Source organism: Tamandua tetradactyla, chromosome 1, assembly GCF_023851605.1.
Source record: "Tamandua tetradactyla isolate mTamTet1 chromosome 1, mTamTet1.pri, whole genome shotgun sequence".
Taxonomy (NCBI): Eukaryota; Metazoa; Chordata; class Mammalia; order Pilosa; family Myrmecophagidae; genus Tamandua; species Tamandua tetradactyla.
The window spans coordinates 112733878-113244563 of NC_135327.1; the positions used below are offsets into that span (position 1 = coordinate 112733878).

Genomic DNA, 510686 nt, shown 5'->3' on the forward strand with positions numbered 1-510686 from the left:
TAATCCTCCTGGAGGACTCTGGAAGACTGTGTGGAGTGGGCACTGCCAAGTTAGCCCCTTTAAGGAACAGTAACTTCAGCAGTGAGTAATTAAGACCTGCTGGGTTGTGGGAGGGAATCGTTGCTTCTTGAGACTTCTAGTTTTTGCACAGGGAGTAGGGTGGACTTCAGTGGCCATAGAGAGCCCCAGACAGAGTTGCAGATGCTGGCAGTTCTGAGTCAAACCAGTGGTAAGTGCCTGGGAGATACCCAGATATCCATTACATTCCTGACTGAGGTTGCTGGTGGGGGGTAGTGGGTGGGTGGAGGGAGGAATGGATCTGGGTCTAGAAAATCAATTTAACTTTCATAATTTTCTTTTTTAATTAATAAAAATGTTTGGTGTAAATATGACAAAACATTAATCATTTCCATTCTGGTTGTGGGTGCATAGACAAGGGTTTTAAAAAATATACTTTCTTAAGATTTTAAAAAGTTTCCAAAATAGTGGAGAATAAAAAAGGCAGCTAGGCTTTCATTTTTCAGTACACACTAAACAGCCAATGTTAGAGATATAGACTACAAACTCCCTGAGATCAGGCATCATCCAACTTTGTTTACCAACATAGTTACCCAGACTCTTGTGGAAAGATTATAAAATAAGTGCCAGAGATAATTAAATATGGATTGCAGTTGACAAAATCACATCTCTACAGGCATTCTAGGTCAGCTATGAGTCAGGCTTTTGGCTTTAGCTACCATCAATAAAATTGTCTCTAATTTCTCTAATGTACTTTGACATTCACTGGGTTAGAAATTTAATGTCCATTCTTAATTGACCTTAGTATCCAATATTGACATTTAAAAAGGTAGATCCTGGATAATTGCAGGAGTTCCTTAGTGGATGTGCTTGTACAAGATGGCAGACAATTTAACAAGCCACTTATTGTAGAGTCTTGATAGGACTGTACAAGCATGACAGTAAGTCTGTGGAGATGAGTTTTCCTTTTGTCTATTATTTAGATGTAATTATGGAGAGACCTGAATCTTTGTCTTTGTACAGACTGCTAAAGAAAGATATGTCTCCTTTCCCTTCATTATTACTATTACATAGCTAACGGTGCTGCCAAGCATCCCTCTGAATATCCAGAAACTCAAGGGAGATGAGTGACCCATGGGTCTAATCCCATTCCAATAGGTAAACAGGAAATATCTCAACAACTCAGGAAACTTCAGAAAAGCAACCCTTGGGCAAAAGTCTACTTCAAGTGGGCCAGTTCATGCTGTATTTTTTAACAAGCATGAACAGAATTTTTTCGGCCTTACAAATTGCCGCTCTCTCATTTACCAAAGATTGTAACAATATAAATAAGTAATAAAGCATGTATTTTGTGGGGTTTTTTGGTTCTTTTGAAGGGAATAAGAACTGATAAAGCCAAAATGAGAACTCAGAATATGTAAATGCTTTAAATTACATAGATTACTCTACTAAACTTGAACTAAAATCAAGGAATATCGGTTGAAAAAGAAGAATTTGCCTTCTTTTATGTAATTATAATGTGAGGAAATGTAGCTTTTCCTCTTTCAGGATAAAAACTTCTTTCTGATTTCACCATCAGGAGTATTTTTAAGAGTGGTGAAAAATTTCAAGACACTGTCCAAAAATAAAGCATAATAAAATAAAATTTCAAAAGTCCACAAGGCATATAAAATGTTATGCTGGATATAATTTTCAGGTCTAAAAATTCACTAGTTGATATGCTTTAGCTCAGACAAGAGAATCCTACAAAAGTAAACTACAGAAGGCCAACCCTTGACTTACTGCTGATTGCGTTTTTGCCTTAGGTAGTATGTGATGCCAGTGCAATTCTGCTTCTGAAACTTGAAATCTTTGTGTCAACTTTCCTCAACTAAATATCCTGTGAGCTTTACCTAATTAGTGAGTGTGAGGAATTTTGAAAACAAACTGCTGTATTTGTTTATCATCTCCTCCTTTGCTTCAGTTTTTAATTGTTGTTACAGAAATCATGATCAAGGGTTAATTTATGTTTGTTAACTAGTAAGTACTTAGTTTCTCCCAATATTTGGTAGGTTTGCAGCACATATTTTAAAGCTGTCAAAGCATTAGAACTGAGAGTGGAAATAGAAAATCTCTACGGAGTAGCTAGCCAGATTTCCTGTTTTTTGTGCGTGTACACTTATACATGGGTTATAACTGGGAATACCTATCATGAAGTGTGCAGTTCATTTTGTTCAGCACTTTATAGCCTAATCTCAGCAAGTCCTTGAAGAAGAATATGATGATTTTGGGTGCCGTAATTGAACAACAGAGGACCTAAGCAAAGAATCACAGATCTTGTCAAATATAAAGCTGAATATTTTTTAAATGTTTATTTAGGAGAAATTTTTATGATCCTGCAGTGAAACAGTCCATCAATAATGGAGTTAAATTTTCAAAGCACTTATTATTTTCTATTATGGAGAAAATTGTCCTACAAAATTTGGTACCTGCCTATATCTTCAACTCAATGATTCTCCATTCTCTCTCTTTATTCAGCAATCTGATTTTCCCAATTCTTTATCATTTTGAATTTTAGGAACACTTTTGTACTTGGTAAAATTGTTTATAATTATCTGAAATTTAAGGAGTATCCTATTTAATAAAGGGCCAATTAGAAACTTAGTTTTTCATTTTCCTGTTACTTCTACTATTTGGGAGATTTTCTTAACTTTAGTAAAACGTGTATGATTTTATTTCTGCAACCATGTTCCTAAGTTCCCTGTTATTTCTTGTGCTCTTAATTCTTTCTGTTTTATAACATCTGGTTTCTGGATCTTGATCTTTTCTTCTCTCTGAGTATACTGATTTTATTTTTTGCTCTCTGCCTTGTAACTATTCCCTTAATTTTTGAAATGTTATATATGATTTTTTTTTGTCCACTTTTATTTTAGAGGCCTTCCCTGAATAGTTTGTTGAACTTTAAGAATAAAGTAGTAAAAATCAAATTGGTAGCTCCATAGCCATGAACAGGGTTTGTTGATAGAGTTTAGATCCTCAAATATTGGTATCTATTATTCTTTCTTTTGGGTTTGGCTGGATTTCCCAAAGATATATCTTTTGATCTCTTTCATGGAAAGTATACAGTCTGGCTTTAGAATTCTGAGAGCTAAATGAAGAGGGGTTGAAAGTTTTCCATTTCAGCACATAGCTATCCATTTAGCCTCCTCGTTATGAGAGAATTCCTCACCCCCACACTCAACTTGCCTGGTCTCCCAGTATTTCTCTTTCCCTGAGAGTAAGTTCTGGTTTCATGTCAGAGTAGAATAGTAGTGGTAAGCACAGTTTTGGTGTCGTCAATTAGGAATGTTTTAATGGAAATGCCAAACATTTTCTACATGGAAAGTGGCAACTTCAATACATGTCTAATGAGTTAAAATTTTGTTATATTATTCAAATAATGTTACAATAACATTTTTATTTAATTGAATGGTTAAAGTCTGAGAGGACATTTTGTTTTTATTATTTTTAATCTCATAGGACATTTATTATTACTATGAGTGGACTTCTTTTTGCTAATTAGGAAGAAATTATCATGAGACTTCAAAATGAAGACTAGTTTCTAAATTTCTGATTTTTTGCTTCTTTTCTATGTGGAATTACTCTTTCTACTCCAGTTATCTGTGTTTCTTCCTAGGAATGCTGTTTTTTTCCTACAATGTCTCCATGCTGTCTAGCTACAATGTTTATCATCGCTTTGGTCATTACTATCTCAGTTTTGCCCTATGGTGTGAATTCTTTTTAATGTTTCTATAGTCAGTCCTCTAGCCCACTAATTTGGTTTTCTGCATTCTTAGTTCTACTTATTGCTGCCTCTAATGTGAATTTTTAATTCCACTTTTATTGACTTAATTTTATGTGTCTATTTTTTCCCAAATAAAAGCATTTTTATCATACAAATAATACATGCTGATTATGGGATAAAATTAAAATATCATTAGAGGCAAAAAATAAAAAGGAAATGCCTCCTAACTTACATCACATATATTTTACATTTTTCAGATAGACGTCTGAAAAATTTGGTAAGTTAAAGATATATTATCCTTTCAATTGTGATAAATATTGCCAAGTAACCGTGCAAAGAGGCTGTACCTAAGCAGGACCCATATATAGCATATGAGAGTACAAGATTCTCCACGGCATCACCCTGAGCAGCTTGCACTATTAGAAATAGTAAACAAAACATAAAACTTTAGTGGCAAAAGCAATATCTTGTTTACTTCTTTAATGAAAATATTCTCAGTATTTTACAAATATAACTGCATAATTTCTGTGTGTTTGAAATAAAGCATATTTTATAATTTATGACATATCCATCTATTCTTATTTAAAATTTTTCATTAAAATGTCAAATACTGGGCAGTGCAATGGTGACTCAGTGACAGAATTCTTGCCTGCTGTGCTGGAGACCTTCAATGCCCAGTGCCTGCCCAAGCAAAAACAAACAAACAAAAAAGTCAAATGCTTTTTTGGTATCTGTATGAAAATCACAAAGTGTGTCTCCTTTTCTCCCAATAAATATGGGAAAATATATAGGAAGATATCTTAATATTCATCACCCCGACATTCTGAGCATGACTTTAAATATTGTTGTGTCATACTACTGTTGTATTAAGCAACTCAATTTGCCAATATATAATTTCAGATTTTGTATCAATAGTATTAGAAAATTATCCTGCAATTTTACTTTTTGTCATATCTTAATAATAATTATTGTATATTAGTACCAAGCTGGCTTCCTAGAAACAAGAAAAAGTAACCCACAGCTCAAGACATGTATCAGGGAATCCATGTCAACTACATTAAATTTGAAATAGATTTAGGGAAGATGACAAAAGAATATTCTTTGTGTATGACAGAGTATGACATTTTCTAAAGTTAAATGACATTCTCAAAAAGTCAAATAAATGTTTCTTTTTTGAAATCATCGCATTTGGGGATTGGGCAGGCCATGGCATAGGCAAAGATTTCCCATTAGAAATCTCCTCGGTGGGTGATATCAGACTTGTTGAGAAGGAAGCTCCTTGCTGCCCTTCCACCCAACCTCACTTCGGGCTGTTTTTCTACATTACTGTAGTTTATCCATATTGCTTTACTTCAAACAAAAATTACTTCTGTGAGTCAAGAGGGAGAGGTGGGAGGGGTATGATTCATATAATTATATATTGGTTTATTTAAAGCAAATTTCAAATGGTAGAAAAAGAAGGATACCCCAACTAATGTATAAAAAAATAAATAAACTTGGAGATATTTATTATTTCAAAGAGGGTAAAATCATAATCATAATCTAGTAGACTTTATTTTTTGACTGGTGCACAACTAGAGCGACCTTTCACATATGGAAAACACAATCCCTTTTTTATTGTCACTGAAGCCCTTCTACATGCCAGTCATCGTCCATTTATATGAAACCTGAAAGATTTGTCACTGGTATTACCGATTCTGAACTACTGATAAAAGTACTTCAACAAAGCGATGTTCTTAGTGAATTGCCATGGTTTTCCAATTATATTCTCTTAAGAGGGTTTGATTTGCTTTGAACTTCTGGAATGAAAGGGTTGCTAAGGCAACTAAACTTGATTTGCAATAAAAATTAAGTCTTATTCTAATGGGACACAATTTCAATGAACACTTCCTATTTTTTTAAACCTCTTTTGAATTCATATCTATTAAATAAAATAAATATACCTTTGAACTTTGTCTAAGCAATACAAGACAGTGGTAGAATTTTGAAAACAAACAATCATTAAAGTTAAATGCTCGCTAAGCAAAAAGATAAAACATTTATACAAAATGCTACTACTAGAAGAAAGTGAGTTATGTTCTGTGTCTCTAAATCTATGTTAAACGTAAATTAAAATTTTAAATGTTCCAATTTGAGCCCATCAATGTGATATATTAAGCAAATTTATTTGGACATCCTTGTGGATGCTTGGAGGTATAAAGCACGCAGGTATTAGATAAACAATTACAGTCTTAGTAAACATAAAGCAGTGTTCTTTACCTTATATTTTATACTCTCTGAATGACATATTCTTTGAATTTAGATTTCTTTTTTTGTTAAATTGCCTTCTTTGTTGTTATTTTAACAATTTCCAGGTAATTGTCATTAGTTTCATCGCATTTGCTAATGGTACAAACATCTAGATTACAAAGTGTAGACAATAAAATATCTATATAACAAGGTCAGTTTACATTTCAGAATTGTTCCAGTAGTTTACAATTCTGAGGCTAAAACTCACTTTCCAAAAAGTATGAAGAATCTGTGATGATAAGACTATGATGGTTTCATATAGAGAGAAATTTTTAGGTTTTAAATGTATTCCTCCTGTTTCAATCATATAAATAAGATAACAGAAACTAATTAACATCCAGGATTGAAATTATAAATATCAAATGAAACAATTAGATAATAGTTATATTTTCTCTCTACCAGCGATGCCATCGACATAAATACAGATTATACCAGTTTAATCTTGTAAAGCTTGTGATTACTGCTTATTACAAAGAAATTTTGGAGAATTAATTTATTTGCAGTATCAGAGTCAGCACCACTGGAGGAGTCTTGTGTGAAACTAAACCATCAGTTTTTAAAGCTGTAAGATGTTAGATGGGTCTGTGTAAAGCAATGATAACCTAAGTTTCCTACAGCCATATAAGGACATGAAAGTACTTTAATTTCAGAGCAGTGCGAAGCCATGAGGTTTGTGCTACACAATGAACCATTATTAATGCTTTTGCTCAAGTTGCTGCAATATTCATTTACTCAAAAAAAAAAAATCAACCAAAAAAATGGAAAATTAAATGTACATTTTAGTGCAGATTTTACTGATTTTAAAGATTAGGTCCTTAAATTATAAATTATAATCAGTCATCTGTTGTTGCTATTACTAAGTAACTTCTCTTTAATGTCAATTGATTTGTGGGGTTTAATTGCCATGTTTATCTTTCTCACTAAAAATAAGTATAGAAAAATCTACTTGTTTGGCTTCTTATAAATGATTCTCAATTGGATTCATGAAAGATCTTCAAAATATGGGAGTGAATTCGGCATGAGGGAAAGCCTACCACCATTGTGGTAGCCATAGTCAGAATTTTAAGGTTAAAATTGATGATTAGAAATCAAATAGTATTTGATAAAATAGTCATGTAAAATAAGAGATTTTAAAGGAAACTGACAATTCAAATGAACCAACTAGAAAAATATTGTCCCCACACCTGGATTTCAAAAGTGACATTCTTTGTGATAATCTCTGGGTCACCATAGTTATTAGAGAAATAAGACTACAAAAACATTAATTAAACATAAAGTAACTACTACACTGGAAAACACATGATAACTTGGGTATTCCGCACTTCTCTTTGTTGAAATACGGACGTGGTGTTTTGTAAAGAAATCATTTGTTCTGCCTTAGTAAAGCTAATTATTCTCAGCATGCAACCACTGTTTCAAATTGCAAAAGGCACATCAGCCTTTGCTGTATTTTGCAGGAATTAAAATCCAATCAAATGAGATAATGAAGTGCATACAAAGAATTTGATTTCACTTTTCCAATGCAATAAAAGTGAAAGCCATTTAAAGCAATGTTGCAAAAATCATAATTTGGAGAGGAAAATTTCTTGTAAAGCAAATGTTTATTTATTTCAATTACATGTTGCTTAGAGATGAGCCTTGGTTTTATTTGTCAAACGTGGCTGAGAGTCTTCTTTTTAATGATTGAAGAATATAGTAGCTGATGGTCCAATATGAAGCAACGTAATGCCTCTTTACTTTCATGGAATACTAAAAAACAGCCCATAAATTTTTCAGGGAAAAAGAAATACACTTGTAAGAATTTTGTGAAACTATGTTGAGAAAATGGCCATTGACTATGGACTAGCATTATTGTTCCTCTGTATTTGTATGATCTAACAGAATGAAATATATCTGTTCTATTATTCGTCTAAAAATGCTATGTGTGCTAGTATCAAGCAGGACACATAACCCATTTAAAAATCTCTACTTATTCTATCTTCCTCTGTGAAAGCTGTTTTTTCTAAGGCAACATAATCCATGAGGAGCCCCATGATTATCAGCATAATGAGCTATTGAAATATGATTTGGTCTAGGTTTGTGTTCCATTTTACCAAAAAGAAATCTCCTCCAATTGAAGCTCATTGTTAACTCTAATTTTTAGTGTTTGTTTTCATTTTCTTCCACAGTAGCTATTGTCTGTGGTGTTTCCTGCCTCCACCAACACCACCTTTCAAGTCACCTGGGATGAAATTGAGATGGATTATAGGTTTTGTCCCTTGCTTGTTATGGGAGAAGCCAGAGCAAGCCTCCATCTCATTTGCCAAGAATGTGCAGTCATCTCAGCAGCCCAGAATGCGAAAACAGCAGGATTCAAACATCAGCAGTGACAACACAGAGAGCGTGAAGTTTCTGTTCATTACACGCTGTGGGGGCTGGCTGTCTAGAACAGTTTACTCTGCAAAGTATTGATTGAGGATAATGCCCACTGTTAGTTATTTACATGCCAACATGATACCTCGGATATTAATAAGTTAATGGTCATTCTTCTTGATTTTGTGTTCTTTCTTTGTATTCCATTTTACCTTTGTTTACATGGTGTTGGGCGTATAGATTTCACTCTCCTGGAATCAAGGAACAGCCTTGATTATGACACCGGTGCTGAACTGGCGTCATTCAAAAGCAAAAGCTCAATAAGTAACATATGATGCATAAATTACTGTATTCCTAGAGTTTGACACAGTGCCTGGCACATAGTATCACTCAATGAATGTTTTCCTATTGGTGAATGAATGAGTGAATTCACACTGAAAGTTTGATATGGGGAACATAGTGGAGGTCATATGAGGGCAGTGATAAAATAAGTGGACTTCTGTCAGATTTCTCCAGGACCACAAATAGGCTATGACTCAACAAGTACTAGGTGGAGCCTAGATCTAGATTTTTGGTGCACATGGTATTGATGGTGTTCTTATTAAGTTAATGTTAGATTCCTAGTTTTAATTGAGAAGGAACCCATGCTATTGCTTACTGCGTAAACCTTCCTGACTGAGGATTTTTTGTTTTAATAAGTTGTCTATTTTCTATTTGGGCCAGAAATATTAAACAATTTCAGAAAGTTTCAAATAGCCTGCCTGCTCGTATAGCTTGGAAGAACTGCTTTTATTCATATTACAGTTTAGCTGGTTATGCTCATTTCTTTTCACTTGGGTCAAGTAACAGTAAATGGTGAGTTCCTGTTCCAGTCAAAACCTGGCTGGTCACAACCCATTATTTAACTTAGAAAGAGAAATAGGAAAAAAAAAAAAAAAAAAAAAAAACCCCAACTTTTTCTCTTTATCACCTTCTAGGATCTACTGCAACATTTTTCTGTGCCACCAATTAACAAATGAAAGAAAATTATTTTCTTTGTAAATTGTAAAAGGATGCAACTGCCTTATGTTGGGATTGGTTAGCATCTGTATCTCAAGGGAAGAACTTTTGGAAGTAGCAGATCTGCCAGTAGCAATTAATTAGAAAGCTTTTCATACTGTTCTCAGTTACAGACATGTACTAGCAGTTTGAGAAAATTGATAATGACGTCTGCTGTCACCACAGGGTGGTGCAATGGATGGAGTTAATTTACTGACATTTGCTTTTTTTCACAAAGTGTCGCACCTTTATCCTAAGCTAAGCTTGATTTTCATTGCCAAAGGATGAATTAAACATAAATATGGATTTTTTATTGGATTATAATGCATGGTATGTGAAATATAAGCATATCTTATTCCATAAGAATTAATGCATTTTATGCTCGTGAACGACAAGATGTATTGAACAGCTGGCGTCTTTTTACCACCTACTAAGCAGTAGCAGTATAAAGGAAAGCCACTTTCTTAGAAGACAGTGCAAGATGTATCAACTTAAAATATCAGAAATAAGAGTGTTAAAAATATTTTTCTAAAATAAAAAGTACATATAATAAATTATATTTTATGTCAAGAATACACTTCGATTTTTTAGCTCATTTAGGGATAATCGTGTATGCCAAGATCCATTATTTTCTTAGGAAAGTATTGTTCCTGAATTCCTTCTGTATATCAGGTACAGAATTTTCCAAGGTTCTAGAAAATGTGGACACAGTTGTTTATCTCCCTCTCCAATTATTAAATTAAATAGTGGTTCCTTTTAAATTTTAGGTGTGTAGAATATTTAGTTAAATTGTTTCTCTTTTTCACAAGTATTTATCTTGCCTCTATTATGAATCTTGTACCACTCTAAACAAATTCAAATTGAACAACAGATATCAGCTGATTTATGTATTTATGTATGTGTGTGTGTGATTGTGGTATAAGTATATGCAAACATTCGTATATGTATGCATGCATGTTACACATATGCACATATATGTTTGTGTATATATATTTTAGCATACATATATAATACAAATATATATGCATATTATTTGCCATGTTTCTTCTGGGTCCTTTAAATTGTTATTATAAGAAAGAATAGCATCTTCACAAATCTATTCTGAGCTAAGAAGTCTTTCAAATGAGTAAGAGAAAAGGGGAAGTTAGGTAAAGAATAAACATTCTATTATTTGTTTTTATTATATTTTGAATGAAAACATTCTCTACAGAATTAATGATTTTCATAAGCCTGTCTTTAATTTACCAACACAATGTATAGAGAAATATGGCATCCTACTACTGAGCCTACTTAGAAATTCATGGCCAATTACATCAGAAAGTTGTTAAATCTCTAAGTCTTATGTTTTTTGTTTGCCACATAGCAGTATTTTCCCCCCATGTTTCATCTAATTGTAATAGGCATAACTGACATTTTACATTTGAAAGTAATTATCATCAAGCACTTAAATGCTAATGTTTTGTTTTTATAGTTGAGAAAAAAAACACGAAATAGATACAAAAATGGAAAACCAGACATTGATTTCCAATTAAACATGGTGAATTAAACATAAGAGTTCTCTCACTTCATCCCTAAAATCCACTAAAACATCATCAGCACAGTTAAAAATGTATAAATAGAAAAGAACAAGTAGAACAGGACAGAAGATAATATTAAAGGAGTGGTGTCAAAAAATTTAGAAAAAAAATTGAAATTGGAACCTGGAGAAATTTTTTTAATAATTTAGGAGACTGGGAGAAGCTAAGACCCTATATATATATATATATATCTATATAAAAGAGTAAAACAAAAAACTACTTATCATGGAGGCCGAGAAATCAGAGGTATCTCATACTTTGAAGGTGGTATAGAGCAGGGCTGTCATGTCGCATAACCCAAGGAAGAACCATTTGCATTGTAATATATGTAACATATTGTAGTTTATGTGATTAATATCTGAGAGAATAAGAAGTGAAGTCTGATAACCTGTAATAAAACTCTGAGTGTGAATATAGAGATTAAAGGGGTAATGCAACATAGGAAATTTATCCATTCACTTCTTTTACTAGACATACATGGATTTTATCTCCTATGATGTAACCACTCCAAGCCATTGTGAATGTGATTTCTTATTTGATCAGTAGACTCAGAGAGGTCCAATGTTGCCGACCCATTGCTACTAACTCTCTAGAGACAAAGTGAAATTTTTACTTTTCAATGATTATCAATCCACCAGGTCACCTATCAACTTGATTGAAAACATGTGGGGATTATGACATCTAGGTAAGCAGGTAAAGAAAAATCACAAGCTTTGTAAGGAACATAATTGCCTGACTGTGGGAATCTGTGGCAGAGAAAATACTATGTATTTTTTATATCTGTTCTTTCTTTTTCTTGGGGCTATAGCGAGACTAATTTCCCAGCTTTGCTTGCAATTAGATGTGGTCTTATGATTTTGATTTGCAATGGTATGTAGAATTAATTCATTAAATTCCAGATGTGGTACTTATAAATATCTAAACATCTTGTATGACTATCCTGCCCTCTTCTTTGTTTCAGTCGCAACCATGAGAGGCCATATGTTGAGATACTGAACCAGAGGATGGAAATAACCTAGATATATAGAACAGTTGAATCAGTAAACCTGAACACAGATCCATAAAAATTATGCAATCTGATGAACAGAGAGAAAAAAATGATAAAATGAGCAGAGCCATGTTCCACTCATTAACACATTCCTGATGGCCTTGGTGATAGGTGAGCCCTTTGTGTATCCCAAGGGAGGATAAAATGAGCAGACCTGTGAACCAACAATGGGTATACCAACAGATCGTTCATGGAAGTCTCAGAAGGAGAAGAAAATGGGACAGAAAAAATATATTTGAAGAAATAATGGTCAAAATTTATCAAATTTGATAAAAATCCTTAAACCCCCAAGAACCTCACTGAATCCAAAGTAGAATTAGGGGCATATAGCAGATACACTGAGAAAATATTACAAAGCAGCAAGAGAAAAATGACTTATTATGTACACTGGAATCAGAATAAGATGAACCACTGACTTCTCATTAGAAACCATGGCTGCCAAAAAGCTGTGGAATATCATATTCAAAGTATTGAAAGAAAACAAATATGTAAAATCACTACATCTTAATCCAACAAAACCCATTCTTCAAAAATGAAGGTGAACTACAGACATTGCCTCATCCCATTTATATAAAATTCTTGAAAATACAAACCAATCTAGAGTGACAGCAAACAGATCAGTGGTTGCTGCATATGGGAGGAAGAGCTGGAGGATGGATTATGAAGGGGTATAAGGGAATTTTGGGGTATATGAACCTGTTCATTATCTCCATTGTAGGGAGGGTTTCACAGGTATAGATATATGATAAAAACTTATCAAACTGTACTGTCGAAACTATACATGCAGCTTATTGATGTCAATTTTACCTTCATAAAGTTCTGAAAAATTTAAACAATTTTATTAAAGCAGTTAAATACTCCTCCATATACAGAGGACAGTAAACCTGTTTCCTCCTGCCATCTGCTGTGGCATGAAAGGAGAGCCTTCTCAGAACTTAGTGTGCTGGTGTCCCTCTCACCAACACGTTACTGATGGTCTCGTAATCTGAGTGTGTTGATGTGTCCCAAGGGAAGGCCATAATCCTCTCTTAGGTCTTATTTTTCCTAATATATGTATCTGCTCCAGCAGGCCCACTTTCTTAGGCTTTTTTAAATTTCTTCCTTCCTTGACTGCCTTGACAACTCAGGCATTTCAACTTCCTTCAGTGTGGACCTTCACTTTTTCCAGGTTTCTAGAAACCACCATAGCAACAAATTTGTACCATCCTTTAAGTCCTTTCCAATGTGTTCAATTCCATATCCCAAGAGAGTGAGGGGACCCAAGTTAATGAACTCTTTCCTACCTGATCTTTTGTTCTGATCCCCTTAATTGAACACCTCAAAATCCAGCCCCACAAATACTTCCCTGGTTCCTATCATGCTTACACCAAATTTGCTTTATATTCCTTTTGATTTCTTATTAGGTCCAATATATCCTAGGCTGCTTCATGCCGCAGTTGACCTTTGTCATCAGCCTGCAAGTCAGGAGAAGAGGTGGAAACAGATCCTGAGGCAGGCTCCTGTGCTTTGCAGGAGAGAAGGTGTGTCACTTCTAAGGATCTGAAACTTCAGAAGAATCTGGGGAGTCAACGTCTGAGAGGTTATCTGCCCAGAGGAATTTATCCCACGTATCAGGGTTCCAGGTTTTCCCTCTTAACATAACAGCCTTACTGTGACTGCAATTTGGAAACTCTTAAGTTTTTGAGTTGGCTCTGAGGCTCTTCCTATACTGAGATTGCAGGAAATAAGTCTCTTAAATTGCTAAAGAGGGCCTCTGGCCTTCATACTAAGTTTTCAATTGTTTATTAAAGGTCTTCACCTTTTTATTATCTCTCTGTAGGACATAGTGCAATGTCGGATCGCCAGCCAACTCAACTGCTCTTGTATACATTTTTCTCCAATACTTTTCAAATACTTGAATCATTGATGGGCCAGGATGTTCTCTTTCATTGGAATGTTTTCCCAAGTCACTACTACTGAATACATTTTTTTAGTAATTGGACTGCTACCTTGTACCAGGGCCTATTCATACCTCATATACACCCTGGGACGGAATGCTTATTATCAGGCCTGCAGTATGTGATCCAGTCCCAAAACCCTGGAAGGATCTGAGCAAAATATTGTTTCTGTTGGCAATTTTATATTGTTGGCAATTTTCAAACACTACTGCAGAACATGCATGTCACCTGAGGTACGATTTTAGATAGCAGCAAATTTTAACTCAGAAGTCATCCACGGCTCTTATATATGATGCTTGGAGTTGCAGTTTTAATGTTTAAACCCTTGGCCTTATTAAATTTAATAAATTTAATGTTTAATAAGTAATCATTAGACAACCTCAGATAAATACAAAAATCACAAATGATACATTTTCACCTGTAGCTTAAAACTAGGGGTCCAAATATTTGCACCCCTAATATAGATATTATAGCACCTATAATATCTATATTAGTATAAAATAAATACTATTGTTTGTTTTCAAACAAATGGTTATATATAGAATGGATAAACCATGGTATTCATTTTCTGTAAAAGTCTTCAAATTGGTATGTGTCTTCCCCTCACCATGAATACCTACAAGCCAGCAAACCAACCACTCAAGCAAGAAGGAAACTGGAAAAAGAACTGGAAGGAAAAGAGGGTATATTTTAGAGTCAAAATGGAAAAAGAAAGTAACATCTATGGGTACTTATTACAAACATAAAATGTTAAATATTTTAACTTTCAATTTGGTGGGTGTGTCAAGGAAGGTGAGGGAGGGGCAGAAAACCAAAACAAAATTTTGTCTAACCTAAATCTTGGTTAAGTATGACACCTAGAGGCCACACAAACAGAATTCCTTTGAGTGATTTGTTTTTTAGGATGCAAGATGCATTATGTAGAGAAGATTATTTGAAATTTTTGTTTCAGAGATGGATATCCTTAGATACTGTTCCTATGTAACATTCTGTCAATGAATAACTTTGTTTATATTTCTTTATTAATTTCATTTATTCATGATGACTGATCATATTAAACGCTTTCCTTTTCTATTAAGTGATTGAGTTTTTAATCACTGGTTTTAAATACTAGTACTAATCACCATCATTCTTCATACACCTTATGGGGTCATGAAGTACATTTATATGCCTGTGTTCTAATAATAGGATAACACATGTATAGATACGTACAGATCCTTACTCTCTAGTGTTCACAACTGTGAACAAATAACAAAGGACATTGGATGATAGGAGACAGGTTCAAAATGATCGCACTTCTAAATATGAAAAAAAGTGCTTTGCATTTTTCATCCATTGGTTTGGAAAACTTTTATAGCCCTGGCTCATTAATAATTGAATAGTTCTTCATGAAAAATGATGAACGATTTACTTCATGGCAGGCTGTACAGATGGTCAATTTAATCTGCATCCTTGAGACTTCTCATGACTAAATGTTGACATCATGTCATTAAACATTTGTGTATTATTTATATCATATTCTAGAAAACAAAGATTGCTATGTCTTGCTATCTCATGCCATCCATCAGTTTTATTGATAGGATTTATCCAACTGGCCACCATACCTTTCATGAAGGAACATGTTATCTGAACATATATATAAGTACTGTCTCCTCAGAGACCAGTACATTTGTGTCCTCAAGTGCGATAATGACATTGTTATACAACAAATATTTGGCAGTGGTGAAGATGACAGATCAGATGACTTCGTTTCTGTAACCTCATCCAGAGATGTATTTACTGCTAGCTGATTGTGTGCATATTCCCTAAACCTCATGTAAGCTGAATTAAAAGAAGGAAACCAATTGTTGGCAATTTTCAAACACTACTGCAGAACATGTCACCTAAAGTGCGATTTTAGACAGCAGCAAATTTTAACTTAGAAGTCATTCATGGCTCTTATATATGATGCTCGGAGTTGTAGTTTTAATGTTTAAACCCTTGGCCTTATTAAATTTAGTAAGCTTAATGTTTAAACTTATTACATTTAATGTTTAATAAGTAATCATTAGACAACCTCAGACAAATACAAAAATCAGAATCTTCAATTTTCTCTTGATATTAAGTTATTAAGAATAACCTTTGGTAGCTTTTGGAAGGCTTGGATGATTACCCTTCACATTAAATTGTATTAACTTGAACCTCAAATTCTCTGTCTTCTGTTATATAATGAATTTCCACTTGGTGAATTGATTTGGGACCACCCAAGAATGCTTAGAAGAGTGCTTTTAGATTTGCAGGGATCATAGGGTTTATGGCACTAACAGCAACTGAGAAATATAAACAAACAAGATAGGAAAACACTTCCATTGTACTGTGGTTTCACAGAGTTTTCCCTAAGAGAACCAAAGAAGCAATAGCAGGCCCCAATTTCTTCTGTGGGGTAATTGTTGAAACAAATGCTCCTTCAGGGAGCCATACATTAGTTAGGATCAGGCTTTCTTTGTATCCCCTATCAATCTATAATCTTTTGATTGTTGCCTGTTTTTCACCAGTGAAGAAACAGTAATCCACACTAGTTTATCTCTCCTAATCACAGACTCACAGAGCTAGGGCTCTCTGAGCTTTTAATTCCCTCTTAGAGGCCTAACAGAGTGGAAAGTAAACAAAGACGGAATTTGCCACCTTCCACGCTGCTAATTTCCTCTGATGTCAGAATACTTAAACAGGCAGGACCTGTGAATTATTTGATCAAACCTGCTTTTAATCTAATTCATGCAGAAGGGCTGTGTCTGGAAGGATCTGCAAAATGACAGGCATCCCAAGAGAACCTTATGAAAGGTTTCCTCTTTCAGAAACAGTAGCTTCCTCATTTTAAACTCTTGGGTTGCTGTGTTAGAGTAAATTTATAGAGTAGCTTTCCTGATTTTCAAATTTTATTTTATTTGGCTGAGAATTGTTAACCTGATGAGAATCGTTTTCTTAGGCTTTCTGTTTGCAGATGTTTTTAATTGGCTAAGTGCCTCGATACTATTTTAACTTTACTAGGAAATGAATTAATAATAAAAGTTATTGGGATAAAGGGGGAAGTCACGAACCGTTATATGACTTCACACACATTTTTCTATTACTATTGATATATAAGGTGAAAATACAAAGCACCAAAGACCAAACCCAATTTGTACTTCCTTTAGATTGTAAATGGCATTTTTTACAGTAAGAATCAAGAGAATCTTGCAACAGGGATGCTTTTAAGTAAAGAAAGTACTAATTCCAAGATACCCAAATAATGTTACTTAGCTTATCTTTTGATTTTACTGACTGCCCGATACTTAAAAGTCACATAGTTTTGACAGAGAAGTAAATAAGTGGATGCCACCTTTATTTACCTGAAATATAATTTGATGACTAGTTCGTGTAAAATTATATGCATGTAGCATTAGTAGCATTGCAAACACTTAAGTGCTAATTCAATTTTAAAGGTTATTAAAAGGCAATGAACTTTGGGCGGGCCGCGGTGGCTCAGCGGGCAAAGTGCTTGCCTGCTATGCCGGAGGACCTCGGTTCGATTCCCGGCCCCAGCCCATGTAACAAAAACGGAGAAACAGAATACAATAAAACAAGAAAATGTTTAAAGATGTTTCCCTTTCTTCCTTCCTTCCTTAAACAAGAAAATGTTTAAAGATGTTTCCCTTTCTTCCTTCCTTCCTTCCTTCTATCCTTCCTTCCTTTAAAAAAAAAAAAAAAAAGGCAATGAACTTTAATTTGCCAAAGTAGATCAGCATTGTTCATATTTGATGGAGAAAGATTAAAAACATTTTAAAAAGCACTGAGGGACATTTTGACAAGAAACTATGCTTTCTTTCTTACTATGTTTTCCTATCTAATCATAAAATACTGCTCTTCCACATAAAGTAATTCAGAAGCTCCAGCTTAAAGATAAATTACAAACACCGACGCTTTGTGTAAATATATACTAAGAATAACATGCCAATAGATCCAGCATTTGACTCCTTGGGTGACGATGAATTTCAATGCTTGGTATTTGTCGTTCTGAAGCTTGCCGGGTGATGATTCTTTTTACTGGTGTAGCCTTCCAAACACATTTCATCTCACCATGTGCACGGAGTTCTTTGGGTGGGTATGTGGGATCCGCGTTCCGCCTGGCTGTCCCTTCTCCTCTTCACTCCTTTTCTTGCCCTCGCGCTCTCGCCTCCTCCTGGCTCCAGCCCCCACTTCGCTCTTTTCGGCTCACCCCTACCCACCCCCACCCCCACCCCTTCTCTCTCTCCAGCTGGCGGCGGGGGCTGCGCTGCCTCCCAGACCTCGCGGACCTGCTCAGTCAGCTGGGCCCCCTGCGGACTGCTGCCTCCCTCGCGCTAGGACCTGCCACTCTGCGCGCAATGGCAGCGGCAGCAGCATCCCCTCCAGCGGCGGAGGCGGCGACGGCGGCGGCGGCAGCAGCCACGGCCACCGCGGACGCTATTGTTCCCGGGTGTTAGACGCGCTTTCCCTCCTTTTCATCCGAAGAGAACAATAGCAGGAAAGAGCTTTGGCTTTCTGTACTCCTTGGGCAGACATTCCGAGGGCGAAGAAAATTCCGTGCCGACCGTGCTACTGATCTGGACCCTGGAGCGGCTGCCAGCAGCATGGGGCTGCAAACAAGGCGCTCGGCGTCCCCGAGTCCCGGCGCTGCTGCCGGGCCGCGCCGGGGCGTCCTACAGCAGCTGCTACTGCCGCTGCTGCTAATGCGCCTGGGCGCCTGCGGGGCTGCGGCGCAGGGCGAGGCTGGGGCGCCCACCCTCTATCTGTGGAAGACTGGTAAGTGGCACCGAGTTGCTCCTTCTTCCGGTCTTCCCGTCTGGGTCCGCATTAAGTAGCTACTGGGTTTCTGAACGGACCGCTTGTGCTTCTGGGATCCTAAAGGGTTCAGTTTGTGCTGGGATCCTAAAGTAAAAAGTAAGATTCCTAGGACGCCGATTAGGTTGTGTCCGATGTTATTGGAAAAGACAAACCTAACTAAGAGCCATCCAGTGAGTCAGTGGAATATTTCTTTCGCAGCTCTGTAGTTAATGAGGGCAACGCTGCACTTTCATAATGAAGTGCAGTAATTTTAAGCTCTGGGTTCTTATTCCTCTTGGAGTTTCTGAAATATATTTTTAGCGAAGAACGAGAAAAACAGTTTAGCCTCGCGCTTTATTTTGTCTTTAGGCAAAGAGTATGTTCGGTGCTTTGATGTATGTGGATATGGAGCGTAATTTGTTGAAGTATAGCTCTGTCATATGTGGGACACGTGGAAGCGAGCCAAGGAAAGGCAGTTCTCACAGTAAAGGCAAATCGGACTCCAAAAAGCCCATTAGGCAGGCGGTGGGAAGCTCGATTCTTGATGAGTGAATTGCGTGATTTTTAAAGGGCACAAGTTGTTAGAATGTTTAGGTTTAAACTTTTCCCTCCTTGAGAATTCTTTTGCTATGTTTTCAAACTACCAACCAATCAACAAAAACATTACAACTGCCCATCAGTAGCTTCTGGCAAAATGCTGGCAGATCTTGGTGGGGCCGGGAAGGGCAGGAAAACAATTCCAAGTGGCTACTCCCTCCCCTGCTGGCCACTAAAGGACACTAAGAATTCTCCAGCAGGTCAGAAACTTCACGTGATTATGGGCTCAAGTGGGAAAAGATTATTCCAGTTGCTGAGAGTTAGGGTTACCTCATGAGTTCCTTAGCCAACACCTAAGCATTAATAGAAGGATGTAGTAAAAAGGGAAAGTAAGCATTCATCATGGGATTGCAAACAAGTTACACAGAGGGTGGGTCTGTTTCCTGGCTTCAGCCTTCTCTGGCTCCCAGCCACAGAGACAGATCAATCTACTTTACAATTATACCCATATTCTGAATTTTTAAAGAAGTTACATTTATCCTGCAACTTGGTGAGGTGATTGAACAGAAATTTATTTAAAGCCAAAGTGGATGACATGTCAGAATAGTGCATGAAATATATACACACATTAAAACAATAACAAATCATTCTAACACTTTAAAGATCAGTTGCTTGATGAATGCAGATGAAATCATATAATGTATTTCAATTTAAAACAGAGTTGAAGATTTTCTCTCATTTAGCTAAAACCACACTTTTATTTTTCAAAAGCTCAACTGTAATGACAAACATTAATCACACTATGAAATTTACTAATTGGCATTTAAATGCTTGGTAAGAGCTTCACGGGAAAGTAAGTGTGAGATAGTAGTTGGCAGGTGAAAACTATCAAAGTAACTAGAGCCAAGCAGTCATTCAGATTGAAGAAGAGTCTAGGCAGCATTCACTGTGCAGCATCGGAGGTGCCAGTATATGTCAACATAAATGTCTTGGTGGGAGCATAAGCCAGTAAACACTTAAAGATGTGGAAAGCTCACAGGAGCAAGGGGATGGAAACCTTGGTTACGGTGGCAGTTCTAGCTCTTACTACCTATAGGAATGTTGGCAGTTTATTTAACTTTTGACCCCTGTGTGTTTTCTCAACTGCATATAAATGGGATGATGCCTTCTTCTGACTATCTGCAGTATTGTTGTAAAGATCAGATGAATGATTTCTGAGAAAGTAATTTGTAAATTTTTCAATTATGTGCAAATATAAGCTAATATCATAAGGATGGTGATGATACGTGCTTTATGGTGATTCTTGGTTAGGTTAAAAAAATGTGGATTAAACTTGAGAACAAAACAATTTCCTCTTTAGTTTCTTTTCCCAGAGGGAAAAGAAAACTTTACTTTATCTTTAAAGAAGTTGAGAATACTTGTTGGAGGAACTAGAGAATATTTATAGAAGAGGAATACACTGTAAATAAAAATATAGATGAGACAAAATCATAAGTGCTTTTTTGATGAAAATAAAGAGGCAGAAAGGGAAGTGGGAGAGAAAAGGATATGAGACAAACAGGATGTCTATTCCAGTGGAGTGAGCTTGCTCCTAGTATAGCAGATTATAGTAAATTACATCAGTGTTTTAAAGTGGTGTACTGATTGGATTAAATTGGTTTACTGTAAGTTCCACTGGACTAGAAGCTAGGATGTGAACTATCACCTGTGTATATCATTAACACGCTATAGAACTTCGGGAAAGTCACGTAATGATTTTGGTTCTTGGTTTCCTATTTTGTAATATTGAATGATTAGGAAAGATTTTATCTAAGGGCCTTCAGCCTAAAATGATTCATATCTATGCATATACATGCGTGCACTATACATACATATATACATTTGTAGGTATATATATATACATAATAAATATGTTTTGTGGTATATGGTATATTATGTGCATTATATAAACATTTTGTTGTCAACTCTCAACCAAGAGTTGTTGAAGGCAGTTGTTGAGGACGTACGTTATGCAGTTGCTATGGTAGAGTTTAAAAAGAATATTGCCATTTCTTCCCTTGAGAAACTCATGGCTGCACAATATGTACACAAAAATTACAACATGGCATACCATCCATGTGAACAAATATCATGAGAGCAGAAAGGAACAAAGGAGGTTGTAGAGGGTTTCAAAGAGGAGTTAATATTTGATCTGGGTCTTGAAGGATGAGATGCAATTTTACTGAGGGAGAAGTGGAAGGCCAAGCCAAGTAAAAGGAAGAGAGAATAGAAAACCAAAAAGGTTTGGCAGCATTCCTACATCTTGGAAACACCAGTGGTACACTGCCACTCTAGTTCAGGATGCATAACAAGATTTAGGAGCTTAGTTGATGATAGATTGTAAGAAAACCTTCAAACTATGGTAAAGATGTTGAAGTTTAGCCTATAAGCAGGTGGAAACCACTGGCAGCTTTGAGCAGGGGATTGACATATTCTTGTTACAGGATGGAAAGAGATGACTCAAAACACCGGAGGGCCAGTAAGGTGAGTAGCAGCTTATGTGAGAGGAAAATGGGAGTAGAAACAGGATCATGGAAGTTCTAGTGAAGAGGAGAGAAGGGCTTGGAGTCACATTGCAGAAGTGTTCGCTTGGGATTAGGGCACCAGGGACATGGTGTTTGCCAAGGACAGGAGGAACTGACTCCAATAAGATCTCATCATGCCTGTACCCAGTTATTGGAGATAGAGGGTGAAGAAGAAGAAAACACAGGACCTACAAGTTGGAGAAGAAGAATATCAGTTTAATTCGGAGCCACTGAACTTAATTTAGCAGTGACCCATTCAGATGATGAAACCTAGTGGGACAATTGATGAACAGGTGAGTAGTTGAGAAAGTGTTTGGCTGAAAGGGCAGATTCAGAAATCAATAAATACATAATATTAAAGGAATGGGAGCAAAAGGGAGTATTAAAGGGAGGAAAATACTGAAAAGAGGGGTCAGGATACTCCAGGGAGGATACTGAGGTTTAAGGGGCCACAATGAGAGAGAAGTGGATGAAAGAGGCTAAAAATGTGTGGTCAGAAGACCAAGGAAAATGGCAATAGGTGCTAAGTGAAAGAGGGCATTTTATGAAGGCAGTGGTGGCAAGAAGCATATTAAAGTTCAGAAAGCCCAAGGAAATTGATTATGAAATAATTCAGAAACTGTCTAGATGAGGAATTGGTAAAACGATTAACAGTGATTTAGGACAAGATGTTCTAAGTAGAAAAGTAAAGATAAAATATTGACCAGATGAAAAATGAGATAGTGGAAAGATATAGTATTGTAAAGTAAAAAAAAGGAAAAAAAAGAATGTATCTACTACATTCTTTTTTTAATACAGTAGAGAAAACCCAGAATTTAAGACACTTAAAATATTTGTTAAAATATAAAATTTAAATTTTCGAAAGTTTTGTGTCACCGTTATTTGAAAGTTAACTTTTTTATTTGTGTAAATAATTGGAAAGCATTTCGTATACACATACATATAGCACTGATAATGTTGAAGATGAACAATTACTGTTACTGATAAGTGTGAGACAATTCTTCATATTTTTACTATTATAGCATATGGAATTGTTTCAATGATAATTATGGCTAATTATATTCACGTGGCAATTCCAAAGTAATACTGTCAAAGCATTGAATAAAATTTGTTGGGCTTTTCATAGATCAGACAGAAAATATTGAAAGCATTCAACTTATATCAATTTCTGTTGGAGATTTTTTTCATGATTGTCCTAATAACGTAACTGAGTATTATTCTTACAATAATGAAATTATATTGAAAAATCCAAGAAACAGGTACATACTAGCCATTATTCAGAAATTATGCTGTGGGGGGATTTATAGGTGTGAGTTTTCTCTCATGTTAAGCACTTTTGAATTCGGTTCATCCAATGCCAAACAATAGCAGTGACAGAGTCACTGTTTTCTTTACCTAATTAATTGCATATACAATAGTTCCTTGGTTCTTCAATTTATAGACACAAGTTTTATCTTTTCCTTTTTTTTATGTACTTGTATTAATAGATTTTATTCATCTGAACATAAGATATTATTCAGTATAGGTGAAAAAATATCAACCTTAATCCTAGCCTTTATTAAATAACAGAGAAAGGATGTCATTCCACGTTTTAATATGAGGGTGGCATTATCCTTATAGCTTTTTTCTGAGGATTAACTATAGTAACATTTGTAATGTACGACTAGAATACATGGAGCCTACTAGAAGTTTAATGATTGGTAGTTCTTTTCATTATTGCGATTATTCTGTTACATAATACAATGGCTAAGTCATTTTATGACCGGGAGCAAGTCCATTTTTGTGCATTAGCATTATCTAAAGCATCTCTTTCTCAGTAAGTGCAATGGAAATTACGAATTGATACAGTTAATCAGAGTGCTAGATACTCTAAAAAATGATAAGGCAGGCAATGCTGTAGAATGGAAAGAACATGGATTTCTGGATCAGAAAAAAAAACAAAACAATGTTTAAATCTTGGCTCTGTATAACTGGGCAAATTACTTAAGCTCTCTAACTTTGTTTCCCTACCTCAGGATAGTGATAAAAGCTCCTGTTTCATGGGACATTTGTGAAATTTAACACGTAGTAGGTACAAAGTACCATCACAATGTCCTAAATATAGCAGACATTCAAACAATGGCAGTTTTCTTTCTGTCCTTTATGTTTTTTCTTAAGGATGGCATAATTTTTAGGACCTCTAGTGATCCAACACATTTATTTGTCTTCTTCAGCTAAGGGGCAGCTGAGGGGCAGCTAAGGGGCAGCATGACAAACAAGTAAAACAAATCTAGAAAGAGGAGTTATTTTTTCTATAGGTGTGCCTTTTTTATTAGTCTAGCAATTATACGTAAACAGCATGGGCTATACCATCAAGCTGGTTTGAACAGGAAATTCAAGGTGGCTAGTTTCAATAGAATTTTTTGTGCTTCATTTTATGTTGTATGTCAAGGATAATTATTCAAGAATCTGAAATTTCACATTCTTGAAATTAATGTTGTCACTCATCCTTTCCAAATTAAGTGCTTCACAATGGAATTACGTTTTGCGCATTGTTTTGTTTTACTACTTAGGTGATTATTTAAATGAAAAATAATACAGTTTTTATCTTGTCTTCCTCCCCTCATTTCTTAGTGTTCATAGCACAGTTCCCAGAATTTATTAAGAGTTTTTTCACTACTTGGACTTTAAAGTCAAATGCTCAGGTGGCTTTGTGAAGCTTTAATATCTTAATGGAGTTGTGGTTACTCAGGCCACCCCTTATGAACGTTACAGTGAGTTCTCTGGTTGGCAAAATGATGGCAGTCTCCATCGGGGCTGAGATGGAGAGTGCTTTGGGGCCTAGGTTTTCTTGTACCCGTCATTGCTATATAGAGCACTGGACTGATGCTGGTGGGATGGGATGCTGACATTATGAGTAGGTTACTGGAGAAATGTGGTTGTGGCCTGAATCCTTTAGGAGGAAATGAAGTTCCTCATCCTCTGATGTATATTAGAAAGGTGGCACTAGACAGTGGGGTCTCTCCGGGAAGGGAAGAGTGGAGGCCTCTCAATCTAGCAAATGTATAGAACCGACTCCTGTGGGATTAATATAAAGTGTTATAGTGACCCTTGGTGAAAGAAGCATTGGAGAAGTGCTAAATTGGGAAAATATATCTTTTCTATCACAAGAACAGTGTAGAGTGTGAATTAGAGGTGCCAGTGAGTCATAAGATAGCGATCCTTTCTAATTTTCCACTTCAGAACTTTGCACTTGACATTGTTGAATGTATTAAATGATGTAAAAATAAAGGAATTTGCATTTAATTCCCCAGCTACCCAGGCAGTAAGAAAATTTACATCTAGAGGAAGTGATATAACAATTAAAAACTTATTGGGAAAGAGTACGGGAAACATGACAATGCTTAGAACAATGATACCAAAAAGTAATCTGTTCCTACTGATGCAGTAGTGGAGCCTAACCAAGAAGTTATTGACATCCTTTGGAAAAGCTTGAGCTAACTGATGTTTTACATAGTTTCATAAGTAAGATCATAATAATTGGGGAATTAATTTTTGTTGGTTTCATATTTCTATATCAAAATTCTACAACATGAAAGAAATTAAATAGAGAGAGATGAGAAGCTAATCACTGACAAGTTCATTTTTATGGGTAATAGTTTTTAAATGACATGTAATAAGATAATGTCGAGTAGGTGTTATGAAGCATAGGGAGCACTACGTCACAGGAGACATCACAGTGAAATGGTCAGTATGGAAGGAGTCACATTAGCAAATTCAGGTGCCTCTATGAGTGATGACTAAGACTTTAGGAGAAAGTGGGATATTGTCACTGTCAGGTTCATGTGTCAACTTGGCCAAGTGGTGGTAAATGTTTATCTGGTTGGGCAGGTGCTGGCCTGTCTGTTGCAATGAGAACATGTCATAGAATTAGATCACGATCACATCAGCTGCATCCACAGCTGATTCCACTTGTAATCAGCCAAAGGGAGGGTCTTCTGCAATGAGTGATTCTCAGTCTAACCACTGGAAGCCTTTTAAGGAGGATTCAGAGGAGACAGGCTCTTCCTGCTTTGGCTGACGAGCCTCTCCTGTGGAGTTCATCCAGACCCTCCATTGGAATTGTCAGCTTCACAGCCTGCCCTGTGGATTTTGGACTCTGCATTCCCACGGTCATGTGAGACACTTCTATAAATTTTATATTTGTGAGTGTTCCCTGTTGATTCTGTTTCTCTAGAGAACCCTAACTAATACATCTTGGTACCAGGAGTGGGGCTGTAGTGCTGCAGCTGTCCACTTTCGGGTAGTACCTGCATATCATCTGAACCATCTGTAAACCAGGCCCGAGTTTTCTCTTCCTCAGGCAGTTCACTGGAAGGAACTCCCCAAGAGACTATAGCTGTGGTCTGGGAAAGAAAAGGTAATGTGGTAGGAGTGGAGACCGTGGGCGTTTGGACCACTTCTTCATGTAACTTGTGACTTCAGGACCTGCTCTGGCCCAGCTGCCTTTCCTCTGAAGAACTAACGAAATAAATCCCCTTTTATTAAAAGCCAATCCATCTCTGGTGTGTTGCATTCCTGCAGCTAGCAAACTAGAACAGATATTGTAAGAGAATGAATTGCATTCTTTTAATCAATTGAGTAACAGTAGCAAGAACAGGTGGTCCGCCTAGGAAGCAGAATTCAAGGTCTCCGTCCAGCTTGTATTACACACACCCTGTTTCCTACTTTCCTGACCCACACTAAAGACAGTTGTTTTATGATGAAGACACACATGAGGATTAGGAGGTGAAAAGTAATTTGAGACGGGCTACACATGTCCATCTTGAGGGGAGAACTGGGATAGAGTTTGGAAGTTGCCAATGATATCTTGAAGTGGAAGAAAATATCTGTTATATTGAAAGTTAAATTGAGCCTGTTCGAGATTCTAAAATTTTCTAGTATGCAGCACTCTCTGTATCTCTAGATGACTCAGGTTTGGTTAATCATGTTGTTACATACCTACTTTTCCTTGTGCTTGCATAGAGAAAATCACGGTCTGGGAAGAAGTGGAGGTTCACTATCTTCCTGAACTTCTGGGAAACAGTGGAGGTGCTCTGTCCTCTACCCATGGTGGGTTGACCTGGCATCCAAGATTTCATGCAACCTGGCACTTAGATAGCACCCACTGACCTTCCAGCAGCACAAAGTTTGGAACTGCCCCTTGAACAGCAGTGGTAAAACAGTGACTCAGATTATGGACAGGTAGCATATTGCCTAAACAGTACAATTTGGGATTATAGAGAGCTTGAAGGAAAATTAAAATTTCAAAGCAAATGTATCAGGTGCAGATATTGATTATGAAATTGGAATAACTTGACTTATGGTATATGGTCAGTGAGAGGCTTTGTATTGTGCCATGGTCTGCATAAAAAGATTCTGCTTGGACTATTATAGCAGTAGCAATAACCAGGGTGTTCGAGTTGCGAAGTGTATCAAAACACATATAATGCCTATTTGGGCTGCACTAATTGAAGGTTATTTTTATTTGCTCTTAAAAAATCAGAGAGGGCAAAGGTAAATATCAGAGCGGCCCACTGTATGGAGGCACTTCCCCTTGAAGGTGAAAGAGAGTATTTGCAAATAATTGAACCTATAGATTGGAATGAAAATTAAAGGAGCTCAGATTGCTAAGTGTGTATGTGTATTTGTCACTGTGTGTTTGTGTATAAAAAATAAAATGAGACGTTCAAGAACAGTTTTGAGTCAGACAAATGTGAATCTTGACCTAGTTTTGTTATTTATTAAGAATATGATCTCTAATCTTTCTTTGTCTCTGATTCCTCAGCCATACTGTAGGTATTAGCTTCCACCTCTGCAGGTTTTTGGAACGATTACCTGAGATAAGTCTATAGAGAATTTAGCACAAGTCCTGGCACAGAAAGTGCTCAGTAAATGTTGTCTCTTACTTGAGTGTACTCCTAGTGGGAATTGCTAAAACCTCCCTACCAGGAGAGACTCTGTCTCCTGCATCAGTCTTCATTTTGATTTCTCTTAATGCTTTTATCTGCATCTGCAGCTCAATCTTCGCTACATCTAATGTTGCTCTATTTTCTATTTGCCCAGTCAGAGCCAGCAGAGTCATTGCAAAGCCTTTAGCTTTGCTTGCAAGGTTGTTCGAAGTATAGTTTTTAAATATCGACAGTGTGCTTTAGTGTTCTATTTTTACCTGTGATGGTGTATAGCTTTGTCGGGTAGGCAGTGCTGGAGACATGACTCTTTAAGTGGAACTGTGCTTTGCAAAATTCCTTAGCCTGGAAGTATCTGAGAATATCTTTGCCAAAACTTTCCTGCTCTGTGGTGCTGTGAGTGGAAGGATGTAGGAAGTGTACAGTGAATACTGAGGTTGCTTCTAAAGTTAGGCAAGCTTGCCTTCCAGACTAAGTGCAATGTACTTATAACATTATAAATATTAATATATTAGACAAACACACATATATAAGTCCCACTTCTAAACATCGTTATATGTGGTTGAAAGTCTTCTGATAGAAACAAAAATGTTTCACCTCTTGGGGGAGAGATAGCTATTCAACCGTATCTTGTCCTTTATGACCTGTTTACTTGGACATTCTCAAAAATTTATGTAGCATTCATAAACTTATGAAAAATCACAATAATTTAATGCACCATTACAAGCAGACTGACACATGTATGCATATATACATAGATGGTTAAAAATACACACACACACACGAGTTACACAGTTATTTATGGCTAACTTACCATAAAACTTCATCATTTTTCTGGTATTTTGGAAATTGTTATACCTCTTAGAATGAGTTTTATGTGTCCTATTTGTAGTGATGACTTTTTAAAATGTGTGCAGTTTATGAATATAGAAGTTATGGTGGTTGACTGAAATTTTTCACTAAGATATTAATAATATGAAAATTTATGTTAAGATGTAACTATTTTAGAAAATTTTGCACCAAGCTTTATGCTCATCATGAACCGGATGTTATGGAAGCTCTTATTATACAAGTCCTGGCATTACCTCCTTCTAACTTACAGCTTTATTTTAAGATCCTTCTATATCTGACCACCTTCCTGTGTCTACCACTCTGGTGCCTGAATAATGTCTTCAGACTGCTGTGCCTATACAGATTTCTAAGAAGTACATTTCTTCAAATAGTATCTGCCTGCCATAGATCTATGAACATCATTTATAGAAATATTACTTGGATGTAGTTTGCATTGACTATGATATCAAGGCAGAACTGATAACAGATGCAGGTGAAGTAATATGAATTTACTTTTGTTTTTATTAATATACATACATGTGTACATATTTAAGTAAGTATATATATGCATGTATTCATGTATCTATCTCCTGAACTATAATTTCTTTAGGAGATAGTTCATCCAGAGCCATTATGTATAAATGCATACATAATTCAGGAGACTCCACTCACACCAGAAATAGGTGAATTTTTTCTTCCTCAGTTTCTGCTGATCAGGTTCAATTAAGGAAAACTGGCAGGCAGTTATGCCTTTCCCATGTCAAGCCCTGTGCAAGGTACCAGGAATCAAATAACATGGACCTATTCCTCCAGGAGTTCCCAATCATACATAGATGAATAATTCTAGTCTAGTGTACTTATTGCAAAATAGAGAATCATATGTATATGTGGAACAGAGTGGTGCTTATCTCACAAAAGGAGACCGGAAAGAGATTTCACATAATTTCAAATTTATAAAAGAAACAGTTTTCCAAATGGACAAGGTTAAAGAGAGACAGAATTCCAGGTAGAGAAGGAGCAATCGTGAAGACAATGAGTGGCATTGTGTCCAGGACCAGCAAGAACTTCTGAGGCATAAAAAGTAGGGGGTGGAGTGGGGTAGGACAAAGCCTGCACCTGCATTTGGAGAAGAGAGGAGTGGGTGGACTATGCAACAGTTAAGAACTTAATTCTGGACTCTGCCACAACTAAGGTGCTTGACCTTTGCTTACTGCTGTCTGCTTTATGGAATCTGGAAGCTAAGACTTTGGATTGATAACATTTTAAAGGAAAGAAAGAATGAATTTATAAATGTTTCATCAAATGTGAATTTAAAAATTTTATATGATTGTTGATTGTCTAAATGAACTATTACAAATCTCCTTGTTCAAATATGGTAGTGTTGGGTTTATTTATATGAAATTCCTAGCAAGTGCAAGACTACATATTATTATTTGTTGCCATTACAAATCACTAAAATGTAAGGTCAGTTTTCCCAAGTTGAAACGATTTCTTCCTTACCTTTCAAAACTGCTTAAGTTGTCAAAAAATTATAGGAGATAGTCTGTCTTCAGGTGATGCTAATTAAACTAAGGTATTTTAAAAGTTTATTATTAATTAAGATTTATTAATGAGGGTGAATGCATGTTTTATTTATCCTCTGCAGTTTTGATTGGACTAATGTTAAAATAAATAAACCTAAAATCCATGTACTAGAGGATGCACGGGCAGTTCAGTGGTTAGAATGCCCACCTTTCATGCGGGAGACCTGGGTTCAATTCCTGGACCATGCACCCCCCCCAAAAAAAATTAAAATCCATGTACTATTTCTCTGGTAGGGTCAGTGGCAGGGTACAGAAGTGAGGAAAGTGGGCCAGGCATGGTAAAAAAACACTGGTGTACTCAGCTCCTCTTGATTGTGTCAATGGGTAATTCAAAAAGCAAACACCCTCTTTTATCCTGCTGCAGGTCCATCATTTGCCATTATTTATATATTTTTAAAAATCTCATAAGTAACAACTACTTTGTAATTTTTTTCCTTTGACATCCATATCAGGTCTTCAAAAGCCTGAAGCTTAAAAATGAGGGCAGAAAACATTTTTAAAACATACTTTCTTTGCATTTTGGACAATGAATGTATGAGCATGTTTGAAACGCACACTCAAAGTGTCTAAACAGCTGTGTTTCCAGCCAATATCAACATTTCCCTCCACTCCTCTACATGTTGTACTTCATTAGTTCTTGTTAGTTAACAGGTCCTATGGAATGAAAGAAGCTGTCAAGATCAGGACATCTGCTATGACTGCAGAAAAGCGGCGAGAGCCTAGAGTACAATCACACTATAAAACAGCTTCTTCTGACAGTTTGCAGCAGTGACTACATATCTCTAATGGGAGAGTCATCAAAATGGATTTGGATTTATGGACTCAAATAATTCATAAGGAGGGCTTTGACTGCTGCTAGGATATACTTTTCTCCCTGTTGTCTCTTACTGTAAGATTTAATGTAACTTCTTCAGTTCCCTTGGCTTGTTTTATAAGAGAACTGGCTTTGAACTGCTTCAGCTCTGAAAATTCCGAAAGAGGAGAATAAATATTGTAGAGCAGACAAGGTAGTTCTGCCTTCGTTAATCGGCCACTGAAGAACCAGGAACGTCATGATGTTCCTAATCATGATGAAAGTTTTTAGAGCTTTCAAGATCATTCTTCTCAAAGTAATTTTCTCTCTTCATAGGATCATCTAAAACATAAATTAATTTTCTTATTTAATGAAAACTGTGAATAGTAAAGGGAAGAGGGATGGTTGTCACCATATCATTATAAATGAGATGGATCTCCTTTTTTTGGCCATATGTTGAATTCTTGCAATTGCTGTATTAGAGCCATATTTTAAAAACAGCTTTACTAGATATAATTCACATACCATACAATGCACCCATTTAAAGTGTACAAGTCAATGGCTTTTGGTTTAGTTATAGAATTTTTCATCCATTACCATAATCAGTTTTAGAATATTTTCCTTACTCTCCCAAAATATTGTTCCTATCAGTGATCTCCCCAGGTTCCCTCATCTCTCTCCATCCCACCCATTCTGAGGTAACTACTAATCTACTTTTTTATCTCTATAGATTTACTATTCTGGGCATATCATATAAATGGAATCATACAATATGTGGTTCTTTGTGACTGCCTCCTTTCACTTAACATCATTTTTTCAGTGATCATCCATGTTGTACTATGTAGCAGAACTTCATTCCTTTGTATGACTGGATGTTATTCTGTTGTATAGCTAAACTGCATTTTATTTATCCATCCATCAATTGATGAATATTTGGGCCATGTCCACTTTTTGGTATTACAAGTAATGCTTGCTATGCACAATCATGTACAGATTTTCATGTGGGCATATAGGAGTGGAATTGCTGGACTGTTTAACCCTATGTTTAAGCCTTTGGGGAACTTCCAGACTAAGCCATATATATATATATTTTTTTTGCTTGGGCAGGTATCGGGAATCAAACCTGGGTCTCCCGCATGGCAGGCGAGAACTCTGCCTGCTGAGCCACCGTGGCCTGCCCTAAGCCATACTTTTTTTTTTTTTTAACTCAGTGGAGCGCAATGCATATTATGTCACCCAGAAACCACAGTTGTGATATAACTGCAATCAAGAAAATACGTACAAGTTCCAAAAAAAAAGATATCTGTGTAATTGGAAGGCAAATACTTAGAAAATATGGTAACTCTTGTAAGAAGGAGAATATGCTGAAGCAATCATGGGCAGACCTAATAGGATACCTAGAAGAAGCTCCTCTTGGGTTTTTATCTGATCATATAGTGGAGACTTCCAGAAAGAAAAAGAAATAAAGTAGGTGAAAAGGAAGAACAGTGGTGACATTAAGTGCAGAGGATGACTTAATCACATGTATTTAAAATGTACAGAGAAACACAAGCAATACTTAAGAAAAGCTTAAAATGTTATTGCATTTTTTGAAGTTCTATGTTTGGATTTTACTTCTTATGGAAGAAATAGCACTTGCATTCTCATGGTACTCTACAATTCTCAGAGCACTCATGCTCACAAAGTTTTTCTATTTGTTGGGTTTTTTTGGGTGCATGGTCCGGGAATCAAACCCAGGTCTCCCACATGGAAGGCGAGCATTCTAACCACTGAACTACCCATGCACCCTATTTGTTGATTTTTGCTAGCTTCTCACTATTTCTTTGTTAAAGAGCAGGAAATAATGCCCTTCTTCTGAGAGAGTAAAATTCAGTACCTGAGAATAATTGATTTGACCCAAACCACACTTTTGCTTTAAGACTAGCAGCCAGGACATAAAACTTGATGTCTTTTCTGCTATGATATAATCAGAAATGAAAATTGTGTTTGAAACGTTTTAAAATATAGTCCAAATATTTGAATTAAAGAAGCAAAGGTCAATGAAAATATTCTTCAGGTGTGTGAAAACTAAGCCTTAAAGATTTAAATTAGCTTTATATGTTATAAATAAAAGGTGATAACATAAATTTGGATTTAGTACTTTCAGATAACAGTAGGAAAACACAGTAATTGATTTAAATTATTACAGATTTTAGAGTTTTGATAAATGTTTTGATAATTGGTGTGTTCACTGGGTACTTGTCAATATTTAAAGATTTTTCCATTTTCACTTATAGTTTTCTTCAATCATGTGATTTACAGAATAGTAAAATATTTTGCTTAAACAATCCTCTGCCCTAAAATAACTTATATCTCATTTCATTCTGTGATGTAATGAATCTTACTATTGAAAAGGATAAAGTGCTACTTGAAGTCATTACTCAATATTCTGTTTCAGTATATTGTCCTTTTCTATTCCTTTTTTAAAAAAGAATTATATTGATTTTTACTGTGGATTTTCTTGGCTTAGTAGCATAGGTGTATCAACTTCACACCACACAACAAAATATCTTAACTCCTTCTTCACCTGTACATTTTGCAAAATATTCCACAGGGCTTCGTTCTTTCTCTCTCTGTCTCTGTCTCTCTGTCTCTGTCTCTCTGTCTCTATGTCTCTCTCTCTCACATGCACATACTTATAATCTCCTTTCCCACTTTCATATATTCTCAGGTTTCTTTTACTCTTTCCCTATAGTTCTCTCATTACTGCTAGGCTATTCCTGTCCCTTCATTTCTACCTTCTTTGCCCCACCATCCGTGCTGTGTTTTAGTACAATGCTGCAGTCCACCTTTAATTTCAGACAATCTTTTTCCGGTATGTAAACTGAAATAGTTACTTGAATAGGAACTGTCAGCAACAGAGATGCTGACTTTTGCAGTGTCCTGTACAGGGAGATGTACATTCCAGCTACGGTTTTCCTTTTATTTTCCTCCCAGGAAGAGACAAAGCGAAAACCTGCCAACATTATTATATTTGTCTGCAGGTAGCTAACCTGTGACATATTCAGTATAGACTATGGCTGTGAAATGAGCTAGAATTTATTATTGCAGATCAAATAAATAGTGTAAATTTATTCAAATGAAATCCTTTGCAAACATTCCAGCAAATAGGATTTGGAAACTTTCTCAATCTGTCTCTTGTACTTTAAAAAAATTACTTCTCGGAAGATACTATATATTTTGGGGCATGTAATGAAAAAGATGAAAATTAGGACTTTCAATATCCAGGGATTTATACGATAGATATTTCTTGCCACTGGTACTATAGGAGTTTTTATTTGAATTCAGATCTGTGCTTGGCTCCTCCTAACTATTGGACCCAACTGTTGACAAGGTGCATAGGTAGGTACTCCAAAATGCAACATGAGCGTGTTGTGGAAGCATTTTGCACCTTAAATATAAAATATACTACAATATAGCAGTTTTACCCCAGAGAAAACTTGGAGTTTCCTTTCCATTTTGAAGGTCGTTTACATGACTTTTTATAGTACATGTCTTTGTTTTAAATTGTTTATGTGTTTGCTAATTCTTGCTTACTGTGCGCTGGAAATTTGCTGCCTTAATCAGAGTCTGGTTAATGGACAGAAGAGACATTATACATGAATCACTGAGTTTTAAAATATTATAAAACAATAAAATGTTCTTACCACTAACATCATATATAATTAAATCTGTACTTTTTGTGAGGCAGAAATGTCTTCAGAAGGTTGAGGTGCACCAGAATCTTCATTATGAGCGAAATTTTATTTCTCTAATAGAGCTTTAGGAAGTTCTGGGAGAAATGTTCGGTTGGTAGGATGTTGAATTAAACCGTATTTGAGAGTCTTTTAGTCTTTATAATTTAGTTTTGAACTTTTACGGCATATTTAGAAGTATCTGTGTTTTCCTGATTGATTTTCTATATTTAAAACTTTAGACTCATATCTGTTTTAGTTTCTTTGCTGCTGAAACAAATAATGTGTTGGCTTGACAACAGCCAATTTATTGGCTAGCAGGCTTGGTAGCTCCTGGGCTCAGTATCTTCTGTCTGGCCTGTGATCTTTGGAGTTCCTTGGTTTTTCTATCACATGGCAGTGCACATGGCAATGTCTTCCTCTTTTTTCTTCTCGGTTCCATTGACTGCCAGCTTCTAGCTTCACTCCCCCATGTGGCTTCTCCTTATGTGACCAGTTTTCTTTGCTTCTTAGCACTTCAGCCACATTCAATTAAAGTCCACCCTCATTCAGTTTGGATGCATCTTGACTAATAACATCTTCAAAAGTCCTGTCTGCAAATGGTTCACACCCTCAGGACCTGGGGTTTGGACCTAAACATGCCCTTTGTGGGGGACGTCCTTCGGTCTCCAACATCCACCTACTGGGGCCTCATCTTTAGGAATTGAAATGAAATTATCCTAGAGATGTGCTGATACTTCAATGATTTGCCTACATGTACACGTGTGTAGTGTTCTTCTAATTATTTGCTACATCATATTAATGCACCTAGAATGGAAAGATAAATTTGTGGTGAAGACAAAATGTTTGCTATTTCATCTTTCAAGCAAAGCTCTTCTCTCCACACACTCAAAGCATTTTAATCTATTATAAGTAGATTGGTGAAAGCAGCATTAGAGCCCTCAGATTCCCTTCATTTACTGAACAAACATTTTATCAAACTCTAGACTAGATACTATTCTAGCTATGGGGAATATATGATTGCATCTCTCAATCACTGATGAGCTCATATCTTTGAAGGAGATGCAGAGACAAAATAATCATAAATCAGTATAATTGGGCTATCAGGAAGGCATGCTTGAAGTGGCCTAACAGTGAAGAGGAAGTGATTAATTTGTCTGGACTGGAGAGGGGCAGGGATCAATAAAGGACTGACAGGTGTTTACAGTTATGCTGGGACCAAAAAAGGAATAGAAATCAGAGAGGAGAGAGATGAAGGGACATCACGCATTAAAGGTACAGAGGTGTAAAACAGCTATCTGGCCTTTACATGAAATAAATCTCTCTGCACACATAAACCCTACAACAGCCACCTATTGATGACACCAACAACCTCAGTGAGTTTTGCAATTTTACCTCTTGCCATCCCAAACCTGCCACCTTCATCCTAGCCACTAGAATTTTTGCCTGGTTTCTACATCTTTGCTCAGTTTCTTAAAATAATACTGCCATGAAATTGGTCTGCTTGAGTTCCCAATTCTAATTTTTTTCTTGATCTTTTCCTTTTACATGTTCCTTGGTTCCACGTTCTTTAACCAAATGGTCAGTTTGGTAAAACTTCCTTGTCAAACCACAATTCTAGAACCCCTACTCCGAACATAAGCCCAGAAATATCAAATACCTAAAATTTAATATTAGGTCAACGTTCAATTACGTGTAACTTGAACCATGTATTACACCATTTATGCTTTGATACCCCTCAAGCCCATTTTTAGGCCTGAATGGAAAAACCAGTTAAAATTTACATATGTAAAATATATTGTTAGTATCTCTAATAGACATAGGAATTAAGCAAGTAAGGAAGTTCCAGAATTACTTGAAATTATTCATTTGAATTTAGAAATGCCTTAGCTCTGGCATGCTTGATGATATAATACTATCTCCTATAACCTTTAACAAATACTCATCATTCTTCTTCACATAAAATATAATTTGATACATTCATAAGGCTATGATCATAAGGCTATGAACATCCTGCTAATAATAAGTGAGCAGTGTGTGTGTGTGTGTGTGTGTGTGTGTGTGTGTGTGTGTTTCTCTCATAAGGAACAAAGCAGAAAAGGAAAGCTATTGTAAGGAATAAAATAGCCGTATCTTCTTTTAAGTTTCTTGGGAATAAGTAAAAGAAAGCCGTAACTATAAGGCTAGAAGGTTAAGGAATCCAAAAATTGCCCTCCTGTACAGACTTAGCTCACACATCACTTCCTCTGTGAAATCATTGTGACCTTTCCCCTTTATTTGTGATAGCACTTTCTTGTTATTTGCATCCTGTGCACGCAGTATATGCTTGCACCAGAGGTCCCGTAACAGTTTCTTGTACTTTACTTTTTTATACATCTCTTGGTCTTACTATTAAAATGTGAACTTGAGGCAGGATCTCTCTCTCAGTCATCTTGGTTCATCAATGTTTATCAATATCAGCATATTGAGCAATTAATACATTAATGAAACTTATTTTTGTTTGCATAATTTTACATCATGTGTTTTTCACTTCAAATGATGATTTTCTTGCTCCACTAAATATCCTTAGACAATATCTTAATGGAGTATAGTTTGTTATCATATGGATGTGTGGTTCAGTTATTTAACTTTCCCTTATTACTGGCCGTTAGGGTCCCCCTTTTTATTATGGAAAACAGGCTGTGAATGTATTCTTGTAGGTCTTTTTTGCCCATCACTGAGTATTTATTTACAGTGCATTCCTAGAAATGCAGGAATTCAGTTAAAAGGCTTGAATATTTTTAAGATTCTTCATACAGATTGTCAAATTATTTCAGTTTATACACCTAGCAGTAGGGAATGAAGATACCTATTTCACATGGCCAAACCTGGGCATAATGGTTTAAATACTTTGGCCAGTATGGCACATCTCAAGATGTCTAGTTTAATACTTTTAATTAAAAAAATTATATATTTTAACTATGATGGAAAAACTGACATATTTTTTCAATGTTGATGCTTTTTATCTCTTTGTAAACTCTCCTGGAGAGGATGAAACTGGGGTGTGGATGTGCTCCGGCCTGGCATATTCAGATAGCTCAGAGGAAGAAGAAGGCAGTGGCTTGTGTGGAACTGGAAATTGATGGATGGGAGTTGGAGATGGGGACAGTGAAAGGCCTTTTGGGGTTGCTTAAAACTGGGAAACAATGGAGCGTTTAGAAGGCAGGTATGGGGATGGTGGTATCAGTATAACAATCGTGTATTCATTGATTTAAAATTCATATCAAGTCATTGTTTATAGAGAGTAAACCTCTCAGACTAAACCTTAGGTGTTATCTTTTAATGAAGATTAAAAAGTATAATGTATTAGGTTCAGTCACAAATTAATACTATTAATAATTGTGTCATATTAAAATGGTTTATTCAAAGTAAGTTTGGGTTTGACAGGATTAAACATTCCATTACGCAATTTTATTCCAGTTTAGTTTGCAGTTGTGTAAATCCCCAGATGAAAAAGGTGATACAATCAATTAGTTGTTTCTTTTATTTTATCGTTTCTTCCATATTATCTATACAGGTGCTAGAGTAGAGTTAAAAATATTGCAAGTAATTGTGGTCTTTCTTGACACCCAAATTTGTAGTATATATGAGAATACTTGCTCTCTCAAACACTATGTCAGGCTGTTATTTTGACCACTAGCTAATTGTCAGCTTCAAGTATTGGTGCAAATAACTTCCTGCCTCCAACATGTCTGAACCTACTCACTCACAGGTTTGTGGCATCTATCTACCTGGCGACACCCATTTATCACATATGATGAAGAAAGGCTGAGGGTGGAGCAGACATCTTCTATACATCTTCCTTAGAGTCTACACATCTTCCTTAGAAAAATGCAAAAAAATACACCTAGAGAACACTGAATTTTGTAAAATGGTTCAGGCTTTTAGGTAGCTAGCAGTGGTTGTGTCTTATGGAGCAAGTTGCTCCTCAGTTCTCATGGAAACAGGCTCTGGTGCAACAGAGATTTTTAGCAAAGACCACTTTATTACTTCCATAGCACAAAGGGTCCAAAAGAGAAGGGAAACAGTTCCTATCAAGGGCAGTGCCCCAGGGAGGCCATGTGCTTGATTCAGTCAGTAGGTAGTGGCTCTGCATGCCCTATATCACGTTGGAGATGAGGGACACTAGTGCTGCCTGAGTGCTGGATTTTCATACACCAGTGAAGGGGCCCAGTCAATAGTAAAATGCATTTATTAAGAAAACTTTGTGCCTCTGCCAGCAGCTGGGGCTGGTTGAGATTTAACATCTTCCCTGAGCTGCTTCTGATCTTTTGTTGTGAAAATGTACTGGTCACCTGCACAGGAAACAAGCAAAGGGGAAAAAGAAGGAGGGTAGGTGAGGGCTGGGAAATGGCCACTGAGTTTGTCCATGACTTATTCAGCAGGTCTATCCAGGAGGCTATGCCATAGTGTTGGCATAAAACCTTAAGGAAAACAAATTAAAGGTCCCTAAAAGAAAATGTGTGTGTGTGTCAGAGAGAGAGACAGAGAGAGACAGAGACAGAGACAGAGAGATTTTACTCTATAAAAACAGTAATGTTGCACTGAATATTCTGTGCATGGAAAAGATTCAGGGAATTAAAGTGAAGAATTATGCCTGAAGTCTGAGGTTAACAGTGGAGTCTGAGGTTAGCAGGAATTATGCCTGAAGTCTGAGGTTAACAGTCATAAAGATTCAAGGATCTTGGTTGGAGAAAGTGAAAGGCCTGAGACACAAGTCTGTACCAGGGAGGAGAGTGCTTGGGGGCTGTACCTGTTTGCTCTCCTCCATCAGCTCTGTGCTCAGCAACCTGAGTCTTTTCTCCATTTCCCTTCACGTGAAAGACAATGCTATGTTATCTGAAAATCACCAGTGATGAGTTGATCATCCAAGAATCAATCTGTTTTAATGAAAGACTGTTTTTCACCCAGGAAGTCCTGCCATCATACTCCTACCTTGTTTTGTTTTGTTTTCCCTTAAAAAAAAAAAAAAACCAAACAAGTACATATCACAATCATTTTTAAACTCTGGGAACTAAGCTTGAAGTCCCATATTGGTAAGTCCTAAATTTTTTACCTTTAACCACATTTAATTGGATTTCTTTGGGAAGCTGAACTGTATATTCCCTGTTACCACAGCTCTCTATTTTGTACACTGAATGTTTAAATACCTAATAACCTTTTTTTTTCCTTCATTGTTCAGACCAAATATTACTTTTAAATAAAATGTTAGATTTGGGTTTAACATGCCTTTTGTATGAATTTAAGAATTGTATTTAGATATTTGAATGCTTTTATTTTTCCTGAAGAGCAAAAAATGTATTTGTGGGATTTACTTGCAATAAAATTGAGATTTGAACACAATTAAAAATAAATGTTTTAAAAACTTGAAGTGAGCTTCAGTTCCTGACTGGTATAGTGTTGATTATACACTAATCTCCTAATATGTACTAGGAGGAGGACATACATGAATTATTTGATCAGCCATATGACATTAAATAGATTGTTTTGCTCACAAAAATTAATTGGGCTTTAAGTATCACAGAGTAAACCTGAAATTATAAGTGTTGTAGGTCAGAAAAGTGTGACAATGCTTTTGATTTTTGAGTGAAGGTCAGAGAATCAGTCACCAGATAGCCTACCACTGTGTCCTTGCAAACATTTGAAATTGTCTATAAGCAAATATAAATTCATATTGATGTTGGCATCACTATTAGCCTTTACCAAAATAAACTATTTATTAGTTATAGTCAAAATAAGTGAAATTCTGTGATCTTTGTATAAGCTGAGGCATATTTTTAAAATAGTGGTACATAAATAATGTTGAATTAAGCAGATTTTAACAAGCCATTTATGAAGAAAAGATAATGTTTAAAATTGCATATGGCTATAAATTCGTCTTAATGTTAAAATCTATTTTTTACATTACAAGTAAATTATTAGATAACATTTCAAAATCATAATCATTTAATTGTTAAAAGCTATCAATAAATCTTTTCATATGTGCATGATTTAAGGAAATTATATAATTATATATTATTTTTAAAATCAGCTGTAGGGAGATGTTAAAGAATTTCACTAATTGAAATATTCACAATAAATACACCATTAAAAGTGTGTGGAGACTTTTGTTTATATGTGTTTTTGTCTGAAAACATCTCATTAACAAGATATAGAGTTGTTCCTGCAAGTGAAATACTGTATATATATATATTTTTCCTGAATAAACAAAAGTAATATTATATCCTCATATTGTGGTGCTTCTTCTGTGTCAATTAGTATTTTGATGGCTGTGGAATCAGTCAATGGGATACAGAGAATAAACAGTCTCCATTTCCTTCTAATCTCTTTTGGAATGAGAAGACATGTAAATAGATTAAGAAATGAATGTTTATTGCGTGGAAACATGAATGGAGAGGCTTTAATAGTCAGGAAGAAGACATCTGGATTTTTGGGCAGAAGTCAAGAGGCTGGAGGGCACGTGAGGCGCAGGCAGGCAGCGGGCGCCCTAACATCCCCAGACGCAGCGACTCCAGGGTAGGCGCCGCCTCTTTAGGGCCCTTGGCGGGGAACCACTGCAAGGCGCCAGCTCTTTACCCGAGTCCCAGAACTGGCCAGGGAATGTCTGTGCTTGAGGATGGTGAAAAAGGGAAAATATCCATTACAGGAATTAATGCTGACGGTTTAGAGACTCTCAAAAGCATGTCTGCCCTCTGATTTACATCTCCACCATCCCATACGTAAGTAGTGGTAGAACAGAGTAGGCTGAGCCTGCGTATGTGGGAGGAGAGGCTCCAGGTGTGGGACTGAACAAGTAATAAGCAGTTCATTAAACAGGCAATGGAAGTGGTTAAAATTCAGTCACAATATTTTGCGGCGTAAGAGGTGGTGTAAGCCTGGTTTACATTTCCTTTGTGAAAGAGGGATATTAGCCTTAATTATTAGCTAGGAGTTGAAAGTCACAAAATATCAAATAGAATTCATCAGCCATAAGCATTGTTTGGGTCAATTTAATCCACTATGTATAGCACTTTATATAATACATTTAACAGAGCTCCAAAAGTATTTCAAGCAATCTGTATTTTACTTGAACTGTGTTTGAAGTTTACCCTCAGGTTTAATTTTGGCATTCATGCACCGTGAGGGAGTTTGTCTTCATGCAATGGCTTATGGAAAACTGTCAATCTTTGCAACATCATCACCAATCTAGCTGAATATGTGTTTTCTGGAAAATAGGAAATAAATCTATCATCTTTATTTTTAATATTTAGTATTTAAGTCTGAGAATCCATGAAAAGAGAACTCAAGTTGTTAATACAATGTTGTGTCTAAAGATCTTGCTTAGAAGAAAAAGGTAGCTGAATATATATTTTTAAATCCTCATTTTACCAATTTGGAATAAAAACAAAAAATAACTTGCACAGAAATCCTCTTATATTTCATAATAGAATAGTCTTTAATGGCAAAGTAAGAGACATTTTGTAAAAAATTCATTTAATCTAAATATTCATTTAGATTTTAGAAATGCAAAATATATATCAAGATCATTTTAATTACATCTAAAAATCTCTAATTGCCTCCTGGACAAAATGATTTAATTATCACACAATTACTCTAAATTCAAAGTCTCTAAAACTGAACATGTCATCTTTCTAGCCCATGACTGGATAAAATTAAATTAACATCTCTTACTCTGTTTTTTTGTGTGTGTGATGTGGTAGAAGCTGGTTTTATTCCTGGCTACACATTAGAGTTACTAAGAGAGTTTTATAAAACACTGATGTTCAGACCCCACCCAGAACAATTAAATCAGAATCTCTTGGAGTGGAGTAAGCATTGACAATATTTTTTAGAAGCCATACAGGTGATCCTAAATGTATTCACAAATGAGATTTCCCTAAGTATTATCATAGGTTATGTTAAGGTAGATTCTTACAGAGCATAATCATGTAGGAAATAAAAAACCTTTATAATTTCTATTTATCTGTCATCATAAATGAGTTTAATCTGTGTCCAAAGCAGAACAGTGATATTTAAGAGGCCAAATTTCACTTCATCATTCCTTTTCCCTTTTCACCTCTCTCCCAGCATTATAGTCCTGGTAGCTTCCAGATTTCTAACTTTTTTTTTTTTTTTTTTTTTTTTTTTAACGTGGGCAGGCACCGGAAATCGAACCCAGGTCCTCTGGCATGGCAGGCGAGCGTTCTTGCCTGCTGAGCCACTGTGGCATGCCCTCTAACTCTTTTTATATTAATTGTGGGCAGAGTTTTGGCATCATTTATACATTGAAACATATTTATGCCCAAATGGAGAAAAAAATCATAGACTTTGAACTGGTGAACTTAGTTTCATGTCACTTTACTTAAAAACTTATCTATGCCTCACTTTTCTCACCTATAAAGTATTGATGGAAATACTTAATGTAAAGAATTGTGACTATTAAAGATAAAATGGCCAGCCAGCATGGTTATCAATACATAAGAGGCATTTATTGGTCACTCCAAGGACTGTATACAAACTGTTCTCTTTCTTCAAAGGTGCCTGTCCTCATTCTCTTAACTCTTGCTGCATCAAATTCTCTCTCCCTATCCCAAATAAGGATTTGATATATTCTTAGCTCCCTCTACCTCTCCTTTTCTAGAATTATCACAGATTTTATTTAATAGATGTGATTATTCAATTAATATCTGTGTGTTCTTCAACATTCTGTAAGCTCTATAATGTAAGAGGTGTCATGTGTAGATGACACATTCTCATCATTGATTTTTTTTTTTTTTTTTTTTTTTTTTTTTTAGTGAAAATAGCTCCAGCTATCATTTATTGTGTGCTTTTTATACTCCATTTGCAAGTTTAGCTAGTTTTCAGCTATTATATCATTCGATATATTTCACCAATCTTGTGAGATTGTAACTTGTTTTTTTTTTTTTTTTTTTTATTAACGGAAAGAGAAAAAAGAAATTAACACAACATTTAGAAATCATACCATTCTACATATGCACTCAGTAATTCTTAACATCATCACATAGATGCATGATCTTTGTTTCTTAGTACATTTGCATCAGTTTAGAGGAACTAGCAACACAACAGAAAAAGATATAAAATGTCAATATAAAGAAAAGAAATAAAAGTAGTAGTAATAGTAAAAAACAACAACAACAAACAAACCAACAAGCAAACAAAAACAAAAAAAAAAAACCCTATAGCTCAGATGCAGCTTCATTCAGTATTTTAACATGATTACTTTACAATTAGGTATTATTGTGCTGTCCATTTTTGAGTTTTTGTATCTAGTCCTGTTGCACAATCTGTATCCCTTCAGCTTCAATTACCCATTGTCTTACCCTGTTTCTAACTCCTGCTGAACTCTGTTACCAATGACATATTTCAAGTTTATTCTCGAATGTCCGTTCACAACAGTGGGACCATACAGTATTTGTCCTTTAGTTTTTGGCTGGATTCACTCAGCATAATATTCTCTAGGTCCATCCATGTTATTACATGGTTCACAAGTTTATCTTGTCTTAAAGCTGCATAATATTCCATCGTATGTATATACCACAGTTTGTTTAGCCACTCTTCTGTTGATGGAGATTTTGGCTGTTTCCATCTCTTTGCAATTGTAAATAACGCTGCTATAAACATTGGTGTGCAAATGTCCGTTTGTGTCTTTGCCCTTAAGTCCTTTGAGTAGATACCTAGCAATGGTATTGCTGGGTCGTATGGCAATTCTATATTCAGCTTTTTGAGGAACCGCCAAACTGCCTTCCACAGTGGTTGCACTCTTTGACATTCCCACCAGCAGTGAATAAGTGTGCCTCTTTCTCCGCATCCTCTCCAGCACTTGTCATTTTCTGTTTTGTTGATAATGGCCATTCTGGTGGGTGTGAGATGATATCTCATTGTGGTTTTGATTTGCATTTCTCTAATGGCCAGGGACATTGAGCATCTCTTCATGTGCCTCTTGGCCATCCGTATTTCTTCTTCTGGTAGGTGTCTGTTTAAGTCTTTTTCCCATTTTGTAATTGGGTTGGCTGTCTTTTTGTTGTTGAGTTGAATAATCTCTTTATAAATTCTGGATACTAGACCCTTATCTGATATGTCATTTCCAAATATTGTCTCCCATTGTGTAGGCTGTCTTTCTACTTTCTTGATGAAGTTCTCTGATGCACAAAAGTGTTTAATTTTGAGAAGCTCCCATTTATTTATTTCCTTCTTCAGTGTTCTTGCTTTAGGTTTAAGGTCCATAAAACCACCTCCAGTTGTAAGATCCATAAGATATCTCCCAACATTTTCCTCTAACTGTTTTATGGTCTTAGACCTAATGTTTAGATCTTTGATCCATTTTGAGTTAACTTTTGTATAGGGTGTGAGAGATGGGTCTTCTTTCATTCTTTTGCATATGGATATCCAGTTCTCTAGGCACCATTTATTGAAGAGACTGTTCTGTCCCAGGTGAGTTGGCTTGACTGCCTTATCAAAGATCAAATGTCCATAGATGAGAGGGTCTATATCTGAGCACTCTATTCGATTCCATTGGTCAATATATCTATCTTTATGCCAATACCATGCTGTTTTGACCACTGTGGCTTCATAATATGTCTTAAAGTCAGGCATCGCGAGACCTCCAGCTTCGTTTTTTTTCCTCAAGATGTTTTTAGCAATTCGGGGTACCCTGCCCTTCCAGATAAATTTGCTTATTGGTTTTTCTATTTCTGAAAAATATGTTGTTGGGATTTTGATTGGTATTGCATTGAATCTGTAAATCAATTTAGGTAGGATTGACATCTTAACTATATTTAGTCTTCCAATCCATGAACACGGTACGCCCTTCCATCTATTTAGGTCTTCTGTGATTTCTTTTAACAGTTTTTTGTAGTTTTCTTTATATAGGTTTTTTGTCTCTTTGGTTAAATTTATTCCTAGGTATTTTATTCTTTTAGTTGCGATTGTAAATGGGATTCGTTTCTTGATTTCTACCTCAGCTTGTTCATTACTAGTGTATAGAAAAGCTACAGATTTTTGAATGTTGATCTTGTAGCCTGCTACTTTGCTGTACTCATTTATTAGCTCTAGTAATTTTGTTGTGGATTTTTCTGGGTTTTCTACATATAGTATCATATCGTCTGCAAACAGTGATAGTTTTACTTCTTCCTTTCCAATTTTGATGCCTTGTATTTCTTTTTCTTGCCTAATTGCTCTGGCTAGAACTTCCAACACAATGTTGAATAATAGTGGTGATAGTGGACATCCTTGTCTTGTTCCTGATCTTAGGGGGAAAGTTTTCAATTTTTCCCCATTGAGGATGATATTAGCTGTGGGTTTTTCATATATTCCCTCTATCATTTTAAGGAAGTTCCCTTGTATTCCTATCTTTTGAAGTGTTTTCAGCAGGAAAGGATGTTGAATCTTGTCAAATGCCTTCTCTGCATCAATTGAGATGATGATGTGATTTTTCTGCTTTGATTTGTTGATATGGTGTATTACATTAATTGATTTTCTTATGTTGAACCATCCTTGCATACCTGGGATGAATCCTACTTGGTCATGATGTATAATTCTTTTAATGTGTTGTTGGATACGATTTGCTAGAATTTTATTGAGGATTTTTGCATCTGTATTCATTAGAGAGATTGGTCTGTAGTTTTCTTTTTTTGTAATATCTTTGCCTGGTTTTGGTATGAGGGTGATGTTGGCTTCATAGAATGAATTAGGTAGTTTTCCCTCCACTTCGATTATGTTGAAGAGTTTGAGGAGAGTAGGTACTAATTCTTTCTGGAATGTTTGATAGAATTCACATGTGAAGCCGTCTGGTCCTGGACTTTTCTTTTTAGGGAGGTTTTGAATAACTAATTCAATCTCTTTACTTGTGATTGGTTTGTTGAGGTCGTCTATTTCTTCTTGAGTCAAAGTTGGTTGTTCATGTCTTTCCAGGAACCTGTCCATTTCTTCTAAATTGTTGTATTTATTAGCGTAAAGTTGTTCATAGTATCCTGTTATTACCTCCTTTATTTCTGTGAGGTCAGTAGTTATGTCTCCTCTTTCATTTCTAATCTTATTTATTTGCATCCTCTCTCTTCTTCTTTTTGTCAATCTTGCTAAGGGCCCATCAATCTTGTTGATTTTCTCATAGAACCAACTTCTGGTCTTATTGATTTTCTCTATTGTTTTCATGTTTTCAATTTCATTTATTTCTGCTCTAATCTTTGTTATTTCTTTCCTTTTGCTTGCTTTGGGATTAGTTTGCTGTTCTTTCTCCAGTTCTTCCAAGTGGACAGTTAATTCCTGCATTTTTGCCTTTTCTTCTTTTCTGATAAAGGCATTTAGGGCAATAAATTTCCCTCTTAGCACTGCCTTTGCTGCATCCCATAAGTTTTGATATGTTGTGTCTTCATTTTCATTTGCCTCTAGGTATTTACTAATTTCTCTTGCAATTTCTTCTTTGACCCACTTGTTGTTTAAGAGTGTGTTGTTGAGCCTCCATGTATTTATGAATTTTCTGGCACTCCGCCTATTATTGATTTCCAACTTCATTCCTTTATGATCCGAGAAAGTGTTGTGTATGATTTCAATCTTTTTAAATTTGTTAAGACTTGCTTTGTGACCCAGCATATGGTCTATCTTTGAGAATGATCCATGAGCACTTGAAAAAAAGGTGTATCCTGCTGTTGTGGGATGTAATGTCCTATAAATGTCTGTTAAGTCAAGTTCATTTATAGTAATATTCAGGTTCTCTATTTCTTTATTGATCCTCTGTGTAGATGTTCTGTCCATTGATGAGAGTGGTGAATTGAAGTCTCCAACTATTATGGTATATGTGTCTATTTCCCTTTTCAGTGTTTGTAGTGTATTCCTCACGTATTTTGGGGCATTCTGGTTCGGTGCGTAAATATTTATGATTGTTATGTCTTCTTGTTTAATTGTTCCTTTTATTAGTATATAGTGTCCTTCTTTGTCTCTTTTAACTGTTTTACATTTGAAGTCTAATTTGTTGGATATTAGTATAGCCACTCCTGCTCTTTTCTGGTTGTTGTTTGCATGAAATATCTTTTCCAAACCTTTCACTTTCAACCTATATTTATCTTTGGGTCTAAGATGTGTTTCCTGTAGACAGCATATAGAAGGATCCTGTTTTTTAATCCATTCTGCCAGTCTATGTCTTTTAATTGGGGAATTCAGTCCATTGACATTTAGAGTTATTACTGTTTGGATAATATTTTCCTCTACCATTTTGCCTTTTGTATTATATATATCATATCTGTCTTTCCTTCTTTCTACACTTTTCTCCATGTCTCTCTCTTCTGTCTTTTTGTATCTGACTCTAGTGCTTCCTTTAGTATTTCTTGCAAAGCTGGTCTCTTGGTCACAAATTCTCTTAGTGACTTTTTGTCTGAGAATGTTTTAAATTCTCCCTCATTTTTGAAGGACAATTTTGCTGGATATAGGAGTCTTGGCTGGCAGTTTTTCTCTTTTAGTAACTTAAATATATCATCCCACTGTCTTCTAGCTTCCATGGTTTCTGCTGAGAAATCTACACATAGTCTTATTGGGTTTCCCTTGTATGTGACGGATTGTTTTTCTCTCGCTGCCTTCAAGATCCTCTCTTTCTCTTTGACCTCTGACATTCTAACTAGTAAGTGTCTTGGGGAACGCCTATTTGTGTCTAATCTCTTTGGGGTGCGCTGCACTTCTTGGATCTGTAATTTTAGGTCTTTCATAAGAGTTGGGAAATTTTCAGTGATAATTTCTTCCATTAGTTTTTCTCCTCCTTTTCCCTTCTCTTCTCCTTCTGGGATACCCACTACACGTATATTTGTACGGTTCACATTGTCCTTGAGTTCCCTGATACCTTGTTCAAATTTTTCCATTCTTTTCCGGATAGTTTCTGTTTCTTTTTGGAGTTCAGATGTTTCATCCTCCAAATCACTAATTCTATCTTCTGTTTCTTTAAATCTGTCATTGTAGGTATCCATTGTTTTTTCCATCTTTTCTACTTTATCTTTCACTTCCATAAGTTCTGTGATTTGTTTTTTCAGTTTTTCTATTTCTTCTTTATGTTCAGCCCATGTCTTCTTCATGTCCTCCCTCAATTTATCGATTTCGTTTTTGAAGAGGTTTTCCATTTCTGTTCGTATATTCAGCATTAGTTGTTTCAGCTCCTGTATCTCATTTGAACTATTGGTTTCTTCGTTTGACTGGGCCATATGTTCAATTTTCTGAGCGTGATCCGTTATCTTCTGCTGGCGTCTGGGCATTTAGTCAGATTTCCCCGGGTGTTCGACCCCACAGGTTGAAAGATTTTTCTGCGCAGTCTCTGGGTTCTGTTCTTCCTATCCTGCCCAGTAGGTGGCACACGTGGCACACGCCTGTCTGTGGGTTCCACCAGCGAAAGTTGCTGTGGGTCCCTCAACTCTGGAAAACTCTCGCCGTAGGGGAGGCCCGGCAACCGAAGCGTCCCGGAAGATTGCCAGCCGGCCCGGGGTTCCAAACGCGGGGAGGGTCGCCGGCTGTCGCAGCACAGGAGAGCGTCCGGCCAAACTAGCTAGTCGGCCCGGGGCACCAAGCGTGGCGGGAGGGCGCCAGCTGTCGCAGCCCGGGAGAGTGCACTGCTCCCAGCCGACGGGGGAGTCACGTGTTTGGAAGGGATCCCCCGGTCACTGTTCTCCGCAGTCTGGGGATTTCCGACCCAACTATCTCAGTTGTTCCGGGGGGCCTCGTGTGGTGGGGGCACCAGCCGCCGCGGCCTAAGGGGACCGCCTGTCCAATTCTACCAGCTGGCCTGGGAAGGTGGAAGGGAGGGACTCCGGTCGCTTGCTGTCCCACCCAGGAAAGCCTGTGCCCCTTGGTGATCTCACCGGAGCTGGTTCTCCCAGATAGTCAGCCGTTCCAGGATGGGGTACGCTGTCCCTTTGATTTCCCTCGTGGCTCCGGGAGCTGCTCTGTATTATCTCCACTCCCCCAGTAGTTGTTCTGGAGGAGGAAAGGTGAGGGCGGCAAGGCTGTCGAGGCTGGTGGCGGAGGAGCACGGTGAAGGCGGGGGAAGAGGGCACCGTGTTGGTTGGAGAGCAGCCGGAGCAGGAGGGGGAGGAGGGGGGTAGGGAGGTCGGGCGGCTCGGCTGCTGCGGGGCGCGTGCGCCGCGCGGCGGTCCGGCGGAGAGAGAGAGGGGGTAGGGAGGTCGGGCGGCTCGGCTGCTGCGGGGCGCGTGCGCCGCGCGGCGGTCCGGCGGAGAGAGAGAGGGGGTAGGGAGGTCGGGCGGCTCGGCTGCTGCGGGGCGCGTGCGCCGCGCGGCGGTCCGGCGGAGAGAGAGAGGGGGTAGGGAGGTCGGGCGGCTCGGCTGCCGCGGGGCGCGTGCGCCGCGCGGCGGTCCGGCGGTGAGAGAGAGGGGGTAGGGAGGTCGGGCCTCATCATTGATTTTTGATAATAATACACTGTAGAGCTTGGTACATTGCAGGATGCAGATATTAGTGAATGCATGAATAAATGAATACATATTAATGGAAATATTTGGTAAACATTTAATATATCAGGTATTTTACACCAAGTCATTTAACACAAACATAAAAAAAAATCTATGAATATCTTCAATTTAGTTGTAGAAGGATTGGCTGACTTTTCCAAGGACGTAGAGCTTGTAACCAGCAGAGCACATGCCTCTATTCTATACTTATTTCCTTCCTTTCACCACTCCAGGTGATGCTGATGCAGGAACCTTGATTACATCAATGTTGTAGCAGCTTGAGCCACAGAAACTGACTTTGGCCAGGAAACAGATTTGGAAAGACTTCTTAGATATGATACAAAAATGTGGGACAGTTGAGAAGATTCCTATGCTCTCAACACAGGGAATTCCAGACTTGGGAGAAATGAACTCTTATTTTTTCGAGATTAAACGTTTTGTAAAGAATTATGTAATGATATTGTGAATTACTGATTATATATGTAGAACGAATGATCAAGTTACGAATGTTTGCATTTGTTTGGTGTTTTTTGGTATTTAAAAAAAATTAAAAAATTAAAAAAAAAGTTTTGTTAAAAGCACAGAGGAGTCTTTGTGGTTAGGGATTGTAATATACACCAAAAGCTCTCAATACTAATAGTTTTTAAAATCATATTGAAATACTATGAAATGAAAACCATTCATTTTATAAAAGAAACACTGGAATCATTATGCGATCTGCTTTACATGTATTCTTAATAACTATGTGGTGTGATAATATGCATGTTTATTTTTAAATATGTCATGGCAGTATTGTAGTAAATTTTGCCCAACTAGAATAGTATACTATGTACATAAGTTCACAGTCTTTAAAAATTCTTGCTCAAACAAATTAGAAAAACGTGATTATAATGTACAGATTTCTTGTGGTTATTTTTCTGTATTTTTATCATAGTTTTTGTTGATGTTTGACTTTATTTTTTCCTCTGGTACTTATGAAAAACCTTATGACTGCTTGCTTTTACACATCTAAATATAAATTATTCTGTTACTTTAGAAAATCTACCAATTTGAAATTGTATGTTTGAAATCACATATAAATAGATATGATTCTACTTAAAATTATGACAATAATGTAGACTACATTAATTTAGAATCTGTGATAATTTGAGAGTAGATGGAAATTCTAAACTCATATACATCTGAATTACAATCCTATTTCTACAGCTTTCTAGTATTCTTACCTTGGGCTGGCTTATTTTTCCATACTTTAATTTACTCATCTATATACTTCACAGATTTTCTGTAGCATTAGATAAATAATGTATGTGAAAGACCTAATATGGTACCTGTCAAAAAAGCAGGTTTGCAATTAAAAGAAAACATTAGTTTAAAAAAAGTGCTGTAAAGTAATGCAGATACATGTATCACCTCCAGTGATGCAGATTTCTGAGCTGCCTTAGAACCATGGGTTCTGCACTCCTTACAGGAAAATCCCAGCCACGCTGCTCTTCCCCCTTCCTCGATTTAGACATTTATCATGGTTTTGATCCAGATTCTTATATGTGTAATCCCATTATAAATAAGGTATCTTAAAGATGCCATTTTAGTTCATTTATGGCCCAACTGAATGCAATAGGTCTTAACTGGGTTACCAGAATCTTATAAGCAGAAGAAATTCAGACACAGAGAAAGCAATGGGGAGATGCCAGAAGTCACCCAAACCTGGAAGAAAAAGGAGAGGACCATCACCACGTGATGTCAGGCAGGGATACAAGCCAAAGAACTCTGGGATTGCCCATCAGGCAGAAGCTACTGACTGCAGGAGGAAGCATGCTTCTAGCTTTCAGAACAGTGAGCCAATAAATTCTAGTTGTTTAAGCAAAACCAATTTGTGGTGTTTGTCATAGCAGCCTAGCAAACTAAGAGAAACATTTTTAAAAAGTTTTCATATTGCAAAGTAGGGGAATAAAAGCTTCATGCTCCGTTATTTTTAAAAATGTACACTACTTTATGAAATTCTACTATTATGCAGCTGATAAACTGTGTACTCTTGAGTGCCAATAACTATTAAGATGCGTGAACTGCTTATTTAGTCACTGTAATAGCCAGCTCATAAAATCTCTAATTCCGTAGTTTCCTCATCTTAAAAACACTCTTCCTATCCTGTATCAATTTGGATCTAGTTTTGTATATGGTGAATAATTAAAAAGAAAATTGTTTTGAAATGTGTAATAACTTTTAAAATGAGACAAAACTCAAAATGATGCTTGTTTCTTTTACTGTCAATAAACAAACAATTGCATATTTGAGGATGACAACCAGGGATATGATCTAAGGCCTGAGAGCATTTGTATTACAGGCATGCTTATTTATTTAAGAAAATTTATTTAAGAAAAGCCTATTAGAATAAAAATATTTATTTTCTAATGAAATATGTTTTTAGTTGTTCATGTTGTGTGAAATGCAGTAGCTCTATAAGCTAAGCATTAATGATTTCCTGATGTAGTTATGAAATAATCAGTGACCACAATGTAGTCTAAACTCAGTGTAAATAAAAGGTGTATCATACCAAGTCATTACAAGTGAAATGGAAATCAGTGCTGTAGGATTTTCCCAAATACAAGCTAAAGAAGTTCTTTGTTCAAATATATATGCCTATTATAACCATTCTTGAAGCTAAAATAGTGATTCTTCTTTTGTGTGACTGTAATCAGAAAAAGTGTTCAACTAGACTTTCAAATTTTAGACCAAAAATATATAATATGGGGGAAATACAATTTTAATTATTTGCTAATATATATAATATTCCTTCTTCATATAGTACTATTTTCCAGAAAATATGAATCTAATTGTTATTATGTATGTGGTGTAGACTTTATTTTCCAGAATGAATGAAATGACTTAAGATTATCTGATTTATCAGTTATATTCTGACTTTGTAGATTAATAACATAAAAATACATTCAGGTTAGTCAGTTCCATCTTTGTGTATATTTAAAAAACAAAACCAAACATGGAGGTGGTATACAGCTAATCTGAATAATGATGACACACGGTGTGCTCAATTTGTGAATATTCATCATGACCACAATTTGTGTATTTTTTCATATGCATGTTTTATTTCTATAAAAAGAAAAAAAATTAAAACCCCCTGAGATAAATCTTTTATAACAGTGAGAAGATAGTACTTATCGTAATTTTCTGTCTGTCTTAATAGGACAAAGACAGTGAAATGAATCCTAAACAAACTAAATCATAGCTGCACAGTCATTCTGACTAATACTCCTGCCCCTGGGTCAACCCCCTGTCACCTGCACATTGCTTGAAATGTCTGTATTTCAGATTTTTAAAGTTTAAGATGGAAATCTAGACATCTGTATTAAGTTCTCTCTGGTAGATAAGTTACTTTAAATATTATTACTTTAAACTTCTTTAAGCAATATCCTAAATTAAATACAAGTGGGTTACATACATAAATTGAGTTATTTAAATCAGATCAAAATATATTTCCTAGGATCATTCAGAGGAATGAAGAAGGTTGATTATTCTGTTGACGCTGAAGTGCTATTTTTATTTACAAACTGACTTAGCATTTACACCAATATGAAATTCCATATGAATCTACTTTTAGAAGAGTTAAGTCAATAAAACAGTGATTCATGTGGAAATGAGATTGTCCCATAAAAGTCATTTGATATAAATATTTTAGCAATAAATAAGATCGGTAATTTGAAACATGGATTAATTAAATATTAAAGCAATATTTTGCTTTTGTACTGGAGAAAGAAAGGTAAGAAAATAGAAATAAAAGACATACATGAGGTATATACATATTTAATTAGCTGGAGAATTGTTATAATTGGCACCAACTTTCTAATTTGTTCATTTTAAAGAGTTTTTTTTAAGACCTTTAATAAAAATAGAAAATCAGAAATAAAAAAGATTATCTGCCATATATTCAAATTGTTATTCACTTTTAAATAATATCTTGAATAGAAATTCAGCAATGTTATTTTAGTATACACTTTAAACTTTATCACAAATGCTATTATTGTATACCTAGAAACCTAAACACAGTACTGCAAAACATTAACATTAATGGTGTAGTTTGCTGAATGGCTGGATGCAACATAAATATACACAAATTGTTAGTTGTCAGTTATCCTTGCAGTATTCGAGTGAACAAAAATAACAATAGTGGCAAACGTATCAAATACTTAAGGATAAACTTAACAAGGGGAAAGTAAGACCTAAATTAAGAAAATGGTTACATTCTAATAAAAGCCATAAAACAAAGCTTGAGTAAATAGCAAAATATTTTGAAGGGGAAAACTTGATACATAAAAATGGAAATTGTTTCCAAATCAATATGCAAGTGTAATGCAATTTCAGTCATAAAACCAATGGGCTTTTGTTGGGATCTGTACAAAATTATTTTGAAGCCTACCTGAGGAGTAAATACATAAGAAAAGTCAATATATTTTTAAAGAAGAGTGGGAAATGAGACATTTCTTACCAGATATTTAAATTTAAACAATGTTAATTTAAGCAAAATAGTACATTTTTGGCACAAGAATAGGAATATATCAGTGGAAATAGTAGAGATATGTGTAGAAACTACATATATGAGTTTCATGTTTAAACTGTATAACATATGAGATGCTAATAAAGGTTAGTCGATTCTTGCTAAGTGTAAGGAATTTTGTACAGCCCAAAAATATATATAAGATTCTACATCATCAAACCTCTCTATATATTATTGTTAAAATAAAAAACCACATTATAAGGGGGTGCAAGGGTAATTCAGTTGTAGAATTCTCACCTGCCGTGCAGGAGACTTGGGTTCTCTTCCCAGTCCATGCATTTCCCCAAACAAACAAACAAACAAACAAACAAACAAACATTCAACAAAGGGTGTAATGACGGGCTACTTACGTGGAAGAATAATGACATGTGACCCTGCCATACAGCATACAAACAACAACAGCAAAAAACTTTGTGATTGATTTAATTTCAAAGAAATACCAAAAAATATGTTCTGGCCAAGTTTAAAGAAACTGTTTAAGGATAATTCAGATTATTATTTAACATCAAAATTTTAATTTAAAATAGTAGATTGGTGGCTATTATGTACAATTTTGGACTATATGAAGTTTTGTTTAGTTGTTCACTCAGTCGTCATTTAGATCTTCCTTGATCTCATCTTTTTACTCTTCTCTCTTCTTACCAAATGTCCTTCATTTTCCCCAGGATCCCTCACTCCAGCAGTTCGAGAGACAGAACACAACAGCATGTGTATATTTATTTGTAAATCATGTGCATATGTTCCTGTAATAAGAAGATATATATTTGAATTAACTGAAACATCTTAATTTCAAACATGTTTTCTAAGATGTAGCTAAACCTATGGAATAATAAAATGTGTTACAGTGAATGGAGCCTACAAATTATGTTATATTTTTAAAATTTTGTTTTCATCAGCCCATTCCCAGAAAAGTAATTGAAGGCCATCTGTTCTTTGTAAAACATCAGTGTAATTGTGTGATTTCCTATATATAGCATAGCATCATTCTTATGAAAAAGCATGAATGGTTTGCTAATGCTAGCGGGGTTGAGATCAAGACTGCTAGAATATTTTTGTGACCCTTGAGGTTTTAATATTTCTTCATCCCTCCTTAAAATGGCAAAATTATGGGCTTGTAAATATGTATGTGTGTTTGCATGTGTTCTAATTTGCCAGCTGCTGGCTTGTGATATACCAGAATTGGAAAGGCTTGTATAAAGGAAATTTAATAAGTTATAAATTTATATTTCTAAGCCTGTGGAAATGACCAAACCAAGGTATCCAGGAAAAGATACCTTAGTTCAGGAAAGGCCAATAGGTCTGGAACAGCTCTGTCAGCTGAGAAGGCATGCTGGTCCCTTGCTGATCCTTGCTCCTGGATTCTGTTGATTTCAGTCTCTGTTCCTGTGGGGGCTCCTCACTTTCCTTCTCCAGGGCTGGCTTTCGTCTCTCGGCTTCCCTTGGCTCTCTCCAGGTTCTGGCTGCCTTAACATCTCATGGTGACGTCTGCTGTTCTCCAACATCTCGAAACATCCGTGTCTCTGTTCTCCAAGTGTTGGCATCTGTGTTAGCTCTCTTTTGGTTGACTCTGCCCTTTCAGGCTCTCTCCAAAATATTTCCTCTTTTAAAGGATTCCAGTCAACTAATGAAGACCCACCTGGAATGGGTGGAGTCCATCTCCATCTACTCAAAGATCACACCCACGGTTGAGCGTGTCACATCTCTGTGGCTATAATATAATCAAAAGTTTCCATCCTACAGTGTTGAATTAGGATTAAAAGAAACAGCTGTCTCCACAAGATTGAACCAGGATTAAAACATGGCTTTTCTGAGGTGCATAATACTTTCAAACCGGCGTGGCGAATATGCACATGTATTTATAAAGAGTAATTGATGTTCTTGTGAATGCTATCATTCCCTTAAAATGAATGGAAATTTCGTTAATGTTTCACAGAACCCAAGATTGGGCGTTGTTACTATTAAAAAATGTATCCCTGCAACATTCTGTTAAAATATAGTCTATTCAGGGTGGGCCGCAGTGGCTCAGCAGGCAGAGTTCTAGCCTGCCATGTTGAGACCCGGGTTCCATTCCTGGTGCCTGCGCATATGAAAAAATGAAAGAAAAAAAGTCTATTTAAAAATAGACTAAATCCTCTATCACCGGTAAATCCTCTAACTTCTAGGTATAACAATGTTCAGTTTATACTAGGCTTGCTTAAAGTTGTTCTGGAAGACAAAAAACTCCAGTAATAGTATTTATGAAGTATATAATTTAGTTCATTGTTCTTGATACTTAGAGAAATGAAATCTTGTATCTGGTTCCATTTGTGTCTTATTGTCCCAAATTTAGCACAGTTGAAAAAATTAAACTTCGAGGGTATGATTCTCAGGCATAAAAGATTTGCATGGCGCATGTGCTTTGTATGATAGGAAAGTGGCTGGGAAGGATGTTGAAAAATGTTTCACTGGCAGAGACTTATGTTTCAAGTGACTTTATGAAAATGAGCTCCTCCTTATTGATTCTTAGGTCTTAGGTGATGATATTAAAGCTTACTGGAAAATTAAACAAGCTTAAACACTGGTACAGACTCCTCAGCAATGCTGCATTTCAGTTCATGCTGTGGATTAGTAAGAGATTGACCTGAATTAAATCCTTATATCTTTACTCCCTGAATACAGAAGAAGCAGGAGGGACAGAAGGGAGTGGATATGTAGAAGAGAAGAGATTTTCACTTTCCTTTTTGTCTCATCTGAAAGACAACATTAATGAGCATAACTTCCTGAGCAGAAGTTTGATATGGAAATAATTCTAGGCCAAAAAACTGCTATCCAATTTGACTTAATAAAAAATTCTCAATTAAATTATGCAGAGAAACACTGTCAAGCTACTAAGCACGCTCTGGAGTCCTGACAATCATGTAGGTTCTGAGTAGAATTAGGGTTTTTATACAGCGCTATAGTATATCCTTTCTTTTTATATTGAAGATTAAAAGAGTGATAGTAGTTCATCTCATGCATCTTGACCTCACAAATTTATCTGCTCTCTGCTTACTACTTTTAATGGAAATGAAATGTTAGAATACAATTAATAAATTAAGATATAATTTTAGTAAATCTTAACTCACTTGAAAATTCATGTTTCTTCTCGTTCTATTCTTTTTTCCTCTTTAATTATTTCACATTACTTTTTGAAAATAGAATTTAAAATTCTTTCTGTTTTTCTTCCTAAAGTGTACAGAATTTTATATCATTTTATATTGGATGACCTGATCACCAGCTTGAAAACACTTTTGCACATTAAATTGGTTTTGATTTATTTCAATTTGCTTTGATTTATTTGATTTACTTATCCTTTGAAAAATGAAAAAGAGTAATATGTAAGGAAGCAGGAAAAAAGCATAATATTACAACTGCGAGGCAAAGTGGTTAACATCAAGCATGATTCTTTTCATTCTGTTTTAGTCATTCCGTTTTTTCAATATTTGGACTTAATCAATATAAGTTTTAATATCTAATTTATTTTATTTGATAAGTATAGTGTAGCATTTCCACTTGACTTTTAGAAGGTGTCATTATCTCACTAAATGACTATATAATATTCTCTTTTTGATTAATCTTGTAATTTTTAACATTTATGTTTCTCCATATTTGAAAGTCTTATTTAACTTTTTTTTCATTTGTGACTATTAAATTGTGTATTCTAGATGGGAAAATCATATTCCACTACTTTTTTAAAATTCTTTTTAAGTCTACATTTATTTCAAAATTAAAAACTAAAAATCCCACAAAATTATCATGAAAATATACAGAATATATATTATAACTTAGAAATACATATTATAAAAACAGTAATGAAATCTTAGCTGCAACCTGGCAATATAAAATAAGATCCACTTATATAATGTTTGATCATCCTTATTTTTTGACACAAATTGCATGAAATATATCTTACAAATTATATTAGTCATACCAGTTCCAGGAATTTTTCTTATATCATTACTTCTAAAATTTTCTCTTGTCTCTGTCTTTGGAATTATGAGATGGTTATTAGAATCTCTGGATATATTTTACATGTTCTTAAAGCTCCTTCCTTAACATCTTTGTTCTTTTGTGTAGCAATATGTAGTAATTCTTCAGCATACTCTTTCACCTTTACTAATGAACTCTTCCTCAGAGTCCATTCACTGTTTTGTCCATCTTTAAAAGTTTTTAAAAATTTTAACTGGTTCCTTTTCAGGAAAGTTAATTCCTATTTCTTAGATGCAAGATTATTTCGTATTCTTCTAGGGATATTCTGAAATGAGAAGCACTCCTTCTTGTAATCACAGTCTCCACCTTGGCAGCTTGAAATGTAGAATCTTCAAAAGAGTAAAATTAAAGGATGCGATAGAATGGGGAGTAACCAAAAAGCCTTCACTGAGGCCTGGACATGGCCAAGAGCCAGTGGTCGCGGATGGAGAGTTGGGGGATAAGGAGGAGGAGAGGAATGGAAACAAAACAGGAAAGAAGGATTCGGGGACAGGGTGATGCTCTCAGTTCAGGGATAGCCCCTAGACCACCTCCATGGAGATCCTTCGCTGCTTCTACGACTTTTACAAAAAAACTCGATATCTATATTCTTCAGTTTTTGCTTATTGGCTTTTTTAAGTCTATTTTGTGTGTGTGTGTGTGAAAATTGGTCTGATTTATCCCTCAGAGACAGAAGTATGTTTTCAGGTTCAACTTCAGTTCAGTTATGATTTTGTGTTTTGCTTTGCTTTAAAAGTGGGTATTACGTCTGCCATTACGTTGAGATGTCTTGAAATACTTTTATCTCCTCTAGCTCCCTTTTTATTCCTTCTTACTGTCTTCCCCACTCATCCCCTGAACTTATCCTCTCCTTAATGGTTCTCCCTTTCCATTGAATAGAGATCATGCCATTCTTATATTCATTTGAAGATACCAAACAGTTTTAAGTAATTTTTTTCTGTTTCCAAGGATAACTTATTAAACACACAAGAAAACCCTAGTTGGTCCCTGAATGTATTAATTTGAAATCATGGTTGTATGGCATTTAGACCCACAATTCATATTTTCCTGCTGCCTGTTTTTGTAAATAGAAATTTATTGATACATAACCCAGCCTATTCATATACATATTGTCTATTGCTGCCTCTGTCCAAAACAGAGTTGAATAGTTGTGACACAGACTATAAGGCCTGAAAAGCCTAAACTATTTACTATGTGGCCCTTTATAGAAATGTTTATGTTCTTTGATGATGGGAAAAACCTATTTGTTTTTTAATTCTCATTTATTTGGATTGGCTTGGGCTTAACTGTATATCTTTTCCCCTCTCCAAGAACTTCCAGTCCCTTTATTGGAATTACAGCTTCCTCATTGGATACAGTTGGGATGTATTATATTCACTCCATAGGCTCAACAGATGACTTTGTCTAGACTGTTCAAATGTGCTACTCCTGGAATTTGAATTTGAGTAGAATCCATTGATTGGATTGTATCTACTATGAGTCTTGCTACAAGATATACTGGGGGAGAGTAAAGTTGGTGGCAATAAACTCAGGAAGATGGAGCTTAAAGTTAGCAGTCAAATTATGAACTCATGTACCATGAAAAGTAGTTTGTACTGGGCGGTCATGAAGAACTTTTCAGCAGGGGAGTGACATTAAGCAGATCCCTGCTGGCTGGAAAAGCTCTGCTGTAAAGTTTTTAAAGCTTCTCTATTACCAGCAAAATGATCAGTTATGACTCAGAATAATTCAAGCTAGAAACAGGAAGAAACTTATGTAAAGCAAAAATGATGGGGAGGTAAAAGTGATGTTTAGGCAGTAAAAGCAAAGACAGAAAAGATGGAGAGAGTGAATTGAAGGGAGAGGAAAAGTTAGTTCCAAAGATTCTAGTTTGGATGACTAGAATATATTTATGGTAGAAAATGCCCAGAGAAGAGTGGTTTTAGTAGGAAATAATAGTGCATTTTTGAGACATTTGGGGTTGAAGATGTCTGTGGGATATCTTTGTGAAGCTATGGAATAAATCGATCACTAGGAAGCAAAAGTAAAATTAGGACAAAGCCTCTGGGGACGGTGCCATGAAATGCTCAAAGAAGGAGGTAAACCAGGAAGAGGAGGTAGCAAAATGGAACGGGATGAAGCATCCAGAGAAAGGAGTGGAAAGAGGGAAGGAAAAGGAAATAAAAAGCAACAACATTATGTTATACTCTTCACTCATATTTTGTGCTCCCTCTATGACTTTCAAATGTAGAAATTATTTTTTTATTTACTTCTGTGAAATGGAAAATAGATACTGGGACCAAAACTTTGAGATTGAAAGAATTAGTAAATCCTTAAAAGGAAGACAAGGGTAAATACCTGGGCTACTACAATTTACTAAAGAATTTTCTCTATGAAACTTTTGCTCCTGTTAGATAAATCCTCAGTATGTAATACACCTACTGAAAACCCTAAACTGTGGCAAGTGACTTAACTTTGGGAAACTACAGCTTTCCCCAATCCTCAACAGAGGATCACATATCTGATCTCAGTGCTTATTCTCAAGGAAAAGCACATGGTGGGGGAGGGTTAATGTGTTTTTCAATATTACAGGGAAGCAGTCCAGCAAAATTTCCATAGCTATCTAGGGTAGGCGATCAAATGCCATTCTCCAGGTCAACTGGACCGAGAACTCTTGGCTGTGATCAGAGCAGGCAGTGCAGAGCCAGCTGTTGAGATATGCAGACATCAGAATTTTAGCCTATACTCTCAGCCTGCTTTAGTGTATTGAGCAATCTGTGTCCTAGCAGTCTAAATAAGTATACATTATTGAGGTTGTCCAATTACTTCTCCACAAATATGGAGACTTAAATGTGGGTTTCCTTTTTTATTGAAGTTGAAAAGTTATAGTAGATAGGAAAACTATGTCTTGATTTCTGACCTTCCTTACTATATTTTCCATTCTTCAGAATTTTATAAACCTGATTGAAGATTGCAATATAATATAGAGTGCTGTCTGCAGCACTTTTCCTTGAAAAAGATAGTGAAGGAAGGAAGATGAGTGAGGAGCCAAGCATTGAAAAATCCTTTATTTTAAAATTTATTTTTTATATAGATATTATGGAAAAATTTAAAAATCTCCTATTATTCACTGTCCTATCATAATGACTATGTCAACCAGCCTTCATATATATATATATATATATATATATATATTATAAAATTGTAATACTATACATATATAGTGCATTTTTATATCTGTTTATTTAATTGAATCTTAAAATTTTTACATGAAATTGTTCTGTAAAACTTTCCTAGACTGATAAACACATCATGTATTTATCATTATTTACTAGCCTAATACTGTTCAGCTTCTATTTTCTTTGCAATTTTAAGAAGAATTTTTAAAGTATTAAAAAACTCATATTTTAACATAGTTTTTAACTTCCTCATTCAGAAATACTCCTTTTGTTTCTCTTAGGAAGGTCTTATTTTGTTAACCTTAATCCTGACTTTTGTGCTAAAAACATTTAATGAAATAGCGTATAAAAATTAATAGTTCTTGAGTATGAAGCTATTCTATTGAAAAGTAAAGAACTGGTAGCTTTTTTTCTGAAGATACACCAAATCTCTCTACAGTTGCTCTATTGTTCCTTCTCTTTAAATGTTTCAAATCAGAGGATATTGGTTTACAATTCATCCCCCTTAAATAGAGTGTGTAATTATTTTATTTTCTCTTTGCTGTTGGTTACCTAACAGCCTTGACAGTGAACACCATGACCTTTTCTATTTTATTATTATTATTTTTATTTTCTGTACAGTGCCGCGGTGTTTGAGCTACTTAATTTGATTTTCAATGCAAAATATAATGGTTCCCTTCATTATAAAACACTCAGCATTTTTAGCTTCAGTCACATATGCTTTTATTTTCAATCTGATGGAGAAGCCAGTAAATACTTAATTTGCCCATTTTTGACTTCAGAGTGTCTTTTCTTCTGTTGTAATCCCTTATTTCCATACACATTTTTTTCTTACCTCCTGTCACTGTATCCCCATGAAATTTAATCCCCAAATACTTAAGGAAAAATATCAATGTAATGCAAAGATTTTCCTATTAATATTTCATAGCATTTTGGTATTCAGTCCCAACAAATATATAAAATTAATTTCTCCAGTAAATAATGATGATACTAAATTGGAGACACAGATGTTCATATCAAATAAATCCTGCTTACAGGAGCTTATAGGATGCTTAGGAAGGAGTGCACACAAATGAATAATTACACACCAAGTGCAACAAAAGAAGCACAGATAAATGGCAATTTAGAGGAGAATCAGGAGAGTCCCTATGGCAAAGGTATTCTTTCAGTTGGTTCTTAGAGACAATAAAGATTTGCCAACTTAGAAAGAGGATGAGGGGTATAATCTTGTCTTGCCTGGTCGACTACAGTGGCCCCCTAACTGGACTTTCCTCTTCCACTCTTTGCCTTCCACACAGCAGTGAATTGATCATGTTATGTCCTTGCTCGCAGTCCTCCAAGGACATCCCTTTTCTCTGACACTAAAAGTGTAACCCTTTACAGCAGCTTCAGTGCCTGTCGGCTGATTGCTTCTTCTCAAATCTAATCTCTTCCCTGTCTCCCCTGTGCTCAACAAAGTTCCAGGCATACTGGACTTTATGTCATTCAAACACACCATGTGGGACCTTTGCAATTTGCTGTTCCCTCAGTGTGGAAGGTCCTGCCTTTGGATCTCTGGAGGTTTGGGTGGATTTGTTCAGGTCAGTGCTTCAGTGATACCTGTTCAGAGAGGCCTTCCCTGACCATCCTCTCAAATTATCTCCTCACCTTGAGTCTATTAAATCACTTGGTTTAATATTCCTCATAGTGCTTGTCGCTATTTGAAAATAACCTTATTTTTGAAACCACATATTTCTTGTCTGATTTCCTGTAAGATTATAGTAATAACAGCTAATAATTATTGACTGTTATTTTCTGATACTCTGTTCTAAATGCTAAGTACAAACATGTATTAAGTCATTTATTCTTTAGAACATCATATAGTTGGTTATATTATTATCGCCATTTTACCTGTGATAAAATCGAGCCACAGAGATTAAAAATTCACCCAAGTAAGTGGTGGACCTGACATTTGAATAAAAGTGTCATGACTCTAGAGGCTGTGCGTTTAGCCACAAGTTCATACTGCCAAACCAAATGTCTTTATAGTGAATGTGTACTCTACCAATATCTAGGAAAGAGCATGTCTCATTGTTTGCATTCAAATAATTAAAAATTTTAAAATATGTTCTAGGCTCTGCATAGCTTGTATAGAGGTTGAAGGGAAAACATTTTCCCAGCAGTAAATAATACACGTCTAGAGACTCTGAGGATGAAAAGAAACGTGGGGCATGTGCAGGGAATATTGAATACCTCAGAAATCTTAATCTGGTTAGCATATTTGGACCAGAGTACAGAGGAACTCATATGCCAGATAAGCTGTGGGAATAAGTCAAGGTATTTCAACAGGAGAGGAAAAATACCAGATTTTTGCTTTAAGATTAATGTGATAGAAACATCAACAAAGAACTATGGAAGGACAATACTAAAGATGACTACATCGTTGCTACAATAATCCAGGCAAGAAATATTGGTGGCATGAATATGGTGGGCTCATAAAAATGGTTGGGAATGACTAGCTGCAAGAGACTATTCACAAGGGGATCATAGGGTTTGACAGATAATTGGATTGAGGAATGAAAGTGGGAAGAGCAATGAATGAATACTTGTTGGATGGTGGTGTCAGTAAGAGGAAGAGGGAAAACAGAAGAATAAATCAACTTGGTGGAGAAGATGATGAGTTTCGTTATGGATGGACTTTGCAGTGACTGCGTGACATTCAGTAGGACATCTCAGCGGGCATTAGAAATCTAGAACTGGTGCTTGAGAGAGGTCAGTTTGGAGAAACTGATGAGCATTGTTAGTGGGATGAAAATGCAAGTGAAGAGCCGGGAAAGGCATGTCCACACTAAGTCGTTTTCTCACACAACAGCTAGAGAATGACTAAAGAAAAAAAAAAGAAGTAGAAAGATCTTATGGCAGCATGTTTGAGGGTAGGGGTGGGAACAAAAAATAAAGAAGGAGGGATAAAGGAGAATAGAGCGTTGTAGAAGAATGAGGAGATGAGAGTACACAGAGCAACGGAGTGGTCAGGAGTTACGAATTCCCTAAAGAAATTGATAATAAGAGCTGAGAGAAGGCCATTGATTTGGGTTAGTGCAGGCTCATTGATAAGTGTCCACAGTCATTTTGGTTGATCATTGAAAGCAGAATTTAGACTGCTGGTGGTAATTGCCTCTAGAGGGCATGTTTGATATAAATGAATGAAACTGTTGAGATAGGGATGGTAATAAGCAGAAAAGTGCTCCTCTCGTTTTAAGAATCAGCTATTACACAGCTCCAACAGAGTATTGCCCTTTGAAAATATGGGTCAAACCAATGTTCCCTAATTTTTGGATTTATTGATGAATCCAGTAATTCAAAAAGCTAAAATTTTCTGACGTTTAAATCATGGTAATTGAACCAGTTTGAAAGAATTTATGTACCCTAGAAAACCCATGTTTTAATCCTAATCAGTCTTGTGGGAGCAACTGCTTCTTCTAATCCCTATTCAGTACTATAGGTCGGAAACTTGATTTAGGTCATCTACACTGAGATGGGACTCTCCCAGCTGTGGGTATTAGCTTATGAATAGACGTAGATGTGACTCCACCCATTCCAGGTGGGTTCTGATTACTTTACTGGAATCCTTTAAAAGAGGAAGCATTTTGGGGAAAGCAGGAGAATGATGAGAGCAGCAGAGACATGAGAACTACGGAGTCCACTAGCCAGTGACCTTTGCAGATGAAGGAGATTATCCCCGGGGGGAGCTTCCTGAAGCAAGAGGCCTGGAGAGGAAGCTGGAAGACATTGCTCAGTTCATCATGTGCCTTTCCAGTTGAGAAACCCTGAGCTTCATTGACCTTTCTTAAGTGAAGATAACTTCTTGTTTGTGCCTTAATTTGGACATTTTTATAGACTTTAATTGGGACATTTTCTCGGCCTTAGAATGGTAAACTAGCAACCTATTAAATTCCCCTTTTTCAAAGCCATTCTGTTTCTGGTATACTGCATTCTGGCAGCTAGCAAACTAGAACAGAAACTAATTTAAAATATGTATAAACTCTCTGGAAACCAAAACAATGCCTCTAGGCACTATTGTGGCCCCAGACCACCAGTTTGTGGCCACTGTTTTAATTGTGAATGTTTGGTGAAAAAATAGCATAATGAGCATAGATTATTTGTTCAATGTTTTAGTGTTTTAAGCTTGGACATTTGGGTATTGTGTGGGTAGATAGAGAATAATTGTCAATTCAAAAGTGCTTGAAAATCAAAGAAAGGTATTAATCGATAGCAGTTTGGCTTGCAAGTAACAAAAATCAAGCTAAAATAGTTTTTTCCAATGGTGGTTTATTATTCTATTAGAAAGAAGTCTGTAGTGAGGCATCCAGGGGATTCTGTGGCTGAAAAGTATATCAGGGACCCAGGTACTTTCTGATTTTCTGTTTTAGTTTTCTTTGAATTAGACCTGTTTTAATGTTCTGGCTTATGGCTGCAAGGCAGCTGCTGCACCTCTAGACTCAAAAACCACATTCTAGGAGATGCAAAGAGACAATAGTTATTTCGCCTGGTAAGCCTTTGCCATTTCGTTTGATGAAGGATTCTCTCCTCAGGGGTTACTGGCTTCATTTCATTGGCTAGAGTCATGAAGCAAGGCTGACTGCTTTGGACTGCAAAGGAGGATGCCTAACTGAGTAACTTGACTTGTCTGTATAGTTGAGGAAGGTAAGGGAAAATGGAGTTATGATGGTGTTTGTGTGGCTGGTCTGTGTCTTCCACAGGGTCCTGTTGGGAGAGAATTGATTATGTAGAGTTAACTGAAATGTTCCAGAACAGGGTAGGATCCATTTAAGAAAGAATGATTGACGATGCAAAAGGGAGAAAATAACTAGTAAAACAAGTATTCTTTGAGCTGAAAAGGAAGAAAGAAATGGATTAATGTATGGAGACATTCCATAATGGATAAACCAGTTTAAAGGAGATCTTTTCTAATTTAAATGCAAAATGTGATTCAGGAGAAATCAGGAAATGTCTCAAAGATTTAGTGAAAGATGTTAAAAACTCTAATTTAATTGTGAGTGCCTAGATGAGTTTTGAGAGGATTATTTTATATAGCAAAAAATTAGCCTAATTATTTTCCTTAGGGCTTGGCAAACTGGTATCAAAAGCACGTGACGTTCGGGTGAGGGGAGGGGAAGGGAAGGGGAGAGTTTCTACGCTGCAACAGCGAAAGTGAGAAATTAATTTATGTTGATTCTGAATTGGTAAATCCCTCAGGGTACTTGAAAAAACAAACACAAACCCTGAATTTACAGAATTCCTACAGTCAATTTGCTCACAGTCTAAAATTGCAATACACATGAAAGAAAAGTCTCCTTGACTTATAAACATTATAAGGAATTATAAACATTATCAGAACTCTAAAAATTTCAATGTGTGAAAATATTTGCTCTGCTCTGTAAAATAAGTAGAGGTTCAGAATGGTGAAAAAAGAATTATAGAATAAAAAAGTATATGAAGAGTAGAAGCTACTGTATTACATCATATGTGAAAAGGAAACAAACCTTCTAGAAACAAACAATGAGAAGAGTAATAATTGAAATTAAGAATTGAATGTATAAATTAACAACTGCTTAGACACAAATTACTAGAGAATTAGTTAAATGGAAGAAGATGATGAAATAAATATTTTTTTAATTCAGGAAAAAGAGACAAAGTTGTAAATTATGAAAGAGGTTAAGAGGTATGGAAGATATAAATTAGAAGATCTGACATACACCTAAGTGGAATTTCAGATGGCAATATTGAAAAAATATTGGTTGAGAATTTTCCAGAATTGATGAAATACATAAATTCTCAGATTTAGGAAGCATAGAAAAATCCTAGGCAGAATAAAAAATATATATATATATACATACTGATTTCTAGAAGTTATGACAAACATTAATAGTAATAGCTTTCTTTTAAAAGCCTGGGAGCAACCCTGGGTTGAGAGATGTTCATATTTATTTTTGTTTTTGGTAGCTTTCTATGCTATTTGAATGTGTTAATGTAATTTTGCAGTCAAATAAGGATTGAGGATATATATATTTTTTCTTTTTTACTCTTTTATAATTAAAAGTTCTAATAAATGATATAAAAATGAGCAGATAATAAGTGTAGTTATGACCCCTGTATTGGTAATTAACTGATAATAAAGAAGGGAATTGTTTTTACATTTTAAATTTAACCTGGATTTTCAAAAAGAAGGCCATTTTAAAAATTGCATTTTTCACCTGGAGATACAAATATATCCTCTTTGAACCTAAACAGTCTGTCTAAGAAAACAATGTTTCATTCAAATTTTTGAACTATTGTATTTTTTTATTGTTTTATATAAAAAGAAATGTAGCAGAGTTGCCAGTGCCCCACCCATATCTTCTCTAGCTCACTAGCTCTGGCTCACTTCAGTCAGCTTACCATTTATTTGCTGAGCGCTTTCTCTCACTACACCCTACTTGCCTGCCTCTGTAGCAGGCCCAAATGTCAAGGAATTAATGTTCCTAGCAGCAACCATCAAACAATGACCTATGAAAGCTAGTGTTTTATGCCCCAGGTCCTTTTCCTCTTAGTGATATAACTCCGAATTGTGTATTCTGTACAGACTCTCAGAGTTTCTTAGCAAGTTTAAGCTTCAGTTGCTCTCAATGAGAGTTGACTTGGCAAAATACCTTTTATTGGCTGCGTATTCTTCCCTGTACCCCTTCTCCATCCCTCTGCCAATGTTTCCTCCAATAGAAAATAAAATACAAACACTCAAATCATTGTCTCTGGGTCTGCTTTGGAGGGAAGTATAACTGTTTTAGTTTCCTAGCTGCTAAAGCAAATACCGTACAATATGAATTTAATGGCTCAAGATTTCTAAGGCTAAAAGGTTTGCTTCTTTCCTGTGCCTTCTGACTGGCCAGCAGTCTTTGGGGTTCCTTGAATTTTCCATCAAATGGCAATTCATATGGCAGCATCTTCTCCTTTCTTTTCTGGGTTCCGTTGACTTTCAATTTCTGGCTGCTCTCCATGCTTCTCTCTCTCTCTGTGGCCTTCTCTATAAGACCTCCAGTAATTGCATTAAAATAATCCTCATTCATTTGGGTCCTGACTTAATAAAAGTAACCTCATCAAAAGGTCCTACAGGAATAGATTAAGATGTTTTTCTGGAGTACATACTCTAAGCCACCACTGTAACTAAAACAAAAAACAGCATAGTTTTGCTCTTTCCTTATCAAGATTTCAGTAAAATAGTTGCCAATCATTCAAAGAAAATGGAAGAATGAATGTAATTTCAGAATTATAACCCACATTTTGATTTTTCCATCCAAGATAATTTATTCTACACAATCCCCCCGTTGTAGTTTGTTAGCTGCTGGAATGCAATATACCAGAAACAGGATGTCTTTTTAAAAGGAGAATTTAATAAGTTGCTGGTTTACGGTTCTAAGGCCAAGAAAATGTCCCAATTAAAACAAGTCTATAAAAATGTCCAAGCTAAGGCATCCATGGAAAGATATCTTGGTTCAAAAAGACTGATGAAGTTCAGGGTTTCTCTATCATGTGGAAAGATACCTGGTGAACATGGTCAGGGTTTCTCTCTCACCTGGAAGGGCACATGGTGAACACAGCATTTGCTAGCTTCCTCTCCAGGCTTCTTGCTGTATGAAGCTCCCTGGGAGGTGTTTCCTTCTTCATCTCCAAAGGTCGCTGGCTGGTAGACTCTCTGCTTTATGGTTCTGCAGTGTTCTGAAGTTTTTCCAAAGTACTTCTTCTTTTATAGGATTTCAGTGACTAATCAAAACTCACGTAGACTGGTTGCAGACACATCTCCACCTAATCAAGTTTAATACCCACAATTGATTGAGTCACGTCTCCATGGAGATAATCTAATTAAAGTTTCCAACACACAGTACTGAATAGGGATTAGAAGAAGCGGTTGTCTTTACAAAATGGAATTAGGATTAAAACATGGCTTTTTTAGGGTACATAAATCCTTTCAAACCAGCACACCACTCCCAATAAAATTTAAACTCTCATTGTATTAATTAACCATTGCTGTAAAAAAATTCTCCAAAACTTAGTGGTTAAAAGAATAAACATTTATTATCTCAGTTTCTGTGGGTCAGGAATCAAGGGAATAGTTTAGCTGGCTGCTTCTGGCTCAGGGTCTCTCCTGAGATTATAGTCAAGATGCTGGATAGGGCTACAGTCATCTGAAGACTTAATCAGGGCTGGAGAATATACTTTCAAGGGTTCTCACTCACGTCCTTCACAAGTTAGAACTGAATGTTGACTGGAGTCCTCATTTCCTTATTTCCGAGGACTTTCCCATAGTGTAGTTTGACTGTTCTCAAATATGGCAACTGGCTTCCACCAGAGCTCTGGATCCAAGAGAAAACAAGGTGAAAGCCAGAATATTTTTTATGACCTAATCACACAAGTCATATACTATCATTTCTATTAATATAGAATAGTGGGAGGGAACCATGCAGGGGCACAAATACCAGGAGGTATCTTGGGGACGTCTTGGATTGTTTTGTCTCTCACACTCATATTATGATAGACCTGAAAAAAAATTAGGCAGTTTCCAAAGTTTTCACAAAGTTTCAGAATATGTTCATAAATTATGTACCTGTTTTTCAATGGAGTCAGTAGTAATGTCCTCCCTCACGTTTCTGATTTTATTTATTTGCATCTTCTCTCTTTTATTTTTCTTTGTCAGTCTACCTAATGGCTTGTCAATTTTGTTGATCTTCTCAGTGAACTAACTTTTGGTTTTGTTGATTTCCTCTTTTTTTTTTTCTGTTCTCAATTTTCATTAATTCCACTGTAATCTTAATTTCTTTCCCTTTGCTTGCATTGGGATTAGTTTGCTGTTCTTTTTCTAGTTCATCTGGGTGTGTAGTTTGCTCTTTGATTTACTCTTTCTTCCTTCTTACTGTAGGCATTTAGGATTATAAATTTCTGTCAGCACTGCCTTCACTGCATCCCATAAGTTTTGGTATATTATGTTCTCATCTTCATTTCTTCTTGAGATATTTACTGATTTCTCCTGCAATTCTTCTTTGATCCACTGTTTAACAGTGTGTGCCAGTTTGAAAGAATTAAGCATCCTGGAAAAACCATGTTTTAATCCTGATCCATCTCATGGAGACAGCCATTTCTTTTAATCTCTATACAGCACTATAGGTTTAAAACTTGACTAGATTATCCCCACAGAGATGTGACTCACCCAATTGGGGGTATTAGCCTTTGATGAGAGGGAGATGTGACTCCACCCATTTCTGGTGGGCCTTGATTAGTTTATTGGAATCCTTTAAAAGAGAAAGCATTTTGGAGAGAGAGAAAAGAGAGACAGCCAAGACAGACCCATGAGAACCATGGGAGCCCTTGCAGCCAGAGACCTTTGGAGATGAAGAAGGAACACGTCCCCGGGGAGCTTCATGAAACAAGAAGCCGGAAGAGAAAGCTAGCAGATGCCGCCATGTTCACCATGTGCTTTTCCAGTTGAGAGAAAAACCCTTAACTTCATCAGCATTTCTTGAATGAAAGTAACCTCTTATTGGTGCCTTAATTTGGACATTTTATAGACTTGCACAGCCATAGAACTGTAAACTTGCAAATTAATAAATTTCCCTTTTAAAAGCCACTCCATTTCTGGTATATCACATTCCAGCAGCTAGCAAACTACAGTGTGTTTAACCTCCATATATTGGTGAATTTTCCAGTTCTGCACCTATTATTGATTTCCAGTTTTATCCATTATAGTCAGAGAAAGTGCTTTGTAAAATTTCAATCTTTTAAATTGATTAAGACCTCTTTTGTGACCCAGTATATTGTCTGTCCTAGACAATGATCCATGAGCACTTGAGAAGAATGTATATCCTGCTGTTTGGGGGGTGCAATGTTCTATATATGTCTATTAAGTATAGTTCATTTATCATATTATTCAGATTCCCGACTTCCTATTGATCCTCTGTCTTGATATTCTATCTATTGATAAGACTAGTATAGTGAAGCCTCTAACAATTATTGTAAAGATGTTTATTTCTCCCTTCAGTGTTGCCATTATTTGCCTCAATGCCTTAATGTACCCTGATTAGGTGCATTAATATTTAAGACTGTTATTTCTTCTTGGTGGATTGCCCCTTTTATTAAAGGTGTCCTTCTTTGTCTCTTATAAAAGTTTTGCATTGAAAGTCTGTTTTTCCTGATATTAGTAGAGCTATCCCAGCTCCTTTTTTGTTAAGTGTGTGGAATATCTTTTTCCAGCCTTTCACATTCGACCTATTTGTGTCCTTGGGTCTAAGGTGAGTTTCTAGTAGATAGCATATAGGTTGATCATAGTTTTTATCCATTCTGCCAATCTATGTCTTTTGATTGGGGAGTTTAATCCATTAACATTCAGTACTATTACTCTAAAGGCAGTACTTACTTCAACCATTTTATCCTTTGGCTTTTATATGTCATATCTTGTTATTGTCTCCCTTTTTACTCTTTTAGTTACCCTTACTGAAAATCTTCACTTCTACACTATCCTCCAGGATTCTCTCTCCTGTCTTTTTTTTTCAGCTTGTGGAAATCCCTTTAATATTTCTTTTAGGGCAGGTCTTTTGTTAACAGACGTTCTCAGCTTCTGTTTACCTGTGAATATTTAAATTCTCCCTTGTTTTCTCCCATGACATATTGTGGCAAGTTTTCCTGGATAAAGATTTCTTGAATGACAAGTATTATCTTTCAGTATCTTAAATATATCACACCACTGCCTCCTCACTTCCATAGTTTCTGATGAGAAATTGGAACTTAGTTGTCTTGAGTGTCTTGTATATGATGGTTCTCTTGCCTCTTGCTGCTTTCAGACTTCTTTCTTTTTCTCTTGACAGTTGACAGTCCAGTTGGTATGTATCTTGAAGTAAGTCTATCTGGGTTTATTCTGTTTAGAGTGCATTATGCTTCTTGGATATGTGTATTTATGTCTTTTGTAACAGTGGGAAGTTTCTGGCCATTACCTCTCAAATATTTTTTCTACCCTTTTTCTCTTCTCTTCTCCTTCTGGGACAGCATAACATGTATGTTTGTGGCTTCATGCTGTTATTCAATTTCCTGAGATCCTGCTCAAATATTTACATTATTTTTTCTATCTATTCTTTGGTCTATTTGATTTTGGATGTCCTGTCTTCTAGGTTGCTGATCTTTTTCTTCTGCAGATTTTCAAATCTTTTGTTGTGTACCTACAGCATATTTTTATTTATTTCTTTGTTTTATTTATTTATTTTTTTTTACATGGGCAGGCACTGGGAATCAAACCCGGGTCTCCCGCATGGCAGGCAAGTACTCTGCCTGCTGAGTCACAGTGGCCCACCCTTATTTTTTATTTTTTTTAATTAAAGAAGTTGTGGGTTTACAGGACAAATCATGCATAAAATATAAGATTCCCCTATACCACCCCACCACCAACACTTGCATTGGTATGGAAAATTTGTTACAACTGATGATAGCACTTCTTTGATAATTCTACTATTTTTTAACAGTATTTACATTTGATACAATTGATGAAAGATTTTAAAAGTAGTATTGTGACCATTGTCCATAGTTTATGAAAGGTATTTTCCCCCATATTCCTAACCATTATTATTTTTTCATACATGTCTTTATTTTATTACTCATCTACCCATATGCTGGATAAAGGGACTGTCAGCCATAAGGCTTCTACAATAACATGTTCACACGATAAAAGCTACATAGTTATGCAGTCGTTATCAAAGATCAAGGCTACTGGATTACAGTTCAACAATTTCAGATATTTCCTTCTAGCTATCCTAATACACTAGAAACTAAAAAGAAATATCTATATAATGAGTCAGTAATCATGATCATTTGTTAAATCCTAGTTTCTCAGCTATTCCTCTTCCCTCTTATATGATCATTCTCTCAATATTCATCGACATCTGGGCAATGATTATTCTAACTTCTTCATCCTGGAAAGGAGAGTCGACCTTATAAGAAAGGGGAATGAAATTGATTGATGTTCTTGGAGAGACTGGTACCTGGAGATTTCAGGGCTTATCTGGCATAGGAACAATCTGGAGGCCTAAATTTCTAAAAAGTAAACTTACTAAGTAAAACTTTTATACAGTCTTAGATAGAGCCAGAGTATTCTTTAGAGTTTACCAGAATACTGTTGGTTGGGGCTTGACATATTGTGGCAATTTGTACTATCAAACTGAAGCTTGCATAAGAATAACCTCCAGAATGACCTTTTGACTCTATTTGAAATCTCTCAACCATTGAAACTTGATTTTATTTCATTTCTTTTTCCCCTTTTGGTCAAGAAGGTATTCTCAATCCAGTGATGCCTCTGGCATACTTTTTATCTTATCTATTGTGACTTTCCCATAAATTCTGTTATTTTCCTTTGCATAGATTCAAATGCTTCTTTATGCCTACCCAGTGTTTTCTAAATAAATATCCTTTAGCTCCTTAGCCATATTTTTCTTCAAATCCTTGAATTGATCTAGTATATTTTTTGAACGTCTTTGATTATTTATTCCATATTCTGTATCCTTCCAACTTTTTAATTTGTTCCTTTGGCTGGGCCATATCTTCTTGTTTCTTAGTATGGTTTGTATTTTTTCATCTATATCTGAGCCTCTGATTGTCTTTTCTAAGAAAATATTTTTATTGACAAATATCCACACAGTACAGTCCAACCATATTATACAATCAATGGCTCACAACATAATTACATAGTTGTGTATTCTTCACCAAGATCATTTTTAGAATATTTGCATCACTCCAAAAAAAAAATAAATAAAAAGAAGAAAAAGAGAAAAAGCATCAGAGACAAGGTTTTCACAATCACACAGTCACACTGTAAAAGCTATACAGTTATATGGTTTTCTTCAAGAATGACTAGTAGAACACTGTTCAAGTTTCAGGTAGTTCCCAATAAACCATAAACTAAAAAGGGATATCTATATAACGCATAAGAATAATCTCCAGAACAACCTCTCAACTCTATTTGAAATCTTTCAGCCACTGAAACTTTATTTTGTTTTATTTCTCTCTTCCCCCTTTTGGTCAAGAAGCCTTTCTCATTCCCATGATACCAGGTCCTGGCTTATCCCTGGGATTCAGGTCCCACTTAAAGGGATGGGAAGTGAGTTTACCTGCCAAGTTGGCTTAGCAAGAGAGGCCACATCTGAGCAACAAAAGAAGTTCTCTGGGGGTGATTCTTAGGCATAATTATCAGTAGGCTTAGCTTCTCCTCTGCAGGGATAAGCTTCATAGGAGTGAACTCCAAGATCGAGGGTTCAGCCTATTGAATTGGTTGTTCCCACTGCTTGCAAGAATATCAGGAATTCCCTAGATGGGGAAGTTGAATATTTCCTCCTTTCTTCCAAGTCCTCCAAGGAGACTTTGCAAATACTTTTATATTCTCTGCTGAAATGAATCTGGGCTATTTTGGGGGCATCACACTAACCTGTACTGACCAACAAGATCTTACGCCCTATTCAAGATTCCATGTAATTATGATATTCATGTAAACTGACCATGCAAATTCGTGCTATCCAAAATATAAATTTTGCACCAAATAAACATCTCTCCCTTTGGTCTCCCACAGAGGTTGAAATTTGAAAATATGGGCCATATCATCCTTTACCCAGTATTCTCACCTACCTTAGTCCTAATTGCTGATTATCTTGTTGAGATTATTCTGAAGGTCAGTTCCTATCTTTTGTCTAGGATTTTGTTGTTGATTGGTGGTGTGCAGGTTTGAAGCTGTTATGTACCCCAGAAAAGCCATGTCTTTTTCTTGATCCAGTTTTCTGTGGGCAGCCATGTTTCCTCTAATCCTGATTCAATATTGATACATGGAGACTTTTGATTGGAATGTTTTCATGGAGATGTGACATACCTAACTGCAGGTGAGATCTTTGATTAGATTGTTTCCATGGAGATTTAATCCACTCAGTTGTGAGTATGAACTTGTGAAGATAGAGATGTGATTCTGCCCATTTTATGTGTGTCTTGATTAGTTTACTGGAGTCCTTTAAAAGGGGAAACATTTTGGATAAAGCTCAGAAGCTTCATAGATGCAGGTATTTGGAGATGTTTGGAGTGCTACAGGGAGAGCAGATGCCTAAGCATGGGCGTTTGGAGATGCAGGACCCAGCAGAATTCCCCATGTGCTTTTCTATGAGATGCAAAACAAGCCAGAACCCAGAATTGTGTTCCCGAGGAGCTAAGTGAAGTCCCACAGACACTTAGAGAGGAAACACCAGCAAGAGAAGCTGGAAGCAACAGAACTGGGACTATGGACCAGCAGATGCCAGCCACATGCCTTCCCATGTGACAGATATCAGTCTTTTTTGAGTCAATGTAACTTTCTCTGGATGCCTTAGTTACATATTTTTATGTCCTTTTAACTGTAAACTTTAATTTTTAATTCCCTTTATAAAAGCCATTCCATTTCTGGTATATTGCATTCCAGCAACATTTGACAAACTAATATAATTGGGTTTGTGTTAAAGTTCTTCTTTGACTCTTGGCTCATCAATATTTCCAAGCCAAAACAGGGTCAGGGACCCACTGGGGGAGCAGACCAGTACCAACAGGCCCTGGGGAAAGGGTTAAGAAAGATACCAAAAAGCTAAAATTTCAGCTCCCCAGGGGTGTGCTTTCCCAGCTTGCCCAGCAGATGGCCCTGTTGCCAAGAAGCCTTTCAGATGGCCCCCTGAAGGCGTGCTTTCCTGCCGTGCCCAGGAAAAGAGGTGGTGCTCTTTGGCAGCTTATTTTCAACAGTCCTCTGGTGGCAAGCTAATTTTAGCCGTCTGGTGCTTCTACCTCCGATACAGGTAAAACGATGGCCTGGGAAGCTCCTATGTGGTCAGGCTAAAACAACAGGACCCAGTGGTCTTATTTGCCAGCTCATAGCAGACTTAGTACTGGGAGATGTTCCCTTTTGTTTTGGGGGTGAGGGGCTTCCCTAGCCCTCCCAGGCCGAAGCATCCCAGCATGCCGTGACCGGGCAGCCATGAAGCTGCTCCTCTCCGGGGTGGGAAATGGGCACCAGGGATCTCAGCCCTGTGATTTACTCGGGTTTTTTTTGTTTGTTTTTTTTCGGTGTGCTGTATGGCAGGGGTCACATTTCATCCCTTTTCGATGTGAATATCCTATTATTGAAGCACTATTTGTTGAATTTTTTACTTGTTTGTTAGTGTTTTTGGGGGGAAGTACATGGGCTGGGAATTGAACCTGGGTCTCCAGCACGGCAGGCAGGAATTCTACCACTGAACTACCCTTGCACCTCCTTTACTCAGTTTTTCACCATAGTTTCTCAGTTTCTTAGTTTGAGTGTTGCCTGGATACTATAAAGTTCCTCCTTGGCATCTAGAGTCCGAGAACTGCTGTTTTGGACAGTTTCTCCCTTTCCATTAGCTGTTTTGAGGAGAGGAGTCCCTATTCCACCATCGTCCCAGAACTACTTTTCAAATTATTTAACTATGGTTGTCAATAATAAATCTGAGACCCAGTGACGATAACTTGAAAAGGAAAGAGATTAAAATTAAAGATCAATAAGCAAGTTAATATGATTCATGGGAAGGAGGACGAGTACCAGGACGACGGAAACTGCAACAGAAGTTGAGTAATGGGAGAACAATGGAGGGATGTGAGCCTGAATGAATAATATGCTTTAGATTAAGTTAAAGGTATTAACTGAAGATGTTTCTGAGGATTTTAACCTCTGCCGGTAGAAAGAAGGCAACTTTACATAAGATCGGAAAAGCCCTTTGAGGTAATGAATTTAGTTTCCATCCTCGTGACCTTGAAAGAAATTCAGATAAATATGTCCAGTAAGAAGCTAGAAATGTGGGTCTGTTGTACAGGAGAGAGCCCCTAATCGGAGATCTTGTTCAGGCATCCATTGCTAGTAGTGATAGTTAAGGGTGGTTGCATGAGATGGGGGGGGGGGGGGGGGGGGGGGGAGAAGACCTCCACCGTTGATCTGCGCTGGAAATTCCGAACAGGAAGACGTGTAATAACAGCTGTAACAATGTCTGGACGTTACAGAATCCGTGGCGCAAAAGCTCTTTGCTAATTAAAGTAACCTGGCATAATGAAAATAGAAGCATATTAGCTGTCAGACCTACCTCTCATACTAACAAACACTGATCTTTGGCAAATCATGTAACTTGTCCTTACTTTTCTCACCCACTAGAAACGTAACCTAGGCAATCTTGACGATATTTCCAGGTCAAAATGTTCACGACCGGAGGCGGGCCGGCGGCCCTGCAGGTGGAGGACGCGGGCGCGGGCGGCTACGGGGACCGGCCTCGGGTAGCGCCGACACCGCCCGCCCCGGAGCTGGGTGGAGACGCCGTGCCCATGGCCACCGGGCCGGGAAGGCCAGTACACCGGTTCTCCCTCCGCGTCCCTTTCCCGTGCCCCAGGGAGGCGGAGATCGCCTGCGGCTCCCTGGCCCCGGATGTCGAGCCCCACTGGGCTGCGGTTCAGAAGGAGCTGAGCGTGGCCGGCAGCGCCCTGGCTGTCGGGTGGACTGCCCGCGACCCCCGGCTCCTCCGAATCTCCGTCCTGAGCTTTCTGGACCAGCTTTCCCTGGTGGTGCGGACCATGCGGCGCTTCGGGCCCCCGTCTCCCGCTAGGCCTCTGGGGCCTGACCTCGTGGCCCCTCCTGGGCAGTGCGCCCTTTCCCCCGGGCCTCGATGCCTGAAGTAGTTGCCCCGATATCATTAGGGCCTAATTTGGGGGCCGTACCGGCCCTGGGATGCGGGGGCCCTTTTGGTTTATTTGGGGCTTAAATGTAAAAACATGTAAAAATGTAAAAAAACACAGAAAAATAAAAGCTGCTCTTCCCTGTTGTGACAGTATTTTTTTTTTCAAGTGCTGAACCCCGCATTTTCTTGCCTTTGGTCTGGGGTTGGGGAGAAGGGTCTGCAATGCAGATATTCAAGTATAATTTTTGGCAAGTCGAGCATTAAATTTTATTTCCTGATTTTTTTTTCATTTGTGAACTTTTCTAAAAATTCTACGAAAACCTGTTCTATCAGAGAAGCATTTTAATGAAATTGTTGCCCACTTAAATCATTTCCAATTTTCCCTATGATATGTAATGATTCAGTAGGATGCTTATATATAAGGTTTTGCATGAATAGTTATTTCCTTAAGGTAGATTAAAAAAAAAAAAAAATCCAGGACGTAGAATTACTGAGTTAAGTATTTTCTATTTATGGTACAAAATTGTTTTCTAGAAATTGTGCCCTCCCAACCCAAATTCTGGTTTCTCCACATCCTTTGTCACCAGCACTCTGCTTAATGCCAAAATAAAATACTTAGTTTGTATGAGAAAAGCAAACAGCCCAGAAACACTAAAATAGGATTTTTGTGGCTTACTGGCCTTGTTTCAGATCAGTGAAGAAAAGTGTTAGGATGATTTAAGGGTTGGGGGGAAGAGCTCAGATCTCTCTAAAATATCTGCATCCAGCAACCTTACTAAATATGCTTAATAATTTTAATGGCTCTTTTGTAGATTTCATAGGATTTTCTACATAAGCAATCACATTTTCCTTCAATAAAGGCATTTTTGCTTCTTCCCTTTCCAAAAAAAAAAAGTTAATGACAGTATTTAAATTCATTGTTTGCAAATATTAATATGCTTGTTCATAGGACTGTAAGAGCATGTTATAGGACTATAAAATGCATAGGACTATAAAATGCGATGATGTATGTGAAAATTCTTTACAGATGTAGCATTATTATTAATGCAGAGTCTGCATGGTGTTTAAAAATTAACAAGTGTCATCCTGTTCGTGAATATAGTTTGTAAAATTGTTGATATATTTCTCAGTATATAATTTCAGTGTGAGAATTTATCTTCTTAGGAGTACATTTTCTAATTTATGGTCTGCAATTATATCCTTATCATTGTCCCTCTAGCATAAAAGGTTGTGTGATATCTGAATATAAATAACATTCCTTATCATTTTAAAAGTATTTGATCACTTTTAACAGGGACCTTTATTTCTAAGCTGGTGAATTTTTGTAAAAAAACAAAATTCAAACTCTTTCCTTTTTCTCTTGCTCCCCACCTTCTGTTCTCAGTTTCTATTGATTGTCCCTTCCTCAAAATAAACTGTCTTGAGATACCGAGCTTTGTGTTGGTAGTATTAACCCAATGCAGTTCTTTAATAATAGACATGAAAATATAGATATACATTAGATAAGTGTTAATCATAATTAACATCGGTTAATCATAATTAAAACATTCTTTGGTGAAGAATAATGAATATTTTTTAATAAAGTGTTAAAATGTGTGAGGAAGTTTTTAACTTTTAGGAACAGGCATATATTTAGTGAATTATCTTCCCCAGAGCACTGTCTAGAAACTTATACCCTGAATCTGTTACTGCATCTAGTAATAGGGAAGAGTTTTTCTTGTTATAGGAGGAGGTACAATTTTAACAGCTTCTGTGGTATAAAATACTCACGATTATAATTTTAAAAAATTTACCAGGTTTAATAGGGAGCTAAGGTATAATTCTCATACCAATTATTTCATCTCTATTATATATTGTGGAGTTAATATAGATTATAGTTAATATAGATTTGCTGAATTTGTCTTCACGAATGCCTTCCTTGTATCCATGGGTTTTAAAACAGTAGGGACATCTGATTTGTTCAGCTTATTCTACATGAACATTGGAAACTCAAGACACACCAACAGGCAAAGTTTAGGCATCATTTTCTTATTGCCTTTTAACTAATCCTCAGTGAATAAGAGGAATGTTTTCCCCATGGAAGTTGAGCTTTGTTTCTGCTTTGGGTCTGGTGGAACATTTTCCTGGAATTGTAAAATAGAGAGGAAATGATTTGGACATTTTCCTAGAGACTTTGAATCTTATTAAAATAATCTACCTCATCAGTGCTGGTCACAGTTGGCTCAGGACTGTAAGTAAAATGCATGCGTGTGTGTGTGTGTGTGTGTGTGTGTGTGTGTGTGTGTGAATTGAATTTACGTTTAAAACATAGTGTTTGTTACATCATTATGGCAAAAGAATGGCCTTTCCTGTCAGTTTGTTGGGTTTTGACTTTAATGCTCTGTAAGCATTATCTTTATTGAACTTCTTTTCTCCTTGTGAAAAGAATGCAGTGAGTATCTAGAAACTTTAACAAATGTCAACAATGTCCCCTTCTGCTTGTAGAGTTTGCATCCTATAAAGGAAATTGGCTTTTCAGAAATTGAGCCTAGAAGCTTGTATTGCCTTTTACATTATCTCCCTTGCACATTATCTCTGGTGATTTTTTGTCATGCAGAGTAAGCATCACTTTCCACTTTGCTCCCCCACAATGATAAATTATATCTTTAAATATTTTTATAACAAACAGAATGAATGCCTCAATGTACAAATGTGGAGAAACTTCTTGATGTTAAATTCAACTGCAAAACTAAAAGCTAACAGTGGTTGCTATCGATGCCTGAAAATCCTTAAATATATACTAGACTGGATAAGAGAGAGAATCCATTAATAATTGGCATTTCCTAATTTTAAATAGCTATGGAATACTATTAAATTGTTCAGTGTTAGAACTTTGATTTGAAAAGAAAGCTACGAATTGTCAGGATGTGTCTCGTGTACTCTTAGAATACATCTAAGAGTATTTCAGCAGTTCTTTCAATAGATATGTCTATTTTCAGAAGCTGATTTTTAAAATTTTACAAATAAGATATGAGAAATGGAATGATAAAATTCCAAGTTTTACAACATATAGCAAACACTAAAATGGAAGAATCCAGGATGCAGTCCCTCATCCACCACAATATGCATTTAAAGTAGGCCCTGTATGAAGCCATAAAACAGAAAATGAGATCTGATTATAATGGACCGCCCTCTCTATTAGCAAATAAAGTTGTGAATAGTGACCAGATAATAAGGGAAGGTTTCTTTTTTTCATTTTCTTTTTCACTCTAGGGAATACTGCAAAATTATAATGCCTTAAACATTTTCCTTCCAGGCATTTTAGTTACAGCAGCTTGATGTGTTCCATTATTGGGAGTGATTTTTCATATGCAGATTCAGTCTCTGGGGCAGAATTTCATATGTAAGGTTAGAATAGCTCCTTCTACAAATTTGTTAGCTGCCCTGGAGGAGAAAATGAAACATATGCCCTAACTTTCATGTTTTCTGTTCTTTGGTGGTCTGGAAAGAGGCATTTTTTTTTTTTCCCTGAACCGAAGCTCTCCAAAGAATCATTTTCAGTTTGCTTCATTGAAATTGCAACTCCCTTGGGACAATCATGTGTTAGAAAACATCTGCTTCACCTACAGAAGAGGTCCACAAAGAAAGCCTATCCTGCTATCAGCTGACCTTTTAAAAGAATATGACATCTAATTTACGGAACTCACCCAGGGTACCTTTTATATGACAGTGGTGAGTATGCTTTTGAGAACCTTTAGAAAATATAGTAACTATTTCATTATTTGGATGCCTATGTTTCCTTTATTTGTATATTTTTAAAGTATTTTTTATTGAGAAATCTTCACACATACAGTCCAACCATATTATCCAATCTGTGGCTTACAGTGTCATCACATAGTTGTCTATTCATCACCATGATCATTTTTAGAACATATGCATCACTCCAAGACAAAGATGTAAAAATCTTCTTTCTACATATTTCCCATACTCCTTACCCTTCCCTCTCATTGACCACTAGTATTTCAATCTACCCATTTTTTTTTTACCTCTTATTACCCACCCCTTCATGTTTCCTTTAAATAATATATGGGATATTTAGTTTGACTCCATTTAAAAATAAGAGATATTACAGTAAACAATATTATACTCACATCTTATTATCTTGCTTTATTTTCTTAGGCTATATTTCTAGCTAGAAATTTACTGGAACAAAGGGAAGGGAAGGCTAATTGTACAGTTCTTGAAAATTGTTTTACAGAAATGTTATTCTAATTTATATTCCCATTAGCAGTGTATGAGCGCCATTTTCACCATATCCTTCCCGATGATGATGATGGTATTAAGTTTGGATCATTGATTTTTGAAAAACCTGCATTCTTTTAATTTGAAGATTATTACCACATAAAGTTGAATTATTTATGAGTTCTGGTCATTTACTTATGGGTCTTTGTGTATGTTTATGTGAGTGGTCTCTTCATGCCATTTATTCATTTTCCTGGGTAGTTTAGTTGAGTTTTTCCCATTTAAAGAGCAGGGTTTTTGTTGCCCACTTTATATCTAGTTTTTCTTTTTTAATATCTTTTGTGATTTTAACTTATAGAAATTCAATGATTTATACATTTAAATTTGTTGACTTTCCCCATTTGCTTATAAGCCATTTTTTTATTTTTTTATTTTTAATTTTTTTGGCATGGGCAGGCTCCGGGATTCGAACCTGGGTCTCCAGCTTGGCAGGCAAGAATTCTTGCCACTGAGCCACTTTTGTATCGCCCTACAATCCATTGTTTTTGTCTAGGAAAATAATTTCTTATCACCCATCACATTTGTTACTTTTCTCCTAATGTTGTTATTTGTGTTTTGATTTAACTGTTGACTGTAAATTTATGTGGAATTTAATTTTTATTATGATGAATTTTAAGGAATCATATTGTAACATCTCAAAAGCATTCATTGTTCATTTCCCATAAGTATGTGATAATATCTTTTTTATGTACCAATTCTTAGTTATAGTGAGTCTTACTTAGGCTCTGGATTTTGTGACGTTCATGTTGTTGATTATTGCATGAATATCAGTTTTAATTATTATAATTTAGCAATTTATTTTAAAACCCAATTTGGAATCATTATGCTTCTTCAAAATTGTCTAAGCTATTGTTAGACTTTTCTTCAGAATGATCTCAGAATCACTTTTCTAAAATCCAGCAAAAAGAAAAACCTCTGGAATGATGATTGGAACTGCATAACCTGAAAAAACATATTTTTTATAATATTAAATTTTCTAAATCTGATTATATGTAGATTGAAATTTGATGGCTACCAAATGTTTTAAATTAGCTACTTTGCATTGGCTACATGTATTTCCTTTTTTATATATTGAATTATAATAAATACTAACCTTTCCACAATGCCCAAATTTTCTTCTGTTATTCATAACATTTTCAATGGCTTCATACTCTCTTATTTTTATGTTTTTATAATAAGCATTAAAGTTCTTTGATTATGACCATTTACTCATTCTTATTATTGGAAGTACGTCATGTGCAATTCACACTCAGTATTTATTAAATTGAAGAATGCTGATGTTGATTTTTATAACTGAGGGAAATATTTCAGAATATCTGTAGAAATATATTCATTATAAATCATAGATGTTTCATAATATTAATTGTGATGAAGAATTTCTTAGTGATCAATTTATATATATTATATATACATATAATACATAAATATATAAATATATGTAAAATATATATTTTCAGCTTTGAAAACTTGACCCTGGAGTCAAATATAAAAAGGAAATGTGTTGTTTTCGGAAACGTATATGGATTTCTCCTTCGTTTTTTAATCCTTCTATGTCTCCAAAAATAGAACACATTTTAAATTTCATAGTTTTGTTAGGTAACTTATTATAGATACTAATGCTTTTTTCCTTTCACATAAAGCTAATATTTGTGATTATTTTTTAAAATAGAAATAAATCACAAAGGACACAGTCTTCTTCTACATTATAAATAATTATCTATCCAAGAGATCTTGATTTGAATATTTCAGTATATTCAATTTTGGTTGGGGTGGTGACCTTGCTTTTAGCATTAATGTTTTTTTTTTTTTGCAAACTGTGTGTAAATATTCACTATTAACAAATGAAAATTTCAGATATATTTTTTCTCAAAGTACTGAGAGTTTAAAACAAATTATTTAAATTACTTAATCTAGAATTATCTATGATAACCCAATCTAAGATTCCATTTTCATGCTGTAGTCTCCAGAATAAAATAGAGATTTCTAGAAAGTTCTGAATAATTATAAAATTAAAGTTTTTATAAATTAAAAAGTTAGAATGCAACAATCATTTACCAATTTCCAACTAATAGCATCTGTGTCCTGGAGAACACTGGTAAAAGATGGCTCTCCCTATGAGTATTAACCTTGCTCTTTAGAGCATACTCAGCTCCAGTATAACAGAAAATGTATTCTGTAGTTTCATGTATAAAGTAGTTTCATGAAGATCAGATTTTGAGAAAAGCTAGGACTAAACTGGGTTATTACAATTGGAGTTAAAATAGAGTTTTTGGAATGTTATCTCCCATTAGCAAACAAATCTTTGACTTGACTTCTGAGTACCACAATAATTATTTAAACTGTAGTCACTTAAAGGTATTATGATCTAACTCTTGATCCTATTACACATTAAATAGCTCCTTGAATATGAGAAAGTAGAATGATTCAACTAAGTGATTGAAAAATAAAATAATATTTAAAATATATTTTAAATATTTAAATATATTCATGATGTTATTTTTTTTCTTCAAATTGTTTTCTGTCCTGCCTACATAAAAATCATAGAATTAGGTGTCAATTCAAAGTATAAAAGAACACATGTAAAACAGTGATGTGAATGTTTATATCACCTCTATTCACAGTCAATTACTAACATGTCTTTTGATATTTCATACATTTTCTTATTCACACGAAATGAAAATAGTGAAAAGAAAATGCAATCTAAGATTAGTTCAGGATAAAATGAGATATCCAGTTTTCTGTAATGCTTCTTGTTTACATTATATCATTTCCAAGATGCTTGAAATTAATTATATATGCATATTACAAGTAGTCATTAAAGTACTTTTAGATTAAAAGTAACAAAATTCATTTAAATATTTCTTATTTAGAATTCTACTACTAGTGAGTAAAACTAAATATGAAAATACTTTTTGGTTGTTACCTGGATATAAATAATAAGAAAGAAAGTTACAGGCAGTGCTTTGAAGGAAGTAGACAACTCAATAACTATTTGCTGAAATTAATGTCAGGTAGATAGTTTTACTTTTAGATTAGCAAATGCCTAGGTATAAATACTAGAAATGTTCTGGGTAAATATACGTGCTAGAATTTTGCTTAGAGAAGTGTCTTTCCTTACAGACCATTTCTCATGGGAAAACACCCTGAACACAAAAGAGATAAATGTCTTAGTTAAACTCATTCATCACAATCTAAAGTTAAATGATGGTCCAGTGATGATCTAATGGACTTATTCACTTAAGAGCCACCAGAAGGACCTACACAATTGGTTATAATAGTTAATTCTTGTTTGGTTACAACATCTTTGAAATGAATTTCCTAGTAGGCTATTCAACATGTGATTATTTTTAAATCCATTAAATGTACCACCAGAAGTCATGTGTTTGAAAGCACAAAGGGTTGGGATTCTTTGGTTGCATTCCAAAAATTTTGTATGTAAACCAAATGATTGTAACTTAAAATTTATTTTTTTCATATAAATATTTTGCCTTCAGTTAAGTCCTCAAAATCAATATATTCTACATTATACATTAACAGAGATATATATTAAAGACATGAAAATTTCCCAACACTTTTTATATGACATTTTGACCTCAGTACTCTTAGTTCAAGAGGTTTGTCTCTGAGCTCACAACCATCTGGTAGAGATGGAGCTCACTTTTGGTCCCACCCATCACTAACCTCCTAAATAGGCCATTAATATACCCCGAAGAAAATAGTGACATTGTGATCCATATGCTGAGGAGGGACTGTGAGTCTCGTGCCTTCCAATCTCAAGATTCCTCACCATTTCTCTCCACCCCCAGACAGTTCAAATGACTCCATGTTGCAAGGAGGGTACATTGCCTTCCAGTGTGTATATATTTCCGATGGTGTCAATCCTGTTTATGACTGCATGCCTGCTGATAATACTTGAAATATGGAGAACTTATTAGGAGGTTTTGCTTCTTGACAAACATGCTTCCATTACTCACTATCCCCTGGTATATTGTAGGATAGCTAGCATTGTTAATTACCCTGGCTCTTTGGGGGACGATCTTTGAAGGCAGGTGACATACAATCTGCAGATTAGTGTGAGTTCCATCATTGGTTTGGGATGCTAAATAGCCCTACAAATATGATCTTCTTTTTAAAATTCTAATTGTGTATTTCTTTCACATTACTTACTAAATATTTCTTACACATTGTACTGGATTATATATATTTTAATCTTTTGGATTGAAAATGATATTTCATACTTTCCAAATATTTAGAGAATAGTTAATATATTTATTTCACTCTCTTTCAGCTCTTCATTCGTATTGCTAATGTGAAAAAATAGTTATAATTACTCTGTCTTGAAGTCAGCTTTTCTTCTAATTCCTTATTCTTGAATTTTCTCCCAGACATCTATCTCCAAATGCTGGAGCAATTTCTTCCTTGGAGCTTTTATCTTCCCTGACCCCTTATGTTCCACCACAGAAGTGCACTCAGATCTTTCATTTTCTAACTATAAGAAAAAAAACAGGAGGCTGTTCTCTTTCATTAAACTTTCAACAAGCATTAATTAAGTACCTATTATGCAGCAGGAACACATCTAGGTTTTTCAATCAACAGCAACAACAACAAATCCCAAAGCCATGCCCTTTTGGAGCTTACTTGGGGTGATCCAGAATATGAAAAAGAAAATACCAAATAAATATATAACAATGAGAAGTGTACAGAAGGAAAATATACAGGAGATTAAACCGAGTTGCAGCTGGGTTCCAATTTTAATAAGTTGTTTAGAGTAGGTCTCACTGAGATGTCTTTAAATAAAGAATTAAGATGTGCAAAGAGAATGTTCTAGGACGAGGAAGCAAACAGTGCAAACACACCTAGCATGTTTCAGGACAGTAAAGAAGCCAAAGTGTCAGGAGTGAAGAAACAAAAGATAAGTGTTGTATGCAAAAAGATCAAGAAGATTAGGAGGCACTAGATCATGTAGGGGCTTTAGGCCACCGTAAAGACTGGCTTTGGTTCAGAAAAATCGAATGGCAGTGCATATTTTTGAGCCGATGAATAGCATAATCTGATGACCTTTTTTGATTATTTTAAATTACCAATTTTTGAACCTACAGTAAAGTTGAACAGTGTGTATCTGTATGCCTCTTACTCAGATTCATGAACTATTGATCTATTCCCACAAGTGCTCGGGCTCGACAGTCACACATGTGCTTGCGCGCTCACACACACACACACACACACACACACACACACACACACACACACACTTTCATTTTACCAAATCATTAAAAGTTGGCTGCAAACGTCTTGGCACTCTCTCCTCAATATTTCAGCCTGCATTTCCCAGAAATAAAGGCATTCTCCTACACAGCCATAGCACCATTAGAACACCTAAGAAAATAAGTGTTAATTCAATAGCATTTTCAAATTCCCTCAATTTTTTGCAAAATCAATCCTCAATAAAATGAAGGCCCATTTGTTGTATTGGCTGGGATGTCTCTTTATCTCCCCCAATCTGAGTTCTTTTCCTCCCTCTGTTCTTTGTGGCAGTTAACCTTTGGAAGAATTTAGGCCTATTGTTCAGTGTATCATTCTATAATCTAAAGCTGTCAATAGGCTCCTCATTATTAGATTCAGATCATAGCATCATAATATGCTTTCTTTTTATTTGTATTCATTATTTGACTAGTTTGACAGAAACAAACTTCTCATATGTAAAAAAGTCTATGACATTCAGTTTGTGATCTCTATGAGGACAAAAGTTTGAACAACAGAGTTATTTCTAAACAGCATCTTTAGCTTAAATGATAAATGAGAATCTTGGTCCAGTATGATTATGGGTTCAATACCTTGTGAGCCTGCCATGGAGAGTTGTATCTTATTTACCTACTTCATTTATCCTATAGCACAGGCAGCTGATTTCTAAATTTTGGAACATTCTAGTTAGATGGATTATTGATGAAATCGCTGTCCAGATCTGATGACAATTTAATATAGAACACAACTGGATAGAGTGACCTTTGCTGCAATTGATGTTGGCCTTTCTTCTTGTTAAGTGACCGGTCAATTTATCTAACTTACAGGAAATATTGTGATTGCTAAATGGACTGTCATAGATAAAAATATACTCCATTCGTCTTGAAAAGGTTCGCTGGGCAGTAGTAATAAGAGAAGGTCAAGGAGCATGGGGCTTCATAAACCTTCTTTTAAAATTCGATGTCTTTTCAAACATAAGTAGATGCATTTTTTTTTCACTTTATTTACTGAGAATCCAGTATTGCTCAATGGACACTGTGTTTATCCAAGGGTAGAGTGTGATTTCCTAGATCTTTACAGAGTCGAACTGTTTAGCTTTCAGTCTAGGATATAAAATAATCTATTTAGTCTTTACGATTAAAACTCAGGCTCAGATAATAATTATAATTGCTGTTAATTTGCTCAGGTTCTGGCCTCTTTCTATTCTGCTGCTGCTATACATGCTCAAGGTATGTTCAACCTGAAAGAGATAGAATTGTAGGGTCATAACCAGTTTGGGGATAAGATGGAAGACCACTGCTATTTACTTGTGTGAAGTTATTCAAGGGAGCCAGCTTTTGTTCAGGGAAATCAAAGCAGGCAAAATGCATATTCTTACTTAGTGACAGAATTTGTGACTAAAGTAAACTAAGAAAATTAAGTTCAACACAATCTAATTTGGAAGTAGCTGAAATCCTTTCTGTAAAAATGATGATACAAACTACAGATATTCTTTATCCTAAACAACTTCAAAGTAATAAAACATTGGTGATTTCTAGCCTAATATATTTAGCTCTTTCTTGTAGGCAGCTGTCCACCAAGGGGGTTGGTGAAAACTGGTGTTCATGCTGCTGTTGATTGGTGTGTCTCTATCACATGCCAAGGCGGAGCAAGTCTTTAAGACTTGGACTTTGTAATTAGTAAGCATATTCAGAATTCTATGAAGAGGTGACCTAAGGTAAAATAACATATTTAGATATGGACAACAGAAGTTCATATCTGTATGGGCTAAAGAATGATGAAATAATGATTACCGTTCACCTTTATTATGAACTCTTAGCTAATGAGACCCTGGACTATTTCTTTTTAAGGAATCTGTATTTTTCTCTACCTCATCAATGCATTTTCAAGTGTATATTTCTCACAAGAAATGAATTTTCATTTTTTGGTGAATTTCCACCTATTATCAACTTCTGATAAAACCATTATGTTATTTTTCCTGACATAGTTCTGTGTAAACAAGTCTCTAAAGTCTCCCCTTATTTCTCAGAGTTGTCAAGGTTTTTTTGCACTGCCATATATTGCAAACCTTTTCTCCCTGCGTTAGTGTGGCATGACATTAATCTCCTGAAATCCTTGTTCTTTTTTGCATAGTTTTTCCTAACTTTTGATTTAACCTGTTATATAGCCAGGGACATTCAGTTAAAGTTTTTAAATGCAATGGCTTCATTAGAAATTCCATATTTGCCAGAAAGCCGGAGCTGAGTAAATTGAGTTCCTGAAGTGTCTTCCAGGCACTATGATTTATTACAATAATATATTGTTTCATTTCATAATTACTCAAAGTTGTAATGAATTAGGATTTAGATTTTCAAAACTATTTCAGAATATTGATCTGATTCTCATTTTGAAGTTTTAATGGAAAAGTATATGATGGTTATATTTTTATTTGCAAAGGAGAAGAAATTTCATCATTTTCTTCCTTTATTTTCTTATTTATCCATTTTAGAATAGGTTATTTATAAATATGATTTACTTAATTTCATTTGTTTTTTAACAACAAAGAGCAACCTTGTTAATATCCTTGTCTGTGTGTTTTCTGTCTTAGTGTGAGTCATTCAGTTTCTAAGATTAAAGGTAGGAAAGAATAATCATGTTGTAGTAAATTAAATCTCTTAGAAGGATAAAAAGCAGTTATATGTTTAAAGGAATGCTTTTCAGAAAAAGAGAATGCTCTTTTTCTGACTTTACTGTGTAAAGAGGTAGAAAAAAGTAGAGAAGTAAGTAATTTAACACTATCATGAATAACTGATCATATGATCCTAAAGTTCAAGTAGTTTTGAGAGTTAAAAAAAAAATCTATCTCACTTATCCCCTCAATACTAGTGTTAGTTTTGTTGCAACTACACTGCAAAGCAAAATTTATGTTTTCACCCAACTAATCTGTTTTTGTAAAGACATATCAGCTTCAAATGCTGATAAAATGAGCCATAGATAGGAGCTGTGAGCAAAGCTAAAGCAATTATAGAAATACCTTTTCCTAGCAAGGCAGGAACTTTATTTAATTGTTGAAGAAAATTACGTTCTAAAGATGAGTCAAGGAGGTAAAAACTAACCTGATTTTTTTCTATTTTTATGCAATTTTATTGAGGTATATTCACAAACCATACAATCCTTCCAATAGATAACAGTCAGTGGCTCACAGTATCATCGTGTAGCTGTACATTCATTACCATGATCAATTTTAGAAAACTTACATTACTCCAGGAAAAAAAGAAGAAAAAAAAGAAAAAGAAAAACCCCAGGACATCCCATACTGCTTCTCCTCTTCCCCCATCATTGATCCCTAGCATTGATATGGTACATTTGGTGAAAGACTATTAAGTTAGTACTGTAAAGTGTAGTCCTTAGTTTGCAATAGGTGTGTTTTTTCCATATACCACTCTATTATTAACTCTTTGTAATATCTTAATACATTTATCTGATATTTTATAGTTAATTTGGAAGACCTACCAAGGCTTTTTATTTATCTATCACCTTCCCTTTTTAAATAGACTGTTTTGGGCACAATGCTATATACTAAATTACATATATATATTAAATTACATATATATATTATATATATGTCATATATATATATACACACACACACACACATAAAAAATACAATATAAAATCATTTTTCACACATCTAAGCAAAAGATTGGAAATAACTCAGCCTAATGAAGACATGAGCAACAAAATATTACTCCAGGAAGTGACATTTTAGCTAAGACCTCAAAGCTGAATAGAATAGTTGAGATAGATGAGGGCAGAGATGGGATGTGTCCTACAAAGGAGAAACAGCATGTACATGTTATCTGGCTGTGTGATGAGCTGGTTTCCAGTAGGATAAGAGTATAATTTTCATTGAGGGAATAGTCAGAAAGAAAGAGGAAAGAATGAAATAATTCAAAATGACCTTATGTGTCATACAAGGTGTTTTGTTTTGTTGTTTTTGATTGGTGATAGGGGCACAAATAATTTTCAGCAAAGGAATGATTTATTAGTTTGCGTATTAGAAAAACAACTCTGATATCAATACAAAGAAGGGTTCAAAGGGTGTATTTTGTGGTACGGGTAAGAGGTTTGAGAAATCATCAGTTTTCAACTCTCTCAGAAGGTGTTTGCAACCATGTTTGGTAGGTGTTGGGAACTACTCACAAACTCTCCTTCACATGTTAAGACAGCTGCCCCATGAAAATACTTTATATATACAATGAGATAATCCCCTTATAAAAAGAGATCCATGCTAAAACTATCTTCCTGAGATAAGAGCTGAAAAGTATGTCTGTCTCAATTTTTTTTTTTGCTGCAAAGATGTATATATTGACCAGAATTATAATGGTCAGAGATCTGATATATATTTCAGTCTTATTTTTAAAGATTTTAGATTTCTTTTTCCCACCAGAAAAAAAAAATTTTACTTTTATATCTTGTTTAGCCACTGATGAGTATGTGTCCTTAATGAAAAGCCAGGGCAACTTTAGAATAAACCATGTCTCACTAGTATGTTAGTAGATGCCTATGAGTAACCAGTTGCTTTTACTTAGGAATGGATTTACTTTAAAAAAAATTAGTTTAAAGGTATTGAAAAGAGTTTGATGGAATAGGAGTTCTCATCAAGTTTTAGAAACAGCAGTTAAGGTTTTAGGCTCTTTCCAAAGGATTTTGCATTTGTTTGACATATTTATAATTTAGTGTTCAACCTATCATAACTTATTGTCATCTTAGCATGGAAGTTATCATTAGAATTAAGAATTAGAATACAATTGGTTGTTTGCTGATATTATTAGCGGAGTATGTGAAAGCCTTTGGTACAACATGAAAGCTATAATAAAATCTACTGTAAACCATCCATGAAGGGGGCTTTTACAGATGTTGTGATTATGTGAGCCTAGAGGCTATATTGCTATAATTGGCCTCCTGTGAGGCTGGTGCTCTGCACTTGTCATGGAAGCTCAGTGAACAAGATTAGATTTCACAATGTTTACATTTGTTGACTGTTGATTTGAGTTACCAACATCCAAAATAATGAACACAACTCATACTTGGATCACTATTATTTGGATATAAAATGCAAAATATACCTGGTTTCTTTTTTATCCACTACAGAGTCAGCTAGTTAATATTTTTTGAAATGAATGAATATTACTGGATTTTTACAAGCATTATATTTATTCCTGTCACTGTGCAAATGCTTTTAACTCTACTTGTACCCAACTAAATCTCCCTAAACATTATTACATTTATTTTTTTTTCATCTTCTAGTCTGAAAGTTTTAGGCATTATTACTATTCCTTTAGAGGTCATTATAGACATTTTATCAGAAATATTTAACTTAACAAATCTAAACTTAGTCATTGTCTTTTTCCTCCTACCAAATAAAACATTTTCGAATGCTTTAACTGTAACCACCCTCCCAACTTAAATGGTACTATTTCTCATATTTAGTTCTTGCATTTTTTTTATCCCACAAATGTTAGAATTTTTAAAATTTCTTTATAATGTGAATGGTAGCTTAGGTCTACCCACATACATACTGTTTTTTCAGATCTTCTCTGGGTTCAATAACTTCTGTATGAATAATATTCTTTAGAAGTTCAATTAGTGGAAGTATTTGATTAGTAAATTATTGCAATTAGTGGGTACCTGAAAATGTCTTTAGTTCACCTTGCTGTTAAATAATGCTTTTCCCAATATAGAATTTTAAGTTGATAGTTATTTTCTCTCAGCACTTTGAGAACATTGATAGATCCATTTTTAGTGTTCTGCTGTTAATATGTGATTTTTTTTCAAATTTATAGTTCTAAGGATCTATTTTGCTTCCTGAATCTGAGGACTGATATTTTCATCAATTCTGAAAACACATTAGTGATTATTTCTACTAATATTGCCTTCCCTAATTCTTTCTATATACTCTGTATGGAACATGGATTAGAAATATTGGATCTTCTGATTCTTTTCTCCTTATCATATATTTGTTTATCTATGCGTCACACTCTGAGTGATTTTTATAGATTGATATTTCAACTCACCTGTTCTCTCTTCAACTATATCTAATCTGTTGTTTATTTTCTCACTGAATTTCTAATTTCAAGCATGATATCATTTGTATTTATTTTATTAGTTCTTTTTCAAGCTACCTCATCATTTTGATAGCCTCTTCTTCTTTCTATATACTTTTAATACATGTTATTATACCTTTGAAAAAATATTCTTTTTTTTTAAAAAGTAAGTAAACATTCTTACTTTATACATATATATAATCCCATTAAATATTGTCTATCAACATCTAAACTCCAATATGTTGTTTCTGTTTACTTTTGTTCATGATGGGTCCTTTTCTTATGAGTACAACATGTTCCTTGGAACTTTGCTTGGATTTTAAGTATCTTTCTCAAGAGTTGACTGGTGATTTCTTTTGCCGGGTCTCTGGATCATTACTGGCATAGGAACACTTTAATCTAGATTTTCATTTAAGGGGGTTTAGTCTATTAGAGGGCAAATGACAGCCTGTAGAAAAATTCAGCCTGATACCTGCCTTTATGAATAAAGTTTTTTGGAACACAGCCACATTTCTGCTTCATTTATGGTTGATTTCCCACTACATTGGTAGAGTTGAATGGGTGTAATTGTTCACAAAGTCTAATATATTTATTATTTGCCCCTTTACAGAAAAACTGGTAGCATAAATTAAACTACAATGCTTTAAAGGCAGCCTTGTGGTCTTGAACTCTCCTGAGAGACTTTTTCTTTTATTTCCTTCCAAACAGAGACAAGGATGAGACAAAAAATTATCCTCATACTTTAGTTCACCCTCTGATGGATTCATCTTGTGGGAGTCCTGTCATCCTGTAGAGGTTCTTAATTTGAAATCCCATTTTGAGATATTTTTAGGATTTTGTTATATGCTCAGTATATAACTTTTAAAGGCAAAATTTAAAAACCATCAATTATGAATGGAGATTTAATATTTTTTTATGCACTGGAATAACCAAATAAAATTATATACATAAACATGCATTAATATATATCATTGTAGAAAATAAAGCTGATGCAAAGTAAGAGTATTCAAATAATTGCATATATACATAAATAGGTTGTGTATGTAATATGTCTCTGTATGTATATATGTACAAATACATATATGTATTCATACATATATACACATATATATTAGTAAAATACCATGAGGATCTCCAGTTAATGTTCAAGACAAAGGTAGACATATGATGCTTTGTCTAGTGCCTAAATATTGAGTTGCATATGTTTTAAAATATATGTTTTAATATATTTTGAATATTTAAATTAAATAGAGCATTCAACAATAATTTGATTAGATGCAGTGGGTCTAAGTTAATATTTGCTCCTTTTAAAAATTAGTTTAAAACCTTATAATTGGGATAGATTTATCTCCTACTTGTCCTACTTGACCCAAATTAAGAATTCTACGTGTAGTTGAATATGTCATGTGGATCTATTACCATGCTTTCCTTCCACACTTAAGTAGACAGTCACTTTGGTGGTAAGCAAGCCAATTTTTTTTCCTTTTAGCAGTTATTTGAATACTATTGCTTTGTATCAGCTTTATTTTCTACAATGATGGGGTACAAATGTGGCAATCTTTTGACTCCATATAAATGGAATCATGCTGTTTGTGCATATATATAGTTGACTTCTGTGAGATTCATCCATGTGACTGTTGTGTATATTTGTTGTTCTTTTTTATTACATTGTGTGAATATATTTCAATTTAGCTATCCATTCCACTTTTGATAGACATTCATGCTACAAGTTTTCACTGTTATGGATAAGCTTCTCTCAACCTTCTTGGACATATCTTTTTTTTTTTAATATTCTCCAATTTTAATGTATACACAGTTTAATATTTTGGTCAAAAAATATTATTTTGAAATAAGTGCACAAAAGACAGAAGAAATGCTTCCCTTACATCACTCCCCATTACATCAGAAATGCACTTTTTCTACCTAATTTGCCTCTATGACTTTGGCCAAGAGCTAGGATAATTACATTCTGAAGTTCATAAAGGAACAAAAATAGGAATACATGTCTCGTCCATTAGAAAATGATATGGTTTTGGCTTCAGAACTATAAAGGCTGTGCAAGGCCAGTTTATGAAGCTTTTCCAAACCTGGATAATCCATCAGCCTCAAGAGATGAAAGAAAAAAGTAAAAGATAAATTTAAATATATTTTCTGCTTTGAATAACCATTAAGCGGTTCTTAGGTTTATCTCTCTAATAAATTACATTATTAATGTGTTTTTTTAGACTTGTTAGTACAATACTTGTTTTTATTAAATAATGAAAGTTTTTTTAATTAAAAATTACATTGATTAAAATTATACAATCTTAGGCACTTAAGTGGAATTTAAGTCATGAGATATAAGAGTAAGGTTTATAAAAGTGACATAACGGGCTAATGCATCATATGTGGATATACTTCCTTCTGAGTGTGAGTTAAGTTTGTCTGATTCTTTTAATTTCAGTCTATTTGGGATGGCATAGAGTGGGGTGGTATTGTACAGCTTGTTCACAGACTCACATCTTCTCCTGAGACATTTCTGAATGCTATGTTAACATGCTGAAATCATGAAAAACCTTTCAAAATTGCAAAGACACATGTACTCTTCACAACACAAAAACATCTGTCATTATCATTGATGGCACATAGCTTTTTCGGACCCTTTTCTCTTTCATAGAAGAACTCAATTGCAAACAGCACTGCATACCTAGTAAGTCAGAGTAAAACAGCTTCTCCCAAATTCCCCTGAGGTGATCAACCTCCTATAAACTCTAGAAAATGTACAACATCAACTTGCATGACTAAAAAGAGTCCTACTGCCTACGAGGCTTAACACGTATGTCTCAGTCATGGCTGGACGGCCAGGAAACTGAACACCACGTTGGACTCCTGCATTCTTCACATCGTGCTCATGGACAAAGTCAGTGGAGTTGCTACGTGCAGCCTGGGGTGAGGGCAAGGCCCTTCCGCTCCACTGGTCTCCACCGGCAGCAGAGAACCATTTCCTGCCATGCTCATCCTTGGAAGATTCTCTGTCTCCACTAGCACAGGACCAGAGGCAATGGAAGGGATCACAGGCGGAATAGATTTTATACCCCAAGCCTGCTGAGAGCCATGACTCTGGGTTGAAACACTATTTTGAACCTTGAGTTCTTCAGATTTTGCTCTGTACTTTCATTTGTAGAGTCCTTTGGTAATATCATTTGCTGGGTTTTCTTTCAAAAGATGTTCATCTTGCTTTATTGTTTTTTGTGGTCTTAGACTCAGTTTTCCCACTAGATCTAATTTGTGATCCTAGTCGAATAAATCCTGATTGATGAGAACTCTTTTGGACAGGGCCTCGGAGGCGGAAGAACGCCAGATACTTCCCAGCACATTTCCATAATAGTTTGCATGCCTTTGGGTGATCCAGTCTAAAGACAAATGTATGCTCCTGCTTTTTGCCCTGATCTTCATCTTCTACAACCACCAGGGTTAATTTATTCTTCTTAAAGTCCAATCTGGTTACCTTGGGCCAAAAAATAAGACAATTTTGGTCTCTCCATCAAAAACAAGGACTCCTGTTGTAGTTAGTCCCAACCTATAGTCATTTCCATCTTCTCTGACCAAATGCATATCAACCCCTTATACTTCTAGCCATTTGGCATTATTCAGATAATTTGTTTCAGCTTGTGCTGGTGTTTGACTTCTGTATTCCTTCCATTTCTCAAAAATAGTCAGCTCTATCTCTTCAGTCTGAGTGGGCACAAATCTGATCTCAGATACAAGGTCAGGAGTATGCTCAGCAAAATCAGTCACCAAATTCAGCTCGCAGATTATAAACTGCCACCTGAATTGCTGTATCAAAAGGACATTCTAACTTTCCACTGAGAATATCCTGTTTTAACTAAAGAACAAATAAATACCGGGTTAGCTCTTCAGGAAGATTATTTGGTTCTGAGGAATAAAACTTAACCTGAATATGCAGACAATAAGGTGAACCAATTTCTATTTGCTTCTTGATGGTCTTTGTACCATCCAATCAATGTCCTATTTATTTGTGCCGAGTCCATGAATCTGAGTCCAAAATAGTCGCTTTTAATAAGGTCCAGGTGGCACATAATCTGATCAAACAGTTCTTGTCCTTTGGTGTTTGGGGCAAGTCCACGCTTACATGTGCACCACGTAGAAGGGAGACCCCCCCACCCCAGCACGTCATGACGGACTTGGAATGGGGGTGGCAGCTCGCTGTGCTTCTCGGGGTCGCCCCTTCTCAGCGTGCGCACACACTGACCGACGTCCAAGACTTCTACGGGAGAAGCTCAGCATTTCTGTCGCTGGGCGGGTGTCGGCGACCAGGGGAGGGTTCTGAAGTGAGGCCGAGGAGGGGGAAGTTCCTCGGAATATGCCAGGAAATGACAGACCGGACATGCACGCACCGGGAACTCATCCCCTTGGGCACAGACGTGTCTTTTTGGAGATCAGTTTTCTATTGCTGTTGACTAAATAAGTAGGAAATAATTTACTTATCTTGACCAAATTTCTCTGTCATATGGTAAATCCATATTTAACTACTTCATTTTGTATTCAGAATATGAAATATTTAGAAAGTGGTTTGTACATGTGATGGTGTTAAATAATATTAATTATTCTTCTATATAATATATGTGAGTATGTGCGTTAAATTATTATTAAATTAAAATAATATTAAACATCTGTAAACCCATCTATAACAAGAGTACTAATGGGTCGTAGCCAGATATCACTACTAGTATGGTTTCCTTTTAGTTTATGTATGTGCAGCATCTGTAGATCAACACCAGTATCTTTTATGGCATCTTACCTGCCATTCATATATTAATCACACTTCAGAGGGAAGAAAAATATTGGATAAATTCATGTCTTTTGATTTCTCAGCACTAGTTCATTGAGTTTCAAGAGATAAAAATGCCCTTATTGACAAAATTTAATTTTATTTGAATTAGATACATGATCAGCATATCAACTAGAAAGAATTTTGTTGTGCAACTGATTAGCTTTTATAAAGAATGATTTGGGGGATATTGTCATACATATTGGCTGATCCACAGCCTGCCTGCTCATTGTTCAGTTCTCTTTCCGAGGTTAAAATGAGTTTAGAGATGAACCTCTACTCTGTAATCTGCCTCATCTGGCATTTGGAGACTTCGTGACACATTTAATATGTTACTTCTTGCTTTATAGCTACCCGTGAGTAAATAATAAACAGAGATGTGGCTTTATTTATTATCCTTGGATAATAATCCTTGGAGATGAGGTCTCCAACTCATGGCGCTAAAGTGAATCATTCTAAAACTGCAAAATTTATTTTGACAATCCAGGTGGCTCCAGAAATCCAATCTGACTGAATAAACAGAGCACCTATCTCAGTTTTTAAAAGATTATGATTTTGTGTTACTTTTATTAAAATTCTCATTATGCTTTGTGTACTAATATTTTCTCCAAATCAAAATGTTGTAGTCACACATCCTTTTTAGAAAAGTAATAAGTACTTTTATTAGCAATAAACTTCTTCAACTATCTTTATTTCTTTTGGAGAAATTCTTATAATTTCAGTTATCAAGAATAATAGGTGCTCTTAATAATATGCTATAGGTCAGTATTACTTTAATAAACCAGTAGTTTATTTGAAGAAACTAATATATTTTCTGTTAACATTTTAGGTCCATCAGGTTAGAGTTTATTTTGCCCTTTCTATATTTTTTATACCCTGCTCATTGTCATTTTAGGATATGATAATTCATTTTAAGATGTACTTCCTGATGAATATTTCCAACTGAATATTAGGGCACAAGTCAAAAATTCTCCTGACACAGAAACAATTTCTTATATTAATCTATTAGAAAAAGATCTTCAAATATACTACTTAAATGGAGCCACATACCTTCATTTAACAAACAGTTTCAATTTTTTTCCTTTCCTTCCCAGAAATTATAACTCTTATAAATTATAAATGATAACTTGTTAAAATTTTAAATTGTACTTTAACTGCTACTTAGAATTAATTAATTAATGCACAGTTAAAGAAACAGATTACATGTATAGGTAATCTAGTGAGGACAGTTAGTTGCATGCAACACAAAAATTTGTTGTTGCTCAGGCTAAAAACATCGGTGAGACTTAGTCTTTGATCTCCAGGAATTTATAGAAGTTTGGGAATTCAGAGCATATATGCAGACCATGGTGCACTGGGGGAGAGGTGTCCCTCCTGGCCTCCAAAGCTAAGTATCTCACTTGTGCTGTCTCATAGCTGGTACATCTTCTCTGGTAGCAGAGATGACTGCCCTTCCTTCCAGTTATCTTCAATCTGCAGTTCTGGAGCCTGCCATACAGCTCAGCATTGCCCTTTCCAATCACATCTTTTTTTTTTTTCTTTTTCTTTATGATCAAGTTTATTGCATGAGCACTTTTTTCTTGTATCTAATCCTTTTTAATCTTGAGCTGCAATTTGCTGTATCCAGTCTTGATCCTAGAAATCCATCTTCCAAAATTCCCAATCCTTTTTTTATACACATTTATCAGTTCACATCTGTGCACAAAATGTTGAAATTAGTTCGTCTGCCTTTATCAAAACCTAAATACTCAGAATGGTATTCAGGGCAGTTCATCACTACCCTTTCCCTAACCATTCAGTCACATCTGCTCTTCCTGCATACACATAGTTGGAACCCAAGCAGACCTCTAGCAGTTTTTCTGAACACACCAGGCTTTCCCACGTATGTCTGGCTTTGCAAATGCTGCTTCTTTTCTTGTCCATCTGTGAATATATTTTTGATCTTTTACGATACAGTTCAAACAGCACCTCTTAAGGAGATTTTCCTCCCGTCTTCTGCAATGCAGATTAAGTGTCCCCGCTATGTTGTTTCCATAACGCTATGCACATATTTCTATTAATGCGCCATCTTCCCTTGTCTGATTCTTGATTGGTCTCTTGACTTCCACTCTTTCCCCTGCCCCAGAGACAGTTATTGTCTAAGAAACGATTGTGGTTCTTTAAAAATATTATATTATCACCAGAAACTTCTAGTGGCTTCCCTTCTGTCTACAAATAAAATCTAAATCTTCTCTGGTAGCAGAGATGATTGCCCTTCCTTCCAGTTATCTTCCAGTTTATATTAATCTAAATATAGATTATATTTGTAATCTAAATCCCTTTGATTTAGATTATCTAAACCCTTTGTGATTTGCTGCTTCTGCCATTTTTCCATCTAATTTCATTCCCCAGTCACATTTGTCTCCTTTCTATTCCCGGACAAGCCAGATATGCTTCCATCTCAAAGTGGTGGCACCTGCTATCTCCTCTCCTTTGATTCTCTTTGCCCAGATACACTCATGGGGTTTGGTCAGTGAAGGATCATCTCATTCCGGGATTATCTCAAACGAAAACCTTTCCGGGCCACTCTATTTAAAATAGCACCTTCTGCCATCACTTTGTACACCTTTAGCCTGCTTTATTTTTCTTCCTAATGCTTTCTATATGTTTTTGAGTTAAGGGTGTGTCTCTCCCTGCCAAAACCCAAGTCCCATGATATTAGGTACTTTGTATTTATCCATTTTGGTGCACTAAGTGCATATAAAAGGGGTCAGTTTGACACCAAGAAAAGCGTCAAAGCCTGACTCACACAAACTGCACGGTTAAAATTTTGCCTTTTCCCTTGTACCATACTCTTTTCTTATTCCTAACTTCTGACTGTGTGATAAATTTAAGGCTATTCCTAGCCTCTCAGATCTGATGATGAGCATTTATCTAGTTTCAGCTATACTCGTTTCCCCTCAAATATGATTTAAAATTTCACATTTGATAACTAACCAAAACCTTATCCTGTCACCTCCCTCCTTATATCATTTTTACCATACTCATGAGTGAGCTCCAGATACCCAGTGTGTATCAAAATAAATCTAAATTCAATCTGAAGTAAATAATCTGCAAGTTCTAATATCACAATGAGGGAATCTGGGGGTGACTGGCCAGGACAGGGATGGGGTTGGCAAGTAGGGAAGAAGTTGTGCCATTGGTTTGAAGGGCAAAAAGTACATAAAAAGTTATGCTTGCACTGCCTTCTCTGGGACTCTTCCTGAGAAAGACATACATTTTTGGCTCTTGTGAACTGATATATCCCACACTTAAAATACTGCCTAATACAGAATATGTGCTGAATACTTATTTTTTGAGGGCATGATTGATATATTCTGAAGGTAAAGTCAAGAGGATGGGTTAGTGGACCAGATGTGGTGAGGTGAGAAAGAAAAATAGAAGGCCACAATTGAAAAGTTAGAGTTGCCATTTATAAGAAAGAGAAAAGACAGAGTGAAGAACGGTTTTCAGGGGAAATAAAAGTTTCAATTTAGGACATGTTAAATTTGAAATGCATGTGAGGTGTCAAGGATGCTGAGTAGGTGATGGATATACGATTCAGAAATTCAGGGTCTGGAGATACCAATTTGTAAATCATCCATATATGCCTGGCTAATGGCTACACTGTACAGTAAAGGCTTCTCTGAAGGGCACATGTGAGGGATGGCGTATGCTTTCAGGAGATTATTTTGGCAACATTGCGAAGATTGGGAGAGCAAATGTAGAAGGAGCTACTTGAAATGGGAGATTATATTTTATGCAAAAGGTAAACAGGTGCTGAACAGGATCAAGGGCAGGAAGAAAAGAAAAGCAGAACTGGATTTATGAGCAATTAAGGAGTTTTGATCTCCGGGCTTTTAATATGGTATAGGATATGGAGGGGTGAGAAAGGAAGGAATCAAATTAGCCAGAATGAATTACTTGGTACATTGTACAAATAAAGAAATTAAAAGTGGAGACATTTAAAAGCAGAAGTAATGATAAAAAGTTGCTTTGGGATAGATTGAATTTAAAGTATTTTTTAATTGCCAGGAAGTAGATATTTAGCTGAAACTTGAAAATATAAGTGCATGTACAAATTTTATTTTAAAACTGGCATTTTTTTCAGAACTGCTTTTATATATATCTACCTTTATATTTGTGTTTCTCCAGACGTTATTATCAATACATAATTATGCAGTGATCCTTTTCCTGCTTTATTTGAAAATACGTAAATGAGAACACCTAGATCCGTTTCCAGGGAGTATTTCTTGACTTACACGTATTAAAGTAGGTCTAACTTGGTATTGTAAAAAGCATACTGCACAACTTGCATGCCTTCAATACATGCATTTTCTTACTTGGTAACATAATTAACTACCAAGCCTCGAAGTGAATGACACAGCTGATTAAATAAAATACTGTATCTTTACTTTGCTATTAGGTAATATTCCTTTAACTGTTTTATTGAAGGTAAAAGATAAACAAGCAAAAGAAAAAGAGAGTTCATATCGAATGATTTTCAAATAACTGTTGTGGTGGTCATGGAGATGTATTTTTCAAGAAAACCTGCTGCAAGAAACCTCCATGACCGAGAGCCGGCAGCTGCCACACCTTTGGCTCCACTGTGGTGTTTATGCCAAGACCGTCCTTCCCCTGGACTAGTCCCAGTCAGGGGCTGTGCACAGAGCGGGGAGTAGAGCCAAGATATTCTACCCAAGATAAGATTCCTCTTATTGGCATTTTTGATCTAGAAAATCCCTGTTGGCTTGGCCAGGACTTCCTTAGAAGAACTGTGCTGCAATCTGAAGCACTTTTACCCAAACCTTCCTTCACTATCTAAATGGCCGTCTGAAGACTGTCCCTGATTTCTCCTGCCCCTCTCCTTTTATCTTCATTGGCAGTTCCTCCAATAAATATTGTGCATGTCCAAACCCACCTTAGCATCTGTATTAGTTGGTAAGCTGCTGGAATGCAATCTAGCAGAACTGGAATGGCTTTTAAAAAGGGGAGTTTAATAAGTTGCAAGTTTACAATTCTAAGCCTATAAAAATGTCCAAACTAAGGCATCCAGGGATAGATACCTTAATTCAAAGAAAGTTGAGGGGTAAAGAACACCTCTGTCAGCTGGGTAGTCATGTGTCTGGCATCTGCTGGTCCCTTGCTCCTGGGCTCCTTTGCTTTCAGCCTGTGTCCCTGTAGGGGTTCCTCACTTTGCTTCTCTGGGGCTTGCTTTCATCTCTTGGCTTCCCTTGGTCCTCTCAGGGTTCTGGCTTGCTTATAATCTCATGCTGATGTAGGCTGGGTTCCAAGCATCTCCAAACATCTGTGTCTCTGTTCTCCCAAGTATTGGCATTTGTGTCAGCTCTGCCTTGAAGTTTCTGTCAGCACTGTCATTTCTGAATCTCTCCAAAATGTTTCCTCTTTTAAAGGATTCCAGGAAACTAATCAAGACCCACCTGGAATGGGAGGAGTCACATTTCCATGTAATCATAGGTCACACCCACAATTGGGCCTGTCACATCTTGTGGAGATAATCTAATCAAAAGTTCCCACCTACAGTGTTGAATCAGGATTAAAAGAAACAGCTGCCCCCACAAAATTGAATCAGAATTAAAACACAGCTTTACTTTTAGGAAAGTATTATTTCCCTAATACTTTCAAATTGACGCAGCATCTGTTTCTTGGAGGATCCTAACTCATATAACCATATTGTACAGTTCTTATATTTAGGAGTTTTGTCTGTAATCACATAGTTTCTATATTCATGCTTTTAATTAACATTATAATAACTCAATTAGGATGTTTGCTATTTTGAAAAATATTTAATTCAGGACTCATGTGAAATATATACTTATCATATACAGTGTTCCTAGACCAGGATTTCTTGGTCTCAGCACTATGGACATTTTAGACTGGATTTTTCCTTATTGTGGAAGACAGTCCTGTGAGCTGTAGGAATTTCAGCAACATCTCTGGCCCCTCTACCCACCTGATGCCATTAGCAGCCATTGACCCCTACCCAATCTCCACACATTGCCAAATGGCCTCTCATAGGCAAAGTCATCCCTGGTTGAAACCCACTGATATATATATCTGTGTCTGTGTATGTCTATCTCTAGTTCTGTGCTGTGCCTATGTTCTTATCCCTGAGAAATTTTCAATCTATTTACTTGAGGCCGACTACACAATATAATTAGGGGACATCAAAAGATGCTTTACCAGTAACAAGAATGTCTGGTAGAATGAACCATACCCTAAGAAACAAGGGAAGATATGACCTTGGCCACTGTACTGAAATAGTAAGAGAAATTTTTAGGAGATGGCATTTGAGAGCAATTTTGAGGCATGACAAAGATTTTCTTAAATAGAAGACGTTTCAGGCAGGATTGGTCGCATGACCTAAATCACAGAAGCAGAAATGAAAGCACATAGAACAAAACTTTTTCTAAGGAGACCAGCTTGATAAAGCAGAAGGAAGATTCATACCAAAGTAGGGGGTAGAAAATATGTAATTTCTTCAGCAGTAATATCCTCTAAGACTATTTTTCATTCCTTTATTCTGTCAATTACTGACTCCTATGTATGCCACTTAAACCCGTGTCTTCCTGTCCATTGTAGTGCAGGCTGCTAAACCCATGATCTTGGTACTACCATAATATCCTCTTACCTGGAGAACCTACCTTGTTATTCTTTCTTCTTATAATTTCATTCTCTTCTCTTTACTCCTGCCCTCATTCTCATACCTTTATTTAGTTCTTTGGACATGATTTCTTTTATTATTTTGAACATATTTATAATAGATGACTTAAAGACTTGGTCTAGTAAATCTAATATCTGGTGGGCTTTTCAGGTGTAGTTTCTTGTGACTGTTTTAGTTCCTGTGTTTAGGCCAAATTTTCCTGTTTCTTTATGTGCTGTGATGGTTAGTGTGTTAGTTAGATTCAGTTGTCAACTTGGCCAGGTGAGCATACCTAGTTCTGTTGCTGCGGATACAAGCCAATGGTACGTGAATCTCATCTGTTGCTAATTACATCTGCAGTCAGCTAGGAGGCGTGTCTGCTGCAATGAGTGACCTCTGACTTAATTGGCTGGTGCTTAAATGAGAGAATGCAATGTAGCACAGCCAAGCAGCTCGGCATTCCTCATCTCAGCACTAGCAGCTCAGCCTAGGCCTTTGGAGATGCAGAAAGAAGTCACCCCGGGGAAAGTTGTTAGAACCCAGGGGCCTGGAGAGAAGACCAGCAGAGACCATCTTGTGCCTTCCACGTAAGAAAGAACCTCAGTGGAAAGTTAGCTGCCCTTCCTCTGAAGAACCAACTAAATAAATCCCCTTTCATTAAAAGCCAATCCGTCTCTGGTGTGTTGCACTCTGGCAGCTAGCAAACTAGAACAGTTAGGTACTGGTGTCTACTTGGCCAAGTGATTATGCCCAGTGGTCTGGTCAGGCAAAGCACTGGCCTGACCGTTCCTGCAAGGATGTTTCATGGCTAGTTGATAAACCAGAAGGCTGGTGTATTAAAATCTCAGTCAGTTAATTTCATCTGTGGTCGATTACATCTGCGATCAACTAAAGCATTTCTCCCAGCAGCAAAATAATCCAATCAGTTGACTTTTTAAGGAAGAAGAGAGATTTTGGCTGCTTATTTAGCCAGCAAACCTCTCCTGTGGAGTTCGTCCAGACTCTTCATCGGAGCCACCAGTTTCACACCCTGCGCCACTGATTTTGGACTCTTCATTCCAGCAGATGTGAGACACTTTTATAAATCTCATATTTACAAATATCTCCTGTTGTTTCTGTTTCTCTAGAGAACCCTGACGAATACGTGTGCCTTGTAATTTTTGTTGTTGAAAATGGACATTTAAAATAATATAATGGGGGATGCATGGGTGGTTCATTGGTAGAATGCTCGCCTTTCATGCAGGAGACCCAGGTTAGATTCCCAGATCATGCACCCCCCTACCAAAAAAAAAAAATGTGGCAACTCTAGAAATTAGGTTGTTCTTATTCCAACCTAATTTCTTGTTGTTGCCGTTTGTGGTTATTGTTCTTTTAATTCTTTTTTTATTAGAAAATATGTATGTTCATTGAAAATGCATACATAAAATATAAAATATCCATATACTACCTTATTGTTAATGCCTCACAATAGTTGATACATTTGCAGCAATTGATAAAAGAACATTTTAGAAAATTTTTTTTTTTTTTTTTTTTTTGGCATGAGCAGGCTTCGGGAATTGAACCCAAGCCTCTGGCATGGCGGGCGAGAATTCTGCCACTGAGCCACCATTGCACCACTGATAAAAGAACATTTTAATAACTGTACTATTAACTATATTCCATGGTCTGTTGTGGGGTTCACTGTGTTATATGGTCCTAGGGACATGTATATTTTTAAAAGTCTTTATTCTAGTAACTTTCAACCTAAAATTTCTTCTTTTACCAATGAAATATATATTTCAGTGCTGTTAATTACATTCACCACCGTACATTACCAAATCTTTTCCATCACCCAAAATAAAAACTCGACAATCTAAGCATTAACTCCCTATCCTATACCCCCGCCCTGGCCCCTGGCAACCTGTATTCTAGTTTATGCCCCTGGTAGCCTATATTCTATTTTCTTATTCTAATTATTTCATATCACTGAGATTATGCAATATTAGTCCTTTGTGACTGGCTTATTTCACTCAACATGATGTCTTAAAGGTTCATCCATGTTGTTTTATGCATCAGAACTTCATTCCATTTTATGCTGAATAATATTCCATTGTATGCATATACCACATTTTGTTTATCCATTCATTAGTTAATGGACACTTCGGTGGCTTCCGTCTTTTGGCAATTGTGAATAATACTGCTAAGAACATGGGTGTGCAGTTATCTGTTTGAGTCTCTGCTTTCAATTCCTATGGATATATACCTGAAAGTGGCATTGCTAAATCATGTGGTAATTCTCTACTTTACTATCTGAAAAACTGCAGAACTGTCTCTTGCAGTGGCTGCACCATTTTACATTCCCAACAATGAATAAGTGTCTCCATTTCTCCACATCCTCTCCAAAACTTATTTTCTTTATTTTTTTAATAATGGCTATTCTAATGGGTGTGAAATGGTATCTCATTGTGGTTTTGATTTACATTTCTCTAAAGAATGTTTAATACCTTTTTGTGTGTTTTTTTTTTTTTGCCATTTATAAATCTTCTCTGGAGAAATGTCATTCAAGTCTTTAGCCATTTTTTTTTTGTATTGTTTGATTTTGTGTTGTTGAATTGTAGGATTGCTTTATATATTTTGGATATTAAACTCTTACCAGATAGGTAGTTTCCAAATATTATCTTCCATTATATAGATTTTCATTTTAATTTCATGATATATTCCTCAAAAGATTTTAACTTTGATGACATCCCGTTTATTTTTCTTTTATTGCTTATGCTTTGGATAAAAAGCTTAAGAAACCCTTACCTAACACAAGGTCTTAAAGATGCTTCCCTACATTTTCTTCTGGGAATTTGATAGTTCTAGCTCTTATATAAAGGCCTTTAATCCATTTTGAGTTGATTTTTGCATATGTTGTGAGGTAAAGGTACTCCTTTTTTTTTTTGGAAATGGAGGTCCAGTTTTCCCAGCACTATTTGTTAAAGACACTATTGCTTCCCAGTTGAGTGGTCTTTGCCATGTTAAAAATCATTTGTCCAGAAATGGTAGGGTTTAGTTCTGTGCTCTCAATTCTTTTCCCCAGGTCTATATATGTTTGTCCTTGTGCCAGAACTATGCTATTTTGATTACCGTGGTTTTGTAATAAATTTTAAGAGACCTCCAACTTCATTCTTCTTTTCAGGATTGCCATGGCTATTCAGGGCCCCTTGCCCTTCCATATAAATTTTGATGATTGGCTTTTCCTTTTCTGCAAAGATGGTTTGAATGCTGATAGGGATTGCATTGAGTCTGTAAATTGTTTTGGGCAGAATTCACATCTTAACAATATTTAGTCTTCCAATCCATGAATATAGAATGTGCTTCCATTTATTTAAGTATTCATTAGTTTATTTTAACAATGTTTTCTAGTTTTCTGTGTACAAGTCCTTTGTATTCTTGTTTAGATTTATTCCTAGATATTTGATTCTTTTAGTTGCTATAATTAATAGAAAATTTTATGGATTTCTTCTTAGAATATTCGTTATAGTTCAGTATAGAAATACTGTTGATTTTTGCATATTTATCTTGTACCCCACCACTTTGCTAAATTCATCTATTAGTACTAGTACCATTTTGTAGATTTTTAAAGATTTTCTCTGTTTAGAATCATGCCATATACAAATTGGGAAAGTCTTACTTCTTTCTTTCTAATTTGGGTGAATTTTACTTCTTTCTCTTGCCTAATTGTTCTGGCTAGAACTTGCAGTACAATGTTGAATAACAGTGGTGACAGAGGGCATCCTTGTCTTGTTCCTCATTTTAGTGGGAAGCTTTGAGTCTTTCACCATTAAGTAAGATGTTAGCTGTGGGTTTTTCATATATTCCCCTTATCATGTTGAGGAAGTTTCTTTCTAGTCCTAGTTTTCTAAGTATTTTATCAGAAGGGGTGCTGTATTTTCTCAAATATTTTCTACATCAACTGAGATGAATCATGTGTTTCTTCATTTAATCATGTGTTAATGTGGTATATTATATTAATTGATTTTTTTTATGTTGAGCAATCCTTGCATACCTGGGATGTATCCCAATTGAGCATGGTGTATAAATCTCTAATGTGCAGTTGGATTCAGTTTGCTAGCATTTTGTTAAGGCTTTTTGCTTCTCTGTTCATATGAGATATTGGTCTGTCATTTGCTTTCCTGTGGTGCCTTATCTGGTTTGATATGAAGGTGAAGCAGACTTCATACAATGAGTTAGGCAGTTTTACCTCCCCTTCTGCTTTTGGGAAGAATTTGAGCAGGATTGATGTTAATTCTTTTTGGAATGTTTGATAAAATTCCTTTTTAAAGCTGTTTGGTCCTCTTTATTGGAAGGTTTTTGATTACATACTCAATTTATTTACTAGTTATTGGTTTGTTGAGATCTTCCATTTCTTCTCAAGACAGTTTAGGCAGGTCATGTGTTTCTAGGAATTTGTCCATTTCATCTAGATTATCTAGTTTTTAGGCTTACAGTTATCCATTGTATCCTATTATAATCGTTTTTATTTCAGCAGGGTCAGTACTCTTGTTGCCCTTTTTATTTCTGATTTAGTTGTTTGTGTATTCTCTGTTTTTTTTTGTCAGTTTGACTAAATGTTTGTCAATTTTATTGATCTTTACAAAGAATGAAACTTTGGTTTTGTTGATTCTATTTTTTTTAATTCTGTTTCTCATTTATCTAAGTTTAATACATTTCCCAATTTTCCCTTGTGATGTCTTCTTTTACCCATTGGTTTGTTTGAGTACATTGTTTAGTTTCTACAGATTTGTGAGTTTTCCATTTCTCCCTCTCTTATTGATTTCTGGTTTCATTCTGTTGTGTTTAAAGGAGATACATTATATGTCAGTATTTTTAAATTTATTGAGACATTTTTTTTTTTTTTAAAGGAAAGACAGAGAGAAGGAAGGAAGGATAGAAGGAAGGAAGAGAGGAAGAAAGGGAAACATCTTTTAAACATTTTCTTGTTTTATTGTATTTTGTTTCTCCGTTTTCGTTACATGGGCTGGGGCCGGGAATCGAACCGAGGTCCTCCGGCATAGCAGGCAAGCACTTTGCCCGCTGAGCCACCGCGGCCCACCCCAGTATTGAGACATTTTTTAACCTAATGTGATCTATGGTGGAGAATGTTCTACTTCCTTATATATCTTCTTTCTAGATGTTCTATCCATTACTGAAATTGATATGCTATATTCTCCTACTAGTAATGTAGAACTTGTCAGTTTCTCCTTTCAAGTCTGTCAGTATTTGCTACATATATTTGGGACTCTGCTGTTAGGTGCATATACACTTGTAATTGTTATGTCCCTTTGTTGAATTGACCACTTAATCAGTATATGGTGACTGTCCCCTTTATATCTTGTAATTATTTTTTGTTTTAAAGTCTATTTTAGCTGACATTATTATAACTATACCAGCTGTCTTTTTTGTTGCTACTTGCATGGTATGTTTTTTTCCATCCTGTTGTGTCTTTGAATTTAATATGAGTCTCTTGTAACCAGTATATTGTTGGGTCATGCTCATTTATCTTTCTTCTAATCTCTGCCTTTTGACTGGAGAGTTTAATTCATTTACATTAAACAGCAACTGATAATGTAGGACTCTCTTCTTCATTTTGCTATTTAATTTTAGCAAGTCTTATACCTTTTTTGAGCCTCAATTCTTCTGTTAATGTATACTTTCATATTTATCTGATTTTTTTTGTATTGTAGCGTATTGAATCCCTTCTCATTTCTTTCTGGGTACATTTTTTCATGTATTTTCTTTGTGGTTGACATGGGGTTAAAATTTAACATCCTATATATAATGCAATCATTTTTTATTTCATACCAGCTTAATTTCAATAGCATGCATATGCACTGTTTCTACATCCCTCTGTTCTCTCACCTTTTCTTTTTTTGTACTTTTTACAAACTATGTATTTGTACATTGTATGTTCCAAGTCCCAAGTGCATTATTACTTTTTATGCCTTTGCATTTTAGAATGTGTCAGAAGTGAAAAATGGAGTTACATACCAAAAAATGCAATATAATAGTACTGACATTTATAATAACCTCAATGGTTACCTTTACTATAAGTCTTTCTTTCTTTATGATGCTTTGATCCTTTGTCTGATATCCTTTTCTTTTAGTCTAGAGAACTCCCTTTAGCAATTCTTGTCTGGCAGATCTAGTGATAATGAACTCCCTCAGCTTTTGTTTATCTGGGAATGTCCTAATCTGTCCCTCACTTTAAAAGAAATTCTCACTGGATGTAAAATTATTGGTTGGCAATTGTTTTCTCTCAGCACCGTAAGTGTTTCAATCTACTGTGTCCTTGCCACCATAGTTTCTGATGAGAAACCTAATTGGGACTCCCTTGTACATAATACATTGCTTTTCTCTGACTGTATCAGTATGCTTGATGGTGTTTCACAGGTCTCTTAGTCTGCTTTCATTTTTTTCTAATTGCTCTTTCTGGTCCTCAGTCTTACTCATTTCAATTGTCTTGTCTTTAAGTTCACTGATTCTTTCTTCTGCTAGCTCCAGTTTGCTGTTGAAACCATTCTGGTAATTTTCCATTTTGGTTATTATGGTCTGTTGACTCTATTAATTCTATTTTGTTCCTTTTAAATTTTTCTGTATTTTTATAGAGAGTCTCTTATTGTTCATTTATTGTTTCCCTGATATCCTTTAGTTCTTTCTCTGTACTTTTGGTCTTCTTTATTGTTGTTTTCTGGATTTTTATCCTTTTCATTTTAGATGGGCACTATTTCCTGTTTCTTTGTTTATTTTGTCATATTTTGTTGTACAGTGTACATTTTAATATTTAAAAATGTTAACTCTAGAATTCCTGTGCTGTCTGGTTTTTGAGCTTATTTCTTGCTGGTGATATGACAAAGATATTCTTGAATGCCAAGAACTAACCAGTCTAAACAAACCAATGCAAAAATGCACCCTTCACAGTTTTTGCAAATTGACTTTGCATTGGTTGGTGCTCTCCTTTGGTATTCAGCCCTCCTATCAAGGAAGCTAGCCGAAGGTAAATGCAAAGTGAGTGTCTTCACTTGTGTTTTGGGGCCTATGTCTTGCTCTGGGCATGTGCTTCCTGTTGGCCTCAGGAGTTCCCAGGTTTATAGGAACTTGAATACCCCCTCTTCTCTGCAGTAAATAAACCTTCCCCCTTTCCTGGTTGCTTCACTGCAGCACTTAATGCAGAAGGCAGCACTTAAAGCAGAAGTAATAAGTGAATTGTCACCTCACTTTCCACTTAGTTATCCATGTGACCATGTTGTAGTTTGCTTTAAAGTGAAATGATGGTGTTTTCTGAGGAACTAGTATGGACAGGGAAAACCATCATTTGTTGAGGAATGTATTAAAATGTAGTAATGAAAAAGAAAATCTGAAACCACTATAGACAGTATTATATACAAAAGGGAGAGAGATTTTCTCTTATTTCATATTTTCAAGGAAACATTTCTCTCCATTGGACTCTTCCCAAAATTGATGGGGTGTATAGATAAAATGCAGAATTTAAATTTGATCTCTTGGGAATAGATGCATATTTGCAGTGAATGATAAATGTATTTCCAACAGCTATATATTTCCAGTCTAAAAGATTAGGAAACACAGTACCAGTGAAACTAGGTTTGGTGTTACATTCTAAAATCTTCAACTCTTTATAAATGACCTGCTTTGTCAAAGATAATGAAAATCAATAAAGCATTGCTAAATATTTCAGTTATTAGGGCCCTGAAATATTTTTATGCTTTCATAAGTGTTAATGAAAGAGAATAGTTAAACAAATGTCACTGACTATAAATTAGAGTTTGGTAAGGCAATCATATATAGCCTTAAATAATAATAAGATTCCTCAGTCTTTATTCATTGAATGAACCTTGATGTAGTAGCAGATTTCTTGAATAGGAGAGAAGAGTCATGGCTCCTAATTGCAGAGTTATACTTCTAACCTTGATGGTAATATCATTAGAAAGTAGCAGAGTATATTGTGAACCTCAACGAACAGAATCATAATGTCAGAAAAGATAGTCATTAATTAAGTATGAATTACTATGTTTTAAAGTGCTGGCTGTGGAAGAAGAAATACCACCTTTGAATGAATGGCTTTTTCTGTCTGATGTGGCCTCCTCCCGTTTAGATGTAAAAGTGATAAATCACAGAGTGCAGTAACAGCAGGGGTCCTTATTAATAGCAATCTCCAAGTCTCCTGGCAATCACTGCAAGTGCAAATGACACACACAAAGGTTTCCTTTTCAGTGAAAGGATGGGCATTTTCCATGAGAATTCCTTAGAAATGGATATAGAATTTTTCTGGGTTATTCATCTGAGTATTTCAATAATTAAACAGTATAAGTGCTCTTAGAATGTGCTCTATTACCATATCAAGCCAGCATTGTGTTATCATAACTATTTGATATGAGGATTTTATATTATAACTCTAGCTGTATTCTTAAAACAGCAAAACAAAATCTTTATTCAATTAATTTCACCCTAAATAGAAGGTAAATTGAGCCACTAGACAGAAAGATAATTTTTTATTAAATTAATCACTTGAAAGAGGAATTACATTTTAAAATGACACAGAAAACAAAAGCTAGGTTTAGCTGTTTCCTTTTTGCCACCCCAATCCTTCTCATTAAGATGGGTTGTTGAGTCTGTTCATGTTTTTCTTCTTTAATCCTGTTTTCTAATACCTCTCTGAGCATGACAGTTTCCTTTGAAAGAACCCAGTCAGCTGATAAGCAAGAAGTAGTGAAGTTCAATTAAGAATTTTGCAACTTATTAGTAATCCTGGCTAAAGACTTACTTGAAGGAAGAGAAGGAATGTGAATTTAGGAAGCTTGGGTTTAAGTCTTCAGCTAAGCCTTGTGTGATGACCTTGTTCAAATTACTTATCCTTGAGCATCAGTATTAGAATGTATAAAAAAAAAACCATGCCAGCATTATGTAATTTGAGGTTTTTACATGGGCCAGATGAAACAATGTATGTATATGAGCTTTGGGAGTAGTTAACTGATTTGCAGATTTAAGGAAGTTTTATAAATATTATTTTTGAGGAAAGAGCAATATTATTGACAAAAATATTTTGGGGTGAGATATAAATTTGCTTAACTATATTCTTTGTTACTTCATCCACAAATTATACAAAAATTGGCCTTTATAGGTAGTATATATCTTACTCTACATTTTTCCTTTCCTTCCCCCTTCCATAAATTTTAGCCTTATAATTTAAAAATAGTTAAATCTCAGATGTTGTATTAACCAATGAATACCCACAGATAATAGATTTAACAAGACCAATCTTTTATTTCTGCCTAATACTCTATGGACCAGGAGCGACCATATTTATGCAATTGAGGTGTAATTATTAATGGCCCCCATTAAACATTCCCACAGTTTGGACTGTGTTATGATCACTGACATTATAGGTACATAACAATGTTAACATTCTCTTTGCCATCTCAGTGTGAATAATAATTTATATGGTCATCATTTAGTGAGTTGATACCTTTTCCTCTGCTGGGGTCTTTTTAAATGCAAATGATATTATGATAAAACCAGCCATTTATTTATTAATTTCTGAAGAAGTCATTTGAGAAAAGACCCGAGAAAGTGTTTCCATCTAAGAATCTCAGGGAGGGATGTTTCAGGAAAGGGACCCTCTAAGTGCCCTCCACTGGGATAGAAAAGAAGCTTGGCATGCTTGAGGCCTACAGGAAGACCAGCACAGTTGGGGCAAAGACAGTAGGGAGAAGTGAGATTGAGGCTGGAGTGATGTCAGGTATTGTGATAAAGAGTCTGAATTATAATCTAAATGTAATGGGGAGCTAATGAAGATTGACACAACCTTATTAGGTGCTAAACAGATTACTCCAGCTTCTGTATGAGAGAAGACTGCAGATTCCTTTCATGCACCTCATTGGATGCTCTCAGCTGCATTTGTCTCTGGGCCCATGATAAGCTCCAACTTAATGTGGGCACCACCGGATGTTGTTTCCTCTTACCTGTGCCTCATTCCTCTTTTTTTTTTTTTTTTTAATATTTTTACTGACAAATCTTCACACAAATACACTCCATTCATGGTGTGTAATCAGCAGCTCACAATATCCACACGTAGTTGTGTATGCATCACCGTGATCATTATTTAGAACATTTACATCACTCCAGAAAAAGGAATTAAAAAGAACAGCAAAACTCATGCATACTGTACCCTTTACCCCTCCCCCTCATTGACCACTAGTATTTCCATCTACCCAATTAATTTTGCCCTTTGTCCCTTCTATTATTTATTTATTTTTTATCCATATCTTTTTACTTATCTGTCCATACCCTGGATAAAAGGAGCATCAGACATAAGGTTTTCACAATCACACAGTCACATTGCAAAAGTTCTATCTTTAAATAGATGTCATCAAGAATCAAGGCTACTGGAAAGCAGCTCACCAGTTTCAGGTACTTCCCTCCTGCCACTCCGCTACACCATAAGCTGGAAAGGGATATTGCCTCATGCCTCTCGCCTCCAGCTCAAGGGCTTCCCTGAAGGGAAGGGACCTTACTAGTGTACAGCAAACATAATCTGGAGTTGTAGAGGAGTTACCATTCCAGAGTGGATATTTGACCATAGGAGAAGGGAGTCGATAGTAAATTCTTCCCTCTCCCTCTCAGGACAGGCTGTCTTGAGGTGGAGCGGTTCCTGTGGCCTGTTGGAAGATTATCCCCAAGAATGAACAATCACTTGCTCTTGGTTCTGTGCCATGGCCAGCAGGGTCCTACAGCCCACCATCTGGTCCGCCTCCCTTACCTGTCCCCTCAGTCCTGCTTCCTTGGGATTGCACTTTCTAATACAAGAAATTAAGTAAGAATTAGAGACTTCATCACTTAGAGAACAACAAAGAACTCATCATGGAAAGGTTGGTTTTGGGGGGGGAAGTAAAAAAAATAATAGGATAACAGAAGGTGAATATTTATTCAGAAATGGGTGAAGAAAAGCTTAATTCTACATAAATGACACATAAATTCCCATTTTTATGGAGTGTAGAGAATATAAAGTTTGTACCAGAAGATAGGTTAGGAAAGTAAACAGTTTAAAGTGAGACTGTGGACAAATATATTTTCATACTAGTAAATCTGGACTTTTTTCTTTGGTAATAAGATTTTACATAGTTTTTGTTCAGGTGATAAAAGGACTGTGCAGCAGGAATATTTATCTTGGCTGAAATATAAAAATAGTTTGGGGCATGGCAAACTTTTAAGTTAGAGGCCATTAACAGAGTTTTGGCAACAAGTAATGAATATTTTAACGAGACAATTAAACATGGAAAGGAAGACATTTTCTAAAAATATTTCACACTTGAAATTGCTAGGAGTTTGTAGCCAATTGGATATGATACTTAATCAATAGGGAAAGGTCAAAGAGGTGACATTAGAGAGACTCCAAGGCAGAGCTCACAGGAAGAGGTGAGAAGGGATGATCAAGAATAGAGCCCTGAGAAATTTGTCTTTAAGAAGTTGAAAAGAAGGAGTGTCTGTGAAAGGAAATATAATAAAAAGAAAATTGATACAGGAGAGAGACAGTGAAAGACATACAGAGATAGAGAGAGAGAGAAATAGAGGGAAGTTTGCAATCCATAGTACATTAACAACATAAAAATTATTTCAAGACTTGAAGTGAAAAATATTGGATATAATTAATTGGTCATACACAGTCTTAATGAGGAAAACCAGAAACAAGACTGTTTGAGGTATTGTGAACATAATTTCTCCCATATCTTGAGCTATCTATTCCTAATTTTCTTATTTAGAACCCACATCTCTCTGAACCATATTGAATCCTCAAAACTGGCTTAATAAAGAATATACTGCTTCAGACCTCTGCTACCCTCATCCATTCAGAAGCTGCCTCTTCTCTTCCACAGGATTCATCTTTCTTCCCAATTGCATTCAGCATTACTTCAGCCAAATCAATCTCATTACTGCTTTCTCCACTGCCAAAAATATACATGAAAATGATACAGAAGTAAAATATATCAGAGGGTCTTGAGACTTCATGACTTTCTAATGCATATTTTGTGTCCTTTTTGCACAAGTCATATGCACAGCTATTTCCTAGATTTTGATCATTAAATATGATTTTAAAAGCCCTAACATCAATGTGAGGATGTATAGGCCAATGTATTATACATCAAGATGAAATTTTTGATTTTTGGATTTATCAAATGAAAACTGATCATTGAAGATAATAGGGCTGATATTGGCATATGAAATGGAGTAATGCACACCTGTAATATGTATAAGAGATTCATTCTTGTCACTTAGTTGCTCATATTAGTATCAGCCCTGTAGGAAGCACCGATTCCCTGAGGTGTTTATATAGAGGACAGAATCCAGCAGAAGAGAGATATTGCCTCATTGAGAACATGAGCTGGGATTGGCTTGTTCACTGGTGATTAAGCATGGAAATGTCATCAGGGAATTTTGATATAGTCTCACACAAGTATGTTTAGTTACAGTTCTGACTAACTGACATTAACCAATATTCTTCAGGTATTTATGTTCAAGGAACTATGATTACTATGTTTATATAACATATGTTTATGTAATCATAGTAGCATGATTACTATGAGTATGATTACTTTATGTTCCTAGGGTAGATTGACGCTGCTAAATGCATCCTAGGTCATTCCGATGTACACATTTCTTTGAAGTTATATTCTTTCAAATCGTTAAAAAAAAAATCTGTTTGGGGAGCATAGATTACAAATTTTGAAAATGATTCATCTGAAGAAATGGGCTTTCAACCATGATTCATATGCTCTCACCCTCATTTAATAATCTTATGGTGAGATCACTGCCACAGGCCTCTGGCATATACTTTCAAATCCATGAAGGTAATTAACTCTGGATATGAGATTAGGCGATGCTCTATAGGTGGAGTGGAAAGCACATTTATTTTTGCTGGTGCTGCTGCTACGGCTGCTGCTGTTGTTTAATAAATGATTGAAAGGTCTTCACTACAAGTGTGAATGCTTTATATTGTAAACATAAACTGTTTACTTTAACCACAGTGTAAATATATTTTACTTTAAATGTGCTGGAAAGTTGAAAAGATACCAATATACCTGCTTCAAAGAGTAATAATCCCTTCAGGGTTAAACTCATGAATAAGAAATAATTTCATGTTTAACCTGGTTTCACTCACTTTGAACTTTGTGTCCTGCAGTATTCCACACAGCTGATTGCACTTGGTTTTCATCATTTTATTTTTCATTTCCGCATTGTGTTTCATCTGTTTACATTTTCAGATTAGACTTTACTGAATTTGAAGTAAAGCATGGTAAATTTCTCACATAAGCATTCTAAAGGATGTTGTATTGATCTTGTATTTAATCTTCTATTAAATTCTATTAAAATCAGTTTCAAAACTCAGAAGTGTGTTCCTGTGTTTGAGGGGCAATAAATAGCATTATTATATTTTGCAGCTAATTATATCTCTGCAGGGAGGATTTTTCAGAGACACTTTTCGAAATCCTTAAGTAATGAATGGCATTGTTCTTAATATACATGTAATTATGTGAATACTCGTTTTTTGATTTTGCAAAAATGCCTGGACTACTTAGTGTAGTAAATCATAAGTAGTCATCATGTACTATGGATTCTAACACTAAAATAAAATGAACTCAGGCTCCTACTACTTATGAAAATGATTAGGATGATCAAGGGTATAATACTTTTTAATAACATTTTGGAGCAGAGGGATGGAATGCCATTTCTCATAATTCTTTTTATCAACAAGATTTCTCTGCTTCCATGAGTACAAATTATATTCCTTTGTAAAGACTATTTAAGATTTAGTCTGCAGCTTGATTTCTTCTGTCATTTCAAGTATACTACATTTCTGATTTACAGGTGCATTGATTGCTGTCTGGCTCGTTGCATGCATTATATATTTATATGAGGCAATTGAATTTACTCTAATTCCACAAGTGAAATAAAATAGACTATAAGATGAAAGAATAAAAGAAAAAAAATGACCTTGAGATATTGGAAATAAGACTAGTTTTGAACTTAAACAATGGCTTTAAGACTCCACCATAAACATGTAACTTCTATCAGTAATTCTGGAGGGGTTAACTAAGTAGTTAAAAACTCTTAATTTGGGGGATTATGTGTACATATATACATTATACACATGTGACCTACCTTTGCCAAACTAAAAGGTCCTTTTAATAAGTGTCTCCTTGGGTACGCGGGTAGTTCATGGTTAGAGTGCCTGCCTTTCATGCAGGAGACCCAGGTTCGATTCCTGGCCCATCCATCAAGAATCATGGTAGGCATTCTTGGGAATGCACAGAAATCAGAGAAGCTATCTACCCTCAAGGCAGGTCAAACCTCACAGACACAAAGCTTATTGTTAGGAAAAGTATTACAATAATTAAATAATAGTATAAATCAGTGTATATAATGGAACAACAATACAATAAGATGTGTAAATAAGGGATTTATTTTCAAATGACTTGCATAGGGAATATATGCTGTAGGATTTTAAGAGAATAACTTCAGTACACTGGACAGGGACAGACTGAACTATGAATTGTGTCTTGACAGAAGGGAATTATTTAGATAAGGACAGCAGCCACAAAAAAGTGTTTTTAAGAGTAGAGTGGTCAGAGCAAAATGTAAAGTAGGAGCATCTATGGTATGCCCTGGGAAAGGTGTTTTAACTGAAGCGGAGAGTCGGTACGGGAGACGGAAAGGGGTGTGAATGACGAGGCCGACTGTGGTCGCCTTGTGGAGGATACGGGTGGACTACAAGTCAGCGACTGAGGAATTGGCAGAGAACTGAGCAATCTCAAGAGAAAGGAAACAATATATAAAGGGCATATTCAGCAAAAGATCTGGTTCAAAAATGGGTGGCCAGAAGGCTGCAGGAGATGAGTACAGTATTGATCCGACAATAAGGGAATTGAGCGTGAGGTATAACTGTCAGACAGTGTGCAGGCAGATAAGTATTTGTTTAGCCAAAATGTTTGGGTGAGGAGAATAAATTGTGGGAGGAAACATATTTAACTCACATTTTGAAGTATAGGTAAGGAACCGGGAAAATAAGAACATAAGTCAAACAGTAACTTTTGAGTAATGAAATATGTTGTAATAAATTTAAGTGTGAATTTTTTTTTCTTTTTCTTTTGCGTAGGCAGGCTCTGTAAATCGACCCCAGGTCCCTAGCATGGCAGGCGAGAATTCTACCACTGAGCCACCATTGCCTGCCCTACAGTGTATATATATATATATATATATATATATATATATATATCATTTAAATTACAACCCTTTAGCTGTTTTTTAAAATGTTAATTTTTGCAAGACAAAATATAACTTAAAAAGAGGAAACAAAAAGTTGAGTACATCTGATGACCCTAGAAGCTCCATTTTTTTAAATAAATATATTTTACAGAAGATAAGCACAAAATAGAAATTAAAAGGGGAAATTAAATATTCAATTTTTTATCATTAATTTAAATAAATCACTCATTAATACCTTAAAATATGCCCCACTTCTTTTAAATTTTAATTCTGGTTAAACATTTTATAATACAAGTTTTCAAAGTTCTGGCTCTGATATCAATTAAATATGATTTTTGGATATATTTGTCCTCACTGCAAAATGATTCTTTAACAAAACAGATGAACCCAAAGGGAAAAAAACATACTGTCCATGCTTATGGAATTATGGCATTTGCAAATTCACTCACCCGTTTTACAAAGTGTGTTGATGCTGTTATTGGTGTTGAAATCTAGCTATTATATGTCTTCCCACTAATGACCATCAGTTGTTTGAGCAAACAGAAGATCCTCCATCTCCCAACCCCAATACTTTCAATAAATGGGTTTGATACCCACTGAAATTCTTTGTCAGGCATTTTTAAAACAGATGAGCAAATTCTGTCTCCAAATTTAAGTGTACTTAGTATCCATGGGAACTTTATTTGCTCAAAATATTACCTTGAAAAGACAAATTAAATATATTCTTCCAAACTATCTGCTAAATAGCATTCAGTTAGAAGTCAGTAAATTAGAGTTTCTTTCTTCTATTAAAGAAAAGGTTCAAAGTGCCTTTAAATTTGATTCTTTTAAATATTTACATGCGAAAAGCATCAAAATATTCTGTGGTGCAAATGATGTCCATAGTCATTGCCCATATTATAGAATATAGCAGAAACTATATAATGTTTCTTAAAAACAACCAAACAAAAACTAAGTACTTCTGAAATATTCTGAGGCACTCTGAACCCTTCTTGTTTTATTTCTCTCCTGCATTAGCTTGTTCAGGAAGGATGCTGTGAAAGAATTTCACAGGTGAAATTCTTGACAACCTTACTTTTTAGAACCTACATTGTCAGTGTTTATACAGATACAGTGGTCCCCCCCACCTCAGTACACCACTTTTATCAAATAAGTCATCTATCACTCATAAGATAACTTTCCCCCATACATCTTTTAATTTACTGGTTCAAAAAATTATTTTTCAATAATCTAAAATATGATTAAAAAATTCATGTTTTCATCCCACTGTAGAGCAAATTTCCCAAATTAAATACTTTATGTCTGCTTTTCCAACTTGTTGCAAATATTTTGTGTGTGACTTCCAAAAAGAGTTTGCTGACAAAAGAATCCATTCGATTTGTTACCATTTTGTCACCATATTGTTTTACAGATATTATTTCAGTCATTTTTACCCCCAGGGCAGAAAGAACCTACATTACCCTAATAAATCACTAAAGAAACTTCAAACTATTATTTAATTTAGGAAATATCTGTGAAGTGATGGATTATCGTGAGCTTTAAATGTTGTTGAAAAATGACGGAGGTTTTTCTTTATTATCTGAGAAGACGAGATTGTCATTGCTTATATTACACAGTAGGGCTGAAAAGGCATTTGTACTAGGAAAAACTTTGCAATTTTCTTGCTTACACTCTTTTTCCTCTCTTCAGGTCATGTTTTCTTTGTACTTTTCAAGCCACATATTTGTTCCATGAAGATAAGTTTATGCTACTCTAGACCATCTAATCCTTTGATCTACTTATAAATGTATAGGAAGCCCCAAAACACTACAAGCTAAAAGTGAAAGAATGATGGAGTTGGTCACTATTAATCCCTTTGCATTGATTAAATTCTGATTTTTCCTTGAAATCACAAATGTAATAAGTGGACGGCATGAGGCTGACAGCACTAATTTGAACAGTAAATATGAGCAACACTTAATTTGTGTTGATTTTCTAGATAAAAAATAAACATGAGTAAAAGTTCCAATAGTTTCTTGCAAAGCTGCTTCCCAAAGACTAACATGCACATGAATTACCTGGAGAACTCTGTGCAGGTTCTGATGAAGTAGGTCTGGGGTAGAGCCTGGGAGTCTCCAATTTCTTTTTTTTCACATGGGCAGGTACCGGAAATCAAACCTGGGTCCTCTGGCATGGCAGGCAAGCATTCTTGCCTGCTGAGCCACTGTGGCCCGCCCCGGAGTCTGCATTTTAACAAGCTCCCAGATGATGCTTATGATGCTGATCCTTGAACCAAGCTTGAAGTAACAAGGCCTTACAACACCTTAGAGAATCTGCTTACAAATCCTTAGGAAGCTTGTGTTCAATTTGAAGGCAGTTGTAGATAATGGGTGTTACATAAAGGCCTTCTAAGAGACATCAGAAAATCAACATTTATTTTAAGAACACAAGAGATAACAATTTGTAAGTTACTACACTAGTAAAGTAAAAGGGGTTAGGCTTGTTACTGGTAGTGAAAAGAAGTGGATAGATCCGCAGAGAAAATGTCTGTCTCATTATTTTGGTGACTGAATCATATTGATATTGGAATAGCTGTTGGTATTGTTTTGAGACGCTCTTCTGTTATTTATTTGAAGAGCAGAGATATCAAATTTACTTCTGAATAAATTAGAAAAACAATAAAAGCATAAAGTCTTTCACTTTTTAAAAATACTAAACCTTAATTGGGGTTCCATATCTATCCATTGTGTTAAGTTGGTAACAGTGTATATCAATTATTTAATTTTTATTTAAAAATTTTTTATTTAAGAAAATGAACAATGTACTTAGAACAAAAAAAATGGATACTTAGTTAGCTTACCCATGGACATATTTAAATAAAGTATCCAAATAATCATTGTTAAAGCCTATGTTTGTTCAGTGTTTCATAAAACAATTTAAATGAAGCAAACAAGGAAGGAAATCTACAGATACAGATATCAGAATTTCCTCAATTCTTAATATTAACCACTAACTTAAATACCATTTGAATAGCTGTCAAAACTTGAACATTGTCAAAATATCAAGTAGAAAGTTATTACAAATATCAACGTTGCTTTAGTAGTAACCGATGTTACTGAACATTTTTCAGTTTTTTATTTCAGGAAGGTACATAGATACAAATGTTTTTACAAATAATGTATGAAAATCTTATCAATTATTTTAACATTTTAGTCCCCCAAAGAATTTTAAGAAAAAGTAGTAAAGACTCTATCCCTTATAATAGGTAGTTCTGTAGTTGATATGTTTGTTAACTTAGTTTACCAGGGGACCATGGGTTGATCTCTCCCTTCCCCTTATTGTTAGTGTCGTTAATGTTGAGATTTCATAATGTATTGGTAGAATAAAAGAGAGAAGAGAGAGATTGCTGCTGTTAGAAAGGATAGAAATATGATGGCCTTCCAAAGAAGGTAGGCAAGAGTAGGAAAGGCAAGGAGATGTTGTAAAAGTAATGAATGAGGGGCTCAAGAGTGTTGGAAAATGAGTATCTGGTAATATTGGCAACCTCATTGCAGTGACAAATGCGTGTCCATTGCCTATTCCATTTCTGGTTCGGTTACAGAGTTCTGCCTTCTCCTTGTTGGTTGTAGCCTACGTGTTCATTAGAAACACAGTACCTGTAATGTGAAATAATATCAGCACTGGGGACTGAAAATTAAGTGCAAAAATAATTTGGATGCCTCTGAAATGAGTCCAGGAACCCTGTCCTCTAGCCAATTGTCAGTGTACCACGTCGCTCTTGCCAAGTCTCCAGCAGCCATATCAAGAGCTGTGCAACAAATTTCTGGTTTTATTATGAGAGAGAGAGAAAAACTAGAATGGGTATGAGGAATTATTCTCAGATGACTGAAAGAGTAGGAAAGAAAGCATGAGATCCGCTAGGCATGTAGTATTGAAGTTTTATGTCTCCCAAATCAGTGCTATTTTTTATACTATGGATGATGATATAAAGGGAAAATAGATTAATTTCAGCCCAACTCATACACAGCTCAAGATTCGTATTGTACTCACAGATGAAACAGCCCACATGGAAACAAATGTGGGTCCACGTTACACTTCTCTTTCATTCAGGCATGCCGTGAGGGAGTCATGATCCATTTAGAGTTATCAGCACCATCATTGTCCACCTCAATCAATTTAATGCAAAGAGGGGAAAGGGAATCATTAGGGCACACAAAAAAATCACTTGTGGACATCTGTCTGCATGCAGACCTCAGGCAAAAACAGACTGAGAACCAAAAAGTAGACAAATGGGAAATCCTGTGGTTTACTGAGAAATTCTTCAGTGCTGCTCCTATTATGTGAGTAATGAACCTTTCATTTTGAATCACTGTTTTACTGCTGCACCTAATCATTGTTTCTGAGACGTAAAACGATGATGTGTGTAAAAGCTGTAGAAGAAGTGATGTGAGGTGGATTGTCATTGTTAAATTATTAATATAGAGGTTCATTTTATAGTACATTAAAATATGGTATTTTATTCATATCTCCCTTTTTTGAACTCTGGTTTCGGCAGCTGCCAAGATGTATTCACAGCTACAAATCTTTGCTAAAGGATATAGAGTATTTGGCAGTATTTCTTCTTCTTATTATTATTATTATTGTCATTAGAGAAATTGTAGGTTTACAGAAAAATCATGAAGAAAAGAGTTCCCATATAAAGCCCCCCCCCCCACCACACACACACACACATTCACACAGTTCTCCCTGTTATCAACACTGTATTGGTGTGGCACCTTTGTTACAATTGATGAACAATAGTAGCCATTTTATTGGGTGTGAAGTGGTATCAAATTGTGGTTCTGATTTTCATTTCCTTGATGGCTAAGGACATTGAGCCTCTTTTCATGTGTATGTTCATTGGCCATATATGTTCTTTAGAGAACTGTCTATCCAAATGTTTTGCTTATTTTAAAAAAGTTGTCTACCTATTTGATGCGAATTGTAGGGTTTCTTTATATATTCTAGACATTAAGCCCTTATCAGATACGTGGTTTCCAAATATTTTTTCCCATTTTGTGGTTGTATTACTATCATGATGAAGTCCTTTGATGCACAAAAGATTTCAGTTTTGATGAAGTCCCATTTTTGTCTGTTTTTCTTTGATTGCTCATGCTTTTGGTGTAAAGTCTCAGAAACCATTGCCTAACACAAGGACCTGAATATAATTACCTCTGCTTTCTTCTAGAAGTTTTCTAATTTTGGTTCTATTTAGGTCCTGAATCCATTTTGTGTAATTTTTTGCATATTGTGTACTTATTTTTTTCAGTTTGATTGATATTCATATACCATACATTCACAATCCAAAGTGTATGATCAATGGCTTTTCATATAACCTCAGACTTGTGCATTCAATACTACAGAAAATTTTAGAACATTTTCATGACTCCAAGAAGAAAAAACCCATACATGTTAGCAGTTGCCTTGCAATCCCTCTGTTTCCCTCCCTACAAAACCACTAATCTAATTCTGTTTCTATAAATCTATTTATATTTTATATGAATGGAATCATGCAACATGTAATACTTAATGTCTAGTTTCTTTCACTTAGCATATTTTTAAAGTATTATTTTTTGTTCTGTTTAATTAAAGAGGTTGTAGGTTTTCAGAAAAGTCATGCAAAAATACAACATCTCATACCCACCTCCATGGCTGACACTTTGCATTAGTATGATACCTTTGTTACAATTGATGAAAGAATATTAAAACATACTGTTAACTATAGTCTATAAGTTATATTAGGTGCATTTTTCCCATATACTGCCCTATTGTTAACACCGTGTACTGGTGTCATGTATTTGTTATAAGTCATGAAAGAACATTCATATATTTGTACTATTAACCACAGTCCATCATCCACAGCAGGGTTCACTGTGTTATATAGCCCTATGTTTTATATTCTAATTTTCCTTCTAGTAACATTCATGACCCAAAACTTTCCCTTTCAACCACATTCACCAACATAATTCAGCACTGTTAACTATACTCACATAATGCGCTGCCATCACCACTATCCATTTCCAAACATTTACAATCAAACTAAATAGAAATTCTGTACAAATTAAGCTTCAGCTCCCTTTCTCTACCCTCATTCTCTCCCATGGGTAACCTATATTCTAGATTATAACTCTATGAGTTTAATTATACTGATATAATTGGTATTATTTCACTCAACATAATGTCCTCAAAGTTCATTCACATTGCCACCTGCATAAGGATTTCATTCCTTCTTACAGTAGAATAATATTACATGATATGTATGTACATTTTATTATTCATTCATCAGTTAATGGACAATTGGGTTGCTTCCACCTTTTGGCAATTGTGAATAATGACACTATGAACATTGGTGTGCAAATGTCTATTCATGACCCTGCTTTCAGTTCTTCTGAAAATAAACCTTGTGGTGAGATTGCAGGATCATGTAGCAGTTCTGTATGTAGCTATCTGAGAAACTGCTGTACTGTCTTCCACAGTGGCTGTACCATGCTACATTCCCACCAGCAGTGAATAAGTGTTCCTGCTTTTTCACATCCTCTCCAACACTTGTAGTTTTCTGTTTTCTTAATAGTGGCCATTCTAGCAGGTATGAAGTGATTTCTCAGTTTGGTTTTAATTTGCATTTCCCTAATAGCTAGTGATGTTGATTGCTTTTTCATGTGCATTTTAGCAACTTGTATTTCCTCTTTGGAAAAATATCTATTCAATTTCTTTGCCCTTTTTTTTTTTCAATTGGATTGCTTGTCTTTTTATTGTTGATTTGTAAGATTTCTTTATATAATCTGGGTATTAAACCCTTATTGGATATGTGGTTACCAAATGTTTTTTCTCCCATTGAGGAGACTGCTTTTTCACTTTCTTGACAAAGTTCTTTGAAGCACAAAAGTTTTTAATTATGAGGATGTCCCATTTATCTGTTTCTTTTTCATTATTTCTGCTTTGAGTATTTAATTCTGAAAACAGAAATAATGGTTAGAAACCATTGTCTAGCACAGGATCTTGAAGATGCTTCCCTATATTTTCATCTGGGAGTTCTGTGGTCCTGGTTCTTATATATAGGTCTTTGATCAATTTTGATTTAATTTTTATACATGGTGTGAGATAGGGGTCCTCTTTCATTCTTTTGCATATGTATATCCAGTTTTCCCATCCATTGAAGACTATTCTGAACCAGTTGAGTGTGGACATGGCAGCCTTGTCGAATATCAGTTGGTCACATATGTGATCAATTGATATGAGGGTCTATTTCTGGACTCTCAATTCAATTTCATTTGTTAATGTATCTATTTTTATGCCAGTATCATGCTTTTTGACCACTGTAGTATTGTAACATGGTTAATAGTCAGGAAATATTAGTCCTTCAACTGTGTTCCTCTTTTTCAGGATGTTTTTGGCTATTTGGGGCCCTTTACTCTTCCAAATAAGTTTGATAATTGGCTTTTCCATTTCTGCAAAATAGGCCGTTAGAATTTTGATTGGAATTGTGTTGAATCTGTAAAGCGATTTTGGTAGGATTGACATCGTAATGATATTTAATCTTCCAATCCATGAATATAGAATGTCTTTCCATTTACTTAGGTCTTTTTTATTTCTTTTAGTAATGTTTTGTGGTTTTTTTATTTATAAGTCCTTTACATGCTCAGTTAAATTTATTCCTAGATATTTGATTTTTAGTTGCTATTGAAAATTGAATTTTCTTCTTGATTTCCTCCTAAGACTGCTCATTATTAGTGTATAGATAATTCTGATTTGTGGGTTTTGATCTTGTACCTTACCACTTTGACAAATTCATTTATTATTTCTAGTAGTTGCAGATTTTTCGGGACTTCCTATGTAAAGTATTGTGTTATCTGCAAATAGTGAAAATTTTACCTTTCCAATTTGAATGCCTTTTATTTATTTTTCTTCCTTAGTAGCTCTGTCTAGAACATCTAGCATGATGTGAATAACATTGCTGACATTGGGCATTCTTGTCTTGTTCCAGATCTTAGAGGAAAACTTTCCGGTCTGTTGATATCAAGTACAATGTTAGTTGTGGATTTTTCATATATGCCATTTATCATGTTGAGGAAGTTCTCTTCTATTTCTATTCTTTGAAGTGTTTTTATCAAAAAAGGATGCATTTTTATAATGCCTTTTCTGCATAAATCAAGAAGATCATATGTTTTTATCCCTTTGATTTGTTAATGTGCTGTATTACATTCATTGATTTTCAGCTTGTTGAACCACCCTTGCATAGGCAGGATAAAACCCACTTAATCAGAATGTGTAATTCTTTTATGTGCTGTTGGATTCAATTTGCAAGTAGTTGGCTGAGGATTTTTGCATCTATATTCATTAGAGAGATTAGTCTGTAATTTTCTCTTCTTGTAGTATCTTTTTCTGGCTTTGGTATTAGGTTGATGTTGGCTTCATAGAATCATAGAATGAATTAGGTAGTATCCTTTCTTCAATTTTTTCTAAGAGTTTGAGCAGCTTTGGTATTTATTCTTCATGGAATGATTGGTAGAATTCACCTGTGAAGTCATCTAGTTCTGGACTCTAATTGTCATTGGTTTGTTGAGGTCTTCTTTTTCTTATAGAGTCAGTGTAGACTATTGGCGTATTTTTAGGAATTTGTCCATTTCATCTAAGTTATCTAATTTGTTAACATGCAGTTGTTCACAGTATCCTCCCATGATCCTTTTTATTTCTGTGGTATCAGTAGTAATGTCCTCCCTCTCATTTCTGATGTTATTCGTTTGCATCTTCTCTCTTTTTTTTCCAATGTCAGTCTACCTAAGGGTTGGTCAATTTTATTGATATTCTCAGAGAGCCAACTTTTGGATTTGCTGATTCTCTCTATTGTTCTTTTCATTCTCAATTTTGTTTATTTCTGCTCCAGTCTTTATTTCTTTCCTTCCTCTTGCTTTGGGATTGGTTTGCTGTTCTTTTTCTGGTTCCTCTAGATGTGCAATTAGGCCTTTGATTTTAGCTCTTTCTTCTTTTTTTAATATAGGTGTTTAGGATTACAAAGATCCTGCTCAGCAGTGCCTTCTCTGCATCCCATAAGTTTTTTAAAAAGATATTTTTATTGATAAATATCCACACACATACAGTCCAACCATATTATACATTGACTTACAGTATCATCACATAGTTATATATTCTTCACCATGATCATTTTTAGAACATTTGTGTCACTACAGAGAAAGAAAGAAAAAGAACTCATTTATTCCATACCTCTTACTCTTCCCTCTCATTGAACCCCAGTATTTCAATCTATCCAATTGTTACTCTTTATCTCTCCCTATCATTTATTAATTTTTATTCTTAGTTTTTAAATTCGTCTGTTCATACCCCAGATAAAAGGGTCATCAGACACACGTTTTTCACAATCACACAGCCACATTATAAAGGCTATAATAATTACACAGTCTTCTTCAAGAGTGAAGGTTACTGGGACACAGTTCAGCAATTTCAGATACTTCCCTCTAGCCACTCCAATACACCATAAACTAAAAAGGAGTAGCTATATAATACTTAAGGAATAACCCCAGGATGACCTCTCACCTGTTTGAAATCTCTCAGCCACTGAAACTTTATTTTGTCTCATTTCTTTCTTCCCCCTTTTGATCAAAAGGCTTTCTAATTCCCATGATGCTGGGTTCTGGCTCTTACCTGAGAGTTCTGTCCCATGTTGCCAGGGAGATTTACATCCCTGGGAGTCATGTCCCATGTAGTGGGGACCGGAGTGAGTTCAGCTCCCAAATTGGTTTAGAGAGAGAGGCCACATCTGAGCAACAAAACAGGCTCTCCAGGGATGATTCTTAGGCATAATTATAGTAGGCTTAGCATCTCCTTTGCAGGAATAAGTTTCATAAGGGTGAGCCCAAAAATTGAGGGCTCAGCTTATGAATTGGTTGTCCTGACTACTTGTGAGAATATCAGGAATTCCTCAGTCCCCGAAGGGGACTTTGCATATACTTTTTTATCCTCTGTCCAAATTACTCTGGGATATATTGGGGCATCACACTAACCTGTACATACCCCTGAGATCTCATGCCCTATTTAAGATTATATGTACTTACGGTGTTCAAGTAAACTAACCATACAAGTTAAATTAGATAATGTGCTACGCAAAACATAAATTTTGCACCAAATAAACATCTCTCCCTTTGGTCTCCCACAGAGGTTGAAATTTGAAAATATGGGCCATCTCATCCTTTACCCAGTATTCTAATTTACCTTAGTCCTATCCAGATCAGCTTCATTCATATTTCTAGACAAAGTCTGATCACTTTCTCAGCTTTTTAACACAGTTGCTGACAAGGATAATGCTGACTTTCATAGCTTCAGTGCTCTAGTCACAGGTGTCACATAAATATCTGAAGTTTCAGGGAATGACCAGGTTATATACAAATAACTTTTGTATTTGTACTCAATACAAAACTCATTAACTCAGAATTTAGAAATATCAGTTACAACTCCTGAATATATGCGACTGCTCTAAGAGTTTACAATCCAGGACCCTTTACAATAGGCCAGGACCTAATAACCCATGCTCTCGACTTCAATCCTCTGAGTTTGTATATTCCAGTTAGACCATATGAGTGAGGCATGGTATTTGTCTGTGTTTCTGCCATTTCACTCAACATACTTTCCTTAAGATTCATTCACCTAGCTGCATGCCTAACAACTTCATTTCTTCTTCCACAGTTCCCCCTTCCATTTCTCAGTCATTATACCCTTAGGCTACCTCCATCCATCGGGAATTGCCATAAATAGCAGTATGCAAATGTCCATTTGTGTCCCCACACTCAGTTCTCCTAGGTATATACAGAGCAACAGAGTTGCGGGATCATATGGCAACCCCACCCCAGCCTTCTGTTGAACCACCCACACTGCCCTCCCGAGGGGCTGCAGCTCTCAGCCTCCCTACCAACAGTGAATAGGTACATCTCTTTCTCCACATTTTCTCTAGCACTTTTTTCTCTCTGTTCATTTTTAACAAATTTTAGTCACATATCATACAATTCAATCTAAGTAAATAGACATGCCTTCACCACCATAATCTATTAAAAGACATTTCCTTTTCTTCTGCAAAGAATCCATACCCCTCCCCCATGGTCTTCGTTTGTTGACGTTTAGTTTCGGCATAATGCCTTTGCTACATTCATTGGAAGCATATTGCAGTGTTACTGTTGACTATAGACCCTAGCTTGCATTGATTGTACCTTTTCCAGTATGCTATCCATTTTCAACCTCTTGCAATGTTAACATTCATTTGTTCTCCCCCATGAAAAAAATGTGTTTATATTTGTACATTTAATATCCATGAATGTTCAGTCTAGGCATTCCTAAATTATATCATCTCAGTGTTTATTCTCTATCTTTCCTTCTGGTTTCATATGTGTGCCCCCAGCCCTTCTCCTTCAACTCACATTCAGCTTCATTCAGTGTACTTTTATTATTGTGCTACCATCAGGTAGTATTGTGCTATCCATTTCTGGATTTTTACAATCAGTCCTGTTGCACAATCTCTATTCCTTCAGCACCAGATGCCCAATTTCAACCCTCTTTCTATCTCCTGATAACCTGGGTTCTTAACTTTAAATCTCAGAGTTCACTCATTAACATTAGTTCATATTAGTCAGACCATATAGTATTTGTCCTTTTGTTTCTAGTTAATTTCACTCAGCATAATTTCCTCAAGGTTCATCCACATTGTTACATGCTTCATGACTTTATTCTATCTTATAGCTGTGTAGTAATACCACAGCTTGTTTAGCCACACGTCTGTTGATGGACATTTGGGCTGTTTCCATCTCTTGGCAATCATAAACAATGCTGCTATAAATATTGGTGTGCAAATGTCTGCTTGTGTCCTTACCTTCAGTTCCTCTGGATATATACCTAGAAATGGGTTGCTGGATCATACAGCAATTCTATACTGAACTTCCAGAGGAACTGCCAAACTACCTCCCAGAGTGGTTGTACCATTTTACATTCCTGCCAACAGAGGGTAAGTCTGCCTCTTTCTCCACATCCTTTCCAGCCCTTGTCATTAACTGTTTTTTTTTCTTTTTTTTTCTTTTTTTTTTGATAATGGCCATTCTAGTGGGTGCATGGTGATATCTCTTTGTGGGCTTGATTTGCATTTCCCTAATAGTCAGTGAAGTTGAACATCTTTTCATGGGCCTTTTAGCCTTTTGTATTTCCTTTTCTGAAAAGTATCTGCTCATGTATTTTGCCCCTTTTTCAACTGGGTTGTTCGTCTTTTTGTTGTTGAGTTAAAGATTCTCTCTCTATATATTCTGGGGACTAAACCCTTATCTGATATGTGGTTTCCAAATATCATCTCCCATTGTGTAGGCTGCCTTTTTACTTTCCTAACAAAGTTCTTTGACACACAAAAGTGTTTAATTTTGAGGTGATCCCATTTATCTATTTATTTTTTCAATGCTTGTGCTTGGGATGTAAGGTCTAGGAAACCACCTCTTATTACAAGATTTAGGAGATATTTTCTTCTAACAGTTTTATGATTTAACTGTAATATTTAGGTCTTTGATCCATTTTGAGTTAATTTTTGTGTAAGGTATGAGAATTGGATCCTCTTTCCTTCTTTTGCAAATGGATATTCAGTTCTCCAAATAACACTTATTCACGTTTTGAAGAAGCTGCTCTGCCCCAGGTATGTTGACTTGACCACCTTATCAAAGATCAATTGTCCATAGATGCGAGGGTCACTGTCTGAACACTCAATTCTACTCCATTGGTCCATTTACACTGGTATATCTATCTCTATGCCAGCATGCTGTTTTGACCATTGTAGCTTTGTAATATGTTTTAAAGTTAGGTAGTGTGAGACCTCCCACTTCATTTTTCTTTCTCTAGATATTTTTAGCTATTCAGGGCACTCTGGCCTTCCAAGTAAATTTAGTTATTGGTTTTTCTATTTCTGCAAAGTAAGTTGTTGGGATTTTAATTGGTATTGCATTGAATCTATGAATCTGTTTGGGTAGAATTGGTATCTTAACTATATTTAGTTTTCCAAACCATGAACATGGCATGCCCTTCCATTTATTTAGGTCTTCCATGATTTCTTTTAGCAATTTCTTGTAGTTTTTCTGTGTATAGTTTTTTTTTTTTTTTGTATCTTTAGTTAGATTTATTTCTCAATATTTGATTCTTTGTGTTGCTATTATAAATGGAATTTTTTCTTGATTTCCTCCTCAGATTGCTCATCACTAGTGTGTAGAAACACTGCTGATTTTTGGGTGTGGATCTTGTACCCTACCACTGTGCTGTACTCATTTATTAGCTCTAGTAGCTTTGATATATATTTTTCAGGATTTTCAACATACAGTGTCAGATCAGCAAACAGTGAGAGATTTACTTCTTCCTTTCCGATTTGGATGCTTTTTTTTTTCTTTCTTTTTCTTGTCTAATTGTTCTGGCTAGAATTTCGAGCAAAATGTTGAATAACAGTGGTGACAGTGGGCATTCTTGTCTTGTTCCTGATCTTGGAAAGCTTTCAGTCTTTCCCCACTGAGGATGATGTTGGCTGTGGATTTTTCACTGTATTCCCTTCATCATTCCTTAAGTTTTGATATGTTGTGTTCTTATTTTCATTCATCTCCAGATATTTTCTGATTCATTTTGCAATTTCTTCTTTGATCCACTGATTGCTTAAGAATGTGTTGCTTAACCTCCATGTATTTTTTAATTTTCTTGTTCCCCACCTGTTATTGATTTTCAGCTTCATTCCATTATGGGAAAAGAAGTGCCTCTGTATAATTTCAGTCTTTCAAAATTTATTGAGAGTTGTTTTATGACCCAGCATGTGGTCTATCCTAGAGAACGACCCATGAACACTTGAGAAGAAGGTATCTGTTGGGTCTGTGTCATTGATTGTATTATTCTATTTCTCTGTCTCCTTATTGATCCTGTGTCTAGGTAGCTCCCCCAGCTCTTTTTTGCTTACTGATTGCATGGAATATCTTTTTCCATCTTTCATTTTCAGTTTATTTTTGCCCTGTTTCTAAGGTGTGTGTCTTGAAGACAGCATAAAAAAATGCATCATACTTTTTGTTCTAGTCTACCAATATGTATATTTTGACTCGGGAGTTTAATTTGTTCACATTCAGTGTTATTGCTGTAAAGGTGGTACTTCAATCATTCTGTTTCAACCCTACAGACCTCCTTCTTATATTTGAAACACATTAGTGTGCTTACCGCTCAGAGTCTTAGAATTTGCTGTTCCACCTGCTGAATTGCTCTTCCCTCAGAATTATGCATGATCAGCTTCCTTATCTCCTTCATATTTTCACTCAGATGAGACTCCTATGATCATAGTCACAAATAAAACTGCAAAAACAATCTAATCCAGTTCAGGATAGATATGAAGACAGAGCTATAGTTAAAGAAGACGAAGAACTCACTCATTTACACAGTGCAAATAAAGTGAACAGCTATTAGCTTTAGGTTGACATATAGGATTAAAATATGCCTCCAGGAAATACTATATTGTTTTGTGTTCAGATGGCTTTGGAGCTCTGTAATGAACAGTTGTTTTTAAAGGGACTGTGGATTATATGAAGATCTCTTAATTAATTCTTTGGATAATTCTTTAAATTCTTTATCCTCAACAAATGCACTTAATAGACTAATACTGTATCAGGACCTATTGAAAAAAGTAATTTAGGCAAGGTTATTGATTTAAAGGAAAATAATATGGATAATTGCCACAGTTGTGCACACTATTTACTTGTAGACCCTGATATGGATGTACAGCCAGGTAATTCCATGGAACCTACTTTTTTTAATTAAATTATTTTAAAAACATATAGAATATGCCAATTCAAATTGCAAACATTTTTTAAAGTCAATATAAAATGTGAAAATATTTTATCAGATTAGACATAGTAATCTAAACCATAGTTCAGATTTCGTATCCATATATGTGTGAGTATATTTTAGGTTAGGTAATTTTGGTAGTGGGAATAAATTTGAAACTATAAAGTTGTTTAGAGTCTTTCTATGATCAAAAATCTCTGACATAAAGAGTCAAATAAATTGTGTTGCATAAATATGGGCTTGCTAGTCCTTACATAATTTTGCATTTTCTATGTTGTGTTTCAAGGGACATTGACGTCCTCTTAAGTGAAGGATGCAGTATGCTCTTTATAAACTTGTATTTAGGCTCTGGTCCAAACGAATTTCATTTTCTCATATAGAAATTACTTGCCTAATGATTGTGGATACATTGTTGATAATCTTTGACAACATACAGAGAACACAGTCTTGAGAATGGCAGTTGTCTTGAATTTCATAGGGAGAAAGTTTGGATTTTGGAAGTTGCAGACTTGAACAAAGATCATAGAAGAGATTATCCCAAGATTTTCTGCGTGCTCTCTCCCCACTTTGTTAGAGAGGTTTTGGGTTTATAGAACAATCATGCATAAAATACAAGATTCCCAAATCCTATAGCACACAATTATTAACGACTTTAATATTGGGGTGGAACATTTGTTACAATTGGTGAAAACACATTTTTATAATTATATTATTAACTGTAGGCCATGATTTAAATTAGGGTTCACTATTTTTCTTGTGCAGTTCCATGTATTTAAAATTTTTTTTAGTAATGTTAACATATATACAACCTAATATTTCTACTTTTAACCACATTCAGATACATATTTCAGTGCTGTTAATTACATTCACAATATTGTGCTACTATCACCACCATCCATTACCAATATGGTTCCATCATTCCAAACAGGAACTCTCTATATTTTAAGCCTTAACTTTCCATTTCCCCTGATAATCTATATTCTTGATTCTGGCACTATGAATTTGCTTACTCTAACTATTTCAAATCAATGAGATCATATAATATTTGTCCTTTTATGTCTGGCTTATTTTATTCAAAATAATGTCTTTAAGGTTCATTCATGTGTCTCATATAAAGCTTCATTCCTTTATCCGGTTGAATAATATTCCATTGTACGTATATGCCACATTTTGTTTATCCTTTCATCAGTTGATGGACATTTGGGTTGCTTCCATCTTTTGGCAACTGTAAATAATGTCACTGTGAACGTTGCTGTGCAAATATCTGCTCAAGTCCCTGCTTTTGATTATTTTAAATAGATACCTAATAGTGGAAATGCCAAGTCATTTGGTATTTCTATTCTTAGCTATCTGAGGAACTGTCAAACTCTCTTCCATAGCAGCTACACCAATTTACATTGCTTCCAGCAGTGAATGGGTCTTCCTATTTATCTGTATCCTCTCTAGCACTTGAAATTTTCTATTTTTTAATAGCCGCCATTATAATAGGTATGAAATGGTATGTTACGGTTTTGATTTGCATTTCCTTGATGGCTAATGGTCTTAACATCTTTTCATGTGCTTATAGTCACTTATATATCATATTTGGAGAGTGTCTAATGAAGTCTTTTGCCCATTTTGAAGTTGGATTGTTTGTCCTTTCGTCATCAAGTTGAAAGATTTCTTTATATATGTTGAATATTAAACCTTTATTGGTTATGTGATTTCCAAATATATTATCCCATTGTGTGGGTTGTTACTTTACTTTCATGATGAATTTCTTTGAGGTATAAAAGGTTTAAAATTTTGTTGCGGTCCCGTTTATTTATTTTTATATTCTTTAATTCTTGTTTGGGTATTAAGTCTAAGAAAGCATTTTGTGCACAAGGTCCTGAAGAAGCTTCCCTACATTTTTTTCTTCCACAGAGCAGGTCACATGCCAGGAAAATGATCAGAATTCACTTTCTTACTGATTTATCTTTTTTCCCTCCAAGAAAGGACTAGCAGGCTTTTGCAATTCCTTCTGAATTACCTACTTCCTCCTGGAGTAAGTGGAGGGTGAAGTGGTGGAAGGCAGCAAGAAGAACCAGGAATGTTGTTACAGTGGAAGTCCCTCCATGTGGAAGCAGGAGGAAAGGTAAATAAAAGTCCTGACAAGAGCAGAGGAGGTTTCTCAAGAATAGAAGGAACAGAGATGGCTTAGGGGAGAATTCGAGTGAATGTGGATACTCAAAAGAGCAGCCTAGAGAATACCGCCTCCGCTCTTTTGCACCTGTGTCTGAGAAAACCGCAGTTGGTCTTTCAGTACTGTCCCACAAACAGATGTTTTGAATCAGCCAGGTCTCAGCATCAGAAGATACTTGGCACTCTATTTGCAAGTGATCAGTATTTAATAAGTGTTAGCTTTCTCTCCCCTTTCTCTTTCTTTTCTAAGAAAGAGTGTAAGCAAACGGTAGCAATGGGAAAGTGAGCTGTTTCCATAGGGAAGAGATTTGAAGAATTCCCGATGAGAGGAGCAGAAAGCAAACTGGGAAAGGTGCAGCGTTTCATTGCCGCTGAAGGTTTTTGTGTTTTTGCTTTCTGAGGTCTGTGTTTATGTGTTTGTGCTATGTTTGTATTATATTATTATTGGTGGTATCATTATTACTTTTAGGATCACAAAATGATGAGAGTGTTTCTTCAGGAAGACAAGCAGGGTAACCATATATATAGAATGGATTGGAGTGAGGAAAAAATAGAGGCACTGAGGTCAGTTTGGAGAATGTCCAAAACATTATTATAAGTGTTAGTTATAACATGTATATATTTACTTATTATAAAAATACTAGGCAGGCAGTCATAAAAGCTTGATTAATGTTAGAGACCACGAGAATGAAAACAACTGAGTAATTGTTTACTGAATAGTTTATTTTATTTAAGTATTTAGATAATTTTACGTGATCAAAGCTGAGTTCCAAAATCCTAAAGATGAGAGACTGGGACAGAAAAACAGAAAAGCAGGAATGTGTGGCTTAAGGAAGCACGGATGTCTATAGAGGTCGCTGGGCAAGATTAGCTGTCTGTTTTATTTTCCTGTAGCACGCCATGTGTCCTCCTCCTCATCACCCGAGAAGGTAATTTCTTGTTTATGTGTGAACCTACTGTTCATATTGATTATCTGCCATAAGCTGATCAGAGAGATGAATTAGATGAATTAGTCCTGTGTCATTTTGGGCCGAAAGAGTCTCAGAAAGCATCGAAGAGGACCAAGACAATTGGAGTAAGGGCATTCCTGGCAGGAGGAACTGCATGTGGGAATCCCTGCATGCGGACAAGTATGCTATGTTGGAGACCATTTTAGGAATTTTAGGAAAAGCTAGGAAGGCATGGCGTATGGCTAGAAAGAGTTAGACAAAATTGCTGTTAGCATACCCATTCAAGGGGTGAAGTGGGCAGGCATATTTGCTTCTCTGTGCCCCTCAGCTGACATTATTACCACACCCTCCTGAGCGCACCCCTCTTCTGGGAACCCTAGAAACTCCACTCTAGTCGCCGCAGGGTGCGTGGGTTTTAATGTGCTGTTGGAGTCAGTAGGTGATCATGTTGGTCTTTTCATGTGGCTGCAGGAAAAACCAAACCAAACCAAACAGAAGTTGATTTACCTCTCAATATTTACCAAGTAGCTTTTATTTTTACCAAGTGTTCATTAGTTACTATTTTAATGGAGGCCTTAAAAATCATTTTTAAGCATTCCATGTGCTTTTCGTCCTCCTGTTGGAATTTCTCTCTTAGCATGTATCAGTAAATACTAAACTAATTTCATTTTGCTTTGAAGAGCCCATTTATATAAATTGTGTATATAAACTGGAAGTCTCCACTTTTTCATACATGAAACACAATGTGGTATAACCAGGGTTTTCTGTTCTTTCCAAGGAAAATAATCTGGTTTTCCCACATGGGATTTAATTAGTATAACTTTGGTACAGTTTTCCACTTCTTTCATACATAGCATTTCCTTGAACAGTGAATAAATACATCTAATCTCTGACCCAATTTTTATTGACTTGGAAGAGGATGGCTATTCAACCTGACCACTTGACATGGTCCAATGTGAAGGGAAACAAGATTATTGCCCTCCCTTGAGGCTTCTTCTTCATGGGACTGTTACTGGCTTCATTCCGTTAACCTCAGTATGCCTCTTGCACTGGCCACACTGAACAATCTGTTGTATTTTTTACAAGCTTAGAATTCTTTAAATTTGATTGAAAGGAGCTATGTAAAAAGAGGAGTGTCAAAGAGAGAGAATAATGATCCAGAGTTTTCTGGATATGCTCTGTTTTCTGATAAACTGGGCCAAATGATATTTGTTAACCCAAAACATTCCCATGGTCAGACTGTACTTTTGGATAAACTGTTTTGTTTTTTTTCCTGTGGAATTTTACATTGATAAAATGTTGTCTTGTATTTGCATAAAGAGCAAGAAGTGGAAAGTCAAAGAGATGGCTTTTATTCTGTCAGCGTGGCCTGATTGATGAAAAGTAAGAATCATTATTCATTTATGAAAACATACACCATTCCATATCTATGTATACATACATATATGTTGTTTATTACAAGAGTTGCTGATAAATGTCTTAGTTTATCACTATGTATAAATTATAAGAAAAATATCCTCCTCATCAAGTCAAGAGACTACTCTGGAGCTTGTTGTTATGCAAGCTTCAGTTAGACCTTGCTACCTATCATAACTTGCCAAACACCAACCAAAACCATTCCAGCCAATCCTGAAGAACACCTAGGGCAGTATATAAGATTCTACAAAGGTTCCATGCACTAGAATAACTTTCCAGAAGCATACAAACTCCAGATGGGCCCCTGGACAGATAAAGCCTGAAACCTAGAGGACCCAGCCTCTCCAGAACATCAGCTAGTTCCATCTCCCTACCCCATATTATTGGCAGCCTCTTCCAACATGAAAAAGTTAGGATGCCCATAGTTGAAATACCCCTAAAGAAAGGGATTGAAAGATCAAAGGTGATGGTGGACTTATATAAATAAGATGGGATTTAGCATATGAATATGATTGCTGAATCATTAAATTGATATCTCTTTTAGTCTCCAGTATCTTAGAGCAGCTAGAAGTAAAAACCTAAAATGGTGGAATTGTAACCCATGCCAACCTCTGAAATCTATTCTACAACTAATTGTGGTGCTGTGCTTTGAAATTTATTGCTTTTTTATATAGATGTTATTTTTCACAAAAAAGAAAAAAAGTCAATTGTGCTGATAAAAAAATATTTATTCTTTCCCGCCTCCTATTTTCTGGAGCAGCTAGAAGGAAAAATCTGAGAGGATGGTATGTTAGCCCATGACAATCTCTGGGATCTGTCCTGTGACCACTTATCGAAGAATGCTTTGAAAACTATTGCTTTTTTCTTTTTTTGCTTTGTGTATATGTTATATTATACAAGAAAAGAAGTAAAAATAAAAATCCACCTCATATGGTTAATATGAGGATTAAATGAGAAAATACATGTAAATCATTACAAATGTTGCTGGACACATTAAAAACTGTAAAATATTATTATTAAATTACCATTTTATGAACACATTTGGGGGGCTTCAGGGCTGCAGGATTTACTGCATCAGTGCCATGAACACTGTTTTTGACAGTGACCTTCCTTGAGAAATACTTTTAAGATTATGACCCAATTATTACAGACACAGTATATAACTTTAAAAAGAAAAGGTTTTGAGAAATAATACTCCTGTTATATATGATATACTCTGTTTCTATTTTTAACTTTCTTTGCTTCTTTATTCTACTCTTTTCTATTCTATTCTGCTTTCACTTTTTAGAAAGTACTGGACTTGGCTAACTTATTAGTTATATAACCTGTCCTTTGAAAAAAATATTATATATTCAGCATTCTATTTAACAACATCAGAGCCATGCTAAGGGTTCAAGACTCACTGACAAGAATTACAAAGTCTGAGTGAGAAGAGAAAATCTTAGTTCAGTGGATCTGTGGAATTTTAAAAACTTTTTCCCGTACTGAAAAACATTAGGCTCCCACGATTGCCTGGCTTTTAAAAATATAGGTTGAAGTCTAATTAATTTCCTTATCCTAAACATAAAGTAAGAATCCTCCACACATGATACTAAAAACTGCTGCCTGGTACATGTAATAGGTTTTTGGCATTTCCTGTCCAGGAAGTTTCCCTATATTCTGCTTATACCTCTTCAGGTCCACATGAGTGATCTACTACAGAGGTATGGTGTTGGCAAATTCAGATCTCATTCTCAGAGCACACAGAAACAGCAAAGTCCTGCTCATGGCAGAGAGGCTAGTAGTCAATTCCTGTTTGTTAATATTTTTTTGATCTAGTAACCACCACTGTAATATGTCATGCCCAAGTCAAGCAGAAAAAAGCATTTAAAGATGAAAGGGTTATAAGCGTCAACTTGAAGCCCATGAACTGGGGTCAGCTATTATTTTTTTTTCCTTTTTGGCATATTTATTAATTTATTCTATTCCTTCTCCATTTGGAGAAATGGGAGAGAGATGCAAAATGCCAAATCTCAGGAGTAGAGCTTTGCATTTCTTAACCTGGGTGCTAACCAATGTGCTATGCAGAACTGTTAGCTAATGAGCCGTAGCTTTATGAGCTACAGATCAGGGCATCCTGTGTTGGGAAATGTTAAGAAGATTATTTGCACACTTATTCATTCTTTAAATACGTACGAGTATACAGCAATGTAGAATTGATCAGAGGCAAATAGAGGTGTAAGTTCAAAGTAAGTGAAAGTTCAAAGGAGGAAGAAATTTGGCTCTTGCTCCTGGGCTTAGCATATTGAAGTGGGCTAGGACTTAAGTTTGTCTGGTCTTCAGTATTTTTTTCTGCTTTGTGTTTGAGTTATGCCCTTTATCTTGATGCATGCTTTAAGAAATCTTCTTAGGGAATTGCTGATTTCTATTTATAGAAAAAATACAGTTTTATTCCTAAAATAACACAGTTTACCACATATCTCAGTAATCAACAGTAATTTGTATGTGGGATTTGATGTAAGGATTAAGTAGAAGACACTTGTAGATATATAAATGCAGAGTCTAAGGATGCAGTACCAGATCTGAGAATCTACTTGGACCATTTGGGCACCAAGTTTATCTAGGTCCTCAATAGCCAAGTTCTAGGCAGTAGCTGTGCCCATGGAAAATGGAAGTAACTAGTGATATTGGGGGAAGACACCTAAATCTAATCCCTAGCTTAGTGATCATACTTGTGCTATATAAAAAATGCCGACATTTTCTAGAAGTAAATGTTTTCAGTAGAGGCTATATGAGTTCCATATATTCTGTAAACTCCAAAGCAGAATTGGACTTTATGCTATAAAAAGGAAAAATTTATCTGCTTCTTTTCCTGGTTTATGATTACATATTTATGGTTTACAAGTGCAAGTACGAGCCAGTTAACGAACAATCTCTAGGACTATCCTGTGACTGTAATAGTAGTGTTTAATACATAGAATCAGCCTATCAACCAGGAATGTAAGGTAGTAAATGGACCAGTCATTTTGCATTATGCTGTCATCATTCTCTTCGGGTAAGTTCATGGTCTATACTAGCCCAAGTGATCACCTGGAAGATAACCTAGAAACATCCATCACAGACACAAGTTCAGAAGTTTACTCTCACAACCATATTTATTTTGTCTCTTGCATCAGGGTTTCTTTTGAACGTTTCCTCTCTGTGATGACTTCTTAGTTGGGAGGAAGGTTTTACTCGATAATTTTTGCTTGTTCCTTTTTGCTCTGTTCTAACTAGATGATGCAAAAATAAAAAAGAAAGGAACAATCGAAATAAAATAAGTGAGCACCTGAGAAACAGTTGTGAGGGTTTTTTAAAAACATATATATGAGTAACCAAGTCTTATCTCAACTGGGATATTCACGTACTGAATGGTTTGGACCACGTTTCTCTTTTCAGAGTTGTTTCGCATAGGATAAAACTGGAAGCCAGTGGAAGGGAATGTAATCCTTGGAGTCACCAAAACTTTTGTAAATTGTCAAAACAATTGTATATTATTTAAAAAGTAAGCTTTTTAAAATTTTTCCGTAAGAAAAATAACCATGCTTACTACCTTTGTCTTGCCATGGGCTATAGTTGCATATGTATAATCTCATGTGATCCTACTAACAATCTTATGTGGTAACTAATGAACATTAGGCCAGTTCCCTAATGAGGATATTAAGAATGTTAAAACACTGAAGTGACAGTGTAAATTTATACATAAAGGAAAGGAAATTTGGAAACAGAGAGAGAGAGTACATATTTTTTTAAGCAGTTGAGTCCGAATGAGAATTTCAGCCTGTGTGACTCCGAGAGTAGGAATTTTCATCTCTTCAAAAAGCTCCTTCATTTATAGCATGTGGAATATGTTGTGAAGGAGAAAATTCCATGACTTGAAAGAGCTGAGAAACAAAATTTTCAAAAGGTAAATGATTAGGAAAAAAAAAAAGCTAAAAACTTTGGACACATTTTCCTTACTAATGAACTCATGTTTCTTCAAATTTCCAAAACTTTTTGGCAGTGCTTAGAGAATAAAAGAAGACAATAGTGAGATTTTTACTTAAGATCTTTATGCATGTGAAATAACCTGAAACTCCCTTGGTTGGTCTCTTCAAACTCTTAAGCATACATTATTTAATAGATAGATCTTAAAACTATTTACTATATACATTTTGGCTGCTCTCTTCAAACCATTTACTATATACACATTTGGCCAAAGAAGATAAGAAACAATTATCATTTGAATAGCAAACATGAGGGAAGTAGATCCTGAAACTTATTCAAATTCAGCTATTTATTGTCCTCCCTTCCCATTTTTAATGTAAATTGCACAACATCCTCATGATTTAAAGCAGATGGCAGTCTGTAAATAAGGGCAACTAACAAATCGAAATTTAATAATTAAAAATTATATGTGGCTTCTTGGGTTAAATAATAGAACACTTCTCTTCTTCAGACATCTTGTAAACCTTGATCAATCCTGCCTCCCTGAGAAGTAGGTCAGCATTCAGATTCTCTGCATTAGAACTCAAGGAGGGCTTTCTCATTCAGCATATAAGAATCCAGCAGAGGATATCTATCCTGGACTTGATGGCAACCCTCAAATAGTTTTGTCCTCCACCCCGTTTTGCAGCATGGCTTTGTGGATGAAGATTTATCCTACCCGTATCTAAATTTCATCCCTGAGACTGAGCTCTGATGAGTGGATGGTACAAAATCAGAGTTACTGAGAATCGAATTATTAGGTCCCACAAATGGTCTGAAAGAATTGTGAGTTACAGGAAATAGGTGTATTTAAAATTAGAAACGTCACTATGCAATAGCCCTATCATGATTTTCTGTACTTTTATTCCTGCAAAATATATTTATTTATCCTTGAAGCAGTGGTGCTAAAGCTTGTTCCCTGGCCACCATGTGTCAGCATCACCTGGGAACTTGTTAGAAATGCAAATATCCGGTCCTACACCAGATCTATTGAATCAGAAACTCTTGGAGTAGGACCCAGGAATTTGTATTTTAACAGTCCTTTATGGGATTCTGATCGTTGCTAACGTTTTGAAACTGTGGCTTTAATGCACATAACAGACCCTTCAAATATCTAACTAGTGGTTATTCTATTTTTGTGTTTCTAATAATAAAACTAAACTTGTACTAAAAATCCACAAGATTCTTAATTACAGTGACATTAGAGAGTTTGTAGATAACACATATTTGATCTGTCTTTGAAGAGTTAGTGGTCAGCAGACTGGACGCATAAAGTTGTGCATCTGTAGGAATGAATGTTTGCCTTGAACCCTTTTGGAAGCCAGAGTGCCTTTTGCTTTTTACCTCACCAGGCTCTAGCTAGCAGGAAACATTATATTTCTTGGAAAACAAACTTGCTGTACTTTCTGTGACCTCCCATTCATGATTTGCCTTCTAAATCCATAGTGATTTAGGGATTTATGTGAAACAACTACACATTATTAAAAAAAGGATGATTTTCGCATCCTGCATTAACTGAATCCTTCCAGGCATTTAATATAGCATAATCAAAGTCAAGTTAAACTATCACATGTGTGTCTGTTAAGACCTTATTCTGTTTTATATAAATATATATCAGATACAGACGGAAATACAGAGCAAAAGAGACAGTAGATTGGGATGGGTGGAGAAGGGACTACTACTGATTCCTTTCACCCTAGCCATGAGTGATATCCATAGGATCAAATCTAATTTATAAGTAATTCAACTCACCGTAAATCATTTACCAGGCCACATCATGAGATTAGAAAGTCAGTAAGCAGAGCAGCCCTGACACACAGGTAGTATGTAAATCATGTCAGCGTGATTTTTATTATTTCAGTCTAATATTACTATAGTAGGGTGTCTGCATGTATAAATTCATCTGGTTAAGAGAATCAGTCATTTAAGGGACAACCCTTTGCCGCTACATTGGACCAACTCAGCATGAGCAGAGTGCCTAGAACAAAGCAGGAACTCAATAAATATTCTGAACAAATGGTTAAAAAAAAAAACTAGTCTTATCTTCTTCATGGCCTACCTCAGGTTATACTAGTGATTTCCAGGAGAGCAGGGGTCATGACTTACTCGTTTTTATATTCCTAGAGCTTATATAGCATTTACTTTGTACAACATAAATCAATGTTATTCAATCTCTTCCATTTTCTGAATTTCCCTTTAATAACTTTCTAAGCCAGTCATGATCATATATTGCTCAGATTTTCATTATGAAACCTAGTTTACTAGGTTGATTTACTTTATTTGCCCTTATACAATATTTAAACATCTGGTAGTTAATTCAGTAATATTCTGCATACCTAAACCCTGTAGGGATTTAAACTTAGTCCATTCACAATAACTCTTTGTTAATTATTATGGCATTAACACATTGTGGTACAGAATATTGGACCATAATACAAGAGATGACATGTAGGAGAGCACTGTCAGCCGTGTGCCCCAAAACTTTTGAATCCTGAGAAGACACACATCCCTAAACTATAAAGTGCTGGAGAAAATGTAATGGCACAGCAGTTTAGAGCTAAAGTGGAATTTAGAGATAATCTACTCAAAAGTCCCCTTGTTACAGCTGAGAAGATCTAGTTCCTGAAAGATTAAGTGATTTATTTTCAAGGTCATATGGTTTTATGTTGATTTGTACTTTATTCTCTCAAGTCATTGATCATGGAGTGATCTAATTAAGTCCTTTGCGAGGGATGTTGTTTTTTGTACTCTAAATAGCTCATGATACAACAATCAGCAAATATATTAGAGATAGAACAATGAATACTTATTTATGTTTCCTGCTCGTTGTTTATTTTGTTTCTTCAAACCTATGGAAACTTTCTCAGACCTACGGAAAACACGAACACAAGCTATTTGGTATTAAACATATAACCTAAGCTTATGAAGTTACTACTGATTTATAACAAATATTTCTACATGAACTAAAGGAATAATATGAGTTTCCCACTGAATACTAAGTTATAAGCATTGTCCCCATATTATCTCTGCAATAGATAAAATATCTGCTTAATTAACTTTTTAACTAGGCTTTGGGACAGACATTTTGAAGATTAAAAAAATGTGATTAGGGAAAGAAAAGCTGGGAAGTTTTCCAGATTATAGAAAGAGGTCAAAAAACAATATAAAAGGGGGAAATGACAAGGAATATTTGGGTGACCCCTTCACGTTCCTCAACTTGATTCCATTGCATTTTACACATTTTCTTGGGTTTAAAAAATCGTGGTCAGGATAAGAAATAAAATTATACATGCTTACCCAAACTTTTGACAATCTGTTATGGAAAAATAGGCAGAAAAGAGTAAAAGGTCCTGAATAAAATATTTTATTTGTATGCACCTCTTTCACTTTCAAGAGTTATTTTGGCCCAAGCCAAATGAATTTCAAAGGAATATAAACTAAGCATGGAAAGATGCAGAGATGGAAATGGGAGTGTACCACACGCTGCTGCAGGCTTTAGAACAGATTCCTTAGGGTCTTGGAGCTTCTGGTTTCGATGTGCATTTTATATTAATTAAAAATAAAAATAAGATTTCTCCCCTGTCTGGGGAAGATCTTAGTCTCTCTGATGGTTTTGCCTGCTAGGCATACACAGTCTGGGGTTTTGCAGGAAGTATAATGATAGAATGTATTGATTTTAGCTAAACAAATGGAAAAACAAAAGTCAGTTGCAGCTCCCCTTAATAATAAATGCCTAGGTTGGGCCACGGTTCCTAAACACAACAAAATCGGATACACTGGTTCAGCAAGCAGCCTACCCGCTTGGCATACCAGGCAGGGTATCACAGAAAACAGAGGCTCTGTAAAAAAGTAATATCTCCATAACTGAGAGACAGTAATCAAACCAAGCAGGAAACACACACACATACACGCACACACAACCTAAAAAAAACTCTTGCAAAGACAAACACTGTGATTACCTTCCCGCTAAGGTTTCACTGTGATTTGCAACTACTTGGGCCTGAATTCAAAGAAAAGCAATGGAAAGCGCCCTGAGACTAGAATTCCGAGGTGTGCTTGAAAGTGGTGGCTCTGCACTCAGGGACAGAAAGGAATACCTCACCCTCTAAACTCAGTGTGACTTAGGTCACTTGTTAAATCATCTTGGAAACTGGTTCCATTTTATATTTAAGCCAGTTGCATGTTTGGGTAGAAAAATGTTTTTCTAGCTTGCATTTTAGTCTCTCTTCAGTTCATGCTAAAAGAAAGGGAAAGGGTGAAGGGGAGGGGGAAGGAAAAGGAGAGGAAGAGAAAGTATTCCCTTAATGAGCAACTCTTACATACAGTACACAAACTGAAAATCCCTGAGTCAGAGCCGAGAGGATTTCTTGCTATCTGCAATGTCAAGGTAATGATAAGAAGATGACAAATCACTCACTGGTCAATGAGTCAGTGGTTTTTAAGACTCCGATAAATGTATTTAATGATATTCTCTTAAGTCTGGGCTTAATCTTTGAGAGTGATTGGAACACATTTCCTCTGTTTCATATTATTTTGCCTGGTTTATAGATGTGCCTGGTTTTAAGAAGCAAATGTGTTCCTGATAAGCAGGTATAATTTATTTTTTTTAAAAAAAGTAACCTTTAAACTGTTTTGGCTTATTATTTAAACCCAAATATTTATAAAGAGTTATCTAAATTCACAGGGTATAAATGTAGATGTTAATATGCTACTGAACACAGGGAAATGTGAACGTTCTGTCTTAATTGATTAGCCTTGTTAATAAAATTTGATTGTGTACTTGTCAAAATATAGAGGATCATTTTTTGGCAAATTAATGTTATTTTGTTTTACTTTCTGAGGGACTGTAGCCTCCTAGGTGTCATTGTGTGCTTTCTCACTTGCAAGTTCAATGCATATTGCCTGCTTGAAATAGTCATTTGTACCCTAATGAAAGTAGCACTTAGTTTTAGAAATATTTAGTTTATATTCCTAGTCAAGACCACAGATATGGTTTGACACTGGGACAAAATACATCTGGTTCTAGCTATAACAAAAAGAGATGTACAAAACTGCAAAATGAGCCTTTTCATCAGCACATTTTATTGTGAATATATCTGACAGTGTTGCATTTAGATATTATCTACATGGAATAACAAACCTTCTTGTATGAATTTTCAAGTGTAAAATTATGGTAATTCTGAAACATTTTGTAAAACCCCAGATCAAGGTTTTGATGTATAGTGGTAAAAAGCATAACCAGAGTCCTTTGTATAGCATAGGAATGCTAGTGGATATGTTATTGATAATTGTGCACATTTATTATCATTGTAACATATTATGTGCTTGCTTATTTTATTCATACGGCCTATATTAAGAGCCAGCTGCAAGCATTCTTTTGTGATAGGTGTTCTTTGAGACACAGAATAACAACAATATTGGAACAATATAGAAGATGAGGCTTTTGAACCATGAAGATAATTAGATATGCTGGCAGTCTCTGATACGCTCATGGACTAATTTACAAAAATTAATTTTAATGGGTTGTAGTACTCCAAAAACATTTTCCCCTAGGAAAATGAATCATCTCTAAACCACTAAACCAATTTAGATAAAATGTACCTGACTGCAATATTATTATAAAACCCTAATAGATATCCTACGGTAAAATTTCTCCTACATTCTTCTACTCCTAACTTGAGGGCATATCTTCCCCTTCCCCTTTTTGTTGCCAAATAAGAAAGAAAGTGGGGGCACAGGGTGAGTCTGGGCTGCAACAGGTAGACAGAAAGGGGAATTAAGAGAAAAGGGTAGCCCTGTGTGCCTCTGAAAAACAAATAGGATTCTGGAATCATCATAGACAACCAAAGGTGAAGTCGCATAGTTACCTTTCAGAAGTAGATGATGTACCTCAGCCTGGCTTATTTAAATTTGGAAACATGATACAGTTAAGTTATTTGAAATTTATAATAGGTATTTTTTGAGTTTTATATATGATATTGACTTACCTAAGAAGCTCTCTAACATGCTTTTAAGTTATTTAACAATTTCTGTGTCTCTCCTTAGGTGAGACTTTTTTACATTAAACCTATTGCTGTGGGTTTAATGAGTCAGACTCCTGATATTTGTCAATATCGTTGCAAACTGTCAGTTTAACAATGACAGATACTTTTAAATTGCATGCAGTAGTCCAATAATGCCTTTATTCTGTCTCTGTGCATTGGAAATTACTTCCTAAAATCAGTCATAGCACTTTATGTTTATTTTTAAATGTCACTTAGTATTGAAGTGTCAATTAATGATTAGCATTTCAAATAAGAAGCAGGCATTAAATTTAGCTTTGGCGAAGCCCACTGATAGCAAGATTTTTCCTTGGAGGCATAATTTAAGTCATGATTGTAAATTATTGGATTTTCTTATAGTGTGCCATGCAGTAAATTCCCAGACAACACCACCACTTGACACATTTTACCCCCCAATATCTCAGCAGCTACAGAGGAATAGTTTCTTAACTTCTTCTTGGTCATGAACCAGGATAGAATGCGAGGCATGGGTTCTCTCTCAGAGTGAGAGCCAAGAGAGAAAAAGCATATGCATGCAGTCACATATGGATTCATGGACCCCACATTCACCTCAAATTAGAAAACCCATTCTCCTGAGTAGGCCTGACAGAAATGTTTCCAAGGGTCCAATGGTGAAACTGCACTTTGCGAAGTACTCCACAGCTTCTGCTTAGCATGGAGCACTGTTCACAAAAGCGAAAGGTGACAGCAGGACGAACACTGGAGAAAATTGCAAAAAATGTATTCGTCTCCAGCCATGTAGAGCCCAAAGCAAAAGAAATGAATTTCCAAGTGTAACAATTATAAACAATCATGCTTATGCTGGCAATATCATGCAATCAATATGTCAAAAATCAGAATCCCTATCTCCACATTTTATCTCAGCCCAACCTCTTGTATCCTCTGTCAGTTAAAGATGCATTTACCCTCCTACTCACCCAGACCAAATACCCAGAAATTGGGGGGCTTTTCCCTTCATTTACTGCTCTATATACATAATATATTCAACAGCCAGATTGTACAAATTTAATTCCAAAATATCTCTTGAACTGGACTCTGCTCTATACACATCATCAATCTCATCAGTTCCATTCCATCTTTCCTAGATTATCTTTAGCACTCCAAATGAGTTCCCTGAATCATCACTGCTCATTCCCTTTGTACTCCATTTTAAACTGTGCTTCTTAAGTGATCCTAACATCAGAATTTTGTGACATTCTGTTCCTGTTAAATTTCTTCAGTGGCTGTTTATTACCTTCAGTGAAAAAAATAATAATAAAACACAAATTTAAAACCATGTACCTCTTCGTATAGCTATATTGGTTAGTGTTTCTGAAAAAGTAGAATAGTGTTATTTTAGCTGTGTGAAATATAATTTGAGATGGAACACACACCAGACATTAACTGACATTGAATTGAATGATCCTGTTACCATTTCTTGTCTACTCAAGTATTGGTCTACCAATCACTCCCTCTGTTGTCACACTCCTCTCCTTCTTTAGGTCTTTTCATTCAGGCTATTAACCTGTTTTTTTCCTATTAAATAAGGAAAAATAAAAATAAAAACCGCTAGATTCCTGCATCAACAGCCTTTTCAAGATGACCGGTTATTATTGTGAAGCATCTGAGATTTTGCCCACTTTGTAAGCTGACAAGTTGGCCAACAGTTCCACAGATGCTAGCAGAAGGCATGAGACTTCTGGGTCAGAGACATGGGACATTGTTACTCAGAGTAATAAAGAACAGTAGCCATAGGATCCGCATGGGCTTATACCAGTTCCCAAAGCCCCAGTTCCAATAGGATGACTCAAGAGGGCCAGGTGACCCCTGAGCAGCAGTGGGTTGTATTATAGGAGAGGAATAATGAATCTGGGTACCCAAATGTTTTATGATGGATAGTAAACAAACCTGCTTGATCTTTTTCTCAGAGAAAGATATTATCTTTATTATCCTGAATAGCAAACAAACCTTCTTCTCTGGAGGAAGACACCATCTCTGTCTTCCAAAGCTGTTTACTATAATAACATCTTTGAAGGATAGTCTAGAACGAGGGCAGTAAGTGCTATGTATGCAAGATGTGCAGAAATCAGAGAGACCCGTGGAGAATTGTCTTTCCACAAATTCGTGCCCCACCCCCCCACCAAAAAAAATCTACATTTAATGATTTCATTTGCTAAACTCTCATTATCTTCCTAGCTCATCTTTGCTTACCAGCCTATTGAAACTATTTTTGTTGAGGCCACAAATGACTTCTGTCTTGCCAACACAATATCAATTCTTAGACCTTATCCTACTTTCATTCTACTTTAGGTGATATTTAATATAGTTGATCACCATTCCCTCATTCTTGTAACAATTTTTACAAAATTATTTACATCTTTCAATATACTTTGCTTCCATCACTTCATTTTCTTGATCTCTAAACATTGGATAAATAGGCTCAGTGTTTTCAGTCTTCTTTGTCTATCCCCACTCGCTAGGTGATGTTGTACAAGTCCATAAATATAAATAACCTCAAGAAATGGAAATCTGCTTCCCTAATGAGAAACTATGATTAGTGCACTGAGGGATAATAACTTAGTATAGAGACATAAACAATTAACTGAGTTATTTTGGTATCGATGAAGGCTTCCCTGAAGGAAAAAATATTTAAGATACGAAGAAAGATGAGGCAACACTTTGTATAAGGATAGACTTGGCCCAAACCAAGTAGGATCATGCAGACTTATCAAGAATGTTGGTCTTTGTTCTAAAAGCCATGGATTTTAATCAGGGAATCATATCAGGGGGAATTCAGGGAGCTAAATAATAGACTACTGCAGTAGCCGAGCTGAGAGAGAGTGATAGCAGTGAATAAGGTGGTGGCAGTGGAAATGGAATGCGGACATGGTGATGGATTTAGAGCTGGAGGTGAAGAATGAGGATGTGGAAGGTCAGCTTTCTGGTCTGGGGCTTGCAAAATTATAGATTATGCAGGGTCCATTCACTGAGCTAGAGAGTCCTGGGGGACCAATATGGGATTTACTGACTTTGAGATAGTCAAGTTGAGATGTCAAGAATGTAAATATGTTTGTGGATTGGGAGACAAATAAATAATAAATTTATTGATCTGTAGATGGTAATTAAGTTGTGGAAATAGGTGAAATTTTCCAGGCTTAGATCATGGAGTCAGAAGGGTAAGGGGCCTGAAGAACTCCAGTATTCACTGGCTGGGAAGAGGAGAATGAAGGACAAACCAAGACAGTATTTTAAGAAATGGGGAATGATCAACAATGTAGAGAGCTGCTAATGATCAAATAAAGAGAGTACTAAAATATATTATGTTTAGTGGTGTGCATGTTAAGAGTTACTTTAGCAAATGTTATTTCCTAAAAAGAAATGGGGATAGAAGCTAAAATACTATTAGTTGAGAAATAGGGAAGTAAAAATAGAGACAGGCATTATGAACAACCTTTTGAGGAGTTAAGCTTTGAAGAAGAGGAAAAGGGAGGAAAAAGAAAGCACTTATAAAGTTTTTTAGTTTTTTAAGGTAGAGCAAGTTTAGTATCAATAGGTTTTCTACTTAAGAGGGAAAGGTTGAGGATGTACAAGGTCAAGAGATAATTGATAATTTAAAGTCTTTGAAAGTGTAGAAGAAAGTGGATAAGGGAAAAAATGTGTCGATGATTTGGCTTTAGGTGTGAGAGAACTCTGGAAGCAGAAGAGAATGGGAAGAGCACAGTCCCATGTAATAATCATAACAATAATAATACAGTGACAGTTATTATTTATTGAGGCTTATCATGTGCCAGATCCATATTAAGCATTTACATGGATAATTTAATTTAGTCCTTGCAACAACTGAGCAGCAGAGATTATTAAGTGCCGGTTTTGCAGATGAAAGAACTGAACCTTGGGAAACATCTTCAAGACCTAGTAATAGGAGATAACTTCCTAAACTTTACACCCAAAGCAGAAGCAACGAAAGAATAAATAGATAAATGGAAACTCCTGAAAATAAAATGCTTTTATGCCTCAAAAGACTTTATTGAAAAGGTGAAGAGGCAGCCAACTCAATGGGAGAAAATATCTGGAAATCATACATTGGGTGATGGTTTGATATCCTGTATACATAAATAGATCATACAACTCAACAACAAAAGAACAGACAACCCAATTATAAAATGGGCTAAAGATATGAATAGGCATTTTTCTGAAGAGCAAATACAGGTGGCTCAAAAGTACATGAAGAGATGCTCATTCTCATTGGCTATAAGGGAAATGCAGATCAAGACTGCAATGAGATACCACTTCACACCTATAAGAATGGCTGCTATTAAACAAACAGGAAACTGCAAATATTGGAGAGGAGGTGGAGAAATTGGGACACTTATGCACAGCTGGTGGGAATGTATAATGGTACAGCTGCTATGGAAGACAGTTTGGTGGTTGCTTAGGAAACTAAGTATCAACCCAGCAATAGCACTACTTGGTATATACTCAGAAGAGCTGAAAGCAATGACACAAACAGGCATTTACACACCAATGTTCATAGCAGCATTATTCATAATCGCCAAAAGATAGAAACAATCCAAGTGCCCCTTAGCTGAGGAGTGGGTTAACAAAATATAGTATATACATACGATGTATTGAATATTATGCAGCAGTAAGATGAAACGATGTCCTGAAGCACATGACAAGATGGATGAGCCTTGAGGACATAATGCTGAGTGAAATAAGCCAGACACAAAAGGATCGATACTGTATGATTCCACTTTTATAACCATGGCAAAGATAAAATCAAAGGTTTATAATATAGAATATAGGGGACCTAGAGATACGCAGAAGCTAGAGATGAGTGAACTATTAGCTAATGAGGTTGAACTCCAATATAACGGACTAGACAGACATGGAGGCCATCCACTGTGGGTCTGTAAGTAATATTACCATATTGAAGGTGAGCATGATTGAGAGGGGATGTACAGACCCATGTGTCCCACAATTAACATTACAAATATAAATAAGTTTCTGGCATGAACTACTTCTTGTACAAAGACTGTAGAAGTTAGGCGTATAGGGAAAAAACTGCTATTGCTTGCTATAGGCTATGTTTAACAGGAAAATATCAACAGTACAACACCAATATCAGGAGTAAATAATGGGGGGGGATAAAAATTATTGAGAGGTTTAGATGTTCTATTTGCTGATGGTGTGTTTATTGGTTATCTTTCTCTTGGGAACAATAAAATTATCTAAAATTGAGAATGTTGATGGACTGACTTTGGATATTATACATGATGCCTAATGAATGGAAGTGTCTGAAGGATGCATTGACTGAGAAGTAGATTGGCAAATGATGATGTATACATATGATCAAATATTGTGCTGCTACAAAAAGGAATGAAGTTGTGAGGCATGCAACATTGTGAATGAACCTGTGGGACATTTGGTGAGGCAAAATAAGCCAGAAACAAAAGAGCAATTATTGTGTGGTCTCAGTTAGAAAATGCTTATAAGAAAACAGGGGCCTAGATTGTAACCTCTTATAGCAGTCACATTTAGTCCAGAGTGGCAATTGTTATTTCTGGATTTTGAGAGGGTGTTTTATATACATATAACCTGATATTTAGTGATGAGAACGAAACCGATCAAGTCAAGATTAAGGTAATTCAGAACACATGGGTAAGTAAGACATTATCTATATTTTAGAACCTCATCAACTCTATGAGACCAAAGGAAGAAAGGTTTATTTTGTCCAGTATCTAAATTTTCTGTAGCACATAATCCACCTCAGACCGTGGTTAGCTCATGTAAGCCATCTAAACACAGGGAGCCCAGAATAAGAATGGGAGCCTTGAATCCCGTATAGCTTAATGTAATGCCAGGATATATCCCAGAACATATTAAGCAGATAATCAAGAAGTATTGGCAAAGTCCCTTGAGGGATGGGGAAAAAAAATGGAACTGTTAAACTTCACCTCCAGGGAAACCCCTGATATCGTGTCAAACTTTAGGGACACCCAAATCAATAGGCCAAGCCCTTGATCTTGCAGCTTGCTCTTGTGAAGCTTAGGTATGTAGCAGAGAAGATTAGCCTACCTGTAAGTATACCTAAGAGTTACTTCCAGAGGATCTCTTTTGTTGCTCAGCTGTGGCCTCTCTCTCTAAGCCCAATTCTAAGAGAAGCCATTGCCCTCCCCCACTATGTGGGATGTGACTTCCAGGGGTAAAGGTCTCCCTAGAAGCATGGGAGATAACTCCAAGGGGTGAGCCCTGGCACCGTGGGATCAATAATGCCATCCTGACCAAAAAGAAGGAAAAGAAGTGTAACAAATCAGGTATCAGTGGCTGAGAGATTTCAAATAGAGTCAAGAGGCTACTCTGGAGGTCAGGCTTTTTTTTTTTTTTTTTTTGAAGAGATATGAACCATGTCATAAATATATAAAAATTTATACCAGAATTTTCACTGGTCAGACTTACACAAGCTTCAGTTAGACATTGCTACCTACCATAACTTGCCAAACTCCAACCAAAACCATTCCAGCCAATCTTAAAGAACACCTAGGACGATATGTAAGATTCTACAAAGGTTCCATACACTGGGGTAACTTTTCAGAAACCTACAATCTCCAGATGGGTCCCTGGACCAGATAAGTCCTGAAATGCAAAGGGGCTAGCGTTTCTACAACATCTACTAATTCCATCCCCCTTTCCCATATTATTGACAGCCCCTTCCAACATGAAAAATTTAAAATGGGCATGGCCCAAATACCCCTAAAGAAAGGAATGGAAAGATCAAAAGTGATGGTGGAGTTATACAGAGAAGGTAGAATTTAATAAATGAGTGTGAGTGCTGAATCATTATTTTGATATTTGTTTTAGTGTCCAGTATCTCAGGGCAGCTAGAAGTAAAAACTTAAAATTTTAGAATTGTAACCCATACCAAACTCTGAATACGGTTCTACATTAATTGTTGCACTGTGCTCTGAAATTATTGATTCTTTGTATATATATTATTTTTCACACACACAAAAAAAGTTTATTGTGATGATAAAAATATTCCTTCTAACCTCCAGTGTTCTGGAGTAGCTAAAAGGAAAAATCTGAGAGGATGAAAGCGTGGTCCATAACAAACTCTGGGATTTGTTCTATAACTACTTGTTGAAGAGTGCTTTGAATATTATTGCTTTATATATATATTATATTATACAATATAAAAGTTTTAAAAAATATTATCTTAGTCTTATAGAAAATGACATATAGGCTTGATGGCACCCTTTAATAAGTGAAGGAGCCGGGCTAAAATCCAGGATCTTAAGCACTGGGTAAAAATGCCAACAGTGGCAGGTTTGTTAGGTTTGCTAGCAGAAAGTTGAAATGGTTTCCTTTTCCACCATGAGGTACGAAGCAAAGTTACAGCCTGAAACGGAAGGGTCAGTCTGAGGAGAGTTTGAGTTGGGGTTCTATTAAATGTTTTCTCTTTTGATGGAGTATGTGTCTCAAAATTGACTGGAGAAAATGGTATGATTTTTAGAACTTATATGAAGATAATCAGCATGACTTTATAATGATAACAATCTGGCCTCATGAGTAGATTTTTTTCCTGTTAATTCTGGGTCACTCCAGGGCAGATATGGAGAAAGCAGATCCCTTTCTCTTAGTGCAGACAATAAAAAGATATCAGGGTATTGCCAGAACCACTTGTGAAATGATGAGCCATGATATCAAAGTTAAATAAGAAAAAATATGAAGAAATAAAAGAAAAATTAAATACAAAGTTCCTGTTAGGTTGAAGAATTGTTGAGTTGGGAGAAGTCTAACAAGCCATCTGAGGGACAAGGAAATTGTATTCAGAAAGCAGGATTCTAGACTTCCTGATTTTGGAATAGAAGTCATCTCTAGGATAGCGTGTGACTCTGAGATGACTGGATGAAGTTTTAGATGCAAGAGACAGAAGTATAACTCAATTAACTTACGCAAATCTAGGATTTCGTGGACCATAAAAGAATGGAGATAGAATCGGCCTTGTAGTAAACTATTCCAAGGATCCTAATACTTTTAAAACCTTATGGGGTCTGTATTTCCTCTTCCGCTTCTCCTTGTTCATCTGAGAAATTCAGTGAGGGAACCATTGTTCTAAAAGAGGTATTACATTTGTATCCCTAGTCTCTGCAAAGCTGTCTGTTACTTAAATTATATAAATTATATCTTATGCATGATTCAGGAAGTAAACATTGTACTTTTATTAAGAGTAAGAAATATTTAAGCATTTTATTGTGTAATTGTCTCCTATGTTAGTATTTACTGTCTTAATAATGATGTATTTTTTAATTTTACCCCAGTATTCAATTAGAAAATCCTTAAGATTTTGTATTCATATCAGTCTTATGATATTAGGAATAATCATGTACCATGATTCATTGCTTTAAAGTTTGGTTAAAATTCCTATTACTTGTTGTAGGTAGAAAATATCCTTTTCCCACTTATATTAGGGGACTCTAATGAGGACTTCCAATGCTTTGTTCTTTTCAATTAATGATTTGTTCTGTGTATAGAATTAGTATAAAGATTGGTTTATGGTTGAAAGATACCACTAATTAAGTGATAATCTAATATTTTGTTTTCAGCTCAAGATCTGTGGCTATTGCCAATTATGCCCCAATTAATTCCAGTTTCAGCATGAGAAATTTGTCTTCTTCCTTCATTATACTAGCTAGAGGGGATGCCTTTAACTGGGCCTCTCTGATCTTCCAGCTTTGCTCCTCTGTCTAGAAAGATAAGCTATATGGAGGATGCTCGTTTCCTCAGTATATTTCAATAGGTCCTGTTCTTCATCAGCGCCTATCTGATCAGAGTATTTTGAAGATACAATGGGTGTATGGGAAATCAAAGGGAAAGAGAAGGCCAGAGTACTGTCAGACACTACTTTATACCTTTTAATTTTAATATTTTCTTTGAACAAAATTTTGTAGTGCCCTACTGCATGTAAGACATCATGTGAGTCACTATGCTAGTGCATAGTATATTTTGAAAATATTTAAGCAAAATGGGGTGTCTTAGGGTAACAATAAATATTAATTCCAGAAGAATAGCAACTTCTCAATTGGGATTTATGGTGAAGGCAATGTACAAACTGGAAGTATTACGGACATAGAGTCTACACTAACTCAAGTTTTAATCCTGTTGCTAGTGTTTATTGGATGTAGAGCTCTGAGATAATATCTCTCTGATCTTCAGATTCCTAGGCTGCAAAGTAGGAATAATAAATAAGATGCAGACTTCGTGGGTATGTGTATATATATATACGTGGTAAGTCTAGGCCATTTCTGATCCTTTGTACATGTGTTCCCATGTCCATAGTTAGGCAAAATTAAGACAATTTGGAGAGGGTTTTCTAGCCTCTTAGACAGCAGAGTTTGAACACTGCCTGGAAGTTTGGATGGTTCTGTATAATAATACACATGCCAGCTCAGTTAGAAGGGGTGAGACTGACACAAGGGTATTGAAGGAGCTGATCTTGCCTACAGAGAAAGAGACTAGCTAAGAGCGCTGTGCATATTTTCTCTGAGCAGAACTACTACTTTGAACATATTCCTTGAAAGCGTCGTTGCTTAATAGTTTCTTTTTCACATAGTTTCCAGTGGGCTGAGCAAAGGCATGATTAGAAATTTCTATCTAAATAAGCTAAAGAGAATTACAGTGAGCTAGTCTAGCCTTAGAGCCAGGAAGAAGTTTGAGGAAACAAGAGACGTTAGCAACCGTAATATTGATAATAACAGTTGTAGCTAATATACCTTAAGTACCTACCATGAGCAGTCCAGTGTTCTATATGATATTTAATTCACACAAAGATCTAATGAGATAGATGCAAATACTATTCTTGTTTGCAGATGAAGAGGCTTATAATCAAAAAATTATTTCATTTGCTCAGGGTCACTGTGGTAGTCGGAATGCTAAAATGTACCCCACCCAAGATTCCTGGCCCTTGTTTATTTAATCAAATCCTAATCTATATACTGCTGTGAAGGGATTTTGCATATGTAATTTCAAATCCCAACTCAGTTGACTTTAAAATAGAGAGATTATCAGGGTGGGTCTAACATAATCACACAAACCCTCTAAAAGCTGAGTGTTTTCTCAGGCTGTTGGCCAAAGTGGAAGCCAGAGATTCAAATCATGTCCATTCCTTATGCTTGACATTAAAGGAGCCATCTTTCAAGGAACTGTAAGCAGCTCCTAGGAGCTGAGAGTCTCTATGGACAGCCAGCAAGAAAATGGGAACCACAGTCAGGCAGCAAGGATCTTGATTCTGTCATCCACCTCGATGAATTTGGAAGTGGATTCCCCACCATATCCTCCAGAAGAGGACTCAATCCTGACACCTTGGTTTCAGCTTTTTGCTACCTTGAGCAGAACATTCAGCCATGCCCTGCTGGACTTCTGACATGCAAAACTATGAACTAATAACTGGGTATTGATTTAAGATGCTCTGCTTGTGGTCAATAGAAACCAGATGCAGTCACAAGATTATTGAGTCGCAAAGCTGGAATACAAACTCAGGGCCATGGCTGCATTGCTGCAGAGCCCATGCTCTTGACTGCTGTGTGGTTTGGAAGCAGAAGATAGACTATGACACAGGAAACAGACCTCACACCCAGGAAATGCACCCAGAAAACCTAAGAACCGTGGCCAGAGTTGAGACCTGAAAGTGCAGCCAGTAGCTACAGGAAGTGATCTCAGTGTACTCAGATGGAGAGGGAGGGGTGGAGAGAGGGAGTGAGATAGAGAGATATCTAGAAATTGGACCCTGTATTTATCACACGATAATACAGCCCTGTTTTATCACATGAGCCAACCATAGGGAATGTAGTTTGTGATAGCCCTTCTGGTTTATAGACATTTGGGAAGTAGATAGAACCAGCATGAACATGTCAGCTTGAGTTTTGCAACTCCTGGTAGCTTGAGGAGCAAATGCTTGTCCATCACTTGGGAGCTTATTAGAAATGCTGAATGTTCGGCCCAAGACCTAATAAGTCAGCATCTGCATTTTAACGAGAACCAAGATGATTCATTTGCACACTAAAGTTTCAGAAGCACTCAACTCGGAAAAAAGAAAGAAAAACGTAAACAACACTTTTTGTATAGTGACCCGACTTTCAAATTTCAAGGAGAGTGTAGCTCAGGAAAAAAAATATTATAGGAATTTAATATGTTTTCCTGTATTTTTTATTTCTTAATATCCTTCTAGTGAATTACAGTGATAAATATGGTTTAGAAAAAGCTCTTTCAGAAAGTTCAAAGTATGAAGCAAATAAATTGCAGAACTAAGAGAAATTAATTTTATAAATCATCCATGTGTGTAGTCTTCAAAGGGTATAAGACTATAAGAGAAGATCTGAAAATACGTCTGTTGCTTTAACTGAATTGTTTATGAAAGCTCTGATAATATGTTGACTATATGTTGCATGGGCCAAACTCTGTTGGTATGCACCATCTTACACCATTGAACAAATCTGAGTGATTTTAACACCTTGAAACATGTGACTAGAGCTCTAAAAGATTTTATTAAATCTTCAAATTTTAAAGCAAATATCACTATTTTAAATTATACACACCTGTTTTTAAATGTTCAAGTATATTACAGGAATTACAAAGATATTTTTTGAAAAATCAGTATATGAAGAGGAAGGATATTTTTCAAGTTCTTGTAAAATAAAATGGATTATAAGATTAAAGATTCCATTGCTTTAACGAGGATCTTGCAAACGACCCAGGCAGGTAAATTTATATTCAAACAGTTCCTTAAAATTGCCAATCTTTTTTCAACATGAAGCAGAACTGATTGGTAGATTAATTGTACTACTTTTCTCTGGGCTCTGGAGCAGTCATGAATATGGGAATACTTCATTAGATAGATAAGGTAGTGAGAGCAAAAAGGCATAAAATCCCAGGAGCAACAATCCAAACATGAGATTGCCATTAAGATCAAAATAAAGTGTTACAGTTCTCAGGAATTTTAGGTATGATTTAGTCCTTCAGCTACCTTCAGAAAGTACTATAAGTAAATGAACTCAACATGAAAACATACTAAAATACAGTTTTAGTCATGAGATATTTTTAGTGAGACTATGAATGTGAAGTTCCTGCCTTTTTATTATACGCGTTGTTGAATAAATGTATTAATTGTTCATTTGAGTTACATGTGTGAGAACTGAATATTTCTTTTTCTTTGTAAGTGGGCATCTTTTTAGGTGGAAACAGCAGAATTTCACACAACTCAACTAGCTTCCTAAAGTTCTAAGAGATTTCCAATATCATATGGTGTGTTTGCATTTGAAATTAGTGCCTCTAAGTCCATTTTTTGCATTATGGCTGTGGAAAAGGAGAGTGAATTATATAATTAATTTCTCTCTTGTTATCCTATGAGTTGAGAGCCTGCCAGAATTGGTCTAACGAATGGCATCTGATTTACAAGTCAAGAGACTCCTCCTATAAAATAGTGGCCATGTCTTTAGCATGCTTTATACTTTGGGTTACTCAGAAAGTAATTATTAAAATCATAAATCTTCAAATATATGTAACTGTTCATAAAATGTTTCAATTATCTTCATATAACTTTAAGAATAGTCTTCTTATTGACTGTTCTAGTTTGCTAGCTGCCAGAAAGCAATATACCAGAAAAAGAATGGCTTTTAAAAGGAGGAATTTATTAAGTTGCAAGTTTAAAGTTCTAAGGCCAAGAAAATGACCCAATTAAAGCAAGTCTATAAAAATGTTCAAATTAAGGCACTAACAAGAGATTACCTTCACTCAAGAAAGGCCGATGAAGTTCAGGGTTTCTCTCTCAATGGGAAAGACAAATGGTGAACATGGCAACATCTGCTAGCTTTCTCTCCAGGTTTCTTGTTTCATGAAGCTCTCCCATGAGCACTTTCCTTCATCTCCAAAGGTCTCTGGCTGCATGGTCTCTGGTAGTTCTCATGGCTATGTCGTCATTCTGAAGCTTTCTTCAACATGCTTCCTCTTTTAAAGGATTCCGGTAAATGAGTCAAGACCCACCTGGAACGGGTGTCACATCTCCATCTAATGAAAAAGTTAAGACCCACAATTGGGTGTGTCACATCTCTGTGGAGATAATCTAATCAAAAGATTCTAACCTCAATTATTGAATAGAGATTAAAAGAAACAGTTGCTCCTACAGGATTGGACCAGGATTAAAACCTGGGTTTTCTAGGGTACATAAATCCTTTCAAACCAGCATGCTGACAAGAACTGTTCTGACTCGGCTTCTAAATAATGGGAGGATTTTGTCTGTAGAAAGACAGAATGAACTGGGATAGAGCAACCACAGTGTGTGTACACCATCAGTGCTTGGCCCTAACATTTCCATCAAGCAAATTGTGATCACTTTTATAACACACTTATAGGAAATCCAAGAATTTAGTTATGTGAGAACTGTCATACTTCCGTTATATAGGTGGAAAGTTGAACATTTCACCCTGGAGAAGTGTGGCTATCAAATAGCAAAATAAGTGTGTTCTGTCATTAACTGTACCTTGAAGGGGAATAGAAAAAGGTATTACATGAAACTTTTATTTATTTAGGACTCACTTTCACTGTAACTAATTCTTAAGGTAACTCACAATTTCAATTTTTAAAAATTCATTCTCCATTATGCATGTCTTACTTACAGACTATACATGATTAAAACTAAGGGTTTGAAAGTCATAAAATGAGAGATAAAAACCTAAAATATGGGTGCAAGGGTAGGTCAGTGGTTAGAATGCCCGCCTTCCATGCCAGAGACCCAGGTTCGATTCCTGGACCATGCGCCCAGGACAAAAAAAAAAAAAAAAGTTAATAGCCAATGCTAAGAAACAGCTGGACATTTGGGAGATACAAAGCTTTAATTGGTACTTTTGACTAGAAAGATATTTTCTGTAGCGCAATACTAAGACAATAGAGATTTAATTTTAATTTAGCATATATTCATGTACATCCTTTTCTCTTTTCTATGGTCCTGGGACAAGATTTAAAAATAATAACAAGTCAGTATCTTTTAAAGAGTGAAGCTATAGTGCTTAGCCAGAAACTGGGATTAGATGGCTCAAGGTCAGCATCCAACTAACTTAAACACAGAAGTTACACTATCTGATTAGTATGACAGAGGCTTATTTATTTTCTTGCCACAAATTTGCTGTACTGGGCTTTTCTAGCTCTTAATTAGTTATCTGCCTCTTGGCAATGTTAAGGTATCTTGGTATAATGAATGCAAAAAACAAAAAATCAGTAATATTTCAAGGCACCTATGTACTTACTTATAAATGCTTATATTTCAAATCACTTTTCTATAAAATAAAATTAACTTGGACTACATAGCTGATTCAAAACCTGATCTGATTCTCCAATTTTAGGTAACTATTTAAAATTATCAGAACTCTTAGTTTCTATAATTAACTTTGCTCTCTCTTCACATTACCATTTCTGAAATCAGCAAATTCCCTAATCTGTATACTTCCCTCCAAAGTTGGATGATTTCCAATTCGAAGTGTTGTTTTGAACCTAAATAGAATCAGCTCAGAACAGCTCTATAATACACTGAGGAATAAAGGTGTCTTTGGAGAGAGAGAACTTCAAGTGCAAATTAATTTGAAATAATTTAACCTGAGTGTGGAATAATTTGCAGTCTTTCTTTGGTGCAGCTGTGAGAATTGCTTCTATAAACTCAGTTGGGGGAATTGCCCAGCTACTTGCAGTTTTGTCACATCTGTCAGCTGTAGCTAAATGGAAAACATAGTAAGAGGTAACATTACATAGATTTAGGACATTCCCTAGAGAGTCTTGGATATTTGCAGCGGTGAATAAATTATGTGGAAATTGAAATGAAATTCAGTATTTTTGATTTGCCCACTCATGCAATTGGAAAGTAATCACTTCTTCATGACCCACTGTTCAAATTCCCTATAGCCAAGGAGTGCTTATCTACTATGATCATATTTTCTGATCTAAAACTTAGGTCAATGTTTTCTGGAAGCACATTGTTTTCCTTTATGATTTGTGAATTTTTCATGTAGAAATGTCTTATAGAGAAATAATCATTCTATCATATTTAGATACTACATTCAGTGCATTTACATTTTTGCAAAGAATAAAATTACAGAATCGGAATTCTCCCAGAGAGTCTGGGAGCTATGCCAGCAGACCTACAGTGTTACTGCCAGAGTCCATCAAAGGCTACTCTACTGATTGTGATTATACAGTAAGAACAGTGAACAGCTTTCAGCTCTTGAGGACATTTGTACAATTAATATATGGCTGAAATACCAGGTATCAGACCCTTGGTAGCTTCCTAAAATATGGCAATGTGCAATGCCTATTTACATGCATTTATTGGTATTACTTTTAGTGAAACTTTTATTTCAGTTGCCGGGAAGGCATCTAACTGTGGAAATCGGTGACCTTCTGTGTGGTCTTCCTGCTGTACAGGTTCCTGCGCATTCTACATCTGACAGTACAAGATAATGGAATGGGATGCATCATAATTACAGTAATAGCAATACCTCCCTGTCTCGTTTTGAAGAGCTTTTTTGATGACTAAATGAAAAGACATTTGAAAGCAATTTATAAACTGTATACCATTTATAACAATTATTATTATCCTTTGGGGTATAATGAACAGCTAAAGCACAAGAATTCTGTATGTCACTTGATTGAGTCTTGACAAAAAAAGTTTATCTCATTACATAATCTTTCAAGTTTACCTCAGTGTTCATTAAAGAAATATTTGATATGCATGAAACATATGCAGAACACCATGTTTCTGGGACACAAAATTATGTAAGGAATCATCAGTGGTCTCAAGGAGTGTGTAGTCTATTGGAGAGGATTAAGCATGTATATTTATATGGAAGCATGTAACTAGCATGAAAAAAATTGATAGCTCATTTAAGAAAAATGAGAATCCTCTCATTTCCTGAGGTTAATCTGTAAAGGCTTGTGGGCATGAGTTGGGCCTTAAAAAGTTGACAGTCAATAATCTAAGTAGAGTGGGGAGGTTATTCCAGGTAAAGGAAATGTAAAGCAATAAGATTTTGGAGAATTCAAGGCAAAAGATGGGTCAATTGATGATAAATAATACAATTAGATCTGATTATAGGGAAACATTAAAATATATTCTATAACATTGAGAATTACAGTATTTAGTTGGCGATCATAGGTTCAAGGAACCACAAATCTCGCAGTAGGACAGGTTAGTGGAATCCAATGTCAAATCCACAAAGGTGGCAATCAATTTGGCCTCACCAGTTACAAAAAAACTGAATTCATTGCCACTATTTAAAGTTGTATATTTCACACAAAATTCTTGTTAGCTTTTTATTATTATTATTTTTAATTAAAACTATAAGGATAGGGCCATAAACAGAATTGGTAATGAATAGTTATGTTCCATTATAGATAGAACATGTACTCTCCATATTAAATTACTGCATACTCTGGTCATTTGAACTACTTGCCTGGTGTCTATAAATGCATGTTTTGTAAACCCTGCCCTATAAGATGCAAGAACTCCATTTTTGATATCCATAAGAGTTTTACTTCCTTTTCTTTGAACACTATTCAGAAAGCAATACCTTAAAATTTTAGAATATGTTTAAAAGGTCTTCCTTATACTAAATTTAAATAATATTTAAATTTATCTTCCATCCATTGGTCCTAAATATGCTTAATGGAGTCACATAAGAATTCTAATCTTTTTTCATATGGTAAACCTGTTATATCATATATTATCCCTTGATAGTTTCATCCTCATTTATGGATTTAATTACCATGTATGTTGCCAATTCATTTCCAACTGCCAACTGAACCCCTTTAGATCCTTGTCCCACACAGTAATTCAAATGCAAGATGTTTGAATTAGGCCGAACTCATCATTTTCCTCACCAGACTGGATTCTACTTCTATATTCTCAACTTAATAACTGGCCTAAATATTTATTAAATGACTCAGTTCTGGAGTCTTCCTAAACACAGCTTTACTTGACACTCATACCCATTCAGCAGGGGCATAACTGCATGGAAACCTATTTCAGTTCTTCATTATCATTCACCGTGGACCAGTGCAATATCCTTCTGGTCCTTTGATCCTACGTCTTGCCCACCTTCAATCTGTTCTCCACACTGCTGCCAGAGTATTTACCTAAAATTGAAGATTTTTTTATGCTATTTTCTAAATTAAAGTATGCCATTTCTTCACCACCATATTCAAGTTGAAGTTCAAACTTCTTAGCTTACCCTTCAGAATGTTTTCATTTACTTTCCAGTGCCCTAACATATTGCTTGTGAACCAAATCACACCAACATTTAGTTTTCCATATTATCTATCAATAACTGTTCTCCCTCCATCCTTGAGTATCCCATTTGACAGGTAACCCTCCATCATCTATAATATGAGCTAAAATAAGGCCTCTTTGGTCAGGTCATTTGCCTCACCCCCATCAATACTGATTACTCACTCAATTTTGTGTTTCCATAGCACTGCATGTGAGTCATTGTTTGCTTGTTATTCTCCCTCTCATACTTGGCACTCATTAAATGTTAACTGGATAAACAAATCAATAACTAATCAATAACTTCTAGATTAAACATTCTCAGATTTTCATACATTCTAGAATCTTCTTATCTTGGCTAATTCTTGGCATACTTTGTCTTTTGCTAATTCTCTCTTTTAATTAAGATGTATTCTGAGTGGTAGGAAATGAACAAGAGACATAACTCTGTAGTGAAAGATCTGTGACATTGAAATTCAGATCTGGCTCAATATCTTATTTCATCTAATTGTTATCTATGTGATCATAGGAAATTTACTCATCTTGCTGAATCTTGGTTCTTCACCTGGAAAAATATTGATGATAATATCTGACCATGGAATTGTTACTGTGATTAAAGAAGACACTATAGGTAAAGAGGCTATCAAGTAGCAAGTTAATATTACATTCTTTACATTAAGTTTATATTCTAGAACTCAGCTTATCATCACAGTATGTACCAATAATGCTATAATTTTTATGAAATTGTCTTCCAGAATGAGATTTTGAACTCCCACTCTCTTGACAGATATATAAATGTATTTGTATTTCTCAGCAATGTGTTTTAACATATTAGTCCATTTAGGTTAAAAATATTGGAATAGGAAGCATCTTGCTTCCTAACAAAAACAAATAATGTAGCTGTGTTTAGCATTGTAGTGCTCACCCAGTAAGTGGACCAGAAACCTAGCTGTGTTTTTTTCTGACTGCTTTGAACTGTGTTTAACAAACCTTGTAAACAGTGTGATGAAAATTCTTTCATCACAATCTATATCAAATTGGTGAGATCATAATTAGTCGCTCTCTCTGCAAGACAGCATCTGTCGTTTAAGTCCTTTCCTTGGTAGTCTATCCAAAGTCTGAAAAGTCTCAGTATTCAATTTAACTGGAAAACTCTCTATGGGGGAGAAAATAGAGCGTGAATTTTAGTGGCCGACGTGTTACAGATGAAGGATTCACATCTGAATCCCATCCCTCTCCAGTGGAGTTTGGTGATTCCATAGGTCCAAATGTGACTTCTGCTGCCCTGGAAAGAGCATAGAGTTGGGCTACTTTTGCCCTTGCTTGAAAGTATGGACATAACAGTTATTGGAAATGACATCTTAGGAGAGTGACATCGTTAAAAAAACAAAAAGCTCAAAATAAAGTCACTCATCCAGCAAGAGTCAGGCTAAGAACAGTAGCCAAGAGATGCAGCAAAATGAGTCCAGTGACAGCAAATGATGGTGAAGCAAGTAAAGAACTGCAAAACTCCTTGGCTACATTAACTTATATGTTTATATAACTGCACGTTTTTAACATCAAACTGAATACCACTTGCAGTACCTTTATAAACCCCACTACTAAGTTGCTGGGAAAAATAAAATAAGAAGTGAAATTATTCCTCTAAGTTTTATGAAATAATTGCAATAGAAATATTTATTGAACTTTCATGAAATAAATAAAATAGTGATGCCTTAACTTATTGCAGGTCTCATGTGTTACAGAATTTTATTTTAAAATGTACATACATATATAATTATGCTGGTAACCACAGAAATAACTACCATTTCATCAACTACTTGTACATGCCAGATTCTGTGCATATACATTTTCCTGTTTGTTCTAACAGTAACCCTATAAGTATTACAATTATTGTTTTCTATGTAGGTAAATAGAGAATAAAGCTATTCATTGGCAAAGGAAGCATTCTAACCTAAAATTCTGACACAAAACTTACTTCTCTATTATGGAAATAAAAAAGTGATATTTAATTATAGTTAATATTAGCTTAAGTATTCTGACTTGATACCTCAATGACACTAATCTTGGACCCAAGACTCAATGTTAGTCTTAAACCTCCACAGTTCCAGTTAACTAACTTTCAGCAAGTCACTTAAATTTCCTGAGCCTTATTTTAAAATGATAATTTATGGCTGGTATAGTATATATTATAGCAACCTTTACAAGATTATGGGGATCCACTTAGTAAATAAATGTACCCCATGAACTGTCAAGGGGTACATGTGTTTTTGGCTTTGCTCTACAAAGCCAAAATAAATAAACTACATTATAATGTTCGTACATCTTGAAGATGAGGGCATTTTTTCACAAAATATGTTGGTCCTTTGTTATAAATCTTTCTAATGTGGTAAATTTAAATGTACATCTCTATTTAAATGTAAATAATCAAAATACAATTCTATGGCTTTTATGAGGCACCCGAAGCCTCACCTGAGCTCCCCCAGCACAATTCATGCCTTCTCAGATCTTCTCTTTGGGAAAAACAGTCAACAATTTCCTTACAAGAATACTTTCATAGAGACTAAAATTAAAAGCTTAGTTGTCCCAACACCCTTAACCTCCCTGCCTACCTGAAATAATCTCCTTTAAAATATAAGCTGAGTAGAAAATGGTTGTAGCTAAGTAGTTGCATTGTGCTTACTTTGTTAATCTTTAGTTTTCTTTAAAATTTTTAGTGGTGTTTTTTAAATGACAAAGTCTTACCCAGAGTAGATAAGTGCAAATAGTATATTTAAGTGGAGTGTTGAACTCATACAACCATAGATTGTTGAGCAAGTCCTCATTTTTTAAAAATGAGAGGGCTGAGATTTTGTTTTATTTTAAAAAGAAATGTGGAAAGGGACATGAAGTGCATATAAACGAGTGTCTACAACGTATTAGGTGTTTGAATCCTTTAAAGTTAGGGGGTAATGTGATTAAACGTGAATTAAATAATTAACATTCATGTACTCGACTTGATTCAACACCTATTTCTTGAACCTGGTAGTCCAGAATTAGGGTATGCACTGAGTATACAAGAATGAACCAAAAGGGTGATTCTCTCGGCCCTCAAAGAATTTACAGTCTAATCCAGAGACAGATTCTAATCAAACATTCCTAGAAAAATGCATGAAAATGTATATAACTGCACTAAATACTGTCAAAGAGAAGTGGTGCTGTAAGAGAGTACCACAGAAGTACTTAACCTGGTCCTTGGGTCAGTAGAGGCTTCTTGAGGAGCTGCGAGAGTAAGCGATAGAAAGGAAGTGAGTAGTCAAGGCAAGTCAGCTTCCCTGCTGTGAGTGGGCCCGCCTGCCTGCTGTGGAGCCGAAGTCCTAAACAAAACGAGTTTTTCTCAGACTTAAACCTTCCCAAATATTAGGACATTTCCTAAAATAACAGAGCCGAAAAGGAAATCATAGATGGTCCTCCACGCAGATTTCAAGACGGGAAAAGAAATACCCCAGAGTCAGTGGGATACAATGTCACCACCAGGCAGGCCTAAGTTTTAATATAACTTGAAAGAAAGAGATAATTGAGATGTGTTTGTCAAAACGAGGCGCTACCTCACGCCTTTGTTCTGATATATTTATATGTTCCCTGTAATATCAATCTGCTTTACAAATTTTATTTTAAAAAGGAGCAAACACTTCCAAAATGTATGGCAACCTCACACTCTCTGGACCAAAGTGGATACATGCTCCACTTTTGTTTATTCACCTAGTCTAGTTACTTTTTGAACCCTGAAAAATAATTAGAAAGATACATAGTAAGTCTTTTATGCAGCAAACAGTTTTTCCCATGGAGCAATAGATTTAAAAAAATACTTAGATTTCCAAGAATTGTAGGAAAAATTGATGTGTGGGATTGTTTGTTTACTCCATTCTAGGATTATATGGTTATATTTAATATTTAGGTTTATGTCTGGTATATAATATGAGCTCTTTATTTGCTTGAAGCTTAAAAATGTTTGATAATAGTCTCCTTGAAACAATATGAAATTTATAATTTGGCAGCATTTAGAATAGCGGCCAAAGCTTCAAATCTAATGCAGACAGAAATCCCTACAGCTCTGCTTGGCAGGAGAACTCAGTGGTCTTTATTCAAAACTAATTTTTTTCCTTTATTCATTCCGAATGGGTGGGAATGTTCTTAATTGGAATGGGTTCCATACACAAAAAGCTGTCTTCACTCCATTCACTATTGATTGGAGTCTGACCTCTCATATCTTTTGAAGTTGTGGGTTGACCTTGCCTGAAGGAGAATTGTACCTGGGAATGATATTTCCATTTTCTAAAGTAATCTGACCAAAGAAGCAGGACTAAAATGGCCTGTGACATTAACCTATCACTCTTAAAAAGATAACATCAATTACTTGGGTTGATAAAAAGAACACACAAACAAAAAAAACCACTTTATTTTCAATTGACAATATATGAGAAGTATAGATTCTTTCAAAGAGCTCATCAAGACCTTTTCTCATTAGGATATCATAAGGCCAGTGTCACAGGGGTCACTTTACCTCTCTTCACTGTCAGTTGTTCAAAATCCTAATCCTGTTCCAGTAAAAGCTACTTCTTTATTTCAATCAAATTAGGGGAAATGACGGTTAAGGGAAAGCATTTTATTGCATACTGTGATCTGACTATGACTGTCATTGAACCAGCAAGTGCTTTGACCTGACATAATAGTTATCATTTTAGCAGCTTCAACCAATTTGGTCATAATTGCTAGGCAGATAGTTTGTCCAAGAAAGACTTCTTCACCTCAGACTCTGCAGTTTAATCCTTCATGACACAATCCTATCGTCGTCAGAGCTTGCATGGCCATATCACATATGTGTTCTTAATATTGTATAGAAATTAATTCTTATCCATATTTTCTTCCTAAAGAGAAGAAAACCCCACACAGGTTTGTTTCCCCTCAGGAGAAAAAATAGGGGAGAGAAATAGATGAGAGAAACTTGCTCTTGTTTCATGTATCTTTTCATTCCAGAGAAGTCTATATTATACCCTGCTTTATATATAACTTATAAATTTCACTTACCTTACTATAAAAGCTACGTGAATCAACTGGTATAATGCAGATTAGCGGGTGGGGTGAAGTGTAGGCACCTAAAAATATTATATTCTGGTCACTTTGCTCCTCTACTCTCTCCCCCTTCATAGCTGCCTAACTGCACATTTTGTCACTCGCCCCTTGCTCTAAATTCCTGCACACCACCTCCTTTCCCCATTCAGAATCTTGACTTATGCTTTCCTCTCTGCCCGAACCATTGTGCTCCTGCCCCTTACATGGCTGCAAGCTTGTCATTTCTCTCTCTTTAAATTTTACCTCTTCAGATGGGCCTCTTAATGCATCCTAAGAGGTCTTTCTTCTTTTCTAAAACAGCATTCTTTTTTCCTTCTTCTTGTTTACAAACAAAATACACTTTATTTCCTTAGTATTGCTTGTATTTGAGTTCTCTTTATTTTTTCTTTCAAAAGTGGGAATTCTGTTATGATGATCTGAGCCAGAACTAGGGTGAGGCAAGTGAGGCACTCATCTCAGGTGCAGTATTTAAGTGGGAGTGCCCCAAAACTCAGTAATCAACACAAATAATAATTTTAGCACAATATTTTAACGAATAAAAATTAATGCATAAAAAACCACAGTCGACAAAATAGCAAAAATTTAAGTAAATATTATCAACATGCGATGTCTTATCATAGCCCAAGGAAAAATGAAAAATGTGCACCCCTGTATACACGTTTTAACGTATTGTAATGGCTAGTTTTTTTCCAGAATAGTATAATAGTTTAAAAAATGTTCAAAATTAAGAAAATGGTGTATTAAAACTCACAACATTATTTTATGTCTAAATTTTTTGTCTATAACATAACAGCATTTATGGTAATATACTTCAGCTTAAGTTAAGTGAAATTATTTTAGACTGTCACTTGGTCAAGAGAAATTGACATAATGACAATTTTTTCACTTCAAAATGGACTAGTACAGAAGTAGATTTTGAAAAGATGATTGGTGAATTTGCTTCCATTAAAGCCAGGGGCTTACATTTGCCCTTTGGCTTCAGGCTCTAGCATGGCTTCACAAGGCACTGTGATGCATATAACAAATTTTTATTTATAAGGTAATTTAACTTTCCCTGAAAAGGAAAAAAGTGACACTATTAAATCAAATTAAATTCCAGCACAACTTAAAAATGAAACAGAGTTATGTTTGATATTAATAATGAAAATTTAGCACTTAGGCTCTTTTAAATGTCACATAAAATAGTACCAACATAAATATGTAAAATATGTTAAAATAGAATAGTAATGGAGCAAATCATAACTGTACTACTAAACACTTTAATATTAGTCTAAGATAAAGTGGAATCCAATGAGATACTTTTCACAATAGAGTAAAAGAAAGGTGTGGTTTAAGAGCTAGATATTCTATTTTGGCAATATAAAAAAATGCTGAAAATTTTAAGTAGCAGCAATTGTACAAGATATTCATGATGACAGGCAGTAAGAAGAGAAATAATGTTTTAAGCTAAGAGTAAAAAAATAGAAATTACTTCCTGATTTAAAAAAAAATGCTTATAAGGATTTTAATGTTTTCCCCATGGGATCTAAAAGCAGAAAGAGTAGTGATTCTTTAATTAGAAATACCCATAGTCAGGAAATGAGGAAGTCTTCAAAGTTGTGATATCAAGTATGCTAGAAGTTCTGGAATTTTTTTTTTTTTTTTTTTTTTTTTTTGACATGGGCAAGCTCCAGGAGTCGAACCTGGGTTTTCGTCATGGCAGGTGAGAATTCTGCCACTGAGACCCCGTTGCACCATCCTCTGGAATATTTGTATAGGCTCTAACAACAATAAGTTTATAAAAGTTGAGGATTAAAAAGTCACAGAGTATGCTGTGTGTCATTCTTCCTAACAGTCAGCATTGTTTTGTTTTAAAGAGTGAGAGGAAAAGAATGAAGCTGAAAGCAAATGAGAGAAGCAAAATAAAAGTAAACTATTGATTATAAACTCCTTTGATACTTGATCCTTTTAGGAATCTGCTAAATAGACAACTACAGAATGAAGAAGTTTGAAATAGCTATGGGAAATTTTAATCATCCTTATTTGGATTGCATATATTACTAATGAAATATGTATATTGTATTTCAGAGTCCTACTAAGATATCTTGGTGACTCAAATATATTCTTAATTGAACCTTCTGTATATTGTTTTAGGTAGTATATTAGATACAAGGTATCTTTCTACTCATCTACCGATAAATAAAGTTACATATCACAAATTAGAAAATGAAAACAAAAAACAATTTTATGTGACCATCTTTTAAAAGGGTATATAAAACTGCAAATGGATTTTACAGCAATTCAGCAAACTGCAAATTAAAATGAATAATAAATGAAAACAAGGACGGCTAGACAGTATGTTTTTCGGTAAGAAGAATGTTTTGTAGCCTTCAAAATACCCTGTCTATGAAATCATTTAATTGATGTTCCTACAAATTAAATAATGAGGTGTTTGATTAATACCATAAACAATTTATGGCTCTGAATTATGTCTGTTATTTAAAAGTAAACTGGTTTACTCTAGGAGTTTGTAATGCCTTATAAACAAAACCATGCAAAGCCAGTGCATAATCGGAAGCTGTCAAAGGAGCTGGCCATTAAGTTTCCCTGTCGCTTTGAAGATTGATTTCACTACTGCTAGGAGCATCAGAGAAGCAATAAGCGCACTTGTTACTTTCCATTCCTACTATTTACCTTTGGAGGTCTAGGAATGTAGCCTTCAGGTGTTCCACAGATATGACAGGAGAACTCTTCATTCATTACTCACTAATAGCGTCTAGAACTATGCGCATGAAAATTTCTTTTCCATCTTCAAACATCAGCAAACTTGTGAAAATCTCATGGAATATAGATTATTTTATGGAAGTCAGGGAGTCTCACCATCTAACACCAGTTGAATTAGTCTAACAGTTGGCTTGCCAATCTATAAAGAAAACATAAGCATTTAACTAAAGGCATTAAGTTATCATTGCAGCAATAAAAGAGTCAAAATATTTTGGGGTGGTTTTGAATATTGGCACCCAGTTTTCTTAGTTTAAAATATTCTAAAGTTATCTTTAAAGAAATGGGATCGGATCTCTTTGAATATATTTATACCAAATTTTTTTAAATATGCCTGTCCTGTGATTTAACAGAATGAGCAAATGCTGTCTAAAGTGCTGTGATATCAGCACCCACCCTGCCCCGCTGCCAGTCCATACATATATCATTTTGTTGAACTACAGGGACTCTAGAACTGTGCACCTTAGTCCTCACACCCTCGTTAAGTCAGTTTCCAGCAGGGCATCCATCCTACAAAGTAACATACCAGACTTTATCACCCATCAAAGTTGGGTTGCATTCGTTTATCAGTTTGTTTAGCTGCCTAGCACAGCAGCTAAAAGATATAAATAACTGCATTCTGCTTCTTTATTTGTATGAAAAATCAGAACTCAGGCCCCAACCAGATTGTGTCATGCTGAGTGCCGGGATCAGCTGTCTCTCCCGTCCATTCACAGCTGCGACTCCTTCAACTTTGGCCACTCCCTCTTCATTGAAGATACCTTAATGGGAATGGCTGTCTGTTATCTACACCACAGAACCTAAACGTTGAAGTATAAACTCCTTAGCCTCATCCTTAAGGCTCTCCAGAATCTGGTGCAAAGTTAGGCTTCTAACATGCGCTCCAGCTCCCTATATCCTATATTGTAGCCAAACTGTACCCCATCCCCCAGTAATATGTTAATACAAACATTTTCTGCCTTTTGCCTCTGTTTATGTTGTTTGTTCTGCTTGGGATGCTTTGTTCCCAACTTCTGTGTATGCCTGTTGAATGTCACACATGTCAAATTATATTGCTCATCTTTGTTACATACACATGTGAATGCAGATACACATAAATATAATACAGGTCCTAGCACATGTAAAGTTTGGGAGAGTTGTGATTGAGGAGGGAAATGGCTAATAAATTGTTCCACTAAGGGATCAAAGCTCTGGAAGTCCAGGAAAGGCCCTAATTCATATTGTTTTAGGGGACAGTGAACCCTTAGATGGAGGATTACATATTTCCTAATTTCTGTGGAACTATTTTGAAAAGGATTAAATTTAGAAATACTGCATCTCTGATGTTTCTCACATATCAGAATGTTTTGTTTTTCACTAAAATCTTGTAAGACTTGTAGTCATAAGATTTGTTTTTGTTCATTACCCCTTTTAAATCAAGAATATATATTCATTAAAGATCCAATTATAAGATTTTTTTTTTTTTTGGCATGGGCAGGCTCTGGGAATTGAACCTAGGTCTCTGGCATGGCAGGTAAGACCAGTTATAAGATTTTTAAGAACCAATAATTTATTTAGAATTACCAAAATTCCTGCCAAAAAATATGGTTGCCTGAGCTTTCTCTAATTCCCAAACATCCCTTTATTTGGAGTTGCTTCACACTTTATGCATTCTTAAATTACACATTCTTCACACTGCATTGTGTCTCTTTCTAAGACCATTCACACTGGTTGGTGACTCACTCAAGGGCAGGCCAAGCATCTTATCCTTCTTTCTATCTGTAGGCTATGGCATAGTACCTGAAAGGCAAAAAAAAATAGCAATAAAAATAAAAAGAATGAATGAATTAAAATATTGGTTGTTCAAAAATATCTTTTCTATTCCTATATCTCTATTATACTAAGAAATAGTTCCTATTGGGTGTTACCACTGTAAGTTGCCTGTACATATTACCCATATAATTAGAGATTTGAGTTATAAATTAAGGAATTCATATGTTACTTTGCCTTTTCACATACTCTATGGGGCATTTCTAAAGCAGAGATTCTCTATATACATAATGGTGCAATGTAGATAGGTTAGGGAAATAGAAATATTAAGTAATAAATTGCTTGAATTGAGTAAAATATCAAACCTTGACACTATAGACAAAATTCTGAGAGTGGCATCATAGACAGTAGTCAATAGCATACTCATCTAAAACTACTATTTTAGAACATTTTTATGAAACTTATGTTTTTGTTTGGTTACGTAGAGAATTTAGTCCAGTGGGAAAAGTCTGCATACCAAGATCACATGCAATAACCAGTAATACCGCAGGCTCTTTGATCGCAAATAAATCAGTTGAACTTAATGAAATAATTTCAAACTGTCCAAGATAGAAGGCCAGATGGCATACTTCCTGGCCTGTGTGCCCACCTTCCTCCATTTATTACTATGTTTGAGGACTTAGTGGTTTTCTTTTCTTTTTCCATCTGTCACCATAAAATTATGAATCTTTCTGGGGCAGGCCCTTTAACCCCTAGTGTGTGTTTACTGTTTGACGGATTGATTAGTTTATTCTTCTTTAATTATTTGCTGATGTAACATAAAACTGAAGAAACTTAATACTTCCACCTCCTATAAGACAAAAAGAATATATTTCACATCCTTAGTAGAAAGTGCACCACTAGACTCAATAAACCCATGCTTCCTGCCCGAGTGTCCCGTCAGGACTGCCAGTTTGACTTTGAAAATATCACTTCAGGATTCTGGTTTCCCCCTTTCCACGTACAGAAAATGAAGTATTTTCACTCAATGGTTTCTGAAGCCTCTTCTATCTATAAAATCATATATGTTGGTTTAGCAATTAACAACTTTCATTTAATGTGTAGCTTGGAAACTTTTCCTAAAACCTTTTAACCAAGCATATGAGCAGTTGCTTTCAGTTTTTACAAGGTTGTTTTATACTGTTTTGCTAAAATAAGCCATAGGGAATTACTGAAATAATCATGGTCATTACAGACGACTCTCAGTTTCTTAAATTTCCATAGTAGATGGATTATTGGTTGCAAAATCCTTATTTAACTATTAACATTTATTGGTATTTAAAGTTTGGGCCTCAAAGCGATAGCTTCTCCTTTATCAAGTGTACATTTATTGCAATGTGGCTATAATTTCAAAGCACTGCAGTTATTTTGCAGAGCATGGATGTTTTTCTTCTATCTTACCCTACTTTAACATTCAGTTTATTACAAGTCTTCCTATTTCAAGGCTAAATTTGTAATAGGAACGAGTATTTGTTTAATAAGGGCTATTACGAAAAGAGGAGAAACACATGAAGATAAAGTACAAACTTTAGTGTTGTAAGTGGAGGCCATATTGATTTCGTGAGAAAACATAAAAGAAGAAATATTGACAAAGCTAAGGAGGCGTGCTTCCTGTGATTTTCAGCAAAAAGACCTATGCCAGTTCTTTTCTTTACATTACTATGACAAGTAACATGAGTACAGATGCAATTTTTAAAAATGAGTTAGTAGCTTCCATATTCCAGTGGATGAGAGTGTACATTTCAGTTTTTTTGACTTGTTTTCGTATGCTTGCATGAAGTCAGAGCTGCAACTAGTAATGAAATTTCAAATATTTTAAATTCCCCTTTCCCTAAACTGTTAGCTGATTGCTGCTGTAAAATGAAATGTCAGTCTTCGCGTTTTTAAAAAGAAATATTTAAAATTAGTTTTGGCATATATTTTATATCATATATCCTGAAGTATGTTTTTTTATAAATTGTTGCACTATAGATTAGCATAATTTTGAAAGCTATCTTAAAAAATGGTTTCATTACCACTGGTCAGTCCAATAAACTTCATGTTTCTTGATAATAGATTTGTAATAAAATACTATTTGGTAAAATGTTGGGTGCTTTCCAATATTAGGTCACTGTAATAGGCAAAGTAAAATAAAAACATATCAAGGTTAAGACAAATGTAAATTATAAAAATACTAATATTGCTGTTATTGAACACTTAAATACGCTGCTCAGGGTCATTTCTAAATGTATTAATTTTTGTTAATTTCTTACAATGTTTTGAGATACAAATGAGTTGATCTTGAATCGATTGAGCAAATAACCTGCTCATGTTTATCCAGCTAATAAGAGGAGGTTCACTATGCGGAGAATAATACCCTCCATAGAGCCGACACCTGCCAAGGCCCTGGGTGGGGAGAAAGGGGTCTGGCGATATTGCATGTGGCTATATATTTTTATATTTGTTGCAATTTGTCTTTATTTCCTTTTTTTCATTTTATATAAAAATTCACTCTTGTATCTAATATTGTATTTGTGACCTTGTTTTCTTTTTTTTTTCTTAGAAAGGTCCTCCAAATTATACAAGCTTCAGGTCCCACATAACTTGGATGTGTTGCTACAACTAATCAGTGACTGGGCTGGGCTGCAGGTTTTAAGATTCTCGAGATCATGCTTTATTCACTGTCCTTCATGATCTTAGGTTTCTCTGACTATAGTAAAGGGAATTTTATGTACAAACAACTGGAGATTGCAGAAGGTGATAGGTGCCCCAGACGCCTTATATCTCATTATTGTGCAAGGTTTGTAATTGTCACACCATAGAAAGCTTCCTCAAGAAAGGATGAGAACAGCTTTTCAGTGCAGAACATGTGTGGCAGACAAGATTGAGTGGAGTTCAATTAAGGACACAATAAAAACCCAATTCACATTTGCCTTGTTTCCTCTGGGGCTTTAGGTCTCAACCTTACCACTTATTATTTCTAGTCATAACATATTTATTGAATTTATATGACTGCAAAGCTGTTCTGCTGCTGGCAGGAACTGAAAATTATTGGTAATTAACATTAATGGGCAGGAACATTTTCAGTGGAAATTAAAAAATCCTTTGGCGTCATTACATAAAAACAGTTCACGGGGTTGAGTCTTCCTACATTCACGTGTTCTTTTTAGATATAAGCTTCGTCCCATGGTCTTTTTTTATGCAGAGAGAACTGAAGATTTTTCCTACCTTTCTTTGGGCTCTAAACATGCTTATATCATCCAGAACAGCCTAGTAAACTGCTCCACATTACAGACAAATCCTTTGATGCTGCTTTACCTGTGAATTGGTATTGATGGTGCCTGAATTGTGAAACTCTGCTACAAGTAACAGACCAGCCAATTTAATACTTGTCACTTTTTTCCTTTTCTTTGATTTGCATCTATCTTATTAGAAAGTGACACTTCTTATTGATTCCATTCAGCACTTGAAAGAGAAGATAAGTAAAAGGAAAATGTGACAGAGATAAGAGGCCCTCAAGGTGATGCATGTATAGAGTCTAAAGGGACAGATTGTTTCCAAAGAAACCTGGGTGTCAGTAAATGGTGTTCAGAAGACAATATTCAGAGAAGGTTAGAAAACACATTTTAAACTTAACATTATGTACTTGAAAATCTGCTCTGCTATTCTTTCCTTGGTAGTACTTTAAGTGCTTTGGAAAGCATACATCTCTCATCTTTTATATTTCTGTGAACAAAGCAGATTACAATGTGTTACAGTTGTTAACCATATAAAACCTTACTTCAGTTTCAATGATTATTTGCTACTCATTGCTGAGTAAAATGTCAAAATACAATGCTGAACCTGAGGCAAATGTGATTTCTGATCTCTTGGTATTTTATTTTTAGTAATAATAATGCTACTAAGTGTATGATCTTTTTAATACTTCTAACAATACCTATGAGGTATGTTCTATTAAAGTCCTCTGTATAGAGATAAGGAAATTGATGCTTACAGACATTAAGTGAATGAAAGAAGTATACTAAGTAAAAGACAAGCCATCTACACAAACCCAGGCTCATCTGATTCAAACTCTATTGTCAATCTGTTCTTCTGCGCACCTTAGATTGTATTTGATTAAAGTCAGGACAATGTACATATGTTTGGAGATGCTTTGAAAACTCACTTTATTGTCTAAAAGTTAGCTTTTTGACCTTCTTGAAATACCTTATATTAGAACAGATGTGTTGAATCTCTCATAAAAACTGTTTTGATAAGGACTGAGGGCAATAAAAGATAATGACAAGATTTTTCCACTAGCAGTGAGGCCAGAGAATGCTAATATAATAAAAAGGAATGAAGACGGAGAAGGAAAGATGTTTAGTTTCCACTCAAAATGGAATCTAGACATAAAAGAGCCTAGACAGAATCACTTTTATATTAAATATAACACATTTCATTTTTAAAAAGAAATTGTATTATAATTCACTATTTAAAACAAGGGAAAACACTAAAATAGAAAGCATAATTAAAATTGCCCGTTATCTTCCGGAGAAGATGGCGGCTTAGTAAGATGCGCGGGTCTTAGTTCCTCCTCCAGAAAAGCAACTAAAGAAACAGAAACAATACGAAACAGCTCCCGGAGTCACGACAGAGACCAAAAAGACAGCGTACCCCATTCTGGAACGGCTGAACGGGCAGGGAGAATCCGCTGCGGTGAGATACCCGAGGGGCGCACGTTTTCCTGGCCGGGGCGGCTGGCGACTGGGGTCCCCTGCACGCACGTGGCTCCCCGGTCTGACTGGGAACATTGGATAGCGGGGCCCTCCCGTCACGCTTAGCATCTCGGGCCAGCTGGGCAATTTGGACCGGCACTCCCCCAAGCCGCGGCCAGCGACCCCCGCCTCCATGCACGGTTTCCCGGGCCGACTGCCCCGCAGACAAACGACTGCCATGAGCGCCACCTACTGGGCAGGAAAAGAAAAACAGAGCCCAGAGATTCCACAGAAAAACCTTTCGACCAGCTGGGTCCCACACCCAGGGAAATCTGATCAAATGCCCAGACACCAGCAGAAAATAATGGATGATGCTCGGAAAATTTAAGATATGGCCCAGTCAAAGGAACAAACCAATAGTTCAAATGAGATACAGGAGCTGAGACAACTAATGCTGAATATACGAACAGAAATGGAAAAACTCTTCAAAAACCAAATCAATAAATTGAGGGAGGACATGAAGAAGACATGGGCTGAACAAAAACAAGAAATAGAAAATCTGAAAAAACAAATCACAGGACTTGTGGGAGTGAAGGACAAAGAAGAAAAAATGGAAAAAACAATGGATACCTACAATGGTAGATCTAAAGAGACAGAAGCTACAATTAGTGAACTGGAGGATGGAACATCTGAATTCCAAAAAGAAACAAACTATAGGGAAAAGAATGGAAAAACTTGAGCAGGGAATCAGGGAACCGAATGACAATATGAAGCACACAAATATACGTGTTGTGGGTATCCCAGAAGGAGAAGAGAAGGGAAAAGGAGGAGAAAAACTAATGGAAGAAATTATCACTGAAAATTTCCCAACTCTTATGAAAGACCTAAAATTACAGATCCAAGAAGTGCAGCGCACCCCAAAGAGATTAGACCCAAATAGGTGTTCTCCAAGACACTTACTAGTTAGAATGTCAGAGGTCAAAGAGAAAGAGAGGATCTTGAAAGCAGCAAGAGAAAAACAATCCATCACACACAAGGGAAACCCAATAAGACTATGTGTAGATTTCTCAGCAGAAACCATGGAAGCTAGAAGACAGTGGGATGATATATTTAAATTACTAAAAGAGAAAAACTGCCAACCAAGACTCCTATATCCAGCAAAATTGTCCTTCAAAAATGAAGGAGAAATTAAAACATTTATACACAAAAAGTCACTGAGAGAATTTGTGACCAAGAGACCAGCTCTGCAAGAAATACTAAAGGGAGCACTAGAGTCAGATACAAAAAGACAGAAGAGAGAGGTATGGAGTAAAGTGTAGAAAGAAGGAAAATCAGATATGATATATATAATACAAAAGCCAAAATGGTAGAGGAAAATATTATCCAAACAGTAATAACACTAAAAGTTAATGGACTGAATTTCCCAATCAAAAGACATAGAATGGCAGAATGGATTACGACCCAGCAATACCACTGCTAGGTATCTACTCAAAGGACTTAAGGGCAAAGACACAGACGGACATTTGCACACCAGTGTTTATAGCAGCATTATCTACAATTGCAAAGAGATGGAAACAGCCAAAATGTCCATCAACAGACGAGCGGCTAAACAAACTGTGGCGTATACCTACAATGGAATATTATGCAGCTTTAAGACAGACTAAACTTATGAAGCATGTAATAACATGGATGGACCTAGAGAACATTATGCTGAGTGAGTCTAGCCCAAAACTAAAGGACAAATACTGTATGGTCCCACTGATGTGAACCGACATTCGAGAATCAGCTTGGAATATATCATTGGTAACAGAGACCAGCAGGAGTTAGAAACAGGGTAAGATAATGGGTAATTGGAGCTGAAGGGATACAGACTGTGCAACAGGACTAGATACAAAAACTCAAAAATGGACAGCACAATAATACCTAAGTGTAATGTAACTAGGTTGGAACACTGAATGAAGCTGCACCTGAAATATGGTTTTTTGTTTGTTTGTTTGTGTGTTTGTATCTTTTGTTTTTGTTTTTTTCTTTTTCCTTTTTATATTTATATATTTTATTAGTATTATTATTTTAATTCTCTTCTCTATATTAACATTCTATATCTTTTTCTGCTGTTTTGCTAGTTCTTTTCCTAAATCGATGCAAATGTACTAAGAAATGATGATCATACATCTATGTGATGATACTAAGAATTACTGAGTGCATGTGTAGAATGGAATGATTTCTAAATGTTGTGTTAATTTCTTTTCTTTTTTTTGATTAATAAAAAAAAATTAAAAAAAAATTGCCCGTTATATGTTACAAAGCAGAAAACAAGTCATCATTAGCATTTTGTGAATGTCATCATTAGTTTTTTGATCCAACAAGACTGAGCTTCTTAAATATTTATAGTCTTATATCTGGAACTTTTACCTAATACTATAGGTAAAAGAGAAAAATGAGAAAATCTTTCAGTTGCATTGATTGATTGATGTTCAAACATTAAAACCATCTTGCGTTTTTGGAATCATCTCTAGTTGGTCATAATATAATAACCTTTTGATCTTTTATAGGATTGGATTTGTGAATGCTCTTTTTTTAAAAAAAATTTGCGTCTATATTCATGAGAGAGACTGGCCCGTAATTTTGTTCTCTTATAAGGACCTAGTCAGATATTAATATCAAGGTAATTCTAACACTATAAAAAAAGTTGAAAATGATTCTTTCTTTCTCTTTGTTCTGGAATATTTTGTTTTTTGTTGTCCACCATTGTCACAATGTTTTATTCTTGGGTGTTTGGATGAATTCACCAGTGAAGCCACTGAGGTCAAGAATTTTCTTTGCGGGAATGTTTTCATCATGGACTAAATAGATTTAAGAATATTTACATTTTCTATGGATTCCTCTGTCAGTTTTGATGGATTGTAATTATCTAGGAATTTATTTTGTTTAATTTTCAAATATGTTTGGCATAAGATTTGTTACAATATACTTTTATGTCTCTTTAATGTATGCAGAATCTCTAAAGAAGTCTTTTTTTTTTTTTATCAGTCATTTGTAAATGTTCTCTTCTTTGAATTCATTAGTTTGACTGGGGCTTATCAATTTTACAAAATAAAAAATCTTTTTTCTGTGGTACATTGATTTTCATTTCATTAATATCTACTATTATCCTATTTCCTTCCCTATACTTTCTTTGGGTTTAATTTATTATTCTTTTCTAACTTCTTCAGATGGGCTAGATTATAGTTTTACAAGCTTTTTCCTTAAGGATTTATAACTTAAGCACTTAAAGCTGTCAATTGCTTTAGCTTTCTATCAAAACTTTTTTGAAATGTCACCTTTTTATTCTCCTTTGCCCCCCAATATTTTTAAATATCCATTGTGACTCCTTCTTTGATCTGGAGTTATTTGGAAGTGTAATGTTAATTTCCAAGCATTCAAGTACTTTCTATTTATCTTTTTGCTATTGATCTGTAGCTTAATTCCAACTGTGACCAGAGAATACTCTGGGTGATTTCAATCCTTTGAAATGTGTTGAGACTTATTTAAAACCGATGTATGATCAATTTTGGTCAATCTTTATGTGCATTCAAAAGAAAAGGGTATTCATTATGCAGCCCTGAGATGTTATTATATAGAAATATGTATATGTTAATATTGTTAGTCACATTGTTCAGATCTTCTAAATTGCTCCTGCTATTTACTCTGCTTGTTCTATCTGAACTGAGAAGTGTCTTAAAGTCTCCTATTATAATTCTAGATGTTTGTATTTCCTCTAGTTCTGTCCATTTTTACTTTGTTTATTTTGAGGCCATGTTTTATTAGTGTATCCAAAATAATCAATATTTTATCTTTCTGGTGAATTGATACTTTTATTATTATTATTATTAAATGTTCCTATTTATTGCTTCTTTCCTTAGAATGTACTTCATCTGATACTGATTTATCTTTACCAGCTTTCTTTTGGTTAATATTTGCATGCTATAACTTGTTCATATTTTGACTATAAACTAATCTCCTTATATTTACACTGTTACCCTTATAAACAACATAAAGTTGGGTTTTTCTTTTATGTCCAATCTGACCACTTTTTTTTTTACCCTACATATTTATTTAATTTACTTGTGATATTAATTCTAATCTTTTGGTTTAAATAAAGCATATTACTATTTACTTTCCCATTTTTCTATTTATGCTATATTCCTTTTTATCTTCTTTCTTTCTCTAAATAATTTTCATTATTGCTCTTCTAATAGTTATACATTCTTTGATGCTTCTTTTATATTTATATTTATCTTTACTTATTGAGACAACTCCAAATTAGTCATTCTCTCCTGTCCCACACAACACAAGAACCTTAAAAGTACTTTGCCTCTATTTACCCCACCTTCCATCATTAACACTATTAAGTCTTTTAACTCTATATAAATTATTCCACGCTAGAAACATTATCATTTTTGCAAACATTTGATATTCACTTGAATTTACCTCTCAGTCATTCGTCATCCCTTCCTGAATTCCTTCTTCTTGGACATGTTTCCCTATATTCTCTTAGTAATTCAACTGAATATTAGAGACTTCTACCATGTCCAATATGTTCTTTTTGAATCTTTCCATAATTGTAGATATTTTCTTTGAATTATCTTCTGCCCTACTAGTCCCCTTTGCAACTGAACCTATTTATAATGTTTTTTATTCAGTTGTAGTTTTCAGTTCTAGATTTGGCAGTTTTAAATTTTTGGAAAATAAATTTCTCTTCTCTGAAAAATAGAATTCACTCTCATGTTCTCCATTTTCCAGAAAATATTAATCATAGTTGGTTTAAGACACAGATCTAATAACTCTGAGATCTGGATCTTCTACATCCTGTTATGCTAAGCAATTTTTGGTCGCACACCAACCTTCATTACAAAAAATTTGGCAATATGTAATTGATGTAATCCTCCAGAGAGGATTTATTTTTGAATCTGGTTTTCAGGTAAGGTAGGGGGGAATCACCTTAACCTAATCTGGAACTGAGCTGATTAGAAGCTGAATTTCAGTTGTTTCAAAGCTGATTTTCCCCCAACTCTTTTCCTTTATTTGCAGGGTTTATCCCTTTGGAAATCATAATTGAGTGTCTGGGTTGTTCACAGTGGTTCTGTCTCCCTATTCAGCCCTGGACATGATCGTTTTCTTCCCAGGTCCATAAAACTGTTAAATGTTCTGCTGAATTTTTTGACTTCTAGGTCACAATTTAAGAATTGGCTCATGCCTTAAGGTTACAAGTTGAGACAAAAACCAAACTCACTACTCTGCACTTCATTTTTCTCTGTGATCTTGACTCTTCAAATTCTTGATGCATTAATATGTCTCTGATACCGTCAAATAGATTTAAAAAAATGTATCCAGCTGTTCCAATTGGTGTCATTGGGAGGACTGTTCTGATGATAGAAGCTAGCATGGCAGGGCCAGCACTGGAAGATTTCTGTTCTTTTTTTGGAAGTACATTCACACATTTTCTTCTCTTCTTGTATAACAGGTTTCTTTTTTAAATTTTTAGTTTTTAATTCATATGTTATTTATCTTGATGTTTCGCACCAAGTACAGATTGAACATCTTCAAAAAGCTAATCAGTCATTATGGTACTATTTATTATTTATTCTTCAATTTCATTTTACTGTTAAAGTAAAATGACTCTTGTATGTTACTTGCATGTAAACTATTCTTACTTGGGCATCCACACTCATATTTTTTATGAAATCAAAGTATGGCTTAATATACAAGTACACAAAGCTCAGTATTATTGGTTTCACCTACAATATTTTTCCTAGATAGCTGACATTAATAAGAGATGAAAATTTTGGAATCATTACCTGGTTCTAAAATTATTTTATTGAAATTTTATTTGAATATTATTAACATGTATTTCCTATTAGCCTTTGTTCTACTTGTAAATATATGCTAGTTTTTGCGTGCTTTATTTAAGCTAATCTGAATAGTTGGAGCAGTGCATGAGGGCAGTTGATGCATCTCTTTTGAAGACCACAGTTCAGCCGTGTCTCCCACAGTACTTGGCAGACAATTGTAACTCACTGTCTATTTGTTGAAACCGTAAATGAATTCATAAATTATTCTAGGAGAAAAGAGGCTTTCTCTTTATATTAGCTCCTTACATCTAAGAATGTTATATCTTTCTATCCTGATATAAAGGTTTCTTTTACAAGTCAGTGTAAATTAATGATCTGTGCTTCCCGAACCTTAATGTACATACAAATTACCAAGGAATCTTATAAAAACAGAAATACTGATTCAGGTGTCTGGGGTTAGATATGAGAATCTGCATTCTTAAAAAGCTCCCAGTCATTGCTGATGCTGCTTGTCCCTAGCACATTTTGAGTAGAAAGAGTCTAGATTCTTGGATGGGATTTAGGAGAGATTAACATTTTAACTGAATTAAAATCTTGCATTCTTTGGGAGGGAATTCTCCCAAAGTAATACATTTTGCCAATTAGGCAGTGGAACATTTCATGTTCATTTTAATTCACCCACTCAACAAGTATTTATGGAGTACCAACTAATATGTGAAATGCACTATCCTAAACATTTGGATAGAAAAATAAGATAGAATCTGCCTTCAAGGTACTGATAATCTTATAGGGAAGAATTACAGGAGCAGATATTGCAACCCACTAGAAGCTTCAATAGAGACATGTTTGAGGGAACGTGATGTAGAGGGTGAATGTGATTAAGGCACAATATGACAAAAGAGCAAAATACGAGATAAGCTTGGAGAGGAAGAGAAGTTCAGATCATGGTGGAGATTATAGGTCATGCTGAGAAGCTTTAAGTTAAAAGCAATGGGAAAGCATCAAAGAGGGCTGGGCCAGAAGGCGTTGTGAACATATCTGCCGGCTGAAAGAGCCCTCTTAATGCCTCAGTATAGAAAACAGATTAGAGGTGGGCAAAAGTGGATAAGTGGCTTGCAGTTGTAGGACTCCAGGTGTGAGTATAGACTGCGTTGGTGCCTCTTAGCGCAGTAATAAAATACTGCAGTCAAATCAATAACCACTTGGGGTCTAGTCACTTATAACCAAGTATTAACACAATAAGGAAATCAGTGACACATGGCTAATAAACAGAAGAACTGGAGATTAATGAAAGGCAGGGCTTTTTGTTTTTAATTTCAATGAGCTCAAAACTCTAATATATGCCATATGATTTTCTTTTGGAAATAGTTCTAAAAATTATGCCTTATAGCCTAAAAAATATATCCACAGTCAGTAATTTCCCCGTTTTTCCCATGCAAACTCTTAGGCATATGCCATTTTTATATTTTGCTCTGTTCAGAATCTTAAAATACAGTGCATTTTACATGTGCTCATTTTCTTTCTAAGAGAAGCAAATTTTACCTGTATTTCAGGAGCTAAAGATAAGTCAGAGCTAAAGGAATTCCCATACCAGAGCCCCTCTTTTATAATTCCTTAGGTTATAAAAACTTCAAGAAATCAAAGAACTTAAGAATTTTTATGGTATAAAATTCTGAAAATATGCATGTTTACAGATAGAATAAGCCAGCTGTTAGCAAAATGAGTTAAGAGTGTTCTAAGAGATTGAGGCTTTCCAGTGAGAGCTGTGAATCTCAAATCTTAGGAGCAGTGTTTACCACATGGAGAAACCAGGCTTCAGGATGATAGCAATTATGAAAATATAGCACACCTTCCTAGAGACATCATGACACTGAAGAAAATGCCATTTAAATAATGAGTCAGCCATTAGCACCATCAGAGTGAAAGAAGACCTGTATGGGGAAAATAATTTGAATTCCATCACTTCTTCCAGTCATCTTCACGAGCATATTAGCAAGTGACAAACAAGTCTAAAATAAAATATGCATGATAAGTAGGCATCCTTCCGGTGACAACCTCTGGGAAAATAAAATAAATAAAACCAGGAGGAAAAGAATGTTAAAGTTTGTGAAGTTACAGCTTCATTTTCCAATTTAGATGATGACTAGCCCTATTTTTTTTTAAAATAGTAACACTTTATATTTTACTATCTTTGAGCAGCAGTTCTGGTCTTGGATTAGTTTTTAAGCACAAATTTCCTTAATTTATCTTTTTTATTTATTGAATTAGCCCTGCAGTTGATGTATTTTTGATCGTGTATTCATTGAGTTTAAGTCTCTTGTTGATGCTGTCAGGATGGCCGTCCCACCTACTGACTGACTTTCATTTCTGTCACTCTCTGAGGGTTACATACCCTTGACTTCCATAGCTAGGAACTCTATTTTCTAGCATCTTGATAATTCATGCAGGATGTCAAAATAAATTATTAAAAAATTCAAGATCTTTTCCCTTCAGGATTTGTGGATATAGTTATCTTCTACTATCTCTTGCAGGTCAACAAGGGTGTTTGTTTGGGAGCTATGCCAATTACATCTTAAATGTACTTTGAAAAGTGCGTTCACTTCTCTTTCTTTTGGCTGTCTAGCACTGTGCTAAGCTCAGTGGGGATTATAAAAGTGCAGGACAAAACTCCTGAGCTTCAGTGGTTTAAAATTATATTAGAGAAACAGATTTATATACATGAAATACGCATATACATGAATACCGTAGAACAGTATTTAACTATATGTCAAAACGTGTGAAAGATAGTAAGAGAAAAACTCTCTTGAATCTTCATAACACGAGATTTCTTTATGAGTAAATAGAGTTCAAGCTGGTTATTCAAGAAGATTATGGATTTACCAATGGTAAGGTATATTAAGCTAGGATTCATCTATAGTAAGTTCTCCAAGGTCTCCAGTCTGACTCCACTCACTTTCCCTTTTCATGTTAATATTCCAGGACCTATCTATGTAAGCCAAGTCCATTCTTATTTCCATCAAGCTGTGAGTTTTAGCATCTTCCTTTTATAGGCTCTCAAAATCCTATTTTCTTCTTTCTGACTGGATTCTACAGAGCTCATACTGCTATTTATAAATATTAAAGATTAATTTAGTACACAAAGCAAACAGTTATGATTTAAGGCATATTATTCAGAGTATATTGCTAAGACCAATATCTTCTTATCCCCACTCTTCAAATAATACCACAGAGCAGTATATGAAATTTACCTTATGGCAGTTTTAATGCTTAGGTCATATAGAACTATCCTTAGAATTTATTGCAAATAATCAATAGTTCATTATTTTCTCTCTGTCATATTTTTAAGGAAAGATAACAAATGCTCATTGATTTCTATAATAATGATAACATATGTGAAACAAAATTTCACCTTATCTCTAATTTCAGGAATTTTTTTCACTGAGGAAAATGGGTAAATGAGGACAAATAATTCTGGCTGACTTCCTGGGTTGCCAGTGAGATCTCAATGCTTAAAATTCTAGGTACTTGTAATAGTTATTACATTAAATTGAATGAAATTGTTCAGTTAACTAGATGTTGATATGAACAAGTGATAAGTACTAAATAATAAGACAGATTCATAGTTGCCATGTTGGCTTTATGAAAACAGGTTATTTAAAACCAATGCCCAAAGCCAAGGTGGATACATTAAAAAGATCATCATTTAAAAAATTCGGTTAAGGAACACAATCTAGGTAAATCCAAATGTATGCTCCCTCTGCCCCTCTGGGGGATTCTTTTTAGCCTGGAGACCATCTGTGGTCTGTGAGCCCCTGTGGCATTTGCACGCTAACAAATAATGAGCATTTACTATGGAATGCCTAGAATGTTTTTAGCACTGGCATTGATTCCTGTACAGAGAATTTAATTTGTTATGAATGCAGTTTGTGTTAATATAATTCTTATATCTTTCTACCCAGAAAATACCTAATTGATATAAATTAGGTAGAAAAGTGCTCACACTTTTCTTTTCCTAGCATTGTGGTCACACTTTTGTCAGAGCGTAGAAACATGCAGTGAATGTTTAAATGTAACCTAAAAGTTGTAAATTCTAAATTATACAGTGGAACATTCCAGCCTCTGAGAAGAAAAGCCTGGGGGATCTGAGAGCAGGGTGCCTGGTTCCTCAGAAGCCTGGGTCAGTGAAGGTTGCTGACTAAGGACTCTGGGAGAACTCAGAGGTGAAATGCCAGTCTGGTTCCTCCAGTCAGCCCCTGGATAGGATTCCTTGTAGAAATTGGATTCAGGCATAGGGTTTTCAATATCTGCTTTTGCCCTTATGGGGTTGAGTTGACCAAGAAATAATGGAAAAGAATGGTCATGGTGAGTCAATTCCCTAAGGCATGGTGTAAATCAAGAAATTCTGAACCTTGATGGAATGTGCATGACCCTAAATTAGTATTTAAAGAATCTTGGGGTGAGACTCATCATGTTGAAATGGATGTGAGGTAATTTGCCTTCTTTATCTCAATAAGAATAAAAGACGTATGAAGATGGTCATATCTTTTATTTATTTATCTCTTTTATTTATTTGTCTCTATGGTATCCCATCATATTTTCTTTACTGGTTCCCAAATTGTTCTGTGATATTACTGTATAGTCTGGCAGTGTCCCAGAAAAGAAATAAATCTAATGATGGGACTCGAATTCCTATTAAAAATAAGCAAAGAAAGGGAGACTGTTTGGAGGAAAGGGGACCAGTTTTTAAATATGTGAAAAGCTGTCAGGAAGAGGTCAGATTAGAATTCTTAGAGAAGAAAATTTAATAGAAATGTAGGGGAAATACCTCTAATAAATAAAGCTAACACCAGAATGGGCAGCTTTGCTAAACAATGAGCTCTGTCATCAGAAGAAGTGTTCCTGTTGAGGCTGAAAAAGCATCAGAAGAAGGAAAAAGATTCTATCTCTGTGGCTCCACCTAGTTCTCAGATTCTAAGATAACGATAATTTTACATATGATTTAGTGAATTATTTATAGCATCCAAGATCATTTTGATAATTTACTAGCTAAGAGTTTGAGCAGTTCCACTGTAAGCTATTCATCTGAATTAAAGTCTCCAAAGGTGGAATGAAAGTACTGGCCTGGGAAATCAGGACTCTGGGGTTCTGGTCCTGAATTGGTTACTGTGTGACCTGCAACAAACCTTTTAGCTCTGAGGGTCTCAAGGCCTTGACTGCAAAATGTTGCACTAATCATCACTAAGGTATCCTTTGGTTTTAAATTTTGCAATTTCTGTGGATATGCAACTGTCAGTTCCTCTGTTCATCATCTAACCATCTGCTTTAGTTGATTCTCTTTCATTTTTTGGAATCAACTCCTCAGTAAAACCATGCGTATTAATTCCCTGAGTTAATTTCATTTGCTATATAATGTATTTTTAAAATGTATTCTACTGTGATTTTTAATGAAGCAAAATAAATATTACATCTACATCTGTCTTCCAAAAGACTAAATTTGTCTTAAAGTATACATTAGACTCTGAAATTGCTATTAATATAATATGATTTTTTAAATATTACTATTTAATACTTGTGGAATTTGTCAGCCATAGAAATTTAACATCCAAAGAGAAATTTATACCCAAATACATAACAAATGTACATAGAGACAAAAATCAGAGAGTGGATGTTCACTATTGCCTCTCTAATTATGAATAAGATTTTAATGCTTTAGGTCAAAAAGAATTTTTGCAGGTTAAAAAATAAAATGTAGAGTCCACAGTTATTAAATAAGAATTATTAAAATTGTATGCATCTTCAATACTGCTTTATTGGATGACATTTCTTTGAAGATAAACTGGTTATCTGCCTTTATTATTAGAAGACTTTTCATTAGAATTAGAAATTCTCAGCCTCTGATTTTATAACTTAATTTAGGACTTTCTTCATATGTCACGCTTTTTGAACTAAACTTATTACATAAAATATACTAAATAATCTAAATGAAATGTTCACTTTCATTAATTATATTTTATTATTAAATCCCTTGAAATTCTTTATGCAGCTCTAGAACCTGAAATTCAGATTATTAATTTCAGAGATTCTGCTTTTAGCAGAAGATATCTTCCAAATAATCAATCCCTAAGCAACATACCTTGACTGTGCTTCAACATCTCCTCGATGCTATTTTCAGTGATTTAGGATAAGCACACAGAAAAAAGCCTAGCTGTTATATTGTATATTAGTGACAACTTAGGGTACAATAAGAGTCAGTGAACTAATAATTCAAGTGAATGGGGAAAAGACAATGTTTCATTGTGCTTTTATATTAACTTATGAGAAGCTAAGAGTAAAGGAAATGCATTCAAAATCTTTGTTGACTATTTTGGAGTACATAACTATGTGGGGTGTTCTAGGCAAAATATTAGCATGAACTAGAGTTCAGTCAAATCTTCACAGTGCTTGCTGTGAAAAGGTTACTCTGCCTATTGTGTGCAGAGAGCTGTCAGCAGACTGCCCTGCTCAACAGCACTCTTGAAGTACTTGGAGTGGATATCATCTCATGCTGCGGTTGGAGTCTTTGGATCAGTATTTCTCTGAGGAATTGGTTATGGACAAATTACTCTGGAAGCAAAGGTCTGAAGCCAGACAATTTGAGTTAAAAAATGTTCCTCTGCCATTAAAAAAAAATGGTTTAACTGGGAGACCATTCCTTTGTTCAGAATTAGCAGGTCATATTTTGAATCAGTAAAATGAAAATAATGCTACTTATACCCTATCCAGAAGGGTGCTTTGAGACTCAAATGGTGAAATTCATTCAACTCATTTAGCACAGTGTCATCTACAATCAATATACAGTAAATGCCATATAAAATTCTTGCTTAGAGCAAATAAATTGGGAAGATCCTGCTGAAAAAATTTAAGATTTTCTTGAATTCATTTTCTGGGCAAATGAAGCACTTAAACATTCAAATTTTAACTGGTTGTCTATCGATTATTTTCCTGGCATCTTTTAATTTTAAGCTCTGTTTAGCTTTACACAATACACTTACACTTTACCCATTATAGAAATGTTAATCTAAGTTTTATAGACATTTCCAAGTCACTGTTGTTGCAACTTATTACCCTAAACCATGCCCTCGATTTCCTTGCGCAAGAGGAATTTGGAAGGACTAACTTGGCTCTGCCCAAGAACACAGGGATGCTTATAATTTGATTTCTCATTCATCATTCAGATGAAGTATTTCAATAGCAAAAAAAAAAAAAAATGTATTTAAATAGTACAAACATTCATGTACATACCTGTTAATATTCTGGGAAATTTAGTATCTCAGGTACTTGGATTGCTTTTATTTTGAGCCTGTTATGTTCAAGGCATTCAGCAGGATAGAAATTACATGAAGATCATAAAAATATATGACAACATATATGGCCAATGATTACAACTACTGTGAAGGAAGACTGTAAAGTTTCCTGCAAAAAAGTTGTAGTTTTCCATTTTTTAAGTGTATAATAGTTGCCTTTTTTAAGTAAGAAAATTAAAACAAAATTTATTCTTATCCTTAATAATTGCTTTTTAATGAAGCTGGTTCTGTCCCAGTGCCAGAAAGGAAGCGGTTGACACTCCTTTTTTATAGCCTTATTAATCATTATCTAACTTCAGGGGAAAATTTTACTTTGGTCCTAGTTTATATCAGCAGTTTATTATATAAAGGAAGTCCTAAAATTTAATATATACTTGTAAATGAGTTTGACAAAAAAGAAAAAAATGCAACAGACATGCAGACATTTGTTAACCAGAATATGAGTAACAAATGCTCTAAAGAATCAAGGAATAAAATGTGTTTCTTGGTGTGTGATGAAAACAGTATAGAAATCAAAAGGTTATTAAAAACTACTTCTTCTTTGAAGATCATACAGTTTCACGTTCCCAGTCTAAACTATATTGTAGCTCTTGAAGTATCCAATTGAAATATCATTATCAAAAGAACTTGGAATATATTATTTCTAATGAGACCACCTATTTGATATGCTAGGCATTTGAATAAAATGATAATGGTGGCATCTGAGCACCTCTTCCATTATTTAAGTGTTTAATAAGACAAGGAAATGTCTATCAAATCTATAATTGGCCCTTACCTTTTGCTTGAAGTTCTCAGATATATTTCCTCTAGGTCTAAGTAATTTAAGAATTTCCCAAGGTTTTAGTCTTTAGCAGTTACTTCCTAGCACCGTGGCACCCATGTTGCCATATACAGAAAGGTTTTCTAAGTTTCAGAGGATTATAAATGGAAATATAAAAAATATTTGGCTGAAGTTTGTTGTAGCGCTTTCTCCTCTTAATGTGTATCTATTTGGCTCACCTTTCCCAGCACCCAGCACACTACAGGCCCTCATTAACATTTTTTGATTGAATAAATATGAGTGATAAAGAAGCAGACATTTTCAGCCTTTAGCTATCTGGTCCCTAAGTTATAACGGGCCGAAGAATAATAGATACTTCAGGTTTGGTAATTTTAGAAGGAAAAACAAGACAAAGTGAGTCTCCTCCATTTGGCGATCATGAGATACCACTTTTGTGCCACTTAGGAGCCTCTTGGTCACACCCCACCACCATCATGCCTGTGACGTCCAGCTTTACACAGGCTTTAACCAGATTCACACAGGTGTGAACTGACAGCAGCTCACACTAGGCTGAGCAGTCTACTTCTCCCTTCCTTTCCTGTTCTGACAATGTGGTGCAAGAGAGCTGCCCAAACCCACTCAGTCCTCAGCTGACACACAATTTGAAATTGTGGGTAAGTGGGAGAGTTAATGCACAGTTATTGGCCATCCTTGACCAATGGGGAATCAGAGTCAATGGATAAATGCTTTGCTTTCTTGTCTATTGTAGCTTACTAGTGAGCATTACTAAGACTTATTGATAGATTGAGATGAGTGGCAGATGGAAAATGAGGCATTTTTTGTTATACTCTAGCTGTGGCATTTGAACAGGAGGTGATATTTTTAAGGCAAGATAATATCACATTCCTGGAGGAATTCCAGAAATTAGTGCCATATAAAAGATTCCAAAGATGCAAAAGAGATGGTCCTCATCATATTCTTGCTTCATTCACCTGTACAGTCCCTGAGAAAAACAGGAAAAAAACAGATGGGTCATGGAAGATGTACAACATGCAACTATAAACTTAACCAAATGTGAGTTCAAATAACAGCTATTATGAAAGCTGTGGTTTCTACTAGAACAAATCAGCATAGCCTTTGGCACTTGTTATGCATATATTGATAGAGCAAATGTGTTTTCCTCAATTGCCATAAGGAGGAACAAAAGCTGTTTATTTTTACTTGAGGATGTATAGTAGTACACATTTCTCCCTCCCCAAGAGCCAAATAAACACTTGTACCTTTTGTCAAAATATAGTTGGCAGGGCTCTTGATTGTCTTAACAGTCCTTCAAAAACCATACTGATCCACTATATGTGTCTACACTGGTCCACTATATGTGTCATGCCACGTTAGTTGGAGTTGGTGAAGAGGAAATGGTAGCCACAAGTATGAGAGTTGCCCTAATAAAACTTATTTCAGTTAATGGGGTATAAAACCCTCAAAGTTCAGGTGCCAGTACCATTAGTTAAATGTTCAGGAAGACTAGTGATCAGGAGCATGCCAAAGTACCTATTCAAAGTGTATATAAAACTATAAAAAAAATCAATTAATGCACCTTGACCACTTACCATTACTTCTCAGTGAGTTCTGTATTATTTATCTTTTGTGGCATAACCAATTGACCCCAAAACTTCACAACTTAATTATATCACAGTGTCATTTATGCATCCAGGAGTATTTTAATTGGGTGGTTCTGGCTTAAGAACTCTCAGGAGGGTTTTAATTTTATCATTGTTTGCCACCTGGAGAGACTAGACATTTTCAAAAGAGCAAGCCCTGGCAATAAGTAACACAATGTCACTTACTGTGTAATATTCCTTCCTTCAGTTTATTTATCTCTACTCATATTTCTCTAGAAGCAGCAAAAAAAAAAAGAAAAAGAAAAAGAAAAAAAGAAAAGCAGCTGGCACCTTCAACTGGCTGCCTGGAAATGTACTCAGTTCATTAGGTACTCTTCACATTACTGGAGGTGACAGTATTGCTGAGCTCTGAAATCATCTGAAGTTTTAATTGATGCTAAAAGATATACTTCCAAGCAGAACACTGGCCACTCACATGGCTGTTGGCAGGAGGCCTTAGTTTCTGACCATGTGGACCTCTACCTAGAACTGCTTGAGCATCCTCACAGCATTGCAATTGTCCTCTCCCAGATTGAGTGACCCAACAAAGAGCAAGTCAGAAGCCATAATATCTTTTATAACCTAGCTTTGTAAGTTACCAACATTTCTGCAACATCCTAATAGTTATGCAGGTCAGCCTTATTCAATGTTGGAGAGAATTACAGAAAGTCATGATTACCAGGAGGCAGGGATCACTGGGGCCACCTTAAAGGAAGGTCACCACAGACTGCATTCTAAATATAGCATATATCACACTTGGGAGTATTCCCATAGTCTCTTTAATGTTTGACTTGTCAGACTGTAAGTTTTAAATGAAACCCTTTCAAATGCCCTCTCCAACAGGTCTAGGCTGCCATGCAAGCTGCCCAGCTACTCAGACTGTAATGACCCAGAAGATCTGATGTAATTAGACATATTTGTGATAGATAAAATGGGCATATGGAATCTCAGTCTAGCCCTAATAGAATAGTTGTGGCATAAACTCCTAGGATTTAGGAGCAATGTCATGCTTTTTTTATTTCTCTTTCAGGCAGAAGAGAAATACTAATCACTAGGGAAAAAATTGCAAATGCATACATACAAATAAAACATATACTGGCTTGCTATTGGTCCCTGGTAGATATCGTGTATTTCTGTATTGGACTACTCAGCATAAGTGACTTTGTCTGGAATTGCCTATCCTGAGCTAGCTATTATAAAACCCATCAAGTAAAATATTTGGGAGTATACAGGAAAACTCCAGAGTGTACTGGAAATGGAACATTTGGGATTAGGCCCAGAAGACCAAGTAAATTACCTAAACATGTTGCACAAACTTCCATGGCATCTACATCAGTTGTATAGAGTCCTCTCTCTCTCTCACTTCATGACTGATAAAGGATTTTCTGAGACCATCTATAAAAGCAAGAGAAAAAGTGATTCACTTGTGGAGTTAGCATGATGTGTTGTGCTACTTGTAAATGGACTGCTGCAACACAACATATAATGGTGAAGAGTAAACCTCCTAAGGGTCAGTGCTATGAATTACATTTAGTTTTTCATTTTGTATCAATGAAGAGGTAGCCAAAGGCACAGACATTTGTGAACTCCTGAACAATGGCAAAATCGTAGCTCATTGATCAGATACAAAGACGTCTGGAAAGGTTCCATATGGATGTCCAAAGAAATTTGACTCAAAGGGTGGATTTTGTGGCCTGTATTAATGTTCATAGAGAATCTGCATCAGAGGCAGAATTCAATATCCAAGTAGTCAGGAAAATTTAATCTAAGGATGTTAAGCCAGCCTCTCCCTTCAGCCACCACATACCAGCCATAGTATCAGGATGGAGTCTATGTATGGACACAACAGAATAGGCTCCTTCTTGACAATGTTGATCTAGCTACTGCTACTGCTAAGGACAAACCTGCAAGCAGCAGTCATCCAACTGATTATACCATACAATTTATATCATGAAAGGACAGCAATTCATCCTTATCAGAATTGATACTGACTATGGATATGGGTTTGCCATCTGACCTCAAGCTTTAAGATCAGAGGACTTGCAGTGTACTCGGTATCTTGGTATTGTATCCTATGTTTGCATGATGTTGCTTAATTCAAAGATCCATTTTATAATAAAGAGAAGTGACAATGGGCAATGACAATGGAATCCACTGGCCATTCCTCATATCTCATTATGAAGCAGCTGTCTTAATAGAATGCTAGTATCTGCTATTACAGGCTTACTAAAGAGATAAATTGCATGACTGGAGAAATGCCTTCCAAGATTTGCTGAGCCAATAGAAAAAAATATGGTGCTATGCCACTACATGGGCCAGAAACCATGAGTGAAGTCAGATTGATCCTTTCTCATCACTCCCCATAAACAAGTTCAGAAGTGTGTGCCATCCATACCCACATTCTTAAACTATGCTGAATTAGAGGACCTAGTACCAGAGATGGAGTCTGACCTTGCAGATATTGATCTGGTCATCATCTTGAAAGCTATTTTGGGATCAGTTGGTCTTAATAAGGAAGAATGAGGGGATCTGAGTGATGCAAGGGGTGGACTGTTTTGGGAACTTCTTATGAGCTACTTCAAGCAACTTTCAGCAATGAGGAAGAGGAGCCAATGATGCTTTACCCTTCTATTCTCTGAGTTGCCAGTTCTGAGATGTATTTTTTAAAGCTCCTCAGAAGTTTCCACAAAATCAGAACCATTCACCTTTAGTAGTGGTCAGTTTTATTGTATAACCTTTTATTGGTTTTCCCTTGATCCCTCCCTCCTTATTTGTGCCTTAGTTCTGCTCCATGGGATCACCCTTCTAAAATAAACAACTTGCATGTCAACTTTTTTCTCAAGTCCCACTTTTGGAGTAAACCAGGATATGTCCACATGCTTTTAAATCTAATTGGATATATGAAGACTTCACTTATTATTTTAATCAGGGGCCCCTGAGGTACGGAGAAGGATTATAAAGGATTTGATCTCTAACCTTTTGATTTGGCTCCCTTAGTTTCAGCTCAGAAAGTTGATTATACATGTTCTCCAAAAGTAGCTCACTTTGAGACCTTTGTAACCAGAGATGTGTAGTTTGATATGGATAGAAAGTTTTGTGTGAGTCACACATTTACAGATTTGAGTGAATCATTGTGTAGTTCTCAGAACCATACAAAGAGCTTTGATGTCAGTGATGAGACATATCCTATTTCAATCAATAGCAACATATACACTAGATTTGATGTTGCTGCCTTAAATTCATTCTCTTATGCAGTATTTGAAAGACTATATTAATGTTTTGGCCTATCTTCAGTACTGTTTATTTTACATATTTGTTATGATCAACAATTTCTATCCCTATTTCATAACTGTTCTGCTGTCTATCATATATTGGACATACTGGACATATTGCGTATGCTCAAATACCATGTAACTCTCAAGTTAGTTGTATTGTTGCCATTACCTACTTTTTTGGGTTGGAGTGATGTTTTGTAGAAAGACCGTGCAACTGTTCATATAGAGTTTTTTTAGTTTTAATATGCATTAAAGCTACCAATATAATGTTTGTATATTTGGTAATCAAAGCTCTAGCAATCACAACTTTTTCTGATTACACTTGTAAGCTTGGAAGGAAAGTAAAGATTTAGCAGTCTGTCATCCTGAGAAATACTTTTCCCTAAGACATTGACTTTGACATCCTCTTATTTGAATGGAACCTTATTTAAAAATCAGGGACTCTTCATTATGGCAATTAAATTCTCTGGATTGCTCCAATACAGCTAATTTATCTTTTTTTTGCCTTTTGTGATGATTACCTGTAGCCAATGAAACAATAGAGACATTTGAACAGTTATATGACTTCATGTATTTTCTTTAATTTACAAAGATTGAACCTGGTAGATGGAATAAATCAATCTTGTTTGTTCTTCATATCTAGCACTTGATGTGAATATCAAACAAGATCATAACACATGTGAATGCATGCCAAACATTCTACCAGTAAAGAATAGAATGTGATTATAAAATATATCAATGTAGGAATTCAGTGTTTAAGGCATCCCTATTTGCCATGTTTTGGTGCTAATGAGAGGTATCTTTAAATTGTAGATACATGTATTCTTGGTAAAATCACCTAACTGTGTAGAAAATAAAAGGTTTAGAAGCTTGACTTTTAACATACTCAAATTCTGGATGGATTCAGTATGTATGTCTTAAATGAACTGTTAAAGTAGATAAAACTTTTAATGTACATTGATGTTATCTCTGTATCTGAAAATATCTTTTCAGCATAAAGTCAATGGAAGAAGCAAAAGAAAGTGTCAGTAAAACTTCCCCCTATCAAAAATATCATAAACAAAATTAACATATAAAACATGGGGAAAATGTGTTTTAAATATCTTAGAAAATATTAATGTCATCAGATAAATACATAAAGATAAAAAGAAACGTTCTGTGATCTGATGGAAAATATAGAAACTAATTGAAGAAATAATTCACAGAAGAGGAAATAATTATGTTCAAAGTCATATGTAATAAAAATTCAATTCAAAACGATGGATGTGTGTTTATCAAAATAATAAAGAATTTATTATAATAATCAATGCTGAAGTAATGGGATGTGTATTTCCACAGGTTTCTCTAGAAAATCAAATGGCAACATGTTTTTAAAACTTTAAAACTGTGTTTACTCTTTGATCCAGTTACTCCTCTAATGGAGTCTAAAAAAAAATAACATTGATGCATACAGACTTTAAATATTAATTCGAAAAAAAAAATACGAATTTTTTGCCTGAGAGAAAGGCATTTCACTATCTTTGTGACAAGTATTACTTATAATATTGCTACTTGGCTTATGGTTCAGATAATTTTATGGGAGAATTGGAATCAATGACATGGCTCATATTTTATTACATTTTAAAAATGGGGAACCAAGGCCCAAGGAGGTTATTTTCATAAGAACAAACATGTTAAATCAGCTGTCCTGGTCACTGTTTCCTCCATAATTATCTCATTACATTTAAAGAACTTGCTCTAATTTCATGCATTTAATTTGATATTCTTATATAATGTCTTATTAAAGTTTAATTATTGATTGAAGATGAAAACTCAGGTTGACTTTCATAGTGATCTCTCTTTATCCACCAAACTGATTTCTCATTTGAGAGTTACGTATTAAATTAAAATTTAATTAAATTAAAACTCAAGTCAAAGAAGCTAGGAGCTCTCCTTTTGTTTTTCTTCAACGAGAAATCTTAATGTATTTAAGGTCAATAAAACATTCGTAATTTAATTGTTTCCAAGTCCACAAGTCTACCCGGAGGGCTCTATTAGGTGGATCACACATGTTTCATTAAGTCAATTAGTATGTTTTTGAATGGCACAGTAGACCAGACATTTGGGTTGCCAGTCTATGGGACTGTTATCTCAGTCCACATGTTTACATTTATCCTCAGCTAGAATCTTTTGAAATGATCAAATTAGCACAAAACAAATAAAATTATGTTTCAGCGCTGAAAAACATAAAAGGATATTATAAATTCTCTAGATGTTCGAGGTCTTTCTGGAAAACACTGTACAGAAAACATTGGATTTAAAGGAATGAAGCCTGTGATTTTAGTCAGAATAGTCAAAGGACGCTCTGAGACAATAACGTAGGATTCCCTCAGAGGAACCCGTTCTTGGATAAATAGCAGTCTGCGCATGTCAGGGGGAAAATATGCTCATAAATTCATGGTGGGAGGGGAAGCTGGTACATTTTGTTGGTCAGTTGTGCAATATGAGATGTATCAGTTGGAAATGTTGCACAAGTTTGATCAAATGATCTGAACAGTATGCAACAGTGGATGTTCATTGTAATGTTCTTTATAATATGGAAAACAATTCGGAAAGACCTAAACGCCCACATAGAAGATTAATTAAATAAATCATGTTAAATTGATGCAACAAAATAATAATTGTGTTGATATGAAGGGCAAACAAGATTAATTAGCTAATAGGTTCAATCTTTGTAAATCTAAAAAAATGATAAAATAAAGGCCTCTAAGCCCCTCTCATTTATTGTAATAGAAATGTTTTTATAGTATGTTTTCAAGTTAAAAAGCAGATTGTAAAACAATTTGTAGCATCATCCCAAATTTATTTCCATATATATTTAAATGCCTAGCAATACGATAGCAAAGTAGGAATACTAGTTACCTCCAGTTTATAAGATTTATGAGGAATTTTCTTTCCTAATACTCAGAAGTCATTTCTAGTAGTTCTATACTGCTTTGCTTGAGGAAATCAAATAGAAATAATAAATGCCTTTTTGAATTTTCTGTGAATTGTGAATTTTAAAATAGTGTACTGTGTAACAATCAAGAGACAGAATTAGTATCTTACTAAGCTGTTTGTGCACCCTTTGGTCTTGGTAAAATAGGACATACTGTTCCATAACCAAATCTAGCAGGAAAAAACACACTATCTCATTTGAAAGATGTAAACATATTTAGTTAAACAAGAAACTGGCTCATTTGAGATTTTTATAGCAAGCAAGAACAGAAAGTGGTTTGCATAATTTTCTCCTGCTACTTTTATAGTGTTTATGTTTTATATGGCTCTTTGGAACAGTTGCTGGCCACCTGTCAATAAGATGGCCTTTTTTTTAGACTCAATCTTTCATTGTTCTCATGCCCTTGACATATAAAAAAAAAAAAAGACTTAGAATAAGCAAGTGTTGAATATGGTGAACAAATTACTAATTTTAAATGTAAAAGGTTACCTTTTGTAGACTAAAATAAAGAGAAGGTTTGAATGACATGAAGAGAATAGGCACTTTATAAAATCCTCCTTAGCAGGAATAAAGATATAGTCATTATTTTATCAACACTTTTGGAAAATTAGTTAAGAATTATATTTAAAACATTGACCCATGGAAAACTAGCCAACCAGATTTCATTTGAAGTTTTTGTCATAATTTCGCATAATTTGATAAAAATTATAAGAGAAAACATTTGTATTGCGATTTCATCCACTACATAAATATTTTGGGTACATAAACAGTTGCTTCAAATTCTTTTTAGTGTAACAAGACATCCAGTGTTTCTTTGTTGATTTACATAAGATTTGTGAGGCAAAGTGTTCTACACATATTTATTGACATGTATCATAGAAGTTTTTAGCATGATACTGAATAAACAGTCCTACAAATCTGAATGTGGAAATACATTTCCATTCTTAAGGGGGTATTATCCAACACCTTTAGTAGAAAGCTGTCTATCCTTTGTATTGCTCAATTAGATTCCAAGTTTGCTTTAAATAATCATACACAAGAACAATCAATGAAGCAAATTTCAAGCCACTGTCAATGAAGAAAATTTCAAGCCAGTGTCAATTCTTCATGCTCTTTTTGAATTCAAGCATTTACCCCCAGCCACCTCCCACCCCCCCCACCACTACCTCCCACTCTATTTTAGTAATGTGAGATATGGGGCTGGGTTTTTAACATTTATGTACACTTTTGATATTAAATATCACATTCTCATATGGCACTTGGAAGAGTACTTCACTTTTTTTTTTTACAGAGGAAGCATAGTTTGCTTTCAAATTGTACTTTAAAACACTTGCACTCTTTGAAACATGGTAGCAAATTGTACTAACAACTCTTAGCTGTCAAGAGCAATTTTAGATGTGGTCCCTTTCTGTTCAGTGTGTGATGATTTCAAGGCTGCTTGGAGGGTAGTAGACAGCCCTTCACTGAGTATACAATAGTGAAAATCTGATCTTTCAAGAGGCCTGCTAATTGGACACACGGGCAATACCCAGGGTGCAATGGAAAGATAAGACTTAAGCTAAAGCCTGCTAGGTGAATGAGTTTTATTTAGGCTCAATCATGATTATATTGCCATTCCCGCTTTAGCTGGTACCTTCATGCATTTTATTCTTTTCTTTCAGCCTCAGTGGGCATTTTTTAGAGATTACCATGGAGTTTTGTGGAGATATGCTATTTTCTGGTTCTAAACATATATATTCTTGGAATAAAATAAACCAGTAGTGTTATCTGTAGGTAGGTGGTTAATAGAAATTTGGGATAATCTTGTTGAAATGGGAATTGAAAGGTATTTGTATTTAAAATACGCACTTTTCCTAGTTGTCTGAGTAATCATTAGAGACTCTAATTCATTATCAACTTATATAAAATAGTGTAGAAGTTTTGTTGACTCAGTCTCTTCCTTCCAGCTGCATTGGCATCAAGCATATAATGCCTTGGATATTAAGATCTACAAATGAACCACTCATCATTCTGAACAAAATAATTGAGTAAATTCACCGAAAAGTAAGCGATTAAAATTAAAAGATGTGGTCAAACTATAGACTGTAACCAATTATTCCATTAAGTTAATGGGAATGTAAAGCTTTTATACTCATAATTATTAATTAAAATAGGCAAAAATATGTGCACACAGGCACACAATGTGTCAAGTTACTCATATCCAGTGAGGAACATCGAAGTAAGAATTATCAAAGTTATATTTTTGATGAATTCTAAATTAGAAATAACTTCTGTCAATATCTCAACACATCAGCTGTTAATTTTATATGCAGTTTATCAGAAAATATTGGCATTGATTTACCAGATTCTGGGGTGGGGTCATAACTATGAAGAAGCAACAGAGAGACAGGTGTTCAAAGAGATGTTACTGGTTGCGGAAATTAGTTCCCTCAAACGGAAGAATAAAAATATCCTCTCTGGCCCCCTTTGGGAGAATATTTTTGTTCTTCACAGGGTAGGAAACGAACATTTGACTCATGGTTTCATAAATAAGATGCCAGTACCATCAAACTTCTACACGTACTGTTTTCTTTTTATTTCTAAGGGCTTTTACACATTTTGAGTAGAAATAAAATATTTTACTTTTATATGCATTTTGGAAATCAGTTCCAGAAAGAAAGAAAGAAATGTCTTTAGTTCTAAAGGTAAAGAGAACACTCTAATAAGAAATACTATAGTTAAGATACCCATGATCATCTAAAATATGTCCAAAATGCAATGCCAATTTAAGACAAATATTGTGCATATTTAGTTATTAAAATATATATAATAACACTAAAACAACACCAAAATTTGTAAGTTTTCAGGTTTACACCATAGGTTCTGATTGTAATTGAATACGTAATTGTATTTCAAGTTATTAAAATATTTTACTGGTATCTTCTATTTTCAATGGCTAGATAAACATCAAATATCTACAGTGATCAATGATATATTTGAAAGGCTTAAAGGAAAATCACATTTTGTCTTTATCCTCAACTAACTGTGCAGCTGACATCACTAGAATCATAAATTAATTGGAAAAATATTTGCTTGGTTTGATTTCTGATTTGATTCACATATTCAATAAATATTATACAGCTTGTTCTATGAGCATGGTCTATAATTGTTGTATAGGACAGACCACGTCCTGTCCTTAAGGGGTGGTAGAGTCAGTCTAACATGGCAAACACAGATTTAGCCAACAACTATTCAATAAACTAATAGAAATTATGATAACATGATATGAAAGATATGCAGGATGCTCTGAGATTGTATTAGAAGGAAACTCTCACTAAGTTGATGTTAGTAAACCATAATCATTTTCCAGGTAGCCAAAATTCATTTTTATTGTAGAATAAACTCAGTAAGTAAGCCTGGGATCATTTGTTAAAATTAAGTTTGTATAAGAGTTTAATATCTTTACCTTAATATCCTGATCTTATCTAGGGTTATTTTCACACTTAAGGGTTAGCTAGTATTGCACACTTCTGTTTCATAGTGTTTTCTTCTTTAGGGAAAATACAGTTATTTTTGGCAAGGGTGTTTTCCTTACTCAGCAATAGCATAAAGACTTGAAGTCAATTCATATTTTTGTAATAAAATATCAATTTCCATCAATTAATTGAGGCATGCTTATTAATAGTGCAACCTACTCCAAAATATGCAATTAAGTTATTTTTTTAAAGTGCCAAAGTTATAACTTTGCTACAAAAGTACTTTTGCTTTTTCTGTGGGAGAAAAGATGAACTTCTTAGTCACCTTGCTTTAATTAATTAGTCTAATTTCACCTTTAATGCCAAGGATTGGAAAACAACAACATATTAAGAGGTTTTCCTAAATTACTTCTGTAGTTTAGACTCTGAGTTAATGGGAGACATTTATATTTTGAAATTTAGACTTTATGGCATATAGCTAACTACTAACTTGAGATTCCAAAGTCAAATCAGTTTTATATGCTATGTTTATTATCAGTAGTAAGTACTTTTTTTTATTTTTTCAAGTGCAATGGGGAAAAAGAAGGAAATGTCAAAGATGTAAGGAATTAATTATATATAATTATATGTAACATATATGTAATTAGACTCCCTAATTGAGAGGAGCCCTAGATTCTGTAATTCCTAAACTGAATATGTAGAAAAAGAACATATTTGTGAATATATACGTTCATCTTTGGCAAAATAAAATAAGATTAAAACATCTTCAGGGATTGCACTGTAACAGATGCAACAAACCCACTGACACTCCACTCAGGTTTCTAAGCCCCTCAAGTTTTGACATCAGCACTCAGGGAAGACTGTCCCTAAATTCTTTACATATGAACTTCATAACACAAGAATTTGAATATGCCTAATACCTAATACTTATTTTCATATAATAATGATTTGTTAGCAAAACATTTTGTGATCATTCTCTTATATTTACAGCCCAAGTATGCCATTTGTAATGACGGTATCATCCTCAAGTTGCAAGCATCTTCCTAGTGAAACAATGAGATATAATATTGTATAAGTCCGTTTTTCATATGAAATATAAAAAAAAACAGTTGTTTTGTCTAGAAGGAAATATCAAAGCCTTTGCCCAGAAATCTAGGATAAATATTTGTCTATAAGTCAAAAAAACTGGGATCTAAAATCCAGGATGGTTTTGTTAGTTGTTCAAGATGTGAGCTTAGGAAATCACTTCACTTTCTTGTCTCTTGTTTTTCTCACCCAATAGAGTGATTCCACTGGCCTACTTTAGGTGATTTTCAGCAGCAAAAGCCTCTTTTCTGTAAAAATCCTTTGCATAATCTCATTATGTATAAAAGTTATGTTATAAAGCTGGAATTCCTCTTATGAAAGCAGCAGTGGGGAAAGAGGATGGTGAGCTGACCCTTACCCTCCCACATAACCTATTAGAGATAACTCTAGGGTGCGTCAAGGGATTCTTCAAATTCTGTGCAATATATTTTGAAGATCATGTTATTATAGGCTCTTTATGTTTCTTTACAACGCCAAAACAGTATAGTTCTCTATTTCATAAATCAAGATTTGTCTGTTAAATCACTGAAAATCATGTTATCTACCTTAGGAAAAGAAATGATTTATGCAGATATTAGAAGGTTTTGGTTTGTGCTAAGGATTCTAAAGTTGTACTTCCTAAGCCCACATTTCATACTAAAACCATTGACTTGATTATCCGTAAAGCAATTCTATAATAACAAAGAATGCATGTTGAAGAAATGAATAAATTGATAAAGCACCCAAATACTTCTTCAACTTTCTGAAGATTGCAGAATATTTTAATTAAATCCACATTCCTTCACTCAGCTCTATACATCACTGCAGTGATGAGAAAAATTAATAGTTTGATAAGTCTAAAGGCAGAAAGTGCTTAAATGAAGATTTTCACTTTCCTGCTTTGATTACCAGAAAGTAAACACTTTAAATTCTGCCAGCAAATGCAGTACACAGCTGTCAGACCTCGCACTCATAAATATATAACAATAAAAAATGAACAAGGTAGAAGAGAACATGTTCTACAAAATGGTTAATTGCCCAGGAAAGGAAAAAAACTGCAGGAAATTAAGTTCTTCAAAAGGGGCCATGTTCTTTGTCAATTACTGAAATGATTTGATGGTTGTGAGGCAGGAGTAATGGGTTTTCACTGTACCTAATTCTCATGCCCTTTATGAGACAGATCCTCTAACTACCTAAAATAAAGGAAATGAATAAAAGCAAACTTTTAGTAATCCCAAAAGGCCCAAACTGAAATCGTCCCAGCAGTTACCTTATATAGATTCTGTGACACAGTTCCCCTTTTGCAAGAATACTTAGTTCAGATCACTACTTTGCAACAGGCATGCATAGAGACCTACTTTATAACACTTCAGGGAAGTTAATGTGCTAGATCTTGAAAGGTCTTTCTGGAACATGAAGCAATTTGTAGTTTTCTTCTAGTAGCGCTGTTAACTCTCGTGTTGTTTTGTAGGTCCGTGGGGTCGATGCATGGGAGATGAATGCGGCCCAGGAGGCATTCAAACCAGGGCCGTGTGGTGTGCCCATGTAGAAGGATGGACGACATTGCATACGAACTGTAAGCAGCCAGAGAGACCCGATAACCAGCAAAATTGTTTCAAAGTTTGTGACTGGCACAAAGAGTTGTACGATTGGAGGCTGGGCCCCTGGAATCAGTGTCAGCCTGTGATTTCAAAAAGCCTCGAGAGGCCCCTTACATGCATTAAGGGGGAAGAAGGCATTCAGGTGAGAGAGATAACGTGCATCCAGAAAGGCAAAGACATTCCTGCAGAGGATAGCATTTGTGAGTATTTTGAACCCAAGCCTCTCCTGGAACAGGCTTGCCTCATCCCTTGCCAACAAGACTGCATTGTGTCTGAGTTTTCTGCCTGGTCAGAATGCTCCAAGACTTGTGGCAGTGGTCTCCAGCACCGGACGCGCCACGTGGTGGCACCCCCGCAGTTTGGAGGCTCTGGCTGTCCAAACCTGACGGAATTTCAGGTGTGCCAGTCTGGTCCTTGCGAAGCTGAAGAGAGCATGTACAGCTTGCACGTGGGTCCTTGGAGCGCATGCTCAGTGCCCCACTCACGGCAAGTGAGACAGGCGAGGAGACGTGGGAAGAATAAAGAGCGGGAGAAGGACCGAGGGAAAGGAGTAAAGGATCCAGAGGCCCGAGAACTTATCAAGAAAAAGAGAAATAGAAACAGACAGAACAGACAAGAGAACAAATATTGGGACATTCAAATTGGATATCAAACCAGGGAGGTCATGTGTACTAACAAAACTGGAAAAGCTGCTGATTTGAGGTAACGTTTATTATCATTAACTACCTTTGTCTGTCTGTCAAGATCATGGATAGGGACAGTATATAAAACATGCCAAGTCCTGGAATACATATGTGCATAACCTGGAATGGTCTACCCCAAATGTAACTTTTTCCGCTTTTCAGCTTTTTGAGCCTTTGTAGGTTTCCTGGGATTGTTTATATTTTGCTCATGTTTAAGCACTATATTACTTGAGTTCATTTACACTTTCCTTTCAAAATCTAGAGCTTGAGCAATTCTCCTTGAAAAGATACTGCTTCTTTAGGTGAATTTAATTATGTTGTTTGCCCTTATAGTGGAAAAAAAAATTACTTAGAGGTTAGAGGGTTAGAATTTTGAATTCAGATCCTTATTTAGTGAGTTTGATAGAATAAGGTGCATTTGCAATTTCTCCAAGTTTATAGCAGATTCAGAATTACCTTATAAACAAAATCTTCTCTAAATGACAACCTAGGGAGCCATAGCTAAGAATAATTTTCTTTTGCATTTTATAAAATGGAATAACTCTCCCCAGAGAAGAAAAGGGAAACTAGCAGAAAGTAAGCTAAGTAGAGGCTACTTAATCATGAGTAGCCTAATTTAGAAAAAATACAATTAATTGGATCCATTTTCTAGACTGAAATTATCTGGCAAATTATCTTGGGTAAGTTACTATGTTATGAGGTATGAAAGACTTTCTCATTTATGCTGTATTTGTTGTGCACATCATATTCATTGAGGATTATCTAAAGGATATGATATCCTCTGGATCTTCTAAATGCTGCTCTTTGATAAATCAGATTGTCTGTGAGTGACGTATCTAGCAGAGCTCGGAAAAGAAATGGGGAATTACAAAACAAGAACAGAAATGAAATTCACATTAGAAGCAGCAAAAAGTGGAAAAATATTCTGTAGTAAAAGCATCAATAATATAGGGATTATTTTGAGAAAATTAAGTGAAGTGTAATTTTTTAAAAAAATGATGATATGGAAACAAACAAAGGAGTACACAAGGCAAAACACTGGTTTTCCTGAAGATAGGAGCATGAAAATCATAATAGCATGAAAATACATGTCTAGATGTACATGTAAAGAATTTACTGAAATCAAGAAAGACCTAATCCACAGATTGGAAATGTACAGGTCCAATATTTACTGCCAGAAGAGGCTGAAAGAATGTCCTCATTGAAAAACAGATATAATTTTATAGCTATGGAAAGGCAAGGGCAGCATCATCAAAATGAAAGCTAGCAGATGCTCACTTGTGAAACTTTAGAAGTATTCCCCTTACGATCTAAAATAAGGCAGGACAGTGCAGTGTCTCCACCACTAACATTGATCTGTAAGTACTAGTCAATGTTCTTAGAAAAGAGATATAAATGAAAATTGGAAAGCAGGTGGGAAAATTACATTGTTTTCTAGAGGATGTGCTTATACACTGCAAAACTCCAGAGAATTAATTTAAAATATACTAAAAATAACAAAAGAGTTCAATAAGATGATGGACACAAAGATAAAATCCCAAAATCAATATGTTCCCTAGATGCACACAATAATTAATTAAGCGCTATGATGGGGAAAAATGAAAGCATCAATACAAAAAAAATCTGCAAATAAACCTAACTTTAGAAGTTCTGCAGATCACACCAGACTTGCAAAAGTAAAAAAGTAGATGTATGCCTGCCTAACGCACTTAGTATATCAGTTATACCCTGTATGTAAAATTAGCATTGAATGTAAAAATAAGCATTCAAGACAAACCTGGATATTAGAGAAAATTAAAGATAGAGACAAGAGACTGCCCCAGCTAATTAAATGCATTATATTCCATAGGAATGGTAAGAATAATAATTTGATGTCAGTGCATGAATTTGTCAGATTAACCAGAATGGGGTCTAGGAAAAAAGATCACCCCATTCCTAAAATGTTGTTTATGATGAAGGGAATTTCCAATTTTGGGGAAAAGTGATTTTTTTAATGAATTTGTTTGGGGGCAATTGGATTGCCATTTAAAGAAGAAGAAGAAAAAAGAACTGTATCCTGTCACTCATTACACCAAAACAAAGCCCACATTGAGTCAAGACTTAAAAATACATTTTTAAATTACTAGAAAAAAAGATCACATAATTTTTAAGTCTTAAAATGAGGAAGCCCACTTTAATCTAGGCTGCAGAATGCAGGGGTCATGTAGGAAAATATTGATATATTTGATACATTTTTAAAAAAGATAATTATCCTGCTGTGGGAAATATATTATTAAAGTTAAAAGCCAAGTAACAAACTAAGAAAAAAATATTTGAAATACATTTAAATTGACAAAGAGCTAATTTTCTTAATATGTAAAGAGTTCCTACAAATCATTAAGAAAAAAGCAAAAATCCCAACATAAAAATTGGCAAAGGATAGAATCAAGTCACAGTTAGTATGCTAATCCTCAATTGTAATTATTAAATGTAAAATTTTTAAATCCCATTTTTACCATTCAAATTAGTAGATTAAAAATGTGGTTGTTGTGATGGGGTTAACCAAGAATAACACCAGGTTCAGTGATTCTCTAGAAGGTCTCACAGGACTCAGCATATGGCTAAGATTCATTATAATGAAAGGATATAAAGCTAAATCAACTATATATATATATATATAGTTGTATATAGTTGTGCGTGTATATATGTGTGCACACACACATGCACATACAGGAAGGAAGGATGGAGGAAAACAGGTGTATGTTTCCAAGACTCCTCTCCTAGTGGAGTTGCACAGAATATACTTAGTTGCTTCGTTCCTCCAGCAACTAACTGTGACGATAGGTCCAAGGATTTGTCTTCTAGGGAAGATCAGTAGAGGCTCAATGTCCAAAGTTTTTTTTCATGTGGACAGGCACCGGGTCTCTGGTATAGCAGGGGAGAAATCTGCACCACCCTGTCCAAAGTTTTTATAGGGATCTTATCACAGAGGCATCCTCTATCTAGCACCTATGGAAATTCCAGACTCCCAGAAGCAAAGCAAGTGTTCAGCATAAACCTTATTGTTGGCACGGGTTAGGCACTGTGAGCCACTCTTATCATTTAAGGTAAGTTTTATATCAGTGTAGGTAGCTGTTTACCAGTAAAGTTCACATATACTAAACAAGGGCCAACCTGCGAACAGGCCTTGTTAAGGATAAACCTCTTAGGTCTGTGTTAATTCTTTTCTGCACAATAGTATTTAATATAGATGAAATTTGAGGGGTAGAAAAGAGACATTCTCATACATTCTTGGTGGGAAGAAAAGTTGGTATAATCTATTTGAAAAATAATTTTACAATGTGTATCAAAATAAACATGTACATTCCTTTGGCAGTGATTCCATTTCTAGGCATTTCTTCCAACATGTATCTGTATAAGTGTACAAATATATGTACAACTCTCATTACAGTGTGATTTGCTATAGAAAAGCAACCCAAATCCCGCCAATAAAGGGCTGGTTAAATCATGGTGCATCCATATGGGAACTATCCTGCAGTTATTACCAAAATGAGGTATGTGATTTCTAATTAAACATGAGAGAGTATGGCAATTTTACTCTACTCCCCTGCCTTGAAATCAACCTAAATTACCAATAAAGGATATACACATTTTTACATATAGTGAAAAGTAAGAAAAATGGAAAAACAAAAGTAAATGATCACATGATAAATCTGAATCTAAATGATGGAGGAAGCAAGGACCTGAAGCATGAAGGGTCTCACCAAAGGAGTGCCACAATCCTGATTGTCCCTTCCAGAGATGTTTTTACTGGATTATCACAATGGAACGCTGGGTTTGGGGGTGGGATCTTGGGCAGACCACAGAGGACATGGAGAAAGACCCTTAAGGAGCAGAATCTGTACAGCTGTAGGAGATATTAAGCTGAAATATAGCTGCCTCTGGTCCCCTGGCTAAGGAAGGTGGCAAAAATGAAGTGGAGAAGGACAGAGGAGAAGGGGCAGCCATCTCCAAATTGCAACAAGGAACCTGTGATTGAAGGCTTTGCTGTGAGCCATCCCCACACTAGCCGGCCCAGCTCACTACTTACAAAGGTAATTAGTTGTAATTATACATCTATTGGAAGACTCACCAAGAAGTGTAAAAGTCAGCCCAGTAAAATTTCCCTGAAGGAACAAAGCAGAATTAGGGGTTAAAACAGATTTCTGATGGTTAACCTCCCCCCCCACACACACAAAAAAATAAAAGATCTATCAGTTTTCAGGCAACTACATAAAGCAAATACTTCGGCATGCATACATAAAGGTAAAAACTAACTGGTTTAAATATGAAGTGGCAAATCATCTAATAACTGCTAGAAATACTGATGCATTATATGTTTTTCTGTCATTTCTCTTATCAGCTTCATTTCTCTTTTTAAGTCTCTAAAGAAATTCAAAGCAGGTATAGTATTTCAGATAACAATGAATAATATCCTTAAGTGGGTCTCTCATTTTTTTCTTATATACCGTCTAATTTTCAAAATAAAAACGGTTTCATAGGGTATTGTGTCTTTACTCAGCATACTCAATATCTTTATGCCTGATGCTTCATTTTACCTGAGAAAACTGGTTGTTAGCTACTTCAAACTTCTGTTTTAGGATTGTTCTCTAGAATAATGCTATAAGCTTGAATGCAAAGCATCTGGCTTTAAAATCAGTCTAAGAATTGGCTGAATCAAAAACTGAGGAATTCATGTGCTGTATAATCAGGAAATAACTACTAAATAAGAATAGGGAAATCTCTTCATGAATGGCTGCATGATGTTGAGTAAATCATTTAAACTTTCTAGGATTCAGTTTTCACATCAATAAAACAAATGTATAGAAGGAGGGTCAGGAGTGATGGAAGAAAGGTGGAGAGAGAGAAAAATTTCTAAAAGCCTTATGAATTTGTGACTGTGGTGAGCCTTGAATAAAAGCCAAACCTAAAATTGTGGATGTAAAATTCTATATATATCTTTGTTGGCAGAAAAGTAATTATTTTCAACATACTCCATAAATCAATTCATAATAATAATAAAAAAAACCAGAGGGTTTATGTGCAATGTATATAGAATAGGGCAGCTCTCAGTAGTCTTGAAAGTTCCTGTGACATTTTTACTCAGCTGACATGCTGTATAGTTCCTGGGAGCCCATTCCCTCACTGTGACTTTGTGAATCAAAGAAATCACAAATCAAATTCTAACCTTACCAGAACGAAGGAGGTAAATTGCCCACTATTTAAAGTAACACTGCTCCTTTTAGGTTATTCAGAATCCATTTATAATACAACTTCTCATGCATAAATAGCAGGCTTTTAGGTTAAAAAACATTCCTGTAATATCCAACATGTCAATTTACCTGCCACATGCTCATTATTTCTCCTGAGCTTGCCTCGGCTGCCTGTTGGCCACAGATGACTAAAGAAAGCCAATATGCCCACATTCTTTGGTGGGTGGTACGTGGCTGAGAAGAAAACCATTACTTCTCTCAAACGTAGAGCTGGCTGGCTGGTGTGTTCTGTTCGCTCTCAGGGATCCACTCTCACCCCTCCCCGATTCTATCAGTGTACCTGAAGGCTGACCTTGGTGCACTGCATGGCCCAGGCTTCCTAAAGCTCTGATTGCTGGCTGGATACTACCCATGGAGGGCAGCAGCAGTCTAACAGAAGGTGGGAAGAAAGAAGCTGGGATATTTATCTCTCTTTGTTCTTGGACTGACAATAGCTGAAGTTCCTCTGATAAAGGTCAGAGCCCTGCCCTGGAGCCCTCTTTCCTGCAGCTCTAGTTCTATCTCAGATTCTGGTAAAACCCTTCCTTAGGTATGACCTCCCTGCTGTTGCTAGCTGGGGGTTGCTTCACCATCCTTGGCGAATTCTTAACACTGCCGTTAACTTTTGTTTAAAATCCTTTCGTTAAACTCTTCTGAATTAGCCCATATGAGACTGCAATCGGTTTTCTGCCAACCCTGACTGATAACAGCTATCCTAGACATACAGAGTCAGAGTCAGAGAACTACTTCTATATCGTTGTTAGTTTGCTTCTTAAGTAATTAATTTATTCAACCAACATTCTGTATGCTGGCATATATAGGAAAAGGTAAACACAAAGCAGAGACCCCCTAATCTCGAGGATTTATTGTTTGTTAAAGAAAGAATGGCATCAAAAAGCAATAAAATACTAGAGGTGGGATCTTATGTCTTTAGAGAGAGTGCACACAAATAACACCTGAGGTAATGATTCTTCCTGGAGGCCATTTGACGGAATTAGGATTAGCCACATAATGCAAGTGATGCTATGGTGAAGGGTGAGTTGTCACTACGAGGTAGAGGAGGGTGAGGGAGGAAAGATCAGGGAACAGTAAGAACAAAAGCATGTAACGGTTCAGTGGGCCTGTGCGTGGTTCCCAAATCTGGATATTAGTTTATACAGAGGGAGAAACTAGCCTAGAAGAAAAGCCAGGGAAACCTATAGAGGATCCTGGTCCAAGCAACAGTGTTTGGACTTTATGTCCTGTGGACGAGTTGTCTGCACATTTATTAGTACTAGTGTCTTGAGCTCACCCTAATATATATATATATATATATATATATATATATATATATATATATATATATATATATATATATATATATATTATATTATATATTATATATTATAAATATATATGTTATATACATACTTTATTATAAAAGTATATTATATACTTTTTAAAAACAAAATAATTAAAATTTTAAGGATAAGATAAAGAAATAAGGATATAATATTTTCCTAATCATTGGGACTTCATATTATTTTAGCTAAGATCTTAAGGTAAGCTATCCATGGGGAGTTATATTATTTGTAGTGGTGATGCATGAATGTAATTACCATGCTATATGCACATTATAATCATGAAACCAATGAACAAATATAAATTAAGCAGTTACAATGGGTCTGGCACTGTGCCAGATATAGAATTAACTTTGCAATTATATGAAACACAACTCTTGCACTGCAATATTTTTTAAAAAATCATTGTGTATAAAATAAAACAGGTATGATAATTTATATGTTATAAATGGAAAAAATTGAGTCTCAGAAGGTTTGAGTAACTTACCTAGGTTACTCAAAAAATAGCAAAAGCAGAGGGTAAAGAAAAGCCTTCCTAGATTCTCCTAGATGTTGTTATATATAAGGCCTGTATGTGGCCTTGAGGTCTACAAAAAAGATGGTTCACATGAAGGCATTTCTAAGAGGGAGCTTAATTTCATTCTCAAAAGGTAGGGACATATTTGAAAATTTGAAGTGCCTATATTTTTCACATAGTCATCTTTTTTTTTCCAGTATACAATGGTTTAATTCTTTTTTAAAAATATTTTTATTGTAAAACTTAAACAAACATACAAACATTCTTGGCATACAAACATTCTATACATGGTTTACAATCAATGCTTCACAATAATATCATCACATAATTGTGTATTCATCACCATGATCATTTTTTTTGAACATTTGCATCACTCCAGCAAAAGAAATAAAAAAGAAAAAAAAAATAAACTCATACATGCCATACCCCTTACCCCTCCCTCTCATTGACCACTAATATTTCAATCTACTCAATTTATTTCAACCTTTGTTTCCCCTATTGCTTGCTGATTTTTTTATCCATAGTTTTTACTCATTTATCCATACCCTAGATAAAAGGAGCACCAGACACAAGATTTTCAAAATCACACAGCCATATTCTAACAGCTGTATCATTATACAATCATCTTCAAGAAATACCTGGCTACTGGAACACATCTCTACAGTTTCAGGTATTTCCCTCTAGCTATTCCAATACACCATAAACTAAAAAGGGGATATCTATATAATGCATAAGAATAACCTCCAAGATAACCTCTTGACTCTGTTGGAAATGTCTTAACTACTGACACTTCATTTTGTCTCATTTCTGTCTTCCCCTTCTTGGTTGAGAAGGTTTTCTCAATCCCTTGATGTTGGGTCCTGGCTCATCCTAGGATTTCTTTCCCATTTACAGGGAGGTTTACACCCCCGGGAGTCATGTCTCAGGGAAGGGGGAGGACAGTGAGTTCATCTATTGTGTCAACTTAGAGAGAGAGGCCACTTCTGAGCAATGAAAGTGGTTCTCTGGGGATGATTCTTAGGCTTAATTGAAGTAGGCTTAGCTTATCCTTTGCAGGATAAGGTTCATAGGGGTGAACCCCAAGACTGAGGGCTAGGCCTATTGATTTGGTTATCCCCACTGCTTGTGAGAATATCAGAAATTATCCCCATTCTCCCAAGGGGACTTTGCAAATATTTCTTTATTCACTGTCCACATCACTCTGGGATTTATCAGAGTATCACAGTAACCTGGACAAACCAACAAAATCTCATGCCCTATTCAAGATTCCATGTACTTATGGTGTTCAATTAAACTGACCTTACAAGTTAAATTAGGAAATGCACTGGCCAAAATATAAATTTTGCACCAAATAATCTCTCCCTTTAGTCTCACACAGAAGTTGATGTTTTAAAATATGGATGATATCATCTTTTACTCAGTCTTCTGATATTCCTTAGTTTTATCCAGATCAGCTTCATTCATATTTCTACTCAATGTCTGATCACTTTTTCAACTTTCTAAACAGTTCCTTTATGGGGTACTGTTGATTTTCCTAGCTTCAGAACTGTAACTCTGAGTCTCTGGTGTCACATAAATACTTGAAGTTTTGGGGAAAGACCATGTTATATACAAACAGCTCAGTATCTGAGAATTTAGAATTAGCAGTTACACCTCCTGCTGTATATATGTGACTGAATATATGTGACTGCTGTAAGAGCTTACAATCTAGGACCCTTTACAATTTGTCCCAATCTGATATCCCATGCTCTCAACTTTAGTTCACCAAATTTTTATATTATAGTTAATCCATATAATCAGTCTTCTGATATTCCTTAGTTTTATCCAGATCAGCTTCATTCATATTTCTACTCAATGTCTGATCACTTTTTCAACTTTCTAAACAGTTCCTTTATGGGGTACTGTTGATTTTCCTAGCTTCAGAACTGTAACTCTGAGTCTCTGGTGTCACATAAATACTTGAAGTTTTGGGGAAAGACCATGTTATATACAAACAGCTCAGTATCTGAGAATTTAGAATTAGCAGTTACACCTCCTGCTGTATATATGTGACTGAATATATGTGACTGCTGTAAGAGCTTACAATCTAGGACCCTTTACAATTTGTCCCAATCTGATATCCCATGCTCTCAACTTTAGTTCACCAAATTTTTATATTATAGTTAATCCATATAATTGAGGCATGATAGTTTGTCTTTTTGCTCCTGACATTTCATTCAACATACAGCTCTTGAGGTTCATTCATCTAGTTGCATGCCTCCGAGCTCCATTCCTTCTTGTGGCCACTCAGTAAGCCATTGTATGTACATACCATAGTTCCCCCTTCCATTCTTCAGTCGTTGTACCCTCTATTCATTGTAGATCATGAACACTGGCGCCAGAGACACCAGTGGGCAAATGTTCATTCCTGTCCCCACACCCAGTTCTTCTAGGTATATACTGAGCAGCGGGGTTTCAGGATCATAAGGCAAACCACCCCCCAACCTCCTGTGGAACCACCACACTGCCCTCCAAGGGACTGCACCTCTCTTTTCCCTGCTGACAGTGATTAAATACATCTCTTCCTCCACATTTTCTCTAGCTCTTGTTTCTCTTTGTTCATTTTTTTCTCTGTTCATTTTAAAATAGTTTTATTCTCACGAACAATCCAGCCTAAATGTATAGACATGCCTTGGCCACCATACTCTATCTGAAGACATTTCTATTTCTTCCACAAAAAGTCCACATCCCTTTCCCAATTCCCCCACCCGCTGACATTTAGTTTTGGCATGATGCCTTTGTTACATTCAGTGGAAGCATATCACAATGTTACTGTTGACTCTAGACCCTAGCTTGCATTGATTGTGCTTTTTCCCATATACCATCTATTTTCAACATCCTGTACTGTATTGACATTCCTTTGTTCTTCCTCATGCAGAACATCAAATAGTCATCTTGATAACTTCCATTTTAGAAAAGACAACTGCTTTGGATCTGATTAAATTATCTTTCCCCCACCTCCCTATAATAAGGTTGATTCATAGCAGGAGTGTCACTTTTCCATTTTCTAATCATTGCATATTCTCAGTCACTGTCCCATTTGGATTATAGAGCATAATGGGGGAGAGAAATAAAACATTCACTTATCTATCATGAGTAAAAAGAAAGCACATGCATTTTTATGCTCCTACCAAAGGTATTCACATTCACTTCTAAAACTAGGGCAGCTGGACAATCAGAACAAATGCCAATAAGTCGGTATAGTCTTCACTAAACCAGCATTAGCATTAGGGCCAAGATAACTGCTTTGGCCAAAATTGTAAACAGGGAAAATTTTGCTTTCTGTTTATTTTTATGTTTCTCTATCGAGCATCTCTCACTAACAATGAGATTTTTCTCTTCACACACATGTTTGAGTTTATGCCCACCTTCATTCTGGACTGCTCGTCTTGGGTGTGACACAAGCTCATTTCTATTTCCTTTTGCTCTTTTCTTTAACTTGCTTTCATTCCTAAAAAATGAGGGACTGGGCTACTGTATCTTTAAAACATAGTAAGCATATTCATAATTTATCAGGACCAAATTTCATTACAAATTCTATTTTAAAAAATATTGTGTTTGCTTATAATGTATGTTAGGAAACATGTCAACGTATCTACTTATATTTATATGTATATGGCCATATTCTCTGAAATAGCAGTAGGGGAAAGACTAGACTGTAAGCTACCTCATGGAAGAAGGATGACACAATGTTAACCTTTATAGCTTAGCTCCATTTACCTGTGACAATACCCAGCAGAAAATCATCTCACAATAAATGCTTTTAGTCTCCCAATTAGAGAACTTGAGTCTTTTAGTGAGTAATAGGGAGTCATCTGACAACAGTGGGAAAAATAGAAATTTCTATAGGTTATTAAGGAAATAGCAGAAAATTGTAAAAGAATGTCCATAAGAGAGGTCGTATTCAATGAAAAGAATATAGATTTAAATCATTTCCATTCTAGAGACATTATTTAGAATATATTTCAGTATCATTGTGCCTATTTAACACTGAACAATTGCTACAGCATAGACAAACATTTTTCTATAAAAATTAGAAAGTGTACCACTGTTAATATTGTAAATGTGCTCCAATAGCTTCTGAGCATTAGTTCATTTAGTTCGATCTTTTGTTCATTCACAAGTGTTCTTATGTTATCTCTTACTCCTGCTTTTATATCCTACAAGCTACTGAAACAATTAAGTCCTAACTTTCGATTAGTCAGAATTGATGACAACAAACTACAGGATAATATTGTTAGTGTCTATCTATAAACTTCCAGCCAATCCAAAAATAATAAAATGACCACGAGGGCACCTCACATCCTAAGATGTTACTGTTTCACCATGGCCAGGTTATCTTCACCTCTCCCACCTCTCTCTCCATCACCTTCCAGGAATATTTTTGTTTTAGATGAAGATTCTACCAAGGGACAATTGAACAAAAGAAAAGTCTAAGGTAGCATTTGAAACCTTTGATATTTAAATCAAAAAAAGGGATTTTAGGTTGGATTTAAGGTAAATCATTACCTTATTCCCTCCTCATAAACTTCAAATAAATATGGTCCATTACAATTCCCTCCCTTTTTTCCCAGAGTTTTATTAATAACTCCCCTTTGATTGTTCCAAGCTTAGCTCTCTTGCTTGAGACAGTGTGAGAGCAAGTTTCCTGTAGGCGCTGGCACTTCCTGAAGCAGCCTGGCCACAGTTTGGGGCAGTGACCTTGCAGCAACTTGGCAAGTGTGGTTTTACTCATTGTTTTCATTTGCTGGAATTCGACTAGCTTTACGTGCATTATACTGTGTTCCCCTCTGATTTAAATATAAGGAAGGTTTAAAATGGGAGGAAATATTTTCAAAAGAAAAAAAGTGCATAGGATGAGAAAATTCAGTAAATCATTAATGCAGTATTTGTAAACTCAATTTAATAATATGCTTACCCATATAGTAAGACTGCTACACTTTGTGTTGGTAATTTCAAATATGTTTTCTTAAAATATTTGCTCATATGTTGACCATTATTTTAGATCCTGAATTCACACTTCCATCTTGCTATGGTCCTTATTTTTCTAATCTTGTATCATTTTACGATGGGTTAATTATCTTGCTTTTTCCTGAAGGTTTCATTAAGAGATGGTTTCTTCCCTATACTGTGTAAACATTTGGTCATTGATACTAGACCTTTTAAAAGAATTGTAGTCATGGAAAGTTTCTGAGTAGTATTTGCCTCAGTAGCAAATTGAATTGTAAATGAACAATATAACTGTTCAGTGCTCAATACAAGAAGCCATTGTACTGTAAAAATCTTGGAATGTTGTCACAGTCCTGTACAGAGTAGAGTGTTGGAACAAACAAAGCAGGTTTTTGGAAAAGAAAAATCAGTTGTGACCACCGAAAGTTGAGATTACTCTCATTTTTTTCTCTGTGGTTTTGCAAAACAACAAAACTTTAAAGCTTTCAAAAGTCTGCAAATAAATATAAATTTTTTCCAGTAAGCAGGGACAGAATTAAATTCACGAATAGGCATGCAGGATGGATTGGAGGGTCCAAAGTGTGGAGTTTGGGCAGCCAGGGCGGAGGCCATGGTCATAATCTGGGAATGGGGTGATGTTTTAGTTTCCTAGCTGCTTCAGCAAATACCATGAAAGGATTGGTTTAAGCAATGGAGATTCATTAGTTTACAGTTTTGAGGCCAGGAAAATGTAACTGAAAAATTAGAATCTAAGAAATGATTCTGATTGCTGAATTGTTATATAGACATTCCTTTTTGCTTTTTTGCTGTATTGGAGTAGATAGAGGGATATACCTGAAATGTCTAAACTGTAATTCATCAGCCTTGAGCTCTGATAAAGGGTTATATTTATTTAATATAATAAATATATTACATTAATAAGTAAATTTTATATTTAAAATAAATATAAAAACAATTTATTTAAACACATATACACACACATGCAGAGTATATATTCTAGATAGACTGATAAGGATGGAAATATATTTAGAAATAAAGATACATAGCTTTAACTCTAGATTAATACTATGACTTTGTTATAAATTATGAAATTTGTGTGCATTTTGAATTTTATGTAGTTTCTCAAACAGTTTTACCAAAAATTCAGTTCTCTAACAGGTTTTGCTTTTTCAAGGATTCCATACAAGTAGAATTAAATAAGAAATAAGTGAACAGAAATGGAGTAGGCAACACAGTTACAGCTTTATACTTGATATGTTTGTCTGTTTATGGGACAGGGAGAAAAAATATGCAAAATTACTTTAAATTACTGTAACTCCATGTTGTCCAGCATAGTTTGTATCCCTTATGGTTATTATGATGTATAGTTCATGGTTGGTAAAAATAAATACTTGATATAAAGATAAATCTAAGATAAAATGAATAAAATAGTCAAGAAAAGTTGGCTTTTTTATTGTCTAGAATAATTTGTTACAGTGTTACAATTTGACCCAGTATCTAAAATGTAGTGGGATGGAAAGGATGAGTATTCCAAGTCAAACATGATAAAATTTCTCAGAAGTTGGCGGGCCGCGGTGGCTCAGCGGGCAAAGTGCTTGCCTGCTATGCCGGAGGACCTCGGTTCGATTCCCGGCCCCAGCCCATGTAACAAAAACGGAGAAACAGAATACAATAAAACAAGAAAATGTTTAAAAATGTTTCCCTTTCTTCCTTCCTTCCTTCCTTCTATCCTTCCTTCCTTCTCTCTGTCTTTCCTTTAAAAAAAAATAAAAAAAAAAATAAAAAAAAAATTTCTCAGAAGTAAAAATGAACACATTGTCTACTGAAGGCAGTGAGGATACTGGTATGACTTGATTTAATGTAGCAGTGGCAAAAAAGTAGTAAATAAATTTAGAAAAGGAGCCTGATGGTCTTGGTAGTGAAACTGTTACTGGACAAAGGTCATGGTTTCTTTTGCCTGATGTGCTCAAATGGCCAGGGTTTCAAAGAGAGAAAACGTGTATTGCAGGAGAGCACATGACCTTTTGACCCAAAATCTGTCTCCCCAAACTGTAGTAATTCTGATAGTTTTATTAGAGAAAAGATGGGCAGGGTTTAGAATAATGAGCACAGTGGCCCCAGATGATGTAATTCGAGGTGATCTGATTATTGAGCATGCGCAGATTGAATGCATGGTTAGTCACAGAATGTATGTAAGGAAATGATAGAATGGGGTATAGGTGACTCATAGATTAAAGTCTAAGCTACTGCATATGTCAGGTGGGCCCATTTTGGTTAGATCCAGTCCCAGTTATCAAGATAAGTTTGGACTTGGGGTGGATTAGTTCTGGCCTGACCCAAGACCCTACCATAATAAACATTAGAGGCTGCCTTTAGTGATTACAAGACTCTAAAGTTGAAAAAATGGATAAATGGGTACAAGTGAAGGTTTTTACAATCACAAGGGCAGAAAATAAAGGCTATGCAATCAGTATCAGAGATCCAGGCTGCTGAATTACAATTTAGAGATTTCAAATATATCCCTGTATCTACTCCAATATAGCAAAAAGCAAAAAGGAATGTCTATATAACAATTCAGCAATCAGAATCATTCCTTAGATTGTAATTTCTCAGTTACAAAACAGTCAGGGAAATGTGCTCTTTTTTCCAGTAAGCAGGGACAGAATTAGATTCATGAATAGGCAGGTAGGATGGATAGGAGGGTCCAAAGTGTGGAGTTCGGGCAGCCAGGGCTGAGGCGATGGTCATAATCTGGGAATGGGGTGATGTTTTAGTTTCGTAGCTGCTCCAGCAAATACCATGAAAGGATCGGTTTAAACAATGGGAATTCATTAGTTTACAGTTTTGAGGTCAGGAAAATGTTCAAATCAAGGCATCTTAAAGGCAATGCTCTCTACCCAAGGACCAGCATTCTGGGGCTGGTTGCTGCTGATCCTGGCTCCTCTTGTCAGATGGCAAGGAACATGGCAGCGTCTGCTGGCCCCTCCCTTCTCTTCCTGGTTTCATTGATTTCAGCTTCTTGCTTCCATGGCTTTCTTTCTCTCTGTCTGAATTTCCTTCTCTTACAAGGGACTCCAGTAATAGGATTAAGACCGATCATGTATGAGATGGGCCACACATTAATTGAATAGCCTCATCCAAAAGATCCTACTTACAATGGGATTATACCCACAGGAAAGGATTAGGTTTAAAAACATGTTTTTCTGTGGTACATACAATATAGCTGCAAGCCATCGCAGGTGAGGACGGCCTGGATCATGGTGTCAGCAATGGGGATTTTGAGGTCCCATGTAAACTGCAGTAGCAAATATGGTTTTCACATTCACAGAGTCTCATTGTGAAAGCTCTATCATTGTTCAGTCATCATCAAGAAACATGGCTACTGGAACACAGCACTACATTTTCAGGCAGTTCCCTCCAGCCTCTCCGCTACATCTTGAACAACAAGTTGATATCTACTTAATGCATAAGAATAACCTCCAGGATAATGTCTCAACTCTGTTTGGAATCTCTCAGCGATTGACACTCAGTCTCATTTCACTCTTCCTCCTTTGGTCGAGAAGGTTCTCTCAATTCCTTGATGTTAATTCTCAGTTCATTCTAGGGTTTTTCTCAGTCCCTTGATGCTGAGTCTCAGCTCATTCCAGGATTTCTGTTCCACGTTGCCAGGAAGGTCCACACCCCTGGGAGTCATGTCCCATGCAGAGAGGGGGAGGGTGGTGAGACTGCTTGTCATGTTGCTGGAGAGAGAGGCCACATCTGAGCAACAAAAGAGGCTCTCTTGGGGGTGACTCTTAGGCCTAAATTTTAAGTAGACTAGACCTATCCTTTGTGGGGTTAAGTTTCATATGAACAAACCCCAAGACTGGGGGCTCAGCCTATAGCTTTGGTTGTCCACACTGCTTGTGAGAATATCAAGAATTCAACTTGGGGAAGTTGAATTTCTCCCCACTCTCACCATTCCCCGAAGGGGGCTTGCAAATACTTTTCCAGTCACTGATCAAATCACTCTGGGATTCATCGGGGCATCACCGTGGACAAACCAACAAAATCTAATGTCCTACCTGAGATTCCAAGTACTTATGACATTCACTCAAACTATCTACATGAGTTATATTAGGAAATGCTCTAGTCAAAATATAAGACTAGATGTTTATATTTTTTTATTTATGTTTATTTATTGTATCAAATAAACATGTTTTGCTTTAGTCTCACACATAAGGTGACATTTTAAAGTATTAATTATCATCTATTTTCAGCACCCTGCAATAATGACATTCCTTTGTTCTTCCTCATGCAAAAACATTTTTAAAATTTGTACATTGTACATTTCACTATTATTATACACTCTAGGCATTCCTAGATTATACCATCTCGATCTTTACCATCTATCTTTCTTTCTGATTTCATTTATGTCCCCAGCCCTCCTCCCTCTACCATTCTCACATGCAGCTTCATTCAGTGTTTTAACATAATTACATTACAGTTAGGTAGTATTGTGCTGTCCATTTCTGAGTTTTTATATTCAATCCTGTTGCACAATCTGTATCCCTTCAGCTACAATTACCCAATATCTCACCCTATTTCTATCTCCTGATGGTCTCTGTTACCAAGGAAATATTCCAAGTTTATTCACTTATGTCAGTTCATATCAGTGAGACCATACAGTATTTGTTCTTTTGTTTCTGGCTAATCACACTCAGCATAATATCCTTAAGGTCCATTCATATTGCTACATACTTCATAACTTTATTCTGTCTTACAGCTGCATAATATTCCATCTTATGTAAATGTCATAGTTTGTTTAGTCAACTCTCTGTTGATGGACATTTTGGCTGTTTTCATCTCTTGGTAATTGTTAATAATGCTGCTATAAACATTGGTGTGTAAATGTCCATTTGTGTCCTTGGCCTCGTGTCCTTTGAGTAGAGACAGCATATAGATGGGTCCTGTTTTTTAATCCATTCTGCCAGACTATGTCTTTTGATTGGAGAGTTTAATCCATTAACATTCAGTGTTATTACTGCATGGGTAGTACTTTCTTCTGCTATTTTGCCTTCTGGATTTTATATGTCATATCTAATTTTCCTTCTTTTTACCTTTACTCATAGTCTTCCTTTCTACACTCTTCTCCACACCTCTCTCTTCTGTCATCGTATCTGTCTCTAGTGTTCCCTTTAGTATTTCTTGCAGAGCTGGTCTCTTGGTCACAAACTCTCTCAGTGATTTTTTGTCTGAAAATGTTTTAATTTCTCCCTCATTTTTGAAGGACAGTTTTGCTGGATATAGAATTCTTGGTTGGCAGTTTTTCTCTTTTAATAATTTAAATATATTATCCCACTGTCTTCTCGCCTCCATGGTTTCTGCTGAGAGATCTGCGCAAAGTCTTATTGGGCTTCCCTTGTATGTGATGGATTGCTTTTCTCTTGCTGCTTTCAAGATCCTCTCTTTCTCTTTGACCTCTGACATTCTGATTATTAAATGTCTTGGAGTATGTCTGTTTGGATTTATTCTCTTTGGGGTATGCTGCACTTCTTGGAATTTTAATTTTTAGTCTTTCATAAGAGTTGGAAAATTTTCAGTGATAATTTCCTCCATTAGTTTTTCTCCTCCTTTTCCCTTCTCTTCTCCTTCTGGGACACCCACAACACGTATATTCATGTGCTTCATATTGTCTTTCAATTCCCTGAATCTCTGCTCATATTTTTGCATTTTTTTCCTATAGTTTCTGTTTCTTGTCGGATTTCAGATGTTCTGTCCTCCAGTTTTGAAATCCTATGTTCTGTCTCTTGAAATCTACCATTGTAGGTTTCCATTGTTTTTTTCATCTCTTCTACTGTGTCTTTCATTCCCATAAGTTCTCTGATTTGTTTTTTCAGACTTTCAGTTTCTTCTTTTTGTTCTTTCCTTGCCTTCTTTATATCCTCCCTCAATTCGTTGATTTGGTTTTTGATGAGGTTTTCCATGTCTGTTCGTACATTCTGAATTAATTGTTTCAGCTCCTGTATGTCACTTGAATTGTTGGTTTGTTCCTTTGACTGGGCCATATCTTCAATTTTCCTAGTGTGATTTGTTATTTTTTGCTGGCGTCTAGGCATTTAATTACCTTAATTAGTTTATTCTGGAGATTGCTTTCACTTCTTTTATCTAGGGTTTTCTTACTGGATGAATTTGTTGTCTATCTGTTCTTTGACATTCCGTTCAGCTTTATCTGGACCTTTAGCTTAAGTTTTGTTTAACAGAGGAGAATTTTTCAGTTCTTGTTTTCTTGTTTCTTGCCCTGCTTGTGTGATGCCTTCCCCACACACACACACTTAGGAAGGTCTACTTAAATATTATATACCCCAACCAGATTTTCCCAGACCAAACTGGCCTCCTATCAGGAGGAAAGAGTCACTGCATCAGTTTTCCCTGAGGGTGAGACCCAGCAGGTTGAAAGACTTTCCTGTGAAGTATCTGGACTCTGTTTTTCTTATCCTGCCCTGTGTATGGCTCTTGTCTGACTGCAGGTCCCACCAGCATAAGATGATGCCGTACCTTTAACTTTGGCAGACTCTCCCTGCTGGGGGCATGGTGGAGACAGAGCAGAGGTTGTAGGCTGGTTTTAATGGCTTCAAATTACCAAGCCCTGGTGTCTGAATTCCTTGATGGAGGTATTCCACCCGAGTTGGGCTTCACCCCTCCCCTGGGGAAGGCACAGCCTCCAGACAAGCCCCCTAAAGAGCTCACTTCTGCCTATGCCTGGGGCAGTTGCAGCCTGAAAAGTCCTGCCGCTGTATCCAGAGGCAGTCAAGCCTTTGTAGATACACAGCCACAAAAACCTCTGTTTCCTTCTTTTTTTTTTTTTTCCCCCTTTTTCTGTTAGTCCTGCCCCCCTGGCGCCGGGGCAAAAATGAGCAACCTCTGCTTTGATCAGTTTCACCTAAGCTGGGGGCCTATTTTTAGTAGTCAGAATTTGTTAATTAGTTCCACAATTGGCGTTTGATTGTGCCCAGTCTCTGCTGCTGGTAAAGTCCTTTCCTTTCCCCTCCGGGAAGCAGCCTGTGGGGGAGGGGCACTGGCCGCTGCAGCTTTGGGAACTCACGGTTCTGGGGGGTTCTCGCAGCTGGTCCAGCTGGTCCAGACTGGGGTACGCTATGTGTCTGGTCACTGACGTGGCCCCAGGAGCTGTTCTGTACTGTTTCTGGTTATTTAGTAGTTGTTCTGGAGGACGAACTAAAATGCTCACATTATTAAGCCGCCATCTTGACCCCAATATGTGCAATTTTACAAATTAAAATAAGCACTTTTTTTTATCTTCTAGACCTTTCCTAATGCTGGGAAAATACCATTATTAATAAGTGTTAAATTCTCTCTATAAGTTTTATACATTTTACTATAAATATATAAACATACAATAACTCAGGTTCTTCTCACATTAGCTAGGTAACTGCTTTAAATGCCAGAAGCATCCAAAATATCATTAGTAGGATAATATCTTTGGCTAAATCTAGCACAACATAAACTCTGTGTAAGTCTCACTATGTGACAAGGATATTTAAAAATACTTATGATTTGTAATATTCAACAAATCCAGTACAAATCTGTGGCAGCAAAGGTCATTGAATATTTTAACCTGCAAATAAATCATAAAGATATTGCTGGAGAAAGAAATAGCACATCGTAATTATCCATTTCAAAACTACTTTTGGCTCAGGGTTTCTTAATTATTTCATCCTTGACTGATATATATTCTAATTTATAAGACACCACATTCAAAATAAAGTTGACATACAAAAGACTTTATTTATACTCTTGTTCCTTTAAGTATGAGAGATTTCGGTCAAGAGCATACCACCAATCAAGTCAGATCTCTGTGACTTAATTCAGAACAGTATGGACATTGGGGAGTGAATCGTGTCCCCCACAAAATACGTACTCAAGTCTTAATCTGTGTCCTGTGGGTATGAACCCATCAGTAAATAGGACCTTGAAGAGGTTGTTAGTTAAGGTGTGGACTCATTTGTGAATAGGATCTTCAATACTCCTATTTAGATGAAGCCAAATTGAACCGAAGTGGGCTTTAATCCATATTGCTAAAGTCTTTATAAGGAGAGGAGACGTAGAGAGAGACAGATGACTGAGCAGGGGAAGGCTAGGCCAGAAGGAGAAGCCATGTTGCGAGCCACGAAGGAAGCATGGCCTGCTGAGACCTTTATTTCATGAATAATAAATTTCCTCATGAAACCATGAGATAATAAATTTCCATTGTTTAAGCCCACTCATTGTGTGGTATTTTTCAGAGTAGCTCTGACAGACTAAGACAGTGGTAATAAAAACGATTAATCAAGGAAATAAAAGTAATTTTAAAAGTGTGATTACTAAATAAAAATATGAAAACGAAGGTTGTCTTGGATATTGTGAGGAAATTGTTATAAAAAGGACATGGTAAGAATTGTATAATATTTATGAAAATCTTCGCAGAATGAAAGTAAAAGGTAGAAAGAAAACAAACAAGAGATGAAAAAAAGAACTGGTTTAATGATTCTGTCATGTTTTGCGGAAAGCAATGTTGAATGAAACATAATTGATCTTCATGCACTGTTATTTTTGACAACTGAAATCAAATTAGAAAACACTGTGAAATCATAATGATTAATTTTAGACTACAGATTTGATTTCTGAAACTCTTTATTTTAAAAACTAAAGCAGATGTGTGCACGTGCGGCAAGACCGCCAGGCACTGTGCCCTGGCCCAGGACATAGACTGTCTTCCAACCCCCCGCGCCGCCCCACACTCAGGCGACCCCTCCCGTGCCCCACAGCCCCCCCCCCTTTTAATTTAAAAGGGGTGCAACAGTAATGCTTCCCACTTCTGGTGACCTCTCGGGGGTCTGCACACCACTGGGGAACATGTTAAAGGTGGAGCAGTTCCTGAGCCTTGAGTGACAGTGTGAGCTCACATTCCTAGGTCCCTTCACTGATGCTCTCACCGCCATCGTAAAGCTCGGTGTGGTAGTTACACTCAGTTGTCAACTTGGCCAGGTGAAGGCCCCTAGTTTTGTTGCTGTGGACATAAGCCAATGGTACATGAAGCTCATCTGATTCTGATTACATCTGCAGTCGGCTAGGAGGTGTGCCTGCTGCAATGAATGATGTTTGATTTATTGGTGCTTAATGAGCGAGCTCAACATAGCACGGCCCAAGCAGCTCAGCATACCTCATCTCAGCACTCACAGCTCAGCCCAGCCCTTTGGAGATGCAGAAAGGAATCACCCTGGGGAAGGTTGTTGGAACCCAGAGGCCTGGAGAGAAGGCCAGCAGAGATTACCCTGAGCCTTCCCATGTAAGAAAGACCATCTGATGAAAGTTAGCTGCCTTTCCTCTGGAAAACTAACAAAATAAATCTCCTTTTATTAAAAGCCAATCCGTCTCTGGTGTGTTGCATTGGCAGCTAGCAAACTAGAACACTTGGCAACCCAAAAGACCAAAGTGTGTGTTTTAAAGGGAAGACCACGGCACCACGTAGCTACTGTGTGAGGCCCAACAGTGGTATGATCTATGCAGGGTTATGGATTAATGTGTCTGTGATTTTAAAGCCTTTTGATTAAGATCCCAATGAGAAAACACAAGTGTATGGTTCAGTCTATGTTTGCTCCATCTGACGCTTCTGATATGGAAGCAGTATGGAAGGAGGCAAAACCCGAAGACCTTATGGATTCAAAACTTAGATGTGTGTTTGACTTGCCAGCAGGAAATGATAAACCACATAATGTAGAAATAAATATAATTATAACCACATCTGCATCAAAGACAGAAACACCAGCAGTGTCTACATCTCTGAGTTCTTCTTTGGATAACACTGAAGTTAAGAAGGTGACAGAAGAACGTAAGCGGCTGCCAGGTGAAGTTCAGAGGCTACGGGAGGAAAACCAACAATTGAAGGAGGAAGATAGACTCTGGATGAGGAAGACAATGCACAGCAACAGCTCCGCGTCCGCATTAGCCACAGCTGGCCTGGAAAGAGAGGGCTTCCGCACCTGGCTCAGAGAAATCAATCTGAAGAAAATATTTCCAAATACAGTTTGTGGAATTTCTCAGTATGAGTACACTGGGCTTCGTTTTACCTCATTACTTCCATTGTAATTTGTAACTATAAATTGTAGTTACATTGTAACTATAAAGGAATCAGATAATGCAGGATTTTGTAGTATATTAACCATGTTGTCTACCATTATATCTATGTAATTCCAGACCAATCATTACCCCCACAAGGTGCCACATATACATTAGCATTCACTCCCCATTCCCCCATTCATTTAGACTCTGGTAAACACTAATCTACTTTCTATCTTTAAGAATTTGACTATTTTAGACATTTTACACAAATGGAGTCACACAATATGTGACCTTTTGTGACTGGCCTCTTTCACTAAGTATAATGTTTTCAGGATTCATCCATGTCATAGTATGTATCAGTACTTCATTTCTTTTTATGACTTAATATTACTCCATGGTATGGATATACTGCATTTGTTTATTCATCAGTTGATGGATGTTCACTATTATGAATAATGCAGCTATGAATGCTTGTGTTCACCTTCTTGTGTGGACATGTGTTTTGACTTATCTTGGATATATACCTAGAAGTAGAATTGTTGGATCATGGTAACTATATGTTTCATTGTTTGAGGAACTACCAAATAGTTTTCCACACACATGAATATAATAGCGCTTTACTTTAGACATAGTCTCCTTTAGTACTTTGAGCATATTAAAAATAATTGATTTAAAACGTTTATAAAAGTCCAACATTTGGGCTTCCTGAATAATAGTTTCTATTTATTATTTATTTAGCTCTACACCAAGAGCCATAGTTTCTTGGTATTTTTGAATATTTCATAATTTTTGGTTGAAAACAGAAAATTTTAAATAATATAAATGGGAGCTCTGGAAATCAGGTTCTCTCTTCTCCCCCATGTTATTGTGTTGTTGTTCCTTGTAGTTATTGTTTGTTTAGTGACTTTTCTAAACTAATTCTGTAAAGTCTATATCCTTTATGACATGTTTCCACTGAAGTATTTGATCCATTAGCATGATTATCAAGCAATAATTGGATGATAATTTCCTTACATGAACTTCTAGATTCCCAGGAGTAGTTTGGAGTGTCTCAAAGCCTATGTGAATATCTCAGTCCCTAACTTCTCTTTTTAAGCTTTTAGTCAGTCCATTGGTTTCCCCCACTTGTTATCCACTGGCTCAGGTATCTGTGAAAATAAACAGTTGACTGTAATTGCTTTATATAAACGTACTTGGGGAAAAGACTTTCCCCACTGTGGAAGCTCTAATTTGGGTTAAATACAGACCATTTTGCAATGGGATCTTCCAGAGGACCACCATATAAACTTTTTTTTTTTTTTGCTTGGGCAGGCACTGGGAATCAAACTCAGGTCTCCAGCATGGTAGGCAAGAACTCTGCCTGCTGAGCCACCATGGCCCACCCCATATAAATTTAATAGTAACATTGGGGAGGGGGATGAAGTTTTGATGGAGCTCTAGTCCCATTCTTCTCCTTCCAGTCTGCTGGTTTACACCATGAATGTAAGCTGTCGTTTTCCAAGGCTTTGGTTGAGTTGGAACATGAATGATAGGAGTAGTGTAAGGAAATGTGCTCACTGAAATTAAGCAGTTTTTCTTGAATAAAATTCCCCTAGATAGCTGCAATTCTTTGTTAAATTTCTAGAGTTCTGAAAAAGTTGATTCTCGCTATTTTTGTCAGGTTTATTGGTTTCTTTTTGAAAGAGAGAATTTTTGGAGGTCCATACTCTGCCAATTTTACTGATACCACATGAACTATGTTTGGTAGTATTCGATCCCAGTGGATCCCACCAGAGTGACTGGAGTTAAAGAAAGACATGGATTGTCAAATCAAAATGTCCTTAGAGATCTTTTTGTTCTTAGTGTTATAGAGTTTAAGATGCGGTGGTCAGTCAGAACACCCAAGAGAAACAGGACTCATGAAGCCAAGAGTCCGTAGCCCAGGGGTGCCAGAGAAACAAGTAAAGCTTAGAATGAATCAGGAGGAAGGGAAGTTGCCTTACATTGGTGTGGTCAAAGATGAATAGTTTTTACTTCTGGTCACCCAGGAAGGTAATGTAAGACACTCCAGGGTACTGTTCCCCAAGTAATATTTGAACAACTAGCAAAAACTGGTAGAGCCATCTTCCTCAGAATTCAGGGAAAACAGTTAAAGGGTTGTAGTAACTGGGTGAGTGCCAAACCAAGAAAACCTATCCTTTAAAATGATAGGAGACTTGGGGGACACCCTTAAGAGTGCCAGTGTACACTCTGTGGGAGTCCCAGAATTAGAATAAACAAAGGATTGGAGAGAATATTCAAAGAAATAATGGCATGGAATTTCCAAAACTCAATGAGAGACATGGATAAGCACATTCAAGATCCCCAATGAACCCCAAACAGATAAACTCAAAGAGAACCATGTCAAGACTCACAAAAGTCAGACTGCTGACTGCCAAGGACAAGAAGAGCGTTCCAAAAGCTGCAAGAGAAAAGTAGTATGTTCTATACAATAAGTGTAGATTTCTCATCAGAAAATATGGAAGCAAGAAGACATTAGGATGAAATATTTAAAGTGCTGTAAGAAAACAATTGCAGCTTGTATTGCTTTGTTAATAGTGCCGGAATTCAATATGCCAGAAATGGAATGGCTTTTATAAAGGGAATTTATCAAGTTACAAGTTTAAGTTCTAAATCCATAAAAATGTCCAAATTAAGGCATCCAGAAATATATACCTTGACTCAAGAAAGGCTGATGTGTGTTACATGGGAAGCCACATGGCTGGCATCTACTGGTCCTTGTTCCTGGTTCCCTTGCTTCCAGCCTTTTTTGCCAGTGGTTTCCTCTCTAAACATCTGTGGACCTTCACTTAGCTCCTCCAGGATGCAATGCTGGGTTCTTGATTGCTTAGCATCTCATGGGAAGGCACATGGCGACATCTTCTGGGCTCTACATGTCCAAATGACTGTGTCTAAACATCTGCTGTCTCTATTGGCAGTCCAAGCATTTCCAATTGTATGCATCTCTGTTGGCTCTAAAGTAACTCCAAAATGTTTCCTCTTTTAAACTACTCCAATAAACTAATCAAAACTCTCCTTGAACAGGTGGAGTCACATCTCCATCTAATCAGAAGATCACACCCACAATTGGGTATGTTACAGCTCCATGGAAGCAATTCAATCTAAATGTTCCACCCACATCTGGGTGTGTCACATCTAAACATCGAAACAATCCAGTCAAAGTTTTCACCCCACAGTATTGAATCAGGATTAAAAGAAACAGAGCTGCCCCCACAAGATTGAATCAGGAAAAAGGATCTGGCTTTTCTGGGGTATATAACAACTTCAAACCAGCACACAAGCCAAGAATTTTATATCAAGTAAGACTGTCATTCAAAAATACAGGCACTATTAAGACATTCCCAAATAAACAAAAACTGAGGGAGTTCATCACCACTGTATATGCTCTGCAAACAATGCTAAAGGGAGTTCTTTAGACTGAAAGGAAAGAACATGAGATAGTGCTCAAAGCATCATAAAGGAATAAAGACCTCAGGGAAAGGTAACCATGTGGATAATTATGTCAGTAGTAGTGCAGTAATCATAAATATCTGGTTTGGCACATATTCAATATAATGATAACTGAAAAACACATACCAAAGGAAATAAGAAGGGACCCAAAATGCCATACTACAAAGAATCAAATAAATATGAAACTAGGCTGTAATGGTAGACTTGAGGTGCAAAAATGCTAAAAGACTTACAAAGACTACAGAGCAAAATTGCAGAATAAAGTCCTGCACTTTCAATAGTAACTTTAAATGTAAATGGATTATATTCTCCAGTCAAAAATCAAAGATTGACAGAATGGATAAAAATGTGTAAGACAACTGCATGCTATTTATAGGAGACTTACATAAATTCAAAGACACAAGTAGGTTGAAACTTAATGGAGGGAAAAAAATAACAAGCAAATAGTAACAAAAAGTACGCTGGGGTAGCTATACTAAAAGATGAAATAGACTTTAAGTCAAAAACTGTTACAAGGGACAAAGAAGATCACCATAGACTGATAAAGAGATCAACTCAACAAGGAGAACTAACAAATATAAATATGTAACTCACCTAATTGTAGAGCCCCAAAATATATGGAAATAATATAGACAAAGAAAAAATTGACAGGTTTGAAGAGGAAAATAGTTCTATATTACTAGTATGAGACTTCAGTACAGTACTTTCAATCATGGATAGAACACTTGAACACTTTGCCCAAGAACAGCAGAATACATGTTTGTTTCTAGTACACATGGAGTCTCCAGGACCATATGTTAGGTCACAAAACAAGTCTCAAAATGTTTTAAAATATTGAAATTATAAAGTCTATCTTCTCTACCTCAGTGTAATGAAGCCAGAAATCAATAGCAGATAGAAAACTGGAAATTTCACAAATATGTGGAAATTTAACTGACACTTTCAAACAACCAATAGGATCAAAGAAATCCAAGGTAAATTAGGAAATATCTTGAAGTGAATGAAAATGAAAACACAACATACCACAGATTATGGTATGAAGCAAGGCAGTGATGAAAGGGAAATTTATAGCTCTAAATGCTTACCTTAAAGAAGAAGAAAGGTATCATCAAATCAGGATATTACCTCACAACAGAAGAGTCTAGAAAACTAGGGGCAAGCTTAATTCAAAGTGTGCAGGAGGAAGGAATAACAAATATTAGATTAGAGATAAATGAATTAGAGAATACAAAAACGATAGAGAGACTCAACAAAAGTTGGCTCTTTAAAAAGATCAATAAAATCAAAATTTTAGCAAGATTTACGAAAGCAAAAAAAGAGAAAGAATACAAATAATTAAAATCAGAAATGACAGTTGGGCATTACTAATGACCCCACAGAAATATAAAATGATTATAAAAGGCATTATGAACAGCTATACCCAGACCAATTAGGAAACCTAGATGAAATGAGAAAATTCCTAGAAACATACAGCCTACACTGACTCAAGAAGAAATAGAAGAACTCAACAGGACCAATAGTAAGTTAAGAATCTGAATCAATAATCAAAACCCTTCCAACAAAGAAAAACCTAGAACCAGATGGTTTCTCTGGTGAAATTCACCAAACATCCCAGGAGGAATTAACATCAACCCTTCTCAAAGTTTTCCAAAAAATTGTAGAGGTGAAACTTCCTAACTCATTCTATGAGGCCAATATCACTCTAAAACCAAAGCCAGATAAAGATACCATAAGAAAAGAAAATTACAGACCAATATCCCTTATATCCCTTATGGATATAGAAGCAAAAATACTTAACAGTATATTAGCAAACAAGCCAGCAGCACATTAAGAGAATTGTTACAAGGATCTAGTGGGATTTACCCTAATTATTCAAGAATGATTCAACATATGAAAATCAGTCAATACACTACTCCCATTAATAAAATTAAGTTAAAAAAAACAAACCCACAATCATGTAAACGATGTGAAGACATTTGGCAAACTCCAGCACCCATTCTTAATAAAAAACAATTAGAAAACCAGGAATAAAAGGAAACTTCCTCAACATGATACAGAGCACAAATGAAAAATTCACATTGTACTAAATAGTGAAAGACTGAAAGCTTTTCCTTGAAGATCAGAAAGAAATAAAAAAAACCCTTGCCCATTGTCAACACTGTTATGCAACATTGTTTTAGAATTTCTAGCCAGAAAAATTAAGTAAGATAAATTAATAAAAGACATCCAAATTGGAAAAGAAGAAGTAAAACTTTCCCTATTTGCTGATGATATGAACCTATGAATAGAAAATCCTGGAAAATCCACAATAAAACTACTAGAGCTAATAAATGAATTCAGCAAAGTGGCAAGGTACAAGATCAATGTGCAAAATTCAATAATGTTTCTATACAGTAGTAATGAACAATCTAGAGAGGAAATCAAGAAAAAATTCTGTTATCATTAAGATGTCAATTCTACCCAAAGTGATTTACAGATTTAATGCAATCCCAATCAAAATTCCAGTGGCTTTCTTTGCAGAAATGGAAATGTCAGCTATCATATTTATGGAGAAAAGTAGGGGGCCCAAATAGCCAAAACCATCTCGAAAAAATACCACAAACTTGGAGAACTCACACTCCCAATTTCAAAACTTATTACAAAGCTACAGGGATCAAAATAGCATGTTTCTGACACAAGTACAGACATATAGCCAATAGAATCAAATTATGAGCTCAGAAATCAACCTTCACATCATGGCCAACTGATTTGACAAGAGTGTGAAGTCCATTCATTGAGAAAAGAATATTCTCTTCAACAAGTGGTAATTGGAAACTGGATATCCATCTGCAAAGAATGAAGGTGGACCCCTGCCTCACATCATGTACATAAATTAACTCAAAATGGAACATAGAACTAAATAAGAACCAAAACCATAAATATCCTAGGGGAAAAAAAAACAAAAGAAAACATCTTCAAGGTCTTGAATTAGGTAATGATTTCTTAGACTTTATACCAAAATCATGAGCAGCAATAACTACAAAAATAGATTAATTGGACTTCATCAAAATTAAAAACTTTTGTTAGTCAAAGGACTTTGTCATGAAAGTAAAAAGGAAACCTACTGAATTGGGGAAAATATTTGGAAACCACATGTCCAATCAGTGTTTAATATCCAGAATACATAAAGAAATCTTACAACTCAACAAAAAAGTTAAACCAATTAAAAGATGGGCAAAAGACTTCAATGAACATTTTGCCAAAAACGATAGATATACAAAAGACCAAAAATCACAAGAAATATACTCAATATCATTAGCTATTAGGGAAATTCAAACTAAAATCACAGTGAGATAGCACTTCACAACGATTAGAATCACTACCGTTAAAAATGGAAAGTAAGTGTTGGAGAGACTGTGGAGAAATTGGAACTCTAGCATATTGTTTTGGGAAAGTAGGATGGGGTAGCCACTGCAAAGAAAACTGGTGGCTCCTCATAAATTTAAGAAAGAATTACTGTATGACCAAAGAATTGAAATCAAGGACTCGAACAGGTATTTGCAGACAGAAGTTCATAGCGGCATCATTCATAGTTGCTAAAATATGAAAGCAACCCCAGTGTCCTTCCAGGGTCAGATAAATAAATGATATGTGATATATACATACAATTGAAAATTATCCAGCTGCGAAAAGGAATCAAGTTGTGATACGTGTGTCAACACAGATGAACCCTGAAGACATCATATTGAGTGAAATAAACTAGACACATAAGGGCAAATATTATATGACCTAAGTGATATGAAATAATTAGAATGAGCAAATTCATACAATGGAGTACAGGTTACCAGGGACCAGTTATGTGGGTAGAGATTATGAAGTAAATCCTTATTTGGTACAGAGTTTCTTTTTGGGGTGATAGAAATATTTAAGTAATAGATGGTGGTTATGTTAGCACAACACTGTGATTGTAATTAACACCACTTAATTATATATTTGAATGTGGTTAAAAGAGGAAATTTTAGGTTGTATGTTACTAGAATAAGAAAAAAATTCAAAATCATAGTTTTACATAACATAAACAGTGAACCCTAATGGAAACATGGGCTATAATCAATAATATGATAATAATTATTATTATGTTGTGTTAACATTTGTAAAAAAGGTACCACACTAATGAAAAGTGTTGAAAAATGGGGAAAATTTGGGGTGGGGATGGGGTGTGCAGTTTATGGGAACTCTATATTTTCTGCCTGACGGGGACATTCAGAGAGTAGCAAATGTAAAAGTGCCAGTTGGATGGACAGTTATATAGATAAATGTCTAATTCTGTCCTTCTGAGCCTAAATGGAGAAGTGGACTGACTGCTCCTGCAGTGTCGTGTCAGAACGGAGCCCTCCTCTGTGTTAGAGAGGAGCAGTGCCTGATAGAAACGTGTATCAACATTGTCCGCATACACAAAGGTGAAAAATGATGTGGTTTGGGAAAGATAGAATAATTATAAAATTGTCACAATGTTCTAGGAATAGAGAGCTACACACAGATAACACAAGGAGAGAAAATCATCAATGCTTAAACTCTCACACGTGTGATGTGTCTTTCTTCCTTGCTTTCCACCCGTTGTCTGTCATCTCGAAAGGACACAAATGAAAGAAATCGCTCTTTATTTATTTATGTGGCTAGTTGAATTTAAAAGTTTCTATTTTAAAAATCAGATAAAAATTTATCTTTGAAGCTTGGTTGTTTGTGCCTACATATGAAGGGAAAGTTCATGGTTGAACCACTTGTGAGTGTTTATTGCAAACAAATTATAAATTTGCAGCTGGAAGCTTGAAAAATCCAGTATATTTCAGTAAAATATTTGTAATCGATATCTTTTTCCCTTGTTTCCCGACCCTATTTATTTGTTTCTTTGTTCCCTAGCTTAAGAATGTAGTAAATGTTGCACAGTGTACATATTTTAAAATTTTTTATTTACATATAATGGAAATAAATATTTTTTAAAAATAATATGCTCATTATTTTTAAAGTTAGAACAATATGGCATAATATAAAGAAAAAGTAAAAGTCACCTAGAATCCAACCACCCTGAAACAACAACTTTTAACATTTTGGCCACCTCATATCATGTTATCTATTTAAAATAAAATAATTTTGCATAAATTGTACTTTATCACACATAACTTTGTTTCCCACTTTCTTCTGCCACATCAACACATCCATCACAACCCTACTCCCCAATGGAGTATAAGCTATGCTAACAAACTGTATTCAAATGTACATATATATACTGATTGTATACATGCACATGCATACACACAGATAACTTATTCATTGTATTTTTAAAAATGTTTGTATTGTGTACACTTTTCTGTGGTTATTTTTTCTAAATAAAACCTCGTGGAAATCCTGATTTACACAGAATAGCTCTAATCCATTTATCTTCTTAGATTAACTGTTGATGAGCATCAACTTTATTTTTGGTTTCTGGCTACTATGTGTAAGCCTGCAATAAATATCTTCATAAATGTCCATATGAGTTGACATTTTTATTACTAGGACAGGTGTGAGAGTGCTGGGTTAAATTCAATTTTTTTTTTTTTTGTATACTGGATGGCAGGGGTCACAGTTCATTCTTTTTCCATGTGAGTACCTCTTTATTGCAGCACCATTTGTTGATTTGTTGGTTGTTGTTGGTTGGTTGGTTGGTTTTTTGCAGGAAAGAAGTACATGGGCCAGAAATCCAACCTGGGTCTCCTGCATGGCAGGTGAAAATTCTACCACTGAACTACACTCACACCTCCCTGGGTCAAATTCGCTTTTAAAAGATATATCCAGATGCTTCCCCCAAAAAGGTGATAATACCTGACATATCCACTTCAAATGTTTAAGACTACCCGTTTTCCTTAGCAGTGAATCTGAGCATTTTTCCATTTGTATATGGTCCTTCGAGTTTCTTCTTCATGTTTATATATAATGAACAGATATGTGTGATTCCTCTTGTTTATCTTTCTCTTATCAATTTATAACAGTATATTTTATATTATACTAAGTAAATCTCTGGAGTTTTAATAATGCAATTTTCAAATATATCATGAATCTGCTGACAAACTAAGTTCTAAACTTTCAAAACATCAAATAGGTCATTGTTTTCTATCATAGCTTCTGCATTTCCAGTTGAGATTAGGGTGGCCTTCCTAACCATTGAGTCTCCTAAATTTTCTTGAGAGATGCATTTAGTGTTATTTTAATTTTTCAATTTAATCCTTTAAAATATCAGACCTTTATTTTGTATATATGCAAGAAAGGGCCTCATTTTTATATTCCTTCCTTTGGATATTGGTTGTTCTGGCACCATTTTAAATAGATCACATCTTCCCCATTTACTTGGACTATCAAAATCTAATCTGATCCTTACTAGCCTCTCTGTACTGTTATTTAGTCCCACTGGATGGATGGTCTTTCTCCTCCTATATAGATACCATGGAGATTTTTCTTACAGTGGCTGTATATTATATTTAGATATATCTGGAATGGCAAGTGCTCTCCTTGAGGCTCTCCTTTTACCTAACTATTATAACACACAGATCATTATGTCTGATTCAAATAATAGCTGAGTTGTGATTCTAACTTGGATAATTTACATTTGATGTAATTATGAATATTCGTCAAGAATGTATTATACTTTTCTATTTCTTCTATTCTGGTACTATGTTTTACGTTAGATAAATAATATATTATCATTTTATATGAATCATTTATATTTCTTGTTGCATTTATTCCTAAGTTTTTATAGGTGATTTTTTTTCTTGCTAAAAAAATTAGAAATTACTTAACATTTCCACTTCTAGGTGCAGAACTATCTGTATATTTAACTTCTAGTTAATATTTTTTACTAGTGCAGAACTATCTGTTTATTTAACTTCTATCCATCCACATCATCAATTCTCTTTTTAACTCCAAAATGTTTTATTAAAGTCTCTTTTCAGGGAATATAATGATAGAATTAACAAAATTCTCACCTTTTCCAATGTTTATGTCACTTTTTTCATTTCATCATATTTTTGCTTGCAGGAATAAATAAAATAGTTTCAATTCTAAGAGCCAGCAATAAAAAATTGTGTTCTCTGGGAAATGCTTTAAGGTTCACTGAAATAATTATTTTAATTATTAATATAGAATAAGATAATGTTATAAAAATCAAGGCATTTAGTAGTAATATAGCATTTGAGTTTTCTTTTATCTTCAGAAGCTCTGCAATCATTAGGAAGCCTTAAATTTATTCTTTAAGCTGAGACTAATCTGTCATAAAAATAATAGAAGATGAGAGGCTTTATGGCATGGGCTATGCTACAGAATCTAAGCAAATGGAATCCTATTTAAGTACATGTCAGGCATTAGTAGTTTAGTCTTTGTGCTCCATTAATTCCCACTGGAGTCCAGGTCTGTCAAGAAGACCGTATTGGTCTTCAAATTCAAGAACACACGTTCTTCCTCTTTGATTGCTAATTGAAGCGAGACTCTCAGTAATGGCTATATTCAATTAACTGTAGGTCTCCTAAATAGCCTGTTACTTAAAGAACAGTAAGCTAAGCATTGAAACAAAACATTGTGGTTAGTTTTCCTTGATCCTAGTTCACTTCTTAATTAGACCAGACATTAACATCTGACGATAGGTAAATTTAATGTAACAACAGAGGAATTGGTGATTGTTGATGATCGGTGGTAATTAAGTTGAGTGCTAATAGTGTTAAGTATTAGTGTCATTTGCCAACAAGAAAAATGGTAGAAAATTATTTATCTGTTCCATGTCTCTGTTAGCATTCATACAAGGTAGTTATCATCTATCTGTTTCCGTTAAGAATTTGGGATTGGCTTACAATAACAAAGCTGAATGAATTAATGAATGGATAATTATCCACACATACATGTATACATGCATGCAGCTAATGAAGGAGGAGAGAAAGAGATTATATGAAGTTTTAAAATTACGTTTGGAAGATGGCTATAGCAATTGAAGACAATAATTTGATGTATTTGAGCAACTAATTGAGAATGAAACATGATTTGTTCTTAAATCCTCTGTGTGTGTGTGTGTGTGTGTGTGTGAGTGTGCACATACTGATTTCTTCTGCCAGATTCTGATGAATTTGGAGATCACAGATTTATACAATAGTCTTTTAGGGCAGTTCAAGAGGGTCCATAGTTATAGTACTATAACCAGGTATAAAGTTTCTTTTGACTAGAGGAAGTCCTAGACTCATAGAATGTTTTCCTTTGATATATTTTCATAAACTATTTATGCTATTTTGCAGAACACTAATATACCATCACAGCAAGGTTTTTACAATATTATTTATTTACTCATTATTTACTGATTATCCTTGAAGAATAAGATTATAATTATGTTTAAAAATAAAAACATTTTCATGAAGGGGAAAAAAACAATAACTTGTGAGGATTCACAGCTTTGTTCTGCCCTTTTACTATTTAACTTTTTTCCCTTGGCTTTTTCTCTGAAAAAGGACAAAGCTCTTCAGGGGTGCATTCTCTCAAGAAAAGCAACAAGAACAGCAAAAGAGCTTGGCTTCTCAGGAGCCTCTGGCAAAACGAGAAAGTGAGGGGACTAATGAGGGACACGCCAAAGGGAATATAAGAGAACATTGAGGAACCAAAAGGAAAGGTTTGAAAGAACTGTAATGAGAACTACTTCCTGGGATTTATGCAAATAAGAGAAAATAAAACAATTTAATCAGCGCTGCTGGGATCTAAATTTTCTGCACTCTCTTTAATGTGTGGGAGAAATTAAGAAAAGTCCGCAATCTCAAATTTAGCTGTGCTTCTTAAATTTTGCATCACTCTTAGACCATAAAGCATTACATCCCCCAAATTTACTTCTGCCTCTCTTGATGACCTTGGACAGAAATTGCTTGACCCTGCTGTTGTTACAGGAAGGGTACCTTCATCTGTTGCTGGTGTTCCAACATGTGGCTTCTTGAATTGATTTTGTTATGTCCAATTTAGTGGGATGAGACAGATGAAGCTAGGACATTGTGCTGAACTAAATTCCGGGTGCATTTGGTGATCATGAATTTTCATCTTGAAAGCAAAAAAACTGAGAACTGTGCCTTCATGAAGAAATAAGTAGCAAATGTGTCAAAAACCACAGGGATTATTAATGTTAGAAATGATTAATAATCAGTATATAACAAGAGCGGTATATAGAAATTGAAAGACAAGAAGGTTATCTATCTAAAATTTAAGCATATGAAGAAAGGAAGTTTCATAAACCAATGGGATATAACTATTCAATAATAGTTAGAACTTTTCAATAAATAATACTTTGGCAATTAGTGACATGCAAGAATTTAGTGCCAGATTAGTAAAAATTGATTTAGAACTCTACTTAAACAGTACAATAAATCATCAATTAATATCAATGAGATTTTTTTAATGCTAAACAATGCAGAAAAATGGAAGAAAAAAATGAATATTATCAGCTTCTGAAAGAATTTCCTCCATTAAAGTAATTAAAATAATGGAAAAAAATCATGGAGGTCAAAATAATATAATGTGGTAGATAAGAGATATGGATTAATTCAATGTTCTTCCACTTGTAACAGGCTTATAACAAACAGACTATATTTACTATAATTGTACATTACAATTAGAAACTGATGACTAAATGATAGCTAAGGAAAAAGAGGGGATGTGCTAAAGAGGGGATGAAATTTAAAAAAAAAAAAAAAGGAAAGCAATTTAGTAAACTAGATACCAAAATATCTAGTGCGGAATTTGGCCAAAGCAGTAATTACAGACTTAAATGAATTTATTAGAAAACTATTGTATTGGTCATTTTTCTTAACTTCAGACAAGAGTACACAACAGCTAGTTTAAAGCAGAAAGAGTTTTTTTTTTTTTTACGTGGGCAGGCACCGGGAATCAAACCCGGGTCCTCTGGCATGGCAGGCAAGCAAGCGTTCTTGCCGCTGAGCCACCATAGCCCACCCAGAAGGGGGTTTATTATTGGCATTAGTCAGAATACAGAACTCCTGGGAGAGCCAAGCAAATAAGTCTGGATGCTAAGTAGAAGAAATAAAGCTTGGAGAATTTTGGAGTCCTACCAGGGAACAGCTCCAGCAGAGTCCCTATACTTCTACTCACCATTCACTACTCATTACCCCTAATGCCAGAAGCTGCCATCCAACTGATAAGGAATAATCAAAGACCTCTGTGACTGCTGCCACTGGGTTAGTCACATGCAGTTGTGTTTAAATCTCTTCTGAATTGTGTGCAGTTTTACATTTGCCTTATTGAATCTAGGCCATGTGTGGAACACAAGTTGCAAGAGAGCCAGGGATACGTGGTTTTCATCTTTCCACCTCTGGCATACAAAAAGATGTGCTCCACGGGGATTGCAGTAGAGTAGTAAGACAGTCTGTGATATGTCTCGTGATATTTCCCCTTCCCTCCTTTCCCTACTCAATCTTTATAATTCTTTTGCTCCATTCTTAAAATTTCAAACAGCAAAAAAATGACAACAAGCTATTGGAATGAATCTATCCAAGCATATTACTAAGGAAAATATGTTTACCTTCTCTTCAAAGTCTCATGAGTCACTGCATTCCATTTTTTGGCGATATTTATTTCTTCTCTAACTCAACTACATTTCAAAATTGCCATAAATATACCTTTTGATATTTTGTACCACCAGCATATGCCCTTTGTAAAATATGAAGAACTAACGTGGAAAAAATTTAATATAATTAATATAAATGAACACATGCATATGTCATAGAACAATTTTTAAAAAGCTAGCAAAGTCCTTGTTTCTGTGATTGGTCATAGAGCCATGGTTATGAATTAGAATTTCTTCCTTTGGGTGTATATTCAACTTGCCTGTAGCCTTCAGTTCACGCTTCAGCTGTTCCGAGTCCATTTAATAATGTAGTGACCCAAAACTTTATTCTTTAATATTACATGGGTTTGACCTTGATAGATCTGTCTACAACACACTAGAAAATGGCAGTACCAGGAGACATCTCTATTCTGGAGCAGCAGTTTAATTTGCTCGTGATGATCAGGACCATTCACTACAGACAACTGAGGAAATCCCTCCTTTTTTTGCCAGCTAATTCGGTGGCAAATTATCCTATTTGCCTATATGTCCTATTGATTACTTCAGCTTCCAAATCACTAGAAATATTGTCTCCATATGGCAGCATTCATCCTTCAAGTCTCAAACCTCTAAAGCAGGATGTACAAAATCATGAGTTTTAGGAAACCACAATTTTTAAGTGGATCATTAGGTATAATTCCATATCATAAACTTTAGTTCACAGAAATGTGTATTCTGGTTTTTGGGGGAAAAAAAGACCCCATATATATGTTTACTGGTTCAGCTGAAACATCCCCTGAAACATTCACAAGCTATTATTTCCCATATGGCACCTTAACTGAATCTTCATTTACCATTTTGTCCTTCCATAAGGCCAATTCTTTCTGGGTGGTGTATGTGTTAAGGCCAGTGGAATCCATTAAGGCCATCCCATAACATTGCTATACAATAAATTCCCTCTTCAGAAGCAGCAGGGATAGTGAGTAAAGCATTGAATAAATGTCCAGAGGGTGGTACTGGCAGCAAGGTAAGCAGGGAAGATAAATCCATAGCCAAATAATTGCCCATTTCAGTGAGATCAAATTGCTACCACCTCCACAATTGAAGGAGTTCAAAGGCTCTGTCTAGAAGTCTTTGCAGAATTGTTCCTCCAAAGTGTGGTTCTGTAGCAGAGGCTCACGGTTGTCCACTGCTGTTGGGAGGAGAGGCACTCAGTGGTGGTATGAGTTTCACTATGGTGAAGGGAGGTACAGCATGTTTTTAAGCCCATGAATGATCTGCATCCTTGCTTGTCAGGCCACCTTTTCCATGATCAAGCACTGAGGTGACTGGAGAATGAGACTAATTGGCATCCATTGGGAGGAGGTTCAGAAATAAAGAAGTTATCACAAAAACCTGAGGGCTTCTATTGTGATTGTATTGTCACTATTGGTTCCACTGAGCCATAGCATATAGGTTGAGAGAGCTACTTTCACTAAAGCCTGAATGAGCTGGAAAATGCTTTATTTGTTTACTCATTTGTTTGTTTTCCTCTGTGCCTCTCTCAAGCCTGGCAATTTGTTTGGTTTACCTAGTAAGTGGATCAAAGCAAAAGAGCTAACTGTTGCATATGATTACTTTAAAATCCAGAGAGGCCGACCAAGTGCTGTTCCTCTTTCTTAGTGTTAGGAGAAGCAAGTACAGCAGTTTGCTTTTCACTTTGGGTTTCATGTACACTATACTGTTGGACCCTCAGAAACCTCACTAGAGTGGGAATCCCTTGAATTTATTTTGGATCTGTTTCCCACCTCTTTCACTCAGAGATTATCAGAAGATTGCAGGGCATTTGTTACTCCCTGCTTTTGTGATTTTATTGGCATACTGCCATCAATATAATGGATCAGCATGATATCCTGTGGTATGATATAAGCAAAATCCCTGAAGACAAGAATGGAACAAAGGGTTGATGCAGCCCTAAGGTAAAAACTGTCCGGCTCTCCTTGCCATGGAAAATTAAAGAGGAAATACTAAAGGCCAGTTGGTATATAAAACGATGCTCATCCTCACTAATAATCAGAGAAACACAAAATAAAACTACAAGGAGCACTTTATCACCTTTCTGGCTTTAAAAATAAAATGTATAGAAAGTTTGATAATATCAAATTTTGGTGAGAGCAAGATGAAGTGGGACTCATACACTGCTGATCAGAATACAAATTAACATTGTCATATTGGAGGAAGATTTGTTAGTACTATTAAAATACCTCTATTAATGATGCAAATGTTCTAAGAAATGATCATGATGATGAACATACAACTATGTGATGATATTGTGAGTTACTGATTATATATATAGAATAGTAAGAATTTTTATGTTTGTATGTTGGTATGTTTAATAAATAAAATAAAAACATATCTATTAAAATGTATGACAGAAAATTTACTTCTGATATTTTTTCTAGTTATATTGCATATGTGCATTTAAATTCACATGGATATTTTTTAGTGTGTTTTTTTGCACATATGCAATGTGTCTCTAGGAAACACATATATTATTCTAAAGTAAATATCTTGATACTTGCCTGACAGAGATTGATCCTCCATATCTACTTCAAGAATATGAAAGAGCACCAAAGCACTGAGAGAGGAAGTTTGTGAAGTGATTTATTTAAAGAGAGCTGCTGCTCTTTTCAACTCATACCTGATGAGGAGCCCTTCCATGGGACCTCTCCATTTCCTGGGGACTGAGAATCTAGTAAGAGCTGGGCTGACCGTTTTATTGGTGGTACTAGCAAAACAGTTACGGAAAAGTGTACTCCTTGGAGAGCAGATATACCATTCCATGAAGAGCTAGAAGAATCAAGGATAACCTTTGTCACGTCCAAGAGGGTCATCTGGAGAGACATGGAACCCCCATGTCAGAAAGCTGATCCCTTTCCCTTAGGCAATTCAGTATATGGTGGCTGGGGACTGGGGGCACGGTCATGAAAGGTTCAGAGATTTTCTCTGGGCTCTGAGATGGCCACATTTCCTGATAAAACTAAAGGGCTTATGACAGCAGCCCTCTGACTGAGGCAGGTAAGTCTTAACATTTATCAGTTTTAGTTATCTTACCTGTAAAATGGAAGAGTTGATCATGGTATTATCTTGGGTTCCTTTCAGAAAAAAAAAATGTTATAAATAAAGAGAAGGAAGGAAGGTTAGGGAGAGGGAGTATGGTAGTTTATGTACTTTATGTGCTGTCACAGCAAAGCATCCTGACTTACCTACCACCTTGAAGACCTGCCTATGTTTTTAAGTATTATTTTGCTTCAGAGAGTTTAAGTCTAGTAAATTATGCTATAATATTATTAAATCTATAAATTTATAATGCAAGAATACAAGTACATGTACAGTATGCAGAGTAGCTTTTTGGAAAAATAATGTCTAATGTCTAACAAACCATTAAATCAGTGATGATGTTTATCATTAATATTAATGAAAATGATCATTAATATTTATGATTTTATGCATTTAATGTACAGTAATTATTTCCCTAAGTAATATTGTAGGTCTTCTGCCTGAATACACAATTATCCTTTGATATTAGAATTAATATACTCTGAAAAATAACCTTGCTAATCAGTTATGGCAAATGTAGCACAATAAAAGAAAATATTTTAGTTAATTGATCCTCCTTCCCAAAAATTGAACCTATATATTTGAAACATACCATCTGCATATATTTTCAAACTGCCTTCCTCCATAAAATAAAAATTGGATTCATTTTTTTTCATTGCACATTAAATATTGATATAGTTAGATCTTCTCTAATACTTGAAATACTCTTGCAATAAAAGAAAACTATATTTTAACTGAAAAAAATTTCCAAATTCTCATCATTTTGACAAATATGAATAATTGAGGTTTAAACATGAGGTTCTTCACATCTGTAGTTATTAGAGTCCAAATCAGACCTCAATTTATAACTTGAAACCCTCCATGTCTTATAACCTTTCAAATAGATATTTAAACAGGGGATCTGGCTTCTTTTTAAATTAATCTCTGAATTAAGAATAATTTTCTATATAACTCTGTAATTCAACAAAAGGTATTTCTTTCATTAAAGACAAAAAACTTTGTGAATATGAAATACACATAATGGAATATCATAAAAAAAGTGATGAGATAAAAGTATATCCATAAATGGCCACTTTTCCATCAAGTTGAACAAATATTCTAGTAAGAATCCCCAATAGTTGTAATGACTTTTCATTTTTCCTGTTAATTGCAATTTATCTAAAGATGTTGATTTTAAGTCCTATTTCAGACTTTCTTTGTTTCTTCTCTAAGCCTTCTGAAGCTTTTGAGAAATGCATTATGGAATAGCAAATAGAATTCTCTTCCTGTAAATGATTTAACTTTCCCATTTCTCTCAGTGCAGAAAGAACTACACAAATTGTCTTCCTTCATCCTAAAGACTGCATATTTCAAGGATTTATTAAAGAGGTTTTGAGAAGTGGGCAGGATGTTTAAAGCACTGTTTTTCATGAACTCTTTATATCTTTCCATTTAAATCCTCTTCTCCAGGTTTATCACAAATAAATATTCTTTAATAAAACTTTCACTTACAACATTGCTGATGATTTCTTCCTCCATAGTTCTCTACATAATGTAGTTTATCGATGGAATATGTGTTGTATGTTCCTCACTCAGTGTTGAGCCAAAATAAACAAATGAAGCGAGGTCTCAATCTTTGAGGAATTTATCAAGTCCAGTAGAGGAGAAAACAGCATCAGACGTGTAAAATAGAGAGGAAGAGAATACAATAAATAATCAAGTGTGCCTTTTGTTTGTGATAAATAAGAGTAGGTGACATCCTCCTCTTGGAGAGTATATAAGTGAATTGTTCAAGATTATGTAACCAAAACAAGGACAAGTATCAAAGAAAGGACAGGTCTTTTCACCTTCTACAGGCCAATGACCATTCTTCTCTGCTAGGAGTTTTTATTTTTTGCAGCAACAGAATATTTATTTCTGCAAAATTCAACATTGACTCCAGATATACATATTTTTTAATGGGTAAAGTGGGTTTCTGTATGAATTAGGGGAAAGAGTCCACTTACTAAGGTCCCTTTTGCATCTCTCTCTTAGGCCGCAGTATACTATTCTGATGTATATTCACCTAGGCCCTGCTTTAATTCTTCCCAAACTCATCTCTGTTTAGGCAGCTTTTTGCGTTTTGGACAGCAGTAATGTTTAGGAATTCTTTCCTATATGAAGCAAAACTCGTACCCCATTTAAGTTTCACCTGATTTGAATGAGTTCACACCTCTTTGTCAATTTTGCTGATGTGCGATTCTTAGGAACTAGATTGGTCTCTTTGTCACACGGATTACTAATGAGTCTCACCAACTCTAAGTGTATCATTTGCTAATTTAAATTCAGTATTCTGCATTTCTTCCAAATAAATTAAGTATTCTATAAAAATGTTATGGGCTCGAATAGGACTTTGAAAGATAGTCAGAAAGAAAGACAGGGAGTCAGGAGTTGTAATGAAATGGAAAGGTGTCATCAGCATGCCACAGTTCTATGTCTGAGATGCTGGAGGATGGTGTGAAGGACCTTGAATGTCAAGCTGAAAAGTTCCAACCAGATGAAGTGGACTCTATGCTGGCCATTGCGGGTTCTTGTACAAGTGATAAATGGGATGAAAATAAATTTATCAGAAAGGTCATTCTGACAGGGCAATGCAGGATAAGGTATAAAGTGGCAGATTAGAGAAAAAAAATGGCAGTTTATCTCCTATTCTTGTCATGAGGTAGGGAATACTTACTTGGTCCAGGGCTATACAATTGGAAATGGAGATAAGAGGGTGATTCAGAAAGATGCTCTGTATATAGGACTTGTTGTTAAATTGTATAAGGGAGAGTTGGCAGTGGGAAATCAAGAGGAATAGAAAAGATATGTAGCAAGTCAGTTTGAGGGGCAGATGCAGAATTCTGTTAGGGAATTGTTATATTTGAGGTAAATAGAAATAAGAGTCAGGTCCATAGTATGTTAGCTGAAGTAATGGGTAATCATCTAAGAGAATGAAAGTTTAGGGAAAAGAAGAGACCAGGAAAATGTCCTATGATTGGTGACAAAAGCAAGAGAAGGTGGCATTAATTTTAGAATAACTGCATTGATTTTTCTTACATTTTTATACATTTTTAGTGTGTGCTGCTATGCTGATTTGTTTCTATACTAATTTCAAAGCACAATCACTAGAAATTCCAGTCTTGTCCAAGCAGTGGGAATTGGCCAATGTTCTAGTCAGTACAGAGAAGAACTTCCAAACATATCACTGCATGTAAAGCTTTCTTGCCTTTAGCCTCCAACTCTGTTATATTAGACTTGACTTCTCTCTCCCTTTCATTTTCATAAAGATAATGTGACAGTTAATGTTTGAATTGATCCTTGGGGATTCTCCTTTTAAATAATTGATACCTAAAATATTGTTATGGTTATTTTTGCCTACTCTTTTTGTTTAGTTTGGATTTTAAAAACAGAACTCTTACAGGTGAAAATCCCTTAATGCTATGAAATGCCATTGACAAATAATTGAAAATTGTTAATAAAATTAATCATGCCAACTAGCACAATTTTTAAGTCTTGGAGGTACTTTTTGCCCTGTATCATAAAACTAATCTGCAATTTTCACTTGCTGAGGTAGATTTGGAATTCTGCCATCAATCTTTACCATGGTTCTCTGCCTGGAACAGCATGGGTGATAAGGAAGCAGCTGCATGCAGACATTCCCCACATGAAAGGATAGAAAATCTATATGCCAGCCATTTCATTGAGGTAGGCACCATTGCTTAGCAGTTGATCCCATTACTAAACACAGGCTGTGCTAATATCCTCACATTCAGCTGCTGACCAGCAATGAGGTCCTCAGCTTTAATTGGGAGCATATGATCGCTCCAGCTGGCAGGTGATATCATTTGGCAATGTTCCCTGGCAGCTCAACAAAAGATTTTCAGATATCAGAGCAAGGGGGAAAGACCTCTGTCTTTATAAGGAAACTGGTTAAGCATTGGAAGCATTTTGCTTCCAATGAATTATTGCTTCTAACTTGCTTGCTAGAAAGGGCAAATTGAGAGACTGAAATTAGCTCAGAGAATTTGTAAATTGTTATTTCAAATTGATAAATAAGTTGTAAGTTGTTGGAAATTTAATTTTGTGTTTAAGGAAGGTAATCAATTTGAACTTAGTTGAAGGTGAGACAAATCTTTGTCTTTCGAAAGATCCAATCTGAAAAGACAAACCACTCAGGATTTATATTGGTTAGGTTATAAAAATTTGAGTCATACAATTTTATTACAGATGGACCTGAGATCATTTAGTAAAATACAGTTTCACCATATGGAGAAACAATGGGGCAGAGAGACCATTATCTGACCAGAGTTATGCAGCTCATGGGTGGCACGTTAGGAACATCTCAGGTCTCTTGACTGTGAGCACAGTATTCATTATTTTCTATCTTGTTAAAGACTGGGGACTTTTAGGAAAACTGGACAATTGTCCTGGTCTATTCTTGGCTCTTGTGGTGGTTTGGAGCAGTGAACCCTAGAAAAATGTGTTCTTAAACTTAATCCATTCCTGTTGGTATGAACTTACAAATAGGAGTTTTAATGAGTTCACTTCGGTTAGCGTGTGGCCGGTTGAGGATGGGTTTTCATCTTATTACTGAAGGCCCTATAGGGAAGTCCACAGAAAGAGGAATAGCCTGAGGGAGCAGCTAGAAACTGAAAGTCCACAGAACCCAAATAAAAAGAGAGTCCAGAAGAGACCACTGTACTCCCTGCTATGATACAGAGGACCCAAGGGCCAAGGTTCACCTGCAGCCGGCACTTTGGGAAGGAAGTAGTGCCCTGATGACATCTTGATTTGAACTTCTCTTATCCTCAAAACTGTGAGCCAGTATATTCCTACTGTTTAATCCAAATCAATGCATATTTGCTTTGGGATTCAGGAGAACTAAAACAGTCTTGGTATGGGAAAGTTGGGGAGGAGAGGGGATGGATGTTGCTATGGCAATACCTAAAATGTGGAAACGGCTTTGGAATTGAGTTGTGGCTGGGAGAATTGTAAGGTTCTTGATAGAAAAAAGCCTAGATTGCTTTGATGAAACAAATTGTTAGAAATATGGATGCTAAAGTTACTTTTGATGTGGCTTAGAAGGAAAGGATGAATGTGTTATTGGAAACTGAAGAAAGGCAATCCTTGTTTTAAAGTGGCAGAGAACATTGCAAAATTGAGTTCTGCCATTGAATGGAAGGCAGAACTTGAAAGCAGTGAACTCAGATATTTAGCAAAAGAGATTTCTAAGCTAAGTATGGAAGGTACAGCCTGGTTTCTTCTTGAAGCTTATAGTGAAATGAAAGAGGAAAGGGATAAGCTGAGAAATGAACTCTCAAGCACTAAAAAATCAGAAACTAATAGTTTGGAAGAATATGTGATAGTATGTTCTGACTAGGGCCAGAAATGGCTCTACTGGGACCTCCTTGAGCTTTCAGAAAGTATGTCCCAGGAGAAAAAAGCTTATGTCATGGTTTCAGTGAATGTAGATCTAGTCAGTCATTTCAGTGGAAATCAGGATGGGAAATGCAGCTACAGAGGAATGGTGTGGGGAAAGTTCTATTGTCTAATAGCTTGGACCCCTATGAACTGCACACAAAGCCAACAATGTTTTGGAAAAATTTATATGAATGCAGCCATTGCCAGACTAGACTAAAAGGGACAGAGAAGGGATGAATTGAACAAAGAACAAATTCAAGGGCAGAGCTATAGAAGTTGAGGCCTGGACCTTAGCGATCTCCTCAGGCCAAGGAGACAGGCTGACCCAGGTGTGTGGAAAGAGCAGGTTCACCTCTGCATTTGGGGAGGGCAGGTCATCTACCCCTGTGCATGGAGTGGGCAAGCCTTTGTCCAGCATTCGTGGAGAGACTGGCCACCATCCTGATTCTTGGAAAGGCTAGAAGCTTCATCCTGTGTCTGGGGGGAGCATGGCCCCTGTGCAAGCATTTGGAAGGGTGGTGCTGCTGCTGCTCCATCAGGCCTGGAGGACAAAACTTTGATCCATAGATAACTTCCAGACCTTGGAATCTAATGGAGTTCGCCCTGTTGGGTTTTAGAGTTGTTTGGGACACATGACCCCCATTTTCCTTCCAATTTCTCCTTTCTGGAATGAAAATGTTTATTCTTTATCTGTCCCTTTGTTGTATATTAGAAGCAGATAACTTGTGTTCTAGCTTTCACAGGTACACAGACAGAGGGGAATTGTACCCCAGGACATACCACACCCATACCAATTTCGGATGATACTTTATACTTAGCATTGTTACTGAGATGAATTAAGACTTTTGGGATATTATGATGGAATGAATGTATTTTGCATATGGAAAGAATATGTCTTTTTTGCATCCAGAGGACAGACTGTGGTGGTTTAGAGTTGTGTATCCCAGGAAACTTAACCTGTTTCTGTGGGTGTGAACTCTTATAAATAGGACCTTTTAATGAGGTTGCTTCACTAACGATGTGGCCCAACTGAACTCAGGATATATCTTTTTTGGGGGGGGAGGGCGGGGGGGGGGGCATGGGCAGGCTCCGGGAATCGAACCCAGGTCTCTGGCGTGGCATACAAGAATTCTGTCACTGAGCCACTGTTGCACTGCCCTCAGGATAGCTTTTAATCCTATTATGAGGGTCTTGTAGGAAAGGCCATGGAGAGGGAAAAAGCCAAATGGAGCAGTGAGAAGCTGAACATCAGTGGAGCCCAGAAAAGAGGGGAAAGGTCAGGGGAGACCACCATGTGCACTGCCATATGACAGGGGAGCCCAGTAGTAAGGATACCTATCAGCCAGTCTCTGAACACCAGTCTTTGGGAAGATCATCTTCTTGATGATGCTTTGATTTGGACTCTGCCTAGCTTCAAAACCATGAACCAATAAATTCCCATTGTTTAAGCCAACCTGTTGCATGGTATTTTGCTTTAGCAGCCAGGAGAACTAAAACAGTATTTAAAAAAATAAGTAGTAGATTAGTATGAAAAATAAATATATTGAGCATTATATTCTTATAGTAAATCTCTGCCTATAATTTTTAATGTAATCTGCTTATGTGTTGGAATAAGAGATGGGACTGCAGATGGGACTGACAATTGGCTGATGACTATTTTAGTACATATGAAAAATACATCTACCTATCAAAAAACATGTGATGTATTTGTTCTTAAATAACCAATGGAATTACACTGATTCTCCATATGTGGTTTAAGTCCCATGATCTTTATATTTTACTGGCCAGGATTAGGACAACCACTTTAATTCTAGGAACAAATTACCTTATCAAATAAAATCTGTGAGCATGCTTTCACTAGCAGACTATATAGCCTGAAAATATATTTTGCTTTACACAAGAAAAATGAATATTTGGATCTATTCTAAACACTAAGTTGTGTTTGTTCACATTACAAAAATTGGGGATGATTGTTCAAATTGCTAAAAGATTTATGGTAATATCCTCTGTATAGAAAATCACCCTTTAATATGGGTATTGAATTCATTTGCATCTTTAGAGGAAGAAAATATGTTCTTTAGTTCAATAAGAATACTGTCAGTGCTTATTGTAAGCTAATTCTACAGGGCCTAAAAAAGAACATATTGCTATGGATCTTTTTATAGATAATATGCTCTTAGGTGCCAAAATAATTTATATTTCTGAAAATGTATGTAAGCCCATCACATTCTAATAAGCTTCATGGAGAAAACTAGAAGTTGAACTGGGTTTGGGGTGGGGGTGGGGTGTGTGGATTGACTGGCTCATCAATCATCCAACCCCTCCTGTACAGTGCTTCTCACACATATGTGATGAAGCCTAGATTTTTGGTTGGTTGGTTTTGTTTTACTTCCTGTCAATCCAATGACATGGTTGTACCATGCATGTAAGTATGTAGCTCACTTCATGTGTCTCTTGGTATGGACTTTGACATTAACAAAACTGGCCTATACTCTGCGAATTGAGATGAGTCTACTGACCATACTTGAATGTTGTGGCAATTTCAACTTACTACGGAACTGTCTCAGTACTTCCTCTCGTTTCCTTAGCTCATTGCACACCCTAACAAACAGTTGCCCTGGTACATGGACTGCATTTTGATTAATGCTGCTCTGGTGAGACTTCCTGTATTGCAAAGACAGAAAAATAAAAATGATACTTCCCTAAGTCACTTGCAGCCAGGTTTTTTGGTATAATTAGGGCTTTGATCCTGAACTGAGGTGAGTAAGGAGAGGCAGAAGCATCCAATTGCACAGGCCATTTTGTGGCAGAAACAACATGACATCCTGCATCCAAAACAGTGGTATGATTCTGAGGGTTAGGAATTGTTCTGAAAGCTTGTTCTAGAAATTCCTATACCAGCCTTTCCAATTATTTTGTAAACCACCTAATACCTCGTAATTAGTCCCATTCTGTGTGATCATTTTCTATTGCATTTAAGACATTGGGCTATATTGATAAAGATTTAATTGCCAACTCCAAATATTGTATGGCTTTTATTTTTAGGATGTTTGGGGGAGTGGGCTCTAGATCAGTGCTTCTCAAATGTCAGTGTACATTTGAATCATCTGGAGGATGTTGTTAAATTAAAGATTCTGATTCAGTAGTGTCAAGTAGGGATCTGAAACTCTGTATGTCTATGAAGTCCCCAGTTCATGTTGATGCTGTTAGTCCATAGACCAAACTTTGAACAGCAAAACTCTACACTAGTCTAAGATTTATGGGATAACTCCCACATCCCAGAGCCAAATGAAAATATTAGGCCTCAGTAAAATGATGAAAGACTCTTCTGATCACTTTTATTATCTTCCCTGGATTAAAAACAACAATGGGCCTATAATGATGCCCGATCATAAATTATTTTTTCTTTATTCAGTTTTTATTTTACCTTAGGAGGAACAAAAAACAACAAAGCTTTTTAAAAAATATTTTTCTATCTCTCCCTATCTATCTACCTACCTTATACAGAGGTATTAAGCAAGTTAGATTCTAAGTGAAGAGACCTCAAACAAAGGACTTTAAGGTGTCACTTTTCTGCCAACTCAATGCCTACCTATTTGTAAGGACATATATTACTTGTCAGTAGTTAATTATATCATATCTGCAGTCTGTTAATTTTGCCTGCTTCCATTAAAGGGAACAATTGTCACAACATTTTGTTTAGGGGAGGGGTATCTCATATCACATTTAGACTTCACTTGAGATCCCGAGAGAGTTTTCCTCAGAGAGACAAAGAAGATGGGAAATGGGAGAAAGGAGATGGGATTCCAGGTGGCAAATAAGGTAGGCAAAGGTGAAGTGATAGAATTGGGTTACTTTTCTCTGGAGATGGGGAAGAGAGTGGGCTGAATTATATAGTCTGTTGGTTGGAAGAAGTGAGAGTTAGCAAAATGAAGACGAGAGAGAGGACTGGGAACGTAGTGACAGATTATAGAGAGCCTTGTTTGCCAGATGGAGAAGATTGGATTTGATCATGAGAAAATGAGGGCCTTGGGAAGTTTCTGTTTAAGAGGCTAAAAAATGATATCCATTTTGAGAGATTAATTTGGCAACCTTCAGAAAGAAGATGTGCTTTCACTAGGATTATTATCATTAATATGGGCTACAGAAGTAATTTTAGGAAAAAGGATTTGGAGTAGCATTGTAATTTTGTGTAGGATACCTTAACTTAGCAAAAGTAAAATAAAAGGTGATTTAGAGTATAATGCTTTTAACCTTGACATGAAAAACAAAATGTTAAATACATTGGATAAGCAGAATTTAAAAGTTACTGTCAGAGATGTTTACATACTGTCATCCCTTAAAGAGATACCTCTAAAGACAAATAGTAAATCTTGCTCTCCACTTTTTCATTTGTTCTTCAATATGTATCTGAATACCTTCCATCTGAGACCTGGTGTATGAAGTAACATCTGCTTCTGACCCAAAGCCCAGCTTTTGTTCCATCCACTCTTAACTGTCTGGACTATCCTGGACATGCCACATAAATGAAAAGGAAGCTATCAAAGTAACTCTCACATTTACTACTGAGCCACCCTTGCAGAAAGACAGCCCATACCTTTGATTTCTCAGAGAGGCATGTTCTCTTGAAAACTATGATGAATCAGAATGTATAGCTCCAGGTTCTGGTGTGCCTACTTTTTGCATAGCCAGACTAGAGCAAAAAATGATAGAGATGGCAATAAATAATTTAGTAACCATGGATGATTTGGGAACCAAATTTAGCCTCATAACCACTATGAAATGAAATTAATAAATGATACAGTGCTCATGGTCCTAACCAAGGATACTTTTAAGGCCATATGTGAATCATGCTGGCCTAAAATGGAGACCAGTGTGCTGGCACTCAGTTACTCCTGAGGCCTTGGCTTTGAACTCTGATACACTCATGATTCCTAGAAATATATCATGTCCAGAGCATTTGACTAAACTCCAACACTTAATTGCAACTTCCTAAAGACATTTCTGCCTACTGGGTATGTACTAGATATGACCATATTAAATTAGACTATTAATGCTGAGCTAATTATTAACTCCCAGAAACTTGCTTTCCATCTGTTGTCCATTTCAGAGAATTGCAATACTGCTTACCAGGTTGCCAAAGCTAGAAACGTCCAAGTTATTTAATGACTTCCTCCTCCCTTTAAATCCCTTTAATCATCCACCAGGTCTTATAGTTTCTAATTCCTCATTTCTTGTAGCTTCTGACTCCTTTAATTTTCTACTGCCACTGCCTCTGTTCACACTCTCATAAACCTCATAATCAGAAAGGTCACGTTTGAATCCCAGCCCTGCTAATTTCTAGCTTTATTGACTTGGGGAAGACATTTAGATTTTGTTTTCTCCTCTATAAAAAGTGGTCAATTTCTATTTTACAGAGTGTACTTGAAGTTTTCATGAGATATTCTAGGTAAAACAACACAGTTCATGGCTCACAGACATTTGATAAAGATTAACCACATATTCTTTTCATCATACCTCACTTACCATCAGACATTCCTTATCTAGCGGAAATTCTTCCAGCAATCCATGCAGCACAGCTCAGATGCAAAAAGATGAGTATTACATTGGGCGAGTGCAGGAGCTACCCCAACTTAAAAGCTTAATAACCCACAGGAGTCAGTATTTCTTGACATTATTCCATAGGCATAGCTTCCTAATCCCCACAAGAGACAAGCCTTCTTCTCAAGAGTTGCCGCACTGAAGGAAGCCCAGTGTTTTGGCTGCCTATCAGATATTTTATAATTTACCCAATGCCGATGCAATTTATTTAAAAGAATCATTATTCCATAAATGATATAGTGCAGTAACATAGTGGACATTCCAACTTTCATCAGGTTATCAGGGTAACTGTAACTGGGCAGTTAATTGGTGGTCCAGTCCTCTACAAAAGGTTAAAAGGGATTATCAATCCTTTGTCCACATGTAGAATATGAACTCATTAAGTATTAGATAGAGGATAATAAGTGTACACATATATGAAAATACTCTCATATGCTCATGAAGGATAAGAAATGTATCTAAGAGAAAATGAAATGCAAATTTGTTTTGCCTGAATTCATGGATAAACTCATATGTTTAAAAGCCAAAGCTTGCTCCCCATTGATAAGGTTTTGCCTCGTGGTTACCATTGTACCTAATAAATCATTATGTTAGTTTCCTGGCTACGAAAACAAGTACTATTCAATAGGTTGACTTAAACAACCAGAATTTAGTGACTTGTAGTTTAAGGCTAGAAGGAGAAATCAGCAAGGCCTTCCAGGGCTGGCTGCCAGCAATCTTTGGACCTTGGCTTTTTTGTCACATGGCAGTGCACATGGCAGCACCTTCTCCTTTCTTTTCTGGTTTCCTTCAACTTCCAGCTTCTTGCTGCGCCCTCTGGTTTCCTCTCCATTTGACTTTCACTCTGCTTATAAAGGCCTCAGATAATCTAATCAAAATCCAACCTGATTCGGTTGAACCATACTTTAACTGAGTAATATTTTGAAGAGATCTTATTTAAAATGGTCCACACCCACCAGAATGCAGACCAAGACTTAGAACATATCGAAACTAGGATGCACAATTCAATTCACCACGGTCATTAATACTCTATATATAACATTTGGGTAGAAGTGGGATTTTTGTCCTGTCATTCTCATGAAAACAAAGCTGACTCTTAGAGCCCTCTTACCACTGCTCTCAGACGTTTCTTCTTCAGAGACCTCTCAACTCACACAAATTGATTTTGATGCTTTGAGTTCTAATTGTCTCCTAGGAATGTAATTTTAATACACATGCATTACAAGGATGGAAAGATTGAATCTGAGTTGTTACATTATAAATGGACCCGTCTCTCTCTTTGTTTCATTACCATAGTTAAATATAATACCTGAATGATGAGACAGAATTATCAGTGCCTTTGGCCCCATTGGACCAGATGGCTCGGCCCTGGAGGCAGGCTGCCTCTGACTTGTAAACATGCACCACTGATTATTCAGGATGGGCAAGAGCTCAACTAAAAATCAAACCAAATCCATCCACTTCCAGGAAAGGTCCTCAAAGTAAATGCCCCCTTAGTATTGGCACCCCTAATATCATCATCTTTGCATGTAGACATTACAATTTAGAATCTACCATTCCTCTAACTCAAGAAGGAATAGATTGACAATAAGAATTTGAACATAAATACATTACTGATGAAATGAATATTAGAGATATATGTAGAGGACATCTTTGAGGTAATTGTAGATATAGATTTATTTATATTTTTAATGATTTTAATGTATTTCATTAGAATATGCACATGTACACTGTGTATTAAAGTATGAACTAGAAAAATCGATATATTTGAATAAGTATGCGTTATGTGTAAGTTACAGCTAAAGTTTTTAAAATACTGTTAGGCATATATTGAATTACTCTTTCTATTCAAAACAATATTATATTAAGTTAGCCAAGCATGTTTATTTAAATCACTAAACAGAATGGAAATTAGCATTGGTTTCCCATTTTCTAAATTAAAACAAATCTAGAACGAGCAAAATGAACAATATGGTAAACTTAGTTTTAGCTAATTTTGTTTAATCCCCTTTTTCTATTTCCTATGAATCGTTTAACAACTGTTACAAAATAGGAGGGAACGCAAATGTTAGTTTTTAGTCTTGCTGCCTTTTCACATTGTAAACGTTAATATATTTTTTCAATGAAATTAGAATTGCACCTCCAAGCAGAAAGAAAAATGTTTAATCTGATTGCACTCTGGAGTACAGAAGACAAAGTTCATAACTGCCTGTTCATCTCTGATGAGAATATTAATACTCTTTTCCAGCTTTTGCCAGCAAGAGAAGCTGCCAATGACCTTCCAGGCCTGTGTGGTCGCCAAAGAGTGCCAGGTGTCCGAGTGGTCGGAATGGAGTCTCTGCTCAAAAACATGCCGCGATATGGCATCCCCCAAAGGCACTCGCATAAGATCACGAACCATCAGGCAGTTTCCTATTGGCAGCGAAAAGGAATGCCCAGAACTAGAGGAACAAGAGCCCTGTGTGTCTCAAGGAGATGGAGTTACACCTTGTCCCACGTGAGTAAAGAAAGCAGGGACTGTGGCCACTGCTGCAGCCTCCGACTCAATGGCATGTTCATTCAGCTGTTTGATTTTAACTAAGTAGTGTGTTAAGAAATAATGATTTTTATACATCCTAAGTAGAAAAATAAGATACATTTTTATTTTATTTATACTATCCTAAAAGAAATACTGGTTTTACAGGAGAAAAGTATCTTTAATAAGCTTTGTTTCCACATCTCCACGAAAGCTAGCTTTTTAGCTGCAATTTTGGACTTAGGCATTTTCTATAATAGGATTTGGCAAACTTTTTCTTTAAAGGGCCAGATGGTAAATATTTTAGGCTATGCAGGCCACATATATCTCTGTTACAATGACTCAATTCTGCAGTTGTAGCCATAGACAATATGCACATAAATGAGCATGGCCATGTTCCAATAAAACTTTATTTACAAAAAAAGAAAAGGTGATGGCTTAAATTTGGCCCTTGAGCCATAGTTTGCCAATCCTCATTCTATAAGGTAAAATCCACTTTCAATGTTTTGGTTCCTGTTGTATGCTGAACAGAAGTCAAAGTTAATAATGTACTTAACAAATCCTGTTCACTAAAGTAAAATAGTACATCAAAACAATGAGTCTTTACGCTCCTCAAGAACAAGTAAATGTTGCGCTTTTTCATCTTTTTTTCTTTTTAATCACCAGCACTTATTGCTGGGCCTGGCCACAGTAAGCACACCGTAAATGTCTATTGAATTTTGGCACTATAACAATATTCTTTTCGTCCTTGAAAATTTCAATTCCTGGATATTACTGTGATCTGCCTTACCAGTAACATTTCAGCTTAGTCAGAATACAGAATATTCCTAAAGAAACTTGGAGATTCCGTTTCTCCACTGATATTCACAAGCTCCCTTGACAGTTTTCCTGTGATATTCCAAACATTTAAAGAGCATCTGTGCATCTTGAACTTTATGAACCAGCATGCAAGAGAAATAGTCCTCCTCCTCCCAATAGTAACAAAAAACAGTGATGATGTGTGTGAATTCTTCAATTCAACAGCATTTCGGAATCAGCCATTCTTCCCTGATGAGAAAAAGCAACTGCAAAACCCCCAGTTTCCTTTCTAATGTCTCTTCCTGACACAATGACTTTTGTGTTCTTCTATATATAATGGGCCTGAGGAAATTGCCAGGATTTCCAGTTAGAGGGTTTTATCTTCTATGAGTTTCCTCTATTTTTGTCTCATGGCTAGATGTTTTATTCTGAGATATTCAAACATCAGCAACAAAATCAGTAAAACACCCTTGAATCTGCCCCCTGTTTTTAGGGTAGCGTTTTTTTCAGTCTGTGTAACAATTTACATTTATCACTGAACATTGATTCTTCACAGGACTCTTTGGGATTACCTAAATTGGGACTACATGCCATAAAACAATAATCTTTTCATTTAACTTCCCCCAAATGGTAACCCTTTAGTTTTTCCTTTCTTTCCCCAACCCAGGCATCAATTATCCATGCTTCTAGAGTAGCCCTGAGCAGTGCACTTCCTTTATAAACAAATCTCAAGAGTGTTGTTCCTTACTACCAGACCTGCAACTCTGCTAGGCCATGTATCCTCACTCATAAAAATGAAAAATGGGCATGAAGGTCAGGTTTACTGTCATGAAACTTTACAGTTAACCGAGTGAAGCATTTTAGCACAGGCATGTGAGAGCCCATTTAAGCTTTTTGGCTAATTGAGATGAATATTAGCACATCAATTTTTACTGAAGTTAGCTGTTATTCTGATTACTGAAGAAGCATCTTGGTTAAAATGACACAAAGTGCTGCATGAGCCTGTTTTGGGGTGTGCTTTTAAAATATCCATTTTCTTTGAGGTGGAGAAATGCATTTACTTTGTTTCTCCATTGGCATCCAGAAATGGCTCCCTGGCTAGCTCCATAAAGCATGTGTTGGGCTAACAATCTCCTGACCTTACTTTCATGTCATAATCTTGATTGGAATGTTAATTTAGAATCATAGATCTTCTTTTCTGTGCTCAGCTGATTAATCATACATCAGTACTCATCAAGAATGCTCAGTACTACAGAAAAAATATTCTTATTCCTGGCAATAAAGAGAGAACTCTGAAATGTTCTGTTATTTTTTTTTAAATTGTAACACACAAGTATAATTTTTATCCAGAATGAAGAAGCAATAATCATGCATTTTAAAAATAAAACAGGCATTTGCCTTCATCAACACTTAGAAAGTTTTCCATTCTGAGATTCAATTCTCCTTTGTTTATACTCATTAAGAAAGGGCAAGCATGGGTTTAATTTAATAGAACATAAAATTTCATGTTTTCAGCATTATCCTCTCTTATCATAAAATATTCATGAGTTAACTTCCAGCGGTGGCAATTAAAACAGGGGCGTCCTAAATTTAACCCCTTTTTAAGTGGAGCTCGGCTAATGATGAAAGCCTGGGGATTGAAACAGAATCGGCACCACAGATTGATTACAGGGAAAAATTATTTTTAGATTAATTTTCCTAAGGAAGTATGTTGGGGGTGGGGGGCGGTGAGTGGAAAAAAAGGTTTTATTCCATACAATATAGTTGTTGCCGCTGTTTTCTTTAGGTACGGCTGGAGAACGACGGAGTGGACCGAGTGCCGCGTGGACCCTTTGCTCAGTCAGCAGGACAAGCGGCGCGGTAATCACACGGCGCTCTGCGGCGGCGGTGTCCAGACGCGAGAGGTGTACTGCGTGCAGGCTAGCGAGGACCCGCTCGCCCACGTGAACGCGCGCACGGACGCAGAAGGTAAGTTTTGCTTTTGAAACTCGCTGGTGGAGACGAGCATGTAATCGCACTGCAAGAATGTATGCAGCCATTTGGGGCAGGAAGAGCCTTACACTTCTGTTCATATTATGTTGACATCCACTATCGTGAACAGTAGTCCAAATTTAGGTCATAAAAGAACCTAATACAACTCCATTTTCTGTTATTTCTGATTTACTGGCAACTTCTTTTTAAATTTTCTGAACTAAATGCCTTCCTGACCCAGCCTCTGAGTCAAAATTTAGCCGAAGTAATGAATTATAAAAATAGAATACAAAATCATCTAGTGTGACTGTGTGATGCGCCTACAATCCAAGTATGTATTCCAAGAAATGCATTTTCATTTCTTTAAATAAGAACTAAAGCCTGTTTGTAAAAAAATCTCATCTCCCTGTTTAAAATGTGTTTGAAAAATAAGTTAATTATGGCATTAGTGAAATTTTCAATTTGTATTTAGATTGAATAAATTTAATAAATAACGAATTAAATAATTTTATAAATGCAAAATAAATACAGAATAAGGTTATATAGTAAAAGACCTCATTAATATAATGTGTTTTGTACCAAAGCATCAAAATTCCAACTCTTAAATTAGGCATAATTAAAGTGAAATATGTATATGACCCTAATATTGATAGTAACACAAAAATCAGATGTTATATTAAAAGGCATGAATGGCATGATGTTATTTTATTTTTTAGGAAAACTTTGGCCATTTTGGGAAACATAGGAATTATTTTTGTAATCTCAGTTTGGGGATCAGATGCAATAAGTGTTACAAAAAAAAAGAATAAGTGAATCCAAAAGGAATATGAATAAAAGTATATATATATATATATATATTATGTATTAATAGTACTCTGAAATCCTCCATTATTGGATCAAGTTTATGTTGAATTATTTACACTTACTGACACATGAATATAAATATAATTAAGTAATGCTGTAAACAGACCCTCTTATACTCACTCTGTCTGAAGGGTAACAGGAATTCTATCACTAATCAGTTCACCAACAGATTTCCAAAAACTTGTGCATGATAGAGAGGACAAACATATAAAGAAAAATAAGATGTTATTAAAGAGCTCATCTGTCATCACGAGGCCAGATGAACAAACCAATAGCTACAATGTTGCCCAAAAACCAGGAACAGGCCGCAGGCCTCCAGGAATGCTCCCTGCAATTAGAACAGGCTGAGACTAAGGATCCGTAGTTTCGGAAAGCAGGTTTTATTTTCTATGGTCATAGGGCTCAGCCAAGTAGCATCTGAAAGTCTGAGGTCTGAACAAAAAGTGAACATCAGTTTTTATAGACAGGATGACATTTTAAAGACAAGGTAAACAATTGGCTGGTTTAATTTGAGAATGGCTCAAAACTGAACTATTAAGGAAGGGGTCCCCACCCCAGGAATGTCTTATCTTGCCTACTTGCAGTTTCACCAGTTTCTGAAGGCTGGGGGAGGCAGTTTCTATCCCAGGAATGTGTCTTATCTCGCTTGCCTGCAGTTTTACCCTTTCCTGAAGGTCAGGAGAGGGAATTTGGGGATTTTCCACAGAAAGCACAGCTGAACCAGAAGGGGGGGGGGGGGAGGACTCCCTGCTACAATAATACAATGTAATATGCATTATAACCAAGTTTTAGAATGACCGAAAATGAAACTTACATAGAGGTGCTGTGATTCACTCACACACTCCATTACAGAGAAATGGGTCAGAAATGCAAAAGGAAGTTTATTCCAGGCACAGAGAGCAGCATGTATTAAGGCATACCACCAAAGAAGTGCAAAGCAAAAAACAAGAGATGTGTCATCAATAAAGATGATCATATGTTACTGGCAAGACAGGGCTAGAATTATTTTGATTGAAAAGGGAAATAAATAAGGATAAGACCCTATATAATACAGCAGTAAAAAGACCAAGAAGGGGAGGATTCAGGGAATGAATCTGAGCAAGAATGACCAGAGAAGAAAGGAAAGAAACAAAAGAAATAGGTGTCATGAAAAAAAAAAAAAAAAAAAACAAGAAGAAAAAGAGCTTCTGCCTCCACCTGCACAACAAAAGAAAGGGTACCAGTGACCAGTGTTGCACAGACGTGCACCTTCCAAAATTTAATTGTTCTATATCCACTAACTTTACATAGCATGTCCATTCACTTGGAAATCTAGCCTAGAGATAACATTTTATCTTTACGTGAAGGCATGTATGTATTTATGTATCTTGAGGATACATTTATGCATGTTAAGGTTGCAAGGAAGTGGCATAAAACATATAATGCTAGTACATTAATATTTTCTTCCCTACTTTAACGGCTGCATTTCTAACACTGCTTGGTAGATTTATTATAGCAGTCCTTTTAGAGTTGTATAATTTCATTGCTTGAGGTAGATCACATTTTAGTTTCTTAATGTCTGTTATGTCCCATAGGTTATTACTTTTAAAAGAACCTTCAGAATTCTGAATGACAGCTGGACATTTTTTAAAATCAGTATTTTTTAAAGTCCTTTTCCACATCCCCACCAAACCACAGCAGAACAAAAATAAGTCACCAAAAGATAGAAGAAAAAACAAAAAGAATATCATTATTAAAATGTATGTTGGACTAAAGTAATTGTGAATGCAAAGGACAATGGGTATGGAATTAATGATGAAATTATTATTTATTGTATTCATGTATGTAACGTGAATAACATAGGGATCTCTGTCCTTCCATGTCAAATACTGAGAATACTAAATTAGTCTTTAGTAGTTTTGTACAAACAGCAGATTCTCCCACGAAAGTTATGGTTTTTTCCTTCAGACTCTGTCTTTTCCCTAGGAGCTTTTAACATTTCCCTGTGGGAAATTTATTCTGCATCCCAGCCTCCCAGTGATGAACTTAATGGCTACAAATAGCCGTAAAGAGAGAACAATTAGACTGAGGGCTGTGAAGCTTGTTCACAGTCTCTTTCTTTAGTAAATAAATTTATGTCAATAAAAGAAAACCTCTCAAATAACAACTCCCTAGTCAATCCTAATAAAAAGACATTAATCTCAGGAAACCTTGACACTGTAACCAGGTGCAAAATGCACTGTAAAAGCAACTCTTATGTTACTTAATTTAAAGAGAAAAATCTTAATTTTTTTACTTTTTTGTTTTAGATTCACAGTGTGTTTTAGGGATGCTTGTAATGAAGCAGTTAAAATTACCTGAACTCAGAAATGAAATTCTTGATACAAAAATGCTAAAAAGAAGTTCTGTGAAATTCCTCAGCTTCCTTTATTATCATTGCATCTTATATTACACAGAGAACAGGAAAAGCCACCTTAGTACAAGGACAAGGCCACGTTAATTGGTTTAGTCATTGGCATATGCACCATCATTCACTGATTCACACCACACTGGCAAGGAAAATTCTCTTCCTTGGAGCTGATAAATTTAATTTCCAGAAAATCAATAAGCATCTTACTAAAATACTTACAAGGTTTATAGTTTAATATTCACAACTTGTCATGCTCTCAGTGTCAGTTGAATTATATTATCAAAATATTTATTAAGTTGATGATAGGATCTATAGATAGCAGGAAAAATACCTGCTTGATAGTGTAGAATGTCTATATATTTTTTCATGGACTGCTACCTTCTTGATAGGTAACCTTTTTAATACTGACACCCTTTCACCCACACTATTTGGGTAAGCAAAATATTCATGATCACTGCTCTAGAAGAAAGACTTGATAAATTCTTTACTGAGAAGATTTAGCAGTAAAACTCTTAAAAAGTTCTGCTCAGTTGACTGATGAAAACTTTAATAGGTTGTGAAGAACATCTAGCTATTGTGCTGGTTTGAAAGGATGTATGTCCCCTAGAAAAGCCATGTTTTAATCCTAATTCCATTTTGTAAAGGCAGTCATTTCTTCTAATCCCTATTCAGCATTGTATGTTTGAAACTGTAATTAGATCATCTCCCTGGAGATGTGATGTAATCGAGAGTGGTTGTTAAACTGGGTTAGGTGACGACATGTCTCCACCCATTCGGGTGGGTCTTGATTAGTTTCTGAAGTCCTATAAAAAAGAGGAAATATTTTGGAGATTGGAGATTCGGAGAGAGCAGAGAATGCTACAGCACCACGAAACAGAGAGTCCACGAGCCAACAACCTTTGGAGATGAAGAAGGAAAACGCCTCCTGGGGAGCTTCATGAAACAGGAAGCCGGGAGAGAAAGCTAGCAGATGATGCCGTGTTCGCCATGTGCCTTTCCAGATGAGAGAGGAACCCTGATCATGTTTACCATGTGCCCTTCCACTTGAGAGAGAAACCCTGAGCTTCATCAGCCTTCTTGAACCAAGGTATTTTTCCCTGAATGCCTTAGATTGGACATTTCTATAGACTTGTTGTAATTGGGACATTTTCTCGGCCTTAGAACTATAAACTAGCAACTTATTAAATTTCCTTTTTAAAAGCCATCCCATATCTGTTATATTGCATTCCAGTAGCTAGCAAACTAGAACACCTATGCTGATGACAAATCTACTCTTACCAGAATATTACAGGAAGAGGTTTTGCCCATGGGGAGGTGATCTGTTTAAGTTCTAGAAAGCTGATTAAAATGTTGTTCATCATTGAATGTATGAACATGAATTTATTATTTTTAGAGCTCAAGGTGAAATCAAAGTAGATTTTAACTATCATATGTCAATAATATCTTCCATATGATACAAGTTGAACATATTTTTAATAGAGAGAAACTAAAAATATTACTTATAAAGCACCACTTTACACTGACTTACAGAAAGCTAATGCTAACATTCACTGAAGAAAACTTATTAAATAATCCAATTTCTTCAAAGACAGAAGGACGGATAGAGACCTCATTTTTCCTGTGTTCTGCAAACAAATACTAAAAGTAAAAAGTCACACTGTCCCTAAATGGCAGGCAAATTATTTTTATTGTAATATTTTATTAATTTTATTTTATTGTTTTGTTAATATTATTTTATTGTAATATTTTATCTACAGTTTCTACAGACTTGGCCACTTTTGTCAAAGCTATTTTGAAAAAAAAAAAAATAGGCTATGCTTATAGTGCTATTTCCCTGTTATTTCAGGAAGTAGGTATCAGAGTACTTTGAAGTCTAATGCTATGCCTTTCCTATCCATCACTATTGAGATAAGAGGTAGGTGAGAAAACTCCACCTGGTTTTCAATTAGAAATGTGTATCAGGAAATCAGGGGGTTGAAAGAAATTCTCCATAGGTTTCCTGGTACAGCCTTCAAACTATATAAGAAAAAATAGAGGTTTACCTTTATTTTCAACTTTCTAGAAATATATTAAAGCTGACCCAGAAATATAAATGATTTCATGTTTCTTGATTTTTCTACTGCATTGTTACATGTGTGAATCATAGAAAAACATAAAATATTTTTAATTTGCTGACTTTTAAAAATACCAGGATACCATAAATATATTAGGTGAACAGAAATACAAAGTTTAGTATGAGTTCCTTTGTTGAGATAAATTAATATAGGAATGAACACTTTTCATAATTTATCTTATTTATAAGCCTACCACTTTGAGCTCAGATAAAAGAAACTAAATCACACAACAGCTACATTTTGGAAACCTGGAGTCTGTACCATGGAATCAGGATGGAAAAAGTCCTAAAATAAAATGATAGAATAATTAAAACATAGGAAATCCCTGAAGGAATCAGATCCTCCTTGGAAATCAGTTCTCTGGATATTTTATTGGAGGTCTACCCTAGACGTAAACTTCAAATTTTTATTGAAGGAAGAGTTTAACGATGAGATATCAGGAAGTAGTCAATCAAAAAGACAAACAGAAATATACTGAGGCAGCCTAGAAGTCATAATAGAGAAACATGGAAAAGTGCAAGTCATAATTCCTATGACTTAGGTGTTTAATACATAATTTGTTGTTTCATATGTTTACCATCTTTGGTAAAATAGTACAATTTTCTTTAAATTTGTCTGGAAATTATTTCTTGAAAGTTTCAAAAATATTCTTTATTTTGGCAAATGGTGGTGATGTTCATTCACTATGCTCTTAACCCTCAAATAAAGAACATTTACAACTCTGAACTGAAGTAGAGGAAACACGACTTAGTCGTTAAATGAAAAGAGTCAAGATTTGTTCCATTTGGCACTCATTTATGAGAACTATGTTTGTGTCTGCATGTATGTGTGTGTGTATGTATGTCTATATATATAATTAATCTTTTCTAATTTGAGTAGATTTTTTTAAAGACTTTTGAATTTTTGTCTTAAGACTGCTTTCAAAAGCACTCAAGACAGATAATGTAGAAACCTAGTTTTCCATTTCTGTCTAGACCTTGTATCCTATGCACATTAGTAAACTTCACTTTCCCAGAGATATCTATTTATAAGTGACTTTTTGGTCCCATTTCTAGCAATATGACAGACAGAAAACTGAAAATCATCCTTTATTAAACACCTAGACATGTGGGATACAATATTGCTTTGAAAGGCAAAACTGAGCACTCCATTAGCCAAACAATTCTCCCAAACAAACCAGCATGATTAAACTCATGCTCTCTGTGGTTGGTATACCTGTGAGGAAGAGGGCCAAGAGGATTCTTACCCACTATGGGTAGCTAGGGGCTTGGGTAAATTCTATGGGGAACATGAGACAGGACTTTTGACCAGTGAGAAAGAGAGTACAAGCAGAAAGACTGTGTTACTTCAGCAATCTCAGAGAGATATAGGAGAAATAAATGACCAGGGAAAGTCAATTCACCTGTAAAGGGAGATGACAAGGAAGCAGATCAGCCCCAGCCTGAACTCGAGGGAAAAGCAAGCCTCTCCTAAGAATCCCAATCATAGGCATGTGCTTATATTAGTTTTAGGTTCAAATTTATAATTCTTCCATTAGTCTAAAACTACAAAGCTGGGAAATTAACATAAGAAATGGTACCAGGCCAGTGCCTTGCAGAAGAGAAAGCAAAAACTTTCCAGAGGGAAATACCTTAACTGAAACCGCAGGATATTCCACAGATAAACCCCACAAAGGCCAAGCATGCCTGCCAAAATTACAAGTTGCAAACAGAAAAACAATCCATAAACAGGATTTTAAAAGTGTAACAAATTTTTTTTTGTAATTATATTGCAAGATTGGAACTAGTAGAAATATCAGATGGAGACCATAAAATAAACATGCTAAAACTTATTAAATGTGTAAAATGATTCAAAATATGAGAAATAATGAGCCACATTATTTTAAAAAGATCAGAATTTAAAAAGAAAGAAATAAAAGTTCTAGAACTGAAAGCAATGGAAATAACTAAATTGGCAGATCAGACAGATTGAGCTAAAGAGATAATTAATGAATTGGAGACAAATTTAAGAACATTATTCAAAATGCCACACCAGGAAAAAAAGTTGAAAATAAAAGAGAATAATAGACTTGCAGAATTGAAAAATAAGGTCCAGAATGACAAAATCAAGAGAAGGGAAGAGAGAATTTTCCATAAACAATTAAAGACAAGAATGTACAGAATCAGAGAACACAACAATTTCCAAACAGGATTATATTGTATCCACATCTAGATACAATATAGTGGAATTTCAATTCACCAAGTACAAAGCAATATTAAAAGGAACAAAGAGAAAGAAAGGATAAACTACAAAAGTATTAACAAATTAACAGTCAAGTTCTCAACAGCTTCAAAAAACAAAACAAACAAACAAACAAACAAAAACCACCATAAAATATATATTCAAACTACTGGGAGAAAATAATTGTCACCTTAGAATTATTTTCCTAACTACCTCTTGTCAAATGTATGGGCAAAATAAAAGCCAAGCAAAAGAATTTGCTTCTAATAACCCTCACTGAAAGAACTACTAAAAGATGATATTCAGGAAGAAGGAATTTAATGTAGAAAGAGCATGAGGCAAGATATGCAAAGAATTTGGTAATTATTTGAAGAAGCTAAATAAGCATAGATATGCATGAAGCAATACCAATAATATTAATGGCTAAAACACTGTGCAATTAATGAACAACAATAATATATAAGACAGGAGGGGAGGATATGGAATATAAGTCATTATGCATTTAAAATTTAAGGCTAATTGTGAAAGTTATATACCTATATATCTATATCTGTGTCTATATCAATGTATCTACATTTATATCTTTATCTATATCTATATCATCTCCCAATAGAGGAAATCAAATTCAATCAATTCAAGTGAAAGCATTTTTTTCTTATAGGGATCGTCTAATACCAAATGAACAAGATTAATGTGGGCCTTTAAAAAGTCAGTCAAAGGTTCTTACAGAAAATAATTATATTTTAATTATAAAATGCGTCTTTGAGACCATACAACTTTATTACATAAGTTTACAGGAATCAAATTGAAGCTATGTGCTATTCAATGCAAACATTCGCCAGTGATGGCAAATACATAAACATACCAACAAATCATAGATCTTATGTCATAGTCAATAATGTCATCTTTGTATACAAAGTATAGCTGAAAATTATATTTTATCAGTAAAATAACAAGATTGGCATAAATTATGTATGTGTACAATGTGAAGACTATTCAGAAACAATGAATAGTATGATTGATTAAATGACATTTTATAGAAAAATTTCTGGATAATAAAAACTGCCCAGAATTTCCTGCTGTATTTTTGGACTGAATGGTAATAATCCTCACAAATATAACACTTAATAAAAACTATGTTGCCAAATATATATTATTCAATGAGGCATGAAAGTAATTGCATACTTTTAAAATGGAAGAAGAAAAACATCTCAAGATGTATTAAGTATTTTAAATCTATCCCTTCCCTATCTATTATCCTCGGTTTTCCCAGTTCGCTAATGGGAAAGACAAGCATTGTTGGACAGAGAATTATTACCTAGAGAAGATAATGAAATTCATTGTGGAGATCAGTGTCTTAGGCATAGTCATAAATGGCATGCTGATAAGATATGAGAGTAATATAAAGCTTATTAGGATAAAATATTGGATAAAAAGATATCAATAGGTTAGAAACAATGGAGTATCTCCAATTATATGAAATCTAGTGAAAATACCGATAACACGTATACTGAAATACAAATGCCCACTATAGAGGAAAATAATAGAAATGACAATAAGTATGGTGATGATGAAAATGACAATGTTGAATGCATTTATTAAGATAGCGTGTTAATTATTTGGTTACCGAAAAGACTAAATGCTTATGTGGAGAAAAGAACTCTTGGAATCAGTGTCTTACTGTTAAACTCATTCTGTAAATAAGTAACTCATTTCATTCTGTAAATAAGTGACTCATTCTGTAACAGTTCTCCCACGTGTTGCACTTCTGCAGATCAATCACAGTCAGAATGATGAAATGAGACAAATTTGGGTATCCCACCTGGTATTTATTCAGTAATTCAACAAATATTTAGTTGAAACCTAACAGTTTCATCTCTTATTTAGATGTTAAAGAAAGAATGTTTAAAAAGGCAGACCTGATCCCTGAGGTCAGGCCATTTGTAGCCTAATGTTAGATTTATGTTTACTGCTTTGTCTCCTATGGTTCATAACTGTCCCATCACAAGGTTGACATGGAGAGACTTCTGCAGACTTGTTAGTTTGAGGCTCTCCATTTAAACCCTGAGAGTATACTTCTCTTTGTTTCATCTTTAATGAAGAATCATTTCTCCTTTTCATTAGATGAATTATTTTTCTCTAAAGCATGCATTCTCAAAATGAATTTTTCTCTGAAGTACATATTCTCAAAATGAATTTTGAATGAATTTTGAGAATCACTTGGATGCGTTAAGAAGATGGAGAAATTCTTGCACGTTATCCACTGAGATATGATTCTGTAGGTCTGGAATGGATACAGGAACCTCTGCTTTTTAAATAAGCTCTATCATTCGTTATAATCAGGGGTTGATTTTACCATAAACTCAGTGAGGGTCCTTTCCCAAAGCCTTCGAAGGGACCAGGGAGGATCCAAGTTTCCTGGGTTCCAAAACTTATGAAATTTAGGAAGCCCTCAGTATTAAAAATGAATGCAAAATTCCAAATATAAACTTACTAAGGGCTCAGAAGGCACCTGTGCATATGAGGAGCCCTGAAGCTTAAGATTCATTGGCATCTCAATAAATCTTCTAATTCTAACATAAGGTTTGTGCCGCTGTTAGGACATCACTACGTTAAGATGAGAAACTCAAGTGTGCATGTCCTGAGCAGTGCTGTTTCCTATGATGGTTCTAGAGAGATTGGGGAGACTGAGGAAAGTCACTATATTATCTTTGGGTGCGAAGTGGAACTTTCAGTTCTAGTATTGGTTTTACAACACTTATCAAGCCCTAATTTTAAGTCTCTGAGCTATAAATCTTTAGAAAACTACTCTATTGTGCTAGTATTTAAGCTAGGAAATGATGGAGGAAAAACACCTAACATTCTTTCAGATATTGTTTCATGTTAATGCTTGTAACCCAAGATGGAAAGAGCCGTTAGTGCAGGAACTTCCATTAATGACAGAAGATGGTGGATAAAATGTCATATAACCTGACACTCTCAAGTGACTTTAGTACGTGTGCTTTTTGTAACCCTTAAGCACTTATTTCATCGAATCTGTTGTAGACGAGTGATGGCACCACAAGGAATTTTGAAACGAGCACTCAGGGATGTGCACTGGTGAATGAATAACATTTTTTCAGAGGCACATTTCTGCTATCTAAGGATGTAAAAGAAATGGTTTGTGGCTGGCTGTTCCCTGCCTTGCTGATGATTGCTCAATAGGGAGTAGCTACTCTCTCCAGTGTTAACAGAGTAGTACATGCTACACTGTGGAACTCATTAATATTTATTCCTTCTAAAAGCAACGGGCAATAAAAAGGGAAATAAACCAGGAAGAACAGCAACGGGAAAAGGAAGCCATGACAACAGATTCATCTTGGAAGGGTTCCACCATTTATTGCACACAAAAATATACTCAAAATACAAAGATCCATATTATTATAATATCAGTCTGGAATCCACTAAAAATACCTCTTGTTGGGTGAAGTAATTTAAGAAAAATTGCATATACACAATTCAGTAATCAAAGTAATAATTCTTATTCTTGTAATTATAGCATTTGATATACTGCCATAGAATTTTACATTTTCTATACTCAGCAAAACTACGTGCCTTTGTTATCACAGTCTGTGCTATATTTGTCTATGAACACGACGGACTCTTTCTAAGTTAAGGATCATCTATCTATTAGACAAGATCAGTGACATCTCTGTACTTTTTCCCTTGCTGCTCCTCTGTTTTCTATCATAAAATGCTTTCAAACATTATACAAAAAACTCCTCCTATTTTAAGTAGACTTTTTCCAAACTGTGAGACCTCAATTATTTTCCTTCATCTAATCTCTGGAGTCCTTTTATACTGTATTACACAATTTATCATTTGTGTTGTGTTTTTTTGCAATTATATCATGAGTATTCATGCCAACTTCCCAAGATTTTAAGCCTCTGAGAGAGGGTACCGTAAGCTTTCTCCCCCCAAACTTCTTTAGAATAATCCATCATTCTTAGCAAAGTACTAACTGCATGTTCTAATTGTCACCTGGAAAGATCTTTAAGACAGAGAAAGCCCTTCAGTTAGAGGATATTGACTTCCAAGACATAAGAATTTTTACTAATTCATTGCAGATTAACCTATCTGTCCACTAACCTCCTTCTTTTCCTTCTTTCTTTCCTTTCCTCTGCATTGGCTTAATGAGATAACATACATAAAAACTGCCTAGCACAAGACCCTGCACTTATTATATGCCAAATGAATATTAATTACTTTTTCTTCTCATTGATGTGTTTACTTTTCTGAGAAAAAAAGAGAAATTTTTAAATAACAGATCCAGTCAAAAGCTTCTGCATGTAATAGAGGCATAATTACATACTGGCCGTCCTAGCTGAGAAATTTAGTAGAAGATCTATAATGCACAGAGTCACTTTACAGTATGTCCTGAATCCTGTCTTGTGCTTACACTATAAATGAAATTGTTCCTTTCTCGCCAGGAAAGGAATGAGTAGACATTTTCCAAGTCTTTCTTTGAATTATTCTATAAGATAATTTCACAACTACCATTGGGGAGATAGGATCATTACAGCTTCCTATATTTTGTGACTCTGAATACTTGGAAAGTTTAAGAAGAGCCCCATTGGCTAAGGACCTGAGAGAAATTATTCTAGTAACTCTGGCATCTCTTGGTCACTCTAAAGAAGGACACTTTCACCTTTTCTCAGTCTGGAAATGCCACACTGGGCCAGCTGCTGCTTACATCCCACGAGATTTGAGCATCAAAAACCATAAAAAAAAAAGCTGGTTAGGCAGCTTTAATGCCTGGCACACCTTAACTTTTGTCATTAATAAATAGGTGCATAATAAAAGGAATGTTTAGAAACAGTCTTATTATTTTACATGTCTTTAGCTAGGTCTGATCAGAAAGCCTTGAATCAATTATGTACTACTCCATTAGGAATTTCTAAAAGTGCTTTGAAGATGAAGTCATGTTTTTTACTAAGAAAGTTATTTTTCACTTTCTTCCAACAATCCATATCAAGAGGGTAAGCAAAGGAACTCGCATGTCATGGTGGTGTCCTCCCACTTATCGATAATTAGACTGAAAATTAGAGAATAATTTCCTAGACGTACAAAGACAGTAAGTGACAGAGCACAGAGCACAAAGCCAGTTCTTTGAGCTCCATGATATCCCCCTGCCCTGGTAATTTACTTCACAGTAAATTCACTGGGTACACTCCCCACCCCCAACTTATCAAAATGATTAAAAGCAAATGCATTACATTATATTGCCTGATGATCTCTCTGTTGCAAAAACAAGCAAACAAAAATGACATAGAGAGCTGCCTCCTGTAACAGGAAATTTAGGCATAATTTGAGAACTTTTTAGGAGCCAACTAGATTAAGAAATTCATTCCTTTAGATGACATTGTGAGGTCAATATGGGGTTTTGTGCATGTTTTTTTGAATAAGTGCTATACTGAACCATGTGAAATGGCTATTTTCATAGGTCAAGAGCAGTCTATTAGTGACAATTTTATATGGTTCAACTGAATAGGTACCTTTGATGTATTGTGTTATGTCACCTGGTGTGAACTACTCCCCAAACTTTCCACGGTCAGAATCAAGACCACAGCTGTTAGCTCTAAACTGTAGTCTCTGTTTCCATGCGAACAGTATGCATTTGTGCTGTATGCAGTATGGTTTAGAAAAGACAATGATTCCTGTCAGTAACATTATGTAGATTTCCCCATATTAGATATTCTTTATGGGATGAAAACTAGTATTGATGACTTGAGAGTGACGTGAATTTCATTAAGGACCTTTTACTCCATGCACAATTTAAGAAATGTCCGGCATTTGATGATATAATTTTCAGTACTTACCTTTGGCCCACTTTGTTGAAGGTAAATAAATACAATAAAGGGAGATTACATGATTTTATGAGTAAATGGATGAGGGCAGGCCATTGTAGCTCAGCAGGCAGAGTTCTCAACTGCCATGTGGATACCCGGGATTGATTCCTGGCACCTGCCCATGCAAAAACAAAAGAGTAACTAGATAAGGAATGCGGGACAAGGGCAAAATACTAGTAGAGAGAGACTATCACACCAGTAATGAATATAATAAAAATAATGTGCAATAAGATCCCTTGAATTTTTATGAGTATGGCTACAAGTTTCGGCTATAGGTTTAGTAATAGCCAATATGAAGAGAAGTGCTGCATTAATTACAGCACCTATTAACAATAGAAACCAGATGTAAAGGAGAAGCACAATTTCTGGTTCTAGGGTCAGAAATAAAATTCATCCCTGGGCCTTCATAAGGAGGATACCATGTAACTATATTACAGCCTCGTTAATATCTTTACAATAAACACCACAATGCATTTTATAAGGAAGCTTTTATATTAACCAGTTTTCTTCTATATTAGGCCACTAGCATGAATATGAAAGTGTAGCTCAATAAAGGCAAATCAATGGGGGTTAATGGGATAATGGTACAGATTCATAGGTCTTTGCTAACCTGGATAATCCAGGGACAGAGTTCAGAATATCTAAATGAATGGATATTCAATTATTCCCTTAGGCAATCCGCTCCTCAGCTTTGATAAATATTGAGAGGCAGCGAGTTTCCTTATATCCCCTGACATAAGGATCTGGAGTCCAGCTATTCTGGTTGCCACTTAGGTGCAGCTAAATGCAGAGACACATTTTCCAGCCATCATCTAGGTAAGGAAAGGATTAGCATCCTCAAATGAAAATCGAAGGACTTGACAAAGACTCAAACTTAAAAAACCTATTATTTCTCTCTTCTGGGAGGTGAGTCCAGGACTGACTGGATGCAAGAAAAAGAGAACTTTTACAAAATTACAGATGAAGGAAAATAAAAGGTCCTTAAATCTATTCCATAGCTCATGGCCCATAGCTAAAATTTGAAAGCATGAAAGAGACACTTAGCTTCAATAATAATGTCCTTTCTTAGCAGAAACAATTTAACTTTCTGGTATCTCCTTGAAGATAGAATGGTTGCAAAGTACAAGCCTGTGGAACAAAATGACTTAACTTGAAGTGAAAAGGACTATGAGTAGGAGGAGGATAGAAAACACTAAAATGACAATATGTGTGAGACACTCTTCTAAGTATTTTACATGTATTTGCTTATTTAACCATTGTGTCCATTTGAAATTGTTATATGCCCCCAGGAAAGCCATGTCTTAATCCTAATCCAGTCGTGTGGGGCCAGACCCATTTAGGGTGGGAAACATTGATTGGATTGTTTCCATGGAGATGTGACATAGCCAGTTGTGGGCGTGACCTTTTGATTAGATTACTTCCAGGGAGATGTGGCACACCCAAGTGTTCTATTAAAATTGCTCCTATATAATGATAATAAAACTGTACTCTATACATAAGATAATGTCCCACATTCTCATTCTCTATAGCAAGAAAACATTCATGCAGTCATTCAGACAGCATTTGCTGAGTGCCTTCAGTGATCCAGACACTGTTCTAAATGCTGAGAATAGAGAAGTAATTAAGGACAAGATTGCTGCTGTGGGAGCATGTGTTTTACTGAAAGAAGACAGATTATAATCAAAGAAACAGCAAAATAAATAAACAAGAAAATATGAGACAGCAACAAGTGCTTTGAAGAGGATTAAAATAGGGTGATGTGAAAGAGAAGGAATGAAGCAGTCAGTAGAAGGATACTCCAAGATGATCCAGATACTATAATTAGCAGATATGGACATTAAGAAAGTACTATTCAAGGACTTAAAGGAGAAAAATTCCTGGGAATTGAAAAGATAAGGAGGATGAAGAGAAGTAAGAGATATATAAGAAAATAGAAATTCAACAACTGAAAAGTGCAGAATCTGCAATGAAAAATTCATTGAATGAGGTTAAAAATTGGAGAGTGCAAAAGAAAGACTTGTTGATCTTGAAGACAGGTCAATAAAAGTGCCTAGATCTGAGCAGAAGAAAGGTTTAATAATTTTGGAGAAAGATCAATAGAAATTATTGGATCTGAAGAACAGACAGAGAAGATTGAAAACAAGTGGCCAGAGACTCAGTGACCCTGGAGTAATAGCAAATACTTTAATATATCAGAGATAAAAGTGTAAGACTTGATCTAACAGAAAACACACTTAAAGAAATAATGACCAAAATTTTTTCAAGTGTGGTGAGAAAAATATCAATTTACAAATGTAGGACGTTCAGCAATCCCCAGAAGGGTAAATACAAAGAACAACAGAAGTGATACAATATATCAAAACTTCTGAAAACTAAAGATAAAGAGAAAACTTAAAAGCAGTTAGAGGAAAAAAAAGACAATACATACATGTGAATACGTGTGAAGAAAGGTACAAGTGAGAGTTGACATCTCATCAGCAATAATGAGGGCCAGAAGACAATGAAAAAGTGTCTCTAAATTGCTGGAAAAAATGTCGGATTTCTGTATTAAATGAAAATAATCCCTGAACACTGGACATGACAAGCTGATGCTTTCAGGGTAATGATATCTGAGAGAATTTATTACCAAGCACTCAAGAATTCAGTTGGTGGAGGCAGAATGCCTGAGCCATACGATTCTGGACAAGTTACTTACCTTCTCTGTGAACCTGTTTCCTTCCCTGTAAATGGGAATGATAAAAGTTATTAAAGTTGTAAATGAGGAAATCCATATTTTATACTTAGAGCCATTTCAGGCATGTAGTAAGTTCTAAATAAATCTTATTTAAAATCTAAGGTAGGACCCATGATGTAGAATACATTTTCCTGCAGCAAAAGCTGTGCATAGGATTCAGTGGCAGTTCTGTGGGTAGAAACAGAGCCCAAGTTATAGCTTAGATGTTGGGGATTTAGAAAATAGCCTTTAGGGGACAGGTCTCTGCCCTCTGCCAGAATAACATCGTAATTTATTTTTGGGGGTTAAAGACAAAGGATCTGTGAAGCCTCTTCTGTCTTCTCAGTCTGAAGGGAAGATCAGCTTCTTTTCTCATATTTGTGGCTTCTATAACAGTGTGGTGCCAGCTGGTCTAATACCAGTCCTGACAAATTAACAAGATCTCCCAACTGAGATGCAGCTGAGCCCACTGGGAAAGATTCGTCTGACAAGAAAAAGGAACTGAGAAAAGCCATAACCAAGATGACAACATCAAAAAAAGGAAACAAAAGTAATCTCATCAGAAGAGTTAGCAGAAAACATACTTAGAGAAATAATGGCCATCTCTCTCTAAGCTGATGTGGCAAGTGAACTCACTGCCCTCCCCACACTCCGTGGGACATGACTCCTATGGGTATAAACCTTCCTGGCAACGTGGGACAGAACTCCTTCTTGACCAAAAAGGGGAAGACAGAAATGAGATAACATAAAGTGTCAGTGACTGAGAGATTTCAAACAGAGTCCAGAGGTTATCCTGAAGGTTGTTCTTATACATTATGTAGATATCCCTTTTTCCATTTATGGTGTATTTAAGTAGCTAGAGGGAAGTACCTGAAACTGTAGAGCTGTGTTCCAGTAGCCTTGTTTCTTGAAGATGATTGTATAATGACATAGGTTTCGCAATGTGACTGTGTGATTGTGAAAACTTTGTGTCTGATGCTCCTTTATCTAGGGTATGGACAGATGAGTAGAAAATATGGATAAAAAATAAACAAATAATGGGGGGAACAAAGGTTAAAATAAATTGGGTAGATGGAAATTCTAGTGGTCGGTGAGAGGAAGGGGTAAGGGATATGGTATGTATGAGTTTTTTCTTTTTATTTCTTTTTCTGGAGTGATGCAGATGTTCTAAAAAATGGTCATGGTAGTGAATACACAACTATGTGATGATATTGTGAGCCACTGATTGTCCACCAAGTATGGAATGCTTGTATGATAAGAATGTTTGAGTTTGTATGTTGTTTTATTAATAAAAATACTTAAAAAAAGAAAGAAAGAAAGAAAGAATGGCCAAAATTTCTTTATTTTGGTGAATAAAACAAAAATAATCTCTGTAAACAAGAACCAGGCCGTGTACGTGAGACCAGAACCCTGTGATGAGTCCACTTCCGAGGGTCCTTTCAGGTTTTCAGATTTTGTGCCACGTGGCCCCTCATCAAGGTGAGACCAGGGACATAGCCCACTCTCCCTTCTCCTTGCAGTCCCTTTTGGCTTGGCTCACAGTGCTGGCTTTTTTTTTTTTTTTTCTTTTAATCACATTCAGTGGTTCTTTTTGTCAAACTTAAGGGATTTTTTAAGATGCAGCTCTTCATGTAAGTCAGGAATAAAGTGAAATATTAAGAAGAAAATCCATTCCATTTTTAAAAATCATCCTTATGGATTGAGAAAATCTTTTTGACCAAAAGAGGGGGAGAGCAAAATGAGACAAAATAGAGTGTCAGTGGCTGAGAGATTCCAAAGGTCGGGAGGTTATCCTGGAAGTTATTCTTACGCATTAAATAGATACCACCTTGTTAGTCAAGATGTAATGGAGAGGCTGGAGGGAACTGCCTGAAAATGCGGAGCTGTGTTCCAGTAGCCATGTTTCTTGAAGATGATTGTATGATGATTTGGCTGTTGCAGTGTGACTGTGTGGTTGTGAGAGCCTTGTGTCTGATGCTCGTTTTGTCTACCTTATCGACAGACAAGTAAAACATATGGATTAAAAATAAATAAATAATAGGGGAAAAAATCTATTTATGATTGTTACCTATATTTCCAAAGGCAAAGAAAAACATTCAAAGTTTTACAAAAACAGAGCCCATTAATCAATTAGGGACTATTTGGTCCCTAATAAATTGGGACTATTTATTTTATTTTATTTTTAATTTTTTTAAAACATAACAACATACAAACACAAACATTCTTACCATATGATCATTCCATTCTTGGTATATAATCAATAACTCACAATATCATCGCATAGTTGTATATTCATCACCATGATCATTTCTTAGAACATTTGCATCAATTCAGAAAAAGAAATAAAAAGAAAAAACTCATACTTACTGTGCTGGTTTGAAATGATGTATGGACCCTAGAAAAGCCATGCTTTAATCCTAATCCCATTTTGTAAAGGTAGCCATTTCTTCTAATTCCTATTCAGTATTGAATGATTGAAACTGTAATTGATCATCTCCCTGGAGATGTGATTTAATCAAGAGTAGTTGTTAAACTGGATTAGGTAGAGACATGTCTCCACCCACTTGGGTGGTCTTGATTAGTTTATTGAAATCCTATAAAAAGAGGAAACATTTTGGAGAAAGGAGATTCAGAGAGAGCAGAGCAGAACGACATAGCCATGAGAAACAGAGTCCACCAGCCAGCAACCTTTGGAGATGAAGAAGGAAAATGCCTCCCAGGAAACTTTGTGAAACAGGAAGCCAGGAAAAGAAGCTAGCAGATGATGCTGTGTTCGCCATGTGCCCTTCCAGATGAGAGAGGAACCCAGACTGTGTTCACCATGTGCCCTTCCACTTGAGAGAGAAACCATGAAGTTCATCAGCCTTCTTGAACCAAGATATCGTTCCCTGGATGACTTTGATTGGACATTTCTGTAGGCTTGTTTTAATTGGGACGTTTTCTTGGCCTTAGAACTATAAACTAGCAACTTAATAAATTCCCCTTTTTAAAAGCCATTCCGTTTCCGGCAGCTAGCAAAGTAGAACACATACCACACCCCTGACCCCTCCCTCTCACTGACTGCTAGTATTTCCATCTACCCCAAATATTTTAGCCTTTGTTCCCCCTACTCTTTTTACTATACCCCTTACCACTCCCTTTCACTGATCGCTATCCACAATCTTAATTCTTAACATGGTCAGTGAGTTTCATTAAGTCTTATGTGTATTTATTATTTAAAAAAAAGAAAATCTTTTTAAAGTCAACAAAATTTGCCCAACTATCAATGATTTATATTGAGAACAAAAATAATTGTTGATATTTTATGTTCAACTTATGAAAACATAACAGTTGTTATGAAAAGCCACCAGCACATCCATGACGGTGAGAATTACAAAACTGGACTCAGAAATAATATGATCTATTAAGTAGCTATTTTAAAGAGGCATTTCAACCCTTTAGTAAATTCTTAATGTAGGAAGAGCTTAAATTTCAAAATTCTTTGTCTACCATGCTACCAAGAATTAAAGAAACAAATAAAATACAGGTTTTGCTAAAAAAAAAAAAAAATGATCCTTGAAAAGACCCTCTGGGGATAAACAGAAAGTTAGCAGTGTGAAAGGAGAAAGGCTCTTCTCCCCATAAACTGCTGTAGTTGCTCTCATTTTGCTACCCAGAAAAAAACAAACAAACCTGAAACATGTGAGAATGAGGTGCTTTAAAATAATAATAATAATGATAATAGGTAAAAGGTTAAATTAGTAGAGTTTTAAAATTGCAAAAAAAAGTGTTGCAGAAAAATAATTTTTAAAACAGCGATAATGTTAATATACTTAATGTACCATTAAAATTTTTGAAAATGAAAATGAAAAATGATGAAATCGGTAAGATTTTGAATGACTACAGAGGCTGAAAGTTAATGTCAAAAACATAGATGCAGGGCCATGTTGATGGTGGTTTACTGGCAGAATTCTTGCCTGCCATGTTGGAGACCTGGGTTCGATTCCTGATGCCTGCCCATGCAAAAAAAAAAAAATATAGATGTACACAATTTAAAACTAAGATTGAAAAATTAAAATCTCTGAGGTAAAATGTAAAAGAGATGGTAATTCATAATTAAGAATGGAAATAAAAAAACAAAAATAAATGAAAAATATTTTTAAAGATTATCTGTTTTAGAAAAGAGAAAATAATTATTTGAGAGAGCAAAAAAGAAAAAGAAGAATAGCAGATTCGTGGAAAGCAGAAATGGAATGAGCTAGGTTCAAAATATGTGGACTAGAGTGTAGTGGAAAATTCCGAATTGGGCTGGTGGGTCCCATTTAGAGCTGGGCTTCATGACTTCTACCATTCATTTGAATCACCTGGGGAGCTCTTAAAACTCCTGAAACTCAGACCAATTAAATCAGCAAGTCCGGGAGAAGAATCTAAGCATCATTATTTTACACCTCTCCCGGTGACTCCAATGCTCTGTCAAGGTTGAGAATAAGTCAAAGATTCAAAGACCAATGGCATTTCTTCCTTGAGGACATGAAATCTTGGGCCCCCAGGGGCTATCAGCTTTCACTTAAGAAGGGTTGGAGCCACCTGAAAACAAAGCTAGGACTAGTCTTCAGGGACAAGCAAGGACAGTGAGGCTGTGGGAACTCTCCTTGTCAGACCTCGCTCCTTTTTCTCCACAGTTTTATCACCTTTGCCTAACGCAATCTTATCAGCTGATAGAATTGACTCATGGAGATCATAGCATCGGATCTCCCAAAGAGCTTCATACCAGGAATTGAGGTCTACAGTGGCAGATGTTTCCGTATTTCCAATATCATTTCTAAACAGTTTATTTAAAGAATGTAGTGTAGGCTTGAAGAATATATTCAAATGAAGTTCATATGCTGCCCTAAGTAAAAATGTGGACTTACACTTAGAAAAAATGTAGAAAGATATTATAATATATGATACTACTGAAGCAATCATTCTTAACATTCTTATGGCCAAGGTCATTAGCAACCCATCCAACCGATTCCATTCCAGAGCGCATGCAGTCCTGTTCAGCACTGAGATGACATTTCTATTAGGTAGGTATTCACTGCTTCAGTACCATCTGGCATCTCACAGCTGACTCCAGCATCAACCCTCCTGTGTGTCTTAAATGATTGTATGAGTATCACCTGCATCAGAATCAACTAAAGTGCTTGTTCAAAATCCATATTTCTAAATTATTCCTTGGTTTTGATCCAAATGTAACTCAGAATTTCTGAGAATGTGACCCAGGAGTCCACTTCCTAAAAACAACCCCTAACCCCCATTGCCACCCCCGGGATTGTTTGTACCGACAATTTGAAAAAAAAATCACTCTTGTAAGATTAAATGCAGGTCATGAAAAATCATGATTCTGCTCCACACACTCCGAAACCAATAACTTTGTCACATCCCTAAAAGCTTCAATGATACGCGATGTCTTTTTCCAACAAATGAGGTTATGATTCAGTGATATTGACTTTTTTTTTTTTTTTTTTTTTTTTTAAAGAGAGAGGGAGGAAAGGAAGGAAAGACAGAGAAGGAAGGAAGGATGGAAGGAAGGAAGGAAGAAAGGGAAACATTTTTAAACATTTTCTTGTTTTATTATATTTTGTTTGTTTGTTTGTTTGTTTTTTTTTTTACATGGGCTGGGGCCGGGAATCGAACCGGGGTCCTCCGGCACGGCAGGCAAGCACTCTTGCCCGCTGAGCCACCGCGGCCCGCCAATATTGACTTTTTATGTTTGTTTCTTTTTGAGAAACACAGGTTGGAATTTAAATGATCGCAGGAAACTTGACCATTTTTTTTTCAGGGAGTCTTCAATAGATTTCATGTATCTTTCCTTGAGTGTGAACTTTAGCAGCCCTCATGATGTGGCCTAATGGGAGTCCAATAAGTTTAAATATCAAACCCAATGATTTAGCCCATACTTGACGATTCAGCTGGCATCTGCAGGAATGGCTGTGTTAATTTTTCTGCATGAAGTATAGCAGGGTAGCAGTGGGGTCCACGGTGGGAGGATTGAGTTTATTTTCAACTGGAATATTGTATAGAGTGGAGGACCCTGAATGCTGAAAGTCGGTGGGAGAAGTTAGACTTATCGCAGCCTCGGGGATCAAGAACAAAGAAAAACAAAGTAACAGCAACCAAAGGCTGCTTGGTGGACAGTCTTTGGAGTGATCCTTAATTCCTCTCTCTTTCATCTTCACAGTCAATTCCTCAGGAGTGCTGTGGGCTCCACCTTTAATATTTAGGCCTTATGTGACCTTTCATCTTTGCCTCCATTGCCACCCCCAGTTCTAAGTCACTGTCTCTTGCCTGGGTCATTTGGACTAGCCTAGTAGGTGTCCCTTTGGCTACCCTTGCCCCTGACAGTCTGTTATCCACACAGCAGCAGAGCGATCATTTTAAATCTGAATCAGCCCATGCCATTCCTCTGTTCAGCCCTGCTTCATCCTACCAAGTGCCAGCCTCCTTGCCCTGGCCTTCAAGGGTTCCTGACCTTTCCCTTACTTCTCTGACCTCATCTCCAGCGCCTATTCCTACCACTCCTTTCACACCAATCACATGGGTCAGGTCACCTCTGCAGTTCCTCGATCCCACCTGGCACCCTCTGCCTGAAATGTTTTTCTCCTCATCATGGGCTTGGCTAACTTCATCACCTCCCTCCAACCTTGTCTCATTTGGCTCCTTCTCAAAGAGGCCAGATGCCATCCCCTTATTAAAATGCAACCTTCCTCTCCCCATGTGCCCCCAGGACCTCTCCCTCTGGTCTTCTTGCTCTTTGTCCAAAGCACTAATCACTTCATGCCATACTCTGCTGTGTAGTAATTTATTTTCTTGCTCATTTTCTGTCTCCCTATCCCTCTTTGAGAACGTCAGCTCTAATTGTAAGCACCTGAAGAGCCTGGCACATAGTAATGCTCAAGAAACATTTACTGATAAACATGAGCTGTGGTCAGAAAGTAATAGTAGCAACAATCTGATCTGAAGAAACATGAATAAACTGAAATCTAGCACAGATATTTTTCCCCAGTAGAATAAAAGGAAATTGATAAAATATGACAGTAAATATAGAAATACACTTGACTATGCTTGTCAGTCTTCGTAGAAATCTCTCTTTCCAAAATCACATCAAACTTGATCATCAGAACAATTATATTTGGAGTAATTTAGCAAGTGCATGGAGCTGGTTGCAGACGTTGTTTGATTAGGTGCTTAAATTCTTCTTCATTATTTGCTTTAAAATGAATGGTGGAATTATTCCAAGTTCTGTGAAAGATCTCTGTCATGTTGTGGATGACATGCAAGTTTTAAGCTGCTAATTTTCATTCATAATATCTATTATTGAGCTTTTTCTTGTTAGGGACATTGAATCAATAATAGGATGGTGGTATAATATTTTAGTGTGAGTCTTACATAGATAATTCTACATGTCCTGTTTTTAAAAAAAGAAAAACAATAAATTTGAAATGTTGCAACAGATGGTACATCCCTTTAGTAGGAAAATGTTTTCATCAAGCTGTTGATGCAATTTGTAAAAGTTAAATTGTAACAGTAATTAACAACACTAGGAAGAGGTATATTTGAAAAATCCCACATATTTTTAAATGTTCTTATTTTATATGAATCAGGCAGGGAGAGAATTAATCTGGCATAAGGGCGATGCTGTAAATCATTAAAAAGAGATCGATTTTACTGTATTTGAATCAAGAGTGAAGATAGTGGTTTCCCAGGCAATATGGCAGTGTGGGCACAGGCATATGGGCCTCCCTCAACAATTCCATAAAAATGACCAATGGAACGAACAAATATGTAAAAAGCCACATCGGCCTCTGAAGCTAGGAAAGAGCCCATCCAGAGGCCAAGTCCTTTGAGCAATTTGTATTTGCTAAAATGAGTTTGATATTAGATTGAAGGAAGGAACGTCCTTCCTTTGAGATTTTGTAGTCTTTCAGGGAGAAGTCGAAGGGACCTGGCGGAACTCTCACTGGCCCCCTAACTCAGCAGGGTGAGGGCTGAGAGTGAGACAGTAACCTACCCTCCCTTCAGTGCCCTCCGGCTGCAGAGAGGCAGCATTCGGAGAGCAGCCCTGCTACCAGGTCGGTTCAGTTGTTTATACAGACAAGGTGAGGACCTTGGAGATCCGCCCATATCTTTTGCATTTTAGATGCTTATATCCCAGCTACTTCCCCACCATCATTCTCCTCACCATCCATAATTAAAAAGTGAAAATTAGAATATATAACTAAAGAGAAAAAAGAGAGGAATGCTTTCTTCTCACTTTAATCTGGATGTAAATATCCTTTCTTGAAATATCTGGGAAGAACCTCATATCAATTTATGAAATATATTCAGTGTGACTTCCACTTGACCCTAAACCAAAATACAGCAAGCCTAATTTTCTATACCCCAAACTAATGAACAGACAGAAACATCAAGAGGCCTGTGTAAAAATACTGTAATTCTAAAGGGACCGCTCAGATGAATTGCTTAACTCTGAAAGAATCTAATACAAGAAACAAATAAAAAGACATTAGAAAATGTCTGATTTTTTTTTTACTGCAACACAATTCAAGAGGCTCTGTAATAGCAAGTACACGCATGCTCAGAGATGACTTGGTCAGCAATCAAGCTGTATGTCCTGGGGGTGGAAATCATGGCTGTCAGTTCATGAACCGCCTGGGGCCCAGGGATTAGATAATTCTATTCTAAAGATACTAATTATGATGCAGAAAATGAACTCAAGTACTACTCATATATGCTGCATAAACAATATGATGTCTTGGGTTAAAAGAAGAAAAGATTGATCAAACAATAGCTCAATAATGAGTTAATCGTAGCTGGAAGGGACTGGCAGTAAACTTTAAAGCACATTAACTACCTAGAGGAAATTCTCAATAATTGTTTTAAATATGGTTACAAAATTGGTTGAAGAATAAATGTAGTACTGTTGAAAACAATACCCTATATTACTAAAAAGGGCCTGATGGGTTTTATGTTGTTAAATTAATCAGTCTGAGAAAGACAAGGGAAAAGAAATTTCTGTGAATAAAGTTTAGTACAAGAATATACAGCAGTTCTTGAGAACAAATTTGTAATGCCTCCTGCTGAGGTTTCTTTTGAACAAAACCTTTCTGTCTCTACAAGATAGAACTTTTGGGGTAGGTGTGAACACCAAATGTTGAGTAAACCATCAATAGAAACTTGGAGTTAAAAGTACCATGGTTAAAAAAAAAAAGTACCATGGTTAAACATACCCTAAAACATTATCACACATTCATAATATTTAAGAAAGACAATTAAAAAACTAAAGAAAAAATCACCACTGCTGCCATTGGCCCTACAGTGTCCTTTGGTGTATAATATCTAAACGATGGCAGTGCATTGTATAAAATAGACATTTAGCATTTTTTAACTGACTAAACAACGGAATAAGAAAGGAAGGAAACTAATTTATAACTGATTTTATTTTTAGGTCTTTGGAATCTTCTCAAGTTATCAGCAACTATTATATTTAACAATGAAATTTCATCAATTCCTGTACAATATTAAGTTTTAAATTGAAGAGCGTTTCCTTGTGGTTGAGAGTTAGCAATCAAATGAAGTTGTTAAGGGGAAAAATGCTATTTCAATAAAAAGTTATGTTTTAAGGGAAACCAAGGAAAATAAATTGGAAGATCAGGGGATTTTGCTTTCCTAAAATGCTTAGCTAAATGGATGAATGGATTATTAAATTTGTTGCATTTTTTCATCCTTTGAACCCTAATATATCTTTTGAATAAGTGCAGAATAGGAATATCATTATAGAAATAGGTCTGATAGTTCATTGTGTGAGACTCCTAAAGGATATTTTTGTGATGACAGTGTTAAAGGTATGCATATGGGATGCATTAGAACAAAAAGGTTATTTTTAAAATTAGATATTGAAAGTTGTTAAAAATCTCAACTGTATGTTATTAAAATAATAGGGATTAATTCTTTCTAGGTGAATAGCCCTCCCAGCTCCTTCCTCCCTGTACTCCCTACAACAATCGTCAAATAGGCTGTTTAAAAAAGTGATGGTCAAATCAGGCCATCCTTTGTATTATAAACTGCTAGGACCAGGGAATGGAAACTTGGGCAAAACAAGGCATCTAATGGCCATACCATAATATGGTGTGGAGGATGAGAGCATAATCCCAGAATTTAAATCCCGACTCCACTAATTAGCTGTGTGACTTTGCACAAGTTCCTTAATTTGTGCTTCAGATTCTTCATTTTTAATTTGGAATTACAATTGTACATAGTTCATGAGATTGCTGTGATAATTAAAATAATTAACTTAGTACATTTTTATAAGCATTTGATACTATTATTGTCAGTATAAGTATAGAATATCTCGCTTGCTCTAACTGTGATCTAATTGTGATTTCCAGTAAGATAAAAAGCCTCCATTCCAAACTGGAACATGAAAATCAGAATAACTGTCACCAAAAGATCATCAGGGTTGATATTTGATTATTTTGATAGTCTCATCATATTAAGCATTTTGTAATATGCACACGTGCACTGTATTAATTAATTATTTATTTATTTTAAAATTAATTATGACCTATTTTGTCAAGAACAGATGGAGAAGAGCTTAGAAGTAGAAATTGAAGCCGAATCTACAATTTCCTAACTTTGTCAGTCTGGGAGAGTTACTTTATCTCTCCATGCTGTTTCTCCAACTGGGGATAACTGTCCTCCAGATGGAGAAAACTGAACTACCTACCTTATGGAGTTTTCTGAGAATGAAATGAATTAATATTTATTAAGTACTTGTTATAGCTCTGATAGTGCCTGGCACATAGTATATACCACATGAGCATTGGTTATTAAATAAATCATGACCCATTCCCATCTACAAGTGGAAATCCGCTTCTAAATTTTGTGTTTATTATGCCTTGCTTTCTTTATGTACTTTAACCTGTCATACCCTCCATCCAAAGACCAGCAGGAACAATACATGTAACTGAACAAGCTGTGTTTAGTACTCATCACATTGAGGGAGAACACACACCATGGGGAGCTGTGGGTAACTTAGCGTGTCAAAAAGGATTTAATTTAGGGTATGAGCTTTGATTGGGGGATTTTGAGGAGGGTTCAAATAACCAAGCTTTGCTCTGGATAGAAAGCTATAAGGAAGTGATGATGATTTTGTGAGTGGATATCTTAATTTTGTCTGTAAGGAGGGAAGAGAGAGGCCAAGGTTGTAATTGTAAAGAGCAGCAGTTGCTCACTAGCTAGGAGAAGGATTCCTAATAATTTTGTGATTCACACATTGAACTTGTTTTTGCTTGGACAAATTATGAAGTAGTCTCTTTTTTTGTCTCGTCCATCATGGTTGCAGAATGACCCTGTCTGATAACGATCTTCTGTGAAATTGTTTGTGTCCAATGGAAAAACACCATTTTTTGGTATGAGTGCCTGGCCAGATCCTGGATTTGAGGGACTGCTTCTTTCTTTCTCAGATTTATGTATTTATCCCAAAATGTTATATCACATTTTTAAAGTTTTAAACAACCATTGAAAGTCAAAGATTGTAGACTGAATAGAAAAATGAAATCTAAAATATTTTATTTATCTATTAGATTGTCAAAAATTACAGCAGAAATCAATGAAATGAAACAAACACAATAGAGAAAATCAACAACCAAAAGAGAGCTGGTGTTTTGAGTAGATCATTAAAATTGAAACCTCTAGCAAAACTGAGTGATTAAAAAAGAGGAGATAAAAGACACAGATTACCAGAACCAGAAATGAAACAGCATCTATCACAATAGAGCATGCAGGCATCAAGAGGGTAACAAGGGATACCCACAAGCAACACAAACATGAATTTGATAACTTAGGCTAAATGGAAGGAATACAAAATATCAAAATTTAAAAATACAACCTACCACAACCTACCCAATATGAAATAAATAATTTAAATAGCTTTGTACTTACTAAGGAAACTGAATTAATTATTTAAGAGTTCCCAAAAAATAAATCTCCCTTGAAGTTTTTACTGAAGAATTCTACCAAACATCAGTTTGAAGAAGACTAAACATCAGTTCTACACAGTCTTTTTCAGAAAAAGGGAGAGAAGAGAGCACTTCCCAATTCATTTAATGAAGCTAGTATTACCCTATACCAAAACCAGATGACAGTACAACAAAAAGAAAACTTCATGCAAATACCCCTCATGAATGTAGAAATGAAAATCTTTAACAAAATATTAGCAAATAGAATTCAGCAATAGATAAAAAGAATTAAAGATCAAGTTAAAACATAGTTTATTTCAAGGATGTAAGGCTAGTTCAGTATTGGAAAACAAATGAATCCAATCCACCAAATTTAACAGGCTAGAGAAGAAAAATCATATGATACTATTGATCAATGCAGAAAGAGTATTTGACAAAACTGTACATGAATTCATGATTAGGAATTCTCAGAAAAAAAAGAATAGAGAAGCACATTCATAACTTGATAAAAAACGTAAACCAGAAAACCCACAGCTAGCATTATATTTAACTGTGAAAGTTTTGGAACAAACAAGGATGTTTACTGTCCTCATTCTTTAGCATAGTACTGGAAGTTCTAGCCAGTTCAATAAATTAAGACAAGGAAATGAATGGCAATATTTTCAAAAGGAAGAAAGTTTTTCCTAGTTTCAGATGGCATGATTGTCTACATAGAAAATCCCAAAGAACGTTAAAAAACCCACTCTCACTCATAAGTGAACTTATCCAGGTTGCAGGGTACATGGTAAATATACAAAATCAATTTTATTTCTATATTCTTACAATCAATGCATGGACACTAAAATTAAAAATATACAACATACAATCATTCAGAAAATAAAGTACTTAGGTGAAAATATATCAAAACATATAATACTTATGTGCTGAAGACTACACAATGTTGATGAAAGAAATCAAAGAACTAAAATGAAGAGACACACTGTGTACCTGGATTGGAGGACTCAATAAAGATGCGAATTCTTTCTGAATCGATGTGCAGGTTTTAAGCAGTTCCTACAGTAACCAAGAACTTAGTGGTATTGGCAGAGAGATAGACACATAGACTCTATCTTGGTTTCTTTGATTAATGAGAGTGTTTTGGATATATAAAAGGACACATCTATAAAATCAAGGTCATTTTTCAAGGATTATATCAGTGTTGACTTGGTTGACTTAGCAATACAGCTAAGCCATCCTCAAGAGTATTTTGCTACAGCAGCACTTCAAGCCTTCATTTATCACACTTTTCTTTTAGTAGCTAAAGATTTGTTGACTGATTATTCTTTTTGATTCATTTTAAATACATGAAAATCCAAAATTACCTCTACAAAGAAAATAGCCAGGAATTAGAAATACAATGTCTAATCTGTTTTCGGAAAAACCATGTTTTTCTCTTGAAGTTTTTAAGAGAATTTAAATGAAAATTTTCAGGTACCAATACTTCTCCCAATTGCATGTCCCAAAGACATCCCGTTTATAGTAATCATTATTTCCAAAACAATATAATAACCCTAAGTTATGAAGTTACCTTTTACCAATTGAAAGGAAAGAAAAGGAGACTTTTCAAATCATTATACAAACAGCTGCTAATTTAAATGATAGCCTGAGAAATTCCACATGTGAATTTAACTTACTTATATTAAGTTGCAGTTATAGGGATTTTTCCATATACTATAGACTCTTTTTTTTAAATTAGAAATCTATATATCATAAAAAATGAACATAAATTAGCCAGCTTCATGAATATTTCCAATTAAGCATTCATACAAATAAGTATTCACCTTTTAAAATTTTATATAGGCACAACACATACATACATGCGATGATGATTCTGGCAAAAAAAAAGAAAAAGAAAATCAGAGATACTGATAATATTCTTAAGTTTTAAAAATGGTGTGGAATAGGTTTCAAGCATCAACATTCTACATGAAAGTAAGCCCCTGATTTAATTCCATGATTATATCATGCTAGAAACACAGTTGGTTTTAAAATTTTTAACAGTTATTGGTATCACAACACATTGGCTTATTAATAAGTAAGGCATTTTGCAAACATAGTAATATCTCAGTGAGGACAAAAAAAAGTTTAGCATTGATTATTTGCTATGTTTCAATCTTTCAGTCTTTTTAACATAAGAAAATAGCTGCACATGTTATTTTCTTATAAAATACAATCTTAGAAAATTAATAATGATTGGTCTTTGTGGTTCCTAGGGATAAATCCTGTCTTACTTTTTCACATAGTATAAATTATATTCTTATGCAATGTGCTGGTTTGAAAGGAAGTATGCCCCCTAAGAAAAGCCATGTTTTAATATAAATCCCATTTCATAAAGGTAGAATAATCTCTATTCAATACTGTATATTTGAAACTGTAATGAGATCATCTCCCTGGTTGATGTGATTTAGTTAAGAATGGTTGTTAAACTGGATTAGGGGATGACATGTCTCCACCCATTTGAGTGGGTCTTGATTAGTTTCTTAAGTCCTATAAAAGAGGAAACATTTTGGAGAATGAGAGATTCAGGGAGATTCAGAGAGAGCAGAGAATGCTGCAGCACCACGAAGCAGAGAGTCCACCAGCCAGCGACCTTTGGAGATGAAGAAGGAAAATGCCTCCCAGGGAGCTTCATGAAACAGGAAGCCAGGAGACAAAGCTAGCAGATGACACTGTCTTCACCATGTGCCCTTCCAGCCGAGAGAGAAGCCCTGACTGTGTTCACCATGTGCCTTCTCACTTGAGAGAGAAACACTGAACTATATCAGCCTTCTTGAACCAAGGTATCTTTCCCTGGATGGATGTCTTAGATTGGGCATTTCTTTAGACTTGTTGTAATTGGGACATTTTCTCAGCCTTAGAACTGTAAACTTGCAACTTATTAAATTCCCCTTTTTGGAAGCCATTCCGTTTCTGGTATATTGCATTCCAGCAGCTAGCAAACTAGAGCATGCAATATGCAGGATTGCATTAAAACCCAGTAGTTCTTAAACAATGTCACCAAATAACCATATAAATCCCAAATGCAGCAAAGATGTACAATCTTCTTAGTGCATTTTCACCTCATTGAAGTTGAAGCTACTCCTTTTGGATAGTTTCCACTTCAACGTGAAGTAGACTGTTAAGAGTTTCATTAGTGGTTTCATTATGTGGCTTTTTAAAAGAAAAAAAATGGTTTTCATTTCTTTACAGTTCACAGTTCTAAGGCAAGATTTTTTTTGGAAATCTGATAGTCCAGGGATATTTTAAATAACCAAGGACTCATTAGTAGATGAACCATCTCAATGCAATTGTAATAAATAAGCATCTACATCCTTAGCTATACTGCCAGTATATCCTGGAACCAAAGTAAGGTGGTTTTCCTGTTCCTGCAATCTACTTGTTATTTTAAAATCTGAATATTTCCATCATTTGTAATTTCTGCTTTGGATGATAGTTCTGACCTCCACCTTTTTGTGATTGCTTGAAGCCAATTTAAACCAACTATCGCATGTTCATCAAATTTGCTTTTAAGTAGTGACGTTACTAGAGGCAACAAGTCTACACAGCAGCCAAGTGAGATATATTGTTTCTCTTCATGTAAACTATTGGCGAGTACAGGAAGGCAATCTGTCACAACTCCAAGATCTTTGATCCTCACCAAACAGGCCACAAGTTCACTTATACCTCTCTTCCTCCAGAAAGTTAAAGCTATATTCAATCTCAAATTCCGGCTGAACAAAACTTGTCCCTTTGTTTCGTGGTCCTGAGAAACCTCAGTAAAACCCCACTATGTTTTGATGATGGCTTTCTGTCTGAAGAACCAGAATCACTGGAGTTAACCAAATATGTTTCACTACCAAGGTGTAATTTTCCAGGCATATGGCTGGTGCAAGCCACTTCATTTTCTTTACTTGCCATGTCACAGCTCCTACTTCTAGGACTGTTATTTTCCGTAGCAAAGACTTGGAAAAGGATGATGAACTTTCCTTCTGCAATAGATTACCTTATGCAGTTTATCTGGGCTTTTCATAGCTTGTTCTACTGGTCTATTTATGTCAGCAGCCAACTGTTTTGGAGATTTAACAAAAACAAAAGATACAAACACACAAACAAACAAACAAAAAACCATATTTCAGGTGCAGCTTCATTCAGTGTTCCAACCTAGTTACATTACACTTAGGTATTATTGTGCTGTCCATTTTTGAGTTTTTGTATCTAGTCCTGTTGCACAGTCTGTATCCCTTCAGCTCCAATTACCCATTATCTTACCCTGTTTCTAACTCCTGCTGGTCTCTGTTACCAATGATATAGTCCAAGCTGATTCTCGAATGTCGGTTCACATCAGTGGGACCATACAGTATTTGTCCTTTAGTTTTTGGCTAGACTCACTCAGCATAATGTTCTCTAGGTCCATCTATGTTATTACATGCTTCATAAGTTTATTCTGTCTTAAAGCTGCATAATATTCCATCGTAGGTATACACCACAGTTTGTTTAGCCACTCGTCTGTTGATGGGCATTTTGGCTGTTTCCATCTCTTTGAAGTTGTAGATAATGCTGCTATAAACACTGGTGTGCAAATGTCCGTCTGTGTCTTTGCCCTTAAGTCCTTTGAGTAGATACCTAGCAGTGGTATTGCTGGGTCGTAATCCATTCTGCCATTCTATGTCTTTTGATTGGGAAATTCAGTCCATTAACTTTTAGTGTTATTACTGTTTGGATAATATTTTCCTCTACCATTTTGGCTTTTGTATTATATATATCATATCTGATTTTCCTTCTTTCTACACTTTACTCCATACCTCTCTCTTCTGTCTTTTCGTATCTGACTCTAGTGCTCCCTTTAGTATTTCTTGCAGAGCTGGTCTCTTGGTCACAAATTCTCTCAGTGACTTTTTGTCTATAAATGTTTTAATTTCTCCTTCATTTTTGAAGGACAATTTTGCTGGATATAGGAGTCTTGGTTGGCAGTTTTTCTCTTTTAGTGATTTAAATATATCATCCCACTGTCTTCTAGCTTCCATGGTTTCTGCTGAGAAATCTACACATAGTCTTATTGGGTTTCCCTTGTATGTGACAGATTGTTTTTCTCTTGCTGCTTTCAAGATCCTCTCTTTCTCTTTGACCTCTGACATTCTAACTAGTAAATGTCTTGGAGAACGCCTATTTGGGTCTATTCTCTTTGGGGTGCGCTGCACTTCTTGGATCTGTATATTTAGGTCTTTCATAAGAGTTGGGAAATTTTCAGTGATAATTTCTTCCATTAGTTTTTCTCCTCCTTTTCCCTTCTCTTCTCCTTCTGGGACACCCACAACACGTATATTTGTGCGCTTCATATTGTCATTCAGTTCCCTGATCCCCTGCTCAAGTTTTTCCATTCTTTTCCCTATAGTTTCTGTTTCTTTTTGGAATTCAGTTGTTTCATCCTCCAGTTCACTAATTGTAGCTTCTGTCTCTTTAGATCTACCATTGTAGGTATCCATTGTTTTTTCCATTTTTTCTTCTTTGTCCTTCACTCCCACAAGTTCTGTGATTTGTTTTTTCAGATTTTCTATTTCTTCTTTTTGTTCAGCCCATATCTTCTTCATGTCCTCCCTCAATTTATTGATTTGGTTTTTGAAGAGTTTTTCCATTTCTGTTCGTATATTCAGCATTAGTTGTCTCAGCTCCTGTATCTCATTTGAACTATTGGTTTGTTCCTTTGATTGGGCCATATCTTCAATTTTCCGAGCGTCATCCATTATTTTCTGCTGGTGTCTGGGCATTTGATCAGATCTCCCTGGGTGTGGGACCCAGCTGGTTGAAAGGTTTTTCTGTGGAATCTCTGGGCTCTGTTTTTCTTTTCCTGCCCAGTAGGTGGCGCTCGTGGCGGTCGTTTGTCTGCGGGGCAGTCGGCCCGGGAAACCGCGCGTGGAGGCGGGGGTCGCTGGCCGTGGCTTGGGGGAGTGCTGGTCCAAATTGCCCAGCTGGCCCGAGACGCCAAGCGTGATGGGAGGGCCCCGCTATCCAATGTTCCCAGTCAGACCGGGGAGCCACGTGCGTGGAGGGGACCCCAGACGCCAGCCACCCCAGCCGGGAACTTTAACCTCCTTCATGTTCTTATTAGTGAAATTAGAGATCCTTTTTCTAGGGAGATCAATGGAATGATCCTCAATATTATTACAAAAGTTCCGTTTTTTAACATTGTGGGTTTCAGGTGCCATAATCTCTTAAATACCGGCGCCTCATGGTAGGTACCTTGGTGCCTCAGTTCAGCTGATGATGAGCCGCGCCCAGCAGCCTCAAGTGTCCCTCGGATCCCGGGCGGGGCCCCACTCAGGTCATTCAAACGCGGCATGTACGGCCACCCAGGGCACCTCCACGTGCTATAGACTGTTATGACTCTTTGTGTCCGATAATTCATTTTTATGTGAACTATTTTTCATTTATGTCAATGAAATATTTTTTATATTCAGAGAGAGTGAAACATTTATTTCTGTATTTTCTGTCATAACTATGCCAAGTACTTTCACTGTTGGAAAGCAATAATATTAATCATTTTTGGCTTTGGCTGATGTTGATAATGCACATTAGCAATAATCCTAATAAATTTGAGTGAGAATTCTAACTTGGCTGTCATACCAAGCAAGGTAAAAGTGCCCATTTATTCTCATTGCATATGCGGATATTGGGGGTGGTGGTGGGGGCAGGGAGGCAGGGAAATAGAGTAAGCACACAGGGAGTAAAAAGGAAAAATAAGAACTGCAGAATATTTTTCAGAACAAACAAATGTGGCAGTAAGAAAAGGAGTTAATATAATATCCTTTAATTAACATTTATGATTGTGCTTTGTGTACGTATATATATTCCTTATTCAGAAACTGGGATGTATAGAGTTGCTTTGTTTCCTGTAGAGTTTAATGTACAAATGGAATATGCAGTACTGTTATATAATTAGGACAGTAAATCTCAAAATATTTTAATTTCTCTGTGAGTTTCTTTATGTGCTCACATGCGATTGTAATTTGATGGTCCCCTCACATAAGGAGAACGAGAAATATCTGGTGTTTCCATTATTTCAGTTCTTTGTTCTAAAGTGTGAGCACTGCAAATAACCACAGGGAAACAGGAACTGGCTTTTGTTAAAGGAAATGTGCATCCAAGACATTTGCCTCTTAAATTTCTTACAACAAAATAACTATAGCTATATAAACAAATGTTTGAAATACACAGCTACACTTGATTCTCTTCTGCTGTCTCTATAGTTTCACATATCTTCCTCACTTAGTCATTTTAACCAGACTTGTGAACATAACTTGACATTAACTGTCAAAACTGTCATAACTGTCTACAAAGGAGCCAAACTGGAGATTTCATGTTGGAAAAGAGAAGAAGCAAGGGCAAGCGACGCTTAGTCGTTGTTCATTGTTAATTTATGAACAGACATGGGTAATTAAAAATCAGTCCCCTTAGCAGTAGTGAGGTTCGTATCACTAATGGAGGCAATGGATTCTCTGAAAAGGATCTGGAAAGGATACAGGGGAGCCATGCACCTGGAGCTGAAGAGCATGGCTGCTATAGGATGGCATGAGCTCTTCATCATATCTGCCTGGTACCTCTACACCTGTGGGTCAAAAGGGGAGGGAGGTGGCTCAGTGAGAAAAACCTCAGTGGACATTTTATCCATAAAAAGTAAAGCTATAGTCTTCCTACTGTGTTCAGATTCTACTTTCTTAGAACTCTGGAATTTTAGAGTTAGATTAATCTTAAGGATATTTTTCAGAGTAGGAAAGTTAGACTCAGCATTATTAATTGCATGGCTAAAGTTAGTTATAAAGCTGGTAATTTAGCTTAATTTGCAAGACTTCTAGTCCAGTTTCATTTGGCTACACTAACCTGCTTCTTTTCCCCCCATTCCTTTTCCTTTTATTCTCGAGGCAGCTGATAAGCATTGGAATAATATCTTGGTCACACTTCTTTAAGCATTTTCCTTCTTCTTATACACAGTCTATCAGAAAAAAATTCATATTTTTGATCATGACACTTTTTTTGGTATAATTTCTTAAGTGAGCTCTGTTTTTCTCCAAAACAGCCTCAAAACCAGTGGACTTGAAACTATGCACTGGTCTCGTCCCTAATACTACACAGCTGTGCCACATTCCCTGTCCCACTGAATGTGAGGTTTCATCTTGGTCAGCTTGGGGACCTTGTACTTATGAGAACTGTAACGACCAGCAAGGCAAAAAAGGTATGTAATGTTAACATGACATTCCTGAAGCTTCCACTGAGCCAGAAACATTAATTGTTTTTAAATGAGGCTCTGCTTTCCCTGTGATTGTTCAATTGTGATAATTTGCTAGAATGGCTAAAGAGGATTGATTGTAAAAGTTGAATGAACCTAATTCTGTTGATTGTACCACAAGATTAAAACACAAGAATGCAGGTAAAATGCTTTTTAGACAAAGAACCTTTTTAGGTAAAGAACCTCTGAAGCAGGATTTTTTTTTTTTTGGATGCATGGTCCAGGAAGCGATCTGAGGCAGTTTTAGTACAGTGAGCTGTGCTTTAGCTGACCTGGATTGGAAATCCTACTCTTTCCTTACTGTTCAGTTAACTGACCTATAAATCTTTTTTCTCTTATGTGTAAAATGGATGTAATAATATCTGCCACCCAGGTTTGGTCTAAAGATTAAATGAGTTAATAAACACAAAGCTCTCAATTCAGTGACTGACCTATACTACTGCCCAATAAATCATAAAATTGAATACTTTAAAGGTAAAACCATAAAAATAATTCTATTGTGATTTATAGTGTGAATGAGAGGTCTTAGAGGGGTAAAATAAATGCAGTGATTTTACCATGTAGTAGGTAGGCATGATGAGCTAATTTTCATATGATCTATGTGTCCATTTTGTTTAAAAGTACAGTTTTCTAGTTGTTCTAGTATGTTCATATAGCAATAAACAAATTTAATTTTGTTAAACATTCCCAGGCAGGGCAACTCTTAGGTGCTATTAAAGTACAAAGCAGGATTTTGACTATTCCACAGTAGGGTCCATATGGTTTATGTGTCTCATTCACATGTCCAGAGCCTAAAGGCAAAAAAGCAAAAATACGGTTTCTTTGGGACCATACCACTTTTAAGGAGTTCCTTTTCTAAATTTAGTCATATTGCAGTGCTGATGAATTCAAAATGATTGCACTTTTGTCTGGTTATGGATGTTTCTGAATAGCTTGAGATTTCATTGTTTCTTTGAATATCCAATAACTCCAGAGACTTTCTGCATCCATTAAAATACATCTCTGCTTCCCTCTCTCTTCCCTCCTAGAACCTACAAGGAACATGGAAGAAATATGGCATTTCTTCCCTTATCTTTACTGTAGCAAGCCAAAATGAAAGTCCTCTTTTTTGCTATTCTGTTCACTTGTTTATTCATGTTATAAATAATTAATGAGAGCCAACATTAAGCTAGTGTTTGGAGAAATATGAATGATTAAAATAAGACATAGCTTTTATCCTCACCGAGCTTTCATTCTGGGGTTTCATTCAACTTCTGAAACCTTCAACCCCTGATGGGTACAACAAATATTTTCTTTCTCCAATAATTCAGGCTTCAAACTGAGGAAACGACTCATAACCAATGAGCCCACTGGAGGCTCTGGGGGCACTGGAAACTGCCCTCATTTACTGGAAGCCATTCCCTGTGAAGAGCCGTCCTGCTATGATTGGAAAGCAGTGGGACTTGGTGACTGTGAACCAGATAATGGAAGAGAGTGTGGTCCGGGCACTCAAGTTCAAGAGGTTGTCTGCATCAACAGTGATGGTGAGATGCATGTGTCTATCATGTTTTCATGGATGTCTGATTAGCCCTGGAAGTATGCTTCTTACCTTTTACCATAAATTAAAGTCTTCTCTCATCAAAACTAGTTTTAATTATAAATGCAGAAAAAGCTGCTGCGTTTTTTTCTTTTTTTTCCTTCCTTATGTCTTTGTAATATATATCAACTCAGTATGTATAAAATATTAACATCAATATCAAATTGAGATTTTAAAATTATTTTTAGTGAGGCGAAATACATATATCACAAAATATGCCATTGCAACCCTTTTAATCTATACAATTCAGTGGCATTAATGTTGTACAACCATCACCAGGTATCTAGTTTCTAGGCCCAGAACTTTTTCATAACCTTGAACAGAAACTAGTAGCCATTAAGCACTTCTCGTGTTCCCTCCCCAAACCTCTCCACCCACAGTCTGCTTTCTGTCTCTATGGATTTGCGAACTCTAGACATTTCATATAAATGGAATCATATGATATGTGACCTTTTGAGTCTGGCATCTTTCACTTAGCATAATGTTTTCAAGGTTTATCCATGTTGTAGCACATATCAGGACTTCATTTTGTTTTATAGCAAGTAATATTCCATTGTATGGATATACCACATTTGGTTTATCCCTTCGTATGTTGATGGGCATTTGGTTTGTCTCCACCTTTTGGCTATTATGAATAATTCTGCTATAATAATTCAGGTACAAATTTTTGTTTGGATATCTGTTTTTAGTTCTTTTGGGTATATATCTAGGAGATAAATTGCTATGTTTAACTTCTTCAGAAACTGCCAAATTATTTTCCACAGTACCAGTACCATTTTACATTCCCATCAACAAGTTATGAGAGTTCCAGTTCTGGATTCTCACAACACTTTTACTTTTCTGGCTATGTTTTGTTTTAATAGACCTCCTAATGACTATGAAGTGGTATCTCAGTGTGGTTTTGATTTGCATTTCCTTAATCTTTTCACATGCTTTTTGGACATTTGCATTTCTTCTTTGGAGAAATGTTTATTCAAGTCCTTTGCCCATTTTTGAATTGGATTGTTTGTTTTTCTATTGTTGAGCTGGTAAAGTTCTTTATGTATTCTGGAAACTAAAGATACTTATCAGTTATATAATTTGCAAATAGTTTCTCCAATTCTGTGAGTGGTTATTTCACTTTCTTGATAGTATCCTTTAAACAAAGGTTTTTCATTTTCATGAAATTCAGTTTACATGTCTTTTTCTTTTGTTGTTCATGCTTCTGGTATCATATTTAAGAAAACATTGCCAAGTCAAGAAGTTTTCCCTCTGTTTTCTTCTAAGAGTTTTATAGTTTAAGCTCTTAAATTTAGGCCTGTGGTCCATTTTTAATTAACCTTTGTATATGATGTGAGATAAGGGCTTAATTTTATTCTTTTACATACGGATAGTCAGTTGTCCCAGATACTTTGTTGAAGAGCCTGTTCTTTACCCATTGAATGGTCTTGCCATAATTGTTGAAAATCAATCGACATAGATATGTGGATTTATTTCCAGACTCAATCTATTCCATTGATCTCTTATATCTGTTTTTATCCTAGTATCCCACTGATTTGATTGCTGTAATCAAATAATTGCTTTGTAATAAGTTTTGTAATAAGTTTTGAAATCAGGAAATGTAAATCTTCCAATTTGTTCATTTATGAGATTATTTTGGATATTTGGGGTCCATTGCAATTCCATATGAATTTTAGTGTCACCCTTTCCATTTCTGCAAAAGACCACTGGGATTTTTGATGGAGATTGTATTGGATCTGCATATCATTTGAGGGTATTACCACAACCTTAACAATATTAAGTTTTCCAATCCATGAACACAGCATGTCTTTCCATTTGTTTTGCTCGTCTTTAATTTCTTTCAGCAATGTTTTGTAGTTTTCGGTATACAAATCTTGCACCTCCTTGATTAAATGTATTTTTATTCTTTTTGATGCAATTGTAAATGAAACTATTTTCTTAATTTCCTTTTCAGATTATTCAGTGTTATTATATAGAAATACATCTGATTTCTGTGTGCCTAATTCATTTATTAGCTCTAATAGATTTTTTTGTGTATGATTCCTTAGGATTTTCAACATATAAGATAATTATTTATGCATATAAAAAATAGTTTTATTTCTTCCTTTCTAATTTGGATGTCTTTTATTTTCCTCAACTAAATGCTCTATGTAGGCCTTCCCTAAATGCTTTGGGTAGACTGTCCACTAGAATGTTGAATAAAAGTGGCAAAAAAAGCATCCTTCTCTTGGCCCTGATTCTAAAGGGAAAGCTTTCAGTTTTTCACCGTGGATTATGTAATTTGGGGGGTTGTCATATATGTCCTTTATCATGTTAAGGAAGTTCTGTTATAGTCCTAGTTTATTGCTATACATTGTTTTTATCAGAAAAGTATTCTTTGTTTATTTTCTGTGGTAGCAATAAAGGAGTTTCATTTGAAAACAAGTCTTTTGGAATACAAATTAAATCATCAGGGAAAGGATGTTTAACATTGTCAAATTCTAAAATAACAAAGCAAAGATATTTTTTTCAAGTATCTTTACTACATGAAATAGAAAATAATATTGAAAAAGAAGAAAGGTTGTTAAGGGTTGAAAGTCTTGACTCTAGTAATCTTAGTGCTGACACAGGATTTTTACATTCCTCCCAAGAAAACCACTACTGTTTTGGGAAGAGCCCTTTACCCCTCAGCAATACCTGAGTCCCACTGCAGCACCTATATAGGCCTACCGCAGGCATAGTTTAAAACGTCTCGACTTGATTGTTTCCAAGGGTCCTTCTAACTTTCAAATCCTTTGACTCTGCACACCACAGGGTGTGAGCACCAAGCCCCAGGATCCCATGGTTTGACAGTTTATGCTATTTACAGCATATGCAGAAACATTCTGGTACCCCTCAAGGGCATGGAAACATCTGCCAGCCGTCATAATTCCTTCCATCCAGTTTTCTTCCAGCAAGCAGAATTGTTTCCTCCTGTGATTCAGTCACCGTTCAATGGAGAAAGATACTCTCTGGGGTGGGAGACTGACACTGACAGACACTATTACTGAGAAATTAGTAACACTGAAATGTACTTTGTCATCTTTAGTCCAAGGTCCAAGATAGCCATGCAGGACAGAATGAAGTAAAATGCGAACCAGAGCTGAGGTTGGAAGGTAATGGGTGCAATTATTGCTCCACATCTTTTCTGATGGATTTTGTGTACACTGCATTTCTTCCATGTGTGTATAATCATCTGTGATACATTCCCTCTTTAGCTTTTACCCAATTATACTCCAAGCAGAGAGAGAAAATAAGAAGGGAATGGCATATAGGAAAAAGATAGCAAAATAAATGCATTCCCTTTCTCTTTTTCTCCCACTTCAGTTTCTGGCTTGGGTTAGATGGCACTCTATTTTCTATTTCTTCTGAATTACTGTAATACTACTAAGGTCATCTTTGTTTTAGCATCATTGCTAACTCCCTTACGGATGCCGCTGCTTAATTTGTTTTCTCAATTCCAGTAATTTTTATTGTCCTTCAATAAACATAGGTAGGCACTAGGATCCTCCATATTGCAAAAAGTGCATTTGAGTGGGCAAAAAGCTATAAACAAAAAACTAAGTGTGCATGGAGCTTCTGCTCAGTGAATTGCCAAGTGAAAAATCATTTGATATGATCTTTCTTGATGTTTGTGCAAATTGAATATATTTTAAATGTACTAAAGGATCTGGCTATTTAAATATCAACAGCTGATTTTAATTTTGTCAAGTAATAAATATTTTGCAACACAAATAATCACCTCCTAAATCATTTGGTGAGACACAAAAAAAACAAGCAGAGGAATTAGATTTATCTAAGTATAATAGGAAATTATGTATGTTGTAAACTAGAAAACAAATGGATAACTCACAAAATTCATGAGCTGCTTTCACTTTGTCCACCTCAGAGACAGAATGAATTTAAAAAGGTAAGAAGATTGTGACTGGTAGGTTTTCTTCTGTCCTTCATCAGTACATTTCTTCCATAATTAAATTTTACTTCCTGACATTAATTACCTGTAGTGCAACTCAGGTACTCTATTGACTCAAGTATAAAGTTGTATAAAATCGGAAAAATCTTTATTGTTACAAATCCTAGAGTCTGCTCAAATTTGTATATAACTGAAACATCGCTGTGCTGGAAGAATCAGAACAAAAGCTGGAGACCTTTAAATATTACGCCAGTGTTATCATGTGGTCACCTGGTAAGTGTTTAGCAGCTGCACCAAATGTTGTTTTGTAATTAAATCGGGCTCAGGGAATTAAAGTTGATTAGTTGTACAGACTCTACCTCTAGGCCCCGGCTGCAGCTATAGATTTTGTTTCATAATTAAGTTAAAGCTCAACTGGGGAAATGAAGAATTAGAGCCTGCAAGCCTAGCAAATAATAAAATGGGTTGTTTCCTCCCACGTTCCTCACAAATTCACCACTTCGTTAATGACCTCAGTGCATTTAAAGTCTCTTTTTCTCCTGAAATATCTCCTGTCCAGGCTTCCAGGGGATCCTTAGGATTTGTTGGTGGTGGTGTGGGTTGTTTTCCCCATCAGCTTCTAAAGGGCAAGGTCTTCCCGGGAACCCTGTGAGAGTGAAGGAAGGGCTTCCCACCGCCTCTTTGAAAGACAGAGTGTAACAGAATTGCAAGGCCAAAGAGAGCTTGGAAGGCAATTAGATTCCCCCAAAATGGGCAGACTTTTTATGTATATTTGAAAAATATTACTCATAATTTAAACATCTTCAGAAAAGCAAATTCCAGATCTCTGAGCAGGAATGCGGGAACTCCTGCAGAGGCCATACTGGCAGGGCCCAGGCAGCTAGAGGCTACAACAGCCATATTTGGCCCTGTTTCAGTTTCTCGTGCTCTCTGCCTATGTTTTACTTTAAAGTGTAAATGTGGCAAAGCAGGAGTCCTCTGTTTCCAAAACTGGCCCGCTAAGGGCAGAACAAAGAAAGGTTAATAGGCTGGAGGTGAGGAAAAATCTATTGTCCTATTGATTCCTTAAGGAAGAGGGAGACTGTAAATGAAAGATTGTTTCTTTATTGCCTCCTCTCTGGAAACAAATGATGCCACCCATGTTTCATTACCATGAGCTTTATTTCAGATATCCGGGTATGTAACATTTCTGTACGTATTTCAGCGCCTCAGTTCTGATTATTTTGTATGACGTTGTAAAGCCGCGATTCAGTGGCTTTCAAAATGCCTTCACTTCGGTGACACCTTTCTTTTTCTCCACGTTAGTGAAACTAAACGCACAACCAATGACATCCATGTGTACAACTCGCTTTCGTACATAACCATGACTTTTATCAAAGCAAAAAATATTTTCATGGAAGTGAGTCAAAGCAAAAAATATTTTCATGGAAGTGAGTCGCGGGTCATCGTTACGAAGCTGTGAAAGGTACAGTTGTAAGCGTGATGCGGGCCGCTGGCCGCGATGCTCAGAGCGTGTGATTCTCTTCTGGGAACGGCTCTGGCTCAATTCCTATCTCTTCCACAGGGCAGAGTGTGTTAAAATTCAAAGGATGAAGAATAACATTATTATATGGTCAGCCTTGAAGTCACTCTATTTATTAAAAATAAAATGCTTGCTTTTAAATATTATTAACAGCAAATGTCTTAGGTACACCTATAACTTGATTGTGATACTGCTGGGTCCTATCTCCATAGAAAACATTTTTATTAAGGTCTTCTGCCTACAAACTCCATATGTTTCAAATAAAAGAACTATAGCAATATTAGATGTTTATATGTCATAGATAAGTGTAAAGAAGAAACATACACACACATGTAAGTCACACGGGCAGGAATTAAATTGTGTACATGTATTCATTATGAGCAATTCTTTTTCCAGTTTACACTGTGATGTGCTAGATCTGTTTATACAAAGAGTGCCCTGGATTCACAGGTATCAGAATATTCTTAAGTGTGTTCTATGAAAGGAGATTCCTGAGTCTTATACACAGACCCAAAATCACAATCCATGGAGACAAGTCCTAGAAATGTGCATTTTTACAAGCTTTCTGGATGGTTCTTATGTTTGAGAAATATCAGAAGTTCCAAGGTTCTGAAATTTGAGAAACACTGTACTGGGAGAAATATAAGGGGCTATTGTTTAGTTCCTTTGAAGTAAATACAGAAATAGACATCTTAAAAATACTGAATGTTTTTACCTCTGGAGAACAGGAGTCAGTGTGGGAAAAGACAAAGCAAGGTCATGCTCTATTCTACTTTAAGCCTTGTATTAAAATGTGTATATAATTTATAAGCACATAAGTAATGAATTAGTTTGTGGAAATGTTTATTTATTGAAGAGTAACAGTTTGGAGGAGTTTAGAGGTGTGCAGGGTGGGGCAAAGAATGGAGAACAAAGCATTCCAGGAATAGAAAGAGAGAAATTACAAAGCTCATATTTCGAACTAATATTTTAGCTGATTCCAAATATTCTTAGGTTTTCCCAGAGATTTAGACCAGGTCAAAGATTAGAATGCCTGCAGTTTATTAAAGACTTGCTCCCAGGAGAAATCACAAAGAATCTAAAAGAAGCATGATAGAGAAGGGGGGAATATATCAGAAGTCCCCAAGTCCACCCCCCAGTTTCAGTAATTCACTAGAAGGACTCACAGGACTCAATACAGGATTGTCCTCATGACTGAGATTAATTCCAGTGAAGAGATACAAGGACAAATCAGCAAAAGGAAAAGGCAAATGGGTGAGGCCCAGAGGACACCAGTCATATGCTTCCAAGAATCTTCTCCCTAGAGAGTCACACAGGACACAACTAATTTCTCTACCAGTGAAGTGTGACTATGTGTATGCAGTGTTTTCTACAGGGACGCTCACCTGAGTGTAGGGGGCCAAGGTTTTTATAAGGGGTCAGTTTTGTAGGCACCCTGTGCCTTGCACTTACTGAAATGCCAGACTTCCAGAAAGAAAGCAGGTGTTCAGCCTAAACCACATTGTTTATACAAATAGTTAAGCACAGTAAGCTACTCTTACAATTTAGGAAATGATGGCAGCCCTCCAGAAATTCAAGTACCCAGATGCCAGCTAAGCACCAACCTTGCAAGCAGACTTTCGAAGGATACCAGTCTCGGGCTTTCTGGGTTAACTCTTCTCTGAACAAGGGAAACCAAGCAAGGAAGTGATGGAGTCAGACTCAGCATAATTAGATGCGGAGCCCTGGAATGTAAATTATACCTCAAAAGTTGTGGTTCTAAAAGCAAAGGAGATGGGTTTTACACTCTCATACCAGCCAGTCTTTGGCCTATAGCTTCTGGCTGGAGGAAGGTGAGTGGGCCCCAGAAGCTTCCAGATCTTCCATATCGATCAGACAACCCTAGTGCTCAGGGGAATTGGGTGAAGGTCTGGAGTAAGACTTTAGTAGCAGAATCTGAGAGATGGGGCATAGGAGCAGTGCAAAGACTCCCAGGAGATCCCAGCTGGGCAGCGACACTGTCTGTTACAGGAGGAGTGAGGAGTGTAAGTGTTGTGTATATTTTTCAAAGCCTAAAACCAGATTGTCATGGATGGCTACTACCTCTCAGAGGAATGACTATAAACATACATGGTTTTTAGTTTAGGCAGATGGTTTGGCGGGGGGCATTTTGGTTGAAAAATATGAGGTATTATTCACATTGCCTAGATAATAGCAAATAAGAACCGAGCCGTTCAGCAAAATAAAATAATTTTTAAGTTAACTCTGGCAGTACAAGTGAGAGATATAAGGAATTTGGAAGTGGTGAAAGAAGATGTACAAAGAATTTTGGAGGGACAGTGAGAGTGAGGATGTTAAGGAAAAAAGAAAAAGTTCAAGAGCCACAATCAAGTAGATACACACTTTATATGAAATGAGTGAATCGAACTTACAGGTTTGTTCCCAATAGCACCCTTTGATTGTCTTGGGGTAATTATTAATGGCATCCCCCTTTGGCTCTTAAAAGTGTCCCAGTTTGAACAATAAGCAATATGATCACCCGCGGAATGACTGGTACCTTTTGGAAGAGGAAACAGGAAAATTGGAAACAGAAGTATCAGGAGAAGTAATAGCTCTATGAAAACACCTGGAGAAAACAAAAAGAGGGAGAGTCCATTGCTACTTCTGTGGTTCCTGGATCCTCAGGGGAATTCAAGTCATTCTATTTGAATTTTAACTGGAAATGGTACTTCAGAAGACTGGAAAACCTGAAAAACCAAGCAGTAGGTTTTGGTATTGTTTAATATTTTAAAATGTTAGGATGTATTTTCCAGCACTTAAAAATTGAATAGCGTAAATAGTTTTTCTTCTTTCCATAAGGAGATAAAATTTTGTGCCATATTTTGGCATAAATAAACATCAATGATAGACAAGAATATCATAGTATCCAAGAGTAAGGATAGAGACAAAAAGTTAAGTTAAAATTAACTTTGTAATAGAAACTAAACCTAGTAAGAATTTGTTTCTGAAACAGGGAAGTCTGAAGTTCAGATCAATTCAAATATCTATAGAGCTAGATGAGAACACAATTTCAAATGCATGAAAATCCTCTGGAACTGGAATCTACTTCTTAACACAAATTACCCAGCCATTACATGGAAATGCTGATCTTTTAAATGCAAGAATATGTCCTATAATTGAATTGTTTTTCCATAATTTAAGCAATAAATCAACTAAGAACTTTCCTTCCTGTAGATTGCTGCACATTTAATGTGTTTGGAATATAATTAGGTTGGAGATTATGTTTAAGTCTAAGGTCTCTTACTTTACAATTTAGATCATATAACATGATTTGTAGGAGTTTATTTCTTATAATTAGGTTGAGATACTCTGTTCAATTTGTTGTCAAGATAAAAGTTCTTATAGCCTTTTAGAAAGTTTAAGAGAATAGGTTATTCTTCAGTGTTGGTTTATAGTGGTCACAATTTTAGTTTGGACTTAAGAAATCTGGCCTCAGATATCCAGATATATATATTACAGTATGTTTTGATATATTAATACAAATATTTTTTGTTTATAAGAAAACCATTAGGATTAAGCCAATGTTCTTTGAATATAATGTCTCAGAAAAGAAGCTTTTATAATTTTTTTATTATTATTTTTTAAAGAGGGGTAGAATTAAAAGAGACCTCAGAATAAAGTTAGGGTACCACAATTTACTCAATAACCTGTGTCTCCCTCTTTTTCAGAAGCAACACTTATCATCAAATTATATTGCATACATCTCTATCTAACAATTCCTCTGCTTCAGATTAAACCAGTGGTTCTAAAGCAGGTGCAGTCTTGCCTTCCAGGAGACCTTGGGTGTTGTCTGGAGATATTTTTGGTTATCACTATTAGGGGAGGGGTGCTATTGACATCTAGCAGATAGAGGTCAAGATCACTGCTAAACATCCAACAATAACAACTGCCAACAGCAAAGCCCTGGGCTAGATGACTTAAGCCCTGCTTGAGACATTACAGTAATTTACTTATCCCTCTTCACTATTCACTGGCAACCCTTATTCATCCTCTCTTTTATCTGATTGATCTTTCTAACCCCTCATATTTGATGTACTACATAATTATGTAGCACCACATATGTGCCTGGCCCCTTCTAGTAGCTGGAAATGTAGCAGTGAACAAAATAATGCAACGCAACCCTTGCCTTCTTGGAGTTTATTCTAGGAGTGGAAGTGAGGGTGGGAAACCATATGTAAATAAACAAAGTAAATTGTAGTATATCAGGAGAGGCTGAGGGCTGGGGAGAAAAATGTAAGGTAAGTGGAAATAGGGAGTACTGAGAGAAGGAAGGACTTGCTGTTCTATCTAGATCTTATGATAGAGTGACATCTGTGAAAAGACATAAAGGAGATGAAGAAGTAAGCTCTATGAGAATTTGAGAAGAGACTATTCTAGACAGGAGGAAAAGCAAATGCAAAGCCTTGAGTAGGAACTGCTTTGAATGTCTGAGGAACAACAAGATGGCTAGTGTGGCTGGAATAGTTGGGGAAAGAATACTTGGAGGTAAAGTTAGACCAGTTTTTGGGCATCTTCTCTGAGATGGGAATCCGTAGGGTCATTTTGAGCACAGAGGTGACATGAGCTGACTTGTCTTTAAAGAATAACTCAAGTAGCTTTGTTGACTTTAGGGAAGCAGGGAAGAAGCAGCAAGGGGGACATTGCAGTGATTCAGGTGAGAGATGATAATGTGGCTTAGGCAAGGTTTGGAAGAACTTTGGCAGCTCAGTGGAGATGTTGGTATCTTGGGATCGAGTTTTCCTCATTCTGGAATTACAGGTCTTCCGACCATAAATGCCCTTGATCATGTCATACTACTGCTTAAAATATCTTGCAGACTTCCTGTTGCCTTCTGCATGCAGTTTAAAGCCTTTCAGGAATCACAGAATATCCTCCAATGTCATTCCAGCCCATTTCACCTATTTCCTTGTCTGTCCCCATATTTATCACATTAAAAAAAAAATTATTCTACAACCTAAAATTTCTCACTTTTAACCACATTCAAGTATATAATCCAGTGTTGTTAATTACATACACAATGTTGTGATATTTGGAATATTCTCATTTATTACATTTTACAGAATTTTGTTATTAACACTTCCCTATTTCCACTATTTCCACTCTACATTGTTATTATGGAGTAGAGAACATGTCTTATTTGTGCATATGCCTGCTTCCTAGCACTATGTTCCATATAACAAATTGTCAATAAGTACTAGATTAATTGCAGATTTTCAGTTTTCTTTTATCCCCAAACAAAAAAAATATTTGTAGGACATGGCTTTTGATTTCTCCCTAAGTAAACTTTTGTTGTGGCCCTCACAGCAATTCAAACTTTGCCTATTAGGTGACAATTAAAGCATAACATCAAATTACACACCCTATTTCCATCCCCACATGCCTTCAAGTTCCATTCCAGTCATTTCCCTATACACCAAAGCAAAATAGCGACTGCATTTGTGTAAAGAAAAAATAAGCAAAACGTTCATAAAAAACCTGAAGTCTGAAGGATTCTGTTTACAGCCTTCATCATTGGACTGTGTTGAGATTCAATTTACTGGGACCTGGGCATTGAAGCACTGAGTTTAAGTTCCAGTGCTAACTTTGCCACTTTCTTTGACAAGTTACTCACATCCTCTGTGATTAAGTTTCTTCATCTGTGAAATGAAAATGGTACAAGTACCTACTCAAAGTATTCTTGTAGAGGAACAGATGAGTTAATGTCTGTTAAATGCTAAAAATTGTTTGGCACATAATAAATACTATTTAAGTGTTTGTTATTACTATTAGAGCTCTAAGATGACTTCAATATGAAAAGCTAACTTAGCATAGAAACTTTTCACTTTTTTGTTTGGTAAAGAATAAGTAGTTTTGTTATTTAACCATACTGATCAAATGACTTGCAATCTATCTCATTTATTTTCATAACACCCTCATGGAGTAAGTGTAATTATTTTCAAAGCATATATATATGGCCTAGGGAAATGGGTGCCTGCTTCTTTTTCTTAAGCTATCAGAAAGTAGTAAGTGTATAACAATCAAATTCCTCAATAAAAAATTATTTCACCCACTATACAAGGAAACAGATATCTGAATTGACATTTTTTTCCACTTGCTATTGATTTTAATTAGCATTGAGTGAGCAGTGTCTCTGAAGAGAACTAAGATTATTTGAGTATTTGTCCAAACTTGTGAAAATAAATTAATTGTATTAATTTTACTGTTAAGTTTAGAGTACATTAGTAGTGTGCATTTTTTATTTGTATGACCTAAGAATTGCACAGAATGCGTCACACTAAGACACTTACGGTTTTTGTTGTTGTAGTTTTGTGTGTGTTTTCTACCATTTCCTTATAAAGGTAAGAACAAGTTACTGTGTATGGCCAAAAATTGGACTTCACTTCATGTATATACGATTAGACAGTATAACTGTGGAATTACTGTGGAATGGTAAATAGACTGAGAAAAGAAAGCTGTGATATTCTTTGACCTTCAAGACTACTGTTACTTAGCACTGCATTAAACTCACCAAAAATCTACGTTAAGAAGTTAAAGGAGAAATGCTGCTTGGCTGTGATTCTTAATCTGGGATTTTATATCTCAGAGACACTGATTATTGAAATAGGCAATATGGTATAAGAAGTTGGTGATTCATATGGTATATCCCTTGACTTTCCGTTTTACCCATAGTTTAAAAAATGGTAGGGAATGATAAATAAATTGACTAGTAAAAATGTTAAATTTTTTATTTTATATTGAAATAAACAGCTAAATTGGTGGAAAAATTTGGAAGATTTTGATTGCCTCCCCACCATACATTAATTCCCTTTTTCCATCAACTATGCCTCTGTATTTTCTTTGGGGAATCAGTTGTACTAGAGAACACTAGCAGATGACACTGTGTTCACCATGTGCCCTTCCAGCTAAGAGAGAAACTCTGACTGTGTTCACCATCTCACTTGAGAGAGAAACCCTGAACTTCATTGGCCTTCTTGAACCAAGGTATCTTTCCCTGGATGCCTTAGATTGGACAGTTCTATAGACTTGTTTTAATTGGGACATTTTCTCGAACTTTGAACTGTAAACTGGCAACTTATTAAATTCCCCTTTTAAAAATCATTCCGTTTCTGATATATTGCATTCTGGCAGCTAGCAAACTAGAACAGATTTTGGTACTGGAGAGTGGTGTGCTGCTGCGGTTTGCAAATATCAAACATGTTGGAACAGCTTTTTAAATGGATAAGGGGAAGATTCTGGAAGAGTTGTGAGAAGTTTGGTAGAGAAGGCCTAGAATGCTTTGAAGAGACTATTGGTAGAAGTGTGGACTGTAAAGCTACTTCTGATAAAGCCTTAGAGAGAAATGAGGTACGTGTTATTATAGATTGGAAGAAAAGTGAGCCTTGTTTTAAAATTGCAGCTAATCTGCTAAAATTGATGAGTGGGTTTGACTGGAAAGCTGATTTTAAAATCCGTGAACTTGGATATTTAGCAGAAGAAATCTCCAAATTAAATGTGAAAAGTGCAACCTGGTTTCTCCTTACAGCTTATAGTAAAATGTGACAGGAAAAAGATAAACTGAGAAATGAACTCTTGGGCACAAAGAAACCAGAAATTGAAGTTCTGGAAAATTCTGAGCCTCCAGAAAGGGAGACCCCAGAGAAAAGTGCCCCACACGAGGATTTAACTAAATGTGGAACCAGCCAGCCATTTCAGAGAAAACCAGGCTCTGACATGGAGTTATCCAGGAAGGATTTGTGGAAACTCCTTATCTCTGATGGGAATGATCTGAGGCTACTGCATAGAAAGCCAACGAGAGAGCTGTGGGACCTGTATAAACAGAACCGCTGCCAGTCTGGACTGGGGGGTTCAGAGAAGGGACACATTGGAGGAAAAGTAACTTCACAGGCAAAACCATGGAGGCTGAGGTCTGAAGTCAAGAAGCCTCAGGCCAGGGGAGCAGACCCACCCAAGCCCATGGAGAGGGTGAGTTTGCCCCAAAGGCAGAGGATGGGCCTTCCGCCTCCTTGCAGTGGAAGAGTCATACCGCCTCAGGCCTTGGAGAGGGTGAAGCACATTCCTTGGGGCTTGGGGAAAGCCTGGCTGCCACCACATGAAGGGGTTGAGCGTGTGCCCCGGAGATGGCAGAGAGCCTGGGTGCAGCCATTGATCCTTGAAGAGGGTGGAGCCGAGAAAAAGATGGTCTCCCCAGTATCCCCCAAGGTTGCATTTGGAGAGAGGCAGGCCCCTGCATAGGCCCTTGGAAAGGGTGGGACCACCGTTTTCTAAAGCCCCGAAGATAAATGACTCTCAGACTTTGAAATCTATTGACTTTGCCCTGCAGGTTTTTGAAACTGTATGGGTCCGGTGACCCCTGTGTTCCTTCCTCCCTATGGAAATGGGTATATGTAACCTATTAATGTTCCTCCTTTGTATGTTGACAGCAAATAACTTGTTTTCAGTTTTTATAGGTCCAGAGCCAGAGGAGAAGTTTACCTTAAAACAGATCATGCCTATAACTAACTTTGATAGGAATTTGTACTATTTCTAACTTTGCATTTCATTTTTATTGTTAATGAAATGCTTTAGGTTTTCTTATATTGTGATGGAATTAATGTTTTTTTGTGTATGGGAAAACATGTCTTTTTTAGTATCCAAAGGGTGGAATGTGCTGGTTTGAAAGGATGTATGTACCCTAGAAAAGCCATGTTTTAATCATAATTCCATTTTGTAAAGGCAGCCATTTCTTCTAATCCCTATTCGGCATTGTATGTTTGAAAGTGTAATTAGATCATCTCCCTGGAGATGTCATTTAATCAAGAGTGGTTATTAAATTGAATTAGGTTGAAGCATGTCTCCACCCATTTGGGTGGGTCTTGATTAGTTTCTGGAGTCCTATAAAAGAGGAAACATTTTGGAGAATGAGAGATTCAGAGAGAGCAGAGAATGCTGTAGTGCTATGAAGCAGAGAGTCCATGAGCCAGCAACCTTTAGAGATGAAGAAGGAAAACATCTCTCAGGGAGCTTCATGAAGCTGGAAGCCAGGAGAGAAAGCTAGCAGATGACACCATGTTCACCATGTGCCCTTCAAACCAAGAGAGAAACCCTGACTATGTTCGCCATGTACCTTCTCACTTAAGAGAGAAACCATGAACTTCATCAGCCTTCTTGAACCAAGATATCTTTCTGTGGATTCCTTAGATTGGACATTTCTATAGACTTGTTTTAATTGAAACATTTTCTCAGCCTTAGAGCTGTAAACTAGGAACTTATTAAATTCCCATTTTGAAAGTCATTCCGTTTCTGGTATATTGCATCTGGTGGCTAGCAAACTAGAACATCAGCTGTCCACTGAACGTGTTCATGAGGTTTACTGAGATTGGTCTCACCTCCCAACCACACCAATCAGTGTATCCCATCTACCAGGCCACAGTTATTGCTTTAAGTTTGGGCATGTGACTGAATGTGGGATGGCAAAAGAAAATATATCAAAGACCTTGTATAGAAAAAACTGAAGACATTGGATCAGTCCAGAGTCACTACATAAAGTTGACCATATAAAAGACAGAGGGAGGAGACACAAGTATTTATTGTTATCATTTGAACCACCAAATCTGTTTTTACCTGAAGCCAATTCTATCTATGACCCTTACAGTATTTAAACTAGTAAAGTGGTTTCAGCCCAAAAGAGGTCTGTTAAAGAAAGAGACTAGAGAAAAGTTTCTGCTTTGAATTACAGGCTACCTGAACTTATATTCTGAGATTTTTCCAAAATTCACCCTAACCAGTTATTCACTATTCATCTTCTTTAATGATATGTCTATGGAAATATTTGCAAACCCCCTAGATTTTCTTAACAAAAGGACCTAGCAAGGTTCTTACAAACAAGTCAATTTCTGCAGAAGATTGCCCAGAGAAAGGGTGTAGGGTTGGAACAGAAATCTTCTAGGGACTTGTTTCTGCAGAGCATTTGATATTAGATTGAGAAACATCAGTTATCCTTCTAAAACAGAAATAGGCTAACAGAGATAGTGGAGTGGCTAAAGTGCCTCGAGGCACCTATTTTTGCCACTTTGCTTCCAAGATACATTTTCATTCTATTTCTCTTCTACCCTTTGACGCTAGAACATTCCATTGCCAGAAATCATTATTACAATATCATGATAGAAATGACATGATGTCACAGAATGTCTGCCTGATATTTTTTATTAAGATTACAAAACTTCAATTTTGATTTAGGGCCAATTCAGGATTTTTAAGTAAGAAATTTATGCAGAGAATCTTCTGGATAATTAATTTGGACATTTCTGGGATATAGTGCAAAGGGAATGATGGTGGAAGATTAGGTATTCCATGAAAGAGCTAGAACCCTCTGGGGAAGTCTTGGTCTCATAAACAATGTTTGTAATTGGTTAGATTTCATAGAGTCTGAAACTCAAGTTAATTCATTCGTTCATTCCACAGTTATTGTGTCTGCTATGTTCCAGGCATAGGATCATGTGCTTAAAAGCACCCATATTAATTTAGATAGCTCCTGCTTCCAAGCATCCAAGCATCTAATATTTAGAGACAGGAAAATGTATAATCAAAACATTTTAACATACTACAATAAGTGCTAAGTTAAAGCTGTATGTAGGATGCCAAGGTGCAGAGTAGGTAGTGTATACTTCTACCTTGGAGGATAATTGAAGACTTTAGAAAGGAGATGACATATGTGTCTACTCCGAGGATATCTATATATTCTCAGAAACAATAAGGTCAGGATATTTTGGGCTAAAAGCACAGGTATGCAAAAGCACAGAGGTGTGAAAGAACTTGAGAGGTTTGGGAATTGCAAACATGACACTGAGTTTGCGTGTTTGTGAAGTTGGAGGAGATGAGTCTTCATGGATGGGGTTATATCATGAAGGAATTGACAAACCAGGCTAAGGAGAGTGTGCTTTCTTTTACTGTAATGTATCTTGAGACTGGAGACCATGAACACCCCTCTCCACAACTAGGCACTTGGGACAATGCTAAACAATCCTACTGGAAAAAGCTGACATGAACTACTGGGACCAGTGCAGATGGAGTTCTGGCACGGGCCAAGAATACTCTCCAATTATGTATGTTTATGGTAACTGCAAAAATAATGGGAGAGATGGCAGACAGCAGGATTTACTAGGGAACTGGCAATCCTCTAATTGTAAGTGGAAAAGTTTCCAGGTGGCAGACAAAATGAAGAGCACAAAGGCAGGCAACCCACACAGCAACTGAACAAGCAAAGAGCCAAAACATAGATAAACTCATCACTAGAACGGATAGCAAGGAATGACAGAGTGGATCAGTAACTAGGAAGAAAATGGAGGGGAAACCATCTCCCAAAGAGATGTTGTTAGAAAAGGTTTTGAAAAGATGGCTCAGGCTTTCCAAGGGATAGATATTCAATGGAAGTGTGTTCCTCATCATCAAGGCATCAAAGACAATGATGAAGCTGATAGATTGGCCACAGAAGGATCTAGGATATAGGAGCATTTTCATCGTAGATGTTGCCTTGTGTCTTGGAGATATATCTGCTGTTACCAATTTCCAAGTATTTCTTCCCATTCTCCCATGTGCTTCTCAGTATCAAAGTTGTCTTAGTCTTACTTTTATCTACCTTTTTTTCCCCATTGATATTACCAACCTCTTAGTCAAGTGCAGTATAATAAAAATGGACTTCCCACTTTAAGAATGTTCAGATAGGGTAGTTGAATAATCAGCTCCTTTAGAAATAGAACTGTACAACAGAGGGGAAGGGAGGTTAAGACAGACTCTTTTGTTCTTTAGACTAAACCAAGAACTCTGCCTATAAAACAAATTTGGTCCGGGAATAATTGGGAGAATTTTATTGCAGTGAAATTTGTTTTTAATCAGTGTTATGTTGAGGCACTCTTCTTACTCTGGCACATGTTAAATTTTAAAAATGGAGAGGTAGGTCCACATGTTTTAGAATCTATGTTTGATGAGAAAGACCTTTCATGGGTTGTCACATACTAATGAAAGGAAGGAATGTTCCAAATGAGTATAATCTGGCAAGTAAATTAAGAAATAAATTACATCACATGCTCTATATTCTATTTATTTTGTAGAGCCCATATTTGAGTTTTAACATACACATCTTCTGACATCTACATAAAAGTGTAAAAGATTTACATGTCATTGTAATATCATTATATTACCATTTTAAAGATTGGTTTTTTTGTGACAGGAATATTTGAAACAAAATGTAATTTAATTATATTATGTTCCTTACAAGTAATAAACTGTTTAAGCTTCATGTTTTTAGAATTGACCTATGATATTAGTAACAATGATTAGATTGTTGATAGTCCTTACATTTTTAATTTTTAAGACATTTTGTTTTTTATATTTTCAATTTGACTTGTAGTAGTTATGTATTCTCTGGTATTTCAATACATTAATTTGTAATGTTGCTTTTTAGCAGAATTGATTTATATTAACTGATCTTTAGTGCTGTTCAGATGTGCTGTACTCAGGCATGATCTATTGACTGTAGTTACGGGAAAACAACAAAACCAGAAATTCCATCTGAGCTATAAAAGAAGCCTTTACCTCTGTTCACAGTATTAGATCCTCTTGTTCTAATTTGATAAAAGCATTTTAAAATGGGATTTGCTGATAGCTTTGATCAAGAGGTTAATACTAAACGGGAGAAACATAACAACGTGTATGAAGAGTATGTCTTGCAACTCCAGAAAATGAAAGTGTTTATCTCCTGCTAAAATTAAGAAAGAGGTTCCCTATGGTTTCTTTAAAAATAAGCCCATTATCATTTAGTCAAATTCGGGAAGAATGACAAAGAACATTGGCATTTTGAACTCTTCTTTTACAAAATTATATTCCCTGCTGACTCGGCATATGTGTTTATACACCCTGAATTAAATACGCGCTGATTTCCTTCCACCTTTGCCCTTTCACATAAAAGAATATGCCCAGTAATTCTTTTGAACTGGAGGGGTTCCCGCTATACTGCTTTAATTGATGTAAGAGGAGGAAATTAGAGTTCTGGAGCCATTCAAAGCACCTGCAGAGCTCAAGACCCCGAGGAGTTGTGCCCTGGCTGGCCAGCTACATGTAAAGACTGCAGACCTTTTCACAACCAAATTTCTCTACTTACCTTAAATATCCATCTACCTTTAAAACGTTTTTACATCCAAAAAAGATTATTCATCTGATGGAAATTAGTTTCAGCTTGAGGATCACTGGAACGTTTGAAAATATTCCTCTCAATCAGTGATGTTCATGCTTTTTCTTCGAACAGTACATGTCTTGGGTGCACGGATGGTTCTGAGGTAGAATGCTCGCCTTCCATGTGGGACACGCGGGTTCGATACCCAGACCATGCACCTAAAAACAAAACAAAACAAACAACAACAAAAAAACAGTATATGTCTTAAACCTGCTCCAGTCGAAGCAGTCAAGATCCCAGAAGATTCCAGGCCCTGTTCTGTTAGGAATGGACATGTCACAAGCCCAGAAGCCCCGTCCACACTGTAGGCAGTTGGGCTCTGAGACTGCCATTCATCTAGAATATAAACTAAAAGGTGTCACCTTGCAGGTGTGCAAGGCTTTCAACCTTTTGCTTAAAATTAGCTTGCGAGCACCAGCACAGAACCAGGATCCAACTCATTTAGGAAGAAAAAGAGATGGTTACTAAACACATGTGGACATGGCAACAAAAAAGTAAGGGAAATTGATATGGCAGTGATATCTAGTTTCTCCCTAAGGGAATAATAAAGTCAATAAAAAGAACATCCATTGCTATGAAAGAGAAATTCTCATTCACAAGAAGAGGAATTATAAATTATTATGGTCCTTACAATGTAGACAATATTTATCATAAACTTCAAGTATTTTAATCTATACTACCTCTAATAAGCCATTTTAAAGAATTATACCAAAATTGCAGATACTTAGAGAAAAAGATCTCTAGTGAAAAATGAGTAAAAATGAAATAGTTAAAGACTTAAAGGTCTACAAGAAAGTGTTGAGAACAGTAAAAATGCCTTCATGTAGGTAAAATGTTTTATGCCTGGTAGTTATTTACTTTGTACTAGGACTGCAGAGTATATCCTGGTCTATTGGCCACTTTCCAGTACAGTCATTTATTTTAATATTTATTAAAGACATTCTTCTTCTCTATTATAATTTAAAAATATTCTCTACTTAGTCATTTTCCCGTCTTTTTTTTTTTGGTAATTTTTTTACTAGAATTATGGAAATCTTAAATGAATTCAGGAAAAATTTACACCTTTATCATGTGTGATCTCTTCACCAGAACTTCATTGTTTGTCATTTTCCTTTGTTTTTCTCAGTAAAAATTTGAATATTTTGTTAAGTGAATTCTAAACTCTTGGGAAATAATGAGGTGCCATCTATTTAAAATTGATACACTCTCAAAGAGATAGGGTTGGATGGATTGTTTCCATTACCTGAATTTTTTAATGCTTATAATCTTCTTTTAGCATTTGTTATTCTAAAAGCAAAAGTCAATGTATTATTATAAACACTTAAGTCATATTTTTTAAGATATCAAGGATCAGAAGATCAGATATTTAGTTATAACTGTGCCACTGAATATTTCTTATACAATGCATTGAACTTTGGGAAGCTTATATTCACCAAAGTACAAAATTGATATGGAAGTGAAGATGATATATATCTTTAGATCTTAAAAAAGCTGTTTTATATTAAAAATGTGTTGCTAGAAATACAATACAGTCCTCTGTAACTTTTCTCATGGCTGGGCACTGAGATGATTGATCTGAGTTTGTCATCCATAATCTTATTTCCTTGTCATTCATATTCTACAGAAATATATAAAATGCCATAACAAATATAGTGCAGATTATCCTGAAAGGAACAGTGAATGCTCTCCAAAGGAAACATATCTTCTGTACATGTTTATACTTTTATGAAATGTGTGCTATGCACTGATTAATTTGTTTTTCCAATTTCTTTCGTATTATGGTGGAAACCAAAGGAAAATGTCTTCCCATAAGAAAACTGAAAGCAGTGGGCTGAATGGAGACTTTTTGTTTGCATGCAGAGATATATGTATAATTTTTGTTGTGATTACTATGCATTTAATAGCTAAATAAGCACAAAGGTCAAAATTTGGAGATGGTTATGGCACTTCATGCACACTAATCTTAGCACAAGTCTTAGAAATCCTATAGTAAATTTCCATTACTTTTCAAAGTGCATTGTTTTTTTTAGAGAAGCTGTAGGTTTATGCAAAAATACAGAATTCCCATTTACTGCCCTCACATACACAGTTTCCCTATTAATAACACTTTGCATTAGTGTGGTACCTTCGTTACAACAGATGAAACAATAATATGAAATGTGTACTTTTAGCTATAGTTCATAGTTTACATTAGGGTTCATGTTTGTGTTTTTCAATCCTATATTATTTTTAAAATTTTTGTTCTAGTAACATATATAGAAATTTCCTGTTTTAGCCATATTAAAAAATATAATTGAGTGCTGTTAATTACATTCACAGTGTTGTGCTACCATCACTACTATCCATTACTGACACTTTTCCTTCACCTCAAACAGCAACTTTGTTCTACTTAAGCTATAAATCCCCATTCCCTACTCCTTTCCCAGCCTCTGGCAACCTGCATTCCTGTGTCTGAGTCTATGAATTCGCTTATTCTATTTCATATCTAGAATTTCATATCTATTTCATATCAGTGAGGTCACACAATATTTGTCCTTTTGTGTCTGGCTTATTTCATTCAACATGAGGTCTTCAAATTTCATCCAGGTTGTCACCTGTATTAGAGCTTCATTCCTTTTTTCTTTTCTTCATTCCTTTTTAAAACTGAGTAATACTCCACTGTATGTATACACCACATTTTGTTTTATCCACTCATCTGTTAGTGGAGACTTTAGGTTGCTTCCATAGGTTCACAGATATCTGAGTGCCTGCTTTCAGTTCTTCTGAGCATATATCTCGGAGTGGGATTGACAGGTCATGTGGTAAATCTGTACTTAATGTTTTGAGGCATAGCCAAATTGTTTTCCGCAGCAGCTGAAGCATCACAATGTATCCAACATTGACTAAGTATTCCTATTTCTCCACATCCTCTCTAATGCTTTTTTTTTAGTAGTAGTAGCCGTTCTAGTGGGTATGAGATAGTATCTCACTGTGGTTTTGATTTTCATTTCCCTAATGATTAATGATGTTAACATCTTTTCATGTCTTTATTGGCCATTTATATATCTTTGGAGAAATGTCTGTTTCAGTATTTGCCCAATTGTAATTGGTTTTTTTGTCATTTTGTTGTTGAATTTATATATTCTGGATACATATTCTGGATGCCCTATTTAGATATGAGGATTCCAAATATATTCTCCCATTCTTTAGATTGTGTTTTTATTTTCATGATGAAATACTTTGATATGCAAAAGTTTTTACTTTTGATGAAATCCCATTTATCTGTATTTTTTTGTGACTCATATATTTGGGTAATGGCTAAGAAAATATTACCTACTACAAGGTCCTGGAGATGTTTCCCTGTGTTTTCTTTTGGGAGTTTTATGATTTTTCTTCTTAAATTTAGGTCTTTGACACATTTTGAGTTAATTTTTGTATATGGTATATGGTAGGGGTCCACCTTCATTCTTTTGCATATGAATACACAATTCTCTTAGCAGCAGTTGTTGAAAAGACTATTCTTTTTCCATGGAGTGGGCTTGGCACCTTTGTCAAAAATCAGTTAACCTTAGATATGATGATTTGTTTCTGAACTCCTAATTCTATTCCATTGATATAAATGTCTGTACACTGTTTTGACCACAACAGCTATGCAAAAAGTTTTCAGATTAGAAAGTGTGAGTCCTCTAACTTCATTCTTCTTTTTCAGGATGGTTTTGGAATTCAAGACTCCTTACCCATTCATGTAAATTTGATGACTGGCTTTTCCATTTCTGCAGATAAGGCTTTGGGAATTTTAATGGAAAGTGCATTGAATCTGCATTATACTTTGGGCAGAATTGACATCTTCACAATATGTAGTTGTCATGATCAAGTTTTGTGTCAACTTGGCCAGGTGATGGTACCTGTTTGTCTGGTTGGGCAAATGCTGGCTTGTCTTTTCCTATGAGGACGTTTCATAGGATTAAATCATGATCACATCGAATACATCCATAGCTGATTCCATTTGTAGTCAGCTGTGGATGTATTTGTAAGGGAAGTGTCTTCTTTAATGAGTGATGTTAATCTAATCACTGGAAACCTTTTAAGGAAGATTCAGAAGAGACAGGCTCTCTTCCTGCTTCGACTGGCGAGCCTCTCCTGTGGAGTTCATCCAGACCCTCCATCAGAGTCATCAGCTTTACGGCCTGCCCTGCAGATTTTGAACTCTATGTTCTCACAGTTAACGTGAGATACTTTTATAAATTTTATATTTACGAATATTTCCTGTTTGATCTTTTTCTCTAGAGAACCCTAACTAATACTACTGTATTAGTCTTTCAACCCATGAAAAAGAATTACCTCCCAATTATTTAAATCTTCTTTAATTTATTTAAGCAATGTTTTATGCTTTACTATGTTCAGATCCTTTACCCACCTTGGTTAAATTTATTCCTAGGTATCTGATTCTTTTAGTTGTTATAGTAAATGAAATTTTTTATTGACTTCCTCCTCAGATTGTTCATTACAAGTATATAGAAATAGTACTGATTTAGTGGTGTTGATCTTGTAGCACTTCACTTTACTGAATTTGTTTACTAGCCCTAGCAATGTAGTTATAGATTTTTCAATTTGGATGCTTTTAATTTTTTCTTGCCTAATTGTTCTGGCTAAAACTTCCAGAACAGTGCCAAATAACAGTAGTTAAAGTGAACCGACACCCTTGTCTTGTTCTTAATCTTAGAAGAAACACTTTCATTCTTTCACCATTGAGAATGATGTTAGTTGTAGATTTTTCATATGTGCCCTTTATCATCTTGAGGAACTTTCCTTCTATTCTTTGTTTTTAAAGTGCTTTTATCAAGAAACGATGCTCGATTTTGTTAAATGCCTTTTCTACATCAATCAAAGGTTTTCCCCTTTATTTTGTTAATGTGGTGTATTACATTAATTTATTTTCTTGTATTCAACCACATGTGCATACCTGGGATAAAACCCACTTGGTCATGGGGTATAATTCTTTTTTAATATGCTCTTGGATTTTGTGTTCTAGTATTTTAACGAGGATTTTTGCTTCTGCATTCATAAGGAATATTGCCCTGTAATTTTCCTTCCTTGTATCCTGTGGAATCTTTCTATGGCTTGGAACTAGGATGATGTCTTCCTTATAGAATGAGTTAGGAAGTGTTCCCTCCTCTTCAGGGTTTTTTTTTGGGGGGGGGTGGGGAGCGTTTGAGTGAGATTGGTGTAATTCTTCTTGGAACATTTGGTAAAATTCACCAGTGAAACCACCTGATCATGGGCTTTCCTTAGTTGGGAGGGTTTTGATTACTGATTCAATCTCTTTACTGGCTGGTTTGGTGAGAGCCTCTATTTTTTCTTGAGTCAGTGTAGGTAGTTAATGTATTCTAGTAATTTTTCTATTCCATCTAAGTTATCTAATTTGTTGGTGTACAGTTGTTCACACTATCCTCTTATAATACTTTTATTTATGTTGGATTGATAGTAATGTCACCCTTGGAATTTCTGATTTTAGTTATTTTCATCCTTTTTTTCTCTTTGTCAGTGTAGCTAAAGATGCATCAATTTCATTTATTTTTTCGAAGAATCAACTTTTAATTTCCTTGATTCTATTGCTTTTTTAATCCTCCGTTTCATTTATTTCCATTCTAATTTTTGTTTTTTCCTTCTTTCTGCTCACTTTGAATCGGGTTTGCTCTTCTTTTTCTAGATCCTCTAGATGTGAGGTTAGGTCTCTGATTTGAGATCTTTCTTCTTTTATATGGTAAACATTTAGAGCTGTAAATCTCCCTCTCAGCACTGCCTTGCTTCATCCCACAAGTTGTGGTATGATGTGTTTTCCTTTTCATTTACCTAAAGCTATTTCCTAATTTGCCTTGTGATTTTCTTCTGGTCTCATTGGCTGTTTAAAGTATGTTGTTTAATTTTCGTATAGTTGTGAATTTTCCAGTTCTCCCTCTATTCTTTTTTTTTTTCAGTATTTTTATTGACAAATCTTCACACACATACACTCAATACATGGTGTACAATCAGTGGCTGTCATCATATAGTTGTATGTTCATCACCATGATCATGTTTTAGAACATTTGCATCACTCCAGAAAAAGAAATAAAAATAAAGAACTCATATATACCATATGCCTTACCCTTACCTCTCACTGACTCTAGTATTTCTATCTACCAAATTTATTTTACTCGACTCTGTTTAAAATTTCTCAGCACTCCAATTTTATTTTGTCTCATTTATTCTTTCCCCTTTTGGTCAAGAAGGCTTTCTCAATCCCTTGATGCTGGGTCCCAACTCATTCCGGGATTTCTGTCTCACATTGCCAGGGAGATTTACAACCCTGGGAGTCATGTTCCATGTAGGGGGCAGAGCAGTGAGTTCACCTGCCAAATTGGCTTGGAGATAGAGAGGCCACATCTGTCTCCCTCTGTTCTTGATTACTAACTTTATTCCATTGGTTCAAAGAAGATACATTGTATAATTTCAATTTTTTTTTATTTTGTAGGACTTCTTTTGTGAACTAACAAATGTTCTCTTCTTGATAATGACTCCTGTGCACTGGTAACAGTGTGTGTTGTGCTGTTGTTAGGTGAAGTGATTTACTTATTTCTCCTATGTCTAGTTGGTTTATAATATCATTCAAGTCTTCTATTTACTTACTGGTCTTTTGTCTAGATGTTCTATCCATTATTGAAAGTGATGTATTGCAGTATCCTACTTAATGTCAAACCATCTATTTCTAATTTGAAATATGTCAATATTTGTTTCATACATTTTGATACTCTTCCCATGTATTTATATATATTTAAGGTTATGTCTCCATGTTGTTGACCTGTTTATCAGCCCACAATGACCTTCTTTGTCTCTCATAATGGTTTTTCAACTAAGGTCTATTTTATATGACAATAGTATAACTACCCCAGTCTGGTTTGGTTACTCTTTGCATGATATTTTTTTCCATCCTTTAACTTTCAACCTACTGTGTCTTTGAATACAAAGTGAATCTCTTATATAATTGCATACAGTTGGGTCACACTTTTTTATCCATTCTGCCTTTTGAATGGAGAGTTTAATCCATTTGTATTTAAAGTAACTACTGATAATGCAGGACATTCTTCTGCCATATTTCTATTTGATTTTTGTACCTTTTTTTGTCCATCGCTTCTTCTGTTAATGCCTACCTTCATATTTATTTAATTTTTCTCTTGTACCATTTTGAATCCTTTCTCATTTCTTTCTGTATATATTTTCAGCTATTTTTTTTTTTTTGGTTACCATGGGACTTAAATTTAACATGCCAAGTCTAGAACAGTGACATTTGATTTGATACCAACTTGATTTTAATAACATACACAAATATTGTTCCTATGCCCCTCCATTTCCCCACCTTTTTATTGTCCTCATTACAAATTACGTCATTGAACAGTATATGACCCCAAACCATAGATTTACCATTACTTTTTATGCATTTGTCTTTTAGAAACTGTAAGAAGTAAAATATAGGGCTGGTCTTATAGTGATAACTCCCTCAGCTTGATTTTTAATCTGGCAATGCCTCAATTTCTCCCTTACTTTTGAAAGACAGTCTCACCAGATATAAAAATTCTTGGTTGGCCTTTTTTTTTCATTCAGCACTTTAAATATTTCATCCCCCTGTCTTATTTTATTTTATTCTTCTGTTGTGCTTTTTATTATTGAGAAATCTTCACACACATCCATTCTATACATGATGTCCAATCAATGGCTCAGAATATCATCACATAGTTGTGTATTCATTACCATGATTGTTTTTTAGAACATTTGCATCACTCCAGAAAAAGAAATAAAAAGAAAAAACTCATACATACCATACTCCTTACCCCTCCCTTTCATTGACCACTAGTGTTTCCATCTACCCAATTTGTTTTACCCTTTGTCCCCCCATTATTTATTTTTTATCCATATTTTTTATTTTTATGGTATTTTACCATACCCTGGATGTAAGGAGCATCAGACGCAAGGATTTCACACCACACAGTCACATTGTAAATGCTATATCTTTATACAATTTTCTTCAAGATCTAAGCTACTGAAACACAATTCAGCAGTTTCAGGTACTTTCCCCATCTTCTTGCCTTCATGATTTCTGTTGAGAAATTGGTATTTAGTCTTGTGGAAGCTCCTTTGTACATGACACATTGCTTTTCTCGTACAGCTTTCAGAACTCTCTCCTTAACTTGTGCATTTGACAGTTTGACTACTATATGTCTGGGCATGGTTCTCTTCAAATATATCCTGTTTGGGGCTCATTGGCATTACTGAACATGTATTCATGTCTTTTGTTAAAATGGGAAGCTTTCTACTATTATTTCTTTGAATATTCCTTCTACCCTTTCTGTCTTTTTTCTCCTTCTGGGACTTCCAAAATAATAGCAGTACTGGTCTGCTTGATGGTGTCCCACAGGTCTCTTAGGCTTTGTTCACCTTTTGAAAAACCCTGTTCACTCTCTAATTCTCAGCCTAGATCATTTCGATTGTGGCTCAAGTTCATTGGTTCTTTTTTCTGCCAGTTTCTATTTGCTCTCAAGATCCTCTAGGGACTTTTCCATTTTTCTATTGGTTCCTTTTAAAATTTCTCTTTACTGATATTCTCATATTCATTCTTTGTTTTCCAGGTATCTTTTAGTTTTTTGTGCTTTCCTTTATCTCCTTGAGCATCTTGAGAATTATTTTTTTAGTCTTTGTGTTCTATAGCCAAGTCTGGTCTTCGTTAACGGTGATTTCTGGATTTTATCATGTTCTTTTTGATGGGCCATCATTTCCTTCTTCTTTTTTGTCTTGTAATTTTTTGTTGCATACTGTGTGTTTTAATATTTTTAAGTTTTAATTCTGGGATTCCGTCCCTAAGCTTTCTGTCCTTTAGGTTTATATCCGGGTAATAAGTGATGTGACAGAGATCTTGAGTGTCAGGAACCAACAAAAAACAAACCAAAGGCAGGGGGAGACACCTTTCACATTGGTTCTTCATTAGCTGGTACTGTCCTTCAGATTTTAGCCCCCTAACAAGAAGATCAGCAAAGGTGAAGATGAGTCCTCCCTGCGTTTTCTGAACCTGTGTCTTGTCCTCAGCTTTTGCTCACTCATGGCCTTACAAATTCCCCAATGTACAGGAATCCAAATGTCTCATCTACTCCCTATGAAATTACTACCCTCTCCCAGGTGCTCTGTTATAAGCCTTAAAACCAGCAATCCTTTATCCCAGCCAGTTTGACTTCATTGTTTCTTATACCGCTTTAGCTATCTGCAAGCTGCTTCTGCCTACAGAGGAGTATTGGGATGTTGAACCAGAGACAAATGTCCTGGTGTGGTTTTTCAGGCTTCATCCAATAGATTGCCACTGATGCACAGGCACCCCAGTGTGTGCATTGCAGTTATTCTTCTCCCTCTGGAAGAGGGTAAGAGACCCACAATGGAGGTATAGACTGACTTACACTGTACTGGGGTGGGAATGAGAAGGGGTTAACAAGTGTGCCGTGAACGTCTAACATTTTTAAAGCTGTGTTTTTTGAGCTGGCACGTGCCCACTACAACCCTTTAATTGTTTAACAAAGCCAATTTGGCAGGTGAACTCACTGCTCTGCCCCCTACATGGAATGTGACTCCCAGGGTTGTAAAATGGTTTTGCCAGTTTTTGCTAGTTGTTCACAAAAAGTGTGTTATGCCAATATCTTGGTGAACTGGAAGTCTATTCTATGTGACAGAGCTTTTAAATTCCTCTTATACTATTGTTTCCAAAACCTTGATGTAATCTAGTCTTTGTCTACATTGTTTTAGCATTAAATCTATCATTTTATCTTTTATTTATAATTAATGCTGTGAAATTCCCTTTAAAAATTCACTTATTCTTTAGCTTTCAACAAGTTTCATCTCAGCTCTTCAAATAGGATAGAAACCAAAAATAAAAACAAACAATCAAAGAAAGCCCACGGGCAAATGAGTAAAATCCTTAAAAACAGTATGTTAGCATTAAGTTTCTTCTATAAACATGAGAGTTTGCAAAAGAAAAATGGTATGAATCAATGCAATGAAATATGTATACAGAGAACATTTTAAATAATATTGATTTCTGTTGGTTCCTATTTCGTCAAGAGTGACCTACTTCAATCAGGTATTTGCCTAGTGGCCTGTGGGGAAACATGCACTTTTACAAGGAAATGGAGGAAGCAAGCTTTGACTCTTGTTTGGACTTCTACCTAGGAATTCTGTAACAGCAATATGAATATGTTATTATGAATGCCCACTTCTTGTAAAAAGCTCTGCTTCCTTTCCACTATCCTTCAATTGAGTTAGCCCCTGACACTAACATGGAAGAGCCTGCTATCAAAATCTTTGTCAGACTCGCATTCTATTGTACCAAATTTTGGCTACACCTTTCCTAGATTTAGGGCCCTGAATTGCTTAGAACTAATATCAGAAATCTAGTTCATCCCTACATCAAATTGGATGTAAGAAAAATATATATATATACACAAATGTTTGTATTTATCTCATTTCTCCAGTGTCTCTACTTCTTAAATAAATGTATTTCTCTTTCCGTTTAATTACTATTAGCTAACCTTTAGGTGTTGTAAGCCACATTAAATCTTTTTTGAACAAGATGTATGATTTTATTAATGTATTAATTTCCCATTTCCAGATATCAAGCCTACAAATTTGAAGTCAACCAATCCAAAAGTAGTGATCCCGTATATCTGCTATCTGGCCATCCTCCTATTTCCCACCCTAGGCATACATTTAAAAGAGAAGTTGTGTAATGGTAATATCATGCTGTGGAAGTTTATTTTAAGCATGCGTCCTGTTTCTGTGCCCTAAACATGTGACCTTGGTATCTCTGTAGAGTTCTAGCTCAGAGATCACACTGGCCAATTAACAAAGATGTTTTTAAATGAATGTTTATATATAAAATATTTTTTAAATAAAATGCTATGTAAATGTAACTGACATTTTTAACTCTTGAAAGGTCTAATATCCATTGCTGAGAAAATGGAAGATGACCTAGGTGACATTTTGAAGTCAGAAATGTCACTGATAGGAAAATTCATGTTGAGGACTCTTTTCTATCTCCATACATGTATATATGTATGTGTGGGTGCATTCAAATATATGAAATGTCTGAATATCTAGTATGCTTATTATCACCATATTCTTTTAAATCAGGTTGATTAATAATATTTTGAAAATTCTTCAATAAATGTGCAGACAATTTAAATGATTGCATTTTGGAGAGCAACAGCAACATTTATGTGTGTGTGTTTGTGTGTGTTTAATAGTGTAGTCAGCATTCTGATTTCCTGTAAGACCCCTAGTGTATTTGTACACTGGTGGTCTGCATATTGATCACTCTAGTTTCCATGACTAAAATTGATTTTTCACCCCATAGAGACCTTTGTCTCTCATCAAACTTGCTTTTTCTCTTACAAGGAAGTGACATTTAATTAGATTATTCACCAGAAGGTGGCTTCATTGTCGAGCACAAATAATATGCTTGCATTTACTAATTTTGTATGACCATATTTATAACTGAAAACTGGAATGCTTAAAACTTAATCAGATTACACCTAAAATTGAAGATTGTTTTAAAACTCATAACCTCCTTTATCATCCTAAAATAATATTCAGCAAATCTGTTCTTAAAGATATTATGTACTCATATGTAAATAACATTGGTCAATCTATAAACATTACCCAAGCACTTATTATTTGCAATATATTGTGGTATATGCAAAGATAAATACAGGGTCCTTACTCTAAAGAACTTTATGTCATGTGCAAGTATAAATTATATGCATAAAAGTTCCTTGACTATTAAAATATTGTGTAATTAATTATAAATGAATAATACTATTAATAATGATAAATGTAATTGCAACATTTATTTTAGCAACTATTATTACCATACTCCATCCTATATTCAGCTATTACATCTAACATTTATGACTTTTATAACAGTGCTCCAAAGTCTAAATATTAACTCTATTTTACAAACAAGGCACAATATTGCATCCAGATAGATGCTAGAGATTTTCAGAAATTAGGAGTTGTTTCCAGCTGTAGTAGTCAGAAATATTTAACATAGATGGTTCAGATTGTTTCAGCATTTCACTGTGTTAAGGACTCAGAGAAGTGGAGAGAAAGGAAGAGGAGGTTCCAAGTTGGGGAGGAATGATATAAGTTGTTGAATAAAGACAAAAAAGAGAGAAGTATATGACTTTCAGAGGATTGTATATACCGATATGTCTGGAACAAAATTTTCATTTGAAAGTAATTTGGACAATATTAAGAGTGGCATGATCATAAGATCATGAAAGGGTTTGCATATCACCAAATGATTTGATTTATTCTTAAATGACTTGATTGACTCTTAAATATACTAGATTTATTTGGTGGCTTTTGGGGAAAAGTATAATACTGGCAAACTCTATGTTAAGAATACTGTGTTAACCTGGCAGGAGTGCAAGTCATATGAAATACATTATAGTCCAGAAGTAGAAAGCCAAGATATGGGGGCAAACTTCAAGCAGGTGTCGTAGAGTGGGACCAAAAGAATATAGGTGAGTGACAGTTTGAAGGACAAGTCAGAATATCTTTGTGATTGAATGGATTTGAATAGAGAGTTGACTTTAAAAGACTTCAAGATTGTGGAATTGGATAACTAAAAAATAAGTGTAATCATGAATCTGTATCTCTAAATTTAATCATGAACCTGTATCTGTAAATTTACAGGAGCAAATGGCTTTGAAAAGAGGGATAATTTCAGTGAAGTAACTTTGTATGTTTTGCTTATGAGACAGGCACAAATGTAAGTTGAAAGCATCCAGTAAATAATAAATAAAAGGTAAAACATCAAGAGAGATGTCAGGAAGTAAATTTATATTTATCACATATTCAGAGACATATAAAACCACAAGTATAGAGCAGACTTCTAAGAAAGAGCAATGAAAGAGTCAAATGAGATCATTCATACTTTTTTATTAATTAAAAAAAGATTAACAAACACATTTAGAAATCATTCCATTCTACATATGCAATCAGTAATTCTTAATATCATCACATAACTGTATGATCATCATTTCTTAGTACATTTGCATCGATTTAGAAAAAGAAATAGCAAGAAAACAGAAAAAGAAATAAAATGATAATATAGAGAAAAAAATAAAAATAAAAAATACAAAAAATATATATAAAAAAACACACAATCAAACAAAAAAAAAACTATAGCTCAGATGCAGCTTCATTCAGTGTTTTAACATCATAACATTACAATTAGGTAGTATTGTGCTGTCCATTTTTGAGTTTTTGTATCTAGTCCTGTTGAACAGTCTGCATCCCTTCAGCTCCAATTACCCATTATCTTACCCTGTTTTTAACTCCTGATGGTCTCTGTTACCAATGACATATTGCAAGTTTATTCTCTAATGTCGGTTCACATCAGTGGGACCATACAGTATTTGTCCTTTAGTTTTTGGCTAGTCTCACTCAGCATAATGTTCTCTAGGTCCACCCATGTTATTACATGCTTCATAAGTTTATTCCGTCTTAAAGCTGCATAATATTCCATCATATGTATATACCACAGTTTGTTTAGCCACTCGTCTGTTGATGGACATTTTGGCTGTTTCCATCTCTTTGCAATTGTAAATAATGCTGCTATAAACATTGGTGTGCAAATGTCTGTTTGTGTCTTTGCCCTTAATTCCTCTGAGTAGATACCTAGCAATGGTATTGCTGGGTCATATGGCAATTCTATATTCAGTTCTTTGAGGAACCGCCAAACTGCCTTCCACAGTGGTTGCACCATTTGACATTCCCACCAACGGTGGATAAATGTGCCTCTTTCTCCGCATCCTCTCCAGCACTTCTCATTTTTTGTTTTGTTGATAATGGCCATTCTGGTGGGTGTGAGATGATATCTCATTGTGGTTTTGATTTGCATTTCTCTAATGGCCAGGGACATTGAGCATCTCTTCATGTGCCTTTTGGCCATTTGTATTTCCTCTTCTGAGAGGTGTCTGTTCAAGTCTTTTTCCCATTTTGTAATTGGGTTGGCTGTCTTTTTGTTGTTGAGTTGAACTATCTCTTTATAAATTCTGGATACTAGACCTTTATCTGATATGTCGTTTCCAAATATTGTCTCCCATTGTGTAGGCTGTCTTTCTACTTTCTTGATGAAGTTCTTTGATGCACAAAAGTGTTTAATTTTGAGGAGCTCCCATTTATTTATTTCTTTCTTCAGTGCTCTTGCTTTAGGTTTAAGGTCCATAAACCCGGCTCCAATTGTAAGTTTCATAAGATATCTCCCTACATTTTCCTCTAACTGTTTTTTTGGTCTTAGACCTAATGTTTAGATCTTTGATCCATTTTGAGTTAACTTTTGTATAGGGTGTGAGATACGGGTCCTCTTTCATTCTTTTGCATATGGATATCCAGATCTCTAGGCACCATTTACTGAAGAGACTGTTCTGTCCCAGGTGAATTGGCTTGACTGCCTTATCAAAGATCAAATGTCCATAGATGAGAGGGTCTATATCTGAGCACTCTATTCGATTCCATTGGTCAATATATCTATCATTATGCCAATACCATGCTGTTTTGACCACTGTGGCTTCATAATATGCCTTAAAGTCCGGCAGCTTGAGACCTACAGCTTTGTTTTTTTTTACTCAAGATACTTTTAGCAATTCGGGGCACCCTACCCTTCCAGATAAATTTGCTTATTGGTTTTTCTATTTCTGAAAAATATGTTGTTGGGATTTTGATTGGTATTGTGTTGAATCTGTAAATCAATTTAGGTAGGATTGACATCTTAACTATATTTAGTCTTCCAATCCATGAACACAGTATGCCCTTCCATCTCTTTAGGTCTTCTGTGATTTCTTTTAACAGTTTTTTGTAGTTTTCTTTATATAGGTCTTTTGTCTCTTTAGTTAAATTTGTTCCTAAGTACTTTATTCTTGTAGTTGCAATTGTAAATGGGATTCGTTTCTTGATTTCCCCCTCAGCTTGTTCATTGCTAGTGTATAGAAACGCTATGGATTTTTGAATGTTGATCTTGTAACCTGCTACTTTGCTTTACACATTTATTAGCTCTAGTAGTTTTGTTGTGGATTTTTCCGGGTTTTCGACGTATAGTATCATATCGTCTGCAAACAGTGATAGTTTTACTTCTTCCTTTCCAATTTTGATGCCTTGTATTTCTTTTTCTTGTCTAAATCTCTGGCTAGAACCTCCAACATGATGTTGAATAATAGTGGTGATAGTGGACATCCTTGTCTTGTTCCTGATCTTAGGGGGAAAGTTTTCAGTTTTTCCCCATTGAGGATGATATTAGCTGTGGGTTTTTCATATATTCCCTCTATCATTTTAAGGAAGTTCCCTTGTATTCCTATCTTTTGACGTGTTTTCAACAGGAAAGGATGTTGAATCTTGTCAAATGCCTTCTCTGCATCAATTGAGATGATCATGTGATTTTTCTGCTTTGATTTGTTGATATGGTGTATTACATTAATTGATTTTCTTATGTTGAACCATCCTTGCGTACCTGGGATGAATCCTACTTGGTCATGATGTATAATTCTTTTAATGTGTTGCTGGATTCGATTTGCTAGAATTTTGTTGAGGATTTTTGCATCTATATTCATTAAAGAGATTGGTCTGTAGTTTTCTTTTTTTGTAATATCTTTGCCTGGTTTTGGTATGAGGGTGATGTTAGCTTCATAGAATGAATTAGGTAGCTTTCCCTCCACTTCGATTTTTTTGAAGAGTTTGAGCAGAGTTGGTACTAATTCTTTCTGAAATGTTTGGTAGAATTCACATGTGAAGCCGTCTGGCCCTGGACTTTTCTTTTTGGGAAGCTTTTGAATGACTGATTCGATTTCTTTACTTGTGATTGGTTTGTTGAGGTCGTCTATTTCTTCTTGAGTCAGAGTTGGTTGTTAATGCCTTTCTAGGAACTTGTCCATTTCATCTATACTGTTGTATTTATTAGCGTAAAGTTGTTCATAGTATCCTGTTATTACCTCCTTTATTTCTGTGAGGTCAGTGGTTATGTCTCCTCTTCCATTTCTGATCTTATTTTTTTGCGTCCTCTCTCTTCTTCTTTTTGTCAATCTTGCTAAGGGCCCATCAATCTTATTGATTTTCTCATAGAACCAACTTCTGGTCTTATTGATTTTCTCTATTGTTTTCATGTTCTCAATTTCATTTATTTCTGCTCTAATCTTTGTTATTTCTTTCCTTTTGCTTGCTCTGGGGTTAGTTTGCTATTCTTTCTCCAGTTCTTCCAAGTGGACAGTTAATTCCTGAATTTTTGCCTTTTCTTCTTTTCTGATACAGGCATTTAGGGCAATAAATTTCCCTCTTAGCACTGCTTTGCTGCGTCCCATAGGTTTTGATATGTTGTGTTTTCATTTTCATTCGCCTCGAGATATTTACTAATTTCTCTTGTAATTTCTTCCTTGACCCACTCGTTGTTTAAGAGTGTGTTGTTGAGCCTCCACGTATTTGTGAATTTTCTGGCACTCTGCCTATTATTGATTTCCAACTTAATTCCTTTATGATCCGAGAAAGTGTTGTGTATGATTTCAATCTTTTTAAATTTGTTGAGATTTGCTTTGTGACCCAGCATATGGTCTATCTTTGAGAATGATCCATGAGCACTTGAGAAAAAGGTGTATCCTGCTCTTGTGGGATGTAATGTCTTATAAATGTCTGTTAAGTCTAGCTCATTTATTGTAATATTCAAATTCTCTGTTTCTTCATTGATCCTCTGTCTAGATGTTCTGTCCATTGATGAGAGTGGGGAATTGAAGTCTCCAACTATTATGGTAGATGTGTCTATTTCCCTTTTCAGTAATTGCAGTGTATTCCTCACGTATTTTGGGGCATTCTGATTCGGTACATAAATATTTATGATTGTTATGTCTTCTTATATAATTGTTCCTTTTATTACTAGATAGTATCCTTCTTTGTCTCTTTTAACTGTTTTACATTTGAAGTCTAATTTGTTGGATATTAGTATAGCTACTTCTGCTCTTTTCTGGTTGTTCTTTGCATGAAATATCTTTTCTCAACCTTTCACTTTCAACCTATGTTTATCTTTGGGTCTAAGATGTGTTTCCTGTAGACAGCATATAGAAGGATCCTGTTTTTTAATCCATTCTTCCAGTCTATGTCTTTTGATTGGGGAATTCAGTCCGTTAACATTTAGTGTTATTACTGTTTGGGTAATACTTTCCTCTACCATTTTGCCTTTTGTATTATATATATCATATCTGCTTTTCCTTCTTTCTACACTCTTCTCCATGCCTCTCTCTTCTGTCTTTTTGTATCTGACTCTAGTGCTCCCTTTAGTATTTCTTGCAGAGCTGGTCTCTTGGTCACAAATTCTCTCAGTGACTTTTTGTCTGAAAATGTTTTAATTTCTCCCTCATTTTTGAAGGACAATTTTGCTGGATATAGAAGTCTTGGTTGGCAGTTTTTCTCCTTAATAATTTAAATATGTCATCCCACTGTCTGCTAGCTTCCATGGTTCTGCTGAGAAATCTCACATAGTCTTATTGGGTTTCCCTTGTGTGTGATGGATTGTTTTTCTCTTGCTGCTTTCAAGATCCTCTCTTTCTCTTTGACCTCTGACATTCTAACTAGTAAGTGTCTTGGAGAACGCCTATTTGGGTCTATTCTCTTTGGGGTGCGCTGCACTTCTTGGATCTGTAATTTTAGGTCTTTCATAAGAGTTGGGAAATTTTCAGTTATAATTTCTTCCATTAGTTTTTTCCTCCTTTTCCCTTTTCTTCTCCTTCCAGAACACCCACAACACGTATATTTGTGCACTTCATATTATCATTCAATTCCCTGAGCCCCTGCTCAAATTTTTCCATTCTTTTCCCTATAGTTTCTGTTTCTGTTTGGATTTCAGATGTTCCATCCTCCAGTTCACTAATTCTATCCTCTGTCTCTTTAAATCTACCATTGTAGGTTTCCATTGTGTTTTTCATCTCTTCTACTGTGTCTTTCAATCCCATAAGTTCTGTGATTTGTTTTTTCTGACTTTCCATTTCTTCTTTTTGTTGATCCCATACCTTCTTCATGTCCTCCCTCAATTTATTGATTTGGTTTTTGAAGAGGTTTTCCATTTCTGTTTGTATATTCAGAATTAGTTGTCTCAGCTCTTGTATCTCATTTGAGCTATTGGTTTGTTCCTTTGACTGGGCCATATCTTCAATTTTCCTGGTGTGATTTGTTATTTTTTGCTGGCGTCTGGGCATTTAATCAGATTTCCCTGAGTGTGGGACCCAGCAGATTGAAAGACTTTCCTGTGTAGTCTCTGGGCTCTGTTTTTCTTATCCTGCCCAGTATGTGGTGCTTGTCTGTCTGCGGGTCCCACCAGCAAAAGTTATTGTGGCTCCTTTAACTTTGGAAGACTCTTGCTGCTGGGTGTGTGGTGGAGACAGAGGAAAGGTAGGTTGGTTTTAATGGCTTCAAATTGTGAAATCCTGGGATCTGAGTTCCTTGAGAGAGGGAATCCACCTGAGTTGTGTTTCACCCCTCCCACGGGGAAGATTCAGGTGGTAGAGAGCTCTGAAAGCAGCCTGTTTCTGCGTTCGGGGCAGTTGTAACCTATGTAATCCCAGTGCTGAGCCCAGGGGCAATGAAGCCTCCATATAAACAGCCACAGAAGGCTCTGTTTTGCCCCCTTTCCTCTTTTTCAGTTAGCCCAATCGGCGACTTCTGCCTTGATCAGTTTTGCCTGAGCTGAGGGCCTATTTTTAGTAGTCAGAAGTTGTTCATTAATGCCACTATTGGTGTTATGTTGGGCTCAGTCTCTACGACTGTTGGAGACTCTTTCCTTTCCCTCCAGGAAGTCGCCTGTTGGCGAGGGTTGCCAGCCACCGCGGCTTGGGGAACCGCTGTTCGGATGCTCCCAGCCGACCCGGGAAGCCGCGTGTGTGGAAGTGGCTGCGGTCGCCAGCCACCGCAGCTTGGGGGACTGCTTTTCCAAGGCTCCCAGCCAGCCCGGGAAGCCGCGCGTGGGGGAGGGGCGCCGGCCGCTGCTGCTTGGGGAACCAAATCCAAATCTCCCAGCCAGCCCGGGAAGCCGTGTGTGTGGAAGGGCCTCCAGTCGCCAGTCACCACGGGTTGGGGGATTGCCGCTCCGAGGCTCCCAGCTGGCCTGGGAAGCCGTGCGTGCAGAGGGGCGCCGGCCGCCGCGACTTGGGGAACCCGATCCAAAGCTCCCAGCCGGCCCGGGAAGGAGGGAGGGAGCTCTGGCCGCCAGCCACCACGTCCTGGGGAAGCGCGCACCTCTCGGGGACCTCACCGCGGCAGAGACTCTTAGCCGGTCCAGCCGGTCCAGAATGGGGTACCCTGTGTGTCTGGACTCTGTTGTGGCTCCGGGAACTGTTCTGCACTGTTTCTAGTTCTTTAGTAGTTGTTCTGGACGAGGAACTAAGACCCGCATGCCTTACTAAGCCGCCATCTTCTCCGGAAGCCTCCGCAATGGCTTTTAAAGAGGGGAATTTAATAAGTTGCTAGTTTACAGTTCTAAGGCCGAGGAAATGTCCCAATTAAAACAAGTCTATAGAAATGTCCAATCAAAGGCATCCATCCAGGAAAAGATACCTTGGTTCAAGAAGGCCGATGAAGCTCAGGGTTTCTCTCTTAAGTCGAGATCATTCATATTTGAGTTACTACCGTATAAAACATGGACCAGAAAATTTAAAAATTAGTTATTTTATTTCCATTTTATAGAGAAGTCAAATAAGACTAGAGAGGTTAAATAATTTAAGAAAGGCATAGCTAGCAAGACTCTCGTAATAGAAGAGTAATAATTAGGACTAACATTGATTCTAAGAAAAATTAGAAAGTCTGGAAAAAATATTTTTATAGAAATGTCTGAAAGCACTAATGAGCTAAAAAGGCAATGAACAATGAAAGTCAAAAATTTGAGAGAAGAAATACAAAAACATAAGCTTGATATTTAGGTAGTTTTAGCCTTACAGATGTTTGTAGTTCTAGAAGAAGTAACTGAGAAGCTGAGAATATTAGCAGCTTCATAGGGCTATATGAACAAAAATCACACATCAAATGAGATCGTGACAGGTTTAGGATGTCAAATTTAAGCCACACGGTAACTAAATAGTAATTATCAGAGAATATGCAGGCTTGTAGAGACATAAGTTAGAGTACAATTGACAGGGGTGGGAACAGAAAAATGGCAAGTTAATGAAAATGAGTATAGGGTTTCTGTTTAGATAATAGGAAAGTTTTACTAATGGAAGGTGGTGAGAGTACTGTAATGATACCACTGAATGATGAGTAATGGAGTTGAGAAAGATGACTTTGTATATGTGTTCCCTCCATAAAAAATAAAAAAAAAAAACTAGAGACAATGACATTTAAAGGTGATACATGATCCTGGGCATATCCTTAAAATGGAGAGGAGAAGGCTCAAAAGGACATTATTGGAGTATACAAAAGAATTCAAATATATACTGTAAGTTCTGTATCAATGTTAAATTTCTTCAACTCAGTGACTGCACTTAAGGTGTATACACAAATGAATGTCCTTGCTTTTAGGAAATGTGAATGCAGCATTAAGTGTTCATGAAGTACAAGAAGCATCAGGTATGACATGTTCAACCTAAGCTCAAGTACTCAGAAAATGGATTGATAGATAGATAGATGGATGGATGGATGGACAGACAGATGGATAGAGAGATGGATGGACTGACTGACTGATGGAGCAAGTGATAAAATGATGTTACCAGTGTAGCAAAAGATTAAAATGTGTGGATCTGGATAAATGGGAGGATAGCGGTATGTTGGAGATCTCCATATGAGGTTTGTATTGTTTTGGTAACTGTCCTGTAAGTTTGAAAGTATCTGAAAATATAAGGTTTAAAATGAAAAAAACAAGCTTAGAATCACTTTAGTAATTACCTTTCAGGAAAAGTTCTGGAAAAGGTTATGGTGGGGCAGAGGGGCTTCAGGGTTTCTGACAGTATCTCATTTTGTGATGTGAGCATGATTACCTAGGTGTTTGCTTTGTGAAAATTATTTGTGAAAATTGTTGTCTGAGCATTACTGTATGTATATTATACTTCAATAAAAAACATCAAAAATAAATGCAATATATTAAAAAGATGAAAAAGGTCACAAAGCCATAAAAATCAAGTAAACGATTCAGGCTCAGATCTGCTTAGCTCCAAAGCATATGAGTAACTTCTCCATATTCAAGAAATGTGATATAAGTAATCAAAACTTAGTGCATATTCAAATTTGGTGAACAAATATATCAGGAACTCCATATTAATGAATAGTGAAAATGAAAGCAACAGAAAAGACCTATGGGTGAAATATGTTGCTACATAATCTCACTGTACTTAATTCAGATTTAATTTATAGTCAGTGCCATACAATTTGATAATTTATTAATCCACATAAATTTATTTTGTCCATTACAATAGAAATTTCTGGAAACCACTGGCCAGATTTTCTTGGGATTAAATTTTCCACAGCATCTAATACATAGATAGCAAATACTTCTTGCATAAAACAATTTCAGGGAAAATATCTGTCACATTTTCATGTTTTCCATTTTCTCTTCTTGCTTCTACCTGGATCTTCAAATGATGTACCTTGTGGAAAAAAAACACTTGTCTTGTTCAGTAATGTATACACTGTACATTTTACAGTGCCTGTAACAGACATGAATGAAACTTGGGCTTACCAAACCATTTAGTCATGTATGCCTTGGTCCTGTACCTCCATCAACTTTGAATATACTCTATCTATTGAAATTCTACTCATTTCTCAAGTCAAATTGAACCATAGTATCTTCCATATAGTATCCTTCTCTCTTCCCAGTCAGAACAAATGCTTCCTCCTTGCATTCCAGTAGCAATATTTTTTTTATCCCTATCCTGGCACAGGTTATACTCATAATATACTTAGTTGTAGACAATGTCTCTCTCTCTCCCTAACTTCAACTGTAAGTTAATAAATGATGAAGGAAAAGCAAGAGTGGAACAGACAGGCACTAACACTTCTGATATGTTCCAGGCTCTGAGAAGATTGTCACCTCAGTTAATCTCAAGGGATCTTACAATAAATACTTTCATCAGTTTCACAAATGAAGAATGGAGGCTCTGAGAAGTGAATGTGGCCAAGGTGACCTATCTAGCTTTTATTTGCATCTAGGTCTCTCTGGTTCTCAATTTTGTTTCCTTTCTATTTCCGCTTCCATAGCAAAAAACAAACAAACAAGCAAAACGAGCCTGTCTTACTTATCTGTGGCCCTCCGAGCTCCCAGCTCCTCATCTAGTATCCTCCATATAGTTGGTGAAGAAAGATTTGTAGATGTGGATAGACTTTTGTTTCTTCAGTTACAAATGCTCAGTTCCCCTGATGCTATGTGAGGGAGATGAAGATTGGAATATAGAGGTGATATGTCTAATATCAGAAAAGTAAACATAGTACAAAATTATCTTCTTTGTATGCATCTTTAAAATGTGCTTATCTATGCAAGACATTTATGAACTTGTATTTAAAACAGTGTAGTTGTTTGTAGTTGTCTACTCACAGCTCAGATCAAGAGAAAGCCCTAAAAAAGACTTGTGTTAAAATGTCAAGCAGTACTCATCGAAAGATATTATATGTTAAGATTTTCCTTTTTTTCTCCTGATTCCCTTTTGCTTATTTTATAGTTCTTACTCTATACTTTGTTGTACTCATTGCATCTATTTTTAATGACATAGCTATATTTTCAGGATAGAAAATATTTTTAATTATTTCTGGGTGTAGTAGGTTTTAAAATATGGCTTTGTGTTTTTTTAATAATGATATGGCAATATTTGTACCTGCTCTTGCTTAAACCACTAACTCTGTGATTGTGACAGATGGCAATGTGTTTTACACCTAAAAATAATGCTTTGGATGGGATTCTCTGTTTTATAACTTTGGATCACGTAAAAATGCCTTGTAATTCTGATAGATGGCAGTTATATAAGTGGTGATATGTTTGTTTTCTTATTACCAAAAGTGCTAATGAAATTATACAACAATTGGCATAGTATCCCAAAATTCAAATTCATCGTATACACATGACACCTCATAAGAATTGCTTGAACACATTCTTATTTTCAGTTAGGAATTAGTATTTAATATTGTAAAATACAATTTAAATTCAGCTTTCCTTTACATAATAAGACTTTTATGGAGATTTATATTGTCAGTAAATAGGCGTTTACTGTCTTGAAAAAAATTTTTTGCAAGAAAGTAGGAATTTAAAACCAAGAAATTATTTGCTGCATCTCACACTTGGCATCTGGACAAACAAGGTCACCTCTGCACCCCCAGGCAAGGTTGGCTTGTGGAAGTCTTATTTTAGAGAAAGGTAGAGGGGAGCAGCTCTGTTACCTCTGCGGAATACACTTTAATGACTTTTGGCAGAGCTGACCAATCAGTGGTAAGACATATGGAGTAATGCATCAGTTCTCGCAGAGCCATTCTTGGGGTACAGTGCCTTTAGCTAGGCTTAATGAGCAACCATAATTACCTTTGAATCTGTCTTCTCAATATCAAGAAATAAGTTTAAATTAGTTGTAAATTAAATGCATTTGTTTAAATTTTCTAGTCTTATTACATGGATGCAGTTACCCTAACTTTGGGAGTCTGATTGATTTTCAATACATTCAGTCAGCTAGTTAGGTATTGTATTTTATTATAGTAAGAAGACAGCTTAAAATTAAAGTGCATACAAAAGGTCACTCTTAGGAATCTCACACTTAAGAAGGGGAAATGGTAAATAGCTCTTAAAATATGAACACAACTGAAGGCTCCCATATTTATATAGTTAAAACATCTTTCATACACTACTTACTCACAACTACTGGTTTAAATCCCATGATTGATACTGCTTCTTGAAATGCTGGTAGGCTCTTAATGGGGTTTGGGGTATCACAGGTGTTAAGTCCCAACTCACTTAGCCAAGGCAGTTTTCTTTGTTGCTTCAAAGAAAAGATTGTGAAATAGTAAAACCAAGATATTACATATATAAACTGTCACCAGAGGTGTACTGGAAAGACTACTGTATTTAATAAACAGTTAGAATTCTAATTCTAACTCTGTCACTTTCCTTAATACATTGGATAAGTCTTTCTTCTATCACAAGCTTAGTTTGTTCATCTCTAAAAGAAACATACAAGGTCTTGATGCTTAGTTACCTATAAAGATAATGAATTTGGAAATTAACTCGACTAAATAAAATAGCGGCAGGTTATTTTCATGAGTAGGTGATGAGTGAAATTTTCATGCTAGGTAGAAAGATTATAATAGATCATTGATATTTGTGCTTTTTTATAGTGCAGTGGAATTTTATTATTTGTCTTGAATACTTATAAAATCTGAAAATGATTCAGCTAAAGGATTGAAGTATGTAGTATTAGGTCAAGTTGAAAATTGTCAGGAGTTAATAAAAGATTTATCAAATTAATAATAGGTAGAAAGATAGGATCAATTCACTATTGTCATCTTCCATGAGTGTTCAATGCCAACCTGTTTGAAACTGTGAAAATTAAATTAAAATATTGCATATCTAGCAACTACTGTTGCTGAATATGATCTTTCCAGCTAGTATGTTCTGGGAAGCCAACAGGAACTGATATCAATCCAACAGAATACATCTCAGTAGAACAGAAACTAAAATCATTGTAATTTTTCTCCATTTTTACTTAAAGCCCTGTGTTTTAATATTTTCTGATGAGATCTCTGATACAATTCCTGACTATATATAAAAATTTCTCCACAATCAGCATTTTTACAAATTTATTTATCACTTATTATATCCTTAAAAGTAAAAGAAGGTGGCTCAGTGGCAGAATTCTTGCCTGCCATGCCGGAGACCTGGGTTTGACTCCCAGTGCCTGCCCATGCGAGAAAAAAAAAACAATAAAAGAAGACAATTTTAAATTTGTATAAATATGAAGCATTTGGTGATCTATTCAAGATTGGATAAAAGCTCCTTCATAGTAAGAGGAATGGAGTAACAGAAGCCACTGTTACTGAAGGCTCAGCATCCCCAGGAATGTTAGCAAGTCTTTGATTTGGAGTCTTTGTGCAGTCACAGTCATGTGTATTTGTCATGGTCAATATGTCCCTATATTATTTTTTTTTAATATTTTTATGGAAAAATCTTCACATGCATATGGTCCATACATGGTATGCAATCATTGTTCACAATATCACCGCATAGTTGTGTATTCACCACCATGATTATTTTTAGAATATTTGCATCACTCCAGAAAGAGAAACAAAAGGAAAGAACTCATACATCCCAATACCCCTTACCCCCCCTCTGATTGACCACTAGTATCTCAATCTACCCAATTTATTTTACCTCTTGTCCCCCCTATTATTTATTTATTTTTATCCATATATATATATATTTTTTGCTCATCTGTCCATATCCTGGATAAAAGGAACATCAGACACGAGGTTTTCACAATCACACAGACACCCTGTAAAAGCTGTATCATTATACAATCATCTTCAAGAATCAAGGCTACTGGAACACAGCTTAATAATTTCAGGTATTTCCCTCCTGCTATACTCTAATACACTATAAACTAAAAAGGGATGTCTATATAATGCATAAGAATAAACTCCAGGATAACCTCTCGAATCTGTTTGAAATCTCGCAGCTACTCAAACTTTATTTTGTCTCATTTCTTTCTTCCCCCTTTTGGTCAAGAAGGCTTTTTCAATTCCATGGTGCCAGGTCCTGGCAAATCCCAGGAGTCCTGGCCTATGTTGCCAGGGAGATTTACACACCTGCCACGTAGAAGGGGGATGGCAGTGAGTTCATCTGCTGAGTTGGCTGAACATTTCCTCCTTTCTCCCCAGTCCCCCGAGGGGATTTTGCAAATACTTCTTTATTCACTGCCCAGATTACTCTGGGATGTATCAGAGCATCACATTACCTGGACAAAGCAACAAGATCTCAAGCCCTATTCAAGATTCCATGTTCTTAAGGTTTTCCACGAAACTGACCGCATGTTAAATTAAGTAATGCACTCCCAAAATATAAATTTTGTACCAACTAAATATCTCTTCCTTTGGTTTTACACAGAAGTTGAAGTTTGAAAATATGGATGATATCATCCTTTACCCTGTATTCTGATTTATCCCAGTCCTATCCAAATCAGCTTCATTCATATCTCTAGTCTGCTCCCTTTTTCAACTTTTCATACAGTTCCTATATGGTGTAGTGCTGACTTCATAGTTTCAGAGCTGTAACTTTGTGTCTCAGGTGTCACATAAATATCTGAAGTTTCTGGAAATGACCAGGTTATATACAAACAGCTCAGTAGCTCAGAATATAGAAATAACAGCTATAACTCCTGTATATATGTGACGATGTGAGAGCTTACAATCTAGGACCCTTTACAATAGGCCCCAACCTGATAACCCATGTTCTCAACTTCAGTTCACCGAGTTTTTATGTTATTGTTAGTCCATATGAGTGAGGCACAATAATGTTTTGTCTTTTTGTTCCTGATATTTCATTAAGTATAACAGTCCTTAAGGTTCATTCGCCTAGTTCATGAATCACAACTTCATTCCTTCTTGCAGCCTCTCAGTAGTCTGGTTGGATGTACACACCACAGTTCCCCCTTCTGTTCCTCAGGCCCCCTCTATCCAATTGTGGATAAAGAACATTGCGGCCATAAACACCAGTGTGCAAATATCCATTCCTGTCCCCACACTCAGTTCCTCCAGGTATATACTGAGCAATGGGGTTCCAGGATCACATGGTAACCCCACCCCCAGCCTCCTGTGGAACCACCACACTGCCCTCCAAGGGTCTGCACCTCTCAGCTTCCCCTACCAACAATAGATAGGTATATCTTTCTCTGCTTTTTCCCTAGTACTGTTTCTCTCTGTTCATTTTTTAAAAGTTTTATTTGCACATCATATAATTCAACCTAAGTAAAGAGACATGCTTTTGCCACCATAATCTGTATGAACACATTTCCTTTTCTTCCGCAAAGACCCATACCTGTCACCCATGCCCCCCACCTGTTGACATTTAGTTTTGGCATAATGCCTTTGTTACTTTTAGTGGAAGCATATTACAATGTTATTGTTGACTATAGAACCTAGCTTGCATTGATTGTACTTTTTCCTGTATGCCATCCATTTTCAACACCTTGCAATGTTGACATTAATTTGTTCTCCCTCATGTAAAAAAAAAAATTTATTTGTACATTTAATCACTCTCATTGCCCACTCTAGGCATTTCTAAGTTATACCATCTCAGTCGTTGTCCTCTCTTTCCTTCTCATTTCATATGTGTCCCCAGCCCTTCTCTCTCAACCATACTCACTCTCAGCTTCATTCAGTGTACCTACATTATTGAGCTGCAATCAGGTAGTATTGTGCTATCCATTTCTGATTTTTTATAGTCAGTCCTATTGCCATAATCTGTATTCCTTCAGCACCAAGTGCCCAATCTCTACCCTATTTTTATCTCCTGATAGACTGGTCTTAACTTCAACTCTCCAAATTCACTCATTATTACTTCAAATTAGTGAGACCATATAATATTTGTCCTTTTGTTTCTAGCTAATTTCACTCAGCATAATGTCCTCAAGTCATCGGCATTGTTACCGGCTTCATGACTTTATTCTGTCTTCAGCTGTGTAGTATTCCATTGTATGTATATACCACAGCTTGTTTAGCCACTCATCTGTTGATGGACATTTGGCTGTTTCCATCTCATGGCCAATCATAAGTAATGCTGCTATAAACCTTGGTGTACAAATGTCCGTTTCTATCCTTCCCTTCCCTTCCTCTGAAAATATACCCAGTAATGGGATTGTTGGATCTTATGGCAATTCTAAACTTAGCTTTCTGAGGAACCACCAAACTGCCTTCCAGAATGGTTGTACCATTTTACATTCCCACCAATAATGGATGTGTGCCTCTTTCTCTGTCTTCTCCAGCACTTGTTTTCTGTTTTGTTTTGTTTTTTAATGGCCATTCTAGTGGGAGTCAGATGACACAACATTGTGGGTTTGATTTGCATCCCTAATAGCCAGTGAAGTTGAACATCTTCTCATGTGTCTTTTTGCCATTTGTATTTCCTCTTCTGAAAAGTGTTCTGTTTGTGCCTTTTGTCCATTTTTAATTGTTCTTTTTGTTGTTGAGTTGAAGAATCTCTCAGGCTTCCAAATATTGTCTCCCATTGCATAGGCTGCCTTTTTACTTTCCTGAGAAAGTTCTTTGGTGCACAAAAGTGTTTAATTTTGAGGAGACCCCATTTATCTATTTCTTTTTCAATGCTTGTGCTTTGGTTGTAAGGTCTAGGAAACTACCTCCTATTACAAGATTTTTTAGCTATTTCCCTATAGTTTCTTCTAAAAGTTTTATGGTTTCAGCTCTGATGTCTAGGTCTTTGATCCATTTTGAGGTAATTTTAGTATACAGTGTGAGATAAGGATCTTCTTTCATTCTTTGGCATATGGATATTCAGTTCTCCAAACACCATTTATTGAAGAGCTTGCTCTGTCCCAGTGGGTTGCTTTGACTGACTTATCAATGATCAATTCTCCATATATGAGAGGGTCTATTTCTGAATACTCAATTCAATTCCATTGATCAGTATATCAGTCTTTATGCCAGTATCATGCTATTTGGCCAGTGTAGCTTCATATTATGCTTTAAAGTCAGGTAGTGTGAGACCTCCCACTTCATATTTCTTTCTCAAGATATTTTTTAGGTATCCAGGCCACTTTGCCCTTCCAAATAAATTTGGTTATAGGTTTTTCTATTTCTGCAAAGTAAGTTGTTGGGATTTTAATTGGTATTTCATTGAATCTATAAATCAATTTGTGTAGAATTGACATCTTAATTATATTTAGTCTTCCAACCAATGAACACAGCATGCCCTTTCATTTATTTTGGTCTTCTATGATTTCTTTTAGCAATTTCTTGCAGTTTTCTTTGTATAGTCTTTTGTGCCCTTAGTTAAATTTATTCCTAAATATTTTATTCTTTTGGCTGCTGTTGTAAATGGAATTTTTTTTATTGATTTCCTCCTCAAATTGCTCATCACTAGTATATAGAAACACTGCTGATTTTTGTGTGTTGATCTTGTATCCTGCCACATTACTGAACTCATTTATTAGATCTATAAGCTTTGCTGTAGATTTTTCAAGATTTTTGACATATAATGCCATGTCAGCTGCAAATGGTGAGAATTTATTTCTTCCTTTCCAATATGAATTCCTTTTATTTCTTTTTCTTCTCTAATTGCTCTGGCTAGAACTTCCAGCACAATGTTGAATAACAGTGGTGACAGTGGACATCCTTGTCTTGTTCTTGATCTTAGAGGGAAAGTTTTCATCCTTCCCCATTTAGGATGATGCTAGCTATGGGTTTTTCATACATTACCTTTATCATTTTGAGGAAGCTCCCTTCTATTCCTACCCTTTGAAGTGTTTTCATCAAGAAAGGATGTTGAATTTTGTCAAATGCCTTTTGTGCACTGATCATGTGGATTTTCCACTTTGATTTGTTGATGTGGTGTATTAAATTAATTGATTTTCTTCTGTTAAACCATCCTTGCATACCTGGAATAAATTCCACTTGGTCATAGCCTATAATTCTTTTAATGTGCTGCTGGATTCAATTTGCAAGTATTTTTTTATTTTATTTTGCATCTATATTCATTAAAGAGATTGGTCTGTAATTTTATTTTCTTGTAATATCATTGTCTGGCTTTGGTATTAGGGTGATGTTGGCTTCATTGAATGAGTTAGGTAGCTTTCCCTCCTCTTCAGTTTTTTTTGAAGAGTTTGAGCAGGATTGGTACTGATTTTTTCTTGAATGCTTAGTAGAATTCACATGTGAAGCCATCTGGTCCTAGACTTTTCTTTTCAGGGAGCTTCTTGATGACTGATTCAATCTCTTTAATTGTGATTGCTTTGTTGAGGTCATCTATTCCTTCTCAAGTCAGTGCTGGTTGTTCATGTCTTTCTAGGAAGTTGTCCATTTCATCTATGTTATCTAGTTTATTAGCATATAGTTGCTTATAGTATCTTCATATTACCTCCTTTATTTCTGTCCTCTTTTTGTTGTCAACCTAGGTAAAGGTTCATTGATTTTATCCAAGAACCAACTTCAACTTCTGGATTTGTTGATTTTCTCAATTGTTTTCATATTCTCAATCTCATTTATTTCTGCTCTAATCTTGGTTATTTCTATCTTTTTTTTTTTTGCTTTGGGGTTGTTATGCTGTCCTTTCTCTAGTTCTTCTAAGTAGAGTTAATTCCTTGATTTTTGTTCTTTCTGCTTTTTTTTTTTTAATATAGCATTTAAGGCAATAAATTTCCCTCTCAGTGCTGTTTTTGCTATATCCCATAAATTTTGGTATGCTGTGTTTTAATTTTCGTTTGCCTCACAATATTTACTGATTTCTCTTATAATTTCTTTCCTGACCCGCTAGTTGTTTAAGAGTGCATTGATTACCCTCCATATATTTGTAAATTTTCTGACCCTCTGCCTGTTATTGATTTCCAACTTCATTCCATTATGATCCAAGAAAGTTTTTTGTATGATTTTAATCTTTTTAAATTTATTGAGACTTGCTTTGTGGCCCAGCATATGGTCTATTCTTGAGAATGATCCATGAGCACTTGAAAAGACTATGTGTCCTGCTATTGTGGGATGTAATGTTCTGTAAATGTCTGTTAAGTCTAGTTCATTAATCATATTATTCAAAATGTCTGTTTCCTTATTGTTCCTCTCCATAGATGTTCTGTCCATTGATGAGAGGAGAGGATTGAAGTCTCCAACTATTATGGTAGAAGTGTCTACTTCTCCCTTCAGTGTTGTCAGTATTTGCCTCATGTATTATGCAGCACTCTGGCTCAGTGCTGAAATATTTATAATTGTTTTGTCTTCTTGATGAATTGTTCCTTTTATTAATACATAATGCCTGTTTTTGTCTCCTTTAATTCTTTTACATTTGAAGCCTAATGAATGTTAATGTAGCTACTTCTGCTCTTTTCTGAGTGTTTTTTGCATGAAATATTTTTCCCAATCTTTCATTTTCAATGTATATCTGTCCTTGGGTCTAATATGAGTCTCCTGTAAATAGCATATAGATAGATCTTGTATTTTAATCCATTCTACCAGTCTGTGTCTTTTGATTTGGGTAGTTTAATCCATTAACATTTAATGTTATCACTGTAAAGGCAGTACTTTCTTTTACAATTTTGTCTTTTGGATTTTAAATGTCATACCCAATTTTTTTTCTTTTTTTACCTTTATTGATAATCTTCTCCAGACCACCCTCTCCTGCATTTTCCTATCTTCCTGTAGTGCTTCCTTTAATATTTCTGGCAGAACCAGTCTTTTAGTCACAAATTCTCTCAGTGATTGTTTATCTGAAAATATTTTAATCTCCCCCTTATTTTTGAAGGACAGTTTTGCTGGTAATAGAATTCTTGGTTGGGAGTTTTTCTCTTTTAGAATCTTAAATATATCATACCACTCCCTGCTTGCCTCCATAGTTTCTGCTGTGAAGTCCCCACATTGTCTTATTGAACTCCCCTTGTATGCGATGGATTGCTTTTCTCTTGCTGTTTTCAAAATTCTCTGTTTGTGTTTAACATTTACAATCTGATTAGCAAGTATCTTGGAGTATGTCTGTTTGGATCTATTATGTTTGAGGCACTCTGTACTTCTAGAATCTGTAATTTTATATCTTTCATAATAGATGGGAAATTTTCAGTGATTATTTCCTCCATTAGTCTTTGTCCTCCTTTTTCCTTCTCTTCTCCTTTTGGGACACCCACAACACTTTTATTTATGTGCTTCATGTTCATTCAGTTCCCTGAGACCCTACTCATATTTTCCATTTTCTTTTGTGTGTCAGATTTCAGATATCCAGTCCTCTAGTTCACTAATTCTTTCTTTCTGCTTCTTCAAATCTATTGTTGTAGGTTTCCATTGTTTTTCTCATCTCTTCTATCATGTATTTCATTCCCATATGTTCTGTGATTTGTTTTTTACAAACTTTTGAGTTCTTCTTTTTGTTCATCCAGTGTCTTCTTTATATCCTCCCTCAACTCACAGATTTGATTTTCAATTAGATTTTTCATGTCTGTTCAAACATACTGAATTAGTTGTTCAACTGCTGCATCTCATTTGAAGTGTTGCTTTGTTCCTTTGAGTGGGCCAAGTCTTTGATTTTCCCAGTATGACTCGTTATTTTTTGCTGGAGTCTAGACATTTGATTTCCTTAATTAGTTTGTTCTGAAGGTTGTTTTCACTCTTTTACCTAGGGTCTTCTTGCTGGATGGCTTTGTTTTGTATTTCTTCTTTGACATTCAGTTTAACTTATTCTGGACCTCTAGCTTAGGCTCTATTTAACTGACCAGAATTTTTCAGTTCTTGTTTTTCTGCTTCTTGCCCTGCCTATATGGAGCCCTTTTTGAAGAGGAGGGTCTCCTCAGGTACAATAGACCCCAGTCAGATTTTCCCAGATCAGACAGCCTGCATCAGTTTCCTCTAAGGGTGAGATCCAGCAGATTGCCAGACTTTCTTATGAAGCCTCTAGACTCTGTGCTTTTCCTATCATCCCCAGTATGTAGTGTTTGTCTCTGCCCATGGCTTCCCACCAGCTTAAAGGGATGCCATGCCTTTAACGTGAGCAGACTCTCTCTGCCAAGGTTATGCTTGAGAAAGAGATGAGGTAGTAGGATGGCTTTGATTGCTTCTGTTTTCAGTCCCTGGGGCCTGAGTTCCTTAAAGGAGGGACTCCACTTGAGCTGGGCCTCCTTTTCTTGGGGAGGATCCACCCTTTTGGGAATTAACCCCTTTCACCTGATTAGTTATTTTGTCTCTCAGACAAGCTTAATTTGGCCCTTGCCTGGGGCAATACTGGAGCCTAAAGATGCTTCCAGTTCTATCTCATGACCTTATTAGAGCTGGACCCCACTCCTCGGGTTTGTTCATCAAGAGCTTGGGTTAGTATGTGGCTCTATGTATCTCTAGGTTCTATATGTCCCCTTTTCTTGGGGTCCAGCCCTTTTCCAGTAGTTTGTGCCATCCAACTCAAAAATCCTCTGTTGTTGTTGGTTGTTTTCCCATGAGTCCTATCCTCTCATTCCTGGGACAAAAATGCCTAGTTCCTTTTAGAGCTTATTCCAGGTTCATCTGTGCTGGGGGTCTGTTTTCAATAGTCAGAATTTGTTAATTAATTCTACTTAACAGTTGGAGCTTGGTTGAGCTAAGACCTTGCTGCTACTAAAGTCTGTTTCCTTTCCCCTCGGGGAACCCACCTGCTGTGTACATGAGGTAGGGGCACTAGGCTCTGCCACTTGGGAAACTTACAGTTCTGCGTGGGGTTTCAGCTGTTCCACTTGGTACAGAGTGGTGTACTTTGCCTGTCTGGTCACTGATGTTCCCCCAGCAGCTGTTCTGTTCTGTTCCTGGCTATTTACTAGCTGCTGTAGAGAACAAACAAAATTCCACACCTCTCTATGCCTCCATCTTGCCCCACCTTGTATCCTATATTATTTTAAAGGATAAAATAATATCCTTCAAAGGAGAAACCAAGTCACTTATTTAAGTGCATTTAGTATTTGAAATATTTTGCCAAATAATTTTACTATTAAACTGTTTAAGTTTTATGCAATAGTTGCTACATAAATAGTTGTTGCAAGTTTATATGTCATCAAGCGTAAAGATTAACACTAATTTAAACACTATCCAATTAAAGAAATAGAATCTTACTAACAGAATTAAAGCTCACTGAACCCTTGGTGATTTCATCCCTCTGACTCCTACTCATCCTTCTGTACAGAGTGAATCTCTAAGTGAATTTTGTATTTATCATTATGATTTTACCATATATAGTTAGGTGTGTGTGTGTCCCTAAGTATAGTGCATTTACTTGGTTTAGTTTTGATATAAATGATATCCATTGATTTAACAAAAAAAGGGATATAATAGTGATAAAAAGACGGCCCTGTCTTCCTGGACCTACGTTCTAGGGGTTGAACAGGCAATAAATAAATAAATAAAATACAGTGTGTCAGGTGGTGATAAGTGCTATTGAGAGAACTAATGCAAAGTGAGAGTAATGAGGGAGTATATCATTTTATTTGGGGTGGTCAAGGTGGGCTTTTCTGAGGAGGAATATTTGAGCACAGACATAAGGGAGAAATGGAACAAGCCCTGAAGGCAGCTGTGGAAATTGTGTACTAGGAGGGAGAAAGAGCAAGTGCAAAGACGCTGAGGTAGAGCACACTTGCAGGTTTGGGGAACAGCAAGAGGCAGGATGGCTGGAGCTGTTGAGGGTATATATACATGGTGCATGTGTGTGTTGGGAGAAGAGGAAGCTAAATGTAGGAGACTAGACCCCAGAGCCATGTAGACTGTGATAAACACATCATGTTGTTTTTAATTTGAAGCGATATTCACGTACCATAAAACAAACCATTTTGAAGTGTACAAGTCAATGGCATTTAATGCATTCACAGCATTAGGCAACCAGCACCTCTACCTACTTCCAGAATATTTTAGGCACCCCAGAAGAAAACCCATTACCCATCACGCAGTCAATCTTAAACCACCAATCTTAGTTTTGTCTGTATAGATTTTCCTATTCTGGACACTTCACATAAATGGAATAATATGTTATCCTTTATGTCTGCCATCTTTTATTTGGCATCATATTTTCAGGGTACATCCATGTTGTCGCTTTTATCAGTACTCCCATTTCTTTTGATGACTGAATAGTAGTCCACCGTTTGTATGCACATTTGCTCTATTTATTCATCTATCAATGGGCATTTAGGTTGTTTTCAGCTTTTGACTATTGTAAATAATAGTGTAATGAGCATTCATGTACGTGTGTTTGAGTACCTCTTTTCAATTACTTGGGTTTGTATCTAAATGTGGATTTGTTGGGTCACGTGGTAATTCTATGTTTAACTTATTAAGGAACTACCAAACTGTTTTCCACAGCATCTGCCCATTTTACATTCCCACCAGCAATGTATGATGGTTCTGATTTCTATGCATCCTCAGTTTTATCATTATTGTTATTTTGACCACCATAGTGGATATAAAGTGGCATCAGTTTGTGGTTTTGATTTGCATTTTCCTGATGACTAAGGACATTGAGCCTCTTTTCAAATGCTTGTTGCCCAATTTTATATCTTCTTTGGAGAAATGTCTGTTCAAGTCTATTTCCTATTTTTCAGTTGAGCTGTCTTTCTCCTGTTGAGTTGTAAGATCTCTTTCTACATTCTGGATACTAGATACTTATCAGATATGTTATCAGCAAATATTTCCCCCCTTTCTGTAGGTTGTCTTTAGTTGAGCATACCATGTTTCATAATGAGGAGTGGGAAGTCACTGAAAAAAGGAACAGGGTTATCTTCATTATATTCTTAAATGATCTCTCTGGTTGACCTGCTCAGAATAGAATATAGGCTACTCCCAATGCCAGCCACTTATTTCTCCCACTGAATACAAGAAAAGCACAGGACAGAATATGGAAAGCAACCCTGTGAAGATTCTGAAAGTAAAGCAGGCACACTGCAGACTAAAGTCAAAACTGACTAAGAATTTGTAATGTATATATATTGCATATTTTCCCTCCATTGTTGCCTGGCTTGACCTGAGGGTAGGCCAAGTCCAAGAATTGCACATTTGGCACTGACAGCAAAAACTCCAAGAAAAAGCAACCTTTGCTAGCCAGAGAATATGAAAAACAGACCCCTGTAAACCAATGTGTTCAGGGTATACACAGATTTTGGTGGGGTTTTTTGTTGTTTTTATTTCTGTTCTCTCCTAGCCAGGCTCTGAAACCAACCCCAACCACAGAACTGCACACCCACAGTGATGGCATGGATACCTAAAACCGTAGGAGAGGACCTAGCTCTTTGCCCAGAAAAACCAGGAAAAAGGGCTTCTGTTGTATGGGAAAAACAATGGGGAATCCCCATTATGTAGTTATTTTCCTTCAATACTTTATTTCAACCCATTGCCTTCTTGCCTCCATGGTTTCTGATGAGAAATCTGCCCTCAATTTAATTGCAATTCCCTTGTACATAACACATTGCTTCTATCTTGCCTTGTACTTGGTAGTATGATTAATATATCACAGGGTGTGTTTTTCTTCATGTTAATCCTGTTGGTGTCCTCTGAACTTCTTGGATGTGCATTTTCACATCTTTTGCTAACTTTGGGAAGTTATCTGTCATTATTTCTTTCAAATTCCTTCTGCCCCTTTCTCTCTTTCTTCTCTTCCTGGGATTCCATAATGTATTTATTTCGTATGCTTGATGGTGTCCCACAGGTCTTTTAGGCTATTTTCACTTTTATAATTCTTTTTTCTTTCTGCTCTCAGCCTGAGTCATTTCAGTTGTCTTGTCTTCAGTGGGTCTTTCTTCTGTCAGATCCAGTCTGCTCTGGAAGCCCGCCTGGTATTTTTCATTTCAGTTATTGTGGTCTTCTACTCCAGCAGTTCTGTTTTAGTTCCCTTTTTAAAATTTCTCTCTCTCTCCTAAGATTCTCATATTGCTCATTCATTGTTTTCCTGCTGTCTTTAGTTCTTTCTCTGTATTTCCTTAGCCATTGAGCATTTTTTAGATCATTTTTCCCATCTTTGTTTGATATGTCCGCATTCTAGTTTTCTTCATTAGTGTTTTCTCGATATTTATCCTCTACCTTTGGATGAACCCTCATTTCCTGTTTGTTTGTCTGTCTTGTACTCTTTTTGTTTGTCTGTCTTGTACTGTACATTTTAATGTTTTAAAATGAACTCTGAGATTTATTACCTGGGTTGTCTGTTTCTTGACTTTCATAACCAGTTGGTGATAGAATAGAGATGCTCTTGAATTTCAACCTCCTATCAGGAAGGCCTGCCCAAGGGGAATGCAGAGTGCAGGCTCCTTTCTGTCTTCTCCAACCCCATGTCTTTTCATGGGCTTTTGCTTATTTTTTGTTTGGAGTTCCCCTGTTTATAGGAGTTTGAGGGCCCACTCCACCTCCCAGGAGATTTAAACATCCTTCCCCTGGATATTTAAAGCAAGCAACCCACTGCCTCAGGTTGTCTGCCTCTACAGATTCTTATACTCTTGTGTTGTCTAAAACTGCTTTTACCCAGAGGGCAAATTCTTGGAGGGGGGCATATTGGAAAGGTACTTTCAAAGTCAGTCTTTCACAGCCAAAACAGGAAGAGGGTCCTACAAAGGAACCACAGACACATTCCAAACTTCCTTGGGGAGAGAATCTGGAAGGACTCCAGGAGCTTCTACAAAATTGAGCTTTTTTGACCTGTCAAGCAAATGCAGCCCTTGAACTTGTCCCCTGCAGCCCTGAAGGTCTTTAAGTCTTCTCTGTTGCACCTTTGTCTGGGGTAGATTAGAACAGTGGTCACCTCAGAGCTGGGCCAGCAATTCCAAAATTGCTAAGCAAAAGCCATGATCAGGGATTAGCTGTGCCCACTGCTGGTTTGGGGGAAGAGGATTTTTACATCCCTTCCCATCACCAGCTAGCTAGCCAGGGCTAAACCTGCTAGCATGGAGAATGGGTGCTAGTAACATCACAAGAAAGAGCAATTTCCTAGTCTTTCTGGTCATTTATCAGTTTCTTCCTCCTACTTTTCCCCAGATGCTGCACAGTTTTCTATAGGCCCCCGGAGTTTCAAAATATTTAAGACAGTTCCTTTCTGTTTAATAGTTATCCTGGTGGAAGGACTGAATCCTAGGACCTCCTTTTTCGCCATCTTCCACAATCCTCATATATTCATTTTTATTACAGCTTGTTTTAATACAAATTATTTCCATAAAGTGCAAAATTACTACAAAGCAAAATATAGTCATGCCAACCCGAAGTATAATTTAAAGCAGTTGTGCAGCCTGCAAAATATGAAACAAAAATGAGCAAATATTCAAATATTGCTGGTAACTCAATCTATTTTTATCTAGTTGTTTCTCGGATGGTATAAACATGGCAAATGCTCTATTTATGACAGCTACTAATATTGGGCATTCCCCAAAATTAAAGCATCATTGTGTGACATTATGAACCAAAGATTATTATTTCTTAAAAGTTTCCTGTGCATTGCGGTAGTTGGAAAAGAGCTGCTTTTAAGAATCAAGGAAGATTTATAAGAAGTATGAGGTCCTAACTATATAAAAGTATGGACTGATAGAGAATGTGTTTCAAATGTAATTATTCTGATTCACAAAGATTTTAAAAGTATGTATAGGAAGGGTAAAAAGAGTTTCCATAAACTTATCTCCCAATCATTACTTTCTTAATCCTCCATTTACCACCACATGTTGCTTCTGAATGTTGTGATTTCTAACTGTACTACTAAGGTAGATCATCTTTAAATTGTAAATATTACTCTACATATACAGAAATGAAAAGCAGCTTTTTACAGTTGAGGTCAATATACTTCTAACCCATGAATCAGAGTAAATATACTAGTTAAATGAATCTACAATACCTTTTTTGAATGGATCTATGTGAAGGAAATGTCCACTCTTTTACTATATGTTGTATAAACCATTTTGCTAGTCATCTTTTGTTTAGGAATGATTTTAAGTCATCATTGCTCTGGTATATAACAATTGCTATATATACTATAAATCAAATACAATGTCAGTATCAAAGCCCCAGAGAAAACTCTTTAGTTTCTAAGAGGACATGGAAAGTTAAAAATAAGTTAAAACTTTAAAGTCTATCAGAATGAAATCACTGTAGATGAATTAATACATGGCGAATTTACCATAAAACTGAAGTTTTTTCCACTGTACAAATAAAGAGAAATATGGAAGTATTCATAATTTGTGAAAATTTATGGATTTATTAGTTATCTGTTTTTATTTAATAAATTCAGCAGTTGAAACAAGCATTCATTATCTCACACAGAGGAAAGCATAAGTGAACTTAAAAATACAACCCAGGGATTCATACAGTCAGAACTTATGAATTCTAAGTAAGAATAATAGTTTTAGTTTTCATACACAACAAAATGTAACCACTTGCTCCAAAATAAATAAGAATCATAACTTTATGCCTACGAAGTCCCTAAATAATTGTTTTATATAATGTCATAACATAAACTTTAAAAGCATTAAGGGGCTTTCTGTGAATTATCTTCTAGTCATTGAAAAATACAGTGATTCCTCTATAGTATATTTTTATATTTAAAAAATTAGGGTTAATTCACCACAAGAGTAAAAATTAAATTTACAAAATTAAAACATAGAATGAATATCATCCATGAGAAAATGTAGCCTTTGGATTGTTCTTACTTCATATTAACTTAAAGCTATTCTAAATTGCTGTTTAGAAAACTGGCTTACTTCAAGCCCCACGGTACCTTATTAGGATTGCTCTCGAGTCTTTAGGTAGTATATTCAGTTATTTACTCAGAAAATGTTTAATGAGCATTTACTAAATGCCAGGCATTGTTTTAATCACCCAGGATATAGTAGTGAACAAAACAGATAAAATCCCTGCTCTGGCAAATGTTATATTCCAGAGATGTGGAGACAAAATAAACATACAATGAGATGCAATGGATCATTCTCAATGTATTACAGAATTATAGAAAGTACTTGAAAACAAAACAAAGAGGATTGTGGTAATGGAGAGGGATGGGTGGGGAGGACAGTATTTTAGACAGACTGTACAGACAAATTTTCTCTGAAAAGAAAGTTGACATGAGTTGAGAAGACTTGACATGAGGGAGAAAGCGAAGTGAATCTGAGAGAAAAGTGTTCCAGCCAGAGAGAAAATACCAGACAGAATGCTTCAAGTGCGCTGGGACTATGAAGGCCACCATTGCTGGATCAGAACAAGAGACCAGGAGAATGGTTGGAGGTGAATTTGGAGGAGTGGCTTTGGGAAACAATTCCAGTTAATGGGAAGCCGTTATAAGGTTTCAACAAAGGAATGACATGATCTGATTTAAGTTTCAAAAGGGCTGTTCAGGCTGCTGTGTGGAGACCATCCTACAGATGAGCAAAGTGGAAGATTGACCCTAGTTAGTGTCCAAATCAGCAATGAAATAATCAGGACACACATGAACCAACTACAAATAGCCGCATAAATCAAGTAGAGTCCTTATAATTAATTGCAAAATACGTTCTCTTTGACTAAGAAATGATTTAGTCAACAGAAAAACTTTAAAGATAAAAGCGTCAGAACACATGTGGTGTGCCTTGGTGGGGTTGTGTTATCAGTAGTGCAGAAGCCTCTGCTTCCGTCCTGTTCCCGGCGCTGTGCCACTCTTAGACTCTCTCTTGACCCCTTAGTTACTGGATTGCTCTCATAAAATTTTATTTAATTTGCTCCAGAGGCAATTTAGGAAGCAGATACTCTTTGTAAAGCACTCTTAGATTCTCCATCCCCGAAGTCCAGATTATTATCATGCCAAATCATTTCCAGGAGAAGAAAAAAAATAAAAAGCCCCACAGATTTAGAAATCTCAAACATTAATGCATGGCCTGGTAATGAAATAACTGTATAAATGCATTTGACTCACGTGCTTCATTTCCTAATTATCCTGAATCCTTACCTCATCTTTAACCACATAAAATTTTCCATGACCCTATTCAATAAACACTCTAATTTTCAAATGAGTTCCTATTCTTCAGTCTAATAGAAAGGATTATTCTCTTGGAACCCATCTAATCCTTTTTGTTATATAAATTTTTTATTGTGTTTAATCATCTGCCTAAATGTATGTTTTAAATGCATAATTTAATTGTTTGCTATAAATGTATGTTTTAATACATTTATGGCAAATGTATGTGTCTAGCCCAAGCTGAGTATCAGTTCCCAATTCAAATATGAGAACCACTTGTTTTCTATCCTTTAAGGCTTCTACTCAGTTATGAGTTAAAAAATGTTTCTTTACAATTTAATATAAGTTTTGAGAAATTTTAATTGTGGCTGAGTTCAAGTACCTAAATCACTGCTATTTTAAGTTGAAAAGGCAAAAGGAAATTAGACTTTCATATGAAATATTGGAAATGGAAGTGGGGAATTATTGACCATTTGTCTGTAGATATAGAAAGAAAAAATTAAAACAACTGATGAACTACAAAATTTTAATTATTTTCTTTTATCAAAATATTTTAGTCATCTAGTTTTCAAATACCCATTCTATTTTCTTTCAAAACATAATTTAATATTCTACAGCATCATAAATTCAAGACTTTTCCTAATCAGTTATGCCCCTATCATTTCCAGTTAACTTCCCACTGAACCAAATGGGACCATGTTGGCCACTGTTAAGCTTGACAATCAAGAGTCTTTGAAATGTGCCTGAACCTTTGAGTTCCTGAATAGCTACTTAAATTCAGGATTCCCATTGCCTTATATGTATTACCAAAATAATAACTTACCTGAATGGTTATCCTTAAGATATATATTTTCTGAGTAGAGAGTGCTATTACATATTAAAGATTATTGACAGTGTACTTCACTGGAGAAATGGGCCTATCAAAAGGATGGTCAGTGTTTTCCATGCTTTCTTTGAAATAATGGAAGATTGGGGGTGGCTTTGTTTGAACTGCTTCCTCAGGAATTACCTTATTCCTAATGTCCCTTAAGAAAAATTACATTATTGATTTTTGTTGGATAGGTTAATTTCTGAATTAATAGCATTTCTGTTGTCTTCTGCAGTAACATCTTACAGTTGTTTAGCCTCAGTTCTTTTATTTATTTGGATCACTGATTGTTATGAGGCCCATAACACTCCCAAGTTGACAACTGTGGTTCTGTTCTTGGTTAACTGAAGTTCTTTGTTCATTTTGTTTTGTTTTCAAGAAAACTCTTTTCTTTGTTTTGAACTCCATGCATGTTTGAGAGAGATCTGCTTTTATGTTTGAGCTGCATAATTTCATCCCTGTAAAAGCAAGATAATATTTTCTGCTTTTCTAGATTAGTGTAAGCCTCTTACATTCTTACATACCATGGGTACCTGGCCCTTGGGAGAAATGGAATTTATATTTTTCCCTCAGTGCATCAGATAATTCAACACAATGCTGATGAGATAATATCTATAATCTCTGTGTTGACTGTTTGGCCTTGTCTTTTTTATGGGCTTCATTTCCTAATCCTTAAACTACATCATCTTCCACATCCTTTCCTGCCATATTTCTCTCATTCTGTGCACACAGCACTGCTTCATTGGAGAATCATAAGAGAGGGTGGGATCAATCAAACAAGTTTCCTACCACTACTAAGAGATGTCACCCCGTGTAACCTTAGACTAATTAGTCTAACTCCATGCCTCAGTCTTCTCCTCTGTAAATGGGTATAATAATAGTGTCTACTTCATAGGTAGTTGGAGGACTACATCAGTTAAAACATGCAAAACATTTAGTGTCTAGCATATAGTAAAGCTCAAAAAAAATATTAGCAATTGCTAGTTCTAGATCGTGATTTAATGTTCATGTCTTTTAGAATGGAAATCAGGAGCATGATAGTCACATGTGAACATAACATTTCTTTATACTGCTGACTCATTGTAAAATGTATAACTTGAAAACTTGATCTTAGAAGAATAGCTACCAAAATTTCTCCAATTTGAGTCACTAATATGATTCTTTCCATTGACTTCCTACTAACTTAACTTGCCTAAAAATCTTAACTCCAAAATTCCCCTATTATTTTGTTTCTATACTTTTTATCTCATCCATTTTCCCCCTTGCTTTGTAAGTCTCTCCAAACCCAAACCCAGTAGTTTATTATTTCTGCCCTCAAGGTAAAGACATCAAAAGTCTTAGCACTTTAGCTGTGGGTCTCATTCGGCCTGCATCTTCTCTTCTAGTTTTCAGATGAACACATAAGCCACACACTTTTTAAGATATCTCTAGTTCAATAGCAGTTTTGATTTTGTAATAGCTTCTAGACAGCAATATCTTGGCACAAAATACAAGAAGATGTAGTTTTACAATAGAAAGTGTGCTGGTTTGAAAGGATGTATGTACCCTAGAAAAGCCATTTTTAATCAAAATCCCATTTCATAAAGGCAGAATAATCCCTATTCAGTACTGTATGTTTGAAATTGTAATTAGATCATCTCCCTGGAGATGTGAATTAGGGAGTCACATCTTGATGTGATCTTGTAATCTTGAGTGATCAAGAGTGGTTGTTAAACTGGATTAGGTAGAGACATGTCTCCACCCACTTGGGTGGTCTTGATTAGTTTATTGAAATCCTATAAAAAAAGGAAACATTTTGGAGAAAGAAGGAGATTCAGAGCGAGCAGAGCAGAATGACATAGCCACAAGAAGCAGAGTCTACCAGCCAGCGACCTTTGGAGATGAAGAAGGAAAATGCCTCCTGGGGAGCTTCTTGAAACAGGAAGCCAGGAGAAGAAGCTAACAGATGATACTGTGTTCGCCATGTGCCCTTCCAGATGAGAGGGAAACTCTGACTGTGTTTGCCATGTGCCTTCTCACTTAAGAGAAACCCTAACTTCATCGGCCTTCTTGAACCAAAGTATCTTTCCCTGGATGCCTTAGATTGGACATTTCTATAGACTTGTTTTAATTGGGACATTTTCTCAGCCTTAGAACTGTAAACTAGCAACTTATTAAATTCCCCTTTTTAAAAAGCCATTCCATTCCTGGTACATTGCATTCCAGCAGCTAGCAAACTAGAACAGAAAATATTCAAATTGATTGTATGCTATCTTCCTTAATACAGTTTAGCAACTACTACAGACTTGCCAATAAAAGTGCTGTCAGTTTGTAAGTGAATGTAATAATGGTTGCCTTAGTATCCCTGAGGATCTTTAGCAAAAGCAGTTGCATTTAAGTAGTGTTTCTTTTGTTTCTTCCTCTTTTTGCTTATTCCGTTTTTATTTTTGTTAACATTTATCCTCATAAGTGCATGTGGGCAGTGTTTTCTCTAAAGCTTACTGACCTGGTTATGATATATGTTCTGAGTCACAGATTATGAAATTATGATGTAAAACAACATATACAGGTGTTAAAAAGAAAGCAGCAGGTTAAACTTTAAATGAGATGAAATTTCACCCGAATAAGCACTGCATTAAAACCAGAGTTTGTTGTTTGTTTTCTCATCATGAGTCTACAGTTTCTGGCAATTTACCAAGTTATGAGCTTGGAAAAAAGAAATGTGTCAAAGGTCAAATTGCTCATAAAAGCATTTCTGAAATGTCAGAAATAATTACACTGCATAGAATAATAAATCCCCAAATAAATTAAATATCCTTTTATAAAAAGTTTTCTCTGTACCCTGGTTTCATTTCCCAAAGTCATACCATTGATGACTTTGAGATCATAAACTCAATACATTTTAAGGGTAAATTACGTACTAAAGGAAAAGAAGTATATTTTGGAAAGTGTTCCTGATTGAAAACATAGTCAAAATATTTTCCAGTGTTTGTCAAGTGCTTACTAGATTCTTGTGCCTATAAATTACTATATTACAGTGGAGAGAAATGGGTTTTGGAGTCTGGGAATCTGGGCTGGAAGTTTTAACTGTCACTGTAAAGCTAGGCTTTGGGCAAGAGGAAAGAAAGCTCTGTTGGAGCCTCCATTTCAAAAGCTGTAAAGTGTGATCTAAAAATATTTACCTCTTGAATTGCTATGACAATCATCTGTTTGGTAGCAACAGGTCCACAAAAGTATCATTTCATTTTCTTTCAGCCTTGGATCTAATAATCCACGTGGAACTGTCATAGATTTTTAAACAGAGAAGTAACATGAAGAAAGAAGTCATGTTAAAAGAATTGCAGTCATCAGCAGATTTAGATGGGTGGGTTTGGGGGCGGAATTTGAGACTCTGACTTCATTTGCACGATTTTTATTTTCTTTTGCTTTCTTTTGAAATTATACTGGGAATAGTGGGAATCAAAAGAACAAGACAAACAATGGATGGTTACACCCAGAGTCGTTTTGTTTTGTTTTTAACAATATCTTACAAGATCATCACTGACCAAGGCATAAGCACTGACCAGTCAGAACTGAAGACTTGCCCATTTGGTTTTGTCTTTAAAAATCAATATGCCTGTACCTGTACAAGCCAACACATACCAAATGAATATTAGTATGATATTTCTTCAGAAAATTGTATAATTCTATAGCCTAATATAATTGCTTTACAATCTTAAAAAATATTTACTCCCTCCTATGAGAGCAAAATTCCTACTAAAGTATATCTGTGTTTGTTTTTATATTTGAGTCAGTTATACTGGGTGTACATCAATATGAATATATAGGTATATGTTCCTTCAGAGCTGCAATTGCATTTTATCAATTCATAAGTAAACAGTTCTCCTAATATACATACAGTTACCTTAAAAACTAGATATTACCCCAAAATATTCCTATTAGGAAACCACTGCCATAAAGCTTCATTTCCTGTTTTGTTCATTTAAGACTCTTGTATGGTGACCATGAAGGAGGAAAAAAAAATGCACTTTGGTTCACCTATGTCTTTTTAAAATACCTAGATCTTTGCTTCAATTCAGAATTTGAAATAAATAGCAAACGTGTTAAGATAAATTAAAATGTTACCAATGTTATTTACTTCTAGCCAAATAAGTATATATATAAATTCATGTAATAAGTAAGATCATGTGCTGAACTGATGATGCTCTTTCTCTATCAGCCTTATCTATTTTAAGTACAAATTTCTGACTGTAACTCTGAAATGGCCCTGAGCAACATGTTATAAATATGAACTGTTGATGAAATGGCCTGAGAGTTCATAAAATCTTTGTGGTTTCCAATATGGAAAAGAAAAAATTTCATACCAATTAATAGAGAACACTTCCCCATCGTTGAACTTTTTTTTCTAGAATTCTTTTCCTATGGTTTGCTATCAGAGATTCCATTACAACTATGAAGATTAAAGGGACACACTATGGCTTACTCAGCTGTAGATTTCAACCAGGTGTTTGTGGTTCAAACTTTTTAGTGTTTCTACATGGGCCTCATCAGATGGCAAAATGGAAGATACTGGAAAAGTTTAATGGTGATGATTAATTAGTTCTTTGGATTAGTTTCTGCTTCAGAGCCTTCACATAATGTTCAGTCCTAAATTTATATTGTTCTCCCTTCCTCATTTAAAATCACTTTAGCCTTCATGCCATCAAAATTTCACTGCCATCAAAATTCCTTCCTTTTTTATTTTTTGTATGTTGTATGGCAGGGGTCACATTTCATTCTTTTTCCATGTGAGTATCCCATACTGCCGCACCATTTGTTGAATTTTTTTGTTTGGTTGTTTTCTTTCTTTCTTTGTTTTTTAGGGAGAAGTGCACATGCCAGAAATTGAACCCAGGTCCCCTGCTTGGCAGGCAAGAATTCTACCACTGAACTACTGTTGCACTGCCACCTTCCTTTTTGAACTATGCAATTTCTGGTCACTCTATTAGTCCATGTTCACATTCACCAGTGAATCAAAATTGTGCATTGTTTACTGCTGCATGTGTTTCAGTGATAAGCATACTATGTCTAAATCTTTTTGTCCTCTTACCAATCCTAGCAAGATTCCAGGTCAAATATAAGTCCATTTAAAATTTGTTTGGAATTTTCCCATTACTCAGTAGACTTGTTTGCACATTGTGCACATGGTGATCTTGTAATAACTGTCTGTGGAATAATTATTCTTTCTTTTTATTTTTGTGAGTATGAAAAGGGTCCCAAAAAGCTGGAGCACAGGAAGAAAGATGTTAAAAATTCTTTTAAATGAGGAAATTTACAAACTGAAACTGGTTTTTAACTTAGCCCTAAAGGGTTGGTAAAGAAAGGTGTGAAGTCATCCTTTACAGCAGTAAAGCCCACCTGCGCTGTGTGTTGCACCTGTACTCAGTTAATGGAAAATGAGCTTGCTAGATGTCAAGTAGGGACAGATTGTGTAATGTCTTAAAACAGTGGACAAGAAAGCCTGCTTGATACGGAGAACTGCAGGGAGTCATCAGAGGGCGTGCAGATGTGATGGCATCACTGCAGGGGAGCTAGCAGGTTACATGGTTGACAAGACTGATTGAAAGTGTGAAAATCCCTCCAAGAAAGAAAGTTGGGTAACCAAAACTTGGAAAAAGAGTAAAACAAAAGGAAAAGCCTCTTCAAGGGCCCTTACCCACAAAAATCCCTATCTGGTTTCATGAGTGACTAACTGGGACAGAACCTACAGGATGCCTAGTGTGAGAGAGGGCAATGCTAGAGACATCAACACAGGAACTATATTTCATCTCAGAGTTAACTGAATTCTATCAAGCTACTTGATATGGAACTATCTACTTATATAAGCCTTTAAAGTTAAATTTAGCCAATAGATCATAATAAATGTGACTGTTTTGTTGACTGTATTGATAAGCCTTCAAAATGACCATAATACATAACTTATTTCATTTAATAACATTGACACTGCAATATAGTTCAATGTAACCATGTCACAGCACTTCAGAAAGTTTTACTTTTTACTTGTTTGTTTTACATCAAAGAGATGCCTAAGAGTCTTTGTTAACCATAAGTATTTATGTGCAGCTGTTTAACTTACAAGTTTTTAGAAGGTGAAATAAAATATTTAGTCCATAGTGAGACATGGACTCAAGGAGCACTCACTATTAGGGTGCCATGTATCTTGGAACTTCTGCTTATCACTCTGTGGCAAAATATTTTATGTTATAACTTTTCAATTCAATTTTTTATTGAGGTCCAAGTGATGTTTACCACAGAGCTATAAGTCCCAGGATATGATCTATAACATTTGATAATCATAATTACATAAAATGGTTGTTCCTTATATTTCTGCATTTCCTCATAACTGTAGCTCTTTAACTAAAAAAAAAAGTCACTGAGCAATTAGGCTTTTGCTATGAGTCTAATGCAGTGTATTCTATCAGTACCTTCCTGCAAGCCCATTATAAGTGGAATCAGGAGAAAATGATTAAGCACATTAATTCCAGTGGACTAGGGTATTTAAAATGGAAGAGATCCCCTGCCATAGAGGTGTGGGAAGGATGGACATCAAGTCCAACTGCAGGAAGAGATGAAGGTAGCGAGGTATTATTGTAGTAGACAACATTTCTCACTGTGTGCCAGACACCGTGATAGGCATTTTATTAAAACTTTTTTTTTTCACTTAATGCTCATAGCAATGCTATAAGAAAAGTACTATTGTTAGCTTCCATTTTGCACATCAGGAAACTAAATCTTAGAACCATTAAGTGATTTGCTCAAGAGCACATAGTTCATAAGTGATAGCACTTAGAATTTGAAATTTCAAGCTGAAAAACAAGGGGAATAAACCATTCAAGAATGAAGATATGAGATGAGTAAATCTGAGAAAGGAAAAATGAATATAACTTGGTTAAATCTCAAATAATGCTGGAGAAAAATCATTTGAATTTTCTAGGATTTCTAGTGTGCTTTCCACAAACAGAAGCCAGTTCTCTCTGTAATCAATGAAAATAAACAAAGCAGGATAACGTGGGAATTTGAGGCAGACAAGCAAAAATATAATAGGAGAGGGCATAAAAATGAAATATTAATTTTACTTAAATGTAGTTAAGAAATCACTTCTCACACGTCATTCCAAAAGTGCGTATATTTTCCATTATACCATAACATATTGTACACATAAAGAACACCATGGCAGCTGGTGTTAAACAGGTCAAAAGTCCGAGGTCCCAGGTGGAACCTGACAGAGAACAAGCAGTGCTCTTTTTTCTGCCTCTCCTTAAGTAAAATTCTGAACCAGAGTCATTTGGAGAGGAAATTGTGGCTGTCGTAACAGAGTATTGCTTGCCTAGTGCCCTGCTCAGTGAGTGGGCAGCTTATACCATGGGTGGCTTAAATTCAATGAAACAAGACCATGCAAAGTTATGGTTGGATTTTAAACTAATTTTTCATCACTGATTTATAACAAATCATATTTTTTAGTGTACTCTATTAGAATGGGTTCCATCTCAACAAAAGTCAAACTTACTAAGAATGGAAAGTATTGTAAAGAAGATGATGAAAAAGGAGGAAAAACCTGAAAAAAATAATATAATGAAAAGAACTTAGGTTGCTTAAAGATACTCAAAAGTCATTAGGTAAATATATAGATGGAAAAAAAAGGAAAGAGAAAGTGAGGCCGATGATAATATTCATACTGTTAATTGTGTATAAAAGATTCTAGTGTTAACCAACACCTGAAGATATATACACGTCATTGGTTTTTCCGAAAAGCTATGTCCTGGAATTTGGGGTCCATTTGTTTACTTCTCCCACAAGTATTGATTGTGAAAGTCTTAAGTGACTGTCTTTGAACCAAGTACTTCAGATGTAAAGATATTAAATGAAGCAGAATTTCTGGCCTGAAGACAATCATGAGCAGAGGGAGTAAGAGGTAAATAGTTACGAGAATTCTTAAAAGTTATATGTCTATAGGAATCAAAAGGGTGGAACACGACTCCATCCAGGGACTTTGAGAAAGTAAGAGGGGTTTCACAGAGGAAGAAAATCCAGTCCTAAAGGATGATTTAGGAAGGAGATGGGGCCACCAGGCAGGGAGAAAAGCATATGCACAGTGGCAGAAGAATGAGAAAGCATGTCAGTTCCTGGGAAAGCAAGCAGCTCTCTGTAGCTAGAACTTCGGGAAAACATGAAGCATCACAGCTGATGATCGTGTACTGTGCCCTACTAAGGAATCTGGCCTTCAGCCAATCAACAAAATAGTAATTGTCAGAGTTACCGTAGACTTTGTATTGGCAAGTGAAATTTGATTCCCCAAATTACAATACTAGAGAATCTCTAGGTATACTATTTAGAGTACACTATTTTTGTTGACCGTGTTTGTACAGCTGGCATGTCTCTGCTTTCATACTTCTGTCTGCTTACCCACCTCTCAGTTCTATTATTGAAGAGTTTCTATTTTGCAATGCCTCCTGCAGGCATACTGCATGTATTTCTCCTATGACTATTAACATCAACCACAACAACCTGCTCATGTCCAAGATTAAAAAGAAGTCAGGATGATGCAAGAGGCATCGAGGGAACAGTGCTAAAAACCCTTATATGACTTAAAAAAAATAAAATTAATCATATTCTAATTTTTTAACATTTATGTTCTTAGCTGAGCACCTAAACTATAAAAATCTTGAAAAAAAGGAACATGGTTCATCTTTTATATTACCTGAAGCTCTATTACAATTAATGCAATACACTTTTAGTATATACTTTACCAGGAAAAAAAGGAGTCTGTCTTCTGATCTCGAGACTCATTTTGTTTTATTTCTATGGAAATCTTCATGAATTTTTAGTGTAATTACCTCAAACAGATGTTCAATTTTCTTAGCCTAAAATGATAATGAGAAAGAAATGGAACATTTTAGAAGGAACTTGATGGTGTTCATGAAAATAGACCAAATAAGGGTAAATTTGGGTACGATTTTAAAGATGTCAAAATACGCTTGAGATTATATAAAATCAGGAATTACTTTTAAAATACCTTACTAAAATTATGTTTGTGAAAAAGCAGAAGTTAAATGAGGGGTAGATGCAACGTAAACATTTAAGACTTGTTTTGAGCCTATAAAAATAAGTAAATTCAAGCATTTCCATTTTTTCCTTCAACCTCTTACATAGGGAATCACAAACAAATTAAAACTTCAGTTTGAGTTAAGACTTCAGTTATGTCTTCCAAGTAGGACACAAGTTATAAAACATAGACGATGGTTCATTCTTTCAATTCTGTGTCCTATATTCTATGTAAAATATGCCCTTTATAGATTTGATTAAAAAAATCTGGAGCTTCTTTGTATGTGTGGTTGGGGGGAGGTTGGGGTAAGCTAAATAAATGCAAAATGGTCCTTGGAAATTATCTTGGTAAATGTATACTGAAAAATGTATATTTAATACACAAGACATGGAGAGGATTCTAAGTGTTTATCACAATCAAAATTTAGCCAACAAACTGTCCTCAGGGAAAATAAAGAACAAGTTGCAGTGGCCTTTGCTTGCATCGATGTGAAAACCACATCAAGCACAGACGTGATAATCGCTGTGTCTACCCAGATTTAATGGTATGCACACTCAGATAATCAGAGCCTCAGATGATTCTGTAATGGAGACAGCTGCTGGTCGAAGATGCCCTAACAGTAGGACAGCTAGTATGGAAAACTGTAATTTCCTAAGTGGTAAGCAGTAAAAGTTCCTATTGTAGTGGTATATTTCTCTACAGGGAAAGATTATAAATTAACCTGATATCTGGGTATGTCCGTGTTTTTACATTTACTACTATATGTTCTCTGAAGTACTATCATGCAAAACAAATCTTTTCTAATCAAAATATTGTCATTTATCCATTAAAAATGAGTTTTAATATGAGGGAGAAGGATGAAATTTTTTTCTGCTCTTATTAGTAGAGACCTCATTTCCAGGTAGCTCCTTATATAAGAAAATAAGATGAGAGAAACGGTTTCAGAAAGTGGCTGGAGATGTTAAGTCCTGTGATTGCCTGTTAGTCATTGACAGCATTTTCCCCCTAAGGCTTCCCAGATGACTTGTGCCTGGAAATCTGAGGATTTAGCTTAAAAAGAGCATAGCTCCTAAGAGTTCCAGTTTATGGCCAATTTAGCAGAGCTGATGAAAGCATTCTTTGAAAACAAAGTGAAATACCTGAATGATTCCACATTCACTCAGTTCTATTGCTGTTTGTTCAATAGCCGTGAGCCAAAACAGCTAATTGTGGATGTGTCAACAAAGCACACTCTTTGTATTTGAGGCAGTGTTTGCCTGGCACGATGCATCACTGTGCCTTGAGAAACAACTTAGAGTGCCTGTTTCCTTTGTGGACAAAGGCTTATCCATTATTAACTGATGAGACATTTTGAGTTCTTCCTACACCAAACCATTTTAAAAAGAGGGCTGAAGAATTGGTTAGAACGCAATTCAAAATTCTCCTTTAGTCAAAGTTTTGCTGTTTGAGATAGGTAACTTAAATCTTCTGAGTTTTAATATCCTTTATAAATAAAAAGAAAACCAATATTAATATCTATGTCAGAAGGTTGTTCTGAGAATTAGATGAGATGATGTATATAACATTTATATCGTTGTGCCCAGCACAAGGTGGGCATTCAGTAACTATTCATTGATTGATTGTTTCATCCACATATACTAAGATAAAGAGAAGTATAAAGGGAAGTCCCACAGAGAAGGGAATAATACTAGATATGAGATCCAGATGAAGTTGATTTATACAGCTGCCCCTTCAGGAGACCTTCTGATTCTAATCAAACCACGAGAGCACAAAAGCAGAAATTCCTAGAGCAATGCTTCCCAGATTTTATGTGAGGTCAGATCACCTGGGGATCATTTAAAAATGCAGATTATAGTGCAATCAGTGGAATCAGAGACGCTACATTTCCAGCAAATTCCAGCTAATTGATATGCTGCCCATCCACTGACTGTACTTTAGCAAAGTCCTAGGGCATTTCAATATGCAGCCATGTAAGATATGCTGTACTTAGAGTCATTTTTTCTAGTTGAACATTCTGTTGCCTGGTACAACACCTTAGAATTCGTTCATTCGTTTATTCATTTAACCAAAGATTACTTGGTGGCCACCATGTGTCAGTCACTGTTCTAGATACCACATACAAAGTAAGGAACAAGGCAGATAAGTTTTCATACCTTCACAAGACTTTTAGTCCAGTGGTGGGCTCAGGCAATAAACGTGTAAACAAATAATTACATAGTTCCTGGTGGTAATTAAAACTGTAAAGAAAATGAAACAGTTATTGTGAGAGTGCACTGAGAGTCACCGAAGGCGGCCCTCCCAAGAAGATAATAAAGTGTTGAGAAGTCTAGACCTTGAAGACCTCAGACATTTCAGGCAAAGGGAACAGAAAGTGCGAAGTCCCTGAGGCAACAATGATTTTAATCCGTAAATGGGAAAGGGAGGAAAAAGCCATTATGGCTGGAGTATAATGGCATAATATGAATGGGAGAGAATAATGGCCATGATTTCAGAGAGGTAAGTTTGCAAGGTGAAGATCACACCTGGCAAAGTTGAGAATGCCCGAAGGGCTGAAATTACCAGGGACATCTTTGTGAAAGAGATTGGATCTGGGGCAGGTTTTAGCTCTACAGAGGGTTAAACTGTGCTTTCTATGGAGAAGGAATGTGCCTCCAGAGAAAAAAAAAGCACCTAACTAGGCAAAACAAGTAAAAAAGAGCTAAAATAAGATTTGAGGCACAAGTAGAAAAAAAAATTATGCATTACATCATAAAGAAATACAGCCCTTATCCCCTGTAAATTAATCTAACAGCACACATTTGGCAAACTCTCAATCGTCACAAAATGAATTAGATTTTTCTGAGTAGAAGTGATTGGATAACTACATAGAAGCATAATTCTTACGTAATTCTTGGCTGTACCCTCAAACTGTTTTGTGTTCCAAAGAACATTGAAAACAAGTAAAAGACAGCAGTGAATAAAATAAGGAATATGCAAGCCCCACTTGGACTGAGAAAAAATTGGGGCAGGAAAAAGAGTCATCATTATTATGCAAATTGTAAAATGTTAAATGCCTTGTGCTATAATGGTTTTTTTGTACTCTACCTATGTATCTACTATCTATATCTCTATCATATTGTTTTATTGGGATATAAGCCAAACCCTAAAGCCAATAATAGTAGAACTTGAAAGAGAACCAATAAAATCTTCAGAGTAACTAAGGAAGAATGAATGATAGAATAATGATTCAACTGTAATTTCAATGAATCTTCCTTTATTATTAGTGAGAGGGCTTTGCAAACTAGTGACTATTAAGATGTAAGTGCTTTCCAATTAACTTTTGATTTTGTCTAATGATTTAACACTTTGCAAACTAGTAGCTATTAAGAGGTTAGAGCATTTCCAATTGACTTCTGATATTCTGTTGTGTTTTTCAAATGTGCGAGTAAAGGATTGTACGTTAAAATGATGCTCCTAAACATCCATCAGTGAGAAATAGCTTTGAGTTGTTTGTCTAAAAGGGGTGAGAAATGGTAGGGTTGTTCACCCCTTCTCATCTTAACAGCTGGTCCCCTGAGGCACACAGTTCTGGCATACTCATCCATAATTACGGTTATATTCTGTAGCAAAATAACATATTAATTTTGTTTTGTTCGTATTTTTTTTTTTGGCACGGGCAGGCTCTGGGAATTGAACCTGGGTTTCTGGCATGGCAGGTGAGAACTCTGCCACTGAGCCACCATTGCACCACCTTGATTTGTATTTTTCACTATTGGTCTCATTAACAACCAAGTCACAGAGTTCAGACTTTTTCTCGTGTTTCCCTTTTGGTCATTTATAACTCTTATGGTTATCTTTGGAAGTTTCAAATAGCAACCATATTTTCCTTCTCCTTCGGCTGTTGTAACCCTCATTCCATTCATTCAACAGATAGTAAATGTGTCAATTTTTTTTTTTTTGGCCGACCTTTGTGCTACTCACTGTGATGATGACCAAGACAGCTAGAGCCCTCGTCCTAACAAACCTGAGAGTTCAGTGGGGTTAGAAACAAACAAGAAAATGCCAAGGAGGAAAGATTATGCTATGAAACCCACATTTGAAGCAGATGGGTGGCGATGGTAGGATCAGAGAAGGCTTCCCATGGAAATTTATTTTTAAACTGAGACTGAAAAAATAAGGAGGAATTAGTGAGACAGAAGGAAAAGTCTGTGTGTTGGAAGCCAACGATCCAAGGATGGAGAACAAGATATGAAAACTCAGAAAGGAAAGAACCAAGGATGGTCAAAGAAATGAGAACTGTTAATGAAGGAAATGAGGCATGGTCCATGGTCCATGTTCCAGTGAGACGAAACAAGAAAGGGAAACGAGAGTCAGGTCGCTTGAGATCTTATAAACTTACAATAAATCTGGTCTTAGGAGAAATTAGAAACTACTGTAGAGTTTTAAGCACTGGAGTGACACTGTATTACTTCTGCCATTTGCTTGCCTTGTCTTTGTTCTCTCTCGTTCTCCATTTGACCCCTTATGCAGTGGTTTTATGATGTTATCCTATCATTTGCATTTCTTGATGATCCACATTTAACAAACTTTTTTTTTTTAATAAAAGGAGAAGGTTATCAATTGTGCAAAAAATAAATTATCTGGGCGACACAGGAGAGTTTGTAAAATACAGACATCTGAGTTGGTTTATGAAAAAATAGGCACATGCTATGGGTATATATATTCACTATTTATTTGTGAATAATGATTCACCACCAATAAAGAGAGGAACATATGTCGTTGGTGCAACTTATTTCTAGCCTGATATTATAAGTATAAATATCACTTAAATGACAGGCATTTTTAACATATATTTTCAGCAATATGCTTGATCTACACCTATATGCATATATTTATATAAAATACTTATATTTGTCTAACATCCAACTGCATGCAGTTCCTCTTTTGATAATGAATATATTGACTTTGTTTTTAACTAAGAACAAAGGGGAAATATTCTAATTTATCTGGGTGCCCATCTGGTTTCAATTGCTCATTTTACATTGACTTAGCAATGACAGACTTCTGGTGACCATGTCTTTCCCAGGAGAAGGAGTTGACAGACAGCTGTGCAGAGATGCTATCTTCCCCATCCCGGTGGCCTGCGATGCCCCCTGCCCAAAGGACTGTGTGCTCAGCATGTGGTCTGCATGGTCCTCTTGCTCACACACCTGCTCGGGGAAGACCACGGAAGGGAAACAGATACGGGCAAGGTCCATTCTGGCCTATGCGGGCGAAGAAGGTAAGGTCATCATCTTCAGAAGGGATTGGGGTTCCTTTGGGAAGTTGTCATGTATTTTCTTTGTGTAGCTGGGCTGGGATGATTGATGTTCTGTGAAAATCAACTACCAAGAACCCATCAATCCAAGAAAATTTATTGTCATTTTATTGGGTGGTTTGGTTCTGTTCATAAGAATTCATCTTGCAGATGTATCTTTAATTAAGAGTGGAGACATTTTTTAAAGTGAAGTCACTTCTTTTTCCCCTCGTAATTAATTCAGGCTCTTTCCACTCCAAGGTGTTAACCCTGTAAAAAGATTTGAGAATGGCTCTTCACATTCCAGATATCAAGTTTCACTGGCTTCTGTTTCATTAATCAGTTTTTTTCCTTCTAAAATCACACCTGACCTTCTCATAAATAGGTATATAATCCAAAAATAAAGTTAAAATGTAAAAGTAAACGCCAACATCTCTGCCTACACTTGACTGAAAAGCACGTGGATTTTCTACCATTCAAGGCTTCTGGACGTAAGCTCTGAGATTCAGAAGTCTCATATGTAGATTCTGTTCATTTTAAAAATGGTTACTCCTAAATCACTTCACCCTATGTGGTCATCAGACATGTTTTGTCACATATTCATACCTCACTTGTGCATGCTTTATTGGCAAGAAATATTAGACTATTCGTAATTGTCTCTCGAACTTATATCCAGATGCTAATTTGGCCTCTGTGTGACTGGGTGATATAATGTCATACTTTATCTTGTCATTCTGAAAAATATCACAGGTTAAGGAAAGCATAGAAACAAAGCAAATTCTATCACATTAAGGCATGTTCTTCCTCAGGAATATAAGTGTATGTTATTGAAATATTATCAAGCTAAATGGCCCTTCTCTTTATTCACAGGAAGCATTGTTAATGATTTCTATTTGTAGTAAGCATATGTTTCTCTGTGTATCTCCCTAAATAGTCAGTTTTAGTTATCAGGGATTTACAGGATTGCCTATACCTTTAAAAAAATTGTTTCTTTCTACAAAAGGTTGTAGAAACCTGGACATTTTCTTATAAATAAGAAAGACTAAAATCAAACTTGTTATCTATTTATGTAACACTTATGCAAAAAACAGCTACCTTGGCTCTAGGACATGAGTGAAAATTTTTACATGTTTAAAAAAAAAAAGGCAACCTATGGGAAACTTAAGAATTTTTATTATAATGTCCAAGAACTTCTTCCCCAGTCACCTTCATGTAAATACTTAACTGCTTCATAAAAAAAAAGTGTAAGTATTGAACTTGCCTAATGGAAAAACAAAACCTTTTCAAGAGAAAGTTATACTTTTTACATGGTTGAGCAGTAACTCTAACCTTGTGTAGATTATATTCAGACTTCAAACTCTATCAGCTCAGATTACGTCTTGGGCTTCATTAAAATTAGGTCTGTGGTTACCCTGCTTCCTGTAAATCCATTACGCTCTGCAGACACTTGCTGTGTGACTAGTAATGAGTGACTTTTCACCCCATGAGCCACATGGCAAGGATTTTGCCGTGCTTGCAAAACCCTCCAGATCATTATTTCTAGAGACATGATGTTTCATACTGAAAGGTCATGAGATGTTCTAAAGGCAGAAATTTATGATTACTCTTTGATATTTATATCCACTTAGTTTGAAAGGGTGGGACGTCTATAATTTTTAATTAAGCCTAGGAGCTGCATCAGAAACAAGTCATGCTTGAAAATTATCAGTGTTTATATAGTAAATCAGAAAGGCATGGAATTCAAAACTATTTTGAAAGAAACCGGAGACACCTATGCCAGTGTTGACTCTGGCTGTCTCTGTGAACGTTTGTAAAAACTGGTATGAATATACAAAATAATTAATGGCAAATTTATCATTCAAAAGTATCCATTTAATACCTGTTATTTACCGGACATTGAAATATGTTTTCTCTTCCTCAAAATAAGTTCTTTCTCATTCTGAGCTGTTTTTTTTTTTTTAATGATTTTGGATTATATTTGTACAAACTTTTAAATTGTTTGTTTCCCTGCTAATTAATAATCCCGTGCAAAAGTAGGTTTTTCTATTACTCCCCAAGAGTTAGGGTTTTGTGTGTGCCATAAATGCTTTTAGTTTTCTATATTATCAGAAATTTACTGTGATAACCTTAAAGGAAAAGGCTACTTTAGTAAAACCATATATTGAGCATTAAACTTGAAATTAAATGATTTCCTGGTGGAATAACTTACAGGATAAGCCCACGTTCAAAGTATTTATTTGGATATATGAAATAAATATTGCAACATATTCTTTTCGTTTATCTCAGTTAGAACTTCACCATTAAACATTATGTTGTAGACTAGATAACCTCTTGGGTAAGTAGCAAACATCCCAGATGTTCAGTAACTTAAAAGAACAAAGTCTTTTATTTCTCCCTTATGAAAATTTTGCTACAGATTTGGGTAATTCTCCAGGGCACTCTGTCCTCTATGAAATAGTTCAGCATTGTCCCTCTGTATCACATTGTGTTTCTACAGTCTCTATGCCAAGGAAGAAGACAGTTGGAGATTCCAGCATCAGCAATTAAAATCTTCAATCCAGTAGTGACTTACCTCACTTGCACTCACATTATATTGCTATAGCAGTTCATATGACCATGCCTAACTTCAATTAAAGGAGGAATAAACCCTACCCTGTGCAAGAAAGAGAGAACTAGTAGTAGCCCTGATTTACTCAGTCTCTGCCTTGTGTGTCTGTGCGTGAGAAAGAGAGAGAGAGAAAGAAAGACTATTCCATATGACCCCAGTTCAGTGAATAAACCATGTCTCTCCATTGTTAAGAAGGTATGCCTTTTATACGTCTTAGCCTATTCCATAAGTGAATGAAAGAATAATAGAATGGCACTTTCTCTTTCTCATACTTTCCTTTCCTTGTTCTTTTCCCTCGACTTCCCTCCCTTTCCTTTTTGGTCTCTGCCCCTTCCTGAACTATTCTGTACAAAAGGCTGTTAGGTAGAGCCAAGCAGTCAGGCACCTGTGCCAGCAAGTGGGAAGTCTGTGGTGGTCCAGATTGAATTTTCAGAGCCCAGTTTGGGAGAGACAGGGCTGTGGCCTGGCATGGATGAAGAGGAAGCACATGGGATGTATTGGAGGGGTGAAGCAGGCCTAACACAGTGTCAGAGCACAAGCAGAGTGAAGAGAGAATCCTGGCATTGAGGCAGCCAGCCTAACATGGGGGATTGGAGACAGGTGGAGTTGTGAAAGCATTCTATAGTGTGGAATGGCCTGAGGCAAAGTGTCAAAGGAGGGTCAAAGTAAGGAAGATATCCTGTGGAGAAAGCAATGAGATGGCAATGGAAGATTGGGGAAATTGACCAAACTAGTAAATGTATTAAAGACAGTGGGAGCCAGGTTTATTGTTGGGGAAGGGAGCTACAGGTATGGGTAAGAGAGAAAACTAGAATAAACCCTATGGTATAGAATTGAAATTGGAAGCTATCTGAGTGAATTCATGGTGTTCAACATATGAAGATAGATGAAGAAATAAATAAAAAATGTAAATGTCTGAATAGGTGTTTTTGCGTCTGTAGCTCTGACCCTAAAAGGGTCATATAAGCACAAACAGAAACCAGATTCTGGTTTCTGACACCATTCTCCAATAATGTTAACCAGAAATCCTTGGAGATACAGCTGATTCTGGGCCAGGATAGAAAAAGTGCAAGATGTGCCTGGAGGATGTTGTGCCAGAAAGTAAGGAAAAGGAGGATGTATCAAAAGGCCACAGATGTCAGTTTGAAGGGTCTCCCATGGGCCACATTTGGGACAGTTTGAATACCAATATATATTATAATAAATAGTCATAGCCCATTAAATAAGATAGGAAATCATTTAAATAAGTGTTCTAGTTTGCTAGCTGCCAGAATGCAGTATACCAGAAATGGAATGGCTTTTAAAAGGGGGAATTTAATCAGTTGCTAGTTTACAGTTCTAAGGCCGAGAAAATGTCCCAATTAAAACAAGTCTATAGAAATGTCCAGTCAAAGGCATCCAGGAAAAGATACCTTGGTTCAAATAGGCCGATGAAATTCAGGATTTCTCTCTCAAGTGAGAAGGCACATGGTGAAAACAGTCAGGGCTCCTCTCTCAGCTGGAAGGGCACATGGCGAATACAGCGTCATCTGCTAGCTTTCTCTCCTGGCTTCCTATTTCATGAAGCTCCCGGGAGGCGTTTTCCCTCTTCATCTCCAAATGTCACTGGCTGGTGGACTCTCTGCTTCGTAGTGCTGCAGCATTCTCTGCTCTCTCTGAATCTCTCATTCTCCAAAATATTTCCTCTTTTATAGGACTCCAATAAACCAATCAAGACCCACCCAAATGGGTGGAGACATGTCATCCCTTAATCCAATTTAACCACCATTCTTGACTAAATCACATCATCCAGGGAGATGATCTCATTACAGTTTCAAATATACAGTATTGAATAGGGATTATTCTACCTTTATGAAATGAGATTTATATTAAAACATGGCTTTTCTTAGGGGGCATACATCCTTTCAAACCAGCACAGTAAGTAAATGAATAAATTGAACATTTGATGAAAAGCATTACATTTTTATATAGAGTCAAGTATCTCCCTAATGGAGAAGTCTAGCAGATACCATCTTAATCCTGTGAGCAAAATTAATACCATCAATAATGGAACAAATCAAAACCGTGTGTATGTGATGCAATGCAGTGAGAACATATGTCCGTGATATTTCTGTCAGAGATGCAGCTACAGCATCTAACCACGAGGAAACATCAGACAACCCAAATTAAACAACATTACGCAAAATAACGAGCCTATAATATTCAAAAGTGTTTAAAATATGAAAATTAAGGAACAATTCCAGATTGAAGTAAACTATGAAGATTAGACATATAAAGCCAATACTTGATTTGATTCTGAACTGGATCCTTTACTATAAAGGACATTTTGGAATAATTGGCAAGTTTGAATGGCATTTGAGGATTAGATGATGGTAATGTATCAGTTATGATTTCTTGATATTCTGGTTTTAATTATTGTGTGTGGGTATGTGTAGAAGAATATCCTAATTTATAGGAAATACATGCTAAAGTATTTAGGGTAATGTGTAATTTCAGTGACTTCTTCCAAATGGTCCAGGAAGAAAAATTATTGATAGTGTTGTTTTCATTTTTTCTGTAATTTTGAGGATGGTTAATAATGAAAACATAAAAAAGAATATTATAATAAAAATTATTTATGTATACTTGCTTTCCACAGAATTTTGCAGATGACATATAACCTATTATCAGCAATATACAAAAAATTGTCATGAAATGCTTCTTATTGAAATATTGATATGTGGAAACCAAATCATAAATGGTGCCTACTAGAGATACCTGATATACTGGCAAAAGTAAAAGTAATCTTTCCATTTAGAAAATAAAATCTTACTTCTTAATCCTTGACTTTTTCTAGTTAAATAAAATTGGCAATTTACTTTGAAAGAGAAATTCTAAGAGGAAGGCATTTTTTAATACTCATGTCTGACATATTTTTAATCTAAATAGTAGCAGCTTGAATTTGAAACAAAAATTTAAAAATTGATGTTAGCTGTTCAGCCTTCTCAATTTTTGTACTCATATCACAGGTCCTTGACAAACTTGTTTAAAAAAGGAGAAGTGATTTACAAAATGTTTTCTTGCCTTGTTAATAACAGCTTCTGTTAATTCTCATTATGTAGCTAATTAGCCTTACAGAGCAAGAAAAGAGAGAATATTTATATTTGCAAAGTTCAAAATGACCTGATATTGTAACATCATCAGCCAAATTTAAATGTCTTTACACCTGCTTTATACATGCAGAGAACAGAGGCAAATTAAAACAGAATTATGCCAACTTTTTCTCAAATAATAAGTCTATCATAATTATATTTTGCAGTGAAAAACATTAAGGAGGGAAATATTACTATTTTAGGTTGTTCACTTCTTACAGCTAAATGTTTTTAATACAAAGAGCAGAGAGCCTCTTTATTTCCAAAAGAAATTCTAAGAACCTAAGATATATTGCATGTATGGATGTATATACATGCACATATACACACACACTCTCTCTCAACTCCAGCTTCTAGTATATACTGTTACTTCCTCATCCTCCCATAATTGACCTTGAATTCTGAGTCTGCTTCAGTCTGTCCCTACAAGACCAGCACACAGGATTTATGCAGGTCCCACAGTGGGAGGTCTTCTGCCTCCTTCAACAAAAGGAATAAAAAAAAGGTGGGGAACCTGTGCGGCAGCAGAAATCTCCTGAAGTTCTCTGTAGCTAAAGCTCTACTAGTTCAGTTTCCACAAATCATGCCCTTGCCAGTGCACGTTTTGCCCAGCAGTGATCTACTATCAAAGGGATTTGGGCGAGAACAGCAGGCAAAGTTAGAACCACCTTGAAAACTGTAATTCATGGTACACTCATAGCCTCTTCATAACATGACCCAAGCCCCTTTCCTTGTCATTCTTTCCAGCTATCTCCCTGTGTGAGCTCTTTATTCCAGTGGAGTGCATGGATACTGCTAATTCCCAAGGTCATACCTGCCTGAATGCTTTTGCTTTTATTTAGTTTTCTCTTATATTTGGATAATATTCTCCCCTCTTTCTCTCCCTTATCAGACCTCTGCTTATTGAACTCCTATTCCTTCTTCAAAACATACATCAATTCCTCCTTTTATGTGGGGCATTTTCAGTCCCCCAAAACCAATGCACTTTCTTGCTTTTGAATCCCAGTTATACTAAATACCTCTCTACATAATTATATTCTATCTAGAATTATATTGATCAGTATTCTTGCTTTATACCCCCCCACACAACTGGATTATAAAATCCTTGAGATTAACAGTAACTGTTTCTAATCCCTCTAAGTATCCCCTGAAGCACCCCACACAGACATTGCACACAGCAGCCTATATATATATATATATATAAAATGTATCTCAATTAATGTTTGAACAAGGTTTGTTTGTTTTTTTCTTAACCTATAAATAATGCCAGAACCAGAAATGCCATCATCCTTTATTTCTTTTCTCAAATGTATCCTACAAAACAGCTTTTATGAATTTGGGTAGAGAGGGAAGTTTCACGTATAGTTGGTATTTTTATGTGGGTATACAAGTTTGTTTATGTAACAAAATTCTATTAAAGTCTTATAAAGTCCCTCTCCTTGATGGAATGAAAGAAAGTCTAAGTAGTTGTATTAAAACAAAGCATGTATTTTTATATGTTAGGGTGGCTTTTTAAAAAATACACTTATTAATTTGTCACAGGTCACCTTTTTGCAATCTCCCTGTGGAAGTCTTCTCAGATGTCTGGAATTAGATCTTCATATAAGTAACAGTTAAATTCAATGTGATATTGAATATATCAATTTTTCTACCGTAAAATTATTCCCCAAACAACATGACGATGCTGGAACAACTGAGTACTCCAAGCCATTCTCTGAAAACTGCCATGTCATCACTGTAATTAAGACCACAGTGGGTTTTCTGTCTGTGCATTTATCCTAATATCAGACCAAAACTGTTGATGTGTCTTTACTGTGGATTGGGGCATTATGTCTGTAAACTTAACAGCTACCTAGCAGTTCCTGGACACATTATGCTGATGTTGTGGAAGACATTATCATGTTTTCCAATGCCCACCAGTCAACTCTAATGCCCGAAACAATCCATAGTTTTTAAATCAAAATCTGAACCGCCTGCTGATGCTCAGATGTGAAAGTGGGATGAGTAAAGAACTGTAATTTTGTAGATCAATAGTTGTACCACGAAATACAAAGGTTTGGGTAAAATGGTTAAATAAAATGTATATATTTATTATGTCTGTAATTAACGTGTTTGTTTGAGAGATGATTGGATAAATCTAGTGCCTCAGGTAATGGTAATAGGCTGCTCATTTACTTCTCCCCGGTCCAATTAGTGTGTTTTGGGTTCATTCCTATTCAAATCCTACACTTCTGTGCAGAGGCTGCCAGGGCCACCAAACCATGTAATGGAGTCTAGGATATGAGCTGTGACAGATGTTTTTACCTTCACAAAGCAAGGGACATTCATGAAATATTGTTTATGCAGGGTATCCTGATGTTGATCCCACATTCAGCACTGCATAAATAGTTCTAAAGTGCAGTTCAGTCCTCACGTAAACTGCCTACTGATGTATTTGCTGAATAAAGGGATGTACGTAATCATACATTAGGCTTAGGATGTGGCCGATGGCTTTGTTTATGACTTTTGTCCAAATCTCAAACCTCTTGGGTCAACTTCCCTATCCGGGTCACCAACCATTGAATCCCCTTTTCTTCTTATTTTAACTTTTGAAAATGTGCTTCCCTAACATCTAAAACCCATGTATATTATATTCAACATTTCCTCCACTTATTACTGGAAATATTTCTTGTAAACATCCCAGGTTCCCTTCATTCCTCATTAACAACCATTATTTTCTGTTCCTAAGAATGAAATCCAGAGGCTGTATATTTTCCAAGATATCAAATGGTCAATAGGGCAAGCAAAAAATTCCTCTGATTTTCTGCTTTTAACAATATAAACCTGTTTTTTTTTCATAATTGGCATTCTAAATAGCCACTGGGCCCCATCACTTCCTCGCTGTTTCTGTGGTCACATCATTTAAGCTGCACAGACTCATCCACTTAATAATGTTAACCTCATCGGGCTGCTGTGAACATGAAATGTGATTTATACTTATTATGGGACCAGTACAGTAAGAAATGGTTTCATAATGATAGCTCCCACATCATATTCATTGATTCAAAGAGGCATCCTTTTTACCCTTTAACGTATCTGGAATTATTGGATCTTATAGTGAATGCATTTTAAAGCCTCTCAGCCAAGCCACAGTTATCGCATCGTTGTCATTGCTTGAACATTGAACTTGGTTGTTATTCCTGATGGAAATAGCAATCCCGTGGGGTTTCTGCCAAAAACAAAGAAAATGAAGAAAAAGAGAGGGGGTGCATTTGAGGAAGGAAGATGAATCCTACTAGTTTGCTTAAAGCTTTCATTGACACCTTTTGATGTAATGAAGAAAGTAACAGCATCAAAACTTAGAGTATCAGTATCCTGGAAGCAAATCATGGACACAACAGAGGAATAAAATCTTATTTGAGAACATGACAGGAAAGAAGAACTCAGACTTGGAAGAGTGAGACTTAAAAAGTGATTAGAAAGAGCTGGTCTCTGAATGTGAAGAAGTTTTAGGAATGCCCTAACCAGTATATGTCTGTATATTCCTTTTTCTGTATAAATAAGAGTGATATTTTAACTGTAAATTAGTCTAAAATGCTATCACAGGAAGTTTAAAATAAAAATTAGAGTTGATAAAGCATTGTATGATAGTTTAATTTGAAGCCATATTTCTTAGGGACACGTAAAATGGTGCATCATATAGCCAGCCCAGGGCACTTTTCCAGTAGTGCTCTAAGAAGAGAAGAGTGTCATATTCAATTTTAAAAACCTGTTTCTAATCACCATAGAGCCTCAAAAATCGAGATAGATGTATGATAACGTAGCATTTTAGAACCAGTAATTAAGGTTTCAATTTGGGAATAGCGTTTAAAAGCACACTGAGTTTTCTTCATCCACAGAGTCTCAATGCTCGTGTTTCTCCTGGTTGACAACCTCGCTGGATCCATGTGTGTTTCATTTTCAGCTTCTCTGGAGAACAACAGCCTCTCTCTTTAAGGTCTTTCATAGCCTCCCAAAAGCAGATATCATGTTTGCATTTTAAACTAGACCATGCCAAATATGGTAAGATCAGTATATAATTTGCCTACCTAGCCGTGTGCTGGTCAAATGCTGCTTGACAAATAAGTGGCGGGTATGATTGTTATTGCTGGCCATATCAATTCCAAAAAAACAGAGAATGGCAAGGTTCCTGCTGGCACCATATCTAATATGCTACTCTTGTCCATTATTGCAGGTGGAGCCCCCTGTCCCAACAGCAGTGTTTTGCAAGAGGTGCGCAGTTGTAACGAGCATCCTTGTACTGTGTACCACTGGCAAACTGGTCCCTGGGGCCAGTGCATTGAGGACACCTCAGTCTCATCCTTCAACACAACTACAACTTGGAATGGGGAGGCCTCTTGCTCTGTGGGCATGCAGACAAGGAAAGTCATCTGTGTGCGAGTCAATGTGGGCCAAGTGGGACCCAAAAAGTAAGGGCTTTAGAATGACAACAGTAAATCCTTCGGTCAGCCATGTGGGGTATTGGCTTAGGCTTCACTTGCTTCACGAAATGGAGCATTTTGATGTTTGTCACACCTGTCCTCAAGAGTGAGATCTGTTTGTTTTGAATGTCAGCTAGTGATAATGTTATAATAGCCTGAGAGTTTTGTAGCTGGAACCTATAAATTCTGGAGAAACTTTCTATCAGGAACATACTTTCCTTTTTATAGTAGTACTTTCGGCTTTTATTACGCTAGTGAGGCAATGAAAGAAGTGCTTGCTCTAGGCCTGGCTGATCAATAATGACAGTATATGAAGTCCTGGCAGTGTAGGTCACCAATGACCTCTTATAGACCTGGAGGCTATGGAGACTGTCAATCTAATTTAATTGGGTAGTAACCTTCTATGATCTGCCTTCCATTTCCCCTAGAAAATATGACATCAAAACTACTGAAGCCAAACTTATTACATCGTCCAATGGTTAAAAGAGTAAGCCATTTACTTCCAAGAGAGAGCCTTGGGATAGGATGAGTTGTTATGATAAGTAGAGAAACTATCAGTTTCTCATTGTGGTTATGAGAACTATAATAACTAGGCAAACGATTTGCTATAGGGAAGGACAAGCAAGTAGAGAGTTGGCATATTATAAGTGCCTTATAAAAAATATAAATGAAAACAAAGTAACTGGGCACAACTGGGCTTATAGTATCTTAGAGAAAATTAATTAAAAGAAATCGACTCTAAAAGTAATATTCCTGGGGTGAGGGTTGGCGGGTTTCTACTTATCTTTTGAAATTCAGCCAACATGAATCTTTCAAAAGCCAAATCATCTGACCCATGTGAAACAGAAAAAGTAAAAACGGGTGCACAGGTGGTTCGGTGGTGGAATGCTCGCCTTCCATGTGGGAGACCCGGGTTTGTTTCCTAGACCATGCACCCCCCAAAAAAGTTGAAACAATCAATTTTGCATAGGTATACAAAGTGACTTATTTTCCAAACATTTAGCCAAGTATTGAAGCATTGGGGGTAACCTTGAATGTGCTACTTCTTCTGGTTCAGTTTTCAGTTTGTTGAGGGGGTTAAATGAAAAAATAGTAATGAGAGCATTCAATAAATGTTACATATTATTATTTTAAGAATTTGAGATATTTCTTAGTGTTTGGGGGGCATGATAATATGTAGCTAATATATGGAAAACTCCAGGAGGGTAAATGGAAATTTGTTGATTTTATGAGTTATGTTTTTCTAGCCAGGGTTCCAGACATTAGGAATATTTTTCTCCATAATTTATTTGTTTATGAAGTTTGAAATTATGAAACATCTTAGAAAATATATTCCATAAGAGATCTGAATAAATTGAAAGACTATTCTACATGCTTAATGGGTAGCCCCAAACCAATATTTTAATAGAAATTATGCTAAAGTTGTTCTCTGAATCTGACTCAGGAAATTAATGTGCAGTGTATTGAAATTCAGTAGTTGTAACAGCAGACACTCAAGCGCTAAATCCTAGAGGATTTGGAGTCTTGCTGGGACAAGCACAGAGGTAAAAACTTTCACTGCAGGGTGTTATGCCTGACCTGTCTGCCATGGGACATGGTGGAAGGTCATTGTGCTAAGCTCACTCTGTTCCTGTTTTATAATCACTTTTCAGAAGTTGATATTTTCATCGCTTACACAAACTATAAAATATGATGCCCTGTCATGGATAACAGCAAGCAAGTAGATTTGCTCAAGCCTATGTGTGAAAAAGCATGCTGCTTTAGCTTCATTACATCATTCAATAGGAAGGGTATCCTGAAACCCATGTCAGACCACTACAATAATACATTAAAAATGTGCTTTACCCTTGCAGCCTTTATTCAATGACCTGTACACAAGTATAGATTTGTAAAATCAAATGGATTTATTCTGCCCTAAAACTCTGGGAAATTAAACACATGCCATGAATTTTGGGGGGATGGAAATGTGATTGCCCTTCTCCCTAAATGCCAGGCTAACTTCAGTGGATGCTTTTCAATTCCAGGCATTTCAAACAAAAATGCAAATAGAAACCTTGTTTTAAACTTCTCTTAATAAAACAGATTACTGTGCAATGGTAAAATCAATGTTATTGATCTTATCTATCCTCTGAGTAACAAACTTCAAGTCCTATCACATCTGTTTAATTTGACCTTGAATAAGATTTGGGGGAAAATCAATCCCTTGATTTAAACCACAAACACTAAATACAAACAGTAAAAAAGGAGAAAAGAAACATGGTGACTGCACCAATTGCCTCTCCAAAGGAAGTCTGAATTAGTTTTATTGGATGTAATCTAGGCTGTATAATTTATCTTTGTGTGTTCACTTAATGGCTTTGTTGTTAGTAATTTTGTTCTCCACAGTTAGCCAACTATCTTGCTGTGGATGTTTCTAAACTAAAACAGAATATTTGAGGTTGTCAGTGATAACACTGTAAATTCCGCTGATTTAGTGAGGGTTAAAATTTGAAGAGCATGCACTTGAAAAATGCTCTCCTCTTGCCAAAGTTATAAAATTGCTTCAATGAAAAGGATTGCCTTCAATAATAATTACTAACCAATAACTCCCTCATTCCAGAAGAATTAACTGGATTATATGTGGGGTTTTGCCATATAATATTTCCTAGATAATAATGTGTGTTCAATTGCCCTTCTAGTGATTTACAATCTCAAATGTAATACTACATTCACATCTACATTTCTTTGTAGTCCACAATTTTGAGTACTCACACTAATTAGGAGAAATCCAAATTTATCCTCAGTGAAAACGTGAGAGATTATTTCTGTTTAAAGTGTTGATGCCTATTTATATTTTAAACCCACTTCCCCCCCCCAAACCCCAGTGGTTTAAAGTAAGAGAGGAAAGTGTGTATCTGTATAATTCCTTGAAGTATAGTATTTATGTATGAGATAGCATATGTAGATATATAATTTCAATACAAGATATGTCCAAAAATGAAGTGCCAACAAAGTATGGGAAATAAATTAATGGTGTTGATTTTTCATTCAAAATTCATTTCTTAAACCTGATTAACTTATATGATGAAAGGCAGTTTATCTTGTCCTACAAAAAATTTGGCTTCCTTCATGTGGAGTACTTTTAAAATCCCATTTTCCCCTAATTTGCCAAATTATTCCAGGAAGACTTATCTTGGCTGTCTGTTTCTTCACTACCTCTTAGCTTACTTGGCAGGGATTTTTATGACCTCAAAAGAGAAGAGCTTAGGGAGGGCCACAGTGGCTCAGTGGCAGACTTCTGGCCTGCCACGCCAGAGACGTGGGTTCGATTCCCAGTTTCTGCCCATGCAAAAAAAGAAAAAGATAATATATGTCTTCATCCAGTGTGAGTGTTCATGGCCAGCATTTGACCAGAAGCAAGAGTAGAATAAGCCATGAAACTACAAGGGAGAATTTGTGGATCTAGAAATAATGTGAGTATATAATAAGCAAGTTAATATATCTAGATCTCATACGTCAACTCCTAAAAATGTTTATCACCTACACAAACTAAAATATTTTTCCTAAAAATATTCTTTAGTAAGTGCAAACTTTATATGAATAAGATATTTTAGTGTTTTGTCACTCTTGCCTATCCCTTGTGTTCCCAATAAATGTTTTTGCTGCTTTTTAAAAATAATAGTGTATTTTTACTATAATTGCTGATAAGCGCACAGTTTTTCATTTTTTATAAGTTACTGATGTAACTTTTTTTATAAGTTACTGATGGGACTTTTATGTTTTATTTATTTTTAATTCTTTTTTTTCCAGAAAAGAAATTTTTGTCTTTTTAAAGTCTAAAAAAAAAATTCTAAAATCCCAAAACCTAAAACTGGAGATAAAGTGGAAGAAAAGAGAAGAATAAAGACACTCAACAAAACCAGAGATAAATAAAAAATGGCTTGTAATGATCTATATACTTTTATTATTTCATTACTTATCTATTATGAAATACATAGCTATACATACCATATTGTATTTGAGCATATATTCAGTATAGTAAATTTATTATATATAAAATTATTTTATGCCATACATATATTGCAAAAATAAAGTGTAGAATAACTACAAATTCTAATAAGCAACAAGGCTATTTAGGTTATACAAAAAATGTAGAACTGGCGATTTGAATTCCTAGAAAATGTCTTATAAAGGATATTAGTAAATGCATACTTTACAATGGAGAGATTCCTGTATGAGCATAAGGTACAATTATTATCTTTCGTTTATATAGCACAGTCAGTCTCACATTGAGATGCTTTATTGATGTTCAGTTTGAAAAAAATTTATGTAGTTCTTTCAATATAAATGTAGTTGTATAGTTCTTATCAAAAGCAGAAAATCTCCTGGAATTTAAATAATATAGATTGGTGACTGTTTAGCAAGTTTAGAAATGAATATCCTAAAGATAATGATTTACCTGGTTTCCCAGATGGCGATGGAGGCCCAGTAATTTCCCTTTGCTTTTTCTAGGTGTCCTGAAAGTCTCCGGCCAGAGACAGTGCGGCCTTGCCTGCTTCCCTGCAGGAAGGACTGTGTCGTGAGCCCATACAGTGACTGGACACCATGCCCGTCCTCATGTGCAGAAGGTACGCTCTGCAGGGTTCCGAGGCTTCTCCCCTACAAGGCCCCATCAGTAGGCACTCCGAGTTCTTCTGGCTGAGTGATGGTTGTGATTCTGCACAGCTGTGTCATTCTGGTTTGCCGAGAATGTTGTGAAACTTTGGAGCCCCATAGGCAGTACCAAGTAATTGAGTTTAGGCCCAAAAATGACTTCAAATGTTATGATATAGATGAAAGTGAAAAGATTCTAGACTCAACTATTTTATAATGTTTATTTTTTAATTAATTCTAAAAAAAATGTTTAGTGATGTTATATAATTTAAAAAGAATATAGCATCACCAAATCAATACATGCGACTTCCAACCTTTTTAAGGGTAAGAAATATCCATGGGATGAGATTCACCACAGATTTAATTATGAGACCCTAAAAATGAGAAAGAGAAAAATGACCAAATTTTTCCTCTGCCAACACTTACTTTATGTTCCATGAGGCATTTACAAGATGAGAATCTGTTCCCAGTTTGGCTTCTTCTGGCTTTTATGTGCACAGCCAGACCCTTTAGTCTTTCCACATTCTCCAAGACAGGACCTTTTGTCTTTGCTGCTCAGGAAGGTATCGGCATATTTCTGATGCTTATGCAATAACGCAGCAAATCTCTCAGTGTCACGAATGATAGCCTCCTGTTTCTTATTTTATACTCCAGATATGGAGTTCATTTACCTTAAATTCTCATTATGCTTTTGTTTATGCTCTTGACACTCTAACTAGAGAGATTAAGAATCAGTTTCTAATTTAACAGTAAAACAACTATTTTAAATTAACAAAAATTATTTAAATCCTTAACATACTATGTGAGATGATAAATTTAATCATGGATTGTTTTCACAGGGTGATTGTTATTTTCAGAGTTGAAACACCTTCTGTTTTATGTCTTTTAATTTTAAATATGCTTGAAATATTTTATAGAATTAAACTACAAAGTGAGGAACAATAGAAAACTTTGACTTTAAAGGTCTTTTTTAGGCATTTAAAGAGCCTTTAAGAGAAAAACAGTTGTAAACATAAAATTTTTAAATATTAATGACATTAAACTTGCTAATAAAGCAATGTCATAGTCTGACATTTCTTCCAAATTTTCTTCTCTTATCTGTTTTCTTAAAAACTAAATAACACCTGATATCCCTTGGTTTGGTCAAAATCAGCAATAGATTTGTACTTTCAAGTTAATATTTTGGTTATATTTGTCACTTGTTCATCAACATAGGTTATCACAATGAAAAAGGAATTCATATGCTTACAAATTTTATTCTTGATATTTTATACTTGATAATTATATTAGTATCACATAGGATTATTTACTAATAATTCCAAAACATGTGGTTTCTTTTTAAGGATATGATTAATAATTTAACTCAAATTTAACATTTTTAAGTGACATTTTTGGAAGTGGGAAAGACCTTTGGCTCATCCTTATATTAACTATATATTACGTGGGTACTTTAAAATAAAAATTGACTTGGTCTAATAATGTATTCCAAAAGAAATAATAAAAGAAAGAAGAAAAATGATTCCATTACAATGAGTTCTCAGTAATCACTCCTGTAAATCAGGACTCAAGTAAATTTCTCCCATTTGTTTAGACTTTTATTTGAAAATGATTTGGGGTGTTAGCATGTATCCAGGAATTAGGAGTCATCTTAGTAGTATAGGAATTTCATACTGTATAGTTTTGAAAATGCATTTGTAATCTTGTTATGCATAATGCATGTCGGGAAAGTAGAAATAAGAGGAAACTTGCTCATAAAAATAACATGTGAGAATCTAATAATGTGCTTTTACTTTGATCTCTGCTGATGATTTTGACAGTACTAAGAGAGTGATTTGCTCTTTTCTTTTCCCTCATTTATAAAATAAAAGTAATTTTTGGTGACAAACAGTGATAACTCATGTAAGGCACTTTTAAAAATGTTGAGCAATAGATGAAGGAATAAATAGATCGAAATGCTGTGCATGTGTTAAATGACAGTGATTTTCATATATATGCATAAATACTTATTGAAGTACTTATTCATTGATTCTTATATATAACTAGCCCACTGATGATCCTGTAAGAAAGGTCTCATTTAAAATATAGACCCTTCTACATTTACCAAATAATGTAAGATTTACATGACTACTGTGATGGTTTGAAGCTCTTATGTACCCTAGAAAATCACGTTCTTAAAGTTAATCCATTCCTGTGGGTGTGGACCCATTATTTAAGTAGGACCTTTTGGTAAGTAGGATCTTAAGGTCCTCAATCTCACCCTCAGTGATGGTGAGTCTTAATCCTTTGCTGGAGTTCTTCATAAAAGAATGAGATATTATTTGTTTTCTAGTCCATAATGATTTGCTCCTGTAGCAGAAGGCACTCCACCCTGCATATGATCAGTTACTGGTAAATGTTTTAATGTGGCATGCTGAAAGCAGCCTTTTGAAAAGATTAATTGTGTATCAGTGTGAAAAAAGTATTCAGATCATGATGAAAGAAAACTTGCTAATATAAATTTGTAATTTATTTTGTTGGGATATATTGACCAATTTACTGATAACTTTTTAAATACTTTATTGTGCTCTTAATCATATATAGTATTTTAAGCAATCATTGATTTTTTAATCAACAAGTATTTCTTAAGTAAATACAAGCACAATTCTAAATCTAAGAGATATAGCAGTACAACATAATCCAATAATCCATAGAATGTACGCTTCCTGAGAGCAGGATTATTGGATTATGTTTGCATTCTATTGGTGAATATCTTAGCTAGGATTCTCTAAAGAAACAGAATCAGCAGGAAATATCGTAGATATAAAATTTATAAAAGCGTCTCACGTAACCGTGAGAACATAGAGTCCAAAATCTGTAGGGCAGGCTGTGAAGCTGACAATTCTGATGGAGGGTCTGGATGAGCTCCACAGAAGGAAGAGGCTCTCCAGCCAAAGGAGAAAGAGAGACAGTCTCTTCTGAATTCTCCTTAGAAGCCTTCCAGTGATTAGATTAAATGTCACTCATTGCAGAAGACACTCCCCTTGGCTGATTACAAATGGAATCAGCTGTGGAGGCAGCTGATGTGATCATGATTTAATTCTATGCAATGTCCTCATAGCAACAGACAGGCCAGCACTTGCCCAACCAGACAAATGGGCACCATCATCTGGCCAAGTTGACACATGGACCTGACCATGACACTCAGGAATTGACTTATTCTTTCTATGAATGTGAAGAAAAGTTAATCCCTGAGGGAATGGATCCAGGCTTTAGGGGTTTTGAGGAAAGGGAAGATGTGACATCATTTAGGAGAGTGTTAAAGTGGACAAGCTAGTAATATGCGGAGAAATCACTAGGCAATATCAAGTATCCATTAAGTCGTGTATTTAAAAGTAGATTACTCATCACATTTGTCATTGTTTCTCCTGCCATGTTCAACTACCTGAGTGCGGGAAAAGCATAGGAAAATAGTTGGTTTGGTTTAGGTTGGGGCTTCCCCAGAAGAGTATAAGAAAGGGAGAGCGGGACAGGGAGCCAGTGGTGTTTGCCAGAAAGTATTTGTAATAGCAATTGAGTATGGAATCGAAGTTGGGGTGGGAAGGAGGTGAGGTCATGAAGGAGATGATAGTGAGAAGGTGATAGGGAGAGTGGCTTGGCAGTCTTGATTGAAGTTGCAGAATTTTAGTAAGATAGAACTAAAGTAGATGAACTGGAAGGTTCTGGTGATAATAACATCAAAGCCATAAACAGAATGAGTAATTTATGTAAGATGCAGGAAAGGATCATTGAAAGTGAATAATTGAGTGCCTAGTGTGTTGAATGGATTAATCATATAAATGCTAAAGCCACCAAAGAGAGGAAAGGATTAAATAAGGATCCTTCCAAAATCATTAATAAATGAAGACTTGGTAGGTGACTGCTACAAGGTAGAGTGGTAATGGTAAAGTTGATGGCAGGAGCTTGAAAAGAGCTGAATACTTTGAAGGCAGAGGGAGGAGAAAAGACTGGGGAATGGCTGGGTAGAGCCAGCTTCCATTGGCAAAGAATGAATGAAACTTTCCAAAAAAAGAGATAGAAGTGGCCATGTTTTCAAAGTGGTACTGTGCTGGAAGGATTAGAGGAAGAAGAATGAGAAACTGTGACAGGTTACTCATGTAGCTAATGCCGTGGCTTCAAATGATGATGATAAACACAGGGACCTAGTTTCTTATTGTGACTGACAGGCATTGAGGTTCAGTGGGTTTAGCTGGGGTGGTCTCTTGGGAAAAGGTGGGTAACTGCTCCTAGTTAAGGTGCATGAGATGATTGGGGGACTTTGTCTCCTGAGGTGATGGTAGCCAAGGAGTTTGAGAATGGCAACCCAGGACAGGTTATCTCAGTGGGAGTAGGCGATCAGCCCTGCCTGTTCTATTAGCAGCTCTATGCTGAGTTTCCTAGAGCAAAAGGCTTTCAGAAAGCACAACCCTATGCACTAAAACTTAAAAAGAATACTGTAATTGTGAATTGAGGAAATAAAATCAGCATAGGGGTGATCGAGGGGATTGCTGTAGGACAACAGTTCCAAGACACTTTGTGGTTCCAGAGAATCCTTTTGTTTTGCTTGAAGACTGCTATAGCTGTGAAGAAGAATACAATAGTGATATAGAATACTGGCCTTTTGTTGTGAGGGAACCAAAGCAACCACATGAGATAAGTTTTATCATTCATTGCTAAGAAATGAGAATAATTCAAGCTTCATTGAAATTATACTGACTTCCACACAATTAAAAAATGCTAAACAATATTGAATGCTTAAGGAGAGATAATAGCAATAGCAAATTTATTCAGGGAAGAAGTGGTTCTTTTAAATTAATTCTGCAGGTAAGAATTTTGAGCTTATTAGAAGGTGGAGCTTTCCTGTTTATTAAAAAATCTCTTTAGAGAGGTAAAATTACTCTATAGTATTACAGAAAATAAAACAATTTAGGCTTCCAGGAAGAACAAAAAGAGTTATTTGAACTGTTTTTCAACCCTCTCTGAAGGTACATCTTGAAAAATCAATGGCAATAAAGATCCATATTGAATAGTTCAATCCCCAAACCAGTGCACTTGTTAATTTTTTTTTAATTTTCAGGAATTTGGACAAAGCATTTTAAAAATAGAAATCATTTATGCATATAAATTATTTGTAACTCTAATCTTAAAATGTTATACCTTTGATCTAATAATACATTTGGTTGTTCAAATTCTATTTCACCCTGTTCTCTCACTGCATGTATTGCCTTGAGAGCTACAAAGGATATTGTAGAGTCATCTATTCTACCTCATGCCCTTTAGCGGTATCTCACTAGAATTACCCTAAGGATCTGAAAAGTACCTATACATTTTTGTCTTGCATGAAATGTTTCCCTTTAAATTTCCTATCACTCTGCTGCTCCATCCCTCCACTCATCCCATTTCCAGTTTAACAAATCATTTTAGTTCTACCTGCCTTTAAATCCTTCCATCAAGTAATTTCCCTGGTGAAATCTTCCTTAAGTATCTTAAGATATATGAAGAATGTTATAATTCAATCAGAAACTATATATGTCCTCTGAATCTATGTTCTCCATTATAACATAATTATTTTCAGAATATGTAATTCATTTTTTCTACTACTATCTTTAGATAGCTATTTTCAAGTATAACGTCCAAAAGTGGATACCTTTATTTTTTCCAACCACATTATTCCCAGTGGGAAAAAAAATGAAAGCTTATTTTTTGTTATCCTTCAAAGCACAGATTTCAGACTTATGTGCTTACTACTGAATGGATAAAAAAAAAAGGAATAGAAGATAGCACCTAAGAATTCAGTTGAGAAGATTTGAAATGAATGTATGTATTCATTCACCAAATATTTATTTAACACTTACTATGTGTGACTGTTGTTCTACGGGCTAAAAAGCAAAGCTGAATGAAACTATAATGTACATCAATCACATATTTTTAAATTGAGCATCAATACATACAGAAAAACAGGAAGGTCATAAAATTGCATGTTTGCAAACTCAAGTTATTAATGAAGATTCTTCCATTTTTCTTTGAAAACATGTGCTGTATTTGTGTCTTAGCTGTACTCTGATATGAGGACTCTAACCTGCCTGAGCTCTGCAATGCTGTTACTTTGGGTCAAAAGCAATTCTTGACTAGGATCCAAGATGAAAACAGGTCTTTCATTGGGGAGAAACATGGATGTCATAATACTTCTTATATAACCCTGTTAAACTTCCTCTCTGGGTGCTATAGCTTTGGCGTGATCAGCATTAGTCAAGGACACCATCTCTGTTCTGTGGGCCATACAAGGTTAAGAAATTTGAACTTTTAATAAAAATGAAAGGATTGTCACTATGGAATCAATTATGGAAGTAAAAAGAGTCATCATAGGCCTGTATATCAAGAACAAGAACAACTTTGTGGAGTTTGCGATGAGAGGGCATTAGAATGTTTCAGAGTTGTAGGTTAGTGGGCATTTTTGCTTTCAAGTCAATAAGTGAAATAGAATTGAAACAGTAACACTGGGTGCTGCTTCCCTAATCATAACAGCCCTGTGCATCATCAGGTGATATCTACATAGTGAATGACCAGAGCTTCAGTCTGCAAGGGGCTGCTGAGGCTGACCTCGGGATCTCCTCAAGTCCCTGGATCCCTTGGCCCCAATCCCATGTCTGTTTTCTCTCTTCTCTGAAGATAGAAAAAGGTTGGAGAGTGATTGCCTCTAAGAATTTTGATCACCTGGAAAACAAACACTTGTTTCTCTTACTCTTTTCCTCTTTTCCCTGTTAAAAAAGCAGACAAATAAACCACCCCCTCCTTCCTCCAATACAAAACAAAGGATAAGAGTGTTCATTTAGTGTCAATTATCATTTAGTTTAAAGAAATTAAAGACAAATCATAATCACTAAATTAAAGAAAAATAATAATGCAAAGTGTAAAGAAAGTGTCGAGTTAGGTATTAAGTGGGGGAGGAAGAGAAAGGAAAAAGAAGAGAAAATGTATACCGGAAAATCAAAGTTAAGGTAAGCTCCTGCAATTGAAACAAAAATTAGCTCAGAGATTCTGGAGCCCAAAGAAAAAATAGAAGCACAAAGGATTCTTAACATTTTGTCAAGGGAAACAAAATTTTTCACAGCTCTGAATTATTAGGGGAATGGGTCTTAAAAGAGGGGTCATTGGACAATAATATATGGGTGGAGAATGCATTAACAATTTTATTAAACATTCTGTTGGCACTTCTTAGATCTTCCCTAAATAAGTCATTTAATATGTAAAAATGGCAGCTGACATTCACGCTAGTATTGTTACAATAAAAAGTCCATGACCGTATTTGCAAATGCATTAATTTTCTGCTACCTCCTACCCCCAGCTGCTAATTCCCTACCCCATGTCTGTATTAACCTAATTATTCACTAAAATAGTTAATGCAGTCATTAATACTATAGGTTTCTCTCACAATGGAAATAATCCTAAAAAGTTACATGTGAACCCTTGGGAAGAACCGGACCAGGCCATCTATTCCAGTAGATCTCAAATCTGGTCTGCCTCACAATCACATGGAAGGCCTGTGGAAAATCAGATTCCCAAATCCAGTTCCAAAATCTTCAGCTTTAGTAGTTCTGGTTATAGGCCCACAGATATCTTGTTGTTGTAGTTGAAGGAGTCCTCCAGGTAGTGATACAAATGTTCAAAAAAAAAATCATGGTGGTGAATACACAACTATGTGATGGTATTGTGAGGCATTATTTGTGCACCAATTGTGGAATGTTTGTATGTTAAGTTTTAACAATAAAAATATTTAAAAAAAAAAGCGTCCTCCAGGTGAGCATCCTCTGTCGTCAGGTGTCACTGCAGCCGAATGAGTGACCTGACCCACTGTCCTGCCTGATGCAGGTGCGCTCTTTCAACGCTGCAGGGAGTCCCTTGCCCCTACCGTATTGGGTGGGACGCCCCCACGTGCTGACATAGGATACTCCATTGTTGGAAAGTTCTAACTGTCAAATAATATTTTTCTACTCGCTAACACAGTAACTATAAGAATGCTTGATTTCATTTCTGATTAAACTTTAATCATTAGGAGCTGCTCAACCTTTTCAGTTTTTCTGCTCCTGTAGTCTATGCATCAAATATTTAATGATCTCACAAAAGAACATAAATGTGTCAGAGGAACGCTATTAAAATAATCCTTTTCAGAATTCTACCGTGCCACGTGACTGACTATTTATCCTTAAAGTGTAGAGATTGCAAGCTGGAATATATTTTACCAAAGTTGGCAAGTGTTATACACTACTTGTTTCTAATACTAAAATAATTGTTCATCTTTATATCATAATACTGTAAAATTGATATCTTCATTGAAGGTAAATTATTTCCATTGTTTTTTAACTTAGTTTAGAGTGACTCACTTACAGTAATTATCACTACTTTGGATGTTTCTCTAAAAATCTGCCCCTAGGAAACCACTTTCATTTCACTACTTATAGCACTGATGTTTAAAATACAAGCTAAGTTGAAGATCTTAGGCTCTTTAACATGAATAATAAATGACTGGAATAATTTATGCATTTTGCATTTCAAATTAAGTGAATAACAAAGAAAATTTCACATTAAAATATTGAATGTATCCTCCTAAGGAAGATTCATTGCGTGTATACGAGTCCCATGTGGTAAACAGGGCTATGCAAAATGGCATGAAAATAAACATTAAGGTAGAGGGAAATAAATTAATTAGATCTGTCATATTTGTCAAGGGGAAGGAACTGTACAAAAGAGCAATTACTTTGTGCTGAGCTTGAGGAAAGCTAGCTGACTGTGGAACTGTTTTCTCCACTTTTCCCATTTTTAAATATAAAGAGATTGAGTTTTCAAGATACATGCTCTTTAGGAGAATTTAGTGAATGATTAGACTAGATGAGGTCTGTCATTCAAGGACAAAGCACATGTGGCTGGTGGCATTGTAATTCCTTCAAACGGGCAATTTATTTGGAGATTTTTTTATACGTGCAGAATGCAGAGGTTAAAACAGCTGCCTCATTCCAGGGGACTTTGGCATCAGGAAGCAGTCTCGGCATCGGGTCATCATTCAGCTGCCAGCCAACGGAGGCCGGGACTGCACAGGTCCTCTCTACGAAGAGAAAGCCTGTGAGGCCCCTCAAGTGTGCCAAACCTACAGGTAACACAGTTAAAGAGGAAGTGTCCCAAGAAATGTGCTCAGCAAATACCTCAAGTCCATATTCTCTCAGATGATGGGAAAAGGAAGCCAACCCCATGGGTGCGTTCAGTGGAATTTGGGGTGTTTGTGGCTCCATGTGCCATCTCTTGCCTCTTTGAGAGAGCTCGCTGCCAAGTGTACAAATACTTGTGTAAATTAATTCACAATGGAGTCTGAGGCTCCAGACTTAGGGATAGGAAGAATTTCTGCTCTAGCTCTATAAATTCAAAGTTTTGATGATATTTTATGTGTTTGTTGCCAAATTTCCAAACATGATCATTAGCTCCAGTAATCAGAGGGAATTTCTTATACTGATCTGAGAAACTGAAAAAAACCTGTTAATACCAATGAAATGCATATGCTGTAGAAAGCAATTGTTTTGCTCTTAAGGGAAGAGCCTGAGTGTTTTTCCCCTGGCACTACAGAGCACCTGTTTCTCATAAAATGTGGCATTCTGGTTCATGATATGACATCTTTATCTCAAGGATGCTAGTAAGATGTCTGTTCTATTCCTTTTGTGGCCACCCAACAAAATTATGGTTATTGAGGCTACATATCATCTTGATAATGTATTAGATAAATTTTCCCTCAAGACCATTAAAAGATAAAAAAGTATCCAATTGAAACCTGATGTAATATGTAATTTCATTCCTGACAGTAAATGAAATATTGTGGGATCAATTGGTGGAACTTGTAATAACGAAATAATAATTAAAAATGAAATTGACAAAAATTTTTCACCTTAATTAATCTGCCTTTAATTAAGAAATGACAAATAATATCAGTGTTGTTTATACCATGAACATTGCCTACTGTTAGCCCAAACTCATTTATTTTTGGAATTTGTTTTTGTCAAGTTCTACAGGAACGGACTCTACAGGTCACGCTTAGCCTTTTTAATGATTAGAACTACCAAGGGATATACCAGATAGCACCAGAAGTGATACACTTCACTTGTAATAACGAATGACAAGTTCTTTCTTGTCAAAGAACTTGACAAGAAAGTGTCAGGGAAGGATGAAGATACTCAAGCCAGGGAACTGGATTTGGCTAGGAGAGCATTTTCCTAATGCCCCTAAATGCTAACCAGAAGAGCACTATACAATAAAGCAGGCTATTGATTTGAATGCCATTTCATAACTTGAATATGAAATAGACCTTTTTTAAATGAAGTGTATCACTTCTGGTGCTATCTGGTATATCCCTTGGTAGTCCTAATCATTAAAAAGGCTAAGCGTGACCTATAGAGTCCGTTCCTGTAGAACTCGACAATGATGAACTCTTGTCTTCACTTCCGTAGAAAATAATTTTATCTTTAATGTTGCTATTTATAATTCTTCGAGGGAGATCTAACTTAGATAGAACTGAACACTGTCCAATATATTCCTGTTTGCTGTGGCCGAAGTCATGTTTCCATGTGGCTGTAACTTTATGACTGGCCTGAAATCTCTGCTTCCTCTCCATTGGGTGCCTGTTTTCTTCTTGTAGGTGGAAGACTCACAAATGGCGCCGATGCCAGTTAGTGCCTTGGAGTGTGCAACAGGACAGCCCCGGAGCCCAGGAAGGCTGTGGGCCTGGACGACAAGCAAGAGGTGGGTAGCGCCACTCCGTGGTTGGTTTGGTTTTCATTCCCTAACATAATCAGCTTAATCACTAGCTTGACAAGTTTGTCACTTTTACACCCTGTTTAGTACATTGAACAGACTATATAAAAATCTGCTACCACCCATTCTATAAAATACCAGAACAAGAAAGCTTTCATTTCAAAATTGTGCCCTTTGATCTTTGACATTGTCCAGATACTCTTCTGGTTGAATTTTTCCCTCACTCATATTTGGAAGATAATTGAACTAAGCTTTTGAGAGGGTTAGGAGATAAATGGAACTGCAGTTTTGTTTTGGTATGTATTTGGAGCAATGTCATCTATAACATTTTGCGTTTTGCTTGTCACCTTAATAATCAATAAGCTTCCTACTCCCTTGCTTGTTGTATCATGTATGTGCGTGCATGCAATATAATATAATTGGGTAACTTTCCCAGAGGCTCTTATCAGTGTCATCCCTAACATTATTACAACTACCCATGATTCTGTTCATATTCAGAACTTATTTTTTAAATGGCAGATTTATTTACTTGAAAACTGCAAGATGTAAACTACAATCTGCACTTTCAAATAAGGTGGAATCTTCATAAGTGGATAGTGGAAATGTTTGAAGCTTGCCGTAATTATTTACTAGATATGATAGGAAATACTGAAATCCTAAGCTTTGGAAAATGTTGTTTGTACATATAGCAAATTCAGCCTTTAAATGGGATTTTGGTTTTTTTCCTCATATTGACTTTTAGTATATGGCTCCTGCTACATATTTAAATTTGTGCTTAATATATAATTGATTATGCACCACTTTTAATTTGTGAAAACACGTTGCTCCCTCCTGTTGTGGTGATGTATTTGGTAATGATACAAAAGTTTGAGCATGTAGAACAGAATTGCAGTATTTTTTGTTCTTATTTGATCTGGGATCCCTTTTTCTTAATTTGAGAAGCTATTCTTTAAAGACCAGTTTTTTAATTTGAGAAGAATAGCTTCTCTTTTATAAAGATCTTATATTTTGATAATCTTCATTTAGAAGTCTCCATTTGAAATATAAAACATAATAATATGGCAGTGCGATGACGGCTCAGTGGCAGAATTCTCAGCTGCCATGCTGGAGACCTGGGTTCGATTCCCAGTGCCTGCCCATGCAAAAAAATATATATATATAGTTATACATAATATTATTAAATACCTACTGTTTTTTTAGGATTTTATTTTATATGCCCAATTTTCATTATGTATCCCTCACCATCAACTTTAGTAAAAAAAATAACTGTCACCCTTAACAGTTACAGAGATGTAGGTATATAAGAAGTAAAGTCATTGTCTCCATTTCAAACTATTTATTGAGAAATTGAGTGATGTGAGACTCCTTTGTCATCCTTGACTTCTTCAATCAAGCAAACCTTTGTGCACAGTTTCAGCCCCACATGGGTCCCTAGTTTATTTCGATGGATAAAAAGGGAAGGGGGCTATGTTCAAATGCTATTTTAGGATTATTTCAGTTTTCTTTCACATTCTGTAATCTATGTACAAATAGTGCTTAAAGATCAAAGTGTGCAATAAAATCAGGTAAAAAAAGATGATGGACATATTTTTAAGGAATGGAATACTACTGGAGAGAATCTGAAATAGGGGAGAAGCTACACACCATGTAAACAGTTTCAGTTCTAAATTCTATTACTTATAAGCAGCACAACTTTGGTTTATTCATTTCTTCTGTCTCTGAAAACATAAAGAGCCTTAGAGAACCTGGCCCATGGTAAGTCCCAGTGTGTGTTCCCATGCATCACAGGAGGCAAAAATAGCAATAACATTAACGTGAGCCCTTTTTTTTTTTTTGGCACATTGTCTTTACAAAACTGTTCTTTCTGTGATTACCGGTGACCTCATTTTTAATCTGAAAACCTCTGTTCACTCCTTAACCTGGGGTGACTGCTTTGTAATATCGAATACTGTCACCTGTTTCCTCTGTGAAGAAAGGTCTTCACCTTCACCAATGCTACGCTTTCCTGCCTTTCCAATTGTTCCATTATTGATTTCCTGTTACCGGTGCCACTTCCTCTTCCGGTACTTAAATACTACTTTTTAATCTTGATGTAATTGTCAGACTGCCTGCCCTTTCTTGGCAGTCTTATCCACTTTCAGGATATCGGGGATGAGAAAGTTGCATTGCAAGTAATTCCTGCATATATACACATATGAAGACAGCTCTTTTCTCTGTTGCCTTGGTAGCTTAATGGTTTTTTTTTTCTTCTTAGAGTTCATATTTTGACAGAAACAAGATGTAGGGAGATTTCATAATATAGATAATGGCAAGAAGCCAGAACTTTCTTTTGATGTCCTGTGTCACAGCTGTCTTCAGAACTCTGAATGACTTACCTGCCATATTCTTGCTCTTTCCATCTTTGTTCTTATCTTGCCTGAGACTAAAAAGTGCCAACCTGTGCTATCTTTTGATGATTAAAATGATTAGCATCAAACAACAAAACTATAGAGAAGCTACAGCCCAACCACCCTGGTATGTGAGACTTTCTAATTGTAATCACTCATTCAGCTGTGAGTGCACTCAGACGACTGTGGAAAGAACCACAAGTGTCAGGGAGGAATGAAGATACTCAAGCCAGGGAGCTGGATTTGACTAGGGACATGAGGTCACTGTGACATCACCCAACAAGGAGTTAAACACGGAAATCCATCCATTCAAAAGCAATCATTTGAAGCTAAAGAGCTTAGGAAAGACCCAAAGGATGAGATGGGCCTTGAACTGCACTATAATGTTAAAATAAGTAGAAAGGAGAAATTAACACAAAATAAGATTAGTTTCCTAAGTATGGATTTGAGGTAAGAAAAATAAAAACATTGTGTTCACAGGAAGGCGGGTGGATTGAAGCTCTGAAGATGTGAGCTGGGGCCTGGGGTGGTTGTGTGGAGGACTGTGAATGTCAGGATCAGTATTTTAGACCTTGTTCGATAAGGGGCAGGGACAAGGACCTGATGAAAGCACTGCTACATCTGTCAGCATGAGCACAGTGAATTAGAGAAGCAAGACACGTGGGCCTGGACGCCAGCTGGAAGGCTTTTGTAGAAATGCAAGGTTGGAGTAATAGGGACTCAGATTGAAACCATGGAAGCTGAAATGGGTAAAGATAAAATGGATTTTGGATATACGATAGAGGAAGGCATTTTTAGTGCTTTGTGGTAAACAGTAAAAGGAGTGGTAGAATTGAGAGTCAAAGATGAGCAGATGATTTTTTAACTCCGTTATTTTCAGATTCAGTTATTGGGAAAAGAGTTGTAATACTGGAGAAAATTTTTAGCTCTGAAAGTACAACTAATTTTGGAAAGTATATTTTGCATTTCAGGTGATGGCAGGGTAGCCAAGTGGGAATATCCAAGAATGCATTTGAAAATGTAGAAAAGTGTCTGTAGAGGACAAAAGGATTCTATAGGACTGAAAATTGAAATTTGCTAAAAAAATAGGAGAGGCTAAGATCACTAGTATATATTGTATATGAGACTAAATCATTGTTATATTTTGCCATCAGTAGATTTTTTTCTCTTGAACCTGTTTGTATTTTGTAGATTCTTTAAAGCATTCCTTTTAACCTAGAGAACTTAACTGTTTATTTTAAAGTCACTTTAAATTACTATCATCTTATTTTCATCAGAAATAATATTATATGAATTAAAATATGAGATCACTAACTTTACCATTTTCTGATTCTAAAAATAGAAATATTTATTGCATAGCTTCTTATTAAACTATTGTTCTAGAACTGGGCTTGGCAAACTATGGCCTGTGTATCAAATCCTGTCTGCAGGATTTTTTTTTTGTAAATAAAGTTTTATTGGAACATAGCCACAGCCACTCATTTATGGCTGCCTTCACCCTACGAGGCAAAGGTGAGTAGTTGCGACAGAGAGAGCATATGGGCCACAGGGCCCAAAACATTTGCTAACCAGTCCTTTACAGAAAAATTTGCAAAAGCCACATAATAAATGATACAGTCACAGCTTTTAATATTACCGAATAGTCATTACCCATAGGGTCAGAAAATCTCAGGAATTTATCTGGTTATTTGCAAAGAAGTTTCCAAATTCTGTTCAGCAATAAAGGAGCTAGTTTTTGAGTTATAAGAGTAGTGGACTTTGATTCCCGGCTGTGTAAGTCCCATCCCCCCCCCCGCCCCGAAAAAAAATTCAACAAATGGTGATGCGGTAGCGTGATAGTCACATAGAAAAAGAATGAAATGTAACCCCACTGTACAGCATACAAAAAAGAAGAGTGGACTTCAAAATCAGTGGTTTTAAAATATCTTCTTTTAGTATGGAATTGGAGCATTATTTTTAAAAACTGGATAATAACAGGTGGACTTGTAAGTATTATACTTAATGGCGCATATTATCTGAGACACATTCTTTCCTTTCTATGCATACTTAGTAAATTAACATCTAATGTCCAATTTTGGGGGTATGATTTATCATCTCTTAGACAGAAGAATTTTGCTGACCTGGAATATTTTATGATCCAGTTTCTCTCAAAGGACTTCCCGTATTAAGAAAGATTTAACACTGCATTCTCTTTTGATCCAAGTACCCTAAGCCTTCTCCTATCCAGTCACCTGCCTCTACTTTTCGCTACCTGTTAACAATAGAGTGGCCATATAAGTAGTCTTTCCTCTTGACTATTAACTCTGGTAATAGCATAATTATTCCAATTGTAGGAATTATCTGAGGTGATGTATATTTCATAGGATTTGGGATGCGATAATGTTCCCTGAGTCTCTGACAAGTAATCAACTGTAACTACTTACAATACCTACACTCATGCACTCTATTTTAACAAATTAGTGAGAATCAGCCTTACCTGGAAATGGGTTTAAAAATATATATAACATAGCAGTAAGTGATATAGGTAGATTCCACTACAGTCAAGTAAATGTAGTCTTTATCAATGATATATTGTATATATATATATATATATATATATTTCAAAACTATGTGAAAAGGCTTTTATATCTATTACTTTAGAACACAAAGCGCTTGGAAAAATTGATATATCCTGAAAATTCAAAAAGCACATAGGAATTTATATGTTGTATTTATGACCCAATTCCTTTCAACATAAAATGAAATAATAGTGAATCAAAATTTTATGTGATTCCCAGAATCAACAATAATTTTTGCCCAGTCTTCTCTAAATTGAATTACTCTGCAATATTGGGCATATTTTCTTTGTTTACCTTATGTTTCTTTAGAAACATGAGAAATTTTTGTGAAGAAAATGCTTAAAACTTCATTTTAATAATGAAGGGTCAGTGTTTTAAAATATAATTCCTGTCCCAGTGTATAGGGATGTATGTTTCTTAATATTGAACTCTCTCAGAAAGTTTTGAGAACAGGATAGCACCTGCCAATAAAAGCCAATTCAAAAATTTCCTGAACATCACTTATTACAATTCATTCATTCATAAAACAAATACTTATTGAATGTGTGCCATGTTTCATGTTGCCTACATGACACTGGGTTCTGCCTGAGAATACAACAAAAATTTATAGCAAATAGTTTTGTTAATCAATGCTACTTAAAATGTATATACATTATTCCAGTGTTTATTACTTTGTGACACACTTGTTTCAAGAGTATAATGCAGAAGTAGCAGAGATTGGATGCAGAGATGTCACAAAAATTGCTTCAAATTTGTTCTTCCTCAATCTCCACGTTAACCTTCCTGCCATCCCCAGCCAAGTCTACCTTCCATAGATTAGCTGGGACTAGGGGTTGGTTCAGCCCCAGCTGTCCTAAACCCCATGCCCTAGTCAGCCCCAGCTATCCTAAACCCCATGCCCTAGTCAGCCCCAGCTGTCCTAAACCCCATGCCCTAGTCAGTCCCAGCTGTCCTAAACCCCATGCCCTAGTCAGCCCTAGCTGTCCTAAACCCCATACCCTAGTCAACCCCAGCTGTCCTAAACCCCATGCCCTAGTCAGCCCCAGCTATGCTAAACCCCATGCCCTAATCAGCCCCAGCTGTCCTAAACCCCATGCCCTAGTCAGCCCCAGCTGTCCTAAACCCCATGCCCTAGTCAGCCCCAGCTGTCCTAAACTCCCATGCCCTTGCATCCTCGCCTCCCAAGGGAAGTTCAGTGAAACGCAGACCCACTCCAAAACTCCAGCATCAGTCTCTCTATGGAGAAGCCAGCATGATTTGATGTATTTTTCAAATCTAGACCACAAAAAACAGAAAACTTGCATCATATGCCTAGGATAGGAGGGGAAACTCTTCTGCCCTGTGAGTTCTTTGTTATTTTTTTGTGGATACATATGCTTAAATCTCATGCTTAAACTAAATGGTTTAATTCTATAATGACCCTTTGTATCACCCATTTGCTTAAAACGCTGACCCAACTGTTCATTGTAAAATATGGCATTTTAGAGACATCATTGAGGTTAGACCCAAAATATCTGGGCCAGTTTATCATCCCAGTAGTGAAAATTAATCTGTTAATTTTCAGAGATAGGTATACTAAGGATGAAAAAGAATGGACATACTAAAGAACTGGGTAGAAAAGAGAGAAGGAGCTTGCTTTAATGAAACTTTAAAGAGAAGTAAGTCTTAACATCTCTTTGCTGATGTATTTATTAGCTGCCACCCATTATTTTTGTGTCTTATTTATATAGAGCAATATTTTAAAATTCTAGAAATATTTTTATTTTTAAATATTTCCCTCTTGTGTCCTATGAATATTAGCATCTTATTGGATTTAGGGGTTTGAATTTTATTTTATATTTCTCTGGGAGTCCTGTCATTAAATGCCTATTGTATATGCTATTTTAAAAAAGAATAGTTCATAAAATAAGCTTTATCCCATCCTGCATCATAAAATGCCTATTGCATATGCTATTTTAAAAAAGAGTAGTTCATAAAATAAGCTTTATCCCATCCTGCATCTGTGGTGGTTCCTGGATGCCCCTTCCATTATGATCTAGTTAGTTAACCTTTCCCAGATCCCAAACAGGAATCCAGCTGACCTTGGTCTGAGCTGCTCCCCTGGAAGCTGATTATTATTTCCTCTTTGTGTTACTAGGACTTTCACATACATTATGAGCATCAACGAGACAGGGGATCATTGGTAACTAGGATCAATAAAAAAGAAAAGTGCATTTCTTTCCCTTCTGCCAAGGTTACATTAGCAAATTGAAATTAGGAAGTATAATTTGGCAAACGTGTCAGTGAAAATCTCTTCCACAGAGGGAAAGACCAGGATTATTATATCCACCTCATAAACAACTGGAGCCCTTTTGCATTATTTATAGGTTCGTTCTTATTTCTCAACACAATTAGGTCTCTTAGTAGCTAACTCCCACTCAGATTAACTTTTCTGTTTTCTTTTTCATATCTTCACAGTTTGTTCTCATTATTGCCTTTTTTTTTTATAAAACTATAGGAAAATTCATTCAGTCAGCTGAATGTATTCTGTCTACAGTGCTACCATGGCATTATTTCAGTAGGATAAGACATATTGAAATTTCTCAGTTTAATAAGGTCTGAGAGCTCCGTGAACTCTTTGTTACATACAATCCAGCTGCTTTCAATATACTAGGACATTGAGCTTAGCCTGTGTTCCTTGTAATGAACTTCCACATGCATATTTTACACCTAGTGATTTACTTCCTTTTGATTATTTACACAAGATGGCAACATGGCTTTACATGCTGAAGGCTAATCCACAGACCAACAGAACTCCCCTTTTTGTGTAATGGCAAGAGAGTTTCATTTCTCTTCAGGAAAATGAGGATGAGCAACTAACATTCTGAATTCTATTAGATTTTCTTCAGAGCTGCCTCAGTCTCTTCCATTTACATACTCATATATGTATGACACACACAGCCATGTCCTTTTAGCTCAAACCAATGGTATCTATTCCCCTTTATCCCATGTACCTTTATTATTCATCTTTTTAAAACACAGCTCAAAATTCAAATTTATGAGTACTAGTTGCATACTCATAACTCATCAGCTTCAGCAGTTTTTAACTTTTTTGCTGTTATTTTCATCTCCCACTCCACAGAGACCTTCAAAAATATTTTTGCTGGAGTATTTTTAAAGCAACTCCCAGATATGATATATATATCACCCTTCAATACTTATTTTTAAAAAAAAACATAGTTACAGGAAAAGTTAGCAGTAATTCTCTAATATTACCTGATAGTCAAACCAGGCTGAATTTTCCTCCATTGTCTCAAAGATGCCTGTTCAAAGTCACTTTGTTCAAATAAAGGTCCCCAAAAGGTCCGCACATTGCATTTGGTTAGTTTATTTCTTAAGTCTCCTGTAAGTAAAGTTGAAAAAACTGTATCTCTTACTTACCTTTACTACATTTTCTCAGTATTCATGGACTGAGTTTACCTAGCTTTTTTCATGTGTAACACACATCAGTTACATGGAAGTTTCCCAGGCTTTTAGCCTGCTAGGAGCCCCCCATCACATGATGTTAAAATAAAAATTGCTGTGCCCAAATAAATAAAATTAAGTTTAAGAATATATAAAACACAATTAAATAAAAAGTTAACAAGTAGAACCAATGTAGAGTTAAATATGGAATTTTGCTTTTACATAATTATTTTGATATTTGTTGGTGACCCTAAGAAGCTTATTTTAGTACCTTTCATGATGAATTATCCACAGGGCAGGATGGCTTTAGCACCACCTTGTTCTCAGTGTCTCAGTTCAAAGGAGAATTTGCATAACAATTATACGCAAGTTATACTCCTGTAAATTAAGATACAATTGTCTGTATATATGTAGATTTCTGATGTACTAGGAAGTAATGCTTAATATGATGTATCTTTTCTACAGTTAAAACCACTCTTTGTTCAGTCCTTAGAAATTAATTGTAAGATTTTTTAAGATGTATAAAGTTGAGAGACCAGATGGTTTCCTTTCCATTTATATTCTTCTCATCCTAATAACAGGAAGTTCATTTCACATTGCATTCCTGAGTTTGAATTGTTGTGCTTCCTCTAAGTCAGAATACAAACAATTTGAGATGTATGATAAAGTTTCAATGTACTGTGTACGGAGCTGTTGCTAGTGGTTTGGCTGCCATTGTATGAGTGATTCCAAAGCGCATTATCTAAAATCTCAGATAAAGGCAGTGGAGTTGGACTGTTGAGTGGGTTTCTGTGAAGCAGATATGAGAATTTTCGTCTTTCTCTACTTGTTGAAGTACTTAAGATTTTGTTTAATAGAGGGATATGGGAAACGAGGTTTCAGTTTTATGTGACTATTATAGATTTATACAAAATTATTTTGTTTTTAGAATTCTGTTGGTAGTGGTTTTATCTGATTTTGCTTTTATCAGTGTCATTTAATGTGGGGATAGTTTGAGCAATTCTGAAATAGAATTTGTAATATTGGAGAACCTAAGGCAATTTCATTTAGTTTCTCAAAAGATTAATTAGATGAGTAAGTAAAAGTAGTTTTATTTCAAAGAACTGAAGTTTCTTAGCTTTTAAAATCTGCTCTTTGTTGTAAGCAATGCCACCCTTTTCACAGCCTGGAGTTCTAATATGGTCAAATCTTTTATTTTCCAAATTAATCATTCTTGAAGCTTCTATATGTCTTCATTAGTAGAAGGTCTCCTATCTTCTTTATCAATTCTTACTCTTGGACCTGTGTGGGGCAACTTTGTCCGTGAACCACAGGAGATAACTAAGTTTAATTGTTAAAGGGTTGATCATGCTTCCCAATGGCAGGTGCAGAGAGAACTGCAAAATCACGCCTGCTCATTAATATACTTCACCACGGGGATTCCGTCTGCACCCTTCCTCAGGTGCCATTCGTCCAAATTGCACCAAGGCTCTTTTTTTTTTTTACCAAGCCCTAGACAAATCCCCATGACACCCTGACCTTGAGCTCCAAGGATAGAGTTCTCTTAATTCATACCCGTTTACTCAGTCATTGTTTTTCAAAGCTTGGCATTGTGCCTGGGTGACTAAGTACTAAAGGATTTTTAGTCTTAGCTCCAAGTCTTAGCCAGAACTTGCCTTGTGCCTTGAATATTCAAGTTAGTGGACCTCGAACTTCAATGTACATAGGATCACCTGAGCAGCTTGGAAACAATGCATGTTCTTTGACTCCATAGGTAGAGATCTCATTCTGGAGCTCTGAGATGGGTCCAAGAGTCTTCAAACTGAATAATATTCCAGGTGTATCTGATGCAGGTGCAAATGCATTACCTACTCAAGCAGTGGTCAGGCTGAATGTTGAAGCATCAGACAGCTTCAAAAAAATAATGATGCCAAATACCCTACACTAGACCGATTAAATCAGAATATCTGGGGTTAGCTAGGGTCTGGGTATTTTTCAGAACTATCCAGGTGATTATAATGTGCAGATAAGTTTGAAAGTCACTACCTTAGACTGTGATGATGAGCACAGGGCACCAGACAGCTCCTTCCACAATGGGCGACATTTTCTTTGGGGCACTTGTGGCTCTGTGCTGTCATGTGACCACACGACCTCCACTGCAGCCCACCAGGTTTTCCTCTCTTTAAAATTCAAGGGCCCCCTAGGGTGGGCAATCATGGCTCAGTGGCAGAGTTCTCACCTGCCATGCAGTAGACCTGGGTTCGATTCCCGGTGTCTGTTCATGTTAAAAAAAAAAAAATCGAGTGCCATTGTTTTTTTTTTTTTTTTTGTACAAATCGACCCTTCCAAAGCTATACCACCAAGAAACAGGTAAATACTTACCCATATTGGCACAATTAAGAGCCTCTGATGTAACTCTTCCTTTAACAGTCAGGTTGTGTCTTCCCTTGCTAAAATTGAACATAATTGTTAGTTGGGTCCTTTTACACACACAATTACACAGCACTGCATTTCTAGGTGTTAAGTTTTTGGGCCACAAATCCATATAGATGGTGCTATCTAACCAGGGGTCCTCTGTGCTCCAACTGAAATTTAAGGCCAAAACATCAAGTTCCTTTTCCTTAGTTTCCTGATGATAGAATCCCAGGCAGGGCAGAGCTCAGCAGTAATTTCAGCATAGACCATTAACCTGAAAAGGCCATTTAAAATAGCTCAACGAAGGTTTAACTTTAGAACCAATGTCTAAATGTTTCATCTGCTTCTTGATTGAATTATTTTAAAAACCAGCTGGAGAAGAGTGTAGAAAGAGAAAGGAGACTTTAAATATCTCTTGCCCTTTTTCTTTAAGACTTGTTACCCTAAAGCAGTTCATACATTGGGGAAATGCTAAGCGTGCCATTATAGGTTGAGATTGATACTTGTCTCTGGTTTTATTTTTAAATGCAGGATTGAGGTTTATGCATATGGAGAACTTGTAGACAGTGTGCATGGAGGGTAGAGCAGTTGACACTGCTTCCCTCCATTAACCTCTCCAACGCCATCCCAAAATACTTCTGATGTAATAGAAAGATGCTTTCTATGCAAATATGGAATTTAAATATAACTTCCATAAGCTCCTTCCTCCATCCCAATATCCAAATCAGCTTTTCCCTTATACAGGAATTCTAGAGTCGACAGAGATATAAAAATGGGCATTAGAGGTGCCTGGTATCTCCCAGGGCTTCTGTAAATATCCTTTGTTTGGCATAAACTACTATCAATATCCATGTATGATTCATGTGTCTCTTAAAAAAACAATTTCTAAAAGTACCCCACATGCTGTATGCTGTGTAATTATATCTCACCCAAAATTGCATTTTAAAAGTACCCCCACGTGAAGGCGGTGCAGCGGTGGTTCTGTAGCAGAATTTTCACCTGCCATACTGTAAACCAAGGTCAATTCCCAGAGCCTGCCCATGCCAAAAAAAAAAAAAGTCCCCTACATGTGATATGAATTAAAATCTTTAATAGCGCCTAATAAAAACTGCCATACACTAAACATGTGTGTGTGTCCACGTGTGGTTTTCTGTGCCACAAAACCAAAGGTTTAACTGTTACTAAAAGAAAAAAAATGTACAAGATCATTATTAGAAATCTCCTACTAGATTTTTGCTGTAAATAAGGAGTTAAAAGAGGGCTCACATACATTCCTGAGAAGCTGTTAGATTCATTTCTAAACTATAATTATAGGACTTCGGATTTCTTACAAACAGTTTTATGCTTTTCTTTCAGCCATTACTTGTCGAAAGCAAGATGGAGGGCAGGCTGGCATCCACGAATGCCTCCGGCACGCAGGCCCTTTGCCAGCCTTCACGCAAGCCTGCCAGACCCCCTGCCAAGATGACTGTCAGTTTACCAGCTGGTCCAAGTTTTCTTCCTGCAATGGAGACTGTGGTGCAGTTAGAACCAGAAAGCGCAGTATCGTTGGTAAGAATAATTAAGACACCAAAACCAACTCTCATCAAGGTAGAAAAACACCATAAAACACAAGAGAGTTCTGAGAATGAATTTGATAAATGCACGGATATACCTTACTGTTGATATACTCATATCAGGGTATTCAGACATGTATTTTAACTTAAGTCGGCAGTTGAGAAAGCCTTATGCACTTTTAGTAGAAATAAAAAGCAGCCCTGAAAATTGAACCCTGGCTCCTGATATAATTCATGGTAGATTATTTTTTGGCTTCAAAAGGTACTGTTAGTGGCTTGCCTACAGACTGTGAAGTGCTGGAAGCAAAGTGTGAGGGAAAGGCTTTACCCACCTCCTTTCTTAGCCCATCCTCACTCCATAGCCTGTTTGTCCTTTATCCCAGAGGAGAAATGCATTAATTCTGTATCTGAAGCTGCATTTTTAGGAAGCAGTCACAATGACGAAAAGCAGTGATTTGGTGAGCAGGAGCCATCCTAGAACCAGAGCCTGTTGCATTAAAAAATTGTCAGTGATAAAAACAGCTAAATATACTAGTATCCAGAGACTATTCAGAATTTAAAAGTTTTTAAATGAACCCCTTGTCATAACGAAGACTGTTGAAAATGCAGCTAGAGATAAATATATGTAGCATATATAGAACTAATTATATGTATTATAGTTAAATGGTATGTAAAATATACTATTGTACAAGACATGTATGAAACAATGAAAACATTTAGTATATGTTTTTAAGATCATATGTAAATGTTAAAATCAAGAGGCTTTATTATTTTAAAATTCATTTAAAGTCTTTATATTCAAGCCATTTCTAAAATTTTTTTCTTATTCTGGTATTAAATATCTTCATTTTGAATGTTGCTTATGTTTTCAATGTTTGTTGTGAAGTATGTCAAAATGATGATTATTCAGAAATGCTGAAAGATGCAAAACCATAATTAGAAAAAGTAAATCTAAACTCTCATCTTCTGAGTTGTAATCCAACATAACTATATCATCTCTTTTGGATTCAAAAGTGAATTGTGCAGTCCAATGCAGTAACTCTTTCTCTCTCTCCCTTTCATATTTTTGCATGTTATTAAAGAGATATTAAGATTAAATAAGGGATTAAGAAACACTTCACTATGTTTAACATATAGTACTAACAAGAGCATTTATAGAAAACACTGTGGGGTAAGAAAATAGCATTTATTTCTGTTTAATATGGTTACAAATGAAGAAAGGGAGTTTAGAAGAGTAGAAATTTCAGAAATGCTTGATATTAATAGTATTTTCCAATTTAAATTCTCTGGTGCTTTTTCTTCCACAGGAAAAAGCAAAAAGAAAGAAAAATGTAAAAATTCCCATCTATACCCCCTGATTGAGACACAGTATTGTCCTTGTGACAAATACAATGCACAGCCAGTGGGGAACTGGTCAGACTGCATTTTACCAGAGGGTAAAGTTGAAGTGTTACTGGGAATGAAAGTACAAGGAGACATCAAGGAGTGTGGACAAGGATATCGTTACCAAGCAATGGCCTGCTATGATCAGAATGGCAGGCTCGTAGAAACATCCAGGTGTAACAGCCATGGTAATCCAATTTTTATTCGCTGTTATTCATTTATTGTCTTTGAGGGTGGGGGTAAAATGTGCATGTCTCAGAGTGAAGGTGAAATGAATGTTTAGGAAATAGTGAGTTCTAAATTGAACACCATGGAGGTAATACTGTACATCATTTGTATGTAATAGGACATTGGGGAATATTTGTCTCATTGTTCAGAACTTGGCAACTAAGTCCCCAGGCCGGTGACAAAGCAGTCTTACAGGGCCCGCCTGGGGGCAAGGGAAAAGAGCAACTGAAATTGGAGCCAGGAACCTCCCCTGGGCTTATCAAGGGCCTGAAGTACAGGCACCCCCAAATTGCCTGTGTCTAGAAAGGGAAAGAGGAAGAGATAAGATCTGAATTCAATTTGAGATTAAAGTTTTAAACTACACAGACTTTTAATACTGATTGGCATGTTTTGCAATGTGCCTGAAATGTCAGTACAAGGTAAAAAAAAAAAAAAGTTGAAAGCAGTAATGGGCAAATAATTAATCATCTGTTTATTCCCCCATTGAATTGTGACGGGTCAGAAAAGCAGAGAAATATACATACTCTTGGGAAACTGACCTTACTTTTGTTTTCTAAGCCAAAGAAAACTAAGATGCAGTGGTAATAGTTGAGTTGCCACAAGTTGGTGAACAGTGATGAGCTTTTTTGACCAGAGTTTGTACTGAACTTGTAAGTATTGTGTCATAATATAGTCAGCATGAAGAGCTATTTCCTCATTATTCTTTATTTTAATACAGCTGTCTTTTTATAATGTAATAACATCAGTTTACAGAGGGTCAGCCTGAGTCATACATGTCACACATTTGCAAGCATTGGCCACTGATCTCTTAACCTCCATAATATAGGAGACCTAAGAAGGATGGGCTAAATTTCTAGAAGGGGCTACACATGGCAGTTTACCCTACAACTTTATAAAATAACATCTATTAAAATTTACTACTCCAGTTTTATTATACAGTTCAGAGAAAAACATAAATTAATAGGAACATTCCACCTTTTTAAACCATCAAGGAATCTTGGTGGCACATTTATTGGGAATCTCTTAAACCTCTGTCTACCAAGAAGTTACCAAAATTTTGCTCTCTTTTAACCTTATCACGTAGTTCCTATCTTAACAAAGTAATGATATGAGCCCCAAAGACTCCATAGTATAAATATTTTTCAGGTTAATATAGGAATACTGTTAAGTTTAAGATTATTACATGCATAACCATAAAAGGAAGGAGAGTTTAGTGTTTATAATATACTTTGAGAAACATCTTTATGAGTATTTTACTCTTTACACCAAATAGCATAGGCATTATAAGTTAAATACCAAGAAAAATGTAAATACCCTTCCTATTTTGAGGTGATATGGTAATTTAAAAGATTAGTCATTAAAAATAAAATGAAAGATTAGTCATTAAAATATACGATTAGGCATTAAAAAATATTCGTCGTTAAAATTAAAAAATGGAAGCTCATCACTAAAAATGTGTTTCCCCTGGTGTTCAGCATGTTTGCTCACATTTTAAATTGCCATGCATAATGAACACCAAGATAATCATTTGTTTTTAACATCACCTGTGAGCTTACAAAATGACTTTCATATATTCTCACTTTTACCTTGATCTGATAATTAGATGCATGAGAATGTCAGTAAGCCTCTTAACAGTCAATCTTATTTTTAGAAAAAGCTTTTAAAATACCTTATGACTCTCACACAAAAAAAGTTTGATCACTTAAAAAAATAAAAGTACAAAAATAATTGAAATCGGCCTCCAGGCAGTGAACTTTCTACCCTGGCATTTTCAAGTCAAAGTATTAATGCTGGTACTAGTGTCTTCTAGAGAAGGCTCGTATAGGAAAAAGATGGGTCCATGAGAGCACTGGGCTTCCTGGGGATTGTGAAGGATCTGAGAAAGACCTGTAGCTAGGGCACCGTTCTGGCCAGTCGCTCTTTGTGTCCCACATCAATACTGTCCCATTCAATCTGATCTGTGTTGGAATGTCCAGTGGGATATTTTCATGTTTCCTAATATGTTTCCTCAAAATAAAGTGTGGGAAAATGTATCTCTACTGCCTGATTGCTTTGGAAATTACTGCTTTCCTTAAATATAATCTGTCACTTTTTTTGTTGTTGTTGCCTGGGCAGGCACCGGGAATTGAACCTGGGTCTCTGGCACAGCAGGCAAGAACTCTGCCTGCTGAGCTACCGTGGCCCACCCTATTCTGTCACTTTTGATGGTGTTTGTGGGCTCTTTACCCTACGCTTGCTCTAGATGGCAGACTCCACGAAACTGCCATTTTGTAGCCAAATCAGCTTTCTGGATTGATGGGTGGAAATGGGGTTTAAAGTCTTTGGAGAAAATAGTCTCTTCCTGATTTAAATTTAAACATGAAGTTGATTTCCATATATGTACAGTGCAAGGACATGGAACCCCTGTTTAATAGTGGCCTTGGGGCATGTCTACTTAATCACTGTCCCTCTCTGGGTCATATTATTGGTTGTTACACTAATAAAGCAGTTTGACTTTCACCAGTTTAATTTATACTATAATAGGCTACTTCCCATGTGGCCACCTTGCTTTTAATTTATTGAATTTGAGGTACAATTCGATAATAGCTGTACTTCCTCATAATAATAGACTGTATGCTGAAAAGAGATATGGACATATTCTAAAAACCAGATCCTAGAGTATACATTGGGAGCCGCATAAATGTTTATCCTTCCTGTTGCACAGTATTAAATATACTTCCTGTACAAATGTTGATATATAAATATTTTTGTTATTTATCTATCATAAAAACATACAAACTATAATATTTACCTTTGACATGAAATTTTGGATGGTGTTTTTTTAGCAACAGAGTTTAAATCACTCAAAAGCCAAATCACACATTTTCTACTCACTGCTAATGTTGTCAAAGATGACTGATTGATTGAGTCATTAGAAATGTATTGAGTACCTAACTACATAGTACTGGATACTTCTCAAGTTAATTACTTTCTCTTTTTCGTTTTTTGTTTTGACATGGGCAGGCACCGGGAATCGAACCCAGGTTTCCAGCATGGCAGGCAATAACTCTGCCTGCTGAGCCACTGTAACCCACCCTCAAGTTAATTACTTTTAGAATTTCAAAGAACAAGAGATTGAATTGCTGGAATTTTTAAATCATATCATTTGACTTTGATATTTTAAAGTGTCTTAGAGGGAACATAGTTTATACAAGACAACATGTATACATGATTTCCATTTGAACATAGGTGATAGAACTTTATCATCCTACCCCACACCTCTACCCAGTTCTCCCCAGCTTTCCACTTTTTTATTTATAATATATAATAATCATCTTATAACACACCATCTAGTTTACATTTTTATTTTATTTATTTTTATGTTTTATCTCCCCTACAAGAATGTACATTGATGAATGGAGGGGTATTAGTCTATTTTATTCAGTGATGGCACCTAGAACAGTAGGCACTCAATAAATATTTGTGGAATGAATGAATGAGAGAATAGCTGGAGGGAATTTCTTTTCCATAGAAAGAATTCAGCCCTCCTGGAGTTGTGTTTGATCCAGTCAGGCTAAGACACTTGGTTTTTCAACCACAGCATCTTTTCCTCTGCACAGCATCTCTGAGGAATGATCAAGTAGATCTTAGAGAACAGCTGTGATCTTTGGAACAAATGAGCTTCTCATGCCACAACCTTTCTGGATAATATTCATGAAATATTTGGGCCTCTCATTACCTGCTTAATGAGAGAAGAAATAATAATCACATACCCATTTCACTGATGAGATGAGTAGTGCCGAGTTTGGCAAGTCTCTTTTATTGCAATTTAAAGCTCACTGTTCAGAAGGGCCCAATCTGTACAACACTGGATGAAGTCGGTGATTTAGCTGTTTAGTTTGTATTAGTAATGGTGACAACTCACATTTTCCCAAACTTTGTTTATGATTGTAATAGGGAGTTTGTGATATATATTTAACTCACTGTTTTATTCACCCTTCCTTTGCATAATAAGAAATACTGAGGGTGATTTAGATAAAGTGCAAAAATAGCAGAAACAGTCTTGAGTTCTACAAACTACATATTCCTTCTAGCCACTTCTATTCAATCTTTATCCTCGCAAATTTGTCTTTACTATTTCTCATAGTCAGGCCATAATATATTATCAATAAATATTCTAAAATTAAACTCAGTTGTATTTGCAATGTTTATAATCTGTTAATAGCAGGTAAGCAGAAAGGCTTGCATGATATGAGTGTTTTCCTGGAGCCCACACTGTTTAAAATCTTCTGTCCCCTGAAATTAAAATTTTGCTGTTGATGTCTATCAAATATTTGCCAACATGGAGGGACCATGGCAAAACTCAAGAATCAGCTGTTCAATTAAGTTACGTGTCCGCAAATGTTTTCTTCAAGGCCTACAGAGCAAATATTGAAGGTTTTGCCTATCAAATGGTCTCTGGCAGTCACTCAAATCTGCAGTTGTAGCACAAAAGCAGGCATAAGCAGTAATGTTATGTGAGTGAATATGCAATGGCTGTGTTCCAATAAATCTTTCTTTACAAAAAACAGGCTACCAGGCTGAGTCATAATTTGCCATCAGATCTAAACTCTTGTTACCCAAAATGTGTTCTGTGGACCAGCAGGGAACTCGTTAGAAACTCAATCCCATTGCAGACCTGCTGAGTCAGAATCTGCAATTCGTCAAGATGCGCTGCGAGTTCTATTGTACTTTTAAATGTTGAGGCTCACTGCCAGGACCCCGCAGAAACCTACAGGGCACCCGGGCTCCCTGGGGTCCCAAGAATGAACCTGAGCAGAAAAGATTTGTAGAGGTCACCTCTTCCCCAGCCATTTGATGATGCTGTTGGCAAAACAATGTAAAACTTTCATGTGATATTTCACTTGATTACCAGATGTGGGGATGAAAACATTTAGAAACTTCTGAGATTTATTAAGATGGATCCTAATAAGGGACAGTCTATTTAGGTTTGGTCTTGAAAATAGAATGAGTGCACAGGATATTGCCATTTTACTGCTTTGCCTGAGGAAAATGCTGATCTTCTCTGCAAGGTGTGTCTTTTTAGGGAAAATTCAGGGATCGATTCTTTCTCTTGTAATGAAAAGCAACATAAATATGAAATATTCTTACATTATCTTTTCACTAGGTTTTATTACCCTAAATAATACATTGAGTATTGAGGTCTTAATGGAAAATTGATGAGCACTACAGAAAAATCAAAGCCCAACTCAGATTTGTCCTTTAGAAAATAAAGTCATAGTTTTACTGAGAGAATTCCATGCCATTTGAATTATATTCACTAAAATGGGGAATTAAAAGTGCAGTACATTCTTCAGCAGTTTATTTGAACACTTTCCATATATTAAAAAATTCTTAAAATCACGAGAACATAAATCAATATATCTCTCAAAATGTCACTTGAGGACATTTCAGCTAGAGAAATGAGAGAGGAGTCTATATTTATTTACTGCTCTATTAGTAAATACATACAGTGTCATATTAAAACACTGTGCACAATATTTTGTGCACTCAGTAATCATGATCCAAGGATGTTAAATAATCAGGACTCATTCAGACACCTGTAATACTTTTTTTTGTAGGTCGCCTTACGCCCTTTTTCTAAATTTTAAATGTTATATTTTGAAATACTTTCAAACTTACAGGACAGTTACAAAAATAATACAAACACCACATTGAGAACTCCACCATACTCCAACTCTTAGGTACCCAAATACACCGATTTTAATATTTCACCAAACATGCCAAACTATTCTCTCTGTCCATCAAGATATCAATCCATCTATTTCTCTGTCTTTCTATCTGTCTTCCTACTTATCAATCCATTTTCTGAACACTTGAATATAGGTTGTACATCTTTTCATGAACACTTACTATTGCTATGTACATCTCTTTAGATGAAGGATATTATGAACAAGCATACCTCATGTGATGGTTAAGTTCATCTGTCAGCTTAGCCAGGTTTGGGCGTCTAGATGTTTGACTAAGCAAGCATGGCCTGATTGTTACTATAAGGACATTTCATGAACTTAAGTCATCAGCATTGATTACATCTATGACTCACTACGTCTATATGCAACCAAGGAGACTGCTTTCAGCAATGAGAGAAGTTTCATCCAATCAGTTCAAAGCTTTAAAAGGAGAAGTGATGATTTCAGCAATCAGAAGAGAGAATTTCCATTTCTACTTCAACCAGCCAGCTTTTCCTGGGAAATTCATCAAAAATATTCATCAAAGTTTCCATTTTGTGGCCTGCCCTGCAGAATTTGGATTTGTGCATCCCACAGTTGTGTGAGCCAATTCTTATAAAAATCTCATATTTACAGATATCTCCTGTCAGTTCTGTTTCTTTAGAGAACCCTGATTAGCTGTGATACTGTGAGTGGTTTTGAAAAACAATCTTCAGGATGAGATTTCTGAATTGGTTCACAGGTTTTGGAATTGGTTCTGTAATTTGATTAGATTCAAAGGCAATAATGATTATTTCCAGTAATGAAGATGGCACTGATAGTACATGGCTTGAGTTGGCAATGGATACACAAAATATCATCACTTGATATAACTACTCAAATGCTTATAAAAGGCAAGGCTCTGGGTGAGAGTGTTTTTGACATCTTAATGGAGTTTTGAGGAGTTAAAAAGTATGATGTTGGCTGACTGTTCCTAAATATGCTGAATTTAGTTAGAAAGGGATGAGTTTAAGGCTTCATATTCACAATATAAGCACTGTGTGGAAGACATGAAAGTTTCTGTGTGCCCTGAAAGAAAATCTTATTTTTTTGTGTAGCCACAGACTTGAGATCTCTGACCCAGAGTCTCATTGTACAATGTAAACTAAACTTCCGAGGCTTGCAGGGTGTCTGCTGTTAAAGTGAGGGCACTGACTGGAAAGGAATGGGGACCTGAAAATTGGAATGAGGACACATGATTGATAGTGATGGTGGTAGCGACGTTGAAACCCTAGATTCTGCTTAGTTTTTGCCAGATATACCTGTAACAATCTGTCCTGAGGATCCAATTCCACAGCAAATTAAGTGCAAGAGTGGGCACATGCTCATGAAATTTACTGGTCTTACCATGTTCTCCATCATCCTAAAGCAGCTGGATTGATAGAACAGTGGAAAAGCCTTCTGAGGACTCTATTACAATATCAACTAGGTATCCATACCTTGCAGGGCTGGGAAACACTTAGTGTGCTCTAAATCAGCTCAAGGGGTGGAAATGGGAGTGGCATCACTCACTATTACCTCTAATGATCCACTAGAAAACTTTTTCTTCCTGTCACTCCAACCATAAGCACTGCTGGTCTACAGTCTTAGTTCTAAAAGAAGGACTGCTTCCACCCAGAGACACAACAATGATTCCATTGAACTGGAAGTTAAGACTACCACCTGGCAATGTTGGGCTCCTTGTGCCTCTAAATCAACTGGCAAAGAAGGGAATTACTCTACTGGCTGGCCTGGTTGATCCTGACTATCAAGAGGAGCTAGGACTGTAACTACACAGTGAAGGTAAAGAAGAATTTTCTTGGAACACAGGAAATTCCCTTAGGGCATCTCTTAGTACTACCATGTCCTTTGATTAAAGTCAATAGAAAACTGCAACAACCAATCCAGGCAGGGCTAGCAATTGACCAAAAATTTCTGGAATGAAGGTTTGGGTCACCACACCAGGCAAAGAACTATGGCCAGCTGAGATGCTTCCTTAAGGTAAAAGGAATATGGAGTGGGTAGTGGAAGAAGTTTATTATAAATATGAGCTATAAACATGGGACCAGTTACAGAAATGAGAACTGTGATGCTGATGAATATTTCTTCCTTTCTTTGTTTTAAATATGTTTGTGTTATGGCAGAGCTTTCCTTGAATGCCAGGAGCTAACCAAAAACAAAAGAAGGGAGGGCAGGCCACAATGGATCAACAGGCAGAGTTCTCAGCTGCTATGCTGGAGACCGGGGTTCGATTCCCGAAAAAAAAAAAAAAAAAAAAAGAAGGGAGAAATGAGAAAACTTTTCCCAGTTCTTTCACTACATGAATAAGTGCTAAAGAAGATCACTTTCTCAGGTTGAACTGCAGATTAACCTGAGAAAGTTATCTTCTTTAGCGCTTATCCATGTAGTGAACTTAAAAAATACCTCAAAACCAAAGTGTGGGGGCCTGCCTGGTCATTTCTGTGCATGCATCTTGTCTTGCACACGTGAATGCACACGAACGTCCCCTCTTCCTTAGGAAACAGGTTCCTCACAATCTGGGGCACTGCATTGTATATCCTACACCCAGCAATGCCTTGTCCCAGGCAGCCAGTTGATGAATCTCCCACAGCATTTTGTAGGAGAGCCCAGTGAGCGCCTTCTACACGCTGGGCTAATTCCGGGACACATTCCCACCAGCTATACATGCTTTCAGTATGTTGACAAAGGTTACTCTGCTCCCTTCAAACACAGAACCAGCAATCTCACCTGCCATACCAGAGACCTGGGTTTGATTCCAGGTGCCTGCCCATGCATGAAAAACAGAACCAGGGATCCATACTGGGATCCCTGCCCAGCCAGGGAGAGGTAGGGGAGGGGCCAGCCTGGGCAGCAGAAGATCCTACCATTTTTAAGTGGCCTTTTTCTTGATTCATTACTCATCCTGTTACTATAATCCTTTGTCATCAGAAGCTTTGAGAAAGAAGTTTCTGACAGTTCTTTCTGGTTGTTGAAAGCTCTGTCTCAGTTTGCCTTTCAACTGTAGTCACAATTGAATAGTTCAGTACAGGTTGTAAAATTAGAAATAAAACCCGAATTCATATATTCATTTCTGTTTCTTATAAACAAATATTTAACTTATGTTGGTCATTCAAAAGAGGTAGTGGATCCACACAAGTCATTTAGCACTTGGTTTGTGACAATATTCTTTGTTATTTGGAACTATTTGCACTAAGAATCCTTTATACTATAAGATTAATTTTCCTCTAACAGTAATTTAAAATGATACAGTGACTTGACTTTACTCTGATGCTTTCTTTTCCTTCTGTGCTTATAATGGTATGATAGGGAACCTTCAGGACATTAATTAGCTGTTGCTTTTGTAAGTATCTGTGGAATTCAATGTGTGATCATTAAAATCTGATATTTTGCAGAAACCCTTGCTGGCACCCAAGATTGCTTATATCTTATAGGTTTCATAGATGGTTTGCACTACAGCGATAAAATTAACATAAAAAGAAAGTTCCACAGATTTCGCAAGTGAAGAAAAAGATGTTTAATAAAATATTTTCATTTTGTAAGCATAGCTTACCTTTATGTGACATCATTTAACGTAAATATTGATTGATTGTGTGAGCTATAAACTTATTTCACTAGCCTTAACAGGGATGATACAGATGATTTCAAAGCAGGAATCATGTTTAAATGACCATCTCTGGCTGCTGTAACTGTAACTACCTGATGTTGCCTTAAAAGCTAGAGGCTCTAGTGTATGTTATAAAGTCACAGTTTGGGGAGAGGGTGTATATTAGAATTTATGGGGAAAGAAAAAAACCATCATCACCTTAGAGAAGGAACACATCCTGGATGCAGTACTGTACAAGTGCCCAGTTAAATTGAAAATATTCTTATAGTCCCCGATATATAAACAGATTTTAGTTCAAGAACTTATGCTTTTAACTCATTTATAAGGAATTCAGGGTCTATTTGAATAAAATAGTTATGAATATGGCAGAATAGGTACCCAGGATAACTCACATGGCCGCTCAAACACAGTGTAGCTGGAATGATTACTATTAGTAATAACATTCTATAGACGATAATATAGGTTTAATATTAGAGATTAATTAGAAAGGACAGTTGTATGAGAAATTGTTCCTTATTGGAATGGATACTGAGCTTTAAGGAAGAGCATGTTCAATGAAACCAGGCAGATGGAAGTAATAAATAGAGTCTTGTAAACAAGTTGAAATTGAGTCCTGAGTCCTCTAAAAGGTTTTTACATTTTATGGAATTTATTTAATGTCTAATTTATTTCACATTTTAAATCTCTTCTTTGATTGTACAGGTATGGCTAGTGTGGCTTTTGCTGTTATTCACTGCTGGGATCTTTTCCCTTTCAAATGGGAGAGAGAGGCAGGGGTAGAAGACAGACTTTTCCTCGGGTAGCTGCAAGGTCAAAGAGCCAAGGAAGGAAGGAAAGGGTTGCTAAGGATACTTGAGTACACGGAGAAAGAAATTGCCTGGGATAGAATTTAAATTAGATGTGGACACCAGCATTATTTTCTCCGAGGCTCCCTGAGGAAGCCCAGTAGAGCTGATGAGGGAAAACTTCGGAAATTACCTGCAGCTGCCATTCAGGTCTTATGCGATGGAAAAGCATCTGCCGTTATCCTTTAGCTCTGTGTGCTCCACATCCGTGACTCCTCAGCGCATCTCCTACTTGATAACATGGTTTTCAAACGGGCTCTCAGTAGTCCTTCAAGCCAGGCTGTCTAACACAACCTCCAATATATCCCCGGGACTTATTAGACTTCCTTTTAAGTTGTTTTTAGGAAGAAAGTGTTCCACCACTTCAAATGATTTTAACTACCAAGAGTAACCACTTTTGCCATTATATTTTACTTCTCTTCTTTTGGATTAGCCTCTCACTCTTCATTCCCTTCAACATCTTGAAAAATGAGAACATTAATTTCAATAAAATGATTATAGAGTGATAATTTTGCTGATAAAGGTGGTTTTACCTATATAAGTAAAACCCCTGCAAATCCAAAACACAGTATTCAACCTCTTATGGCAAGTAGTTGAGTTTAATTTCGTCCGTAAAATACAGGTCTCTTTCTACATCAAAGTAGTGAACAAGACTTAAGCGTGAAGACGTATTTTCTATAAACGCATTGAGAAGACTTTATATATTAGACAAAAACATTTCTACAGGTTCAGAAAATGAACCTTTGAGCACACAATCGTTTTTATGTGCATTTTACATATCTTTCTTTAAAGAAAAATGTCTACTTCTACTTATTCCCAAAGTTTAACCCATTTCTTCATATTTGCATTGAATTACCTATTCAGCCCTTCAGTGAAAACTGTGGTTACTCTGTATATAAAACAAAATGCAGTCTCCTCTTATAGGTCTTTTAAGTAGCAAAAAAGGAAAATAAAGCTCAGAAAGTTTCTCTACATAATAGTTCCCTTCCCTTTGTTGGAATTAGTTTCTGTATTAGTTTATCCAGAAATTTGTTCTAAAGCTTTGAAACGTAACATAATTCAAGAAGACACTATCTTAATTTTTGTTTTGTTTTTACATTCTCATCCATATCTGAAAAGGGATATAAAAAAAGAACTGCTTTTAAAAATCTTGAAACTGTTGTGTTCAAAATATGAAGACAATTTTAATGCTGTGTAATCTCAGACAATTTGGATGGTCTAGTTCTCATTAGTCAATTAGTGTGAAAAATGCAGTGCCTGAGTCTTTCTCCTAGAGAGTCTCAATTCACATTAGCAAAGTATTTAGCCTAGCATAAGGAGACCTGTTTAATGTAGTTCAATGCAACAGTTTTTCAACTTATTTAACCACATACCACCATTTAAAGATTATTTTTAACACTTATTAACAGCTAATGAACTCGTGCTTAAAGAATATCCTTCGGAAATACTTCTTCTAGCAATATAAGATTTTCATGGATGGAAAGAATAGTTCCTTACCTGAATCAAATTCAAAATAATTCATTCTAATAAGAGTCAAAGCTAATTTATTTCACATGATTTCATCTTACCTGAACATTCTATCAAGTGTATGTTTGTATTACCTACAAAGCCCTAATGCCAAGGTGAGATTTTTAGAACTTGCCTTTGATTTTAATACAGAATTAGTTAAAACTGTATACCCAAGACTTCCTGTTTTGGTTGGAAAGTAAACTGTAGATGCATGTTCTTAAATAAGTGTGTTTACTTATTCCTTTTTTAATCAAATGTATATCTAACAACTTTAGAGTTTGCTATGAGAAATGGCCTTGGTAATTAGCTTGTATATAGATGTATCTAAATGAATCTGAATGTGTCTGCTTATTGGGTCAGTTCCCAATTGAAATAACAACAGCTAAAAACCACACATCCCTTTATGCAAATTGTTGAAATTTTCCCAGAAAAATCTTTAAGTACTTAGCAAAAAATGAAAAGATATGCGGTATGTTTATATGGAACAAATAAATATAAATAAAATTAAAATAGAATCTCATAGTAGTTACATAAGTTTGCCTGAACACCTTGCTATAACAATTAATTACCCGAAGCTGATTCATAACTTTTCACATGCTGAATATTAGGTTGGGGTAAAATAATGAAAAATAGGAATTTGGATTTACACATAACAGTCTGGTTTCCCTAAATTATCAAGTTAATAGTTCTTAATATATAATTGCTTAAGAATATTCTGTGTCTTTGTGAATTTAAAAATATATTTTTTTCAAACCCACAAGGACCGACATAAATAACAGTCTACCTGAATTTTCTCATTCCTGGTTTGCAGTCATATACATATAGTATACATTTAAGTAGGAGAGGTTTTTGAGGTAGCTTTTGAGATTAATCCAGGTGTTTCAGAGTGCCAAAGTTACTCATGCTCTGATTTACAGCTGTAAATCAAAACCAACCAATATTTGCCATGTGTTTTCAAAATGAATTGTTTAATCCATCAACAGTGCACCTTTCAAAAGCACAATTTGGTAAGTGCAAAGGTTGTTGAAAGCCTTTTTATCTCCACGTTCATAATTCAAATGAATGAGGTGATTGTATATATCTCAAATGCAAAATGTCCTCTGGTTGCCACTTTTATTCTGCAGGTGTTTTGCGTTAATTTCAACCTGAAAGCAGGAGTAAGAACAGATACGGGATACAAAAATATCATCAGAAGTCAGGAGTTTGATTTTTTTCACGTGTTAATAAATTGTGCTGAACTGTTAAAAGTTTTAACACCCTAATTGTAACATCGTTTATTTTATTCCAGCATTCCTCAGAAACCATAAGTTGCTCCAAGATGCCAGCAGTTTATATGGCATTAAAATGTTTCAAATGTTTCTCTATCTTTCTATCTCCCATGATTGTTTGGTGTTAATTGCCCTCAGAAATGATCTAGCAGAGAAAGCCAGGGAATGCTTAGCTAGCAGTTCACGAGTAGCATTAAGGATTTTAATGGTGCTAGATAAACATGACAGGCAATTATTGAACGTTGTTACACATTGGAAAATAAAAATGGGATATCAAGCAATATACTTTCTTGCAGTTTTGTCTTTATCTCAGTGCCTAATGTTTATCTTTTAACAGTTTAATAGACTGAGAGTTTTTTCTGGCATTTGTTATTGGAAAATCAAACATAAAAGTTTTGTATCTGCTTCCTTAATAAGATAACGTGAATCAATCTGAGTCATACAGGTTAAATCTCACTAATGCCGTAATAATTCAAAGATAAAATAGAAAGAATGTCTGTGTATCCATTATTTTGTGAGGCAGTGACATGAAAGATCAGGTAGTTCTAATTTCACCTTCAATTACTGAAAAAGTTAGAGATTTACTCTTGACAGTCATTTTGTAGGTTAGCAAGGTAGAAAATGGTACTCTCAGTAACTTACTGTCTTGAAATGCGAGTGTCCTTTTGCCAAAACCATTGATAATATCTGGAAATGGCTGGAGGTTTTTGAAATTCATTACCCTCTTACAAATGTTTTTAAATCATTTGGTCACAGAATAGCATTGTTTTGGAAATGGCTTTAGACATTTATATAATTTGATGCTATTTATTAAACTGTTTTTATTAAAAACAAAACTAATTGTTACTGGCCCTTGTCAGGAAGTCATTTTTAAAATACCTCATACTGTTTTAGTTAAATTTGTTTGGTGATTGTGCTGTAGGAAAAAGAGAGTAGAATTTGAAATATATCTAAACTAAAAATAGTGAAGGAGCACTTGTTTCCCTACCTAAATCATAATTAAAGTCAAACTATGAGCCTTAAGTAGACCACTGCAGTCTATTTGAAGCATAGCTATGCTTTTTAAAATTTTGGTATACACTATTGTAAAATACTCCTTTATTCTTTGATTTTTTTTACTTTCCTTTGTATCATTATCAATATTCCAGAAGCTATCTTCAGTATCAGAAGTGCATTCAAAATCAAGCATTGGCATCTTTCTTTCTTCAAAGTTTCACAATTAATAAAACCCTGATTGGCACATGTAGACTAATCCCCATCTTTTTAGGACTCCTTCATTGCATCCTACTCTCCATACCAAATTTGTGATCCCCCTTTTAAAAATTCCTTTTTGTACTTTACTTACAATTAAGTGATATAATATGCAAACCCCGTGACCCACCCAGTTCACTCCTGAGATTACATCCAACAGAAATGCACATGTATGTGTGTGTGTGTGTGTGTGTATGTGTGTGTGTGTGTGTGTGTGTGTTTTTCACCAAAAGACATGTTCCAAAGTGTTCATAGCAGGATGCTTAATGATAGTCCCAAACTGAAAACTACTCAACTACTCATGAACAGTGGAATGAATAACCCATGCAATATTCACACAATAAAATACAGTATTTTGCTTTATCTGCACGTTGCCTCGAGCGCAATGGTGATAAATTCATATTGTGAAATTCCAAGATGGTTATAAAGCTCTGTTCAAGGAAGATGCTCCCATTTCCCAAAAGTAATCCGTAGGCTATTAATTTGATTGATTGTGTTTGATGGAATGAGTACTGGACTAGATCTCAGAAAACTGTTCCCCATATCTATGGTGAGACCTTGGGCTTGTCAATTATCTCCCTGTGTTTATTTTCTTATCTGTTCAGAATATGAATAAGTGTGTATTACATTCATAAGATTTCAAAAGAATCAAATGGATATTATGAAGGTGCTTTGAAATTGACAACACTGAGAATGAGGCATTTAACATCCTTCATTTTTTCTTGATTTTCAAAGAATATCAAAAGGGAAACAAAATGCTAAGCTAAATGGTACCTTTTCACTCTTGACAGAGAGGGACTGGCTTTACTTGTTGAGGAGGAACATTATGTGGACTCAGAAACCTGTACTTGTCTGACATTAACTGATAGGATTTTATAGTCAATTGTGTTGTAATATTTTTTGTAATATGTTCATTCTGGCAGCATGAGAATGATGTGGCAGCAGACAGGTTATTGTCAATTAAACACGAGCTGTCAGAAAGTCAGAAATGTTGAAATATGGTGAACATGGCTCCTAAACAGATCATACGGCAGCTGCTCAGTGTTATGTTCACACAGGCGCCGTATATATGTGTCATGCAGAATTTAGTTTGTGTCCCTAACAACGGAGACATCTCTGCATTTGCACGTGCCTGTGGAGCCAGACTTGGACCTTCTAAATAAGCTAGAACGGTGGGTGCTGGTGACATGTAGAGATGGTCCTTGTCTCCTTTTCATGTACACAGGTTACATTGAGGAAGCCTGCATCATCCCCTGCCCCTCCGACTGCAAACTCAGCGAGTGGTCCAGCTGGTCCCGCTGCAGTAAGTCCTGTGGCAGTGGTGTGAAGGTCCGGTCCAAGTGGTTGCGGGAGAAACCATACAATGGAGGAAGGCCTTGCCCCAAATTAGACCATGTCAACCAGGTATTTCCCGCCTTTCAGAATATTAAATATTGTTTAGGTTCACGATGATCTAGTTTTTCTTCCAAAATGGAGAAAAGCCTATAAATAGCCACTGAGTCAGACATTTGACCCATTAGATCTTTAGAGTGTCTGAGTAAATGCATTTATATTATTAAAATCCTCAATAGGATATATTATCTCTGTATTCTCAGGAGATTTAGTATCCTATATGTATATTACTATGGGTATAATTCAATAGAAAGATAAATGACATCTATCTTTGAAATAGTGTCAAGATAATTTATCTGTCATAATATTGGATCTAATTTGTGTTCTGAGAACACGATGATCTCATCATTAAAATTTCCCAACTCTCTCAGAAAAGATATCCCAGCTATGACATCAGATTTAAAGTCAGGGAAAGTATATACATTTTGATCTAAATCAGGATATATATGTGATGCAAAATTTGTGTGATGCAAAAAAAGTTGAGGGAAAAGAAATATTAAGATGTCCTCAAAATCACTGTAAGTATGCTATCCATAAATTTTAGTCATTGGCCTTTTAATTTTATTGGGAAGTTTACCTTTGCGTACACAGTTCATTAGCTTCTATTGATAGTGTTATTCATGTTCTATTGAAGATGAAAGTTTTAAAGACTAATGGGGGTACTGTGACTAATTTAAATTAAAATAATATAAGCCAGGCGATTATTTTCAAGTTTGCCTACATGTGAATTAAAAAATAATGGATTTCATGTAGTATTGTACACATTAAAATGTGTATTTAAATTTAACTCACAATCAAAAGAATCAAGTCCTTAAATATGTAGAAATGTTACACACATTACCCAATTCTAATCTCCACCCACTGCTTACAGAATTTACACAGCTTTTCAAAAGTAACTTAAATTTGTTTATAGCAATAAAATTGTATTGTAGAGAAAACAAAAAGGACATTTTAATAAAGGAATTAAGGATGAGAAAATTGGAGAATTAAATTCCATAGATAGTATTCTAAAAGAATCTTGATTTTTCTAAAGTGAAGTTCCCTGTTTGCCCTTTAAAGATGTTAACTGGGAATGAATTACACGTTGCACTGCTGCCCTCTACTGGTGACTGGGGTTCCCTGTCATGAGGGCATCTTGCATATTTTTAAGATGCAGGTAAATTTTGGCAAAGAAGAAAATTTCATGCCATTAAATAAATAATGTGAAATGAAATAACTGAAATGCAGTGCTTGTAATACAAAAGAGTGTTTCTCTACAAGTTTTTTAAACCTTGAATTTCCAGTAATTGGTAAATTTTAATTTTAATAAATTATCCACAGTCCTTAATAATAAAAAAATTCTACACATACTCATAGTCATTAAACTTTAGTACATATGTGTGTGCTTACAGCCAGTCAGGTTTTCAATTATAAAGTTGTGTTTGCCTCAGTATCATCTTTAAGAGCGAATTTCTAAAGTTTCAAGATCTTGTGCCAAGATGTCTTTGCTCTGATAAATCGCTAAGCTAAGCCATTTCGCTACCACTTTCCAACTTTCATATATTCTGATGCAAAATCTGATGGGGACATTTGTGTACTTCTTATTAGCTTATTAGTGGTATGTCAAGACATTAGCAACTGAAAAATCAAAAGTAAACTATAATCTATTTTTAAATATTTGAATTTTAGCATAAATGTTCTGCTTATAAAATAGAAACTTCTAGGTATTTTGGTAGTAGTTAAATATTTAGGAAAGATAAAGAAAATGTTAAGTGTTGTGTTCATTTTCATTGTAAATCATAAACTTTTGCTACAATTATACATTCTTCAGTAAAATAATCAGTGTTCCATCGACTTGAAAATGGTCTCTGAAGTTCTGTTTTCCAGTAGAGGAGGTAAATCCTTATTTCCTAAGAAATGTAGGTGGAGAGATATATTTAGAAGATAGATAGACCAGTCCTTTCAGCATTAGATCATGGGTTTTTGTAATCATACATCAGTTTCCCTTGAGCTGTATTTTTGAGGTCTTCTCAGTTTGCTAAGACTTCTTCGACCTGTCCGTCTCACGCATCCTTGCCTGGACTGTTTGCAATAACTCACTTGTGTCTCTTATTTTTTTGACATTAGGGTTGATTTTTACCTCCCAAAGCCTAAGAAATATATTCTAAACCTTTACCCAAAAAAGTAGGCTTTTTTCTATGGATAATAAAATTTGAAACTTAGAATATGAGTTCTCATTATTTATTTACATTTTTTCCTTTCTTTCTTCCCCTTTGCTTCATCCCTGTGGATACTACCCCAGGCTCAGGTAAGGACTCTTAAACCCTTTGATTCATAACAAATTGGTTTTTTGTTTTCTTTTTCATTTCTGACTTTAGAGTAAATATTTCTTTCCTCACTGCTGTTTTCTAACACAGGGAGAAAGTATCACATTTTCCATAGAATTTTTGTTCTGCAATTGTTCCCTTTTCATTGCCTGGCTAGTTACCAGTGTTTTCTTATTTTAATATAGGGGCGTCAGGTGAAGGCGGGGTGGAAGGAGCAAAAGCTCCACTTCCCCAGCCTTTACCAGGCAGTAACACCCTCTATATATCCTTATGCTTTTCAGAGGCAAAGGTGCAGGTGGGCTGAAAAATGGGTGGGCGGAGGTTGCTCTGAATTCATGTGTAGTTACTCAAAGGTAGGCACTTCAAACGAAAGCCATCTCAAGATGAGGAGAATTCCATTTTTGCTTTGATTTTTCCCTTCAACAGGCAATAGGGAAATGTTTCACCCTGTGGTATTTAGTCCTATTTTAATATAGCATCCAATTAGTTAGTGTGAAAACTTATGGCACTCGTTGTAGATTCTTACTTCAACAGTGCGCATTTTCTTGTTCTTGTTTTGGAATAGGTCTACCTTATTCGCTTTACTTGGGTTTTTAGTCCACTAAAATTTGCACAAAAGAATGGCTCCACAAGGCAGTTTAAATGTGTATTTTCTGGAGTTAGTTACATAAAACACTGATATGCTATAGTTAGTGTGTATAGGTGTGTGTAAAAATAGGAAATAGGCTACCACAGATTGTCATAAAAGTATTTTAGAAGACCTTTCTCTTCAGTGATCGAATCAGCTCCTTTGCAGTGGCTTGTGGGCCACCTCCTACATCTTCCCATTGAGTAAAGAGCATAACTGACTCATTGTTTGAAAAATCCTTAAACCAAGCCCCCCACCCCCTACATGGGGCTGAAAAGCCTTTGCAGACACACGAGCACAGACAAACAATTTGCTTTGCTTCCTGTGATCCTGGCTGCTCTGGGGCTGGGTAATCTGATACCCAAACCGGATCCTGCCTCCAAGCCCAAAATGATTAAGGATACATTTTCGAATGGCTTTGTTCCATATTATTTATGTTTGCAGTTCTCTATTGCATGCCTGACATGTGAGCACCCTGGGCTGAGTATCGAAGACACACAAAACTGTGGGCGAGACAGATGGTCCAGGAAATTACAGTGCAGCGCGGGAAGGGTCAGTGCAGGGAATGTGTGTACCCGCGTGGTCCAGTGGGTCGGCGCCACACCTGCCATGTGAGAGCAGAGCAGCGGAATGCCACAGAGCCAGTCCTGCCATTTACCACTAGAACCCTCAAGAGGTTTTGTTGTATCCCTATTTTAGAATAATGAACAATATAAGTGAGGAATAGAATTATCTGCATGACAGTTAACGACTGTTCTTGTGTGGGAGTCTTCCCACTTGCTCTCGAGCTCCCCGAGGTGACAGCATTGAAACCCGCCTGTGTTTCAGGTGTACGAGGTTGTGCCTTGCCACAGTGACTGCAGCCAGTACATATGGGTCACCGAGCCGTGGAGCGTCTGCAAGGTGACCTTTGTGAACACGCGGGAAAACTGTGGAGAGGGTGTGCAAACCCGAAAAGTGAGGTAAGGCCACGGCCCAACCACACACGGAAGGAAAATGCTGTTACCTCCTAATTTCACATGTGCCGGTGTGAACACTCACCCCCTTCCTGGTCTCCTGAATGAAGTGTGTTTAGTTTCATTCTTAGGAAATCTGCGTTCAGGGAAAATTCTAAAGGGTAGCTGCCTCCTACAGCAACTTACATTGTGGCCTTCTGATTTAGGAAACTTCCCTCCAAAATACCCCTAAGGGGAAGCAGCCACATATTGAGTGTGAGCTGAACTAATACTGTACCGATACTTTTATCTTCTAGGACCTGTATTACTTATAACTGCATTTTAGTGATAATCTTTATAAACTCCTTTATATTGAACTGGCTAACTTTTGAATACCTCGTCCCCTCCAAGAAGCCTTCCCTGAAGCCCCAGGCTGCTTAGTGCCTCTCATTTGTTCTTCTGTACTGCCTTGTCCACTCCAGGAACCTCTAGCCACATGTAGTTCTTTCAGTTTTCATTTAAACCCATTAAAATTAACTAAAGTTAAAACCACATTTTCTCAGTCACACTCACCACCTTTCAACTACTCCACAGTCCCCCATGGTTAGTGGCAATTCTGTCGGATGGTGCAGAGATAGAGAATCCCGTCGCTGTAGAATATTCTCTCTAGCAGTGTTGTTTTGTAGTAACCCTCTCCCCCCTCATTTTGTTATAACTCCCTAAGTTTCTCCAAACAGGGACCCTGATATGTTCATAGGAATTCCCTAACGTAAGTTTGGTACTCATTAAATTTTGCATACTGCATCTGTCGTATGGTCCTTACAGGGTTGTAGAACCCTGTGAAACAGGTGTGTGAGATTTTGTCATCCCCACTTTATAGATTAGATGCAGAAGTACAGAGTGACTTACTAAGGACACAAATCTAGTTTGGTTGCAGAGTGGGCACTCAAAACCAAGTCTCTGGTCACGCCTTTTTCCATGGGAATTTCTTATAACCCTGTTCAGTGACGGAGTAAAGACAAGTATAAAAACATCCAGAACTTGATAACTGTATCATGAAAAAGCTCCTTCTCACCAGTAACCCAACCTTTCATATTTTGATTTATGACTCAGATTTCTTAATCTGTTTCAGTAAGAAAGAAGGAAAAATCAACCTTTGTATCATAAAATCGCTGCCCATAAACCTATGTATTCCATTTCTTCAAATAAAAATAGTCCTATATCATTTTTCAAAAGTCCATCTGAACACTGTTTTTCTCTGAGGAACTGGGGTAGCAAGCTGCAATAGAAGCAGGAAAGAAAAAGATAGATCCTGTTTTCACCATTCTCCTTCCAAGTTTAAATTTTTTCCTTCAGAGGGGAAATGGGAAGAACTTGTGCTTGGTGGGTATAAAGTATTTATAAATTTTGGAAATTATGTACATATATTTCATCATATATATATATAATGAAAGGACTACCGGTTGTTTTGTGGGTTTTTTGTGTTTTGTTTTTCAGTTTTCCCTTCAGCTAACCATGTATATGTTCCTTTTTTTGGCTTTGTGAGTGAGTATTCCCAATGTTTCCAAATACTTACTAAACAAAGTAATTTTTCAGATCAATTTATTTTTGCTGCCTACATCTTTAACACAAATAGGGAGTTGGGTATTGATTGTGCCCTCTAAACATGTAATAATGTTCCTATTTGTTTACTGATTGAATAGTACACCTCCCTAACCTTATCTTCTGCTAATTATAGTCAAATCGTCCTGCATAAATGCAAGCATTTGAGTGATATTTCAGGGTTGATGAATATATAAAACAGCAGATTTCAATTTATCTGTTCTCATTCTTCCTCGTTTAGGATTGCATGGCATATCGGAAAGGGGGAGAGGGGTATTTTATTACTGACGCTGTTTAGAATTGCCAGTGTGGTGATAATCAAAAGCAGAAGTCAATCAGTTTCATTGTTGCATTTAAACTCTCTAAATACAATAACCCCCCATCACTGCATATAGGGTGGACTTCTGACCCCGCTCTTTGCCCCCCCCCACTTGGCTTGCCCCCCATTTGGTTCTCTACTATGTATTTATAGAGAGTTAAGTTTTCTCACAGCGTAATTGTCTCTCCTATGGAAAGAAAGGCCAAGGATTTGAAAAAAGCCTAAGATTTAAAAAATCCTTCCCCTGGGCTCAAAACTTGATCCAAATATTTATTCTGGATTATAGGATTACAAAAATATAACACCAAAATAAATCATTGGAATGCCCAACAATGTCTTATAGCAAATTGTGGCACATTAAAGTGATAGAATTCTGATGTAATCATTGAAAGTTATATCTTATAAGAATAATCATACAGGAAAATCTTCATAATGTATTGTTAATTTTTAATAATACTAACAGGCAAAGTTATTTTATGAAGTGAAAATATGTTCAAATATAATCGTTTATTAAAAGTGATTATGCTTGACAGAATTAAGTGAATTTGTGTGATTTTTTCCTGATTTCCATAAAATGAATATATTGCCTGTATAATAAAAATTAAAGGAAGAGAAAAGCCTTTGTTTATGAAGTTTTATGTACATAATTATTTAAGAGAGTATTGGATATCCATCCTTACCTCTGGATCAATAGGTAGTTTTGCAAGTTAATCCTTGTATATATATGAAAGCAATCTTTTCTCAGCAGTAAATCCAATTTTCAAGTACTGAACTGCCCATTTCTGACCCAAATCCTTCCTAAGCTGCTGTCAACAGAACATTTTTTTAAATGCCATTAAATGCTGAACTTTTTGCTGATAATCTAAAATTCTACCAAAGTAATTTATGATTTAATTTATTCTTTCAACAGTGAAATCATATAAATACTCACCTCTGCATTTTTGTGTGATTTCTCCTCTATATATTTATCCAGTATCCAAAAGAAATTCAGAGGTGCATATTTATATGAAGTTCGTAAGCTACAAATCCAATTAAGACATGACCAGTGGCAGTTTTCCAGTCTTTGAATTTGCTCCACAAGAAAACATTTCCCTTAAGTGTGGCAGCATTGTATAGAGGTGATTCTGCAGAGCAGATTTGAGAAGATACAGCATTCCTACTGATTTAAATCCCTGAGAAAAGTTGGGGTTCCAGGTATAATTGGTAATGTAATTCCAATGACAGTTTGACAGTGCAATGGGTTTGAGAGGCTTAATGGCTCAAGCCGTCCTTTTCATCTCCTGCAGTGCAGCTCTCTTCCCAAACTCATTAATTTGGTTGACCTTCTCCAAGTTACAGTTGAGGGATGAAGTTTTTCTCCTCTACCAGAAAAGTGCCCAGAGAGATTATTAACTAAGGTAAAAGTAAAGTCTGGTACTAGCCACATTAGATTCCCTGATTATCATAGAATAACATGGAATACAATGTTTGGGTTTGTTCTGTTAAAAAGAAAACTAAAATTACAAAAAGATCAAGAAGTAAAATGATCCACGCACCCACACTTAGAGAATCTGTGTTATAACTCTTGTAATTGACTTTGTATTTCTGGATTTCTTTTAAGGCTACAAATATGAGCAGCATGGGAGGCTAAAACTACTTTTTAAATAAAACAAATTGATAAATTTCCCCAGCTGCCCTTGAAATAACTTAATGAAACCTCTCACTAACAGATTTCATTGAGTCTAATCTTCTGTCATCCATGAATCAACTCTCTCTTCTCTAAAAAATCAATTTTCTTGGGAATTAAAAATGCATTATATTCCTAAATTGTAGCCCCTCTCTAAAGCTTTTTGGGCCATTCCTCACTAATTTCTGTGTCATATATAAGTATAAATAACCCTCTCCTTCCAGAGGAAACTAAAATGGCATGTATTGTCTGCATGCACATACATAGTGACAGTTATTTTAAGTTTGTATCACACATACAAGTATACATGTTTAAATCACACCAAAACACTACACATGTCTCTAGGAGGCAGCTATCCTTTTAAGTCTTCACTTTTGGAGAATTCTGATTTATTAAATGCAAGGCTTCCTGCCCCCAAACACCAGGACAGCATGTTGAAGAGACCTAACCTGGGGGTTAGTCATCATTCTGATTGCCAGGTTCCTTCACTGGTAATGTACGGTATGTTTTGGCCCAGATGCATGCAGAACACGGCAGATGGCCCTTCGGATCATGTCGAGGATTACCTGTGTGACCCAGAAGAGATGCCCCTGGGCTCCAGAGAATGCAAACTACCGTGCCCCGAGGACTGCGTTATATCAGAATGGGGTCCTTGGACCAGATGCACCTTGGTGAGACAACCCTCTTAATGATACAGTTTGCTTTATTCCTTAACGCCAACAATTTAAAGATATTGTTAAGAAAATAAGTAAATTGTCTGTGAAATCGGTGTGTCATGTTTGCGAAAGCGTTGTTGTTCTCTTGGCCACCTCATTATATTATTGCGCTACTTAAATTCAGTAATATTCCACCTCACACTAGAACAGCTCGATATCGTACAATTGAAGGTTCCTTCTCCACCATCCTCCTAACCCAGCACAAAATGCCTTCAGTTGGGCCTATAAATGCACAGCATGTTAAAAACTGCAGTGGTGATAATGAAGCCCTCCAGGTGGAAGGAAAAAGGAATGAAGCTCTAACAAAAGTCCTTTAATTGCATCACGTTATTGCTGCCCCTTGCTTCTTGCCCAATCCATTTTATTTAAATGGTGGGCATAATCTTTCACACAGTGGGGGTACCGCAGCAGGAGTATTGACACTAAAATGCAAAAGATCCTGGGTAATAAATGAGTAGAAAGAAGAAAGCCCTGCATCAGTGAATCTCTCCCTGCATACTGACTCTGTCTCTTTGGGGCTGGAAAGCCAGCTGAGAGTTTCAAATCACACAAAGCTTCTCAAGTTCAATAGCTAGTTGGGGCTCTTCCACAGAACCCCAAGGACAGAATCATTTGAACAGAACTAGCTGCTGATGTAGAAAATTTATCTTACCTTTACCCTTGAGCACCTTTGTAAAACTATTCATCTCAAAACAGAATCTAAGGCATGGGAAAAAGTACATCTAATGTGGAATGAATTTGTTGAAGTCCAACAAAGGACAATTTAAAAGAAGAGTTCATTTTGCATGTTTCCAAGAAGAAACTGAATTTCCATCTCAGGGTTAACATTATTAAAGATGCCAAATGAGACAGCAGGAGGAGAACAGGGCTGGCAGTTGACTTGAATATAGATGAATTTGCAGTACAGAATAAACTGTTTCACAGAGGTAGGCAAATTATTTTCTATTCTAATTCTGTGGATCAGATTTGAAGTTACTCCAAATAGGTGGACTACAATCTATAGTCTAAATGTGTTCATAATTGTGAGAGTTACAGATAATGTGCAAAGAGATTCCATTTTTATAAAACAAGGAGATATTGAAATCGGGCACCTTCTTAGATCTATTAATAGTTCAATAACTTTGTCCATTTTGGTTCCTGAACCAAGGATAATCGTCTTAAAAGAATAATTGAGGCTCTACTATGTATAACGGAGAGTTGGTGAAACATACTTTGTGTTCCTGAGAGTTTGCCAATAGCAATGTCAGGAGTAAGAATAAAATTTATCTAGTTAAATAACTGTGCTTCTTGGTTTGGGCTTTATATTTTACCCTATCTGTCCTCACTTAAGCTTTCACTTTGATTAAGCATTTGCTATCTACGAGGTGCTAGGTGCAAGAAATTCCCAGATATATGAGACATAAGTCTTCTCGATGCTCGGATTCTATAGACAGGGGACAGGGCCTTTGTGTAATTCACATCGTAGAGGGCAGTAGGCATTACTCTGGTGGTGACCAAAGTCTGATAGGACAGAGGAGAAAACAATTCAGACTTGGGAGAGTCAAAGGAGACTCCTGTTCTTAGAAAGCAAGTTTTCAGAATAAAACTGTGCCAGCAGGAGAATGGCAGGCTAGTCTTTTTAGGTTTTTGCTAAATTGTGTGCAGTCATTAGAAAAACAAAGGTCATTTATCAGCTAGATGGTTATGTAAAGACACCCTTAAAACACTTCCTCAGGTCTTAGAGATATTATAATATATCCTACATATATGATAACTTCTATATTGGCATTATACAATAATGATATGACTGTGGGGGGGGGTGATGTATCTGTATTTGTTACATAGAAGCTTAGACTATAGACTGGATATCTTATCCCACACTCATTTTATAGATGAAGAAACTGAAGTAAATGAGGTTAACTGACTTGTTTGTGCTAGGCAGTGTCCCAGCTGTTTTAACTCCAGCTCCAGTGCTTTCCATAACACACTAGCTATTGTGTGACTGAGTAATTCATCTTTCTGAGGAGTTGTGTTATTCTTTGCAAGCCTTGCAACCAAAGCAGTTTCCGGCAAAGGTCAGCCTATCCCATCAGACAGCCTGCTGATGAAGGGAAATCCTGCCCTGATGCTGTTGAGAAGGAACCCTGTCACCTGAACAGAAACTGCTACCACTATGATTATAATGTAACAGGTATGTGGAGTCAAAGGCCGGATCCCACATGTGTCAGCTTGGAAAGGTTCCCTCCAGCATCGTTCACCCTCGTCGAGACAAAGCTGTGTGCCTTTTGCTGCTTATTATCCTAGAAATAATTATTTAGTCAATGACAGAAGCATCTATCCGTTTTATTTTTTAGTAAACATCAAAATATTCAAAATGAAATTATCACACAGACATGAGCTCTTAAAGTAGATTGTGAACATTCTATGTGATCTATTTAAGAAATCCTCCACTTTGGGAAGACATACATAAAAGAAACATCTTTTTCAAAGTATCAAGTCTATTGAAGGATGCATCTTTCCTTTTGAGGAGGTTTAATCACCATAACATATGGGGCAACAATTCTTGATCTGTGGGAAGTTTATAAACTTAATTAGTGTGATGTAAAAACGTCAGCCAACTTAAACTTGCCAAGAGTGCAGATGAAGAATAGATGAGTATTTCCAGAAAAAATAGGTCTTCTATAATCTTTCCCTAAAGCGCATGGAATACCATCAACAAGTGGACTGAGAAGGAAAAGATTTCATTGGTTCACAGGCCTTGGGGCAACACCAAACCTTACTTGCTGAAATAAATTCAAGAAATTATAAGGTGACACACAGTTATAAGATTGGATTTTGCCCTTTTTGGTTTTTCTTTTCCATTTCCTTTGATGACACAAAGGAAATTGCAGTTCTCTAGGACATATCCTATATTTACCCTGGCAATAAAGATGAAGGAATTATTTTGCAAAATATAAAATAAAATGTACATTTTAAAGTGCCCTAAATATTGAAATAAGTAAAATACATAGTTTTATTTGAATATATCTCCACAGAGTACCACCCATTAAAAGTTGATTATTTTTGCTAAAATAAAAATATTGCTAAAATTTCAAATCCTACTTTTATTAGGAAAAAAGTTTTTAAGTGACATTTTATCTGCAAGCACGAGTCATTTTTACAATATCAACAAACTGCTATCAAAATTGTCAAGTAGACATCTGCCTTTGAGAATAATCCCTGTAGCTCTATGAGCAACCCCAGCAATTCCATTTGACTCCTGATATGTGCAAAGCTGGAACCCATATGCTCTGCGTGTAGGATGATTGATCATGAGGCCTAGGAAGCAGTTGTGACTTAAATATGGGATTCAGGTCATCAGAGTTTCATTTGAAATCTGTTTCATACACAGCCTTCTGTTCTGATGGGCTCCCTTCCTTTCAGATTGGAGTACGTGTCAGCTGAGTGAGAAGGCAGTTTGTGGAAATGGCATTAAAACAAGGATGTTAGACTGTGTTCGAAGTGATGGCAAGTCGGTTGACCTGAAATACTGTGAAGAGGTGGGTGGATGCTGTGTTATGTATTTGTAAGTAAATTCTTATCATTTCGATTCATGCTGAGCCAAGTAACCTGTGCTCCATGCAGCCCATTGCCAGCAGATTTTTTTTCTGCACTATTCACAGACTTTAAGTACCCTCTTGAAAAGAGATGGTACCCTTCACTACTGATTTCTGCACGTGATTTTCTGTATTTTGTTCTGCTTGGAGCCCAAAGGTATGCTAATTAGACTATTTGGAAAGAAATGCTTGGGGAACAATAAGTAATCAAGGTGAATACAGGCAATAAATCTTCATCAGACTACTCATCATCTTTTGTGATTTGTTGTGAATTTTGTGCAGTGCCTGGGACACCTGCCAAGATCTATCATTTAGTCTCTCTGTTCAACATTGATTGCATGTGGTTTGGGGAGCAGATTTTGATATTAGGATATAATACCCAGCTGTGACATTCTAAGTACTGGAGTCTGGAAATGAGAGAGCTTAAAATTCAAACAAAGGAACGGAGTTTTCCAATATTATCTTTTAGATACAGAGAATGTAACTGTGAACTCTCCAATTTACAAAAGTCACTGTTAACTCTCCAATTTACAAAAGTAATGTCATTAATTCTAGAGATGACCTTATGAGTTGGGAGGAAATGTAGTTCTTGGTCTTGCTTCCTCTTCATGAAGTGACACTTGATGTTGTAATTATTTTGTCTGCTTTCCAGACCAAAAGTTTACTCACATCCCTGCAGGTTTTGTTTGCCCTGCATCGGAGGTCCATTAGTTCAAACACAGACCAGAATAAGAAGCAGCCTTGATAAACCTGGAGTAGATTTGGAGGAGCCCATAACCCCGCTGGGGTACAGGGACAAGGAAGGAGACCACTGCTTCTCCCGGGGCGCATTATAAGCCAATGGTGAATTTTAACAACTGCTAAGGAAAAACTTGAGATGGAAATATTTTAATCTGAGATCTTTACATGTAGACCTAATTTAGCTCCCCTGCATCTCTTTCCATAGGAGCAGAGTACCCAGATGTGAAAGCATAGCTCTGCTTAGTTTATAAATGCTGCCTACTATCACCTAATAATATAATGTAGTCTATTCAGACCTTAGATTTATTCAATTTGAAAGTCAGACCTGAATCATTTTGGTTTTGAAACCAGTAACATAGAAGTGAAGTGACGATTATAAAAATAATAATCTTCTTAATGAAGATTGTTATGGTCATATACTGGCTGGGGGGCTTTTTGTGATCTGCTAGTTTAATATAGCCTCTTTGTTTGCTAATGCACACATAAGTGCCCTCTTTTGTCAGAATGAAATATAAGATGAATAGCTCTGGAAGCTTTCTGAAAGCTGTACCCAAATCATATAAGAGCAATTCAAAAATATTTCATGTGACTATTAGAAAAGTATATAATTAGGCTCTTTGAATTCTTAAATGAAATTTGAGTAAAAACTTCAGAAATCATTAATTTTAATTGTCTGTGGGCCTAGATAAATTTTACCCTATGTACAAATATTATAATAATTGAATACTGCAATGGCAGTTAGGGATTGAAATCATAAAATTGTAGCAAAAACTGTCTTTAGGGATAATGGTAATACTCTCGGCAGGAAGAGGATTAACCAACTCATGTCCCATTTTATCCATCCACATGGATGCAGTAGGATTACATAATAGCTCCATGAAAAATGGGCTATCTTTTTTAACAATGGATTGATTGCCTACCCACTGGTACAGGTGTGAAACCCTGCATTCAGTTCAACAGCAGTGGCTAACTCTTGCTTCTTCTTTAATAACCAGAAAGCAAGGTGGCATTGCCACAGGTAAAGAAGAAAATTAGGGTTCAATCCACCTAGCATTTATATAGTATAAATACTATAGGTGTTTTTCAAGCATTTATTCATCTGATACCTAGTAATTGGATTTCCTCCCCTATGATTTGGTCCCTGAATAGATTTCTTTTAATTTACTGAGATATATATGTTTAGCTGGATGAGAGACAGAGAGAGAGATAAGTGACAGAGGCAGGGAGGGAGGATGGGACAGTAAATGGTAGGCTAGATAGAGAAGGAGAGGGAAAAAGGGGAGGAAAGATGAGAGGGGAAGAAAAGGGAGGGGAAGGAGCAGGAGAGAGGAAAGACAGATACAATAAATGTGAGGAAAAATTGGACAAGGGTAAAATGTCTTGCTAGTGGATACCCAGAATAGCTATAAACAGACATCCTCTTTAATACTCTAGTGAAATAAATGTCAATCATAGTTGAGTTCTATGATTCAAATTCTCTCCCCATGAAACTCTTATCTACCTTAAATGTAAAATATCATTTCATATTACCTCAAAATGCCCATCTCCAACCTAGCATGACTGTGACTTTATGAGACTTACTGAAGGGATATAGTAAAAATTTCAATCCTTCTTTCTACCTTTGACTTTTAAAAGGTCTGAATATACAGAAGGGTTTGAAGCCACACCTTTTATTTTAAAATTAGAATATTTAAATAGTAATAGAATCCAACAAAAAGGCATAAGATTTTAAAATGGCATCTGATGAGAGGCTATTACCTGCTGAAAGCCTTAACATCAAGCTAACTGAATTATACCAGCTTTAGAAAAAAAGAATATTTGTAAAGAAATGATATGAAATTTTCATAATAAAAATCTCTGGTGACCCATATTTCCTTTTGAGAAAGACAGCTTACTTAAAAACTGATATTTCGTGGTATATTAATACATTATATCATTAGTCTTAAGTGGCAATTTGTTTTTAAGCCTTTCCTTTTTCTCTTTACTTTACCAAGTACATGTAAAAATAATTATCTCAAAGATAAAATTACAGATCTAAATATTGATGATAATCATGCTTTTTAAATTATGATAAGTAATTATGCTTATATTTATTTCCCTCTTAGGAAAATTCAGCCAACTTGGAGATTAAATCTACCTTTTGTCATTGCTTATTGAAAAAGTTCAAACAATACATAAGCCCCTCCCTCATATCCACCTTACTCCTACTCTCCTGGGTTGAACCACTTTATGGTTTGATAACATATGTATGTCTTCAGATTTTGTTTTTATTCTGTTATTCAACTTGCTTGTTTTCTCCTTCTCCCCCTCCCCCTCCCCTCCCCCTCCCCCTCCCCTCCCCTCCTCCTCCCTCTTCCCCTCCCCTCCCCCTCCCCTCCCTCTTCCCCTCCCCCTCCCCTCCCCTCCCCCTCCCTCTTTCCCTCCACCTCCCCCTCCCCTCCCCTTCCCTCTTCCCCTCCCCCTCCCCTCCCCTCCCCCTCCCTCTTTCCCTCCCCCTCCCCCTCCCCTTCCCTCTTCCCCTCCCCCTCCCCCTCCCCCTCAACCCCTCAGCGATGGTAGTCAGGCATCTATGTCAGCTAACAGAGCTATCTCCATTCTTCCAGCTCGGCCTAGAGAAGAACTGGCAGATGAACACCTCCTGCACGGTGGAATGCCCTGTGAACTGTCAGCTTTCTGATTGGTCTCCTTGGTCAGAATGTTCTCAGACATGTGGCCTCACAGGTTTGTTTGCACCACAATTAACATTAAGCTAGTGATCAAGGAATATGAGATAAAATGTCCCTCTCGCTTTGTCATTTCAAATAATCTTCAGGAAGATTGGAGTGGGTGTCTCTCTTCCCTATCATCTGCGCCTGACTTGTTCCTCAGATCATCTCAGGAAAGACCTCTGTGATGCCTTCTCCCCATAAGATACATGCGTGGGCAACGATATGTATCACTAAAGTTGCATTACTCTGTCTATTTTAAAGGAAAAATGATGCGAAGACGGACTGTGACTCAGCCCTTTCAGGGTGATGGAAGGCCATGTCCTGCCCTCATGGAGCAATCCAAACCTTGCCCGGTGAAGCCCTGTTATCAGTGGCAATACGGCCATTGGTCTCCATGCCAAGTGCAGGTATCAAATCTTGAGAAATCTGCAGAGACTCAGTTCAAAGCTTATAGATGGCATGAATTCTCTTAAAGACTAAATAAATGACTTGCCATTTCATAACCGTTTAGTTTTTATAACAAATACTCCCTCTCCTGTATTTTCAAAACAACTTGGAGACTGATTTGCTTTAATGAGGATTTCTTTGCCTGTCTTCATATAGAAAACAAATAAATTGTTCAGTGTATGCTTTATAGTTAGTTCCCTGCAGGGCTTCTTCCCAGAGGTTTCTAATGCTTCTCTAACTGGTCATAAATCAAAATCGATGGTGCAGAGATGACTTAAGTGATGAACTTGCTGATGAATTATTTTCTTTTCCTAATTAGTTATTCTTCCTTCATTCCAGGATGCACAGTGTGGAGAAGGGACCAGAACAAGGAATATTTCTTGTGTTGTGAGTGATGGGTCAACTGATGATTTCAGTAAAGTGGTAGATGAGGAATTCTGTGCTGACACTGAACCCATTTTAGATGGTAATAAAAAAGCGGTTCTCGAGGAAACCTGCACTCAGCCTTGCCCAGGTAACCACAGCAAAACAGAGTTCATATTATGATGGTTTCTTCCCAGATCCAGGGGAACAGTAATAAGCTATGCCAGTAGCTAGAGAAGGTGCCTCAAATGTCTACCCATAGAGTTTGTTTACTCATAGTATTTTTTTTTATTAGAGACATTGTGGTTTTACAGAAAAATCATGCATAGAATACAGGCTTCCCTTCACCTCTCTGATATTACACCTTGTATCGGCATGGCACATTTGTTGAAATTAAATAAAGCATATTTTAATAACTATTCTATTAAATATTCCATGGTTTAACGTAGGGTTCACTGTTTCTGCTGAGTATTTCCATGGAATTTTTTTTAGTTTTCGTTCTAGTAACATATACACAACCTAAAATTTCCCACCTTTACCACATTCAAAAGAATAATTCAGCGCTATTCATTATGTTCGCAATGCTGTGCCACCATCGCCACTATCTATTACCAAAACTTTTCCATCATTCCAAATAGAAACTCTGTACATTTAAGCCTAATTCCCTATTTCATGACCCTGCCCTGTGCCCTGGTAACTTGTTTTCCAGATTCTGAATCTATGAGTTCTAGTGATTTCATATCAGTATGTCTACACAGTATTTGTCCTTTTGTGTCTGACTTTCTTCCCTTGACATGAATCTTCAAGGTTCATCCATGTTGTAGCATGCATCAGAACTTTATTCCTTTTTATGGCTGAGTAACATTCCATCGTGTGTATATACCACATCCGTTTGATGATACATTTATCAGTTGATGGGCCTTTGGGTTGCTCCCGTCTTTTCTCAGTTGTGAATAATGCCACTATGAAATCAGCGTGTACTATTTGAGTTATGACTTCCTTTAAAGAGAGGCCAGAGAAAAGTAAAAAGTTACACTGGGGTAAATGACATTTATATCTCATTTTCATTATCATAGCAGTAGAGTTCAAAATACGTAGTAAAGAGTAGGAATGAATATAAGGAATATTGCAAGAAATTTAGCATGCTGGAAAAGGTTATAAAATATGTAGAGCCTGTGAATGAGGATAGTCCCAAGTGAAAATCTGAAGCACCACGAACATTATAATTGAAGCCTAAAGTCCTTATTAATTTTGCTAAAAAGGGACATGAGGCTATTTTAAGCAAATGGGGCAATGGCACACTTAATTTTGCCTAACGCGGTATTAGTTGGTGTAATTATAACCACAAGGAAGTGAGAACTTGTCCATCACCACAAGCCTCCCGCAGGCCATCCCTTTGCAGCACCGACCCGTCACAGTCATCCCTAACTCCCGCAGTGGCTCATCTTCCCTCCATCGCTACAACTGTGTGGTTCTGAGATGATTATGTAAATGGAATCATGTACTGTGTGAACTTTTGAGATTTTCACTCAGCTCTAGGCCCTGGAGATCTACCCAGGTTGTTATGTACATGGCCCTCTGTTCTCTCATCCCTGACATGGATGGTCCACGATTTGTGTTGTCAGTCACCTAGTGAGGACATCTGTGCTGTCTCCAGTCTTGGGAATGACAAATAAAGCTGCTGTAAACATCCCGTGTAGGCTTTTCTCTGGGCTTGCATTTCTATTTCTCTGGGATAAATGTCCAAGAGTATCATTACCGTGCTATATGGTAGTTATAGTTTAGAGTTTTAAAAAACTGCCAAACTACTGTCCACGGTGCCTTTACCATTTTACATCCCCATCAGCAAAGTATGATCAATCCTGTTTATTCACATCCTCGCTGGCATTTGGCATTGTCAGTATTTCTTTTTAATGTTAGCTATTTAGACGTGCTGTAATATCTCATTATGGTCTTAATTTCCTTAGTGATGGTGAACAACTTTTCATTTGCTTATTGCTATCCATATATCCTTGTCACTGAAATGTCTCTTCATGTCTTTTGCCCATTTTCTACTTGGATTGCTTTTGTATGTTTTTAATTGTTGATTTATAAAGAGATCTTTATATATTCTAGATATCAGTCCTTTGTCAGATGTTGGCATATATTTTCTCCCGGTCTATAAGTTTTTTTCTTAGCATCTTAACAGTATCATTTGCAGAGGAAAAGATTTTAAATTTTATGAAGACTAACATTAATTAGTCCATTTATGCCTCATATTTCTATTCTCATGTCTAAAACCTCTGCACCAAGTCCTATGTCTCATAGATTTTTCCTTATTCTTCTAAAAGTTGTAATTTTTACATTCTATATGTAAACCTATAATCCATTATGAGTTCAATTTTTTATAAAGTGTGAGGTTTAAGTTGAGGTTTATGTCATATGATATGTCTCTCCCTTTATTTTGATCAGTTTTTGTGTCTTCAGACAGTGTTTTGTAGTTTTCAGCATCAAAGTCCTGTATATGTTTGATAGATGTATGCCTCAATATTTCATTAAAGAAATTATATGGGCTTGAAGATTTCTTTTTCAAGAGTTCTTTAAAGAATTAATGCAATTTTATTAATAATCATAAAGCTATTCATCATCTATTCCTATTTGTTGAGACATGGTAGCTTGTGTTTTCTGAGGAATTGGTCCATTTCATCTAAGTTGTCAAATTTATGTGTGTAGAGATTTCCATAGTATTTCCTTATACTTTTATGTCTTCAGAGCCTTTAGTGATATCCCACCTTTCATTCCTGACATTAGTAGGTTATGTCAGTCTTACTAGACTTTGTCAGTTTTATTCCTATTTCCAAAGAACCAGCCTTTATTTCATTGATTTTTCCCTATCATATTTCCATTTTCAATTTATTGACTTCTGTTCATTATAATAAACATAACATTATAATCTATGACAACTGATGTGAAGGAGAACTACAGGACCCCAGGATAACACAGAACCAGGAAACATACTGTTTTAATTAGTTTAACTACAAATCCAGAAGGAGACTGCTCTTCTGTTATGGATTACTGTCTATTCATTTGAGTTCCTCTGTTTCTAGTTTTCTCTAATGATAGGTTTTGAAAGCTAGCAATCCATGAGCTAATAAGCTATTTAAAGAATAGAATACTAAATGAGGAAATGCATTTCATCCACTTGTTTGCCATATCATTTGATAGGCATAATGTTAACTTGATTTTTATTACAATGGTTTATATAGTCAAGGTATAAAGAGATGTGTTTAGTACATTGCAATGCTTGACTCTCATTTGCTGTCATTAAATCTTTAAAGCCTGACAAATTATTTTGAGGAACAATTATCTAATTTACAGACTATCATTAAAATATTTATTTAGTTTTGTTACAAAATACACTGTACTAAATAGTATAGCACAGAGATAAATCCTACTAATAAAAAGTTTGTTTTATTTTTAAATGAAACATATTTATTTACTAGTTTGCAATCAGGAATAGTGAAGGTGAAGTTATACCACATTGAAGTTGATGGGGAAACTTTAAAAATTTTAATTTTACTAGTTCCACTGAACTAGTAAAAAATTAAAAAACTGGAGGAAACTAAAAGTAGCATACTCTAATAAAGCACTCCAAAAATCACCTCACTTTACTATTACACATGAATCTGTTAGTCAATAATTTATGCCTTGGTGTGACCTCTTAACATAAGCACAAAAAGTGTTTTTCATTAGATCTCCAGGCAACTTCGTGCTCATATTAGTCAACTTCAGCACAATACAAGTCACTATCCATTATTCATGTGATATATCTGGAATAATTAATATGGTAAGAATCCAGTATGGACTTGTGACTATTGTAATTTACTATATCCTCTGAACAGTATCACCGAGTTAGAACTTCTGATTATTTCCTAGATTCCACACTGTCTTTCAAGTCCAAAAGTAACCACAAATACTTTCTCCATTCTCCTCTAGCTCTCCCTTTTTCTAAAAAAGCACTTCACCCTCTGAAGTCGCTCTTCTGCTCAGGTAATAAGTAGTCAGTCCTGAAGAATGAACATATATAGGAAATGTATATTTCATTAAGCCTTCCTGACCTCAAAATTGTTGACGATATTGAATATAGAGATACTCTATGGCCCAGAAATGTTACCCCAAGCTCCTAACAGAGATGCATGTATCCTTTCACCAAAAGACTTGCACTAGTATGTCCATAGCAGCAATACTAAAGAAGGAGTACAAGTCCCCACACGCCCAGCAACAGGAGAATGGATAGCTAAAGTTGAGGTATATTCACACAGTGGAATAAAGTGCAGGAAGAAGAAGGGACAAATTAGAACCTCATGAAAATAAGTGGCTCTCCCAAACAGAAATGAGTGAAAGTAACCAAATAAAAAAGTACATATGGTATAATTCCATCTGTATAACATGAGGTGGGTTTCTAAGCTTCTGTTTCTTGATTTCAGTGTTATATATAATCATATTTTTAAAATTCAGCCAGGGATGCATTTATTATAAGTGAACTTTTCATATTTAATTCAATAAATAGTTGATAGAAATGGAGGATGACTGAAGATACAGAGCAGAGGAAGTGATACTCTACAGCAGCTTTCACTTTGTCCTCCCACATCCATGCCTCTCACAGGGAACAGGGATGAAGCATAAATACCAGCTTTCTCAGCCTCGAACTTATGAATACCTAGAAAACAAGTTCTAAGTGTATTTCAGTTTTTCTTTGAATAGTACCAGGAGCTTAATAAATCCCTTTGCAATGATGATCACAAGGGCTGTGATAAGTTTCTATCAAAGTGTGTTGCCTGTGAAGAGGAAGTGATTAAAATTGATAAGCTCCCTTCAAGCTATAGTGTCCACTTGATGTCATTCGGCAGTACATAGTCTGTACCCAGTACTAACCTCTCAGAAAATACCAGTACAAACACCAAGTCATAAAACTGCATACAAACTTTCACATATCAAATACTTATCTATATCTTACAAATGTTACCTCTGAACTGGCATACCTAAAACATTGCCCAGTGAGTTAGTTCTCGATGGGTGAGAGTATAAACGGCACACCTGTGTGTTTTTCAGGTGACTGTTACTTAAAGGAATGGTCCTGGTGGAGCCTCTGCCAGCTGACCTGCGTGAATGGTGAGGACCTTGGCTTTGGTGGAATACAGGTCCGATCCAGGGCTGTGATTATACAAGAACTAGAGAATCAGCATCTGTGCCCAGAGCAGATGTTAGAAACAAAATCATGTGACGGTGAGTGCTGCAGTTCATGAAATTTACAGAATTTTCCATTAAGCAAATTTGCCGAGATCTCATTTGAGTGTGACAGAATTGATTTGAGGGTCTGATTCTGAATTTGTAAACAGTTAAGAGGAAGAAAAATCCTGCCACCCTTCATAAATTAGATAGGAAATATTAAAATGTTTCCCAGTTTTATGAGCTGAGTAAAGCTGACACAGTTAGGAGCACGTTATTTGTACACATATAACAATCCTGATCATGCATATATCTAACACTATCTTCAGAGCTTTTAAATCAAAAGACAGAGTTAAAGAAAAATTTTAAATCTACAGTAAAATTAGAGGTTCTAATATATTCTCAGAAATTGACAAATCATTGGTAAGGATTAATTTAATCTCAATTTGACATAGATCATATGATTGTACATATTTGTATGTGTGTTTAAACACACATATAGAACACTGAACCCAATCTAGACAAATAGATGATATTTTTAAATGCCATTGAACATTATAATGCCATAGTTTAGGAACACAGAGGAAATCTCAATGAAAACAAAATAATTGGTGTCCAGCAGAGTATGCACCTCGAAAAACAATTATCTCATTCCTTCTCATGTTCAATAAATAATTAGAAACAAATAATTAGAAGGATATATAATAGCAACTAGAAGCCAAAAATACCACCTTTATTACTGAAAACTTGGAGTGTTGGAGGAGAACACTAACAATGAAACCAATATGGACCAGATAACTCAACTCTAGAGTTAGAACTACTCACCCAGGCAATCTAATCTTCCCAGTTTACCAGCCAAAAATATATTCTGACTGCTTTGGGGCAGACAGTAAAGTAACAGAGAAAGGTCAGGAGTAACAAAAAATGAAAAATTACCAAGAAGGAAAGAATTGTTCACCCCAGGATGACACCGAAGTAAAATTAGAGATCAATAATAATGATTGCAAAATAAATCCCCTCTATGCACAGAGGAGTAACAACTGAAAACCACACTTCCAGAGCAGTACATATCAAAAATTGTATGGGGTGCAGCAAAGAAGTACCTAGAGGGAAACAAAGTCTAAAATGCTTAAGTGAGGGGAAAAAGTTAAAAATGAGATGAGATTTTAACCCAATAGACAACTCCTATTGATGTGAAATCTTAAGAAAATAAAGTGGAGTGAAAAAAGGAAGAAAGTCTCCCAAATACCTAAAGTAGTATAACCTTGGAAGTAAAAGTATTAAGTAACTTATAAACATAGATGTCCAAAGAATAAATATTATCTGAACAAACTGATAATTTAATAAGAATTAATATTATGACTAATTCATTCCAGAAATATAAAGAAAAATCTATTTGTATATCAAAATTAATAGGAAAAAAAGGCATATGATTTTTTGAAAAGATACTTATAGAATTCAACCTGATTCATAATAAAAACTGGCAAATCTTGAACTAGAAGAAAATCCCCTTACCCAATAAAGGGTATCTATCAAAACTTCAAGCAAACATTAAAATATATGGGGAAATGTTACAGGTATTCCCTTGCAATCAAGGAATGCCCATTATTGCTAATTCTTTCTAACCTAATAAAGGAAACTCCAGCCAAAGCATGAACAGAGGTTTAATAATAGAAAAGGAAGACATGAAATTATCATTCATTTATTATGTGACTGCCCACCTGAAAAATTCGAGAGAATGTTTCGACATATATTTAGAAGAAGAGAGTTCAGCAACATAATACAATTCAAATCAGTATACAAAATAATATTTCTCTTACCGGCAAGAACCAGTTATAACGTTTATGTAGAAAAAAATTCCATTAAAAAGAAAACAAGGAGAAAATAATCTAGCAGCAAAGTTGAAAGATAGGTATGGAAAAATTTTAAAACATTTTTAGATAGCATAAAACATTGGTGAAACAGACCATGTTCATATAAATTTTTCACAAATTTAACTATCAATTCCATGCACACTGAATAGTTTACTAAGATAAAGGAATTAAAAACCAATAAGAGCACAAAATGTTTTTAAGAAGAAAAAATGGGAAAAGAGGAGAGACTGACTTGGCTTTATATTAAGACCTACTTTAAAGCATGAGTAATTAAAAAGTTTTTGATAACAATAAAGTTAGACAAATGTAACAAAATAGGGAAGCTCAGGTCAGGAATAAATTCTGGTCAGTACCAAAGGTGAAAAGTCAGTGGTGAATTGATGGATAAATAAATTTATCTACATAGCGTTTTTAAAAGTATCCTTCCCTCACATCATTACAAAACCATATTCCAGATAGATTGCAGACCTAAATGTGACAAGCAAAACTGTGCAATATTTAAAGAAAATATCAGAGTTGTACTCAAGGTAGAGGATGTCCTAAATGTGACCCAAACAAAAATGGAAAAGATTGCAAATTCTTATACATTATACTTTATCATTTGAACAGTAAGAGGTCATAAAGTTACAGGACAATCCACAAAGACTTGGAAAAAGTATGAAGCATACTACTTTCAAAGGATTAGTGACTACAACAGTAACTCTCAACCTTATGTCCCAAGACAATTTTATACTCTTCTAATAATTGAGGACCCATTTTTGGATCATACTTATCAAAATAAATTATAATAGCTTCGAGCACTGGGAAAATTTTAAAATATGAATAATTAATTTACAATAACAAACCAATTTTGTAGTACCAAAAAATAACATATTTTCTGAAAATATATCTGTTTTCCAGAACAAAAGCAAAATAACTTTAATGTCAAAACTGACTTTGATGTCTGGCTAGATTCCCTTCTCTGTTCCTGCACTCAGTCTATCGCAGTCTTCCGTATATGAAGAAAAGGCAGCCTCACTCAGAGATACCCAGTTAACAAGGGGAAATCCTCATACACCCTCTGAAAATATATCAAGACCTCCAGAGGTCCATGGACCAAATTTTGAAAGATCACTATTCTAGAATAAAGAATTCCCACATTCAATGAAAAAAAGTATAGATTACATTACAAACAATAAAAGACCAAAATATATATACATAAGCAATTTAATAAAAGAAAATCTGAATGGCCCAAAACATTTTTTAATGTTTAACATGCTTAGTAATCTAAAAACTACAATTTAAAACAATGGGATAGCTTTCCATACCCATGAGACTGACAAAAAAGTTTAACATCTGGCAGTTATAATCACACTGGTGGGTGTGTACATCACCTTGTGGGAAAATTAAGCAGCATTTTTTACTAAAGTTTCAGCTATCCATGCTGTGAAACCTAGAGATTTCACTTCTCGATTTTACCTTAGAGAAGCACAATGAGATGTGCACAAGTTTGACCAACTGAGGCATTGCCATAATAGCAAAAGTTGAAAATAATCTAAAAGTCCACCAGTAGAGGAAGTAGCGAAATAAATTGTGGTATTTAGGACAATGGAATTCTATGTGGCAGCTAAAACAAATGAACTACATGTATATAATAAATCACATAGAAGTAGTTCATCTATAATGTTGACAAGTTTCAGAAAAATAGAGTATGAGACATTGTTTTATTTTACACTGCCTCAAATAATACTATACATTGCTTATGGACACGTGTATACATACTATAAAGAAAAAAAAACATGGCACAAAAAAGCATGCATCATCTTCAGAACAGAGTGTGTTGCTGGACAGACTGGAAGGGAGGCCAGATCAGGAAGGAATATAACGGGACCTAGTTTATCTGTTATGTTTATTCAACAAGTAAAAGAAAACTAAAGCAAATAGAGCTAAATGGTAATATTTATTAAAATTGCATGATGAGTTATTGAATATGTTTAAGTTATTCTCTAAAATTGTCTGTATGTTTGATATTCCATAATATCTTTTAAAAAAAAATAAAATTAAAATCCAGGCTTCCATCTGGTAGTATGGCAGCAAACACAGAAAATCAACTGAGGTTTAGGTGTATACCTGAAACTTTGTAACATTTGTTACACTTGAGGAGAATAAATTGACGTTAGACTGGCCAGAGATGAGTGAGTCACTTTTCAGGCGTTCATAAATGTTTCATTAATACTTTATCCCTGTGATTATCCTTCTGGGTAAGGAAACGCTTCTGTTGACTGTGTTCCCACAGATGGCCAGTGTTACGAGTATAAATGGATGGCAAGCGCTTGGAAGGGCTCTTCCCGAACTGTCTGGTGCCAAAGGTCAGATGGTGTAAATGTAACAGGTAAACCTCTGAGTTCCCTCTGTCCTTTGAACGTCTTCCTATAACATATACGTAACTGGTTGAAGAAAATAATGAAGGAAACAGAAAAATATTATTTTCCTATTCAGCACAAGGTCTGAATTCGGGACACCTGCGCTTGTACTGGTTTGGTGATTGATGACAATCAATATTTTGATTATAAAAAAATATATATTTTTTATAACATTTCAAATTCTCACTTTCATAGCCATTTTAGAAATCACTGCTAGAACTTAGTTACTTAAAATACTATATAACTAATAAAGCATTAGTATAATAATTTCCAATTGTGTTGACTAGAAATGATATTTATTAATAACACTACTTGCTTGAAAACTGTTGTGTCTGCTTCTGTGCCTCAAAGGGAATGCAAATGCAGACCAAAAATATCACCAAGAAAGTACGTTTCTACAAATCCAAATACCTCTCTTGGATCCAGATATCTACAGTTGAGAGATTTATTTGCCGATTAAATTTTTAATAAAACAATAATAAATGACTATGCACCAAGTAGAGTAATACAAACCCAGAGCATCTCTATGAGGGCCCCACTCAAACATCATTATACATCCAAATAAGAAAGCAAGAGGAAGAATTTTTTTATTGTCCTTTGACCCACATATATCCCAGAGACATGCTCTACTCTACACATAATAAAATATTCCTAATCCAAGCCCAGAAAAATGTAAGGAATCTCAAGGACCCACTGAAGACAGAAGAGACTTTCGTGCCAGAAATTTAGGAGACAAATTTCCTAGAAAGAAACAAAGGTTGAAAGCTGAACGCAAATATCAGATACAGGGACCCAAAGTTCTGATGTGTCCCTTTTAAACAATTTATTTTTATAAATCTAGTCTACAGGAATATGCTTTGTATAGCAGTAGCATGAATACTGACAGCTCCTCAGAGGGACCTACTGACTTGCAGCCATTGCTCTGATCCTCTTATAGGGACGCAAAGCAGTGTGCATTTTATTTGGGTGCCTCTGAGTAATGCTCATATTTAAAGTTAGCTTTAATACATACAGTAAGATAATAGGAGCAAGGATCAATATGCTTTGTAAAAAGCATCAATTTTTATATTGAATTTTAAATTACCTGGATTTATTCAAACTTACTTACTTACTTATTTCCTTCCATGAAAGCTGGAGCACAATGTCAAATTGTATGCTTTTGAAGATATAATTGTATCCATGAGAAGCTGTATCAAGAAATCTTTGATAATAGCAACTACCAGTGGACACATACCTAACAAACAAAAGACAACTACCAGGAAATCCTGTGCTTTGTCACACTCTTATTTTCTGTCCCGACCACACCACCACGAGAGGTATCTGGTGAGCACTGGGCAGGGAAGCATAGGCTTTCTGAACTAGAAGGTGTTAGAGGTTATCCACTCAACTTGGAAATGAAAGTCTGCATTCTTTTTTAAACTTTTCAGAGGGAATTTTACAGCTTCCCCAGTGGGGTCTGTACTTCATAATGTTTTCTTCCCCCCAAGATTAGGTGCAAATAATATTTTACATGTTATAAAAGTTGTTTTCCCACTGCAATTTGGGCTATTCACCAGCTCAAAGCAAATTTTTAAAAGGCTTTCCTGTGAAAATATTTTAAATTTCTTTTCAATACAGAAGGTATTTCTTTCTAATAGTGTTTGAAGCCCCCCAAAAAAGTGTAAAGATTTGTAATAATCTCTGTATAAATTCTTCTTCCATCTTTTAGGAGAGATGAAATTCTTTATGAGAAATAAACTAGCGTGTAAAGTACATAACCCTCCTTGATCAATTGCTTTAATTTTATGAATAATTGGTCTCCTAAGAAACTCAAGATGTTGCTTTCTTTTTTCTTCATATGTTTAATGATGATACCTTTGATATGGACATTAAAATGTAATCTCTTTGAAATGCTAACTGCTTTTCCATAACAATTTTTCTATGAGTATTTTGGGTTTGTGATATTGAGAAATGAGGCAACGTATTAGCAATAGTCACTTCTGATTAAATTCCAGAAATGAAGGAAAAATTTTACTTTGCTGAACCTCTGTGTATTAGTTAGGGTTCTCTAGAGAAACAGAATCAACAGGGAACACTCGCAAATATAAAATTTATAAAAGTGTCTTACGTGACTGCTGGAACACAGAGTCCAAAATCCGCAGGGCAGGCTGTGAAGCCGATGACTCCAATGGAGGGTCTGGATGAACCCCACAGGAGAGGCTTGCTGGCCAAAGCAGAAAGAGAGCCTGTCTCTTCTGAATCTTCCTTAAAAGGCTTCCAATGATTAGATTGAGCATTACTCATTGCAGAAGACACTTCCCTTGGCTGATTGCAAATGGAATCAGCTGTGAATGCAGCTGATGTGATCATGATCTAATTCTATGACATGTCCTCATTGCAACAGACAGGCCAGCACTTGCCCAACCACCACTTGGCCAAGTTGACAGGTGAAGCTGACCATGACACTCTGTTAAACTGAATGAGTATGTATGGTTTGAAATTAGGAGTTTCTTCCATTTCATCAACATTGTTTATTTATGACATCTGTTCTTATCAATAAGAACTTCACATAAGCATAGTTGGTAGTATATTTGAAAACAAGGAAGGAAGAAGAGGGATAGACACCTGCAAGATCGAGTTAAAACAATAGTGCAAACACACCAGTTAGTAGTTATGTCTGTTTTCTTTCCAATCTCCAATAAAAAATACCCTGAACTAAGGAGTAGAGTGATTTTTTTTAAATAAACCTTTACATTATTAAAAATACTCTCATCTGGTAGCCACATAAACTTAAGAGTCACCTCCCAAAGGGACATGAAAACCATTGCTTTGCTTTGAGTAGCCAAGAAAGAATCTTAACTTTAAAAGAAAATTAATCAGCTCTTTAATTGCTGGATATGACCTCTGGAACTACTGACAGGAATAGTTTATGTGCAGTTAGTGGTTTCAGAATAGCAACTACAAAATCATCCTTTCAACAGATGTTTATTTAGCACCTACTAAGTGCCAGTCGTCATGCTGTCTTCTGTGGGTAAGACAAGCCTCAAGTTCCTAAATCATTAGGCTTTATCAAATATTTCAGTTTAACCATTAGAAAAATCCATGGGATTATCAAAGTAGTTGAGCATCTAAAGACAACTCTACCACAGTGTATTTTCACTACAGTACGAAATGCTAGTTGTCAAAATATTTTCTGTTCTCCAGGGGGCTGCTTGGTGGTGCACCAGCCAGACACTGACAGGTCATGTAGCCCACCGTGTAATCAACCCCACTCATACTGCAGCGAGGTACGTGTACATTCATCGGGGCAGACAGGTCTGCTTCATCGTTTGTCACCCCACTGCCTCTTGTGCGATCCATTCCGAAAGAAGCATGTCTTGAGGTGCAAAAGTTCTATCTTTAGACCTCTCCTTTTATCAGTATAAGCAATTCTAAATGAAGGTACTTTGCATTTACAGTTAAATATAACTTTGGATATAATACTAAAAGTGTGTCCTTTTTATGTAGTTAAGATAGAAATTACATGTAGTAAATTCCCAAAGCAAGACTTCCTTAAAGCCTCCTCGTTATGTCAGCTCTCGGTGGTTATGACTTCAAGGTCACCTTATAGGCATAGTATAATTCTCTTTATTTGCAGACGAGAACATGCAGTTGCGAAGAAGGTTACACTGAAGTCATGTCATCTGATGGTACACTCGATCAGTGCACATTTATCCCCGTGGTGGTGATTCCCACAGTGGAAGACAAAAAAGGAGATGTGAAAACCAGCCGAGCAGTTCATCCAACCCAATCCCCCAATAACCCAGCAGGACGGGGAAGGACCTGGTTTCTACAGCCATTTGGGCCAGGTGACGAATCTAGACATTAATGAAATGGAATTCTTTGGTTATATATTTAGCCAATGCCAAAGGATTAAAAAAAATAAGCAATCATTTTCATACAAGCCTTTTGTTTTTTCATCTATGCCCATTTATTTTGACATTGTCATTTTTTTGCTATTTTTATGAATAAGTGCTCATGTTCATAGTTAAGAGAAATGAAATTACTCTCTTCTGAGAAAAGTTTTAGGATTGATATTATTATAAATTCATCCTGGTCCTAAATTTATAAGTATACTATTTCACATTGAACAAAGACATCTGATGATAAAAATATTAATTAGGAGAAAAGTACACTGTCATGCAGACCTGGAATAAGTCTATAAAGACATTCAGCAATTTTTCATTTCACCACAGAGAAGTAATAGTTTGAACTTTAAATAGAAGCATGAGTCATGTCATCCTGTTCCAGGGCCCTTGGTAGCCAGACCAATTGTTATCGGCCCTTAGCCAGGCATACTCAAATACCCAGAATCTGTGCTAGCAGCAGCAGGCCCACAGAGGCAGGGAGAGAGTCTTCCCGTCTGGATGGGACAACGAACCCAGACTTCTTGGCTGACCAGAACCGTGTCATATTAAGCAGACAGCTCTTGATGTGTATTGGATCCAATACAAGCAAAAGCTTGAAGGCTGGATAAAATGCCATGCCCTAGTCTACATACACTCTCTCTTAACTGAGTATGACCATACGGTCATCCCTAGAGCAAAGCTGATGCTAGAGAACGTACAACGAGGGCTGCATTCCCCACACCCTGGAGGGATTACTGGTCTGTGTCCAAAGGAAAGCACCAAGTTGAGCCAGGCAAGGACTGCTCTAAAGCTCTATTTGAAACATAAGGAGAAAAGGAAGGAAAAATTGCATAGCTAGAATATCTCTATTTTTAATGCATTAAATCAAAACACCTTCCTTTATTGGAGAATCACTATTGGGATTTTTTAAGTACTTTCAGTATTTGAGTGATAACATTTTAACTATACGATCCCTGCCTTAAATAGGCTTTTAGCTGAAAACGCAGTTTGTATTGGAAAGCTGACTTCTCTATGTAAGCCTGGAAATCTCTTCTCCTCTCACTGTTCAAGACAGTGGACCAGCAAATGGCTGATCAAGAAACCAAGCAGGCCTTCTCACATCAAAAGCAGTTCATAAAAGAATAGAGTATTATCTTTGTCATTATATTTAATTTAATACATAGTTCCTCTAAAGTAAATACTTCAGTGTATTTTACAAGGTGGATTTTCTGAAAAATTACATATTAGATCTTATTCTTTGGTTTTAAAAATCAAAAAAATTTGTCTAAGAATTCTGAGGCCTGAAAAATCAAACTTTAGTTTGAAATAAAAGAAAAAAAACAAAAAAAAAACACAAGAAAGCCTTTAGGGTCAGTCTACCCAATCTATAATTTTAAGGCTAATACCAAATGTTTAATTTGTATGTATACAACAGAATATATACATATATTCTATATATATATATAAATGTGTGAGTAGCAGAGCTAGAACTGAGTGAACTGCCCATTAAATTTCTCTAGAAATCCATATTCTCAGCATATCTTTATTAAAAAGCTATATATTGATATCCACTGAATCTTTAGATCTGATATTAATATAATTTCTATCTACTATACTACTGATTACTATAAATTGTAAGCATCACACATTTTGTATGAAATAACTAAATGATTTTATTAAACCTGGTGAAACATCAGATAACCTTAGTGTAATGTTTATTGTCTTTTGGTTTCTGAAAACAGAATGTCGTGATATATTCTGGAAGTTTCTCAAATGTCAGTATTATGTCCAAAAGGAATATTTGGTTTTTGGATAGCATTTAATTAGCCAGTGACTTCTTGGTGCTCCCTTAGACTAGACTCTGAAAATGTGAGATGTGGCAAAGATTTTCATGGTTGGAAAATTACCTCAAAATATGCACACTTACAAGAACAATAGGGAAACATCAAAGAAAAAAGTACATCTTCAACTTGACTCAAAGTAGCCTCCTTTTTTGAAACATCTGCATGAAGAACAACATATTCCACAAGAAAAATAAAAGCTCAAACAATTCTAAATAATTTTCAACAAGTTGGTGACATTTTTCTTTTTGATAGAGTTCGAATTCTGACTTGATACCCTTACAAGCTGTATAAACCTATAGGAAATGTAATATATAGATCTTATTAGGTATCCCCTTCTTTACCCCAGAAAGGTCTCCTCTTTTTTCTAACCCTCACTCAGGCCTTGATTTATAAATCAAATTAGGTTAGGCAATGTCATTAATAGTACTTTCTACTGTTTGAAATTTATTCAGAACAGAGAAATTCAAAGAAAAAGGACCAGAAAACCAAATTAGAAAATTTCCTGTCATGTCTGCTCCCATGTAAGAAAGAAGATAGAAAATAATTAAGGACCCTTTTAAATGTTAATCAAACCTACTTAATTCTGCAAATAATATCATCAAGCCTATTTTAAAGTACACTATATAAAAGCACATACTTTTATATATGTTTTATATTTAGTGTATAGTCTAGACCAAACATTATTAATACCAAAATTGTTACATTTATTCACTTTCATTTCCTATGAAATAAAAATGTAAAAATGGCAATATTTATGTTCAAATACCTGTATACATCAGTCTCAGGCTTTAGTGTTTTCTGGAAATTGCATTATTTCCCTTTTCTTATAATTGCCATTCTCAAAATAGAACGAAAATCCAAGGACAAATGTTTATATAGCAGTCTACATACATTGAATTTTAAGTGAATTTCAGAAAAGAGGCAGTAAAAATTTCAACTAGCATGAAATCTAAACACAAACATTTTTAACTCAAGATTCGTCGATAATGAAGCAGCATCTAATGCATAGAGGCGGCTTTACATTAATCATTAACTGTGCCTATGCAATAATGTGTTTTGGGCTTTGAAAGGCTTGGTTGTATGCGACTAGTCATTAGTCATAGTTAAAGACTGCCTTATAAATAGAAGACTAATGTCTAATATCCATTCTTCTTAGATGGGAGACTAAAGACCTGGGTTTACGGTGTAGGAGCTGGGGCATTTGTGTTACTCATCTTTATTATCTCCATGATTTATCTAGCCTGGTGAGTGTTTAAATATTTCAAAATCTAAGGCAATATGTAATCTATTTCATACAAAATGCTTTCAGCTGATTATAGCACAGGAACAGCAAATGTCTCGAATGTTCTACATTTATTTAGAAGTTCTAAATAAGTTCTATATGAACATAGCTTTTATCTTAGATGGTCTAAAACTTCCAAATCTGAGCCATTTAGTTTCAGAAGATAAACCAGGGCTCCTCCAGGTCTTCCCCTCAAGTATGTTCTCCATGTTTATTCAAGAGAATATTCCTTTGTATTATTTACATGAACTCGAGATGTTTTGATATTGTATTACTACCGGAGGAAGATATTATGGTAATTTCTAATCTTATTCAAATATCTCTTTAAATATGTATTATTTATAAATTATATATTACTTATAAAGGTTTCTGGCCAAATATAAATTATTATGCTATCACATTACTTCCTTTGTTAGTAGTGGAGGAATTCCATTTGGATAATTTATCAGTCACAGGATAATAAAACATTTGAAGTGTTTTCTAAGGTTGAATTTAGGCAATGTAGCTCTATCAGATTGTTTTTCATTTAAAATGATAAAGTTTACAATTGAAGACTGATATTCTTCTCCCAATTTTTCAATGATTTTTTTTTATAGCAAAAAGCCAAAGAAACCCCAAAGAAGGCAAAACAACCGACTGAAACCTTTAACTTTAGCCTATGATGGGGATGCAGACATGTAAAATAGAAATTTTCCTGGAAACAAATAGTTTTGGCTTTCTGACTATGTCATAGATATACAGAGGCAACAGCGGTATTCGGACTGCGTGGATTAAAATGCATTTTAACTTCTTAAAGGACTGTCAAAGAGTGAAAATCTTGGTACCACCAGGGATATTCAAGACAGTGCCATGTAAAAATTCTAGATTTAGTTGAATACATGCTGCATTCTGAGAGTTTGATCTTTCCTGAAATCTACCAACTGAAAAACCACTTTCATCTCTACAAATATGATGGTACAATTGGCCACTTAGGTGCCTGATACAAGACCCTGTCTGCAGTGTGAATCCATAGTAACTTTTTAGCATGAAGGGTTAGTACCAAGATCTCTACAACATTATAATCAAGAATAAGAACATGTATATTCAGTTGAATGATAGGCATCATTATGTCAGATTATATACTTGTTAATAAGCAACTTTAATGCTGGATGATAGATTAGCTCTAAGATGAGCACAAACCCCAGTGAATAAATTCAGCATCTTGGTGGCTGATGGCAGCACTTACTGACCTGCATTTCAGAGGCAAAGACTCTTTTATAAGACATCATTCTTGTCTCTCTCCAAAGTACGAATGCTAGACATGTACTAGTATCTTAGAAGAAAGAGTCCTCAAAGTTCAATATTTTACAGTGGTTATTACCTGGAAAACTAATTTGCTTGTGTTAATATGTTTCTACTTTGCTAATTTTCAAACTGGTTGCCTGTATCATTTTTGCTATATGGAAGGCACATTTTTGCACTATATTAGTGCAGCATGATAGGCACTTAACCAGTATTGCCATAGAAACTGCCTCTTTTCCTATGGGATGAAGACATCTGGGCCAAGAGTGTCACGGAGACCTTTGCAAGTTCGCGTATCCTGAAGAGAGTCAAGTTCAGTTTGGATGGTGACAGCATGGAGCCAGCTGCTGCATCGGCTGCAAACACTTTCTCCCCCTTGCTGAGGCCATTCTGAAATTGGCAACATGGCAGTATTTAAGTGTGGAAGTCCTAAATCCACTAACCCTCTGAAAGGTGAATCCCTCCAGTTTGGCTTTCAATTGTACTTTAAGGCTGTTTATGACTAGATTTTTATATTTGTTATCTTTGCTATAAAAAAGAAAAGAAAAGAAAAAAGGAGCTGGTTGTCTTTTTAATTTTGAGCAGATGGAGAAAATAATGTAGCAGTGATTTTTGTAACCAAAAGAAAATCAAAATTATGTCTTGATTTTTCTTTCTCCCTGATTTGCTTTCCCAGGTTTTGATCAAGTGTCTGCCTTATAGGCAGTATTTAAAAATTTTGTCTTTCTCACTGATAAAATTTGAAACAGTCTCTTTAATGTATAATTTCAAAAACTAAAATTTTAAAAAAGAGAAGAATAAATATTTGGTCCAGGGCTTCATTCAATATTGAGACCAGTGGTGGCAAGCGTTTTCTGTAAATGGCCGGATAGTAAATTCTTTCAGTCAGGTCTAGGTCACAACTTCTTGACTCTGCCTTTGACACGCCCATCGCAGTACCCCAGACACAGAAGAAGGGGCATGGACGTGGCTGGGTTCCAGTAACTCCTGCAAAAACAATCTACAGGCTACATTTGCGGGGGTGGGGAGGCCACCGGTCACAGTTTACTGATCTCTGGTCTAGAGGGTATTTCACCATGAACACTCCACTGTGTCATCTCCAGTTTTCATTCATTTACCCTCTGACTGTGATCGGTGTTTAATTTCAAAGGTGAAAATCAGTCATTAGATTTACCACTGTAATATAAAGAGCTATATTTTTCACAGATTTAACCCTGGGAATAACATAGTACAACAATTTCTAACTTGGCAAACTTTCATATGAATGGAAAATTCAAAAGGTGCCACTGAAAAGCAATACCATTTTTCAGGCAACATTTACAAAAACAACCTCCAGGGGAGGGGAGGACATTAGAGTTTCAGGTTTTTAAAAATAGCATAAAAAGCTACTTTATCTTAAACAGCTATATTACTAAAAGGTACAGACTATAAGGTATTTTACCTTCATCCCAGAGTTTGAACTCCCCCTACTGTTCATTAGAGTGTTTGCAAAGATTACAAAAGACATCTAGTCAGGGTGACATTATCACCAAAATGAGAATAATTCTATATACTTCAATAAGAACTAAATGTGGTAATTACTGATTCCTTATTCTACATTCACTGTGTTTGTTAGGCAGTGTAAATCATTTCAAAGCAACAAGTGATCAGGAAGATGAGATTTCTACTTTAAACCAAGGAGTTATAAAAGGGGAAACATGAAAACAAAAATCCATGTTATCTGTTTTGTTCAAGAGGAACGCAAAAAAATGAAATTGTTAATCTTAAATTGTAATTGTCAAAATAAGTACTCAGGGATCTTCCAGGTAATCCTCAAGTTGATCTCTCTAATAAAATAAACTCCGTTTGTCCAAAATGGTTGATAAAGAATCTTACAGTTGAAGAAGCCAGCTAATAGTCTTATCAAGTGCATGCAACACTTAAACAATTTTGAAATTGTTGATTAGAATAAAGTATCATTACTACTTATGCTATACTTAAAATATTGTCAAATGTCATTAATTCAGAAGGCAGTTTGATATGCTGCTACCTAGCATATAAAAATTAAATAGAGCAAAAATTATAAAATGTTATGAAATGCAAGGTATTTTTATTCACAAATGGTTTACATTTTACAGCATTATATGCGTGGAGAAGATTAGGTTCAATATTCCCTAACATTAGGGAACATATTGGAAGTTCATGGTGATCTCTCTTGCTCAAAAAGTAAAAGAAAGGGGATGTATTCCTAGCTGGCTATTTTGGACAAATGGGAGTTTATTATTTTTGTGTTTATAATGTGAAAATTGCCTTACTTTTGTTACTGACATGGATTAATAATGAGTTAAATATTTTACTGGCATTTCGTCAAAAACCTTATTCTTCCTGTTCATTCTCAGAATTCAGGCTGGGAATATTGTAGTAACTTGTCTGTTGACACCTCTTACCAAAATGCTGTCTGGCCTCCAAAAGATTCAGAACCACTGTTTTATAAGACTGAAAGTCAGTTTGATTAAAAATAAAAGAAAATATTGACACAGAATTATACTATTTTGTTAGACTGTTTCAATGTAAGCCATACACAAGTTGTAGCATAACTGATCTTGCTTGAGAAGGATTAATTTATTCATTCATCAATACATTTGCCATATATTTACTTATTTCAAAGGCTTTTTGAGGATACTACAGTGTGGCTTAAGCTAATTTGAAAAGGAGTGCATAAAAGCATGATTTTAATTATAACAAAGCACAAGTTACTTAAAAAAGACATGTTTATTGAATTATTACATTGCAAGACACTCTATGAGGCACTGTGAAAAATTAATAATGACTCTTATCCACAAGTATACCTGAAACATTTGAAAGAGGAGAGGTGGACTTAATGAGTGAAGGTAGCACTTACACACACTGCCCTCCACTCTAGATGTGTTTTAGTGTTTAATATGCTTCCTCACCTACTGAGTGTATCTGAGGCCCTGCTGTTAAGTGTTTGGTTTTTCCCTACTCTACCCCACATAGGTATCAATGGTTATTAGGACTCTGTATGTTTCAAGAAAAAAGTCCCTTAATGGAAAATTCTTACAGGAAACATGTAGCACCTCTCACAAATTTCTCTACCTCCTCTAACTCTTTATGTCCTTGGGCATTTGTCATGATTCTCTGCCTGGTCTCTCTCTGTACTCTGCTGTTATGAGAGCTAATCTTGCCTATTTCCTTCAGAACCACCTTCTACTAAATATGCCCAAATTTTTTAAAAAGGAAAAAAATAAAACCTATAGTTCCTTTCTATAGGAGTCAAAATGTCTCTTAAAGTGAACATTTTGATTTAAACAGAAATGTACTGGTGGAAAAAACTTAGGAAAGAGGAAAAGAAAAGATGTGGGAGATTTATGCCAAAAGACACCTTTTCTATAAAGATGTCCATTTGTACACTTGCTTCCTTACTACCCCGTGACTGCCTACTCCCCTCACTGCCATCTCGTGTCTTTGTTCACTCCCCATCCTCCTGGACAGCGAGGGAAGCCGGCGTCTCTCAGTAAAGGAGAGCCCACTCTGCACCCAGTGTGGGATTTGGATGGATTTACAAGAATCATGCTTCTCACTATTTGTAAATTCCAAACAGTAAACTAAGTTGAATTACCAAATACAAATACATTTCTTATTCTATTTCCCTTCTAAGATTGAGGGTCTTGAAAGGAGAGCAGTTTGTGAACGAATCTTTGAGGAATCTTGTCAGTGCATCACCTCTCCTGACTCTAGTTTAGATGTGAAAGGTAAAAACATCTGCCTGTTGGGGTAATAACAGTCTCGCCCGGCCCTGCCCTCAGATGGCTGGTCATGGCTGCAGGACAGGATTTCAGACACATATATTCTGCAATGTGGGCTTAGCCTTCTTTATTAAAAGGTTGTTTGCAGTGTGATATGGTAACTCTGTATCTGGCAGGAACACTGCAGAATGGTTACGTACACATTATTAAATGAGTAAATCAAAAGAATTAAATTTATTTTATTTTTTTCATACTTCTACCAAGCCAGAGCTTAAAACATGCAGTCAATGAAGAGTTTTAGTTTGTGGGAGTCATGTTTTCAGTGATCAAAAATCTCTAGTATCTTTAGAATATAATCAAGTGTCAGTTCATTGTTGTGTTTTGTAGTTTCATTTTTAAGCAATAGTTTCTAGATTACCTGCTTGACCTACAATGAAATTTTCCCAACTATTTTTCAGGAATTTATTAGTGTTTATTTTTGGAAAGTAAACATTATAATTCCCTTTCTGGTACTTTTTCCTCCCCATTTCTAGCACAGAGATTTGAAGAGATCAGTATCTATCATTGAAAGTTATAACTTTATTAAATTTGCAATCTTTCTATAATTTATAATCCCATAAATGTGCTTATTTTGGTTAATTTAATTACTTGAATATTTATTTTGTGTTATAAGGAGGCAGCTGTCTAAGAACTTTTTTGTTAATATTACTTTGTAAATTATGTAATGTAATTTTATTTTAAATTATGTACATTTCTTTTTTAATGCACAAAATGTCTATGTACAATTAACTACAGATTTGCAAATAATGTCACTAAGCTCTATTCAGTTACAGATGGCATGTGAAGATGTAATATGCTTTTTTACATTTTCATATGGGTTATTTGTAAATATATTGCTGACAAATATAAACACGAAAATCATTTTCATTCAACATGTGTATCTGTGTTTTAATTTGCATCATTTGCTATTCAAATGTGGGTCAAGAATTTTTTTTCAGTGAAATCTCAAATCCACTTACTCCTTTTTGTCCTTTCTCTGGGCCTCTTTCAACAACTCCAATTTAGAAACTCCAAGAGATGCAAACCTTTACTTGGAAGAAATGCTAAGGCCACTAGATTAATCATCATGGAAAAGGGACCTCTTTATTTCCAGTTCAGTTCAAAGAGGATACCAGCAAAGGATGGTAAAAAAAACCTAGAACCGAGTGCAGTGCTTTACCTCAGTCAGAGGGCAGGTCTCTCCCGAACCCCCTCTGAGGTTCTACCAATACAAGATGGAAACCCCAAAACCAGGCAGGAGTCACAAATCAGCAAATTCAAGAAAAAATGCATATATTAGGAAAATTAACACTAGAGTAGTTTGCGCTTAAAACATCCTCCGAAATAGCTGTTTGCTAAAATACAAATAAGTAGGGGACTCTTTAAGCTGTTAGTATATGAACCACTCCAAACATGTAGCTAGCTTTCCACACTTGAAAAAGGTGATTTGCAACCCCTTTATTTTCTTTATTGTTCATTACAACTGAATCTAAATAAATTTTTTAATGTCACCCAGAATTTTTCTCTAAATACAAGAAATTTATAGTCAAATTGTTCACTCCATTTTTTATTTTGCAGCTCCAATTTGTGTCCTGCAAACAAATATGAACATGATAGGTTTACATTCTATATTTGCTCCTTCTGAGTCCCTAGTGATTAATGATTTATTTAATTGAATTCTGAATATATTTTAAAGATAGCCAATATGCACTTCAGTTTACAGTTCTCATCAGTATCAGTGTCAGTTACTATGAGAATTTTTTTTTTGCATGGGCAGGCCCCAGGAATCGAACCTGGGTCTCCAGCGCGGCAGGTGAGAACTCTGCCTGCTGAGTCACCGTGGCCTCCCCTTGAAAAGATCTTTGTATAAAAAAAAAAAATTTAAAAATGCAGGAATGCAGGTATACTTTCTGTTATTGTATTCTTTTCCTTCCTTTATTTTTTTGGGCGGTGACTTCCTTTTCACCCTTCCAACTTCTTCTACAGCATCTCCCCACCACGGCAACTCAGGGTAACAATCTGATATGTATCCCGCCAACATTTTTCTCCTACATCAAATAATTCTATAAACATGATGTTGCAGGGAGGAGGGGGATAAGAAATAGGGTGAATTTAGTAGAAATAATTAAGAAACCACATCATTTTATTTTCTCCTATTACTGTTTTCAAACACTGTAAAATTCTCTTGCCCTCCCCTCGGCAACGTCTACAGCAGAAATCCCATGGCTTTTTGGTCACAATTTCAGTTATGAAAAAGTCCTGTTTCAGGCTGAAATAAAACAGCAATCCCTCATTGTTTCCATTTTCTTGACGACTAGCAAATTTGAGCAACTTTTCATCCTTTTATATATGGGTTAGCTATTTGGATTTGATCTTCTATTACATATGATTTTCAAATGGCAATTCTGGTGATGCCAGTGTGGTTATTAATTTTACGTCTCTCAACAGATTTTAATTTTTCAATAAATGAAAAAGAGCTTACTGGATCCTGTTTTTCCCACTATTTTATTTTTCTAAGCAGAGTTGCTCCTATAACACACCCCTGCCATCTCCCTATCCCCCAGTCCATCGTGTGTCTCTGTCCTCACAAGTGCCTACACGTGCTAACCCTCTCTCGTGCCGACCATGCTCCTTGTCACATGGGAGTGATGAAGCTGGACCCCAGGCCTTTTATGACCACTACACACCTCCCTCAGAGTGGTGCCTTTAGCGTTCCCTCCTACTACAACACACTGCCCCTTAGTACAGGCATGCATGCTCCTTCATACAGGTCTCTTCTCAAATGTCACCTCCTCCAAGAAGCCTTCCTTGTTTACCCCTGTACCTGAAGCCTCCTACCCTTCTATATATTTCTTTATGAAATCTGATATTACATGTCTTTTGTCTCTTTTCACTCTCCCACATGTGGTCAACGAGAGCAGGTTCGTTTTTATTTCTTGCCTGGAATCATGTCCAACACAAAAAAAGCACAATGAATTCTTGTTGGATAAAAAAACAAAAGAAGTAGTGAACTACAGAGTTCAGGGACAAGGCTGGTTAAGGATAAACAGATTAATTACCATGAGGCCACTAGGGCTAAGAGATCAGCTAATTCATCCAAAGCTTACAGGAGCCAGTACTCCATCGTCATGAACACACTTTATAATTCATTTCACTTGCCAGAAGTATATCAACCTAAACACATCAAAGGGAACAGCGTTGTGACATGGACAAAATGGTAATGGTAGCAGAGCAGTTGGAGAAATAAAAACAGTAGTGACCGAGACTGGCATCGTACAGGAACAACAGCTGAAGTTCTCCAGTAAGATCCTGGACAGTAGGATTTGGGATATTATATTGAACATGGGTTTTGAAAAAAAATAATTCTACTATAGCTTACTCCCAGTTTTAAATGCATGGGAAATTCCAGTGGGAGTTGGTGAGGAAGCAGGAGTACCAACCAGAAAATAAGTAAAAAAGGCTGATTAAGAAAAGAGCAATCACAAATTTCTAAGAAGCCCTTCCTGCAGGATACAAAGGCAGACTGACTATCCTATTCCATCCTAAACTAAGTTAATTTACTTTATGGTATCAGCAATAATCAAATTATATACTATTTTCTTTAAAATAGAAATGAAACGAAAAGAATAGAATAAAGGGACAATTCAAGGTGCTTCCCTAAGCCCCATAAATCAATTTGGATCAAGAGAGGGACATAATGAGCCACCATACAAATATATTAACAGATCATTAAAAATCCACTCCTTCTTGATACAATAGTTTTTATTTCTTTGAGATAGAAAAAGAATTTCAAAATTAGCATGAGCTGATACATCCAGAAAGTGACAGGGAGGAGGAGAAAGCAAACATCTTACTGGGAGGTGGAGTCTTGTGTCCCAGCCTTTCATAAACACAGTGGTTATAAGTGAAAACCCTGTCAAACCACATCCCCAGTGACCCTGCAGCTGCTACCCTGCCAGCTGATGTATAACTGTACCCTTTTACAATTTATCTTTATAAAAGTGCACTCATTTATAATATTTATCTGCTAGAGGACTTTTTATGTTTATTTCTTTTTACTATTTCTTTACCAAAGGGTTACAAGTCATTTTTTTTTAGTTCTAAGGGCACTACTTTACTATCTGTAGAGAAAATGAATTTATAAAAATTAAGTCAAGAAGACTGTATCCTGACTGTAGGAGGAGGTACAGTGGGCAGGATTTTGATCTGATACTTACAAAACAGATCCTTATAAATTACAAGAAAATTTTTGTATACTTATGAAGCCTAATGTTTATAGGGAAGAATCCATAGAAAAATCTAATGGAAACCTCTCCTATAATGAAGTACAAAGAATGACAGTGTGACACACTATCTGGTAGTGATGATGCTATTCCTGCATATTGCAAAAGGTTTATGGCAACGTTTGTTCAACAATGAAGACTAAAGAGAATTTTGATTCAATTCCCTTTAGAATAGGCATCATATTCACTTTCAAAAATCAGCACTCACTTTCTGGAAACTTTTAAAGGTGATTATGGAATCATAGTCAAAGAGATACAGCAACAATTGGTACATTATATTACTTATGCTACAACTTCATACACAGTCCACTGGCCCATAAGTGTTTGGAGCAGTAATGACCTCAGACATTTATCAGATCCTGCATAGCAGGCAAGATGTCCCAATAAATAAGAGTGATTATAAAGTTTGCAGAAAAGGAAACTAAGGAGGTACTATTTCACTTTCTGGGAAGAAATAGGAACAGGGACAGAAGAACAGAGAAGGAAATACAACTGACTCTGACCTTATAAAAAAGAATCTCATGCTCATTAATAGTTAAATAAATACTAGGTAAAACAAAGTGTCAGCAGATGGGAAAATAAAGAATTTCACGATTCACTATCTTGGCATGTATATAAGGAAAGAGAATTTTTTTTTCAAGTCAGTGAAGGGCAACATGGACGGTATTCTTTTTTTAATTAAAAATGATTATGTTGGGTGGGCCACAGTGGCTCAGTGGCAGAGTTCTTGCCTGCCATGCCGGAGACCCAGGTTCGATTCCCAGTACCTGCCCATGCAAAAAAATTTAAAAAATAACATGTCCTCTGACCTAGTAATTTCACTGCTAGAAACTGAACCTAACATGGTGATAGATAAACTATAGATCGATCGATCAATAGATAGATAAATGGTAAGTATATAGATTTAGATAACAGATGATAGGAACAGATGATGGTGATAGATTTTAGATGAGCGAGAATAAATAATGCATGCATGCACGTGCGGGTACAGTATAATTGTGGATCTGTGCATGTGGGATAGATTAACTGGATTATAGACATAAAGCATGTGCACACTGATACAGTATGAGGATATTCATTATATCATATCTGTTGTAGCAGAACTATGGAAGCAAGATAAATGGCCATAAATAGTGAAAAGTTTCAATAAAATATGGCATATACATAACACAGAATTCTATACAATATCTTGTCTGTGCCTCTTATATCTGCCTTTAAGTTTTCAGAACTAATAAATGATAAAAATTAGCAAGGAAACCGCATACACACATATTCACAAAACATTTCTTAATTATGCTTTAAAAGTGGCCCTCACACTATTTATTTTAAATGCTGTAAACATTGACTGAAATTGAGAATCAAGATTGATCTGTAAAGCCAACTTACAAAAGCAGTTGCAACCGAGGGGCCCTTCAGTATAAATTATCAGGAAAAAAAATACTAAATATTTGTTATTTTGGAATGGGTATATTCTCTGCCTACATTTCTATCTTCCGAAATAACTTTAAACACACACACACAAACTTTGAAATCCTTTAGTTTATTGTAGCTAATGTGAGATTGAACTTTGGAAATGCCAAAGGAATAACAAAAAATAATTATCTTGCATGTTTTAGCAATTGCCTGAAGTTATATTTAATGAACTGAAAAGAAAGATTTCTGCAACATTAGGGAGAGCAGCTGGGGAAAAAGTTTCATTTCTGACGTAGTGGTTGGTGCTTACCAGATAAAGAGTGAAATGTTTGCAGCTCATCTGGATTTAAAAATGCAGAAAATAATCAACTTCAAATATTCAGAATATTAATAATTGACTCTGATTAGGTCTCCAGCCTCAATTTTTCAGGCCTCTAAAGTAGGTGAGGAAAAATATCTCCAACAGTGTGAATCAGGCCTCTGGAAAAAAAAAAGGAACAAACATTTATCTAACTGGGTTATTGCTATGCATCTTCTGAAACGCCGTTAGGACTTGAGTGTGAAGAGTCAGAAGTATGAATGTGTCAGAAACTTTTATCTTCCATCCAGGGCTGGATAAGGAAGCGGAACAACGTTAGGAGCCCAACATCAGTGGTCAGTTCAAGGGCAGGTGTAATGAGAATGTTACTGACCCCATGAAAGGACTTGGTGCTAACACTTCCCAGTTGCTTCACTGATATACCTGCTGGCAAACCACATGTCTATTACATTATAGGGGGAACTGCAGACAGCTGAGAGAATTAGAAAACCACTTGGTTAATTTGATGTCTGAAACCGTCTCCCAAATAGATTAAGAGATGTGGTGTAAGTTTCCACGGAATGCAGGCAGTGGCATATGGTCTATAACTCTCTAGCCATTAATTCTTTCAGTAACACTTATTGAAAGTTGACTGTCTGGACGGCACCATTCAAAGCTCTGAACATAGAGCAGAAGAAAAAAAAAAGATAAGACTCTGTCCTCAAAGAGTAGACATTCAAGCAGGGGAGAGAGATAAATAAGAAAATTATTATGTTGCTTTATGGAAAATGCCATGGAGAAAAATAAAGTAGGGTAAGGTGAAAGGGAGTGCTAGAGAGGAAGGACAGGCCCCTCTGATGTGGGAACATTGGAGCAGAGCTGTGAAGAAGTGAGGAATAAGAGAGAGTTGCAGGCAGGGAGAAAATGTGCAACGCCGCCGAGGGGATCATACACTTTGCTTATTTTTAGAATTGTACCATAAATGTAACAGGAATAGGAGCATCCTGCCTAAGAAGAATGGTGGATGGCTCAGTGAGCACACATGCCCCATCGTAACCTTTAGACAGACAATATCATGATCAGAAGTGCCACAGAAAAAGAGTCTTGACTGAGAAACCTGTGATTCTAGTGTTAGAGCCATCCCAACTTTCTATCATTACAGTGAAACATCTCTGCATCTGTTTTATACCTATCATGATGTTCTTGGAATATTTGGGGAAAATGTTTTAAATGTTAAAAGAAAAAGATTGTGGGTGGTACAGTGGTGGCTCAGTGGCAGAATTCTTGCCTGCTGTGCCAGAGACCTGGGTGCGATTCCCGGACCTTGCCCATGCCAAAAGAAAAAAGAAAGAAGATTGCATCCTGTTAGAAATCTCAGGAGTTTGAGAAGATTTTTAAAAATTACAATACTGAATTTTCTCAATTGAACAAAAAGATTGACACACACATAAGTTCATAAGAAATGTAGCAATAGGTATCCAAGAGTCTTAAAACATTAATGCCCTTTGGCCATGTAATTCCATGTTAGTAATCCCACATAAATAATTCAATAATGAGAAAGTTTTATGCATCTTACTACAATATCACTCATAGTAACTGAAAATGTATAATCAACCTTAGGGGAATGTTAAAGAAAATATGTTTCTTCATATAAAGGGACATTATGCTGACTTCCAACGTTATGTCAGAGGAATTTTGACGTGTAAAAGGTTTATAATATTTAATGAAAACAAGCACATAGTAAAAATATACTTCAGTGTGGCTGCGTATCACAATGGAATGTGTCTTAGTTTGTTAGGGCTGCCATAACAGAATACCATAAAATGAGTGACTTAAAACAATTCATCTCACAGTTTTGGAAGACAGAAGTCTGAAATTAAGGGGTCAGCAGAGCCATGCTTCCTCTGAGGTCTGCAGAGCTCTGGTAGTGGCTTACCTGCAATTATGAATTGTGGCATAACTCAATCTCTGCCTTCATCACGTGGCTGTCTTCTCTATCCCTAATTCAGTTTAGTCTCATCTTATCTAATAACATCTTCAAAATCCTATTTGACACATAGGATCACGGTCACAGGATCAGGGGTTAGGACTCAAACATACCTTGGTGGGGGACACAGTTCCATTCCTAATGGATTCTGTAAGGCACATGGAGAGGGGTGGCCTGCACTCAAGTCCCTCACTTATCAGCTCAGTGTCTGAGACCAAGTCACTGACTGACCTTCCTATATACTTTGATTTCTTTTACTGTGTAAGATGAACATGATAAAAACAAGTTCTACCTTCCTCGCAAAGGTAGAACTTGCAAATTTCAATCGCAAATGAAAGAAAATAAAACAATAGGAATGCATTTGATGATATTATAAATCCTGTCATTATTGGTACAATACTACAGTGTTTTTAGAGAGTTTTAAATGTTATACTATAGAGTTCGATCTTAGAGTTTTAATCTTAAATAAAATAATAAATAGAATTTTCAAAGAATCACTTTGGCAGCCATGTAAAAAGTGAATGAGAGCTGCAGGCAATGGTGGCACAGTGGCAGAGTTCTCACCTGCCATGCTGGAGACCCAAGTTCGATTCCTGGTGGCTGCCATGCAAAAAAATAAAGATAGTGAATTAAGAGACTAACTGGAAGACTACTACATCGGTGTAGGAAAGACGAAATGAGGGTTGAAGGAAGGAAGGAGTAGTGGACATGAGAAGAGGATTTCTTCAAGAAACAATAATAAAGTATTGATAAAATTTGGTAACCATTTGGATGAAAAAATTAATGGAAAGTAACTCCCAGGTACAATACTACTACTACTACTACTACTACTACTACTACTACTACTACTATAATAATAATAATAATAATAATAATAATAATAATAATAATACAGAATAAATGTTGGATTTGGGAGCCCTTGTTGAGTTTTAGGTGTCTCTAGAACACCCAACAGGAGATATACAGAGAGAAGATTGCTACACTGGAGTTAAAACTCAGTGTAGGAATTAAAAACTGTGAATGTAAAATTTGTAAGTCATTAGCCCTCAATAAAGAAACACCAATAATAAATGGGTGAAAACAAAATGAATCTGCACAGAAGAATGCTTCTATAAGAATGAGAGGGCACAAGGAAAAAGTGATAACATGAAAGCCAAGAAGTAAAAGATTGTCAAAATACTGTAGAGATGGTAAGTGAGATGACGATGGGAAAGAAACCTATGAGGTTTGACAATGTGATCACTGTTGTACTTTGTCAGAGCAGGGTCAGTGGAGTGGTGGGTAAAGCAGCTCCTGGAAGAACAAGTTGGTGGTGAAGAGTGAATACACTTTATAAATTCTTCTATTGAGGCTATTGGCTAAAAGGACACATATGACATTCTGATAAATAAATGAAATATATAGTAGAGCAATAAAAATATAAGTGATATGGTATGGAAGATAGAAGAAAACAGTTACAATTAAAGATAATATATTTTAAGTGCACCACATGCACTGAACTAAGAACTTAGCAGGCATCATTATTTCATGTTCAAATCCACTAACTGAGGTAAGTAATATCTTATAATCTTTAAAATGACAATATTGAGACTTGGATGGCAAAGCAGGCATGTGAACTCAGACAGTCAGCTTCCAGAGCCCAACCTCTTAATCAGTGGCCTTTGCCTCATTATAAATTTATTGAGCTGAAATCTGCAGCTTTAAAATGTCAAGTGAGTCTAGTTTCTCTTCCAGAACTACAGGGAATGATCATAATTCTCTTTCCAAATTGCTAATCTTTAAATGTTTAAACAAAGCTCCCATGTTACTCTATACTCCTTTCAAGCAAAACATCTCAATTCTGTCACCATTCCTCAGACAGCATTCACTTCTGTTTAAGCTTACCCCTTACAAAAAGATTCTTGAGGCTCACAGACTTCTTACCACCCCAGAAGAATGCAGGCATTCTTTATCATATTCTTCTTCTTAGGATAAAATGCCCAGAACTGAAAACAACACAAATCACATGAGGTCAAACCTTCATTGTTTGAGATGCTATGTAACATTAAAGGCATGTTAAGAGTATATTCACTTCAGTAGGGTCATAGCGTTCTTTTCAATATCTAAAACTTTAAAATTATTATATTCCCATGAAGCAGAGTTGCAAATTCTTTTCCATCTTGCACTTACAGAGTTCACTAAGTTTAATTGATGTGCAATCACTTACATTTATTTCTGTTACATAAATTAAGTTTTAATTCATTGTCTCTGACTTTTGAGAAATTTTGGAGACTTGTCTATAATCCAATGCATTATCTGTCTCTCATTTTTTGTCCTTTGTGGATTTAAAAAACACATTTCTATGTCTTCATTCAATATATTCATTCCTATTCCTATTAGAATAGGAAACAGATTCTGACGATTCTGCAGAGACTGTTTTACATTCATTCACTCATTAATAATAGAGTCAAGCCAATTAATTTCTACCAGAAATGTTATTTCAAAAATGTGACTTAACATCAACATTGGATGTATTTTTTTCACCCATCCATTAATTAACAAGCCACAGGCTAGATTCTAAAGACTTCGTGATTACAAAACATGATCCTTGCTTCTAATGGAGTTCAAGATCCACTGAGAACCTTGTCAAGAGAAAGATTACTTGAACAGAATAAAGGAATGGATTTACCAAACTGTTAACACTTACTGTCAAAAATAAAGAAAATTGATGAAATATTCATTTATTAAAAAGGAAATTGGGAATATCAAAAGAGTCAAAAACTGTAACAAGAGTTAAAAAATATTTTTCCCTGGAGACTGGGCCAAGATGGCGGCTTAGTAAGGTACGCGCATCTTAGTTTGTCCTCCAGAGTAACTACTAGGTGACTAGAAACAGTGCAGAACAGCTCCTGGGGCAACGGCAGGGACCAGACACACAGCGTACCCCAGGCTGGACTGGCTGGAACAGCTGCGAGACTCTGCTGTGGTGAGCTCCCTGAGTGGCGGGCGCTTCCCCAGGCTGCGGTGGCTGGCAGCCGGCGCCCCTCCCTCCTTCCTTCCCGGACCTGTTTAGAGTCTTGGAGAGACAAGTTCCCCAAGACGCGGCGGCTGGTGGCCGGTACCCCTCTCTCACGGGCGGCTTCCCGGACCAACTACGAGTCTCAGATCAGCGAATTCCTCAAGCCGCGGCGGCAGGCGACCGGCGCCCCTCCCTCACAGGCAGCTTCCCGGTGGCGAATCTCGGATCAGCGAGTTCCCCAAGCTGCAGCAGCCGGGGGCCGGCGCCCCTCCCCCACAGGTAAATGCCCGGAGGGAGAGGAGGGAGTTTCCGACAGTGGCAGGGACTGGGCCCAACCAAATACCAATAGTGGCTTAATAAAGGAGCCACAACATCTTTTGCTGGTGGGACCTGCAGACAGACAAGCGCCACATACTGTGCAGGATAAAAAAAACAGAGCCCAGAGATTTCACAGGAAAGTCTTTCAGCCTGCTGGGTCTCACACCCAGGGAAATCTGATTAAATGTCCAGACACCAGCAAAAAATAACAAATCACACCAGGAAAATTGAAGATATGGCCCAGTCAAAGGAACAAACCAATAGTTCAAATGAGATACAGGAGCTAAGACAACTAATTCTGAATATATGAAGAGAAATGGAAAACCTCTTCAAAAACCAAATCAATAAATTGAGGGAGGGCATAAAGATGGCAAGGGATGAACAAAAAGAAGAACTGGAAAGTCTGAAAAAACAAATCACAGAAGTTATGGGAATGAAAGATGCAGGAGAAGAGATGAAAAAAACAATGGAAACCTACAATGGTAGATTTCAAAAGACAGAGGTTAGCATTAGTGAACTGGAGGATGGAACATCTGAAATCCAAACAGAAACAGAAACTATAGGGAAAAGAATGGAAAAATTTGAGCAGGGGCTCAGGGAATTGAATGATAATATGAAGTGCACAAATATACATGTTGTGGGTGTCCCAGAAGGAGAAGAGAAGGGAAAAGAAGGAGAAAAACTAATGGAAGAAATTATCACTGAAAATTTCCCAACTCTTATGAAAGACCTAAAATTACAGATCCAAGAAGTGCAGCGCACCTCAAAGAGAATAGATCAAATAGGCGTTCTCCAAGACACTTACTAATTAGAATGTCAGAGGTCAAAGAGAAAGAGAGGATCTTGAAAGCAGCAAGAGAAAAACAATCCATCACATACAAAGGAAACCCAATAAGACTATGTGTAGATTTCTCAGTAGAAAGCATGGAGGCAAGAAGACAGTGGGATGATATATTTAAATTACTAAAAGAGAAAAACTGCCAACCAAGAATTCTATATCCAGCAAAATTGTCCTTCAAAAATGAGGGAGAAATTAAAACATTTTCAGACAAAAAGTCACTGAGAGAATTTATGACCAAGAGACCAGCTCTGCAAGAAATACTAAAGGGAACACTAGAGTCAGATACGAAAAGACAGAAGAGAGAGGTGTGGAGAAGAGTGTAGAAAGAAAGAAAATTAGATATGATATATATAATACAAAAGGCAAAATGGTAGAGGACAGTATTACCCAAACAGTAATAACACTAAATGTTAACAGACTGAATTCCCCAATCAAAAGACATAGACTGGCAGAATGGATTAAAAAACAGGATCCTTCTATATGCTGTCTACAGGAAACACATCTTAGATCCAAAGATAAACATAGGTTGAAAGTGAAAGGTTGGGAAAAGATATTTCAGGCAAATAACAACCAGAAAAGAGCAGGAATAGCTATACTAATATCCAACAAATTAGACTTCAAATGTAAAACAGTTAAAAGAGACAAAGAAGGATACTATATACTAATAAAAGGAACAATTCAACAAGAAGACATAACAACATAAATATTTATGCACCAAATCAGAATGCCCCAAAATATGTGAGGAATACACTACAAATACTGAAAAGGGAAATAGACACATCTACCATACTAGTTGGAGACTTCAATTCCCCTCTCTCATCAATGGACAGAACATCTAGACAGAGGATCAATAAAGAAACAGAGAATTTGAATATTACAATAAATGAGCTAGACTTAACAGACATTTAAAGGACATTACACCCCACAAGAGCAGGATACACCTTTTTCTCAAGTGCTCATGGATCATTCTCAAAGATAGACCATACGCTGGGTCACAAAGCAAGTTTTAACAAATTTTAAAAGATTGAAATCATACACAACACTTTCTCAGAGCATAAAGGAAGGAAGTTGGAAATCAATAATAGGCAGAGTGCCAGAAAATTCACAAATACGTGGAGGCTCAACAACACACTCTTAAACAACGAGTGGGTCAAGGAAGAAATTACAAGAGAAATTAGTAAATATCTCGAGGCGAATGAAAATGAAATCACAACATATCAAAACCTATGGGACACAGCAAAGGCAGTGCTAAGAGGGAAATTTATTGCCCTAAATGCCTATATCAGAAAAGAAGAAAAGACAAAAATGAAGGAATTAACTGTCCACTTGGAAGAACTGGAGAAAGAACAGCAAACTAACCCCAAAGCAAGCAAAAGGAAAGAAATAACAAAGATTAGAGCAGAAATAAATGAAATTAAGAACATGAAAACAATAGAGAAAATCAATAAGACCAGAAGTTGGTTCTATGGGAAAATCAAGAAGATTGATGGGCCCTTAGCAAGAGTGACAAAAAGAAGAGAGAGGATGCAAATAAATAAGATCAGAAATGGAAGAGGAGACATAACCATTGACCTCACAGAAATAAAGGAGGTAATAACAGGGTACTATGAACAACTTTATGCTAATAAATACAACAATGTAGATGAAATGGAAAAGTTCCTAGAAAGGCATAAACAACCAACTTTGACTCAAGAAGAAATAGATGACCTCAAAAACCAATGACAAGTAAAGAAACTGAATCAGTCATTCAAAAGCTTCCCAAAAAGAAAAGTCCAGGACCAGACAGCTTCACATGTGAATTCTACCAAACATTCCAGAAAGAATTAGTACCAACCCTGCTCAAACTCTTCAAAAAAATTGAAGTGGAGGGAAAGCTACCTAATTCATTCTATGAAGCCAACATCACCCTCATACCAAAACCAGGCAAAGATATTACAATAAAAGAAAACTACAGAACAATCTCTCTAATGAATATAGATGCAAAAATCCTCAACAAAATTCTAGCAAATCAAATCCAGCAACACTTTAAAGAATTATACATCAAGACCAAGTAGGATTCATCCCAGGTATGCAAGGATGGTTCAACATAAGAAAATCAATTAATGTAATACACCATATCAACAAATCAAAGCAGAAAAATCACATGATCATCTCAATTGATGCAGAGAAGGCATTTGACAAGATTCAACATCCTTTCCTGTTGAAAACACTTCAAAGGATGGGAATACAAGGGAACTTCCTTAAAATGATAAAGGGAATATATGAAAAACCCACAGCTAATATCATCCTCAATGGGGAAAAATTGAAAACTTTCCCTCTAAGATCAGAAACAAGACAAGGATGTCCATTATCACCACTGTTATTCAACATCGTGTTGGAGGTTCTAGCCAGAGCAATTAGACAAGAAAAAGAAATACAAGGCATCAAAATTGGAAACGAAGAAGTAAAACTATCACTGTTTGCAGATGATATGATACTATATGTCAAAAACCCTGAAAAATCCACAGCAAAACTACTAGAGCTAATAAATGAGTACACCAACTAGCAGGTTACAAGATCAACATTCAAAAATCTGTAGTGTTTCTATACACTAGCAATTAACAAGCTGAGGGGGAAATCAGGAAACGAATTCCATTTACAATTGCAACTAAAAGACTAAAATACTTAGGAATAAATTTAACTAAAGAGACAAAAGACCTATACAAAGAAAACTACAAAAAACTGTTAAAAGAAATCACAGAAGACCTAAATAGATGGAAGGTCATACCATGTTCATGGATTGGAAGACTACATATAGTTAAGATGTCAATTCTACCTAAATTGATTTACAGATTCAACACAAAACCAATCAAAATCCCAACAACTTATTTTCAGAAATAGAAAAACCAATAAGCAAATTTATCTGGAAGGGCAGGGTGCCCCGAATTGCTAAAAGTATCTTGAGGAAAAAAAACGAAGCTGGAGGTCTCACGCTGCCAGACTTTAAGGCATATTATGAAGCCACAGTGGTCAAAACAGCATGGTACTGGCATAAGGATAGATATATCAACCAATGGAATTGAATAGAGTGCTCAGATATAGACCCTCTCATCTATGGACATTTGATCTTTGATAAGGCAATCAAGCCAACTCACCTGGGACAGAACAGTCTCTTCAATAAATGGTGTCTAGAGAACTGGATATCCATATGCAAAAGAATGAAAGAGGACCCGTATCTCACACCCTATACAAAAGTTAACTCAAAATGGATCAAAGATCTAAACATTAAGTCTAAGACCATAAAACAGTTAGAGGAAAATGTCGGGAGATATCTTATGAATCTTACAATTGGAGGCAGTTTTATGGACCTTAAACCTAAGAAAGAAATTAATGGGAGCTCCTCAAAATTAAACACTTTTGTGCATCAAAGAACTTCATCAAGAAAGTAGAAAGATAGCCTACACAATGGGAGACAATATTTGGAAACGATATATCAGATAAAGGTCTAGTATCTAGAATTTATAAAGAGATTGTTCAACTCAACAACAAAAAGACAGCCAATCCAATTACAAAATGGGAAAAAGACTTGAACAGACACCTCTCAGAAGAGGAAATACAAATGGCCAAAAGGCACATGAAGAGATGCTCAATGTCCCTGGCCATTAGAGAAATGCAAATCAAAACTACAATGAGACTCACACCCACCAGAATGGCCATTATCAACAAAACAGAAAATGACAAATGCTGGAGAGGATGTGGAGAAAGAGGCACACTTATCCACTGTTGGCGGGAATGTCAAATGGTGCAACCACTGTGGAAGGTAGTCTGGCAGTTCCTCAAAAAGCTGAATATCGAATTGTCATATGACCAGCAATACCATTGCTAGGTATCTACTCAGAGGACTTAAGGGCAAAAACACAAATGGACATTTGCACACCAATGTTTATAGCAGCATTATTTACAATTGCAAGGAGATGGAAACAGCCAAAATGTCCATCAACAGACGAGTGGCTAAACAAACTGTGGTATATACATACGATGGAATATTATGCAGCTTTAAGACAGAATAAACTTCTGAAGCATGTAATAACATGGATGGACCTAGAGAACATTATGCTGAGTGAGACTAGCCAAAAACTAAAGGACAAATACTGTATGGTCCCACTGAAGTGAACCGACATTAGAGAATAAACTTGGAATATGTCATTGGTAACAGAGACCATCAGGAGATAGAATTAGGGTAATTCTATCTATTAGGGTAATAATGGGTAATTGGAGCTGAAGGGATACGGACTGTGCAACAGGACTGGATACAAAAACTCAGAAATGGACAGCACAATACTACCTAATTGTAATGTAATTATGTTAAAACACTGAATGAAGCTGCATCTGAGGTATAGTTTTTTTTATTTTTTTTTAATTTTTTTCTCTCTATTATCGTTTTATTTCTTTTTCTGTTGTCTTTCTATTTCTTTTTCTAAATCGATGCAAATGTACTAAGAAATGATGAATATGCATCTATGTGATGATATTAAGAATTACTGATTGTATATATAGAATGGAATGATTTCTAAATGTTGTGTTAGTTAATTTTTTTAATTAATAAAAAAATATTTTTCCCCAATTCTGGCAAATAGTAGACAAAGTGATTAAAATCAGAATTTTATCAAATTATATCAATTAAAATTGATAATTGCCTAAGGTAAAGAAAATGCCAAGACTGCTTCCATTTACTAATTATGTTACTTACAATCACCACACGAGAAAATAAAGGCAGTTTTCTTCCTTTGATTTGGAAGGACTCTGTCATGGATTGAACTGTCCCCCTAAACAGATATGTTCAAGTTCTAATCCCTAGACTGTGACCTTACTATAAATAGGTTTGTTTCATGTGGAATTAGTTATATTAAGATGATATCATAGTGAACCCCTAATCCAAGATGACTGTTGTTATATAAGAAGGGGAAATTTGGATGCACAGACAGACACTGGGGAGAAGGCCATGTAAAGACAGAGGAGGCAGAGTGATGTGTCTACAAGCCAAGGAATGCCAGCAAACACCAGGTGCTAAAGAGACACAGAAAGTTCCAGATGGAGCATGGCTTTGCTGACACCTTGATTTCAGACTTCTAACCTCCAGAACTGAGACAACTTTCTATTGTTTTAAATCATGCAATTTTGGGGGCTTATTAATGGCAGCCCTAGGAAACTAAGGTAGACTCCAGCCACTCCTCTCCTTTAGTAAGGATTCTTCCTGTTCCAAATGACACCCATACCAATTCAAGACCAAGTTGAATAAGGAAATAAGACTTTAACCCTTCAACCCATCCAGACAGCCAAGGAGAGGCTCCAAAGAAGAAGAGCACCTCCTTTTAGACACTATTTAGAACACTTCATGTTTCATGGAATTATTCTAGACCTCTGCTAGGTTTTGTGTAGCTATGAAACAACCGTGACAGACTAAAGTGAAAGGTAAGGGGGCAGGGCATAGTGAGAAGCCTAAGCGTCTGATGAAGTGCTCCCTTTAGATGCTCAAAATATTCATGTGGCATCTGTGCAATTCTTGAGGAAACTCCTGCGAGAACAGGAGTCCCATATATTCAGATGTCATTTTATGAAAGAAGTAGGAAGAAAAAGAGACTATTTATAGACTGAGATTTACTATACAAGAAAACCTGAAGATTGCTTAAGGGACTATTAAGAGTATCAGAACAGATTATATTTTAAACTTGATAGTTTGAAAAGTTAATTTTCTCCCTTTCATCAGGATGTGAGTTTCAAGAAGAAGATCAATGTCATCATAAACAAATAAAGATAATGGGAGTTTAATAAATTCTACTCTTTACTGAACAGTTTGAGTACTTTATTTATATATTAATATCTGGCTCCCTTGATTCCTGATTGGCAGCTTAAAATTTACCATAGTAATCAATTGTAAAGCTTCCCTTTGTCAAATTCTCTCATGAAAATGTACTCAAAAAGAAGGCTCTTTAGCTATATTGCCTGGAGTAAAATTTTAGATCTGCCACATACAAGCTGTGTGACCTTGATGAAACTGTGTTTCTGCAATCTTCTTTTTAAAATCTAGATAAAATCAATACCCTTTCTTTGGTTAATTAAAGGTGGCAGTCAATTCTTTGCAACCACAGTTACATCCTGCCCCTTTAAATTGGACAGACTCTATGACTTGTTAACCAACAGAATGTAGAAGTCATGCTGTGTTGAAGGGGCTGATGGCTTCTACTTCCTTTGTCTTAAAAACCGGTTCTTGGAATTCAGCCACCACCCTGTAAAAGAGCTCAGGTAGCTCCCTGGAGTGGCCCACATGGAATGGAACTAAGTGCCCCAACCACTGACATAGGCTGAGCTCCCAATCAATAGCCAGCACCAACCTGCCAGATAGGATAAGTGAACAATCTGAAAAGTTGGGACACCCCACTTCTCATTACTGAGAGCAGAGATGAGCTGGCCCCACCAAATTCTAGCCATATCACAGGTCTGTGAGCCAAATAAATGACTGTTGCTTAAGCCACTAAGATTTGTGTAGTTTGTTACTCAGCCATAGATAGCCAGAGCAGAATTCAGTACACAGAGGTTAAGAAAATGTAAAATATGTGGTATTGGTTTTGGTACCAAGCAGCAGGTGGAAGCTGCAAGGACCTCAGGGAAGATTGCTCATGAAAACTGAAAGGGTCTTCCCTACCTTTGGGAAATTATAGAGCTTGGAAGTCCTGTTAGGACAATTATTCACTCCCAAGTTTGTAAAGTGTAAAAGTTTTAAAGTATACAATAATTTAAGAAAAAAGAGATCAATTACACTAGAATGTAATTAGTTGCTTTTCCAATTTAAAAGGTTGTAAAATGGGCTCTCTATCAAGAAATTCTTCAAGTTGAGATTAATTATTATTGGTACAAAAATGGCTGGGAAGATTTGCCAAATAACAGTGTATCTCCCGGAGTTTTTCTCTATTGATAGGACTATAAAACATGTAAAACATGTGCTTAAACAACAGCAGGAAGGAGACAGTCTATATTTAAAACACACTTGGCAGTAGAGTTAAACTTGTAAATTCTGAGGTTATGTAAATCAGCTGAGGTCGCTTTAGGGAAAACTCTGACAAGAAGGTTGGAGATGAGCAGGTAGACCTCTGTATTCATTTGTGTGCTTTCATCTGCCAGTAACCCTGACTCAAACTGATTAAGCAGTGAGGCCACGTGTTATACACAGCAGGGAGACTGGAGACTGTGGCAGGGTGGTTGATTAGTTCACTGGCTGTCACATCAAAGATCTAGTTTCTTGGTATCTCATATTCTCTGTGTTACATCTCATGGGTGAGAATTTAGTCACATGATCACAGCCAGTCACGAGGAAGACTGGGAAATATGGTCCCTAGTTGATTAGTCATGTATTCAGGAAGAAGGGAAAAAAGATATTTGGAGGTATAACTACAACCTGGCACAAAAAGTTTTTATGGGTGGCAAACCATACCGACTTCAGCATCTATTTACAGTGTAAGCCATATGAAAATAGTGCTCTCCAGTGTTACCAGAGTCAAAAACATGGGACAATTGAAATTATAGGTGACCAGGGCAGCAACAGATGCATTGGAATTATCCCTTTAGCAGGTCTCAGTCAGTAAGAAAGAGTACACAGGACTACTACCCAGCCAGGAATCCTTATATGATATCAGGTAGATCCATAAATGCCGTGTCACATATCCTCAGTGCAGCGGTATAAAAGTAGTTTGCTCTGCCCTAGAGGTTAACCATTCCACATGGGCCATACTGACCAAATTTTGAGTAGATTTCATGGAAGAACCAGGGGAACCACCCAGAACACTGTCCATTTCCTTTTTAGTTTATCTAGTTATTTCCACTGATTGTGGGGGTGAAACACCCTAAACTGAGAGAAAATGACCATTCTTCAAACCAAGACCTTGGGGGATCTGGCCTCTCCCACCAGCACAATGTTCTCTATCCATCCAAAAGTCAGTGTTACCCACTCTCAACTTGAAGCAAAATAGCAGGAGCATTCAGTGAATGAGAGGAAAAGCAAGTAATGTCAAGAACCTGAGAAGTCTTCACAGCCTAGCTTCTAAATGAGTTAGCTTCTCTCCTTAGAGCAACTACACAAAGCTGTTACTTTGTATTCCATCATCAAATAAAGTCTGTTTTGGATTATTTTGCATTTGGATTATTTGTACTATCATTTCTTCTAAGTCAATGGTTGGTTTCAAAACATATCTTCAAGATGTTATGTGACATTGTCTACATCTAGATTTCTTAGCTAAGAAAACTCATTATCTATTTTCCTAAAGAAATAATAATTGCTATGCCTTAAATCTTTAACAGAAGACTTAGAAGCCCCAACACTCTCCAAAAGAGCCATATACAGCCCCTCCTGATTGTTAATGTCTGTGCCTGGTCCTTAATAAAGTAATAGGATCGAGAGAGCCCTGCATTTATTATTATACATACATTTACTATTATATCTTGATTTGCTTCTCAGGCAACCAAATTCCTTATAACAAAGCTAGCCAGCCATATTCTCATTCTCTCTCTCTCTCTCTCTCTCTCTCTCTCTCTCACTCACACGCACACACACACACCTAGAGTTCCACAGATATTTCATGCTTAGAAAGACTGATATCAAATGTGTTTTAAGACAATGGCAGATCCCTGAGGGTCTTAATACTAAACTGTGTTATAGGTGTCAGACAATCTTAAGCAAATTATTCTACAACACTGAACTTCAAATACCTGAACACAGAGGGTCAGATGACAGGGCACACATTTTTAAATTTGGGGGGGGGGGCAGAGAGGAAGGGGTGCATCACCACATAATACATCAAAATTGTTCAGAACAAACTCTAAACAACCATACAAGACAACACAGCAAGTGAGATTTCTTTTCTTGCTGCTTTAAACTTTTAGCTAAACATGACACCAGGTTTCCCCCCTGCCGCTCTCTAAAAGTTCCAGTCTATGGCTGACAACGTGATGGTATACAAAGGCAGGTCCTCCAATAAAACACAGCCTCATCACCCTGTAACTTCCAAATGAAGTCACTTAACCTTCAAGGCCCAAGTGAACGTGCTCGAGCTACCACCAAGAAGACAGTCAGAAATTAATCCCCACTGTACGGTCTCACATAGCTTAAAAGCTCATCCCTCATATTATTTAGCTCCACCTTCTTTATCTTGCCACTTGGCTGCTGCCTCCTCAGCTTATGACCATAGGGATTTGGAGTCAAATATTCTGAACCTGGGGGCCAGTGGGTACTTCTGAGCCGCCTACTGTCCATGAATTTTCCTCTGATGACATATAGAACAAGATAAGGTTCAGGCTATTCGTGCCCACACAGCACCCTTCCACCTCTGTCTCCTGGTTAAAGGGACTAAAGGAGACAGATGTGTGTGATCTCACAGAGAGCTCAGGACACGGTATTATGGGAACAATGAACAGCACTGAATGGAGTGTGAGTGTGGTGGAAGGGGGAAGCTTAGAGTCATGGACGTCACCAGAAGGAAAGTTGGAGGTTAAAACATGGGAATATATAACAGAGGGAAGTTTGTGGTGGACAATGCCTGTACAAACATAAAAAAAGATCTTTCAAGAACAAATACACAACACTATCACGAGATGCTAACAAGAAAGGGGTTTGTGGGGAACTCCACCTATCGAAAACAATGGACTATAGTTGACAGTAATATTTAAATACTCTTTCATCAACAGTTCCAAGTAAACTACACCAAACTATGGGTCAATAATAGGGGACAATAAAGGGCATGGGAGGAATTGGGCTTTTTATTTATTTTTATTTCTTTTCTAATATAACGAAAATGTTCTAAAATTGATCAGGGGGTTGTATGTTCAACTACACGGTGATCCTATGAGTCAATGAGTGGATACTTCAGATGGTTTGCATGGTGTGTGAATAAATCTCTATGAAACTGCATTTAAAAAATAAAATAAAGGAGCTTAAGATACATTTTAGAAAAAGGGTGTAATTTGATTCTCTAATATGAGTGCTGAGATCCAGGTAGCATTCAGTCAGTCTCCCACGGAGTTTTTCTCTGTGTTATAAAGGTAGACCGAGCATAGGAATCTTCCCAATGCTAAATGTCCCTGCAGTTCAGACCTGAAGGACTCTGAAGACTGTGCCCTCACAGGTAGGTGACCATGCAGAGGAGACACAAGAAGTGGCACAGCAATTGCCGGTTGGTAGAGGGTCTTGGTGCTTCTACCACTGTAAGACAGTTTCACAATATTAGGTGAAGTCACCAAACACCAAGCAATTCCTCCTTTGATCGCTGCTAGCACTGGGCTTCCAGAGAATGGAAAGTACACTCAGCCTGTGACTCCATCCCAAGAGCAGAACTTCACTAATTATCCTTTGAAAAGATTAATTTCAATTAAATAAAAACTAAACTGTAGGCATTATTAAAGATGTTATCAACTAGGTAAATTAATATAATGGAAGAGAATGTTGCCTTAAATCTAAAATAACTATTCTTCTTGACTATGGTGCTATGAATTGAAAAAAACCCAAGATAAATTCCCACCTGTATTTAGAAGATGTTCTTATTAATTAAATAGGAACCCAGATCTAACCAGTAAGTCTACAAATTCCAAAGTGAGAAATTCTACAATTGTTTAATTTCAAAAAATTCCAAATCTGATATTGTAACTTTAAAAGATAACTGGATGATTTCAAAATTTGAAGTCAATTTAGTTCTAAGTCTTTTCATATAGAAATAGACTTAGTAAGAATAGCTTTAAACATTTTTATGTTTTTTTGGAAATTTAAAATCTCCCAGTTATACTCTTATATAAATACTTAGTCCAGAGATTCTTTGATGTCTTGATTGAATTTTGGGGCTTGTTCTTTTCCTAGGAGGAAAGGAAAGGGGAAGAGAGGGGAGTGGACAGGAAGGGAAAGAAAGAAATACCTGTGGCTGAAGAGAAGCAAAACCCCAAAGTCTGATGTGATGCTGGTTTTGTCATCTATTAGCCACGGTGACTTTAAGCGAGTCATCTGACCATACCCTCATGTATAAAACTAGGAATACTACCTCCTGCCTGGTCTACTTCACAGGCCACAGGCTGGAGTGAGGATCTAATGAGTTAATTTCATGAAAGCACTTTGTAAATGATTAAGTATCCTGCAAATACAGGTTATTATTATCATTCTGCAGGGTGAGGTGTTTAAACTGTTCATTGCCTATTTGTAATTAGGATCACAAGAAGAAACATTTCCAGGTTGGAGTATATTGAGCTATTTCCTTGGAATTCAGAGTGTGGTGCATTGAACCTTGAAATTCTTCAGCCCTCATATGAGGCCTACCAGGATAGAAAAAGAACAATCTTTTAAAGTAAAAAAAAATGTTCTTTAACATGTCTGTGAAATACATGGACTTGAGAACATTTTTTGTTTAGTGGGTAAAACTTAACAAATTTGGCCTACTCTAGCTTTATGTCTTCCAGATCTATTCTTTACCTTGCTTTAGGGGTGCTTAAGAGGAACAGTGTGCTCTCCAGTGGTTTTTGACTGTATGTCAAGGTATTTTCTTCAAGGTGCCACATGGAAGGGTTGAAATTGATGAGGGCCCAGTTCAGTCACTAGAATTTAAGATACATGCCCCAAAATTGTTGTTACATCATAATTACATGGAATCTTGAATAGAGCGTGAGAGCTTGTTGGTTTGTACAAGTTGATGTGCTGCCCCAATATGTCCCAGAGTAATCTGGGCAGAAAATAAAAAATTATTTGCAGAGTCCCCTTTGGGGATTGGGGCAAAAGGAGGAAATATTAAACTTCCCCATCTGGGGAATTCCTGATATTCTCACAAGCAGTGGCGGCAAGCAATCCAATAGCTGAGCCTCTGATCTTCGGTTTGCCCCTATGAAATTTATTTCTGCAAAGGAGAAGCTAAGCCTACTTTTAATTATGCCTAAGAGTCACTCCAGAGAACCTCTTTTGTTGCTCATGTGGCCTCTCTCTCCAAGCCAACTCAGCAGGTAAACGTCACTGCCCTTCCTCTATGTGGGACACGACTCCCAAGGGTGTCTATTTTCCTCATAACATGGGGCATGACTTCTGGGATGAGCTGGGACCTGGCATCAAGGAATTGAGAAAGCCTTCTTGACCAAAAGGGGGAAGAGAGAAATAAGACAAAATAAAGTTTCAGTGACTGAGAGATTTCAAACAGAGTCTAGAGGTTATCCTGGAAGTTATTCTCATGCATTATATAGATATCCCTTTTTAGTTGATGGTATATTGGAGTGGCTAGAGGGAAGTACCTGAAATTGTTGAACTGTGATCCAGTAGCCTTGATTCTTGAAGATGATTGTATAACTATATAGCTTTTACAACGTGACTGTGTGATTGTGTAAACCTTGTGTCTGATGCTTCATTTATCCAAGGTATAGACAAATAAGTAAAAAAATAGGAATAAAAAATAAATGATAGGGGAGGATAAGAGATACAAAATATTGGGTAGATTGAAATACTTGTGGTCAATGAGAAGGAGGGGTAAGGGGTATGGGATGTAGGAGTTTTTTCTTTTTTCTCTTTATATTTTTTTCTGGAGTGACACTAAGTGTTCTAAAAATGGTCATGATGATGAATACACAATTATGTGATGATATAATGAGCCACTGATTGTTTTCTACAGATGGACTATTTGTGAAAGTTTCTCAATAAAAATATTTTTTAAAATTGTCAAAGTTCCACAGAACATGAAAAGTTACCCAAAAAATGCATTCCATGTCAAGATGGTCTAAAATGTATATTTTGAGCTCCTTTTCTCTGAAACAAAACCACTACATTGTAAAAAGTGCTCACATATGTAATAGAATCAATTGGCTTAAACATTCTTAAATCTTAGTTGCCTGAATTTCTACAAATTATAACTTTGCACTTAAAACATCAAGAGCTTCTTTAAAGAACTGCAACATCACAATTAGTATTACCTACCTCCAAATATTTGGTGTGCACGTTTTCCAAATTCCATACCCTTTAAGAGCTAGAGGATTCAGAATTTCAAGAAGTATTTCACAGGGTAAGGCTGACAGTCAAATGTAAGAATCAATAGATAGCTATGTCTACCCTAAAGAAAATCTGAGTCAACTTCTATTTAATATTATGGACAGCCATCACATTTCTCTTTAATAAGATTGTTTTCATGAAGGTTTCTCATGAGAAAAAGCTATGGAATTAATTTACTTCTGCCATCGTGATTGACTGCAGAGCAGTTGTCAGGCAACTGAAGTGTCTCCCAATCTCCATCACAAATTACTCTAAGTGGTTTTGAAGATAAACTTTGCTGAGCTGTTTTTTACCTAGCAGTTCTGACAGTTAAATATGCAATTGATTTAAATGAGAAACAAGGGGACCTGTTTGGGGTCTTCATAATCAAACCATCACACTGCCTTTGTCTGTTGTGTTCTGGAAACTATGCACAGATCAGGTATATCCAGAAAATTAGAAGCCTGTTACATGCATGGTTCTTGTGGAACTCACGATTCAAGCAGCATGAAACTTAGCTTGTCTACAACAAAGGGCTGCAAATTAAAGCCATGGCGGGATTTCATAAACTGTTTATAAAAATTAATCTCTGAGGTATGGAAATAAATATGTTCAATATAGTGAACAACACAATTGCCTGGATCATGAGAAGATTGTATAAGAAATATTTTGAAGTAAAGACAAAAGGCATAAAGTTTGAGGGAAAAAATACTCATGAGATAAATCTTTTTCATCTTGTGTTGTTTTAATGTTAATTTATAGAGCTATGGGTGCTTCTTCACAATGGTTTTTTATTGTGGACTGGAAAGGGAAAATTGATTGACAACTCATATATAATGAATCATAACATTCCATCAACAAATGAAGTAAGAGGGATGCCCTGAATGACAGGGAGGGGACATAAACTAGAAGTACCCTAGGCCCTTTGCAAACAAAGTGGACTTTACTTCATACCAGAGAACAGAAACAAATGGGCAAAGCAGCTATCCAGAGGATGTGGGGACAGAGCACACTGGCAAAGAAAGATATTGCTTATTGTCATAGTTATTGAGTACCTACTCTGTGCCAGGCACTGTATGTACTGGGTGCTGGGATATAATAAATAATATTGGGTCTCTTCTCTCAAAGAGCTCAGAGTATAGTAGAAGAAGAAACAAAGTAAACACAGCATATAGAAATTCATGGAACACTGCTAGAGCAGAGCTTAGGGGAAATTTTATGGTTTGAGTGTTCATATTAAAAAATAAAAGATTATGGACAATGATATATATAAACTGTCATCATAAGAAGGTGAAAAACAAAAAGAGTGAACTAAACCCTAAGTAAGGTGAAATAAAAGTAAAGAAATAGAGCAGAAATCAATAAGACAGAAAAAGGACAAATGATAGAGAAAATCAGTAAAATCAAAAGATAATTCTTTAGAATGGTCAAGGAAAGTAATTAAAGCCTAGCAAGATTGATAAAAATTAAAAATAAAAAAAGAGAGAGAGGAAAATACAAATTATCCTTGTCAGGGATGAAAGAGAGACCTCATCACATTATCCTGCAAACATTAAAAAGATAATCAGGGACTATTGTGAACATTACGCCAATAAACTCAACAACTTAAATTACAATGAATATATTCTTTGAATGGAAAATAGCACCAAAGCTGATAGGAGAAGAAATGAAAAATTTAAATATCCCTCTATTTATTAATCAAATTGATTTCATAACATAAAACATTCCCACAAGAAAAACTCCAGGCCCAAAACACTTTGTCAGTGAATTTTATCAAATATTTAAGGAAGAAATAAAACCAATATTACACTAATCCTCCTAAAAGATATATGAGAACAGGATGCATCCTAACTACTTTTTACCAGGCCAGCTTAAACTCATATCAAAACCTGAGAAAAAGTTTAAAGGAAAGAAAGTAGAAGATCATTATCAACAGGAAATTTTACAAAGTCGTCTCATCAGATTCAGTAAAAGCAGTGAGCAAAATTCAAAACCTATTAATCATGAAAACGTTCCATCAAACTAAGAATACAAGGAAACATCCTCAAACTGTTAAAGGGCATTTACAAAAAATTTACAATCAACAGCATATTAGTTGTGAATAGTTTCTCCTTGAGATACAGTAGAAAATAAGGATTCCTGCTTTCTCCACATCCCCTGAACATTGGACTATATATCCTAAGCATACTAATAATGCAAGAAAAAAATAAACACATAAATATCAGTAAGGAAGAAGTAAAAGTCTCCCTATGTTCAGATAAGATTGTTTGCACAGAAAATCCCAGGGAATCAGGAAAACCACCACAAGAATAGATGACTATAACAAGGATACAAGATACAAGGTCAGTAATACAAGTTCATTGTATTTCTATACACAAACAACAAACAAATGGAAATGAAGATTTAAAATAATATCATTTATATCCAGGGGTGAAAGTCTCCCTAGTAACATGGGAAATGACTCCTAAGGATGAGTCTGGCACAGTGGGATCAACAATGCCATCCTGACCAAAGGGGAAAAGAGGTATATTAAAGTATCAGTGGCTGAGAGAGCTCAAATAGAGTTGAGAGGTTACTTTGGAGGTCACTCTTACGCAAGCTTGACTTCTAAGAGTCTTAGAATTCACTTAGCAATTCACATTGCTATCTAGCATAACTTGCCAAACCTCAACCAAAACTATCCCAACCATTCTTAAAGAACATCTAGGGCAATACATAAGATTCTACAAGGTTCCTTGCACTAAGGTAACATTCCAGAAACCTACAACTTCCAGATGGGTCTCTGGACCAGATAAGTGCTGAAACCTAGAGGGGCTAACCTCTCCAGAACGTCAGATAGTTCCATCTCCCTACCCCATATTAATGACAGACCCATACAACATGAAAAAGAGTGGCCATAGCCCAAATACCCCTAAAGAGTGGGAGAAAGGTCAAGGTGATGGCGGAGTAATACAGAGAAGGTAGAGTTTAACAAACAAATGTGATTGTCGAATCAATAAATTGATATTTCTTTTAGTCTCCAGTATCTTAGAACAGCTTGAAGTAAAACCTTAAAATTATAGAACTGTAACCCATACCAAACTCTGAAATCTGTTCTACAACTTATTTTGCTATGCTTTGTAATTTATTGCTTTTTTATATATATTTTAATTTCACAAAAAAAAGAAAAAAAGAGTCAATTGTGATGAAAAAAATATTTATTCCTTCTAGCCTCCTATGTTCCGCAGTAGTTAGAAGGAAAAATTGGAGATGATGGTATGGCAGCCCATGACAAACTATGGGATCTGTCCTGTAATTGCTTGCGAAGAGTGCTTTGAAAACTACTGCTTTTTTCTTTCTTTGCTTTGTATGCATGTTGTATTATACAATTTAAAAAGTTAAAAAAAATCATATCATTTATAACAACACTGAAAAAAAGAAATATTTAGAGATAAATTTAATGAAAGGTGTGCAAGACCTCCACACTGAAAACTAAAAAGAATCACCATGGGAAATTTTAAAATCTCAAAATATAGGGAGAGATCTATTACATTGTATTTACAGATTGGAAGAGTCAACATTACTCATTACGATGTTAATTCTCCCCAAAGTGATTTATAAAGTCAAAGCAATATCAATTAAAATCCCAGAGATCATTTTTGTAGAAATGTATAAGCTAATTCTAAAACCAATATGGCAATACAAAAATCTAAAACCATCAAAACAATCCTGAAAAATAAAAAATCAAAGATTTATACTACCTGATTTCAAGACTTACTTTAAATGAGGCATCAGCATATGGACATACAAACTATAGAGCCCATAAATAGGCCTATGAATGCGGGGTTGTTATATTTTTGAAAAAGCCACCAAAGAGTCAATAGGGAAATAAATCTTTTTAACAAGTGGTCTTGAGAGAATTGGATATTCAAATAGACAAAAATGAATGCTGACTTCTACCTCACACATCGTACACAACAATTGATCTTTAATGGTTCATAGATGTAAACATAAAAGCTAAAATTATAAAACTTGTGGGTAAAAACATAAAAGAATAACTCTGCAACCTTGGAGTAGGCAAAACTCTATTAGGACAAAGGAATCACTAACCATAAAAGAAAATATTAATGTAATATAAATTAGGACCTCTGCTCATCAGAAGACACTATCAAGAAAATGAACCGGAAAGCCATAGACTAGGAGAAAGTAACTTATAAATATATTTTTATATCTAAATATATATGACAAAACGCTGGTTCCAAAAATACAGATACTGCTTATAATGCAACCAAAAGGAAAACAGTGCACTTAAAGGTAAATGGACAAAAGAGAAGGATAGATCTTCACAAAGGAAGATGTAAAAATAGCCAGTACGTGCATGAAAAGGTGTGCAACATAAGACATTAGGAAAATGCAAAAACACAACTATTAGAAAGCCAAAAATTAAAAAAAAAAAAGGAGATTGACAGCCTCAAATATTAGTGAAGATGCAGAGCAACTGAAGCTTTCATTCATGAGAATATAAAGTGGTTCATCCACTTTGGAAACTGCAGTTCTACTAAGGTAGCAAATGCATCTACTCTATGACCTATCGATCTCCATCTATTTATTCACCCAGAGAAACGAAAATGCATGTCCACAAAAAGACAAGATTATTCATAATAGTGAAAAACTGGAAATAACCCAAGCATCCACCAATAGAAGCATGGATAAACAAACACTGGCTTGTGTTACACCAAGGAATACTACTTAGCAATGGAAAAGGATGGTCGTCTGAAGCATGCAATCACAAGACTGAATCTTAAAAACATAATCTAAGCAAAAAAAATTTCAGAAACAAAAGAGCCTATATACTGTATGATTCCATTTACATAAAATTCTAGAACAGGAAAACCTTAACATAGAATCAGAAATACAATGAGGTAGAGAGTTCGGAAGGGGCATAAAGGATCTTGATGGGAGTGTGTCACCTAGAAATTTATACTGACCAAACTTACTTTAAGTGTATACTTAAAATATATACACTGACAGGGAGAAGATGGCGGCTTAGTAAGACACGCGGATCTTAGTTCCTCCTCCAGAACAGCTACTAGGGGAGTAGAAACGATACAGAACAGCTCACGGAGCCACGACAGAGATCAAAAAGACAGTGTACCCCATCCTGGAACGGCTGACTGGCTGAGAGAACCTGCTCCGGTGAGATCGCCGAGGGGCGCGGGCTTCTCTGGGTGGGGCAGCAAGCAGCCAGAGTCCCTCCCTTCCTCCTTCCCGGGCCAGCTGGCAGAATTGGTCAGGCAGTCCCCTCAAGCCGCGGCGGCTGGCACCCCCACCATGCGCGGCCCCCCGGACCAACTGAGAGAATTGGATCGGAAATCCCCAGGCCGCGGAGAACGGTGACCGCGGGGGTCCCTTTCAAACACGTGACTCCCCGGTCTGGCTGGGAACGGTGCACTCTCCCAGGCCGTGGCAGCTGGCGCCCTCCCGCCATGCTTGGCGCCCCGGGCCGACTAGGAAATTCGGACGGGTGCTCTCACGGGCTGCGTCGGCTGGCGACCCTCCCCGCGTTCGGACCCCTGGGCCGGCTGGCATTCTTCCAAGCCGCTTCGGCTGGCAAACCTCCCCCACGGCGAGAGTTTTCCAAAGTTAAAGGACCCACAGCACCTTTTACTGGTGAGACCCACAGACAAACGTGTGCCACGAGCGCTACCTACTGGGCAGGATAAGAAAAACAGAACCCAGAGATTTCACAGAAAAATCTTTCAACCTGTTGGATTCAACACCCAGGGAAATCTGACTAAATGCCCAGACGCCAGCAGAAGATAATGGATCATGCTCAGAAAATTGAAAATATGGCCCAGTCAAAGGAACAAACCCATAGTTCAAATGAGATACAGGAGCTGAGGCAACTAATGCTGAATATATGAACAGAAATGGAAAACCTCTTCAAAAACGAAATCGATAAATTGAGGGAGGACATGAAGAAGACATGGGCTGAACAAAAAGAAGAAATAGAAAAACTGAAAAAACAAATCACAGAGCTTATGGAAGTGAAGGATAAAGTAGAAAAGATGGAAAAAACAATGGATACCTACAATGATAGATTTAAAGAGACAGAAGATAGAATTAGTGATTTGGAGGATGGAACATCTGAATTCCAAAAATAAACAGAAACTATCGGGAAAAGAATGGAAAAATTTGAACAGGGTATCAGGGAACTCAAGGATAATATGAACCGCACAAATATACGTGTTGTGGGTGTCCCAGAAAGAGAAGAGAAGGGAAAGGAGGAGAAAAAGTAATGGAAGAAATTATCACTGAAAATTTCCCAACTCTTATGAAAGACCTAAAATTACAGATCCAAGAAGTGCACCGCACCCCAAAGAGATTAGACCCAAATAGGTGTTCTCCAAGACACTTACTAGTTAGAATGTCAGAGGTCAAAGAGAAAGAGAGGATCTTGAAAGCAGCAAGAGAAAAACAATCCATCACATACAAGGGAAACCCAATAAGACTATGTGTAGATTTCTCAGCAGAAACCATGGAAGCTAGAAGACAATGGGATGATATATTTAAATTACTAAAAGAGAAAAACTGCCAACCAAGACTCCTATATCCAGCAAAATTGTCCTTCAAAAATGAGGGAGAAATTAAAACATTCTCAGACAAAAAGTCACTAGGAGAATTTGTGACCAAGAGACCAGCTCTGCAAGAAATACTAAAGGGAGCACTAGAGTCAGAACCGAAAAGACAGAAGAGAGAGGTATGGAGAAGAGTGTAGAAAGAAGGAATGGCTATACTAATATCCAACAAATTAGACTTCAAATGTAAAACAGTTAAAAGAGACAAAGAAGGACACTATATACAAATAAAAGGAACAATTAAACAAGAAGACATAACAATCATAAATATTTACTCACCGAACTAGAATGCCTCAAAATACGTGAGGAATACACTGCAAACACTGAAAAGGGAAATAGACATATATACCATAATAGTTGGAGACTTCAATTCACCATTCTCATCAATGGACAGAACATCTAGACAGAGGATCAATAAAGAAATAGAGAATCTGAATATTAATATAAATGAGCTAGACTTAACAGACATTTATAGGACATTACATCCCACAATAGCAGGATACACCTTTTTCTCAAGTGCTCATGGATCATTCTCAAAGATAGACCATATGCTGGGTCACAAAGCAAGTCTTAACAAATTTAAAAAGATTGAAATCATATACAACACTTTCTCGGATCATAAAGGAATGAAGTTGGAAATCAATAATAGGTGCAGTGCCCCAAAATTCACAAATACTTGGAGGCTCAACAACGCACTCTTAAACAACAAGTGGGTCAAAGAAGAAATTGCAAGAGAAATTAGTAAATACCTCGAGGCAAATGAAAATGAAAACACAACATATCAAAACTTATGGGACACAGCAAAGCCAGTGCTAAGAGGGAAATTTATTGCCCTAAATGCCTTTATCAGAAAAGAAGAAAAGACAAAAATGCAAGAATTAACTGTCCACTTGGAAGAACTGGAGAAAGAACAGCAAACTAATCACAAAGCAAGCAAAAGGAAAGAAATAACAAAGATTAGAGCAGAAATAAATGAAATTGAAAACATGAAAACAATAGAGAAAATCAATAAGACCAGAAGTTGGTTCTATGGGAAAATCAACAAGATTGATGGGCCCTTAGCAAGAGTGACAAAAAGAAGAAGAGAGAGAATGCAAATAAATAAGATCAGAAATGGAAGAGGAGACATAACTACTGACTACAGAAATAAAGGACGTAATAACAGGATACTATGAATAACTTTACGCTAATAAATACAACAATTTAGATGACATGGACGGGTTCCTGGAAAGACATGAACAACCAACTTTGACTCAAGAAGAAATAGATGACCTCAACAAACCAATCACAAGTAAAGAAATTGAATTAGTCATTCAAAAGCTTCCTAAAAAGAAAAGTCCAGGACTGGACGGCTTCACATGTGAATTCTATCAAACATTCCAGAAAGAACCAGTACCAACTCTCCTCAAACTCTTCAAAAAAATCGAAGTGGAGGGAAAACTACCTAATTCATTCTATGAAGCCAACATCACCCTCATACCAAAACCAGGCAAAGATATTACACAAAAAGAAAACTACAGACCAATCTCTCTAATGAATATAGATGCAAAAATCCTCAATAAAATTCTAGCAAATCGTATCCAACAACACATTAAAAGAATTATACATCATGACCAAGTAGGATTCATCCCAGGTATGCAAGGATGGTTCAACATAAGAAAATCAATTAATGTAATACACCATATCAACAAATCAAAGCAGAAAAATCACATGATCATCTCAATTGATGCAGAGAAGGCATTTGACAAGATTCAACATTCTTTCCTGTTGAAAACACTTCAAAAGAGAGGAATACAAGGGAACTTCCTAAAATGATAGAGGGAATATATGAAAAACCCACAGCTAATATCATCCTCAATGGGGAAAAATTGAAAACTTTCCCCCTAAGATCAGGAACAAGACAAGGATGTTCACTATCACCACTGTTATTCAACATTGTGTTGGAGGTTCTAGCCAGAGCAATTAGACAAGAAAAAGAAATACAAGGCATCAAAATTGGAAAGGAAGAAGTAAAATTATCACTGTTTGCAGACGATATGATACTATACGTCGAAAACCCAGAAAAATCCACAACAAAACTACTAGAGCTAATAAATGAGTACAGCAAAGTAGCAGGTTACAAGATCAACATTCAAAAATCTGTAGCATTTCTATACACTAGCAATGAACAAGAGGAGGGGGAATCAAGAAACGAATCCCATTTACAATTGCAACTAAAAGAATAAAATACCTAGGAATAAATTTAACTAAAGAGATAAAAAACCTATATAAAGAAAACTACAAAAAACTGCTAAAAGAAATCACAGAAGACCTAAATAGATGGAAGGGCATACCGTGTTCATGGATTGGAAGACTAAATGTAGTTAAGATGTCAATCCTACCTAAATTGATTTACAGATTCAATGCAATACCAATCAAAATCCCAACAACTTATTTTTCAGAATTAGAAAAACCAATAAGCAAATTTATCTGGAAGGGCAGGGTGCCCCGAATTGCTAAAAACATCTTGAGGAAAAAAAACAAAGCTGGAGGTCTTGCACTGCCTGACTTTAAGGCATATTATGAAGCCACAGTGGTCAAAACAGCATGGTATTGGCATAAAGATAGATATATCGACCAATGGAATCGAATAGAGCGCTCAGATATAGACCCTCTCATCTATGGACATTTGATCTTTGATAAGGCAGTCAAGCCAACTCACCTGGGACAGAACAGTCTCTTCAATAAATGGTGCCTAGAGAACTGGATATCCATATGCAAAAGAATGAAAGAAGACCCATATCTCACACCCTACACAAAAGTTAACTCAAAATGGATCAAAGATCTAAACATTAGGTCTAAGACCATAAAACAGTTAGAGGAAAATGTAGGGAGATATCTTATGAATCTTACAATTGGAGGCAGGTTTATGGACCTTAAACCTAAGCAAGAGCAGTGAAGAAGGAAAGAAATAAATGGGAGCTCCTCAAAATTAAACACTTTTGTGCATCAAAGAACTTCACCAAGAAAGTAGAAAGACAGCCTACACAATGGGAGACAATATTTGGAAATGACATATCAGATAAAGGTCTAGTATCCAGAAATTATAAAGAGATTGTTCAACTCAACAACAAAAAGACAGCCAACCCAATTACAAAATGGGAAAAAGACTTGAACAGACACCCCTCAGAAGAGGAAATACAAATGGCCAAAAGGCACATGAAGAGATGCTCAATGTCCCTGGCCATTAGAGAATTGCAAATCAAAACCACAATGAGATATCATCTCACACCCACCAGAATGGCCATTATCAACAAAACAGAAAATGACAAGTGCTGGAGAGGATGCGGAGAAAGAGGCACACTTATCCACTGTTGGTGGGAATGTCAAATGGTGCAACCACTGTGGAAGGCAGTTTGGTGGTTCCTCAAAAAGCTGACTATTGAATTACCATATGACCCAGCAATACCATTGCTGGGTATCTCCTCAAAGAACTTAAGGGCAAAGACACAAACGGACATTTGCACACCAATGTTTACAGCAGCATTATTTACAATTGCAAAGAGATGGAAACAGCCAAAATGTCCATCAACAGACAAGTGGCTAAACAAACTGTGGTATATACATACGGTGGAATATTATGCAGCTTTAAGACAGGATAAACTTATGAAGCATGTAATAACATGGATGGACCTAGAGAACATTATGCTGAGTGAGTCCAGCCAAAAACTAAAGGACAAATACTGTATGGTCCCACTGATGTGAACCGACATTAGAGAATAAACTTGGAATATGTCATTGGTAACAGAGTCCAGCAGGATTTAGAAACAGGGTAAGATAATGGGTAATTGGAGCTAAAGGGATAAAGACTGTGCAACAGGACTAGATACAAAAACTCAAAAATGGACAGCACAATAATACCTAATTGTAAAGTAATCATGTTAAAACACTGAATGAAGCTGCATCTAAGCTATAGGTTTTTTTTTGTTTTTTTTTTACTATTATTATTACTTTTATTTTTTTTCTCTATATTAACATTCTATATCTTTTTCTGTTGTGTTGCTAGTTCTTCTAAACCAATGCAAATGTACTAAGAAACGATGATCATGCATCTATGTGATGATGTTAAGAATTACTGATTGCATATGTAGAATGGTATGATTTCTAAATGTTGGGTTAATTTCTTTTTTTCCATTAATTAATAAAAAAAAAATATATATATATATATATACACTGCTCTGTATATGAATTTTACATTGTTAAAAATGCCTCAACTGATTGTATATGTAGAATGCAATGATATCTTAATGTTTTGTTGGTTGTTAATTTTTTTTAATTAATAAAAAATTTTTTTAAATGCCGCAAATAAGAATGGTAAAATGTCAATATTTGTTGTCTAAATAATGGGTATATAAACATATTTAATAATCTCTTTATTTTCCTACATTTTTGAAATAATACATAACTTTTTTTTCTTTATTACAGAAGTCATAAGTTTATAGAACAATCATGCGTAAATACAGGATTCCCATACCCACAACACCTTGTATTGTTACACATTTTTATAATTGTACTATTAAATAATCCTCATGGTCTGACTTAAGGTTCACTGTTTGTATAGCATAGTTCCATGGATTTTTTTTTATTCTGTTACCATATATACAACCTAACATTTCTCCTTTTAATCATATTCAGATTTATATATTTCTTCTGTGTTAACTGCATTTACAATGTTGGGCCACCATTACCACCACCCATTTCTGTCATTCCGAAGAGGAACCCTGTACATTTTAAGCCCTAACTTCCCATCCCCTGGTAACCTGTATTCTAGATTTAACTCTATGAGTTTGCTCATTTTAATTGTTTTAAAGCAGTGAGATCATACAATATCTATACTTTTGTGTCTTGAAAATGAGGGAGAAAGACAACTAACAGATTTTCAGTTTTGATCCTGAAAACTTGTTTCAAGCACAAGTGAACGCCGGGTGCCTGAAGGGTGGTGGAAGCTGAAGCAGGAAGTGCCGTGGAAAGCTTGGAAAAAGCGCACTTTGCTACTGCTTGTATTGGCAACAGACTGAGAACTTGACATTCATAGCTTCAGATCTTGTGTGAGAAAGAGACATTAATCTCTGACTACATTAAACATACTTTATAGTTTTCTAAATCTCACAGTCAACAGTTACAGGATAAATTAAACCTATAAAACAATCATTTGTTGAAAATCAGCTACAAGAAGTAATCTTTTTAAAGAATTCAGTTTTAGATGCTATATTAATATTTCTCCTCAAATAAATACTGATGTCATGTAAAATGTGAATATGGACATATACCACAGCCATTCTGTTTTGCTTTAACCAATAGATGTATTCCAAAACAATATTATTTTGTAACATAAAATTCTGCAAACTCATTATTTTTCCTTTCAACACTTTAATGAATTACGAACAAAATGGCATAAATAAATAAAATTTAGGTTATATTATTATTTCAGAGTTACATCATTTCCTCTGAACAAGTATAATTGTCTGAAGCTTCTAGCATTTGTAGTGTCTCTGCCCCCAGTATGATTCATAACCCAACACTGAGTAGACACACTCTGGGTTACCTGTCCTGTCCCTCCTTTCTAGTCTGGCCTCTGCCCTCCATTCAGGTGTGTTTTGCAGCACCTTCTGAACGGCACACTCACTAAGGGGCCACAGTGGTAGGGTCAGGGGTGGGAGACTGCTCATCTAAGGGGACACATAAGGAGCTACAGTCTTTGGGTCCGGGGGTGGAACTAGAAAGCAGAATTGATTCATTCTGTTGCTTTGGTGATTCAAACAGTAGCATGTTGTCTTGCTTTGCCAGAGCTGCTGTGACAAATACCACACAATAAGTTGGCTTAAACAAACAGAACCTATTTGTTCACAGTTTGAAGCTAGAAGTCATTTAAAATCAAAATATTGGCTTTCGCCCAAAGTCTGAAGTATTCTGGTGCTGGCTGCTGGCATCTCTTGCAGTGCTTTGGCTCATACCTCTGCATCCTGTTGTATGGTGATGCCTTCTCCTTTCTTGTGTCTACTCTCTTAGGTTCTGTTGATTTCCAGCTTTTTTCTGTGGCCTTCTCCAGCTCCTGGCTTCTGGTTTCTTCTCTTTATAAGACCTTCAGTAATATGGTTTAAGACCCACCCTCATTCAGTTGAGCCATAACTTAACTAAAATAATAACTTCGAGAGATCCTGTTTATAATGGGTATACACACAGGAATGTGAATTAAAATTAAGAACATATCTATGTTGGGGAACATAATTGAATCCACCACACAAGTAAACTTGGAGCTGTGGGCAGGCATATTTTGAGTCATGTGGCCCGAGAAGCAGAGAGGGCCAGTCAACAAGGAAAGCCAAAGGTCAGTTCACGGAGCAGAAAGACGAGGAAATCCCGAGGGTGGGCAAGATTCCTAAAGTTCCTAAAATGCTGCTGCAGCTTTATTATATCCCTAGTCCCATGGTTCAATTAAGTTACTTCAAGGAATTTGCTTTAATTGCAATCCCCAAAGTCCTAGATTTGTATTATTATAGAGGAAAGTATTTTTATCTCTGATTATCTTCAGTTATCTAGAATTTCTAACATTTTAATTTCTCCTCCCCCCAAAAAAATCTGTAAACACTTAAATATAGTTATAGAGGATCCTGGTGAAAAAGTATAAAATTATTGTCTCTTAGAGTATCCCTGATATAATGAAAACTACCACTTGAGTGTATTGAGATTTTATTAAGGTGAGGTCATCTGTAATTCATCCAATTGTGGTTAACATTCCTAGGGCTATTATTATGTGTTAGGCACTTTTCTTAGTACTTTAGATGTGTTCTATAGTTAAATCTCACAACTACCCAGTACTACCCAGTGAAGTAGACACAATTATAACCCACACTTCAGGATGAGAAAAATGAGACACACAGAGAGGTTTGGTAACTTGCCCAAGTCACACCGGTGTGGAGAAGGCACTGAAACCAGGTACTGTGACACAAGACCTGGCTGTGAACCACTGTATTATTGTACTGACACGCTGCAA

General features: G+C 36.0%; 1 protein-coding gene and 4 pseudogenes across 2 annotated transcripts; 3 read left to right on the plus strand and 2 right to left on the minus strand.

Annotated features, from left to right (window-relative positions):
- The first annotated feature begins 18650 nt into the window (after nucleotides 1–18650).
- THSD7A (thrombospondin type 1 domain containing 7A) lies at nucleotides 18651–472758 on the plus strand. The gene is made up of 28 exons (XM_077122733.1): nucleotides 18651–18822; nucleotides 210029–210860; nucleotides 263508–263756; nucleotides 266359–266540; nucleotides 302802–302957; nucleotides 304322–304534; nucleotides 378929–379123; nucleotides 389091–389325; nucleotides 393829–393944; nucleotides 403000–403132; nucleotides 404660–404763; nucleotides 416915–417109; nucleotides 418422–418685; nucleotides 434175–434353; nucleotides 436623–436628; nucleotides 438104–438237; nucleotides 442315–442468; nucleotides 444539–444683; nucleotides 445916–446031; nucleotides 449433–449550; nucleotides 449799–449944; nucleotides 450324–450498; nucleotides 455439–455612; nucleotides 459705–459800; nucleotides 463015–463097; nucleotides 463448–463658; nucleotides 466698–466785; nucleotides 467420–472758. The coding sequence occupies exons 1-28, from the start codon at nucleotides 18651–18653 to the stop codon at nucleotides 467502–467504; spliced, it is 4956 nt and encodes a 1651-aa protein (XP_076978848.1). The 3' UTR covers nucleotides 467505–472758.
- LOC143686040 (EKC/KEOPS complex subunit LAGE3 pseudogene) lies at nucleotides 76516–79046 on the plus strand (annotated as a pseudogene). Its single transcript, XR_013176867.1, has 2 exons — nucleotides 76516–77781; nucleotides 78205–79046. The product of XR_013176867.1 is annotated as an EKC/KEOPS complex subunit LAGE3 pseudogene (transcript).
- Nucleotides 97097–98616, minus strand: LOC143678989 (band 4.1-like protein 5 pseudogene; annotated as a pseudogene).
- On the plus strand, nucleotides 231850–233082 carry LOC143678998 (vesicle-associated membrane protein-associated protein B/C pseudogene; annotated as a pseudogene).
- On the minus strand, nucleotides 298030–300933 carry LOC143651873 (KATNB1-like protein 1; annotated as a pseudogene).
- Nucleotides 472759–510686: the final 37928 nt, after the last annotated feature.

Excerpts from the sequence above, each read along its gene's own strand:
- THSD7A (XM_077122733.1), top strand. The coding sequence starts at position 18,651 with ATGGGGCTGCAAACAAGGCGCTCGGCGTCCCCGAGTCCCGGCGCTGCT. Across the intron at positions 389,326-393,828 it reads GGCCAAGTGGGACCCAAAAA|GTGTCCTGAAAGTCTCCGGC; the intron begins GTAAGGGCTTTA and ends TGCTTTTTCTAG. Across the intron at positions 450,499-455,438 it reads CTGCACTCAGCCTTGCCCAG|GTGACTGTTACTTAAAGGAA; the intron begins GTAACCACAGCA and ends TGTGTTTTTCAG.